Here is a 576,716-nt window from a genome sequence, read left to right on the forward strand (position 1 = left end):
TGACTGTATATTCATGTATAGCTATCAGAGGAATGACTCTATCCATCTATCTGTCGATAAACACACACACACACACACCCCTCAGGATACTCTCTTTTTCTCCCAAACTAAAACTTATAGCGTAACATAACAGGAGTAGCAAATTTGCTATGATGGATTTGGAGTTCAGGTGAAGGCATGGATTCAGGACCCCTACTTGTTTTTTGGGCATATTTGAGAACACTTAAGATTTCTTGGCCCATGTTGTGAAAACCACAGAATCTGGGCCTCCCTCCTCAACTGTGGTATCTGACACCCAGAGAATGAAATGGTTGCCTTGATTACACCACTAGATCTGGGCCAGTCTTCGTTTTCCTCACAGGGCTAGCCTACCTTTGGTAGACAGCAGCTGCTTTGAGAAATTCAAGTGAAAATAGTAACATCATTTCCACGTTCTCACCCCACCCCACCCCACATAAAATACACACAGACCCGAAACTGCTAGCCTGAGCAGTGCCTTCTGGGAGCAGTATCAGGACCTCTGCATTTAAGATCCTCATTTACTGAGTCAAGACACTCTATACATGGCCCATGGTGTTTTCCTTTGAGGCGCTGCAACTGTGCCAAATCCCAAAATCTTTTAGTTGTCCCTCTGCGTATTACAGAAGTCCAGCTCTTCACAGACACTTTCCATCTTAAACTTGCTGGAGCAACAGGGAAACGCGTAATTTATTGAGTAGCTACTGTGGGTCGAGTGTTATATCTCAGCTGTGTGCCCCATCAGAACAAGGCTGCTTGTCTGTTTTGTTCTTTGCTGATTCGCCAATGCCTAGAACAGTGCAGCAGTGTCTACTGAAGAGGTGAAATAAACTTTACACACATTAGCTCAAAAACTTACATAACCCTGTAAGGAAGAGATTTGTAGTGGACACCAAGGGACTGTTCACCTAACACCACATACTCCTAGGAGTAGGAACTGCTCCCGCCTCATATACCACAAAGATTTGTGGCCCATACATAGCGCTGCCCACCTGGCTATGGTTCATCCATTCAGGAACTGCGCCTTCCTCACAATTGACTTACAAGTCTCTTCTTTGGGATTTTAATTCTTTTCCTGGTGACCGAAGACAGAAGACATAAAACCTACAAAAGATCTAGGGAGAAACTGGCCTACAGAAAGACAGAGGGACAAGAGACAGCAAAAAAAAAACCCTGATGTTTGGGTCCAGTAAGAAAGAAATCCTGTATTTCTGAAGCCCAGGTAGTTAAATCTTTCATGAGTACTTCCAAGAGGCTACAACTTTTGCATAAAATCAATTTCTGCTGGGCTTCTCTCAGCTCTAATTAAGAATGCAAACTAATGAGGAGAAGCTGAGACTCAGTTGTTCAGGTAATTTGTTCAAGGTCACAGCAGGTAAGAAAGAGAGTCAGATAGAGGCTCAGCTAGGTCAGGTCTGTACCCTCACTGAACAGAAGGGCTTCCCAGCAGAGTTGACTCCACTGAAGTTTCTAAAGTTAAAAAAAATTCCTGGGCAATTATTAGAATGTTTAAACCTAGAAAAGCAAGCATAGTCACATGCTAAAACCTGATCAACTGAGTCTATCTGGACTAGTCTGAATGCTAAGTCACATCAAGGCCAAACCACAAAGAGCAGGATAAAAGGGATTTACTGAAGAAGCCTCTAATTTCGTTGCCATTTCTCTCCTTGAATTTAATTCAATATTACTATGTTGTCATTGTTTCATTTTGGAATTTTCTCCCTGTTTATCAAAGTGATACATGGTTTTTTTTTAATGTAATAATTTGTTTTTATTTTTTTATTATACTTTAAGTTTTAGGGTACATGTGCACAACGTGCAGGTTTGTTACATATGTATACATGTGCCATGTTGGTGTGCTGCACCCACTAAGTTATCATTTAACATTAGGTATATCTCCTAATGCTATCCCTCCCCCCATCCCCCCACCCCACAACAGGCCCCGGTGTGTGATGTTCCCCTTCCTGTGTCCAAGTGTTCTCATTGTTCAATTCCCACCTATGAGTGGGAACATGCGGTGTTTGGTTTTTTGTCCTTGCAATAGTTTGCTGAGAATGATGGTTTCCAGCTTCATCCATGTCCCTACAAAGGACATGAACTCATCATTTTTTATGGCTGCATAGTATTCCATGGTGTATATGTGCCACATTTTCTTAATCCAGTCTATCGTTGTTGGACATTTGGGTTGGTTCCAAGTCTTTGCTATTGTGAATAGTGCCGCAATAAACATACGTGCGCATGTGTCTTTATAGCAGCATGTTTTATAATCCTTTGGGTATATACCCAGTAATGGGATGGCTGGGTCAAATGGTATTTCTAGTTCTAGATCCCTGAGGAATCGCCACACTGACTTCTACAATGGTTGAACTAGTTTACAGTCCCACCAACAGTGTAAAAGTGTTCCTATTTCTCCACATCCTCTCCAGCACTTGTTGTTTCCTGACTTTTTAATGACTGCCATTCTAACTGGTGTGAGATGGTATCTCATTGTCGTTTTGATTTGCATTTCTCTGATGGCCAGTGATGATGAGCATTTTTTCATGTGTCTTTTGGCTGCATAAATGTCTTCTTTTGAGAAGTGTCTGTTCATATCCTTTGCCCACTTTTTGATGGGGTTGTTTGTTTTTTTCTTGTAAATTTGTTTGAGTTCATTGTAGATTCCGGATATTACCCCTTTGTCAGATGAGTAGACTGCAAAAATTTTCTCCCATTCTGTAGGTTGCCTGTTCACTCTGATGGTAGTTTCTTTTGCTGTGCAGAAGCTCTTTAGTTTAATTAGATCCCATTTGTCAATTTTGGCTTTTGTTGCCATTGCTTTTGGTGTTTTAGACATGAAGTCCTTGCCCATGCCGATGTCCTGAATGGTAACGCCTAGGTTTTCTTCTAGGGTTTTTTATGGTTTTAGGTCTAACATTTAAGTCTTTAATCCATCTGGAATTAATTTTTGTATAAGACGTAAGGAAGGGATCCAGTTTCAGCTTTCTACATATGGCTAGCCAGTTTTCCCAGCACTATTTATTAAATAGGGAATCCTTTGATACATGCATATTATAGAAGCTTTGGCAGGTATAAAAGTAGTTGGGGAAAATGATCCAGAATTCCACCTTATAGGTAATGATTAAACCTTTGGGATATTTTCTTTGAGACATCTTATACATTTTTACATATTAAAACTTTACATATTGACTTTTTTTCTTGTTAATGTTAGATTTTATGCATTCCCTGCACCCCCTGATCCCCCACTGGGTAGTATTGTTTACTATAGGGAAAGGTGGAGTTCCCTGGACAGGCACTGACAGAATATTTTAGAGGCTTCCTTTACAAGTATACAGACCTAAAATAAAGACATGGGCCCTTAGGTCTTTGAGGGGCACTGGGAGCCAGCAGGGGGGTGAGGAGGTACTGCAGGAAAGAGAAGATGGCCAATAGGGGGTGTGTTCCTAAACCAGCTCCACAGGGAGTGACTGAAGCCCCGCCATGCAGAAAGCTCTGGGAAATGGCACAGAATGTCTCATACTGCAGAGGTATCCCAGCCAAGCTCCCAAGAGAGAACTGACGTATTTACACACACACAAAGAAAACTTCCCTCAACAACACGCCTAGAAATGTGTAATAAAATAAACACATACTTATTTTAATGCTTTGTTTATCATAAGAAAATTAGGGAACTCCCTACAGTCTCTAAAGAGGAAGCTAAAACTGCAGATAAAGACAATTCTAAAAGCAAGGACAGATTACCTACAGGGGAAAAAAGTACTGCAGCAGATCTCTCAGCAGTACAATCAGAAGCCAATCAATGATAATCTGTTCAAAGTGCTGAGAGAGGCTGGGAGTGATGGCTCACACCTGTAATCCCAGCACTTTGGGAGGCCAAGGCAGGTGGACCACTCGAGCTCAGGAGTTCAAGACTAGCCTGGCCAACATGGGGAAACCCTGTCTCTACTAAAAATACAAAAATTAGCCGGGTGTAGTGGCGTGCACCTGTAATCCCAGCTACTTGGGAGGCTGAGGAAAGAGAATCACTTGAACCCCGGAGCAGGAGGTTGCAGTGAGCTGACATCGTGCCACTGCACTCAAGCCTGGGTGATACAGTGAGACTCAGTCTCAAAAGAAAAGACAGAAAAGAAAGAGAAAGAAAGAAAAAGAAAAGAATGAATGAAAGAGAGAGAGAAAGAAGAGAGGGAGAGGGAGGAAGGGAGGAAGGAAGGGGAAAGAAGGAAAAAGGAAGGAAAGGAAAGAGAGAAGAAAGAAGGAAGAAAGGAAGAAAGAAAAAGAAGAAAAGGAAAGGAAGAAAGAACTGAGAGAAAATAGCTTAATATTTTCAGACAAACAAAAACGTAATTCACTATCAACACACTTTCACTGAATGATGTATTTCAGGGAGAAGGAAGGTCTAACCGCCCCCCCACAAAAAAAAAACCAGTGGCCAAAAGATAAACATGTAACTATGTGTGCATATCCAAACAAACATTGGCTGTACGTTAATGATATTAATGGCTAATATAGGGTAGGAGTTGCTGAAAAGCAAAACAAAACAAAAATAGAAAGAATGCTGGCCAGTACTACATACAAGATGAAAAGGCTTGATCTCAGTTAAAATATTTCAGTTTCTTGCTATTTTGGAGGAGGGTAGATGCATTGTTGCATTTTCAATCATGTTAAATGTAAATGTTAAAACTTTAATGAAAAGACAAGAGTGTCTATCACTTTCAGATCAGTAAAGAGAAGAATATAAAGTTAGAAAGTCCCTTCCAAAAGTAAGGAAGGATGTAGACTGGGGAGAAGAAGCAGAAGGAACAGAGTAAAGGAAGGGACCCAAATAACAGAGCAGAAATAAACTCAGATACATCAGCAAGCATGATAAATAGCAAGAAACTAGATAGCTGAAAGGCAGATTGGATTTCCAAGAAAAGCAACTATATATTTACAGACACAATGAGATATAAGGGCATAGACTGAAAGTAAAAAGACAGAAAGTGATGCCACACACTAATTTCTGTTTATATATGAATAATAAGAAAGCCCAGCAAACACTTGAGAAGGACTATCTAAATAAGTAGGCTGGAAATCTGTGTCAGTACAAACCCAGGGCTAAGACAGCTGTGTCCTACCTGTAGATCTTTCTTTTCAGAAGTACGTGTGTTTATGGGCAGAGGATGCTGTCAGGCAGGTCTGGAGCTGAGGATCACTGCGTGAAGCACAGCGTCATCAGGATGAAGGTAAAGTGACATTTACTGACAAGGTGAGAGAGGCGATGACACCAAAGTCATGGCAGGCAGTTACCTATAGAAAATCCATCTGACCATTATGCTCTGTGCTTTTTGAATGCTGGTTGCAAAGATAGATTGGGTCAGCAACACCCATGATAAAAAGTCACTGAGCATTTAGAGAAGGCAGTGAGCAAGATATTGGTACTTGTGAGTCATAAAATGGGGCAAGGCGGGGATGAGACTGGGGAGGAATAGCGGATAGGCTGCCGCTTTCTAATGTGACTAGAAATGCCAAAGTAAATAAAATGGGGTACTTGGCCAATAAACTCTCCTAACAACTTGCTATAGGTTAGATATGGTTTGTTTGGTTCTACCAAGTTTCATGTTGAAATTTCATCCCAGCGCTGGAGGTGGAGCATAGTGGGAGGTGTTTGGATCATGGGAGTGGGTTTCTCATGAACGGCTTGGTGCCATTCTGCCAGGAGTGAGTTCTCACTCTTAGTTACTGTCACAATTGGTTGTTGAAAAGAGGCTGGCACCTTCCCCCTCTCTCTTGCTTTCACTCTTGGCATGTGATCTCTGCACACAGGCTCCCCTTCACCTTCCACCATAAGTGGGAGCAGCTTGAAGCCCTCACCAGCAGCAGATGCTGACATCATGCTTCATGTAGAACCCCGAGCCAAGTAAACCTCCTTTCTTTATAAATCACCCAGCCTCAGGTATTCCTTTATAACAACGCACACAGACTAAGACACAACTATCGCTTTTCTCTGAGAAATAAAAAAAGGCCAGGCACAGTTTCTCATGCTTATAATCCCAGCACTTTGGGAGACTGAGGGTGATGGATCACTTGAGCCTAGGAGTTTGAGACCAGCCTGAGCAACATGGCAAAACCCCTCCTCTACAAAAACAAACAAACAAAACATACAAAAATTAGCAGGGGCATGGTGGTACGTGCTGTAGTCCCAGATAGCTGGGACTACAGCAAGACTGTCTCCAAAAAAAAAAAAAAAATTTGCTGTCCTCTAAGTTGATTTCCACATAGATATCTGCTACAGTCACAAAAGCCAGAGGAAGGGGAAGGGGAGAAGACATGTCTACTGCCTTGGAAGACTCCACACAGCCTCTAGTTAGACTGAATGTGTAGGTGGTGAGGTAACAGAACTCCTTGCCACATAATTTTATTGCTTAACTGGGCACAACTCTGCTTGAATATTGACTTTGTGCCGTTGGCTTCTTTTCCTGCTTCCTGCTTCAGCTCTTCCAAATTGTTGTCTCAAATCTCGTTCAGTCTGTCCCAGCTTGCCTCTTAATTTACAAGGAAAATGAGGGCCTCAGCAGTGAAGTGTCAACTTATTTCCTGTCTTGGAGGAGTAGATGGCACTTCTCCCTCCCAAGGTTAGACGCCAACTCCACAGCCTTGGGAGATTTTATGTTATTTGTTCTCTCTCTCTTTGTCTCTTGATCTCCTCCTCCACCCTCTCCTCTCCACCTATAGTTTAATTATTCAGCCACAAATTCAAACATTACCAGGCTATAAGAAAGATACTTTTCTTGACTTCATCTTTTCCCTCAAAATACTGTCTAGTTTCTCCTCTCCCTGTTAAGTTCTTTAAAGAGTATTCTATAAGCAATGCTGGAGTGTAAACTTAGAAAGAATAGAGGTCTTGGTTTTGTTTACTACCATATCCTCAAGGCTTAGAACATGGCCTGATATATAATAGGTGCTTGATGAATATTTGTTGAATAAATGAATGGACAAATGCCTTCATTTCTTCTTCTAACCATACCACTTCATTGAAAATACTTTTTGGTCATGGGTCCCACATCTCAGTTGCCAGATCCAATGGCCTCTTTTCAGTCCTTGTTCTATTTGACCTTCCTGTGGCATATGAGATCATTGAAAACTTGCTTCTTGAAAGCCAGTTCTCTCTTAGTACAATTTTTATCTCAATGTTTTTATTTTTCCATCTTCTTCATAGGCTTCTGTTTCTGTGCCCAACCCTGCCCTCCTGAAAATGAAATGCTTGGCACTCTTCCATCCATGCTGAAGATCTCTGGTGGTGTCCACCAGCCTAGGTAACTTATAACTCTGTATATCTTCACAATGCTAGGTCCATTCTGGGTATCTTCACTTGGATGTCCTATGGGTCCTGCAAATATGTTTAAAATTGACCTCCGTCTGCACCTCCCCAAACTCCTTCTTTATATGCGTTTCCCGGTTCAATGATTTCATCATCTTCCCAGCCTCCCAAGCTAGACACTGCAGGATGACCACTGATGTGTTCCTGTCCTTTTCAGTCTGTCACTAAGCCCCGCAGATCCTCCCTCAGAAACATCTCTCAGCCCCAGCATCTCCTCTTTCTCCCTGCTACCTTAGCGCCTGCCCTGATCAGCTCACCCTGGGTAAGTGGTCAATGGCTCATTTGTCACCTTGTCTCCCTCCTCTTCTTCCTCCCTTCTCTGCTGCTACAATAATATTTAGAAAAAGCAAGTCTTATCATGTCTCTTCCCTACTGGAAACATATTCAGCACTTTACTATTACTCACACAATTGATTTTGGTGCCATGCTTGCCCTTCCCAGACTGTTTCCGTCCTACTGCTAACACCCTCTCCTGCAGCCACTCCAGTCTCCTCTTTCCAGGTGCTCCCATGTCTTTGTTCCCTGTGCTACGCCTGCTCCTTGGAATACCCGCTCACCTCTTCTTGACTTCATGAAGTGCTACCGAGCCTTCAAGACTTACGGACAATGTCTCCTTTTTGGTGAGTTTTTTTCCCATCCCCTCCAGATTATTTCTTTCACCTTGGCACCCCTGAAAAAATAATCTGTGTCTGCTTTATGTTCATTTCTCAATAAACCATTTTTATCGAGCTCGTATTAGACAAATAATAATTTCAGTGGGGAAAGAGCATGAAAAGACCCCACAATAGTTCGTTTTTCTTACAGGAATCTAAATAAGGGAAGTCATGGATATAAGTGATGAGGAAAACTAAATACAATACCCAATGCTTATTGAGTGGTGTGATGGTTGATTTTAGGTGTTAACTTGACTCCATTAAGGGAGGCCCAGATAGCTGGTAAAGCACAATTTCTGGGTGTGTCTGTGAGGCTGCCTCCAGGAGGAAGGAGACTGGCATTTGGGTCAGTGAACTGAGTAAACAAAACCTGCCCTCACCAATGAGGGCGGGCACCACCCAATCGGCCAAGGGCTCAGACAGAACAGAAAGGCAGAGGAAAGGTGAATTCTCTGTTTCTCCTGAAGCTGGGCCACTGGCTTCTCCTGTTCTCCAGAACTGCAGGTTCTCCAGCCCTCTGCTAGAACTAGGATAGAAGGAGCGCCAACATAACATCCTTTTACACACATAAGTAAAAGAGAGAAAATGACAATAGGAACTACATGACAATTGGACCCCAAGACTTGCACCTGCAGTCCCCCAGGTTCCCAGTCTCCGACGTCAGACTGAGAGTGACACCATTGGCTTCCCTGCTTCTCAGGCCTTCAGACTTGGATTGAGCCACACTACCAGCTCCTCTGGTTCTCCAGCTCTCAGATGGCATATCGTGGAACTCCTCAGCCTCCATAATCACATGAGCCAATCTCTCTAACAAATCCCCTGTCATCCATCTCTCTCTATATATATATCCTATTGATCTTGTTTCTCTGGAGAACCCTGACTAATATGAGTGGCTACTACCTAATTGGCACTGTTCAGGAGGTGTACAAGTAGCAATGCCTGTACATCTTACAAGAACCCTGTGAGATAACATCTACAATCATCCCCATCTCACAGGGAGGTCAGTTGTTCAAGGTCCCATGAATACTAAGTGGCGTAGTTGGGATTCAACTCCTGGAGTTTGTCTTAGAACCCACACTTTTAACGATTATGCTATAACGTCTTCCTCTATTTACCAAGTCACTGACCAAATATCTAATAATTTAAAAAAGATGAGTAAATAGCTCAAGGCTTTACTTGGGTTATTTCATTTGATCCTCTATGACCCTAGGATGTAGGTCCTATTGTCATTATCTCTCTTTTACTTATGTGTGTAAACGATGTTATGGTTATAGCAGAGGTCCCAAAATAATGGGCGCTGTGTTCCACCACCTTCCAAAAACAAGGTGCTCGTTCATTGCAAAGAGGATGCAAATCCCACTTCTGTCCAACAGGCTCTATGAAGAATACAAGAAGAGGTGAGGAGGCCAGAAACTTTCAGAGAAAGATGTTGGAATGCTGTGCATTTGCCCACCTTCCCCTCCCCTGGGAACGAGGAGGGTAGAAGAGGAGAGGTGGGCAAATGCACAGCCTGTGGGGTGGCAGGGCAAAGAGACCAGGCGGGAGGACACAGGTTTCTCCAGATGTGGGCCCTGCAAAAGGGAGCTGCTGCCTAAGGCTGCCTTGAACTGTACTGGACAGGAACTTTTTCTTTTTTTTTTGAGTTGGAGTCTTGCTCTGTTACTCAGGCTGGTACGATCTCAGCTCACTGCAACCTCTGCCTCCCGTGTTCAAGTGATTCTCCTGCCTCAGCCTCCCCAGTAGCTGGGATTACAGGCGTGCACCACCACACCCAGCTAATTTTTGTATTTTCAGTAGAGACAGGGTTTCACCATGTTGGCCAGGCTGGTGTCAAACTCCTGACCTCAAGTGATCCACCTGCCTTGGCCTCCCAAAGTGCTGGGATTACAGGTGTGAACCACCTCACCCGGCCTGGAGAGCACTTCTTGAGGGCTGGATGAAAACAACTGTGACTGCAGCAGAAAGGTTGAGGGAGGATTCGAATGGTGACAAAGCCCTTAGCCTGGTCTTTTTGCCATGATCCAGGTCAGAATGATTACGTAAGGCTGGAATATTTGCAGGATTGTCTTAGAATTCATGCTTGAAAATCAAACAATCATTCCAACATCTGGGATAGCCTCTCTGCATTACGTAGCATGATATGGGCTGGAATATTTTATTTTTATTTTTGAGACAGGGTCTTTTTCTGTTACCCAGGCTGGAGTGCAGTTGTGCAGTCATGGCTCACTGCAGCCTTGATCTCCTGGGCTCAAGCAATCCTCCCACCTCAACCTCCTAGGCAGCTGGGACTATAGGCACACACGACCATACCCAGCTATTTTTTTTTTTTCTATTTTTTGTAGAGACAGTGTCTCATGGTTACCCAGGCTGGTCTCAAACTCCTGTTTAAGCAACCCTCCTGCCTTAGCCTCCCAAAGTGCTGGGATTGCAATTGTGAGCCACTGAGCCCGGCCTATTTTACATTTAAAGCAGGGCATGTTCTGTAGTCTGTCAGGCCTTATTTGAATATAACTAAGAAAATGGGTGATTTGCTATTCATCCTAGAAAACTTTTTAAGAGTGCATGGTATATTTATTGTGCTTCTCCTAAAAGAAACACCGGGTGGCAGTGTTTTTACTCAAATGTTTTCAGAAGAGACCCAAAAGGAAAAGGCTTTCCTCTTTAAGGAATATTAATCCCATTGAACCAGCAATGGCTAATAAGGCAATCTGCCTTCAATCAACCACATGAACAGCCTGGGGTCAATATTACAACTCTAAATGCAGGGTTTAAATGCACACACATGCGCGCGCACACACACACACACGCACACACACACACACACACAATAATACACCCCAAAACCAGAATGCCCAAAATAATATCTAGGATAAATTGGAAAAAAAAAAGTCCCTTGCCTCACCCACTTCCCAACTCCATGCCTCATTTTTAGGGGTATTTGAATTTTTCTAATAAGCCCAATAAGATGAAAATGTTACTTTATTTGGTTGAGTATACTATTATCATCCAACAAAGAAAGTGCTAGAACTCTATTTTCTTTATGTACTATCACCAGAAAGTGAAGCTCATTAAGTGTCGTTAGAGACAGAAGCTGCCACCTGGTGCCAAAGAGACACAAATAAAATCGAAAATTCACTGGTCATGGATTGGAATCCCAGAGTTGGGCCAAATACAACAACAAATAAAAAAATATATATCTGATAAGCAAAAGACATTTTCTCTTGGACTAGCAGGGCTATGAAAGGATGAGAAATTTACAAACTATGTTCTCTCTTCGAGGAAAATATTTTATTTCTATAGCCAACCATTCTTTGTACTGGCAGAGTAGAAACTAATAGTGCAATAGATATTCTGTGTGTTGGTGCTCACAATGTTGTCTCCTCTCACTTAAAAAGTTGTGGTTTAAAAAGTAAGCTTAAAAAGAAATTTGGGAGGCACATTTGCCACACACACCCATAGTATATGACTTTTAATTTATAATTGTATACATTAGCATACCAATATGCTATGTATATTATAAGGCATGCACAAAAATAGAAATTTTAACAGGAGATGATGAAATAAAAATAAATATAGACAGAAGCTCTAATCCTGTCCATTGGATGGTCTTGTGCACCCCTGAAGGACGGCACGGGTCACTTTGAAGTTCAATGGCCCTAATGCATCTAGTCACTAACATCTGGATAAGATGACAGAGATTTCATGTGGGTATCTTGTCTTGCTACACAGCCCTGGGAGTTAGTGTAGGGGGTTTTGTTTATTTACTCTGCTTTCCAGTGAGGAATTGGCCTTTGAAAGATGCAATGACTGGCCTGAAGTACCTTTGGGAGGCAGGACCTTACAAGGGTTTCTTCTCCTGAAAGTCTCATTATTCACACAGTCAGCTATGTTAATTCTATTTTTTTTTTAAATTCCAATGTGTTTTTGAACCAGAACTTAAGTTCTCAGAAATAAAAACAAAGTAAGAAGCACGAAAATGTGTTTCTGGACCTTGGCACAGATGAGTGTAAGCACTGTTCTTTCCGATTTTCAACACTTATTAAACATTAGTGTTTAAAATTAGTATTTTACAACTGAAAATATACATGAATAACTTTTTCTGTAAAAATGATATAATCCACCCAAAATAAAGCTTTTCAGGCTGTTATTTTCAACTCTGGTGCCCTCCTGCTCTTTCCCAGAAGTAACTCATTATTTCCATTCAGAAATTTTCCCATGAAATATATTTGTACCTATAGCAAAATACATATTGTTTTGATGGCTTGTGAAAATGTAAACAGTGTCAAATTTTTCACCAACTTACTTTGATTCTTAAATATTTGGGCTTGTTTTCGTATGTATTACAAACAAGGCTGCAATACATGCCTTTACACAGGCCTCCTTTTGTATATCTTTCTCCACAAAGCTACTGAAAAATCATTTGGCAGCACCATTTACAGAAAGGCCCTTGTTTTCCTCACTGATTTGAGACGTTGCTATTAACATACGCTACATTTCTGTGTGGGTCTGTGGCAGGACTTTTCTGATGGAATGAACTCTTCTGAGTCCAAACCCGTTTTAATTATCACAGCTTTATAATGTCTTGACAACTGGCAGAGCAATTTGTTCTCTCTCAAGCCGTCTTGGCATATTCTTCCATATAAATTTTATAATTAGCTTGTCAAGCTCCACGAACAACTTTGAGATTTTGATTAAGATTATATTGCATTTGTAGATTAATCTGGGGTATGTTTGTAGCTTTACAATATTGAGAGTTTTATTCCATGAATATGATATTGCTTTCCATTTGTTTAAGACTTACTTTATTTACTAGAGGTATTATACAATTCTCGTTTGAGTTCTTTCTAGGTAGTTTTTTGTTGCTGCTGTGAATAGGATCATTTTAAAATAATTTTTATTAAACATAGACTTATAGAAAAATCACTAATTTTGAGACAGTTATATTGTTTCTAGCCACTTTACGAAACTCTTACTGGTTCTAACACTTTGTCCTCCATTTCGACTGTAGTGGATGCTTCTTTTGTCATGGTCCCCTGTGCTGCTGTGGCCATTGCTGCATTTTTACTTCCCCCCGACCCCCCACCCCGGCAACCTCTGCCAATGTCTTCTTAGCTACTGCTGTTGCCATCCCCATCACTGGAACACCAACAGTGACATTTCCTTTCTTCATCCAAAACCCCAATTCTTCAGATTACTTGGAGGCTAGGCTTCAAAAATGAAAGCTTAAAAAAAATCTGGCTGTTTTAATTTTAAAGTGGCTTTCATTGCAGAAGGTCGATAAAACAATGTAATCTGTTACATACTGTATATACCCAGTGTGCCTAAATACAAGACAACCTTGAACATGAGAGGATCTGCATTTTTCTTTTTCTTTATTTTTTGAGATGGAGTCTCGCTCTGTCACCTAGGCTGGAGTGCAGTTGCACGATCTTGGCTCACTGCAACCTCTGCCTCCCGGCTTCAAGCGATTCTTCTGCCTCAGCCTCCCGAGTAGTTGGGATAACAGGTGCACGCCATGATGCCAGGCTAATTTTTGTAATTTTAGTAGAGATGGGGTTTCACCATGTTGGCCAGGCTGGTCTCAAACTCCTGACCTTGTGATCCACCTGCCTCAGCCTCCCAAAGTGCTGGGATTACAGGTGTGAGGCACTGCGCCTGGCCTGGATCTGCATTTTTCTAATGATAACATCCAAAACTTTGGCTAATTCGAATACATTTATACATTTTTAAATATATAATTCATGCCTACTTGTCACAGATTTTATATGTATACTTTAAAAATTTTTGAGATATGTCAGCTTGGAAATATTAAATATTCTGTTGTAAGATTTTATGACATGGTTTTATCTAAACTCATTTGCATCGTCAATATCAGTAACATCACTACAGCCATTTTTTTTCTGGGGGAGGGGGCAGATAGAGTCTCAGTCCGTTGCTGGAGTGCAGTGGTGCAATCTCAGCTCACTGCAACCTCTGCCTCCCAGGTTCAAACGATTCTCCTGCCTCAGTCTCCTGAGTAGCTGGGATTACAGGCACCTGCCACCACACCTGGCTAATTTTTGCATTTTTAGTAGAGATGGGGTTTTGCCATGTTGGCTAGGCTGGTCTCGAACTCCTGACCTCAAGTGGTCCACCCACCTCGGCCTGCCAAAGTGCTGGGATAACAGATGTGAGCCACCGCGCCTGGCCTACAGCCACTTTTTGCAGCAACTTTTCACATCACCTTCACTTCTAAGTGGTTTGAGATACAATATTACTTGAATTGATAAACGATGTAGCCACTGGAAATTGTATCCCCCAAGATAAGTAAGTATTCTTTGCAATAACATCAGGATTTTTAAATTCTTCATGCAGTAGTATATTTATTATCTTCACAGCATAACTACTTAATATACTTTTAATGTAAACTTTATTAAAGTATAACACATATTAAAAAGTTTATAAATCTTAAGTGTATGGCCTGATGAATTTTCAGTGAACATGCTCATGTACCAAGCACCTGGATGAAGAAAGATAGCATCACCAGTACTTTCTCCTGCCATGCTCCAATCACCTCTCCCTCAGAATGCCCCCCACCACCCCCTTCCATTGCCTTGCTATGTGTAACACCTCCTGTCTTCAATACTATGCATATAAAATGGTACCAAGTTATTTATATAGCACATAATTTGGTGTCAGGATTCTTTCCTCCAGATTATGATTGGGACCCCATCCATGTTGCTGCATCCAGTTATAGTGTGTTTATTTTTATTCATGTAGAATATTTCATTGTATGAATATGCTCCAATTTTACTAATTCTGTTATAGATGATGGATTCAGGTTATTTCTAGATTTTGGCTATTATAAATGGTGCTGCTGTAAACATTCTCATATAGCCATAATGTTCCTGTTAAGTACAGAAACATGCATTTAAAGGCTATAGGAGACGTGCTAAGTAAGGTCTGAGGCCTCACCAGACCTTACCAGTTTGCTAAGGTTGAACTAGACCTTAGCGGACCCTGCCAGTTTGCACCTTATTAGCAGTATAATTCAGGTCGCCATGTTTCCTTGTCAACACGTGGGATTTTCCATGGTCTGAACTTTAGCCATTCAGGTGGGTGTGCAGTTTCATTTCATTGTAGTTTTTATTCGTATTTCCCCAGTCTTACTAAGCACATTTTCATGCATTCATTAGCCATATTTGTCCTATTTTGTTAAGTACAAAATTTTTTGCCAAATTTTATGTTTTTAAGAATTTATGAGAGTTCTTCAGGCATTTTAGATACAAGTTATTTGTCAGATATATGTGTTGCAAGCACCTCCATCTACTTTGTGGCTTGTCCTTTTACTCTTCGTGGTGGTGGCTTTACAGTATTACATTTCTTCAAGAACATAATCTTCCCAAGGGTCTTACATTGAACATAACCCAGGAAATGTCAGATTCCTTTACCTCCTTTTATACCTGATTGTCAGGTGACTTCTAGAAACACCCTAAACAAGCATTGGGAGTTAATGTTTAGGTTATTTATTGTTAACTATGTCACTGAGATGGAACCTTACAATGTGAGAGACATTAAGATTGAACTCTTTCTAGTTGGGGAAACTCATGTTACATTTAGGCATTGATAAGGACTCATCCCTCCCCAGGCCAGCATTTGTGGCACAAAAAAGCAAGCTCAAATGTATTGGTTTATTATCCTCAACAGTCATTTCTAACTAAAGGTCTTTGTCTTTACCAACATTAGCTATTCATCAGCAATTACTTAATGAATATTTAAATGTTTTGCATTTACATGCAAAAAAGCAAAGCAACTATTTTCTTACAATGATACACTAACTTAGCTAAGTTACAGTCCCCTGTTATTCAAATACTAATCTAGGTGTTGCTATGAACGAATTTTGCAGATAAAGTCCCTAATCAACTGACTTTAAAGAGGAAGAGACAATCCAGTGGAGCTCACTTAATCAATCAGAAGGCCTTAAAAGCAAGACTGAGGCCTCACCAGGAGAGAAGAAATTCCTCCTGTGAACAACAGCTTGAGCCCATGCTGAGTCCATCCTGCTTGTGCCTGTCCCTTCCTGACTGCTGCTCTATGGATTTTGGACTTGCTTAGCCAGCCCTCACAATCAGGTATGCCAATCCCTTGTTTTTTTTCTTCTATATATATATATATTTATTATACTTTTAAGTTCTAAGGTACATGTACACAACGTGCAGGTTTGTTACATATGTATACATGTGCCATGTTGGTGTGCTGCACCCATTAACTCATCATTTAGCATTAGGTATATCTCCTAATGCTATCCCTCCCCCCTCCCCCCACCCCACAACAGGCCCCAGTGCGTGACGTTCCCCTTCCTGTGTCCAAGTGTTCCCATTGTTCAATTCCTACCTATGAGTGAGAACATGTGGTGTTTGGTTTTTTGTCCTTGAGCTAGTTTGTCAAGAATGATGGTTTCCAGCTTCATCCATGTCCCTACAAAGGACATGAACTCATCCTTTTTTATGGCTGCATAGTATTCCATGGTGTATATGTGTCACATTTTCTTAATCCAGGTATGCCGATTCCTCATTTTTTTAAAAAAACCTTAATGTATATATCTCCTACTAGTTTTGCTTCCCTGGTTTAAACCTCAACCTCAATGATCTCAGGGACAATTGTTTTTCTTCACAAATAAATTACCAGCATGTAAAATGTTCATGAATGATCTTATTAGAAGACACAAGACTGTTTAAATGAGAACCATTCTGTGTACAGCTCATTCTAGGGCTCAACCTTGACTACTAATGTTTATATAATACTAATTTTATAACTTTAAGAACTTAATGTCATTTTCTTCAATTACCATAATATGCATTCCTATTGAATGTTTAAAATTTATTTTTTAACAGAAAAAAAATATATTTCTAAAGCAGCCAGGCTTTACTGGCTTCTATCATGTTTTACTGGCTTCTATCACATTTCAAAAAGTTTGTCTATTAAGTTCTTAAAGGAAAACAATTTGGTATTACAGAGATACTACTTTTCTTGGTGAGCTCACCAAGTTAAATCTCTGCTTGTGACTACAGGAAAATATTCATGTTTACAGTAACATATGAAACTAATACGTTTCCTTATTTAGCCATTTTCAGATTGAATCTTATTTAATTCTTGAGAACCTTAATACACCCAAAAACCAATGTTCACAAATATATTAGACTCAATAGGTAAGAAAAGAAAATCTGTCTTCTAATATCCCACAAATAGCTGTGTAATGATGGGGAATTCATTTAACCTTTCTGAGCCTACCTCCTTATTCTGTAGCTAACAACAGTTATTAAATATCCACTAGAAAGCAAGCACTTGCTAGACACTAGAGATACAACAATGAACATGACAAAGACAGTCCATGTCTTCAGGGGCTTAAAGTCTGGAAAGGTGAGGAGTCTGGGCTAAATTACTTTTAAGTCTTCTGTTCCAGAGTTACTACTCTATACTTCAAATAGGATTACATTCATATTCTATGACCTGGGATTAATACAAGAATTTCCAAACGACACTGAAAAAGCTATAGAGCATTAAAGATTTCCTATGTGAACACTTGCAAAATAACTTTTAAAATCAGAAGTAGGTTTTATATCTTTATTCAGAGGTGATTCCACTATAGAATAAAGCCCTTTTAGCATTATAAAATCCAATGTTTTGAATTTTTTTTTTTTTTGCTCAGCAATACAGTTGCATTTTACAACTTTTATAATCCTGAAGAGATTCTCTTATTTGGAGTTTTTCATGCATTCAGGTATTTAGCATGATGTCTGATGTGGTCAGTAATAAAGGTTGCAATGAAGTAGTAGCTATGATCATAACCCTAGAAGATAAAGAGATGATAAGACATTTATCTACCATTCAGAAACATCAATATTAGGAACATTAAATATATCTCTAAGGTCATTTAATTTGCTTACAAATAGTCATAACATTAAGGAAGTATGAGGAAGGTTTATAATAAAATCAAGGTTGTCATACTTGTACTTTAACATTTTCACTGTACATTAAAAGAGCAGCAAAAATATGAAGGAAAACTAAACATTCTGCCTAGCTTCTAAACATAGCCTAACTTCTAAATGCTGCCATTAATATGTAAAGAGTGGAAGTAACACATTAATTAAATATGCAGAGTAGACATGTCATATCAACACTGTAGAGTGCATTAAATATGCAGAGTAGACACTGTCATATCAACCAAGATGAAAAGAATCAGGATTTAGAGACCTTAGAAACATGGGCAAGACATTTCAATTCACAAATGCAGCACATCAGTAAGACAGTGACTATTAAAACACAAAATAAGCACACAAACAATATAGAAAAAGAACACAAAAATGCCCAAATGTTCTATCATTGTTGGGAAGTCAAACACAGCCATCATAAATCGTGTTAACAATTCCTCCTACACAGTAAAAGCATGTTGTATCTTTATTTGAGGAGAAATATGTCATTAAGCCCTGACATCCCTTAGCAATATATCAAATTAGGTAAAAAGTCAGTAAACCTTTGGAAAACTACCATAAAACAGAGAAAAATGTAATGTGCTAAGCAGTTAAGTTGAAAGAGATTTCTATCTATCCAATCATTTAAAACCATTGTTGTAGGTAAATGGAAAAATAATCCCTTTCTGGTGACTCTGACACCTCTTCTGAATATAAGAAAAAATAGTCTTCCAAAAAAAAATAATTACAATAAGGTATTAATGAATTTTCGTTCTTTTTTTGTTGTTGTTCAACTTTGAAGTTCAGGAGTACATGTGCTGGATATGCAGTTACATAAGTAAATGTGTGCCATGGTGGTTTGCTGCTCAGATCAAGCCATCACGTAGGTATTAAGCCGAGCATCCATTAGCTATTCTTTCTGATGCTTTCCCCAACTCCCACCGCCCTTTGGCAGGCCCCAGTGTGTGTTGTTGCCCTCCATATATCCATATTTTCTCATCATTCAGCTCCTGCTTATAAGTGAGAGCATGTGGTGTTTGGTCTTTTTTTTTTGAGATGGAGTCTCGCTCTGTCACTCATGCTGGAGTGCATGATCTTGGCTCACTGCAACCTCCACATCCTGGGTTCAAGCAATTCTCCTGCCTCAGCCTACTGAGTAGCTGGGACTAAAGGTGCATGCCACCATGCCCAGCTAATTTTTTGTATTTTTAGTAGAGATGGGGTTTCACCATGTTAGCCAGGATGGTCTCGATCTCCTGACCTTGTGATCCGCCCACCTTAGCCTCCCAAAGTGCTGGGATTATAGGCGTGAGCCACCGCACCTGGCCTGGTGTTTGGTTTTCTATTCCTGCATTAGTTTGTTGAGGATAATGGCTTCCAACTCCATCCATGTCCCTGCAAAGGACATGATCTCATTCCTTTTTATGGCTGTACAGTATTCCATGGTGTATATGTACCACATTTTCTTTATTTAGTCTATCACTGATGGGTACTTGGGTTGATTCCATGTCTTTGCTATTGAATAGTATTAAATAGTACTGCAGTGAACATATGTGTGCATGTATCTTTGTAACAGAATGATTTATATTCCTTTGGGTATACACCTAGTAATAGGATTGCTGGGTCAAATGGCATTTCTGCCTCTAGGTCTGAGGAATCACCACACTATCTTCTACAATGGTTAAACTAATTTACACTCCAGGTGGGAAGAACTTTCTAAGGGTATCAAACACCAGATAATTTATCCCTATCTGCAATTAAAATACAAGGTTGAATAAACCGAAAGAAATGAAAGTCTAACAAAGATTTTTTTTTCCCATTTTGAACTAGTGAATGGTCACTGATGGGAAAAGATGGGAATTTTTCTAAGCACCTAAGAAATAAAAATAGAGCTAATAAAAATATCACTGACGCTTCAGAGAACAAGGAAATCCCCAAGGTTTTGATGAATCAGTAAATGTTCTCAATCTCTCCCTTCCAGAGAGGTATTAAATGTTTATCTTGGAAACAGCTGTTAATAAAAAGTTCTAGTTTAAGATCAAGGTAACTTAAGTCTTCTAAAGCAATCTGTCTTCGATCATGGAAGTGAATGTGACAGGAATGTTGTCAAGATTAAAGCTGAGCCTCGGAATTACTTGGTGTCATGTCTCTCAATGATTAGACTAGTCCCAGCTGGCTAGTTAAATTTAGAGCTAAATTACAGTTTCCTATATAAAGAAATAAATGTAAAGAAAAGCATTTTCCATCCATATAATTATTGAATTGTTAAGAAGTTAAACAGGCCTGGAGTTTTAGGCCACCAAACCTGTAAAATGTACCAAGTATTATCTGCCATTTTTCACAGATCAAAAGATGGATCTGATAGAAAATGGGTACAGATGCAGGGAAACAGATACCTCAAAAGACTTGTGTGACCAAGTTCCAATGTGACTGAGTATGCCATATTTTTATCCTTAGTTTCTTGTGTGTTAAGAGCCATCAGACACATATGAATAGCCATCATTATTATTAGAGAAGTCCCAAGGTAAACCCAGGAATATATTGCAAGATAAGACAAGACATCTAAAATCCAAAACAAATGACCATAAGTTCCATAATGATAAAGATTCACCTATATGAGAAAGAAGAAAATGCCTGCCATTGAGGACCCAATAATTTTTTAAAATGTCAACGAAAAGGCAATAGAATACATTTGAACTATTGGTATCCTGCTGAAGTTATACAATTCGAGCTAACTGTATCATCCCTGACTAGGGTTTCTATTTATCAGTCTTATTAAATGGGGATGGCTTCTTTAATTAAATTCTTTGATGAATGAGTTGGTATGATATGTTAAGCAGCTTGTGCAAATGCCTATGTTTAGTGACACTTGAAGGGGCCTTTTCGCCTCTACCTCACACTTTAAATGGAAAATCCTTGGTAGCAAAACACTGACTCTTGGAGTATAAAAATAAATGAACCCGTTTCATTCTTCACTCAGCTCTCAAAAAGGGAGCAGTGCTCCAGCAGCTATGATGGATGTTTATCCTAACAGGCAGTGTTTTCTTATATATTTTCCAGACCCAATTAGAAAAGCTTGGATAAGAATCCCCAGGTTATTAAATCTCCTCAGTGTATAAGGAGGAAGACTTTGCACTGTATTCATTTAACAAGTACTGAGAGTCTCTGTGCTAGATACCTATGCTAAATAAGCATGGGATACAGAGATGAATGAGAGATCTCTATATTTCTGGGATTCTCTGCCATGTTCTTACTCTTCTCTAGCAGGCAGATGCAGAGGCTAAAACAGCCTCTCAATCTTCAAAAAGGTCCTGAGGCTTAAGGAGGTAGTATAGCCTCTCCTTCTATTCCACAAAAAGAGAATACTATTTCTGGAAACTTCTTCACAGTATTAGGTCACTAAATTTTTTTTTTTCACTGTGTAACTCCAATAACTAAAGATAAGACATACTAGGCCCTTCTTTTTCAGACTAAGATTTGATCTCTGTACACTAGATATCAGAATTCTGCTACCTAGTATTTTTTTTCAACTTAGATTCCCTGAAGCCAAAATAGAAAAAGAAAAAATTATATAAAATAATAACCAAATAAATATCCCTGATGCACTAACCCCTCTCTCTAAAAAATTTTTTATGACATTCGACAGAGTATAAATATAAATTGTGAGCATTTAAGACCATTAAAAAGAGATAAAGGAATGAAGTTGGGTAAATCATGTGCATGATTGTAATTATTTTCTTTATTCCTTCTCATTTATTTATATATATCCCCTATTATTTTCAGCTTATTTTTCACAGCTTCTATCCCACAAGGAAATACAGTTATACTATACTTGTAATCAAATGATAAAGCAGGTGATAAAACTCTCAGACCCAGGGTAATCTTGGGTCAAAGCTGGCGAGAAAATCTGAAAGCAGACTCTCTGGAGCCACTACTTAGGCATGTTCATTCAGTTGTTGATTCAATTACAACGAATCTAAACGAAATCTGCTTCAAGCTATGTAGTTCAATCTTAACCTGACCATGCTGGAAGTAAAGTGAATAGAAAATTGCACCTGAGCTCAAGATTGTGACTCTGGTGCTTTGAATACTTTTTTACTTTTTTAGAAGAATTGAATGGTTTGTCTTGACTCCTCATTAAGTATAGCCAACTATGTGTTCTAGTTGCTTGGGATACAGGCATTTTAGAAACAAATAAGTGGACTTATTTTTCCCTCCAAGAATGTCATAATGTTCTAACTGTGCTGTTTTTATAACAAACTTGAGAGATTTTCAGACTTTGTTGGCAGGCAGAATCGTTGTAGAAACAACAGAAATTTTGGGCACAGTCTTTGGGGAAGCAAATGAGGTATCCAACATGGGTAGTGCCAAGAAATTAAGGTCATTTGGAAAAAACATGGTTTGGTACGCACTTACAGCTATAGTTACTGCAGTTAAACGTATTACTATATTTATAGTCAAATTGGTATTTGGATTTCTCAAGGCTGATTGTTGACCTAAAATTTAATTGTGATGGTAAATGTTCAAATAAATCTAAAACAAAATTCTATTACTCAAGGATGGACACTAAGAGACAAAAAGTATATAATGTATTAGTTTTTGACATTTTCGCACTATATACATACATATATATATACACATACATAGACATACATATATACATACATATATATACACATACATATATATATATGTATATATATAGTTCACATGTGCAAAATATCCCTGAAAACAGGAAGACTGCTCAGATCTTCTGCAAAAGTTACATAGGCAGCAAGCTATGCACAATTTCTCCTTGTGCTAGCTCTAATTCCATTCCTTTGCTCCTCAGGAGCACATCATGCCGTCTGAAAATGGCTTGATAAATGACAGGAGGTCAGTATTTGCAGTTAAATGGCCTTAGTTCCAGTTCTGGTTCCACCACTTACTAGCTATGTGACCTTAGATAAGTAGGTTACTTCTCTGAGCCTGTCTCCTCATTTGTAAAACAGATGGATAGGAAAGAAATGATATCTCATTTGGTGGTGTAAGAATTAACAATGAGTAAATGCTGTGAAAGCATTTTACAAACTAATGTACCACATTACACACTGATCTAGATTTGAACATTTACCATCATAATTATATTTTAGATCAATGTGCCTGACACATTATCCTTAAACATGGATAAAAATTTATTTAAAAATCATGACCATGTATAATTTTCTGTGCTCATTTTTCACTCTAAAATATTTTAAATTATATTCTGAAGCTTATGAATTTTTCTTAAAAATAAAAGCAGAACTTCCTTAATTAGGACTATGGTAGCATATATAGAGTTAGGTGAGTAGTGGACGGTCAAAAGTATTTTAGTTAAAAAAAACTTGCAAGCCCATTGGGATTCAGTAATTATTCTTAAACAACTAGAAATATCAAGTAGCACAATGAATAGATTAGTATGCAAGTCAGATAATATAAAGCACATGTGTGATAAATAATACTTAACTTCTGAGGCTAAAAGATATATATATTAAATAAGGAATAATTGAGGTAGAAGTTTGTCCTTTTTATTCTACTGCAGCAAAGGTACATGTGTAAAGAAAGAAGTATCCGCTAATGTTGAAGATTAATCATCATTCAAGCATAAAAAATCTTATTTACTGGTTTGATGGAAAACAATATTTTTCACTGCCAAAAGCTTTCCTATTTCTATCAAATTTAGTGTTAGATATAATTAATTTTATAGGCAGGTTTTCACTTCAAGTGTCTGAATATAATTAAAAACTTACTAGAAGTAGCATTTTATATTCTAAAATAAAGTTAAGAAAATACCACAGAATCCTAATTTTTCATAGTTACCTTATCTAGATCAAGCTAAAGTTTCCTAATACTTGCCTCTTGTAATCGAAAAACAACGGGGATTTTCTTTTCTGTACAGGCAGCTATGAAGTTATCAGGGAGTAACTGTCCATCTAAAAGAAACTGGTCATCTTTCCCTTGATCAATTAGTATGTCCAGCTGAGATCCTGGATAGGATTTCACAAGATGGGTAGCATCATAAGCCTGTAAAAAGAGAAGTAACATTGAAAAATAAATTCAAAGATACTCGTCAGGATATACTATACTAGTACCAAACAGAAATTTAAAGTTATTTAAGCTCTTAGGCTGATTAAATCAGAAATATGCTTTTAAGTTGGTTCAAAATCTGACTTGCCAGGCTTTTATTTACAAGGTCTTCGGAATTCTATTTTCTAATAATAGTCTCTTCCCTACTTTCAAGCAGTCCTAGACTAGTGGCAAGAATCCCACATCTCAGGCATTCTTAACAAAATGGCCTTTTTCCTTCCAAACCTTTAATATTCTTAATCTCCTCTTGACTCCAGCAAGAACATGATATTTTTTCCTTTGTAACTCCTTCCACAAATTGGAAATTAGAAACTTCTTCTAACTCCACGATCTTTTTCCAAATATTCTCTATTTCAGATAATCTTTTTTTTTTTATGTCTCTTCTTTACGGCTCTAATTCCAGACATAAACACATTCAGCCTTCCTTTTTGCTGTTGAACAGCACCAAACCTCTGCTATCTACCTAAGCTTTCAGAAAGACCTGGTATGAATAATCTGAATCATATCAACATCATCTCAAATTTATTATCTGAGGAGCTGCCACTAGTTACAATTTTATGTTTTATCATCCACCTTGAACTATACTTAATTATTCATACATATTCATTAACCACAACTTTTATACATTGACCAAGACAAACGACCACGAAAAGATTTGTCCTCTAACTATCCTGCTTTTGAAGATTCTATTTCCTTTCATCTTAGAGTGGGAGAGGACCTCCTATAAAGTCTGACTAGTTCTAAATTCTATGATTTCATAATTCTACATGGTTTCCTGATTTCAATCGTAAATTAAATAATACCCTAAATACAACATAATTAAGACAGTAAAATCTACTGTCACTTGGAGAAAAGTACGTATCTAGATGCCTTTTTAGGTTACCTGTACCTCTACCTCTCACCTTCACCCTCCAATTAGTTGGTCTTTTACCCAATTCTTCTATTAGACCATAAGCCCCTGGTGGATGTGAAAGGGTCACCATTTTCGTGACAAAACAGCTCAGAACTTAGCATAGACTTTGCACCAATGAAGACTCAATGATGAAGACCTGATGTACATGCAATGTCAGTTCTCAAAGGACCTAATCCTAAATCATTTCCAGCATTCTTCAAACACAATAAAAATTCAAGCCTAAACAAAACTGTAATCTAGTTACTAAAGGATGAACCCTTTAACTAGTTAGAATTTCAGTAATCATCCTTAAATAAAATTTGTTAGAATTTCAATAATCATCCTTAAATAAAATAGGGGTTCATGTAGGAATGACCCCTGAACACAGAACTATACTTTAAATACTTAAGACAAAGAAGTTGCATTTTTTACCCATTCAAGTATTTTCTGCTTGTTAACAATGCACATCATGATGAGTTCATTTGCAAAGTATTCAAACTCTTGGTGGAGTTTGTAAATGGCCTATTTCTGCACAAGAGTAAAATGGCTCTCAGGAAAAAGGGTCATTTTTATTTCCACTTGAAAGCACCTACTTGCATGCTTGAAAAAGCCATCTTGCTGTGGGAATAGTCACATAAATATACATAACAGAATATCTATTTTTAAAGACTCATGTCTGGAATTTAAAATCGAGATCTGAAATGCTAAATTTTGAAAACAAATACACAAAGTAATTTAAAAAGCCAGGCTTCTTTGCTTCTATTACACAACTGAGCATATAGTTAATAAGAGGCAAGTCTAAATTTAGTAACACAGGTTGAACATCCCTAATCCGAAAATCCAAAATCAGAAATGCTCCAAAATCTGAAACATTTTGAGTACCCACATGACGCTTAAAGGTCATGCTCCAAGGAAATACCCATTGTAGCATTTTGAATTTTTAGATGAGGGATGCTCAACCTGTAATATATGGTATTTTTAGATTAGGGATGCCCAACCTGTAATATGTGGTATTTTTTGGTTATGTTAATTTAGAAGTGATGTTAATTTAGAACTAAAAATATAAATTAACCATTAGTAGAAAAAAAAATAGCCCTAGAATATCTGCCGTGATTCAATACAATTAGAAAGTAGGATTTTTTGTTGAGATATATATATATTAATATTGAAATATAATATATAGATATATATCTCATATATATCGATATATGCACATCGATATATAATATCTATCTATCTATATACATATCTTTTGCTAATTTGTCTCAGCTCTAGAGCCCTAACATGAGCAGTGTAGGAATATAATATATGTCCAACCTTTTAAACAAACTTGAAACTTAAGAATGAGTATTAAGACAGCCATTCAGTACCTACCTTCCATTTACTTTGATCTGTTCCCAAATATCCACTAAAGGCTTTTTTGCCCCAGGGACAGAGTACAGGGTTGCAAATTGGAGCAAATGCTGACACAGACTTTAGAAACAAAAGAAATTTAAAAACAAGTTATATTTTGCTAAATTAAATATGAATAGATATTTGCAACTTACTTAAAAATATAAAAGTTACCTGCAACTTGCTTAAAAATTCTGACTTGCCATGAAAACCCTGTGAACAATTTTCCTTTTGATATATTACTGGCTTAGATTGCAGGCCTTTCCATAATACATCTTTTGTGTATTCTATTAAGAGAGCTAATAAATATAGTTGCTAAAATAATGCAAAACAATACATTGCAATTTAATTAAGATACAAACAGAAGTCTATGTTCAGCGTTTCTGCTTTTTTAGCACTGAAAATTAATCCATAGTAATATAAAACAGTTCATGTTTACCTTAGTGAACATGTTACTAAATCTGACACATGATTTCTCTTAAACAGTACCAACAAAGCAGTGAGCAATGCATTTCAATATGACAGAATTTTTAATACAACTCTGTGTTCTATACAATGTTCTTTTTCACTGGATGAGATGCAGAGATGGGATCTCTCAACTTCAGAGTACTCATCAATGTAAATGTTTAGTGGTATCTACTAGCTTTTTTAAAGGACAAAAAAATCAACTAAGTTTGCTTTTCTACCTCAGACATGATAAATAGACTGCCTTAAAAAATGGAAATAAAAGTGCTTGCTTAGAAAGCCCACTGTCATGCCATGAATTAGTAAAACTTGATAATAAAGCGTACCAAAAACAAAATATTTGATGCCACAGCAAGAAACTGCTATGAGAAATATTTTCATTTCTCAGTAGCACACCTAAAATAATCAAGAAGTTCTTCCTAAGAGGAGGAAATGAATTAAACCAATCTTAAGGGCGTGAACAGCCCTGTAAATTTAAAGGCAGAAGAAATTTTAAGATGCTAGTTGCTTTAATACTTCCTTATTCAACTCTTGTAACATGCTGTTCTGCACAGTATGACATACTACGTATGGTAGTTACTCAAATTTGACTCTGGGAAAGGCTGAGAGTGATGTTTTTTAATCAAGCTGCATTTCAATTTTCATTAGAGGCATTAAGAACACAATTCTTAAGCTTCTACAAATCATATCTTTTACCTCAGAAAATCAAAGTCAACTTTACAAAGACATTCCTGGTAAGAATATAAATGATAGATCCTGCTACTATAACATTAATCAGTAATAATAACCTTTAGGGAAAAAAAGTGTGTTCAAGACTATAGTTGGAATAAAAACAATTAAAGGAGAAGCTACATTTTATAATACTTCTAGTAGGCCAATAAGAAAGCACTCTTGCTGAATTCCTATGCGTCTAATTCTGCAGCATATACTCTATGGTTAAATTAAATACCCACCTGTCAAACATCCCAAAGTTCTCAACACTAGAAAAGTTGAGTCCCAATACTAACAATATTGTAATTTTACTCTTTGAAGGTTCCTAATATTATGTTATTCAAGAGAAATATTTATCACTAGAAGTTTAGATAATCTTACTTTGTATTTTCCAGGATTTTTCAAAGCACAGATCAGAGCTCCATGACCTCCCATGGAGTGGCCAAAAATAGACATCCTTTGGGGATCCACTGGAAAATTGGCATTTATGAGTTGGGGAAGCTAGAAAAAATTTAATAGTGTGACAAAAGATATCAAAGAAAATAAGTTCAGACATTTCAAAGTTATATAAAATAATTATACAATCAATACTGCCAAATCATAGTCTTACAATGGTTTGAACTAGTAACAATGAAAACAAAACAAAACTAAATCCTCAGGCAGACCATGGTTATTAATATATCCCTGGGAAATATATGGTACAGACTTCTTAGAAAACACTTTAGGAAGGTGATGCAGAAAGAACCTTCAAAATGTTCTTAAGTTTTGACCTAGTAATTTCACTTTTTGGAATATATTCTAAGGAAAAGTCCTTAGGGAGAAAACATTATGCACAAAGATAATCAATGCAGTAATATTTATTACGGTAAAAATATATACAAAACCATAAGTATCCTATAAGAGGAAAAAGTAAATTATGGCATATGACAGAATTATTATTACATTCTGTCATATTTAATATAAAATATTATTAATATTATTAATTTATTATTGAAATTATTAAATTATTATTAAATTAAATTTATTAAAATTAGAATAACACTAGAAAATATTTTTATATATAACTTAAAAAGAAGAACAAAATAAAAAATTTAGAATTATGTGAAAACTAGTCATAGAAACAGTCCGGAATATACCAAAACATAAGTGTTTTGGGGGGTAACAGAATTATGGGTAATTAAAAACTTACACTATTGTTTCTAAGTTTTTATGATATACATATTAACAATGAAGATCATATAAAATTCAGAAAATGCATAAGCAGCATACAAATATTATTAATAGAAGTAATGCTTTACCACTTATGTTTTCTAACTAAGCCTTGGCTTATCACTATAAAATACATCCAAATGAACCAGCTGCCAGGCAAATTAAAGGTTTTTTTCATACACCATTTTCTTGGTTATTCTGGGTAGTATAAACAGGTCTCAATATAATGATTAAATTCTTTAATTGTACTTAGTGTTAATTTAAATTGCAGTAAATAGAACTATAGTACTAACAAACCTTGGAATTTTTACTAATAACTTTTATACCCTAGTTTAAAATCCTCAGGATTGTAAGGACTTTGTGTTCAAAATCAAACTCTTGGCAGTCATCAGTTAATAATTACAATACAAATTAAATTACCTCCTCTGTGACATAAGAGTACATTCTGTAGTTGGTTTTCCAAGGATCTTCAGTGGCATCAACATAAAATCCAGCACCAGTGCCAAAGTCCCAGCTCTCATCTTCTCCTTTAATATTGCAGCCACCTATCAAGAAACAATCTTGTGGTTTCATCTGCTCTGTAGTAATGGCCCATGTTTAACAACACACTTTCAGATGAATCTGCAAGTCCATTTGCATGGGAACTGTTCACCAAATGTTGTGAGCTCTCTGCCTTTTGTAGCACATGATAGGATTATACTTCCTGCTCCTCTTGCCCTTGAATGGGGCCATGTGACTCGTTCTGGCCAATGAGGTAAAAAATGACCTTCCAAGCTGGAGTATTCAGCTGCCAAGGTAAGATACACTAACTTTCTTTGTTCATGAAGTTTCTTATGTACTCTGAACATATGCTTCCTTACTCTGGTTTACCTGTCAAAAGGACTTGTATCTTCTTTTTATCTTTCAGAAATGTGTTGTGATCCCTTCCCTGATGAACCTCTCTCACTACCAGCACTTTTTAAATTCTCTTTACACAGGAGTGGGGAGGCAGATGCTTGTGCTCAACTTACTATCTTGAACTGAAAATGTTTTCTAATACGCTTTCCATCACATTTTCCTATCTATCCACCAACCTCCACTGGAATTTTCTTATGTTTCTTTTTAACTTGTTACATTTTATTTTATATACTTGCATGTGGTTAAAAAGCCAACCACTGGGATTTTGAATAGAATTACAGTAACACGTAGAGTAATTTGAAGACATGACCTTGTCATAAGATTCATTTTATCCATCTAGAAATACAGCATTTTCCCATTTATTAAAGTCTTCATTTATGATAACAAAATTTTACAGTTTCCTTTTTATATATCTTTCTATTTTTGTATTTTATATTTTTGCTATTATTTTAAATTAAATCTGTTGTTATATTTCTAACCAGATATGCCTTGTTTTTGTATAATATGGCCTGTGAAAGGAAATATACTACTTGCCAGGCCAGCCATGTAACTTCCCTAGTTTTACTGCCATTTAAATTCCATTTCCTGAAACTTCTAGAGTCATAAAACAAGTTTTAACTGTCTGATGCATCGAGTCTCATGTATTTGATATTTTCATTTCTCTAATGTAAATATTCAAATCATTTATATTAAAACTAATACTTGTTTTAACTGTATGGCTGATGTTAACAGAGATGAAAAAAGATGTATTATCATGCAACAAGACAGTATACCTCCGGAATAGAAAAATAATTTCCTATGCATTACACATTAGTATTTTGACAGTAGTGCCAATATGATATATGAATTGAGTTGCTCAATCTCTGCTTTGAAGTATCTTAATCTGTACAATGGGAATAGCAAAACTATCGTCTTTATAAGGGCCATGTCATGAGTAAAATTCAATGAGGAAAATGTACAGCACGGTATTTTGGAGTCATGATGCCACTTGAAAGGTTAATAGAGATAACAGCAAAAATATAAAATGAATTGTATAATGTATATATCATACCACTTACACCAGTCTTAAAGATTTAGATTTTTACAAAGGATATCTAGACCACAAACACTTACGAGGGCTGGTATCTGGAGCAATGACAACAAGACCATGTTCTGAAGCAGACTGATGATAACCAGATTTTGATATAAAATTTTGTTCTGTGCAAGTTAAACCTGAAGATAAAAAATATTGTTATTGGGCACACATGGACATGAAGATGTGCACCATTAATACGGGGGACTATTAGAGCAGGGGGAGAGGGAGATGGACAAGGGCTGAAAAACTACCAATTAGGTACTATGTTCACTACCTGGGTGATGGTATCTTTCATACCCCAAACCTCCATGTCATGCAATACGCTCGTATAACAAACCTGCACGTGTACCCCTTTAATCTAAAATAAAAGTTGAAATTATTAAAAATAAATTATCTCATGCTATATTGTGAATGGTTTATAAGCTTTAAACTTTTTATAATACAGGAAAACAAGTTCACTTGGTATTGTTAAAATATTTTTTTGCTTTAGAAATAATTTTGAGTAAGACATTAAAATTCACTTTTTCACAAAATTTATAATAGTATTAACCTAAGAACTGTGTTAGGTTAAGTGATCCCATAACTATCCTTTTAAAATCACTACTAAAGTTTCAATTACTAAAATCCTTTGGACCAGGAGTGTTTGGGAATTCAGAAATTTTCAAACTGTAGAGTGACAATATGCTGCATAAGCCCAATATTAAAACAACCCCAGTGAAGTGTTATCAAATATGCTAATTAAACATTGCACTATTTCTGCACCAAAACATATTCACAGTAAATAAGCAAATACTATGGTCTTCATAATACAAATAAATTTTTTACATACAGATAGTTCTCAGCAACAAAATTGAGCTTAATCATCTTTGTATTCTTCACTGAACTAAAAAGAGAGTAATGGTGACCATATGCCATCCTTAAATTGAGTTTTAGCCTCAGTTTTTAGAAGTTTCTGTTATTTTTCCTAGCTCCATGCTTTTCAGTCATATGATAGAGGAGATGATTTAATGCTTTTACTATAGGTATCTAATACTACAATGATGTGAGAATGGTGAGGAATGAACTAGCAATTGATTTTATTGATCATTTCACCAGTTGAGAGAGATTTGGTTTGTTTATAGTTTTTGGCTATTATAATAGTGTGCTATGAACATTCATGTGCAAGTTTTTGTATGGACATGTTTTCAATTCTATTGGGTACACAGCTAATAAAGGGCTGTTTCAATGGTCACCTTCACTTGGGAAAGATACATCACTATACATGAACTATCTTTTAAGATTTCAGTTTGGCTGTTTTGATTTCAGCTAATTTCTCTATTTTAGCAATATAATAATTGTGTAATCTTTCTGTCATTGTTTTCCTTAGACTTGCTGGGAAGTAAACCTTCTGAAATTTTTTTGTCACCATTTCTCACGTGCACTGGTCAGGCAATCTTACCTTTACTCAGAAAATCAAGCCTTAATTTCCAAGGTCTATCTGTTCTTCAGCATCTCACTAAGGAAACTGTCCTGTCATTTGACGTAAACAAACAAAAATTCTGTATTTTATACTTGTAAAGCTCAGATATGTCTTGCTAGATTCAATTTTAGTTAGAACTTAGGGCCCTATTATTAGAGTACCTATGACACAATGCCTCAGGGCTTCTGGTTATTATTATTTAGCCAAGAGATATGACTATAGTACCCCTCACCAGAAACAAAATGCAAAAACAACAGGAGAAAAAACTAAATACAGCTCTGGACTGTGAGTCAGAAAACTTGTTTAATTCCACATTACTGTGTGACCCTGGACAATATTTAGCTTCTCTGGGCCTCATTTTCTTTCTAGGGATTACATGATTTCTAAGATCATTTTTAGCTATACAATATTATATTTTCTAAGACAATTAAATAACTAATTTTGTTGCTCTTGCTTTTGGCAATACCTAATGCTCTTCTAGCAAAATCAGTGCTCTTCATTCAGTCACAGAAATGTTTTCGTGAGTTAAAGTCAGATATGCACTTAATCTTTACCCTTTAAGATGAAATATTTATTCTCATTTTCAAAGACTGGTATTTGGGACTTGTCCTTGATGAAACACACATGAGGGAGGATTTGTTAAAGTTACAGGAACCAATTTGAAGGAAACAAAATTAAAATAGTACTCTGTAACACAATTTAGTTGCTAGGATTCTCTCCTTATAATGTTTGCTTCCAAAGATGAAGTACCAACGTCTTGTGAAAGAAAAGTTAGCATAGAGGTTTCAAAACTGCAGGTGTCAAAATCTTACTCTTCACAATCTATTCTACAGTAGTTAATATGAAACACTGATTAAGAGAAGCCTTAGCGTTCTTTTGTGACTTTCCAGATTGTTGTCAGAGAAGCTCTATGGAGTCCAATTAAAATATTTTAGAGAACACTGTAAGTTATTTGACTTCTTACAATAGCTGGTTTCTAATTAGAATATCTTGGTGTACTGATTTCACCTAATATTGTTTTAATGGACTAGTAAAGTCTCTATAAACTCCAGAAATGCTTGGGTAGATACAAATTAAGTAAATAAGTTTTCTAAGCCCTTGCTATTAAGTACAGAACTTTACATTCTCTGCTAAATTACTTGGTCTATTAGAAAACTATATGAAATAAATATAATTCAGTAGGTCTGAAATTATTCTGAGGATAAAGTAACAGAGTAGACTATGACAGGTCCTTAGTCTTTCATAAATGGCTGAAAAAGCCTACCAAGTTAAAATAAAAGGGTAAGATAAGCCAGTTAAAAAGAAAATAGAAATGACTTTATAAAACTCAAACGCATAATACTTACCTGAGAGCCAATACAGTGCAGGGCACTTTCCTGTTTCTGCCTTTGATGGTAAGTAGACAGCAAATTTCATTTTGCAGTTCAGTTCAACACTAGTTTTAACAAAAACAACAACAAAATATTAATGCCCCTCATTAATAAATACAGAAACAAAATAATTATGCACTATATAAAAAGTAAGATATATAGTAAAGGTCCAAAATAAGTTATTTAATGTTCAAAATAAGTGGTTCCACCAACATTTAAGGAATATACTTGTCCCTTAAAGAAAGAATGTGGTCAATTTAGCATACTGATCTAAAACAACCTGAGCCTATACTTTGCATGGCACTGTCATTCTGGGCAAAATAAGTGAAAAAATAAATGTAATTCATTGTGGCACTTATTAAAAAATAGTTTTTGTTTCTTAAGAAATGTATGAAATAACAAATCATCTTTCATAAAAAAATGAATTCTTGAGATCTTACATATTTGTTCATGGGCACTAAAATGCAACACATCCTTAATTCGCTCTTTCATCACTAATATTTTATCACAATCACTATTAATGCAACTAGAAAAGACAATTTTGATTAAAACCACAGGCATTTTTCCAGTAAACAGTAATTCATGCAACAATGATCTCTCATGGGTTTATTTAAAACATCATATAAATGGAAGTAAACTCTTACTACTTCAGAGTAAACACCTATCTTTTTATCAAAGTTATATAAGTACATATAAAGTAAACTGTAACTGTAAATAGTAAATACTTCCACAAACTTTGTTATGAAAAACTAAATATATATAAAAACTAAATATATAAAAAACTCTCCAACCTTCTCATTTTCCATGTTCCAGAGATAATTAATTTACCTCTTTTAGTTGATTTTTCTGGTATTTATGTCCCTATCTACATAATATGACTTTATTACTGCTTCTAGATTTTTCAGTTTTTAGTTATTATCTGTTGGCTTCCCATTATAGAAGGATTTTAGTTAACTTTCACCTCCCTGTCTTTGCTCTCTGCATGCCCCTACATTTCTCTTTCCACTATGTATCACATATAATTTTGGTTAATGAATATTAGGAAGTTATAAATGCTATTCAGAGATGAGCCATGTAGTATATTAGAATTACTTTCCTTTTTCTTTCAGTTTTTTTTTGTTTTCATTGAGCTAGTAATTCTCTCCTTTTTGTTACTGGTTGTCCTTCCTTGTTAGGAATAGACTCCCACAAAGGCCCCATCATGAGAAGTTTTCTGTATGCTCCTTTCTATTCTCTGCATATTGGTGATTTTCTTTTTCCACATTATTCTAAGCAACTTTTCTTGTTGATGACTGACGGCACAAAAAATTTCTGACATTTGTTTTTAGGTTTTCAGCTTTTGTTAGGGAAGTTGAAACATTTACTTTCATTATAACACCATATCAAATCCATATTCAGTGCAGGGATATCTGTAATCAATACGTAAAATCAAGAGAACATAATCTTATTACAGAATGGTTGGTGCCTTAAGACCTTTCTTGCCCACTTAAACATTTGTTAAGAGGGTATATTTCATGTTAAGTGTTGTTATTACAATAACATTTTTAAAAGAAGACCTTTCTCAAGCAATTGTGGAATAAATCAGGTCTAAAGTATGTTCAACACTGGTATGATTAACACTTATGTAAAAGCAAAAAAAAAAAAAAACAGGATTATCAAGTAATCTTCTGAAACCTCTGTCCCTATCATGTCATTAAAATGTTGCTCAATTACCAAAAGAATACAATCTCATGCACAGATATTTGTGTGGTCACTCTGTATGTATCACTAATTCAATACCAAACTCCCCCAACCCTGATTGGTTTCATAAATTTCCTCTCTAATACAGTCAGTTCTATCAATTTCATCTACATTAAAAAAACCTCTTCAGACCAGTACTGCCGAACAGAACTTTCTACAGTGATATTAATAAAAATGTTCTGTATATGTATTGTCCAGTACAACAGCTTCTGGTCATGTGACTACTGAGCACCTGAAATGTGGCTAGTGGAACTGAAGTTTTATTAATTAGCTAATTTGATGTAAATGGCTGCATGTAATTACTGGCTACCATCTCCAATTTTTGACCTGCTGCTTTCTAGTTGCTGCCTTAATATGGTCCCACTCATCTGGAAACTCTTTCTCCTCTGATCTGTTTTCTTGGATCTTATGCCTTCAGCTATCTTGCTTTAGTCCCTCATTTTGGTGAAGCATATTATTCAGTTGCTTCCAAAAGTGCATGGGAAATACACTTTGAGACCTTTCATATATGAAAACATCTTCATTCTACTCTCACTTGACAATATGATTGGACATAGAAGTTATCCTTCAGAATCCCGAAAGCGCTGCTGCTCTGCCTTCTTGGTTCTAGTAATACCGTTGAGCTGACCTAAACCTTGGAAAATTCTTAATCTACTTTCTCTTTTTCTCAATGTTTGAGAATTTTCTTTGTTCCCAAAACTCTAAAACTTTACTATGTTGTTGGTGTAGATCTATTTTCATCCATTGTACTAGACAACTTTTTAAATCTGGCAACTTCAGTTCTGGAAATTCTTGAATTATTTATTATTTATATCTATACCTCTATTTCTGTTCTATTTTCCAAAATTCCTAATTTTTAATGTCGGATTTTTGGACTAGTCCTCTAACTTTGTTGTCCTTTCTGATTTATCACTTTTATCTTATTTTACTTTCTAGAATGTTCAACTAACCCTTCTATTGAGTTTTGTCATTTCTACTATCAAAATTTAAATGTCTGGGCTTTTTTGTAGTTGAGGATTTTTTCATTTTATGTTTTTTGAGACAGAGTTTCGCCCTTGTCACCCAGGCTGGAGTGCAGTGGTGCCATCTTAGCTCACTGCAACCTCTGCCTTCCAGGTTCAAGCAATTCTCCTGCCTCAGCCTCCTAAGTAGCTGGGATTACAGGTGTGCATCACCATGCCTGGCTAATTTTTGTGTGTATATATATATATATATATATATATATATTTTTTTTTTTTTTTTTTTTTCTTAGAGACAGGGTTTCACCATGTTGGCCAGGTTGGTCTCGAACTCCTGACCTCAGGTGATCTGCCTGCCTTGGCCTCCCAAAGTGTTAGGATTACAGGTGTGAGTCACCACACCTGGCCACGTACTTGAATATTTTTAATAGCATCCTATGAAGTCAGAGGTCAATATCTTTTATGCCTTTGATATGAAGAGCAGTTCATATCAAATTAAAGACTTTATACAAATGTCTAGTGATCTTTAGCTGTCCACTCCTATTTAAGAGAGAAACACTAAAAATCTAGTTGAAAGCACTGTGCCTACAGGTGGAGTTGTCAATCATTGCTTTACTGTAAGGTCTGGTTAGGTTACTCTGTTGGCAAATCTCAGTATCTTGAAATCTCTTCCTTTGGGCTACTCAAACTCCCCACAAAGAAATTCTTCTAAAGGATATAAGACTAAGTCCCCAAATTTTGAAAGCTAGTGGAAGAAACTCAGTGTGCAAACTTTTGCTTAATCTATTTGCAGTATCACAATCCCACTAATTGTGTCTGGTATTCCCCAGTACAAACTGTTTACTTTCTCTAGAGAACTTACCTCCAATCTTTCCCAGAGTTAGGAAGAGGCAGTGCATAAAGCTGGGACACTCTCAGATCTATCTCCTTTTAAAAACAGACTTTCAATTAATCTTCTTTTTTTCTAAGCTCAACTTTTATCCTTATTTTCAGGGGTCCCTGGTGCCTCCAATTACTATGGCTTTAAATAAATTGTGTCATTTCTCAGCTTTTTCTTGCTGATGTTTAGAATGTAGCTTTCTAGGTTTTACTAAGTCAGGTAGTACCTCTCCATTTGTATTCCTGCTTCTAAAATGTTATTCTCAGCTCCTGTCTCCTGCTTCTTTATGCCTTTATAGGTATATGTATGTGTGCGTGTGTGTTTAATCTCTTTACTTAATGCCACGTTAGTCAGAGTTTTGGAGGCAGCAGAAGCAAATGCATGTGTTTAGTGTGCCATCTTTCTCAAAAAGTCCAGGTGTTTTTCCTACACTTAGAGATCCTCAAAGAAAATGTTTTCAGAATTTTTACTAGCAACATAAGCATTTTCATAAAGTTTCAGAAGAGCATCAAGTCAAAGCTTGAAGATACTTCTCTGTTAAGGCTCTACCTCACACAATCATATCCACAGCTAATTAAGTCTGGTAAAATTGTCAAATAGATAACCACAGAAAGAGAGTAAGCAAGTTTAAAAGTAAAATGAGGTACTATAATATCTAGAAAAAGATTTGTTTTAAAATAGAACAAAATAATCCAACAGAATGAGAGGTATCTAAAATTATATCTTCTTAATAGTTACCTGTCATGTTCAAAAACTTTCTGCAATCCCCCAAAGCACTTGTTGCTGGAAATCTGCTTCAATGCCATTCTTCTCCTATCAGTAAAGAGTAATCTCGTTAATTTCCAGAGAATTAGTTCCTGAAAAACTTGAAACAAAACTAATTGCCTTCAGTTAAATTATCTGAATATACAACTATTTTCTACTTAGAATTTTTTTTCACATTTTTCTCCGGTAAATAATATTAAGAAACTGATTAACTCTCATACATGCATTTACACTTGTTACTCACTTTTAAAAGCTTTCATACTTTGGTATATCATTACTAATTTATTAACAAGTTTTTTCGTTGTGGTGGACTGCCCCAAATTATTTTTAAAAGAGGCAGAAAATACATGTTACCAATTAATTACCTTAGTGTAGAAGATTAAAAATTGTTAATAGTCTGCCTATCAACTGCAACAAAGTAGTCAAGGAATTGGTATGACTGATTATAGTTGATTTTAAAATGGAAGAAAGATGTGATAATGATTTTGGTAATAATAATATGTAACATTACTGAACACTTACGGTGTGATACACATTTTTCTAGATACTAAACCAGATCCAATTACTCATTCCATGAATTTTTAAGAGAAAGTGATATGAAACTTTAAGATCAACATTTATTTCTCCTTTTAAAACAAACCAATAAGTAAAACATAAGCCTGTTAACTTCTTTTCTGTCCAACAAATCTTTTAAGTTTTCATGTAAAAATAATTTTAAACTTACATGTAAAAATGACATATTTTATTGCTTTTAATGATAAATACAGGAAAAAAGTTGGAAAACCATCTTTATCATAAATGCCTATTAAGCAAAGGGAAACCACACTGATTCTGACATGTACCTCTCAAAGAAAGATTCCCTTCCCATTCCTAGAAACACTGTATTAGACTATAAGGCAGTAAGTCCTACATATTGAAGAAAAAGCTTTAGATATCAGGAACAGGTATTACCACCCTGGTGATCTTCTCAGAGAAATGCACTACTACGTGCTAATCAGCTGGAGCTTTAGGATTACTCTTTCAAAGATATATAACAATAATGTTAAAAAGCTAATTTTGGGAATGTCTTTATAAAATACTTTAAAAAATCAGTTTCAATCTTATCTCTAATTTCTTCAATAAACCCAAATAGTTTTATTTTGGAAGACTGAGATTTGAACCCAGAAGTCTGACATCAGAGGCCCTACTCTTAACTGCTATGCTGTCCTGACTCTCTAGAGGTTCTTTACTCATTTTTTTAAGACACTTTAAGATAACTGATTCTATAGAATTATGATATTACAACTGTACACAAATAAATTACCATCTGCTCAGTTTTATGCTTTTAATCTATAAAAGATTAATTCTTAAACAATAAACTCCTATGAGATGTTATTAGTTACTGAATATTAACCTTAGCTACTGTTAACAATCCTATCTTTAATAATGAACTTACAGAGACACTAATTTTAATATATTAATACATATATATGAGACCAACAAATAAAATTTATTTGCTCTCTTATTCCACAAGGAAACCAGATTTTCTTAAACTTAGGACTATATCCACTTTGCAAAAGATGGGGTACACTGAGCACGTATCTGGTACATAGGAGTCTGTATCTTTGCTATTTGTCTATTTTAATAAACCTCAAGTTGTCAGTTTTCTCTGCTCTTAAAATTCAAAATCAAATGCTTTTCATTTGGCCAGAAGAAACAAGGTTAAAACACTTTTTAAAAGTTGGTAGAATATTTTTTTAAAAACAAAGCTTTTAAAGTATTTTTTCTACCCACCCCATTTTAGAAACCATCTGTAATTACAAATCAAAAAAATATGTTAGGCTTAACAAGAAATATGGCATAAACTAAGAACTAGATATGACATACTGTGATATACTATGATATCTGATACATTATAATAGGTGGTTATATTTTTCAATAGAATTTTTCTATGTGAAAAATAGCACATTTTAAAACAAGCTATTAGTGGTATTTTCATTCAATGTTCAGAGTAACATATAAACAATAAAACAAGTTTAACTGTCCAACTGCTGATTGCTTTCCGCTTGTACCAAATGGTAGACGATTCTGAAAAAAAGACCAATGGTTTACAAATGGGATATACTTTTCACAGCAAAGGTTATACAGAGCTTTTATATGCATATGCATTCTCAATAGAGATATTTTCTTCTTTTGAGGTAGGTGACTGTACACCCTGATGGGATACCACATCACCACTTAATTACCTTAATTGCCCATAATCTAATTATTTGCCACAGCCACCTTAATACCTATTTTGCCATAAAGCTTGTTGGTACTTGGTCAAAACCATCTGCTGAAGTAAAAGTACTATGAAAGTTTTTTATCTTTTTAAATCAGTAAACAAAGTTTTCAAGTGTAATTTCGAAGCAAGAGATGTAGTCAACTCCTGAGTGAAGAAAATAAGAGTAGGGACTAGGTAAGTAGAGGAAGATGGATCTATCTGGCTCAGTTGTAAGTCGAACTTGTAACATGGGGAGAAAGAAGGGAAGAGATGAGGACTGAAGGACTACTACTAGGGTGACTAGAAAGGATGTGTAAGAAAAGTGGGCTTATGAACGATGAAGTGACTGATATTCAGTAAGAAAAATATATATGGAAACTTACATAGTATATATCATGTCACTTGTCTGGTAGATTTCATTTAGGCTCTAGAACAAATATATATTTAGGTTCTAGAACAGATTTTGTGGGAGAAATAGGGTGACAGAGTAGGGTGGAATACCAAAAAACCAAACAACACCCTTCCTCCTTCCCCTCCAAAAAACAAACAACAACAACAACAACAAGAACAGAAAAACAATTTCACAGTGCCAGTGGGAGTACACAATTTTTCCCAAATGTTAGTGAACATCAACATTCTTTGGAGAAGAAAGGGTCTCTCAGTGCATAATACATCCATTCCCCTAAGGGTCAAACCTTACTGTTCTTCCCTTTATTTTTTATTTTTTGGAGATGGGGTCTTGGCTGTGTGGCCCAGGTTGTAGTACAGTTGCATAATCATGACTCAGTGTAACCTAGAACTCCAAGCTTCAAGTGATCTACTACCTCAGCCTCCTGAGCAGCTAGGACTACAGGTGCATACCACACCAGAATATTTTTTTTTTAAATTTTTTGTAGAGACAGGGCCCTTTACTTATTAAAGTTAAATGTCACCCACCTCCAGAAATCTGAGTTCTATTTTTATCCTTCTTCCCCTGTCTCAAGTTTTCCATAAATCTCTACATGTGTTTTTTTGTTCCCATTCTCTCAGATTCCTTGGATTTAATGTTTCTTCATTTCCAGGATGTCCTATTCCACTGGCTCTTAACAACCTAGACAGGTGTTCCCAAAACCAACAATCTACAGTTCCAATAACTGGCTGTTGACCACCACTGTGTTGTTCAAATCCTCTTCTCAGTGAAAACTCAGGATCTGGCTTCTTCCCTTTCACTCTGTCTCCTCCCACCTCCCTTTTCTTTTTTCTTCACACTCTCTTTCCCTAAACCTCATTCCCTAAATTCCAACTACATTTTCTGGGTGAAATAATCTAAATCTGCATCTCTATAACCAATCTTTCTCAAGCATTAGTACCCATAATGAAATTTCTTGCTGGACTCTTCTACCAAGACATGTCACCAGCTATTAAAATTTACCACACCTAAAATTAAGCTTCTGCATCTCACCTTCAAACCATTCCTCTTTTCATTGCCTCTTTTTCAGACTCATGCCTGTCTTGCCTAATCTACGTTTGAGACGCCTCAAAGTTACCTTCTTTTTGAATTCCCACTGCCATCATCCTAATTATATATAAGAAATTAAAACTTAGCCTCTTCCTTTCTTTCTAATACATCCCACTACGATCAATCCTGCATGAAAGTCTAGGGTTTTAATCCACTTAATTTACTGGTCAACGGATCCCTACCAACAGCTCATCTGCAACCTAATACGGCCTACGTGGAATTGTTAGTCATTTTTATTTAGTATTTTAAAAACTGTGATAAAAACACATACATAGTATTTACTATCTTAACCATTCCTAAGTGTGTATTTCAGTAGTGTTAAGTATCCATTAGTCATATGTAAAAACACAGTTCGCCAGCTCACAATAATGAGCAGATGAGAACTGCCTGATTACCCCCCTGGCTGCTGCAGGTGGAGACTACTAATCCCTTTCGCTGTTAGGCCAGTCGCTGAGAACCAGAAAGTCACTGAAATGGAAGACCATGTTAATTGTACAATTTTCTTCAAGTTTAATGCCATTAAAATTTCATAAAATTAAAACCATGCAGGATCACTGAAAAAAATATAAGAATGAATAAAACTCCATATAAACTTCAGTCACACTCTGTGTGCAAACATAGTCTTTTTTTTTTTTTTTTTTTTTTTTGAGACAGGGTCAAACTCTGTGGCCCAGATTGGAGTGCAGTGGCCTGATCTCGGCTCACTGCAATCATCTCGGCCCCCGGGCTCAGGTGATCCTCCCGCCTCAGCCTCTGGAGTAGTTGGGACCACAGGTGGCACCACCATGCCCAGGTAATTTTTTGTAGAGGAGGTTTTGCCATGTTGCCTAGGCTGGGCCTCTTCCTTCATAAAAATTCACATGGCTTGCCTAGGTAAGGATTTCTATTAAACTCTGGGGAAAATTTTTTTAAAAAAATATAGCATCTATAAACGCCAAACACCTTCACATGGCTCTAAATATGGTCTATAATTTGGTCCCACATTATTTTTCTGGTCTCACTCCCTATTATGTTAGTTAAACTCAACTATGCATAATTCTAGGATGGCCTGGATGTTGCTATCGGGTGGCTTTACTCAATGCCACAGTACAATGGTTTCAGAGCAGGTTCTGGGGCCAGACCCTCCGGGTTCAAACCCTGACTTCACCACTTATTACTACATGACACTGGGCAAGCTAATCTATGCCTCATTTGCCCATCTGCAAAATGGGGATACAGTAATACGTATCAATTTGATAGGGTTGCTCTGGGAATTAAATGAGTTAATTCACGTAGTGCTTAGAATGCTGCTTCTACCACACACACAAACATGAGCTATTATTTTTCCTGCAACCTGAATGCCCCCTCCTTCCAGGTGCGCTCAATCCCATTTCCCTGATGACCCCCTCAGAAATGACTTCCAGTCCCCCACAGCGCTCTGAGAGCATTTTACGACCCGAACAGATTTTGTCAAACTCCAAAGACACGTGCTCCCCTCGGCACCATCAGGTGAGTGCTCCTGACCGCGCCATTGGCTCGTGCCCCGACGCGGACGCTGCCTAAAGCAGCAGGTCCACACTCCCCCGAACCAGGCGCCGGCGGGCGCTAGTAACGCGTTGAGGCCAGCTCCCTCCTTAAAATGCGTACACATCTACTTCACATTTTCGCGCGGTGGCTGCGGGTCTAGGAAAGTCTTTCTGAACAGGAAAAAGCTGTACAAATGTAGCGGGCAGTAGGTAAACGGGCGCTCGCCCCGGGTTACACTAGGTTAGAGGCTCAGAGAAGGAAAAGGGATTAGAGGCGAGGCTCCGCGTCACGGGAAAAGGTCCTTGGCCTCCTGTCATGGATGGTGGCGCTCAAGGCCCAGGGTCGCCGTCTCTGCGCTCGTGCCTGCGGATATCTGCACCGCAGGACTCGGCGTCCGCCCCGATCACGCCTAGCCGTGCCGCAGCCGCAGGAGGGCTGACAACGTCCAGGCCTCTACCCGAACCCAGTCTTACCTACGGTGGCGGAGTGACCAGAAGAACCGGGCCGAAGTAAAAGGCGGGGCTCAAGATGGCCGCCGGGGTCTCGCCTCAGCCCAGCCCATATGATGCCCCGCCCCTCCGGTCCCACTCACTCTCGCTTTTAACTCCGAGAACCCGCTCTTCTCCAGTTCAGTTTCCATGGCCCCGCCGCCTTTGCTCACTGCACTTCCCGGCAGCCTCCGCGTGGGCGCCCCCTCCAACTCCTGCCTTCGCCCGCGTTTCTACTCTGTGTGGTTACTAGGACCAACGAGGAGGGCGTTAGGTTAGTCCCTGTCACCTTGTCGGGGATCAGTCTGCTGTGCGTGCTCAGACTCTTCCCAGAGCCAGCAGCAAGAACCCGAGGCATTAATAAACTTGAGGTGTAGCTTCGCTTAACTCGTGCAGAGGGTTTCCGTGTCACTTATGTAGAAACTAGGGCCTAATTTCAACTCCCCCAACTCCTCTGTCCCAAGACTATCCACGTCACCTACTTGGTAGCTGGAGTTAAACAAGAAACCTTTGAAATCTCCAGTGGCCGACACGCAGTGGGAACTCCATCAGTTTCCTGTTTTCTCCCTTCTTCCCTCAATAAAAATTAAGTTGAACTGACTAAGATTTGCTAGTTGATAATTTACAGCAAATCTTTCCTTTTGGTGTCTCTGATTTAAGCAAACTGTTGAGTGTACTTTGCCTCTTGAGAAATTAAATCTGATTACAACAGAGCTAAGTATTTTTCAGCAACGGTTAGACTGACATTGTAAATACACAATCTGATAGTTGGGGCTGGCCTCATGGGCCTGCAACCTGTGCTATTACCCGGGCACCCAGAACAGAAGGACGCTACATTTTCTCTCAGTAAGTGTTGAACCAGGGCCCCACATTTGTGTCTGGAATTGGGCCCTGCAAATTGTGTAGCTATGGGAGCTGACTTAAGTATGGATGAGCTGCCACACAAGAGATTACCTGCCAGAATCTATTGTGTGGCTCAGGCCCATTTTGCCATAGTGATCTTTGGACTAAATTAACCTGTGGACTGAACCTGTGGATCAATTGGAACTTAGACTGAAAATAATGTTTCATCAGAATAATGTTTTTATTTTGAGAAAGCATTGAAGTAAATTGTTTTAAACTTTCTTTTTACTATTTTTAAGTATAAATCATTGAAAAGGGGATTTTCTTCAGTTTCAAAACTGAAACAGAATAAATGAATACCTAAACTGCAAGTTCTTTATAACTGATGTTTGAACAAAGAGAAATAATTGATTAAATGATATATTTGCCTAATAAGTGGACTGCTGTGAGGTGCAGACTAGCCAAAGAACTGTAAGTGTGAAGTTCTTTATTAAAGGGTTCTTGTGTTAATACGATGTGAGAATAAGCAGAACTAAAATTTCTTTTACCCAGCATAAATAAAATGTTAGTAGATCCACAAAAGTCGATTGCTTAAAAATATTAAGAATATACATAATTATCATTATTATTTGGACATGGAAGCAAAGAAGGCTGAAATCAGAAATTAAGGTTGACATTTAAAAAAATGGCACTACCAATAAAAATGGATGAATATTAAGTACACAAAGAAATAGTCCAAAAATTATGTGTAAATGTGTGCCTGAGAGGATATAGGACTCTTGGTTTGAACTAAAATGAGTGGGAATATAATCTTAAGGAGGCAATAAAGGGATGCAATAAAAATGAGAAAAAGTCAAATATACTTGAAGCCTGTAAGAAAAGAGATTGTTTTAGTCAGTTCCAGCTTAACAGAAATTTATTCCTCACCATTCTAAAAGTCTGGGAAGTCCAAGATCAAGGTGCTGATGAAATCTGTTCCTGCTGAGAGCCCTTTTCCTCATTTGCAGAGGAATACCTTCTTGCTGTAGTCTCACTTGGTGGGTGGGGTGAGGAGAGCTCTGGTTCCTTCATCTTATTGTAAGGGCACTAGTCCCATTCACATGGACTCCACCATCATGGTGTAATTATCTCCCAAAGTCTCCATCTCCAAATACCATCACGTTAAGGATTTAGGGTTCAATGTTTGAATTCTGGGGAACACAAACATTCAATCCATAGCAGAGATGGTTTTAGAGAGACTAGAAAACACACTATACATAGAAAGTAATATAATCTCTTGGGTATCAAATATGCTACTTGAGAAGTGTCCTTGTGGCTTTTCCACAGACTAGAACAGGGTTTCTCAACCTTGGCACTGTTGACATTTGGAGCCAGATGATTCTTTGTCGTGGAGGCCTATCCTGTGCATTGTAGGATGTTTCGTAACATCCCTGGCCTCCACTAGCTAGATGCCAGTAGTACCCCTAACAAGCTTAGATACCCCAAACGTCTCCAGACATTGCCAAATGTCCATGGAAGGAGGGGTTGGTGGAGAGGAGGGCTGCAAAATTGCCCCTAGTTAAGAACCATTGGCCTAGATAAACATTTTTCAAAATTCCCTTTATTTTGATTCCATTCTTATCTAGTGACATTTTGGAAAATAATAGCCTCCATTGTTATTTAATAAATCAGAACTTAGGTTAAAAATGCTTTAGTCTCTGGTGAGTGTAGCTGAGATGATACATTTTCCCAAAGACTTACCACCTCTGAGCATGATACTAACCTTACAGAATTGAGTTTCTGAATGTGTACTCTGAGGACCAGACTTTGGATCATGGGAACTGAACCAAGTATCAGAAACTTATAGCCCTATGCCACTGTTCCATCTTGACTTTGTTATCTTAAGTTCTAACTGCAGAGTGCAATACAGTTAAATACAGACAAGCCTTTCAGTCTCACACTCATATTAGCAAATGTCCAAATTTCACATATTTCAATTTTATTTATTTATTTATTTAAGATAGGGTCTTACTCTGTCACCCAGGCTGGAGTGCAATGGCGCAATCATTGTTCACTACAACCTCAAACTCCTGGGCTCAAGTGATCCTACTGCCTCAGCCTCCTGAGTAGCTGGCACTACAGGCGTGTGCTAGCATGCCCAGCTAATTTTTGTATTTTTAGTAGAAATGGGATCTTGCTATGTTGCCCAGGCTGGTCTTGAACTCTTGAGCTCAAGTGATCCTCCCACTTCAGCCTCCCAAAGTGCTGGGATTATAGGCATGAGCCATTGCACCCAGCTGCATCTGGCCTCAATTCCATTTACTTTTTTTTTTAATTCTTAAATCCTAAAAGCTATATTTCTTTTTCATCACACATTCAAAAAAATCAAGAGTTAGTGTGTGATTGTACAGAGCTAGACCTTTGTGTTAGCCATTATTGTTATTTTTGTTAGCATGAGAACTAAAACTATAGATTTTTTCCTATTCAAAGTGACTCCTATTCTTTTATCACCTTTTGCTCAATTACAGTACTCTTAAGTTTCTTAACATTCTACATATTTGTTGAGCCACAGTTTGTCAGTTTATTCATAATTTTTAAAGTTCCATTGATAGCTTATTAGAAACAAAATGAACTCTGACTATCTGTTAATCATTGGCATGTATGAAAACTGACAAAAGGCCAGTTCACTAACTGTTTTGGTTAATGCTTATAAATCTCTTTTGGTGTAAGATTAGTATTTTGCTAGTGAGACTACCTATGCTTTCATGATCCTTTTCTCAATAATGCCAACTATTTCTTTAGGTCATTTCTAAAATGCCTCCTAGTCACTTACACATTCCCCAGCATACCTTAAACATGCTTCTGTAATTATTTGTAAACATGGAGAGTGAAGTAAAATAAACTATTTCATAGACAATGAGGCAACAAAAAAATTCTGAGATTACCATTATAACCATGGCTGGGATTTTGCTAAAGGAAACTAAGAATTTAGAAGAAAATTGGGGTTTTATGTATCCTCCAAAAGTCAGTAGCTCTAGTTATTATATCATTATCTTTTTAGGCTGAGAACTAGGACAGCTTCCTTGGTTATGAAGAATCAGCTGTTAGGTAGAAATCCCCGCAGATATGCCATCTTGGCCTTATTGCAAGGACCATTATATCCACAAGTCACCCCAAATTTCCCTTTCTCTTTGCCTCCCTACATGAAAACAATTTAGAAATTCCATTTTCTTTGTCCCATGTCCTCCCTCCAGCTCTCTCTCTCAATAGACAGATAAATGGATCTATCTATCTATCTATCTACAGTCATGAGTTGCTTTATGACAGGGATGTGTTCTGAGAAATGCATTGATAGGTGATTCTGTCACTATGGGAATATCACAGGGTATACTTACACAAACCTAGATGGTATAGCCTTCTACCCACCTAGGCTATATGGTATAGTCTGTTGCTCCTAGGCTATAAACCTGTACAGCATGTTACTGTACTAAATACTGTTGGCAACTGTTACACAATGGTGTTTGTGTATCTAAACACAGCTAAATATAGAAAAGGTGCAGTAAACATGCAGTATTACAATCTTATGGGACCACTGTAGTGTATATAATAAGTTATTGACCAAAACATTGTAATGCAGCCCATGGCTGCATCTGTACACACACATGCTCAAAATATTACTGTTAAGAAACACTTGCTATGTGCCAGGCACTATGAATGAAGATGACATTATTACCAAGTTATCCCTCCAGGTTCATGAGCTACAGCTCCCTCATAATTCCATCCTATGCTGAAGCTGTATCAAGCTACTTCCCTCCTAATCATAATCTAAACACCCCATGCTCTTATACCATCATGATTTTGCACATGCTATTCCTTTTGCCTATCCCACAACACACTGCTCACCATGCACAATTTACCTTACAAACTTACATGTTTTTCAGTTCCCAGCTCAAATGCACATTCCCCAAGGAAACTTTTTGAACTGCTTAGATAAAGCTAAGCACTCTTCAGTGCACCTTTAGCCCTTGTACAGCCACACCTCTATTGTGGCACCTAACATTGCATTGCAATTTTGAATATAAGTAAGTTTCTGAAAGGCAGGAGCTGAGTCATATCCTAGCTCTAATACTTGCAAATCGTAGGCACACAAGTGGCTTTAGAATTCATGAAAGGTTACTATGGTCTGGGTATTTGTGTCTCTCCAAAAATCATATGTGGAAATTTAATCTCTAATGTGTTGGTGTTAAGAGGTGGGGCCTTTTAGAAGTGATGAAGTGATGATGGTGGATCCCTCATGAATGGGATAAGCACTCTTATAAAAGAAGCCCTTAACCGACACTGAATCTGCTGATGTCTTGATCTGAGACTTTCTAACATCCAGAACTGTGAGCAGTAAATTTCTGTTGTTTATAAATTATGTAGTCTAAGGTATTTTGGTATAGCAGCCCAGTATGACTAAGACAAAGGTTTAGTAATTATCATGTTTTCAGGATTGAAATACATTTTTTTATTGTTTATAGAATGCAGAAGTAAATTTTAATTTTCTTTCCATAAAAGAATATAAAGGAAAAAAAGCTTAGAATATAACAGTGATGCTCTCCATTTGTTAGATGGTTAACATTTTTGACAGATTATGAAATCAACATTTAAAAATATCCCTTTTGAGTTATTCAACAAAGCTGGACGCAAACATCCTTGTTTAAGTTGCTAACATTATTCTCTTGTACTTTTTCCCCTAATTGCAAATTTGTTTTTACATTTCTCAGTTTAATTGATTTTCTCACAGACACATGTACTCAGTCTATTCATAGAAACATTTTCCTTAGGTTTGCTTACTAATTTATTTCATAACCCAAAATAAAGTTGTTTTACAGTTTTGAAATAAAGCAATTTGCCCTTTTAATTTACAGATTAAATACTGCTTTAAATATTAAATCATAAAAACGATTTTTTTTGGAGGGAAGTGATGTTCTAGTTATCTACTGCTTTGTAACTAGCCACACCAGAACTTAGTGGCTTAAAGTGGTAATTGATTATTATCTCTCATGGGTCCAGGGGCTGACAGGCTTAGCTGGTGCATCTCATTTGTGGTTCTTCATCTAGTTGAAGTCAGATGGTTGGAGGTTGAATTGCTGATAGCTTCTTCAGTTCCCTATCTGGTGCCTGGGCTGGAATGGCGGGAACAACTGGAGGCTGCTGGAGCACCTTCTCTCCACCTGGCTAGCTTGGATTTCCTCACAGCATGGTAGTCTCAGGGTAGTTGGACTTCCTACATTAGGTCTGGCTGCCCCCTATCAAGCATTGCAAGAAGCCCCGGCAGAAGCTGCAACACTTCTTATGACATAGTGGGTAGGGAAAACTCTCTCTGTTTTTCCTCTACTCTCACACCACAGCAGTTGTCAACCCAGAAGTCTTCTGTGACCAAATGTGTGGGTTTTGTTCCCCACACACCAAGCAGCAGACACCAGCTGGGTATCCTCTAATTTAGTTCTAACACTATCTACCTGGAGATAGTGTCAGAACCCACCGTCGCAAGTCTAGGCCTCCAGAACTTTTGACCTACCTGCTTCAAGTTGGGATCCCCATGACCTCCTCTTTGGGTTCAATTAATTTGCTGGAGTGGCTCACAGAACTCAGGAAAACACTTACTAATGTTTACCGTTTTTTTATGAAAGACATTGCAAAGGATACAAATGAAGAGACACATAGGGTGAGGTATGGGGGAAGGGGTTAGGAGCTTCCATGCTCTCCCCGGGTGAGCCATCCTCTAGGAACTTCCACGTGTTCAGCTATCCGCAAGCTCACGAAACCCTATCCTCCTGGGCTTTTATGGACACTTCATGACTTCAGCATTTCTTCCCCCAGGGAAAGCATGGGACTCTTTCATGGGAGCGTCTTAAGACCAACAGTCAGACCAATGGGGGAAACATTAGAATGAAAGGAGGGCAGGTGGCCTGCCCCTGAGTCCTAACACACCTGATATTCTAACACAAGACTGTAACAAGGGCTACAGGAGTTAGCCAGGAACTGTGGACAATAACCAAGAAATATCATAACACCACACATAGCCTTGGAAATCCCAGAATGTCATTTCTGCCATATTCTATTGCCCAAGCAAATCACTAAGGCCAGCCCAGAGTCCATGGGAAGGAAGCAATGACATCTATGTGCTGAGAAGGAAGGAGTAGATGGAAGTCATCCTTGACACAAACTACCACAGATAACTGAGATTTTTTTTTTTTGTTAAAGACTTAATTTTTAATGAGCAGCTTTATGTTCATAGTAAAATTGAGAAGAAGGTATAAAGGGTAATATTATATGTATTATTCTAGAACTACCCCATCTTTTTTTTTAAACAGCTGCATAGTGTGTCATTCTATGAATGTACCATATTTTATTTAACCAATGGCATATTATCCTGGTTACTAAAGCTGCATAAAAACTACTCCAAAACTTAGTCCTGTGAAATACCATCTTGTTGCGCTCACTCTGTAGGTTAGGAATTTGGTCAGGGCATAATGGGGATGACTTGTCTCTGATTCATGATGTCTGAGACCTCTGCTGGGGAGATCCAGCAGCTGAGGTGACTCAATAACTGGGGAATGGAATCATTGGTGGTATTTTCACTCACATGCCTGTTGGTTGGTGCTGGCTGTTGGCCAGAGCACCTACCTGTCCATGTGGCCGGAGCTTCCTAACAACATGGCCCCTTCAGGGCAGTCAGATTTTTTACATGGTGACCCAGGACTCTAAAGGCAAGTGTCTCAAGATAGAGAGGCAGAAACTGTGTGGCTTTTTCTGACCTAGTGATGGAAGTCCACACAGTGTGGCCTATTGGTCACAGTAGTCACAAACTACCTAGAATTCAAGAGAGGGGACTGGATGAGAGAAGTGTCAAAGAATTTGTGAACACATTTTCAAAACCACCACACTTACTTGGACATTTAGACCATTATAGTTTTGTTTATTACAACAGCACAGCAGTGAATATGAGTGATATGGTTTGGTTCTGTGTCCCCATCCAAATCTCATGTCGAATTGTAATCCCCAGTGTTGGAGGAGGAGCCTGGTGGGAGGTGATTGGATCATGGGGATGGACTTCCCCCTTGCTGTTCTGGTTATAGTGAGTTCTCACTGGTTGTTTAAAAGTGTGTAGCACTTCCCCCTTCTCTCTCTATCTCTCCTGCTCTGCCATGTGAAGATGTGCCTGCTTCCTCTTCTCCTTCCTCCACGATTATAAGTTTCCTAAGGCCTCCCCAGCCATGCTTCCTGCACAGCCTGCAGAACCATGAATCAATTAAACCTCTTTTCTTTGTAAATTATCCAGTCTCAGGTAGTTCTTTATAGCAGTGCGAGAACTAACTAATTCAATGTGTGTATCTTTGTATATACCTTTGTGCACACAGCAAGTATTCTTGCAAGGTATATTATCTAGAAATAGAATTGCTGCTGCACAGGGATTGGACATAGTCCTAGAAGTGGAATTACTAAGTCAAAATATTTTCTCCTTTTTAAGCTTCCCAACACAAATTGCCAAAATATCAGTTAGAACACTTATGCCACTTAACATCCCCACCAACATGTCCTGTTCTCTTTTTGTGCTCCCTTCATTCTGCAGTGTTCTTCAACAGTAGGGCACTTCACTTTTTTCTTTTTTTTTTTTGAGATGGAGTCTTACTCTGTCGCCCAGGCTGGTGTGCAGTGGTGTGATCTCGGCTCACCACAACCTCCGCCTCCCGAGTTCAAGCAATTCTCCTGCCTCAGCCACCCAAGTAGCTGAGACTACAGGTGCTCACCACCATGCTCAGCTAATTTTTGCATTTTTAGTAAAGACAGGGTTTCACCATATTGGCCAGGCTGGTCTCAAACTCCTGATCTTGTGATCCACCTGCCTCAGCCTCCCAAAGTGCTGGGATTACAGGCATGAGCCACCGTGCCTGGCCAATGAGACAGAGTTTCGCTCTTGTCACCCAGGCTGGAATGCAATTGCATGATCTTGGCTCACTGCAACCTCTGCCTCCTGGGTTCAAGCGATTCTCCTGCCTCAGCCTCCCAAGTAGCTGGAATTACAGGCACCTGCCACCACACCCAACTGATTTTTGTATTTTTAGTAGAGATGGGGTTTCACCATGTTAGCCAGGCTGGTCTTGAACTCCTGACCTCAGGTGATCCACCCACCTCGGCCTCCCAAAGTGCTGGGATTACAGGCGTGAGCCACTGCGCCTGGCTTGCTTCACATTTCGTGGTGGGAAACCTGAAGCACATTTTGCTACAAAGTCCCAATAGGAACTCAGAAATCACAAAGAAGTCTTTAACTCTAGTTATAATTCTCTAATGGGATATTTTGATGAATGCATTATCTTTGATGTGCACAATATATTAAAGATAATAGAGAATTCTACACCTAGACTTCACTACCTCCCATTATCTCCCTGCCTTCAGTACAGTTGCGTGTACAGAATGATGCTATGGCATTATTTTCTTATATAGACAGTTAAGATTTTAAAAATGTAACATTTGAAATAGCTGTACATAATATTTATAAAGTAGTTCAGTGACTGGTTACAAAGTCTCCTATAAGTATTCCTTTTAGCACTAACAGTCTAGATAAAAGTTTGTTTTCTGATAAATGAGCATACTTCTGTCCATCAGTTAGAACTATGTGTTGTACTTCATTCTTTGTCCTGGTTTTTAGGATTCTCAGAATCAAGTTTTACCCATTACTGTAGCATTCCAGTATTTACTTTAATTACAATGTTTAAATAAAGGTTTTCTTTTCTCCTCTTTTACTTCTCATTTCTCTCTTTCTGGGGATATGTTTGGCTCTTACTGCAATTAATTGTCCTTCAATCATTTTTAGAAGATGGAGTAGGAGGGTCAAATTATAAATTAATTGATAAAAATTATGTCTTTAATTTGTAATACAGGTGATTTAAGGGCTAGGCTGAATATGTAGTGGTTTTTGTGTATGACCTAGAAGCAGTTTAAAAATTCAAGTGTGAGTTATTTTGCTATTTACTTTTTGTGCTTGACAAAGGAGTCTAGGAGTAATCAAAAGCTTATTTTAGGTTTAATCTACTTTTGTTTTTATAAACTATGTTTAATAAAACATCTAATGGCTTATTTTATAGCACAGCTAACTATAGAAGAGTTTTTGCACATTTTAACATTTTACATTGATAAAATATGACAGATCTAGCAACTCTAGGTTGACACCTTGAGATAATCTATGCCTCTGATTCTCTATTTTTGAAACATTATTGTATTTGAGATCTTATTTTTTTATTTTTGTTTTTATATGTTAGTTTGGAAATGTGACACGGGAGGCTGCTCCAATTTCCAAATATCATGGGTAAATAGAATTTACATTTCATAGTTACATATACATTTATTTTGCTACTGATTTAATTTTGTATCCCTTCTACAAATATTTTATGAACTATGTAAAATCAGTTCTGACTTTCACTCACTAAACTCAAAAATACTTTCTCAATAGCTGGGGATAGTGGTGCACTTCTATAGTCCTAGCTACTCTGAAGGCTGACACGGGAGGATGGAGTCTATCTTGGGCAACATAGCAAGACCCGCTTTCTTTTTCTTTTATTTCTTTTTCTTAAATTATATTTTAAGTTCTGCAATACATGGGCAGAACGTGCAGGTTTGTTACATAGGTATACAAATGTCATGGTGGTTTGCTGCACCCATCAACCCATCATCTACATTAGGTATTTCTCTTAATGCTATCCTTCCCCTAGCCCCCCACCCCTGACAGGCACCGGCGTGTGATGTTCCCCTCCCTGTGTCCATGTGTTCTTATTGTTCAACTCTCACTTATGAGTGAGAACATGTGGTGTTTGGTTTTCTGTTCCTGTGTTAGTTCGCTGAGAATGATGGTTTCCAGCTTCATCTGTGTCCCTGCAAAGGACATGAACTCATCTTTTTTTATGGCTTCATAGTATTCCATGGTGTATATGTACCACATTTTCTTTATCCAGTCTATCACTGATGGGCACTGGGGTTGGTTCCAAGTCTTTGCTATTGTGAACAGTGCTGCAATAAACATACGTGTGCATGTGTCTTTATAGTAGAATGATTTATAATCCTTTGGGTATATACCCAGTAATGGGATTCCTGGGTCAAATGGTGTTTCTGGTTCTAGATCCTTGAGGAATCGCCACACTGTCTTCCACAGTGGTTGAACTAATTTATGCTCCCACCAACAGTGTAAAAGTGTTCCTGTTTCTCCACATCCTCTCCAGCAGCTGTTGTTTCCTGACTTTTTAATGATCTCCATTTTAACTGGAGTGAGATAGTATCTCACCGTGGGTTTGATTCGCATTTCTCTAATGACCAGTGATGATGAGCTTTTTTTCACGTTTGTTGGCTGCATAAATGTCTTCTTTTGAGAACTGTCTGCTAGTAAATGGCAGAGCTGGGATTTGCTTCCATTAGTTGAAATCCTGAGTTTGTGTGCTTAACTGCCATTCCATACCGCCAATAATAATAATCTTCATCAATAATAATCATGATGAAGATACTGTTCCTATACATTATTTTTGTTATCAAAGCATTCTTGACTGAACAAATTAATAATTTCCCCTAGTCACAACTAATGAAAACAACAAGGAATTAATTTTAAAAATATAAAAAATTAGGTGCAAGAATATGGCTTTATTTTATGTCACTGGGCAAACTAAATTTGTTTGTTATATCTCTGGATCTCTAGTTATACTATTATCCATTAATTTATTCTTTCACCCACAAGTAATCATTGATTGCTTACCATGCGCAAGGTACTTTTCTAGATACTGGAAATACAGAAATAGACAAATCAAAGTCTCTGCTTTCATAGGGCTTACTTTTTCTTTTTTTCTTTTCTTTTGAGACAGGTTCTCACTGTTACCTAGGCTGGAGTGCAGTGGTGCAAGCACACCTCACTGCAACCTTGACCTCCTGGGCTCAAGTGATCCTCCCATCTCAGCCTCTTATGTAGCTGGGACTACAGGCATTGCCACCATGCCTGGCTAGTTTTTTTTTTTTTTCTTTTTTCTTTTTTGTTTTTTTGTAGAGATGGGGTCTTGCTGTGTTGGCAGGGCTGGTCTTGAACTCCTGGATTCAAGTGATCCTCCTGCCTTGGCCTTCCAAAGTGCTAGGATTACAGGTGTGAACCACAGTCCAAGCTTACTTTTTCTAAAAGCATGGGAAAATACTACTATTTCTCAGTAAAACAAATCTTTCATATATATATTAACTCAGCAGCATCAAATATCTTTGCATAAAGTTAATTTTGTCTTTACAGAGTATAAACTGATTCACAAGGAGATACATGACCTTAGTCAAGGCACTGGTACAGCTAGAAATAAAGCTTAAGGTTAGATTGCTATGAACCCAAGTGATCTGGCTCCAGCTCAAATACTAGATAAACCTCATTTCTTGGAGCAGAACAAAGCTTGCAAAAAAGCAACATTTGTCCCACAAAATGGAACCTGATTACTGTTTGTGAATGTCAGCTGCTTTTAGCCCACACTAGTTCAGTTGTACTTGAGAAGACACAGCCAAAATGTCTCAATAATTATTAAATTCTGACCTTTTCCAGTCTACCTCCTACTAAAGTAATCCATATAACCTGGAAGTCAGCAATGTTGCAGAAACCCTCTAGAAGCATTATGCTGTGAATAAGAGACATGGTTAAAGAGCCAGATCTGGCCAGGCGCGGTGGCTCACGCCTGTAATCCCAGCACTGTGGGAGGCCGAGGCAGGTGGATCACGAGGTCAGGAGATCCAGACCATCCTGGCTAACACCGCGAAACCCCGCATCTACTAAAAATACAAAAAAATTAGCCGGGCGTGGTGGCGGGCGCCTGTAGTCCCAGCTACGCGGTAGGCTGAGGCAGGAGAATGGCGTGAACCCGGGAGGCGGAGCTTGCGGTGAGCCGAACTCGCGCCACTGTATTCCAGCCTGGGCGACAGAGCGAGACACCGTCTCAAGAAAAAAAAAAAAAAAAAAAAAGAGCCAGATCTAACAGTGCTTTCATTGAAATCAATAAGGGGAAGAAATAACAGAGTTTAAAAGACTATGAGTAAAATGACTTAGCAGAGATAGTAACATGAGAAAAAGAGGAGAGATGTTTATAAACCAGAACCTGATTTGGAATGGAAGAAATGGGAAATAGTGCCAAGAGTATTTTAAATTTACTGGAAATGGGAAGGGAATAGTAGCAACATTATCATTATATTTGAACTGACTGGTATAGAAAGGACAATTCTTGCAAAACTGCCAATTTTCTGGAGTTTCATAGGCTTGTATATTTGAGGAATACACTTAGGTGAAGTTAGAGCTCACAAAACAATTTATATCTGATTTTAAATTTTATCTTGTTATCAAACTTGGCTAGTAAATGGGCTTTCTTTATAAATCTGGTCCCACATTTCTCAGAGTGACATTGAGAAACTCCAATTCCGTAGGATATTATTTAGATTTATGTTTCTGTGATTAAATGTGGGAATGGTAGGTTGAACAAAAGATGTCACCGAGTCCGAGTCTTCAAGGTGCTAGTTTACAGTATGCAACTCCCATTAGGGGGTTATAGTTTCTTTTTTTGTCTTTGGACATTCTGAAAGATTCATGTAGTCTGGAATGTACTCTGAGAAATATCAATCTAGTTCACTGTTGGTCATGTCTCCATCAGATGACTCATAATAATTTTTTTCTGTTAATAAAGTCTTTAACGGTTCACATTTCCATAACAACTTGTCTCCCTTTAAAGTCCCAATATCGTAGTATCGCCTATTTCTTAGGAAATTCAGAGCTTAGAGCATTTTATATTTAATTGGTTTTTACTCCAGGGAAGTTTTTGTTTGTTTGTTTTTTTGTGACAGTGTCTTATTCCAGTTGCCTAGGCTGGAGTGCAATGGCATGATCACGGCTCATTGTAGCCTCAATTTTCCAGGCTCAGGTGATTCTCCCACCTCAGCCTACTGAGTAGCTGGGACTACTGGTGTGCACCGCCATGCTTGGCTATTTTAAAATTTTGTATAGAGACAGATGGGTTTTTGCCGTGTTGTCCAGGCTGGTCTTGAACTCCTGGGCTCTTTATCATTATGGAATGTCTTTGTTTGTTAATTGGAATGTTTAATCCATTTACATTTAATTTAACTATTGATGTAATTGGATTTGGGTATACTTTTTTTCTATTTCTTTTCCATTTGTCCCACCTTTTAAACTTTATTTCTCCTTTCTAGCTTTCATTTGGGTTAATTGATTTTTTTTCATCATTCCACTTGAATTCCTCTATTAGCCTTTTAGTTGTACCTGTTTCTGTTTTTAAGTGGGTTCTATAGGGATTATAATGTGCATTCTTAATTTATCACAGTCTATTTTGATTTAATATTATACCACTTTAATGTAAGAACTTTGTAACTGTATAGTTCTATTTCCCCACTCCTCATTATTTTATTTCTTGTTATCATGACTCTTAGATCTACAAACATTATAAAACTATAGAAGTGTGCTATAGAAGTAGTATTGTAACTTTTACTTTAAATAGGCAAATATTTTATCATAATAAAATAATTAAGAGAAGAAGTGGCATAACACATCCTTTTAATATTTGCCACTTTCAGTATTCTTCATTTCTTCCAATACACATGAATTTCCTCCTGGTATCATTTCTTTCAGTCTGAAGATCTTGTAGCTTTTTTAGAGTTCAAATCTGCCTATAACAAATTCTCCCAATTTTTGTTTACTGAAAAAATGCCTTCATTTTGTCTTTACTTTTAAAGAATATTTTCATTGGTGGATATACAATTTTAGGTTGCCATTTTTTTCTCTTTAAAAATGTTTTTCTATTGTCTTCTGGCCACCGTCATTTTAGGTGACAATTTAGTTATTTATTTGTAATGTTGTCCCCTGTATACAGTGTGTTTTCCCTTGATCCTCTGGCAGCTTTTCAAGATTTTCTATTTCTTTTTGAGTCTTCAGCCATTTAACTATGATGTGCCTGGGAATGATTTTCTTTTCATTAATTCTACTTGAGCTTCAGTGAATTTGTAAAATATGTAAATTTATGTTTTTCACCAAATCTGGGTGTATTTTGACCATAATATTTTTTCAAATTTTTTTCTGTCCAATTTTGTCTCTCCTCTTCTAGTAGAACTGTAATTATTCCTCCAAATGAATTCCAATGTTAGACGTTTTAACATTATTGCACAGGTCATCCTGACTCCATTAAATTTAAAAAGTTAGTTTCACTTTCTGTTCCTCAGGTTGAAAAAGTTCTACTGATCTATCCTCAAGTTCACTGATTCTTTTCCCTACTGTCTCCAATTTGCTGTTCAGCCCACCTAATGAATACTTTACTGCAGAATATTATGTTTTCAGTTCTAAAAACTCTATTTGAATTTTTAATAGTTTCCATTTCTCTCTTGAGATTGTCCACATTTGCTCATTCATTATGACCATGTTTTTCTTTAAGTCCTCAAACATTTTTAACAGCTATTTTAAAGTACCATCTGCTAATTTTGACATCTTGTTCATCTTGGAGGTGGTTTCCACTGACTGACTTTTTTCTTAGTTATGAGTCACATTTTCCTTTTCTTTTCACATGTCTAGTAATTTTTGGTAATATGTTGGATAATGCTAATGACATGTGGTATGGTGTTTGCATTATGCTGTATTGGCTACAGGGTAGTGAGTTTTTATCAGCAGGCACTTCATTTACTGACAATCCTTTTATTTTTTAGTCCTGTCAGACTTTTTTGATGGTAGGTAGGTCACTTTTGGTTTGAATTTATTCTTAGGGCATACCCCTTAGTCTGGTATATGCTTTTTATTCCTATGGCATGGTGTTTCTTGAGTGACAATTTAATACATGAAATGCTCAGTGACATCTCTCTACTCTGGCTGGAATGAACTCTAATATCTTCCAGTGTTGCATAACTTGGGGTATCCTCAGCCTAAAGCACATAATCTTTGTTTGGTCTCATGAAGTCTTATCTTGTGCATGTTTATGTCAGACCTAGCCAAGTGCCCATATGAATCCTCATGCAGAATTCTGGAACCAACTTTCTATAGCTCCCTCTTCTCAAGTTCTTTCACAAATTCTAGCTGCTTCAGCAGCCCAGAACTCTAATCTTTGCCTCCTCAGGTCAATAATTTCACTGCTGTGCTTAGGCCCCACCTTTATGATCTGTGGCAAGAAAGTGCCTAGGAAAAAAACTTGGGCAATTATGGGACTCATCTTGTGGTTTTCCTTTTCTGAAGGATCACGGTGCTTCACTGCTTGTTTTTCAGTGCATGAAAACATATTGCTGCATTTTGCTAGGGGTAGAGTTTTCTTCAGCGGAAGGACAGGTGCAGTGCTAGTTACTGTGTCATAATTGGTAGTGGTAATCAGAATATATTCACTTTTTTAAAAAAATCATGTTTACTGAGGTATAATTTATAAATAGCAAAACTTACCTCTAAACTGCATAGCTCAATAAGTATCTGTAGTTATGTAGCCAGCACCACAAACAAGGTACAAGTACAGAAAATTTCCATTTCCCCCCAAAAGTTTCTTTGTATCCTTTCTCCCACCTCCTGCCTCTGGCAAACACTGATGTAATTTGTGTTCCTTTAGTTTTCATCCTTGAGTATTAGTCCATTGTCAGAATGTATCAAAATTTATTTATCAATTCACCAGTTTATGGACCTTAGATTATTTCTAGATTTTGGCTTTTATGAATACATCTTCTATAAATATCTACATATAGGTCTTTGCAAACCTAGGTTTTCATTTCTTTTAGGTGAAGATGTAGGAGTGAGATTTCTGGGTTGAATGATAGGTATGTTTAACTTTATAAGAAACTTGGCAAATTATTTTCCAAAGTGGCCATAACATTTTGTATCCCCATTAACAATGTATGAAAGTTCTAATTGCTGCACATATCCAGTAGCATTTTGCCATAAATTATGATAATCAAACTGAATTCAATATATGAGGGATCATATATTTGCTTAAAACTAATATGAACTCTTTTGTTCTTCACTTATTTGAAATCACTTGTAATCATTTGGTTTTATTGTTATTGCCACATGCAGAGAAGGGCTGCCTTGTTTTTTCTGACCAAAAAAAAAATACAGTGAAACTAACTTCCCCATGTGTAAATTAAGGTTAAAATTAATAATTCAACTAATAATCTGAATAGTTCCCTGATGTAGGTAATACTTTTAAACTATCAAATAAAACAACCTTAATTAAATATTAAATACCAAATAACATCAAAGATTTAAAATTTAAAAATAAAACCATCAAAGTACTAGAAGAAATGATAGACAAATTTATTTGTAACCTTAAGGTAGAGAAGGTCCTTCTAATCACAATTCCAATTTAGTAGCCATAACACTACCCCTATATATGCATTAAATTTGACATTAGCAACAACCGCAACAGCAGAAACAACATTTCTGCATAAGAGAAAAACACAATAAGTAAAATAAAAAAGGAAAAAATGGAAAAAGATAATAAACTCATACCATAAATTAAAATTTAACTTCCCTTAGAAATAAAGAGCTCCTAGACATCAAGCAGAAAAAGATCTAGCAATCACCACATAGAAAAATGGCACAACAACATGGACCTTCACAGGAAAATGAATGCAAGTGAGCCTTCAAGGTATGAAAATATGCTCAACTTCACTTATCATAAGAAATACAAATTAAAACCACATTGAGATACCATTTTCTACCTATTAGACAAAATTTGGAAAGTTGATAATACACTCTTGGCAAGGCCATGGAGAAGCAAATTCTTTCACACACTGTTGGTGGGAGCACAAGGTAGAAACAAACACCATGGAAATCAAATTATGATATTTGTCAAAATTAAAAATGCATTAATATTTGGACCCAGTACTAGTGGAATTTTTCTTACAGGTATGACTTCAAATGTATTACATATTATACCTCCAAGGTTATTCATAGCAACATTGTGTATAACACCAAAACAAGACAAATAACCTGAATATCTGTCAATAAAGGCCCATTTAAATGTACTAAGGTACATTACAAAATGGGATTCTATACAGCCTTACATAAGAATGAAGTAGTTCTGTATATAGAAATATGGATCAATCTCTAGTTTAAAAAATGTAAGGTATAGATCAAGTATAGATGTATGCAGTATGCTACTTTTTATATATAAAATGGAAATAAAAGTAGGTATTTGTGTTAATGGATACTGGAAGGATACACAAAATCTAATAAAAAGGGCAACCTATAAACATACTATAGGGAATGGACATGAGGGAAGAGGAAGCAATAAGATTCCCAATTTTATTCATTTGATTTTTGAAACTTATAATGTTTTTTAAAAGTTCTGCTCATTCACAGCTGAATTAAAGACTATGGCTAAAGAAAAATGTGGCCTTGTGCTGATAAGAATATGTGCCACAGAGCTGTCCATTTGATTTTCTACTTTAGATGAAAATGAACATTTTATCACACCCATTATCTTTTTGTCTTTAATTTAAAATAACCATTCTTTGTAGTCCAGCTTTTTATTCTCTCAGAAGAAAATAAGTGATCAATTCAGGAAATGGATGCTACCAACTATTAAAGAAGGACATATATTTACTTTTAGCTATGATCTTTTGTCAACTTCTAAGTCTTTTATTTCCTTGACTCTTGAAACTTTTGTGAATGAATTGTTCTCCCAAATGTCAGGTTAGCAAGAGTATATAAGTACTGAGAAATATGTATTTTCTGATAAATAATTGAGAAACGAACTGTTAAGAAAAATGCTGGTTTGTGGGCATAGACCATTTACTCCTCTCAGCCCTGCATCTGGCATTGTGAGCCCACGTTATAATAGAGCCTTTTATAAGAGAAACATGCAAAATGAGCAAAGTCTGGCTAAGCATGGGCATGAAAGGAAAGACCTGGGTCACCAGCTAGAAAGATTAAATGAGGGGAAAAAAAGATGTCCAAATCATCAATAAAATACCTAAGAATAAGCTGCATCATAAAGTTGAGAAATCAGTAAAAGGAAAAATATAAAACACAAAACATTACTGAAGCTATTCTCCTGGGAAGAAAAACAGATAATTAAAAAATGTAAATCCCTTCTAAATTGATTTACAAGTTTCGTGTAATCCTCATCAAAATTCCAAGGGTATTTTTGCAGAAATTGGCAAAATGAGTCAAGATTCTTCTGGAAGAATAAGAATTGAAAATTTACCACCATTAAAAAAAGCCAAAAACAAAAATGCAAAATGAAATATAATTGATAGCTAGGTACTAGGACAAATAGAGATAAGGCAAATGTAGTAATACCTAATTGACGGTCCACGTGATGCATAGAGGGCGTTTAGTGTACAGTTCTTTCAGTTGTTTTTGATATTTGCAAATTCTCAAAATGAAACAGGAAAAAAGTCTGCCACGGCTCCCTATTCTTATTACATCAAGTTGAAATGCCTCTGCCTGGCCTTTAAAGAAAGATTATAGTTGTGCTACACCTGTCCAACCTTATTTTCTGCTGCTCCCTATCAGGCCCTCTGCTGTAACCAAGCTATTTCCCTCATTATCCCTCCCTCCTGCTATGCTCAGTTTCTCTTCACACTTTTGATCTTATTGTTTCTCCTGCCTAAGGTGCCCTCAAATTCCCTCCTCACCCATGCCGCTCTTGCTAGTCCACACTGACTTCCTATTATACTCATAATTTCATGGAAACTCGATAGATCCTGCCTCACATTGTTCACTCTGGTCTACTAGTCTGGTATCACATCATTGCGAACCTGTTCTGATGCTTCTTTGTGTCACTCAGCATGTAGCATAATATTGAGCAGGAGATGATCAATAATTTCTAGTTGGCTGATTAATTATTAATAACAATTGTCATCTGTTTGTCATCCAAAGTACCACCAGGATGGCTATAAAGTAGAAAGGAGAGTTTTATTGGTGATATCAGTTTGAAAACTGGGAACAGACAGTCCCTGGTGTGAGAAGATGCTCTCTCTCAGAGAAGGAAGGAAGAGGTTGCTTTTACTTCCCACGAGTGTGTGTTACACAATAGAATCATACATACTCAGTAGGTTTGGGGAAAATCTGTACATATTTACAAGGGGAGTCAAGTGCATGCACAATGGGTAAACATATGTAACATACAGTCCATGTTCACCTTGGGGCAAGGTTTTAGTATTAAAATGAGGTGGAATTTGGCTCTTTACATCAAAAGATGTACTAGAGGATACAAAAACAACTTGTGTGTAGTCTCTATAAGCTGGCTGTGACTGGCTTGGGGTTTGCAGTTGCTTATCAGGAAATGGTGTTTCTAAGGCCAGTCCTCTGTCCAATCAGAGTTGCAGTGTTCTGGGTTGTGAATCAGAGGTAAGGAGGATCTGACATTTTGCCCGATAGCTCCTATTGTTAGGGAGTTTCGCAAGAGTGTTTTTGTTTTGTTTTGTTTTGGCAGTTGTAGGAATTTAGGAAGTTGCATGCTGGCTGAGTCCTGAACCTTCGGCTTGTAGGTTAACTTTTGTTTCTTAAACATTAGGGTCCATTTTAGTTGATAAAGGGGCATCTATTTTGGTCTCTCAGATCATAAACGCAATCATTGAATGAATCTGTTTCTTTTATACTGCGTAGTATATACGCAGTATATAAGTATATATACGTAGTATATAAAACAAGAGCACAGTGCCTGCTGTGGTATGGTGTCTGCCCCATGGAAGATTTTCAGTAACTTTTGGATAAAATTGTTTTTGCTCTCTCTGCCTTTTCTCTATTTGAATACCAGGTTGTCTACACATTATGTCTACTGAATAGACCAGGTTTCCAGTTGCCATATACTACACAGAAATAAACAAACAAGCCACACATTCACTAGGAACTTTGTGAAAGTTCAAAGTTGGAAGCACTTTTCCCACTTGTGTCTAGAAGGGATGCTTGCCTGTGGCTACTCTGAAATGAAGTTTGGATTTTGTATTAGTTTTCTATTGCTAATGTAACAAATTACTGATGGCAGTGGCTGCTGCCATCATGCTGGCTGCAGCAGGGAAGCACGGCTGGGGCTGCACACTCCATGGAGCCAGTGGGAGCCCTGCCCCTTCTGAGTTGGAACAGGAGCTCTCCGTGCTGCTGCGGCCTCTCAAACCGCAGCTGCAGACCCAGGCCTCCTGCTCTGCGGAGCAAGCAGGAGCCCCGCCCAGGAGGGCATGGCTACAGCCGCCCAGGAGCCCTGCCCCTTCTGAGTTGGGAGGGCGGGTGCGCATGGGTGCAGCTGCCACTGCCCTCCCAGGCGCAGGACCCGGGCATCTCTGCAGCCTGCACCCTTGGGGGCCCCAGGAAGGACCCACCCCCTCAGTCTTTGCAGGCTCGGGGGTGTCTGCTCCCACTGCCTGGCCTCTCTTCACTCCTGCCTGCTCTGATCTCAGAGCAGGGTTGGGGCCAAACCCCGGGGCCATGAATGGCTGTGGGAGGCAGACAGAAAACTGGGTGGAAGGGAGCAGATCCCCAGTGAGACCCCACCTTCAGGCCAGGGAGGGCGGAAGATTGCTGTCCTGGCTGCGAGTCCCTGCAGGACTGGAGTTGGGTCTCATGGTGCCTCTTCTGGGCTGCCTGTGAGGTCCATAAAAGCCCTGGGCCCAGCCAGAGCAGGGCAGAGGATGGGCAGACAACTAAGAGAGCAGAGGATGGAGGGATGAGGAAGATGACCAGCAGCTGCAGGGAGGAGTATCTTCTCCACTGAGAGATGCAGATAACGGGAGGACCAGAGAGGAGCTACCCTCTCTGCTGAGAGCTTCAGAGACCTGCAGAGACATTGGAATGACTTGCCTGAGGAGAAGAGCCACCCTCTCCAGGGCCTCCCCTCTTCTAAGAGCTGAACATCTGACTGGACGACCTGCCTACAGAGAAGAGCTACCCACTGCTCTGAACTGTTCTAACACTAAATAAAACTCTTCTTCAGCCTTCACTTGTCTGCATACCTCATTCTTCCAGGACGTAGGACAAGAACTCAGGCAAAGGTGCTGTGGTCATGGATCCAGCCAGAAAAACTGACACCCCAGTGATCCCATAACATCACAACTTAGTGGCTTAAAACAACACAAATGTATTATTTTACAGTTCCAGAGGTTAGACATCTGAAATGAGTCCTTTAGGCTAAAATCAAGGTGCTGGAGGAGCTGCATTCATTCTGGAGGGCCTGAAGTGGACACTTACGTTTCACATTCTGTAAGAGTTGGGAAGCCAAGTGTGGCTGGTCACAGCTCAGGGAGTTACAGAAGAAGAGCTCAGAGAGATGAGGGCTGGGCAGGTTATGTAGGAATTTCTCAGGCATTTATTCTGCATGAGATGGGGAGCCATTGGAGGCTTTTGAGCAGAAGATTGTTTTTTTAAGGGTCCCTCTGGCTGTTGTGATGTGAACAGATTTTCTGGGTGGGGTAAGAACAAAAGCCAGAGAACCAGGAAGGGAGCTTCTTAGTCATTTATGTGAGAGTTGATGGTGGTTTTGGTGTGGGGTGATGGATATATTTTGAAGACTGAACCAACACGACTTCCTGATGGAGAAGATATCAAATGTATTGAGAGAGACAGACACACAGGCAGAGAAAGGAGAGAGAGAGAGAGAGAGAGAGAGAAAAGAGAGGAGAAGAGAAAAGAGAAGAGAAGAGAACAGGAGAGAGAATCTAAAAGAGAAAAACAATTGAATTCTTTCTTTGAACTCCTGGAGTGAAGGAAGGAGTATGGAGGATGGAGTGACTTACATCAAACTGTTGATGCGAAGTAGAAGAGACTGAACAGCTGTAAAAGGGACCCTCCCATTTGGCTGTGAGCTGTTGTATATTTGAATAGTTTACAATGACAATTTATTTATGTTATTTGTATATCTTCTGAAAAAGTTACAGGCAAGACTGACGACTTTTGCAAAGGACACATTTTGCTTCATTTAGGCACTGTGTGCAGTTTTAACATGAGCTTTGTCAGAGATGTGGATTAATTCAGACAAATATTTAGTATCTACAATTAGCAAGGAGAATGCCATGTGCCATGGAACCATCTGATAAATATAGGATTATAAAGAAAAATGCAATGAAGAATGAAACAATTAAATTTATTATTGACTCAGGAGATTGAGATGTAAATGTAACTGAAGTTAATAGATTACAATTATAGATCATTGTGCATTTCTTAGAAGGAAGAAAAGTTTACTGATTGAAATGAAAATAGTGATCAAACCATATAAAGTGCTTGAAGAGAGAGAGGTACAGGCTGCTATTTTTTTCTCCAGCAGTCCAATAATGCTGTATTATTTGGTGAACTCAGTATAGACTTCAACATTTTTCACATTGACGTGGGAGTAGAACTAATTAGGCTGAATGTGTTTCTATAGATTCTTTTTCTTAGGATATCAAGCCTTTCATTGCACTAGTCTTTTCTTGTATTGAATACAATTTTTGAAACTTCACATATGTAAAAATAAACTGAATGCCTTTTTGAAATTAAGATTTTGCTAAGTCTATGAGCACATGCATACAAAAATGCCTTAGGGTTGTTTAGAGGACTAAATGGAATAATTTTAAGAAAGAGCTTTGTAAACTTTAAAGTGCTACACCAACAGGAGGCATTATTGTTTTTATCCTTGCTCATCTAGTTTTGAAGAGGTTTGAGAGGTTCTGGACAAGTGGATTTTCTGGATAGGTGTAAAGTACCCATTTGAGTACTATTTTTTAAAAAAATAATAATTTGAATGGACACATTCCTACTGTGGAGTCTAAACTCCCATTGAATGTTCTTGAATCTAGTGGCTCCTTTATTCTTTCTTATTCTTGGGTAGTGAAAGTCAGTGTCTTCACTTTATTTTTCATAGATCCACAATCCCCTATCCAAGACTCTTGGGGCTAGATATGTTTGTGAATTCAGATTTTTCTGATTGTAGGAAGGTAATCTGAACCCCAAACCATGTGTTCCTCATAACATCCCCAGCAAGATCTTGAACATCTCCCAGGAATCATATACTTTCGAATTTCTGAAGAGAAACATAAATAATTACATCAAGTAGGGTAATTAAAATTATGCTTATTCTCTTGTCAGCTCAGGGTAGGTTTTGTCAAAATTACTTTAGGTCAGGTCAGGTTTTGCTACCAAATCAGTTAGTAATTTTTTTTTAGTTTTCAGAACTTTTTGGCTTTGGAGTTGAGGATAAAGGATTTTTGGAATTGAGGTTAAAAGATTGTGTGCCTGTTGTATACTAGTTTCCAGAGGGCATCACACAACAGTTCTCCCATCTCCAGTTCATCCTTTATATTACCAAACAATTTCAACATTGTTGTATTCTCTACTCCTGCTCCCATTGCTTTAGAAAAGGCCCTGGCCTGTACATTTGCAACTGTTGACACCTTCACCATCAATTCCTTTACCTTTACAGTATGCTTTCCATGGCCCTAGTGATCAAAGGTACAAATCTGATTACACTTTTTTTTTTTTTACTATTTTGTTTAATGGCTTATATTGACCACAGGAGAGATTCCTAACATGAAAGTTTGCAATTTAGGGTTGTCTTTGATCTAGCCCCTACCTGTACAGCTCTACCTTATCTTCCGCTGTTGCCTTCTGTCTCTTCTTCACTCTCAATGTAAGACTTTAGGTTCACTGAATGTCCTCACTTTTTCAACCTCTGGACTTACCTGTTGCTTAATGCTTTTTCCCTCATGTCAGCTTAATGAATTTGTATTTGTTGTTCATGATACAACTCCAAGATCTCTTCACCTACAAGAGATTCTCAGACCTGTTGAGGTAGAATTTATCATTCTCTTTTGTTCTTTTTTTGGGTTACCTATGTGGCATATGTGTATATATATATATACACACACACACACACCCCCCCCCCACACACATACACACATATATATGTATATGTATATATATGCACACAGATATGCATGTGTATATATATACACATATATACACACGTATATGCATGTGTATATATATACACATATATACACACACATATATAAATTTGTGCCCATGTAATGTAGCGTTGATCACACTTCTGCAGATTTGCACTTTTGCAGATTTTATTTACCTGTTTGTATTTCCAACTAGGCTATGGGCTTCCTGAGGGCAGGGACCATGACTTTGCCATTGCTATCTCTGTAATTCTCAGCATTCTGCTCAGTACCTGGGTGTATTTTAAATTAACATTAGTTGAAGGAATGAATAACTGGGGTGCAATTCTACCTTTAGGTCCATGCTTCCTGAAAAGTGGTCCAAGGACTAACTGTTGCAGAAACACTAGGGTCTTATAAAAAAAAAACTTCAAATTCCTGAGGCCAATTCTAGATAGAATCCAAATAGAATCTCTGGGAAGGGGGCGCTGGAATCTGCATTTTAAACCAATTCTCCAGAGATTCCAAAGATGGAGAATTGTAGCTTTGGGGGGACCTTTGAAGAATGTGAGACTTGTTGCCAAAAATGAAACTGTTAGGCCTAAGGTGCTTTTCTTTCACTCCCTTACCCTACTTTGTAGTTTTACTGGCTACACCTTGATTATGGTGGTCACTTACCTCAGCTGTTCTTTATTTCCTGTTTCCTCTCCATTTTCCAATCTTATTTTCTAATTTATTTTGCAATGACAAACAATACAACAGTAATTAATAGCACTTCATACCCCTATCCTCACAACAACTCTAGGGCACATGGGACTTCAAGTTTGTAAGTTGCAGGCAACATACTGTTGCTTATTACATCCATAGGCTCTGCTTCTACTAACGTCCTTGAACCTTGGGGCAGAGCCTATGGAGGTATTAAGGACAGACTTGAGTCTATGGGTCTTGATGAAAACTGCTTTGGCTACTCAGAAGCTCTTTTCACTCATATCTCTATATAGCTCTGTTCTGGAAGGCTAAGATTGCTTGATAGCTGATGCCCAGACAGTGTCAGCCAGTGGTATAAAACTTTCCGCTTAGAAGGGGATTATTCTGCCCAGGGATGGCTTAACTGGGATGGAATGCAGCCTCCTTCTACTCAAGCAGACAGGACTGATAATCTATTATATCATCAAAGGACAGATTTGAAAAGAAAATATAACTTCTTCATTCTTCCTTTTTATTACTACTCTAAATAGTGACCCTGAAAAATTGTTTTTCCAAATGAAATAAGTTTGAGCCTGATTTCCCTTTTCTCTCCAAAGGTTAGTGGAAGGTCCCGTTGTGGTCACTGTTGCCAGGGGCCTCACCCCCTTACTTTACAAAAATCTGAAGGTTGTAGTCCAGAAGCCTTGAGGTGCTCATGTGGTGGGAGGCTGGGAGGCTCACTGTTTCTGTGTTAGGCTCAGGCCTGGAGCTCTTTTGCCAGGGTGTCCCATTTTCTGTTCTCTGCCGTTCACTGACAGCCTGGTAGAGGCCTTGCAAACCTTCAGGGTCCCAGAATGGGGAGAGTGCAGTGCTTTCTCACTTGTCAAAGTTCTTTCCTTGTACTTTTCCTAGTTTCAGGATGACCTTGGGGTGAGGCAATCACCCCCGACTTCTGTTAAAGCAATAGCCTCCATATCCTTCTGATATGACACAACCCCAGAAGGACTGAAAGACCTGTTTACCTGGCCCCTTGTGGGAAGGAGCCCATAGACCTTTAGAAACAGGTCCAGGCAGGGAAAGGGGAGACCTCCCCTTTTACACCCATGCTTGCAAAAGGGCCCAAAACAGTGATTGATTTTTTTTTAAGTTAAACTTGCTTCTTTATTGCAGGAATTCCCAGAAGTTTTATCTTAAAATATATTGTGAATCTTCTAGAAAGTTACAAAATACATTTCCTATTTTTTCTAGTTTTATTGAGATTTAATTGACAAATAAAAATTTTATGTATTCAAGACGTACGATGAGATGATTTGCTATACATATATATTGTGTAATGATTACCACAGTCGAATTAGTTAACGCACTAGTCACCACACATAGTTACTGTGTATGTGTGTGTTGGGGGTGGTGAGGACACTTAAGATCTACTCTCTAAGCAGTAGTGACATCTGCATGGAGAGTAGATATAAGTGAGATCATACAGCGTTTGTCTTTGTGGATTGTGTTTTCCTTTGATAATCCACCTTATTATAAGCACACCAAGGCAGAAACGAGATGGGGATGGATTCATTTGAGAACCTTGCCAGACCTCATATTGTAGTTTTGCTTCAGTCATGTTAGCTCTAGAGGTCTCTTTGTCCTCATTTTGGCCCTGCTTTCTGTTGGTTATAGTCAGGAAGGCCCCACTGAGAGGCAGTTACTTCTTTTTCCTCTAGCTAGTCATGTTAATAACCGTCACATATTAAGTTCTATTATAGGTCAGACCATTCGAGAAGCTCTTCATAAACTACCTCTAATTCTTACAACTCCACAAGACATTATTACCCCCATTTAGCAGATGTACCTCATAGAGTTTAAGTAATTTTCTTACATAGCCAGTACATTAAATAGAGAATTTGAAGTAATGTCTATGTAACTCCTAAGGCCATGCTCTTTCAAATATTCTTCTAAATCTTTTAAAATTAGATTGAAAATACAACCTCACATAATGTCCTTTCTGTGAACTTTGTCTTTGTAACATTCTCTAAAAGTAAAGTACCCAAGCTCTATTGCGTAGATTTTTTCTTATTGTTGCGAACCTAAGGGATATGAAATAACTAATTCTCATTGTACTACAAGAGAAAATATTTTATTCCTTTATTTTTATTAATGTCCAATTCCCTCATTTATTCTTAGAGTTTTGGTTTGTAGAGAATTAAATCCATGGTCTTCTCGGGCATAATCTGGCCACCCTCCAGGGGGCTGCAGGTACAGGAGTCATCCTATGTTTTTCTTCTCATGGTTATGAATTATAACATTGGTGGATCCGAGAGTTGTAGGACTCTGTTGCCCCAGTGATACAAATGTTTCAGCTACTAAATGATTTTCTCATCCACTGGGGCTTGGCAGATTTTTCTAAATTGTTAAATTTTCATTAGATTATAATGTGGCTGTTTTAATCATGGTGCACTGTGATTGCTTGTTGAGGTCATCAAATCACAATTCCCAGGGCAAGCCCTGGAAAAGCATCATTGAGATTGGTTCACCTCCCATCCATTGTTTTCCCAGGGTTTCAGATTCAAGCTTCTACATGTGTGTGTGTATGTGTGTGTGTGTGTGTGTTTTGCAACAACTATTTTGCCGATAACCCTATAAAAGAAAATTGGCTGACTCACTTCTTGGTTATATTCTTTAAAGTGTCAACCTGTGGATAGGAAATTGGAAATAACTGTATTAGAAGGAAAAAAATGTAAAGTAGGAAAAGGGAGTGCTGGTTAAAAGAGGTGGCTACCCTTGCCAGAAGAGTAAGTCAATAGATTTTCTCTCTTTTCAGATAAGGTATGATTAGCATTCAGACCCAGTGATGGATACACCCTAGCCCTCTGTGTGAAAACTCTTCTTCTGTCAAGAGATTCAGCTGGGGGAATATTCTGCATAGCCCACCACAGCTGATTGGATTGGGAAAGGCATCTGGCCATATCTGGTCAGTAGACTATAAGGGGAGCTTAGAACAAAGTCTCTGCCCATGTAGGGAGAACATGGACCGACCTAACCAGCTCTCTCTTAGAAATCTACACAAGTCAGTATAGAGAAGTTCATATAATTAGTGGCAGCTGTAGAAGATGAAAGTCCATGAGGTAGAGAGGTCATGGTGGACTGTAAGTGAGCACATGCTATATGTAAGAAGAAACCAAATGGAAACCAGCTGGTAGAGGGAAGATGAGTGAAAGAGACCCAGAGTGAAACAGGTTGAGAGAGAGTAGCTGAGTCCTGTGGATGATTCAGGCCTTTGATGAAAATGGAGGATATTGTGCCTGCATCCCTCCGGTAGCTTTGATTTGGTCTGGGGTGGGTTATGTGTCTCTGAGCTTCTGTGAGGCCTATTTGACATCGATTCAAAACAATGATTCCTGTTTTCTCATTTCTGTGTGTATTCTGACAATAGGATCCATGTTTTCCGAAGAAACTTGGAGATTTTTCAATCTCCCTGATTTGTATTAATATCTATAACATTTATTTTAAATAGTAATTTTTCCAGTCAATATTTATTATTTTATTGATTAGCATGGGAAGTAGAAAGGGCATGTAAGAAATTTATTTTTGAACATACTTCTACAAATATAAAGGATATAGAGTTTATGCATTCTTCCTTACATTTAGGAGGAAGTTAATGTTACATACATTCTCTGTGCATGAAGGTGAGCTAAGAGAAAAGACAGCAATCAATATGTTATGATTCTATCTTACCAAATCAAAAATTTCCTTTAGAGAATCAACCATGTTTCTGATCACCACTTATCAACACTTATACTTATGGGTTGAAATTGTGTTTATTCAGCAAAGTCTAATTTACGCTGCATTGTAAGTTGAAGGCTTTAGAAGGAACTATTTCCTTCCCAAAGCTAGAGCTCTGCTAAGCTTCACTCTTCATTCTAACTAAGGCAAGACAGTCACAGGTATAATGCAAGCATGATACAGATATGCTTTCATTCTTTTGGGTTAGGGAGGAAATAGAGCAAGTGGCTGAGAATAGAGATGTTGATTCAAAACCCAGCTCTATTACTTACTATGTGTAAGCTTGGATAGGTTAATCTCTAGTTTCCTTATATAGAACATGGAGATGATGATAATATCCTCTGTGTAGTGCTGGTATTGTAAGGATATATTAAAATATCTAACATAATACTTGACATTTACTAAGGGCTCAAATAAATAGATGTGATGGTAGTAGTAGTGTAGTAGTATATGATGTTGTTGTGGTTGTTGTGTTTGTGGTAATTATTGTTGCTGTTGTTGGATGGTAGTGTCCAGGGATTAGCTAACTATATAGTCCAGGCTCAAATCTGACCCAGAGTTTGTTTTTGTAAATAAAGTTTTATTGGAACATAGTCACATTCACTCATTTGCTTATTGTCTATGGCTGTTTTCACACCACAACAGAACCTAAAACAGGTACTATTTGGCTCCTTATAGAAAATATTTTTTGATCTTTAGCACAGTGGAAATAAGAAACAGTAAAAGCTTATCATTTATATAGTCATGCTTGAGTTCTGATTCTTCTCCTTAGCTTGGTGGAATTGGTCAAATTTACCTTTGAGACTCAGTTTCCTCTATGGTTACTATGAGACATAGACACATTATTGTGATTAAATGTGTGAAATTAGCACAAAATTGTTGCTCAATAAGTATCAACTTCAGTGTCTTCCTTTGACATTCCTTCTGGTTTCCTTGTTGTAGTAAGATAAATAGATTGGATGTTTCTGGATTTAATCTCGCTGTTTCAAAAAATGTGAAAACATTGCTGGTTTATGCTTTATATATACATTATTGCCTACTACAAGTGGCTAGCTGTACTTTGCTCAAATTCTTAGAACCAAGTAGGACCACTCAAAGCTATTAGCAAAAGAAGCTGGTATTTAAGTCAAATAAAAAATATGCTCATTTAAGGCAGAAATAGTTATTTTGTCTTTCAAAGTTATTAAAGCAAATTTCTCAAAGCAGAATGTTATATAAATGTACTAATAGTTTCAATATTTTATTTATTATGCTTCATATAGATTGAAGTAACTTGATATTTGCATCATGACAGTGATAATAATTCTAAGTTAGACAATATTTTTTTCTTTATGAGTGGTTCCAATAGGTTTTCAGACTTAGGTCTATCTGGTGGAGAGGAGCTGGACAAAAAGTGTGTCATAGCTTCCACATTCTATTTTAGAGAAGTGTAGGAATAATTAATCATAGTCAAGTTCTCTGGTGATTATATTAGAAGAATAAATGTAGTGTTACATTTTCATGCAAATCAATCTTCTTGTTCTTCAGTCTTGGAAATGTTTAGTTGTTTTAATTTTGTCATACTTGTAATCACTTGTGAATAACATTTCCTATTTTTCTGCTAATTTGGAAAAAACCCCACCATCTTGTCTCTAGAAATTAAAGACTAATAAATGTATCCCCTTTTCAGAGTATCAGAGGGATACATCATTACATGTGTACATGCTGAACACATTTGTTTTGATATTTACTATTGTTTATTTTTTTCATTTCCTTTTTCGTCTTCTTAAAAATTCTTCTTGGATTGCTTATCTATGTTGACTAATTCCCATCTTTTAGATATTCTTCTTTATACACCCCATTGTGATCCTAGGTCCTAGAATGCAGAACTTTAACAATGGAGCCTGGAGATAGTGATATTGAACATTCTATCTAATTTTCATTTTTTCCTCATAAAACTAATTTTAAAATTCTATATTCTTAACACTTTTGCCATTGGCCCACACAACTTTGCTTTTCACCAGTGTCTAAAGTGGCTGAAACATCAGCATCGGGTGGTGGCAATGCCTTGAGGGATATCTTATCATATGTAGCATGGCATCTCTGGGTAGGCGTGTTAAGTTATCCTATATTACTTAGGCTAATTTGTGACAAAGTTGGTAGGCTCAATGAAATAAACAAACATTTTGTAAAGAGGTAGAATAATCTCCCCACCCAGTATCTTATTCAAGTTTTTTAAAAGAGTAATTCCATCCCTAGACTTCCCACACTTAGTGGTCTTACATAAAGCATACACATAGCAGACCCTCACTGGCAAACCTATTAAGAGAATAAATGAATTTGCAGCACTTGCTCAACCCAATTTGAGTATAGTTTTTGCTTATGTCACACACTGAACACACAGTTAAATAAACTTTTACTTCTTCCCTCTAATGCTGTTGGCTCCCTCAGAGCATCACCTGCATAAATAACCTCCACCTGAGTCTTAACTCTGCTCTTAGGGTCACCCTAACTAAGACAAGATTATCTGAATAATGGCATATTACTTTTCAATATCTGAAATAAGTGTAGGACAGGAAGTACAAATTGTGCTGTTTTTCTAGAAGACGGAATAAATACTTTTTTAAGGTCTCATAATCTCAATTATAAATGAAAACTTAAGTAACCTTGGCATACTGTCAATGTAAATCTAGCTTTTAAAAAAGAGATCTTCTCTGCGCCATGAATTCTAAATCTATCTGGGCTTTTTAATTTTAACCCTTCAGGGAAATTGAACTCAAATAGTAGGAGCACTTGTTATTCAGGAAGCCTGAGGATTATTAAAAAGGCCAATCCAAAATATTGTAGTAGCTATGAAACTGCAGAAGAGAGGCCAACTGTGAGGAAAATGCCAATGTACAAATATTTATGTTGATATTTGCCTCCTGGGCTCATATCTTAGAAACTTCTTAGATACTTAGCAATTTGATTTATCTCATCCCATATAAAAGATAAAGTTGTCATTTATTTGAAATCCATCTAGAGAATTTAAGAAAACGTGAGGGTTCTGCATTCCAGATTATCCTTCACACCTGAAGCGGTGCCTTGGTTCAACAAGGCCTTGTCTGGACTCTCTAGTGTTCAGATAAGCATAGACATAGAAGAGACTCCTTGCTGAGATAATTGACCCTAAGTCCCTTATTATATGCTTCAAGGAGGAAAAACTCAGATTTGTCCAAGGTCAGACAACAGCAGCAGGCTGGACCTCGGTTTCCTGTCTGTCTTCTGCTGTGACTGGGCCACATGAAAAAAGGTTCCAATTGGGTATGAAGACTTCCCATAAAACGTTGGCTCAGATGGACATACTGGTGTTAATATCAAAAAAGAAGGTCAGAGTTGGGCCAGGCATGGTGGCTCACGCCTGTAATCCCAGCACTTTGGGAGGCCGAGGCGAGGGGATCACAAGGTCAGGAGTTCAAGACCAGCCTGACCAACGTGGTGAAACCCCATCTCTACTAAAAATACAAAAAATTAGCCAGGCGTGGTGGTGCACACCTGTAATCCCTGCTACTAAGGAGGCTGAGGCAGGAGAATTGCTTGAACCCTGGGAGGCAGAGGTCACAGTGAGCTGAGATCACACCATTGCACTCCAGCCTGGGTGACACAGCAGGACTCCACCTCAAAAGAAAAAAAAAAAAAAAGAAAGAGTTAAGACTGGTGTGTAAACCATTAAGGAAAAATTTTTTAAAAATTTTGTTTTAGCAAGCCACATGCCAAAATAATCAGAAATTCACAAAGAAGTCTTGTCTCATTGCATATTTGCTGGGACAAATGCATCATTAATGTTCTTAGTTTAGAATGAAATCTTCAAAGTCTTGAATGTTTCTTTCAAAATCATCATTATTATTGTGGATTAAATTCAATATTAAGTTATAAAACTTTATATAAGTTATGAAGTGTTTGAAGATACTTGTTTTTTTTGTTGTTGTTTTTGGTCATTTCAGGGATACCAAGAAAACATTTCTTGTCCCCAAATTTTCTTCTCACTTGTCTCCTTGATGCCTAACATTTTTCCTTTCATTTCTGCCTTTTGGGTTTTCATCATGGTGGGCTGCTGAAGAGATGTCAATGATACACAATGGCATATCAGCTTCAGTTACTTAGTAGTAGTCTTCCAGAGAGTTGACACCCAAGGGAATGGCATATGGGATGGAAAGTTTTTATGTAAGTCATAAGAGAGAGCACCAAAGAAGGGAGATCTGCATTAAGGTGGGGACAAAGCAGAAGTAAATTTTTTGAAAAAGAGAAACACCAAGAGAGTAGCAGAAGCTGCTGAATTATAATATTGCCTATCCCACAGTTTTGGCTAGAATTTGCTCTGATGGCTAATAATTTACAGAGGCTTTGGAGTTTTTCCTTTTTACTAACACACTGATTACATTTACATGGTGTTTTGCAAGTTATCAAGCACAGCCATAGGCATGATCTTATCTAAATTACTCTGTCAGTTAGCTAGGATGGGTACCAGCAGCTCCATTTTACAGACAGTGAAATCGAGGCCCAGAGTTGTTAAGAGACTGGTTCCAACTCACATAAGCAGTGAATGGAGAAGCCAACCTGGGAACTCTCCTATTGTGGTTTTGACAGGTGATCTTTCCCCTGCACTGCATGAGGTTGGGAAAATATTTTATGCTTTGGAGTCAGATGACCCAGGCTTAAACTTGCCAATTTTCTTGCCAGCAGTGTGACTTTAAATATGTTACTAACTACTCTGAATCTCTGTTTCTTCATCTGTAAAAAAAGAAAAATAATTCTACCTTGTCAGATTGTTGTGAAAATTCCATTTGGTGAAGCAAGGAAAGCAACCAGCTTAATGCTTGGCACACAGTAGGCACTCAATATACTTTCCCTGCAGTTAAAGATGAAATGATGAATGAGGGTAACTGTTAAATGACACCATGCCTCCTTGGTTTACTTTAATTCCTGAAATGATCTCCTGTGAAAGAGAGAGTTGTGTGTGCATATGTTAATGCATCTGTGCATGTGCACACTTGTGTGCATGTCTTGGTGTACACCACACGCACCTGTGCACATCTCTTAGGGCACTGAAGTTGTTCTCTATGTTCTTAGGCTTCGTGGAACCAGACATAGTGATCAAACATGGAGCATATTTCTACTGCAGATAACTAGAAACTGGATCATGGCGATAAAGCTAATCCAACTGGATGGATCCTAGCTCTGTGACATGGCTGACTTCCAGAAGCACAGGCTTTTTTGCTCTCAAATATCAGGATGATACCTGGAGTTCTGAGTCTGATGACCTGGAAGATTTGGGGTAATTCCGTTTAGTAGACACAGCTATGGACTCACACAAAATCGCATTCATTTTTGAGTCTACTTTATTTACAGTTATTTATCCTTTCTTGAAAACTTTTAGCATCGCCTCAATTAAAATAAGTTCATAAAATAATCTTCACTGTATTTGTTACATATGGCACAGAATAATTTAGCACTTTATAAATATGTCTCATTGATGCACAAATGGGAGAAGCACCCTTTGCTGAAAGCAGTACAGTGACTTAGTTCAATTTGGCTACGGTAGCACTTTAAAAAATTACCATGAGATGGCGCTGTGGCCAAGTAAATGCAGTATGCTTTAAACAGTTTTCCCTAATTATGGCAGTTAATTGCTTTTTTTTGAATATAGAGGAATCTATCATTCAACTTAAAGTAGAGCAAGGTTTGTTACTCCGTTTTAATAGTATTGATTAAAAGTGAATCCTTTAATCACAGATCCATAAATCATTTGACAACTGTGTTTCACTTAGGTGTGAGTCTGTTTAAAAAGCCATAGTAGTCAGAAAATTGCCAGACTAAACAAAGGGCCCAAAGGTACCATTTTATTTAGGATCAAGAAACTATATATGTGGACCATTGTTTTCGCCACCCTCATAGACTTGTCTTAAAGTTCTTCCATAAAATTAGATTAATTTCCAGTTTATTTAAAGAGCTGATATTTTTGTTACACTTTAATCTGCTTTGCAGCAATGGAAGGTCATAGAAATATTAGAACATGAATTCACATTTAAATAAACATGATACAAACATGCACACATGTGTATATACTGAGTGTTTTCATTGACTTGCTTTTTGTCCATATAAATATATAAATATTGAATAAAGTGCATGAGAACATGTCTGTACATATATACAGCTACACATTTGCCTATACAGTATACACTTGAATAGATACTTATGGAAGAAAAAAACACATACACATTTGTAATATATAGGTGGTCAAAAGACATCTATCAGGCAACATTAATGTTCATTCTGATCAAGATTGAGTATATGGGGGTAGAATCTGTAATCTTTTCCCTAATATATAATGAAATGTGCAGAGTTACAAGTGAAGGCAAAATACATTAGAGCGGAGACATTTTAACATTTATATTTTCATCAGTTAGTATGGTATATCATAAGGAGTAGTTCAGTTCAAATGCAGCCTTGGTACTAGCAGCATATTATACATTCTATCTTTGAAATAGTGAACCATCTTTCAACATATCTATGAGGACATAATGAGAATTTTATGCATTTCCAAATTACACAATGACACTTCCCACATTCTTTAGTTTTCAAATTGTATTTTTTTCCCAAAGGTTTAGGGCAAACACTATTTCTCATTCAATAGAAATTCTTCAGCATTGTAATCATATATATAACATTGATTCCAATAACAACATGCAATTTAACCTTGAGTGTTATAATATCAAGGTGGATTAACTGTTGTTAATCTCTTTTTCTCTTTAGTAACCATTTCAATGAAATATTATAATATCTGCTTTTCTATTAGGGAGCCCAGTGTTAATGAGTAATACTGAAATGAGTGAGTTTTTGGAGAAATAGAAGAAAAATTTTGCTCAAAACTATGGTAGTTATAAACTGGCTTGAGATTGAGGTGCATATTTCTAAATTAATTGCAATGTTAAGCCTCAAATGATATTTTCCCCCTCCTTTATTTGTTTGGTGTTTATTGGTAACCAATCAGGAAAACTTATTTTTAAAACTACTCTCACAGTTGAAACAAACTTGTTTCTGAACCAGGTAAGAAGGAAATAAGTTGAAAGGATTCTAAAAATAAGTCTGTTTATATTTTTTGACTAAGACCATTTCAGTTTAGTCATTTTCTTTTTTTCTTTCTTTTTTTTTTGTGATAGGGTCTCACTCTGTTGCCCAGGAGGAAATGGCAGTGGTGTGAACTTGGCTCACTGCAGCCTTGAGCTTCTGGGCTCAAGTGATCCTTGTGTCTCAGCCTCCCGTGTAGCTGGGACCACAGTTGTGTGCCACAAGGATCAGATAATTTTTTGATTTTTTTTGTAGAGACAGGGAGGTCTCACTTTGTTACCCAGGTTGGTCTCAAACTCTTGGCCTCAAGTGATCCTCCCATCTCAGCCTCCCAAAGTGCTAGGATTACAAGCACGAGCCTCCGTGCCTGGCCGAGCCATTTCGTTTGAAGGCAAGGATTTTGTTTTAATTATTTTTATATTTCTCATATCTAGAAATTTGCTTCACACATAAATGTACACTCAATAGATGATTGTGGAACCAAGCAGAATGGTTTTAATAAATAGTATAAACCAATGGATCTGAAAGCATCAGTTTACCTGATGAGTGTCACAGGAAAGTCACCTGCTTTTTACAGAGATGTCCTAGGACTCTACCACTGTCAGTAGCCGGAAACCTGAGTTCATCCTCAATCCTGACACAGTTACATCAACATACATTTACTGCTCAAAAGAGTGCATGCATGATGCAGTCATTTCACAGCAAGTTACCAAATACCTCGATAGTGCTGTTTTAGAGAAGCAATTGCTAGAAAGGCATTTGGTAATGTTAAATCATCCTTTTGCTAGTTTACCTAGAAGAACAAATATTAAACAAGACCACACTGGAAATTCAGAGTAAAGCACAAGAAGTAGAAGAGAAAGCAGCAATAGTTATTGAATAACATTTGAAGTCTTTTTCACTTCTGAGAATTAACCTGAAATGCAGCAAATGCCAGCAACCTTGTGAATATTTCAAAATGGTATCTATGAAAAAGCAGGAATGAAAAATGTTGTCAAGTATTTCATTTAATTATCTTAGCAATACAGATTTTATAACACTGACCTTAGTGTCTTTTTTTTCTCCTTTCAAAATATATACCATAGTAAGTTTTAAAGATAATTTTTAAGAGGCCATTATATTCAATAAAATTTTCACTATTTATAGCTATTTTTATTTACAGCAATAGGTAACCAACTCAATCCCATGTCATCAATGAACAGCATAGCAGCAAGGTTTCCACTTGAAAATAGAAGTTAATTTAGATTTACTTAGGGCTTCATAATTATACAATAAAAGTGAATCATTTTAAAGATATATCATTTACAATGTTATAAATAAGTATCAGAAAGCTCACAGCTGAAATGCTGTCAGAACATTTTCCAAGCACACATTTTGTAGCATTGAACCCCGCTTTTCATTGACAGAATAAAATGAGGCATACAGATATGATCGTTGGTTCCACTAGACTTGTCTAATTTTTTCCAATCTCTTATTTTTTTTTTTTTCCAGATAGGTGAAAACTTGCTCAGTGTGCCTTCCACAGTTGCCACGGCAACTAGCCTATCACACACAGCTCACCTTTTCATTCACTCCGTCGCTATTGTCTTTAGAAGCCTCTTCAGAATGCTGCTTTCCTAGAGCAACCATTGAGCAGTCATTATCTGTTGTCTTGGCATCTTGCTTTGAATTCTTTTTTTGTCCCATTTGAAGTTGGCTAGACTTGTAGGCCAAAGCCGGTATAGTGTTCACTAAAATTAACTGCAATGGTTTTTTGTTTTCCTTGTACTGACACTGAATATACCGTGAAAAGGCTGACCTATAGGTCTTGTTGAACAGTGTGTAGACTAGTGGGTTGACGGCTGAAGAGAGATAACCGATCCAAACAAACACATTGAGCAGGGCCCCAATGATATCCTCATTGCAGGACTCTTTGCAGATGACGGCCATGATGTTCGTGATGAAGAAAGGGCACCACATCACCACAAACAGGAAGAAGACGATGCCCAGCACCTTGCATGCCTTTTGCTCATTGCTGATGGACTGCATAGTCCTCCTGCCTGTGTAGGACCCTGGCTCCCTATGGATCGACCGCTGGAAGAGCTTTTCTGAAGACAAAGAACTCTGAGGGAGGAAGCTGAAAGAAGCTAATTTGGCCCGTGTGCCAAGATCACTTACACACAAAGTAGCTTCTTTCTGGAGTGACTTGATAGTTAGAAAGTAGGTGATCACCATGATGGTTAAGGGAATGAAAAATGACACAAAAGAGCCGATCAGGACAAAGTTATCATCAGCGAGTAAGCAACTCCCCTCCTTAAAGACCTTCGAATCATCCTGTAGCCCAAAGACTGGTATTGGCATGGATATACCTGGAGTTGAACAGAAAATGAAACATGATTATTAAGGAATTAAGTATATGAAGGCAAGAGCATCACCACATAATATTGGCTATTGAAAAGATTTTATATCATCGTTTAAAAGCTTGACACACTTTGAGAATTTAAAATTCCTTTGGACTTACATATGTGTTTTGTAAGTATATATTATGTAGTTCCTTGTATGTTATATTGCCCTATATAGCTAACCCTTATAAAGAAGTATAATAAATCTGGCATTATTTTTTATGCCATATTTTTCTGATTACAATATTATACTTATTAATTGAAGAAACACACAGAGAGGCAAATAAACTAAAAAATGTCCAATAATGTCACCATCTAGAGATAGCCACAATTAACAACTGATGCTGTTCATTTTATTTATTTATATATTTATTTATTTTTGTCTATGAAAATCTAGAATATAGATTTGTTTCTTTTTTTGATGCTATTCATTTTAGATACATTCACACACTTACCATGTGCACACATTTTAAAACAGAATTGAGGTTCTTTTTCACAAATAGTTCTGTATCTTTTTTTTAAAATCTAATAATATGTCACAAGCATGGCTTATATATAAAAATAACTATAAAATTTTAAATATAGTTTATTTTCTCTCTAGAAAATTTGGGAGGTACAAAAATGTAACAATGAATAAAGAAAAATAATATGTATTCTCACCAGTCAGGGGCAACCATAATTTATATTTGCATCATTTCTTCTTCCACTTACATGTACATATAAAAGCAAATGTGTATATGCAGTACTTTACATGCAGTACTTTGTACCTTATATGTTTTAGATCTTCCTATTCCATGTAACATTATGAATCATGATAATTGCACATAAAATATTTTTGAGAAATACAATTTTCTAATATTAATTTAAAATAACTTTAACCAATTTTAATTTTTTAAAAAAGCTTTTATTATGGGACATTTTTAACATACACACAACTAACAAACCAAAAACCAAACCCAGTACAGTGAACTCGTCACCCAGCTTCAAAGATTATCAGCTCAAGCCCAATCTTGTTTCATCCATATGTCCTCTGGCTGCCATCCCTCCCATGTTATTATGAAGCAAATCCTAGACATCATGTCATTCAATCTGAAAACATTTATTACGTAGATCTAAAAGCCATGCACTCTTAGACAAACCTAATATTTTCACAATACCATTCTCACTCCTAAATAGAAGTTTAATATTTCCTTAATATTAAATGTAGAGTTAGTGTTCAAATTTCCAATTGTCCCACAAAGGTTGTTCTATGTTTTTAGTAGTAGAGCATTCATAAGGATGGATTGCAAAAAACAAGACAGCCATAGACTTTTTATTGACAAATATAAAAAGTAGGTATAGGATGAGATAATACAGGGGAACATGGGCCTATATGGTTCATTGCTCCATCACCCAGATTTCGGGGATCTGTAAGGCTCCCTCAGGTACAGGAATTAGGCAGAGGAGGAAGCAGAAGTGAATAAAGGCAACCCCTGGCCTCTAATCATGCTATGTGCCCCACTTGATGATAGGACCTTTTTAAAGGAAGATTCAACTGGCCATGTTGTGCAGTTTCACCACCCAGCCCCCACCGTGGACAACCTCTCTGCTCCTGGGGAAATAGGTGTATCTTTCTCTACTGGCCTGGGATGGTTGGTCCAAGGCAATCATGAGATGGCTTATTCTCTCTGCCATAAAGGTAGAATCAGGATGATAAAAAAGAGAGGAAACATGAATCAAGTACTCTGTATAACTTAGTTTAAGATTGTTTCTTTCATGAAATGGTAGATATTGCAGGGACAGCCTGGGAGACAAAGTCAGAAAAATAGTTCCTTTCTAACTCCTGCCCATATTATCAGCACACTCAGAATTGTAGAATAAAGAGTGTTGTGGTTACTGCTTCTGACCGTCTTTAGAGTCTAATACATGGTCTCACACCAGCCAAGAACACCGGTTTATTCCAGAATTGGGGGCCACTGCCTCACTCTTGCCATCCATCTGGAAAAAGGTTTTTGGAGAATCTCTAATCTAACTTCTGCATACTCAGAACAGAGTTCCGCTTCATCCAAGCACAGGCATGACTGTCCTAACCTCATGTCACCTCACATTGGCCATCGTGGCCAGGAAAGAACACTGAGTTGATGTAATATTCAACACAAATCTTTCTTAGTGACATTTGCCATTATCTTCAAAGACTTAATTGACAATATTTGTCACTTGCCTATGCAAGCCCATCCAGGATTCTTGGAAGGTGGAGATAAATGACATCAGAGCTGTTCATAAGGACACTTATTGTGGCTAATGACTCTTCATTTCCTCCATCCCTCTCTGTTCCTGGCCCATTGTTTGCAACATTCAAGAAGAGATTGATGAGCTGTGCCTCCAAGGAGAACATCCTCTGAGACCCTGGGTATTGACCAGTTTTGCTTATCCTTCGGAAAACTCTTGATTGTAAAAGTAAGGGCATGATTTCTAAGAAGAGTGTTTTTCTCCCAGTGTTTGAATCTAGATCTGTGAAAGATATTTCCTGTACTCACGTACAAGGTCTTGTTAGACAGCACAGTTGCTCATTGATTAGAAAGGATGCTTTGTTCATCCATTTGAGACATCCCTGGATTTGAGTCTTGGCTGTGGCTCTGGGCTCCTGAATTGGCTACTTCATTCCTATAGTCCCCACTTCTTCATCTGTCGTGGGAGGCTGGCACCAACATACCTTCATGCATTTGGTGAGGATAAAATGGATCAAATTTGCAGAGCACCTAGCACAGCACCCAGTCCATAGTGATGTTCTACCAGTGCTCAATAAACATGAGAGTAGCTTTCTCTGCAGAACTATTTATATTAAATATATCAACATTATTTTATTCTAATCCATTTTGCTTAGTTTGTATACACTAGATTTTATATAGCAGATCTTTTTAAACCAAAAGAGACTAAAAAGACTTTTGGCTATTGGCCATAGAATTAACACTGATGTAATTTTAGCTTCTGCCAGGGTGACACCGGGTCTTAATCAATTTTAATTTTGTGCAGCTAGAACTGTTGATTACTTTCCTAATGTGATGAATTACAGCATTACTATTAGTCATGATACACAGAAACAAGATATCAACCGTCCAAAAAAGGTGTGTGATTTTGTTATTAAACTCTTGAGTGTTCTTTTTCTAATTAATACAAAGGAAGTAACTACCTTGAGAGCCTTTTGCCCTATTTGCTTATAACCTGGTAATGTACATAAGTGGCAATTCTCAATTAGCCAGAATGTGGGCTTACCTAAAATGCCAAATTCTTTAATTATTTGGAATAGTGTCTTTGGTTGGACACACACACACACACACACACACACACACACACACCCCCTTACAGAATAGCCCAGTTTCTGAGAGGGGTGATGGAGTCATCTGCACTGAAATAGAGAATCCCTCTCTTAAATGCCCGGGATAAAAAGCCACTCTACAAGAGGATGTGGTAAGAGGTTACACGCAGAGCTGTTCTGTCTGGAAGGGGGATATTAATTTGGAAGTGGAGAATCAAGCTGATCAGTTATTTAAATGGCCTATTCATCTTTACATATAACAAAAACATCCTGAATACTATCGTATACCATTCTTTTTCCATGCCTCACTCATAGTATCTCGTCAGCAAGGGTTGTAGAAAAAATAACCAGAAAGTTAAAGTAATACTCTATAAAGAGGAGAGGAAATTTTATGTCAAAAAACTAGAACACATAGATAGGCTTTGTGGGTACAATCAGCAGCTCAAAAGCATGTGCCTCTACCAAGAGAGATGAAGACATGGGCTGATATCCAATATCGTGGTCACGGCCATCTCTAGGGCATTAATTATCTGGCTGCTTTGTTTGACAATAGCTGCTTTTGGAGACCTGACATCTCCTCTCACTTGAAATTTCTGCATATAAAGCATTTTCCTTTATGAACAAAACAGACAGTAACCTGAATTACATGACTCTGCATTTTGTTTAATATATTTTTTCTGAAGAGTGGAAAACAGCAGTCGAAATTCACTATCAGTATTAGATCCTCTATGTAGCATTTTATTCATTTCCATTGAAGCTCAGACAATAAAATGAATGGGAAACCTTGACACCTAAGAACACCAAAGCTTTGGTTGGTGTCTTTCTTTCAGCATAGCTCTGCTTACTTCCTGCACATAAACTTTGCACCTCTAGTTAACATCTTACCACAGGCTGCATAAATAATTCACTTTGAACCGCTGGCTGTGAAGGACTGGCTTTATTCTTAATCTTGGACTTTTTCTGAGACAGTGTACATTTCTTGGGAAATAAGAAGATTGCCTTCCTAGATAACCATCCTCTTGTAGGGAACAGGACAGAGGCAGTCCCTAGGGCCCTCAGCTGGAAAGGAGGTGGAGGGCACAGAAGTTATTTTGGGGCTCTTGTGAAAAAGATTGAAATTTGGGTTCATAGGTTTCTGTTTCCCCAAACTGCTACCTTTTCTTTGAGTTTTAATGCATGCTGTATTTTTCAAGTTATAAGAACAAATTTACTAGTAGTTTGACAGAAAACACCACTGGTAAACACTGCAGGATAATCCTCATATTACAGGGAAAGAAGAATTGAATATATAGGGCAACTGCCAATGGGACTCACTATCCTGATACAGAGTGGCTAAATTCCTTCTAATCTATGTATGGTGTGTTGACAAGGCAGATGTACATAAAAATGAGAGCTACACAAACATGTCAGTTACCCAAAAGCTGTATGTTTCTTTTTCTCAGATTAATTCCGAATAGCTCTGATAATAAATTGCAACTTTTCAAGGTATTATCACACATATTTGTTTATTCACTCTAAATTGATTTTTACAAAATTGTTAAAACATTCCCCACACCTTCTTATGGGGCAGATGAAAATCTCACTTTACAGATATGAAAACTTGGGCCTACCAAGCTTAAGTAATTTAGTTAGAATCACACAGAAAGTTGGGGGCAAAATCAAGACCTCTATTTAGGGTTCTTAATTCTTATGGTGGATTTTTAAAAACTGCTTATTTGTTCCTTTGAAGGTAGTTACAAAAGTCTATGACTACCTCTGAGGTTTTTAACATTGGCTTCAGGAAGTCTATGATAGTTCTAAAATCTGAAAAATTTGTATATATGTATATTTCCTTGGAGATAGATAGATCTTTCCTTAGATGGGCAGAAAAATTCTAGCCCCTAATATGACTAATAAGCACTCAGTTACACCAATTGATATGCTTTCATTCTGTGTCTCCACCCAAATCTCATCTTGAATTGTAATCCTCATAATCCCCACATGTCGGGACAGGGACCTGGTGGGAGGTGATTGGATCATGGGGAGGTTTCTTCCATGCTGTTCTCGTGATAGTGAGAGTTCTCACGAGATCTGATGGTTTTATGTGTTTGACAGTTCCTCCTTCCCACGCTGTCTCTCACCTGCCACCATGTAAGATGCACCTGCTTCCCTTTCTGGCATGATTGTAAGTTTCCTGAGGCCTCCCCAGCCATGTGGAACTGTGAGTCAATTAAACCTCTTGCCTTTATAAATTACCCAGTCTTGGGCATTTCTTTATAGCAGTGTGAGAACAGACTAATACGCCGATGTTGCATGTACAGCACAAACTCTCTCTCTCTTTCCACCGCCCCCACCAGTGATTTTCTGTACCTTGATTTTGTTTTTGCATTCTTTCATCTCAAAGCCACAAGTTCCTCTAGCCAGACATTAAATTCATTGAGGCCAGAAAAATAGTTCAAAAATAAAATCCTTATAATCAACATTTAGTTTCTTTCAAATACTAGGGAAGTTATTCTCAACTGTAGCTGCACATTAGAATCACTGAGGGAGTTTTAAAAGTTACATTGCCTGAGCCTCATTCCCGGGGGTTCTGATGTTAGTACTTTAAAAAATATAAATGCCCAGGCACTACATAAACATGAAAACAACAACCACTCCAGGGATCTCTGTAAGCAGTTGTGCACTGCAGAAGCTGGTGGCCTAATTGCCCCCAATCATAGATTCCTTATAAAGTGGTCTCTGTCTCCTCTGACCCTCCTTCCTTTTCCTTTCCATTTCATAGCCTAGAGGTTGTGCTTCAATATAAAGATCTTGCACCAAAAGGTGAAGAGATTGAATTCTGGCTTGTAGACGGGGCTTGTCAGCCGTCACTGCAACACTTAAGAACCCATCCACATCTCTCTTGTCTCAGAGAAGATTGACTTTCATCTACCATTTCCCCGCCAGACAATATATTACAAAACCCAAAGAGAATCTGAACCATATAATGTAATTTGAATAAATAACCAGAGCCTTGTTTTGTTGTTGGAATCACAAGTAATAAGGCAACTTCTGCTGATCACTATGTTAGTCAGCTTAATTTCATCATTCTACATTGTAGGCATCGACCAAAATATCACATTTGTACGTCATCAATGATACAATTGTGATTCACAAATGAAAAATAATATTAATAATAAAAATAAAACTCTTCAATGCCACAGAAAGTTGGGGGCAAAATCAAGACCTGCTTCCTTCTTTTTTAATGAGTGGATATTACACTATCTACCCCTAGCAGGTGCTCTTTTCTAGGCTGCATATTTAGCAACGTGCTCATGAGTAAAGATTTATTTAGAAAAAAAACTCATCTCTGTCCTACATTATTGGGCCCCATCTTGAAAGTATTGTATCCTTTCTCCCATTTCTATCAAGGGGGCAGATTTTGGAGTGATTCTCTCTGAAAGCTTGGAGAATGAGTCTTACATGTGACATGTCTCATTTCAGAGACTCTGGTCTAGAAGGTGTGGGAAGAAACAGCCATGGTGTCTGGAAAGCTAGGTTGCGGCAGGTGTGCACATAATCCAGACCCACAACAGTCAGTTCTCTTTCCTCCAGCCTCGCTTGTATGCAGCATCCTAAAGCACCTTTTCCATCATATCACACAAGAGCCTATAGTGTCCCTAACACTCGAGCAATTACCAGCTACTCAGCCCACCCTACAGGGTCTTTGTAATCTGATTTTAACATAATTATTCAACTTTCTCAATAGTCATATGGTGTTCTCTCTCTGTTGCTCTCTTCTTTATGTTATGTCTTGAACTATTCAGGAGGATATTACCCATAGCAAGATTTTTCAACCAGTCACAGAGTGTGATTTAAGGAGCCCCCAAGTCCTGCCTCCTCTCATGTATGTCTTCTCTCAGTAGCTTGCTTGGTATACAGTAGTCCTCCCTTAAGCTTGCTTTCCCTTTCCATGGCTTTGGTTACCCAGTCAACCACAGTCTGAAAATATTAAATGGAAAATGCCAGAAATAAACAATTAAGTTTTACATTGTGAACTGTTCTGAGTAGCGTGATGAAATCTTGTGTTGTCCTACTTCACCCCGCCTGGGATGTAAGCCATCCCTTGGTACAGTGGATCCATGCTGCAGATGCTCTGTGCCCATAAGTCACTTAGTAGCCATTTCAGCAGATCAGCTATTGTGGGATCACAATGCTTGTGTTCAAGAAACCCTTATTTTACCCAAGAATGGCCCCAAAGTGCAAGAGTAGTGAGGTTGGCATATTGTTATAATTGTTCTATTTTATTATTAATGATTGTTAGTCTCATACTGTGTCTAATCTATAAATTAAACTCTATCATAGGTATGTGCACATAGAAAAAACATAGTATATATAGGGTTCAGTACAATCCACAGTGTCTGGCATCCACTAGGGGTCTTGGAATGTGAGCCCCAAGGGTAAGGGGAAACTATTGTACTGCAGTGTCTCTCTGTTAGAGTGAGAGGTCCATTCTGTGTACCTATAATACCCTGGAGGGTTGACTATTAACCTAAGTTCATGGTGCAGCAGCACAAAGACGCATAGTAGGGAGGACTCCTGAGGGCATAGGCCTTGGAAAGGAAGGTTGCCCTAGGAGGGAAGACATATAAGATTGCTCAGGGATGCAGGTCTGAGGGAGGTATGGTGGCTGTGCCATGCTGTGCTGTTCGTTAAAGCCCAGAGCACCATGGGGAAGGGGCAATCTAAACGGCTACTGGGAGGTACAGAGACTTACTTTTCATTTTTGCCCTGGACCAATTTTGATGACTTTCCTTTCCCTGAAATGCTACACCAATGAGGAGGGGCTCCAGGATTTCTATGTAGCAGGGGCTTAGGAGTGGCGGCTGGAGGGCATGGGGGAATGAGGCAACCTGTCCTGAGGCTACATTTGCATACAAAACACATTATTGTACTTTGACTGTACAATTATTTGGGAGTGCTTTGGGAATCTGCAGATGGAGATCATGTTTCCAAACCACACCCTACAATTTTTTTCAAAACATATCTCAAGGCACATCCACTATATGAAACCTTCCCCAAATTAATTCTCTCTATAAAAAGAACTATTTTTCTTACTCAATATTCCTTCAACACCTCCATAAATACATTATACTGTGCTAGTTCACACTTTCAATATCTTAGAATTTTTCTCTAGACATGCCATTATATTCATGAGATGACAATCTCATTAATAGCAGGGATATCTTTTTCTTTGTGTATTGTAAGACATCCCAGCGTCGAATGTGCTTCTGCTTATACTTAGAGCTTAGTAAATGCTTGTGGGATTGATGGGTAAACAAATGAGAGAGAGGAAAATAAAAGAGAGAGTTGGGAATTATAATACACTTTATAGACACAGCTTGAAGTTACTGAATAATTTCATAATGCTTCCCTTCATTTTTGTTGGGAAAACACAGTAATGAGGCTGCCAATTAGCCACATAGGGTGGAAAAAAGAAAATGGACATTTGTATGATACAAAATTTGTATACTACATAATTTGTACACTCTTTTAAGGGAGCCACATATAGGATTAACCAGCACATGAGCTGACCACCTTTACAGCTAAAATCATAAGGGAAAAGATCGCTGTAGAACACAGTGCCTAGTGAGAATCAGGAGACCTGGGTTTATTCCTGTCTGTTCTGACTCATATCCTGGATCTAGGCCCGTTATTTTTCACAAAGTGTCTTTCAGGTAAATTAAACAAGTATGTATCAGCAAACTGGAGCATGAATATAGTGGGAAAATCACAGAATTTGGAATCACAAGACACAGGTTTGCCTCCAGACTCTGTTAATCACTAGCTGGGTGACCTTAGGCTGCTTAACTTTCAAGCTTCCATCTGTAAGGTGGAGATAATATAAAGAGGCCTCCTCTAATTTTCATGCAAGGCTTTGGTGAAAAAGCAGTGAGATGATGAGTCTGAATCATTTTGTAAAGTTTTAAGATTTATTTAGATGAGAGTGATTATAATTTACTTAGCACTATGTGAGACTCTGGGTAAAGCAAAAGACCTTTGAGACATTTCATGATGTCTAAGATCTTTTTTTTTTAAGCTTTTTATTATGGAAAATTTTAAACACACGAAACTAGAGAAAATAGTACTGTGAACCCTATGTACACATCACCCAAGTTCAATATAATCATGATGTCTAAGATCTTATAGGGAAAACAAAATATACACAATTGATTTAGGAAGGCAGCAGTGCAGGACAGAATGAGATCGAGAGGCAAAATAGATGACATAGATAAATTCCTATGTGATGTCACAGTGCGAGGCTCATTGTTGGTTGGCATCCCTGGGAAAGGCACAGGAGCTGAGCTGGGCCTGTGAATGAATAGAATCTGGACAGGGATGAGGCAAGGAGACAGGAGTGATCTCTCCACCCTGGGCCAAGGTGAGCCTGGACTTGCTGGGGCTGAGGCAGTCTGTTGTCTGGTACGCAACTGTGAACTCAGGAGCAAGTGCACACATTGCTTATCACTTACCAGAAGCATTGAGCAGGTCCTTTATCTATGATAGCAATCAGTTTTGTTCCTTCATCCATCAATCAAGTAGTAATTGAGCCTACACTGAGCTAGGTACTTGAGGAATTTGAGGGGAAGGTGGTTGAGTCTATAATCAGTTACTTTACAATCTAACACCTTCACTACCATTCATTAATTCATCACTCCAAAAAAAAAAGAAAAAAGAAAAAAAAAGACTAGGGAGGCAGAGGATACAGAGATATAAGCAGAAAACTAGGATCTTACAGGGAAATATATCTGCTTCTGCTTCAGTCTGTTGTGAAGTTACATAGCATGTATCCTCTGGAAAACTCTCTACCCTCTTAAAAGGGTGAATGGGAGAAAGGAAAATAATATCTTATCACAGTCATGCACCCATAACAATGTTTCAGTCAACATCAGACTGCGCACACAACAGTGGTCCCATAAGATTAGAATAAGATTATAACACTGTATTTTTACTATACCTTTTCTGATATGTTTAAATACACAACTACCATTGTGTTATAATTGTCTATGGGGTTCAGTACAGTAACACTCTGTACAGATTTGTAGCCTAGGAGCATTAGGCTGTCCCACACAGCCTAGGTAGGGAACCTGCAGAATATGTTTGGAAAGCCACTGATACAGGAGGAAAAAAGCTATTAGTTTGCAGTGAGAAAACCCAAATTTGGATCCCCTCTGGTTTTAAGCAAGTCATTTAATCTGAGTTTTTTTTTCTCCCATAAAATGGGGATTAACAGCGTACCCTTCAAGAGATGATCATGAGAAATATAAATGAGAATTGCTACCCTTATATAGTAAATATAAAGTAAATACTATATAGTAAATATAGTATTGTCTAACAGCTGGCAATTATAGAGAAGAATGTTCTACAGCCATCCTTAATGCCCAGAGTTCTTCATTCTGTCTAAAAATCTCTGCTGTAGCTGAAACCTCCAACCACTCTTGTTTGGTGCTAACAGAAATGAAAACCAGTTTAATATCATCTTTATATTTAGTTTAAAAATCTGTACATTGCTTGCCACTTTGCACATAGGTCTCTGTTAATATGGAACCAGTTCATCACCCAAGATAGGGGTCCTGCAGAGCAAGAATGTTTCCCAGAATGGCTGATAATGGTCTCCTCAGTGAAAATTGAATGACCTCTTGACTGTGGATGGTGACAATGAAGTCAAGTGCCAAGGGTGCTGAGTAATGGGTGTGCAATGTCATATTGCCTTAAAAGTACACATTGGGATTCACAGAACAAGGACAAAGAGAGACTTCCACTGTGTCCTTTCTCTGTGGGAAGAAGGGTGGTCATATGAAATCTGGGACTTTTTTCACAGGTGTTGTGTTAATAAGGAATCAGTTCTTTGCACAGAGGTCTATGTTAATACGGAATCAGTTCCTCACCCAAGACAACAGAAGGACCTGCCACAGTGTCACTAGTGTCATTTCTGTCCAGGGAATTCAGTCATGCAAGCCCTGGAAACCTGACACCTCAGCTGTGCTGGCAAAAATGGGGGTGGCTGACTCCTCCTGTTAGTTCATTTTGCTCTTTTCCAAATTGCAGTTTTGCCAGCATGCTGCTCTTTGGTGGAACTGAGGCTATAAGCCAATGTCCTAGCTACAAAGAAGGGTGGGAATTTGAGTTTCGATTCTTGGGAATTACCCAAAATATTGAAAGGCTAGTTGAAAGAAATATGGCAGGCACCCACTTCACTTGACCTACGGCATGATTTGTAGCTGCTGTAATTGGGGCAGTGAGCGGGGGTGCCTCTTTCAAAGATGGTTCTGCTAGGATTTCTACCCTTTTTCAATTTCCCACTTTTTTCCCCTATGATCTTCTTCTCTTTTTCTGGCATCTCTGCAATCAACATAAGTTCAAGTGTTTAACAGTTAAAAATGAATCCATCTGTAAACATAAACTATATACCAATAGCTATCATCTCAAATGCTTACAGGGCCAGTGAAGTAATGTAATTGAGCTACCTGTTGCCAGATAAGATGTTAGGAAGGGTGTTGCTTGGTAAACTGGATAGTGCCTGAGGGCAATCAAGTTCAATACAATAAGAAACAAAACACATTGTGCAAGCCAAACAAAACAGATCTGTGGGCTAGACACATTTTTCATTATTCAATTAGCTTGGCACAGGTTTAGAGCTTTACAAATTTCTTTTGGGTTCTTCTTTATTTCCATCTCTTATGGACTTCTCATCTTGGCCTTGCTCTTGTGGTCACTGTTCTCGTCCTGATCAGCTGACACTATTTGTACCACGAGGCCCAAACAACTTTTTGTTTTGGGTCCTAAGTCCTAAGATTAGGCAGGATCTTTCTTAGTTTGGGTTTCAGATGCACGCCTCTGGGATTCGGATAAAAATTGTTATCATGCAGATAGATTAGTGCCCCTGGGCACTATTTGGGGCACAGAAAGTCCCTAACTAGCAACTTCTTCTTGTAACCCAAGCTAAACTTCTGTATCTCCCTCTTGTCTTACCCACTGTTTCCTAGAGCTTCTAGGATTCTAGAAGCTTCTTCACAGTTTCACTTTTTATCACTCAACAGTCTGGTTGGCTGAGACCTCCAAACTTCCCATCCAGCTCAGGAAAGCCCAAGATGAAGACCTTTTGGTTTTACTGTCTTTCAGTGAGTGATATGAAAGCCTCTACTCTATGAGATTTCATTTACTCCATCTCCTAAAAAGTTGTACATACCCTGAAACATTAGTGATTTGGAGGGAGAATTTTTTGTTCGTTTTGCAACATTGTGGAGACATTTCTATGGTTTAATTTCTGCTTGTGAAGGCCCTGTCTTCCCCAGTCTTAAGTACGCCTTTAGTTTGCAGAAAGATGCACTGAGTTCAGGTTAAAAGCAGCTTTAATCAAGAAGTTTATCTGGTTGTTTTCAAGATCTTGTACAGATTTTTCTTGAAGAGATGAAATAGAGCTTAGCGATTATCTAAGGAAGCAGCTTTCTTTTACAGTTCATGAGTCAAGGTAGAACTGTTAAGCTCTCTGTGTAAGTTTAATAGGTAAAAAGTGGGGGAAAACCCCACATTTACAGGTGTCCACAATGCAACAGACACTATGTAGGTCTTCACAGATGTCAGCACATTTCATCTTCACGAGGAACTCACAAGGAAGGAATTATTATTCCCATTTTACAGATGAAGAAAATATATTCTATAACTTGGTCTAGGCCTTATACTTAATAAATGCACAAGCTAAGACTCAAATCTACATCTGATTTGTTTTCTTCTGTACTTCCATTTTTTGTTAGAATCTGGACCTTATGAACCCTAATCTAGTGTTCTTTTCATGACATCAGAAGAGTTTAGTTAGCTTTTTCATTGCTTTCATTTTGTAGTTCATACTTTTTGGGTTTTAAGGATTAAGAGTGTTTACTTGTGAAGAACTTTGAGATGCATATGGAAATTACTGCTATCTGATATTACTTATACGTGGGAAGCAGGAATAGAAACAGGAGATAGGAAACTGAAAACAACAAAACCTCCACCCCAAGGGCTAAGCATTGTCATAATAAGTAATGAACAACTGAGACATTTAGCTGCCTCCTTGGCCTCTCAATGTGGATGTCTCCGATGGGCATCCCTAACCTTACACCGTCACACTAGGACTCTGGGTTGCACTCGCTCATCCCCCACCTTTCCTTATCCCAGTAAATGGTCCTACCATCTATCCAGATATACAGCTTAAAAACTTACGAGTCTCTTTCCATTATCCTGCCTTTGCAAAAGACTCACCAGCATTCTAATAAGTCTACCTAATAATCTATCCTAATTTTACCTGCAAAATATACTTTTTGACCTAATCTGCCTACTTCTCTTTCTCCACTGCCATCTCTGTACTCTAAGCCACTAGGACTCCTGCCTGAATTACCACAAGACCTTCCCCACTGCCCTCAAGGGGCTCCCATCCTTACCTGTGTACCTCTGAGCCTAAGACCCTCAGAGACCCTGCACTGCACTGAGAATACCATCCAAACTCCTTACTTTGGCTGCAGGCCCTCAGAGATGTGGCTCTGCCGACCTCTCCTTCCTCCTCTCTTCTCACTCCCTTCCTTTCTTACTATACTTGAGCTGGACTGGCTGCTTTCTGCTCCTTCAACCCCGTAAGCTGGTTACTTCATCAGGGCCTTGGGACTTGCTGTTCCCACTGCCAGGAACATGCCACTCTCTACTGATATTACCATGGCTGGCTTCTTCTTATTTGGTGTCCATGTAAATGCCCTCTCCCCAATCAGCCTTCCTCACCCTGCCTGAGTCACTCTGTAGCGGATTTCTCTGATTTGTTTTTTTCCTTTAGCAGTTGCCACTGTATGAGATTATCTTGTTTGGTCTATTTATTTGCTTGTCATCTCTCTGTTTACGTGAATGTGAGCTCCATAAAAGCAGATACTTTTCCTAAGACAGTGCATGGCACATAGTATTTAAATACTAAACATGAAATAAAGATTTCTGGAATAAATGAATAAGCAAATGCAGAGGCCTTTGGGAACACATACAACATAAAAAGAAGAGGAGAGAGCAATTATGACTACCTAGTAGACTTCCTTATTACCTTAGATATCTTGGCAAGGGCAAGAAATTGCCCAAATGTAGATCATTTGGGGGCTAACAATTCTGACAAAGTAGGGCTTTATAGAAGTTGAAGGTAAAGCTAGTTAACTTGAGGACTTTCCATAGACACAGCCCTTTCTCTAATATCCTAGTTAATAATAATCATCCATCTTTACATCCTAACAGTGCATCAGGGAGGACTATGTCATGGTCGTGGTGGTGAATAATAATGATAAAAAATAACACAATCAAATACTTACATGGTGCTTACTGTGCTCCAGGCACTATCCTAAGTGCTTTATACAGATGAGCTCACTTACTCCTCACAGTCACCCTATGAGTTTGTGCTATTATTATCACTGTTTGCTGATGAGAAAGTGGAAGCACAGAGAAGTTAGGCAAGTTGCCAAATGTCACACAGTAAGTGCTGAAACTAGAATTTTGAGCCACAGCCTGGCTCTGTAGTCTGTATTTTTCTATGCTCTGTAGCCTCAGCACACTTTCGCCATCAGTTATGCAGGCTTGGGGATCAAACTTCCTCACTTCAGAAAAGTTGCTGCTTGAAGAGTTGCTGCTTCATTGCTGCTCAAGGCTGGCTCTCAGATCCGGAGCCTGGAATTCATGCAGTGTCCTACCTGTGAAATCTTTTTGTGGGGACAGGCCTCCTTTTATCTGTGCTTGTGTTGCAGGGGCTATACGTTTCTCATTTAGAGCCATTTACATGCTATCTATGGGAAGACTGGCTATAGAAACCATCTTTTAAGAACTTAATGCTAAGGAGCAGTTATCTTTTACTGCAAGTCTTTAATGCACAATGCCAAGATCAACATTTTTTGAAATTACAATTTTCTCTGCTATTTCTTACAATGCTTATTTTCTTTCCATGGTTTCCAGCTAATTGGTGTCCCGTACCTGTGCTGATGTTGAATGTTTTTCCTCCAAATTAACCTATAGATGATTTCTGGGGTGGGGGTGAGGATGGGGCAGAAACCCTTTGAAAAGGAGTGCAAAAGTTCATGTTCATGTGACTGTGTACATTTTTCAGGAAAGAGGTAATTATCCCAATACTCTGCAACACAAAGAAGATTCTGAGTCACTGAGCCTGGATGTACAAACACTATGTCTTGTTTGTATCTGTCTGTGTATATGTGTGTTTCCTAGTAAAACCAGTTTCATATCTTCATAGTTCTATTTCTTCTGGATAGTACTTTTCTAGAGAATATGGCAGTAATTTCTAATTTTAAAAGACATAAGAAACAAAAGTCACAGTAAAAATCTAATCAGCCAAATAGTTTATAAGAAAATGCAGGAAAAAGATAAAGAATGAGCTCCTTGATACATTGTATATTCTGGTTCAAACATAGTACATGCACAGATACATACAGCACAAAACACACTAACTTTAATATCCTGTGGAGAAGTTAATTTGCTGGATTACATATGTGCATGTTAAATGGGAGCATTTATTAGAATAAGTCAGACCAAAAGAACACTTTAGCATGGAATATTTATATAATGGAAACAGGGATTTCTGAAAAATTGCTTCAGTTTTCCAGGTGGCTTTACAAGGGCAGGATGGATGTAGAGTAACTGGGAGAGAGACTCTCCTTTTAGCAACATTCTGGGCATGAAAGGCAGTTGTGGATCCAGCCAAATAAGCTGCAAACTTCCCGATGATGTATTCACCGCTTTTCTACATTTTGTGATAGTAATAAGGAAGGTGTTAGCTCTAGCCTGCTAAATGTTTGAATCTGATGCATTTTGTAATCAGCAGAATAATGGTCCCCAAAGATGCCTACGCCTAACTTCTGGATGCTGTGAATATGTTTTGTTATATGGCAAGGATAAACTAAAGTTGCAGATGGGAATTAAAGATGTCAATCAGCTGAGCTGGAAATAATTAGAGTGCCCTGGATTATCCAGGTGGGCCCAATGTAATCACAGATTTCCTTAAAAGTGGAAGAGGGAGGAAGGTGTGTTGGGTCAAAGTGATTCAATAAGAGCAGGATTCAATCTGTACTGGCTACCTTGGAAGATAACAGGAAAAGGACCGTGGGCCAAGGAGTGTAGGTGGCTTCTAGAAGCTGGAGAGGCCAGTGACATTTTTTTCCCCTAGTGCCTCCAGAAAGAACGCAGCCCTACTGACACCTTGGTTTTGGCCTGGTGAGACCAACTTTGGACTTTTCACTTCCAAAACTGTAAGTAATAAATTTGTGTTGTTTTAAGCCAACAGCAGAGGTGTCATTTCCGTTTGTAGTCATTGCTACAGCAGCACTAGGGAGCTGGCACACATTGCCGGGACTCACTCTTGTTCTGGCGCTTGGGCGGCACTGTAGGTGTCCACGTTCTTGGAGGTAGTCAGCAAAGGGGGGCTCTCTCGGCTGGGCTGGCCACGTCTGCTTACACAGAGTGCTCCCCTCTTCCCACTGCGGTAACAGCCTTGCCTTAGCCCCTGTGTGTTTGGAGTGGCATTCGCTACAAAAGTTCTTTGTCAAGGGACAAACGATGAGCTATGATGCCATTCAGACTGATGTGTTAACTTCTAAGCTTTCCTATGATTAAGATAATTGTTCTATGATATGAGGAGCGGCATTGCATGCAGTATATTTTTTTATGTGCTGTTAAAATGCAGTTCACGGCTGTAGACAGGTGGGGTGAAATTAGCACCAGACTGGGAGACAGAAGCCCTGATTTCTTTCCTTGGCCTGTCCACATACAAGCTATGGGTATAATGAACTTTTGTTTTCCCATAAACATTTTAAAATCACTTAGTCATGCTCCTTAAAAAATTTTAACTTTTGGATTAAAACTGTTGAAACTGTAGATAATCTGGTGGAAAAAGAACACCTTAGTTCTACAGTTAACAAAGGTAAGTTGCCTCAATAATTTGAACATGTTATATTTTTATCTACTTAGGTCTTGTCTGTCCTATAATAGTTCTAGGGTTTTTTTTTTTCCTATAAAGTTCCTGGTAATTCTTATCTGATTTTTCTTTTTCTCCTTAATATAGTGCATTATTCTGAATTGTTAGGTAAAAGTTGGTCTGCTTGTTGTCTTTATCTTATAGAGTTTGTGCTTCTCATATGCCTAGCAATTTTTTCTTGTGACTTTATATCCCCTTCAGGGGATATAAGAAGCCGTGATTAATATCGTACACCAGGAGAAGGGGTTACAGCCTGTGCGCCTCCTGGTGATCTTGATTAGGAAGAAGGGGAAGGTGGACCTTAGGGCAGATGGCCTCTAGCATTGAAATGTGGGCTCCCAGATCCTCCATCTGTCCACATCTTGCTGGACACATCCATACTTATCTGCCTGGGCCACTTCTCTGACTCCCAATCCCCTAACCCTTGGGCTGGGAGGAGAAAGGGCTCAGAAGCCAGCAGGTTGCTCTCTTCCCTCGCTGTGTGCTCTCAGTGGTTGTTGGCAGCACACTGGAATCACCTGGCAGCCTTAAATAGTGATAGTGGGTTGAATCCATAGAGATTCTGATTTTGTGCATTCCAGGTGAGGCTAAGGGCATCAGGCTGTTTGAAACCTCCCCAGATGATTCTAATGTGCTGCTAAGGTTGAGATCCCCAGTCCCAGCCCTCTCCTGAAGCCACCCCACTGGCTGGAGAAGATACTGGGCTGATGTTGCTTTTTCTCTGCACTGCCATGGTCACTGGGTGGGCAGGCCCCTGTCCAGGGTAGCATGGACACTCTTCCAAGGCAGCATCTACGACTCTCAGCTGTCACTCTCAGCTCTCCTCCATCTAAAACATCTTAGTTTTACAGTTGTGCTTTTCATATGCCTAGAAGTTTCTGGGCTACATTTCTCTCCCATATATGGACTTCATGACCGTCTATTTTCCCAGAGGTTTTTTGCAGTTTTTATGCGAGTTTTTGATTCACCAATCTTTTCCTTCTGTTAGGTTTAAAGAAAGAAGTCTACAGTTCCAGTTAGTCTACTTTTGTAACAGGACCTGACAACTCCACTCTACTTCCAATCCTGAAAGACTACAGGAAAAACTAGCCCAAGTGACTGAGCTGGGGGGTCCTAGTCATCGGTAGCATGGGTATTTTGCTTTGGAATATTATCAAATAGCGGGGGGACCAGCACAGTGGACTTAGTGTCAAGTCTAGGATTTGATTCTTAGCTAACAAAACAAGTTTCCTCTCTGAGTTGTGAGGATTAAATGCAATAAAATGGAAAAGTGCCCAGCAGTGATGGGCTTTCAGGAGATGCCATAGACATTAGCTGAATTTGAACATTTTCAACTCGAATGGGACAGAAACATTAACTGGAGTTGACAGGAGGATCAGCGATGTATCTAATAAGTAGCATTACAAATAGCACAAGCTTAGGTGTTCCTCAGCTACCACACCTTAGTGCTTGCTCCTCTGTTAGGATTATCTATTAGACTTTGCTATTTACTTTTATTAGATTTTTATATTACAAGAGGGGCACATAATAGAGCTCATGCAATTTGGTTCATTTCAGACTTGGGCCAGCTTTAGGTGAAAGCTGCTGGAACTAATTTTTATAGCCAGGACTTCAAATAGTGACTTTGAGCCTATATCAGAACAAAATATCATTATCCCCAGCCCTGGCTCTGACATCAGTTCTTTTGAGGCTGAAAGTTGCCCTGGGGTTGTAAGATCTTACACGACCAATAACAGAAGTCAGCAGAGACTCCTAGGCACAGAGATGTGGTAACATAATTAATATTTTGATAGCATTCCAAACAGCAACAGAATAATGCCTTTGGCCAGGAAATCACAGATCCCTACCCACCCTGTTATGGTGCAACTGTGTCCCCTCAAATGATCCCCAGTAGCTGTGAATGTGATCTTATTTGGAAATAGATTCTTTTGTAGATGATCAAGTTAAGGTTAAGTAAGGTCATTAGGGTGGGCCCTAATCCACTATGACTGAACTTATAAAAAGAGAAAAAATTTGGACACGGACATGTGTACACTGAGATAACATTATGTGAAGATGAAGGCAGAGATTGGGAGATGGAACTATAAGTCAGGGAACACCAAATATGACTAATGTCCCACCAGAGCTAAGAAGAGGCCATGGAACAGCCTCTCCTTCACAGGTCAGAAGGAACCAATCCTGCCAATACCTTGATTCCCAGAATTCTGACCTCCAGAACTGTGACACAAGAAATCTGTCAGTTTAAGCCAATAAGTTTGAGGTACTTTGTTACAGTAGCCCGAGGAAACCAGTACACCCCCTTTTCTCTCACTCTACCTTCCAGGAGAAGTGATACTATAGATTGCTCAAACTCAAGGGAACTCCTTAAGTTTTTCGGCTGAAACATGTGAAAAGGCTGATATGTAACCACTATGACCTTCAGAAGGGGCAGTTTCACAGGATGTAGTCAAATATATTTTCTGGTGGGTGGAGCTTTGTGTGAGACATAAATCAATCTCACTGGGTGGCTGTCTCAATTTCCACTTTCCCAGTTCAGTGTGGGTGGATGGGGAAGGTGCTCTCAACTGGGAGGTACACAGGCTGCTTTTTTCATTGGCTTTCCCTTATGCTTCTGGGACATTCTTCATTCTGTGTGGCCAGGGAACATGTAAACTGGAGACAGAACCCAAAAGCTTTCCCTCCCTAAAAAGGCCTAAGGTGGGATGGCCAGTAGGGCAGGTGAGGACCTTGCTACAAAAATTTTAGGACCAAGGAAAGGAAGTACTGTTCCCCCAAAAATTCAATCTCAAAATTAATATTTAACTTAAATATGTAAAATATAACATGTCCACTAGCCAGATCAGCTGATAGTAGAGTATATAAAGTTATATCTAATGTGGTGTATTATGTATAATATATGATGTGGGTGGGCTCTGCAAAAGTCAGGGTGCCAAAGGTCTGAAACAGCTTTGGGCATTGGAGCAAATGGTCTTTCCTCTGGCTACTATTGTCTTGTACTTACACCTTCTTCCTGACTGGTGTGTTCTTTGACATTCCAAAATAGTAAGATTAGAGACCTAGTGTGGGTTTGGGACAGAACAGGTAGAATAAAGCAATCCCTTACCCTGCTTCATCCCTGGTTATATGTTGATCTTAGAAAACGAAGAGTGCTCTGGACAGTGGGTGGAGACGATTCAAGTACATCTTCGTTGCTGACAATATGCTCTCCTATCTTTTGTAAGAGTTCACAATTTAAATTTCTAAAAATTCATTACAATAAAAAGCAAAACAATCCCTCATAGATTTATAATCAAACTAATATGCCACTTAGAAAAGATTTGAAATAAATGCAAATACCTAGGTACAATGTTTTATCTTTTTAATGACACTTCAATAAACCTAATTACTTTTATTTTTCTGAACAAAGCAAGTGGGAAGAGAAATGTAAAGTGTTTCTTCATACACTGCAAGTTTATGAAATTCAAGAGGTAGAAAATGCAGCAGGGTTTTGAAGAAGAGCCTTTTAAATGAATGTGAGGCTTGGCTATCGCTGCACTTGGGATGCGGCTCTTCTAAATGGATGTAAGTCTTGGGTATACCTTAAAGATGATGAAAGTTAAAGTTAGCAAATCCTTCCCCAGTAGGCTTTAACTCTCTTAGTTAAAAAAAAAAAAATACAAAAAAACACTAGGCTGAATGGGCCATTTGTATCATCTAGTACGATGACTCTTATGTATGTACTTCTATCCTGGGATGAAAGTCCTTAATGAAGGATTTGCAGATTAGGTTAAGAGGGTTATCATTATCTAATTACACAACAAATCCATTCATCTGGCAAATACTTAGTGAATGTCTACTAAGTGCCAGGCAGAATGCTAAACAAACTTGTCCAAAACAGCCACATGATAGCAGGGGCACGATAACAGTCCCTGTTGTCGTGCAGCTCAGTTGAGTAGGAGGCATCTATAATTCCATGTGAGGATGAGGGCAGTGCAAGGTGCTGGGGGGAGCCCTAGCATCTTCATCCATTCAGGCTGCTAGAACGAACTGCCACAGCCTAGGTGGCTTGTAAACAATAGAAATTCATTGCTGGCTGGGCATGGTGGCTCACGACTGTAATCTCAGCACTTTGGGAGGCTGAGGTGGGTGGATCACGAGGTCAAGAGATAGAGACCATCCTGGCCAACTTGGTGAAATCCTGTCTCTACTAAAAACACAAAAATTAGCTGGGGGTGATTGTGCTCCCCTGCAGTCCCAGCTACTCAGGAGGCTGAGGCAGAAGAATCACTTGAACCTGGGAGGTGGAGGTTTCAGTGAGCTGAGATCATACCACTGCACTCCAGCCTGGTGACAGAGCAAGACTCCATCTTAAAAAAAAAAAAAAAAAAAATCATTGCCCACAGATCTCAAGGCTGGGATGTCCAAGATGAAAGCACCAGCAGATTCAGTGTCTAATGAGGGTCAGTTTGCCCATTTCATAAATGGCACCTGCTCACTGCATCCTCACAGGATGGAAGGGCCAAGGCAGCTCTCTGGGGCCCCTTTGATAAGGGCTCTAATCTCATTCCTGAGAGCTCTGCCTTCATGATTTAACCACCTCTCAAAGGACTCACCTCCAAATACATAATCACATTGATGATTACATTTCTACCTGTGAATTTTGGGGAGATGCATTCAGACCATAGTAAGTAGGGAGGGGCATTTGACTTGAATTTGAGAACTGATCAAAAAGGCTTTCTGTAGAAAGTGATAGTGAGGCCTCAAAAACAAGAAGGGCTTATTCAGACAAATGAAATAAATGCCCTGGAGGCAAGAAAGCACAGCATATAAGAGCTGAAAGTAATTTGATATGAGGTAAGGATCCTCCAGAGAGAGGAACCTGGGGAGGTAGGGAGAAGCCACATCTCGAAGGGCCTTGCAAGCCATATGGAGAAGATTCACCTCTACCCTGAGGGCAATAAGAAGCTATTAAATGACTTTAAGCAGAGAATGGAAATATTCAGATGACAGCCTGGCTGTTTGGTGGGTGGATTAGAGGGAAACTAGATCAGTAAAGAGGCTGCTGCAGTAAGCAAGGTGGGAAATGAGAAACAGTGCCACTGGGGACAAAAGTGGGGGACTCCTAAGACAGTGGCAGGGAGCATCAGCAGGATTTAGTGATTGGGTGGAGGTGCAAGTAAGAAAATGAAGGTTAAGAGTTTAGCTTTGTAGAGTGGTACCTCTCTGTGGAGCTTGAGAACTTGGAGAGAAGAAAGTTTTGGTGGGAAGGGGACGATTCAGTTTTAGACATACTGATTTGGATATACATAAAGTATAGCCAAGCAGAGCTGCTTGGAAAACAGGTACCTGAATCTGACGACCCCTCATTCAGACAGCTCCCAGGGCAGGGGATTCCAGGAAGGAGTACTGAGCTGCCTTGAAGGATGAAGAGTAGTGGGAGGGGGTGTGGCAGGGAATGCTTGGAAGCTGGGGAATGATGATGAGACTTACATGCCATGAGGAATTGCAGGTAGTACAGAGGGCTGTGGATGGAAGGCAGGGAATAATTCTTGATGGGTTTTGCCTGTCATGTTTTATGCCTAAGGAATGAGATACAGCTAATATAATATTTTAGACAGGCGAGAAACCTGATCATATTTGGGTTTTAGAAATTAGACTGGCACTGGCATGAGTGTGAACTGGAAATGGAAATAAATCAGACCGGTTAAAATAATCTAGTTTTATGCCTGTCAAAAGATCAAGTCCTAAACTAAGGCTGAACAGAGAGGGTGAGGAAGAAGGAATGAATTTTAGGGATACTGAGGTGGCAGAAATGATAGCTATAGCCATGGACTAAATGTGGGAGGTGAGGAAGATGGCAAGAATGATATTCAGGGTTCTGGCTTGGCTGATGGTGGACCATTTGGTGAGATGGGCACTACCCATCTCAGAGGTGGAATGGCAAGGTACAGGTCTGAGAAAAGCAGGGCAGATGCGCCATAAACCCTGATCTCACAATTGACTGAAAAATCATGAGTCACTAAGACGTTCGAATTCCTGATCCCTGCAAGAAACAGCAATTTTAATTACTTTCATCTGCAGTGAAGAATTTGGCATCACTTTGCCCTTTTTGTCAATATTAAGGCTTGAAAATTAGTTCTGTTTGCAAAACTACTTTATTTTTTGAAAGAAACAGATACTCAACATGTTAAAAATGGCCAAAATATAACTTGGTATTTGCAGGGATCTCTCTTTCCCAAATAATCAGATATTTAAAATCTTCTGTTGAAGAGAAGTACCTATAATTTGCCCAAGCCTTCAAGATGCTATCACATGGCTGATTCCTCTCATTCTTCAAGTTTCAGCTGAGATGAAAATGGTCAGAAAAGCATTTCCTGAACACCTTCTCCAAACAGGTCCTGTTATTACTATCATGGCACTACGTCCTGTCATCCATACCATTTCATCAGCTTAAAAGTATATTTTTATTTACGTATTACTCTCTTCCCACTATGATTATAAGGTCCTTTAGGGTTGATATGGTTTGGATCTGTGTCCCTGCTCAAATCTCCTGTCAAATTATAATCTCCAATGTGGAGGTGGGGCTGGTGGGAGGTGATTGGATCATGGGGGTGGTTTCTGATGGTTTAGCACCATCCCCCTAGTGCTGTTTCATGAGAGAGTTCTCAGGAGATCTGGTTGTTTGCAAGTGTGTAGCACCTCCCTCGCCTTCCTCCTGCTCTAGGCCATGTAATTTGTGCCTGCTTCCCCTTCTGCCATGATTGAAAGTTTCCCGAGGCCTCCCCAGAAGCCACCATGCTTCCTGTACAGCCTGCAGAACCGTGAGCCGATTAAACCTCTTTTCTTTATAAATTACCCAGCCTCAGGTATTTCTTTACGGCAATGCAAGAGTGGACTGATACAAGGTAAAGATTGTGCCTGCTTCTTTTACCTGAGTATAGCCAGTGGCAGCTTTATGCCCTGGCATATCATCACCATCCTATAAATACTAATTAAGTTCACGGCTAAAGAACAGTCACGATTCCTGTTCTCAAGGCTCTTTTTAGCCAGTATCATTTTTATGGCCATGTCGGTTGTTAAAATTCAAAGTCCTTCTGTACTTAATAACCTCTGCTCAGAGCCCTGGAAGTCCCCCAGCCCTTACTCATTCTTCTATTTGCCCTTTTCAAGGAATTCTCAGAATTCTCCTCAACCCACAACTTAAGGCCTAATACCTGGCCCAGTGTGCCCTAGTTCTGGTGCTGAGGACTGTGTGTGTTGGTTGGTGTCTGTGCTGTACAGGTTGGTAAATATTTTGAAGGTCATACCTGCCTAGACTTCTAATCCAAACCCAGAATCTACTTTCTGTTGCTATATAATACATAGAAACTTCCATAATAATGACATAGAGTAACATAGGAAAAGATCCCTATTGCTAATGATGAACAAGTTAAATTCATATTAAAGCAAAACCATAGCCTCAGATAGGGTAAACAGATGGGCAGGTCTGTGTGAACGTGTTTGTGTCAGGGTTAGGAGTTAGGGAGGTCTGTGGCAAGGGAGGATTGCAGAACAATCACCTTTATGTTCTTTTGGATTGAAGACAAAGTTTCATCTCTTTCAAGGAGAGAGAAGAGCTTTATTGAAAAAAGTCAAACTTCAACTGCGAATATATTCCTTAAGTGGAGAGATCCTGGGTGAGACTCCATCCAGAAGCTGGCTTAATTGGACTCCAACTGGGCAGAATGAATTCTTAATCAGAACATATTTTATTTGCTTAAAATGAATATTATTGCAGTTACCCCCGATTTATCAACAAAGTGGCCATTAACAGCCATCAGTGGCTGACCTTGACAGATTCCATTACTGAAATAATGAAATTTGATGGGTTACTATTATTAAGATTTGCTAATGGTTTTACATTGCAGAGCTTGAGACCAGTGAAACAGAGCTGCTTACTCAGGCAGGTTGACCACAGGGAAAATGAGAGGGAGGGAGTAATGAAAAGCACAGGGAGCTTGATGAAAAATGAATGGCTCCCAGGCAGAATTTCCACAAATGAAATGCAAATTCAGATATATATCTCTTAATCACCAAACTGAAAAGGTTGATTACTTAAAATTAGACTCACCAGATGTTTTTGTTGTAGGCAGGAATGGAAAGCTGACTAAGTGGGAAAATACAAATTTATTCTTTAAAAGGTCCTAGTTATCTCATAATAGCTGGTAGGAAATTGAACTGAAATCATAAATGGAAAGCAGCTAGATTCAGAGGGGAATGAGGAGAAAAGCTCAGAGGCAAGAAAAGGAGAAGAAATAAGACAATTCTATTGTGTTAGCATTCCTGATATTTGTAAACTTGGGCTGACGTGCAAAAGAAGTGATTTACTTTTTTTTCCTAAAAATTCATTGGTTAGCAGCTTTCTTCTCACATAATTTTAGATTGTAAACATTTTACTTCCCTTATCCTCAGAGCCATTATTAATTTCCATTACCTTCAGACATGACCCAGCTACAAGAAACACCAACCCAATTTCGTTTGAGTGGAACCAGCTGTGGGCAAAGGAGTAAAGTTGCTTCTGGGATACAGTTTGGGAGACATTGGAAAGGCCTGTTCTTAGATTGTCTCCCTCACCTTCCTGGTTTTCCCATCAAAGATTTGTCTGTTTGGATCTATCAAGCATTTTGAACTTACTGGCTTCTGTTTAAAATGCAAACACTTCCGAAGAGGCAATAACTGAGAACCTATTAGGTTTATCAACTAATACCTTTGCCTAAATAGAGATTCTGTCAGGATAAAAGTTTTGAGGAGTGGATTATTTCAGAGCAATTAGTGTTTGGGAGAGGGAAAAAGGCACTCCTAAGATTTGGAAGAGATCATTTTTACCTATCTTACAATTTCCAAGAGGAGGGCCCTTCTGTGGCTTAACTAGTATTTATTGCCAAAACTTCATGGATCAAAAACTCCCAAACTGAAGTCAGTTTTGGTTTCCTCATGCCTCTCTATATGGCAAAAGAACCCTAGATAATGAGGAATATTGGATGCACATGGAGATAACCTCCTCGTTTGTCTATAAGATAGAAATAGATTCTGTCTTGCTATTGCCTGTCCTTTATTTTCTGGGTTAGTGATCCAGGATCCTGCTAATTTCTTACATAACAAATTAGCTGTGGACCTCAATAACCACTGTCCAAGTTTGTAAAACAGAGAACGAGATATGAGTAAGTTCCTTGCCAGATCTATTATAATTAAGTTACTGTAACTTCTGTAAGTGTACTTAAGCCTAACAGTCAGTACACAGCATATAGGAAATGCATATGTCGTTTTGAACCAATCAGCTTAAGTATATTTTACATTAGAGGAGATAGGCTCAAAGCAAGTAATTCCTTTTAAAATGTTTTTATATGCATCACATCCATAACTAAGGGCCTACTGTGTGGTAGGTATCACAATCCAGGAGTACAAAGGTAAGAACTGTGTAACATATGGGCCTGTTCTATGGAAATGAATGTATTAGGGAATCTGTTATATTTTGCTATCAAGGTTAATAAAACAAAAACAGAAAAAGTTAGCCGGGGGGAAACGTATTGTATAATCCATTTTGGGATAGATAAAAGGTGACTTTGGGGAACATAGAGCCCCTTGCCCCCCATAAGAAACTCCAGAAATAGAAAAGAGAAACAGGAAAACCAAAACTGGCTGGCCACTGGGGAGATCACATTTGTTAGTGGCTTCCGCTAAGTGAACTATTTGAGACAACTTATAACTTATGTTGGGTCAGGTAACTCTAGAAGTGCCCTCTAGTTGATAATAAATAGCTTGTAATATGTCTGGTTCATATAATAAAACTTTATTTGAATGCCACTATTGTCAGAACATGTAGAAAGATACTATATTTGCACTACCTATAAAATGGCATTTGTTCTACAAAGGTATAAAATTATAGGGGGATAATTAAAATGCTTAGACTCCTCAGGCACTTGACAGTCATTTCTGTGTAAATGACTTAAATCACTAATTGTAAAACATTTCAATTTAATCCTCAAGATACCTCAAGGACCTCCACTCGCTGATATTCTTTCTGGTATAACACTAGTTGCCATTCTTTCTGGTATAACACTAGTTACCATGTGCACTGGAGAATAAAAATTTCTCTGAAATAAACTGCAATTTTGACTCTTTAATTCAGACTTATTTTCTCAACAATTAGTCAAAATTAGTCAAATAAGGTGAAAGTATAAATGGTTATACAAAACTCTTAATTTCTTTTGAAGACTATAAGGGCAATTATACATGAAAAATAAAAGGCTTAACTCTCACTTTTAAAAATAAGAGAATCCAGTTTGATAGCTCTGATGCTTAAAAAATAAAAAGGGAATAAGAACAAAAGTTCTCTTTTCTTAGAGCATTTTCCTTTGTAAACTTGTAATTGGCCTGGTGTGGTGGCTCATACCTATAAATTTCAGCACTTTGGAAGGCTGAGGTGGAAGGATTGCTTGAGCCCAGGAGTTCAAGACCACTCTGGGCAACATAGCAGCGCCTCATCTCTACAAAAAGTACAAAAATTAGGTGAGCGTGGTCGAGTGTGCCTGTAGTCCCAGCTACTTAGGGGGCTGAGGCAGGAGGATTGCTTGAGCCCAGGAGTTCAAGGCTGCCGTGAGCTATGAAGTAAGCTGCCACTGCACTCCAGCCTGGGCACCAGAGTGAGACTCCCTCAAAATGAAAAAAAAAAAAAAAGAAAAAGACAGTCATATGAAAAAAGCTCAACATCACTGATCGTTTGAAAATCAAAACCACCATGAGATACCATCTCATGCCAGTCAGAATGGTGATTATTAGGAAGTAAATAACATGCTGGCAAGGTTGTGGAGAAAAGGGAACACTTATACACTGTCGGTGGGAGTGTAAATTAGTTGAACCATTGTGGAAGACAGTGTGGTGGTTCCTCAAAGATCTAGAGGCAGAAATATCATTTGACCCAGCAATCCCATTACTGAATATATACCCAAAGGAATATAAATTATTCTGTTATAAAGACACATGCACACATATATTCATTGCAGCACTATTCACAATAGCAAAGACATGGAATAAACATAAATGTCCATCACTGATAGACTGGATAAAGAAAATGTGGTACATATATACCATAGAATACTATGCAGTCATAAAAATGAGATCATGTCCCTTGCAGGGACATGGATGGAGCCTGGAGGCCATTATCCTTAGCAAAACTAAACTATACACATGTTCTCACATATAAGTGGGAGCTAAATGATGAGAACACATGGACACATAGGGGAACAACACACAACTAGGGCCTGTTGGAGGGTGGGGCCTGGGAGGAAGTTAGATGATTAGGAAAAATAAATAATGGGTACTATGCTTAATACCTGGGTGATGAAATAATCTGTACAACAAACTTGTGCCATGACACAAGTTTACCTACATGACAAACCTGCACAGGTACCCCTGAACTTAAAAGTTCACAAAACCCTTGTAATTATAAATTCTTTCTTTGGTTCTTTGAGATGAAAAATATTTTAAAAGGCCCTCGCAGGTCTTACAAGCCAGGAGTGTCATTTTCTAGGACCAAGGAGCCATCTCTCTGACGTAAAGGAGACAACACTTCTATCTTGCGGCTTCGGTAAGAAGGTAGGAGCCTAAACTTCCGAGGATCCTCAACTTCCGAGGATCCTCTTCCTCCAACTTGCAAAACTACTTCTTGTCATTAAGATATGAGAAGTTTGTTTTTCCCTTTATAAGACACTAATTAGCTAACACAGATGTTCACCCCAATTACCAGGTATATTTAGGATGAACTATGTGAGGCACATGGTGCTGTCAAGTCCTTATGTGAGACTGGCTAGTTGTTTATCTAGAGAATGCCTATGTAATAGGATGCATCTGTTTGGCTGTATAAAAGAGTGAGATTTGTCTTTGCAACCCCTCAGTGGATTCCCTCTATGTGTATCATATTCTAGTTTAGCGTTTATTCAATAATAAAGCTGCTTTCTTTCTCTACTATATTTGTAAAGAGGTTTTTTTAGGTTGGAAGATGATTTTGTCTTTAAATTTACCCAACCTAACCTCATATTGATTTTAGATATATTTCACGTGCTCTTAAACTATGTCCCTAAAACACGAGCAGATGTTAACATTAGCTTTACTGCCTATGGGTTAACCATTCATGTCAACACTGATTCTCCTTCCTCCGGATCTTGGTGAATCACCCTAGAACATGTTTTGCCACCCTTCCTCACTCACTTCCTGGTATTATCACTGATAATGGTCTGCAGCTTTAATTTAAATTAGAGGATTAATTTTATGATATCTCAAATAATGTGATAACAGCAAGTAGATTGTCTTAAAAGTCATGTGTCAGCTAGCTGAGAAAGACTGCAAGTGATAGGGAGGAAAGAGGCTGAGCTGTTAGGGATTTAAGGTCAGTGAGTACATAACAAAAAATAAAACATTACATGCCTACAAAGGCAGGACAAAATGAAGCAATGGCTCAAAGTTCATCAACAGAAAAGAAGTAATATAAGAGATTTCAGCCTTCAGTTCTAGCAACAGCCTGCAATACAAACAATTCTGGCTCTACTAGGTGAAGATGCTGACCTAAACCAGTCCTGTGTCACCTGGACTGTACTTGGAGCAGCAATGTCCATTGGAACTTTCTGTGACGGAAGGGTTCCATATCTACTGCCCAATGTACTAGCCACCAGCCATGTGTGTACTGACTACTGAAAATGTGGCTGGTGTGACAGAGCAGTTGAATGTTAAATTTAAGTTGATAAAATAAAAATGAAATGGCAATATATATGACTAGTGGCTACTCTATTGGACAGCGCAGAACTATATGATTCAAGGAAAGATGATTTTTGGGGTCATTTACTTAAATATTACAAGGCTTGCGCTATTTGGAGAGAAATATCCTGTGTAGGATACTGATCAGCATTTATCACTGATTGGAAGATGTACAGATACTAGAGTTGAAGTGGTCCTAGATGTTGTTGGCAGTGATGGGAACATTTGGGTGCTTGAGACGAGGTAAGCTTTTCTGGGTTCTCTCCAGCCATCTCATGAGACTTCTTGCTGTATTTTTCACATATTTCATTATTTTCAAGTTCTACTATCTTTATCTTGCTCACATCCTGGGAATCATAAGAGGATTAATTCGTGAGTTTCATAAATTGTTTTGTAGATTAAAATTCCCTATTAAAGTGTCTGTTACTATCAGCAGTCCTGACTTGGAGAGATTAGACTTCTGACAATTCCTGTTTATAGGGTTCGGAGCAATGCATCTGTGCTATTAGCCCAGGAGGCAGGCCCACACAGACTCAGTTAGATTAAGCAATCAGCTTCCTGATAGGCTTACCGAGAAAGCTGACTCGCCCTTCAGCCTCAGCCTGGCCTCATGGTTCCTCCCTTCTCTGCCTGCTTCCTGTCCTAGGGTCTGTCAGCCACTCTGCAGAGCTATCCTGTACTGCCTGAGGGGCTGTGCAATCAACTCAGGCCTTAGGGGAGAGAGCAGCTGAGGAAGGTAAATGGTGCACAGTGTAAACAGTAATGCACTTGAAGTCACAAGACCTGGCTTTGAGTCCCAGACTTGCCTTGTTAATTATGAAATTCTGACTAGGTACTTAGTCTCTTTGAAACTTACTTTTCCCATTCCCATTCATTTAACAAATATTGAGTTAGATACTGTGTTAGGAACTGGGGAGTCATCAGTGAACTAGACTAAAAACTTCTACCCTCATGGAATTTACATTTTCAGCAAGAGGAACTGAAAATAAAACATAATAAATGCATTACATAACACATCAGAAGGTAATAAGTAGGCCAGGCACGGTGGCTCATGCCAGTAATCCCAGAACTTTGGGAGGCCAAGGTGGGTGGATCACCTGAGGTCAGGAGTTCGAGACCAGCCTGGCCAACCTGGTGAAACATATTGTCTACTAAAAATACAAAGATTAGCTGGGTGTGGTGGTGGGCGCCTGTAATCCCAGTTACTTGGGCAGCTGAGGCAGGAGAATCGCTTGATCTGGGAGGCAGAGGTTGCAGTGAGTCGAGATTGCGCCACTGCACTCCAGCCTGGGTGACAAGAGTGAAACTCTGTCTCAAAAAGTGATAAGTGAGGGAGATAGATAAAGCTTGGTAAACTGGATGGGGAATAGATGGGAGACAACATGGTTTTTGTGGGGGAATCAGGATAAGCCTCACTGAGAAATAGACATTTGGGCAAAAGCTTGAGGAAATAAGGCAAGTACCTATCTGTGAAGAACCGTCCAAGTTTAAGTCCAGACATAAGACAGAGAAACCTGAAAATAAAAACTGGTTGATGACCCTCACCTAGAGATAAGTTACCCTTAAAATGCCTGCTATGTGCTAGGTGCCAAATACTTACTTACATTTAAAGGCTGACGCTGACTGACTTCCTTCATCATGGAAAATGAAGGTTACCCAAATACCTTGACAAGTTAAAAGCATCTCAGGAAAGGGATCATTTTCAATTTGAATCTGTCTTGTTCTACTGTTTACTATGAATTTGTAGCAATATTATGAGATAGCTTGGTGCATATGTGTATGTAATATATAAAACTGTTAGCCAATTCTGCATGGGAATCTGAGTTGCTAATTTCTCCAGAACATCTCTTGAAGGATTTTTGAATAGTGAATAATCTTTCAAGATGGAGATAGTGTCTCCATCTGGAGCAAAGGTCAGGTTTGCTTCCTGCTCATTATGAAGATTTGGGTTTGTTAAGCTCGGTTTTCTTTCCTGTATACAATCCACTGTGTCTGTAGTTGCCATATGGCCCTCTTTACATCACCCTATGAAAATTGGGACTTGTGCAACTACTGCAAGAAAGTGGTGATACTCTGGCTATTGTACTGTGGTGAATCTCTGATCCAAGAGTCTCATGTCTTGCAGCAAGATAATGTGTTAGCCTGCAACTAGAATAAAATCCAAAACCTGCCTTTAAGTCTTGACATCTATGATTTGAGATAGAGATTTTTTAAAGAGAACTAAGTGAACTTTTTGTCCTGAGTGAAGCACAAAGTACCCACATTATAAAGTGGAAAACAGAATGGTTCATCAATTGTCCCAGCACCACTGCAAAGAGATAGTTAATTCTTAAGTAGCTGGTTTCCTTAGGCAACTGGAAATCTAGATAATATTGTGAATTTAATTGACCACTAATGGAAGTTCTCTATTTTTAAACATTTTTCTTTCCATCTTTCTGAAGCGATAGGAATACCTTTTCCCTAGAAAGGTCAGACTTCAGGAAGCACATAACATTTAAATAATCTGAAAGCTCAGCATCCCTGGATATGCAAAGCTGCCAGAGCTGGGTCAGAGAGTCAAGCTGAATGGATTTACTGAAGGCAGCTGTATGGCTGGAAATGCAGTCTGAAGATGAAGTGGAAAGCTAAGCTCTGACAGCTTGGTATTGAGATTTAACATTTGTACAAGGTTGTTGAGGATAAAGGCAATTGCCAAGAACAAGTAAAACTATTCAGAAGTTCATAGATTTGAGGAGGTCATTCACACGACCAAAAGAAAACTCCAACTCAAGGAACTGTGTATTACTTGTGTCTAATATTTCCCCAAAATATCATTGCTAAATTTTTTTTCTTCAAAATTAGGGAATTAGCACTCTTATAGATATATCATTTTTACTATTAAACATAGTTCTTTGAAAGAACCTACTCACAGGGGGTATATATGAAATTCCCTATGTTCAACTGAGCTTCTATTTTATCCTGTATGCAGCATTTCCATTATTTGTCCTTGGGCAATTCCCAAAGGAAGTCTAGGGCAGTTTTTCATCCTTGAAGCATCTAAACGTGCTCTATAAACTATATTCTATATTCACCAGCTACTTATATAATGTTATTTCTAAATGTGGAACAAAAAAGTTATTTACTGCCACTATTGGCACACAAATTCAATATGTATTAAAATATTCTTATTAAGAAGTGTTAGAAAAATAAAACTTCATGAAAATCTTTTAAAATTCCCAGATATATTATTAAATAATAAGCAAGCAAACAGTGACTGGGCTTATGGTGATAAAGTAGCTTTACGGAATCTGAAGAGACTAAAAAGGGAAATTATATTAGAGAAATACAAAGTGATTGAAGTAGATATGTCACCAAAAGCACAAACAAAAACAGAAAAATAGATAAACCGGACTTCGTCATTATTAAAAACCTTTGTGCATCAAAGTATATTACCAAGACAGTGAAAAGACAACCTACAGAATGAGAAAAAATATTTGCAAGTCATATATTTGATAAGGGTTTAATGTCCAGAACATAAAGAATTTCTAAAACTCAACAAACAGATAAAACAGCCCAATTAAAAATTGGGCAAAGAATTTGAATAGGGATTTCTTCAAAGAAGACATTACAAATGACCAATAAGCACATGAAATGATCAACGTCAGTAGTCATTAGGGAAATGCAAATCAGAATCACAATGAGATAACCACTTCCCACATACTATGATGGCTATAATAAACACAAGGAAAATATTGTTGAGGACTTGGAGAAATCAGAACCCTTGTACGTTGATGGCAGGAGTGTAAAATCACACAGATGCTGTAGAAGACAGTTTGATAGTTCATCAAAAAGTTAAAGATAGAACTATCATGTGACCCAGTAATTCCACTCCTAGGTATATTCCCCAAAGAATTAAAAACAGGGACTCAGTTATTAATATGCCAATGCTCTGAATTGTAACATTATTCAGAATAGTCAAAAGCAGAAATAATCCACATATCCATCACCAGATGAATGAATAAAATGAGGTACATATATATAATGAAATATTATTCAGCCATAAAAAATGAAGTTCTGATATGTACTATACTACAGACCCTGAAAACAGTATGGTAAGTGAAAATAAGCCAGATAGAAAGAGAATAAATGTTGTATAATTGCACTTGTATAAAATATCTAGAACAGATGAATTAAGAGACAGCAGATTAGAGGTTACCAGGGAGTTGGGTTGGAAGGAGTGGGGAGTTATTGCTTAATGGTTACAGAATTTGTTTGTGAAGGTGAAAAAATTTGGAAATAGATAGTGGTGATGGTAGCACAAGATTGTGAATGTAATTTATGCCACTAAATCATTACACTTAGAAATGGTTAAAATGGCAAATTCTCTATTATATATTTTACTGCATAAAGTATATGCCTTTATTTGTGACTTTTAAAAATATGAATTCTAAACTGGTCAAATATATATAATGGATTTTTTAAAACAAGAAAGTGAAGAAATTATTGGGGTCTAAGTAAACATACCTGAGATAATTACAGGCAAGTGAAACTAAAAGGACAGATATAGACTACTGTAGGGGTAGAATAAAATAAATCAGATCAAATGCTAAACTACTGTCTTGAACATGCTACTTTATTTGTAATGGTCAAGACTAGAAACAGAATTGGAAGAATAGTTAACAGATTGTGGTATACCAATATGAGAGAATAACTTGCAGGTATTAAAGTCATTATAAAGCCCATGTAGAAAAACAAATTGACAATACGATGTTATGTGAAAGGATCAGAATATAAAACAGTATATTACATTATTGCAACTTTGCTAAGATATGTTGTATGTGGCAGACAAAATATGAAAACAGTTGTGCTAGGATTAAAACATTTCTACTACTGTTGCTTTATTGTTAATTCAGGTTTTTAGAAAAAAAGGATACATGAAAACATTGGTTTAATACCTTGCATCTCTATTAGTAATTATCTATTGTGCAAAATAACTTTGGAGATTCAGGCTAGCTTCTCTTTACTCTAGAGTTATATCCATCATATACTGTTTTACTATGCAGATTTGTTATGTCTAAATTGGGCTATGATTAGTGACATTAGAGCTAAGCCAGGGATTTGAAGAAGTTAAAAGCTAAAGAAATTCCACAATGAGTTTTGCTTGGGATCTCACTAAATATTCTTATTTAACTCCAATATTTCAAGATTCAATATATATATAACTAAGATTATATAGTTTGAAATTAGCTTAGGAATTCAGTAGTCCAAGTTCTTTTAACAAAGGAAAAAACTGAGGTATACAGCCCATGTGCTGACAAAAGCCAGACAGTAGCCAAGGTTGCCTGTCTTAATACTCTGCTCATTCCATTATGCCAGAGCTACTTCTCATCTATCCTCAAACTCCACATTACCATGTAATATAGACACGTGCCTGCATGAGCTTGGTGCTGGAAGACTTAACTTCAAAAGGATGCTAGCTTATTGCTGTTTACTTGTACTGAATTAACTGAACCCATTATCTCTTCTGACATTGTGAGAATTACTTCAACTTATCAGTGCAACCTGATTCAGATTTCTTATTCCATCCTTGTGAAAAAGCTATTCCAAATCCATAAATTCAGTGGGTCAGTTTTGACCTGAAAAAGTGAAATCAGTAATGAAAATATTGCCTCCTTTTATGATTATTCAATTCTACTTGAAGCAAGAGGCTGGATTGAAAAACAACCTCTTTTGGTCCATCAGTTCTCTTTTGGTCTAATTTTATTGCCAAACTATTACAGGCTGCTGAACCACTGATCAGGCTGCTAACTAATCAGTTTTCTACCCTATACTCATCCATAGTGGAAAAAGAAAATAAACAAGCAATTCAGAAAATACATTATTTAGCATTACTCTTTCAATAGGGTCTATGACTTAGTTTATTACACCAAGAACCAACCCAATTTCAAATAATTACAAAGTGTTAGTAAACTCTCCAGGCAGGCACACAGAGACATGAGCTGCAGATAACGCTGCATGCATTGGTCAGGCCAGTAAGAGGTTTCAGTATCTTTCCCTGCATTTTTGACACCTAACTGGCTGAGTATGGCTCTGCGGGTCATGTGGAAACTTAGAAGTAGAATCTCTGCCAACAGAACAAAAGCATCTTTGTTCAGAGGCTTGCTGACAATTTTAGGTGTTGAAACCCAACAGTAGAAAATGGAATTATAGAGCTGGAAAGAATTATCAAAATGTAATTTAATTCTAGACAAATCCCGCATAAGACGTGATTTTCTGAACTATTTCAGAAGAGTGCCAGGGAAATTACTTTAGTCGTATCTTTTATTTTTCCTCTTTAAATTCCGATAAATATCTTATTAATGGACAGTGATATCTTTACAATACCATGGTGTTCTTTCAAATATGAGAAGGTACTTTTTTACTCTGACCAATTTGGAATTAAAGCTACACTTAAGTGTAGACTTTAAATCAAAGATAATGTGAGAGAAAATTATAAGAATCAAAGTGATATGCACCAGCTTAAGGAAATCAGAATTGGTTATCAATGGCCAGTTCTAGCACTTATTAAGCACCTGTTTTGCTAGTGGTGAGGAACTCGAAGACAAATAAGACATAGCCCCTGTCCTTGAGAGGTTATAAATCTAGCATGCTGTATTGCATGGTTTATTTGACCACTCTGTATATTACAAATGGAAGTGCTAATATTAACAAGCATATGTGCAAAAAGGATATATGAAAACATTAGTTTAATACTTTGCATCTCAATTAGTAATTATTATGCAAAATAACTTTGGAGTTTCAGGCTAGCTTCTCTTTATTCTAGAGTTGTATCAATTATATACTATTTTATTATATAGATTTGTTATGTCTAAATTGGACTACAATTAGTTATGATTTGTTATGTCTGTTTATTTGACCACTCTGTATACTACTAATGGAAGTGCTAACATTAACAAGTGTACGTGCAAAAAGGACACATGAAAACATTGGTTTAATACCTTGTGTCTCTGTTAGTTTAATACCTTGCATCTCTATATACAAAAGCCCTGAAATTTAAAAAAGTGTACATGCAGTATAATTCATGAGTAGATGTTAAAAGTCAGCTCCAATCCTAAACTGATAGTGTAGGCAGTGCTTCTCAGAGTGTCCCAATTTTTGGACTTCCCATTAGTTCCTACTCAGATTCTCTGGGAATGGGCCCTGAGAATATGTATTTCCCAGTAATTATTATTATTATTATTTTGAGATGGAGTTTTGCTCTTGTTGCCCAGGCTGGAGTGCAATGGCGTGATCTCAGCTCACTGAAACCTCCGCCTCCCGGTTCAAGTGATTCTTCTGCCTCAGTAGCTGGGCGTGAGCCACTGCACCCGGCCACTGCCGTTGTTTCCTGACTTTGCCTAGAAAAGTTAGCCTTCAGAGACAAATTCTCATTCAAAGGTGAAATGATCTTCAGTTATGAGTGATTATTTTTGCATCTATTTTACTTTCTTTTTTTTTTTTTTTTTTTTTTTTACCTTGGAACCAGTTTATTCTGGTGCTAAGCAGAACTGTAAAATAGTGAAAATGTCCTATCAAGTAATTCACTGATTACATAGACACCACTTTTGTTTTTTATTCCATTTTTTGTTTTAACTCATGTGGTAGTGATATTTAATACTTTCTGATCAAATAGGTTCAAAGCGAATCTTTAAATTTCAAATTTCTTTTTTTAATTGTGATAATACATTTTATTTAACACAGTATATCCAAAACATTATTCCCAACTGTAATATAAAATTTATTATTATTATTATTATTATAATACTTTAAGTTTTAGGGTACATGTGCACAATGTGCCGGTTAGTTACATATGTATACATGTGCCATGCTGGTGTGCTGCACCCGTTAACTCGTCATTTAGCATTAGGTATATCTCCTAAAGCTATCCCTCCCCCCTCCCCCTACCCCACAACAGTCCCCAGAGTGTGATGTTCCCCTTCCTGTGTCCATGTGTTCTCATTGTTCAATTCCCACCTATGAGTGAGAATATGCGGTGTTTGGTTTTTTGTCCTTGCGATAGTTTACTGAGAATGATGATTTCCAATTTACTTTCAAACTTGTCTGAGAACGGTTACTCTGGATGTTCAGAAACATTTCACTTTCACAGTTCAGTCATATTCTTGTCTTTCATTCAAATGTCCGCAAATATAGGCAGGTGAGCAAGTGCTGGCTAAGGCAGTTCACTGAGGAAAGGGCTAGAGGGGAGGAGTTCTGAAGGCCATAACCAGAATCTAAAAGAAGTTCATTCCCCTGAGGAAAATTCCCTATTAACACTGTTCCCATAATTGCTTTCACTTTTATGAGAAATGTAAACAGTCTGAAATGAAACCTCATTAATATAATGAAAATATTTCTTGCTGGAATTAATAAAACTCTCTCCTGCTGAGTTTAAAGCACCAAGTTATTGAAAAGACAAAAGTGTGACTTTCAGCTTTTGCCTGACAATTGGAACGTGAAATTCTCATGGTATGTCTCTTATTCTTAGCTTCGGTCTTGCCAAAACTATTTCCATGGAAACAGACATCAAATCTGAAAATACTGAAAAAGCTACTATGGGGATGATCATCTAAACTCATTTGCTATACTTCGCCAAGTAAGGTCCCGAGTGTAAAAAGGCGAACACAGGCTGGCATCCTAGTGTAAAAATGACTTTGCTATCAGGGAAAAACCACAAGGGCCTCTTAAGGGACCATGTTTCTTCCTTCTATTTCCCTATCCCTCTTTTGTTTCTTTTTCCCTCCCTTCTCTTCTCACTTATTCAGTCATTCCTTCACCCAATATAATTGAGTTCCTATTTATGGTTAAATATATGTACACATATTTGTTTTCTCCCATGTAAGTCAGGAACACTGATGCATGGTTTTCAGAGAGAAACCAATAGACAGATACTGTCTTGCATTGTATCTAGGAAGCATGTCTGTTTAAACAGATAAAAACAATGGAAGGGCAAGGTTGGTGTCTTGCCATCACTGGCATCTAACACAAAATGGCTCCATAAACATTAGGAATCCTGATGCCTGAACAGAATGGTTGGAGCCATAGTAGAACTGTTGAGGACTGGTATAGGAAATGTGTTGGAGAGTTAGTGTAGCTGAGAAACACAAAAGGAACCTCGTTTCCTTTGAGTGAAGAAGCCACAGGTGTGTGGTTGGGGAATTCAGAAGCCTGTGCCTAAGGTGGAAATAGTAGACATAAAACCACAGTGCTTGAAGCACAGCCAATAAATGAGGATCAACTCTCTTTATTCCAGACAGGATTGAACATCTTCTCTCAAATGAAAAAACTTTAATACAAAATTACCCTTATCAAAGAAAGATGGATTAATTGGTCTATTAGAAAAATAAAGAACACCCCTGAGTAGACAGACCTTTGATTTCTGTAGCAACTGGGTCATGTCCAAAAGTTCTTTATTAAATGTATAGCCTGAGTGGTTTCCTTGAATAATATGTCCAGTGGGAATTAATTGCACAATGTATTAATTATGGGAATATAGCCTACAAATGTAGTCAGTCATGTAAACCTTTATAGTTGTTCATCTGGGATTTTAAAAACTTTCAAATATGAAAAGGAATCATGAATCTACCCCCACATAAAATACGGAATGGTAGGAGAAAAATCAATTCCCATTTTTAAAGACCTTTTAAAAAGTGGAGAATGGCAAGCATTCATGATGTGAACCCTAAAGGTTCTTATTGACACAGGCTAATATAAATTGAGCAAAAAGGCTTTGTTCATCTTTACATCTCACCATAGCTAATGGTTCTAACTCATGAAATCAGTTATTAATAATTAAAATTAATTTTAAAAGACAGTAGATAATTGACTTTGAAGACATCACTTTTTAAAGTGCCACCATACTTCATGTTTCTCACCTCCTCCTGGTTAAAACAAAAGCTATTATAGACCCTTAAACAGGGCCCTAGAATGTGAGGAAAGGTCAGAAAAATGCTGCCTTATGAAATGAGAGCCAAGGAGGATCATCACAAAATGGATGAAAATGTTCACCTACAGAAATCTTCCTAGAAGTGACTCTTCAGAAGAAAGGTTTTGAAAATGTTTCCGATTAAAAACATAGCTCCCTGTTCATCCAGGACTCCAAAGTGGCTCTCCAAAAGTAATCCAAAACAAATACCCGCAGCACAACTAGAGAAAGCAGGTGCTAATTTTGGAACTGTAATAGTAATATATGTTATAACAGACAATTTTGATGATTGACAAGAGATACTGAAAAAGATGAGTTCAACAGCTAAAAAGTCTTCAGCATTCTTTCCAGGGGAGAAGACATTCTGATTTTAGCAAACTGATCTTGCTTATCTAATCACAAATATCCCTACAGTGGAAAATGGTGATTCATCAATGTTATAGAGTTATAAAAATATCCTTTAAAGAACATCTTAGTTCATATATCTCAATCTGTTGCTTATCGAACCATATCATAACATCTTTCTTCCATATTATTCTATCTTCTTTGAAAGTTCTGGCCTATTCTCCATTTCTACTGTTAAAATTCTGCCCATCCTTCAAGGTTCAACTCAAGCATCTCCCTCTTGACACAACCATCTCTGATCCCCAATTTTTGCCAGAGTTCTCTGCATTTTTATTATAATGGTAGATTCTGCTTCCTCAGAATTAGCAGTTTCTTCATTCAATTGTAAGCCATTTGCTGTGTGCTTGTATTTTGATTCATATATATATATATTTTTTTTTTTTTTTTTTTTTTTTTTTTTTGAGACAGAGTCTCGCTCTGTCGCCCAGGCTGGAGTGCAGTGGCTCGATCTTGGCTCACTGCAAGCTCCACCTCCTGGGTTCACGCCATTCTCCTGCCTCAGCCTCCTGAGTAGCTGGGACTACAAGCGCCTGCCACCACACCCTACTAATTTTCTTTTTTTTGTATTTTTAGTAGAGACTGGGTTTCACTGTGTTAGCCAGGATGGTCTTGATCTCCTGACATCGTGATCCACCCACCTCAGCCTCCCAAAGTGCTGGGATTACAGGCGTGAGCCACCGTGCCTGTCCTTGATTCATATTTTTAACAAAAGTTCGTGAGAATATATCTGTCAAACTCTTTCGCTAGATGCTTTATGTTCACTGAATCCTCACTGTGTCCCCCACATGCTTGTATAGTCCCTTATCCACTGTGGACCCTTACTAACTTTGCATTGCCATTTAATATGACCAGCTGAGAAGATTGTCTTATCAGGAAGGTGTGTCCCTGCAGGTGAATGGATCCAGGAAAATGGGTTCCTATTACATTCATTTTAAATAAGTGAGCATATTGGAATTTGAGTCATATAAGCCAACTTCCCAGAGTGCAATCATCTCTGGATGAAGGGGAAAACATAGTATATCTAAACTTACAAGTTGATGCCTAGACTGTGGAACGTGGGGACTCCACTAATGAGTAGCTGTTATGGTGAGACCCATGAGGCCTCTAGAAGCTATACTGTACCACTTCTTATATATATTTTCCAAAAGCATCCAATTTAAAGAACAAAAAAACTGCCCTGAGATGATATGTGTATTCCAATATGGCAGAACTCGGCTTAGATGAGAACGATTCTTGCACGCTTTCCAAAGAAATCTCAAAATCTGAAACAAAAGCTCACCAACTTGATTGGGGAGAAATTCAAAATAAATCAACAGCTCAACAGCTCTTTTTTTAAGCAGACCTTACTAACTAGGCCTTCATAATTACAACACAGTGATATTAAGTAGACAAACAAAAGTAGTTTATTCTTATATAAAGGTTAGGCTTTCATTTAAACTACTATATGGGGAAAGCAATCTAAAACTTTTGAAACCAAGGGCACAAGGAAACAAATTTTTTTCAAAGTGCTTGCAGAGTCAGACTCCAGAAATTAATTTTTATATGCAGGTGTACCTGGATAGGCATTTTCTATTACATAGTTTGTACTCAAGATGAAGTACATTTTCTGCTTTGCTCTCCATTCCTTGCACTCTGAAAATTTGTGACCTAGTAGGGGAATAAACTAATGATTATAATCAAATATGTGAAAAGATAGAGATATGGAGGGGTTTTGGAAGAATCAAAGCAGGGCAAGTACCTCATTTATAGAGGGAAGGGGAAATGTGAAGGCTTCCTGGAAGAGGTGATGCCAAAATCATAGGAAAGTAGAAAAGTAGAAGGCAGCTAGGCAAGAGGATGAGAAGGCTTTTCAAGCAGAAGATTAAAAAATGAAAGTGTGGGAGTGAAATGACATGAGAATGATGGGAAATTTATTGCAGCTGGAGAATAAAAGATGAGGCAATATACGGTAAGAGATGAAATAGAGGTATGGACCAGGTCCATATTTATGGGGACTTTATGCCTTTCATTTAAGGATCCGTACTTTATGGGGCAAGAGAGACACTCAAGAGTTTCAATCAGGAGAGCAATTTAGTTAAACCTGTTTCATATGGCTCACTTCAGTGGCAAGGTAGAGAATGAGAGCAACAACCCTGTGGACAGGGAAATGTTTGCATTAGCACCAGAGAGAGATGATGAGGGCTGACTGGGAGGAGAAAACTGATCTAGGAAACAGTGAGCAAGTAAAAACAAAAGAACCACTCAACTGCTTGCATGTGGAGCTTAGGAGGAGGAGAGGAATTCTGTGAGTCTAATGGGCTGAGTAGATGTTGATGGCAGATGCTAAGACAGCCTTCAGGAGAAACAGGTAGACAATGAGTAGAGCTTTTCACCTGAGAAGTGTGGGGGACTTCTGGCTATAAGCAGCCACAGGGTAGTTGGATGCCGGGGGTTGAAGCCCTGGGAAGCACTTCATGCTGGGATGTGGATTATTAAGCAGTTTGTCAGTGTTCTAATAGCTGAACCCACAAAAAGAAAAGGACCCAGCAGAAGCAAGAATAAAAAATGAGAAGGTAGAGAATGGGTCTCTGGAGGATATTACCATTTAAGGAAGAGGAGAAAAGGAGTCTGCAAAAGCCACAGAGGAAGAAGATCTAGGGAGTGGGAAGGAGCTGAGGAAGAAGACAGATGTGAAGAAATCAATCCACAGAATCAAACAATTGCATTAAACAGTAACAGTAGATGAGTATGTGCATATATGTGTATGTATACACATATAATTCTGTTTTTGTGGATCAAGATAGTATCTGAGCACAAGTTTATACTGCCTCACCCCTAAAATTCTATTTAATGATACAAAAGAATTAGAAGAAAAAAATCAGAATTACTGAAAAGAAAATGTCATTTTATTAGTATTTTTTAAATGATGGAAGAATTTCTGGAAGACAGCAGATGGGATCTGGTTTAGAGGGAAACAGAACTTGAAGAAAGGACAAAAACAAATATAAGAAACTGCAGCAAATGTCAGCAGGGTTTTGAGGAAACTGCATGAAATGCAGGATAAAAGGATATACACATGGATGGGAATTAAGGGGCATTCTCCAAGGGCTGAAATCTGAGGGAGCTTTGCTTGGCAGTGCTCTTCTCCTGCCTATGCTCTGTAGTGGGGAGGAACAGCACAGTTCAAGGTTAACACAAGAGCTGTGGGTGCTGATCCAGAGAGGCAGAGAGGGATGAAGGATAACTTCACTTTGTATTCTCTATAGTCCTGAGCTGTTTCTTTCATGTTCAGAATGTATTTGTGTATTACCTAAATAAATTGTTGAAATAGAGATAGTCTTTCGGATTCAATTGGAAATGCAGAAGGGCTTGGTGACCTTGACAAGAACAATAAAAGGGAAGGAGGCTGCAGCCAATGTTGCTTTGAGACATGAATGAAAGGTGACAAAATAGAAAAGCAAGGGTAAAATCTTGGAGAAATTAACATAAGTTGGAGAGAGATGGAGAGAAATCAAATTCTTGGGAAGAACAGGAGGTAGAGACAGGAAGTACAGAAGATCAGGGGTACAATTGGAAGATGGGAGTAGAAAAAAACAATTGTGCATGATGGTCTTTTCTTGGGGAAGAATGGGACATGATTATCTGCCTTAGACAGTGGCAATCAAAGGCTGTAAAAAGGACCTAAACAGAAAAATCTGAAAAAATCCACTACCTGGCCCAGTGGCTCATGCCTGTTATCCCAGCACTTTGAAAGGCTGAAGTGGGAAGATTGCTTGAGCTAGGAGTTCAAGATCAGCCTGGGCAACACATTGAAAGCCCATCTTTACAAAAAATACAAAAATTAGCCAGGTGTGGTGACATGCACCTATATTCCTAGCTACTCAGAAGGCTGAGGTGGGAGGATCGCTTGAGCATGGGAGGCTGAGGCTGCAGTGAGCCATGATCACACCCCTGCACTCCAGCCTAGGTGACAGAGTGAGACCCTGTATCAAAAAAAAAAAAAAAATCCAAGAACAAATTAAAGGACTGATAGCAATGAACAAGAGGATCTAGCTGAGGTTGAAAACCACAGATAGGTGGTGTGCCCAACTCACAGAGTAAAATTTTCTCCAGCAGGTCTGAGTTACTTGAGTGTAGCAACAGTAAAGGCTGGTTTGTCAGAGCCATCCAGGTTGGGTTTTGGTTAGGCCAATGAAGGAGTAGGATACTAGGACACAGAGGATGCTGGTGACAATAAACTGATCAGAAGATCCACCTTAGCTCCTTGCATGGTGACGATTCCTATCTCTTAGCCCAGAAAAGACTGATCTGGAGAGAGTGGAAGCCTCAAGAGCATACAGGCTCCTGACGCAGCCCAAGGGCAGAAGGTGGGCATGAAGGGGCAGCATGCAGATGTTATTCCTCTGCTTGAAATAGCCAGAAGCAACACAAGTCCCCTGTCCCTTCTCTTCCTCTTAGAAAGAATATTTAGCAAAAGAATAAAGAAATTCATAGTCCATAAGCCAGGCCAAATCAACAGACTAACAAAAAATAAAGCACTTCTGACCGGGCATGGTGGCTCACACCTATAATCCCTGCACTTTGGGAGGCCAAGGCAGGCGGATCTCCTGAGGTCAGGAGATCGAGACTAGCCTGACTAACATGGTGAAACCCCGTCTCCAATAAAAATAGAAAAATTAGCTGGGTGTGGTGGCGGGCACCTGTAATCCCAGCTACTCAGGAGGCTGAGGCAGGAGAATCACTTGATCCTGGGAGGCAGAGGTTGCGGTGAGCCAAAATGGTGCCACCGCACTCCAGCCTGGGTGACAGAGGGAGACTCTGTCTCAAATAAAAAAGAAAAAAAAAAGAAGGCACTTCTTTCTTTCTTATGACCTGATTGTTTCTTAATTATTCTCACCAGTTTCCAGTGGCCATGGAGCATCTATGCTGTGCTAAGTGCTGTTTTATTGAGCATGTTTTCCCAAAGATGAGGCTGAAGTCTGCCATGCAGAGAGAAGTCAGCTGCCACTCTGGCAGGCTCTCAGCTGCCTGGGTCATTAAATGACTTCTTACCCATGGGTTAATGTCCCGAAGGACAACCGAGGACGTGTCTTTCAAGAGCAGAGGTTTTCGTGATATTTTACCATATTGTGCTTCTAAGTATGAGACAACTGGCCAGGCAAGGAGATGTCCCTAAATTCTCTTGCATCTGTGGGCAGAGGAGGGGAAGGGTCACTGCACTCAGGGACAAGAGAAGGGGTGGCCCAAGTGGTGGCCCTGCGGATCCTTTGTTTCAGGGTAGTGACAAGCGTAGATGGCCACTTGACATTTGACAGCTCTCCAGCACTGCCATACTCTAGAGACAGCAGCACTTTCTCTCAACATGGCTGTGAACATCTCTGTTCCTGGATGCCAAGCCACTCAGCTGCAGGCTGGGGCAGTGCCTGGATCTCTCTCTGGACCTCTGGGGAGGGAAATGAAGTATGGCAGGAACAAAAATAAAGATACAACAAATGGAGGCAGTTTCACTTCTTCCCCCTAGGAGAGAAAGTGAAAAGATAGAGAAACCAAAGGAGACTTGGACTAATTCAAGTTTCTGTTTGTATTCTGGTAGATGCTAACTTACCATATGATCTCCCAGAAGTGGAAGTGAGGACAGGTAACCCAAAGCCCTTTCTGTCCTGGTTGCCTGAATAGTCTCTGACATGTACTTCTTAGGCTGACTAATAGCCATATAAAGGATTTGGGCATAAACCTGGAGGGTCCCAGGAGAGACAATCTCAAGTGGATTCCTCAGATAGTTTGTTTCAGGCTGTGGGGCTGGGAATGTCCTCCAGTGTAAAGGCTGACAGAACACCATCTGGTTTTGAGTCTGGTTTACTCAGTTGATTTATTTTTTCAAGCATTTTTTTCCAGAAGATACGGCATCATAGGAAAATATATTTTGCTGTCATTCCTCTTGGACCTAAATGAGCATGCTATTTTTTCAACCTAAGTGCTTAGATTTTATGTAGTTACATTTGCTTATATACATTCACTTCATTCCATAGAGAATTTGAGGTTGCTCATAAAAAAAGAAGTAAAAAATAAGACCAAAAAAAGTGCAAAAAGTATGCCAGTCAAAAGGTCTAGAAAGTAGATACATGAAGTTACATGCAATTCCAAGTATAGTAGTTTTTGGGAAATTAGAGGCTGAGTTTTGAAACTCACAAGCAAGTGAAAATGGTCAGGGAAGTTAAAAAAAAAATGAGAGAGTACTAAATCAGAGACAATAAAAAAATCCTTAATTAAAAGTATGCTGTGGTGAACGACTAGACAGATCAGTAGAAACAGTCAATAAACACCTAAATACACATGGAATGCAGTAGATGGCAAAGGTGGTATATGAAGTCTATGGGGAAACAAATGATGCTGGGACAATAGGTTGCCATGCAGAAAAAGATAAAATTAGATCACATGTTAATTTCTAAATGGCCCAAAGACTTAAATTTATAAAACAAAACCATAAAAGTAATGGGAGGAAACATTTAACTTTATAGTGGAAAAGGCTTTTGTAGTAATGATTCAAAATTCAGAAGCCATAAGAGAAAGGAACATTAATAAATGAGACTCCATAAATCCATGTGGAAAAAAACAAGTAATGTCAAGTGACAAGTAACAAACTGGGAATATACAGGTAAGATGTGATAACACGAAGAGCTTAATCCCCTAATTTACCAATTAGGAAAAAGCCAAGACAAGAGTTCAAATTATGTTGAAAACTTAATTAACACTTATATGACAAACATTACATTTACTCAATCTTTAACCTCATAAAGACAGAAAATAAATTAGCATCTATTTTCTTTTCTCACATGGCTAATTAGTATATGAAATAGAATCCAAGAGAGATCCACCATGCAAACAGAAACCATAATGTAGGTACTGTTACCATCTCCATTTTATCACCAGGAACCTGAGACACAGAGAGGTGAAGTAACTTGCTCAAGGTCACACAGCTTAGAAGGGACAGAGCCAGTATTCAAATCCAGATAGTGTGGCTCCAGACATTTTGCTTATATTCACCAAGTCCTACAGTAAAAACCATGGACAGCCAATTATAGAAAACAAAAACATAACATGAAGCGATGCTAAAAACCCCCATATACTAAATCAACACAAAACTACAATGAGATTTTTATCATTTTCTCTGTCCTTCAAAGCTTCCTGAAACATCTGCACTGTCTAGGAAGGTAGGTATTTGAGCTGCATGAAGGCAAGAGGTTAGGTCCAGGAAGGTTAGGATTCTATGTAAGGTGTCACAGTTTGAGGGGAATGGCCCCAAATAAATGTAACCCAGCTTGCCTTTCCTCCCATTACAAAAGTAATAATGCAGAAAATACATGATTATGTTTATCCTTGAGGGAAAAAAATCTATTTAGACTGACGGTACTTCAAAATTACCCCATAAACTGCAAATATATTTCTGAAATGAAATAACATCTGGAAAAGGAATTTAAAGTGGTATCTTTGGTTGCCTGTCAGAATACGGCAATGTGAGAATAGTCATTTTCACCTTTTCTGAGATATGTCTTTGCTAAAGACAGGAAATAAAGTAGCTTCTATTTTCTCTTCTCATGGCATTGGCAGATGGAAAAAGGATACATCATGAAGGGTCCATGAGAAAAGAAACCATCCTGAGGAAAGGGTTTGCTCATTTTATACGTTGCGGTGAAGTCACAGTTACTGCTGATCATGGGAAGTAGGTTTATAAAGGGAAAATGAAATCCATAGAGAATACTAGGATCACTCTCTCTCCACCCCGCAGGATTATTCTTAATCCAATGCTTCAATCTCCTGTCATTGCTGCTTTGCTCAGAAGCTCCCACACAGAAAACACAATGATTTGCAATTATGTTCCTTTTCCTCAGAATTAGATGGAATCCTTGGCAAGCAGTGAAGTGACCACACTGATAATGGTGAGCAAGGGGAAAGCAGCAGTACATTTCAGGAGTACTGAGTGCAGGAAAACTTGACTAATCTATGATGTGATTACCGAGGTGAAAATGTGTCAGATCCTTGCTAACTTTGAAAATTGGCCGCCTCATCCAAGAAGCTGCCTTTGACCCATGATGCAGTTATAACAGCTGCATTCTGGATCATCTGAAACACTTTGGAATAAACATATTTGTGACAGGCCGGGTGAAGTGGCTCACGCCTGTAATCCCAGCACTTTGGGAGGCCAAGGCCTCTACTTGGTATGGAGGGCAATTTAAAACTTTCAAATTGTCTACTTCTTGAATTTTCCATTTAACAATTTCAGACTGTGGTTAACTGGATAAATAAAACAATGGAAAGGGAAACTGTGGATAAATGGAAACAACTGTAGTCTCAACTTAATATTTTTAAGATTTCAAAATATTCTGCAATTTAGAGAAAAGTGAGATATCTAAACAAATCCAAGGTGGGCAGATCACGAGGTCAGGAGATCAAGACCATCCTGGCTAAGATGGTGAAAACCCATCTCTACTAAAAATACAAAAAATTAGCTGGGAGTGGTGGTGCGCACCTGTAGTCCCAGATACTCAGGAGGCTGAGCCAGGAGAATGGCATGAACCTGGGAGGCAGAGCTCGCAGTGAGCCATGATTGCGCCACTGCACTCCAGCCTGGGCAACAGAGCAAGACTCTGTCTCAAGAAAAAAACAGAACAAAACAAAACTGTGACAAAACTATATAGAAATGCTTAAGGAGAAAGATGACAATCCTGCCATTCTTTCTAATTTAATCATCTTGATAAGTGTGAAGTCTTTTGACAGATTCTCAGCACTTGTGTGTGTATTTGTGTGTATGTATACATATATATATATATCTCCACATATTATCACTATATTATCATTAGTTTACCAGAATGAGCTCACACCATGCATACCACTCCAAAACTTGCTTCTTGCATTTAACATTATGAACATTCCTTCACTTAAATATCAAATACAGTGGTCCCCCCTTATCTGAGGGCCATACATTCCAAGACCCCCAGTAGATGCCTGAAACCAAGGATACTAAACTTGATATAGACTGTTTTTTTCCTGTATATGCGTACCTATGATAAAACTTAATTTATAAAGAAAGCACAGTAAGAGATTAGCAGCAGTAAGAATTAAAGTATTAGTAAATGATTGAATAAAATAAAGATGACTGGACTACAAGCACTATGATGCCATGGCAGTTGATCGGATGACTGAGATGGCTAACAAGTGACTCACAGGTGGATAGCATCTGCAGTGTGGATATGCTGGACAAAAGGATAATTCACATTCTGGGTAATACGAGGCAGGATGGCGGGAGAGTTTATCACTCTACTTGGTATGGAGGGCAATTTAAAACTTTCAAATTGTCTATTTCTTGAATTTTCCATTTAACAATTTCAGACTGTGGTTAACTGGGTAAATAAAACCATGGAAAGGGAAACTGGATAAATGGAAACAACTGTAGTCTCAACTTAATATTTTTAAGAGCTTCAAAATATTCTGCAATTTAGAGAAAAGTGACATATCTAAACATAATCCAACCTTTCCATTTCTTCCATTCTGAAGAAATTGCTGCATTAAAAATCATTACATGTGCTTTTGTTTTTCTATAGAATAGATTCTCTCAAGTGGAATTGGTAGGTCAAGTTTTAATAGCTTTTGCTAGATGGCCCAAGAACAAATAATTCACATTTCCACAAGCAGGGTTTTGAGAGAGTGCAAGTGGTGCCATATTCAGGGCAGCACTGGCTGTTTTCACTAACTTCATTTTGCCAATTGGATAAGTGAAAAACATTACTGCATTGTTTTAGATTATATTGCCATGACTGTTAAAGAGGCTAAACATGTTAAATAAGTTTTATTGTCCATTTCAAGTTATGTTTCTGTGAATTGCCTGAAATTTTAGTTTGCTTATTCTCTCTGTTAGATTGTTTCCTTTTCCTCTTTTTAAATATGTTGCTATTTGTATTTTAAGGTTATTAACCCTTGGTCTGCCAATCACATACATTGCAAATATTTTTCATTTAACTTTGCTTACACTGATTTTAGCCATATCAAACTTATATAACTGTTTATGTATATATTCTTCTTTATGGCATCTGCATTTTTTGACTTGCTTTTAAAGATCTATTCTGCCACTAGGTTATTTAGAAATTATTGGAAAACTTGTGAATTGGGACTCAGGGTAATGAGGAAATAACTTAATGAGATTATTTATTTTAGATATATTAATAGAAATAACGTGATGATTTGAAATGGGACTGTAATCATGAGAGCAGTGGAAGAGTCCCATAACAATTCAAACTAACGGGGATGGAGGAAGGAAATTAAGACATTGTGCAAGTCAGTAAATGAAATAGTTCATTTAAAAATGAGCTCTTAAAATATAAATATAAGATGGAAGGGCTAAAACTGATGCTGATTGTCACAAATGTGGGCAGGTAAAATTTCAATATTAAAAAGGCAAAGACTAACAGATTTTGTTAAATAAATCTATCCATATGTTACTTGTGAAAATGCACATAAAGCAAAGCTACAAAAACATATTAAAAATGAAAAGGTGAGAAAATAGCCTGGGGAGAGTCAAACAAAAAAGATAGAGTAATATTAGTACCACATAAAGCAGAATTCAAGGTCCCAAACCTGTCCTTGGGGTCAGGGAGAGAAAAAGCAATTGGTGAGAGGGTACCAAGGTAGCCAGGATGTTAAGAAGTTAAGATTCTGGAGTGAAGGGAAGAGCAAGAAAGCAAGGTAATACTATGAGCTACCTTTCTACTCAGGCAGTTACCAGTTTGTTAAAGGAACAGATTGAGAGACCGAATAGCTAAAGAGAGTTAGCAGTAGTCTTACGATGTTGAGGATATGAAACTTGAAGCTCAGAGCTCCTCAAAATGGAGAACACGTCAGGCTGTCATCTGGGATCATGAAAAAAATACATCCTAGGTATAAAGGCAAACTGGAAATAGAATGGCTTTTATAAGAACCTTGCCTTAAATAAACTCAATCCCTTATTGGATTAAGGGGAACTGTGCTTACTTTAACTGCTGTTAATGCTAAAAGACTCCACTCTGGAGAAAGACAGTATCAACAAAGCACCCAAACATTTTATTTCAGTGTCCAGTATTCAATTAAAAAGAATTACCAGGAGGCCAGGCGCAGTGGCTCATGCCTGTAATCCCAGCACTTTGGGATGCCGAGGCGGGCGGATCATGAGGTCAGTAGATCGAGACCATCCTGGCTAACATGGTGAAACCCCATCTCTACTAAAAATACAAAAAAAAATTTAGCCGGGTGTGGTGGCGGGCACCTGTAGTCCCAGCTACTTGGGAGGCTGAGGCAGGAGAATGGCGTGAACCCAGGAGGTGGAGCTTGCAGTGAGCAGAGATCACGCCACTGCACTCCAGTGGGGGCGACAGAGTGAGACTCTGTCTCAAAAAAAAAAAAAAATTATCAGGCATACACAGTACTCAATTAAAAAAATTACCAGACATATCAACAGACAGAATGAAGAGAAAAAAAACCCCAAAACTCAGAAAAGAGAAATCCCTAGGTAATCCCACAACCCAGAAAAGAGAGATCCAGATAACTTGTGATTAATATTTAAGAAAATAGATGAAAACATGGAGAATTATTCTAAAAACCTGGAATTTATAAAGAATTAAATGAAAAAATCTAGAACTAAAAGTGTAGGAATTAAAATTAAGAAAACAAGAGATGGGTCTTAGGCAGATTAGAAGTAGCTGATGAGAGGACTAGTAACAGAAGAAGAAAAGTCAGTAAAGCTATCTCAAGAAATAAGAGGAGAAAAATGTACAAAATGTAGAAGTGTTTAACACTGCATGTTCTCACTAATATGTGGGAGCTGAATCGTGAGAACACGTGGACACATGGTGGGGATCAACACACACTGGGGCCTTTTGGTGGGGGGAGGTGGGAGGGAGAGCATCAGGAAGAATAACTAATGGATGCTGGGCTTAATACCTGGGTAATGGGATGATCTGTGCAGCAAACCACCATGGCACACGTTTACCCATGTAACAAATCTGCACATCCTGCACATGTACCCCCGAACTTAAAAGTTGAAGAACAAAGCAAAAAAAAAAAAATGTAGAAGTGCTTGAGTTATAAAGAACTTAGGTAAAAGGTTTAGCATACATGAGATTGGAGTCCCAGACATGAGGAAGAGAGAGAATGGGGCAGAAGCAATATTTGAAAAGATGATGACCAAGAGTTTTGTCAAAGTGGCCAAAGTCACAAGTTTAAGAATCAGTACATATACCATGCAGGATAAAAACAGAAACTAATTCACAACTAAGTACATCATGATAAAGTTGCTAAAATAGAGACAAAACATTCTGAAGCAGCAGGGCGTGGCACAAGGTGATGTTTCTGAAGGAATAAAAATAAGACTGACAGCTGGGTTCTTACAAACAAAAAATATAAGCCTGGAATGTTGGATTTGCCACCTATGAAGTGCTGAAAAAAAAAAAAAGATGACTGTTAACCTAGAATTCTATACTGAGCAAAAATGTGTTTGAAATGAAAGCAAAATAAAGATGCTTAGGATAAGAAAAACAGAACAAACGACATGATATTCTAGAGGAAATTCTTCAGGAATGAGGAACCCAGGCAAAATCATGAAAATGAAGAAAGCAATAAACAGCAACAGGGGTTAATATGTGAGAAATAGTGAATAGAATGGCTATAATGATGTCTTATGGGTTTAAAAAAGACATTTAGTAAATAGGGAAAAACCCAAAAGACAGCAGGGATAGATGGAGTTAAAAGGTTCTAAAGTTTTTGCACTATCCGAGAAGTGTTACAAGTAATAATTTGTTTTAGACTCTAAGGTCAATAAGGAATGTTGTAATCATTGAAGTAATTTAAAACAATGGATAACAAGCTCATAAAGGGGAATGATGAATTGACAATTCTTGATTAGTCCAAAAGAAGGTAAGAATGAAAAGAAACTAGAATATAGAACAAATAGGAAAATAGCAAATTGTAAGATAACAGATTTAAACCCAAATATGAGTTAACATTATATGTAAAAGGACTAAATACTCCAACTAAAAGACAAAGATGGGGTTAAAAACAAAACTTTATATGCTGCTTACAGGCTAACACTTTAAAGTCACAAAAGGTTTGAAAGTAACAGGATGAAATAAGATATATCCAAAAATGATAATCAAAAGAAAATTAACATAGCTATACTAAGATCAAATAGATGTTAAGTCAAGAAGCATCACTAGATATAAAGTGGGACATTTAATGATAAAAGAATCAATGTAAAAGTTAAAATTTGTATGCAGCTAATAACCCATGAAGGTATAGAAAATGTAAATGCAATAACTATAGAAGTTAGAAATGTAACTTAAAATACTATTTAAAAAGGAGCCAGGATGAAGAGATTTGGAACCAAGTTCTACATAACCTCTCAAAAACATGTAATTTCTACTTAAAGACTTCAAGACTTAGGGAAAGTGGAAACTTCTCTATCATTTAATAAAGCTAGAAAAAGAAAACTTGTAAGAATCATAAACCAACCAACTTTATCATCCAAACTCAATATTCCAGGAATGTAAGACAGTATTATATTTAGAAATTTACCAAGAGAGTGAACATATCAATAGCTTGAAGAGAAAATATCAATTGAGTCTAAAAAAAGCTTTAGTCACTAGTAGAAGCAAACAAGTTAGATCATATTTTAAAATTCCAGCTAGGCTAAGGATCTAAATTAAAAGAAACCACACACAAAGCAAACAAAAAACTAAACCCAAAGCAAAATAATCAAAACAGAAACACTAGAAGAAAACTCAAGAGAATATTTGTGCTGAGTCTCTGTAGGTCCTTCATTAGATCTGCCTTTTTCCTTTTTACATTTTCCACTTGCCCCCTCCTCAGGGCACACACCTCAGACTTCTAGTATAGATTCTATGTAACTTTTTTTTATCCTTTTGTTTCCTTGTCTTCTCCTACCTTACTGTGAGAGATCTTTGAATGCATATCTTTTTCATCTTGGTCTATACAGTGCTAAACACATAGTAGATGCACATTACAAGACTGGTCAAATGTGGGTGCAGTGGCTCATGCCTGTAATCCCAGCACTTTGGGAGGCCAAGGTAGGGGATCACCTGAGGTCGGGAGTTCGAGACTAGCCTGACCAACATGGAGAAACCTTGTCTCTACTAAAAATGCAAAATTAGCCGGGCGTGGTGGCACATGCCTGTAATCCCAGCTACTCAGGAGGCTGAGGCAGGAGAATAGCTTGAACGTGGGAGGCGGAGGTTGCGGTGAGCCAAGATAGCGCCATTGCACTCCAGCCTGGGCAACAAGAGCGAAACTCCATCTCAAAAAGACTGGCCAAGTGGATGGATGAATGATCCCTGCCTGGCACCACCACAATCATTCCAGCTTGCCTGCCTCCTGTGGTGATAGTCTGCCTCTGGCTCTTTCTGGCTATCTTTTGTGCAGTGGAAAGAGCATGGGCTTTGGACTCAGATTGACCCATATTGACTCCTGATTATAAGCGATATCATCCTGTGCAACTGAGTTCTCTGCAGCTGATTTTCTTTAAGGGGCTTTGTATACTACTGGGTCTGTACTCAGTGCTCAGAAACTGTTACCTTACTACTGGTGTTATCATGAAGCTTGAATGAGATGGGGGAGTCAGTGTGGCTGAGGAAAAGATGGTTGACCTTCCCAGCATTTGTCTCACCAATGGCACAGTATATTGGGGTAAAACTATGGACAGTGTATCAGGGTAAAAATAAATGGCTTCATTTGCTCCCTTTGCATTAATCTTGATTCTCCTACTTATCACACTGACCACCCTGAAAACCTGTCTCAGTGGTCTTCAACTCTGACTGCCCCTTAGAATCACCTAGCCTCACCCTAGGCAATTAAATCAGAATGTTCCCAGGGGCATTTTATGTGTAATTGGGATTGAGTGGTTACTGGCCCTTCACTTTCTTGCTCTTAGTAGAATGAGTCCAACTTGCACAGTCCCAGAAACTACAAGCATTTTCTAGGAGCAAAAACTGTTTCCTAAGGAAGGTACAGAAAGAACAGGGCATGGTGCTGGAAGTTTAGAGTCCTAGTCCTGCTGCAAGTTGGAGACATGATCCAGTAAGCCACAATACCTCTGTACTCTGGTTTCCTCATTTATCAAATAAGCACCATAGAATCTTCTATCTCAAACGGTAATGGGAAATTTAAAATAGGAAGTAGGTAAGACTTTTTAAACATTTGAAAGTGACACAAGTGTGATTTGTTAGTGTTTCCATCAGATGTTCCCACCAGAATTCAACAAAATCCTCGCTGTGCTACTTACTGGCTGTGGGGCTTTGCACAGCTCATTTTGCTTTTTGAATCCCAGTTTTTCCTCATCTATAAGATGGAGCTACTTACTCTTCAAATTGCATAATAGTTCCCATTGCTAGCAGCAAAGAAAACAATGGGAACTAAAATACACAAGATATAGTATTATTGTGTTGGCTCTTATTATTGGTACTATTATTCCAATGCTGTGGATAAGCTCACTCAAGCCCTTGATTTCAAGCGGTGGAATCTCATAGTCTCTCATATTAGCGGATGCTGGCACTGGCGTGGCCATAAGCAGGTGCAACATTCCTGCCTGCTAAGCTTTTGGATTTTAAAATGAATGTCAGAGAATCTTTGGTTACCAACCAAGGTGCTGAGGTTGACAGGTACAATTCACTTCACTGCCTGAGATCCGCCCCCTTAGCTTCCATTACCTGGGCTTTTCTGACTATTAGGTGTGTGACAGAAGATCAATACTGGAGAGAGATGAATGTATGTAATCAACCTATCAGAAGCAAGTTGAAATCCTTTGGTGTGTGGTATCATAAAAGGAGGAAGGTCAATAGGGACACTGGGTCGGACTGAAGAGCAGCCTTGCCCCAAAGCAAATCCTGGCACTTTCCTCTGGCCCACCTTTTCCCTCCAAGCTACAGCACATGGTACCTTTCTCTAGAGCCCAGAGGCTTTATGTTCTCTAGCAAAGTGGTCTGCATCCTTACGTTGACCATAAGTCCAGTGATTATAAAAGTTGAGGTCTTTGGGAAACCCAAGAATTAGAGTCGTGGACTTGAAAGTAAGAAATAGGGAAAACAGCACAGTTATTTCTGACTTTTTGGCTCTACTGTTTATAGTTTTGCCTGTGCAAAGCAATACAAATTCATGTTGTCAGCCAGTGACATAAACAGATTTTTCTTTCCTGAAGCGAATCTGATAATTATGATGTTGTAACATATCTTGCACCACCCAAAACAGTAGATTGAGGATGTCAGGTTTCAGTACAACAAAATGGAACAAGTCTTTTCAGAAAGCACGAACTGTCATTTCAAATGAGGCTCTGAAATATGTTCCCACTTACCTACTGATATGGTCCAAACAGCAATGATTTTCAGAAATGCCTTAGTTCTGGAGTTGAAGCGGCTGTGGTGGATGGGATTCTGGATCGCGACGTAGCGGTCCAGCGAGATGGCGCAGAGGTGCATGATGGAGGCCGTGGAGAAGAGCACGTCCAGGTAAATCCAGACTGCGCAAAGCTTGCTCGGCAGAGGCCACCGGTACCCTATGAGGCAGAAGGTTGGTGTCAGTGAGCAACCCTGTGCCTCCTGGAGCACATGGATCCCTATCCTATGACAATTTCCAGCTCTGGGACAGGCACAGGCGGTGGCAAAGGGCAACACAATATATTTTTAGTATTTGAAAAAAGCCCACTGGCAACTGTACTTAACTATGATAAGCTAGCACTGGCTGATGAATGCAGGGTTTGAAAATTTCTAGTGTCTGGAGTTATGTGAGTGTGGCACGGTAAGCTCGGATGGTCTCTATTTGGGGGTTCTCTTTCTTCCCCCTTACACCTGGCAAAACATTTCTTTTGTTAATGGCTTATGTCAAAATTTGTGTTTTGGCTCCTCTTCTGGAGCACCTCTCACACTGTACTGTCAGGATTTAGTCACATATTTCTCTGGATTGTATTTCCCTAAGGTTAGTCTCACCTCTTAGTCATTATTATAACCATCCAGTCCCATACAGTGATGGCAATAAATTGCATTAGTGCAAATGACTAAATGACTAAAAATTCAGATTGTGAATATGTCTGTTTGTAAAAATGAAAAATAATGATCTAATAATGCTTTGGGTGCCAAACTCAAATTTGGGGTATGTGTAGGGAGAGCTGAAGACAAGGGTGAAGAAAAATAAAGGAAGGTGTCCTTGCTCTGAGCTTTGTTTTAGGGAGGCATTTCTCAAACTTTAGTGAGCATCAGACTCTGCCACATCTCTTAAAACACACACTGCTGGACCTCCGTCCAGAGGTTCTGATGCAGTTAGTAGGGAGCAGGCTGTAGAATTTGCATCTGAATTAGCAAGCTCCCGGGTGATGCTGATGCTGCTGGTCCAGGGACCACGCTTTGTGAATAGCTGCTTTAGGGTAGTGGCTCTCACCCCTGGCTGCACATCAGTATCAGCTGGAGAGTTTTAGAGAAGGTCCTGATGCCCATGCCAAACCCAGGCCAATTAAATCATCTTTGGAGGGTGGGCTGAGGTGGACATCAAATGTCGAAGCGTTTGCAAAGCTTTTTCCAAGCTCCCCAGACAATTCCAATGTAAGAGACACTGCAGGTCACCTGCTATATGAGGAAGGTTAGAGTGTGCTTTATGGACATAAACAAAGTGTCCTGGTTTTGTGTTTTGGAGGGGGATCAAGCGGTTATGTAAACCTTAATTAGTTTTGATCACAGTATAAGCAGCGGAGTTAGATCTGCCTGCATGTAAGAAGGAAAATTTTAAAGTCCACTTTTCTTATTATAGACCCACAAAGCCGAACAAACTCCAACGCAAACGTACACTATTAACCAAAATGCCACAAGAGATATTTAGACAAGTAAAGAGCGTAGGTACAAGCCTAATTTACAGCCATTCACTTGTATTATTTGCAAAGAGCTTGAGCCGAAAGGAAAGCCTTTTCCTTTGCAGCGCCTTATGAGGGAAGCTACGCTCTGTTCGGAACAGATGTTGGCCCTCGGAGGGGTTTCTCTGCAAGGAGGCGGCCCAGGCCTCAGTCCGTGTTTCCGATGCGGGATAAAGAGGGGGCATTTCCTTGTGGGAGAAGCCCCATGCCCCACGCCCCGTGGGCTGGGGGAGGCTGGAGGAGCAGCCCAGGGAGGGGCGGGGCTCCGGAGGGAACGGGCTGCGCTCAGAGCGGCGGCCGCCAGGGGGCGCCCTTGCTCCCCAAGCGGGTGACGCCGGGGGTCACCCCACCCTCCAGCCTCTGTTTTGGGTCCCGCTCTGTCACTCCTCCTACCCCCACTGCAGTTTGCCCCCTAGGGGAGGGGGTTTGGGAAGCGAGAATCTTCCCCGGGATGCTGGGGAAAGGGCAGGCAAATTAAATGAAATCATTCCGGTGTGGCATTTAAATGGTCAAGTGAAGGCTGGACTTGGAATGAGCGTTACTAGCTTTGTGCAAACTGGCGTCTGCTCGCCCTTGCGTACTGCCTTCCTCCTTCACATTCTCTAGGGCTGGGTTGATGTTTTTTAATCTTAGCCCCTAAGACTTGACCAGAAAATTTCCCTTTAAAGATAGCTATCATAACCTGTCTCTAAGCTCTGAGCGACTGCTGCTTGTGCCTGTGTCAGCAGTCACAATAGTCTCTCCTTTAAGGAGGTATCTGGCTGTATTACTCATAATTTGGAAAGAATATATTCTGGTCCCTTGCTGAGAGGTCTGTTTCAAACTCTGTTGAGAAGAAAGCAAGATTAATCCCTTCCCATTTGTTTCCCACCCTCCTCCAAACCAGACTGGAGGAGTTTATGCATATGCATTTTCAAAGAGTTGAGGATATAATTCAAAGGCACATTTCCAAATTAGCTTCTCTGGGCAGGGAACAATTAAAACTGGAGTAATTCATTTATTCTAATGGAGATTCTGCATATTTTAACATAAAACCTATTGCACCACTAATGTTCTCTCTGCAAATGTTCCAAAGTAATTGGGAAGGCTTCATCACTCCATTAAAAGTGCTGAAAACTGTGTGACAAAGATTAAAACTGTTCTGTCCTGAAGGCTGGAATATTGGTTGGGAATATAAAGAAGCAAAAATCAAGTAGATTCAGAATGATGGGTAAGTTATTGGTTTATGACTGTATGGGGTAATTTATAAAAATTTCTACATTAAATGTACATGTTTTAAAGCACAAAACTCTCCAATGATCATTTTTACACAGGATGTACACGTTTTGAAGCACAAAACTCTCCAGTGATCACAGGTCATAGACTGTGATTTTTATGTGAAATCCCATTTTAAGAGTAAAATATAAGTAACATAGTAGGCTCTAGTCTATAAACAAAGCCTTCTATTTGTAGTTTGTTTGCCCCCTGAGCCCCATCTCATCTGCTGATGGCATGCACATGCTCTTTATTACCAGTGCGGATATAGCTGGGAAACTAATGCCACTCACCATACAGGATGGTTAACATGGACACGGGCATGACAAGGAAACCCAGCAGCATATCAGCTATGGCAAGTGACATCAGGAAATAGTTGGTGGCATTCTGCAGCTTTTTCTCTAGGGACACTGCCATGATGACGAGTATGTTTCCAGCAATAGTTAGAATAATCACTACGGCTGTCAGTAAAGCAGACCAGTTTTTTTCCTGGAGATGAAGTAAGGAGAGACACGATGGTGAGAGGCACCCTTCACAGGACAGGTTGGTTCGATTTTCAGAGTCGACTGTCCAGTTAAATGCATCAGAAGTGTTAGCTTCTCCGGAGTTAAAGTCATTACTGTAGAGCCTGGTGTCATCATTTAATTGCATTAGGGAGTTCGTAGTTGAGCTCAAAGAAGTATTTTCTTCACAAAGAATATCCATGTCTAAGCCAGAACTTGTAGCAGATGAGGTGTGGAAGGACTAACAGGTTATAGCTTCTGCTCACCATTCACCTTGATGTACCCACACTCTGTAACACTGAGGCTGGTGTACATGCTGGTCTCCCGGGGCTGGATTTTTGTCTTCCATTATTACAATGATAGTTAAAGAACTGAACTGTGGTGGCTGTAAGTTTTCTTCATTGACAATTTTAGGAGAGTCCACTGTTTGGTTTTATTATTTTCTCACCAAAGCGAGGACAAAAAAGCAGAATGAACTTTTAGCATAGAGGTTGCAGGGTTTTTTTTTTGAGCATTCGGGAAGATAAATGTCCTGGACAAAGAAGAAAAGTTTTATAACTACTGGGACTCTTGTTTAACTATATCTCATTTTGTTGGTTATGCCGATGGTACTAGTTTAGCAACAGTATTATTAAAATAGCATGCAATCAGAAACAGTGGGGATGTACACATTCTACATTAAGAAAGTCCATTAAAAATACATCCAGTGTTAATCCCATAGTAATTGGATGTACTTTGGGTTACAGTTCTCAGCCATTCTTAGGCTGAATTGCCACAGCTGCTGTCAGGAATTTCAGCTCCTATAACGTTGCTTAGCTAATAAAAGGAAAACAAAAAAGTCTTAAGTAAAGATTAGCAGACAACTTTCCTCCCTAGAAATTCTCATTGAAATGATTACATGTTGGCCAAGCATGATTTCAAACCGGAAAGAAAATTACACAGCAATAAAATATAGTGGCATGAGAACTTACATTTGTCTTCAGGGTCCACACATGAGATACATTTGTTATTCTGTGACTCGCTGCATCTCTCACAGTAATTAAACTGGTGTAGAGTCCCCTCTTCTTGATCTTCCACCAGCATAATATGATAGTAATTTGGTTTCTGTTTTGCTGACTTCAAAAACTGCATGCAAGAGCTGAGCCAGCTCCCGCACTGCTAGGATCCTGTTGGCTTCCTCTGCCACCGCTCGGCTGGGTTCCTCCCTCCCTGTGCGGCTCGCCTCAGCAGGCACACATTTAGAAATCATTCACGAGCCCCTCAAAGTCGCACAAAAGAACTGCATGGGAAAGTAGGAAGAGCTGTCTGCACCAGGGGACTCCTGGTTTCCACGGGAATGGAGTAGCTCTCTGACTGCCTCGTTCATTTCATCAGACCTCCCTCTATGTGTATGTCATAAGCTGCAAGGTAGCAACAGCCAGGAGGGCGGACCAAATAGGCTTTTTCTTCTCCCTCTTTTTGCTACATATTAATATTGGGAAGTTTTCCTTTGCTTTTGAGAGAAACTGGAGAAATGGCCTTTTGTGCAGATTCCCATTAAGGTAGGTAAGTGGCACTGTGGTAATTTTTTAGGCTGAAGGGTGAAGAGACAACATAAATAAGGCTAGAAAACAGTGTGTCCTCGGAGTGCTGTGAGTGTCTGGCACTTCCATCCAAAGCCAACAGTGTTTGTGTCCAGAGTGGAATTACTGACTTTGGCCACATAGGCTCAGGGTGGCTAGGCACATCTGTGGTGATAACTCTGATAAACTATTAGCACTATTTTTATTTAATAGATACACCATTGAACTGGCTTATTTTCTTCAGCAGAAATATGCCACCCAGATATTATTCAAAACCTCACATGTGGTAGGAAATAAGTTGGTTTCGCAGTACCAATTTTTTTCCCGCACCAGTAATGACAACTTGCCTTACTTGTAAAGAAAGCCCTTTCCCAAGTAGGTTTCTAAAGGAGGCAGTTCGATCTCTCTCTTTTTGCAGGCATGAAAATATTTTCCTCAATAGTTGGGTTTTGCTACAGTTCTATCACCTTCTGTTCTTCACATTCTCCCTAGACAAATTCAACCACTCTCATGCCTTCAATATGTTTGTGGCCAAGTCTGTACCTTCATAGCTGATTATTTCTCTCAGTTCCAGACCTAAATCTCCAGCTGCCCATTGGCTCCTTCCATGGTAGCCTGGGAGACCTTGACCTCAGCATCTTCCCTCACTCCGCATCCCCCTGCCCGGCTCTCAGTGCTTGTTCCTACCCATTGGCTTGCATGATGGAATCACCACCTCTTCAGACAGCTGCTGTTATCCGCGACTCTTCCTTCATTCTCGCTGCCAGATCCCACTTCGTCTCCGGTGCTACCTCTGTATGCGTATTTCTCACATGTCCTCTCCTGCAGCCTGCAGCTCGCACCCTGTGGTCGAGATCTAGCCACCTATTTCCTGGGTGGGTGCCTTAGTGCCCCCCTCACTGCCCTGCCTGCCACCCTCCTACCCTTCCACGTCAAATATGCACGCTGGCGAGCAGGCAGCGGAGAACACAGACCTTAGAGTTCCTTGGTTTTGGATCCTAGCTCTATCACTCATAAACAGTAGAACCTCGCCTCATCTAGTTGCTCCCTTTAAAGCTCAGTCTTCTCACTTGTAAAATGGGATAATACCTTCCTCATAAGATTGTAGTGAAGCTAAACTGAGATAATGTGTGTAAGTATTTAGCCCATGTCTGGCTTATAGGAGGTTCTCAAGTAATGTCAGCCACTTTCATTCCTATTGATATTCTTACTGATATTAGTGACGGAATTGGCATCACTCCCATGCCTACACTCCTGCAGTCCCTTCCTTGTGGGGCACATAACACTTTTCTTCATCTACCTGTACCCTGCTTGCCCCACTTTGCAGGCCTGGACTCTGGTTACTCTCCCAGTCAGCCTGTATGCAGACTGAACTTTCATGTTTCTGACCATTTTTATGTCTCTGTACTTGTACTTCCCTGTGCCCGGAGTGCTCTTACCATTCCTTTTTTGTGTGTGTCCATCTGGCAAATTCGTGCTCAGTTCCAGAGCAGCTCTGGATCCCAGGCCTACCACTCACCACCTGCGTAAGCGCGATTAAGCTACCTAATCTCTGTGTTTTAGTCTCCTCATCTGCAAGTAGGGAACATTAATAATAAAAAGACCTCAGGATTGACGTGAAAGCCAAATAAATTTACATATTTGCCTGGCACATTTTAAACACTCAATAAAGGTTAGTTGCTATTATTCTTACTAAGTTTACTGTTCCTAAGCTTTCTGTAGCCCTCCTTCCCAGTGGAGGCAAAGACTATAGCACCTTCTGCAGCCTTCTATTTTTAACACATCATGTCTCATGTAAGCCTCATAAAGGCAGGAACTGTGTCTATCTTGTTAACAGCTGGGCATGTAGTGCTTAAGTATGTTTGTTGAATGAATGCATGACATCTGTGTAAATGTCTGTCTTCTCTATTAGATGTTGAACTTCATTTCCATACCCTTAATATAGATGTAATCTATATTACATCTATATTATACTACTATATTATCCACCCAGATGCAATTCATAAACCTCACATGTGGTATCTAAGCATGGTATCTCATAATGGAAGGTCCTCAACAGATGTATTCTGACTGAATTGTTATTAGCATAAATTAAGATGAATTGATTATTAAAAAGGAGAACCAGGGAGAAACCTAGAACCTCTTATTTTTTCTTGTTACTTTGTTTATTGGGATACCAATTTAATTTTATTAAAGATAGCAGAGGGAAATGTAATATAAAAAGTACTCCAGTGTTAGGAAGTTATTCAAAAGTTTTCTGAGGTTAAATTTTATAGATGTTCTTGTTATAGCTCTTAGAGAATTCTGATGATCTCAGTCCATTATTTCTCATGAAGAACAGCTAGGCTTCTAGTCATGCCAAAACTAATCAGTGTTTCTTATTATGTGGTTTACACTGGGAAATATTTTTTTGGCTACCATCTAAGATTATTTGTAGTTTTTATCGCAATTTTATGAATACTTGTTATGGACAAAGCAGTAGGGGCACAATCTAGGCTCCTGATTCTTAAACAGAGCTTCTCGGTTAATAGCATGAGGGTTAGATTAGGTAGGAATAGTTTCTTGCTGGGCAGATGCCCCTTGTGAGTTTGGTGAGACAAGTGTGTGTTGGCTGCTGTAGTGCGCACCGTGATGCCTCACCCAGCTTCTGCTTGAGGGCTGAGACTCGGGCTCCCTGCTGCTGGAAGGATTGGTGGCTGGCTCTCCACTCTTTCTGTGAACACTCCCTTCAGCCAAGGAGGCCAGCTTGCCAGTGGCCATGCCCCTTCTCTGTGGCAGCCAGCATGCAAAGACTGGTCCATTGTGAGGATATAAAGGGCTGGCCCTCTTGCCTGATGGCTGAAGAACTTTGGTTCCAGTGCTCCTATGGGATTCACTGAGGCCTTTGTTGTGTCAAATCCAGGTTAAATATCTCCCCTTGTCCAGTCTGGCTTCTCTTGCTCCCCTGCAGGTGTTGATCTGAGAGCTCGCCCCACACAAATCTCTTGCACACACATCAGTTACAGAGTCAGCTTCCTGGGGAGCTCAACCTATGACCTATCATCTTTAGCTGTGTTTTAATGCCTTGAATAACATCTCTGGGTGAGTTGGATGTCTTACACAAAACAGATAAGTGTTGTCTATGTGATGATGAATGATGCTTCCTTGCCATGAGCTTAGAGTTCTTCAATATACATCTGGCTTTGCTATCTAATTACTGCCAGAAGGAATTTAAGGTCAACAATACCAGAACTATATTTATTATCTTGGGCAGAATTTCTCTAGTTCTTAATTGGACCATATATAGGAATACATTTTATAACTAGTTCATTTTGGAAGGTTCACTAGAAAGTGATTGCTTAAAATTAGATGTTAATATTTTCTCAATGACTTCAGTGGTATTTGTAGCCTTTGTTTGAATTTTTTTCCAGGCTAAAGTTATTGGGTTTCTGAAACTGTAGTGTCTTACATATGTCAATGTATATGAGAAAAAAAAGTTCCTTGACCAATTAAGTCTGGAACATTACTGTATCTTATAGTCTCCTCTTAGAAATATACAGTGCATAATTGCATATTAAAAGCTGTAAGAGATCCTGCAGTAAGGAAATTTGTTTATATTTATTTCATTCCTCTTCGTCCAGAACACTCATTGAAAGACACTTTAATTTTGTCTAAACTGAGTTATATTTTAAATTTATTAAAACATAATGCTCTTAAGTATACAATTCGCTGAGTTTTGACAAATATATACACCCATGTAACCATCACCCAAATTAAGATATCCACCATTTTCATCATTTTTGAAAGTACCCTCCTATCCTTTTTTGACTTTAACTTAAATGGACACATGTGGCCCTCCTTCCTAGTGGAGGCAAAGACTGTAGCATCTTCTGCAGTCTTCTTTGTCACGCTTCTTTCACTCAACAGTGTATCTGTGAGTTCATCTATGTCACTGTGATTAAATGATTATTTAATGGATTGTAGTCTGAGAAACTGAAATGGCCTGGACATTTGGGGTTTCAACATTTATTTTTTTTCTTGTTCAAAGGAACATAGAATAGGTCCCTTTTCTTTGTTACATTTGTCCTTTTTAAGCTGCTTAATTTTTCAAGACAGTGCCAACCTTAACCTTCACTCAATTGATTATACCTGATTTTGTTATGAATTGGCAGCATAGAATTCTTTTACTCTATGATATTTAAGAATATGTCTCTAAGATTTCTGCTGCTCAAACATTACTAATGGCCTGAGAATGAGGAAAGAATATTAACAGAGGGTTTACTGACTGACATTTAATCTATGACTTCCTTTTGGTGCTCTGATTCTTAGGTTTGGAACAAGCCAGACCATCGGACCAATGTATATTTAGAAAACAATATCATGAACTGCCTTCTATTATGGCACTGGCTTGTATCTAAAAAAAAACTACTTGAAATTAGCTAATGACTGTCATCTGTCTTTTTAATTTTCTCACAGTGGCACTGAGTTGAACAATATTCATTAATTTAACAGTTGATAATTGACTGCTGTGTCAAGCACTATTATAGGTGCTGAGTATAACCATGAAGATGAGCATAGTTCCTGCCTTCATTCATTCAAGAAATAGTTGGCAGTAGCATGGATGAGTACAGAGTTTAGGGAAGAGACATCAAATAGCCAATGGCATGTTGGTATTTAAGGTATGCTAATAGGTGAAATCATCTAAGAGAGTGAGTGGAGATAAAGAAGGGAAGGGGTCTGAGAACTCAGCCATGGATTACTCCAATAGTTTAGGTCAGAGAGTGTGGAGGAACCTGCCAAGTAGAATGAAAAGGGGCACCCAGTGAGTTAGGAGAGACACAAAGAGAAAGTGTAATCCTAAAGTAAAAGAAAAGAAAGATGGCCAAGGAGAATGAATGAGTGTGCAACTGGGTGAAATGCCTCCTGATCAGCTGAGTATAATAAGGACTGAGAAATCACCGTAAAATTTGTCAAAATGGTAGTCTTTGGTGGCCTTGATAGGAACTGTTCCAGTGGAGTAGTTGGAATAACAGCCCAACTGAATGGGTTCAAGAGGGGAGGGGGAGGGAAGCAAGAACATCAGTTTCAGGTGAAGATGGTGTGGCTTGCACTAGGGTAGTGCTAGTGGGTTTGTGAGAAATGGTCAGATTCTGTGTATATTTTAAAGGTAGAGCCAACAGAACTTGATGACAGATAATGATAGGATATGGGACGTGAGAGAAAGAAGAGAGCTGCGTCACTCTGAAGGTTTTAGATCTGAGCAACTAGAAGGATGGGGCATCGTCCTTAACAGAAATAGTCAAGGCTTCAGTGGGAGCTTATTTGGGGTGATTATCAGATCAGTCTTGGATATGCTAACTTGAGGTCTGTGTAAGACAAATAACTATGTCTATAAGACACTGAACATAAGAGTCTGAAATAGAGCACAGAGGTCCAGGATGCAGATATAAATTTGGAAACTGTCAGTATATACGTGGTGTTGAAAGCTGTGAGGTAGAATGTGATTCCCTAAATATCCGAGTAGAGGAAGAAGCAGTTTAAAGACTGAATCTGGAGCTTCTTCAACAGTTAGAGGTAAGGGAGATAAGAAAGACGTGGCAGAGGAGACTGTGGGGTTGGTGAGGAAGGAGGAAAAGTGAAGAATGTGGTGTTCTAGGAGCCAAGATAAGAAAATATTTCAAGGAGGAGAGAGACTGAATGAAATACGGTGAAGCTGCTAAGAGTCACATACTTGAAGAGCATTTCATTATGTGGGAAATCGTGCACAAGCTAATGTTAAATAAGAACGAGCTCTATAGTCCATGTTCTCAACTTAAAAAAACCATGGATACGTGGTTCTAAACTAGAAGGAAGGACATTCAAATGTTGACAGTGATATCTTCTGGGTCAAGGAGTTGTGATTTTTTTTTTATTTCAATGCTGATTTCAAATTTTGTAAATATTCTGAAGCATACATGTGTTTATAAACATAAAATAATTATTTCAAAAATATTTAAAATAAGTTCAGGTAAAAGAGGGTCAGAGATGACCTTATACTTTAATCATGGCTGGGACAGACTGGTTTTAAGGTAAAATTTTTAAACCGCTTGTTTTTGTTAGGTGTGGCAGTTGTATTATTCAGAATTATTATAGACAAATGGCAGAAATCCAAGTCAGAAAAGGATCAAGGGAGATGTGCAAGTAATTGACAAGCCCAAGGTGGGACTAACTTAAGGCATGGCAGGATCTAGTGGCTAAAAGGACCTTATTAGGGCTATGTTGCTACCTCTAGAATCTGCTTCCCTTTCACTGACCTGATTCTCTTCCTCTATAGGTGACTTCTTTCATGTAACTGGAAAAGGTGGTGGTTGGCAGTTCTGATTTTACATAATTGCAGGCTGTGAAACAGGATTTAACTCTGCAGTACAGTATTTTTCACTTGCAGATGAGACCCTGGTTAGACCCACATGCCCATCTCTGAAATGAACATGATAGCTAGGGGAATAGAGTACTCAAATTAGCCAGTCTGGGTCACCCTGCCGTCCCTCTGGGCAGGGGATCAGAGCAACATGACTTACCAGCTTCACTGACACTGCAGGAAATGGACCCTTTCCCAAATAAAAATACAGGCCTTTTGTCCAGGCCTGTAAAATAATGACTCTCTATTAGCAGAAGGTACTCCTCAGCTTATCTATTTTTTCTTGTGTTTTTACTCAGCTACATTGGCTCTGGTGTCTGAGTCATACTTGGTTGTTTCACGAGGCATCACATTTTTTTTGAGGTCACAGGGAGATCATTTTTTACATTTTTACTCTGGAGGTAAATAGCACTTCAGCCAGTCAGTGATCTAAAAGTGTGTTTCCCAAAATATCTAATTTACTACCAGGCATAACCTAGGTTTTGGGAGAAATGAATATATTATCACTTAGATTCTCATTACAGAGCAAGATGATTACCTTTCTTATAAGAAAAATGTAGAACTATTGGAGGAAAAATATTTTTGCTAGTCCCAAAGAATTACCCTCACACATTTTTGCAGATGCCTATTGGTTGAATCATAAGATATTTGGCCAGGATCCCAAATTTTGTTCTGGCACCAACTGTCAGGTGTCTGTGGCTGAAGGGACATTCGAGGTACATTTACCTCTTATTCTTAACGAGGGCATGTAGTGAACCAGATGGGACCATTTGGGTTGTAAGTGTTCTGTTTTCCTGGTCAGAGCCTGGCTAGTAGCCTGTTAGATCTGTCCTCTGAGCCCATGCCGGTTCCCACTTCATGCTGTGGGGGATGGGGAGAGACTGATGGTTCAGGTACTTCCCACGGGAAAGAGGAGCCTTTTGGACCAATTTTATCAAACCAGCTCTATGAGAAAAGCAGCCTATGGGAGGAAAGAGACACACCTAAAATGAAAATAATGAGAGTTCTCTACTCAGAGGATAGATTTTTAACCTCTTTGCTGCTTTCAGTGATCTGTTAACAATATGGCCTAATGGTGTCCCTGGTCTTGACTCACGTTGATGCTCTCCCTCCTTTGTGATGAGTGGCAGTTTGGGAGAATGGAAGTCTTGAATTTTGACTTCAGGGTAGAATGGGTAGACCAGATTCTTGGTTTCTTTGCATTCCAATGGCTTCAGCAGCCACAGGTCAATCAGTATGAATATGAAATACTGCCTTCTTTGGGAGTTTCCCAGTATATCAGAAAATTCAAGTTCTCACCTTCATGAGGATACTTTTAAGAACCAAATTATTGTTCCTCTGTCCACCTGATATTGATGACTTAGGCACTTAATCCCCTCAGAGCCTTTTACCAATATCTCAGATGGGGTCCTAGAAACCACTGAAATGGATCAGAACATGATCTCAATTTAGTTGAAATTACTCTTCCTGTTCTATTTTCCATCTCAAATTATGCTTGACGGTGTTGTCCAGGATAAGGTTGTACATTGTATTTCAATATGTCTGGTAAGACATGCTCCATAATTTTGGAGTAAAAAAGATAAATATTTGTAAAAATTAATCATTTGGTTTCCTATCTGCCCTTAAAACACGATGTCTAGTATCTCCCTTTTGAAGCCCATTACTATCCCCGCTTCCCCCCAGATTGATGAAGGACTCTGGAGTCTCTGACCAAAGAGGTCAGTCCCACACCAAACCTTATGTGGAGGGGTAACTGATCAGTCCTCCATTGCCATTGCTTCTTGCTGCCACATAGTGTCTCTGTTGCAGCCTTTTCTGCCCTTTTCAAGAAAGTTGATTTGTCATGGAATCACCTTAGCTCCTTGGCATTCTGCAGTGGTTAGGTGGCCAGTACAATTCTTCATTCATACTCACGTGGTGGCCACTGGCTCTAGAGTACAAGACTATGATAGGGTGACTTGGTTCTGGGATCTTCCTGCCAGAACCACAAATACTTAGGCACCAGGAGGTTGTGAATTCTCAGAACAAGAAGGTTGAAGAAGACTGGACACTAAATTTCTAGAATCTCTGGAGGAGAAATATTCATAGAATGAGTTGGCTTTGATGTCCTTGTAGGTCCCTTCCAATCCTAATGTTTGATTCTGAGATCTAAAAAACATTTAACATTGATACTATATTGTAAATTTGATCTTTCTTTATTTCATTTTTAACTATAAAAATGCATAGTGTAAAAAACTCAAACCATGTTGAAAGAATCTTTCATACTCCTCATATTTTATATCCTTTATTTTCTTTGCATATACAAGTGTTTACATATATGATTATATGTATTTTATATATATAATACATATGACTTAAAAATGTATAGATTGGTAATAGAATTCTCATGAATATAACATAATTTATTTAACTGGTCTTTCTTTGAACAGGTTAAATAAATTATTAGGATTGCAAGTGCTAAATTTCAAAGATCCCACCAAATAGCTGTCTAAAATAATATGCTAATTTATATTCCCACCAACAATATATTAGTGTTTTCCTCACATCTAACATGGAGTTTTTTAAATTGGCAGCTTTAACACCTTTATATCTTATGAACTACCAGTCGGTTACTCTATTAAAACTTGTCTCATTGTAAAACAAAATTCTTATTTTTCTCATAAAGATATTTATGAAAAATTTCACAAATATATAAATGTTCAAGGGCTAAAAATGTAGTAATATTTTTGGAAGCCACAATCTTCTTAAGACAAAAAAGTGACCGTATCCCCATATACTATCTTCTTCCCACAGTTTGAGATTCCCTGCTTTTACCATTTCCATCAGTGTTTATTTTATTGCATTTCAGTAACTTGTTTCTAGAGAATTTCTCTACAAAGATCAAGTACTTCTCTTTACATCATTTGCCAAAAAGAAAATCCAAAGGCTATAATGTGTTTGGAGAAAATATTTCACCTATTAATGTACTGTGGAAATTCATCATAGCCTTGTGCAGAGCTGTGACTCATCAAGGTCTTTATGGATCTTCTGACTTAAGCATATGTATGCCTTTACTGCTTGATTTGCCAGCTTTAGCTAATATCTATAAAGGAAGGAAAAACCATCATACATATTTTCTTTCTTGTCTTTCTAGTTTTGTTAATTATATAATTTCTAAACATTTCCAGGGTTTATAATGTTAAATCCTGTTTTAGGACCACAATTCCCATATCTGTCCTGGTCTTAGTCCTGTAGTTTGATGGGATGAATATTCCCCACCCTCCATTTTGCTATAGCTGTCCAGTTAGCTCATGGTTGGTTAAAGATTGTTTTCTAGTAGTTTCCTCAAAAACAAGTCATGGAAATGTATTTCCTGAGTGATTTAAAGTTCAACACCAGTTCTACGTTGTCTTTATCCTTGAATAACATTTGATCAGTCTAAAATTCTTGTCACATTTTCTTTCCTTGAACATTTTAAGTATTAACTATTTTCTGGAGTTGAATATGGCTGTAGAGAGGTGTGAGTTCAGTGACTTTTTTCACCCATTTAGGTGTCTTAAGCTTTTTGTGTAGATGCTCAGATAACTCTTTCTTTTATTCATTTTGAGCTTTTGATATCTAGTAAGTTTTCTAGAATACCTATTACTGTTGGTTGTTTTGTGTCAGGTTTTCCTATCACATTGTATGCTCTTTTCATCTGCAGATAAAATTCTTGAATGTCCCTGAAATTTTCTTTCTCTCTGCTTCCCCTTACCCTTCCCTCCCCTCTTCTCCTCTTCTTTTTGACAGTGTCTCCCTCCAGCACCCAGGCTGGAGTACAGTGGCATGATCTTGGCTCACTGCAACCTCTGCCTGCTGGGTTCAAATGATTCTCCTGTCTCACCCTCCCAAGTAGCTGGGATTACTGGCATGCGCCACCACACCTGGCTAATTTTTATAATTTTTAGTAGAGGCAGGGTTTTGTCATGTTGTCCAGGCTGGTCTTGAACTCCTGGCCTCAAGTGATTCACCTGCCTTGGCTTCCCAAAGTGCTGGGATTTCAGGCGTGAGGCACTGTGCCTGGCCGAATGTCTCTAAAATGTTCTTAACTGTATTTTTACATATCTTTTTACTATCTTGATTAAACTGTCTTCCTTAGGGAAACCAATAGTGAGTATATGTTGCCTTTATTCACTTTTATTTATCTTATTCACTTTTCTCAATCCTGTCCCCCTTGTCTCTTACTGTGTTTTAGCAGTGTCTATTCTTCTTGCTGCTTTCAACGTGGTCTATGTTCCTGTGACTGCTTTTTGTTTTCCTTCATGAGCCAGCTCCTGTTATGTTTCCTTCTGATGTTCCTGCTAATCTTACATGAGGTTATTTGAGATTTTGAATTGCTGCTTCACGCTCTTATTTATATGAAAGATTGCTTGATTAAGATCTTTTGTTCATACATGTCATGTTTGGTCAGTTCTAATCTCCATGGTCACTTTTTAGGAGGGGAGAATATTCTTGGTCTGCCAGTTTTTGTTTTTGTTTTTGTTTTTTTCCCTGTTGTGTTCTTTTCTTTTTCTTTGGGAATTTCTCCATAGGTCCTATAGAACTAGAGCCTAGTCTTAGTGGATTTATGGCTGGTTTGGTCAAGCTTCTTATCCCACTGTGTGTGTATGTGTGATTTTCTATTTTTATAGACTTAGAGAAGGTACAAATGCTGACTTGTTATGTGGATATTTTGTGTAGTGGTGACGTCTGGGCTTTCCATGCAACTATCACACAGATGGTGCACATTGTACCCATTAGGTAATTTCTCATCCCTCATTCTCCTTCCACTTCTCTGATGTCTAGTATTCCACCAAGAGAGGGAGAGAGATTCTAATCTTTCCCCTAGCCAGCAGAGATTGATGCTGCAGGACAGCAATCAATGCAAACCTTCTCCTGTAGTCAGCCTGTCCCACTCACTGACGACTGCTTCCTGACTTCTCATCCCTCCCTGCCTTTTCTGTGCCAGATGGGATTAGGGAAGCTCTTGCCATCAGTGCACCTACCCCAGTCTGTTACAAAAAAGGGATTGTTGGTGTTCTCTCTCATAATTTGCAACATCTTGGAAATATGGATGTGGCTGGCTTTGTCTGTGGTCTGTAGCCACAGGCGTGCTCTCCTGGCATCTTCCCACACCAATTCTTTTGACTTCCTCTGAATTTGGCAGCCCTTTCTCATATATGGTGGTTCAAGGCCACAGTAGGCTACCAATTTTGTTGAAGTTAGAGCCTGCATTTGTTTCTAACTCTTACTGTTTTTTATAGTGTCATTGAAAGGAGAAAGGAGCAAAATTGTCTTGCCTGCATACACCTTTATTTTTTGTAATTATTTTATTTCAGTAGCTTTAGGGATACAAGTGGTTTTTGGTTACATGGGTGAATTGGATAGTGGTTAAGCATGGGATTTTAATGACCTGTTACCTGAGTAGTGTACTTTGTACCCTACAGAGAGTTTTTCGTTCCTCACCACCCTCCCACCCTCCTCACTTCTGAGTCTCCAGTGTCTATTAAACCACTCTGTATGCCTTCCCATGCCCATAGCTTGGCTCCCACTTATAAGTGAGAATGTGCAGTATTTGGTTCTTCATTCCTGAGTTACTTCACTTATGATAATGGCCTCCAGTTCCATCCAAGTTGCTGCAAAAGACATTATTTCATTCTTTATTTGTCTGCATATTTTAGATTATAAGTCCTTTGTCGCATTGAAATGAATCATGTTTGAATCAGTCACGTAGAGTGGATTTTCTTCCCCTAAGAATTCTATTTTGTGTCAGGAATTTATCTTTCATTCATTTTAAGGTTTTGATATTATGCTTTCTAAGCGTATGAAAACAGGTGAAATATGTGCTTAAATATCAAGAAAGAAGGTCTTCTGTTTTTTCTAAGTATAAGAAGACTTAAAGAGGAAGCTAGTATCTTATGAGAATAAGTGCCCAAGCTTTTAATATGGCATCAAGGACTGATACCTTCTTATGGCTAGATTTATTAAAATAGGTGTTTGATATATTCCACTGAACAGAAAGGTGGTTTTAATAGTACTCTCTAGAGTAAGGGTGGGCAAATGATGATCCTCAGGCTAAATATTTGCTGCCTGTTTTGAAAATAAACTTTTATTAGAATACAGCCATACTCACTCACTTATATATTGTCTATGGCTTCTTTCATGCTGTTACGGCAGAACTTTGAGTATTTGTGCCAGAAATCAAGCAGCCTACAAATTCTAAGGTATTTATCTTTCCCTTTACAGAAACAAATTGCTGACCCCCTGCTATAGAAGAGCAAATTCTCTGTCACTTTACAATTCTCTATTTCTATGTTTTTCCATTATGATCACTCTGAGAATAAATCAGAAATCTCCATCTCCCATTTCTGTCCTCTTAGTAATAGTATGTGAAAGTTTGGCAGACGTTTTAAATTGTTAGCCACAGACCTGACCCAATTTTTGTATGCAATCAATTTACTTTTTGGAAGATGCCAGAAAATTAAGTTTTTAAAGATTTCAAGGTAAAGAGCAAAGTTATGATATTTTACAGTTGTCTTTGTCATCCTTTTTGATATTTAGAAGACTGTCATGTACTATATTGATATTTCTTGGCCATATAACTGCCTCCAAATTTTCTTAGTATCTATTTTGGGGATGATCATGATCCATGACATTTAGAATCATTTGCAATTGACCGTAGTGACCAAGACCATATTAGAACATTGTGGAATATAAAACAACTTTATTCATTGAAACACTTCTTTTTCTTCTACTTTTTATTTCCAGGCATTTTTTTATTGCCATCAGAAATTATAGTTATTATTCCCTCACTGTATTTGTTCTAAAAGCAAAATAACTTCAGTCAAGAAGGCATCATTCTTGCCTGGGAAGGCAGTAATTGAACCAATATGCAGGGCATTAAAACCACACAGTAAGATTTATTACTTTTGGTTTTGTTGCCCATCTATTTCTGTTATTTTTCTCCATAAATCCTTGATATTTTGATTCAAACACACCTAATGGTTGTTGGAGTGTCCCCTACTTTTCTCCCTGTGTGAAGAATGCTAGTTAATTTAAAATTTTGCTTACTTGTTTTAGATTTCAACCTTTGCTCCTCTCAATCTTCTCCAAATCTCATCTGCCCTAGAGCCCAGATGAGAACTGGGGGTGAGGGCAGATGTTCCATACTATCAGAGCGCTGTGACAAACCATGCCAGCTCCCCTTGCAGCATCAGATAATGGGCTGTCTTTTAAATGAGAACATAGAAGTGCTTACTCCCATTCAGCTTGAAATCCTTCAATACCCAGATGTTTTTTCTGTTGCATCTGGATTTGGCTGTTGGAGTTTTATCATCCTTTCTTCAATGACACAACATATCCAGGTTGTTGAATGGTGTATCACTGCCCGTGTTTTCTTAGCCATTACATTGTCCACCTCATGGATATGGATGCTGGAGAAGGTGTGTGTCTGTCTGGTAGCTCAGTCACTACCACCATTTGTGTTCTCACCGCAGAAAAGAATGCAAATTGGAAATACCTAAAAATCCTCTGGGATTATGTAATTCTGAACTGGCGTCCACATTTTGTTGTATTCTGTATGCTCACACTGATATTGAGTTATACATTGGTTATATACCCTTAATACATTTAAGAATATAGCAGTTGGCTTTCTATGAAACTTATTTTCATATTTTGCTTTAGAGTCAAGGAAGGAATGGAGATGAATGAGTGCTTATTGAACCAAGTGCCAAGTGTTATGCTTTACATACATATGTTAAATAATCCTGGCAGTGACTCTGCAAGAGAGGTAAAATGGAATCTATGACACAGACGGCCCTCAGGTCAAAAGATGCGCCTGAGTTTATCTCATGCTCTAGTGCCAGGATCTCAATGCCTACATCTGTTACTCCTTCTCGCCCTGTTACATCACCCTTTCCTTTACTATATATTTTAAGTTTTATTATGTCTTGATTTTAAAATGTTCAACTGCCTAATAACTCCTGTTTATTTTGTTATGGACATTTTAGATATATTTTACCTTTTATTATATTGCTGTATAACATAGTACAGTGCACATAGTGTTAAGTGTACAGCTCGATTTTTCTCCAGTGAACATACCCATGTTATTAGCACCCAGGTGGAGAAATAGAAGAATACCAGCATCCCAGAAATGCTCTTTATTCTCCATTTTATTCTCTTTCCGCAAACTCCCTACTCCAAGAGTAACTGCTATCCTGACTTCTAGCAGCAAAAATTCGTTTTGTTCTCGAATTTTATGTAAATGGAATCATACAGTATGTACTCTTTTATATCTGGATACTTTTTCTCAACATTTCATTTATGAGATTGATCCTTGCTGTTGCTTGTAGCTGTAGATTGCTTTATAACATTCTATTGTGTGAAGATTCTCATTTATCCATTCTTCTGTCTCTAGGCTTTTGACTAGTTTCTAGTTTGGGGATATTATGAATAGTGCTGTTATCAGACTAGTATATGTCTTTTGATAAACATAAGTATATGTATGTTGGGTATATACCTAGGAGTGGAATTGCAGTCTTTTTTTTTTTTTAAAGAACAATTTCAGTAGGCATACTAAATCATTGGTTTATTCAACAATTATCTTTGGAGATTTTTAAACATTCCTATGCCTAATTCCACCTTATAAATTTAAATTCAGGTCATCCATCTGGAGTAATGATGAAGGACAGAGGAGTCCTAAAGTGGGGCTTAGTCTGGGAGGGTTCTTGGCTTTGCCTAGGAAAGAATTGCTCTGAAGTGCTATGGCTCTGTGACTGCTTCCACAGAGCAGGGCTACCCCACAGGCAATGTGGTGGGCATAGAAGCTCAGAAGCAGTTCTGTAGTCATATTTCTACCCATTTCTAATTACATGCAGATTAAGGGGTAGTCTATGCAGAAATTTCTAGAAAAGGGGTGATAACTTCCAGGTCATTGGGTCTTTGCCATGAAAAGGTATGATAACTTTTGGGCATTGCCATGGCAATGGTAAACATGGCACATTGGTGGGCATGTCTAATTGGGGGGTACTTCCAGACCTGGTTTTAAACTAGTTCTCAATTTGGTCCTGTGACAGAGCTCCGCCTCCAGAGTTAAGTCCCACTTCCTACCTGATTAAGACTAAGTTATAAGTTATCTTCATTAAAAACAAAACTTCATGGAAATTCACTTATGCAGCAAAAGTTGAGAATAACTGATCGTTTTTATGGCAAACCATGTTAAATATTCCTTAGATATATTTTTTACACTTTATATAAGGGTATGTGTATATACATATATATTATCTAATGATATTTTACAAGTGTAAACAAACACATTTCTATTTAGCTACTTTCTTTTTTTTAAATTTTATTATTACACTTTAAGTTTTAGGGTACATGTGCACAACATACAGGTTTGTTACATATGTACACATGTGCCACGTTGGTGTGCTGCACCCATTAACTCATCATTTAGCATTAGGTATATCTTCTAATGCTATCCCTCCCCCCTCCCCCCACCCCACAACAGTCCCCGGTGTGTGATGTTCCCCTCCCTGTGTCCATGTGTTCTCATTGTTCAATTCCCACCTATGAGTGAGAACATGCGGTGTTTGGTTTTTTGTCCTTGCGATAGTTTGCTGAGAATGATGGTTTCCAGCTTCATCCATGTCCCTACAAAGGACATGAACTCATCATTTTTTATGGCTGCATAGTATTCCATGGTGTACATTTAGCTACTTTCAATCATTCTCTTTCATTTTTAAAAAGAACAAGATATTTTAACTTGTTTCAGTTCTATCTAGTGTTTACTTAGTGCCTGTTTTGTGTTTAGCTCTCAAGGATTTGATGTTTTCATATAGCAGGTGTTTTTCAGACTAAAGAATTAAGTTGTTTTTGTTATAAAAGTAATTTATACTCTTTGCAAAGAAAATAAATGAGGCAGTAGAGAGAGATATAAAAATGAAAGTTCTGCTTGTTCACCCACCACCTCTCAGTCTTAACTTTCCAGAGGCAACCACCATCTCCCTCCTCCATTTTCTAAGCATATGTGAGGTGTTTGACTTTTGTTTGGTGATATGGTACTCTCGTTTGTGACCTTAGGCTAGCCAGGTCATTCTGAGCCTGTTTCCTCTTCTATAAAATGGGGTGGCATAGGATTATTGTGAGGATGAATGTGATAACATCTGGAAAGTAGCAAATATAGTACCTGGCATGTGATAGGCACTTCATAAATGGAACAATTAGGATTATAATTATGATACTGACTAACAGTCTGCTTTCAGAACAAAGTACTTTAATGAGGTAAGAGGAAAGTGCTTTGTATGATACATTTAGGCAGTATTGCTCACCTTACAAAAATGTCTATTCCATTTTAATCCAATTTCCACATAAGCAGAAGCAAGTTGGAAGCTCGTGCCATTCACAGAAAATGTCAGAGATAATGTTCTTATAATTTGCTGAGTTACAAATATGCCAAGCTTCCTGAAGGTAAATTTTCTGGGATCCAGACATCTCTCACTGTCAGAAATATGACAAAGTTTCATGCTTATATTCACAGCTTGTGTGGCATAATGCATTTTTGTCACTATGCCTCTATTCAAATGCACTTTTATCATGGTACAAATACAAGATTCCTAATTTCTAAACTATTGTATTGCATTTTGGTTTCTTTCATTTTCCATGAAACTTGTTCCTGACACTTCACTAAAGGCTTACCTTTAGTTGGCACACCACAAGCTATGAGATGGTCCCCTCAGGCTCCTTGTTCAATTTCGTGATGATGTGATTAGACTTACACACAACCCATAAATACAACCCCACTAGTTCTACTTTATTAATTGATTGACAGGTTTTGGCTCTGTTGCCCAGGCTGTAGTGTGGTGATGTGGTCAGAGCTCACTGCAACCCTGAATTCCTGAGCTCAAGTGATCCCACTGCCTCAGCATTCCGAGTTGCTAGGATTACAGACATGTGCCACCATGCCCAGCTAATTTGTGTGTGTGTGTGTGAAGATGAGGTCTTGCTATATTGCCCAGTCTGGTCATAGTTTTTCTTTAAACAGAATTATTTCTGCTGATTTCCTCTACATGTCCCAACACATGCTTGCTCATTTACAACCGTGAGATAGCATGCAATTAACAGGCCCACTATAGTTACAGTGTTCTCACTGCCTGTGAGGATCTTAAGATATGCTGTTCTACTTTATAGATGTAGCCCAATGCGTAACAGTGTGAGTACCATAACTATTGAATAGATCAAAAAAGTAGGTGGCTGAGTGCTCCTCACAATATGTAAGGAGATATGTATATATGTAATCGATGTGTTCTGAAAGAATTGTGGCTAATTTTTGTAAACTTGAACTATATTTTATTCATTTATTTATTTTGTAAACTTGAATTTTATTCAAGATGGAAAGGTAATGGCTATTTCAAACAAACTCGAGATAAATGCTTTTGAGAAGTTTTTTTTTTTTAATGAATCATTCCTCTGCTTTATAAGAAGGGATCAGAATCATCTTTTGCATTTAATTGTGGGCCATATGACAAGCTAAGGATGATCATATGCAGAAGAGCAAAAGAATTAGGTTTTACTGGAGGTTCATATAGCTCAGTAACATAAACTGATTTCCCCTCACAGCATCCAGCTGGAAAAATAGATGTCCTCTAAGCAATCACATTGTTCTTAAACATTCTCTTTTTGTTTTTCTAAGTATTGAACATGATGACCTAATTTAAGGAAAGTAAGGGAAGCTTAAAACAGTTTGGTTCAACTACTAGAAAAACAATATGAGATTTTCCCACTGAAAATGAGGTATTTCAATCCAAAAGGTTAAATACAAGTCAATCAATCTGAACAGGTGTACTGTTTACAACTATAATCAATACTGGTAATATTATGCATATTTCCACAAATTAGCCATTTCATATTACCCTTAAAAAATGAGTGCCCTGGTGGAACCCAAAACAAAAGGAAATCTACCTGTGATGTATTCTATACATCCTTTTTAAAAGGACTTTTAGAGCAGTCTTAGGTTCACAGCAAAATTGAGACGAAGGTACAGGTTCCCATATACCCCCTCTAACTCCCCATTAGCAACATCCCCCACCAGAGTGGTACATTATTATAATCTATGAACCTACATTGATACATCATCATCCCAAGTTCATAGCTTTACATTAGGGTCTTCTTCTGGTGTTGTACATTCTATGAGTTTGGACAAATGTATAATGATGGGTATCCATCATTGTAGTATTAGTGTATTTTCCATTGTCCTAAAAATCCCCTGTGCTCTGTCTATTCATCCCTTCCTCCAGTCCCTGGCGTCCATTGATCTTTTCATTGTGTCTGTGGTATTGCCTTTTCCAGAATATCATGTAGTTGAAATCATACCATAAGTAGCCTTTTCAGACAGTCATCTTTCACTTATAACATGATCTAAGTTTCCTCATGCCATTTAATGGCTTGATAGCCATTTCTTTTTAGCAATGAATAACATTCCATTGGCTTAATGTACCACAGTTTGTGTTAAACTTATGTCCTTTGTCTTGGAGTATTTTGTGGAGATTTATTGCGAGTTTCTGCATAGATAGTCATGTGATTTGCAAATAGGGCTACTTTTCTTTCCAATCGATGCCTTTTATGTCTTTTTATTATTGCACTGGCTAGAACTTCCAGCATTATGTTGAATTAACATGGTAAGAGTGGACATCTTTGCCTTATTCTTGTCTTTCATCATTAAGTATAATGTCAGCTGTAGGGTTTCAAGTATAACATTAAGTATAAAGTAAGCTATAGGCTCTTTATTATGTCAAGGAAGTTCTCCTCTATTTCTGTTTTTTGAGAGTTTTTATAATAGTTATTGAAGTTTGTCAAATGCTTTTTCTGTGTCCATTGATATGATCTTGATTCATTCTTTTTTAGCTTGTTAGTAAGGTCAGTTACTTTTTTTTTTTTTAATATTAAACCAGCTTTGCATCCCTGGAGTAATCCCAACTTGGGCATGGTGTATACTTCGTTTTGTATTGCTGAGTTCTGTTTGTCAATATTTGGTTGAGAATTTTTGTTGATGCCATGAGGGATATTGGTCTGTAGTGGTTTCTATGATACTTTTTTGGATTGGTATTGGTAATGCTAGTTTTATAAAATGAATTGGGAAGTGTTTTCTACCTCTTCTGTTTTCTGGAGGAGACTGTGTAATATTGATGTTAATTCTTCTTTAAACATTTGGCATAGTCTACAGTGAAACCATCTGGGGGCTAAAGATTTATTTTTTGGAAGTGTTGAAATTAAGAATTCAAATAACTTAATAATTACAGGGCTATAAAACTAGTTATTTCACACTGAGTGAAGTGTGGTAGTTTGTGTTTTTTAAGGAATTGGTCCTTTTCATCCAAATGGTCAAATTTATATGTGTAGAATTGTTCATAGTAGTCCCTTATTATTCTTTTGATGTCTACAATGTTTTAGTGATAACCTGGGTTTAGTTCATGAAGATAGTTTGTGTCTTTTCTCTCTTTTTTGTCAGTCTTGACAAACCTCTAGATTTTCAATTTTTAAAAGTCTTTTCAAAGAACCAGGTTTGTTTCATTCTTTTCTTTTTTCTTTTTAACATTTCAGCTTTTATTTTTGATCCTGGGGGTACATGGGCAGGTTTGTTATGTTGGACTATTATGTGATGCTGAGGTTTGAGGTACAAAGCCCATCACCTAGGTAGTGAGCATAATACTCAATAGGTAGTTTTTTGACCAACCCCTCCCTCCTTTTTCTTCCCCCACCCCAGTAGCCTGTAGTGTCTATTGTTTCCATATTTTTCTCCATGTATGCTTAATGTTTAACTCCCACTTACAAGTGAGAACATGCAGTGTTTTTTTTTTTCTGTTCCTGCATTAATTTGCTTAGGATTATGGCCTCCAACTACATTTAGGTTGCTGCAGAAGACACAATTCCATTCTTTTAATGGCCAAATAGTATTCCATGCTGTCTATGTACCACCTTTTCTTTATTCATTCTACCATTGATGGGCACCTAGCTTGATTCCATGTCTTTGCTATTGTGAATAGTGCAGTGATGAACATACAAATGCATGTCTTTTTGGTAGAATGATTCCTTTTCCTTTGAATATATTCCAAGCAGTGCGATTGCTGGGTCAAAAGGTAGCTCTGTTTTTAGTTCTTTGAGAAGTCTCCAAACTGCTTCCCAAAATGGCTGGACAATTTACATTCCCACTAGCAGTGTATAAGCGTTCCCTTTTCTCCACAGCCTTGGCAGCATCTGTTTTTTGGCCTTTTAGTAGCCACTCTGACTGGAGTGAGGTGGTATCTCATTGTGGTTTTGATTTGCATTTCTCCAATTAGTGATGCTGAGCAGTTTTTCGTATGTTTGTTGGTCACTTGTATGTCATCTCTTGAGATGCGTCTGTTCATGTCATGTGCCCATTTTTTAATGAAGTTGTTTTTTGCTTGTTGACTTAAGTTTCCCATAGATTGTGGATATTAGGCCTTTGGCAGATGCATAGGTTGTGAATCTTCTCCCATTCTGTAGGTTGTCTGCTTACTTTGTTGATAGTTTCTTTCTCTGTGAAGAACCTCTTTAGTTTAATTAAGTCATGCTTGTCTATCTCTGTTTTTGTTGCAATTGCTTTTGGGGACTTAGTCAAAAATTCTTTGCCACGACTGATGTTCAGAAACGTATTTCCTAGGTTGTCTTCTAGGATTTTATAGTTTGAGGTCTTATATTTAAACCTTTGAGAGTTAATTTTTGTGCGTGGTGAAAGGTAGGGATCCAGCTTCCATATTCTCTATTTAGCTAGCCAGTTATCTCAGCAGCATTTACTGAATAAGAGGTCTGTTCTCCATTGCTTTTTTGGTTAGTCTGTCAAAGATCAGATGATTGTAGTCATGTGGCTTTATTTCTGAGTTTTCTGTACTGTTCCATTGGTGTATGTTTCTATTTTTGTGCCAGTACCATGGTTTTTTTTTTTTTTTTTTTTGGAGACAGAGTCTCACTCTGTCACCCAGGCTGGAGTGCAGTGGCACAATCTCAGCTTACTGCAAGTTCCACCTCCCAGCCTCCTGGATTCAGGCCATTCTCCTGCCTCAGCCTTCTGAGTAGGTGGGACTACAGGCGCCCACCACCACACCCAGCTAATTTTTTGTATTTTTAGTAGAAACGGGGTTTCACCGTGTTAGCCAGGATGGTCTCGATCTACTGACCTTGTGATCTGCCTGCCTCAGCCTCTCTAAGTGCTGGGATTTCAGGCGTGAGCCACCGAGCCTGGCCTACCATGCTGTTTTGTTTACTGTAGCTTAGAGTTTGAAATTGGGTAATGTGATGCTTCTGGCTTTGTTCTTTGTGCTTAGGATTGCTTTGGTTATTTGGGTTATTTTTGGTTCCATATAAATTTTAGAATAGTTTTTCCTAATTCTGTGAAGAATGACATTGGTAGTTTGATAAGAATAGCATTGAATCTGTAATTACTTTGGGTAAATGACCATTTTTATGTTGATTCTTGTAATCTATGAGCATGGAATATTTTTCCATTTGGTTTGCTAATATTTTATTGAGGATTTTTGTGTCTATGTTCATCAGGGATATTGGCCTGAAGTTTCAATTTTTGTGTGTGTGTCTCTGCCAGATCTGGGTATCATCAGGCTAATGCTAGCTTCATAGAATGAGTTAGCAAGGAGACCCTCCTCCTCAATTTTTTTGAATAGTTTCAGTAAGATTAGCACCAGCTCTTCTTTATACATCTGGTAGAAGTCAGCTGTGAATCCCTCTGGTCCTGGGCTTTTTTGTATGTGTGCCAGGTTCTTTATTACTGATTGTATTTCAGAAGTTGGTATTGGTCTATCAAAGGTCCCAAACTCTTCCTGATTCAATCTGGGGAGATTCTGTGCTTCCAGGAATGTATTCTTTTCCTCTAGATTTTCTAACTTATCTGCATGGAGTTGTTTATAGTAGTCTCTGAGAATCTTTTATACTTCTATGGGATCAGTTGCAATAATATTACCTTTGTCATTTCTGATTGTGTTTATTTGGATCTTCTCTTTGTTTTTCTTTGTTAATCTAGCTAATGGTCTACTGATCTTAGTTTTTCAAAGAACCAACTGTTTATTTCATCTTTTGTATGGATTTTTGCATCTCAAGTTCATTAAGTTCTTCTCTAATTTTAGTTATTTCTTTTCTGCTAGGTTTGAGGTTGGTTTGTTCTTTTTTTTCCTAGTTCCTTTAGATGCAAATTTATATTGTTAATTTGACATCTTTCTAACTTCTTGATGATAAGTGATTTGATTAGAACTATAAACTTTCCTCTTAATACCGCTTTGGCTGCTTCTCAGAGATTTTGGTAAATCGTATCTCTCTTTTAATTAATTTCAAAGAATTCTGTGATTTCTGCCTTTAATTTCGATATTCACTCAGAAGTTGTTCAAGAGTAAGTTGCTTAATTTCCATGTATTTGTGTAGTTCTTAGAGATCTTCTTGATATTCATTTATATTTTTATTACATTGCAGTCCCAGAATGCGCTTGGTATGATTTCAGTTATTTTCAATTTATTGAGACTTGCTTTATGACTGAGCATGTGATTGATCTTAGAATATGTTCCATGTGCAGATGAGAAGAATGTATATTCTGTGGTTGTTGGTGGAGTGTTGGATCTATTAGGTCCAATTGGTGAAGAGTCAAGTTTAAGTCCAGAGTTAGTTACTTTTTGTTGATCTGTCTAATGTTGTCAGTGGGGGTGTTGAAGTTTCCTATATTATTGTGTGGTTGTCTAAGTCTTTTCATTGGCCAAGAAGAACTTGTTTTCTGAATCTGGGTGCTCTAGTGTTGGATGCATATATATTTAGGATATTTAAGGCTTCTTGTTGAATTGTACCCTTTATCATTATGTAATTCCCTTTATTATGTATTAATGCATGTCCTTCTTAATTTTTATTGGTTTAAAGTACATATTAATGTCCTTCTTAATTTTTATTGATTTAAAGTCTGTTTTATCTGATTTAAAGACAGTGATCCCTCCTTTTTGTTTTCCATTTGCATGGTAGATTTTTCTCCATTGTTTTACCTTGAGCCTGTGGGTGTTGTTACATGTGAGGTGGGTCTCTTGAAAACAACAGATAGTTGGGTTTTGTCTTTTTATCTAGCCTGCCACTCTGTGTCTTTTTTTTTTTTTTTAATTTTTATTTTTTTGAGATGGAGTCTCGCTCTGTTGTCCAGGCTGGAGTGCAGTGGTGCAATCTCGGCTCACTGCAAGCTCTGCCTCCCGGGTTCACACCATTCTCCTACCTCAGCCTCCTGAGTAGCTGGGACTACAGGCACCCGTCACCATGCCTGGCTAATTTTTGGTTATTTTTCAGTAGAGACGGGGTTTCACCATGTTAGCCAGGATGGTCTCAATCTCCTGACCTTATGATCCACCCGCCTCGACCTCCCAAAGTGCTGGGATTACAGGCATGAGCCACTGCGCCTGGCCCACTCTGTGTCTTTTAAGTCAGGGGTCCCCAACCCCTGACCTATACTGGTCTGTGGCCTGTTAGGGATCAGGCTACACAGCAAGAGATAAGTGGTGGGCAAGTGAGCAAAGAAGCTTCATCAGTATATACAGCCACTCCTCTTTCTGCCAATATCTATATTTTAATTGATATATTTAGATAATTTCTATTTAATGTATTTCTTAATTTGTAAGACTTAAGCCTTTCATTTTATTTTTTTCTTTCTTTGTATTTTCTTATTCTTAGTTTTGTTTCTGCCTTCCTGTGGGTTACTTGAACTTTTTATTCTTTTTGGGGGACAGAATCTTGCTCTGTCATCCAGACTGGAGTGCAGTGGCCATGCCCAGCTAATTTTTGTATTTTTTTTTTTTTTATAGACACAGGGTTTCTCCATGCTGCCCAGGTTGGTTAGTTGAACATTTTTTATAACTCCATTTTGATTTATTTAGAGTACTTTTAAAATATATCCATTTGAATAGCTCTTTTAGTAGTTGCTATAGCTAATATATTACATATACAAAACTTGTTACAGTCCATTGGCATCATCATTTTACCAGTTCTAGTGAAGTATGGAAACCTTATTTCCCTTTGTCTATTTTCCCAACTTATAAATATTTTAAATATTTCCTCTACAGACATTTAGAACCTCATCAGTGTTATAATTTTTGTTCTCACTGTCAAACATAAGACAACTAAAAAGAAGAAAAGTCCATTGTATTTACCCATATTTTTTTTCCTGTTGTTTGAGGCTTCCTTCTATTAATATCATTGCCATTGGTTTTATTTCATTGCCATTGCCTTTAATGTTATAAGCTGCCCTCTCAGCATTGCTTTTGCTGCATCTCACAAATTTTGGTATAGTTTATTTTCATTTTAATTCAGTTCAGTGTATCTTTTTTGTAGTCCCTGAGACTTGCTCCTTAACCCATGAATTACTTAGAAGTATGCGGCTTAGTTTGGAGAATTTCCTGTTACCTTTTTCTTATTGATTTCTAGTTTGATTTCATTGTGGTTGTAATAACATACTTTGTATGATTTCAGTTTTTAAAAATTTGTTGAGGTTTATTTTAGGGGCCAGGATATGGTCTTTCTTGCTATATGTTCCAGAGTGCTTGAACATAATTTGTATTTTCAAATTATTGTATGTTCAGTGGTGTGTTCTATAAGTGTCTGTTAGATCCTGTTGGATAATGGTGTTGAATTCTTTTATATCCTTGTTGATATTCTAATTTTAGAGAATTTTGTTTAGCCATTTTTAAAATGGGTCTGCTGGCAACACTAGCTTTCTTTCATCTGCGAATGTCTTGTTTCTCCTTCATATCTGAAAAATAATCACATTTGAAAAATGTGCCATTTCCTTCTGGCGCCCGTGATTTCTGATGATAAATCCATTGTCATTTGAATTGTTTTTCCCTACAGATAAGATGGTATTTCTCTCTACGTTTTTAGAACTTTGACTATGATGTATCTTGGTGTAGTCATCTTTGGGTTTATCCTGTTTGGGGCTTACTCAGCTTGCAGGTTTATGTCCTCTGTCAAATTTGGAAAATTTCTAGCCATTATTTCTTTGAATAGCTTTTTGGCATTTTTCTTTTCATCCTTTACTTCTCAGACTCCAATGACTGAATATTAGATCTTGTGGTTCCACATGTCCCAGAGGCCCTGTTAATAATATATTTTTAGTATGTTTTCTCTCTGTTCAGGTTAGGTGATTTCTATTGTTCTATCTTCCAGCTCACTGATCTCACTGATTCTTTTCTTCTGTCCTCAAAAGGGCTCAATTCTGTTATTGAGCCCATTCACTGAGTTTTACATTTTTTAAATGATAGTTTTCAGTTCTTAATTCTTTTATTGAGCCCATTCACTGAGTTTTAAATTTTGGTTATTGCAGTTTTTAGTTCTAAAATTTCCATTTTGTTCTTTCTTATATCTTCTTTGATGAGACTCTATGTTTTTGTTTGAAGTATGTTTGCATTTGCTCCTTGGAGCATTTTTATAATGGCTGCTTTAAAATAATTGTCAGAGTCATTCTAATATATCTGTCATCTGTTGTTGCCTATTGATTATTTTCATTCAGTTTGAGATGTTTCTGGAATTTTTTCCTATGATCTTCACTTGAAAGCTGACATTTGTATATTTTGTTATAAGATTCTGTATCTTATTTACAAACACCTTCTGTTTTAGTTGGCTTTCTCTAACACTGCTTATTCAGGGGAAAGGAGAATGCTGCTTTGTTACTGCCATGTGGGGATAGAAGTCCAGGTTTCTCACTTGGCCACTGATATGGTTTGGCTGTGTCCCCACACAAATCTCAACTTGAATTCCCATGTGTTGTGGGAGGAACTCAGTGGGAGGTGATTGACTTATGGGGGTGGGTCTTTCCTGTGCTGTTCTGGTGACAGTAAATGAGTCTTATGAGATCTGATGGTTTTAAAAATGGGAGTTTCCTTGCACAGCTCCCTTTTATTTATTTATTTATTTTGCCTGCTGCATCCACGTAATATGTGACTTGTTCCTCCCTGTCTTCTGCCATGATCGTGAGGCTTCCCTAGCCATGTGGAACTGTAAGTCCAGTAAACTTCTTTTGTAAATTGCCCAGTTTTGTATATGTCTTTATCAGGAGCATGAAAATGGACTAATACAGCCACCACTGACAGCTGAGGGTGGGGTTCATTTTTACTGCTGAGTGGGATTTCTAGCTCCTCTCTAGGCCTCTACTGATTCCTCCTATGCTGAAATAACACCAGCACCTCATTACTGTTCCCCCCAGGGCCTCCAGTGACACCATAGGAAGGGGGTGGCCTCATTACATGCAATGGCGAACATCCTGACTATCCACTGCACCTCATCTGACACTACCACATTAGGGGAGAGGAAAGGCACCTTGTTTCTGTTCCATAGGGGTAGAAGTCCAGGCTCCCCACGTGGCTTCCCCTAACACTGAGGTGGAGTGACTTGTTATCACCCAGCAGAGGCAAACGTCCTGGCTACCTACTCAGCCTTCTCTGACACCACCTTGGTGTGGGGGCTTTCAGTGCCTCAGGACAGCCTCACAAGTGTGGCAGTCAGTGCTCTCCACTCAGCCTTCACTAGATGGGGCCACATCTAGTGTATTCTGTGACATTTGACTTTAGTAGAGTAGTTATTATCTAAAAGTTTTCCATCTTTCTAGGTTGCCCCTTTCCTGGTTCTTTGGCTAGAAAGAGTCTTTTGTTGGAACTTTTCCTGTTTGTTCCTGTTGGTGTTTCCTAGTTGCCATTTTCTGAAGCACCCAGTTTAGGATATCTGAGATAAGATCCCACCCACCTCCCCCAAAAAACCAAAGATATTACTAATGTGTTGGTCCTTGGACTGTAAGGACCCAATTGGCCTTCTACACCCTTTAGGGTCATCTTATTATTATTTTTCAAAATCTATACAGCATCCAAGGTTTTAGTTGTAGTGAGAGGGATAAATAGGATAAAGTATGTCTACTCTGTATTCCTGGAAGTAGAGGTTCCTTTGGTGGAGCTTTTGAAGATTATCTCAAAATTATGGGCAGAGACCATCTCAATAGTCCACTCCTATTCTATTTGTCTACAGAAAGGGCAGTAATGCCATAGCTTGCTACCAACTCAACTTACATAGCAGAAGCAGAGCCTTTGAAAAGAGAGTTTGAATAAGCTGATATTCTAGGAGATGCTTACTATATACTCTTACAGGTTTTAAGAACTGTGATGGTTAACATTGAGTGTCAACTTGAATGGATTGAAGGATGCAAAGTATTGTTTCTGGGTGTGTCTGTGAGGCTGTTGCCAAAAGAGATTAACATTAGAGTCAGTGGACTGGGAAAGGCAGACCCACCCTCAATCTGGGTGGGCACAATTTAATCAGCTGCCAACATGGCCTGAATAAAAGCAGGCAGAAGAACGTGGAAACACTAGACTGGCTAAGTCTTTTGGCCTCCATCTTTCTTTCATGCTGGATGCTCCCTGCCCTTGAACATCATACTCCAAGATCTTCAGCTTTTGGACTCTCGGACTTATTTGCCAGGGGCTCTTGGGCCTTTTTGGCCAAAGACTGAAGGCTGAACTATCGGCTTCCCTACTCTTGGCTCCTCAGCTTGCAGATGGCCTACTGAGGGACTTCACCTTGTGAATATGAGTCAATTCTCCTAATAAACTGCCCTTCATATATACATCTATCCTATTAGTTCTGTTCCTCTAGAGAACCCTAATACAAGAACTATTACCTTCTTCCTAAGTTGTGTTCCATTTGTGAGAAAAGATACTAATTATCTAGGTTAGCAATACCTGGACAGTTTGAAGACTGTGTATAAAGGAACAAATTAAATACAAAAGGAGATGAGAAAATAGAATGACTATTTCTCTTAAAAATTTGAGTCAAATTTTAAATTATAAATAATAAATAGTAATAACCTTTAATAATAAATGAGAAATACCACATAACATGAATTTACAAAGATAACTGGAAATGATCAAATTCCATATGCAATACTTAAGCATATTAGTTCCAAGATGCAACCTCTTAATCATAGCCTACTCAGTCATAAGATGTTCATTACATATTCCTGATGAATTTTCACTGTCATTTTCCTGTCAGAAGTTTGACATTCTCTGCAGTGTTTGCTGTGCTTTTTTAACAGTATTTAAAAATCAGTTAGATTCCTGCAAACATAATTAGGTTAGAGATGTTCTGTCTCTGATAAAAACTCTCTAATTGAACAGAGGGATGTTTTCTGTAACTTTTTTCAAATTCCAGTTACCCTGACAGTTCCTTATTTTTTTCCAGTTTCTCTTAAACATCTTCTGGAATTTTCCTCACTCATTACTATTTATTAGGGACCTACTGTTACCCAGGTATTACTCTAGAGGCTGAGCATATACAGATGTGAGTAGAGTGGAATTGTGTTTCTCCCTTACAGAGCTTCCATTCTAGCTGGGAAGACAGACTACAAAAAAATACACAAAATAACACAAAACACTTGGCCAAGTGATGTGCATAGAACAATGGTGCAGTGTAAGAGGATAGGGGGTGATGAATGGTGAGGGGTGAGAAGTATTTTAAATAGAGTGGCTAGGAAAAATCTTTCTTAAGAGATAATATTAGAGCTGATATCTGAATAACAAGGAGATGAGAATTGGAGCAAGAACTTTCCAGGGAGAGGAAAAAGCAAATGCAAAGACCTTTGATGTGTGATTAGCTTGGGATATTTAAGGAACAATAAAGTCCAGGGTAGCTAGAGTAGAGAAAGTGAGGGGAAGAGGGAGTGGTGGGACATGAAGTTAGAGAAATAGGCAACCACCAGATTGTGGAGAGCTGTGCAGGTCATAAGATGCTTGGGACTTCAGAAGAGGAGTGCTTTAGCTGTTGGGTAGAAATTTGATTGTAGGAAGCAAGAGAAGTAGAAGGAATTCCAGTTGGAAGTTGTGGCAATGGTCTAGGCTTGGACTAGCTGGTATTGGTGAAAGTGATCTCTTCAGTTTGGGGATATATGAAGTAGGTAGACCTCAATAGGACTTGCTGATGCCCTGAATGTGGGGTGTGAGAGAGAAGGGAGTCAAGAGCAACTCTGGAGTTTTTGGCCTGAGCAATTAAGATGGAGTTGCCCTTTAATGAGATGTGAAAAATTATAGGAAAAATGTATTTCTGGTGGAGGGCAAAGATTAAACTCTATTTTGGACATGTTAAATTTGAGGTGTTTCTTAAGACATTCAAATGGAGATGTTAAATAAGACGTTGGATATATTGGTCTGGAATTGAGAGATGAGATTAGGGATAGAGTATAAAATTTGAGAGTACTTGGTACTTTGAAGCCACGTGATTGGAAAAAGTTGCCTAAGGAGTTTGTAGAGATGAAGAGAAGAAGATGACTGAGGAGTCCCTGGAATGTTCTAAAGTGTAGAGTCAGTAAAAGAAGGAAGGCTAGCTCAGAAAAAAAAAATACCAAAGAGATGCAGTCATTGAGATAGGAGGAGACCTAGGAAAGCAAAATTCTGTGAAATCCAAGAGACCAAAGTTTTTCAAGTTGACCAGAGGGTGTCAAATGTCGCTGAATGATGAACAACGAGAAGATTGAGAATTGACCATAAAAGTTACAAAATAGATCTCGTTTTATGACCTTGTTGACAGAGGAATTTCAGGGAAGTGTAGGGATTGAAAGTTGTCTGATTAGGATACATTTAAATAGAATGCAAGGTCAAAAAGAAGAAAGAAGGTAGTGAATAGAGACCATTCTTGGGTTTTGCTATAAAGAGCAGGAGAGAAATCATGCGGTACTGGAGCTTGTTTCTGAAGGAAAATGTTGCAACATGTTTGTGTGTTGCTGGGAATGATTCCATAGTGAGGGGGATGGAAGTACTGAGATAGAAGACATTACTAGCTGTGTTAAATGTGAAATGGAATAAGATGAGGATTAAAATAGGATAGAGGAAAAATAAAATACAACAAAATAAAAGCAGATTAGAATAACATATAACAAAATATTTTCACTTTAAACTGTTATTTTCTTTTAAATTATTTTTTTAACCATCTCTTTTAACACATACTTTTCAATTTAACCAAACACAGGACTGGCCATGTGAAATGGACATGTATTGCTTTTGTCTGTCTGGCTCCCCTCTCTACGTGGGGGATCTGCTGTCTTTTGAGTTCAGAAATTCTGATGGACCTGCTTTTATTGCCTACTGACCTCTAGGGTGAGCACAGGACCTAGCCAGGCTGATTGGGAGACCTTATCCCTTTCACTACTGTGTTGGTCTAGGTGTGCACATAGGATATCAGAAGACTGAATTAGGACCAGGTGCAGTGGCTCACACCTGTAATCCCAGCACTTTGGGAAGCTGAGGTGGGTGGATCATGAGGTCACGAATTCGAGACCAGCCTGGCCAACATAGTGAAACCCCATCTCTACTAAAAACACATAAAATTAGCTGGGTGTGGTGGTGGGCACCTGTAATCCCAGCTACTTAGGAGGCTGAGGCAGGAGAATGGCTTGAACTCGGGAGGTGGAGTTTGCAGTGAGCCGAGATTGTGCCATTGCACTCCAGGCTGGGGGACAGAGCGAGGCTCTATCTCAACAACAACAACAACAAAAGACTGAATTAGAGTCCTGTGAGATTTTAAATATAGATGCTGAGAGGTAGAATGACTCTTTTCCTTTTGGAGAATAACCTATAAGCTTAAGGCAGGAAAGAATGAGGTAAATAAACAAAAAGAAGCAAAGACAAGACAGAGTGGGAGCAGCATCATTCAGGTCTCTAGATTTATGCCCAAATTGTATTCTCCCTTAAAATTTCTAGTTACCTGAGCCAGTGATTTCCTCTTCTTGCTTGAGCTAGTTTGATTTGAGTTTCTATCAGTTGTGTCTGAAAGAGTCCTAATGATACCTTACATTACAGCACACAATTAAAATTATATATTTAAAGGACAAGGTTATTGGATGACAAGAATGCTAATCAAGAAAGAAAAATGGGATGGGCATGGTGGCTCACGCCTGTAATCCCAGCACTTTGGGAAGCAGGCAGATCACCTGAGGTCAGGAGTTCGAGACCAACCTGGCCAACATGGTGAAACCCTGTCTTTACCAAAAATACAAAAATTAGCCGGTGGTGCATGCCTGTAATCCCAGCTACTCAAGAGGCTGAGGCATGAGAATCACTTGAACCCAGGAGGTTGCAGTGAGCTGAGATCACACCACTGCACTCCAGCCTGGGCAACAGAACGAGACTCTGCCTCAGAGAAAGAAAGAAAGAAGAATGTTTTGTTTGTTGGATACAATTTTTATTTTGCTTGGAATGTAGTAGATATTTTATGAAGGGAAATTAATGGAGGAGTGTGTTGACTACATATTCCCCTGAGCTTCATCCCTCAGATTGTTATGTCTGCTCACCTCCTAATAAGGAAACTATATTGTCATGCTGGCTGCCAGCATGTGCTCAGATCTTGGTCACACTGCTGAGATGTATGTAGAGTAATTGTCTGCTTAGTGAGTTTACCCACATTCATCTTAGGAGCCCACCATGGCATTCTCATAAAAATAAAGTAAATCTGCTGATAGGAACAAAAAACTCTTTATCACTAATATTTGGATATAGTGTTTGAATACACACACTGACAATGTTGAAAGATGGAGGAAAGTCATTATTCACTAGGAATTGCTTATTTCTGGTCATGATTTGTAGAAGTCCACATAGGGCCCGTTCTCCTGCCTTCTCAGCAAGAGAAGATTACCAAGGTAACTTGGATCTAAGCAATGACACCTGCACTTCCCCAGGAGGGAAAGGGGATCACAGACTAGGAGGAGAGTTTATTCTCTAATTCATTCTCCACCTTCAATGCTCTCAGGACTCCAGCCTTCTCTCTCTGAAACACTGAGATTGAGGGGTACTTACATGTGTGAAGGGCTGTGGTGGCCATGTAAGGTGACCATCCCCTACCTCTTCCAGGCTGTGACGGGGACCTTCTCTGCTGCTGTGAAGCAGAAGGGGAGGCCCAGGGTCCAAGTTACTTCCAGCCTCTCCTACATCTGACATTGGCAAAATGCTCCACATCAGCTTGTGTGTTATGTTTTGCCTTAAAGCAGAGCTATCGGTCTCTTAGGTCTCTTAATGACGTTCTATTATGCTCATTCTGCACCGCAGTCTCCTCGTCATAAAAAAAGTCAATCTGTGTGCCTGGGTAATAGGGTAGTTTGAGTAGCATGTACTATATATATTTGGAGTTATCCTTCTCTGGAAAACAACTAGCCTAGTGAGAATAAAACAAGTAGACAACCATCTGCAAACCAGGAAGTGGGGCCTCATGAGAGACCATAGCCGCCAGCACCCTGGTCTCGGACTTCCTAGTCTTCACAACTGCAAGAAATAAATATTTGTTGTTTAAGCCACCCAATCTATGGTAATTTGTTATAGCTACCCAACTGACCAAGACAATGCTTCTAAGTTATAAAATTTCCATTTGTTCTTCTTTGTGTCGTTTATTTATTTGTTCTTTCAAGAGTGTTTACAATTGCTTGCTGGAGCATTTTTATAATAGCAGCTTTAAAGTCTTTGTCAGATAATCCTAACAAATGTTTAATCTCTGATGTCTGTAGGTTGTCTTTCACCATGTGAATGGAGAAGTTCCTGGTTCTTCATATGCCAAATGATTTTGGATTAAATCTGACACATCTTAAATATTATGTTGTGAGATTCTGGGTCTTGTTTAATCCTGTGGTGAATATGAATAGTTTTTTTTAGCAGTCTGATTAGTCAGACTGAAAGTTTAAAACTGCAGTGGTTCCAATGTCAAGTCAGTTTTAAAAGCCTTGCAATGTTATTTGGATCTACTCCATCTGCACGTCAGCTGGTAGTCAGTTTGGGATCACCAAACTGGGTGGAGATCTGTCTTTTAGTTCAACTCTCTCTTTTACCTTATTACATTTTATTTTATTGTGGTAAGAACTTTTAACATGTAATATACCTTCTTGACAGAGTTTTAAGTATACATTATTGTTGATTATAGTTAAAAGGTTGTACGGAAGATCTCTAGAACTTATTCATCTTGATTAATTGAAACTTAATGCCCCTTGATTAGTAACTCCCCATTTTCCTCCCCCCAACCACTGTCAACCACCATTCCACTCTCTGATTCTATGAATTTGATCATTTTGGATACCTCATCTAAATGGAATCATGCAATATTTGTCTTTCTGTGACTGGCTTATCTGACTTAGGTTCATTTATGTCGTTAAGATTCATTCATGTTATCACACACTGCAGAATTTTCTTTTTAAAATTTGTATAATATTTCATTTTCTTTATGTATCTGTCAATGGACATTTAGATTGCTTTTACATCTTGGATATTATGAATAATGTTGCAATAAACATGGAAGTGCTGATAATTCTTTGAGATTCTGATTGCAGTTCTTTTGAATAAATACCCAGAAATGGGATTGCTGGATCATATGGTAGTTCTATTTTTTAATTTTTGAGGAAATTTAATACTACTTTCCATAGAGACTGTACTATTTTGCATTCCCCCATCGGTGTGGAAGAGTTTCAGTTTATTCACATCCTTACCAGCACTTGTCTTTACTTTTTTTGACAATTTCTACTCTGATAGGTGTGAGGTCATATCTCATTGTGGTTTTGATTTGCATTTCTCTGATTAGTGACATTAAACTTTTTTCATATACTTTTTGGTCATTTGTATGGCTTCCTTGGAAAAATGTCTATTCAAGTCTTTAGCATGTTTTAAATACTAAATTATTTGTCTTTTTTGCTACTAAGTTGTAGGAGTCTCATATATTTTGGATATTAATCTCTTATCAGATAGATGGTTTGCAGATGTTTTTTTCTCATCCTGTGGGCTGCTTTTTCACTATGATTCTTTTGCTCTGCTAGAAGCCTTTTAATTGAATGCAGTCCCACCGGTTTGTTTTAGTTGACTGTAATTTTAGTGTCATATCCATGAAATCATTGCTAAGACCAATGTCATAAAGATTTCCCTCTGTTTTCTTCTAGAATTTTACAGTTTCAGGCCTTACATTTAAGTCTTTAATTCATTTTGAGTTGATCTTTGTGTGTTAGGAGAGAGCGGTTCAGTTTTCAATTTTTTATTTACTGATTAAGATCTTATCCACATGTGCACAGCTCCTGGATGAACCCAGGAGTTAACAAACAACTTTAGTCCTTTAGCCAGATATATGGGGCTTCAGTTATCCTGTTCTTCCCTGGACTTCTGCATCTGTACCCACATGTGGGGCCAAGTGGTGGAAATTCTGACTAGAGGGATAAAAAATGGTAAATTCACCAGTGATTGGGTGGTACTTTGAATTTTGATCTTTCTTCCCAATTAATCTGCCACTATTTACTTTTCAGAATGTCCCAAAAGCTTCTGCATCCAATCTGTCTAGGTTTTATAATTCAGTGAGAGACAGCGAGGAATGTGTTTACTCCATCTTGCCCAGATTCAGAAACTCTGGCTTAGAATTTAGATAACACCTTGAATTTTTTTCCCTAAAGGGCAAATAGGAAATATTTCAGGCTAGTGGGTCACATAATTTCTGTTGCAACTACTCAATCCTGCTGTTATAGCATGAAATCAGGTGTAAACCATATATAAATGAATGGGTATGACTGTGTCCCATTAAAAATTTATTGATTAAAAACAGCTGGCTGGCCTGCCAACCATAGTTTGCCAACCTCTGTTTTAGATAATGAGTGAATAATATTGAGCCAGGGGTATGGAATGACAATAGGAAATATTAAAAGGTTTTTGTCTTCACCTCACTGTGGAAATCTTGTTGGGGTGTCCAGACCCAACACCAGGTCATGGGGGCGACGAATCTGGTGGAGTCAAAGGATTGAGAAAAGACAGTTTGAGAGAGAGAAGTGGGAACAGGGGGCCATTGCGATCATGGAGGCTGTGAAGACCCCAAGCTCTGGGAGCCCACACTGTTTACTGGTAATCCAACAGAGAAACACGTGGTGAGAACGTGGGGTCAAAAGAGCAGGCGCATGATCTACAGCTGTGATGGTTTAGCATTTATACGGAACATGTTCTGCTGCTTGACATAATGGGAGTAGGAGCCTAGGAGGGCTAGAAGCAAGGAGCCAGCAAGTCTAGACACACTCCAGAGGACATTATGTCAGTTGTGCAAGCCCTGCCTCAGCTTTCTTCCCAACCCTAAGCTTTTTTCTCAACAAATCCCATGTGGATAATGAGAATTCTCAAAGGTAACCATTTATTTTATTATGTTTCATTTAAACACTGTGATATTCCTATCTCTTGCAGCATACCATATTGGACATTTAAGTAGTAAGGGTTTACTTCTTGAATTATAGGCTAATTATGGTCTTTCACTCTTCCTGCCAACTGTTACTTTCCTACCGTTCTTCAGAGCTACTTCTCAACTAAGATTTAGTTACCTATGTCTTTTATCACTGTTGATTTTTGACAGGGATAGGGTAGGACAGCTAATTGGCTCATTATCTGAGCTGGATTGGTGAGCATACATGAAGATGGTACTGTTTCTTCAGGTGTCAGCCAAGATGGCAAGCAGGAATAATACTTTAATTATAGAAGGCTGACATTTCTCACCAATTCATGTGGGCATATGAGCACAGTATTTGCAATTCACAACAGAAAAGATTGCTGATATTAGTCCTGGTAAAACAGAAGCATTGTTTGTCACACAAACCAACTAGAAGCACATCTTGACCAAAGAAATTTAGCCAGTCTACAAATGTGGAAACAAATGTTTGCAGGAGGTCTTTTGGGATGGTTACTTCTCAGGCTTAGATATTATTCCAATGACTCAATTTTTTGCCCCATGGAATCATAAAAAAGTGTTTTCTAAGATCCCCAAGAACCAAGTAGAATGGACAGAGATGTGTTATCTTGATTTCAAGAAGATATCTGTAAGAAGAAGTGTTTTGCAATTTTTAATTTTACATTCCACATTGAAGTCTGGTCACTCTTGTACAAAGCAGGCATCCCTTGAGGCTCTGTGACTTCCATCTGCCTAAGATTTAACATCTGGTAGAAGCTGATATGAGGCTATTTTCTGGAGTTCTTTTTGAATTGTTTGATGAACTTCTCACCTAGCCCCACTTTCAGCAGTTCTCATTGAAAAACAATACATTTTGTCATAATCTTTTTTTTTGAGGAGCTGATAATGAGGAAATAATAAAGAAGAGAAGGAAAAAAGGGAGGAAAAAAGAATGAAGAGGGAAGAAATTAGAAACCAACATTACTTGCAAGAAGAATAGCTTAATACTTTTATATATATTATATAATTTAATATTTACAGCTGTTGACAGAAAAGCCAAATTCTGCAAAAGCATATTGAAAGAGGTTTATTCTGAGAAGAGGCAGAACAAGATGGTTGAATAGAAGGCTTCATTAATCATCCTCCCTGCAAGAACATCAAATTTAGCTGTCCACACATAAAACCACCTTCATAAGAACCAAAAGCCAAGTGAGCAACCACAGTACCTGGTTTTAACTTCATATCACTGAAAGGCATTGAAGAGGGTAGGAAAGACAGTCTTGAACTGCCTATGCCACCCCTTCCCTATTCCCTTGCAGCATCCATGTGGCACAGAGAGAGAATCCATCTGCTTGGGAGAGACAGAGCACAGTGATTGTAAGACTTTGCACTAGAGCTCAGCGTTGCCTTGTCATAGTGGAAAGCAATACCAGGCAGGACTCAGCCAGCAGCCACAGAAGGAACATTCAGATCAGCCTTAGCTAGAAAAGAATCACCCATCCTAGCAGCTGGAAACTGAGTTCCAGTAAGTGCTGCCACTGTGGGCTAAAGTGCTGTGGAGTCCTAAACTTGGAACATAGTCTAGGCTACAAGGACTGCAATTCCTGGGCAAGTCCTGGTGCTTTGCTGGGCATGGGTCCAGTGGACTTGTGAGGGGTATGTGAGCTAGTGAGACACCAGGTGGGGCAGTCAAGGGAGTGCTTGTACCACCCTCCCTGAACCCCAGGCAGCACAGCTCACAGCTCCAAAAGAGACTCCTTCCCTCCACTTGAGGAGAGGGGAAGAAGAATAAAGAGGACTTTATCTTCCAACATGGATACCAGCTCAGCCATAACAGGACTGGTCACTGGGAGAAGTCCTGGGGCCCCATTTTAGGCCCTAGCTCCCAGATGACATTTCTGTGCACACCCTGGACCAGAAGGGAATCAACTGCCTTGAAAGAAAGGACCCAGTTCTGTCACCAGCTGACTAAAGAGCCCTTGGACACTGAATAGGCAGCAATGGTAGGCAGGTAGCACTTGCTGTGGACCTTGGGTGAAACTCAAGAGGCATGCTGGTTTCAGGTGTGACTCAGCATATTCCCAGCTGTAGTTATGAGGAGAGACTCCTTCTGCTTGAGAAGAGGAGAGGGAAGAGTCTATGGGATTTTGTCTTGCAGCTTAGGTACCAGCTCAGACACAGTAGGGTAGAACACCAAGAGGGTTGTTGGGGTTCCTGATTCTGTGTCCGGAATTGGTGGGTTCTTGGTCTCACTGACTTCAAGAATGAAGTCGTGGACCCTCATGGTGAGTGTTACAGCTCTTAAGGTGGCGCGTCTGGAGTCTGTCCCTTCTGATGCTCAGATGTGTTCAGAGTTTCTTCCTTCTGGTGGGTTCGTGGTCTCGCTGGCTCAGGAGTGAAGCTGCAGACCTTCGTGGTGAGTGTTACAGCTCTTAAGGTAGTGCGTCTGGAGTTGTTCGTTCCTCCCGGTGGGCTCGTGGTCTCCCTGGGCTCAGGAGTGAAGCTGCAGATCTTCGCGGTGAGTGTTACAGCTCATAAAAGCAGCGTGGACCCAAAGAGTGAGCAGTAGCAAGATTTATTGCAAAGAGCAAAAGAACAAAGCTTCCACAGTGTGGAAGGGGACCCAAGTGGGTTGCCAATGCTGGCTCGGGCAGTCTGCTTTTATTCTCTTATCTGGCCCCACCCACATCCTGCTGATTGGTAGAGCCAAGTGGCCTGTTTTGTCAGGGCGCTGATTGGTGCGTTTACAATCCCTGAGGTAGATACAAAGGTTCTCCACGTCCCCATCAGATTAGTTAGATACAGAGTTTCGACACACAGGTTCTCCAAGGCCCCACCAGAGCAGCTAGATACAGAGTGTCGATTGGTGCATTCACAAACCTTGAGCTAAACACAGGGTGCTGATTGGTGTATTTACAATCCCTGAGCTAGACATAAAGGTTCTCCAAGGCCCCACCGGAGCAGCTAGATACAGAGTGTTGATTGGTGCACTCACAAACCTTGAACTAGACACAGTGTGCTGATTGGTGTGTTTACAATCCCTGAGCTAGATATAAAGACTCTCCACATCCCCACCAGACTCAGGAGCCCAGCTGGCTTCACCTAGTGGATCCCGCACCAAGGCTGCAGGTGGAGCTGCCTGCCAGTCCCGCGCCGTGCGCTCGCATTCCTCAGCCCTTGGGTGGTCGATCGGACTGGGCGCCGTGGAGCAGGGGTGGTGCTCGTTGGGGAGGCTTGGGCTGCACAGGAGCCCATGGAGTAGGTGGGAGGCTTAGGCATGGCGGGCTGCAGGTCCTGAGCCCTGCCCCGCGGGAAGGCAGCTAAGGCCCGGTGAGAAATCGAGTGCAGCTCCGGTGGGCTGGCACTGCTGGGGGACCCAGTACACCCTCCGCAGCCACTGGCCCGGGTGCTAAGTCCCTCATTGCCCGGGGCCAGCAGGGCTGGCCGGCTGCTCCGAGTGTGGGGACCACCAATCCCACGCCCACCCAGAACTCCAGCTGGCCCGCAAGCGCCACACGCAGCCCTGGTTCCCGCTCGTGCCTCTCCCTCCACACCTCCCTGCAAGCTGAGGGAGTGGGCTCCAGCCTTGGCCAGCCCAGAAAGGGGCTCCCACAGTGCAGCGGCAGACCGAAGGGCTCCTCAAGTGCCGCCAAAGGGGGAGCCCAGGCAGAGGAGGCGCCGAGAGTGAGCGAGGACTGTGAGGACTGCCAGCACACTGTCACCTCTCAATTCCAGGCCTTGACTCTAGGATGGCATTTCTGGACCTGCCCTGGGATAGAGGGAGTCCCAGGTCTGGCAGCATTCACCACAAGCTGAAGAGCCTTTGGGCCTTGAGTAAACATTGGCACTAGCCAGGCAGTACTCACCACAGGCCTGGGGCAGTGGTGGTAAAGGGGAGAGACTCTTCTCCTTATGGAAAGGAGAGAGAAGAGTGGGAAGGGCTTTGTCTTGTGGCTTGGGTTCCAGCTCAGCCACAGTAGACTAGTGTACCAGGTAGATTCCTAAGGTTTCTGGCTCCTGGACAGCATCTCTGGACATGTCTGGAGCTGGGGGAACTTGCTAACCTGAAGGGAAGGACACAAGCCTGGCTGGTTTGCCACTCATTGATTGTAGAGCTCTAGGGCCTTGAAAAAAACATAGGCAGTAGTCATAGTGGTTACCGTGGGCCTTGAGTGAGATTCAGTACCATGCTGGCTTCAGGTCTGACCCAGCACAGCCTCAGTGGTGGTGGCCACAGGAGTGCTTGTGCCACCCCTCTCTAGCTCCAGGTTGCTCAGCACAGAGACTACATTTGTTTGGGAGAAAGTAAGGGAAGAGAACAAGAACCTCTGCCTGATAATCCAGAGAATTGTCCTGGATCTTATACAAGACCACCAAGGCAGTACCTCCATAAGTCTGCAAGAGCTACATTGTTACCTGGTTTGGGGTGCCCCCTAAGGCAGATACCTGGAAAGTATTCCCAAGAAGTGCAGGTACAAACAAACCCAGACTGCAAAGACTATAAAAGGTATTTAACTCTTCAATGCCCAGACACTGACAAATATCCATAAGCATCAAGACCATCTAGGAAAACATGACCTCACCTAACAAACTAAGGAACCAGAGACCAATCCTAGAGAGACAGAGATTTGGTTTTTCAGACAGATAATACAAAATACCTTTTTTTTTTTTTTTTGAGGAAACTTAAAAACTCAAGATAACACAGAGAAGGAATTCAGAATTTTATCAGATAAATTGAAAAGAGATTGAAATAATTTTTAAACATCAAGCAGAAAATCTGGAGTTGAAAAATGCAATTGACATACTGAAGAATGCATCAGAGTCTCTTACCAGCAGAACTGATCAAGCAGAAGAAAGAATTAGTGAGTTTGAAGACTGGCTATTTGAAAATACAGTAGGGGAGAAAACAGAAAAAGAATGAGAAAGAATGAAGCATGTCTACAACATCTAGAAAATAGCCTGAAAAGACCAAATCTAAGAGTTACTCATCTTAAAGAAGATGTATGTGTGTGTGTGTGTGTGTGTGGTGGGTGGGGGGTTGGTTTTCAAAGGGATAATAAAAGAGAACTCCCCAAACTTAAAGATATTGATATTCAAGTACAAGAATGTTATGGAACACCGAGAAGATTTAACCCAAATAAGACTATTTCAACTTAGTAATCAAACTCCCAAATGTCAAGGATATAAAGAAAGATTCTAAAAGCAACCAGAGAAAAGAAAGAAAGAACATACAATGGAGCTCCAAAACATCTGGCAGCAGACTTTCCAGTGGAAACCTTACAGGCCAGGAGAGAGTGGCATGACATATTTAAAATGCTGAAGGAAAAAAAAACAAACTTTTATCCTAGAATAGTATATCCAGTGAAAATATCCTTCAAATGCAGAGAAATAAACAATTTCCCAGACAAACGAAAGGGGAGGGATTTCATCAACACTGAACCAGGCCTACAAGAAATGCTAAAAGTAGTTCTTCAGTCTGAAAGAAAAGGACATTAATGAGCAATAAGAAATCATCTGAAGGTGTAAAACTCACTGGTAATAGTAAGTATACAGAAAAACACAGAATATTATAACACTGTAATTGTATGTAATCTCATATCTTGAATTATATTAGAGTAAAAGAGAAAGTAATAAAAAATAACTACAACATTTCAAGACATTCAATAAGATATAAATAGAAACAACAAAGTTAAAAAGCAGGGGGACAAAGTTAAAGTGTAGTTTTTATTAGTTTTCTCTTTGCTTGTTTGTACAATCATTATTAAGTTGTCATGACTGTAATGTATTAAATTATTCACAAGCCACATGTAACCTCCAATCAAAAAACATACAACGGATACACAAAAAATAAAAAGCAAGAAATTAAAACATATTATCAAAAAAATCACCTTCACTAAAAAAGAACAAAGAAGGAAAGAGATCACAAAACACCAGAAAAATTAACCAAAATGGCAGGAGTATGTCCCTACTTGATAATAAGATTGAATGTAAATGAACAAAATGCTCCAATGAAAAGACATAGACTAGTTAAATGGATGAAAAAGCAAGACCCAATTATCTGTTGCCTAGAAGAAACACACTTCAACTATGAAAATACTCCATGCTGGCCAGGTGCAGTGGCTCACGCCTGTAATCCCAGCACTTTGGGAGGCCGAGGCGGGCAGATCACGAGGTCAGGAGATGGAGACCATCCTGGCTAACACAGTGAAACCCCATCTCTACTAAAAATACAAAAAAAAAAAAAAAAAAAAAATTAGCTGGGTGTGGTGGCGGGCACCTGTAGTTCCAGCTACTCAGGAGGCTGAGGCAGGAGAATGGCGTGAACACAGGAGGTGGAGCTTGCAGTGAGGCGAGATCATGCCACTGCACTCCAGCCTGGGCAACAGAGCAAGACTCTGTCTCAAAAAAAAAAAAAAAATACTCCATGCCGGTGGAAACCAAAAAAGAGAAGGAATAGCTATACTAATATTAGAGAAAATAGATTTCAAGACAAAAACCGTAAAAAGAAAGAAGGTCATTATATAATGATAAAGAAGTGGATTCAGCAGGAGGATGTAACAGTTGTAAACATATATGTACCAAAACTGGAGCACCAGAGATATAAAGCAAATATTACTATACCTAAAGAGAGAGACAGACCTCTATACAATAATAGCTGGAGACTTTACCACCTCACTTTCAGAATTGTACAGGTCATTCAGACAGAAAATCAACAAAAACATTGGACTTATTCTGAACTAAAGACCAAATGGACCTAATATTTACAGAACATTTCATTCAATGGCTGCAGCATACACAGTTTTCTCAACATATGGATCATTCTCAAGGATTGATCATATGTTAGGGCATAAAACAAGTCTTAAAAAATTAGAAAAAACCAGCCTGGCCAACATGGTGAAACATTGTGTCTACTAAAAATCCAAAAAAGAAAAAAAGTAAGTAAAAACAAAAATTAGCTGGGTATGGTGGCACGTGCCTGTAATCCCAGCCACTCGGGAGGCTGAGGCACAAGAATTTCTTGAAATGGGAGGGCAGAGGTTGCAATGAGCCAAGATTGCACCACTGCACTCCAGCCTGGGTGACAGAGTGAGACTCTGTCTCACACATATGCACAAATATATATTTATATATTAAGTATTTTCTTTGGCCACAATGGAATAAAAGTAGAAATAAATAACAGGGAATTTTGAAATTATACGAACACCTGGAAATTAAACAATATGCTCCTGAATGACCAGTGTGTCAAAGAAGAACTTAAGAAGGAAATTGAAAAAATTCCTGAAACAAATCATAATGGAAACATACCAAAATCTATGAGATATAGTGAAAGCAGTACTAAGAGGAAAGTTTATAGATATAAGTGCCTACGTCAAAAAAAATAGAAAAACTTCAAAGAAACAACGTAACAGTACATCTTAGAGAACTAGAAAAGCAAGAGCATGCCAAACCCAAAATTAGTAGAAGGAAAGAAGTAATAAAGATCAGAGCAGAAATAAATAAAATTGAAAGGAAAAGAACAGTACATAAGATCAATGAAATAAAAACTTGTTTTTTTAAAGATAAATAAAATTGATAAAAACCTTTAGCCAGACTAAGAAAAAAATGAGAGAAGACCCAATAAGTCAGAGATGAAAAACAAGACATTACAACTGATACCACAGAAATTGAATGGATCATTAGAAGCTGCTATGAGCAATTATATGCCAATAAATTGGAAAACCTGGAAGAAATGGGTAAATTCCTAGACACATACCACCTACTAAGATTGAACCACGAAGAAATCCAAAACCCGAATAAATCAATAAGAAGTGACAAAATTGAAGCGGTAATAAAAAGTCTCCTGGCAACAAAAAGAAAGGAAAAAAAAAAACAAAAAAAAAACCCAGTGCCTGAGAGCTTCACTACTGAATTCTGAATTTTGCCAAGCATTTAAAGAAGAACTAATGCCAATTCTACTCAAACTGTTGAAAAAAATAGGGAAGGAAATATTTCAAAACTTGTTCTATGAGACCTGTATTACCCTAGTACCAAAATCAGAACAACACTTCAAAAAACAAAAACAAACAAAACACACAAAAAAACCCTACAGCTCAGTATTTCTGATGGACATTGATGTAAAAATTCTCAACATATTAGCAAACTGAACTCAACAATACATTAAAAAGATCATCTACCATTTTCAAGTGAGACTTATCCCAGGGAAGCAAGGATAGTTCAACATATGCAAATCAATTATTGTGATACATTGTATCAAGATGAAGGACAAAAATCATATGATTGTTTCAACTGATGTTGAAAAAGCATTTGACAAAATTCAACATCCCTTTATGATTAAAAACTCTCAAAGAACTGAGTGTAGAAAGAACATACCTCAAAATAAAAAAAGTTATATATGACAGTACGGAGCTATACTGAATGGGGTGTCATACTGAATAGGGAAAAACTGAAAACGTTCTAAGATCTAGAACATGACAAGGATGCCCAATTTCACCACTGCTATTCAAAATGGTACTGGAAGTCCTAGCTACAGCAATAAGACAAGAGTAAGAAAGGACATCCGTATTGAAAGGAAAAAGTCAAATTATCCTTGTTTGTAGATTATATGGTTTTATATTTGGAAAAACCTAAGGACTTCACTAAAAAGCTATTTGAACAGTAAAATTCAGTAAAGTTGCAGGATATAAAATCAATACACCGAATTAGTAGAATTTCTATATGCCAATGACAAACAATCTTAAAATAAATCAAGAAATAATCCTGTTTACAATAGGTACAAATAAAACATTTTCTTTATAAAACAATAGGTACAAATAAAACTATAGAAAGACAGACTTTGCATGTTCTGACTTATTTGTTGGAGCTAAAAATTTAAACAATTGAACTTAGAGTAGAAGGGTCATTACCAGAGGCAGGAAAGGTATTTAGGGGAAGAGGGAATGTTTAAAAATATAGTTTGATGGACTATACCACAAGGCTACAGCAACCAAAATAGCATGGCACTGGTACCAAAACAGATATATAGACCAATGGAGCAGAACAGAGGCCTCAGAAATAATGCTGCACATCTATAACCATCTGATCTTTGATAAACCTGACAAAAGGAATGGGGAAAGGATTTCCTATTTAATAAATGGTGTTGGGAAAACTGGCTAGCCATGTGCAGAAAACTGAAACTGGACCCCTTCCTTACACCTTATACAAAAATTAACTCAAGATGGATTAAAGACTTAAGCATAAGACCTAAAACCATAAAAACCCTAGAAGAAAACCTAGGCAATACCATTCAGGACATAGGCATGGGCAAAGACTTCATGACTAAAACACCAAAAGTAATGGCAACAAAAGTCAAAATCCACAAATGGGATGTAATTAAAGAGCTCTGTAAAGCAAAAGAAACTATCATCAGAGTGAAAAGGAAACCTGCAGAATGGGAGAAATTTTTTGCAATCTATCCATCTGACAAAGGGCTAATATCCAGAATATACAAAGAACTTAAACAAATTTACAAGAAAAAAAAAACCCATCAAAAAGTGGGTGAAGGATATGAACAGACACTTCTCAAAATGAGACATTTATGCACCCAACAAACACATGAAGAAAAGCTCATCATCATTGGTCATTAGAGAAAAGCAAATCAAAACCACAATGAGATACCATGTCATGCCAGTTAGAATGGAGATCATTAAAAAGTCAGGAAAGAACAGATGCTGGAGAGGATGGGGAGAAATAGGAACACTTTTACACTTTTGGTGGGAGTGTAAATTAGTTCAACCATTGTGGATATAGTGTGGCAATTCCTCAAGGATCTGGAACCACAAATACCATTTGACCCACAAACCCATTACTGGGTATATACCCAAAGGATTATAAATCATTCTACTATAAAGACACATGCACAAGTATGTTTATTGGAGCACTGTTCACAATAGCAAAGACTTGGAACCAACCCAAATGCCCATCAGTGATAGACTGGATAAAGAAAATGTGGCACATATACAACATGGAATACTATGCAGCCATAAAAAGGATGAGTTCATGTCCTTTGCAGGGATATGGATGAAACTGGAAACCATCATTCTCAGCAAACTAACACAGGAACAGAAAACCAAACATGGCATGTTCTCACTCATAAGTGGGGGTTGAACAACGAGAACACAGGGACACAGGGAGGGGAATATCACATACCGGGGCCTGTCACGGGGTGGGGGGTTGGGGAGGGATAGCATTAGGAGAAATACCTAATGTAGATGACGGGTCGATGGGTGCAGCAGACCACCATGGCCTGTGTATACCTATGTAACAAACCTGCATGTTCTGCACATGTGTCCCTGAAATTAAAGTATAATTTAAAAAAAAAATGAATCACAGAGACAAATATAAAAATAAAATCGTGCAACTTCTAGAAGAAGGAAAAAATATAGTTTGATTGTATAAGTTCTAGTATGCAACAACACAATAGGGTGACTACAGTCAACAATCATTTATTGTACATTTAAAAATAACTGAGTTTAATTGGATCATTTGTAACACAAAGGAAAAATGCTTGAGATGATGGAAACCCCACTTAACGTTGATATGATAATTTCACATTATATTACTCTATCAACATGTCATGTAACCCACAAATATATATACCTCCTATGTTCCTACAAAATTTAAAAATAAAAAACTTTACAGAAAATTCAACCCTTTTCTTATTTTCTCCAGGAATATCTTGCCAGTGGTGGTTGTGGCTCTGGCATTTACTCCAAGATAATTTTGCCGTAAGATATCTCACCTTTATTATTATTTTAGCATTACTCTAGTATATTGACTTTGGAACAAAGCACATCATTCTATTTATAGCATTCTGTTTTTATTAGTGGTATTTCCATTTATAAAATATAGTAATTCTTGATTGCTAAAAATGTCAAATCCTAGAAAACATAGCATTTCTACACATGATGTTAACATTGTTCTCAAAGAGTTGTTGGCCAAATGTATTAGACCATTTTCATGTTGCTGATAAAGACATACCTGAGACTGGGTAATTTATGAAGAAAAAGAGGTTTAGTGGACTCACAGTTCCACATGACTGGGGAGGCCTCACAATCACGGTGGAAGGTGGAAGGCACATCTTACATAGTGGCAGACAAGATAGAATGAGAGCCAGGTGAAAAGGGAAACTTCTTATAAAAGCATCAGATCTCACGAGACTTATTTACTACCATGAGAACAGTATGGGAGAAACGGTCCCCATGATATAATTTATCTCCCACTATGTTCCTCCAACAACATGTGGGAATTATGGGAGCTATAATTCAAGATGAGATTTGTGTGGGGTCGCAGCCAAACCATATGATTCCACCCCAGCCCCTCCCAAATCTCATGTCCTCATATTTCAAAACAAATCAAGTCTTCCTGACAGTCCCCCAAAGTCTTAACCCATTTTAGCATTAATTCAAAAGTCCACAGTCCAAAGTCTTATCTGAGACAGGGCAAGTCCCTTCTGCCTATGAGCCTATAAAATCAAAAGCAAGTTAGTTCCTTCCTAGATACAATGAAGGTACAGGTGTTAGATAAACGTATCCATTACAATGGGAGAAACTGGCCAAAATGAAGGGCTAAAGGCCCCATGCAAGCCTGTGATCCAATGGGGCAGTGAAATCTTAAAGCTCCAAAATAATCTCCTTTGACTTCATGTCTCACGTCCAGGTTATACTGATGTAAAAGGTGGGTTCCCATGGTCTTGGGCAGCTCTGCCCCTGTGGCTTTGCAGGGTACAGCTTCCCTCCTGGCTGCTTTTAGGGGCTGGCATTGAGTGTCTGTGGCTTTTCCAGGTGCACAGTGCAAGCTATGAGTGGATCTACCATTCCGGGGTCTGGATGATGGTGGCCCTCTTCTCACAGCTCCACTAGGCAGTGGCCCAGTGGAGACTTAGTGTGGGGGATCCAACCCCACATTTCCCTTCCACACTGCCCTAGCAGAGGTTCTCCATGAGGGCCCCGCCCCTGCATCACACTTCTGCATGGGCATTCAGGCATTTCTGTACATCCTCTGAAATCTAGGTGGAGGATTCTAAACCTCAATTCTTGACTTCTGTCCACCCATAAGCTCAATATCATGTGGAAGCTGCCTTCTTGAGGCTTGTGCCCTTTGAAGCCATGGTCTGAGCTGTTCCTTGGCCCCTTTTAGCCATGGCTAGAACAGCTGGGACACAGTCCCTAGGTATGCTTCACCAGTCCATGAAACCATATTTTCCTCCTAGGCCTTCAGGCCTATGATGCAAGGGGTTGCTGTGAAGGTCTCTAACATGCCCTGGAGACATTTTCCCTGTGGTCTTGGTGATTAACATTTGGCTCCATGTTACTTATGCAAATATCCACAGCCATCTTGAAATTCTCCTCAGAAAATGGGTTTTTCTTTTCTACTGCATCATCAGGCTGCAAATTTTCCAAACTTTTATGCTCTGTTTCCTTTTTAAAACTGAATACTTTTAACAGCACCCAAGTTACCTTTTGAATGCTTTGCTGATTGGAAATTTCTTCTGCCAGATACCCTGAATCATCTCCGTCAAGTTCAGAGTTCCACAAATCTCTAGGGCAGGAGCAAAATGCCACCAGTCTCTTCGCTAAAACATAGCAAGAGTCACCTTTACTCCAGTTCCCAACAAGTTCCTTATCTCCATCTGAGACCATCTCAGCCTGAATTTCATTGTCCATATCATTATCAGCATTTTGGGCAAAACCATTTAACAAGTCTCAGGAAGTTCCAAACTTTCCCACATCTTTCTGTCTTCTGAGCCCTCCAAGTCTCTGGGAAGTTCCAAACTTTCCCATGTTTTTCTGTCTTCTTCTGAGCTCTCCAAACAGTTCCAACCTCTGCCTGTTACCCAGTTCCAAAGTTGCTTCCACGTTTTCAGGTATCTTTACAGCACCACCCCACTGCCCGGTACCAATTTAATGTATTAGTCCATTTTCATGCTGCTGATAAAGACATACCTGAGACTGGGTAATTTATAAAGAAAAAAAGATTAATGGACTTGGTTCTACATGGCTGGGGAGACCTCACAATCATGGCAGAAGGTTGAAGGCACGTTTTACATGGCGGCAGACAAGACAGAATAAGAACCAAGCAAAAAGGAAAACCCTGTATAAAACCATCAGATCTCGTGAGATTTACTACTATGAGATCAGTATGGGGGAACTGCCCCATGATTCAATTATCTCCCTCTGAGTCCCTCCCACAACACATGGGAATTATGGAAGCTGCAATTCAAGATGAGATTTGGGTGGGGACACAGCCAAACCATATCACCGAGTTTCATTTGATAAATCTGATCTTTCTGAAATAGATGATTCTGATGATTCAGATGATTCTGATGTTCCATTTAGAAATAACTCTAAGGACAGTTTTTATGTTTTATTTTTACATTGAAAATCAGTCAGATTTGCTTCAGAGTGTGTTCATGTAAAATTAAATGAGCGCTGGCAGTGAGCTGTACTTTTGTTTTTCTAAACAAGAAAAGGGTTAAAAAAGAGGTTTATTCTGAACCAATATGAATTACCATGGCTTGGGGTTATGCAATCTCAGGAGGTCCTGAGGAAGTGCCCCTGAGGTGATCAGGGTGCAGTTTCATTTTATACATGTAAACCAAAAATGAAATTTGAAGGCCCCCTTCAACCACCTGAATGAACTTCATTCTTGGCCAGGGCACTCTAAAATTTAACCTGAAAGACTGATTAAGGCCGTGATGGGAACTGGGGGTTGGACATGACTCATTATACCCCTCCGGCATTAACATCAACACAAACCTTAAGTCTCATAAGAAATATTTACTGTTTATTCTCTCTAAAGCCTGCCCTCTTGGAGACTTCATCTGCATGATAAAACCTAGGTCTCCACAACCCCTTGGCATAAACCAGACATTCCTTTCTATTATAACTCTTTCAACCAATTGCTAATCAGAATATGTTTAAATCTACCTATGACCTAGAAGCCCCTGCTTTGAGTTGTCCTGCCCTTCCAGATGAAACCAATGTGAATCTTACATGTATTGATGTGTATGTCTCCCTAAAATGTATAAAAGCAAGCTGTACCCCAGCCACTTTGGGTACATGTCATCAGAATCTCCTGAGGCTGTGTCACAGGCACATTCTGAACCTTGGCAAGATAAACTTTCTAAGTTGATTGAGACTTGTCTCACATCTTTGGCTTACATACATCTCAAGGAGACAGGTATTATAGGTAAAATAATAAATCAACACATGGAAGCTATACATTGGTTTGAATGGAAAAGGCAGGGCATTTCAAAGCAAGGTCTTACAAGTCATAGGTGGGAATCCTTTAGTTGACAATTGCTTGAGAGAATTGAGTTATTATCTAAAGACTTGAAGTCAGTAGAAAAGTGTGCTTGATTTAAGTTAATGGGGTTGTAGGGTCCTTTGGCCCTCTGAATGTTTGCTGAAAATCACTGATATGAGATAGATTGATTAAATAAATTTGTATGCCTTTTTTTCCTATTAATGTGTACACAGCCTTCAGAATGAAAACACCACCTGTCAATGAGGTTCAGAAGCTTATATATCATCCTGAGGTTACAGAATAAATGCAAGCTCGGATCATGGCCAAAAACAGGTTTTAGCAGCAAGAAGAGTTATGGGAAGGAGAAAGGAAGAGGCTTTGCTAGCAAAGGTGGCCTTGTTATGTAGATGAAGCCTCATAGGTAGCAGCCCTCAGAGAGAACAGATGGTGAAAGTCTCTTTTCAGACATTGAAAGGTGTCAGACTCAATCTCCCCTAGATCTAGGAAAGGCCTAGAAAGGGAAGTCATGACTACATTAATGGAGATTCTTTGCAGATGCAAATTTCCCTCACAAAAGACAGGTTTGCAAGGCCATTTCAGTCTGTTGCCCTTGAGGCAACCATTTGAAAATAAATAATCAGGAACAAATAATCAAAAGAATAATCAGGGTCTTTATTTGTCGTGTGATGTTATATCAGAGTCAGATTGCAAAGTCAGTCAGGTAATACTGGGTTCATTAAAAAAAAAAAAAAAACTCATCTAATGAGATTTTTATGGTTTGCAGGGTATAATCCTCCAGGCTCCTTCAGTGGGAATCTGGGCAAGAGAAAAAAAACCTGAGTTTCCTTCTTACAACCACTCAGTAGAACATGGAAGATTTAATTTGCATGCAAGTGCCATGATCCACATGGTAGAACCTGGTCTAATATCTTAGTGGTTTAGGAGCTTGGATTCTGCTGCCAGATTGCCAGGATTTGAATCTTGCCTCTCCTACTCACTACCTGTGTTACTTTGGACAAGTTACTTAACTAATTTGTGCCTCATTTTACTTATCTGGAAAATAAGGAAAATAATGGTGCCTACCTCAAAGGACTGTTTTAAGGGTTGGTTTGGTATCAGTAAAACATTGGGTACAGTGCCTGGCATGTAGTAGGCACTATTTAAGTTTTAGCTACACTAAAAAAAAAAGAGAAATGCCCGAGGGTACTCATGGGCAGCATTCAGGGCTGTTTCAACCAAGAAGAATAGGCCTAGATAGGCCAAGAGCTTGTTGTAAGGCATATAGAGTCAGGATGTATAAATCTGGTTTATAGTCATTTGGTGGGAATTTGAAGGGGAAAATGTGGAACACATGATATATGATCTCTTAATAAATTATCTTCCAGAAAAATTCCTGCTAGGGAAATCATACCAGGTTCCTGGGGTGGGGCTATATTGGGTCCCTAGTGAGTCATGTTAATGAGCCGTGTATAGCCTTAAGGCCATATTGGTATCCCGGAGCCCGATGATGCTCTATGCTATAGCTTAATAGTGGATTTCGGCACAAATAGGGTATCATATTTCCCCTTTCAGTGTACTACAGGTAAGAGGAAGTTGAAAAGTGACAATTCATGGTAAGGTAAAATAAGACAAAATATTTGTCCTTTGTCCCCACAAAGGTCTCATGAAAACCTTAGAATTCCCTGAGCAATAAGGGAGATAGGAGCGTCTTCTGTTATTCACAATAAGTCCATTTCAACCTTACCTGAATTTATGCTAACGAATAAATTAGCATTTATTCATTATTTATTCAGCTCCTGGTGGGCTTCTAATTAGCTTCAGGATGGGGCTGGTCACCAGGAAGAACAAAAATTGATTCAAAGCTTGGAATTTTCAGCCCCACTTCCTAACCTCTGGGAAGGGGAGAGGGTCTGGGTAATGAGCTCAATCAACAATGGCCAACGTTTTAATCAATTATGCCTACATAATGAAACTTCCATAAAATCCTTTAAATGATGAGTTTTGGGGAGCTTCCAGGTAGGTGAAGACATTGAAATTCTGAAAGAATGGTATACCTGGAAAGGACGTGGAAGCTCTGTGCCTGCCTCCCCATACTTTGCCCTGTGCATCTCTTCCATTTGGTTGTTCCTGAGTGTTCCTTTATAATAAAGGGGTAATAATAAACTACTTACCTGAGTTCTGTGAGTCATTACAGCATATTATCACACCTGAGAGGAAGGTTGTGGAACCCTCAAACTTACAGTTGGCTGAGTAGAAATATGAGTCGCAGTCTGGCATGATTGAGCTCTTAACTCATGGGGTCTGCACTAACTCCAGGAGTTGATATCAGAACTGAATTGTTAGATACTCAGTTGGAGTCAGAGAATTAGAATTGTTTGGTGCGGGAAAATTTCCACATATTTGGTGCTAGAACATGTCACATGGCCAAATGAGAAATATCTACATTGTTAAGATGAGCCATATCTGTGCTCAGGAGGGGAAATATCTTTGGCTAGGACATGGGTTTCCTGGGAGCTTCAGAGAGAGGTACAATTGCCCAAAGGAGGTGCTTGGATATTATAATATAGATATTGTAAGGAAGAGAATTAATGTTATTTGACATTTACGTAAGGAAAGCCTGAGGATTCCCAGACTAAGTCAGAAGTGACTTCTGGGCTAAGTTTTCCATGACTGCATTGATTATTAATTTTTTATTCATTTATTCAATAAAGATACATTGATTTTCTGTTATGTGCTAAGCATTTGAAATATAGCAGTGACAAGTCCTCATCTTGAGATAGGCTATTATTTAGCAAAAGAGAAAAGACATTGAACCAATAATTAAATAAATGAAGAGCTGATGAGAACTAAAGACTACGGTTATATTTTTTAAAATTTGCTATGCCAGAAGCTCTCAGGAATATGCAAGAGGGAGACTAAATTTAGAATTAAAAAACCTTCTGGAATTACTTAACTACCCTGCATTTTGTGATATTCTTTCCTCCAAGAAAGCATAACATTCTTTAATGCAACTCATACAAAAAAACATAGAAGAGGATAGAGATAAGGAAGTTTAAAATTCTTGTTAGAGATACGTGATGCCCTGAGATAGGTCATAATTCCCCAGTTTCTAATGGAGTACTTTGTGGTAGCGATATCCCTATTCAGGATGTTCTAGTTTTACTGTGAGGAAGATCTTCCTCTTCAATAAAATGAGATGATAAACAGTAATGATGCATAATCTACGTGTAGTATATACTTTGAATATCACATAGTATCACATAGTATACTTTGAATATCACATAATATACTACATAATATGTAGTATATTATTAGAATAGAGTATTTGATTTTCTGAACAGAACACAAAGCATTGTCTATTTTAGGAACTGGCCTGTCTTCAGGATCCATTCCCTTATTTCAATCATTCTTAAATTCTATCCAAGGACTGTTGGTTTTCTACCTTCTTTTCATAATCCCTATAAATTGTTTCCTATTCGCAAGTATTTACTCCATTCTTCAAATTTGACTAAAACAACAAAAATGAGTACTCACAGCATACTGCAGTAGGCCATCCTAGTACAGCCTACTGACCCTAACAATCTCTGATTTCTATAGTGTTTCAACCATTGATCTCCTTTGGAACAGATGACCTGAGATCAGAAAAAAGAGGTGCTCATTATTTATGCAGGCAGTTGGTTATTTAACACATCTTTAACTCTTAAAATTACCCTTCCAAAACTTGTACATCTCTGAGGAGACATTTCTAGAGATGGAACCCCCATTTTGATTAAAGCTTTTGTTAAAATCAGAGGGGCAGGACTATAACTGCCCAGCCAAATTCTTGATTCGATGCAAAATACAAGTAGGTTGGGTTCTTATGCCTGAGCCTATAGAAAACTCTGCATACCCTGTCTTCATGTAATGAAATTGGTCTTCTCCTTGAATGCAGTTTTCAAGCTGCTGAATTCTGCACCTGCACCAATTTCTGGCTTATTTTCAAGAAAGTCCCAGGGAATCACAAATTATAGAGTTATATGCCTTGCACAGAAGTTTAACAACATAGCCCCATGTAGTCTTTGCATTAAACACATCAGAAATTAAGGGAAATGAAGATAAACAGCAAATATTAAAATTTGGTTGCACTCAGCATGTATGAAAGTAGGGGTTGTACAGTCGTTTGCTTAGTGTTTCTATGGCCCAAATAAGCCTACTTTTAGTTATTTCCTGCACCTTTCTAAAATCCTAACACTATGTGTCAGGAGTAATGAGTCTCTATTTTTAAAAAATTGTGTTTATCCATATTAAATCCAATAATGAAGTCTCTGAAATAATTCAGACAGCAGTGCTGTCAGTCAGTAGAGCTTTTTCAAGAAACACTAATTGTCCTGTGAGATGGTGCAGCAGGCTGTGTAGAAAGCTGAACATTTACATGATCTCTAGCCAAATTTCCAGTGTCTGCCTAGATTTATGGCTTTCAGTCTCACTGAAGTTTTGTAGTCTCATATGACACTCATTGTATTCGTATCTATTGACTGATGACATATCAGCTAATAAGTACATAAATATAAGTAATGTTAGAAAATCACAGCTGGGCGCGGTGACTCATGCCTGTAATCCCAGTACTTTGGGAGGCCGAGGTGGGTGAATCACCTGAGGTTAGGAGTTGGAGATCATCCTGGCCCACATGGTGAAACCCCATCTCTAATAAAAATACAAACATTAGCTGGGCGTGGTGGCGGGCACCTGTAATACCAGCTACTCCAGCGGCTGTGGCAGGAGAATCGCTTGAACCCTGGAGGCGGAGATTGCAGTGAGCTGAGACCGTGCCATTGCACTCCAGCCTGGGCGACAAGAGCAAAACTCTGTCTCAAGGAAAAAAAAAAAAAAAAAGAAAAAAAAGAAAAAAATCTCTATCTTTTAACCCCCAGGGGAATAACATTGATAGATACTAAAACTAATGGGCAAAGGTGCAAAGGTTTTGGGGAACAGGAAATTCACATGGTCTTAAAGTATCACCCTATAGATTACTTGCTATTTACAAAGGGAAAAATGAAACTCTGAAGTGGAGACATGTGCCCATGATCATCTTAACCAGGTGACCAACTTAGCATCCCTAATAGTAGGACAACTGGCTTTATGTGCCTCTTGATTCCGATGCCATGAGAAGTACACAGTATCACCTCTGAAATATTCTTGCAAAAAATGTTTAAGATGAATCTGTTAATGAAGCATCAGACAAATCCATTATGTGGGATATTCTACAAGACCATTGGCCTGGCCTCTTCTAAAAAATTAATGTCATAAAAAATGAAAATGAGTGAGAGGACTATTCTATATTAAAAGAGACTAAAGAAAAAACAACCAAAGACCTTCTTTGAATCTCATTTAGATCTTAGGTCAGAAAAAAACCCCAAGCTTTAAAAATTGTTTTTAGGACAATTGGTGAAATTTAAATATGGTCAGTTTCTCTCTTTTTCTGTCTGTTATTATTATGTTAGTAGGTATGAGAGTCACATAGTGGTTGTGTTGGTACATTCCTTTTATTTTAATTTTAGATAATGCTCAGGTAAGGGGTAAAGAGAAATGATACCTGGAATTTACTTACAAAAGTAGCAGCAAGATAAAAGCATTGAGTAAGCTAGCAAGAAAGTGAGCAAGAGAAAATGGACTTATACTGCTAATAATGCTAAGAATTGATGAAACTAGATGGAGGGCCTGTGGGTGTCCATGTGCTATTCTTCCAACTCCTCTGTACCTTTGAAAATGTTCAAAATAAAAAGTTGGGAGAAAATCTGGGTATTGAATCTAAATGTACACAAGAATCTCCTAAATGTCAGAAACTGAGTTAAATAATATACTTAAATTAATTGGAATCATATTAAATAGAAAAACACCTCCTTATATTTGAACCATCATAGAACATTTTATGTGGATGACACATTCAGTCGTACTTATAGATTCCCAGAGCTCTTGAAGTAACTCACACCCAGCTCTCTTGGGGATCTGCTGCCTAGGGAGGGAGCTCTCTGTTCTACAGAGGATTGCTTCCTTGTAATCAAAGTTAGTCCGATAGATCTCTGTGCCTAATGTAAAGCTACTCTTCATTTCAAAAATAAAAATTATACTCAGTGCAGCTGCTTTGGAAGATAATGTTCATTCTCGGGCTTTAACAATGATTGTATCTGCCTTGCTGGAATGGTGGCTCTGTCCGACTGCTGTCCTATAAGCATTTCTAGTTCTATGGAGAAGAACACATTTTCCTTAAGGCTGTCTCAAAATTAGTTTATCTTTCTATGAATATTCTGTTTGCCCTCAGTTGACAAATTTCTAGATCTCTTACTCTATTGGCAGCACATTTTACTTTGTTTCATAACCACTTCCTGAGTCCCTGTTCTGTGCACTATTCTAAGCATATGACTGTAAATATAGTAACTTTTTAAATAAAATTGTGACTTTGAAAAGGGAAGTTCATATTAAGTATGCTCACAAACTCAGAATAACAAGAAAAAGGCCTGAAATATAAAGTACTTAAAATATATTTTACTGGCTGGGCGCAGTGGCTCACAGCTGTAATCCCAGCACTTTTGGAGGCCAAGGTGGGCGGATCACAAGGTCAGGAGTTTGAGACCAGCCTGGCCAATATGGTGAAACCCCGTCTCTACTAAAAATACAAAAATTAGCCAGGGGCGGTGGCACACACCTGTAGTCCCAGCTACTCAGGAGGCTGATGCAGAAGAATCGCTTGAACCCAGGAGGCGGAGGTTGCAGTGAGCTGAGATTGCGCCACCGCACTCCAGCCTGGGTGACACAGCAAGACTCCACCAAAAAAAAAAAAAAAAAAAGAGAGCGATATATATCTCGCATAACTAAAAGCCCTTTGTTGTAAAATTAAACAGATACAAAGAATTGTATAAAATGAATATGTAACATGAATTATAAGGCAAATGGCTTTGTAGCTATCACCCAAATTAAGAAATAGAACTGTGTTAGTCACCTTCAAAGACCGTGCAACTTTGTATTTGCAATTCCCCATGCTCCTTCCACTTTTTCTAAAAGTAACCACTATCCTGACTTTAATCACCCTGACTTTAATCACTGTTTTTTACTCTTCTTTGTTTTATCACCAAAGTGTGCAACCTTGAATACTCTGGTTTCCTCCCTCCCTTTCTTCTTTTCATATACATATTTTATATATATGTATATATGTGTATATATGTATGTATGTATATATACATGTATATATACATATACACACACACAGGCACACACACATTTTAGTGCCCGTGTAGCGAAGAATAGTTCCTTTACAGTCTCTTTAGTGTACAGATTTTCTTTCCATCTCCCCTTTCTCCCTTGCGATTTATTTGTTGAAAAAACCGAGATCTTTGATCCATCGCGTTACCCCCAGTCTGGATTATATTTTGCATTCTCAACATATGGCTTAGCATATTCCTCTGTCCCCTTTATTTCCTATATATTTGTATCTGGATATAAAAACTTAGACATGAATTTTTTGGCAAAACCATTTCATAGGTGGTGTGTGTCCTTTACTGCTGATGTTAGTAGCCATTGCCACTGAAAGGTTAGATCCAGTAATTCATTAAGATAGCAATGTGATGATACTCTAATTCTTTCTCTCTCTATCATTTGAAACCTTCTACAAGAAACTTAAGCTCATCTACTATTTGGCTATTCTTATGTATAGCTATAATTGAAAAGACAGGATAAATGTATTTTATTATTTATTTACCAATTTTAAAATAATAAGTTGCTCACTATCATCTTACACTGCTGATCAATTAGGGTACCACTTTTAAGAAATACCATTATGAACTTATGGTTTAAACATTATTAGTATGTAGTTATAATCCTTATTAAGACTTAATTTGACTGTCTTTGAGAGGCCTCCTTAATCTGGCCCCTGGATCTTTTGCATATGCCCCCAGTCTTTGATGGCTTTCTTGCTCTCTGGTAGGACACGTTCTTGTACATTTCTTGTTCCTGTTATCAACCATTTGCCAAAGATCACTGACGTCTTTTAGCAGAAATGGTTTCTGAAGACCATAAGCTAGGTGCTACTGGTGTTTACTGATACTGAGTTGGACATTGTTTTTTTTTAGGCCTGCAGTGGACAGTATTTAGGGGGAAAAATGATACCTAAAATCTACAAAGATATTTTATACTGAGAAATGATACTTAAAAGTCAAACTTATAATACAGGATTTCTTTTTAATAGATTCTATCTTACATGTGAATCTGTGAATCTTCTTTTTCACATCGGGAATCTTGATTCTCAAATACATGGGATGATTGAGATATCATATAATTATTCACTTATGTCACATTACTTATGCAACAGGCTCAGAATTACACACTAATACTACCATCATTAATATAAAAACAGTTAATGTTTCTTTATGCACATGTTCTCCTCATTCTTCCCCATTTAAAAAAAGTTATAGAATCTCTTTATTGTCATAGCATATAGCTGTGGAATACTCTATTATCATACTTTTTAACATTATTGAGTCTTAGTTTTTACTTTTCTATTTAATGCTCATTACCCATCCTTTTGTCAGTGTTTCTTTAATCATTTTGGTTATCTGAAACTTGTTCTCTAGTAGATTCTGCAGGAAAATATTCCCAAAGCTACTGCATGTTGATATTTGTTTCATGTGGTCATATCTGCATGTCAGTTCGGGTATAAAATCTTTGTTTTACACTTTTTTTTGATATCTTAAATGCTGCTTTATTTTCCTTTGGTGTAAAGCATTGCTGTTGAAAAGTCTGATAAAAATATAATTTCTCTGTAAGCGATGTCGCTTTTTTGCTTTGATACTCAAAGTTTATTTTTTTCTTAAATCCCACTAATTTTACTAGACTATTTCTTTGTGTTGGTAATTTCTAGTTCTAATTTTTCAGGTATACTACATGTTTCAGTATTTGATTTCAGTGTGTAGTTTTGAGTTTTCTAATTACAGAATTTTTAAAATCATGTTTTTTGGTATTCTGTTTTCTCAATTTGATTTCCTCTTTGGACATTCATATTTGTGTATGAGCTTGAACAATGATTGTGTCTGCCTTTGCTGGAATGGTGGCTCCTCTACCTCCTTTTCAATATTTGTTACTTATTCTCAAGTAATTTTTATCTGTTTCTTCATAGTTTTTCTTAAAATTTTTTATTTTTTAGAACAGTTTTAGGTTCATAGCAAATTGAGCATAACGTACAGAGAGGTTTCATATATCCCCTGTCTTCTCCTCCACATATACCTCCCCCAACTATTGACATCCCCCACCAGTGTGGTGTGTTTGTTATAACTGATGAACCTACATCAACACATCATCATTGTCCAAAGTCTATAATTTACATTAAGATTCTTGGTGTTGTACATCCTCTGAGTTTGGAGAAATGTGTAATGACATATGTCCACCCTTACAGTATCATACAAAGAGTTTCACTGCCCTAAAGATCCTTCATGCTTTGCCATTTTTGGGGAAGCCTTTGGAACCCCTAGCAACCACTGATCTTTTATTGTCTTTATAGTTTTACCTTCTTCTCCAGAATACCATATATTTGGAATCATGCAATATGTAGCTTTTTTAGATTGGCTGTTTTAACTCAGTAATATGCATTCACATCTTTTTTTATGTCTTTTAATGACTTAAGAGCTCATTTCCTTTGTGCTGAAAATATTCCATTGTCTGAACGTACCACAGTTTGTTTATTCATTCACCTACTGGAAGGCATCTCAGTTGCTTCCAATTTTAGGCAATTATGAATAAAGCTATGAATAAAGGAGTATGATTGCTGGGTTCTATGGTGAGCATGTTTAGTTTTGTAAGAAACTGAGCAGCTGTCTTCCAAAGTGGCTGTGCCATTTTGCATTTCCACCAGCAATAAATGAGAATTCTTGCTGTTCAACAACCTCGCCAGCATTTGGGGTTGTCAGTGTTTTGGATTTTCTCACTCTAATAGCTGTGTGGTGGTATTTCATTGTTTTGACTTCATATGTTTTTGAGAGCTTGTTTGGAATTTCTAGTAGGGGAGTACAGCTACTCATATACCCTTGACCAAAGAATGGTCCTCCTCTATTGAGAAAGGTCATCCTCTTTTCAGCCCAATCAACTCTGGCCATAAATGGGGTGATAGATGTTGCAGCCAGATTGCCCTCACATCCCTTTATACTTTTGTGATTTTTAAAATTTCTCTCCCTTTTACCTTCTATATCTTTTATGTCTACTTTTAATTCTTCTTTCTAGTTTAATGTTCTTTTCTGAAATTATTTCCAATTCTGTTCTGAATTCTATCATCTCATTTGAGTTTTTCCCATTCTGATTTGTATTGATCTTCATGACTTTTATCATTTTTTTTCTAATGAATTCGGCTCATTTTGAAATATTAGATTCTAATTTTTATGTATTTTTGAGCATGCCTTTATGGCATACATTTATTCTAGCAATTCAAGCAATGTGATCTAGAAAAAGTCTTACTTTCTGTGAGCCTCAGTTTTCCCAGTTATAAAATGGTGAGAATAATTCTTAATTCATTTATGATTAACTCCAAATGCCTGACCAAATTTTAAAGTTATGTAGATGTGTAAAGCACTTTACAGGTATAACACATTATTTCTACGTCTGCAACTTAAAAAGTATATTAACTGTCTTCCTGACAATCAACGTTCCTTATGTCTCACTTGGCAAACCCTCAGTTGGTGCTTCCTGGTCATATTGACCTTAGTGCTACAGATTGTGTATGTTCATTTTCCCCTTTTTCTTATATTAACTTAGTATGGCATTAGCCTCATGTCTTTTCTGTTGATTTTTTTAATGAAATTTGTTTTCTTACAGTTTAGAAGGAGGAGTTAAGGTAACTTTTCTAACTTTACACTCAAAAGCAAATTCTTTTGTTGTGTGTAGTGTTAAAAAATATGACCATTTACTTTCCTAGATCTCCTGGTTCTGTTCTCATCCCCATTTAAAAAAAATGTATTCATTTACATGTTCTCATCCCCTCATTTTTTTTTAATGGGGGGATGAGAACAGAGCTCTTTCCTTTTTCTCTGATAGTCTCATGTTTCTCAATTTTGATTTTATTCCCAGCACTTTATCCTTAGTGTTGGGCTTCAGCCTGGAAAGGAGCTTTGGAGATTAGTTTTGACCCACCCCTGGACGATGCAAAACCCACACAGTTTCAGCTGCGATTCTCACATTGTTCCTCTGAAATTTCCAGTGAACTCTTACTGGCTGTTTTGGGGCTCTTAGGGCCGTAGGATGCCTCCTTGCTCCCCCATCCTTTCCCTGGCACACATGCGGTGCCTGTCTTATAGCTAGTGAAGGTTTGTCCACATCTGCCTGTATTTTGGAATGGGTGAGGATACCTTGTCACCTCAGTTTGTTGAAGATATTGCGCATCTGTTTTTGTCTTTTCTAGTTGTCTATTTTTTTTTCATGGGATTTAAATAAATTCAAAAACTATGCTGCCACTGCTTCCATCTTCCTTGTATAAAATTTTATGATGTTTAAGAATATTTAATGAGGCGGGGCATGGTGGTTCATGTCTGTAATTCAAGCAATTTGGGAGGCCATGGTGGGTGGATCACTTGAGGTCAGGAGTTTGGGACCAGCCTGGCCAATATGGTGAAACCCCATCTCCACTAAAAATATAAAAATTAGTTGGGTGTGGTGGCACATGCCTGTAGTCCCAGCTACTCGGGAGGCTGGGGTAGGAGGATGGCTTGAATCTGGGAGGCAGACGTTGCAGTGAGCCGAGATCTCGCCACTGCACTCCAGCCTGGGCGACTGAGCAAGACTCAGTCTCTCTCTCTCTCTCTCTCTCTATATATATATACACACACACATATATATTTATAATAACACATAGTTGAGTCTTTCATGGAACTAAACTAGTTTCAACCAACAGATGGTTTTGTAATAAATATTTTTGTAATATATGAATACTTAGAAATTGGGTTTAAGTAGGACTGATTTACCTAGCACAGTTATCTAAGGTCTCATAAAACTGGCTTAGTTTCATGAAATACTTTGTTTTCTCTCTAGTCAGTCCTTCAACCTCTAGTGCCTTACATTTTTTCAAAGAAGTAAGTGTGGCAATTCCCTATCTAGGAGCATAGACATGGATGCCCCACAATTACAGTAATCCTCCTATCCAGAATCATGAACCATACTTTATTTTCTAATTCTCTTAACTTCTGTGGTATAATTTTGCTTCACAAACCCTTCTAACACTACTTTTAGTTTGCTATGTGTAAATATTCTTTGGATGTAAAAACAATATTGAATTCTAAACTTTTGCTCTCTTTTGAGGGTCTCTGCTGAGCTTTTGAGATCTTGGTGTCAATGTAGGAGAAAATTCTAGTGGTTGATGAAATAATGTAAATAAGAGAATAAAAACATAGTAAATTGGAAAAATGAGCAGAAAGTCATACTTTTAAATATACATACACTTTTCTAGCTCAGATATTATTAAAAGAAGTCCAAAAGCACTTTTTATGTCATTTGCCCATCATGCTTTTCTTAGTGTGCCCTTAGGGCCCAGATTTTGTTTGGTCTCTAATTTTGTTCTCTACATAAAAGGGACCAAGTCTCATTGGAGGTATTTGACTTCCTGCCTTAGGGTGGGAAAACAAATCAAGATATTTGAGTACAGTTTCAATTATCCTGTTGTCAGGAGGCAAGAATTCTTTCAAAAATGTAAGGGGCAGTAAAAAAGAAAAAAAAAAAAGTGAAAAACTCTGCTTAAGGGACTTTCTGGCCAGGTGTTGTGGCTCATGCCTGTAATCCCGACATTTCGGGAGGCCAAAGTGGGAGGATCGCTTGAGTCCAAGAGCTTGAAACCAGCCTGGGCAACATGACAAGACCCCATCTCTATTTAAGAAGAAAAAGAAAAAGACTTATAAGCATCAAATAATGATAACAATACTTATAAATTTGCATCTGCATAAAGTCATGAATTCATACTACAAGTAAAACAGGTCACTATAAATTATATAAACGATAGTTATTCTATACAGTAAACTTGTATGTACTTGGATATTTAAAAATTTTTACTGAGTTTATAGCAGAAGTAATATTGTATGTTGGTATTCTGGTTCTTCTATTAATCTATTTTAACGAAGTATAGATATACTTTTATTTGTGTAAGCAAGAAAGAATTTCTGTACAAAGTAGGAACTCTATTAAGAACAGGGAGTACTCATTAGCACTGGTAATCATCTACAATAACCTAGTAAATTGGGGGAAAAATTAATCAGGCCTGTTGATGAAGAAGAATGGAGATTTTTAAATTTTTGTCTACAGTAAGTAAATCAGCCTAATCTTCTAAAGAAGTTAGCTGTTCATAGAGATTAAGCCCTAGATCAAGCCTGTCCAACCTGTTGCCTGGGACGGCTTTGAATGTGGCCCACAAAAATTCATACACTTTCTTAAAACATTATGAGATTTTTTTGCAATTTTTAAAAAGCCCATCAGCTATCTTTAGTGTTAGTGTATTTTATGTGTGGCTCAAGACAATTCTTCTTCTAGGGAAGCCAAAAGTTTAGATATCCCTGCCCTAGATGGCTCCAGTAATTAGACTAAAAAAGTCTGGTAAGAAATGCATACTCATAAGGCCGGGCGCAGTGGCTCACACGTATAATCCCAGCACTTTGGGAGGCCGAGGTGGGTGGATCACCTGAGGCCAGGAGTTCAAGACCAGCCTGGCCAACATGGTGAAACTCTGCCTCTACTAGAAATACAAAAATTAGCCAGGTGTGATGGCGGGCGCTTGTATTCCCAGTTACTCAGGAGGCTGAGGCAGGAGAATTGCTTGAACCCAGGAGGCAGAGGTTGCATTGAGCCGAGATCACGCCACTGCACTCCAGCCTGGGTGACAGAGTGAGACTCCGTAACAGTAGCAACAACAATAAAAGAAATATATACTCTTAAAATAATGTCAGGAGACTAGGCCCATATATCATAGTGACAGACAATAGATTAGGGACCAGGACATCCAAAAATTTAAAAATACATAATTTTCAAAAAGATGTCAATTTTCATAAACTTGAAAGCTAAAACATTTATTATATAAAGGGATTCATCCCGTGATGCTCAGTGTCATCTGTTAGAATCACCATAGCCTTTATAATCACACCTAAGATACAGACCCAGGGTCATGTAGCCAATAACTCAGAATCTGCACCCTTGACTTGTGTGAGACCATTATTTTTCTTCTGGGTCTGGCAAGATCAACAGAACTCTAAGAATAACCAAAAATGGGAGCACTTAGCAATGTGTCAAAATAAGTCTAAAAATAAGAAACACAATTAAACCCATTTTAGAATTTTGATAACTAGCTTTAATGTACAGGTATTAAGTTTTGTACTTACTGTTTTTGTACATGAATTGCTGTTTAACATGCTCAATATATTCAGAAGAATCAACCATACTAAATTTGTAATTACAGTTAAAATTACTTGAGGGAATTTAATTAATGAAATGTATAATCAGCGTCTGAACAAAAATTGGTTTTCAAAGCTTTTATCAGATATAGGAATTTAATAAATTGGACTTTAAACCAAGTACCATAGTAGTATATATTTCTCTTCTTGAATAAAAACCCCTTTGTTGTAATTGTTGTTGGTTCTCTAGAAAGAAGATGTTAAACTTAAAACCAACATCTACTCATACAATGTAACTTGCTTGTCAAATCCTTTTTCTTCTGGTTTTAAGAAGCTGCAGCAGTGAAACCTAACCAGCATTATGACTCATCACACTGTGACTCCTCATCGTGTCCACCACCATCCCTTGGTTATGTAATTTCAGTCATTGCTGAAATGAAAGCAGAGGACCTCAAGCACAGTGAACAAGTTGGCTGTGCAGGAGCAAAATTGTCTTTTTCAGTATTAGACTTGCAACTTGACCCTCTACTTTATTCATAGGATCTTAGATAACGGCCCGAAGCCAAAAAAAAAAAAAAAGGCATAAAATGAAACTTTCGAAATATTGGTCATGGATATTTGTTGTTTTGTCTTTCTTTGCCCCTTCTTTTGGGGTAACTCTTCTTTCTTCTATTTCACCCATGTGCTTCTTGTGGGAGCTAGACTTATAGCTCCTTACTTCTCCCCTCCAGGAATGGGCCTGTGTTACGTGAGGCACCACAGTTTTGCACCCTCTTGGTCACAAAAATTCATTGAAGGAGGGAGGGCTGCTATGTGTAATAAAGCTGTAGGAGAAGTTTTCCTCCCAATCCCCAACCTCCACTTGGTCTTGATGGTTGAAAAGTGTGATCCCGGATGATGACAATGTGCATGATCTCTGACTCATGCAGAAGCCGATCCATGGTGGAATAAAGGGCGATGCAGAGAGAAGGAAGGCGGGAGCTGGAGAAGCAGGATGCTGTCAGTATTTCAGTCTCTGCTCCTAGCTCCTGAAGTCTCAGGAGCTGTCCTCATTCTTCTAGCACTATTCCAGTTTGGCGAGTATGCTAGCTGTTATGTCTCATATCTTAACCCACCCATCCTATTTTGTCCTACTTTGTGATAATGGATCTGGACTTTTCAGAATAGATATTTCTCTTTGCCAGGTGGCTTGATCTTAGTCTCTGCCAATAGGTGGTGCTAAAGGGAGATAGCAAGACTGGGGAAGGAAGAAGGGGCTTTTCTTCTCCCTCTTCTTGTTGCCCTTCTAACAACAATATAGGGTGGATACTCTTATTCCCGTTGTGCGCATGGGAAAGTAAATCTAAGAACAATGAAATAACTTGCTCATGATCACACAATAGTAAATGGTGAAGGATTCTTTAACCCAAATATGCCTGATATCGAAGTTCAGCTTTTTTCCATTTAGCTGTACTGTTTCTATGGGCAATAAAAGCTTACTGGGAAGATTTTTATTTGTATATATTGTACACAAATATATTGTATTACTTGTAAATATTGTCCATTGCACCTCAAATCGGTGGTGTGCTAGAGCTGGCTTGTGTAAGTTCATAGGAGACAGTTTTCCATAACTTTTCCCAATTTTGATCAGTGATGTATTGTTGGTAGCTTGAAATTAACTGGAGCAGGAGTATTTATACTGTGAAAATGGGCAAACACTATAAATCAGTTTTCTTCTCTGTAAAACTGGCTGTTAAGATATACCAACACACCACTGCTCCAAACTCTTGGATTTTTTAATGTACTTAAATATATAGACCAATTATTTTTTCCCCACTCATTTTGCGTTCTTGCAAATTGAATTGTTTATCATTTTTGATTCAATACTTGAAAATTCTTCCAGAATAGTTAAATTGCATGAATCCACATGGTATTCTTATAGATGAGCCAATTTTTTAAGGAAAATAAAGTCAAAATATTAATCAAGAGCCATATTTTCTCTTCAAGTACAGTTTCACTGCTATTATTTGTTTTGATTTATTTATAAATCATTCTTACTAATTATATATGAATTTTATATCACTTTTCCTAGAGTTTGTTAGATAAATTCAGATTTATCTGGATCGCCGTTGCTATCCTTTCTCTTTTTTGCTTCAAGTATATATGTACATACTTATTTTTAGTGACTAGGATTATATTTATTTTCCTCACTAATTTCTTATTTAAGCTTATTAAGTATATATATATTAAGTATATAGTTCATATGTTCTCTAATGAGACTCATGTTCACTCTGGCATTCTTTATTGGATTATTATATGTTATGTTCAAAGATTTATTTATCGTCAGGAAAGAAGTCCCGTGCTCATAATGGACATCAAGGAGTAAACCTTCTGCAACTCCTTAAATGCCAAAGCTAGATAATAATCTAAGTGAGACAGTTTGTTATTTACAGCACAGCAAGAGCATCAACATGGCAGTACCGGTTTCCTTGGCCCCAAATCCAACAGGCCACGCAATGAGCCCAGTGGGCAGTGGTTGGTGTTGCAGAAGATGAACACAGAGCCAAGGACTCAGCACCTTTTATAGCAAGCAGGAAGCGAGCCAGATCCTTCTCCCACTTGGGGAGCAACAAGACACAACATAATCACATTGTGGTTGCCTTGACTACTTTATTTGCCTGTGTGATTAACTATGGAAACTGCTCAACATTAGAGGACAGCCAGGCCTTGGCACAGTAGGCAAGGACATGAAGAGACCCTCAGGGCCCATGGTAGACTGCCTTTCTCAACAATCTACCCATTGGCCTTCTATATTCCTGGCCAAACTCAAATTTTTCACATTAGAGATACTATCAACAAAATATTGGTCAGCAGGATGAAGCCCATCTGCCGTATTGGCCTTAGCCATATACCATAGCATACCTGGCTCAGCCTACTTAATAAGTCCCAGGGGGAACAAGCAGTTCTCATTTCAGATAACCATTTAGCTTCATTTCCTATGACATAGAGTGTTCCATATGACTAGCATTAATCCAAACACAACACAGGGCGTAGGTGACTATGCACGCTCTTCCATATTCAGCCAGGATGCAGTCTAAGGGGCAGTCTCTTATCCATTATGATCCATACAAGGGAGTTTTGACTGGCCTGATGATCTTCTAGGGTTTGTGCTGTTTCATTAGCTGTAGTAACTGAGTTTAAGGATGGGTTCCTGATGACTGCCTCTCTGAATTTCACTCCTAGGAAACAGTACCTAAACTGCTGTATGGAATAAGGAGTCAGTATATTCCTGGTACAGCAGCCCTCTTTATTCTGTGTCTTCATAAAAGAAATGTAGAGCAAGGGGTGGTGTCAGTGTCAATAATTACAGAAGACAATAAATGGGCCAAAAATTAACCTCTTTCTCCAGTGGCAGATGTTCCATGGCCTACTCTCCTTCACACATAAACATATGACTCATAAAGGCACAGGTCACTCCAATTCAGGATTTGTTCTTTAACTTGACTGGGATCACTGTTACATGGGTTTGGTTAAGCTTCATGGGCACTGTCACCATGTAGTTACAGACTGGATTGCCATATGTGGCATAACCCAAAGTTGCTTGGGCCTTAGGAGATACACATGAGTTCTTACCAGTCATATTGAAATAAGGTGTGACAGTCCATGTGTTTGTCATTTGGGAGAGAAGAGGTCCACATTTGGAGCTGTTCACAAAAGTGTGAAACACAGCAAAAAAATTATTGGATAGTCATGCCCACATGAATTTTTCTGTTCTCATAGCATGTGGAAGGTGACAACAAACCCAGTAGTGAGTCATATTGCTGGCACAGCTGCTGCTTGACTCAAGAAGACCATATGATTGTTGCCAGGTGGGGCTAGATCTAGGAGACAAGTGAGGGACATTAAACGTTCTTTTCTCTCAACATTTCTCAGGGTCTAAGATCTTCCCTCCTTAGATGCCAGAGTTGTTTTTTTTCCTCCCTCATAGTCACAAAGTTTGTCCTACGGAAATAGCTGTAACTTCTTCCTTTGCTCAGTCCAGTGGGTTGGGTGTCATCAGGGCTGGGGAAAAGTGATAGAACTTGTAATGACCTGTGATGTCCCTATCATTGTCCAAGTGGGCCAATGGAGAGGTAATGTAGGGTTTACATATTCTATCAACTGCTTATGCTCATAGTCTGTGAGCTGTCACACTCAGTAACTGAAATCAGGTGTAGTTCAGGCAACAGGTTGGAATCACCCACTTCATATTGTTTAATTGCTACCTTAAAATAAAACTTATTGGGCCCCCAGACACTAGAATCAATGGGGAAAAAGAAGTTGGGTATTCTCAGAATCACAGATATGGAGATCTAGTCTCTATATTCCATTTCCTCTCTTCCCTTTAGTCCTGATTTTCCTAAGCAATAATTTCAAAGGGCTTGTTTCTTTGTCAGAAACAGCTGCACTTAATGTCTTTACTGTCTAAGATGTTGTTTACAATGCTGACAACATGTTCTGTCAAGCAATCTTTTTCAGTCAACTATTTAAATGTCTATTCTATCTCTTGATGATGCCAGCAGCCTCAGGACTGTAAGTGTCTGAAATGTGTATTGAATACCACGTCCATTTGCCCACTCTTAGGTGCCTTTTGCTGTGAGGATGCCATAGTCTTATTGTGAATATCTTGGCTCTCTCAAAAACATGGCATAGCTTTGTCTCAAATGTCACCCTGGTGTGGCCATAGCTGGAAAACTGTCAATGGGCTATTATACACCAGTGGTAGGAGTGAGTTAGCAGCAGAGTAACTGTGAGTCTATTGCGATGAGTGGACAGGGGACTTGAACTATGTACCCTCACTGGGGTGTAAGATTTTGATCCTTTTGGGGACAGAGAGACCGGACTCATCCCGAGTCTTCCTTCTCTTAAAACTCTACCAAATCAGACTTCAGGAGTGCAGGGTCAGGCAGTGGAGGTACTGAAGGAATAGTTGGTTCTAAGGAAGCCACCCCACTTTTTGACTTCCTCTAGTAGAGTATCATTGATCTCCATGGAGGAAGTCATTCTATACAGGCCTTTTCACTTCATTGGCCTTGGGGGAGGTCGCCATATGTGGGCTTCAACATAGTCATTGAAACAGAAATCCAAAGTAGGAAGCCTTATTGTAGAATAAGATTCTTTCTCGGCCAGGCGCGGTGGCTCACGCCTGTAATCCCAGCACTTTGGGAGGCCGAGGCGGGCAGCTCACGAGGTCAGGAGATTGAGACCATCCTGACTAACATGGTGAAACCCTGTCTCTACTAAAAATACAAAAAATTAGCTGGGCGTGGTGGTGGGCGCCTGTAGTCCCAGCTACTCGGGAGGCTGAGGCAGGAGAATGGCATGAACCCGGGAGGTGGAGCTTGCAGTGAGCCGAGATCACGCCACTGCACTCCAGCCTGGGTGACAGAGCGAGACTCCGTCTCAAAAAAAAAAAAAAAAAAAAAAAAAAAAAAAAAAAGAATAAGATTCTTTCTCAACTGAGTAGTCTCCAGAGGCTGGAGGCATGGGGTCAAGTATGAGCTGGTCTAGTTGCTGCCATTTATCTTCTAAGAGCATAATCTCTCTTGCTTCCTCATCACACAAATATGCTAGCTGTGTCTCTAACAGATCCTCAGTCCATTGATCAAACTGGCCTTGGATTTCCCTCCTCTCCTTTTTGCTGTAGGTGAATATCTTAGTATTCTGTATTGGGGCGTGATGCACTCCAGAGCTTGTTCTAGTTGCAGATGTTAAAACAGAGCAGTTGTGCTTTCCTCCCTGACAGTTCAGGGTGCTTTCCTAGGCCACTATTTCATAGGAGATCAAGAACATCATGGTACTCTTTGGGCAGCTTATTTTGATCCTGCCATTCAGCCTCTATTCATTGGCTCAACTCCTGTTTGTTAATGAACAAAAAAGGAGAGGGATTGTTTATTCTCCCCACCTCTTGGCCCATCACTGGGATGAGAGCATTTGCTACTGGCTTCTTGGGAGTTTTCTCATGTACCTGAGCCTGGCCCATAAAGCCCTTGCCTTTTTTTTTTTTTTTTCCCAGAATGTCATTGTCCGTCTTGACACCCAACTTGTTATTTGAGAAGAGCTCCAACCTCATAGAAGATAGCAAAGCCATCGCTCCATAAATACAAGAATAGACAAGACACTGTGGATCAGAGAAAGACAGCTTATTACGCACAGTACAGCAAACAGCAGGCACATCAACATGGTAGTGCCAGATTCCCAGTCTCTGAGTCTCACAGGGCATCGTGATGGGCCCAAGCAAGGGCTAGGCATGCAGTAGATTGTGACACAAGAGGAACATGGGTCAAACACTCAGCACCTTTTGTAGGAAGCAGCAAACAAATCAGTTTCCCTCCTTTCATGAGCTCGTGGTCTGACAGTGGTCACACTCTGGCCACCCTGACCTACTTGATTGCCTGTGTGACTAGTTAGAGTGGTTGCTCTGGGGACAGTCAGGCCTTGCAGTTCAGCACACTTAGCAAGACTGCGTGGGGCACTCAGGACCCACAGCAGGTTGCCTGTCCTAACACTTACACATCCATATTTCTGAAAACATGGAATTGTTTACAATTGAAAAAAAGATCAAATTTTAGAGGACTTTTTGTATGATAAATATAGAGAGTGAATCTGCATGTGATTGTTCCCAGACCAGGTACCAAGAGCAGCACCCATATTGATGAGCAGGTAGGACAGAGTGGGTAAAAGATGTTCTTAAAAGGAAATCTTACTATCTTTTCTTATATTCTCTTACCACCTTTCCCACCTGCCGGATGACAAATGTGGAAAAGTTATCTGAATTTGTTTTTTAACCCTAGGGAGCTTAGAAGCATTGTTACAGTTATGCCATTGCTTACTTGGACTATTGCAATATCACTTGGCTAACGTTTTTCTAGACCTGCTGCACACAAACTCTGGTTTTATTTTCCCCAGGCACTTCTTTCAGCCACTCTCCCATTTGTTGATTTCCTGTTGTCTTCGAGGGAACCATCCAGACTCCAGACCTGAACCTTCAATGTCCTCTGTGAAACTAATCACACCAAAAACCTGTTTTTGCTGTTAAGTTCTTCAAGTGACTGTGTGAGGCCCACCTGCATTACAAGGATAGTCTCCTTTACTTAAAGTCAACTGATTGTAGATGTAACCATATCTACAAAGTCCCTTCACTGCAACACCTGGATTAGTGTTTGCTTAAATAACCAGTACTATAGCCTAGCCAAGTTGACACATAAAACCAGCCATCATAAGCACTGACCACTGTCTGTATTTTCAATTCCTGTACTTATATTTCTGGGATCAAATAACAATTGGAACAATCCTTGGGATTTAGGATTTAATTGCCTTTCTCAGTTCTATACATAGTTGCTATCACTATCACCATCATTTTCCTCCTTAAAATTCACCAATGGCTCTCTATGTCCCTTGGAATAAAATGTAGGCTTCTCGCCAAAGAGTCCATGCAGCATGTCTGAACTGGCTCCGGTCTTCCTCTTTATCCTCATCTTTTACCGTTCTCCCCTTACACATTATGCTTCTTCAGCCAGTCTCCCCGCTTTCCCCCACTAAGGCATATCAAGCTTCTCTTCTCTCCAGACATGTGCCCAAATTGCTTGTATGAAATGCTTTGTCCTCAGCACTTTCAACCATGTAATTCAGGCTTTAAAGTCTAGTTGGCATTTCTACATTTGTTAAAATTTGTTGGCATTTTATACATAGGACCCATCACATTCTGACAAATGTTATGAAATACCTATATTTTTATTTCGGCAGAAAATAAATGGAAGAAATCATGTGAAAAAACATTCTCATTGGCTTGATATGTACATATCTTTCCTCATAAATTGCTTTTGTGGCTTCTCATTTTAGGAACAGTTGGAGGGTAAGAAATAATTTGTTTTCTGAGCATTATGGTTATATTTGGCCACAAGCATTTACTACTGAACTTTAAGCTGTTTAAAATGGGGTTAAACTGTGTATGTAATAGGAAGGGGAAGATAAATGAATTATTTGCAGCTGCTTAAAGTTTCACGTTGATGAGCTTCCAGCAGAAAGAGCTTGAGGCATGTGCTCTTATGACTGAGAAGCTGTCACAATGATGGGTATGGTAGAAATTGCAACAAGGTAATGGATACATTTCATCTCTGGTTGAATATCCTTAATCTAAATATGTGTGGCATTGTTGTATTGCTCTTGTTTTAGAAATCCAGTTCTCTAGAAGGCAGTCCTCGTTGGTCCAGAATTGAGTAGCATTCATTAATAGTTTTAGTTTGGCTTGTGATATATAAGATTCTAAGCCAGTCCCTGTCTAATCAACATTGTAGCTGTTACTGTTATCATTTTTATTACTAGTCATATAATTATTACATTTCTAATGATAATGTTTTACATAAAAATTATTTTAAGGTTCAGAAGTATAACAGATACCTTAATTTGTATGTAAATGTTGAAAGACATTTTAAAAGGTGAGGCATGTTTAATTCTGATGAATAAAGACTTATGGGATATATTTTTAGTTTGTCATGCCCGTAAAACTCTAAATGACAATTTGTTTTGCAATATACATTCACCTTCTTCATTTTGATGGTCTCGTTTTGCCTCTGCTTTTTAATTTTTTCTCATATTATTAATCTCTAAATTTGTGTGCTGTTGGGTTTTGCAGGAAATCGCAGTTATTTAGTATAGACCTTCATTTCAGAGGTGAAAAAATTGCAGTTTGAGGAGAGTGTAGGGTCATATCAACATCTGTTAAGAGTACATAGTTTAGAACTGATGTCAGCAAGATGGTGGAATAGGAAGCTCCAGACCCTCTTCCTTCCTGTGAAGACATAAACTCAACAATAATACACGGACCAGTTCTCTTTGTGAGCAATCCAGAAACAAGAGGCTCCTGTGTTCCAGGTGATCTTGAAACCAGCGACATCATAACTGAGAGAAACATTTGTGGCACTCACTTGCTATAGTCTCTCCCCCTGGCTCACCGTGGCACAACTGGGAGAAAGTTTTCAATTCCCAGCTTCTTCTTGGTGAGGAAAATAGAAAACTGGATTGTACATTCAATGTTCAGAATTTTCCAGAGGCTTCTGAGGGTGTGATTTCTGTCTTGTATGAATCTAAGTGCAGACAGGAAAGAGCATCAGATTGGAGCCACTGAGAACAAACGCAGTGGTTTGGAGCACTCATTCACCATACTACCTACTCCTGGCTTAGTGCAGAATATAAGCAGGAGAAATCCCTGATCTCTTGGCTTCTCTCTGGGGAATGAAAGAGTTACAGCATGCATCCAATGTTCTGGCTTTTCAGAAGGCTCCCTGATGCACTGGTTTCTGTCTTACGTGACTTGGAGCATTTATGGGATTTGGCATGTTCTAGAAGCTGTAGTAATGAGAAAGCTGGGCACGTGCAGCATTCCCAGAAAACCTGCAGTACCACAGACAGACACCAGAGGGAACAAGAGGCTATGAGCTCCTGAAAAAGGAAACAAATTCCTTTAATCCGGAATTTATACACACAAGTACATAGGAAGCACATCCACAGAAAATCTTTGAAAGGCCCTCAGAATCTCTAACCAGGATGATTGGTGAAGGTCTCTCCCTGTAAGAAGCCCGATTGTAAAGAATGGAAGAGGTAGCTGTTTTTTTTTAAATGTGTGGATTCCAGCACAAAGTTACAAGGCACAGAAAGAAATGGAAACATGGCCCAATGAAAGGAACAAAATCTTCAGAAACTGATTTTAAAGAAATGGAAGGGCCGGGCACGGTGGCTCACGCCTGTAATCCCAGCACTTTGTGAGGCCAAGGCGGACGGATCATGAGGTCAGGAGATTGAGACCATCCTGGCCAACACAGTGAAACCCCGTCTCTACTAAAAATAAAAAAAATTAGCCGGGTGTGGTGGTGGGCACCTGTAGTCCCAGCTACTCGGGAGGCTGAGGCAGGAGAATGGCATGAACCCGGGAGGCGGAGCTTGCAGTGAGCCAAGATCACGCCACTGCACTCCAGCCTGGGCAACAGAGCAAGACTCTGTCTCAAAGAAAAAAAAAAGAAAAAAGAAATAGAAGTATATGAGTTAACTGACAAAGAATTAAAACTGCCATAGAGATGCTCAATGAGCTGAGGAAAATGAAGTGTGAGCAAATTTACATTATCTTATCAACAGAGAAAGAGAATGTGAATAAGAACCAAACAAAAATTTTAGAGCTGAAAATTATAACTGAATGGAACTATTCTATAGAGGGGTTCAATAGCAGACTTGAACAAATAATTAATGAATTTGAAGACACATCATTTGAAATTATCCAGTTAGAGAAACAAAAAGAAAAAAATGAAAATGAGTTAAAGCCTAAGGAACTTATGAGACATCATCAAGCAGACCAATATTTGCAATATGGGAGTACAAGGAGGAGATGTGAGAGAGATAAGGAAAGAAAATGTTTTTGAAGAGATAATGGCCAAAGATTTCCAAATCTAGAAAAGGAAATGAACATTCAAATTCAAGAAGCCCAATAGGATGCACTCCCAAAATTCCACATCAAGACACATTAGAAATGTAAAAAGTGGCAGACAAGGGGAGCAATTTGAAATTTTGAAAGCAGAAAGAGAAAACTGACTCATTCTAGCCTCCTAGAAGACTACCAGAAATTTTCAGCAGAAACCTTGCAATTGAGAATGGGATGCCACATTAAAAGTGCTGAAAGAAAACAACTGCCAACCAAGAATACTATATTCAGCAAAAGTATTCTTTAAAAATGAATAATAGAGACTTTCCCACATAAACAAAAACAGAGGGAATTCATTATCATTAGACCTGCCTTATAAGAAATACTAAAAGGAGTCTTTCAAGTTGAAATGAGAGGATGCTAGACAGCAACATGATAGCATATTAAAATATAAGGCTCTCTGGTAAAAAATATATAGGGAGCTGAACAATGAGAACACATGGACACAGGGAGGGGAACAACACACCCTGGGGCCTGTTAGAGGTGCGGAGGATGGGGGAGGGAGAGCATTAGGATAAACAGGTAATTCATGTGGGGCTTAATACCTAGGTGAGTGGTGGGTTGCTAGGTGCAGCAAATCATGGGTCATGTTTACCTTTGTAACAAACCTGCACATCTTGCACATGTATTCCAGAACTTAAAATAAAGTGGAATTACATTAAAAAAAACTGAGAATACTATAATGCTATAATAGGGGTGCATAAATCACTGAATTCTGATAGAGAAGTTAAAAGTATAAAAATATGACAGTATACTAATAGATATACAATATAAAACAACGTAATTTGTGACATCAATAACGTAGAATGGTAGAGGGGGGACAGAAAAGCTTAGAGTGTATGCAGTTTGATATGATTTGGCTGTGTGTCCCTACCCAGAACTCATCTTGAATTGTAATCCCCACTTGTCGAGGGAGGGACCTGGTGGAAGGTGATTGGATCAGGGGAGCAGTTTCCCCCATGCTGTTCTTGTGATAGGGAGTTCTCACAAGAGCTGATAGTTTTTTAAGTGTTTGGCAGTTCTCCCTTTGCTTGCTTGCTCACTCTCTTCTGCACCTCGTGAAGAAGGTGCTTGCTTCCTCTTCACCTTCTGCCATGATAGTATGTTCCTCAGGCTTCCCTAGCCATGCAGAACTGTGAGTCAATTAAACCTCTTTTGTTTATAAATTACCCAGTCTCAGGTAGTATCTTTATAGCAGTGTGAGAACAGACTAATATACAGTTGAAGTTAAATTGTTATCAGGTTAAAACAGCTTCTTATGATCATAAAATGTTTTGTTAGTCTCATGGTAAGACACAAAAAATACCTATAGAATATATATTAAAGAATATAACGGAGTCAAAGCATATCACTGTAAAAAAATCAAAACACAAAAGGAAGAGAGCAAGAGAAGAAGAAAAGAACCAAAAAGCTACAAGACAGACAGAAAACAACAAAATAGCAATAGTAAATTTTCTTTATCAGTAATTACTTTAAACAGTTTAATAAATTCCTCAAAGGACATGAAGTGAATAATTTAAAAAATTCGAGTGTATGCTACAAGAACCTCACCTTAGATGTAGGAATGCACATATGCTGAAAGGGATGGAAAAAGATACTCCATGCAAATGGTACCAAAAAAGACCATTTTTTAATGTATATTTATGAACTGCAACATGGTGTTTTGATATATGTATACATTGTGGAATTATTAAATCAGGCTAATTTAATTCCATCAACTGATGTGCTTATATTTCTGTGGTAAGAACATTTAAAATCTCTTAACAATTTTCAAGTGTACAGTACATTATCATTAATTATAGTCACCCTGCTGTGTAGTAGATTTCCAGAACTATTCCTTCTAACTGGAACTTTGTGCCCTTTATCATCATCTCCCCATTCCCGGCCCCTTTTCCTTAGCACTTGGTGTTCATCATTCGACTCTCTGCTTCTAGAAGTTTGATTTTTTTTTTTTTTTACATTCCACATATGAGATTATGCAGTATTTGTTTTTTCTGTGCCTAGCTTATTTCACTTAGCATATGCCCTCTAGGTAAATCCATGTTGTTGCAAAGGACAGAATTTTATTCTTCTTAAAGGCTGAACGTTGTTCCATTGTGTATATATAGTATATTTTCTTTATTCATCTTTTGGTGGACACTGACTGGTTCCTTATCTTACCTATTGTGTGGATAATGCTGCAATGAACAGGGGTGTGCATATATCTCTTCAACATACTGATTTCAGTTTCTTCGAATATATACCCAGTTGTGGGAATATTGAATCATATGATAGTTCTGTTTTTAATTTTTGCAGGGATATCCGTACCATTTTCCGTCATGGCTGTACTAATTTACATTCTCACAAACAGTATGCAAGGGTTGCCTTTTTCCATATCTTCATCAACGCTTGTTATCTTTTGTCTTTTTGATAAAAGTCACTCTAACTGGTGTGATCTGATAGATGCGGTTTTAATTTGCATTTCCCTGATGACTAGCGATGTTGAACATATTTGCATATACCTTTTGGCCATTCTATATGTTCTTTTGAAAAATGTCTATTCAGTGCCTATTCTTAAATTGTGTTGTTTTCTTGCTATTTGGATTGTTTGGATCCCTTATACATTTTGGATATTAATCCCTTATCAGATGTATGGTTTACAAATATTTTCTCCCATTCCATAGAAACAACATTCTTGAGCAACCAGTGGACCAAAGATGAAATCAAAAGAGAAATTACAAAATATCTTGAGACAAACAAAATGAAACACAATATACCAAAGCTTATTGAATGCAGAAAATAAGTATTATGATGGAAGTTTAAGTGATAAATGCCTATATTAAAAAAGATGATAGATCTCAATAAACAATCTAATCTTATAGTGCAAGGAAGTAGAACATGAAGAACAAGCTAAGCCCAAGATTAGCAGAAGGAATAAAAAGATTAGAGAAGAAACAAATAGAGAATAGGAAAGCAATAGAAAAAAATGGATAAAACTAAAAGTTGTTGTTTTGGAAAGATCAACAAAATTGAGAAATCCTTAGTTGGAGTAAGAAAAAAGAAGACTCAAAATCAGAAATGAAAGAGGAGATATTAACAACTGATGCCACAGAAACAAAAAGGATTATGTATTAATCTGTTCTCATGATGCTAATAAAGACATACACAAGACTGGGTAATTTATTTATTTATTTATATTTTATTATACTGTAAGTTTTAGGGTACATGTGCACAACGTGCAGGTTTGTTACATATGTATACATGTGCCATGTTGGTGTGCTGCACCCATTAACTCGTCATTTAACATTAGGTATATCTCCTAATGCTATCCCTCCCCCCTCCCCCCTCCCCCCTCCCCCCACCCCACAACAGGCCCTGGTGTGTGATGTTCCCCTTGCTGTGTCCATGTGTTCTCATTGTTCAATTCCCACCTATGAGTGAGAACATGTGGTGTTTGGTTTTTTGTCCTTGCGATAGTTTGCTGAGAATGATGGTTTCCAGCTTCATCCATGTCCCTACAAAGTGCATGAACTCATCCTTTTTTATGGCTGCATAGTATTCCACAGTGTATATGTGCCACATTTTCTTAATCCAGTCTATCATTGATGGACATATGGCTTGGTTCCAAGTCTTTGCTATTGTGAATAGTGCCGCAATAAACATACGTGTGCATGTGTCTTTATAGCAGCATGATTTATAATCCTTTGGGTATATACCCAGTAATGGGATGGCTGGGTCAAATGGTATTTCTAGTTCCAGATCCCTGAGGAATCGCCACAGTGACTTCCACAATGGTTGAACTAGTTTACAGTCCCAGCAACAGTGTAAAAGTGTTCCTATTTCTCCACATCCTCTCCAGCACCTGTTTCCTGACTTTTTAATGATCGCCATTCTAACTGGTGTGAGATGGCATCTCATTGTGGTTTTGATTTGCATTTCTCTGATGGCCAAGGACTGGGTAATTTATAAAGGAAGGAGGCTTAATTGACTCACAGTTCTGCGTGGCTGGGGAGGCCTCAGGATGCCTATAATCATTGCAGAAGGGGAAGCAAACTCATCCTTCTTCACATGGTGGCAGCAAGGAGAAGTGCTGAGCTAAAGGGGAAAAGCCCCTTATAAAACCATCAGATCTTGTGAGAACCCACTCACTATCACGAGAACAGCATGAGGGTAACTGTCCCCATGATTAAATTACCTCCCACTAGGTCCCTCCTACGACACATGGGGATTATAATAACTACAATTCAGGATGAGATTTGGGTGGGGATATAGCCAAACCATATCAGATTATAAGAGATCACTATGAACAATTATGTACCACTAAATTATGTAATCCAGGAGAAATGGATAAATTCCTAGGAATATAAAACTGTCAAGATTGAGCTATGAAGAAATAGAAAATCTGAATAAATCTATAATTTGTAAGGAGGTTGAATCAGTAATCTTCCAACAAAGCAAAACACAGAACTAGTTGACTTAACTGAATAATTCTATCAATCCTTCTCAAACTCTTCCAAAAATTATAGAGGATAGAATATTTCCAAATACACTTTTCAAAGGCCAGGATTATCCTGATAGCAAAGTCAGGCAAAGACACTACAAGAAATGAAAACTCCAGGCTACTGTCTCTGATGAACATGATGCAAAAATCCTCATAAAAATTCTAGCAAGCTGAATTCAATGGTACATCAAAAGGATCATGTACCATGACCAAGTGGGATTTTTCCCTGAGATGAAAGGATGGTTCAACATTTAAAAATCAATCAATATGATACACCACGTGAACAGAACTAAGGATAAAAATTACATGATCATCTCAATAGATGCAGTAAAAACATTTGAAAATATTCAACACCTTTACAAGATTAATAAAAACATTTCAAAAAATAGGAATAAAAGAAAATTACCTCAGCATTATAAAGGCAATATATGACAAACAGCAGACGTATTCAATAGTGAAAAACTAACAGCTTTTTCTCTAAGATCAGGAAGAAGAAAAGAATTGCCATCCTCACTATTTCTATTTAACATAGTACTGGAAGTCTTAGCTAAACAAAAGAGATAAAAGGCATCTAAATCTGAAAGGAAGATGTAATATTTATTATTTCTATTCACAGATGATGTCTTATATGTAGAAACAACTCTGCCATACACATACAAACTGTTGAATAAATTCAAAGTTGTAAGATATAAAATCAACATATAAAATAAAATCTTTTTATATGCTGACATGAACAATCTGAAAAAGATAATTAAGAAAATAATTCCACTTACAATATCAAAAAATGATCAGGACTAAACTTGACCAGGGATAAAAATACTTATCCACTGAAAATTTTAAAAACATGGCTGGAAGGAATTAAAGATACAAATAAATGGGAAGATATCCTGTATTCATAGATTGAAAGACTTAATATTGTTAAAACACTCATCCTGCCCAAAGTAATCTACAGAATTAATGCATTCCCTATCAAAATTCCAATGCTTTTTTCTTTTCAGTAATAGGAAAACAATCCTAAAATTCATATGGGACTCCAAAGAGTCCCAGATAGCCAAAACAATCTTGAGAAAGAACAAAACTAGAGGCCTCATACTTCCTGACTTCAAAATATATTAGAAAGCTATAGTATCAGAACAGTATGCTACTCACATAAAAACAGACATATAGAGCAATGGAATAGAATCAAGAGCCCAGGAATAAACACATCCATATATGGTCAAATGATCTTTGACAAGTGTGCTAAAATCACCAAGGGAGAAATATAGTCTCTTCAACAAGTAGTGTTGGGAAAACTGGATATCCATGTTGAAAAGAATGAAATTGATGGATATGTTAATTAGCTTGGTGTAATCTTTCTACAATGTATATATAGATTAAAACATTACTTTGTACCCCATAAATATACACGATTATTATTTGTCAATCAAAAATGAATAAAATTGGACCCTTATACCATATACAAAATATAGACTCAAAATGGATTAAAGACTGAAACATAGTCCTAAAACTATAAAACTAGAAGAAAACATAGGAAAAAAGCTTTATGACATTGGTCTTGGCAAGGATTTCTTGAATGTGACACCAAATGTGAATGTAACACAAAAAGCCCAAGATACAACACCAAAATGGGCAAGTGAGACTACATCGAACTAAAAAGCTTTATGGCAAAGGAAACAGTCCACAGAATAAAAAGGCAACCTATGGAATGTGAGAAAATATTTGCAAACCATATGTTTAATAAGGGATTAATAATCCAAAATATATAATAAACTCCTAAAACTCAGTGTTTAACATCCCTAAGGAATGAAAAAGCTACAAGATATCACCTCACACCTAAGATGGCCATTATAAAAAACAAATAACAAATATCAGGATATAGAGAAATTGAAACCCTTGTGTGTTTTTGGGAATGTAAAATTGTGTAGCTTCTATGAAAAATGGTGGGATCTTTCCTCAAAAAAGACTAGGACTAACATATGATCCAGCCATCCCACTCCAGGTATTCAAATAATTCAGAACAAGGCTTCAAATAGATACTTGCACTCCCATGCTTACTGCAGCACTATTCACAATGACCAAGAGGTGGAAACAACTTACATGTTTGTAAGTGGATGAATGGATTGAGAATATGTGAAATAGAAACACATAATAGAATATTATTTAGTCTTAAGGAAGTTCTGTCCCACGCTATATGGATGAATCCTGTGGGTTTTACGCTATGTGACATAAGTGAGCCACAAAAGGCCAAATATTGCATGATTCCACTTAGATGAGGTTTCTAGAATAGTCAAACTTATAGAAGCAGAAAGTAGAGTGATGGTTTCCAGGGGTGGGGAGAATGGGGAATTGCTGTCCAATGGATACAGAGTTTCAGTCATCCAAAATGAATAAGTTCAAGAGAACTGCCCTACAACAATGTCCTTATAGTAAACAACACCGTTCTGTCTGTACACTGAGATTTGCTAAAAGGATAGATTTTATGTTAAGTATTTTCTACTACTTTCTTTTTTAAAAAGAATATAGTATCCAATGGAACTGCCATCATCTGTTGCTCCTCCCACCTATCTGTACCAAATTCCTGTGAAAGGTAGAAAATAAACAAATGAACCATGTTAAATTTTGGACCTGAAGATTGATATGTTAAATGCGAACTGATTTATTGAAGCCCCTGGTTTAGGAAAACCTGTGATTTATTCAGTTATTAATGATATTAGTGTTCATAATGTTGATGATTACTTTTTTCAAGCAGTTTTAGATTTACAGCAATATTAAGAAGAAGGTACAAAGACATCCCATATACCCGCTGCCCTCCCCTGCTGGCCTCCTCCATTATCAACACCCCCCACCCGTGTGGTACATTTGTTACAATCAATGAACATACATTGACATATCGCTATCATCACTCAAAGTTCACAGTTTATATTAGGGCTCACTCTTGCTGTTGTACATTCTATGGGTTTGAATAAATGTATAATGTCATGTGTTCACCATTAAAGTATCATACAGAGTATTTTCACTGCCTTAAAAATCCTCTGTGCTCTGCCTATTCATTCCTCCCTATCCCCAAACCCCAGCTACCTCTGAGCTTTTTTACTGTCTCCATAGTTTTGCCTTTTTAAAACAAATTATCTTTGCTTTTGAAAAGACATAGAATATTAATTACAACATTATTTATAGATGTGTATCTATGCAATATAGGGTTTCCCTGCTGTAAGGCAGTAAGAAGGGGTGAGTAAAAGAATAGAGGGAGCTAGGTCTGAAATTAGAAATAGGTATCCTTCCCTTTTACTTGGATGGAGGAAGGGTGATTGGTTTTGGAACAGGAAGTTCAGGGAAGCTTCACCAGAACTTGCCTTAGCCCTTAGCATCCCTAGCCAGGTGTGTTCACTAACCCTTGTTCTGAGGAATAGCACTGTGGCAGAACAGATGTTGGCACTGGGCCCTGGTAGGTAGGGTTCTTGTCCCTCTTTTACTGGCTGGTTAAGGCACGTGGGAATAGTTCTCAAATATGGTTTTCCTGTCTGTAAAATTAGGAAACTGATTTATCAGACCTAGATTGATTGCCTGGACTTTTCATCACAGTCTCAATCTCAAATCTGAGGTTCCCTTCTCTGACTGTACATCGATTTTGGCTTTGTATATGTGGCCACTGAACTTCTCAGGTCTGTCCCAGACTGAATCTTTGATCTTTTTTCACTTCTGTAAAATGCAGGAAGCCCTTTCTTTGTTGTGGTCCCTGTGATGCAAGCTTGGTCAAAAGAAGAAAAGAGCAGAGCTGTGATAAGCTGATTTTAGCAGCAGTGCTCCATTTAGCACCAGGCTGTGTATCCCCCGTGAACAGCACAGCCCACTGGGTGCTGGTGGCAGGAATGGCTTTTTGCAGAGACCAAGTGGGTCCAAATGAGAAGGGATTTTCCCATTTTGAACTCCTTTCTTCTGCTGAATTTTCACTGGAGTATAATTTGTTAGTATCTGGCATCGATCCCCCTGCAGGTCATCATACCCATTCCTTTCAGAATGTGTCTGGTAGTCATGGGCAGGGAGAGAGGGACCTTGTATGGAGTTTTGTAGACAGGGCTTCTGATCCCATATACTATAAAATCATTAAAAAACCACCTATCATGCACATGCTGTAAGGTAGGCATTGTGAAAAATGTTTTTCCATACATTCACTCCCTTATTTTGGTCACTAAACTGCATGTTCATTATCTTTTCAACCACAAGCTTTTGTCCAACATTATAATGTTGAGACCTATGGCATACCCTATACTCTTTGTTTCCATCTTCCAGATCCCGAGTCCAGCTACCAACTCACTACACCTCTGCTGTCCTGCTGTACTTGTATCTTTAAGACACCTGTGAGACCTTTTCTGTGCTTTCAGTTTTATGTGATGGCTTGACATGCAAACACAAGTATCTCTAGGAAGGCATTCAGGCCTTGAGAACCCTTTGGGGTGTAGTAACAGGAACTTCCTCTTGTGAATCATGCCTTTCATGTAAGAGCAGTCCTGTTAGGAGCACATTATTGACCTCTGCACCTATTCATCAGCCAGAAAGTGTTTATTTACTGAGTATATCCTGAGGTACTGAGATCATTGTCATTGCAGTGTTATTTTGGATTAAATATACATTTGTATTTTTGAAAATTTTGGCATAGTCTACTTTCCCTTGAAAAGAATAACATCAGTAATAACTGGCTGATTTAGGAATCTGTTGACTAGCTTGTCATATAATAGCTTATTTTTCCCCCTTTGAAACTGAAATAGTTGGATTTCTGTAACCTGTGGTATTTTTCTTGGGGATCATAAATGTAAAGACTAAATTAGAGGTGAAACTAAGTTTAGTTTGTACATTAGATTTAATTAGTATGAAATTAATTTTAATGTTCTTTTTTTTTGAGACAGAGTCTCACTCTATTGCCTCAATTACTCCAAATTAATTTTCATCGGAACTTCAATAAACATTTTTTTTTTTTTTGAGACAGTCTCACTCTGTCTCCCAGGCTGCAGTGCAGTGGCATTATCTCAGCTCACTGCAACCTCTGCCTCCCGGGTTTAAGCGATTCTCCTGCCTCAGCCTCCCGAGTAGCTGTGATTACAGGTGTGTGCCACTAAGCCTGGATAATTTTTGTATTTTTAGTAGAGAGGGGTTTTTGCCATGTTGGCCAGGCTGGTCTCGAACTCCTGATCTCAAATGATCTCCCCATCTTGACCTCCCAAAGTGCTGAGATTATAGGTGTGAGCCACCATGCCTGGCACTGATAGTCTTTTGTGAGAAATATATTTGTTCATTAAATGTAGTTTAAACAATTCTGTTTCCTCTCAAAAACATTGAATAATTTGGGGAGAAAAACTAACAGATATGTAACTATTAGAGATGTATTAAGTGTGTTGTATGTGAATTTAAATATCATAGAGAAGGAAAGGTCAGTATAGGTTGAACGAATCTCTTTAAATTATAAACAGCCTATTCCTGCCTCTGGTTGGTTTTATACAAAATGCATTAGTTGAATTTCCCTATACTCAGACCATAGTACTGATAGCTCACCAATCTTTGATTTATAAGAATGGTAGAGGTTGTTCCTGGATTCTCCAGATACAAAACATGCCTGTACCTAATCACATTTGGTTGATAAATTCATTTAAAAAAACCAGAAATGTGAGTTATGGAATAAAAATTACCAGGAGAAATACCGAGAATAAAAAAATCTCTTATTCTTAGGAACAAACAGATAAATAGTTCCACATGCATTTTATTATTCTGTTTTCATTTGCATTCTTCATGACAGTGAGTTCTCCCCCAAAGAACCACTTAAACATCTTGAAATTTGTTGTTTCCCATCAGTTTCTTAACTGCAAAGCTTCATTACCTCAAATTATACTGTCCTCTTCCTGTGGGAAACGTGGGCAGTAGGAGGACAATTCGAACTCAGAATTAGCTAAATTTTGCATTAGGAAAAAATGGAAATCCATTTAAGATGTTTTTACTTGAACTTCATTCTGTTATTAAGCCTTACTCTGAGCCACTTTATTACACAACAGTCATGCAGCTCACTACAGCTCAAAGGTTAGAAGCATGATGGAGTCCTGAAAAGGCCTCAGATATGTTATTCTGGGTGTAAATTTATGTTACAGTAACTGTGAATGCAATGTTTATGTGCTTATTTGATATCTTAAACTAGCATCTTAAAGGCTTATTATATGGAGCCTTATAATTTTATACAGAACCTAGGTCAGTGATTCTCAAACCTGGACACAGGATAAACTTTTGATTCCTGGGTCCCAATCTCTAAAGATTCTGAGTCAGTGAAGCTGGATGGAGCCTGGGCATCTGCATTTTTAACAAATACTTCAGATTCTTGTAATACAATTGATCCATACTCCTTGAGAAATATTGGCTTAGATTCATGAAAATTTCAAGAGTTGAAATGATTCATTGTAATTTTTTTTTTCTTTTGAGATGGAGTCTTGCCTTATCACCTAGGCTGGGGTGCAGTGGCATGATCTCGGCTCACCGCAAACTCCACCTCCCGGGTACAAGGGATTCTCCTGTGTCAGCCTCCCAAGTAGCTGGGATTATAAGTGTGCACCACCATGCCCAGCTAGTTTTTGTATTTTTAGTAGAGATGGGGTTTCGCCATGTCAGCCAGGCTGGTCTCCTGACCTCAAGTGATCCGCCTGCCTCGGCCTCCCAAAGTGCTGGGATTACAGGCTTGAGACAGCACAGCTGGCTGACTCATTGTAATTTATGTAAAAACAAATGATGACTTACTGGGGCTAATTGAGCCTGTATTTTTGTGATACATAAAAGATCAAGTTTAGTTCAAGTGCTTTTTACTTTTCAGCTTTGAGGTATAGTTAACAAAATAAGAATTAAGGTATACAATATGATGTTTTGATGTGTACACAGTGTGAAATGATTATAAAAATCAAACTAATCAACATTCTACAGCTTCTTTTAGTTACCTTGTGTGTGTGATGAGAACATTTGAGATCTACTCACTTAGCAAATTTCAAGTATACAATACAGTATCATATAAATATAGTTACCGTGCTGTACCTTAGATCTTCAAAACGTATCCATCCAATATAGGTTAAAAAAAGAGTTATGAAAGTTTTTTTTAAAATGTGGACTATATTAATTTTCAGAGCCCTTTCACTTGGAAAACTAACTACTGTTACACTATTTACTTATAACTTTTTTTTGTGTTCAAGTACTCCTTCTGAACTAAAAATTAGATGCTATACATTTGAGCTTTGCCTATTACAAATTCACATACATTGTTTTTCCTTCTTTGTGAGGTTATTTTGTCAATTAAATGATTTCTTAGTGCTGTATGAGTTATATAATAGGGTGGGTAGGTTATGCTTCAGTAACAGACGTCAAAATTTTTTTTTAAGAACCAATCCTCCATGTCTTTTCATGGTTTCATAGCTCATTTCTTTAGTGCTGAATACTATTTCATTACATGGATGTTCTGCAGTTGATCCATCTACCTACTGAAGAAAATCTTGGTTGCTTCAGCAATTATGATTAAAGCCGTTATAAACACTTGCATGCTTGTTTTTGTGTAGAAGTGCATTTTCAACTCCTTTGGGTATATACCAAGGGGCACAATTCCTGGATTATACGGTAAGAGTAAAATCTCTTATTTTTAAAGCAATTTTTTTATTTCTCAAGCTACATGTTCATCCCGAGTTGGTTTGGGTGTTCTGCTCTGTGTTATTCTCACTCAGGAACTCAGTCTCATGGGTGTCTCTCAGCTTACCATGAGTTTCCAGGATCAGCATAGTGTGAGAAGCAGGAAAAGAACTTCAGAGGGTCTTACACCAGCAAACCAATACTTAGCCTGGAAATGAGCACATCACTTTTGCTCACTGGTATCATGGCCCCACCTTCACAAAAAAGAGCCAGGAAATTGTTTTCCATTTGCCTAGAAGAAATGGTAATCGGATATCAGCAGCACCAGTAACTTTTGCATTCTGCCCATATTTTTAAATAATTTTGCTTGCTCTCCTACCTGTATATGAGGTACAGTCACCCCTCCCTGAGGATCACAACCCAAAAGTCCCATTTAGTCATGGCATCAGGCTCAAAGTCTGAGATCTCTTGCATGATGCTTAGTAGACTCCAACCAGAGGTAGGGGATGGCAGTGGCCTGTACATCAGGTGTGGGTGTAAATCTGGAGATAGAGGCTATTACTGATTATACTTCCTGGGTGCAGCTCCCACTCTATTCATCTCCATAGCCCTTGGCTTTACCCTCTGGAGGCTCTTGTTGTTCTAATATCCTCTTTGGTTCCATATGAAGTAGGCATTGGGAATGTAGTCTCTTATGCTGTTAGTAGCTTTCTCAGCTTACTTCTTGCCCGTAGATGTTTGGGACTCCTAAATTCTTTATAGGTTTCATAGTCTTTAATTATTTTTTGGCAATTCAGTTCTCCCAATAACTTAGCTTTTTATTTATTTTAATTCAGACACTAACATGTGCCAGTAACCACACCCATAGTTCTTTTCTAGACATTTTTCTAGATTTGTTACACATGTCTTATTTTGTACCCCATTCCTGTCCATTACTTAATTGTGGATACTCTGGGCTTATCAGGCTTCTTTGGCAGAACCATTTATTTAGTCTATTTTTTGCTGCACCATTTTCTTCCAACTGACGCAATTTCTGGGTGCCAGTGAAATCCATTCAGAGATTTTTGACTGTGGGTGAGGCAGCTAATCCCTTCATTTAATTCTTGCTGTGGTGAGAGTTTTAATTGGCATTTGTTATTCAAGGCATTTCTTTACACTTTGGGCTTGGGAGCCGGCCGTCTCTTCCTAACTTAGAAGCTCCTGCATTTGTGGACTCTATTCCCTTACATTTTTGCTTGCAATGTGACTAATTTGTTCCCAGTTTCATTGATTTCTTGTAATATCAAGCGTCACAGGTTGAATTATCCTCCCAAAAAAGGTATGTTGAAGTCCTAACTCCCAGTACTTCAGAATATGACCTTATTTGGAGATAGATCTTTACAGAGGTCATCAATTTTAAATGAGATCAGTAGGATGGGTCCTAATCTAATATGGTTGTTATTCTTTTTTTTTTTTTTTTTTTTTGAGGCAGAGTCTCATTCTGTCACCAGGCTGGAATGCAGTGGTGTGATCTTGGCTCACTGCAACCTCCGCCTCCAGGGTTCAAGTGATTCTCCTGCCTCAGCCTCCCAAGTAGCTGGGACTACAGGTGCACGCCACCACGCCCAGCTCATTTTTGTATATTTAGTAGAGACAGGGTTTCACCATGTTGGCCAGGATGGTCTTGTTCTCTTGGTCTTGTGAGCTGCCCACCTCAGCCTCCCAAAGTGCTGGGATTACAGGCGTGAGCCACTGCACCTGGCCTATGGCTGGCATTCTTATAAAAAAGGGGAAACTTGGACACAGAGACAGGCATGTGTACAGAGACAGAACACCATGTGAAGACGAAGGCAGAGAAAGAGGTGATGCATCTACAAGCCAAGGAATCCCAAATATTGCCAGAAAACCACCAGGAGGTAGGAGACAGGCATGGAACAGATTCTCCTCCACAGGCCTCAGAAGGAACCAACACTGCAGACATCTTGATCCCAGATTGCTAACCTCTGGACCCATGAGATAATAAATTTCTGTTGTTTAAGCCACCAAGCTTGTGGTAGTTTGTTATGGTAGCTCTAGGAAACTAACACACCTTGTCAAATGAAGCCAATAGCAGTGAGCACATATGACTCTTCTGATTCCAAACTACTTCTACTAGAGATAAAAGTTCACTAAGTATATTATCTGCTTTCCAAATTAGCATAGGTAAATAATTTTTATCAAGTGTATCACCATTGTATGATATGGATTACCATCTTCCTAGTAACATTTTCTGCTGCATTCAGGGTTGGCTAGGTTATGTTGCTGCAACAATGCTAAAATCTCATTGCTCAAAAAGTAATGGGCTATTTCTCACCTACGTTGCCTGGAGTCTCTGCTCTCTGCTATCCTCACTCAATGACTAAGGCTGTGATAGCTCTTTTCAACACGTAATTCCAGAATCACTACAGGAATCAAAAAAGGAAAAAGAATGCTTAGTCTTCACTGACAATTCAAATGCTCTACCCATTTATAACATATGGCTAGAACTAGTCACATGTCATCATCTAACCATAAGAACAGCACAATGTGCTCAGAGGATGTCTTAGCTCAGGCTACTGTACCAAATACCACAGACTGGATCACTTAAACATTTTTTTCTTGGAGTTCTGGAGACTGAGGAGTCCAAGATCAGGATGCCTGTGTGACTGGGTTCTGGTGAAATCCCAATTCTTGGCTTGCAGATGGCCATTTTCTTACTGTGTCTTTATATGGCAGAGAAAGCGAACAAGCTCCTGTGTGTTGTCTTATGAGGGCACTAATCCCATTCATGAGAACTCTATCCTCATGACCCAAGTATCTCCAAAATGCCCACCTTCTATCAATAATACCATCACACTGGGGGTTAGGATTTAATACATGAATTTTGGGGAAACATAAACATTCAGTCCATGAAAAAGGGAAAGGAAAACAATATATCAGTAACACTGATAACTACCATGAAAATACTCCCAAATTGTTGATCTGGAAACTGCTAGTGTTTCAGTTCAATCATTCATTTAACAAGTACTTTGTATGCAACACTGATAGGTGCTGGGGATAAATGAATACAGTTGAACTCCTCTATTCTTAGGGCATTTATAGTCTGGTAGAAGAGGTGGATATTCATCAAATAATGTTACACGAAATTGCAACAATGGTGATTACTACAAAGAAGAGAGATAAGATATTGGCATGCTTATAAGGAAAGGATTTGACCTACTCAGTGGGATCTAGAAAACCTGAGGAATGAAGAAGTGAAGAGGAGTAACAAGAGTTTCCAGAAAGAAGGAAACTCATATGCAAAGGTCCTGGGGCAAGAAGGAGCTTCAGGTGGTGCTGAAGTAAAGGGGGTTAGGGACAGAACCTTTAGAGATGAGGTTGGAGTGAGAGCTAGATGACATATTCGATAAGGACTTCTAGGCCACAAGAAGGAATTTTGTCTTTATCTCAATATAAAATGGAATCAATTACAGGGTTTATCAGGAGTTTAGCATGAGGTGGTTCTCTGCAGTTGATAGCTGATGGCTGTCTGCTGACAGTACCCTCAGCAGCTAGGTGGCAAGGCTTTCCTTGAAGGAGAACTGGGCAGTTCATCTCCAAGTCTCCCACACTCAGGCAGTATGTGGCAGAGCCAGGGCTGGAATCAGACTTGCTGTGCTCAACTTCAGTGCTTGCTTCAACTCACCCCCCAGGAATCTGGGGATCAAAGCACCAAGGTCAGAGGTGGAAAATATCGCGAAGTATAGTGAAGGACTTTGAAGAATAAGATAATAAGGGAGATGAATACAGTGACTCTTTCCCTCCAAAACAATATATTTTACAAATGGACTTTTCTTTTTTCCTCCAGGGCTTCTTCCCCCGTCTATATTCTCAGTGTCTGCCCTTTGATCTAAAATAGAGTAAACTTTCATGCAAGAACATTTGATTTTTTTCTTCAATCTGACTATTCATAACCTATTTAAAATTGATTTATAGTCTTGCTGTCTTCAAATTAATTCCAGGCATAAGCCAGGAGAAGGTCATCTTCCTCACGAATTTTGCAGTTTGCCAGAGGTTTTTCCCTGCCTGGTTTAAAGGGCCAGCTTCAATTTCACTACTTTGTAGCCCCTGCCTATATGCGTGACTTTGGGCTAATTGCCCTGACCTGGATTAATGTGTACCTCGTCTTGTAGGGGATCATCTACCCTGGATGCCATCCAGGCCTTGAAGGCAGAGATGTATAGCCACTGGCTCAGTGTTGCACCACTGAAAGAGTTGCAGTTGGGAGCCAGATTTACAGAGCCCTCATCGGAGGTGTTTCTATTAACAGCTTCAGCCTCATTGCTCCTGGCAGAAAGAACCACGATTCAAGTATTGCCTCGCCCCTGTGCTGAGCACCACATCCCTGGAATGACTTGATTTGCTGTGAAGAGATTCCATGAACGAGTTGTCCTACCTCTCTGGGTCCCCAAACAGCTCCCTGTCTGCTCTTTCTCTCTGGTTCTTCAACCGTGATGAACTCTGGGGGCCATCATCTTTATATTTTGCTAAAACTCTGGATTTAGAAAACACTGATGTGAAATTTCATTCTGCTTTGAGGTGTCTGCTGATTCACTATGGAGCTGATCTGCTATAATCTCGTGCCCTGTCATATTGTCTTTTTTTCTTAGGTATTCCTTAGTCTTCCCAGATAATCAAGCATCTTGGATTCATGGCTTTTGTTCCCTGGTAAGTGAGGCCCTATCTTTTTGCCTAGAAATATTTATATTGTACCTAGTATTGACAAAAATTTTTGAAAATTCTTTATATACTTCCATCTTTACTGTTTAAAGAATATTAAGTAAATACTTTAGGTGATGATTGGGAGCGAGATTGAGATCTATATGCCAGTTCCTATAGCTGCCCTTATTTGGAGGACATAGAGATGAAAAATTACGAGGTCTAGAGCAAGATCACTTGTGTGTGAATCTTCATTCTACCACTTACTGATATTGTGGGCAAGTTACTCACCTTTTCTAAGCCTCAGTTTTATCATCTGTAAAGCAGACATGATAATAATAAACCATGATGCAGAATTGTCTTAGGATTTTATAAGATAAGGCATGTGAAATATTTAACATGGTTCCTGGAATGTAGGAATATTAATATGTACTGCTCTGAGCATACACCACACGCTGGGCATTATGTCATGGTTACATCACCTCTCATCTTAAAACTGTCAGGCAGCTTTGCTAAAATGTCCATAACATACAGATGAGGAAACTGTATGTGAGTTACCTGCCCGTGGTCACAAAGCTACTAATGTGCAGAGCTGGGATTTGCATTTACATGTTTCTGACTCCAGGGGGCCAGCCTGTTTCCCTTGTGCTACAATGCCTCAAGAAGACTGGCTATTGTAGCCATTGCACAGTGCTATAAAATGGATCCTCTAAGGGCTTCTGAAATGTGTGAGGCTTGGCTTCCTTTCCACTGGGTGGAATGTGCTCTTCCACATGAAGTCTCTCACTCAACTCCCTCAGGAACATCCTTTTGTAACCTCTGTCACTGGATTCCTCATACCTCACTCTAGTCTCCTGTTGACTGCCCTTCTTGTTCTATGTTATTCTGTACCAAAAACAATTATTTTGATAACCCGTTAGGTAAATTTCATTTCACATATGTTAAGCACCTACCAGGCATTTTTACATACTTTTAATCATCAAAAGAACCATATTACTATTTTCATTTTATTGGTGACAAACTTGCACCAGATTACAGAGCTGAGAAGTGGGAAGAATCAATATGCAAATCCTGAGGTCAACTTAGTAATTGGTACCACAATTGTAGTTCCGGAAAGAGGGAATCTGGAATTGGTGATCTGACATTCTTGGAGGCAATGAGGATCCCTTAGTAATTGTAATAGAAGACACAGGTATGCAGTGTGGAAATGGTTATTTATTTATTTATTTAAAAATTAATTTTAGATTTGGGGGGTACATGTGTAGGTTTGTTACATGGATATATTGCATGATCCTGAGGTTTGGGCTTCTATTGGACTAATTACCTAAATAGTGAACATAGTACCCAATAGGTAGTCTTTCAACTCTTTCCCCTTTCCCACCTGTCGGAGTCCCCAGTGGTATCTATTGTTCCCACCTTTATGTCCATGTGTATCCATTGTTTAGCTCCCACTTATAAGTGAGAACATGTGGGATTTGACTTTCTATTTCTGTGTCAATTCACTTAGGATAATGGCCTCCAGCTGCATCCATGTTTCTGCAAAGGGCATGATTTCCTTCTTTTTATGGTTGCGTAGTATTCCATAGTGGATACGTACCACATTTTCTTAATCCACCACTGATGGGCACCTACACTGATTTCATGACTCTACTATTGGGAATAGTGCTGTGGTGAACATAAGATTGGTAGAACAATTTATTTTCCTTTGGGTAGATACCTAGTCATGGGATTGCTGGATTGAAATGGTAGTTCTAAGTTCTTTGAGAAATCTCCGAACTGCTCTCCACAGTGGTTGAACCAATTTATATTCCCACCAACAGTGTATGAGCATTCTCTTTTCTCTGCAGCCTCATCAGCATCTGTTGTTTTTTGAATTTTTAATAATAGCCATTCTGAATTGTATGAGATGGTTATTTAAACAATCACTTAAGGTCATCTGGAATGAAGTGCCTATGAAAGCATAGCTTGGGTAGACTTGGACACAGCTCCCACGGTGCAGCACAGAGGCAGAAAGAATACTGACTAGTGGGCTAGCTGCTTCCAACTGGCTCTAGAGCTTAAGGGAAGATAACTACAAACTCAAAGTTTTAGTTTCTATCATGCTTTCCCCTACTTTTACATTGGACACATACATAATTTAGTCCATTGCTTATAGAATATCAAGGCAAGATTATGTCTGAAGTAGAGGAGGAAAGCATGCCACTCAAAGATAGGCACAAGGATTAAGACGACAACCATGAATCTCTCCTTTTTGGAAAGAGGTAAGAGAGTTTCCATTTGTGTAAGGCAAAGTTGCATTAAATTAGACAGAGTGCATTGTTTTGCTTTCTTGTTGTTTGGAAGTTCAGTTGGGAGAAAGAAGGTGTGAAGGGAGGTTGAGTAGTTAAAGGAACAGATTGTGGCTGGTACTGTTGGCTGGCTCACTCAACACCCATTAATTTTCTTCTACTTTGCTTTCCTCTACCACAGAGGTTGGAAAGCTAAAAAATATCTTTCTCAGATTTCTTAGATTGCTTTTCAGTTTACAATGCAGGCAAGTGGCTTAGGTTCCACCAAACCAATGAAGCAGTGTAAGACTTGGAGGCACTCGTGAACCATCAGTAGCCGTAACCAAGGAGCAAGTGCATTGTGGGAGGTGTCTGAATGCATAGGGTGCTGCAGCAGAGCTTCTCAAGTTGGTTCTCCAGTGAGATCACTCTGAACACAAGGTGGTGACACTGCGGGAATTGCTAGCCCCATTCGTCAGTGTTTGCTGCTCTCCTGGATGAACAATGATGCGCTGTAATGTACGTAAGTGTGCAGCAAGCAAGTATGGTTCTCCAGCACCCATGCAGATTCTGCTAGTGACAGAATTCTGTCTTTTTCAGAATCCCCTTCTGCTTAAACTAACTGGCATGGGTTTTGTCATTTTTGGCGAAACACTAGTTAATACATTATGTCTTCTTGTTCTCAATCCTAGTTTTTCCACTTTATTACAGCCTCTTCTTAAGGAGAAAATATATAGCCAAATGAGTTTGATTCATCACATAAGTCTTATTTGGAAAGCCAAGTAAAATAGACTTCTAAAGTGCATGGGGGCACTTTGTGACAACTATTTTTTTTTCAAGAATCTTTCACCCTCAAGGCTTTAAATTGATATGTAGAGTCAAGACAATTCTAGAGAATTGTAGCTACTGATGATTTGTATGATTCTATTGTAGAAACTAATAAACTATGTTTCCACAATGAAAAATTTGAGTTGTTTCTTCTTTTTTTTTTTTATAGCCTATTGCTCCTAGCTACACACCTGTATAGTATGTTACTACATTGAATACTGTAGGCAATTGTAATGCAATGGTGTATCTAAACATAGAAAAGGTACAGTAAAAATACAATATAAAAGATTTAAAAGTTTTGCTTACCCTGAACAGAGCCTGCAGGACTGGAAGTTGCTGTGGTTGAGTCAGTGAGTGAGTGTGAGTGAATGTCAAGGCCTAGAACATTACTGCACGCTACTGTACACTTTATAAACACCGTACACCTAGGCTACAACAAATTTATTTTTTAAAATGTTCCCTTTTCAATAATAAATTACCCTTAGCTTACTGTAACTTTTTTACTTTATAAACGTTTCAATTTTAACTTTTTGACGCTTTTGTAATAACACTTAGATTAAAACACACATTGTGCAGCTATACAAAAATATTTTTTATATTATTTCATAAACATTTTTCTATATTTTTTTATTTAACTTCTGGGACACATGTGCAGAGCGCTCAGGTTTGTTACATAGACATACATGTGCCATGGCGGTTTGCTGCATGTTTCTTCTTTAATTAGCTAAAGTCTGCTGTGTTGTTTATTACATTTTGAAGGTATTGAATTTATGGATTGCTCAGGGATTTTAGAATTGCTAATTATTCTCAGGATTGTTACTAAAGGTTTTAATTTTCTTAGTTAAAAAAATATAGATTATCTGACTATCCATAATGTCTTTGTGGCTACTTTCAGAATAAGCTAGAATAATGGATATGTGGGGAGTGAAGTTTCTCTCTTTGCTGGAGAAACCAACTGTGTTTCAGTTCCATAATGGATTAGTATCATAATTCATACGGGCTCAGTGCTGAGGCCTACTGAGACCTCAGAAACAAAGACTCACAAGGAAGAGGAAGTAAGTTGGTCTACGTGGGACATGAGCTACTTCCTAAGGGAGTAACAGAAGAGTATGGTCAAATCATTTTGGTTTTGACATCTAAGAATGTCTAATTTGGTAGATGGAGCCTGGAAGCCCTATCAGGTGGTAGGAAATACTTGAAGTTCAGGTGGGTGGTGTGGTCTAGTTAGATTATGGGAAGACCTTAATTACTCTCTAGGATTATTTAGTGAAGGATCTAGCTCTTAAAGGAAGGGAATTATCAGAGACAGTTCAGGGCATAAGGGCCATAACAGATGGGCTGAGGTTAGGGAAGAGTTAAAATATCAGACATAAACAAAAGTTCTGACTGGGGAAGCTGAGGCTGATGCTCACAGGCAGCTATCAGGCCAATTTGACAAGAGGGTGTATGTGCACCCATGTGCAGAGGAGAATGGCAGAGGAGGGGGTGAAGGAGGAGATGAGTAGTGAAGGAAGCTATGATTTGCAAGTTTACCTTCGGCACGTGAGACTCTAAACCTATGGCAGTGAGACAGCCTCTAAACCCCTACTAATTAGTGTAAAGCTGTTGGTTTACTTCTTGCCACAACCACTATTAATTCAGGAACCAACAAAGTGAGTTATAGTAGCAGCATACATGGATCTAGTAAGGGAGGCTATGCAGGCAGTGACTGACAGATGGATAACAGAGGGAGTGGAAGGCACTGTGTTTTTGAAATTGAAAACAATAAAATTAATTTGCATGTCCTCTATGAGTGAGACATTAGCAGTCATTTTTGGGCCAATTTATGTTTGCCATCACATTTTAATCGTGGCAGTTACAGCCAATTTAATTAGTAAGTTTTTGGGAGTCATTTAACATTTCACTGAATGAAAGACCATTCTGAGGGGAAAAGAGGTATCCTCTCTAAATAAGAGTCACAGCTTTGCAAAAGCAAATCAGTTAGTAAACATTCAACAACAGAGAAATTGTTGTTCCATATTTTTAAGTGACAATTTAATTAGGTATTTAAAATGGAAAAATAGAAACACTGTTTGCTATCAAGAGTGGTGATGAATAAGTCGGGCTTAAATTTTGGCATTATCTTTTCTTCCTCCTTCTCAGTAGTTCCTCAGTTCCAATTTGTTATTAAATTTGATCTTTTTTCGCTCTTGTTTTCTCTTTAGTTTTCCCTCCACCATCCCCACTCCCTATTTCCATGGTTGCCATTTTATCCAAAGCTCTCATCACCTGGTTTCTCTTTTTTGTGAAATCATTTCTTTCCCCTACCAATCTACCCTATATAAAGCTGTCAATTTAAGCTTCAAGAACTGTTTTGTTCTTGGTATTCCTTTATTTTAAAAAACAGTCATACTGAAACAGAAGAGTTCCCTGACCCCCTTCGCAGGATATGCAACAGGGGTGTGGCTTGTCTATTTGCCTGCTGAGCACTCAAACCCCTTACATGAGGGGGATCACACAGATGGGCAGGTGCAGGAGCTGGGGCAAGTGCTTTTGGGCTCCAGCCCCATGGTAGCATCTAGGGGTGGATGCCTGTGACTCCCAAAACCCCAGTGGATGTGCCATAGTGCTCTTTTAGCTCTTCCATCACAGACAGCTTAAGTGTTAACCAGCTTAGTGCCCTCTTGGTACCTGGGTTGTTGTCTGGTGTCCAGGAAGCATCAGGTCACACGGACAAATTGAAGCATAGTGAATGCAGGGGATTTTATTGGGTGGTGGAGGTGGCTCTCGGTGGGAGGGATGAGGAGCTAGAAAGAGGACGGAGTGGGAAGATGATCTTCCTCTGGAGTTCGGTTGTCCCATGACCCATCACCTCTCCAACTGTCCCCAGATGAACTTCTCTTGATGTTCAGATGCTTCTTGTCTTCTCTCCTTTGCTGCACCACTCTGCCACTCTGCTGCTCTGCTCTTCCTCTTCTCTTCTGCTTGTCTGCTTGTGGAGCCTGGGGTTTGGGGTCTATATGGGTACAGAATAGGGGAGCGTGGCAGGCCAAAAGGGAACATTTGGGTGCGAAAATAGGAATGTCTGTTCCCGTTTAGGTCCATGGGTTTCCAGGCTTGAGGATGGGGACTTTGCTAGGGAACTACCATCTTCTACCCAGTATTTCCCTGCCTCCTGTCCATATCAATACCTTTCTTTAATTAGTCCCACATTTCTTAGGCTTGTATTTAAGGCCCTCCACAAGTCTGTTCTTTTCCTGTCTCTTTCTGTCTGAGTTGTCTTTGTTGGATTTCAGCCCTTTGTTCAAGGTTTACTCATTGTCTCCTGAAGATGCATATGTATCTTTTCATTTTCTCTGTAATTTGTCCACACCAGTCAACCTACCTAAGAACTTATTCTTTATTCTTCTTGTTCATTTATATACACTTAAGGAGGGTCCTAGTTTAATCTCAGGACGAAGACTCTTAAAATTCAGACAGAAGTTGGATGTTTGTTATAGACTGAGTTGTGTCCCCTGAAAATTCACATGTTGAAATCCTCACCCCCATGACTTCAGAATGTGACCGTATTTGGAGATTGTGTCTTTAAAGATGTGATTAAGTTAAAATGAGATCATTAGGATGGACCCTAATCCACTATGACTGGTGTCCTTATAGGAAGAGGAGATTAGGACACAGGTGCTGAGGGAAGATGATGTGAAGACACAGGAAGAAGACACCATCTGCAAGTCAAGAAGAGAGGCCTCAGAAGAAAGCAACCCTGTTAACACCTTAGTCTCAGACTCTTAATTCCAGGCTGTGAGAAATAAATTTCTGTTTTGTAAGCCACCCAGTCTGTAGTTTCAGCCACAGTAAATGAATCTACTATCCCTTTAGAAAGGCAGTGAGTCTACTCAACTCCAGGGTACACACTCCTGCCACTCCTTCGGCACTTGTGCACAGGGAGAGTGAGGTCTTCACCCCTACTTCCATGCTTAGGGCCTCTCACTAAAACTAAGTGACACCCTGAGTAAACTATCTACTTGTCACACTTACCATCTGTCCTGCTCCCTTTTTTCCATTGACTCGATGAATCTTAGATTAAAAAAGAAAAACAAAAAAATTTTCTTTCTCAAACTTCTAAAGCCCAATTCAAGGTACCCCTTGGCCAGTGTGTTTCTGCATGTATTAGTAACACCTGTCACTTACAGGGATTAGGTGCCCCTTCTGCACACTCTCATAATTCCCTGTGAATATCTCTACCATTGTGTTTTACAACACCTTACACCAGAATCCAAGTAAAGCAGGGAAGCTATGAGCAGCCTCAGATTTTACCCTGCATTTGTCATTGAGGCAAATTCATTGCATCCCCTAAATTGATGCAGCTCAACATTACATTAATGATAAGTGGATAATTTACTGTAGATTTGGCAGGGAAATGGAGTGTGAGTGAGGCCAACCTTGCAATGTTCCCATTCTGCATCTCTTCCTCTTTCCTGTTAGGTAACTGATGGCTCCTTACAAATCTCCTCTACTGAATAGAGCAGTAAAACTCTCATTTCTAAGTTGCATGTTCCAGTCAAAAATAAAAGAATGACAACATAAAACTTTGAAGTGCTAATTACTCTTATGTTCACCAAAGAGTGATATTGGGTTATATATAATGAGGAGTACATTAGCTTCAAATAATATGGGATTCCATAAATATCAGGAGAGTAGTTTGTGATAAACATAAAAGAAAAAACATGTTTTTTTATCTGTACTAGTTTCAAGTATGTAGCTAGACTGTCTTCTGCTATATTAAATTGACAGTGTGTTATTTTATGACCCTAAAATATGTATATCCCAAGTTACAAGCTATGTTCAATTCCAGTGAGATTTCTGTTAAGGGAAGACAGAGAATATTGAATGTTTTCTTTTCTTTTCTTTTAAGCTTTGGAAATTAACACCAGTATTAAACCACACAAAGATAGTGAATTGTAGGGGTAAATAAACAAGATACTGGTTGTGTCTCTATGTGTGTGTTCCCTAAATATTTCTGTGGCATTTTCAAACTTTAAAAAATTTTTAATTAGTACTAATGCTTCAAAAAGCACACTGCCTGAAATAATTTGCTTTGATTGTAGATGGATCAAGAAGTTTTCTTTTCCATGTTCAACCTAGAATAGGAGAGCTGATCCTTCTGATCTGAAGAATTATGAGCAATCATAAATATTATGTCTAGGTAAGAGAAAGGAAAATAAATCCCGTAATTAAATCATTACAACACAAATGGTCTTAGTTCTTCTCCTACCTACATTAAGTGTAATTACTCAGCATAGTAACTTCAAGAGACACCTACCACATGGGGCGGGGAACTGCTTAGCAACATATTCATGAGTAATCTATTTTTTTTTTTGGTTTGTGCTTGGAAGGGAATAAAAAGGCAAAAGGACGCCAGGCTGCAGAAAATAGCTGTGAGAGCGGTCTGAAAGATGCTTTATGAATTCTGTAGTTTGTTTAGGGTGGCTAGCTTCTGTAGAATTTAAAATGAGTGCAAAGAGAGAGCCATGGAGTCCCCTAATCTAAGTCATTGCTACCCACAGCATTATTCCCACTTTGGTGATGAATGTTTCAAGAGTCACTTTTTTTAAGGAGACTAGGCAATAGTTTAAAGACTATTACCTCTCAGAAGTTTCCAGCTCTTTGTAACCTGATTTCACAATCTTTATTAGACCCCTATATGATTCCTGGAAAATTATCTCCACCCTCAGGGCTCCCTTTCCCCTCAGGCCATGTTTAAACCATTTGTATAATTATTTAGCGAATTTCTCTGAGGTTTTGCCCTCAAACAATTCTTTTCCTCCCCTTGCTTATTCCTTGTAATTTCTTGAATTCATGTGCAATTGGTATGGGTTCTGCAATGTAAAAATGATATAAACTATGCATTTCATTAATGATCCAGAATAACATCAGTTAAAACATATTGGGGGGACACATATTTGGAGGGCCAGCTGGGGCAGCCAGTTGGTTGATGGTCCATCATACAAAAGCTTTATAGTAATCAGGTCACTCTGGTCCCAGGACAAGTTCTTAGTATATGAACAGGAAAGAGTTGACACATAGACACCCTGCCAAATATAGCTGTAAAAGTGACCTTTGCTGGGATGTCTGTCTGAGCCATGTATTTGTAGGTCTTTGAGTGCTCATGGTGACGACGGTGTGTCTGTCATGTTCCTGGATGTAGGACATGTCTGTTGGTCATTTTAGTACCTCTTTGCAACATTTTGTTTCTGTTTCTGATTCAGAGTTTGCTTCTTGAATGCAATACTGGTCCAGTCATTTCTTAGTAACAGTGAAGGGGTTGATAGATATGTTAACAAGGGCAAGTGACCTAAGTTCTTTAAGCCTCAGTTTTGTTGTCTGTATAATGGGCATTATGATGCCCATATCACAGTCATTTTACATCAACCAGACGTCAATCTCTCTCTCATCCTCAAATCTCTGTCTTTTTCTTCCTCTTTCTGCAATAATTCCATGTAACTCTCTCCTTAATCTATGGGCAGTGCTTTATATGTGCATTATTTGAAGTCAGGGAAAAAGATTATTTTCCAAACCTTCTGAGGCTATTGTTACTCCTACGGTGTGTGGGCCCCTGTCTAAAAGTGATTGGAGTCGCCCCAAATCAATGTGTCAAGCACTATTCTAGGGGCTCAATCTTAATCCTACAAAAGAAATACCTGGCCAGTCATCCAGAGATCTGTTTCTCAGTCCCTCTTCCCTTCAAATGGGATTGGCCAAGATACCCCAGGATGACCCCAAAGGCACAAGTCCAGGGGCTTTTCAGGGTCTGTGGTCATCCTCCCATGAAGGGTAGAAGATTAGAGAGTGCCCTGACTGGGGAAGAAATGATTTGGGGCTTGGAGTGCCCTGCCCAGTGTCTCTGCCTGCCTACTCCAGACACCAAAGATTGACTTCAAAAATTTTAAGAGGCCAGGCACCGTGGCTTATGCCTCTAATCCCAGCGCTTTGGGAGGCTGAGGTGGGTGCATCACTTGAGGTCAGGAGTTCGAAACCAGCCTGGCCAACATGATGAAATACTGTCTATACTAAAATACAATAAATAAAGTAGCCGGGCATGGTGGTGGGTACCTGTAATCCCAGCTACTTGGGAGGCTGAGGCAGGAGAATTGCTTGAACCCAGGGGGAGGAGGTTGCAGTGAGCCGAGATCACGCCACTGTACTCTAGCCTGGGCGACAGAATGAGACTCCGTCTCAAAAAAAAAAAAAAAAAAAAATAGACACTATAAATTGTGGGAATTTCTAATTTATGAGCCCTGGGGAAGGAGCCTCTTCTGCCATAGCTGAAGGGCAATTCTATACTGTCTGAATCTGAATCTATGGTAATTTTTAGATTTAAAAATTCTAGCCGTCTGCTTCCATTAGGAATTCAAAAAGCTCCCTGACTGAGGACTGTGCACTTTCAATCTGAACTCTCTCTATTCATTAACTGTACATCTGATATAAGTTACATGACAGGTGCTAGGAAATGATCCAAACCTGTACAAATTCATGAAATCCCAGAGAGAGGAAGTAAATGGAATTTCTTCATAACTAACGTAAGACTCAAACAAAGCCTTCTCTGTCCTACAAGGTTTTCCAACTTAGGAAATATATGAGTTTAACAATAGAAGTTCTTGGATTTGTCATGTCAGATCCTCCATGACTTAAATTGTCAACAAGAGGTTTTATGGGGACATTTCTACAGGTACATAAAGCATCAGGCTATTTACAACATAAACAGATGCTGGCACCATCTGTTGGTTGATTGCTTATCACTCACAGAATGACCTGCTCTTTTTTTTCCTCTCTCTCAGTCATTTACTTTTCTGAAATTATCAACCAAAAATTAAAAGAAAAACAACAATATGGCTTGATTAGGTATTTTCCTATTATTCTTTTACCTCTTTCTTTAGGAACTTATGTTTCTTCTCATTTTGCTTTCTATCTTTTCCTCTTCCTTATTCTTGGTGAAATTGGCCATCCATGTTTTTCTATTTATCTGTCTATCAATCAATCAGTTATCTATCCATCTATACTTGAAATAGATTTAAGGGGCCTAAATGCTGTTTTGTTACATGGATATACTGTGCAGTAGTGAAGTCTGCGCTTTTAGAGTAACCATCACCCAAATAATGTACATTGTACCATTAAGTAATTTCTTATCCCTCACTTCCCTACTGCCTTCCCACTCTTCCTAGCACCCAATGTCTATTATTCCACTCTCTGGGTCCATGGGTACACATTGTTTATCTCCCACTTATAAGTGAGAACATGCGGTATTTGAGTTTCTGTTTCTGAGTTATTTAACTTAACATAATTGGCCAGCCATAATGAGAATTTATAACATTTTAGGGTATTTGCTGTTTCCCCAAGTGTCAGCTCTCTTTATACTGGTGAATTGAAATACTATCATCTTAACCTTCAACCCGTTAAAAAGCCCACAAAATCATTATTTCTATATATAGTGGGGTTGATTTTTGGCTTCCTTGGATTTTGGCTTTTACCTCAAAATTCTCTCTGATTTGGTGTTTTTGGAGTTGAGGCAGAAGTCTCAATTCCAACATGGCTTACAAAGGTTGGCAATGAGACTGAATGACAATATTAAGATATTTGTATAATAAAGTTTATAAAGATCCTCCAATAATAAAATGCCAGCAACATAAAATTTTCCTAAATCTGAATGTTAAAGTCCCACATCAAATTCTTATTCCTTTGTGAGTTAAAAAGTCTAAAATCTATTTTTGAAAAATCATTCTTATAAAGGTCTTATTCTTCCCAGCCTACCACGGAAGTTCCTGAATATCCGGGGAGAGGCAATTTCTTCTGTATCTCCATCCTAATGATGTGCCTGCTTGGCATTGGTCTGGTTCCTTCAGGACCTCAGAAGCTGTATTGGTTCAATGAATGCTAAATATCCCAGGAGCCTGATCTTTTAAGAGTTCAAAGAGTTCGTGGGACACATATGGTTAGCCCAGCACTGATTATACCCATGAAATTAAGAAGCTTGTCCCTTGTCCCTAAAGCAGTTGTCCCAGGTGTTAGTGTGATCTCAGGACCTAGTACTTAGTCTTATCCAAGACTATAGGAGAAGTTCAACAGTGCAGCAAGAAGGAGGAGCTCCCACCTCAGGATGTGTCCGTGTTTTCCAGTTGTCTGCCAGTTGCCGGTTGTCTGACCTGTGAATAGAAGCTCAACTGAGAGTACTCTCCAGTCTTCCAACTAGCTGTTTGCCTGAAGCTGATAATGGATGATGATAGTAACTCAGATAAAGCTCCCAATAAATCTTCATTATCCTCATATCATTTGTTAATGTCTTGATGTGTGCCAGGAGCTTCTCTGAGTGCCTTACGTATGCAAAGTTGTGTAATAATTATCATTACCCCAATACATAGCACCTTTCTTCTCAAACAATTTTAAGGAATTTGAGAAATAAAACCAAAGGTAAAGATTAAGCCCAAAATATCATCTTTATTGAAAAAAAAAGAGACTAGTTTAGAGGAATGAACCTTAGTATAAAAATTGAGTGGACCTCCTTCCTGAATTCTGGAATTGGGCTGACACAGCAACCCAGTTCCAGGGGTGTGGCATGAGGCAGACCTCTTCCCTTTGGGCAAGTACTTGCAAATTAAAGCTTGGAGGATGTGTCAAGCACTTGTGTTCCCTAGAGGAGGGGATTATGGGATGGAGCTGAGTCAAGCGTGTCCTGCTCTTCTGAAATTAACCTAGTCACACTGATGGCTTCACTCCCTGAGGTGAAGTAAGGAAATGGAGTTATGCTAATTGAGCTCTCTTTATAAGACAGATGCATCAGGAATGGGCATGAAACATTCTCCATAGTATGATAAGTAAAAATTTTGGAAGTTTTTCTTTTATAATGCTTTTGTTTTGAATTATGTAAGTAATGTGGGCAATCATTGTGAAGTCTTATTGAGGGTCTTTTAGCAAGACAGTGACATGATGACTTCTCTTAGAAAGGTAATTTTGGCAGCTGTGGTGAAGATTTGAAAGGAGACACTGGAGCTGGAACAGCAATTTCAGAGTCTCTGAGAGGCCAGGTGTAATGGTTCACACTTGTAATCCCAGCACTTTGGGAGGTCAAGGTGGGAGGATTGCTTGTGGCTAGGAGCTTAAGGCTACCCTGAGCAACAGAGCAGCAAGACCCCGTCTCTACCAAAAAAAAAAAAAAAAAAAATTTCTGGACATGATGGCATGCCTGTGGTCCCAGCTAATTGGGAAGCTGAGTGGGAGGATCTTGAGCTGAAGAGTTCATGTTGCAGTGAGCTATGATTATGCCACTGTACTCCAGCCTGACTCTGTCTCAAAAAAAAAAAAAAAAGAAAGAAGGAAAAGAAAAGAACAAAGAATGTTGCATGAAAGATATGAGTAGGACAGTGGCCGTTGGGAGAATGAGAATACAGATGTGAGAATTTTTATACCACTGAGAGTGCTAACTTGGCAGTAATAATCAGTTGTAGTAGAGAACTACTAATGGGATAGGCCAAAGTGGTTCTGAGATTTAGGACAGACATTAGGAGCGTGTATGCTTTGGTCCCAGAACCATAATATTCTCTTACGTGAAGACTCACTTTTAGTGAAGATAGAAATTATCCCTGTGAGGGGTGGGGTGGGGTTGTCTTGTTTTTATTCTATAGATGGGAAAACTGAACCATACTATAGTTGCCTTTTCTGTTAAAATTCACAGTTGGATTCTAGCACTATTATGTAGAGTTTATCCAGTGCTTTCTCATTTTTCTAGAGTATTTTCTACACAGAAGGGGACATGTTGCCTGCATTAAAATATTTCACTCTACTGGTTAAGTTGCTTTCATTGGAGGAGGTAGGGCTAGGATTTAATGTGGAAAAACCTGACTCATAGCCAACTGTATGCATAGACCTTGCTCAAACTTCTTCCTAGGAATCATCCCTTTTTATTAAGCCCAAAAGTGACTCAGAGACCCTTGGTGGTTACAGGAAAAAATACTTTAAATTTAGGAAAAATGAAATAGGATGATCCTCCCAACTCTAACTATGGCATCTCCTCTCCTCCCCTCTGCCCAGCCATTCTGGGATTTTCCACTGAAGAAAAGAAGCAGGGAGAAGAGTAGTCTAAAGTCATCTATAGTGTAACAGAAGTGAATTCATTCATTCATTCATTCACTCATTCATTCACCAAATAGGTGCCTTCTATGTATCAGACAGTGCTTTAGACATTGGGATGTATCAATGATCAAAACAAAGCTCCCCATTCTGATAAAACTTATGTTCTAGTAGGGAGAAACAGCAGGTTGCTAAGAATGGTTCTTGATTTATGCAAAAAGCCACAATCTGCAAACCTTGTCTTAAATTGTTTTTAAGATTAAAAATGAAAAAGTGGAATATTAATTTTTAAAATTACTTTTATTTTCATTTAAGATGGGGGTCTCACTGTGTTTGTGGCCAAGCCTGGTCTTGAACTCCTGAAGGGCTCAAGCGATTCTCCTGCCTCAGCCTCCGAAGTAGTTGGGATTACATGCATGCACCACTGTGCCCAGGCTAACACTAATATTGAAGAACATTATTCTTTTAGATTGATCCCTTTAAATTGTAAGGTGACATTATCTTTTAGCCACCTAGGGGGACACATCCTTTTAGAAAATTCTTGTGTTTTGTTACAAACATATCCCCAGCAGTAACTTCGGAGAGAAAAGATGGTGAGAGAAGTATTTCCTCTTTTTTACCCTGTGGCTTTTATCCCTCCTCAGGAGATAAAACTAAATAATAAATGCCAGATAGTGGATACAATTCTAATAGTTTTGTTGTTTTTGTCACTGCTCTGAGTTACAGAAGATCACAGTGCTTTTCTGGACCATCTAAATTCCAGCACCTAAACTTTTATAGTGCAAAGTCTCTAGATTTCAATCACAGATGTGAAATGTTTTCAGTCCTGCTCTTCAGTTAAACTCTCAGAAACACAGACAGTTCCTGACTTAAAATGGCTCAATTTATGGTTTTTTGACTTTACAGTGATACTCATAAAACCATCCTGTTTTTCATTTTCAGCATGGTATTCAATAAACTACATAAGATATTCAATACTTTATTATAAGATAGGCTTTGTGTTAGATGATTTAGTCCAACTGTAGGCTAACGTAAGTATTCTGAGCACTTTTAAGGTAGGTTAGGCTAAGCTGTAGTGTTCAGGAGGTTGGATGATTTTCATATATTTCCAAATTACAAAATTTTCAACTTAGAATGGGATTATTGGAGCGTAACCTCATTGTAAGTTGAGGAACATCTGTAATGAAAGATGGGCAGGTGCAGGTAGGACAGCATCTGGAATTCTTGCTTTTCTTGTTAGTTCTCTCCTATACGTGGATGGAGATAGTCAAAAGAAGTGTTCAGGTACTGCCGCATTAGTTAACCAATGAAACTAACTTATCTTGCAGAATTTGACGTTAATTATAAGCTAGTTAAGGCTTATTGGAGGTCTCTTTTAACAGGAGCTTGGTGTTATCTTTTTGGTCTGCACTATCCATTCAATTTGCCTATTTGCCTGAAGGTGGGGATAGGGGATGATGGTAATAACTCTGATAAGGCTCCTGATAAGTCATCCTTAATATCACGATAGCCCTGATTGAATCCTTAATGCATACCAGGGACTTTTCTGAGAGCCTTACATATACAAACTTGAGTAATAAATATTACCTCTCTTTTAAAGATGAGAAAATGTAACAATAGTTAAACAAATTATTAAAGATCACCAAATTAAAAGCTGAAGGAGCCAGGATTTTTGGACATGGGGTCTAGGTACAGAGTCCATTCTCCTAACATCTATATTACATGGCAACTTGCTGAAAATTCAAAATCAGTATTAGAAATTATAATATTTTTAAATATATAAATTGGTAGTGTAGTGGGGACACAAATTTGTTCACATTTCACTCAAATTTTCAGAGGAGTAGTTTATTTTTTAATTAACAGATCTTCTGCCTTTTGTAGTGAGAAATATTTTTAGTTTGATATACTTAGAAGGATGCAATAATTTAAATAGTATCTTTTCTTATATTAACAGTTTGGAAAAAAACTGATAATCTCAGAATCTTCTTTCTTTCCCTGCTTCTTTCAAGGCATCTGGGGATATGGGTAAGGGATATAGTTTAAGAAATCTCATGACGGACTTATTTCTGTTCTGGTGAACAAACTTGCAATAGACTTTTGCTTTCACCCTAAAAAAAACAAAACAATCTGAATAAGTTACATAATTATAATTTAAAAATATTAAAAAGCCAAGGGCACAAAGAAACCTAAATAAATTGGACTTCAGAAAGTGGCAAACCCTTCATGAGAAAGAATCGATTCATCCTGACTGAGACAGAGGGAGGAGGAGGAGGGATCTGCCATACAGAAGATAAGAAAAAACAGACTAATTTTAACAAAATTTTAACAGCTGTGTGTGGGCTGGTGTGACAGATTAGAATCCAGAAAAGCCCCAGATTCAGATGAGACTGAACTACCGCCCCCTCCAACCCCACTCTTTCTCATTGGTCTTCACTGAGTGCTGTGAGTAGGTCCTCAAAACTGGGGACAGGGAGAGTTGAAAACAATACTGTGAGGTACATCAGAATTTCAGGGAATCTGCAGAATGACCATAAAGAAGGCAACACCTAGGTACATCATAGACCAACTGCTAGAAACCAAACATAAAATGCAGATTTTAAAAGCAGCTATGAGGGAGAAAATACTTTGCATACAGAGGAATAATTGCTAGTGACCAGAAAGAACACACATCAAAAGAAAAATTATACCTTTTACATACTGAAAAAACATCCTCTGTCAGCCTAAAATATTATATTCAGTGAAGTAATATTCAAATATGAAACTTAAAGTATTCATAGACAGGCAAAAGCTGAAAGAATTCATCTCTAGCACACCTGCATTATAAAAAGTGCAAAAGAACTATTTCAGACTGATGGGAAATGATTTCACATGGACAAGTTGGAATCCCAGATCTGCAGGAAGGAATGAAAAGAACCAGAAAAAGTAAATACCTGGGTAATATAATGAAACTATGTTTTAATAACTCCCTTTTATATACATACACAAATAAGTTTATTTTAAAAACTATTATTTAGGAAAAATAGGGTATTGAGGAGTTTATAACATATATAGAAGTAAAACATAAAACAAGATAGCACGAAGTGTGACAGAAGATAAATGGAATACTGTTGTAAGGTTACATTTTATATAAAGTTATATAATTTATTTGCAGGAAGACTATATAATTAAATTCTTATCTAAACATTATTATTTGAAATTAGACTATATAAATAGGCTGTAATATCCAGAACGAATTTGTAAGATGCCATGAAAGAAGTGCTTAGAGGGCAAGTTATAGCAATTAAATATTTATTTTGGAAACTCCATAAGACTAAAGCCTAAGATCAATGGTCTAAGCTTCTACCTTAAGAAATTAAAAACAACGGGCAAACTAAACCCACGCTAAATTCAAATGAAACAAAAAAAATAAGAGCAAAAATCAATGAAATAGAAAAGAGACAAACAATAGAGAAAACCTACATAGTCAAAGTTGAATATTAAAGATTAGTAAAATTAACAAAACTGGAAAAAATAAAGCATAAGAAAAATACAAATTATCAATATTAAAACTGAAAGAGATATTACTACAGATTTTACTAATGTTAAAAAAGAGAATATTTTGAGCAACTTTGTACCAATAAATTTGACAACGTAGATTAAAAAGGACAAATTCTTAAAAAACATGAATTACCAAAAACTGTCAAAAGAATAAATAGAAAAATCTTCAAAATTTCTGTATCATTTAAGAAATTAAATGTGTAATCAATAACCATTCTACAAAGAAAACTCCGGGCTCAGATGGTATTATTAGTGAATTCTATCCAACTGTGAATGAAGAAACATGCTAATGAGAAAATAAGTAGAAGAAAACACTTCCCAACTCATTTTGCAAAACAAGCATAATGCAGATAATAAAAATCTGTCAAAAACAATATACCAAAAAAAGAAACCAATATCTTGCATGAATATACACAAATATCTTTAACAAAATATTAGCAAATTAAATCTAACAGTATTTTTAAAATACAGTAAATAATAATCAAATGGGTTGATTCCAAGAAAGCAAGGCTGATTTTACATTAAAAAAGAAGTCAATGTAAATACCACATTAAAAGAATAAATGAGAAAAATAATAGTTATCTCAACAGATGCAGCAAAAGCATTTGACAAAATTCAATACCTCTGAGCACACTGGGAATTGAAAAAAATTTCTGCAATCTGATAAAGGGCATCCACAAAACAAAATAAAACAAAAGCACTAAAACCTAACATCACACTTAATTGACAGAACACTAAATTCATTCTTGTGTCTAAGCACAGACAAGAGTGTCAGCTTTCCCCATTTAACATTATATTGCAGGCAAGAAAAATAAAAAGTGTAAAGATTGGAAAAGATAAAGTAGGGGACATAATTGCATACATAGAAAACGCTATGGGATTAAATCCTCTAAAACTCTGCTAGAACTAATTAGTAAATTTAGCACAGTGAACATGTTAAACTTTTTTATTCATGGGAAGCATGTGTACATAGTAAACACTATGAATGAACAAAAATCCTATTAGAACTAATAAGTGAATGTTAGCAGAGTCATAAAATACAAGGTTAATATGGAAAAAATCAATTTGAAAATGACAATAATACAATTCACAATAGTACCCAAAGATATTAAATAGCTAGGAATATATTTATGACAGATGTGTAAGGCCTTCACATGGTACTTAGAAAACACTGCTTCAGCAGGCCGGACACAGTGGCTGACACCTGTAATCCCAGCACTTTGGGAGGCCAAGATGGGTAGATCATCTGAGGTCAGGAGTTCGAGACCAGCCTGGGTAACATGGTGAAATCCCGTCTCTACTAAAAATGCAAAAATTATCCAGGCATGATGGCCTGTGTCTCTAATCCCAGCTACTCGTAGGAGGCTGAGGCGGGAGAATTGCTTAAACCCGGGAGGAGGAGGTTGCAGTGAGCTGAGACTGTGCCACTTCACTCCAGCCTGGGTGACAGAGCAAGACTCTGTCTCAAAAACAAAACAAACAAACACTGCTGAGAAAAATAAGTACAAAATAAATGGAAAACTATTCCATATTTATAAATTGAGTTGACTCAATATTATTCAAACATCCATTCTTCCTAAGCTAATGTATAGATTCAATGCAATCCCTTTCAGAATTCTAACAGTATTTTTCTGAGTCTTGTAAAATGTGACTTTAAAGTTTATACAAAAATACAAAGAACATAGAATACCAACACAATTTTGAATAAAGAACAAAATTGAAGGGCTTACACCATTTGATGTCACAACCTACTATATAGTAATCAAGTCAATGCAGAGCTGGGCTCAGGGTAGTTAGTATACCAATGAAATAGAATAGAAACTCCAGAACTAGGCCGACACATATGCAGTCAATTAATTCTTCATATGAAGTCGATTGATTCTTTATCAAAGTGCCCCATTCAATGGTGAAAGAAAAATCATTTCAATAAATGTTGCTGAAACAACTGAACATCTGCATAGAAAAAAATCGCCTTCTATTTTATTCCACACATAAAAATTATGATAGACCTAAACACAATCCTCTAATCATAAAACTTCTAGAAGAAAGTATAGGAGAATATCTTTGCAACTTTGGGGTAGGGAGAAATTGCTTGGATTGGAAGCAAAAAGCACTAAGCATATTTTAAAATTTGATAAATTCTATCAAACACCCCCAGACTCTAGGGGAAGCCACTTCCGGGTTCTTCTCTGCCACCCCCTACTCTGCATCATGTGAACTGCAGTAACTTATTCTCAAACGCTTTAAACACAGAGATCCTCTCAGCAGCTGTGGGCCTGCCTATTGTCCCTGCCTACCATGGAGTGGGGTGAACAGGCACTGCCTACCAAGGGCAAGTCGAAAGCTCTGAGGGAGAGAAAGAGAGGAGCAGGAGAGAATGGAGAGGGAGAGACTATAAATTTGGAAAATACAGAAAAAGATGAAACTTTCATTAAAATGATGCTATTATGAAAATGAACAGAAAAGCCACAGACTAAGAAAATTTTGGAGCACACATCTGATGAAGGACTTGATTCCAGAATCTATAATAAACTATTACAAAGTGCCCCAAAGAGATGAACATTCCAGTTAAAAATGGGAAAAATGCTTGAGCAGATACTTCACAAAAGGAATATATGAATGGCCCATAAACACGAAAAAAGGTAAGACATACAGTTATCAGGGAATGCAAATTAAAATCACAATAAGAAACCATTGCACACATATTAGAATGGTTACAATAAAAAAAGACCAAGTGGTGAAGATGAAGAGTAACTAGTATGTAAAATGGTATAGGCACTGTGAAAAACTATGTTTATGAACTCAGCAATTCCAGTCTTAGGTATTTAAGAGAATGAATACATGTGTTCACAAAAGACTTGTACAATAATGTTTATAGCAGTTTTATTCATAACCTCAAATCAGAAACCACGTGCATGTCTATCAGCAGGAGAATGGGTAACTAAACTATGGTCTCTTTACACAATGGAATACTCCTCAGTAATGAAATGAATTACTGAAACACACAATATCATGGATGAACCTTAAAAACATTGTTAAGCAAAAACAGACCCCACTCATAAATACTGTTATGATTCCCATTTATATGAGATACAAAATTAGACAAAATATTAATCTATTGTGATAGAAAATAGAAAGTGGTTTATGGAAGGTGGGTGCAGGAATTGACTGGAAGAGGGACACAGGATAACTTTTTGGGATGTTGTAAATACTTTTGTTTCAGGTAGTTGATGTATAGGTATATACAATACTTAAAAGTTATCAAACAGAATACCTAAGATCTATGCAATTTACCTTTGGTTAATTAAACTTCAATTAGAGAAAGATATATGAAAAGGAAAAGAATCATCTCAATGGATGATCACATAGGGTATGGTAGGAAAGAAAGGAAAAACCATAGAAAATAGATGATATGGAAGAGAAAGGTTATTGCAAGGGAAGAAAGGATAAGATGAAGTTTTAAAATTTAAATCTTATTTTCTAATTTTCTAGGTTTCATTAAAATTGTAGTATGAATACATTTTCTGGAAATTCTAGTCCACAGGTTGACCACTGTCTCCTCCTCATCTTTCCTTTATTCGCTATGATGGGTGTAGCTCACAGAACAGTGGTAGGGGTGCCAACTTCTGGGGCCAAATCTATTTCCAAATTCAAACACCAAAAATGTTTGTGAATTGAGACTGTTTTGTGATTCATCCAACTTCAATTTTACCAATTCCATCAAGGGAAATATTAGTTCATTCTGGATGTAGGTTTGAGTTTCTGTTGGGGGCTAATTTACTTACAGAATGAATATACTTTGCTCCTTATCTTGCACATGCATAGTCTGCGATAATGTAAAGTTGTAGGATAGGAACTGAAGCCATAGCTGGAAAAAAAAAAAAACAGATTGGTTCATTATATAGCTCATTTAAACTTTAAAAGGGCAAATAAAAAATACCGTATCAGCGGAAGGAGATGGGGAGGAGAAAGATGAAGAGGAGGATGGAAGAAAAGGCAAAAGAAAGGGAGAAAGGAAAGAAAGAAGGAAGAGATGGAGAAAGAGAAGGAAACAAAAGAAGCGTCCTGGTAGGTGGATGGTGATGGAGTCCTTGTGTTCCCAGACCAAACTGAGGGTCAGGCTGCTATTTCTTTTGGCCCAATAATAAGATGCAGATGAACAGGGGAGGAAGACAGTTTTTATTTCTGCAACCGGTTACAGGGAGAAGGCCTGGAAATTATCACCAGACCAACTCAAAATTACAAAGTTTTCCAGTTTTCTAACCTATATGTCTACATGTAAGCGTGCATTCATCTAAAGACATAAGTGATTAACTTCTTTTAATCTGTAACTAAAGTGTGAGTCCTGAAGACCTTCCTCTGGGGCTTCAGTAAATTTACTAAATCTAAATGGTCTCAGTTGCTGGGGTGATTAGCCTTATCTTGTCTCTTGCTAGATCATGAAGGTTTGGGAAGTTCCTTCAGACCCCCAGTAAACTTGTTTGTGGAGGCCTGGGAAGTTTCTTCAGGCCCCCAATAAAACTTGTTTAATCCTAAATGGGTCCTGTTAAGAATTCCTTCATTATTTTGTCATGCTTTAAGGCCCAGGAAAGGCCTAGGCAAAGTTCTTGGTGGGCTTTTGTTATATCCCAGACTTTGTATAAGGGCTTTGACTTTCAATATTTAACTTAACCACTCAGTTAAGTTAACTGAAACAGTTGTTATGGAGGCCTGTGTTAGTGAGACCTGGCCTGCCACACTTGAACTGACACGATGTCCTCTGGATCTTTACTGGACTCTTCAGATGAATGCCAGATCTGGGCTTATCTTGAATTGGTGACCTTTGGACACTGGTTCTACTTGGCTTTGTAGTGGTGTGACTCTGCAAAGCACGTTTTTCTTTTTTTAATAGGGGCACTAGAAGAAGACTGGAAGGCAGGAGAAGGGACTTACTCTTTCCTGCTTGTCTCGTGTCCTTGCCACAGTGCCCCAGGACTGGCCTCTAAACTGAGCAGTGGTAGGTAGTTCTGGTTGTGAGTTTCTTTCCACACTTCCAGAACCAGCCGTATCAGCACCACTTCCCCGAGGTCAGGATCCTAGCTCCTGAGTTCCTCTCTGAGTTTCTAGTTCTAATCACTCCAGAGTTTCCCCTTTATTCTCCCAGCCCTATGGGGGCAGCTGCTTCCCACAGTTAATATCTTTGTGTGGCCTCTGTGTTTGTTCCCCCTTTGCCTTCTTAGATCTTTAATACCCATTCAGCCAACTCATCTCTGTTAATATCTCTCTGTTTTAACAATGGTATAGTTTATCTTCCTGACTTGATCTGGCTGAAAATTTGCATATACGTAAAAGCATTAGAGAAAATCACATTCATAGATTTGAAAATGTGAAAATCATTTTAATATAGTAAAGCTATAGATGAAATTTGATTTACCAGAGTTCCTTTTGGTGACAGCATTTTGGGGAAAGAAATATACTCTAAAGTCTATTTGGCATGATAGGTTAAGTCCTGAAGCAAATTTTGATGCTGTAGTTTGCTGATAAACTTTATTTTAATAAAGATCACTGCTGTTGATGAGAAGTCATTTTGTTCGATGGTGACTCTGATGGATTTGCATGTGCATGAGGAGAATAGTTCTGTATATCAGAGGAGGAAGAAGGGAGGAGTGGCCTTACTAAAGAGTCTTGGGAGGGAAGAGGAAGAAGGAGAAACACCTAGATGGCAACTAGGTGGCAAGTGACCTAGAAGCATAGAAACATCTAATGATAAATTTTGAGCTATTAGTTGAGGGATGTCTGTGTGACATCCTTCCAAATCTTCTCAATGAAATTTCTAATGAAGTATATGTGGCCATCTATTGCTTGTGTTTCAGAGTACTTTTTTGTGAGGAAACATCCAGAGTTAAACTCAACATCTAAATTTGCGGGGAGGCTGAACTGGAGAAAATTGACAACTCAGTTGTTCTAGTCTAGAGCTCTGGCTGAAGCAATGGCCAATGCTTGGACTGTGGATTTAATGACATAGTATTGATCCCAACTCTACCACTTATTAATTGTGTGGGTTGGGATATGTTGCCCAACCTCTGTGAGCCTCATTATTTTTTCTAATCTGTAAGATGGGATAATAATAATAATAATACCAATTTCATATGGTAGCTGTGTCACATAAAAGAAATGCATGTACCATAAAGTGCTTGTTATAGTGCCTGACATATAATAAGTGCTCAAAAATATTATTCTGTATATAGTATTTTGAGCCCAACTTAAATGTCATTTCTTCAGTAAAGCCTTCTGTCACCTCCCTTCCCCAGTCTCTGATCAGAATACTTGAGTCTTTGATTCATTCACTATCTATTACAGATCTTCGTCACACTAAATTATAATTGCTGTTTATCTAACTGTTTTTCCTATAGACCCTGAGCCTCCTGTGGTCAAAATTCATGTATTTGTTTCCTTAACACCTACAATTAGTTCCTGTAATATAATGGAAAGGCTAAAGACTGTTTAGTGAGTGGGTGAATTTTGAAGATTTGTTTCCTAGGAAAGTTTCTGAAAAAATAACCTTTACATAGTCAAAGACTTGTTGATGACATCACACAGAAAGTAAGGAACCTCTTCTCCTTTAGTGAGGAGTAGCATGGATGTGCTCCACTGCTTTACATTCCCTCCCAAATTCAGGGTAAGATGAGGAAATCTGGGAAGCTTCACGAAGCACGTGGCTATTGAAATAATTGCTACAAGATGAGAACTCTGATATCAGCATGGATACATATGGAATTCCAGGCAGTGACAACATTTAAGGCATGGAAAGGTAAAATTAGATGAGGTAGGTTGAAGATTGATAAGTAAATGGCTGTGATGGGATGTGATATGGTTTGGCTCTGTGTCCCCACCCAAATCTCACATTGAATTGTAATAATCAATGTCAAGGGTGGACCAGGTTGAAGTAATTGAGTCATCGGGGCAGTTTCCCCCGTGCTGTTCTTGTGATAGTGAGTGAGTTCTCACAATATCTGATGGTTTTATAAACGCCTGGCATTTCCCCTGCTGGCACTCATTCTCTCTCCTGCCGTCCTGTGAAAAGGTGCCTTCTGCCATGATTGTAAGTTTCCTGTGGCCTCCCTAGCCATGTGGAACTGTGAGTCAATTAAACTTCTTTTGTTATAAATTACCCATTCATGGGTATTTCTTCATAGAACTGTGAGAACAGACTAATACAGAGTGACAGTGCGGAAGTGTCATTATCATGGAAGATAGTGCTAGGAGTATAAGGAGGCACCATATTCTGGAAAATTTTGAATGCCCATCCAAGATGTTTGAATTTTATTTTCCATGTTTCAGGGAGTTGCTGATTGCTTTTCAACAGGTCCATGCCATGATATGAAGTGTTTCAAAAAGACCACGTTGGGAGCAGTGTGTGGAATTGATCAGAAAACGGACAGAAAGAAAGGAGTTCATTCTCTGCCACAGGGGATAAGGAAGGAGGGCAGGAGCTGAAGCAGTAGCAAGGAGAGTGGAAAGGCCAGGGTGCATGCCTTCAAAACTAAAGAGGTTGAGATGGCAGGATTTGGAGGGGTTACAGAGAGGTACAAAGTGAAGATGACAGATTTTGGGTATGAGAAACTGGGAGGAGGATGGCACTTTGAGTAATAATAGGGAACACAGAAGGAAAAATAAAGAGGAGAGTAGCTTTTCCTTCGGATATATTGCTCTTGTGCCATCAGTCATATACATACATGGTGAGGTCTTGCAAATTGTGGAAATGATTGAGTGTTAATCTGGCCATTTCACTTGGAGAACATGTACACTGATGGTTGAAACTGTGAGAATGGGTGACTGAAAATGGTGATGTTGGAACTTTTGTAAATAAAATCGAAAGTTTTTTAATTAGATGAGAAAGCATGGAGAAATTTCTTGGGAAGAATTATTTCTGGATGACATCATCAGTGGGTTTTTTTTTCCTGTAAGATGGAAGGAAAGGTTGGTTGGTTCAATTTCCTGTGCATATTGAGACATAGTTTTCATTTTTCTATCCTGTCCATGCAATAAAAGTTTTCATTAAGTAGCATTACTATCATCTTGATATTAAGTAGGAGAGAAGAGAAAGATACTTGTATTTGTTTTGGGATTTGAGAGAGAAAAAAGATATTGTAGAAAAACTGGGATTGGAGGGAATGTCTTAGAGGATGAGCCAGAACTACCTCTAAGTATTTATCAAAATAACTGTCAAACATAATTCTTTATTATTATTATTATTATTATACTTTAAGTTTTAGGGTACATGTGCACAATGTGCAGGTTAGTTACATATGTATACATGTGCCGTGTTGGTGTGCTGCACCCATTAACTCGTCATTTAGCATTAGTTATATCTCCTAATGCTATCCCTCCCCCCTCCCCCCAATCCACAACAGTCCCCAGAGTGTGATGTTCCCCTTCCTGTGTCCATGTGTTCTCATTGTTCAATTCCCATCTGTGAGTGAGAACATGTGGTGTTTGGTTTTTTGTCCTTGCGGCAGTTTACTGAGAATGATGATTTCCAATTTCATCCATGTCCCTACAAAGGACATGAACTCATCATTTTTTATGGCTGCATAGTATTCTATGGTGTATATGTGCCACATTTTCTTAATCCAGTCTATCATTGTTGGACATTTGGGTTGGTTCCAAATCTTTGCTATTGTGAATAGTGCTGCAATAAACATATGTGTGCATGTGTCTTTATAGCAGCATGATTTATAATCCTTTGGGTATATACCCAGTAATGGGATGGCTGGGTCAAACGGTATTTCTAGTTCTAGATCCCTGAGGAATCGCCACACTGACTTTCACAATGGTTGAACGAGTTTACAGTCCCACCAACAGTGTAAAAGTGTTCCTATTTCTCCACATCCTCTCCAGCACCTGTTGTTTCCTGACTTTTTAATGATTGCCATTCTAACTGGTGTGAGATGGTATCTCATTGTGGTTTTGATTTGCATTTCTCTGATAGCCAGTGATGATGAGCAATTTTTCATGTGTCTGTTGGCTGCATAAATGTCTTCTTTTGAGAAGTGTCTGTTCATATTCTTTGCCCACTTTTTGATGGGGTTGTTTGTTTTTTCCTTGTAAATTTGTTTGAGTTCATTGTAGATTCTGGGTATTAGCCCTTTGTCAGATGAGTAGGTTGCAAAAATTTTCTCCCATTGCGTAGGTTGCCTGTTCACTCTGATGGTAGTTTGTTTTGCTGTGCAGAAGCTCTTTAGTTTAATTAGATCCCATTTGTCAATTTTGGCTTTTGTTGCCATTGCTTTTGGTGTTTTAGACATGAAGTCCTTGCCCATGCCTATGTCCTGAATGGTAATGCCTAGGTTTTCTTCTAGGGTTTTTATGGTTTTAGGTCTAACATTTAAGTCTTTAATCCATCTTGAATTAATTTTTGTATAAGATGTAAGGAAGGGATCTAGTTTCAGTTTTCTACATATGGCTAGCCAGTTTTCCCAGCACCACTTATTAAATAGGGAATCCTTTCCCCATTGCTTGTTTTTCTCAGGTTTGTCAAAGATCAGATAGTTGTAGATATGCGGCATTATTTCTGAGGGCTCTGTTCTGTTCCATTGGTCTGTATCTCTGTTTTGGTACCAGTACCATGCTGTTTTGGTTACTGTAGCCTTGTAGTATAGTTTGAAGTCAGGTAGTGTGATGCCTCCAGCTTTGTTCTTTTGGCTTAGGATTGACTTGGCGATGCGGGCTCTTTTTTGGTTCCATATGAACTTTAAAGTAGTTTTTCCAATTCTGTGAAGAAAGTCATTGGTAGCTTGATGGGGATGGCATTGAATCTGTAAATTACCTTGGGCAGTATGGCCATTTTCATGATATTGATTCTTCCTACCCATGAGCATGGAATGTTCTTCCATTTGTTTGTATCCTCTTTTATTTCATTGAGCAGTGGTTTGTAGTTCTCCTTGAAGAGGTCCTTCACGTCCCTTGTCAGTTGAATTCCTAGGTATTTTATTCTCTTTGAAGCAATTGTGAATGGGAGTTCACTCATGATTTGGCTCTCTGTTTGTCTGTTATTGGTGTATAAGAATGCTTGTGATTTTCGTACATTGATTTTGTATCCTGAGACTTTGCTGAAGTTGCTTATCAGCTTAAGGAGATTTTGGGCTGAGACAATGGGGTTTTCTAGATATACAATCATGTCATCTGCAAACAGGGACAATTTGACTTCCTCTTTTCCTAATTGAATACCCTTTATTTCCTTCTCCTGCCTAATTGCCCTGGCCAGATAATTCTTTAATCCTGTGCAAAACCACCTTGTTTTCCTACAAAATGGCAGGAAAACATTTGTTTTTCTACAAAATGGTCACTGAACCATACTGTTTTCTCCAGGCAAACAATGAGTAAAAATTTGTCATTGTTTTCACTGTTGATGCTGATCCACAGGAGATACTTTGCATGACATTAGCAAGTCCCTGAGTATTTGTATTGGTTTCTTGATTCTTCCACACTCATTGATGTTTTCAAAGCCTGAAGTGCTGGAAGACAGTTGAACAGCTGTTGTCTTCAAAATAATCTTACTGTTGTTCCTTTCACTCTGAGCTCTTGATTTCCTCACATGAATGTTTAAAAGGAAAGAGGTTCCCTTTCCTTCATAATTAAAAATTAGTAGGTATGACAGATACAACCTAAGGTGGCCTCCAATGAGTCATGCTTTTGTATAATTCCCTCCCCTTGAGTACAGATGGAACCTGTGACCTGCTTTTTAACCAATAGAATATGGCAAAGGCGATGGGAGGTCACTCCCATAATTATGTGATATTATGTAAAACTCCACCTAAAGCAGGCTGGAGAACACTTCCTTTGCTGGCCTTGAAGAAGCAAATAGCCATTGTGTGAACTGCCTAAGGGGAGGACCACATTTCAGGGAACTGCAGCTGGCCTCCAGGAGCTAAGGGCCTCAGTCCTACAACCACAAGTAACTGAACCCTTCCAACAAACACAGAAGCCTGGAAGAACAATCAAAAGTTTCAGATGGGAATGTAGCCTGGCTGGCAATTTGATTGTAGCCTTGGAAGACCAGAGGAGAGGATCCAGTTAAGCCATGCCTGGATTCTCAACATACAGAAATTGTGAGATAAAACATGTGTTGTTTAAAGCTGCTAGGTCTATGGTGATTTGTTATGCAGCAATTGAAAACTAATGCAGTAGGAAAAGTACTGGTTTAGTGGTCAAGGCCCCCAGGTAAAATCCTCCAGTGTGTAACCAACTAGAGAATGAATCTGAAATATTTCTGTTATTTTAAAAAATAAGTGAAGTGTCCCATAGCTTATCACTTCGATCAGCATTACATGGGGAACAATGAGTTGCTTCTGGTTGTACCTGCCCTACCATGAGAGATGGGCGACTCATTGAAAGGAAACAAAAAGGTAGATGGGTCCTCTTCTTCTGTGTGTGTCTGATATTCTTGGCTGGCCTGAGATTCAACATGTATTTCCCCAGGCCTTCTCACATTCTGTTTCCAATAATGGGATCTTTTTATTTAGTGCCTGCAGATGGAGTAGCATTAAATGAGGAAGGGCATCAGTCCCTCCTTCAACTCTTTTTCACCTTTCCCTCCATTTCTTTTAATTTCTCAGAACTTTAACATGCTTGGTTGTTGTATTCTAAGAACAGTCAGTGCTAATTGGTGGAATAAACATTAACTGCAGAACAGAAGCTCCACTACTCATGAACATTCATTATATCTAATTATAGTGATGATCATAAAGCTATGGGCCAGGACCAAAGCAGGTCACCTCTACCACCACTAACAGATGTCATTGGTTGCTTGGGAAGTGTCACTATGGAGCTGGGAATAAATGGCCTCATAAACATTCTGATTTGCCTGTTGGATTTAACTTCTTTTGGAGGTTGAGGGCATTAGCATTATCATCTTTATTTTGCAGGTGAAGTTCTGAGGCCAAGAAAGGGTAGCTGATTTCTCCACTGGTGGTGAGTCCAACCCCTTCTTCCTCCACTAACTGTATTTGATTTAAGTAAACCATGTACTCCTGCTGGGTTTGTTGCTTTATCTGCTAAGTGAACATAAGCAACTTTACTTGTGAGAGATGAGGAGATTTGGCCAGATGTTCTGTTGGCTCTTTCAAAGATGTAAGATCTACAGTTCTAAATTGGAATCAACTACAGTTTCTCCAGTGGCTGAAAACTTCCAAAGAGTACCTAAAATAGAATCATGTACATAAATAATTCTTAACATTTAATAGCTAAAATCAATAACTGAACAACAAAAAACACAATCCAATTAGAAAAATGAACAAGAAAACAGGAAAACCATTTCACCAAAGAGGATGTACAAATGCAAATCGGCTGAAAAATGCTCACTGTCATTAGCCACCAGAGAAACGCAAATTATAACCACAACGAGATATCATTACATGCCTGTAAGAATGAATAAAATGAAAAAAAAAAAAGGACGCCACCAAATGCTGGCAAAGGATGTGTAGAAACTGGATCACTCACACATTGCTGGTGGAAAGTAAAAGTGGTACAACCACTCTACTCTGGTAAACACTTTGGCAGTTTCTTGTAAACCAAACATTCAACTACCATACAATTGAGTATCAGCAATAGTATTTTTGAGCATTCGCTGTAGAAAAAAATCACTCAGCAATGGAACAACGTATTGAAACATACAACCAGTTGGATCAGTCTTGATGGAATTATGCCAGTAAAGCCAATCCCAAAATGTTACATATTGTATAATTCCATTTATATAACATTCTTTAAATGATAAAATTACAGCAATGGAGGAAAGATTAGTGGTGGGAAAAAGTGGGGGTTAGGTGGGTGTGGTTTTAAAAGAGCAATACAATGGATCCCTCTGGTGATGGAACTGTTCTGTGTCTTGACCAAGGTGGTGGCTCTGTGAGCCTACATGTGTGATAAAATTGTGTAGAACTTGATACACATACATATACCCAATTGAGTCCAAAGAAAACTGTGAAAATCTGAGTAAGACTAGTAGTGTTAATTTCAATATCCTGGTTATGATATTGTATGTATTGTAGTTGTTGCAAGATCTTACCATTGATGAAAGCTGGGTACAGGGTACACAAAACTTCTTTGTATTATTTTCACAATTGCATGCAAATCTACACTTATAGGTTTAATTTAAAAGACTTAGAGTTATATGAAACCATTGGGAAAAAGTGAAAGCATTAACAGACATTTAGTAAGCACTTACTATATGTCTCTGTGTTAACCATTGCCTCTGTCCTAAGGATCTTTTCACTTTGGTGATATAATCATGGAACTGTCAAAGAATTTTATAAAATAATATAGTGCTTCTAGGTAATGTCCTCTGACCAACTTGGCCAATTTGGACAATTGGAAGGAATAAATATTCCTTCGTTGTCCTCAGTTAATATAAAAATGACAAATACTGGCTCAAATAATCTTTTGACATTTTATTGATGGCATAACTCACTGAGCACCAGGGGAAAATAAGATGGAGAATACTTCAATCTAATTAAAAAATTGACATCCTTAACAAAAAGTAGAAGAAAAATCCTTTTATAGTGCAGTATTCCACCCCTCATATTTTCAACCTGTGACTGTACCAAACCACATCTTATGATAGAGGGTGAAGGGCATATCTGAGAGACAGAAGCAGGCTTCACTGTCACCTTTGCTAGGAACTGGAACTGCTGGTTCTGGGAGGTCACTTGACCTTTTAAGCAACTTGATACATACACATTAAGATTTATGGAGATCCTAACAACAACAACAACATGTAGTTCTGTCTTCAGAAGTAGCATTTGATGAACACTTCATTTTGGATTGCTGAAAAATGCCTTTAGAGTTTACATTTTTTCTTCTATTAGATGCTAATGAAATGTCCTAAACAAACTTCTGAAATGATCATTTCAATCTGATGATTAATAGAAGCATTCCTTTGTGCCAATATGTTATTCTCTGTTCAAAGAACTATGCTATTATTAACTACATCTAACACAATTTAGAGTCAACATTTGCTGAAAACAAATATAATTGTCATGTACTTCGTGCTGCTTCACACTTTGCATAATAGTTGTCAAGATGGCAACATATTTCTCCTGAGAACAAACTTGCTCTGCACTTCATTTTCCTAGTGATTTTATCTTGAGAGATTTCTAAGGGTGGTTATCATGTGACTGTGGTAGCAACAGGTATTGATGTTAAGGGCTTGGGCTTAGCTGTCAGCCTCCACCATTGTATGTCATGCATTGGATAACTTAAGGAGTATTTTATTGCTTTTCTTAAAAAATGAGCTGTGAAAATTAGTTTGAGAGTTGATATGCACAGGTACAGTGCTTTCGAGGCTGTGTGTGCCCTCTCCACACAGTCTCATTTTTCATATCCAGCAAAATCAAGAATGATGACATTGTTGGCATCCACGGACCATGTTATATCCAGAAATCCCAAATCGCTTTCTTATCTGACTTTGTACAAAGCAGAATTTGGCACTGTTATGGTGCTTCTTTTGGACTGTCATGTCTCTAATCACTTTTTCTTATTTATACTTTGTTGTTTTTGTTGGGTTCTCTTTTTATGTGTATTACTAAAGGTCAATGCTCCCTGGGTCCTTTATCTCCCACCACTTAAAACCTAGGGAATGGAATTTCTAGGATGGGACATATCTTGATGATTTTATTTGGATAATGAGGATGTGGGATGTGGAGGGTTAAATGAGGAATGCAGCTCAAAGTGCTGCTGATGTTTATAACTCAGACATTTTTGCCTCTCGCAAAAGGTTGAATCCTAAGGTTGAATCCTGGGATGGATTGGCTTTGAGCCAGGTTCTAGCAATTCATGCACCTTTCTTATTCCTTTTCACTCTTTTCCCTGGGGTTAGGCTATTAAACATGGTGGCACTTATTTTTTCCTGGCTTGATGCCTGGGGTTTTTTTCTGGAAGAAAAATGATCTCTTTGTCCAGTCGTTTCTTGCTTTTAGGTCAGGGACTTTGACAACCGGCACCCAGGAGCCGTTTTGACTGCCAACTAATCAAAAAAGTCAGTGCTGGGGAAGGGGGCTGCCCCCTATCCCTGCTCCCTCTCTGTGTCCCACTTTGAATTGAGTGTCTGCTAGGTGTTGAAAGACATTATGGAAATATACGGCCTGACAAAGGAAGTAGATGGCCAGGAAGTAAATTTGGGAATGTTCAGTTATTTGGTTAATCAAATGAGCAACAGAACATCAAAAGCCCCAAGCAGGTGAAAGCACCTATGAATCAGAGCTGGGGAAGTTAAATTGCTTCTGTTTCTCTGAAGAAGAAGAATGAAAGGAGCTCAAAATCCCATCTCTTGTAGTGCAGAGCCAAGAACTAAAGCAATACTGCACAGAACGAATGAGACAGAAAAGGCATGGAACAAAAAGACACAGATTGTAAGTTCATGGTTTGCAGAAAAAAGATAAGGGGAAGAGAAACCAGAATAAATTGCAACTTGTCAAAGAGAAAGAGCAAACCAAGAAAGGAATTCATATTTAGAAAGTTTCCAGGGAAAAGAGCTGCTGAGAAGCAACATTTACAAATGAGAAGATGGATGAGACTATGGGGGTTAGATATCAAATTAATTTGTAAGTCAGGAAAGCATAAGGACTTATAAAATATGTATTGATAGAGTACAAAAGGACTCCCTTGGAAGCATCTGGCACTTAATTATTAGATCAAAATGACGTAAATCCAAGGATGCTGAAAAAATGAAAGAAACACAATCTTTGAGTTCAAATTGACAAAAATCATTTTTTAACTAGCCTGTATGCACAGGCAATTTCAGAACAATGGGGAACAGCAGGTAAAAAGTGTTACAGGAAGAAAAGCAGCCTTGAGGACATATCACTTATATATTTAAATAAGGTTAACAGGCCAAACCTTCAAATGATAGAAAAAAGTTCAGCACTGATGAGCTGATCAGGACAAACTAAGTTATGAATATAGCATCTTCATAATGTGCAAAGAAAATCTCGTATATTTTATCTTCATGGAATTATAAAATCTTTTGTTCAAATAGTGACTCTGAGTAGGAACAGCTAAATTGAACATGATAATGTTTAGTCTTATTCATCAAATTAGTATATATTTTCCTGGCCTTGTCCAGACTCTGAAAAGTAGACAATGAACTGAGTGCAAGCACATGATAAGAGTGTCTAACTCTCTTGTGGGAAGAAGTAGTTGTCACATTGATGAATTTCAGGTCTGTTCTTAGTAATTTCATTAATAATCTGGACAAAATAGAGTATGAGTTTTGGACAGACCTGAACTTTTAGTGCAAGCATGGGCCCCGGCTAAGCTTGGGGAAGTTATATAATGTCTCTGAGTCAGTCTCTTCATTATAAAGTAGAGATAACGATAGCTACCTGATAACACAGGCCGCCATGAAATGTTACAAATATAACAGAAGAACGTCAGTAAAATGCCTAATACAATGGGCACTCCATGCACACGCACACTTCCTCTTCTAGCTGTTCTTCTGGGCTTGGCCTGCCTTGCTGGGTGTGTCACTTTGTCTTTCTGTGTATTATTACTTCTCTTTATACAGGCTGTCATGTCTTTGTCCATTGTCATCCCCAGCTGCTTCTCTGCTCCACCTACACTGCCTAGAATATTAGTACAGTTCACTGCTCTTATATATGCATTTTTGCATATTCTTCAGGGTTAGTTTTATAACTGCCTGTCATTGAGCACCTCTGAAATGCATTAAGGAGTTGAGATTTGATATTAAGGCAGTGGTTCTCAACCCTGGCTGCACATCAGAATCAGCTGGGAGCTTTACAAAAATCCTGAAGCCCAGGCTGTACTCCAGACCAATTATATGAGACTCTCAGGGTGTCAGCCCCAGGCGTCAGGATTCTTTTACAACTCTCTGGGTGATTTCAACATACAGTTAAGGTTGAGACTTACTGTTCTAGTATGTTAGTGAGGTACTCTATGTGGATGCCATCTGCAAAATTAATGTGAATGCCTTTCATTTCATTATTGATTTGATTATGGGTCAAGATAGTATCTGGGTTTGTGCCAACCCTAGTTGGGAAATCGTGGGCCCAAACCCTGCCCCCAAACATTGATTCTGCTCCACTCTTATCCCCCTACCATGCTAACATAAAAGGAAAATCACTTTTATAATGCAAAAAATAAGAGAGAATCTAGTATCATTTCTTCATTTTAGAGCTGAGGAAACTGAAGCACAAAGAGGAGGAGCAACCTACCTCAAAGCCCAAGTTGTTGTTGGAGCCAATATGCAAATGCAAGTGTTTTTATTTGGCATCCAGGGAGAAATTGTACATTGTCTAGGCGTGTTTTGATTTGTAACAGAGTAAGCGCTGTCTTTTATAATTTAAAACTTTGTAGATTGATAATTACAGAGGTTTGCATTCAATGGTAGGTTGTATGTATAGATGTTTAATGGACATATTAATAAATGAAAGAATCCAGAATTAAGTCACTGAATTAATTTCAACAGCAACAAAAGATGTGAGTGAGTTTTCCACTGTCTTTCCAAAGACAATGGAATTAAATTCCAATGGAATTAAAACAGATGAAGTTGGGCCCTGGGACCTGGTATTAGTAGCAGAAGAGAGGACTTTGGCTTGCCATTTTTGCTTCTGAAAATAAGAAAGACCACTCAGCTTATCTACATTTTTTTGCAGGGAGTACCACTCAAAACTCAAACTCTCTGTCAAAGAAAAATTGCAGTAGATAGTGTTAAACAGGCAAAGAAGACTTTATTCAAGACTGCAATCAGAGAGAGAGATGGAACTCAACTCAGCTGAAACAAAATGCAGGCAAGTTTTTAAGCACTAGCCTGAGCTAGTGACAACATAGCACAGCATTATTTGTGTGGAGGTTGGTCTATGCGATTAGGCCATCTGTATTTGCTGATTGGTGCTAATGGAAATTAGGGTGCTACTCTCCCATAGAGCCTGGGAGATAGGGGTGCTGTCTTCCTTAATGATTGCATTTCAAAGGAATGGCTCCCAGATTTTTGAGAAAGAAGTTACTCTGTTGTAAAACCAGCAAGAGTTTGGGAGAAGATTTATTTCTCAGGCAGACAGAGAAAGAAAATACAGTTACAAACTTTTTAAAGTAAATGTAGGAGCAGGCAGTCGGGGGCCTGCAGTCAGGGGGGAAAAAAAACTGTCTAAAGTTTATTCAAGCTGAGAGGAAATGTTTAGGCTGTTTGGTCACCCCAGCGAGCCATCCTTTCTGATTATCTCCAGGGATGTGCTAAGTCCTGGTGGGTGAAAAGAGCCCGGTGCTCAGATCAACAGTCCGGCCCCAGCATTGGCTAAAGCATCAGAAACTTTCTAACACAGAACTCATCACTGGGCCTGGAGATTCTGAGCCCTTTGCTACACATTAAAATCCTCTGGGGAAGGTTTAAATATTGTCACATTGTCACTGCCTGGGCCCCAGCTCTTGAGAGTATGACTGTAGTTGATCTGGGTTGGCTCAGATACCAGATTGTTTTAAAGCTCTCCAAGCAATTACAGCTTGTAGTCAGGGTTGAAAACCAAAGGAGATGAAACCTCTCATTTAACCTGTGAGAGAGCACTGGGACCAGACAGGAGGGGCTGTTTGCCCACAGCCTTGTCATTCGTTACAGACATACACAGGACCAGTGCTCAGATCTCTACTTCTAGATCAGTGCTTGCCACTTACATTTTCTTTGCATTTACTACAGGTAGATTTGCAGTGAATACCAAAGTTTATTACATTTAATTTTCCTTTAATTTGTGTCAGATTAATAGTTTCAGAATAAAACCTTGGAGCACCTTTTAGTGGTAGGGGGTGTGAGAGGCAGGTTATAAGGTATCTGTGAGTAAGGTGCTTGCTTTCTGTGCCTCAGTTTCTCATTTTAAAACTGAGACTATATGTATATATACTGTGTGTGTATATATATACACTGTATATATATACACACACACTGTCTATATATACACACACTGTATATATATACACACTGTCTATATATACACACACTATATATACACACACTATATATACACACTGTCTATATATACACACACTGTATACATATACACACTCTATATATACACACACTGTATATATATATACACACTGTCTATACACACACTGTATATATATACACACTGTCTATATATACACACACTGTATATATATACACACTGTCTATATATACACACACTGTATATATATACACACTGTCTATATATACACACACTGTATATATATACACACTGTCTATATATATATACAGTGTGTATATATATATATATATAAAAAATATAAAAGACTGCCTTCTAGCATCCAGTTTTGCTAATGAGAAGTCTGATGCTATTTTGATTACAAAATTTTTGTTGTTACAATTCTTCTATTGTTGAAAGTAATTTTATATATATATATATATAATATCACTATTTGATTTACAATTTGATGTACAATTTTCAGAGCAGAAATCTTGTTTGTTACTCAGCTCCCGGTCATGCTTCTGTCCCTGGGGTAGCAGAAAGGGCCTGAAAACAGTTTCAGCAGGTCTCCACCTGCACGGTCTAGTTGTTTCTAGAGACAATATTGAGCAGTGGGGAAGGGACAAAAGCAAGGATGTCTTCTTTCCTCAGGGATTTGTAGATATTCCTTGGAGAGAAGAGGATGCCTGGCTTTGTATGCAGTCTATTCTGGATAGTAATCTTTTTCTTTTTGGAGACATTGCTTCCCAGTTGTCTTATTGATTGATTGATTGATTGAGTTGGAGTTTTGCTCTTGTTGCCCAGGCTGGAGTGCAATGGCACAATCTCAGCTCACTACAACCTCCACCTCCCGGCTTAAAGTGACCTCCTGCCTCCCAAGTAGCTGGGATTACATGCATGCACCACTACGCCTGGCTAATTTTTGTGTTTTTAGTAGAGACAGGGTTTCGCCATGTTGGTCAGGCTGGTCTTGAACTCCTGACCTCAGGTGACCCACCCACCTTGGCCTCCCAAAGTGCTGGGATTACAGGCGTGAGCCACCGCGCCCCATCCCCAGTTGTCTTTTGTCTTTATCTTTTTACATCATTTTCTTTGATAGAAGATTTAAATTTTTGATGAGGCTAAATCCTCTTCCTCTGCTGTGTCCAGGCTCTGTGCCTCATGCTGGAAGGCTGTTCTTGCCTCAGTGCTATTGAGTCTTTTATATTTTCTTCTACAACTTTTATTTAAAAAAAAGTTCAGCTCTTTTACTCATAATACATCTGAGATTTATTTGTATTCATGGTGTCAGGCAGCACTCTAACTTAATACTTTCCAAATGGATAACGATAACCAGTATTCACTATAGTATTTATGCAATCATGTCTCCCTTTATTTAAATATCACTTTTATCATAAACTAAATTTGCATTTGTATATGGTTTATTTTTCTTTTCCATATGCTGCTCCATTTATGTCAGCTTTTCTGGCACCAGTATGACATTATTTTCCTTAGATAAATTCATAAGATATTTTGATATTTAGTAATATAACTTCCCTCTCTTCACACCACATGCAGGATTCTTTAAAAAATTTCTTATCCTTTCTTGCCATTTTTCCATGTGGATTTTAGAATCAGCTTAACAAGTTCCTTAAATAATCCAGCTGTAATGTTTATTGAGGATTGCTTTGAATTTATAGTTTTAAGTGGAGATATTTTATAATTTGAAATACTGAAGCTCCTTGTCTAGGATCATGGCATATTTTCCCATTTAATTAGTTTGTTAAAGTCCTTATATACTTCACAATTTTTTCATTAAGTTATTACAATTTTTTATATGTATTTGATTATTTGAAGATTTTGCTTGTCTTCTAGCATCCAATTTTGCGAATGAGAAGTCTGATGCTATTTTGATTACAAAACTTTTGTTGTTATAATTCTTTATTGTTGAAAGTAATTTCCTTTTATTATTTTTGATCACTCCTTCTGCATAAATGGGTACAAACGAGGGGTGATCTAATGTCCTAATGCATTCTCTAAATGCATTTCCTGAATTAAAATTGTGATGATTGATCCAGATGCCTTTCTTCTCACCTTATTGCTTTTCTTCAGACTTATCACATAATTCTTTAAAGCTGGACATACATATGACAGTTTGAGGGTCTTTTCCAGGTCTATAATTCATATACTGGCAACTGTGCACTAATGATTTGCCACAAAGAAGACAGATTGATCTCACAGTTCCTGGCGTATCATGGATGAATAGCACATATTTTTTTAATGGAAGATTGAATGAGGTTGATAATCTCTTTTAAATTAATTAATTAATCAATGAATTATTTTTAAGAGACAGGGTCTCACTCTGTTGCCCAGGCTGGAGTGTAGTGATGTGATCATAGCTCACTGCAGCCTGGGCTCAAGCAGTTCTCCTGCTTCAGCCTCCCAAGGATAATATCTTTATAATTCAACAGGAGAAGGAATACTTTTGCCTCTCAGCTTATTTCTAAAATTCCCATTACTTTACATACAATTTTATTTTACATATAGTCATAGACATATGTGAAGGAAGGAACTTTAGTAATTATCTATAACACTGTAGGCAATCTGGGACTCATTTCACTGTACTTTTCACTGTTAGGGAAACACACCCACAGAGCTTCAGTGAAACTATCTAATGGCACTAGTCCTTGTACCCAGGCATTGTGATTTTCAGTTCTGAGATTCATTCTACTCACTGCTTAAGAATATTACATGCCTAGCTTTTCTGGATGCATGGGTTGGGACATTCACATAGGAAAAGAGGGATTCTCACATTTCCTCTTTGCACTCTTATATTTAGCCTCATAATATTTAACTCATAATTGCCTGGGGATTGGACCATAAATTCAGGTCATTCACCTTAGTTGTGTTAACCCCCAACACAGCCTTAAAATATATTGTAGCTAATATTTATTTATTATAAAATATTTTGAAAATCATTTTCATTGAAATATATTATTTTGTTATTTTCATAAAGTTATGAGAAATGTAGACTCTGAGATCAAGGTGACCTCATATTTCACATAGGCAGGTATCCTGATCAGTAATATTATACACAGACCTTCCAAAAATATGTCACCAGCAATTTTCTCAGTTTCTTAGATAGATTAGTTTAAAGGACTTATTTAGGACACTAACTCTTTGCTCTTTCTAGTTTCTAAAATGCTACGAAGGAAAGAGAAGAAAACTAACATGTACTGACCACTTACCATGTGCCAGACATTATACTAGTGCTCTTGTATATATACTTTTGCCCTATTTTACAAAAAATACTGTTTTCATTTCATTTTAATGCAAACAGATTGTAAGGCATGTGAGCCCCCACATGAAGTCTGTTGCTCTTAGAATATTTCCAACTAGATTCTTCTATTCTCTATTCCCCGCATCTCTCACTGCCCTTGGTGAGTGTACCTAAGCAGTGTTTATTAAAGTGTGTATTTTAAAAAAGGGAATAAATTTGGCATGTATCACTATAGGCTTATGCATAATTAATTCTGAATAAGCTGAAAATGGAGCTTAAAATGGATGAAACTTTTAACATTTGGAATATTAGCTAAAATGGGTATTTAAAAAATTATGGCTTTTCATGAAGCCATACAAGCCTCAGAGTATAGAGTCATAGAAAGAAATGGACTTAGGAATCAGACAGGGTTTTTATTTCCAGCTATCCTCATAGGTGTGGGACTTGAGTTAACCTTTACAGCATTGGTTTTCTCATTTTGAAAAGGAAAATAATATGTCATAGAGTTTTTATGAGAATTAAAGAAAATAAGGTATGTAAATATATAATACACATGGTTTGTCCTATTTTGACACTTTGAAAATGATCATTATTAAATGTTCTGCGGCACATCTTGAATTTTTGTACTTGAGGCTATTGTCTTGAGATCAAAATATTAAAATTTTTGCTTGGGTAGTAGTTCTGCTCTAAAGTTAAATTATATCTTTCCTCTTTTACTGATTTAGAGCATCTTTTAACATTTCCTAGAGGCATGTTCCAGAGCTTGGCATTATAGTTAGATTTTTTTTCTCTGACAGATATATCTTATTCTAAAAAATAATCTGGAATTGTATCCTTGTCTATACAACTCAATTTCACTCATTTTAAAACAAAAAATCTTCCCTTTCACTCTGCAAATACAGCACATTTAACAGAAAATAGAGGCAATTAGGTAAGCACTCCTTCACTTTTCCAGCACCAGTTTCGCCAGCCCATCTTTTTCTGTTCTCACAGGGTGTACTTTCTTCTCTTTACAATGGGGGTTTATTCCTGCTGTTCAGACCAGCCTCTCCGCAACTCCTCCCTTCTTCTTCATGGATTTATTATTGCAGTGGTATCTGCTTCCTCTTCCATCACCAATTTCTATCTCTCTATTTGATCCTTCCTCAGTAATATTTGCCTCAGTAATATTTGTATTAATATTTTGACTACACATCTTCCTCCTGCAACTGCTTGCTTTCACCTCAAACTCCTCTGTAGAGTTGACTCTTCTTTTTCTGCTTGTCTTCTTCCACAAGTCAGCCCAATGAGGCATTTCCTTCCAGCTCTCCCTGAAATTGGCTATTGTGAAGGACACCAGTTATCTCAGCATGCCAAACCCTGTGGGTAATTCTATGTCCTCATCCAACCTGGTGTCTCAGCAGCATTGACATTGTGGGCCATGACCTGCTTTTCAAAGCACTTTCTAACTACCTGTCCTTTTGTGACTCAACATTTTTCTATTTTCCTTCCAGTTTATTGGCTTCTCTCTCATTCTTTTTTACTAGTTTCTCTTTCTATACCGAACTGCTAAATTTTTGAATACTTCAGACATTTTTTCCCCCTATGACTCATATCTAGTGTCCAGACAATCACTTGCAGCTAGCCTCTCTTTTTCTCTTAAAATCTCCTCTCTTCCCATTTCTCATTTCTCTTTCCTCTCCTTAAGCTAATGAGCTTTTTTTGAGTACCTTCTATTTCTTCCTGGGCTCTGGGCTAGGCACTGGAGTTACCAAGGTGAATAATACACATTCCTTGTCTTCAAGCAATGTGTAGTCTACTAGCAGTCTATATTCTTTCTAGAAAGTATTATGAAGAATTAGAGTTGCTGTGATTAGGCTATTGGTCGTGACAGAAGGGGTACAAAGGACAGAGTGGGTGCGGATGGGAATCATGGAGAATTTCCTCTCTGATATTGGAATGGCTCACACCATTCTTATTCCAAACCCATAACTTGCATGGAAGAAAATAAATTGAAGATCACACCTAAATTTTTAAAATGTGATCTTTCAGGTGCCAAAAAAAAATGCAACTGTTTCAAACCACCTGAGTTTTAAAACATGAATAATAAGCCAAAAATGTTATAAATGAAATATTATAAATTCCCTTAATTTCTTTAATTTAATTTTTATTTTTATCAAAGTGGCACATATCCATAATTTTAAAGTCAGATGGTTCTAAAAGGTCAATAGTGAAAAACACAGAACTGTGTTTTTCCTATTTATCCATTCCTTTTTCCTAAAGATAACCACTTTCAACTAGTTTAGCTACTTTTTTGGGTGTTTATCGCCATGTTGTAAAATAACTGATGTTTTTACATTGATTTTTTTTCCTATTTAAATATCCTATGTGCTGGATAAAGAGAGAATCCTCTTACTTGCTCCTCCAATCCACACATATATTCTTCCCTAATTCTCCCAGGGATAACTTTTAGTTTTATCTTACTCAGATTTTATATTATCATGACTCTGACATTTCTTCACAACTAAGACCTGTAGTATACTATTATTGCATTTCCTTTCTTGTATATTTTCCTTGATTTTAATAATTACATTTTAGTTTATTATCTAATACAAATTGTGGCTGACTGCCATGGTTACTACTTGAAATGGTGACTACAGCAGTTACTACTGTTACTGCTTGAGACCATCATTATAGCAGTTTCTACTGTTACCACTTGAGATTGTCATTACCACTGAAGGAAGGGATGAATGTAGAAATGAAAACTTAAGACAAAAGAAACTATTTTAAGGAAAGGCAACATGGGGAGAAGAAGAGAGCTACCTGCTTCTAGTGAGCAAAGGCAGCCCTTTGTATTTATTGGGTAACAAGAGCAGGGGGAGGAGGTAACGATTGGTTCACTGCTTAATTGATCAAAGGTTCATATTGTTACTAACAGGCTTCAATTATGCCTAATCATAAGAAACACTTGTGCCTGGGTCTTGACTGCCCTCAGCAGTCCTTCTGGGTGGCATACGCAGTTTGTCAGTTTGCCAACATTCTGCATTTATGACAAACAGTTTGCTACTTACATAGCCTCCAGTGGTATACTGAGTTGATCACAACCCTCACTCTTTCAGCCTCCAACAACAAATTCACCCCAGGACTCTGCTAGAAATATAATTCCCCACTTTGTGTGTTCAAAGACACTATATATTCCTATAAATTTAATTTTCTTGCTGACTTCATCCTTGGAGTTCTCTACATCTGCTGGAATCAGGACCAGGCCATCTCTAGGCAGTTGCACAGCTTTTGTCCTGGTATGTCCCTGCACCATCATCCTGGGGTAGCCTTGGTCTCTCTTCTTTGTATTAATGTCCCTGGTTTCTGCATCTCATGTTGTTTTCTTTCTTTATATCCCTGTTAAGGCAGAACACACCCATCAGTAGTTTCTTGAGGGAGGATGCAGGAATAAGTTGTCTGAGACCTTTGCTTTTTTCAACCCCTACAATGAATAATTTTCCTTTGTAGGGAAAATTAGATTGGGATTACTTTTTCTCGAGAATATTTAAATCATTGTCCCATCGTCTCCTAGCTTTCAAGATTGCAGTGAGTCATTCTGATTCCTCTTTGGCTAGGACCTACTTTTAAAGAATGAACTCTGGGGAATCTTCTTTCTTCCTTTACTCTGGAATTTCACTGGGAAGGTCCTTCTCTGGGTTTTCTCTTGTCTCTTGTGCTGGACATTCAGTAGGCTTTTCAATCTGAAAACTTTTATATTTCAGTTCTGGAATTTTTTCCTGAATCATTTATTTGATTTATATGTTTATTAATTTTCTTTGTTTTCTGTTTTTGGAATTCCTATTATTTACATGTTTGTCCCTTGGCTAATTCCCTAATTTTCTTACTGCTTCTCTTTTGTTGTATTTCCAAGCTCTCCTTTTGAGCTACTTTCTGAATAATTTCTGCAACTTTACTTTCTACCTTCTCTGTAAGGCTTTTTTTTTCGCCTTTCTGCTATTGCATTTTTAAATTCCAAAATCTCTCTTTTGTCCCAGAATGTTCCATATTTGTAATATCATTTTTTTCATGGTTGTTTTATCTTCTTTCATCTGTCTGAAAAATACGGATTTTTGATTTGTTTTCTTTTCTCTGCAATGTCTATGTTTCTTACCATTTCTTTTCCCTGATAGATTCGACCATTTTCTGTTTTGTTTTCTCTTTGGTTGATTGTATTTCCTTGTGGAAGATTTTCAGTGACCTGTCTGGTAGGTACAAGTCTGGCTGACTCTGTTCTGGGATCTGAGTTGGGAAAGGGATGGGAGTATCATCATTCCATGAGTAGATTTTTCACTTAATCTAGCATTGTTCAGTTTGGCAGCCCTGCTCCTATGCCCAGTGCCCCCTAGAACCCCTCAATTCACGCTATTCAGAGAGAACATTTTCTAACTTTTGTTGAGATTGGACAGGGTATCTAACGTCTTTTTAAACAGATTTTTAACCAATCACCTCTGCCTTCACCCTCCTTTAAGAGGTACCAGGTAACTTTAATTTCTGAACACTTCTGGAATTTGAGGTATGCACTGGCTAGCTTTTGGGCCTCCCTCCCCAGCCAGTCTCGGTTTTCGATTTTTCAGGTTTGCTAAATCATTTACCACTTATCCATCTGATTTCTAGCTTCTCAAATTGTGTTGCTGTTGTTTCCTCTCTTGTTCTGTTTGTCCTTGAGGATTTATGCCTTTAAAAATGCTATACTTTTATTTTAGAGGAGTTTAGAGAAGGAAATCAGGTTAAAATGTGTTTAATCTTCCTTTTTAAACCTGAAGCCCATCAATTTAATCAATTAAGGGAGACTTAAAAGAGGGGCAGAAATGACACACCAAATAGAGCAGTGAAAGTAAAACTGAGACAGAAAGGAGGAAGCAGTCACCAAGAGGACATACAAAAGTGGGGAGAAGGAATGAGACCTAGACTGAGGAAGGGCACAGCAGAGACGTTCATGTCTAAAACATTGACTTGATGCATTCATTTCTTTATTCATATATTCTCTCATGCAATGGAAGTTTCTCTTGAGCCATTGTGTTAGGAACTCTGATAGATGTTGCAGATACCAAATATATGAGTGGAAGGTAAATCAGCAATTGTTACTAATTCCTAACAGTTACTGAGCCCCTAAAGGGCTTATAGTCTGCTATCTTCAGATTATTTCAACTCAAAAATATTTATTCAGAAACTAGTGAGAGTCAGGCATTCTTCTATGTGATAAAATACTATTAATTTTATTCTGTAACAGCCTCTAATGTGTTGATTTATTGATTACTCACTTCTCACATCTCTTTTGGTGTTCATTATTGTTAAAACCAAAACAGATTCCAACAATAATGTCTGTGGAATCCATTCAAAGGTGAATATGTAGTGTTATGCATTTGTATTCTTATGCTAATATGCTTGTATCTATAGTGTGACCATAAAGTAATAAAGAGATTTCTTGTGTTACTTACAGACCTCTATCTCTTAACTTGCAGTTACTTACAGAATATTTGAATATTTTCAAGAGCAACTAGGTAGACCTCATGAAAAGACTTTTACATACTGAAGTATTCATAGGGCTAAATCACTGGAGATTTAGAACAACTTATGGTTACAAAATTAGGTAACAAAATAGATTAAATGTATTGAATGTCTACCATGTGTCAGACACTCTTCTAAGTGTTGTACCTGTATTAACTCATTTATTCTTCAAAGTAAAGGAGATTCTATCTTTATCCCCATTTTAGAGCTAAGAAAACTGAGATAGAAGATTAAAAGACAATTGGAGAAGACATTTGTAGAGTACCTATACAATTTCCTCTATTGGAATTGATCCATCTGTTTTGACTGTTGACCTCATGGATGGTCACTGAATGAGCATCTGAAAGACCTCCTTAAGAAAAGATCCCAGAAAACTGCAATGGTATCCAGGGAGGCTGGCAGGCTTGCTAGGTTTTTGTTTACTCATTTGTTTGTTTGCTTTAGGGTTAGATTCATATTGATGACTGAGTAGCTTGATAAGCATAGGAGGACTAAAAAATTATGAACCTTTGAAATGTTTAGAACATTTAAAGAATAATTTAGTGTGTCAGAGATTCTCAGCCCATTATTCAAAACAACTTATCAGCAGATTTTAAGGGGAAGGAACTGTTTGCATTGCTATTATACAAAGAGTCCTTTAAATAATTGTTGCTGGTGCTCAAAATATCTGTTTAAACTCAGTTTATATATTACTACCATATTCTACTATCATTTTCTCATAAAGCTTATTAGTGATCATGATTACAAATGAAGATGTAGTCCCTACTCCTACGGATTTGGGCTTTATTTGCTTGTATTATCACTATTTATAGTAATCAATGGTCATGCAGGCTACTAGCTGGTGATAGTCCATTCAAGCAGCTAAGAAAATCACAATGGCAAATGCATTGCTTTCTGGTTAAATGAGGCGGTACAAATGAGTCATTAGTTATAGCCTCCTAGATAACATATGGTTCCAAGGCATCTCTGTTTAACCTCCAGTTTCAAAAGATTATTCAGAATTTCTTCCCTTCCTCAGTGGCTACTCTGTAGAATAAAAACTAGCCTGAGTTTGAAACACAAATCCATAGCTTATGTGGTGCATAAAAATGTGTTAGAAGGTTTATTAATCAGGGGGTTTCTGCACTGGTGGGTAATGTTTTTTGCATACTCTTAGAAATCTGTCATTCTCTTATACACTAATCTCTGTGTGTATTTAAAGTGGTCATCTTAGGCTTGCTAGGGTTAAGATCACTTACATTGGTATTTTCATCTGTAAACACCAATAGTAAACTATCCCTATTTGCGAGTCAGTGTTTAAGTAGCCTAATAATTAGACCGTAATAAAAAGGATCTAGGATTTTGTATATGCCATTGCATCTAAACTCTATCACCTTTCTTACATAAACCAGGTCAGTTTGTATATCTCCCATTTTTTTTAAAACTAACTTTGTGACCTCAAACAAGTTTCCTAGCCATTCAAGGCCTCATTTTTATCATGTGTTAAATGGAGATGATAACATATCTGTCTTATAGGATTATGTGAGAATTAAAGAAAGTAGAATTAAGGCAAATAAAACATTATTGGGCCGTAGGAATCACTTGATAAACATTACTTCTGTATTACTCCCAATTTAAAAAGTGACAATTTACTTTCAACTGACATGTTTATTTTGTACATGAAAATACACAAAAATAGTCCCTTCTTTAATATTCGCCTTGAAGTGCATTCTGGATGTTTATTCTGTGCTTTCATGCCAGTTCTCTGTGGTAAGAGGCAGAGATGATTCAACCTGAATAAAACAGCCTTGAGGGTTTGTGGAATCCAGTATTAATGATTCAAGCTCCTATCATTACACAGTTGCAGAGATAGCAAAAGTTGTCATTACGTGAAAACCTTCCTCTGTTGAACTGAAATCTTATGAGTCCAGTTTCTTGCATCTTCCTGAATACAACACAAGCAACCACCCCCATCCATTGTAAAAATATCTGTGTAGAAGAGCCTTGTGGAATGTCAGGTACTGTAAGCATCTGGAAATTCAAATGCAGATAGAGTAGAAATCAATTGCAAAATGAAATCTCCTATCTTAGTGGAAGGAGTTTAGAGTTTATGAAATTAATAAAAGTGGTTAGTCAAATGAAAAGTCACTGATAGTTGAAAATATAGTAGACTTAGGCTATTTGATAATTGAAGAGAAATGAAGCAATGGATTAAAATAATCATTTGAATACAAAAGGATTAAAAGACCCTTGAGAAAACTGAAGGAGCTCTCAATTTTTTTCATGAAGCATGTCTCTTTATTATCAACTTGCAAGAGTCAAGTATAAATTAATTAGTACTTTTGTTTGAAAAAAATCACGCTCAGATACTTGATTTAGTTCTCAGAATTAGTGCACAGTTACAGTTACAATAAAATAAGTGGGTTAAATATGAGATAATAAAGGAATTTCTATAATTTGAGTTCCTTTTTTTCAGTATTTAGTTCCAAGCAAATCTTATTAATGTCTTTTCAATGGATTCACATTTAACAAAGACCTTTGTGAAATATCTGCCATCTTTTAGGTAAAGCAGACATCCAACACAAGCTTCTAACATATTTCTTGGAGCCTATCTGCATAGTCAGAAATTATGCACCCCAAAATTCTTCCACACGGTTTATTTAAACAATTGCTGAGAGTGAAAAGAAAATTCATTTTGTTCTTGTGCTTCTGGATTCTTAAGTACCATCTTCCTGTACTTTCAATTTAAATTACCCTCAGATAGTTTTTCACCCCTGCCTTAACATGCCAATTAATATTCTGGCTATTACTATGTCACTCGCCTCAGAAGAAAGTTTCTGTCAAGCCCAAATTAAGTTACTGAAGATATGAAATTAAAACAAAACAAAATCATGGCTAAAAAAATATAAACCTTAACAAATAGTAAATTCCTGCTGAGGGCAGAAATAAAATGTACTCTATTTGAGATCAAAATTTACTATTACTTTGCAAGAATGTCAATTCCCAGTTCAGCTCTAGTCAAGTGTATGAAATACATCGTTTCCGAATTTCAATGTTAATTCCTCTAGCACATACTGACGAAAGGGGAAAAAAATAACTATTATCATAAAGTTTCTGTTTAGGTGATTCCGTAGAAAGTTGATGATGATCACAGCTATGTTGCTTTTTGGAAGCTTGGAAATGTTTGTGCATGGAATGCAATTGGTAATTAATCAAGGAAGTGATATCTCATTAGGTTTCTAAAACTCACTGTTCTACTTGTATGCTCAATGCAATCCTGTCTTTTTCCTTCCAGAACCTGACTCCAAAAACCTCTCTAACCACTCTGTCTTTCCCAGTTTCTGCTATAGCCACCACTTTTCTTCCTTCTTTTCTTCCTAGGTTCTCTCTCTTAGTCATTTCATCCACTCCCATAATTTTAACTCACACATCTAGGCAGATGGCTCTTAGATTTGTATTTATAGCACCATCTTACCTTCCAAGCTCAATCTCACATTTCTAACTATCTGCTAGACATTTGCACCTAAATGTACCACCAAACTCAAAATGTCTAAAATTTAACTCATTTTCTTACTTCCACCTCCTCCTAATTTTCGTTTTTGTAGATGGTAACCACATTCCTCCAACTGTACACTCTGAAAACTTACAAAGTATACTTGGACCTTCTCTTCCCTTTCTTTACATTCCCATTGTCACCAAATCCCATCAATCCGATCTTTAAATCGACTCAATTCCACAAACCCATCTATTGGACACCTCTTAGAGCCACAGTTCTATGCTAGAAAATAAGGGGTAAATAAACTTATCAACAACAAGACATAAATCCTGTGCTCAGGGACCTTGCAATCTAGCAGCTGAAATAAGATTTGGACCCAAACTATTCTCAGAGCAACCAGATTAATTTTCCTCTCATACCTACAATAATAGCTTTGGTTAGTTGATTAGTTTACTGTGTACCAACTGCTATTCTAAACACATTTCATCCATTATTTCACTACTCCCCACAATTCTATAAAGTAGATATTAATGTTATTCCCCTTACAGATGAGAAAGCTGAGGCACAGAGAGATTTAAATATTTTTTCCCAAGGACACAGAGTTTATAAATGAAAGATCCAAGGACTGAACCCTGGAGTCTGGTCCGGAGACCAATCTCTGAACTCCTGCTCCCTGGTGCCTGCCCCCGCACCTCTTCACCCTGTCCTTCCCCAGCCACAGATGACAGGGAAGGTCCCTGACCCCAAAAAGCTATACTGTTGGCTGGACAGTTACTTATTATTTATGTGACTTGGTTTGAATAGATGAACTGGACCTTGTTGAGGTTTTTCTCTTGAGAATTTAAAATAGAAAACAGCAACTACTGCCATTTACACCGATGCTTGAGATATTGGACTTCTGTTTTCTAATTCTGATATACTTGACATGCTTTTGAACTGAAAACTTAAATTGAGATTAAAATAACTGTTGGTTCACACCATTTAATGTAAAATGATTTGTGGATGCTTTTAAATAACCTTTAAATATAATTTAAATATTTATGTCAATATCGGTTTTTCCTTCCAAACTCTTTACCTTTTTTTTTTTGTAGTTTTGTTTTGTTTATTTGTTTTCTGTAAAACTTTCTACCTTCTTAATATCCTTTTTGTTATTCCCCTTTTGTTTTCCCTCTGGTAGCTTGTCAACTTTAGATTTTTAGTTTTAGCTAGTATCTAAAATTTAATATTTGAGGTGTCTGCTTTGACACATCTGTGTTATTCTCTTACCAATCCAGATTTACTAGTCCAGAATAGAACCCTTCCTGGGTTACTCAGTTACCCTCACTATTTATTTGATTTTACCTTTCTTTTATTTTTTTATGTTTCTGCAAACTTTTACCAATTACTTATGCCACAATTGAAGCACTTTACATTTATCTAGATTATTTGGGCTAATTCCAATTTCTTTTATATGCTTTTAAATACAATTTTCTATTTGTTCAAAATTTCACTATTTTGTACTCTTTTTGAAGATTCTTGAAAGAGAATATTAGCCACTTTCAATAATTATGAATTTAAAATTAATTTTCAATAAAGTTTAATTCAAAAATCCAATTTAAATTTAATCAAAATATAATTTGAAATTAAAAATTTAAATTACAAGTATCTGAATATTTGAATCAATATCATATGAATATAATTATCTGAATAGCTGAATTAATGTTTTAAGTTAAATGTTAAATTAATGTTAAACAGTATCTGAAAGGAATTAGAATTATCTCAAATAATCCTGTATTAAAATTTATTATATTTCATTCAGTCTTTAAAAACCAGGAAACTCTGCAATATATGATAATATGGATGAACCTTGAGGACATTATGCTAAGTGAAATAAGCCAGGCATAGAAAGCCAAATACTGCATATTTCCACCTACCTGAGGCATAGAAAAGTGCTCAAAATTTACGGAACCAAAGAATGAAATGGTGGTTTCCAGGGGCTGTGGAAAGGCGAAATGGGAGTTTATCAATTAAGGGGCATAAAGTTTCAGTTAGGCAAGATGAATAAGCTCTAGAAATCTGCTATACAACTTTGTATCTATAGTCAAGAATCAGGTATTATAGACTTAAAAACTTAACTGTTCTTGTCACAATAAAATAAAACTGAAAATTGAATGAAATAATGTATTTTTGATTCTTACTAATGAAATATACTTTTCTAAATACTTCATTATTGGTAATAAAAATGGAACAGTTTTGCTCAAGCTATTGAAACATTCTTGTTAAATTTCTTAAACAGTTCTGATAACAGTTATAATTGGCAATTTGATAAATTCAGAAAATTGACTTTTTTCTGAAATCTGATAAAATAGCCACCCAATAAAACAGCTTTCTGAAAATGTATTTTGGATTTAAATTGGCCTACATACTAAAATCTAAAGGTTAAGTCTCAGTCTCATTTCCCTTATCACTTTGGTGGCATTTATCATAGTTGATTATTTTACTTCTTAAAACACAGTTACATGTTTTCTGGGATACCACGAACTTACCTGGTTTCTCTTACATCCTGATTTCCTTCTCTGGCTTTGCATCTTCTTGACACCCTAGATGTTGGAGTCTTTTCTCCTCTCCTTAAACAGATTTTTCTTTGGGATCTCAAATAGTCCCATAAATATCCCCTCATGCTGTTCTCTCCTGAGCTGATTCAGGGTCATGCTCATGGCCCTGACTGGTAGATCCAATTGTTTTCACTTAGTTTCATAATAGGCATTTCAAATTGAACATGCTGAGAAAAGAACAATTAATTCTGCCATCCCGCTCTTGTCCAAGTCATACCAACTCTCATCTGCAGCCCCACTACAGCCACCCAACAGGTCCCTATTCCTACTCTTGCCCTTCTCAGGTCGATTCTCCACAACACAGCCAGAGAATCTTTTCAAAGCAGGCCTCAGGTTCAGTACTACTCAATATCTTTGCATCTGTGCTTTTGCATTTCTCAACAGTGTGTACGTTACCTGGCCCCTGCCTATCTCTTTATTCCTGTCCCCTTTCTTTACCATGCTCTTCACTGGGTTTCAGCCACACAGCAGTGTTTCTATTGTTTCTTGAACATGCCAAGCTCATTTGCATCTTCGAGCCATTCTACTTGATCTCCCCTCTGCCCGTAACACTGTTCTCACTAAAACTCTTTTTCACATTATTTCAGTTTTTACTCAGATGTCATGTCCTTGAGGAGGACTCCCCGATCATCACATATATAATAGGACTCACTCTATGCTGTCACTTTGTATGCCTTGAACCTGTTTTATTTTCTTTGTGAATCATTAATCACTACGTGACATTATCATTTATATTTACTTGTTATTACCTGTCTCTCCCACCAGCTTATGAAGGCAGAGACTTCTCATTGACTTACTCATTGGTTTCCTAACATAGCACCTGGCACATAGAAGATGCTCAATATACATTTATTGAATGAACATATGTGGAAAGTAAATTTCCTCTTTCTTGACACTCAGACTTCACTGAAAATGGCAAATCTCAAGCTAATGTATCTGTCATTCTTATAGGCATCTAGTCAGTGTGCTTACGGTTCTCACAATCTTACAACTTTTTTTTTTTTTAACATCATGTACGTAGTTTTTTGTACGGCTGTGGGTAAAAGCCACAGGCAAACTCCATGTTGCATACAGCAAGCTGCTTGAGACTAATCTCTCTACTACAAAGACCATTTTTGATTCCTTGGAGAAGCACTTCTCATTGGGCTAGATCATCTTAGTTATTACAGAAAAAGAGTAAAAACATGAAGAAGCAAACTAGAAGAGTCATTCTAGATACTAAAATCTAGAATTAAGGAAGAAGGTTGTGGTAGGAGTTGAAAACAACCAATCCAACTGAAATCAACAGAATAATAATATTCAGTGGAATTAGCATAGTTCCAAGATATGTTAAAGAGGGACTTATTTTGTGTTCTGATTCATAATGATGAGCATTAAGTAAAATGCAATGTGGTTTTTGTTGTGTGGCCTTTGGATAACGCATGACTGATGGTGTCAATGTTCTGATAGAATTTATTCTTGCCCTCTGAGCACATGCCAGATCTTACATTCTGTCACGAGCTCATTTATTGTGCAATAGAATCTTCATCTTCAAAACTCTAGAGAGATTAAGATGCCTCACAGGTCAGAAAATTGTTGAACAGAACTGTTGATGTAATGTTTGAAGGATGGCCTGGGTACTAGAATGATGTCTTAACATATCATATTCAAACCTGACTATTTATTTTGTCAGTCAATTTTCTTTGGCTGGGGGAAAAAAAAACTAGCAACAGAAGAACCAATTTCCCCATGTGTGCATGCACGCTCACACGCCTGCAGATTGGTGTGGGTGTATGAAAGGGCATGCGGTTACAATAATAGGCACCAAGGAAAGCAAAGATAAATTGAAAATTAAAAACTTCTATTTAAGATAACAGATTTTGCCTATTTTCATACATTTGTGTTATCTGTTTATTCCTGGAAGCATGCTTTTCCTATTATCCTTCTAGTGCTTGCCTTCTAGTCCTTACTGATAACAACAATGATGGTGCCTTGCATGTGTTCAACACATTAGCGTTTTTGGAGCTTTTACACAATATTTTTTTTCTACCAAATAACTTGATGTTCTGTTTTTCCTGATTTCAAGTCAGAAGGCTGATATACAGGGGATTCAGAATTGAGATACTGCTTTGGCCCACCAAATTGATGGGATTACAGGCATGAGCCACTGTGCTCAGCCTTCTTTTACTAATTTGTAGAAGAATAAAGAATTTTACATAACTTTCCTATTTATCCTATGCAAATTGAGCACACTTCCATTCCAGAGAGTTTATAATCAAAGTGATAACAGTAGTGCTGTTAAATATATTTATTAGAGAACAAAAAAGAAATGAGGGGGCAGGTAAGCTTTTTAACAGGCTGGACAAACAGCAGGAATCTCCCTGGTCAGGTGTGCGTGGTTGCTATTTTTTTTTTTTTTTTTTTTTTTTTGAGACCGATTCTCACTCTGTCTCCCATGCTGGAGTGCAGTGGTGCCATCTCAGCTTACTGCAACCTCTGCCTCCCAGGTTCAAGTGATTCTCCTGCCACTGCCTCCTGAGTAGCTGGGACTACAGGTGCACACCATCATGCCCAGCTAATTTTTGTATTTTTAGTAGAGATGGGTTTCACCATGTTGGCCAGGCTGGTCTCAAACTCCTGACTTCAAATGATCTGCCTGCCTTGGCCTGAAAATGTAGTTGCTTTTTTGATATTTCTGCTTTCCTTGTCTGTGGCTAATGCATTTTTCCTTCAGTCCTCTACCCTCTCTAGTTGGAGGAGGTCAAGATAATTTTTAAATGACTAAGAGCAGCCCTGAAAAGATTAATCATTGTGTGAAGATGCGGAATAGCAGTGCAAACCATTTAGCAGTGTTGACAGAAGCAAAGGATGTAGGATTTTGTTCCCGTTATGGTTTTGAGGCTTTTGAGGCTCAGTTAATTATTTTTTCCATTCACTGCCAGAGCTCTGTCTTCCTTTGGAGAGGGAGAGTGTGGTATTATAATGCAGTGGGCATAGGTTTTGGAATCAGACTGGCCGTGACTTGAGTATGTATTTAAATCATCTACTCACTGCATCACTTGGAGCAAGTCATTTAACACTGAATCTCAGTTTCCTCATCTGTAAATTGAAAGCATAAAAGCTATGTTTAAATGTTGTTGTGAGAATCAGAAATAGTGCAAGCACAGTGCCTTGTACTATTTCTGATTCTTATAATAACATTTAAAAGTAGCCTAAATGTTAAATGCCTGTCACAAAGGCTGTCCTTCATAAATACTATTTTACTGCTTCCTTGAATTCTTTTCTATTAACATTTACTATCAACTTACTCTCACTCCATCTGCCACCCCTGCACAGGGCTCTGCTATCCCAGGGTCAGTGCTGATTGGCCCCTTGGTGAAAGAGGCAGTGATTGTGTTTTGCTGTGGTGAGAGACATACAGGAAACCACTTACCTGACTAAAATTAAAATCACATCTACCAAGATCTTAGCTTTGAAAGCAGAGACTTTCAAATGGTTAGAGAGCGGGTATGATGGCTAGACCAGGCAACTCTGATCCTTTCCTTCTGAATTTTATCTTTTGGTGGGGGACATTTTCTTCCCAATGTTGTTTTAATGCTTTCCTTCAAGGGTGTACTAAGGAAACTTTATGGTCTCTAACCTGAGGACATAAACCTTTCCCTTGATTTTCCCTAGAAGATGTGAGGTAGGTGGTAATTCTTAAAAAATATAAAAAAGAGAAAGAAGCCCGGTGCAGTGGCTCATGCCTGTAATCCCAGCACTTTAGAAGGCCAAGACAGGTGGATCACCTGAGGTCAGGAGTATGAGACCAGCCTGGCCAACATAGTGAAACCCTGTCTCTACTAAAAATACAAAAAATTAGCAGGGCGTGGTGGTGGGCACCTGTAATCCTAGCTACCGGAGAGGCTGAGGCAGGAGAATCCCTTGAACCCAGAGGCAGAGGTTGCAGTGAACCAAGATCATGCCATTGCACTCCAGCCTGGGCAACAAGAGCGAAACTCAGTCTGAAAAAAAGAAAGAAGGAAAAAGCAAGAAACTCTCTATCCTGTTTCCAACTGTTCAGTAGCTTCCATTTGCAACGCCAAGGGATTAAGACACAGAATGGGGCTTATTATAAAGAGAGCAAGAGTGCTGGTTGATGTGCTCCCCAGGACCTCCACATTAAGTCAAAATCTGGCCTTGGAGTCCTAAAACACAATAGGCCCCTTGTGGCAGAAACATATATGAGTCTTTAGGCCTTTCAATGCCCATCAGATGGCATTGAAGATAGAGTACCCACATTCATTATTCTGAAACTCACGTATGAGATTTCAAAAATCTTTCACTGGAGACTACCATTTTTGGCCAAGATTTAACAATAGGGACCAGATTTACCACCCTGCCTGAAACAACTAAAAACTCAGACAAAAATAGATGAAACAACAGTTTTCAAGACGTTAGGCATCAGGAAATGAATGAGATCTCTGATCACATAAACAGAATGTGATCACCAAGGGATGGGAGACAAGCAAAGTGCCTTGTATTCTTGCTTCAAATACTGCCTTGAAAGTTTTAGTCCATGGTGCAAGCAGGAGGAACCCAGGAAGATTCCCTGAGTTGAGCAGCCCGGACTAAGAGTTATAGAATAAGGCAGCTAGCATTTCAGGGCAGAGGGTAACGGAGAAAGGGTTTGTGCACAGGGAACCTCAGAAATCTACAGAGAGTCCTCCTTGAATATTCAGCAAAGAACCGAGCAGTGCTTGCATATGAGGAAAGAATTCAAGGCTGGGGAAAGAACAGCCAAAAAGAGTGCCCTGGAGCTCACACAAGTCCAGGAATTATCCCCATTCCCATCAGCCATACTAGAAAAACAAATAATGTATGGACATTGGCTAGGGTAAAAACAATAGGCTTATCTCAGCAGGGTGGAATAATCAGCCCTAGACTAAACATTGCTTTTTCTCACCTAGCAAATAATAAAATAATACCTCAAAGGATCAAACTATTTCCAAGTAAGTTAAGAGCTGCATCTCACAACAAAGTTTAAGAATATTTATAAGAAATATATTTAACCTAAAAGGTAAAATTCACAATATCTGGAATCCAGTAAAAGATTACAAAGCATAAAAAAACTAACCTTATTTCATTAGTAATTGAGACATGAAACAAACAAAAGCATCATACCTCTGAGATTATTTTGCTTTCTCCCTTTTCAGTCAACTAGTCTGCTTGTTAAAATAACTTTGTCTGAGAATGTAAGCTGGTTTTATCTTTGCTTGCTTTATATGTCTTCTATACTTAACAAATAAAATTAATCAGGCAATTGAAAAAATTTGTTTTCATATTTACAAAGAGATCTGTTTGACCTCAATATAATCACTTTTTTTTTTTTTTTTTTTACAGACAGAAATAAATGAAAGTGTTTGAAGTTTTTATCTAACTTTGCTTTTTCTTTAAGTCTTCCTTAGGACTTTAAGACAAGAACAATCAAGCCAAACAAAAATAATGTGCATCAGTAGTAAAGATAGAACTCTTGTAGTTCTCCTCTAAAACACTACACTCACTACCCCATTGTTCTATAAGACTGTTAATTTTCATGAGAATGATCAATTGCCATTTGTTAGTTAAAACAGTTGAAATAAAGCCTGAAGTTTGGACCTGAAACACAGTCTCAAGCTTTCAGGGAAATTCACTGGGAAGTTCTCAGTGTTTAGATCAGAGGTTTCAAAATTCAAACGACCTTAGAGTGTCTGTGTAATTACTGCTTTTTTATTTCTCATTCACTACTTATTTCATTCTCCATGTGAATTCCCTTTTTAAGTCTGTTTCGTACTTCGCCTCTTGGACACAGTGATACCAATTGCCAGGAAACTCCCTGCCTTCTACATTCTTTTTAATTCTTTTCAAAAGAGCAAACTATTTCTCTTCACTTTGATTCTGGAAACTCTCCTCTGGTTGCATGTCTTTCTGATTGATTCCTAACAACCCAGTCAAATCTTGGCTGGTGGTTAAGTTTATAAACAGAAATTGAGAAGACTTACCAAATGTAAGTGAGCTGACTGATCCAGATCTTACTCTGGCCATGTGAAAATTAAGTAGCCTCAGGAAAAGAACAGTCCTTTATTTGTCTTTGATTACCTAGCACTATGATTGATATATCACATATATATTCAAAAGGGTTAGTGAGTTTCTGGAAAAAATATCAATATAAGAGCAAGCAAAAAATCTCCTCTTATAGAAACTACCTATGATGACTAAAAACAAATGCATACAGGGGAAAAACTTGTATTAGTGCTGAAACTAGAGAATACTGCCAACCACATGACAACATCCCTGAGAAATCTCTGCTAAGTGTGATCTGCCTGGTACGATGTTGAAGGAAGTTATAAAGGGTCAGTTTATAATTCTGTTTCCCCAATGAAGTGGTGATTCTAGGAAGAATTCTAGGAAGTATATAGAGTCCTGGAAGACCATAAACACCCCTCCTTTTGAGAGTCCAGGAATAGAGGTCAGGGGTATCATGGAAAACCAAGGTTCACATCACTTTAAGCCAATTTTATCTTCACAGATACAGACACTCAGGGGTGTCAGCACAGCGACTAGAAAAGCAATCGCTGCTGTGGTAAACAGGAAGTATCTGAACGGTAGGATGCTTCCCTTGAAGATTCAGTAATTAGAGGGTGCAATGAAAATAGCGCTCTCCAACTCAACAGACAGAAACACTAGAAATAAGGCTAGACGCAATTAGTCCATATATCTGAAGTAGAGGCCAGAACAGATAATCAGATATAGATATAGAGATGCAAAAGTTAAGATACACAAAGGAAAAGCATGAAGAAACTTACTTCCTCAGGCTAGTTCATTTCCCACTGTCCTTAGGCTCCTGAATATTTAAAGTTATTAAAACTATATTATAGACTCTAGATTAATTCAAAATTAGACTAAAAACCTTAGAGTAATATCTAAGAGGAGAATTAGCAGATACCTAGGTAGGTTGTAAGAGATCTACAAGAAGATATAGCCATACTATTTGTAAACAAAGATCAGATATAAGAATGACTAGTCTTATTAAGGATAAAAATGGAAATGGAAAAAAATGAGATTTCCCCCCGCCACCAAGGATTCTGTATCTAAGAATTCCAAACTCAACTAGATAAATTGTGAAGGTTGCATAGGCAGATATACCTACACTGTTTTTGAGCAAATGTCAGGTATAAGAAATACTGCTTTTATTAAAAATGAAATGAAAATGGAAAAAATGAGATTTTGGGGAAAAGATTTTGTATTATAAAAGAACGAGATAATTATGGCAAGCTAAACAGAGGAAGAACATATTTTTAAAATATGTACTACAAGCAAGAAAATAAGCTTTAGACAGCATTTGCTTTGTACTCTCAAGTTAATGAAAGAAAATAGGGCCTCTTTGGAAAATAAAAAGAGATAAAATAACAGATTTTAGTAAAGAAAGATCTGGTAGTGCTGAGGAAAGGATTCAAGGAAATGGAAAACTAGAACATGCAATTAGCAAAATTAAAAATAATGTGAGATGCTATAGAGAGTGGAATGGATTTCAATGAAAATGGATCAGTGATATGTATATCAAGATTTTGAGGCTTTGTCTACTCAAACTATAAAAACACTATAGACTGGGTGGCTTAAACAACAGACATTTATTTTTTACAGTTCTGGAGTCTGGCAAGTCCAAGATCAAGGTGCCTGCATATTTGGTTCCTGATGAGGGCTGTCTTCCTTACTTGCACATGGCCACCTTCTCACTGTATCCTACATAGTCTAGTTCCTCTTCCTCTTCTTATAAGGACACTAATCCCACCATGGGGGCCCCATCCTCATGACTTCACCTACACTTGAGTATCTTTCAAAGGCCCCATCTTCAAATACCATCACATTGAACATCAGGGCATTAACACAGGAATTTTTGGGGACACAAACAGTCCATTACAGGCTCTATTTTAAAGCAAAGAAGGAGGATAAAAAGAGGGATATGATTAAAGACAAGATCATAGATAGAGATATGAAGGACATCTAATGAAGACCTAACACACAGATAATTTGGTGTTTCTTATGATGTGAACAAAGTACAAATCAGTTTGATGGGGTAATTCAGATGCATAGTAAAGAACAATCCTTAACCAAAACAAGTCCTGAACCAGTGGGTTGAATGGGCCCACTCTGTAACAGAGTTAACAAAAATGGATAAAAATCCAGACGTAGCTAAGGTTTGGAATTTTGAGAGACCTATAATAATCCAGGGAGGAAAAAATATTACCAGTAAAGGAGGAGAATGTTTAACTGGTCTCAGACTTGAAATATTAGGTACCAAAAAATAATGAAGCAATACCTAAGGTGTTTAAGGGGGTTTTGAGACTCATCCCTTCTACCACCTGTCAAAGCAGGTAGTTTTTATTTATAAAGACAATGAAAACAATCCCAGACATATAAGGACTCTCGTAGTATTCATTCTTCATACTTTATCATAAAAAATTTACTAAAAGTTTAATCCACTGGAATACAATTTAAAGAATTGTAAGTCAGGAAGTCACAATGCCAGAGGAATAATAGTAAATACAGAAACTACTTGAAAATAGAATTAATTTTAAATAAATATAAATATGATTTGAAAAAAAGATGCAGATGTTAACATTTTAAAAAGAGAAGGTATAGAATGCAGCAGAAAACCAACAATGACAATAAAATATGATAATCTCAAATCATACTAAAAGAAGAAAATATGGGAAAAAAAGAGCAAGGGAAGAAGTTGATGAGTGTATTGGGGCAATCTCAGCTCACTGCAAACTGCCTCCCAGGTTCAAGTGATTCTCATACCTCAGCTTCCCAAGTAGCTGAGACCACAGATGTGTGTCACCATGCCAGGCTAATTTTTGTTTTTAGTAGAGATGGGGTTTTACCATGTTGGCCAGGCTGGTCTCGAACTCCTGGCCTCAAGCACTCGGCCCGCCTTAGCCTCCCAAAGTGCTGGGATTACAGATGTGGGCCACAGTGCCCATCAGATGGGTGTATTTCTTAACCCTATATAGGAAAGAGAAAATTTTTAAAAAATCAATTGATATAGTACTTACACTTTGTTTTTTTACAACCTTAAAAGTTATCACTAATAAAAATAAAAGCAAACTATGTAACCTTCAAATTAGTGGAGAAGCAAAATAAAGCAAAAAATAAAAAGTAATTAGAAGATAAAAACGCGTAAAACAAATTATCAGAAATGAGGCCAACCATGCTTGACATGGTAATAATTATAAATGGCATAAAGTTAATTTGATAAAACATATATCAGATTGGCTCCCAAACAAAAATGGAACTATATACTATCAAGAAGAGACACACCTAAAATGCAGTGCCTCAGAAAAACTACAATTACAAGAATGAACAAAATATTCTCTAGAAATGAAAATGTAAGGAAAGTTGGGCTGCAATATTTTAGGAAGATGTGGATTTTAAAATATACAATATTATATTTATCATAGGTAGAACAGTATGTTATAATAAAGGGAATTACCAAAAAGTGAAAGTACAATTTTCATCAACCTGCATGTACAGAATATCACAGCTTAACAATAGAGAAACTAAAAAATGAGGAATGTATGGAGAAACATGAAAAGATAAAAATAAAACATAACCAAATCAAAAGATAATAGATACATTTTAAAAAGAGTATGTGATTAAAAAACCTGAGCTGCTCAATCTCATATCAGATTATAAAAGATGAAAGATAGCTAGTTGCACATGTATTTAAGGATGTGGTGAAATGTTTCTTTTCAAATACCTCAAACTGTTAAAATCTTTCTGTTGGCAATTTTGGCAAAATGCATCAAAATTATTTCAAAAAGTAGAGCGACTACAGTTAGCAACAATATATTGTATATTTTAACGTAGCTAGAAAACTTGGATTGTTCCCAACACATAGAAATGATACATACTGGAGGTGATGGATACCTCAAATACCCTGACTTGGTCATTACAAATTCTATGCATGTAATGAAAAATCATATGTACCCAATAAATATGTAAAATATTATATATCAAAAAATATTTTAATCATCAATACTTTTAATCCATTTGTACTATATCTAAAAAGTTATCTAAAGTAATAGGACATATGCCTGGCTAGATGTAAACATTCACAAGAGTGCTAAGATTCCTATCTTCCAAGAAATATACTGGTTTGAATCAAAAGATTTAAATGCTAAGCTAAAACATCCTCCCCAAATGCTAGAAGAAGATATAGAAGAATCTTTAACCTTTAAAAGAGTTCGAAGTGAATTACATATCCAATAAGAAAAGACTGTTCCAGGTGTATGGACTTTTCCCTTTTCTGTTTTCCTTGCCTGGAGCTCTGGCCTCCCTGTCTTCATCCAGATTTCTTACTTCCACTTCACTCAAGTATCAGCTCCAAAGTTCCCTTCCCTTCCCACCGTATATAAAAACCTGGCCCCTATCTGACCCTGTCCTGCTGAGCAACATCACATGTTCTAAATATGCACTTAAAAGTACATATGTTGGATAAATTCCTGGAATTTCCTAGGTTTAATGTATACAAACTTAAACTACCTTTATGGTGATTGTCAAGGTCCTCTCCAAACAATTGTAACGATTTGTGCTTTCTACAACAATGTACTAGACTGCTTGTTTCTTTCTATGGTACCTGTGGTAGATGATGTTACTCTTTTAAATCTTTTTAAACTTCTAGGTGAAAAACGGCATCTAACTGTTTTAATGCACTTTGATTATGAGTGAGATAAACACCTTTATAGAAGTCTTGGCTGTTGTGTTTCTTTTTTCTGTGAGCTGTCTATTCCTGCTGTTTATTCATTTTTCTATTGTGCTGCTCATCTTTTTAAGTCCATTTATAAAAGCTACATACACATTAAGGAAATAAGTTGTTCATTATCTGTGACTGTGTGTCCCCCTCCCGACCTCCATTTATTTGTCACTTGCCTTTTGACTTTATATATTTATTCCTATAAAAAAGTCTTAAGTTTTTTGTAGTCAAATTTTTATTGGCAGGACATTTTAATATTCTAGAAATTTCTGTGACCTTTACAGTATTCTGCACTACTCTTTCCTACCTTGTCACCATTAAATAGCTTCATACCTGCGCAGTATACCTCTTGACTGGAAAAAAATAATCCCAGAAGGCGGCAGAATTCCATGTTGAGCTGAATCTGTGTTCAACGGTGGGATTCATACCTATTTGAAAGACTGTTGGAGGGTCCTACCATGAAGGCTTGAGGTTTTCCTCTTGGAAAATAACATGATCTAGCAAGGGAAGTTTAGACCAACAAACTTGGCCCTATAATAGGCCTCAGTTTCCAGAAGGGAAGAACCCACTTCCCTTGGGACTAATTTCTGGGTCATAAAGGGAAGATTTTATGAGCAAAAATCCCTATTATTACTGTAGCCTGCAGGAGGGGAAAGTAGCACTGTTTGGGTATGTGTTTTTCTAATAGTATGTAACATAAATGGTGAAAGAAAGCATTCTCTTATTCTGAGAACATTGCATAATTCTGATGCCCATCAAGGGCTCCAGAGCATTGGCAGCCTTGGCAGGGGTATTTGCAAATGATTACAGCTTGCTCTGTGCTTGGCTGAAGCAGCTGCGATAAGGGGAAGCAAGATTTCTTAGTGGAGGGGACAATGGGATGTTACATGCGATGACAACACCACAAATTACAAATTACACTGATCTTGGAAGATGGTTGGTGATAACCTGGAGGGTGAGTAAGAGGGAAGAATCTAGAGATAGTCAGAGAAAGAAAGGGAGCTAACACTAGATTTAGCCATCTTTATGGAAAAGTTTGAATGATTTACACATAAGACAACCAAGCTTGAGAAAAGTAGTTCATTTTAAATAGAATTTTAAAAACTTAAACACTAAGGCTATTGTGGCCTATGTGAGAAAAAGATACTGGGAAAGGAAATAAAAGGAAAGGTATTAGTCCATTTCCACTCTGCTAATAAAGACATACCTGAGAGTAGGCAATTTACAAAAGAAAAAGGTTTAATGGACTTACAGTTCCACATGGCTGGGGAGGCCTCACAGTCATGGTGGAAGGCAAGGAGGAATAAGTCACATCTTACGTGGGTGGCAGCAGGCAAAGAGGGAGAGCTTGTGCAGGGAATTCCTCTTTATAAAACCATCAGATCTCATGAAACTTATTCACTGTCACGAGAACAGCATGAGAAAGACCTGCTCCCATGGTAATTGAATAATTACCTCTCATCAGGTCCCTCCCACAACACGTGGGAATTCAAGATGAGATTTGGGTGGGGACACAGCCAAACCATATCAGGAAATCGAAGGCACCTCATAAAAATGTGGTTGAAATGTCAGATGAAATAAGGGAAAGTACCATCAAAATGACCATAAGCTAACTTCATAATGTTGCATGAGCCTGAAATTATTTAAAGTATGATCACTGTTGTCATGTTTGCTTTGATTTTGTTGTTGTTTTTTGTCTAGCCAGAGTTCTGAATATGAGTGAGAGTGCTGATGACTCTTGGGCCAACTCTCACTCGACAAGAAGGCAGGACAGGAGCCATCCACCACCTCAATCTGCACTTCATGTTGATTCTGGGGTGGCAGCATGTGCAGACCTGGTGTTGAAGGGCATCCAGTGCTCTGAGAGAGTCTATCCCATCAGTCTTCCATTTGACAGCCAGTATGGATAAAGCAAGATGCTTCAAGCAGGCAGTATATATAGACCCAGATAAAGGGGAGTAAGAAGTCACTGTAAGCCATTCTAAGTGTCACCCAATAGGTTACAAGCTCCCTGAGATCATAGACTGTACGTTGTTTTTTTTCTTTTTAAATTATCATTCTTATACTGTGCCTGGCAAAGTGTAGGTTTTCAATACACATTTGGTGAACTGATGACAGAATTCATTCATGGCAGTACAGCACAAACACTAGGAAGCCCTCCCTGAAGAGCAAGGCCGTCGGAAACCAAGCCTTGGCCGACATTGTAAAGAACCAGGGGGTGGCCACCTCTAGAACTCAACTCCTGTTTTGCTGTCAATAAAGGCAGGATGAAAGTGGATAAGTTTGCACTAAAATGCTATAAGATTGATTCTTTTCTGTAATGCAAATGAGATTAGGAGGATATGCTATGATTGAATTTTACATAATCACAATCTTGTTATTAGATAGAATGTCAACCTCTTTATCAAATCTGGGAAGCCAAGAAGTAGGATCACTTCATATAACTTAAAATAAGTAGTTTTAAATATATAGAGTAAGTAGTAAATTTATGGAAGTCATTATCTAAGATATAGTGTGGTTAAGAAAGAGGAAGATTTAGTCAAATAGTTAAAAAACTAATTTGTATAATTTTTAAGAAAAATCTAAGATATTTGAAATATATTACTAAGTGTTTTAAGGTTTATTATTGAGTTCAAAATAAGTTTACATAAATTTGTAGATAAAGACTCAAAAGGCAGTTAAGAAAGGATGTGGCTGAGTGCCAGCTAGGGAGCCAAAGCGCCTCAATTCAATGCCCTACTCCGTGATCAATGGCTTTGAGTAAAGTGGCTTAATGCTTTTTACCTGAGCTCCCTGATCAGTAGTACTGGGATAATGTACCATTTTTATAAGGACACATATATGGCAGTATGAAACATTGTCTAGAGTATAGTAAAGATTTAATAGATATTAGCTATTAATAAAGAAAACCAGATTGCTTGAGGTATAATCTTTTTTTAAAAGAATTATAATAACTGGTTGACATACTCTCACAAAATTTTCCTCTGAAGTAGAGATGAAAGATAAAATAAAAACAAGACTTGGCCTGCATGAGTGATGCCATTTCTGCTCTGATCTTGCTCATTAAATAGCTTAATTTCTCACATCCCGTGAACAGGGTATAACAGCTCAATGGGTAGTGAAAGGTCAGGTGTAGAGTCACCATCATTAGCAAATAAAACTACAGAATGCTCAGTTAAATTTGAGTTTTAGATAAATTATAAATGTTTTGGTATAAGTGTACCCCATGCAATATTTAGAACATAGTCATGTTATGCTAAAATAATTATTTGTTGCATATTCAAAATTCAAATTTAATTAGGTATCCTGTATTTTATCTGGCAGTACAAGTCAGGTGTGCAGCTAAAGCACTCAGGCAGTGTCTGCAGGTTTATGAGGCCATCACATCTTTGGAAGACTGAGTCTTATCCTCAAGACCTAATATAATCCTATTTTTTCCATTCTGAACCATATTTTACTCACATCCCTGCCCACATCCGTTTTTTTTTTGTTTTGTTTTTTTGTTTCTTTTTTTTTAATTTAGAGGCTTTAAAATAGTGCGTTTTGTCTTATGGCTAAAGTGTGACAGACTTTAAGTTCTAGTTTGATTTTTGGGAAATAATAATATCTAATATGATAAATTGATAATTATGCCCTGGGAAGATAAATGGTCTACACCTTGAAATTTACTAAATGTTTAGTATAGATGAAAGGAAATGCATCTTGAAATTTGCAAATGGTATTTACACAATTTGTGGTGTACTTTGTATTGCCAATATGTTTAATGTGACGATTTGTGCAATCATGCCATTCAGAATCCTCAAACTCTAGGGCAACCGTCATGAAAGTTCACTCTCTTTATCTGAAAAGGAACTAAGATATTTCTCCCTGTCCTCCAATTATTTTTATTGATTAAATACATATAAGATTTGCCATGTTAGCCAGTTTTAATTCTACAGTTTGGTGGCATTAAGTACCATTTGCATTGCTGTGCAACCATCACCACCTTCCATCTCCAGAACTCTTTTTATCTGTAAAAGTGAAACTCTATACCCATTAAACAATAACTTTGCCTTACCTCCTCTCTGTTGCTCTTGGCAACCACTGTTCTACTTTTTGTCTCCATGATTTTGGCTATGCTAAGTACCTCATACAAATGAAATCTTACGGTATGTGTTTTTTTGTGTCTGGCTTATCTCACTTGGCATAATGTCTTCAAGATTCATCTATGTTGTAAGCATAGGTCAGAATTTCATTCCTTTTTAAGGCTGTGTAATATTCCATTGCATGTAGATACCACATTTTGCTTATGCATTCATCTGTCGTGAATACTTGAGTTGCTTCCCTGTTTTAGCTATCGTGAATAATGCTGCTATAAACATGAGCGCACAAATACTCTCCAAGATCTTGCCTTCAGTTCATTTGGGTATATACTCAGAAGTAAAATTGCTGGATCATATGGTAATACTATTTTTAGCCATGCTGTTTTCCACAGTGGCTGAACCATTTTACATTCCCACCAAAAGTGCACAAAGTTTTTAATTTCTCCATATTCTCAGCAACACTTATTATTTTCTGTTTTTTTAATAGTAGCCATCCTAATGAGTGTGATGTGTTACCTCATTATAGTTTTGATTTGCATTTCCCTACTGGTTAGTGACATTGAGCATCTTGTCATGTGCTTATTTGCCACTTACATATTGTCTTTGGAGAAATGTCTACTTAAGTCCTTTGCCCATTTTTTGTCAGATTGTTTACTTTGTTTTAAGTGAGTTTTAGGAATTCTCTATATACTCTGGATATTAATTTCTTATCAGATATGTTATCTGCAAATATTTTCTCCTATTCTGCACATTGCCTTTTTACTCTTTTTATAGCGCCCTTTGATGCACAAAACTTAAAAAGTTTTCATGAAATTCAATTTGTCTATTTTGTCACATTTTGCCTACACCTTTAGTACCATATCTAAAATATCACTGCCAAACCCAATGTCATTAAGCTTTTGTTCTGTGTTTTCTTATAAGAGTTTTATGATTTTAGGTCTTTCATTTAGGTATTTGGTCCACTTTGAGTTAATTTTTGTGTATGGTGTTAGGTAAAGATCCAACTCATCTTTTTGCATGTAGATATCCAATTTTTCCAGCACCATTTGCTGAAAAGACTATCCTTTTCCCATTGTATAATCTTGACATCCTTGTCAAAAATCATTTGGCCATATATGCAAGGGTTATTTCTGGCATCTCTATATTATTCCATTGGTCTATATGTCTGTCTTTATGCCACTACCACACTGAGTTGATTACTATAACTTTGTAGTAAGTTTTGGAATCAGGAGTATGAGTCCTCTAACATTCTTCTTTTTCAAATCTGTTTGGCTATTTGGGATCTCTTGAGATTTTGTTTGAATTTTAGGATGGTTTTTTCAATTTCTTCAAAAGCCAATCTTAGGGTTTCGATAAAGATTGAATTGAATTTGTAGATTAGGTAGTATGGATGTCTTAATACTATTAAGTCTTTCAATCCATGAACATGATATGCATTCCAATTTATTTATGTCTTCATTTTTTCATCAATGTTTTATAGTTTAATTGTACAAGTTTTTCACATCCTTGTATGAGGTAATTCCTATGTATTTTGTTCTTTCTGATGCTATTGTAAATTAAATTGTTTTTGTAATTTCCTTTCCAATTGTTCATTGTTAGTGTGTAGAAATGCAGCTAATATTTGCATGCTGACTTTGTATCTTGGTACTTGCAGAATTCATTTATTAGTTCTAATAGTTTTTTGGGGGTGGAATCTTTAGGGGTTTCTTCATATAAAATCATGTCTTCTGTGAACAGAGATCATTTTACTTCTTCCTTTCCAATTTGTATGTCTTTATTTCTTTGTCTTGCCTAATTGCTTTGGCCAGAACCTCTAGTACTATGTTGAATGGAAGTGGTAAAAGCAGACACTGTTGCCTTGTTTCTGATCTGAGAGAAAGTTTTCAGTTTTTCACCATTGAGGATAATATTTGCCTTGGGTTTTCATATATGGCTTTTATCATGTTGAGGTAGTTATTTTGTTCCTACTTTGTTGACTTTTTTTTTTTTTTCCAAGAAAGGGTGTTAAATTAGATCAAAAGTTTTTTTCTGCATCAATTGGGATGATTATGTGTTTTATTCCCCTTCATTCTGTTTACATGGTTATTACATTGATTAATTTTTGTGTTGAACTACCTTTGCATTGCATAAATAAATTCCACATGGTCATGATGTATAATCCTTTTAACATGGTGCTGAATTCAATTTACTATTTTGTTGAGGATTTTCACATCAACGTTCAAGAGGGATATTGCTCTGTAGTGTCTTTTTTTTTCTTGTAGTGTTTTCGTCTGGCATTTTATTTCTGTAGAAACAGTAGTAATGTCCTTTTTTCTGTTTTAGGAAATCGAGGCTTCTTTCTTTTAAAATCAATCTAGCTAACAGTTTGCCAATTTTGTTGATTTTTTCAGAGAACCAACTTTTGTTTTTCATTGATTTTTTATATTGTTTTTCTATTCTGTATTTCATTTATCTTGGCTCTAATCTTTATTATTTCCTTCCTTCTTCTAGCTTTGGTTTGTTCTTTCACTAGTTTCTTAAATTGTAAAGTTAAACTGTTAATTTGAAGTGTTTCTTGTTTTTTAATGTAAACATTTATAAGTATAAATTTCTCCTTTACCACTGCTTAGCTATGTCTCATGAGTTTTGATATGTTGTGTTTTCATTTTTATTCTTCTCTAAGTATTTTATCATTTCCTTTGTGATTTGATCTTTGATCCATTGGTTGTAGAAGAATATGTTCTTTAATGTTTACAATTTTGTGGATTTTCTGGTTTTATTTTTGTAACTGATATCTAACTTTATTCCATTGTGCTCAAAAAAGACACTTTGTATGATATCTTAATAAATCTATTGAGACTTAATTTGTGGACTAACATGGGCTATCTTAGAAAATGGCTCATGTGCACTTGAGAAGAATGCGTATGCTGGTGTTATTCGGTAAAGTGTTGGTATATGTACACTAGATCTGGTTGGTCTATTATTTTGCTTAAGTCCTCTGTTTCTTTATTTATCTTCTGTCTGCTTGTTCTACCCATTATTGAAAGTAGGGTATTAGAGTATCCAATTATTATTGTAGAACTATTTCTCCCTTCAGTTTTGTCCGTTTTTATTTTATGTATTTTGATGGCCTTTCATTAGGTGGTTAAATGTTTATAATTGTTATATCTCCTTACTGTATTTAAACTTTTATTAATATAGAATGTCTTTTTCCCTGGTAAACTTTTTTGATTTAAAGTGTATTTTGTCTGATATTAGTATAGACACCCATTTCCCTCTTCTGGTTACTGTTTGCGTGGAATATCTTTTTCCAGCCTTTCACTTTAAGTCTATCTGTGTCTTTGTATCTGAAGTGACTCTCTTGTAGACAACACAGAGTTGGATCATTAAAAAACATCTATTCTGCTAATCTCTATCTTTTGTCTGGATAATTTAATCAATTTACATTGAAAGTAATTGCTGATAAAGAGGTTCTTCTGTCATTTTGCTGCTTGTTTTCTATATGCCTCATAACTTTTTTGTTCCTCATTTCCTGCATTATGAATTTCCTTTGTTTTTAATAAATTTCTTCATAGTGAAATCTTTAAATTCCTTTCAATTTCCTTTTGTATATATTCTATAGATAGTTTCCTTGTGGTTAACATGAGGACTACATTTAACATCCTGAAGTTATAACACTCTAATTTGAATTTATAGCCACTTGACTTCAATCTCATAAAAAAATACCTCTGCTCTTTTAACAGCTCTGTCTCTATTATTTTAGTTGTTGATGTCATAAAATCACTTGTTTATGTGCTTGTGTGCCCCAAAATATATGCTAATAATTGTTTGAGTTATAATTATTCAAATAATTGTATTATTCTCTTATGTAAAAAACAAAATGTTGAGTTGGAAACTGAAGTTACAATAATACTAGCTTTTAGATTAATAAATTTTTAATGTATTAATCTCTTCAATCATGTAGAAAACAGAATTGAAGTTATAAACTGTTGTTACAATAATGTTAGCTTTTATAATTGCCCTTGTATTTAACTTTATTGAGATCTTTTTCATCTGGTTTTGAGTTACTGTCTAGTGCCCTTTTATTTTACTTTGCAGGACTCTGTTGAGCATTTCTTGCAGGGTAGGTCCAGTGGTAACAAACTTCCTTAGCTTTTGTTTATCTGGGAATGTTTTAATTTCTCCCTTACTTTTGAAGGACAATTTTGCAGGATATAAGATTCTTGGTTGATAGACTTTTTTCTTTTAGCATTTTGAATATGTTGGCCCACTGCCTTCTGGAGCCCAATGTTCTGTTGAGAAATCTGCTGATAACTTTTATTGAGACTCTCTTGTATGTGATGAAGTGCTTCTCTGTTGCTGCTTTGAATATTATCTCTGTTTTTCAAAAGTTTGATTATAATGTATCTTGATTTGCGTCTATTTGAGTTACCCTTACTTGGAGTTTATGGAGCTTCTTGGGTGTTCATGTCTTTTATCAAATTTTGGATGTTTTTAGCCATTATTTCTTCAAATATTATTGCTGCCCCTTTCTTCTTATCTCTTTCTCTGGCTCCCAAAATGCATATATTCGCCTGGTTGGTGATACCTCACAGTTCCCTTAGGCTATGTTCACTTTACTTTAATCTTTTTTCTTCTATTCTTTATGATTTTCATTTTCCTATTTTCAAGTTTTCTGTTTTTTTCTTACTCCTGCTCAAATCTGCCTTTGAATCACTCTAGTTAATTTTATGTTTTAATCATTGTACTTTATAGCTTCAGAATTTCTAATTGGTTTCTTTCTTTCTTTCTTTCTTTCTTTTTTTTTTTTTTTTTTAAGATGTAGTTTAGCTCTTGTTGCCTAGGCTGGAGTGCAATGGTGTGATCTTGGCTCACTGCAACCCCTGCCTCCTGGGTTCAAGTGATTCTCCTGCCTAAGACTCCTGAGTAGCTGGGATTATAGGCACACGCCACCATGCCCAGCTAATTTTGTTTTTAGTAGAGATGGGGTTTCACCATGTTGGCCAGGCTGGTCTTGAACTCCTGACTTCAAGTGATCTGCCCACCTTGGCCTCCCAAAGTGCGGAGATTACAGAGCATGAGCCACTGCGTCCAGCCTCTAACTGGTTTCTTTTTAGGTTTTCTATCAGTTTATAGACATTTCCATTTTGTTCATACATCTCTTTTTGACTTTTTGCACATCTTCCTTTAGTTCTTTGAGCATCTTAAAGCAATTCTTTTTTTTTTTCTTTCTCTTTTTTTTTGAGGTGGAGTGTCTCTCTGTCATCAGGCTGGAGTGCAGAGGCATGATCTCTGCTCACTGCAACCTCTAACTCCCTAGTACAAGGAATTCTTCTGCCTCAGCCTCCTGAGTAGCTGGGATTACAGGCATGCACCATCATGCCCAGCTAATTTTTGTATTTTTACTAAAGACAGGGTTTTGCCATGTTGCCTAGGATGGTCTAGATCTCCTGACCTCATGATCTGCCACCTCAGCCTCCCAAAGTGCTGGGATTACAGGCGTGAGCCACCACACCCAGCCACAGCAATTTTTTAAATGTTTTTTTTCTAGTATATCTGCCATCAGTTCTTTTTAAGGGACACTTTCTGTGTTTGTTTGTTTGTTTGTTTTCCCCTTGAATGGGTGATAGTTTTCTGTTTTTTTTTTAATATATCTTGTGATTTTTGTTTAAAACTGGACATTAGAATTAATGTAGTAACTCTGGAAATCAGATTCTCTGGTTTCCCTGGGGTTTGCTGAGTTTTTAAAAAAATTTGCTTTAGTTCTAATTTTGATGGTTATAGGCTGTCTCTATGCCAAGGATAAGCCTAAGATATAAACTTAATGTCTTCTCAGGTCTTTACTGAGCCTGTGTCTTTTCCTGAACACACAATCACTTTTTAGTTTCCCCATATACACAGTCATTTTAGAATATCCTAGTTTTTACTGTTAGGCTGTTAAAAAGGAAAAGAGAAAAATGAAGAAAGGGAGGGTGATGGTTCTTCAAATCCCCTGGAAGTCACTTCAGCCAGAGATGGAGGAGTTTGTGTCAATGAGGGAGGGTGAAACAACAGTGGCCACCTGCCTCTTTGACTGCACCTCTGTGATGAGAAGCAGGAATTAGCAATCAGAGCAAAAATTACCAATATTTGGAGGACAGGCATCATTTTTCCTACCTTGGCTCATATAAGCTGCGTGCAGATTGCTCCAGAAATGTGTGCATAGCTGCCTGCCATGGGGCTGGGAGTAGGAGTAGGTAGCTGCTACTATGCTAAGAGTCAAAATTGATGAAAATTAACTGCAATGTACCACATAAGCCTATCTCTGGAAGTTGTAAATCTTCAATAAACTCCAGAGTTCCAAAATAGATACATCAGACAGATTCTACCATTGCAGTTGTTGTCAGACTCCTGGGGTTTCCTACATGACCATCTTCCCAGAATCCTCAATTGGGACTATTATCTCTTAATGAGAAGGAAAGCCAGAACCCCAAAGGGAAAGCCTATTTAAAGAAAAATTGTTGACTACTGGGCATGATAATAACATTTTGTTTTCTGTTGGCAATTATTTGAAGAAATGCTTTAATTTGTCAGTGTCAGAGAAGAGGTGGGGAGTATAAAGATCATATATTACTTATAGGGATTTTCTTAATATTATATTGAGTTATCTGAAAAAATAATAATTAAAAAAATTATTTTTCTGTTTTGATGCTGCCTTTTTAGAGCTCAACACATTTTCCAAAATATGTTTCTTCTCAAAGGGGTGCCCTTGTGAGTCAAGTAGATTTCTAACACCCAGTCTTGCCTAGGCCTTTAGATCTGGGGTCAGCCAGGGTTCCAGCAAGTGAAACTTTCTTCATTAAGGCCTGTGTTTACATCTGAAAATGATACCTCTTTATAACTTTAGAGGAATAATTTAGTTCTTATTTTCCACATGGGCTTATTCCTGAAATCTAGCAGAATATCCACAGGATAAAAAAAATAGAGTAAATGAGAGAGAGGGAGAAAAAATGAATAACAGCTAGGTTACATGGTTGATGTACTTGCTTGGGTGTGTTGTGGAAAGGGAGAAATGGAATCCTCTGCCACAGCCTTGACAAGACAGGTAAGTTGTTTAAAGAAAGCAAGGCTGGGCACGGTGGCTCACACCTGTAATCCCAGCACTTTAGGAGGCCGAGGTGGGCGGATCACGAGGTCAGGAGATTGAGACCATCCTGGCAAACACGGTGAAACCCCGTCTCTCCTGAAAATACAAAAAATTAGCTGGGCGTGGTGGCAGGTACCTGTAGTCCCAGCTGCTCGGGAGGCTGAGGCAGGAGAATGGCATGAACCTGAGAGGCCGAGCTTGCAGTGAGCAGAGATTACACCACTGCGCTCCAGCCTGGGCAACAGAGCGAGACTCTGTCTCAAAAAAAAAAAAAAAAAAAAGGCAAGACAAAGACAGAATAGGAGGTTTGACCACCATTAAATAATGTGGACTTAAGAAACAAAACAGAACCATGAAAAGTCATACTTAAGGCATTTATTACCCAACATGTTAAATAAAAGATCTGTGGTCACTGTGCTTAAGAGCATGTCAATTAATTTACTTTGTCACACTGTCTATGGTCAATGCCAGGTGTCATGTCATCTCATATTTTGATGAGACTGGAATAAAAAGGGTAGGAGATGTCAGTTCTCACCCCCATGATTTTGTGTATATCTGTGACACCAAAAAGCACCTTGCAGCGATGATTGTATTTTTCAGTTTTGCAGGACTTCTTGGAATGTCAGGAAACACAATAGACATATTAAATTGGAGAAAAATTGAGTTATTTAAAACTCAAATGTGGGCTTGTGGGGATGATTTCTCAATCAGTTTCTCTCTCTCCTCTCTGTTTCCCTTCAGAACTTCAGAGCAGAAAATAGGAAGTCAAGGCTTTGATGATAGGACTAAAACTTGCATTTTGGCTTCTCCTCTAATATAATATTAGTAATAACTTCCAGCATGTTTGAGGAGGAGTGCTTCTTCCCACTCTTGATTTTTTTCTTTCCTGTGGTTGCAGTCCCATTAGCATTTCACTCTTTGCCTGCTTCTAGCTTCTCACTCACATTCTGTAGAGGAGATGTGACCTAATCTCACTGGGGATTTGAGAAAGAGAAACTCAGCAAGTAAACTATAATTTTTTCCTTCCCCTTTGTCTTAGAAGCAAACCTACCCACAGAGGTCATTTGCCCTTATCTACGTGGTAAGTTTAGTAGTAAGTGTTGGGAAGGTTTGTGGTTACAACCTGGGATGGGAAGTCTGCATGTATTAAGGATTTAGTATAAGAAAGTTCACTTCCTTACAGACATATCTATCTTCTTTAATATCATCATTATCATGATAAAAGTGTTACTCTATGTACCAAACATTTATGATTCTAGGCAATTATTGACACGTATTTTTTTTTTCATTTAACCCTTAAAACCTGCCGACGAGATAGGTGCTATTGTTACCCATTTTACACGTGAGAAAATGGGAACAGAGAGGCTAAAAAACTTGTTCAAGGTCACAAATAGCAGCTATTGGATAGCTGGTAAAAGATAGAGACAGGACCCACAGCAAAGTGGACTGCCCTAGACCACCCTGATATACCACCTCACATATTAATTCCACACCTGTAATTTCCATTTGACTACACTATTTTCTCTAGGTCTCTCAATTTTTTTCAAAAATTATGAAAAGTAGTTCACTTATGATGCAAAATATAATGCTTGCTAAGTCCTTTTATTTTCCTGAATGTTCTTTGGTGTCTTTTTTCAGTGCAAAGGTTGAAGAGCATCCTGCAGAGCAATCACAGGAAAAATAAAATTCAAAGGGAAAAGGTGACAAGTCACAGACAGTGCATTTTCTTGTCCTGAAATCTGAAACAGAAAGCTATCAAAGCAGGAGCTGGGAATTGTGTGCAGGATAGGGAAATAAAAGAACCCCCTAAGTAAAGAGTTCTGTCACAGAGTCCTGTGGTGCAATGAGAATCAACCCCAAATGCTATTTGGAAAGAAAAAGACAATTACTAGATTTTTCTTGTATGATGTTTTATCAGAACAGCTTCAAAAACAGATTGAAAACATTCTCAGGCAACAGCAGCATGAGAATGGGATGCCAGTTTTTGTGGCATGTGTGTACTTAGCAGTAAAGCATTCATAGAAAACACAGCTGTCTTTTAGATCCATCTGGCTAGGGGGCAGGCCTTCAAGATTTGACTGCTGGGAAATTTCATGTCATTTATGTATGTAGGAGAAAAGCAGGCAACTTGCGGTGTGAGTACTTCGATTTCCTGACACCAGAAGATTGTAACGTGAAGATGCTGCATTATAGATTAGGGCTCCAAGTGCAAAGCATGGCTAATTTTGTATCGTTAGTTATTAAAAGTCTTGGAAGAAATTTAGGTGTAAGACCATTTGGAAATTGTTAGATATTTGGAAGATGGTCATAAAGAATTCTCTCCTATCAACCTTGCTTTATGAAAAGTAAGAAAAACACAGAAGAAGCTAACTAAAAAGCCAAGTTCCCACCTACAGGGTGCATGCAGATTTACACCTCTCAAAAGAAAGCCACAACCTGGATTTCATTTCTGCTGTAGAGAGGTTCATTATGGTTAGGGTAGATAGTATAAATGCCTTAAACTAAAGTACAGTTAAGGATATCACAAAGATGCTAAGTACATACTTGATTCATAGAAGACACACATGGAAATGAATCTAGTATTAACTTTTCCATCTATGGAAATCTTTTTTGAAGGTATTGAGAGTTACGGTGACCTCATTGCTCAGAAGTGGAATGAAGTTAACTTCAGCATTAGGAAACCTGCATCTAACTGCAGTCTGTAAATGCAGCACTGGGACCAGTTGAGGAAAAGTCTGTAGTTGGGTGCTGGGTAGGGTTTCTCTTTGAAGACAGGTAGGAAAGAAGACTTTAGATTTGAATGTTGGCAGAGGATTAGTCTTGTGAGAAATAGAGGTTTAAAAGTGAATGCCTTTCTCAAGAGAATCAAGTGAAAAGATGGTATCAAGAAATCACAAAGAAATCATTTGCATTGGTGGGCTGCACATGCTAGACAAGAACTCAGGGGCAGTTGGGGCCAGGTCAGGGTTCAGATTTCAGGTACCTGAAGGAGTGACAGCTTTTGAGACCTTGACATAAGACTTTTCATCTTGTCCCTCAAGGGAAACTTGGTCTTGCAGAAGCAGTGACTAGAGAGAGATTGACACAAGGTAACCCATCTGGCCATTCCTTTCACAAATAAGATCACCTGAGTTTCTCTTCAGATTAAGATAACTGTGAGGTAAGTGGTACAAACAATAAATAAAACATGATTCCAAATGTGGAAGAAATCACTGGGGCTGCAGGACGGCAGAGAATGCTTGGGGCATGAGTTAGGGACTTGGTCCAAAGGCTGAGTAGGACAGAAGCAAGATCAGAGAGAGAAGGCCAGTTATGAAGAGGTGAGTGCTGATGTAGGCAACAGGCACAGGGATCCTCCTCAATTACAATTTCCTTTCACCTACTTGTATTGAGAAAATCTGTTTGGATAAACAAGCTCATCTTCTGATATCCAATTATCTTAATACATGGTATCTTAGTTTGGGTCTCTTAAAAGTAGACTCTGAGACAAAAATTTGGGTGCAAGTAGTTTATTTGGGAGATACAAGGAATACTAGTATGAGAGAGAAGTGAGACGGAGAAGGTAAACCAGCCAATAAAGGATGCGTCATGATACCCTCCCAATCATAGTGGAAGGCTAGAATTTAATCCTATAAGAGAATTCGAGGAAATATATGAAACATGCTTGTTGTAATTCTCTAACCTAATATGGAGGGAGCCGAGGTCTTTACATACTAATTCCCTAGAGTCATTGGTTGAGGGCTGCTCCAGGCTGGTATTAATTCCCTAGCACTTTTGGTTTCTTTCATGTACAGTTCAGTCTTCACAGTTCTGGAAGCAACCTCAGTCTCAGGGATATGGGTACTGGCAAGTATCTACTATTAGTGGATTAGGCTGATTAGTCACTTTAATTCTGTGTGAATTACTTGAATCCAGTTGCCCTTTTTTTTTATTGTTTCTAAATAAGAGAGTCAGCATTTTGATAGGCTTAAATGAAACGTATGATTTATGCCTTGACAACCTGGACAAGAGAGCAGAGTTTGAGTTAATCTTTGCATGTCAGTCAGTGCTTCATCGCTAGTATATTCTTAATGACTGGTGGTTGAATTGTATTTAAAGGTGTTGAAAGGGAGGTGGAAAGGCCATTAAAAGACATACTCCAACAGTTCTACTATTTTTTTCCCTGAGTCTACAAACCATGCCAGATCCTTAACAAAGGTAGGTATTCTTGGAATTTCATGAATGGCACCATTTGAAAAACAGAGTGTTTAGTAAATATTGAAAAATAATAATGAGATAATTTGTGTATTTCCCACCATCTGGGAGTTTTCACACTAGTATTCAGCTTTCAGGCTCTTATTCATGCTCTTCTATTTAATTATGCTCTTTGTATGAACATAAATCTTTTCACTGAAGCAAATTCTTAAATATTCTCATTCTTTATTTTTAATCTTAAAAATTAAAATAGGAATTATATAATTTCATATTCTTGAAGTTATTCCTTCTCCTTTTACTTTCAAATCATTTTATTTTATATTAATTACTTTGGGGGATTAATGCTAATTATTTGATTCCATGTTAGTAAATGATAAGATATAATCACAGTAATAATTAATTTTTTTACTACTGGATAACTTTCTTTCTTTAGTCCTTGTACAGTACACAGTATAGTTGTTTTTGGAATTTGTGATTGATCCTTGCCTTTTTAAGTAGAGGTTCTGAATAAATTATGGTCCATTCAGTAAAGGTTTTAAATGTCCAATTGCTGATGATTTTTTTTTTGTTTAGCATTAAACAAAATTAAATTAAAAATATTTTCCTGTATGAATGAAATTCAGCTGGGTTCTTTAAGACACATGTCATTAAAATGTGCATGCAGGATTAGAAAAATATCTTTAACACCTGTTTCATTTTATGCCTACACATTTCATACTTGATTAACTGTCATTACCTGGCATATTTCTTCACAGCAAATTGATGCTTCTGTCCTAGACTGGTTATAGTGGTGCTGGTACTGATGAAGGTGTTATGAAGTACTAGAGGATGGCACAGAGAGAAAGTGAAGGCTAACACACGGCTGACATTATAGGGAGTAGGCCAAAGTCAGTCAATGATATTTTAGTTTATCAGCAGAGGTTTCCTGAAGGTCCTGGGAAATTTTAGAAAAGTCAAAAGAAAGCATGATAGACACGTGGGAAGTATGATAAGCTCCATGACACTTCACTTTTGCTCCTGCCTCAGGACCTGTGTACTTGCTTTTTAAAATCAGTCTAGTTAGCAGTCTGTTGACCTTATGTATTCTTTCAAAAACCAAATTTTTGGTTTTGTTGATCTTCTGTATGAATTTTCAGTTTCATTCAGTTCAGGTCTGATTTTGGTTATTTCCATTCTTCTGCTTGCTTTAGGATTGGTTTGCTCTTGCTTTACTAGTTCCTCTAGGAGGGATATTTGGTTGTTAATTTGAGATCTTTCTGACTTTTTGATGTAGGTGTTTAGCACCAGAAACTTTCCTCTTAACACTGTTTAAGCTATGTTCCAGAGATTCTTGTATGTTGTATCTTTGCTTTTATTAGTTTCAAATAATTTCTTGGTTTCTGCCTTAATTTCTTTATTTATTCAAAAGTCATTCAGGAGCAGGTTGTTTAATTTCCATGTGATTGTATGATTTTGAGAGATTGTCTTGATATTGATTTCTATTTTTATTGCACTGTGGTCTTTGAGTGTGGTTGGTGTTATTTTTTAAAATTTGTTGAGAATTGGTTATGGCTGAGAATGTGGTTGCTCTTCCCTTTGCCTGGAATGCTCTTCCCGGTTGCCTCTTTTGAGTTGTCTACCTGTCTGTAGGTACTTGAGTGTGCCACTTCCACTTTTCTTCATTTCATTGGTCTGGCTGAGGACTTTAGTACTACCCGTACTCATATTCTACCCTACCCGTACTCATATTCTTCTTCTCTATAACTTTTTGTAGCCCACAAATCTTTGCGTGGTTGTCTTCTCTTCGTCATTTTAGTCTCAGCTGAAATGTCATCCCTTTGAAGAAAACTTCCCTGACTACTATAGTTAAAATACCACTGCTCCCCATAAAAATATCCAGTTATTTTCTCAACTATTGCCCTATTTTACTTTTTTTGTTACATTTATTATCTGAAGTACTTTATTTACTTATTTGTGTTTTTGTTTGGGTGTTTATTGTTTACCTCTCTCTACTAGAATGTAGATTCCACATGGGTAGGAACTTAATTTTGTTCACAATTAAATCCACAGTATATACAATGTGCCGTGCTAGCTACATGGCAGGTGCACGGTATTTGTGGAGTGAATAAACCTTCATCAAGTCAAGAGACTCTATGGAACAAAGCTATGGCTTCTCATCTCCTACAAGTTCGTTTTGACACAGAATCTCTTCTTCAATATAACATAAGAGTAGGGGTTTTTATTTTCCCTATTTTTAGGAGTTGTCTATATTGTGTGGCATTTGCAAAATCTCTTAATTTGTCTGATTATCTCAGACCTATAGGAACCAAGATGTGCATGCTGTTTTGTAAATTACAAGCTATGTAAATTTATTTACCAGAGGAGACTCTAGTTTTCCATTTTAGCCACAAAAAGTTAAAGACAAAAAGGACATGGAGGACTGGCAGGAATATGCTAACATCCTTAACTAGACTAACAAAATAAGGAAAAGCAAGGGTGGTAAACTCAAATACCCAAAGAGAACAGGTAGACAACTCAAAAAAAGAAACCGGCTGTAAGGATGAGGAGTTGATTTGTCTGGCTACAATGCTGTGCGCTGTAGGTCTATGTTGCCACAATTTTTAATATTTCATTTTAGAGATGGGTTTTGCTCTGTCACCCAGGCTGGAGTGCAGTGGCACAATTGCAGCTTACTGCAGCCTTGAACTGGGCTGGAGAGATCCTCTTGCCCCAGCCTCCCAAGTAGCTAGGACTACAGGAATCCACCACCACAGTCAACTAAGTTTAAAAATTTTTATAGATATGGGGTCTTGCCATCTTGCCCAGGCTAGTCTTGAACTCCTGTGCTCCAGCAGTCCTCCAACTTTGGCTTTCAAAAGTTCTGGGATTACAGATGTGAGTAATTTTTTTTAAAAAAAACTATTTAGCTGGGTGCTGGATATGGATTATGCCTATAATCCTAATACTTTGGGAAGCTGAGGAAGGAAAATTGCTTAAGCCCAGGAGTTTGAGACCAGCCTGGGAAACATAGTGGAACCCTGTCTCTACAAAAATATTAAAGAGTAGCTGGTAATGGTGATGCACACCTGTAGTCCTGGCTACTCAGGAGACTGAGGCAGGTGAATTGCTTGAGGTCAGATATTTGAGGCTGCAGTGAGCTAGGATTGCACCACTGCACTCCAACATGGGCCACAGAGTGAGACACAGCCCACCCCTCAATCAAATAAACAAAAAGTATGTAGAAGAAATTAATAAGACCTAGTATTTAATAGCACAACATAATGACTATAGTCAAGAATAATTTAATTGTACATTTTAAAATAACCTAAAGAGTATAATTCAGTTGTTTGTAACACAAAGGATACATGCTTGAGAAGATGGATATTCTATTTACCATGATCTGATTACTATGCATTGGATGCCTGTATCAAAGTATCTCATGTACTTCATAAATATATACACTTACTATGTACCCACAAAAATTAAAAATTAAAGTAATTACCTAGATTTTTCTGAAATTGCCTAAATTTGAAATTTGAAATATAAAATCAAATTTAAAAATACTGTTCAGGATAAATAAAACTTATTTGAGGTTCCTACATAAACAGCAGACTCCTAGGCTTTATCTATGAACTAAAGAAAAATCTTTAAGCAGATTACTGGACTTTGCAATGATTTTGTTTTAAGAAAAGTATCTACACAGGACCTGCTGCTCGCCACTGCCGCTGGTGTGCATGTGGGACCTGCCACTGCCCACTGCCACTGGTGTCCATGTACATGAGGAACCCTGCAAACAACTGCCTCCCTGCTGAAGCACTTTTGCTAGCAAACCTCATTGGAATGTTGTTGTCTTCAGATTGGGAACACCTCAGCTTCTTCAGTGCAGCAGGCACTTAACCTCAAAGAGCCAGAGAAAAAAAGCCATGGATCTGGTCCTAGCCCCCTAGGTTTAGAGTACAAACCCCTGTTTGATTAGCTGAAACCTGGCCCTCCAAAATTATCCAGAAATAAAGCCGATCAACAAAACCCAACTTATACCACAGTAAAAACCAACCTAAAGGGCATCAAAGATACAAAAATAACAAAAGTCAGAGTGTCTTCTTATCTCCAAATTACTGCACAAGCTCCCCAGCAATGGCTAAATGGCATGGCTAAATGGCTGAAATGGATGAAATGGCTAAAATGACAGATATAAAATTCAGAATCTGGATGGCAATGGAGAGCATTGAGATTCAGGAGAAAGTTGAAAACCATCACAAGGAATCTAGGGAATCCAATTAAATGATACAAAAGATGAAAGATGAAATAGCCAAACTAATCTTCTAGAGCTGAAAAACTCACTACAAGAATGTCACAATACAATTAGAAGTATTAACAGCAGAGTAGACCAAGATGAGGCAAGAATCTCAGAGTTCAAAACCAGTTCCTTGAATCAACTCAATCGGACTACAAATTGGACAAAAATAGTTTAAAAAACTAAACTTCTGACAAATATGGGATTATGTAAAGAAATCAAACCAATGACTCATTGGCATCCCAGAAAGAGAAAGCAAGCAACTTGGAAAATATATTTTATGATATTGTTCATGAAAATTTCCCCAACCTTGCTAGAAAAGTCAACATGCAATTCAGAAAATTTAGAGACCCCCAGTGAGATACTATATAAGATGACTATCCCCAAGACACATACTCATGAGATTCTCCAAGGTGAACACAAAAGAAAAAATATTAACGGGAGCTAAGAAAAGGGGTAGGTTATGTACAAAAAGAATCCCATCAGCAGAACTTTCAGCAGAAACCTTACAAGCCAGAAGAGATTGTGTAACTATATTCAAAATCCTTAAAGAAAAAAAAGTTAATCAAGAATTTCATATCCAGCCAAGCTAAGCTTCATAAGTAAAAAAGAAGTAAATTCCTTTTTAGACAAGCAAATGCTAAGGGGATTTGTTACCACCAGACCTGCCTTACAAGAGGTCTATAAGGGAATGCTAAACATGGAAATGAAACACAATTACCTGCCATCACGAATACACTGAAGTCCATAGCTCACTGACACTATAAAGCAACTATACAATCAAGTCTGCATAACAACATGATGGCAGGATCAAATCCTCACATACCAATATTAACCCTGAATGTAAACTGGCTAAATGCCACACTTAAAAGGTACAGAGTGGCAATTTGGATAAAGAAGCAAGACCCAACCGTATGCTGTCTTCAAGAGACTCATCTCACGTGCAGTGACACTCATAGGCCCTAAGTAAAGGGATACAGAAATATCTATTAAGCAAATGAAAAACAAAAGAGAGCATGGGTTATTGTAATTTCAGACAAAAGAGAGTAAACCAACAATGATCAAAAAAGACAAAGAAGACATTACATAATGATAAAGGGCTAATTCAACAAGAGGACTTAACTAACTGAAATATATATGCAGCCTACAATGGAGCACTCAAATTCATAACAAGTTCGTAGAGACCTATGAAGAGACTTAGGTAACTACACAATAATAGTGGGAGACTTCACTACCCCATTAAAAGCATTAGAAAGATCATTGAGGCTAAAAACTAGCAAATATACTCAAGATCTAAACTCATCATTTGACCAAATGGACCTAACTGACATCTATAGAACACTCCACCCAACAACAACAGGATATACATTCTTCTCATCTGCATGTGGCCCATACTCTAAGATCAACCACATTCTCAGCCATAAGCAATTCTCAACAAATTTAAAACACCAACCACACTCAAAGACCACAGTGCAATAAAAATAGATATCAATATCAAGACAATCTCAAAATCATACAATCACATGGAAATTAACCTGCTCCCAAATGACTTTTGAATAAAGAAAGAAATTAAGGCAGAAACCAAGAAATTATTTGAAACTAATGAAAGCAAAGATACAGCATACAAGCATCTCTGGAACATAGCTTAAATAGTGTTAAGAGGAAAGTTTCTGGTGCTAAACACCTACATCAAAAGGTCAGAAAGATCTCAAATTAACAACCAAATATCCCTCCTAGAGGAACTAGTAAAGCAAGAGCAAACCAACCGTAAAGCAAGCAGAAGAATAGAAATAACCAAAATCAGACCTGAAGTGAACGAAATTGAAAATTCATACAAAAGATCAACAAAACTAAAAATTTGGTTTTTGAAAGAATACATAAGGTAAATAGACTGCTAGCTAGAATGAGTTAAAAAAAGAGAGACGATCCAAATAATCAAAAATGACAAAGGAGACATTACCACCAACCATACAGAAATACAAAAAACCCTCAGACACTATTATAAACAATTTTATGCACACAAACTAGAAAACTTAGAAGAAATGGATAAATTCCTTGAAACATATAACTTCCCCAAGATTAAACCAGGAAGAAATTGAATACCTGAACAGACCAATAATAAATTCTGAAATTGAATCAGCAATTTAAAAAAAAACTACCTACTAGGAAAAGCCCTGGACCAGATGGATTCACAGCTGAATTCTACTAGACATACAAAGAAGAGCAGGTACCAATCCTATTGAAAGTATTCAAAAAAATTGATGAAGAGAGATTCCTCCCTAACTCTATGGGGCCAGCATCTTTCTGATACCAAAATCTGACAGAGATACAACAAGTAAGGAAAACTTCAGGCTAATATTCCTAATGAACATAGACACAAAACTCATCAACAAAATACTAGCAAATTAAATCCAGCAGCACATCAAAAAGCTCCTCCACCATAATCAAATAGCCTTTATTCCTGGGATGCAAGATTGGTTCAACATACACAAATCAATAAATGTGACTCATCATATGAACAGCACTAAAAATGAAAACCATATGATTATTCCTGCATATATAGATGCAGAAAAGGCTTACCATAAAATTCAACATTCCTTTATGTTAAAAACCTTCAATGAATCAGGCATCAAAGGAACATATCTCAAAATAATAGGAGCCATCTATGACAGCCTCGCAGTCAACGTCATACTGAATAGAAAAAAGCTGGAAGCATTCCCCTTGAGAAATGTAACAAGACAAGTATGCCCACTCTCACCACTCCTATTCATCATAGTACTGGAATTCCTGGCCAGGGCAATCCAGCAAGAGAAGGAAATAAAAGGCTTACAAATAGGGAGAGAGGAGTCAAACTATCTCTCTTCACAGGCAATGTGATTCTATACCTAGAAAACCCCATAGATTCTTAAAGGCTCCTAGAACTGACAGAGGACTTTAGTAAAGTTTCAGGATACAAAATCAATGTACAAAAATTAGTAGCATTTCTATATACAAATAACATCCAAGCTGAGATCCAAATCAAGAATACAGTCTCGTTTTCAATAGCCATAAAACAATGAAATACCTAGGAATACAGCTAACCAGGGGGGTGAAACATGTCTATAAGGAGAACTAAAAATCACTGCTCAGAGAAATCAGAGATGACACAAACAAATGGAAAAACATTCCATGCTCATGGATAGGAAAATCAATATTGTTAAAATGACCATACTGCCAAAGCAATTTACAGATTCCATGATATTCTTATCAAACTACCAATGTCATTTTTCACAGAATTAGAAGAAAAGTATTCTAAAATGCATACAGAACCAAAAAAGAGCCCAAATAGCCAAAGCAATCCTCAGCAAAAAGAACAAACCTGGAGGTATCACACTGCCCAACTTCAAACTATACTACAAGGTGGCAGTAACCAAAACAGCCTGGTACTGCTATGAAAACAGACACATAGACCAATGGAACAGGTTAGAGAACCCAAAAATAAAGCCACACACCTACAACCATCAGATCTCCTACGAGGTTGACAGTAATAAGCAATGGGGAAATGACTGTCTATTTATAAATGGTGCTAGGATAACTGGCTAGTGTTTTGCAGGAGATTGAACCAGGACTCCTTCCTTATACCATATACAAAAATTGACTTACAATAGATTAAAGATTTGAACAGAAAACCTAAAACCATAAAAATCCATCCTAGAAGAAGACCTAGGAAATACCATTCTGGGCATAGGCCTTGGCAAAAATTTCACGAGGAAGACCCCAAAAGCAATTATAACAAAACCAAAAATTGACAAGTGGGCCCTAATTAAACCAAAGAGCTTCTGCACACACGCAGACACAAAACTATCAATAGAGTAGATAGACAGCCTATAGAATGGGAGAAAAATAATTGCAAACTATGTATCCAACAAGGGTCTAATATCCAGAATCTATAATAAACTTAAATCAACAAGCATAAAACAACCACATTAAAAATGGGCAAAGGATATGAACAGATAGTTCTCAAAAGAAGATGTACATTCAACCAACATTTTTAAAAAGCCTCAACATTATTAGTCATTTTGGGAATTCAAATCAAACCCACAATGTGATACCATATCCTGCCAGTCAGAATGGCTATTATTAAAAGTTAAAAAATAACAGATGTTGGTGAGGTTGTGGAAAAAAGAGAATGCTTATACACTTCTGGTGGAAATATAAATTAGTTCAGCCACTGTGGAAAGCAGTTTGGCAATTTCTCAAAGAACTTAGAACTATCATTTGACCCACCAATCCCATTACTGGGTATATACAAAAAGAAGTATATGTCATTCTGTCATAAAGTCACATGCATGCATATTGTCATTGCAGCACTTTTCACAATAGCAAAGACATGGGATCAACTTAAATCTCACCAATGGTAGATTGGATAAAGAAAATGTGGTACATATACATTGTGGAGTACTATGCAGCCATAAAAAGAATAAAATCTTGTCCTTTGTAGCAACATGGATGCAACTGGAGGCCATTATTCTAAATGAATGAACACAGAAACAGAAAACCAAATACTGCATATTCTCACTTATAATTGAGCACTAAACATTGAGTACACATGGATACAAACAGGGGAACAATAAACACTGTGTCTTACTTGAGGGTTAAGAATGGGAGGAGGGTGAGGTTTGAAAACTACCTGTTGGGTGCTATGCTCACTACCAGGATGATGAGATAATTTATACAGTAAACCCCAGTGACACACAATTTACCCACGTAACAAACCTGCACATGTACCCACTGAACCTAAAATAAAAGTTGGAAGAAAATAAAACTAATTTCTTATAGTGTATGTGGAATGGGACAGGATCTTAAAGTGTTCCAATTTGCTTGTATAGTTTTATCTTCTCTTAGTTTTAATATGAAGGACCTTAAACCTTAAGCAGTGTATCTCAAAAGCTCTACGGTGAAGAATGAATTTCAAAACTCCTGTCACAGCCTGAAACTTTTGAAACATAAAATATAAACGAATTATTAGAAAAGTGATCATGTGCATGGATGTCATGGTAATGCCAAATTGCAATGTTTCTAAAGGTGTATTCTTAATTTCTGTATTTGTCTCTGTGCAGACCAGTAACTAGCAGTTGGCAGAACAAAACCACGTTTTAAGTAGTAACCAGTTTGCCTTAAGGCAAGAGTAACTTACACCGATACTCTTACATATATTTTATAGTTTTATTACAGTATGCACTTTGAACATGTAGACGAATGTTTACATACCCTCAAAATTCATATGTTAAATCTTAATACCCAGTGTGATGATATTTAGAGGAGGGGCCTTTGGGAGGTGACTAGGTCATGAGGATAGAGCCCTCATAAATCGGATTAGTGTGCTTATAAATTAGGTTTCAGAGAGTTCCCTTTCCCCTTCCATTATGTGAGGTTATAGTGAGACGACAACCATCTTTGAATCAGGAAGGAGACCTTCACTAGACAACAAATCTGCTGTCATCTTGATCTTGGAGTTCCCTTCCTCTAAAATCATGGGAAATATAAGCTTCTGTTGTTTATAAGCCACTCAGTCTATGGTATTTTTTAAATGCAGCCTGGACTAAGACACCACGGATTATGTGCTCTTTGAAGGCAGAATCTCTAAATTTGTAAATTTCATATTTCTGAGCCTAACATAGTGCCTGGCATGTAGTAGGTGCTCAATAAATACGCATTGAGTGAATAAATGTATTAAAGTAGATGAAGAACTTAAGATTGAACATTTTGTAGAAATAAAAAAAGTCTTAATAATTTTCATACTTTCCAGTGATACAATTCAATACAACAACATTCTGATATCTGATCCCCATGTCCACATGGCCTTGAGTGGAAAGAATCACTCCCAAGATCTCCTTTTCCATTTACTTTGGAAAGAAGTAAAAAGCCCCCTTGACCATATAGCTTCTTTAGAACTCAATTATTCCAATTAAAATTTCAAAGCCGTTTAACTTAATATGTGCTAAGCTTCTCTACTGAGAACTGGGAATTTGTCCATAATCAGATCTCTTCTATAAATGATTTTTCTGATATACACCAAGTCAGTCTGTACACACCTAGTGTTCTGCTAGATGCTATGTACATATTCATGGAATCTAACCAAATTTTTCCTCCAAACTTATAAAGTTTAGGCCGGGCATGGTGGCTCATGCCTGTAATCCCAGCACTTTGGGAGGCCGAGGTGGGCGGATCACGAGGTCAGGAGATGGAGACCATCCTGGCTAACACAGTGAAACCTCGTCTCTACTAAAAATACAAAAAATTAGCCGGGCGTGGTGTCGGGCACCTGTAGTCCCAGCTACTCGGGAGGCTGAGGCAGGAGAATGGCGTGAACCCGGGAGGCGGAGGTTGCAGTGAGCCGAGATCGCGCCACTGCACTCCAGCCTGGGAGACAGCGAGACTCTGTCTCAAACAAACAAACAAAGAAAAAGCTTATAAAATTTATAAACAGAGCAGTAGAGTTTTATAAACAGAGAAGCAGAGTTTGTTCCTCCCATTCCTTCAGTGTTTCCAAGGTAAAGCTCCTCCTACCTTTCCGTTCCTCCACTTTCTTTGTACACCTGCTTTCTCCACATTGTCTACATTTTGTCCAGATAATGACTTGCTCCAAACCCTTCTTCAAAGAGGAGCTTTTCTCAGCTCCCTTTGATAGCTCTCTGGAATGAACAAACCTTGGAAAGTTTCTAAAAGCTGAAGGCAGGCAAAGGCAGGGAAGGGAGGCAGGAATGATCTGTTCTCTAGGTTTAGTTGCTTTCCACTTTCTTGAGTAATAAAATTTCATTTGGACTATAAACCTTCTCTGCGGGGGCTGAGGCTCCCCGTGGGCTGCTCCTAGAAATAAGTACTTGGTTTTAGCAGCTGCTCTGCTGTGATAATGACTGAGATCATTAGAGCCAGCCTTTCCAGTGATCAATCCACAGCCAGAAAGTGCCTTCCCAAATTTGTGAAATGATTGATAATTGCAATCAATATGTTTCCTAATGGCCTTGTCAATATGCTCTTTTTTTTCTGGTTGACAAAGTAATAATAAAAAAAAGATATGAAACTTTTTTTTTTCTTAATGACTATGGGGAAGATGCTGGATATCTCCCATTAAGTCATCTGGAAGTGAGTGGAGTGGAATTCAACATATTCATTTCTGTCTAACAAACATCTGCAATAATTAGACCCCAACAGAACTGCCCTATACATTTATTTTTGCCTTCAATAGCTTTCCTTGTGTCCTGAAATCGGATTTTAATGGCAGAATTGTCACAGCACCGGCTCATGAAATTATTGAGAAATGTGAAGGTGACTGCCTTTCCTTCTTTGGAAGACTGAACATGCCAGCTTATGTTTGTGCAGTATTTTGTCTGGTTTTGAAGGGAGCCCTTATCTGGAGACAGAACGTGGACACGTCTTAGGCTGGTGGGTTGGGCTGGCTCTCTAGGCTTTTCATGAGCTGTGCGCCCAGAATGCCAGCTGTAGCCTTGTGTTCTTTAACAGCCTGAAGCCAGATCCACTGAAAACCTCACTTACAGTCTTCAATGTGCTCTCATTCCATAACTAATCATAACAGAGACAAAGTATGTATCCGTAGCGCTCTCCTCCCACTCTGTTCAGGTAAGCTTTACAATGCCTGCCTTGATAAGACTTGGTTACAGTTCCACATGCTCTCCTACTCCTAAGGATAGCAGTCTCAGTCTTCCACACTGGCTGAATACAAGGGCTGGATTTCTGCACTGATGTCCTTTCTTAAGAACTGAATCCCACCCTACTATCATGTATAACTTTTGAGAGTCTTACTGCCTGAAGCTGGATTCTGTTCCTTTTCCTCCTCTCCCCATCTGAGTTCTGAATCATTTGGGAAATAAGTCAGGCAAATGGAGATTAAAACATCAGCTTTATTATTGATGAAAGCTGCATCAGAGGGCATGGCTTACATATGTTGCCCTCGCAGATTCTCTAAACCTAGTTTCAGAGCTGAATTTACCCCTCCAGGCACAGGCAGCACTTACTCTCCAGGCACTGCAGACACTTCCACCCACCCTGAGTGTGGGTGGGCACCTGTAAAAATGATGGCATAAAAGAGCACAGGAGAGTATGTGCTTGCAGTAAGGGCTGCCCCCAGGAGGGAGGAAATGAAGACTGAAGGCTGAGTAAACTGGCTTATCTCTGAAATTCCAGAGGGAGGTCTAAGAAGTGGATACAGGCCAGGTGTGTTCAGGAAAAGTCTGTGTATTTGTTCCTATTGGTGCTGTGACAACTTGTCACAAACTTAGTGGTGGCTTAAAGCAGCAGAATTTTATTACACAGTTCTGGAGGCCAGGAGTTTGAAAATGGGTCTCACTGGGCTAACATCAAGGTGTCGGCAGGGATGCATTCCTTTCTAAGAATCCATTCCTTGCCTTTTCCAGCCTCTAGTGGCCACCCACATTCCTTGGCTTGTGGCCTTTCTACAGCGATGGCATCACTCCAACCTCTGCTTCCATTGTCACATCTCGTTCTCTGACTCTGGCCCTCCTTCTGTTTTATAAGGACCTTTGTGATTACACTAGGCCCACCTGGATAATCCAGGCTACTCTCCCATGTCAAGATCCTTAACTTAAGCACACCTGCCAAGTCCCTTTTTACCAGGTAACATAATGTATTCATAGGTTTCAGTGAGTAGGATGTGGACAATTTGGAGATGCCATTATTCTGCCTACCACTGTCTATATTCATGGAAATGAGGGTTGGGAAGAAGTGCTGCCCGTAACTTGTCCTGGCCATGGTATTACCTCTTATAACTTGATCTTCCAGTGACCACCCCTCCTGCTCAACTCCAGTATATTGAGTGTTGCTCTTTTGATTCACCGTCTCTGTGCTGCAAATCAGTAACTCCCACTTTCAGCATGATAACAAAGACGGACCTGCCCTGTGATCACTGTACCTTAAAGAACAACCACCAGCACAACAACGCAGCCCCATGTTTTGGAAATTTATATGAATTATTTTACATTTTCAGACAACCCTGAAAATAAATATTAACATTTTTGCTTTACGAACAAGAACAAAAGCTCAGAAAGGACAAATTATTTGCTCAAAAATTACAGCTGTAAAGGGGGTAGGCCTGATATTTAAACCTAGGTCTTTGGTTTCGTGCCCATGTATATTCTTACTGCTTCTCTGCCCTTCACCAGAGTGGATCCCCCAAGCCCTGTCCCACCAATTAGGAATGGGCTTTTTCCTGTTCCTTGCTCATTATCACTCTTTGCTCGTTCTGTATGGCTGAGAATTTGTCCTGTTTTGTTCCCAATGACGTAGAACAGAAGTGAATCCAAAAATGTCCTTGGGTTTGGTCCCTTATGCTTCATTCTCATATTTCCATTTCAGTAGAGTTTAATAGAGAACTTCTCTCAAAGCAGCTGAGCATGTGACTATATGAGATGAGGGAATGCCTTTCAGGAAAGCTTAGAGCAGCCAACTCCACTGCTGTCCCTGGGAAGTCTGAAGGCTATTTCTTCCCAGACAATGAGCAGCTCCAGTTCCTTTCCAGGCTAACTTGCATGATTGACATAGTCAAGGCATGCTGGAATTTAACGGGAAAAACAAGAACACTTTCTTATAAAGTTACAACTAATACAGAGAAATAGTTCAAGCATATATCTAGGATTCATAGCGTAAACATCTCATTTTCCAGACGGTCCAACACAGTACCTGAAACAAAGAAGGTACTTAATATTTGCTAAATTCAGTCCAAGTATTCAGCTATGTCAAAATTGGTTCTGGTCCCCATTTAACACCCTGAATACTAAAAAGACAGAACATAGAATCAAGTGGGCCGGCATGTGATTCTAGCAGAATTGCTGTTGAGTGCACCATACTCATTACTAATATCAGCATTTACTGACAGACTTATTTGTCCCATGTGCTGGGAAGGAACCCAAGATACCTAGACGTGATTCCATATCATAATCCGTATCATGTGCAATGCAAGTCTCTCTTTGGTTTTATCCCTTGTAAGACAACATACGAGAACAACTTTTAGCTTCAGTATATATTTGATGTTTTTAGCAATAATAGTAAACAAGTGCGTATAGAGTAGTGATGACAAGATTCCTTCTGCAGTTAATTCAGAAAATAATTATCAAACATTTTAGATTGCCAAAATTGTATTGCCAGGAAAATTTGCATTGTTCCAATTTACATGGGCATTATCTTTGCTTATCTTAGAGTTCTAAAATTCATCAAAGAACAGAATGTCTAAGAATATTAATATCTGTTTGTGGGAAATATGCTCAACCTCCTCAAAAGCTCAAATGTTTGAGAAGACCTCACCAAAATGAGAATGTAGAGTTAGCTTCCTTTTGACACAATGCTTGATTTTTCATGGACTTTAGTTTGCTTTTTGAAACTTGTGAAACATTAAAAATATTTTTTCATCAAATCTGCACGTTTAAAAAGTCAACTAAATATGTAAGATTTGTTAAGATGAAAAGTAGTTTTATTTCGCTTTCCACAGAGACACTCTGTTTAAACATTTTTCTCTAAGATTTTAGACTTTACCTCCACGTCTATAAATATCATGCTTATGTTGATATGTCTTTTTAAAAATCAATGTTAGATATTTTCTACTGAATTATCACCATAAAATAAGAAAAACTAGTTTTCTTTCTCGTGTTTTATGTCACACAGGCATACTTGCTTTCTGCCATCCAATTGTCTCAAGAGAGTTATAATTTTTGTCAGATTTTGTACAATTAAGATTATATAAATGTAATTTAGTGCTATGTCGATTAGTAAACTATGATCACATTTCGCTTCATGTACCACCTTTTGTTTCCCTGGAGCTCATCATCACCTATGTTTGCTTATTTGCTTAGTTTTCTATTTATGTAACACTGATTTAATCCAAAACTTTCTAATAGTTGTCTAAAGCTGTTCTTAATATATGTATTCTCATCAGGTTCATCTTTTTATGGAAATCTCTCTTGGTACCTTCTGATCCGCTTCCTTCTAGATGTGTTGCTTTACACCTGGGACACAGATGTGTATCTTGGAAATCTTCCTTTACCATCATCCTGGGTATTCCTTTTGCCTCTTTCCTGAGTTGGATCTTCTGTTTCCTGTATCACAAGTGTATATATATATATATATATATATATACATATATATATGTGTGTGTGTGTGTGTGTGTGCGCGCGCACGTGCGTGCGTGCGTGTGTGTATATATACATATATATGTGTGTGTGTGCATATATATATACACACACACATATACATATATATTGCATGTGGTTTAAAGATTTATCTGGCTGGAACACATTTTCTGGTAGTTTCCTGGGAATTAATGTATAAAGAAAAATTTCCTGGGATTCTGCATTTCTATGAACATTTCTGTTCTACTCTTATACTTGATGAAGAGTTTGGCTGCTAGTAATCATCTTTCAGGATTTTGAAGTCATTGTTCCATTTTATTTTAGATTCCAGAATTGCTATTGAGAAGTTTGAGGTTTTTCTGTTTCTCAATTCTTTGGGTGTGACTAATTTTTTTCTCTAGATCTTTTATGATTTTTCTTCAGTGCCAGTTCTGAAATGCCATTTAGTGACGTAAACTAGTATGAGTCTAATTTTATTCACTTGTTTGAACAGTTGATGAAAAATTTCAATCTGGAACTCATGTCCTCACTTCTGAAAAGCTCTCTTGAATCATTTCTATGACAATAACATTTTCTCTATTTTTTCTTTCTGAAACTTCTTATGTAAATATTGGGTGATCAAGTCTTAAAAAAGTTCCCCCTCTATTATTTTTGGGTTTTTGCTCTATTTTCTAAAACATTTTCTAAGTTCTCTATTATAATTCTTCTTCTCTGCCATTAATTTTCAAGAGCTCCTGATTTCAGAGGGCCAATGAGGTAAAAACCTTTCATAATAATTCTAAGATTTTTTTCTTTTTCACTCTTATGAGTATAAAAAGGTTTTCCAGAGATGAACTTGTGTGTTCATCTCTGATGAACATCACAACAGATGGAATGCAGCAAAAGGCATGATAATCCAACTGTCAGCTATTAAATCAGAAGAGATTTGGAAAAATGTAAAACATCACTATCATCACTATTTTTTGTTTTCAAATTATAGTTTTTCATAAAAATCTATTCATGTTCTATTTATCACACATACAATATGTTATACTGAATCATCAATAAAATTTAATAATTTATCTCATATATATATATATATAACTATAACATATATAAAGAAAAGTATTTTAGAATCCTTGATAATTTTTTAAGAGTACTAAGGGGTCCTTAGAAAACAAAGTTTGAGGAATGCTACCTTAAATGTTCCTTATTAAATTATATTCTTGTTATACAGGTACAATGTTTTCTTCCTATCTCTGTTAGAATGTTATTGATAATGTTTCTGAAATTTCCTTTTTCCCAGAAAGCCTCTGTTTCTGCTAAGTTGCTTTCTTTGGTTTGTTTCTTTCGGTATCTATTTTGGGGGCTTTCCTGAGGTGTCTGGTGATCTTTGGTTGGCTGCTCATATAAGAATTGGGGCTAGTACAGTTGATTGATGGCTCAGAGCATGTGGGTGGGAGTTTTCTTTGATGTCCTTTAAATTAGGCTGATCTAATATGATTTCCCAGAAAAGATTCTTGTAACGTCTTGTCTGGATAGTAATGACAGGGTTGCCATTGTCTTGAGAGCCAACAGGGGAATCAACCTCTAGGATCTCAGCACCCAACATGCTAAAGTTTTTTGCACTGAGGTGTCCCCTACTCCCTGTTTGCAGTGAGGTATCCCTAGCATCTTCATTGTGTGTGTACCCGTGAGTCCAGTGATCCTGTGCCTTACTCTGTCCAGGGAAGAAATCTTCAGCATTCTGCGGTCCTGGAGGAGTGGCAGTAACTCAGCAGCATCAAGTGAGTATGGGATCTGGGATCCCATACTTATTATATCCCATACTTAATTATATGTCCTTTAAACCAATCTTTCTTATCATAGCATGTATATAGATCTCAGCCCTTGGTCTGAATTCATAGCCATTTGAGCATCTGCTGTGTAAGTCATACTGCTTTTCAGTTTTCCCCATTGCCAGCTTAGGATTTGGTTCTTTCAGTTCTGCCAAGCAAATTGCCACTTGTCCATTTGCTTTCCAGTTTCCAAAATTCTGTTGTTATTATTACCTTTCCTTTTCTCTTTGTCCTTGTTAGTTATGCTTGTATAAAAAGTCAATTATGCATATAATTATAGATATTTATATATAATTATTGGTAGATATAGATATCTATGTAATTATCTCTCTATATAGATCTATATATAGAGAGAGGTGATAGATACAGATAGATAGCTAGATTCTATCTATATATATCTCTTCTGAGCTTTGTTAATCTATAGTGAAATTGGTTGTGTTAAATGTGCCATCAATATACAGAACCAAGCCGAATTTCTATATGGGTCCAGGCATGTGGCCAGTGTTTATTTTTATGAATGTTTCATTCTGAAGATTCAGTAATTATGTTAAGTTCTGTTGCCAAAGTTGTCTTTTAGCACTCTGATTTATTTTTAGCAAAGGACAGATACATTGACAAGTCGAATATTAAAAAATCCTCCGCAAGATGTTATTTTTTTAGTATTAAGGCCTTAAATGGATATACTTGATTTCAAAGAAGTTGATTTTAATTTAAGAAAGGGGTTGCTATTTTTTATAAGCAGTCTCACAATGATAAATGTTTTATCCCATCAGCTATTGGTGTTAGACCAGTGTTGGCTGTGTCTAGAATTTAATCTCCTGTAGAAAATGATATAAAAAGCAGATATGCTGAATATTCTATAGTAATTTTTTTATTTTAACATCAAAATTTATTAATATTTATTGAACTCTGTAGTTCTTGGCCTCTAAGTCATATCCCAGTAGTATTTAAAGAGACTTCGTCACTATTTCAGGGTCCTTGGAGACCATTTAAGGCACAGCAAGTGCTAGAATTATTTTTAGAAATATGACTAACTCAAATCTACCACTAGACAAAAATGTCAGTGCTTCCTGGCTTGGTGATGAGTCTTCAAAAAGACCTTTGCATTTCTTACTTAGTTAAGTGGCTCAAGGAATGAGTCTTTCCTTACTTCAGGGTCTGGTAGTCAGAACACTCTGACTCTACAGATACATTTCTTGAGCTATAGGTCACCCACCCTGTTTGATCTTGGGTTCTGCACCCAGAGCAGCAGAGTTTTCATTCATGCCTTAAGCAATGCAAGCTGGAAGCAAGAAGCAAGAAGGAAAAAATTAAAGTGGAAGACAGTTTAGCACTGGGGATGCTGAGAATAAATTTATTTTGATAATTTATTTTGCTAGTATTTTTATGTTGATACTTATTGGGTAAAATTTAAATTAACATTGCTATGTTGATTATGCTGTATTTTTGGGACACTGTAGTAACAATGGAAGGGCTGACTGCTTAGAGCCAAGAGAAGGATACAAATGTCTGTGTGCCTGACAGGTTTCAGGCTAAAAGTCAAGGTAAGAGTGATTAAGAAATAAGGAAAAGTTGCTAATAGGATCTAGGAGTTTACGTTAAAAGGAGTAGGTCTGAAACGTTAGACTATTAATTTATTAGAGCTGAGGTATGGCTTAGAACTTTGCATTTCTCATAGATCTCTTAGGTGATTCTTAGGGAGGTTGTTTATAATGTTAAGGGTCATTTCTAAGACCCCTCATAGACCTTTATAATTCTGTTGACATCCTTGACTTTCAGTTAAAATGCAAATATCACTCATATATTTTAAATACACGTTGCTTATATTTTGGAAAGATTTTTATGATTTTCCCTCTTGAAGCACTTCAGCTACCTAACTCATTTAAGTTATGATTAGCTCTAATTTCTCTGCAATCATCATACATACTTGGGAATTACTGAGAAGTTAAAATAACACAAACCTACAGATTGTTTTTATCTGGAATAATTTTCTGATGAATATTAAATTTAATAAGTAATGAATTGGCATAATATGTTTTATGTATATCCAGTAAAACTTTTATTAGTTTCAACTTTTAGGTTTTAATACTTTGAAGCCAGTAATTCACTTTTATCAACGCCCAGATCTGTAAAGCTCATAGGTCTAAGGCAATGTGTCTATAATACCTGTAGCATAAAACAGGTGAGATGCTGATGGTGCTCTAGAGTTTGGTCTTGGGGTGGGCGCTGAGACATTACTGGATGAGTCCAAGGCACAGAGAGCTTTGATCAAAAGAGCATGAAGAGACACTGATTTGGATGTTAGAATCACTAACTAAAGAGGGAGACTAAAACAGACATGACAATGACCTTCAGTTATTTGAAGTCTAGTGGATGAACAAAAAGAATTTTTATGATCCATAGGCTGGACTTAATAGATGTAATTTATAGGAAGGTGAATTTTGGTTCATATCAAGGAGAATTTTCTCACTCTTAGAGAGTCAGTGTTGGAATGAGTGGATTTATGAGACAAGAAACCCTTTTTACTTGTTTAGGCTGCATGCCCATCTGCAAGAATATTGTAAATTTTTGGTAGATAGCTGTTTTAGATGATGTAAAAGTATCTCAAACTCAGATTCTATGAGAGAAGCTTTAAAAGTACATCATCAGTAGGTTGAGAATGGATTGCTTTTGAGTATAATCCCTGAGAAGTTTACTTTGAGGTATATCTGCAATTAATATTAAATCTGTCAGCAGATTTAAGGAGATACTTAATCTCTAAGTGAATTTATTTCAGCAGCTTTTAAATAATTTAATTATTTTTCATTAGAGGTTTGCTAAGATAGGTCCATCTTCTGCTGCTACAACAGAATACCTGGGACTGGGTAATTTATATTATAAACAGTAGACGTTTATTTGGTTCATGGTTCTGGAGGCTGGAAAATCCAAGCACATGGCACCAGCATCTGAGAAGGGCCTTTGTGCTGTGCCACTCCATGGCTAAAGGTGGAAGGGCAAGTGAGCATGTGAGGCAGAGAGTCGAAATCCAGCTGGACACATCCTTTTCCTCAGGAACCCATTCCTATGTTGACTAACCTGCTCTCACTATAAGAGCATTCATTAATTATGGTCCTCTTGCAAGTCCTGCCTCTCAACACTGTTAAAATGACAATTCAATTCCAACATGAATTTGGAGGAGGCATTCAAACTATAGCAGGAGATAAGAGGCTGCTAAAGCAAAGGAGTCAACATTTTTTTGGTGAGAATTGAAGAAGCAGAAAAATTGCACAAAGGGTTGCAGAGGAGGCCAAACATAGCAGTACCTTGAATAAAAGACTTCATCTTTGGAGACACAGAGTCTTGTTTTTGCTTTTTAAATCATAATACAATAGTCCACCTTTACTCATGGGGGATACCTTCTGAGACCCCCAGTGGATGCCTAAAACTGAGGATGGTACTGACCACAATCACTATCAATTGAAACACATTTCTGTTCATGTCTTCTACCTACAAATTTAATGCCTTTCCATCTTTATCTTTTTTTGAGAGAAAGAGGAGGGGCCTCACTTTGTTTGTTTGTCACTCAGGCTGGAGTGCAGGGTTTGTGATTGTTGCTCACTACAGCCTTGAACTCCTGGGTTCAAGGGATCCTCTCACTTCAGCCTTCTGAGTAGCTGGAATTACAGGCATGCGTCACTGCACCTGGTGCCTTTCCAGCATACCTAAGCACTTATCACACACTGTGGCTATAGCTTTTGCAGTCTTAGAAGTGACAGCAAAACTAGTACAAATTGATTTCCCTTTCTCACAATTTCACAGATAGATTTGTTCTTACTGTTAATCTTAGCAAACTCAGCATACAATTTTTCTTTTCCTTAGCAAGTTGAGAACTTTCATCTTTTCATTTAAAGGAAGCACTTTTTGGGTTTTTTTGGCATATTCAAATTGGCAGCATCACTACTTCTGTAGTTTGGGGTCATTGTGAAGTAAAATAAAGGTTACTTGAACACAAGCACTGAACTATTACTACAGTCGATCTTTTAACTGAAATGACTACTAAATAACTAAAAGGCAGATCGCATCTACAGCCTGAATATGCTGGACAAAAGGGAGGATTTTAATCGCAGGCAGAATGGAGCAGGATGGTGTGAGATTTCATCATGTTACTCAGAACAGAGTGCAATTTAAAACTTACAAATTGCTTATTTCTGGACTTTTTCATCTAATATTTTGAAATGCAGTTGACTGTGGGTAACTGACAACTTGGAAAGCAAAACTGCAGATACAGGGGCACCATACCTGTTTATTTCTTTATAATATTTCTTCCTAATTAGAAAGGAAAGTTCACAAGATGAAAATGTTTTTCTGGGCATGTTGATAGGTCTGTTTCTGTCTTCTGATTAGCTCCAAGTGGGGGACACATCTTTGTCTCAGCTTTAGAAAGCTTTGCACCAATTTAAAGGCAACAGGAAGAATTTCACTTAATATTGTGTTATATTGATAATAATGTTCCCACAATAAACAACAACCCTAACACATTATCATTTTAGTACTATCATATTAGCAACAACATAAAAATGATCCATGATGTTACAATTTCTGGTGCTTATTAGAAAATATAAGCTAAAAATTTGGACTACTAGAAAGCTTACTCAGAACTTCAGAAATTAAAGATTTTTTTAAAAGCCACTTGCAATGGCTATATAGAGCCATCTGTCTGGAAGGGGGAAAAACAGCTAAGACTTCAGTACTCAATTGCTTATTATGAAAGGCATGCTATGGACTGAATGTTTGTGTCCCCCCCAAATTTATATGTTGAAGTCTGGATCTCCAAGGTTAATGGTATTTGGAGGCAGGACATTTAGAAGTTAATTAGGTCATGATGGTGGAGCACTCCTAAATGGTATTAGTGTCACTATAAGTGGAGGAAGAGACCAGAGCTCTCTACTGTCTGCCATGTGAGGATACAACAAACAGTTGGTCATCTGTAAACCAGAGAGTAAGCCCTCACCAGACACTGGATTTGCCAGCACCTTGATATTGAACTTGGAATCCTCTAGGACTGTGGAGAAACAAATATTTGTGTTTTAAATCACCCAATCTATGATATTCTGTTATAGCAACACAGACTCCCTAAGATAGGCATCTTGTTTAAAGTATGTTTTACCTTTCTCCAGAGCTTGGCCTCTAGGAGTTCTAGGATCTTGAATCTAAAGACTTGTAACTTCGAACTATTATTTTTATATGCATTTATTTTATCCTGATAGAAAACATGAGGTTTCCAGATCAGAGAAAAGACCAAGTATTTACTTATAGAACACCACGTGAGAATTTCCCAGGCCCCAATCCTCCATGGGGCAGCATGGTGAAGACAGGTGTCATCTGAATTTTGGAGCTTACATAGCAGGTACTTGCACAGCTGCCACTCCTGTCATTCAGAGAGGGAAAGAGAATGAGAGAGAGAGAGTTAACACTTTTATTCCTTGGCATGTAAACAAACCCTCTCTATAAAAAAAGCCAGGTCCCTTGGCCTACTATCCTCTTAAATGTAAACAAATGACTAAATGACTCCAGGAGAAATAAGCCAGCGAGTCTTTCCAGAGATGTACTTTAATTTCCAAGATTTACCTTTATCTTCCAAGACTTGTTTGCCATTCAGCAACCCAGGCTACTAGTACTCTCTTGTTTAGGAAGCCCTAACCATACAGAAACAGAAAAATAATAGTTGCTTCTTGACACTAACAAGCTTATAGTGCAACTTAAATATCACAGGTGGTTCAGGATTGAGTATAATCAAAACATTAAAATGAATCTTTTGTTCCATTAAGAAGACTTTGCATGTGAAGAAAGTTTTGCTGTAGATGCTGAGAAATTCTACTGTTGCCAAATCTACTGTATTTTTCTAGGAAGCTCACGCTCCTACCCTCTGCAATGACAATTTCATCCTCTCTCTCTCTCTCCTAAGACTTTCCATCTAGCACCACCCACCATTTTATCTAGTGCCCTTATCTCATATATCACTAATGAAAATTCAAGCCATTAATAGTGTACATCCTCATCCTGCCTGGAAATCCTGCCATTTCCAAATAAACTCATATATTTTCCCTTTCACCTATCTCTCCTTTCTCTGCTACTGCAGCTAATTCACTACATATTCTCTGAATCCCTTTCATTTTGATTATCCTAAGGACATTCCTTCTTCAGGAGTCTTCTCTCTTTTTGGCATATTCAACTTTTTTCTCTCTAATACTTCATTTCAGTCACATACCATTCATCATTGATATTATATCCCCCTTCAATTACCATTACTCTTTGTTTAACTTCTCAGAAATGTTATCTATACATTCTATTTCCATACCTATATCTCTTTTTTGAAGCCTTCAAGTCATTCCATTCTTGCTTATCTTCATAAACAGCAAATGTTTCTTCCAAGGTCACTGGACACTTTCATTTTCCAAATGAAAGTTCTTATTCTGTATGATCTACCAGTAGCTCTCATAGAAGTTAATGTTTCCATCTTTGAACCATCTCCTAGGTGTCCAGTGACCTTATTGGATATCACTTATCTGTCATCTTTCCTTATCTCCTCCTACTAGACTTTAAAACTGGACTTCTATAAAACTTGGTACAGAACCACATTCTCTTGCTCTTCCTATCTCGAGATAATTTTATTAATTGTCAGGGCTCTAGATATCATTTGTATTTTGACAAATTATCTTCATTGAAGGTATCTCCTTGATGCTGTGTATCTTCACTTTGATATTTTATATTCACTTGAAATGTTTCCTGTTTCATCTTTATGTGGGTATTTTATAAATGCCTTCCCTCCCATCCCTGCCAACTGTTCCTCCTCCAATCTTCTCCAACACAGAAAATAATCCACCCAGCTGCTCAAGAAAGAATCCTGAGCATACCTCAAGTCATGATTATTTAATCTGAGTTTCTCCTAAGGATTTATTGTATATGCATGAAAGACAATAAATAATGTGCTTAGAACAATTTCCAAGTGATTAATTATGGCTGCATGTCAAATACAGAATAAAATGATGAAAGTCATACTTCAGTGGTCATTGTCACTAACTATTAACACCTTAACACCTTTTTGCTTTTATGCAGAGCTGCATCCACTAAAATAAGTTAATATTCTACCTTTACAGACCCCTTTGGTAGAAAAAGCAGGTTCACAAGCCTATCTGGGGCTTACCCATATAATGACTTCTCTAAAATATCACTAATCAAAGGTATTATGCTTTCCTGACAGTTAGGATTCAAAGTGGTAAGATTTTCCTTACCTTAAAAATAAACATATGCCAGAGAGTGCAATGGCAGACAAGTCCAAAGTCAGGTTACATATATGTAATTATATATTTACAAAATCTTTTCATTAACCCATCGAGAAGAACCACATATTATTTACTACAGATAATAAAAAACATCTCAGGGGCTCATCGGTGTTGGAACACCAGTGGTTTTTTTTTTTTTTTTTTTTTGACCCTAGACAATATGTTGCCTCTGAATTATTTTGAAGACCAGGCTGTTTATTTACACCAAGAAAATTGGGACATTTTAACTATATCAGAACTTGGCAAAAATTTTGAAATAATACATGAGATTGGACTTAAGCAGTACTTATGGTAGTAATTTTAATTCTTAAATTCTATTTCAATAGTGAAGAAAGTCTTAACTTTTTAAAATAATGCCTATGTTAACAAATAAGAGTTTCAGTGCTTATATCTTGCATGCAAAGTGTAAGATGCCTTCTCCCCTCCTATTTAATTTTTGAAGAAGTTCTGGTTTTTAAAAAGAGAATTTACAAAATCAAAATTGTGGACATAAGTAATGTGTGACTTCTCAGTAGTCAATCCATTAAAATCCACCTAGAATTTTAACAAGGATTTCAGTTTAGTAAACATTTATTGAGCATCTCCTATTAACTAGCACTGAAAAAGGTAACCTCACAATGTCAGTGTTAATAGCATGCATGATACAGCCCACCTGCTGGCTTTCTTGGCAGGCGTTGCTAATTTTTAACTAGAGTCTTCACAATTCAGCTGCAGGTTTTTTGTTTTGTTTTGCTTTCCCTAGTCAGTTTCAATACAGGTCACTTTCATGCCAGACACATATTTACCATTTCAGTGTTAGCAGTAGCAAGATCTGTGAAGAATCTGAGATTTTATCTTACTTGAAAGCTAATAGATTATCCTGTTAGCAGTTCATGGATGTGAGACATGAGACTCCTGGGTCAGAAACAAGGACTTTATTACTCATGGCATAGCAAGTAGGCTGAACATCAGCATATTTTATATTGGTTCCCTGAGACCGAATCCCCACGAGGCATTGTGAATAGGGCCAGATGATACCTACACATGTGGTTGGTTGTGTTAGAACAGAAGAATCCTGAGTTTAGGGAACCCAAAACTTTTATAATGAGAAACAAGCATGTCTGCCCTTTGCTTCAGATGGAGACACTATTTCTATCTTTCAAGGTTGTTTCTACGTAAAAATTCTTGGAAAGATATTCTGTAACAGGGTCAGTCTGTACCTCTGCTCGTAAGACAAGTAGAAGCCCAGAATACTCAGGCAGAATTATCCCCCAACAAGCAGATAGAACATTTTACCTCTTTAAATGAGACAGGAATAATATAGGGTGGTCACAGGAGAATAAAAACTTCCAGGTGGCAGTTTCACGTAACTAGAGGCTACAGGCTCATAATACCCTGAAAAGCAGGGTGTGGACCAAGCTGGCTAAGACTGACTGGACCCAACATGGTGCTTGATTTGACTTAGGTTTCATCTAGGACCTCAGTATATGTTCATTAACATACTAAATCAGATACCCAACAGCGCCATGACAGTTCTGAGAATACCTATAGTTAGTGTTAAAATGGGTGGCACTACAGTTCTGAGAAATCTCTACCTTTTCCCAGGAATCTTCACGAATATCTTACCCCTTGGTTAAAGAAACCCATAAAGGTAGCAGCTCCAAACCCTTCTGTGAGTGACTCTCGCCTGCATATGCCTGCACTCCCTTTCTTGAGTATGTACTTTTTGCTTTGCAATAAATCTCTGTACTTCCACTCTTTTCTAACTCATCTTTGAATTCCTTTTCACAATAGTGTCAAGAGCCTGGACACTAGCTGGGGGTAAAGATCCCAGAAGCATTTGGGGACCTTCCCCAGCTCACCAGTATCCAGTGTGAAGGCTAATCTCAGGATTTAATCCTCAACATATGTCACTCATTCTTCAGAAATAAGTAAGGTGATTGAAATTGTTTCAACTTAGCAGATGAATTAATCAAGTCATTTCTGCATACAACTAAGAACCAATCTAAGCAACTAATTTAATGTGAACTAATCAAAGTTAATAATCTTTAGTTTTCTGTTGGTATACAGGTACTGTATATCTAGATTAGGGTCAGGTATCTTTATGGTATTAAAGAAATTAATCAGTATAAAGATCATTTTAACAGCTTCGTTTATTCTCTGTGCTGACCAGTCCTGCTATTAAATATAGAGATCAGTTTTGTTCCCTTCAGATATTTATTTGTTCTCTGCAGATTATTTCTCTTTAGACATTATATTTATTTAGTATTTTAAAAATATTTTTATAGATATTTTCCAATATACACAAAAGTAGAGAGAAGAGTATAATGAACCATATGTGTACATCACCCAGGTTAGTCAATTATTAACTCATGGCCAATCTTATTTTTCTCTCTTTCTCTACTACTCACTTCCCTTGGACTACTTTAAGAAATCTCAGACATTGTATCAATGTATTTGGGTGAACCATTTTCAAGATAAGGCATTTCTGCTCTTCCTCTCTTTTTTGCCTATTCATTCTGATAAGTTTATTCTTGTGTGTGTGTATTTGGAAATTTGCTTACACAAATTGTATGTTTGAATCTTGTTTGGGTTCTTGACATGCAGGTATACTATGCTGTATTTCTGTTTTGTTTTTATTCTTTAACAGTAGTTTCTTTATTTTTATTTATGAAAATGTAAGTCTCAATATGATCAAATTTGGGCACCGAGGGAAGAACTTCTGTGGCTTGATTTCTTTTCCTTTTCCTTTCTTTCTTTCCTTTTTTTTATAAAGACAAATCCTATTTTGGGTTAATTTCCTTTTAACTAATCAAAAATGTTCATATTCCTTCTTCATATATTCACTCATAAGATATGTGGCTATGAAATGACTTTAGATTTGCTAGAACAACTTGTATATGTACAAATTCCTATATACTCCTCTAACTAATCATTTCATCCAAGCTATGAATCATTCTTCTTGTTTTCCTGCAAGCCTTTCCAGTTTATCTACAGCTTTACAAATGAGTTGCCAGAAGATGAAAGAAGAGCTTAGGCTCCAAAATAGAGCTGGCCCCGTACTGTGTAGAGACCCAAGTTTATATGCGGAGAAAGAAAATTGGTTGCTAGTAGAGCTTCCAATTTGGTAGAACTCTCAAAATTCATATCTCAAACATACAAAGTAGGGTTTCCTTTAAACTTGATAGGATTCTCTTAGGAGACAATGATTTGTCTATTACTATTTAGGTGCTAATTCTTAACATATGTACATTACCTTAAATTTATGGTTCAGATACTCTAGCTTCATAATGGATAAGGTAACTGTACTGTGGATAGGATGAACAGGAGATGGTAAAGCAAAAAGGAAAGCATCTTTATTTAGGGCTGAGGTTGTTGATGGTATCAATCGCCATAAAGTAAATAAATCTGTGTAAAATAAATCTCTCACAGATTGGAATTGCTAAACAAGAGGAAAGAACCAAGGAAGCCTAAAAGGTAAAAATGAGTGTTTGTCAAAGCTGGGAGCTCAGGATACAAATCCGGAGTAGTGACAATTCCATGGTGCCTGCCTTAGGGAATCAGATAAATTTTAGGGAAAGAAGAAAGTCATGGCTACTGCAGCCTTGCACAGCAGCACTGATGTGTGGCCATCACAAGATCAAAAACAAAACAAAAATGTTGGTGGCCTTACTTTGTTAGTGTTTTTAAAAATCCCCTGGTGTTGTTTGGTTGGTTTATAAACAGCTGCTCTGGATGCTGCAATTCTTTTTCTGGTGAAGCATAGCGAGAACATTAAAAAATTTTATTTTATTTTAGATTAGAAGTATACGTGCAGGCTTCTTACACGGATACATTGTTTAATGGTGGGGTTTGGGATTCCAGTGTACGCATTGCCCAAATAGTAAACATTGTATCCAATAGGTAATTGTTCACCCCTCACCTCCCTCTCAACCTCCCCTCCCTCTCAGCCTCCCCTCTTTAGAGTCCCTAGTGTCTGTTTTTTTTCCATCTTTATGTTCATATATACCCATTGTTTAGCTCCTACTTATATCAATAACTTTAATGGCACGTGCTAGTCATTGAGTGAAATATGTTTTTTTAAGTTTTCAAAGTATTTTCATATGTACAACTGTTAAGTCCCTAGGGAGAAACTCCAATAAAAATTATTTTACATTTACAAAACAGTGGCACTTTAGAGTATGACTTAATTTCCTCCTCTTACGTCATTTTAGTTAGGAATTTTAAGAAAATGACTTTACTTGTCCATCCCAATATCTTTGGTAACATGTTATCTATAGCACACTTGTTGTGCATGATTCATGTGTTAATTATACTTATTTTTTTCCTAGCTCACCACAGAAAACATTCCTGAGATGAACATTTTCCATGAAAATCGATTAGCATTTTAAAATCTCATGTGTTACATTTTTATCTTTTATTCCTTCTCCCAGAAAAACACAACAATATCTTTAAATGGAATATTAAAAGCTTCCTTTTCGGAGAACATCAGCAGTATTTCTCCAATAGCTTGTAATAATACTAAGTAGGAAAGAACAGTGCACTGAATCACAGTCTTGCACTGTTATACAATCACTTAAGGTCAGTTACATAAGGAAATAGATAAATAAAGCAAAAGGAAACTTGTATCACATTTGTGAAAAATGCCAAGCTACATAGAATGGAACTGGCACTCAGTTAACAGTTGGCTTTATTCAGGGTCTTATTGATGACCCATCGGCCTTGCAGGCTATTCATGAAGTGAGCTCTTTTAGGTTACTTATGCCTTACGATTACAGAGCAAATAAGAGAAGAAATTCATTTCTAGTAATTAAACATGATCTTACTAATTTCTTAAAGGCTTTACTAGGTCTCAAGATCTTGAAATGTCTGACTTTTAAAAAATAAAAGTGAAAATCCAAGATGTGAAAGAATCCATTTCAAAAAATAACAATTTATTAATTTTTTTCAATTTTATTTTAGATTTGGGGTACATGCACAGGTTTGCTACCTGGCATATTGCATGATGCTGAGATTTGGGATATGAATGAAAGGATCAGTTTTGATAGCCCCATCTCTACTGACATTTTATGAGCAGGGAACTAGGGAGGAAGAATAGAGACATCACTAAATTTGGACTTAGGAAATATGATCTTGGGTCCCAGGCTTCTCTTATTAATTCTGTGATTTTGGACAAGCCACTACTTAACCTCTTTGGGCCTCAGTTTCTCTTTATAGAATGTAGACAGTATTCCCTGTCCATGTCAAAGGGCTGTTAAGCAAGCAAAATGAAACAATACATGTTAAAGTGCTTTGTAAAAGAGTGTTACACAAATATAAAATCTTTCCATTCTTGAGTTTCTTCCTAATAAGGCACATAAAGAATATATTCCGGAGGAATAGGGTTTGGGTAATCAAGAATTTGGACATAATCTTTTGTAAGTCCTGCTCTTGATCATGATCCTCTCAGTTGCTAAAGGGATTAAGTTAGACACTTACAGAGGTGTAGTTTTTTCAACCACTTACATACACTTCTCAAGAGATCATAACAATTGTTCCATCTCTTCAACAATCTGAAAGAAAAAGCTATGACCCTTTGTTTTCTAAGGGCCAAATATAGGCCATGTAACAATTAGATTTCATTTAACTGTCAAGAACACCCAGTTTCACACACAATTAAAAGAGAATCTGGAAAGATGCATAATGGACCGTTTGTTGGAGGGAAATATTTAACCTTATACTGATTGTATTTAAATCACGCATTTTGTTTAGAATTCAAGAGGGTATTATCGGGGTAGTGAGAACTGAGGAGAACAGGAGATTCTTTAATTGCTGCAATTCTTTATTTACCTCCTTTCCAGGGCTGTGCAGATGGATTCAATGTAGAGATCAAAGGCAAAACCTTTATAAGGCATATAAACTGAAATTACTTTTGCACCAACCAAATAGTTTATGTCCATTTTCAGAAGGGCAAGAGGGGAGCTTTAAGAGGCTAAATGACATATTAATTTATTGCACTGAAAAGTGGGATCTTGGCTGCTTATCTTAAAGCTGTATCTGACAAATATAAAATAGAGATATAAGACAGTTAGAGGAATGGTAGCAAAAAAGTTCCCCCACTTAGTAATGACCAGCTAAATATTCATGTAGCAAACATTTGGCCTGAATTATACTGATAATTGCATCAGTCCTCTATTTGACTTTGCATGTATAAACAAAGACTGGTAAATCTAATCTAGACATCGGAACCATGTTGCTGAGCTTACAGCTATTTATGTGCTTTAAGGCACTGAACTAAACATCCCATTAAGTCTTTGAAGGTTTAAGAATGGAACCACTCTTGATTTGGTTTACTTTCATCCTTAACTTTCCATGCAAACAGTACTCAAAAGAGCAAACAGCAGACTGACTGTTGATCTCAGTCTGTGTTCTAATTCTAGTTGCAAATTTGCATCAACAGTTTCACATTACTGAGTTAATCATTTTCGCTTTTTGCCAGGTCAAAATATTAATACTGGTGTTTCCTGGAGTGGCACATAAGTAATTCAATAAACACAAACTGATACAGATGCAGAGGATCAGTGCCATGTCTCTGGTTCCACCAAACGTTGAATTTCCCAATAAAGAGCTCATGATTAGGCTGTGACTAAATGAATGAGCTTTGTAAAAGAGTACAGATCTCAAAAAATGTGGAGGTTGCATTCAATTACATTTGTGAATGTTAGGAAACTGTCAACTGCCTTTGGAGTCCAAGGAGAGAGCCAGCAGACACCCTTCTCACCACCCTGGGCTTTTCATGAGAGTGGCACTGCAATATCATCATCCTGGCTTAGGGGAATTGGTGTGCAATAAGCAAGAGGCAGGACTTGGGAGTCAGGAAGGTTTGAATCCTCATTCTGCTATTTACTACAAATGATGTAACTCTTTGGAGCCTCATTTTACTGTGTGAAATGGAAACATGAGTTTTATGAGAAGTAAGTGAGTGAACATAGGTAAAGTGCCTAGAACAATGCCTGGCCCAGAAATGGCATGCAGTACACACTGCTTCCCTTCTCTTCTGACAGGTTCCTGGAGACAAAGGAAAAGGGATATCTGGTGAGGCAGTAGAGGTCTAGTTCCTCCACTTAGAGATCATAGAGTCCTCCAGGTCGCAGGACTGGATGCTGAGATCTGGGTTTCGGTCCTCCATGTGGGTTCATCTAACCCTCTTCCTCTACCTCCCGTTTCAGTTTGCAACTAGGTATCAGGTGACACCAGGACCTATCAGAAGTGCAGGTGTCCATTCAGGTGCCTTAAGGACATTTTTCATAGTCTTGTGTCTCCTGGAGAAGGATCCTTCATTATTTGTGTCCAAAGAATACTGCACCTCAAAGGAAATTTTAAAAAAAAGTCTGAAGTTGTTCTTTTAATAGATGGTGTAAGAAGTGGGATTTATTTACAGGATCTATTTCCTTAAAGTTTCAGTTTGATCATGTCACATTTAGCATAAGCGACTCCATTTTTGTTTGGCCTAGTCTGTTGGGGTCTGGTACATGAGCTTTGTCCAAAACAATGGTCTCTCATAATTGTGTTAACAATTATCAGGGCTCTCCTATCTTAGCTGATACCTGGCCTGAGGATAATACTCTGTAATCCTTAAAACTTGGAACATCTCAAGGGCTTGCCTGAGTTCTCACTTTTTGTCTCCCCACCACATGGGAGCAGATCTCCTGGGCCTTCACTTCTCTGTGGTCTAAGGGAAGACTGGGAGTATAATTTGTTGCCTTATAATTTTGGGCCCAAAGGGTATACTTCTTAGGGGAAGGGACTTTGGGAATGGTGATGACTGACACATTGACTGAGCTCATATTTCAGATAAAGTTATATTCTCCATTTCAGAGAGTGATCTTGTTTTCACAAAGGTGAATGCTGCAAACATATAATCGGCATAACATTGAAACAGTAAAGTAACAGAGGTTATTTCTGTCTCAGAAAAATATCATGTGAATAGATGCCCAAACTAGAATGGTATATTTGGAGGATAGCAGTAGCTGAGTGTGGCTGAAGTCCAGGGTGGTGTGGAAGAAAATTAAATGTAAAAGTAAGTTTTAATTATAAAATAAAGAATCTTAAAGATAATGATGGAACTCCAACAACTCCAGCCATTGGCTCAGGGACAGAACTCTGATCTCCCTGGGCCTCAGCCCCTAGGGGGAGGGGTGGCTGTAGTCTCTGCGGACCAGTAAGAGGTGAAGCCAGCTGGACTTCTGGGTCAGGTAGGGACTTGGAAAACTTTTCTGTCTTACAAGAGGATTGTAAAATGCACCAGTCAGCACTCCATAGCTAGGATTGTAAAATGCACCAATCAGTGCTCTGTGGCTAGCTAGAGGTTTGTAAAATACACCAATCAGTGCTCTGTAAAAATGCACCAATCAGCACTCTGTGGCTAGCTAGAGGTTTGTAAAATGGACCAATCAGCACTCTGTAAAATGGACCAATCAGCAGGACGGCGGGAACAAACAAGGGAATAAAAGTTGGCCACCCCAGGCAGCAGCGGCCACCCGCTCGGGTCCCCTTCCATGCTGTGGAAGCTTTGTTCTTTTGCTCCTCACAAGAAATCTTGCTGCTGCTCACTCTTTGGATCCATGCCACCTTTGAGAGCTGTAACACTAACCGCAAAGGTCTGTGGCTTCATTCTTGAAGTCAGCAAGACCACGAACCCACCAGAAGGAAGAAACTCTGGACACATCTGAAGGAACAAACTCTGGACACACCACCTTTAAAAACAATAACACTCACTGTGATGGTCCGCAGCTTCATTCTTGAAGTGAGTGAGACCACGAACCTACCAGAAGGAACAAACTCCAGACACACCAGCAGACTTAGTCTTTCGTCCTTCTAGTTCTGAGGAATCCAGGCATCCCAGGCCAGTGGGTTTACCCCCAGTGAAGCACACCTCCTCCATCAAGGGACAGCCAAAATGTTCATTAAATGGGTCATGCTCCCTGTGCCACCCAAGTGAGACCCTCCAACAGGGGCTGTCAGACACTCTAAACAGGAGCATTCCTACTGGCATCAGGTTGGTGCCCCTCAAGGTCAGAGATCCAAGAAGAAGGAGCACACACTCATCTTTGCTGTTCTCCAACCTCCTTGAGTGACATCTCCGGGTGCGGAAGTGAACCAGATGAATAGGGCCTGAAGTGAACCCCAGAAAACCGGAACAGCCCTACAGAAAAGGGACCTGATAATTGAAAGAAAAACAAACAGAAAGCAACAACAACAGCATCAACAAAAAAGTCCCCTCAAAAACCTCATCCCAGGGTCAGTAACCTCAAAGGTCAAAACTAGACAAACTCATGAAAATGAGAAAGAATCAATGAAAAAATGCTGAAAATCCAAAAGGTCAGTGTGACTCTTCTCCTCCAAATGATTGCAACACCTCTCTAGCAAGGGCATAGAGCTGCACAGAAGATGAGATGGACAAATTGACAGAAGCAGGCTTCAGAAGATGGGTAATAACAAACTCCACTGAACTAAAGGAGCATGTTCTAACCCAATGCAAAGAAGCTAAGAACCTTGATACAAGGTTACAGGAGCTGCTAACTGGAATAATCAGGTTAGAGAGAAACATAAATGACCTGATAGAGCTGAAAAACATAGCACGAGAACTTTGTGAAGCATACACAAGTATCAGTAGCCAAATTGATCAAGCAGAAGAAGACCATCTTGCTGAAGTAAGGCATGCAGACAAGATTAGAGAAAAAAGAATGAAAAGGAATGAACAAAACCTCCAAGAAATATGGGACTATGTAAAAAGACTGAACCTATGATTGATTGGAGTACCTGAAAGAGACAGGGAGACTGGAACCAAGTTGGAAAACACACTTCAGGATATTATCCAGGAGAACTTCCCCAACTTAGCAAGACAGGCCAACATTCAAATTGAGGAACTACAGAGAACACCACTAAGATACTCCATGAGAAGATGAACCCCAAGACACATGATCATCAGATTCTCCAAGGTCAAAATGAAGGAAAAAATGTTAAGGGCAGGCAGAGAGAAAGGCCAGGTCACCTAAAAAAGGGAAGCCCATCAGACTAACAGCAGATCTCACAGCAGAAACCCTATAAGCCATAGGACACTGGGGGCTAATATTCAATATTCTTAAAAGAATTTTCAACCCAGAATTTCATATCCAGCCAAACTAAGCTTCATAAGCAAAGGTGAAATAAAATCCCTTCCACACAAGCAAATGCTGAGGGATTTCATCACCACCAGGCCTGCCTTGCAAGATCTCCTGAAGGAAGCACTAAATATGGAAAGAAATATCCAGTACCAGCCACTGCAAAAACACACCAAAATATAAAGACCAATGACACTATGAAGAAACTGCATCAACTACTATGCAAAATAACCACCTGGCATCATGATAACAGGATCAAATTCACACATAACAATATTAACCTTAAATGTACATGGGCTAAATGCCCCAGTTGAAAGACTGGCAAATTGGATAAAGAGCCAAGAACCATCAATGTGCTGTATTCAGGAGACCCATCTCATGTGCAAAGACACACATAGGCTCAAAATAAATGGATGGAGGAATATTTACCAAGCAAATGGAAAGCAAAACAAACAAACAAACAAGCAGGGTTTGCAATCCTAGTCTCTGATAAAACAGACTTTAAACCAACAAAGATCAAAAAAGACAAAGAAGGGCATTAAGTAATGGTAAAGGAATTAATTCAAAAAGAATAGCTAAGTATCCTAAATATATAAGCACCTAATACAGGAGCACTCAGATTCATAAAACAAGTTCTTAGAGACCTACAAAGAAACTTAGACTCCCATACAATAGTACTGGGAGACTGTAATACCCCATCATCACTATTAGATCAATGAAACAGAAAATTAACAAAGATATTCAGGACTTGAACTCAGCTCTGGATCAAGTGGACCTAATAGACATCTACAGAATTTTCCACCCAAATCAACAGAATATACATTCTTCTCAGTGCCACATGGCTCTTGTTCTGAAATTGACCACATAATTGGAAGTAAAACACTCCTCAGCAAATGTAAAAGAACTGAAATCATAACAAACAGTCTCTCAAACCACAGTGCAATCAAAGGAGAACTCAGGATTAAGCAATACATAATGTAGATAACGAGTTGATGGGTGCAGCAAACCAACATGGCACATGTATACGTATGTGATAAACCTGCACGTTCTCCACATGTATCTCAGAACTTAATGTATAATAATAATTTTAAAAACCTCACTAAAAACCACGTAACTGCATGGAAATTGAACAACCTGCTTCTGAATGACTCCTGGGTAAATAATAAAATTAAGGCAGAAATCAAGAAGTTCTTTGAAACCAATGAGAACAAAATGGCAATGCACCAGAATCTCTGGGACACAGCTAAAACAGTGTTAAGAGGGAAATTTATAGCACTAAATGCCCACATGAGAAAGCTAGAAAGACCATCTAAAATCAATACCCTAACATCACAATTTAAAGAACTAGAGAAGCAAGAGCAAACAAATCCAAAAGCTAGCAGAAGACAATAAGTAACTAAGATCAGAGCAGAACTGAGAGACACAAAAATCCCTATAAAAAATCAATGAATCCAGGGGGTAGTTTTTTGAAAAAATTAACAAATAGACCACTAGCTAGACTAATGAGGAAAGAGAGAAAAATCAAATAGACATAATAAAAAATTATAAAGGGGATATCACTGCTGATCCCACAGAAATATAAACTACCATCAGAGAATACTATAAACACTTCCATGCAAATAAACTAGAAAATCTAGAAGAAATGGATAAATTCCTGGACACATACACCTTCCCAAGACTAAACCAGGAAGAAGTCGAATCCCTGAATAGACCAATAACAAGTTCTGAAATTGAGGCAGTAATTAATAGCCTAGCAACCAAAGAAAAAGCCCAGGACCAGACGGATTCACAGCTGAATTCTACCAGAGGTAGAAAGAGGAGCTGGTACCATTCCTTCTTAAACTATTCCAAATAATTGAAAAGAGGGGACTCCTCACTAATTCATTTTATGAGGCCAGCATCATTCTGATTCCAAAACCTTGTAGAGACGCAACAACAACAAAAAAAACTTCAGGCCAACATCCCTGATGAACATCGATGGAAAAACCCTCAGTAAAATACTGGCAAACTGAATCCAGCAGCACATTAACAAGCTTATCTACCATGATTGAAGTTGGCTTCATCCCTGGGATGCAAGGCTGGTTCAACATAAGCAAATCAATAAACATAATCCATCACATAAACAGAACCAATGTCAAAAACCACATGATTATCTCAGTAGATGCAGAAAAGGCCTTTGATAAAATTCAACATCCCTTCATGTTAAAAACTCTCAATAAATGAGGTATTGATGGAACATATCTCAAAATAATAAGAGCTATTTATGACATATCCACAACCAGTATCCTATTAAATGAGCAAAAGCTGAAAGCATTCCTTTTGAAAACCGACACAAGACAAGTATGCCCTCTCACCACTCCTGTTCAACATAGTACTGGAAGTTCTGGCCAGGACAATCAGGCAAGAGAAAGAAATAAAGCATATTCAAATATGAAGAGAGGAAGTCAAATTGTCTCTCTTTGCAGATGACATGATTCTGTATTTAGAAAACCCCATCGTCTCAGCCCAAAATCTCCTTAAGCTGATAAGCAACTTCAGCAAAGTCTCAGGATACAAAATCAATGTGCAAAAATCACAAGCATTCCTATACACCAACAATAGACAAGCAGAGAGCCAAATCATGAATGAACTCCCATTCACAATTGCTACAAAGAGAAAAAAATACCTAGGAATACAGCTAACAAGGAACATAAAAGGAGAACTACAAACCATTCCTCAAGGAAATAAAAGAGGACACAAACAAATGGAAAAACATTCCATGCTCATGGAGAGGAAGAATCAATATCGTGAACATGGCCATACTGCCCAAAGTAATTTAAAGATTCAATGCTATTCCCATCAAACTACTGTTGACATTCTTTACAGAATTAGAAAAACTACTTTAAATTTCATATGGAACCAAAAAAAGCCCATTTAGCTAAGACAATCCTAAGCAAAAAGAACAAAGCTGGAGGCATCATGCTACCTGATTTCAAACTATACTGCAAGGCTACAGTAACCAAAACACCATGGTACTAGTATCAAAACAGACATATTGACCAATGGAATGGAACAGAGGCCTCAGAAATAACACCACACATCTACAACCATCTGATCTTTGACAAACCTGACAAAAACAGGCAATGGGGAAAGGATTCCCTATTTAATAAATGGTTCTGGGAAAACAGGCTAGCCATATGCAGAAAACTGAAACCAAACCTTTTCCTCACACCTTATACAAAAATTAACTCAAGGTGGATTAAATACTTAAATGTAAAACCCAAAATCATAAAAAAAACTAGAAGAAAACCTAGGCAATATCATTCAGGACATAGGCATGGGCAAAGATTTCATGATGAAAATGTCAAAAGCAATTGCAACAAAAGTGAAAATTGACAAATGGGATCTAATTAAACTAAAGAGCTTCTGCACAGCAAAAGAACCTATCATCAGAGTGAACCTCTGTCATTGCAGCTCTTTTGGCTTCTCTGTCTGCCTTTCTGTTTCCTGTAGCCTCAGCACCTCCTCTGTTTGATGCCCTTTGCAATGGATGACTGCTACTTCTTTTGGAGCCCATACAGCATCTAAGAGGTGCTCTATTTCCTTTTTATTTTTGATTTCCTCTCCTTCAGTTGTTAATGATCCTCTTTCCTTATGTATGGCTCCATGGGCATGCAAAGTGGCAAAAGCATACCTTGAGTCAGTATAGATGTTTACTGACTTTCCTTTGGCCAAGAGCAATGCTTTAGTGAAAGCTATTAGCTCAGCTCTTTGGGCTGAAGTTCCGACTGGCAGAGGGTGGGCTTCGGCTACTGAATTCAGTGTTACCACTGCATATCCAGCCTCTCTGACAATTTCAGATATGAAGCTGCTTCCATCAGTAAAGTATTCAACATCTGGGTTTTTGGTTTGTTTGTTTGTTTGTTTGTTTTTTGTGAGATGGAGTCTTGCTCTGTCGCTCAGGCTGGAGTGCAGTGGCACGATCTCAGCTCACTGCAAGCTCTGCCTCCTGGGTTCACGCCATTCTCCTGCCTCAGCCTCCCAAGCAGCTGGGACTACAGGTGCTTGCCACCACACCCAGCTAATTTTTTTGTATTTTTTAGTGGATACTGGGTTTCACCGTGTTAGCCAGGATGGTCTGGATCTCCTGAACTCGTGATCTACCTGCCTCGGCCTCCCAAAGTGCTGGGATTACAGGCATGAGCCACCATGCCCGGCCACATCTGGGTCTTTTAAGGGCTGGTCCTTTAAGTCTTTTCAGCTTGAGAAAACCTCATCCATTGTTTCCACACAGCAATGATACCCTGGGCCATACAACCAGGGCTTTCCATGCTCTGTCCATTCTATTGGCAGCAGTGTGGCTGGTTATGTAGGGGTTTTCACACAAAATTCCTTGATATCTTAACATCCTAGAGTTAGAAAGCCAGTGATACCCCCTTTGCTCCAATTATATTGACATAATTTTTAGACAATGGCCCAATCGCTTGAGTTACTACTGAGTGCTCCGCACCAGTATCAACCATAAAGTCTGTTTTTCAGCCCTCTATCTCCGTTGAGACCATAGGCTCCTCTGGGCCTAATGAAATGGAGCCCAGTCTGTCTCAGTCCTCATAATAATCATTGATTCCTGCTAGTCCGATTAATTCCATGTCTGACTTCTGAAACCCTTGACTGGTGGCAGGGGGCTCTGGCCAGCTGTTTTGTCCTGGATTGTTGCCTCTATCCTTTTCTCTTTCTGGGCATTCATTCTTCCAGTGTCCCATCTGCTTGCATCTCACACGTTGATCTCTCTCAAGCCTAAGTCAGCCCTCTCATCCTGGCTTGCTTCCAGGTTTTGCCTAGCTAGTCCTCTATCATGACTGCAACCGCGACCACATCCTCTCACAAAACCAGTTTCTCTTCCAACTAAGACTGCTGCCAGCAAGTCCGCCCTTTTCTTTAGATCTGCGTCGAGCTTCTCTCTTGGCCTCATCCCAACTTACAAACACCTTAGTAGCCACCTGGGTAAACTGGGTAACATTCATGCCTTCAAACCCTTCTAACTACTGAAGCTTTCACTTTATGTCTCCTTGCACCTGGGTTACAAATGCTGCATTAACCATACACTGATTACCTGCAGCCTCTGGGTCAAATGGTGTGTAATGCCAGTAAGCCTCACAGAACGTCTCATAAAATTCAGCGGGACTTTCATCTGGCTTCTGGTGGACCTCTGAGACCTTTCCAATATTGGTGGCCTTTTTTCCTCCAGCCCTTATTCCATTAGAAGTGCCTCTCAATACCGCTGCAAACTTTGTAGCCCTTGAGCCTGGTTAGGGTCCCAGGCTGGGTCAGCCTCTCTCGGGAGTGCTTGTTTGCATACTGCCTGGTATCTCCTGTGCCTACAAGCGCATTGTTCTCCAGCCACTGGAGAGCGACTTCTATAACTCTACAGCACTCTTCCATATTAAATAATGACAGAAGAAGTTGTTTGCAATCAGCCCAGGTAGGATTGTGAATTAGGAAAATAGACTGCATTAGATCTATAAGAGCCTGAGGCTTCTCTGTATAGGAGCAAGTATGTTGTCTCCAATTTAAGAGATCAGTAGTAGAGAAGGGCTGATAAACGGAGAGCTTTTCTCCTCCCTAGACTTCATTCTGTGCATTCAAATAAATTTGTCCCAGTGTTTCTCAGAGGGGCATCTGCATTGCTCGGGCATGGCCCCACCTAAGGTGGCCGACCTCATCCACCTGGAGTTCCTCCCTTGGCTTTTCAGGCAAGGGCTCTGGCTCCTCTCTGTGTGGTGTTGTCTGAGGGGTGCTTTCTTCTGAGTCTGAGCCTCTGGAGGCAGCTGGGGTAGCCTCCTGTCCAAGCCTTGCCAGGGATGGATAAATTGGTGCACAGGGGGTGGACTTTCTAACACTTCAGGTTGGGCCTGTAGGACAGGTTTTTTCTGCTTTTCCTGTAACTCCTATTCTTTTTCTGATGCCTTGCAGCCTCTTTCTATTGTCCCTGGTTTTGTCTGGGCCATTAGTGTCTTACAGTACGTCTCAAAGCAGGCCTGCAGCCACTTAGGGCGCGTCTGAATTACACTTAGCCAGGAGTTGATATACGGAAACTGATCCCAGGTGCCCAGGCTGTTCCCCAAGCCTGGTGACTACCCGAAACATTTAGCCAATTATCTCCCTGTCTATTGTCCCCTTGGCCAGCCACCCTGCATTAAAAGACGGCCAGTCTATCTCACAAAGGGTTCTCAGTTTCTGTGGAGTTAGCTTAATCCCATAATCACCATTAAAACCTTTTTTAAAGTGTTTCAGCATGCACTACAGTGGAGTAGGCTTTGACACTTTTCCTCCCATTTCCTCCCTCATGATGCACTTTCACTCTGGGATCCACCAGAACGAGTCCTGTTACGGGAGGTTCAGACACTGCTTAGCCAGAAGTGTGCATTAATTCCTGTCACAGCTAGCTGCAGCTGTGGAACTTTTCCTATGGGCTGTATGCAGTGTCCTAGGTCTGCTTTTTCCTACACTCTCCTCAGAGCACACAGTCCATGCTAAGAGATCTGTGCCTCCCCACGTCACGCCCCGCGTTGGTCTCTCCCGAGACCATCTCTTTCACACACTTTCACACACCTCCCCCGTCCCCGAAACGGTTTGCCTTTCTGACTGACTCATGAGCCCCACCCATGTCGGGTGTCAGGGTGTGAGTTTTGTCCGAATCAATGGGCCTCTCCCATTGTCCCAACCCCCTTGGGTCGGACTAGTCATCATGCCCTGGGAGGTGATCAGAGTCCCCTTCCGTCCTTATGGGATGGGTCTTGCCTTAGGGCCCAAACCTTACCATGGTTCATATGTCTGAGTGCTGCTCCTGTGACTGTCCTGCAACTCCTTCTACCAGTTCCATTTCTGCTGTCAGGGAGGGCTCCGGAACACGCGGAAGGTAATTCTCCTTCCGGGCTGAAACTCTCTCGGTGGTGCCAAGGACCCCGGTCTCCCACGTCCTGGGGCTCTAGCCTACAGGCAAAGGAGACAGAAAATCTGCCATCTCCAATCCCAGATGAGCCCCCAGAAATGTTGTGGAACAATCAAACACAGGAGAGACTGAAAAAGGTTCAGGAGAGTTTATTAAATTAAGGTGATCACTGGCTCAGCCGGACATACGTCCAGAAAGTCTGAGCCCCAAACAAAGGGCTTTTCCTACTTTTAAACATCTTAAGGCAGGAACTACGTGAGGTGGGAAGCAAGTTACAGAAGCAAGAAACAAAGGCAGCATTACAATATTTCTTATATCTTGAGAGAAACATGTCTTACAACCTAAACTTAACAGTCTTGTGACCCTGCAGCCGTGCAGGAACTTGCTGGGCCTGTAATAAACTTTAAGGAATGTGGAGTTGGGGAGTATAGATAAGGTCCACCGTCCACAGAGAGAAGACAGGCTGTTGATATTCTCTTTTAACTTGAGTGTAAGGGAGGGGGTCACACTTTGCAGCAACTTTAAAAGAATATTAAAATTTCTATTACTACTACTATTAGGTTATAGTTGATTTCATTAATTCCTTCGTTAATACTGGTACAGGAAAATGAAGAATTTTAAACCTATTAAGTACAGTCAAAAGAGTAATAGGCAATTTTTAAAGCTTATAAATTAACAGATAATATAAAAGTATAATATTTAAAATGTAAGTATTGTGCATGAAAACAAAAGAAGAAAACAAAACCAGAAATATTGAAAAGTTATTGCCCCTGAAATGGAGGTTCATTATAGGATAAGGAGTAGTGTGGTAGAAAACTGTATTTTATTGTAAACATTTTTGTACTATTTTTTAACCATATAATTTATTTTGAAAAAAAATTATTATATTTTTGTAGTTCTTAAAGTTTCCCTTCGGCTGCCATGTACTGGGTCTTTTCTTTCTTCAAATGTTTGCCCCAGATAGGAATGGGCTACACATCTCCATGGATCCTGTTCTCTTTGGGCTCAGTCCTGTCTCCGAGTCATTACAACTCTCTCCCATTCTTATTCAGTGAGTTTAGTCATTTCTTTTTATCCCCAGAGCCACCCGGTGTTCAGCAAACAAAGAAGCCTCCAGGTACCAGAATCTACCCTTCTTAGAAGGCAGCAGGTATTACAGATAACAAAAAGCCACAAAACATGCAAGAACTAAAATGTCTTGTCACAGTTTTTTTGTTTTTGTTATTTTTCCATCACAACTTGGAAAACTGCATTCTTATCACAGTCCTTGGAATATTTGAAGAAGGCTAATGAGCTGTTCCTTTAGCCTTAACTCCTTAAATCTGTCCTCTTTTCTTTAAACTAAATTGTCTCCAGGTTTCCAACTCTTTGTCACAGGCTGCTTTCAGCTCTTTGTCAGGGTATAGAAGCTTTTCTATCCTTCAGACAAGCTTCTGTTTGTTAATGTCCCGTTTAATGGTAGCTCCCAGGACAGAACATGGTGCTTTTGATGTGTCTTCCCTATTATGTAGGACCAGATAGGAGAGGACAGGCCAACCCTTTTCTTGGATTCAGATATTGTTTGTTTTTGTATTATTAATTGAAAAATGCCCATTTTTATGTGGTCACACTTTACTAATTCCAATTGCCTGATAAATGCTCATTGGAGTGGTGAGTGTTGTGTGTTCCTTCCTTCCTATTAAATGTTAATTTTGAAGGCCAAAAGCTTATTTGCTGATGTGAAAAAAAAAATTCATGGAAGGAGAACCAATGGGAGATATCATTGTACAAAATGATGTCATTTTTAACCTTCCTCTTGGATTACTTTATTGACTAATAATATTTGCATCCTTATTCATTTCCTGAATTCAGTCATTCAATCCATTTCACTTAAGGGCTTATTCTTGGTTGTCAGTGGTGAGTGCTAAGGCAGCATGGATTTAGAGGGAAAATGGGATTCACTCTGAGCAGATACAGGGTAACTAGGAGAGAATTTTTGTCTGTTGATTTCCAATTAGTGAATCTGCAACATTGGAAGGATAGAAAAAGAATAAGCAGAGAACAATGTCAAAGGTCGATGGTCTCAAAGCTGTTAGGAAAAGGAAGACATTGAATTAAAATAAACCAAAAATGGAATAATTTCTGAACAAAATTATTGGGCTCATCAAAAACCAGGAAAGTAGCATCTATACTACAGACTCTATAGGTAAAATTACTATAAAGCTGTTCTGTACAAATGTCCAGCATGTAGCATCATGCATGGTACACTATAGTTAACAAGCAATTATTGTATAACAACATGCACTTGTAAATTGATAAATTGGAGAACTTTAACTCCATAGCCTCCATAACTTCTTTCAACTTCAACATTCTATGAATCTAAAATTGCCAAGTCTTCATATTTATTCTCTCAGCCCTGCTAATCCATGCCATCCTTTCTAAGTCAGCCACGTATGTGCATGGCAGCTGTCACAAAGAACCTCCCGCAAAAATTAAATTCTGCTCTAGGCAATTTCTGAATTATCCTATACTTCTTCACTGCTTTTAACTTTAGACTGCTTTGATCTTAGATCCCCAGTTCTATACACGCAGTTTCAATCTCTGTTTTTATTCTGGGTCTTAATGGCCATCTCTCTGTCCTCTCATTTTCCTCGACGTGGCTTCCCACAAGGTCTCAACTCTGTACTTTTCCCAGTTTAGGCATCTGCCAAAGGTATCCTACCTTGTTTCTACCACCATTGTAAGAAGGAGGATTTGCCACATTTCTTCAGTACTAATCCTCTTTATCACAGTCTCTCTTCAGAGTTGCTGCTATTGCTGTTTTTACTTCCTCCCTTCCCATTCACTCATATGTCTGCTGTAATAGCCTTGCTTCTGCCTTCATCACTAGACCTCACTTTTTTTTTTTTACCAAGATGACTAGTGATGAATCAAACTGTTGGTATCTTCAAAGTGGGTGCCTGAATGCTTAACTCATAAGACTATGTGCAGAATTCAACATTCACCCCTGAATAGACACACTTTTCTACAGTTTTTCTTTCTCATCTTCCTTAATATCTGTTTCCTCCATTTCTTCCTGGGATTCTCTCTGAGATCGCTTCTCTTCTAGCTCTGCAAAGTAGAGCTAGAGGACCATGCTCATCCATTTCCATGACTAATGTCAACTATCACCCATATTCTCAAACTTCTCCCTTGAGTTCTTGATCTAAATATCCTGTGCCTACTAGTGAGCACCCCATACCCTATTATCACATCACATACTGTGAAATGAATCTAATATTTTCTTTAAAATGTAACGTTAAATCAGTGTCATCTATTTTAAAATAACATGGTATATGTATTCTAGGAATTGTATACAATTCTGTTAATAAAAATCTTAGATTTCTGATCTTAAAATCTTAGAAGTATAAAAATTACTGAACCATATATGAAAAATAACATTAACTAACATATTTAGGTACATACTATGTGTCAGGAATTGCTTTATGTCCTCTGATTTATAAAAATCACTGAATTCTTAGAACAACTTTATAAAGTAGTACTATGATTATTTGCATTTTACAGATGAGGAATCTCAGGTACAGAGAATTATAACAACTTTTCCAAGGTCACCTAAAAAGAAAGTAGAATAGGACTTGAATCCATGCACTGAATCAGGGTCTGAGTTTTTAATCAGCTTATACTGCCTCTCAAGAAGGACTCTGAGAAACTGCAGGAAATTGCTAATGAAACATTTAGAAGACATTAGAAAAAAGATCACATAGATGATTAGATGAAATGACTCTCTTTGAAAATAAAGATAGGAAAACTTTCTGAAAACCGAAAATGATTGAAAATACGAGGAAAATCTAGTACAAAGTAGGGAAACCTGAATGCTGTAACCAAGGTGCAAAACTTTATATAGAAATTTGGGCTGCAGTTGAAGCACTGCCATCAATATGTTGTTTTATTCAGGAGACTAATTGTGTTTACAATGGAATTTGTATACTACATATGTAAATAAAAGACATTGATATTAAAAAAAAACAGTAAGACCTTTGTAAGATCTGCTAGAGTGACATATAGTATGTTGGGTACAACCAGATTTGGTTACATGTTTTTCATTAATCACTGGAGAATTTTATTTTCTCTTTTGTGAATTGCTCATTGAGTACATTGACAATGCCCAGAAAGCTCTGTAATATAAAGTAAACAGTAAACAACTTTAAAAAGAAACTATAAATACTGGCCAATTTGGAAAAGGAATTGAAAATGGATTTGAGTGAATGACCTTCCTACTTTGCCCAACTGGAAATCTTGTATCCCGAGAAACTTCTCAGTCCCAGGCAAATTGGAATGGTTGGTCACATCTCGATCCAACTCTGTGAATTAAAAACCTTGCATTACAAAACTTTAGGCAAACCCCTAAATCCTGGGAATCCCACTTTCATCATCTGTGTAATCAGTCATCTCCCCTACCTAAAGGGGCTACATGGGCGGAGGAGTCACTGAGTCAGTGTCGGTGTGTGTGGCCTTGAGACTGTGGTTCTGTTAATGTGGAGCACCTGCACTTCTCCACGACATATATCACACTTAGAATTAGTTGTATAATGCCTGTGTTTCTCATTTTTTCTCTCCTTTATAGCTACAGTTGGTGCCTTATATATAGCTTGTGATTAATAAATGTGTTGTATAATCAAAGGTATGCACAAGAGGCCTTGGAATAGAAAGGTGGTCATAGTATAGATGTGCTTCTTTGCTCTACTGCCCTCACCTCCACCCCTCTATGCCATCTTTCTCTATTACTCCTCACCACATAAAAATACTTTCTTAATTGGCCATATCCACTGCTGATGGGAGGCAGGTGGGAGGCTCTTTGGAGATTGCAGGGTGGTGTAACAGAGCAGGGGTCTGTCGGGGGAGGTAGCAATGGGGGGCAGAGCATAATAGACTTCGTGTGGAATATACTTATACTAGCTGTGCTGCTTCTGAGGAGGAAATATAATAACCACACATATTTTTTACAGACTTTGAAAACTGTTTGTTGATATTACTTTGTAGAGATGAAGGTGTCATTGTAAATATTTACCTTTCGAGCCTTCTTTTCCTTATTCTACAAAACCTTCTGAGTATTCTTGGTCAATAAGAGAGGGGGTGGTGGGGGAGGGTGATTGATTTCAGAAAGAAAAAAATAGCTTATTTTAAGTGATCAATAAAGCTAGGATTTGAATAATGTGTTTTAAAATTACAGGGTTGGAGCTATGCACTAATACATAAAGAGAATGATAGCAGTAATTTTCACAGATGTCATATGAATGAACCAAAAAAAATCAATGTAGCACAAAAATTCAGTGACCTGAATATATTACTTATATTTATATTTGAAAACTGGGTACAATATAAATGTCTCTATTGAGGCAGTATGAATAAGCATTTACGTAATCTTAAATGACAGAATATTTTATTTAAAATTTTAAAGGCTTATATTTGTGAGAATTTTTTTCACAGAAACTGCATACATACTACGGATTTTTTTGGCCAACTTTCTAGTTTAAAACTCTTTTTCTTTGGCAGTAGAAGCCTTACCTATGGGTGCTTTGTAAATATCCACTGTCAATAAAATAAGAATATTGTGGAGAAAAGGATTTATATCATATACTGGAAAATTATATCAAGGAAACCCAGGTCACGCAGTCTGGATGGTGGAAAACAGATGTCAAACATAAGTATATTTGGTTGGAAGTAACAGAGTTAGCTTATGCAAAGGAAAAGATTTATTATAAGGATCTGAAGATATCTCCTGGAACTCAGGGACATAAAAGCAGCCAGGTTTCAGGAAAGGCTGTCTCTGAAGCCTGCGCAATCATCTCAGAAATAGATGCTGCTTGTCACAAGAGAGCAGGAAAGAGTGTAGATGACTCAGTGCGGCTCCACCAGAGTTTCTAGGAAAACATTCACTCTGACAAGCAAATAAACTGTAAGACCTCTGAATTTGAGTCCAGTCTGAGTCTCCCTACATGAAACACATTAAAAGCAAAAGACATTTACTTTTTCATTTCCCCAATTATGCTTCTTTATTTTTTTCTCCGAAGAACATTTTGCTTAAAATAAAATGTTATTACCAGCACCTGGCTTCCTATGGCAAAGACCGTCAAATCTTTAAGTGCAATTCTTTTTTTTGCATTTAGACCTATTGTAGTAGGAGTCTGGGAGTCTGTTCACACATTTTAATGAAAGCACCTCACCCTCAGGATTTCTCAAATCTATGTGACCCTAAATAAAATGAGGAATTGTAATTAAGTGGGAATTTCTGGTTGTATACAGAGCCAAAATACTTAATTCAAAATAGTAAAGTAAATTTCAGTCTAAATTGCTTGATTGATGTACCTTGCCTAAAGTGATCACGTTTATTTTTACAGACATGGTTGCTAGTATTTGATGAAAGGACTGTTTTCTTGGTTCTACCAAGTTCATACATTTCGAATGAAGAATTATATGCCTCCTTAGGGATTCCTTCCGAATTCTTCTCTCTTAAAGCTGTTTCTTCAGGATTTTTTAGGGAAAGAGCTCTGATCAATTTGTGATTTTCCTTATGAATCAGAAGAACTTGTGAATTACATTTTATTCATTCCTTCAACAAATGTTTTTTGACATCTTGCCCTATTCCAGGTACAGTTTGAGGGACTTAGAATTTATCAGTGAATAAAACAAAAAAGAAATATGGAGCTTACATTCTAATGGGGGAAGACAACTATCAATAATAAACATAATACATTGTAAGTCACATATACTCGAAGGTGGCAAGTGCTATGCAAAGGAAAATAGAGCAAGGTAAAGAGGGCTGGGAGTGTGTTGGGGGGAATTATCAGTTTCACTTTAAAATGGAATGGTTCGTGTAGAGTTCCTCCAGCAGGTGACATTTGGAGCAAAGTCTTGAAGAAGGTGATAAAATTAGTGCTCCTGAGAGAGGCAGTTTGCAGGCTCAGAGGATAGTGACTGCAATGGTCCTGGCATGTGCACGGGCAGCAAGGAGGCCAGCATGGCTGGAGTGGAATGAGCCAGCAGCAGGGCAGGAGTCAGAGAAAGAGGGAGCTCGAAGTCAGTTTCTGTGGGCCTCTTAGAATATTGAATCCATGTTCTCTCCAAATTCATAGGTTGAAGTCCTAAACTCTAGTACCTCAGAATGTGACCTTCTTTGGAAATAGGGCCATTGCAGATGTAATAACATGAGGTCATATTGGAGTAAGTGGGTCCTTAATGCAATATGACTAGTGTCCTTATAAAAAGGGGAAATTTGGACCCAGACACACATGTGGGGAGAATGTCATATGAGGATTAAGTCAAAGACTGGAGTGATGTTTCCACAAGTTAAGAGATGTCAGTGATGGCCAATAAACCACCAGAAGCTAGGAGAGGCCATGGAACAGATTCCCCCTCACAACCCTTAGAAAGCAGCAATCCTGCTGACATGTTGATCTTGGTCTTTTGGCCTCTAGAACTGCAAGACAATACATTTCTGTTATTTAAGCCACCCAGTTTGTGTGGTTCTTTGTTACTGTGGCCCTAGCAAACTACTCCATAGGAAACTGTAAGGACTTTGGCTTTTACCCTGGGTGAGATGGGAGGTGTTGCAGAGTTTTGAGCGAAGGCAGGACATGATCTGATTTCCATTTTAAAAGGATAGTTGTGGATGCTGTGTAGGGATACACTGTCAAGGAGCAAAGGTGCAATACTGAGGTCATATATACAGGCCAGAGGTGATGGTGGTCCTAACCAGAGCAGTAGCACTTGATTAGTGAGAAGTGGAGATTATTGTGAAGGTAGAGGTGACAGACTTAGCTACTGCCTAGAAGTCTCATAGAACAAACATCAGAGAAGATTTTCTGATAGATTAGATGTGGAGGATGAGAGAAAGGGAGGTGTCAGGGATGACTGTAAGGTGTTTGGATTGAAATACTTGAAATGCAATGAGTACTTTCCCATTCACTGAAATGAGAAAGACTGTAGTTGGTGGGTCTTGTTTGGTTTTAGTGGAAGGAGGTCAGAGTTTTGGTTCTGGACATGTGAAGTATGAGTTTTCTAATGACAGTCAAGTGAAAGTACAATCAAGGAGCAGCACAAAATGTATTCATGTCTCTTTAATGGTGCTGAAAGATGCTAACAGAGATAAAATCCATCAGAATGTAAGGAAGTAGAATGCAGAGATCTAATGCAGATGAATTTAACCACAGGTATTTAGGAGCCTAGATGGATAAAATAGCATTAAGGAGTTAGATACACATAAAGATGCAATAATGCTGCAAGGTAAGTTTTAATTAGAAGTTTCACAAAAACACTTCTTTTCTCAAGACCTATCTGCTACTTTCCATAACATGCATTATTCATGATTAGTGTTTACTGAAATGGGTTGAAGGAGCCCAGTGAGAGGAACCAGTCATGAGAAGTATGACTACAATGCTCTTTCTTTGCCATGACGGATGACTTTTCCTAGTGCACTACCTCTTCAGCTTTCTGTATATTTAGTGTTGCAAACTGGCTTACATCTCTGTTCAGCTACAATTAATTATGCTGAAATTCGTATTTAATGCTCCCTCCCTCCTGAAAAAAATCAATATCCATGACCATTAGTCTCCAAGTTATTTTCATGAAGCATTTTAGAGTCCATTAGAATGCAAATGAAAAGGAGTGATCTCAGGCCTGATATTTTCAGAATTAAGGGGCTTTTAAAAGTGTTTATTTTGAACTTTTAGAAGCAGTAACATTTGAGGCAAACTCCAAGAGCCAGCAGCACTTTCATTGGGTATTTTGAGAGCTGTTTTCTTGTGGGTGATGGCGGAGGCAGCAATTGGGAGGTAGCTGGTGGTCTGCTGAGCCTTTTCCATGGCAAGCAGCCAGCTGGGGCGGAGGCTGCAGGGTGTGGGTGTGCGGGGAAGCTGCAAGGGGAGGGAGGTGTGAGAAACAAGAAGAGATGGTAGAAAATGTTCTAGAAGGCAGGAGAGGCAGGCAAGGAGGTGGGAAGCAAAGGCTGAGGGAGAGCGTCTTGCATAGTTAATGGTCGTATAACAATATGGGTTGAAATTCCATTTGGTTCATTGGCTTAAAAATGATAGGAGGAAGATTATCTCATGATTAAGATGAACACAGCAATCATTGTTTTAATACCTCTTGGATACTAGGCACAGTATAAGGCCTTTGTCAGATGTGAACACCCTTGTCACAGCATTTGGAACAAGTCTCCTCATGCTATTGATTTCATGAATTTTGGGTACCCAGACTCCCCCCCATTTTTGCTCGCCCCCAGCACACCTAAAAAAAGTTTGAAGTAAAGTGCACAGATACACTTAGCATAGTTATCTGATTGTAGATTTAGCAACTGCTTGGAAGTTTCCTAGAACAAACAGCTAGAAAGAAGCAAAAGAAATAATACAGACTGGAATCCTGTGACCTAAGAAATTCGTATTTCTATCTGTAACAAAAATTTTCCCAAAGCCCTGAAATCACACCATGATTTTGTTTCTATCTGAAACAAAAAATTCTTTTGTTTCATCCACAATTCTCAAGGGGTAGAGGGGAGTGTTTTCTCAGCTCGCCATCTCAGGATCACAGTTGTAGAACTAAAACTCATTTCTATTATTTTCAGAAGCAGGAAGTGACTTTCTTGCCTGAGGCATAGCCTCAATTGCCACCTGGATCACTGAGACATTCTAAAATCTTTCCTGTGAAAGGAAATCCTAAACTCTTACAGTGAAGGGCAGAGAGAGACACACCTTTCATCTGTGTAACATCAACTTTTCTTTCAAATGCCATTTTTTTTTTCCTCTGTGTTCTGTTGATTTTACCTTTCTTGGACAGAAATACTTGAATTCTTCCTTAAGAACCTCCCTTCAAAGGCAGAGCTTGAGTTCCTCACTTCTATGGTAAATCCCTGTCATCTCATTGACTCCGTATGGATATCCCATAAACTACATGAGATTAGCTGGGTGTCACAGATAAGGAAACTGCAGTTCAGAGATGTAATTTGGCTGGGGTGACACAGTAAGTGAGTAATTAGCAGGAGTTTGAAGCCAGGTCACCCAAATCCCAATTCCCAAAACTCAAGTTTCTCCACTACACTGAAGAACCTGGCTGAGCAGACAAGGATGGGGGAGGGCATTTTAAGCAGAGGAAATTCATGTAATTAGGTGGAAATGCCCAGAACATCTGGGGAAGTATCCTGGTTCAGAGTGTCCAAGATGCATTGGGGAGCAGTAACGTAAATGAGCAAGTTGATCAGTCAGTCTTGGGATGAAGCTGGAGGTTTTTATGTTAGTGACATGCATACATACATAGGTATCACGGTGATGCTCAGAACCATTGCTGGAGTGTGCAGTTGCCTCACATGTTGTGCTCTGGGAAAATATTTCTGTCCCCTGCCCTCCAAAATTTCTCTTTTATAGGCCTCTTCCTGATGCAGAATTTCTAGCCTTAAAAGTGAGCTCTTTTAGGTTTTTAATAAAGTATATTTTTTATTAAAGGGCATGTAGCTTTTTGGAACTAAAGATATTAAATTAGCACATTAAGTATTCTCAAGTACTCACACCTTTTTCACTCATTCATTCATTCATCCATCCACTCACTCATTCCTTCACGATGTATGTTTCACCTAATCATTCTATTGGGTAGAAAACTATAAAAAGTGAGTCATAACAGTTCCTGATCTCAAGATTTGTTTCTAGTTGTGGAAGCACACTATGAAATGCACTGAAATAAAAACTTTGATAGATTATTGTGCAGGAACTGTGGCCATGAGAACTCACTCAATAAATAGTTGTTGAATTACAGAATGTTTTCTTGATAATACAAAAGCAAGCTCCTTTAAAGGATAAACAATTTACTAGGTGATGTGGGCAAGCCTAAGGTGGGAGGGCTCTAAGAAGAGAGAGCCGCATGTGCGGAAGCTCAGAAATGAGAGCAAGAGCCACACTTCAGGAATGAAATGTGAGGTAAGTGTGCACAGGCGAGTATTAGACTGGGTCTGAGGAGCAGTAATGAAAGATGAAGACAGTTCAGCAAGAGAAAGAACGTCAACGGCTCCTTTTTTTCTTTTTTTTTTTTAAATGGTAAGGATTTTGATTTTATCCTGAATGCAATGGGGATTATTGATGGATTTTAAACTGGAGGATGATGTAATAAAGATTCATGATTTAGAAGGAGGCAGTGCAGAAAATATTTGAGAGGTGGTTGCATCTGTAGGCAAAGAGATCTAAGCAAGAGTTGATGAGGATCCCAGCAATGGATGCATCCATGAGTGTGTGAGGAAGAAGAATATATATATATATAAAAAAGTATATATACTCTATATATGCTCTATATAGATATATAATATATATAATTATAATATATATATAAATAGAAATATATTCTATTTCATATATATGAAAGAGAATATATATATGTATATAGTATGGTATGTGATTGGGTCAAACATATGTACAGATGTACATATATACATGTATACATGTATACATATATACATATGTACATATTGTATACATATATACATATATAGTATATATGTATATATGTATATAGTATGGTATGTGATTGGGTCAAACATATGTACATATGTACATATTGTGATATATATACATTTCCACCCAATGTCAAACATATACATATGTTTGATCCAATCATATACCATAATAAATCATATATATAGATATATATATATCTATATATATATATATGAAACATTGGGTGGAGATGTAAAGGGTATGGTTGGCTATTGGACTGCTGCCTTGCCATGAATTAAGAAATACAGGAAGAATAACAAATTGTTCTTCTCTCACATCTTATTTCTGAGAGTAGGGACAAATGGAGAGCATTAATTCAATTTGGGTCTGAAGCACTAATGGGACATCCACAGTGGAGCTGAGCACAGGTAATTGACTGTGGGGGATTTAGTAAGAACTGAAGCCCACCCTGTGGGGCCACGTGGGGATGACCTGGTACGTGGTCTCCCTTGTGAGCACACATACTTCTCTGCATCCCTGCATGACATCGGTAAGTCAGGAGAGAGCTCTGTGCTGGGAAATAGATATTTCAGTGTAGAGTTGAAACCATAAATGAGGATAAGGTTGGGAAGAAGGCACAGCTGGAGAAGATGTCCACAGAGAGAGCTGAAGGAGGCAATGTTGTGAGTGGGTCTCAAGAAGTTGGAAAAAAAGAACATGAGCTGGCTTCAAATATAAAAACCATCTTTTAACTCAAATGCAAAAACCATCTTTTTGGAGATTTAAACTTCAAATGCAAAAACCATCTTTTAACTCAAACAGATGGCTTCCAGGCCTGAGGACAGTCTTTATTTCTAACCTGATTAAATTTCTTAATTTATCTAAAGAAATATTGTGTGCTTATCCAGTGGGGGATTTTTGAGTCACAAAGACAGAGGAAAGAGGGAGTAGGGTGAGTGCTTGTCAGTGCTCATGGGAGATAGGAGGGTCCCACTAAAGAACTTCACACATCTCACATCCGTTTGCAAGTGCACGTTCACGTTGGGGCAGCACTCATAGGCTATCTCAGCCTTTGACTTGCCATTCATCTGATTGCATGCTCACTGGGAAAACTTCTGATGAGTGTTGGGATTTCCACAGGTATGTGCCTCGCTGGAGTGAATGTCCTCTGGTATGGGATTTGGGTGTTCAGGTCCCTAAGACAGTTAAAAGTCAACCTTCTTTTAAAAATCATCATCCTTGTTAAGAATCAACATTCTGCTTTTGTACATCAGTTTTGTGACTTTGGTAAGTGCAAACGTACCTAGTTTCCCGTAGCCACGGTAACAAATTACTACACACTTGGTGGCTTAATACAAGAAAAACTTTCTCACAGTTCTGGAGGCCATGGTCCAAATGAGCTGAGCTGAAACCAAGATGTTGGCAGGAGCATGTTTTCTCCAGAGGCAATACGGGAAGATCTATTTCTTGACTCTTCCAGCTTCTGGTGACTGAAAGCATTCCTTGGCTTGTGGTTGCGTCACTCCAGACTTCGCCTGCATGATCACACTGCCTTTTCTGTGTGTGTGTGTGTGTGTGTGTGTGTGTGTGTGTGTATATGTATGTGTATGTTTCTGTGTGAAATATACCTACCTCATCCTTTAACTTACAGGGACTCTTGTGATGATGTTAAGGGCCCACCCAGATAATTCAGGACAATCTCCCCATCATAAGATAAAAGCAAATCTGTAAATACACTGTTTTTCCCCGAATGAGGTAACATTTATAGGTTCCAAGGATAAAACTCCATATATTTGGGGCCACTATTTAGCCCACTACATTAAGTTTGTAAATTTGACCACCAGCGAGGTATCCACTTGCAGTGGGATAACAAAATCAGGCTTCTAAATGAGAAGTGCCTGCAGTGAATTCCCTAAGGACTGAAGGCCACCCTGTTGGGCCATGAGTGCAACAACCTGATAGCCTCTCTATTTCATGAGCTCACACACCTCTCTGTGTCATTGCATGGCACTGTCCATGTTTTCTTCCTTTTGAGTTTCTATATGAAACACCTTCCTTGGAGAAAAAATGGTGGGTTAGAGCATAACAAGTAATTGAATGGAAATAGAATGCAACGTATCAGCAAAATGTGGCTGAAGATAGGCTGCAAAGATAGCTAAGAGCCTGATCATGGAAGGTGTGAGACCTTAGATCAAATACATTTTAGAACCCCCTCCCCGCCACATACAAAAAAAACAAATCAGGCCTTACTCAACACTGTATTGGTTGTTCTGTCTTGATAAGAAGTGTAATAATAGCTTACATTTACCAAGGACAACTTGCTAGACATTGTTCTAAGCATTTATATGCCTTCATTGATCTGATCATCGCAACTATCCTTTAAATTAGATAATAATATTCTTATTTTATATTGAGGGAAACAGAGGCACAGAGGCTTGAAGTAACTTACCCAAGGTCACTTAGCTTGGAAGTGGTAGATTTGTAATATGAACTGAAGGAATCTGGTCATGAAACTGATGCCCTTGACTTTAGTGCCACCATCTATATCCTGTGTACACTTATTTACTTTTTCCTTGCTTTCCTTCTAGATTACAGCTTTTCAAAGCCAAAAGTCATGTGTCCTCAGTGTCAGCAGCTGAAGCAGTACTGCATACGCAATGATGTACACTTTGTGCCATCTGTGTGGCTGACTGATGCTCTTTTTGGTTTTATTTGTCACAAGGCTGCTGTAAGAGAGTGACCTGAGTTTCACTAAAGAGAAATCTGGGGCTAATAAAAGAAAGCTTTACAAATGACAGAGCAACTTTCCTACAGCAATTAACAGCCTTTATGATGTGTTTAGTCAGCTCTTGGTATATGGCTTCAGGATTGATAAAAGAGGCATTTTAATGGAAGGCAGGCCTTCTTCATAGGCCAATTTTACACCTGATTTTCAAAACATGAGTGAATGTTGACAATCATAGCTAGAAATAAAGGGAAGAATTGATGGTTTCATTTAATGTTATCTGTATTTAAATATTTTCTTTAATAGAATTTTCAAAAAAAATAAATGTATGGAAGCAAAATTCTTCTAAGGCGCTTCTGGGTAGAAGGATTTAGAGGAAGCCAGCAAGAAAGAGTTGTTAAAAATTGGATGAGTAGGCAATTTGGGTAAATAGAGTTATATTTCATTTCCCTGAATGGTACAATGGAGCTGCAACCACAACAAAATGGTTCACAAGTTTATAGAAATAATCCAGTGAGCATAAATAAACACACTGCCTATATGATCTTTGTCCCACAGTTGAAGTTATAGAAAAATGTGAGAGAATATTTGGTGATTTTGGTCTTTTAAAACCCCCAAACACTCTACTCAGGAAAATCTTGTTTATCTTCATAGCTGCAGAGTTTGTCTATCCATGCAGTAATATCAAACATAATTTTGAAGTCAATGGAAGGAATAATAGCACAATTTCCATCAAAGGAAAATAGGATCCTTTGGTAGACGCTATGTCTATTCCACGTGGTCAATCAAGGATAGTAGCAGAAGGCAGTAAGACTCCTGCCAGCTTCCCAGGCTCTGTGCTTTGAGAGGCCATCAGATGGTGGCAGTACATACCAGAAGGACCTCTCTTCTGGGAGCTGTGGCCCATTTAAATCTGACTAGTGTACACAGGTCAGGCCTGCAGAACCACAGCACATTTGACCAATTTCATCATCCTCCTGACATTACCTCCTGACATCATATGGGCAAAGTTTCTGGCTCCTTTCCTGTAGGAATCAGAGAAGAAAACTTGCTTTCTCTCTCTGTCTCTGCCTCTCTCTCTCTCTGTCATACACACACACACACACACACACACACACACACACACACACACACACTGAGCAGCTTTCAACCATAGTATAGTAGAGTCTCAGATCTATCTTCCCACTCACCCAGCTTCCATAATAATAACAACACGGATGATTAGAGAGTCAATATCAAGGAAATTTGTCTATTTAGAAGTCCTTATTCGGCATTTCATGATCTACAAGATGGGAAACTGAGTTACAAAATTCCAGACATTGCCAGCCCTACAGACTTACATGTGTTTTGTATTATATCTTAAGCCTATTTGTCTTGAGAATCCCAGTTTTTACGTGTTTTATAAAACTGACAATGAAAAAACTGCCACTCTTTTTTCGGTATTTTGTCTTTTTAAACAGCTTTGAGTATAATAAACATACAATAAACTCCACATGTTTATTGTATGTAAGTATGTACAATTTCAAATGTTTTGGCAGATGCATTGAGGCTAGCAAATCATCACCATAATCAAGAAAACGAACATATCCCACAAAATGCCTCATGCCCAACTCTCCTACTCACCCCCATCCAAAGGCGTCAAGCAATCTACTTTCTGCCACTCTGGATTATCTTGCATTTTCTAGAATTTGTATAAATAGAATTATTTACTGTGCATTTTTTGGGGGGGGTGATGGGTCTGGCTTTTTTTGCTCATTCTGGGAAGTACATAATATTATCTTATTGTGGTTTTCACTTGAATTTCCCTAATGGTTAAAGACATGGAACCTCTGCTTTTTTTGTCACTGATACATTAATATATTCTTGAGTGAATTGTCTTTGCAAATCATTTGTCCATTTTGCATTTGTGTTGTCTGTTATTACTGAGTTTTGAAAGTTCTCTTTATTTTCTGAATACAAGTCCTTTTACAAATGTGTGGTTACAAATATTTTCTCCCAGTATGTAGTTTATCTTTTCATTCTCTGAACAGAGTCTTGAAAAGAACAGAGGTTTTTAATTTTTATGAAGTCCAGGTTTTCAATTTTTTAATTTAAATAGTGTGCTTTTGGTGTTGTATCTAAGAAATCTTTGCCTAAGCCAAGGTAAAAAAAAAATTATCTTATGTTTTCTTCTAAAAGTTTTATAATTTTAGATCTGGAGTCTGTGGTTCATTTGGTGTTGATTTTAGTATACAAACGAGATATGGATTGAATTTATTTTTTCCTTTTTCCTCCTTTAAGTGCAGTCATTTACTAGCCTCAATTCACAAGGGAAAGCAACATACTTCTTACACCTCTCTCTAATGTTAGAAACTCATGTGAAGACTCTGATACTTGTTTTCTGTTGATTGGAATAATCTTAATTGGATCTTTGACCAATGCTGGGTTTATATTCTTAGAAATTAGGACATATAGATTAGCCAAGCCTATATTTCAAAAGATATTACATTAAATAATGAACAAATCTGCCTGTGGGTATTTACTAATTGGGATAAATGTTGAAAGCAAATTGAGAGTAGTAGCACAAGCAAAGTGTCATATCTGGTTAAGCCTGCCCAAAGGTACCCTGTTGGGTGCATCACATTCATAGACTGAGTCTCCCACACCGCCTATCTGTACTGCTGTCCTCCTTCTGGCCAGACTTCATGTGTCTCCCAGCCCCTGCCCAGCCCCTGATTCTGATGGTCAGTTGTCTACTCCAGCTCCATCATTTCCATTTCTGGACAGCAGGATTACCACGTAGGCCAATGGACCTGTGGATGGGTCACTACTGCTGACCCTCTCATTTGGCAAGCCCTGCACCTCTGCTCCTGCCTAGTGGGTATCTCAGGCAGCTGCTGCTGGCTGCAGCTCAGATTCGATGTCCTAATAAAATTTACATTTAGCCAAAGATTACTGAAAATTGGAATATAAGAAGACAGGCGAATTAGTATGCAGGTGGCTAAACACCATCTTCCAGGACTTCAAAATAGGAACACAACAACCACTCCAAATAATATGTTTGTTTGCACGTGTGTGTGTGTGTGTCTGCATGCGTGTATGCGTGTGTGTGAGAGAGAGGGAGAGAGAGAGTTTATACAAAATATTGGGACTCAAGTCTATGCTAAGATAATAAGAGGTCCTTAAAACACATAAAGCTTGAATTCCTGGCAGACTTATTATCATGAAGATCCATAAAACTTTGGGGGCCTTTTTTACCTCCATATATGCTAAGCACTGCCTCTCCTTTCTTTGCACACTTTCCCTGGGCTGACACTGCACATCTATTCCTTTCCTCAGTAGGAAATTGCAGTCTCCCAGCTTCCCCTCAGGGAAGAGAAATAGCCTTGATATTATCACTGGCCCTCAGGAATCAACAGGGGAACTTCTGTGGCCATTTAACAGATAGCTGGAGCCAACTTCCAGTTTAAATTCTAGGAAGGGGATCAGGCACCCCGTCTTGAGGAAGTGTTAAAACTAATTTCCAGTATTTTATGTGTTCAAATTGGCAGTCATCAAAACTTTATGACTTGACCCACAGGAATCGGCAAGGGCTGTCCTGTTCTGCATAAATGCTATGAAGCCAGCCTTCTTTCTGCCATTATTATTGCTACACAAGCAATGATCAGAAATTAGGAGTGAGGTTGTTTGTGGAGGTAAGAGAAATACTGGCCACATGTGTTATGTGTATGTGCTGATAACAGAGGCACAGGGAAAAAGGAAAACCACCATCCAAAAATACCCAACCAGCATCCTGAAATACTTAAAGATGCTTTATTTTGTATCAGGCATGTTTCTCTATTAAAGCACAAGTGCCCCTGTAGCACAATACATTAAGTATAAAATTATTTATTCGATCTTTTCCTCAGGGACAAATGATGGAGAGAAGTACGCTTAGTTTGTAAGTCAAGTTGTAAGAATGGTTTACATTTTTAGCACATGTTGGCAATTATAAAACTTTTTCATGCATTACCTCATTTGCTCCTCAGCACAATTATTTATGGCAAGTAGGCAGGAATTATTATTTCTATTTTACAGATGAGTGGTTTAGAGATGTTAAGTGACTTAGACCAAATTATAGTAAATAAAGGACACACACAAGATTCAAATATAGGTCCTTTTGACCTCAGAGCCTTTGTTTTCTCTATTTATTTAGCTCAGCTGAAAACTTGTGTTGGGGCAAGAAAGAAGTCTAGAGCAAAGATAAGTGTATGAGGACTCTGTAGAGGTCAAGGAAAGGTGATGGGCAACAGTGTTTCAGGTCACCAGGACCCTATTAGAAGGCAGTGTGGCCAAAATAAAAACCAAGGGAACCAGACTCTTGGGGCATCATGGGAATACCTCCAGCCTTTTGGCCATACATCACTGACAAGCAGGGTTCGGGTTTTGTTTTTGTTTTGGCTGACATGTGCAAGGTGACCATTCTCCAAAGGCAGTCCTGCTGTGAGTTGCTTAATACTGGGAATATAATACCTGGTGACAGGGACTCCCAGGATGATTTTCTAATTTGAATTTGAGATAGCTGCTTTGTTGGCAGCGTTGCAATGTCTTATGTAAATAAAAAGATGAGACTTACTTGAGTTTTCATCTAGAAATCCTTCTGGTTATACAGAATACTCACCAGATGTAGAATATCTTCTTACCCTATATCCCATCTCCTCTCTCAAAAACTAACCTAATACAATTTATTGTCTACAAACTGGATATTGAAGAAAATACTAACACTTTTATGTGGCACATATTGCATATGGAAAGCAGTAGAAAAGAATTGGAGCCTGAAAACCCAGGTGAGCAAGAAGCACTGCATTTGTTTATTTTCTGTAAAGTCTCCCTATTCCTCTTACTGGTAGAAAGTTCAAAACTTTCATTATTGGGTTCCTTGCCCCCTGGGATGGAAGGCCTAGGGTGCCTAGGTTGTATCTGTCCAAAGCACTAGAGGACCCCCTCGGGGCAGAGGCATCAGTCTACCTTGGGACATCCTCTGTCCTGGGCTACACGGACACCTCCTGTCTCCAGATGCTGTGGTTTCTGTACCATCTGTGGACTTCAAGAATCTCTGGCAAGGCTGGCCCCAGGAAGTGGAACACAGTATTATGGCTTTTTGGGTTTTGTCACTTCCCTACAGGGGAAGTTTCCAAATAATAGAAAACCCTTCCTTCTCAGAACCTCACAGAGGTCTCTCTCTTTCCCAGGTTGAAAGAATCTCCCCTCTCATCCTTGTTGTTTTTCAAAGGCACATTCGCTCTGTTCCCCTTTAGGGAGCCATGATTCCTGAGGCAAGAAAGTGAAGTGAATGGAGAAGGAAATTTATAGGAAGGAAAAGCACAATTTAATAGTGCAATAAATCAGCCTGCCATAATGATATCATGTCTGTAAACTGAGATTTTCCCTCTTAGAGGATTTTTGAAAATTTCACAGGAGAAAATCGAGTGAAATTGTTCTTTTTCTACGTAAATAGCACAAGTGTGCATATGTGTACACATATAAAAGTGTATGTACAAGGTATGTATGTGTGTATGTATATATAACATGTATACATACATATCTTGTACATATACTTGTATATGTGTATACACATATGCACACATAGAAAATTATATGTACAAGGTATGTATGTGTGTATATATATATATCATATGTATACATACCTTGTACATATACTTGTATATCTATCTTGTACATATACTTGTGTGTGTATATATATAATATATAAAATGTATATATACTATACACACAGATATATGTAGCTGTGAATGTGTGTGTGTATATGTGTGTGTCCATTACTGGATCATAAATCTCTATCAAATTATTAGAATTTACTTTGTCTTTTGCTCTTTTCAAATTCTTAATCCTTTTATTTTTACTTTTTATTTTTAATTGACAAAGATTGAATATATTTATCACATATGACATAATGTTTTGAAATATGCATACATTGTGGAATGGTTACATCAGGCTATTTACTATATGCATAACCTCATATACTTACCATTTTGTTTGTGTGTGGTGAGAAAACTTAAAATCTACTCTCTTAGCAATTTTCAAGTGTACAATTCACTGTTATTAACTATAGTCACCATGTTGTACAATAGAGCTCTTGAACTTATTTCTCCTGTCCAACTGAAACTTTCTATCTTTTGACCAACATCTTCCAATGCTCTTACCTACCCATGGCAACATCTATTCTACTCTCTGCTTCTGTGAGTTCGACTCCTTTAGATTCCACATATGAGAAATTGTGGCATTTACTTTTCTGTAGCTGACTTATTTCACTTAACATAATGTTCTCCAGGTTCATTCATGCTGTTACAAATGGCTTTGCCTTTTGAATATAATTCTGAGTTATATTATGTATAAAGAAATAACAATATTTGGGAACATCATTAATTCTACCTGCCACCTCAACTTTCCTTCATCTATTCCAGTTTTCTTTTAAATTTTGACAAGTTACAAGTTTTGTTTTTATGTATGTATGTGTGTATTTATTATAAAATTGTTGTCCATATACAAATTGCCTTTGACAGAAAGCTCAGCCAGTAACGTTTGGTGCCTCCCTCAGTGAGGTTTGCTATGCTGGGCACCATAGAGGCATGTGATGTGGGGGGCATGATTCTGGCCTAGGAGAGCTGTCCGTCAATTGTGATAAATAAGATACACTCCTGAGGAGAACTCAGATGGAAAAATAAGTACAACTGACAGAAAAAAGTGAAAGCCAGGGTACGCATTAAACAAAATAAAAAAGGTTTGGAAGTAAAACTGGGTTGAGACCTGAGGAGTGGAGTTGCATTTTGTGTACCAGGGAACTTGAAGATCCCAGAAAATATGTCCTTGGAAATCCAAGAGTCTGTCTTGAAGCCTTTGATTGACTAACAGTTGAGAGCATTTTATTCAAACCTGCTTTTCTCAGAGAAACCCAAGAAGGCTGATTCAGCTGCTGGAATCTTTAGTATTAGAGAGGTAGAATTTCCCCTCAGAAAGGGCAAGAAGCACTTAGATATGAGGAAGAAAATATTAATTTCATATTCAGGGACCTGAGTAAGCCAGTGCTTTGGGAAGAAGGGGTCAAAGGAGTTAAAGGAGCAAGAGAAAAGGAGACCTCAAGTCACAGCTGGAAGGAGGCTCAGATTATCTGCCTGGTCCTCTGACTTCCTAGTTCAGGAAATGGGCCCTAAGAGGGGAAGTGATGTATCCAAGGCACTTGGTTTTTTAGTAGTGAGCCAGGATCAGAACCCAGGTGAAAAAATACCTCTTCTGATCCTTTTGCAAAATATTTTCAACAAGGATTCCTGACTTCTGTCTTAAGGATGGTGAAGTCATTTCTTGGATTGTGGGGTGGAAAAACCTTACTACTTATTCAAGTGACAGCACTTAAGGACTTGAGTTTTATGGCAGTTTATTAAGCTTGAAAAGTAACAGCAAATAAGAACAACCAATCATTGCATAGATTGTTTAAGTGACCCCCAGGAAAAAGGGAAAAGTTAAAAGAGCAAGCAGGATTGTGCTTAATTCATGCCATATTTTCAAAACCTTTCTCTGTTTTCTGGAATCTCTTAATGTTGTCTCATACATTTTTCTAGCTTTGGAGGAAAGCCAAGGCTTTTTTTTCTAAAGATTGATTCTCTGTCAGTGAGACTTCATTAAACCATATATTGAATTGCATTCCTGAATCCTCTCAGTTCTACTTTAACTGCTTAAAGTTATATTTCCCCTTTTAAAGTCCAGTTCTCTTTAAAAAATGTTATTCTGAACTCTGACATTGCCACTCAGGGCTAGCTTGATTCTAAATGAGCAGACCCTGGTAAACATTTGTACTTTCTTTTGAGGGTGTGAACATAGCAATTAAATTATTGGAAAATTACTCTCAAGAAGGTCAAATATTTAGAGATAATGAAATAGCAGGATTTTAACATGAAAAATGTACCCTATGATATGCATTAAAATTCCCTGGTAATCATCTGTCAACTTGGTAGATTTTACTATTCACAAAAATTGTCTGTTCTTTGTAAGTTAATAGAAGCCTATGGCCTTTTCCACTAGTAAAGCAGTTGCAATTTTCTGCATATTAAGAGGCTGTTCTGGCTCTGCAGAAACAGAAAAGAATTGATGGGATCAAAGCAATACTAGCAAATGTAGAGTTATTCTGATATAATTTCCAAAATGTAGCAATCCTGAAATCTTTGGATTTCTTTAAATCAATACAGAGTTCTTGAGGTATTTAAATGCATTGTCTCAGCCAGATCCCCAAGTGTGGCTTTGAAGCTATAAAGGTTCTGGGGGAACAAAACTGAGAAGAGTCTAATAATTTCAACGCACACATAAGAGAGCTACACATCAAAATTAATAGGTACCTGAACAAGGTTTTTCTCGGCCTGGGGATCAGTAGTTCCTCCAACTGGCTGTGCAACATGGATGAACCTGCTGCTTAATCTTTCTGTACCTTAGCTCCTGCACTCGTGAGATGGAAAGAATGAGCTTCCTTCATGTGGTTGTTGGCACTGGATGAGCTAAGGTAGGATGGGTAAAATACTTGGAATATGCAGGAGAAAAATTAGTGCTGAATGGACCTTATCACTATGTAGGATGATGTAGAGCAGCACCCTTCCTTCCTTAGTTATGCAGTTTCAGCATCTCTAGCTGAGAATACAACCAATTTCTCAAGTGTCTACTGGGGCTAAAATTAATTTAGTGATAGTGGCTGGCATTTTTTATTTAAATGAATTGAAACAGAATAGAGCAAAAAATACCAGAGAGCATTATATATTCTAAGTATTGTTTAGTGCTACTTTTCAGTGCTACTTTTACATATATGTTTTAGGGATACTGGATTGAAATGAAAAAGTAATTTTTCTTCTGGTCATGCTCAAAATTTTGAAGTCACTGGATTATATGGTACCTAAAGATTCCTCTTCTCTTGACTGGTCTAAAATTCTGTTAAAAAGCAGATGTTATGCACAGTAGAGGGCCCTGAAGATAAAACCAGAAGACTCTGCTGGACCTGGTCCTTCCTTGTTGAAATAATTTCTCTGTACCCCAGTTTTATCCAGTGTAAAATGTGGATAATAGCACCTAGCCAGTCATGGTGGTTCACGTCTGTAATCTCAGAACTTTGGGAAGCTGATGTGGGCGGATCACTTGAGGTCAGGAGTTCGAGACCAGCCTGGCCAACGTGGTGAAATCCAATCTCTACTAAAAATACAAAAATTAGCTGGGCATGGTGACAGATGCCTGTAATCCCAGCTACTCAGGAGGCTGGGGCAGGAGAATCACTTGAACCCAGGAGGCAGAAGTTGAAGTGAGCCGAGATCGCTCTACTGCTCTCCAGCCTAGGCAACAAGAGTGAAACTGCGTCTCAAAAAACAAACAAACACCCAAAACAAAACCAAAAACAGTACCTATCTTTCATAGGCCTGCCACAAGAACTAGATGAGGTAATGTACGTAAACTAGGTGTTACTTTGAAATATAAATTTTTAGCGTGATTTTAGTCATTCTGCGATTCTGAGCACAGAAAATTCTTTTGCTTTATGAATCTTGTTCCTGCGTTACCTCATTTCTTCCCTCTTGTCTTTCCTTTCATCTGTCCCTCTGCCTGAAACACTGTTCCCACTTTTGCTCATTTTATTCCTCTTTTGAGACTTAACTCAGGCACCATCTCTCCCATGTCACCCCAAGTGTATATATCTCTTTTCACTTACCACACTTTAAAATAAAAGTCTATGAATGTGCCTGACACTCTCATTAGACCATCGTACTTCCCAACTTTATATTCATTGTTTAAATCCCAAAACTTTGTGGAGCATCTGCACCTACAAGGAACTCTAAAATATTGGCTGAGCTGACCTGAACTAATCTCCTGCTTTCACATCTGTTTCTTTCTCTACCTTCACTCTTGTTCTCCTACACCCTCTTTCAATATATTCACTTATCTTTCCTACCTCCTATCCCATTTCTAGCACATATATGGTATAAATAATAGCGAATTGAGCAGCAACAGTGTCCTCTTGGCCTCAAAATTGCAGCATCTCCAGGGGAGGCTATTATAAAAGTGGATTCAGAAAGGGAAAGCAGTAATTGTAGAAGAGATACAATGACCAGAAGAGAAAGGTGATAATGTTAAGTTACTCATAGGTTGTGACATTTAGCTAGGTGAAAATACATGATTGTACAGAGGTAGGAGAACCAGGGGGATAGCTTGAGGCCTAGAGGTGATTAGCAGAAGGGACAGACTGGTCCAGCCCTCTGAGTCTTTTCCTGCATCTGCCCATTGCCCGGGGCAGGGACAAGGTTACTGGGATCTACATGGTACCCAATTATGCTCCTTCCTCTACACTCTAGAAAGGGAGGTCCTGGCAGCTTGAAGACCCTCTGTCATTACCCAACCGTCTTGACCCGAAAACTTCCAATTCTCAATCCCACATGTAAATAATTCACAAAGCAGTTTCCAGGAGGCCATGATACTGCAACAAAGAAATGAATAAAGCCTGGTCACAACAACAGACACTTTTTCAAACTCTGAGTCCGATCAGATGGTTACAGCAGTCTTCTGGCTGTTGAATGTTTTCCCTCCTGTCACTGCCAAGTTGCTGGGTTGATTTATTGGGAAACAGGTAACAGTCACCTTCGCACTGCTGTTAGCAGATTCCTTTGAGAGAACAGGTTACAAAAACATCCGGTTTGTCTCCCTTGCATTTATCTGTTTATTCATGCATGGAGATTTGTTCCAGGAGTAACTGAAGCATATAATTCTCAGAGTTCGAATAAATTGAAAATTGCTCCTGCTGAGATTTTGACAAGTTATTTTCCTGCTGGGGTTCACTCCAGACTTTCCTGTCTTTCCCAGAATATTTAAAGTGGCTTCCACTGTGTCAGATACACTGTAAACAATTTTCAATGTTATAGCTTCAAGGTAGGCTCAGTAGGTTTTTAAAAGCTCCAGGCCACCCAATTTGCTAGTTAGTGTATATTACCAATTACAATGCTTTGTCTGCCAGTGCTTCTAAAAGCTGTGATAATATTAATGGTACTACAGAGTGCCTTTCCCCTTGAATGAACCTTCACTTGTCTTACAGATGACATAAGCTGAGAGCGAATGCCTTGCTGTCATTCAACTGGAGTCACACCTGTGCTCTTTCACATGCAAGTTACAAAGCATTTTCACATGTGTTGTCTTGTTTAACCCTCACAACATAATAATACAGCCTTGTGAGTGTATTATAGTCCCCGTTGTACAAAAGAATGAATGACATGCCCAAGCAGTGGATTTACAAAGAGGCGAGGACAATGCCCAGGCACTCTGGCCTAAATCTAGTGCTCTCTTTACTATCTTGTAACCTGTGGCACATTTCTGGTGGTCTTTCCCATACCCAGAATCAGTTTCTTTCATGTTCAGAGAACTCTAGTTTTGTTTTCCCTTCTAAATACCTGGCTCTGTGCGAGGTATTATGACTGGTTTAAGAGGAGAACAGCGATATTGGCTAGTTATCACTCTAGGAGTAGCTATGGTACCACAGTGCAATTAAAGCCACTGCAACATAACTGAAGATCTTTTGAGGACTTCTTAGAGTGTATAAGAGAGAACATAATGAGAAAGCCTTTTTTCTCCCCACCACCCATCTTGATGCCTGCTCGAGACATTGCCATGTGATGTTTGGAACTGCAGCTGGCTATTTTGTGACCATGTGTGTGGACATTTCTGGCAAAAACAAGGCAGCTTTCTTAAAGGACAGAAAGTGCATCCATGATGGCATCAGTGAGTTTCCAAACCAACCACATCTACCTTTGGACTTTTCGTTAAGTAGACAAATATTTGTTTATGTTTTAAGTCATTTTAATCAGATGTTCTGTTACTTATACTTGATTACATCCTAACTGATGCACAGCTATTCTGTACCTGCTCTGCTCTTGAGACACTGATGAATAGGTTGTCTAACATTCTTGAAGCTAGTGCCATGGCTCCTAATGCAAGCAGGTGTTCTGACTTACCCTTAAGACCTTCCCTCTTTTGGAATAGCAGTTGCCCTTAAAGAAAATATATAACAATCTATGCTAAGAGTTGTCTCAGTCACCCTAGACCTTTTCCCTGTTCAGCCCCGCCTGCCTGGCTCTACCCTTCGCAATGCTGTCAGCTTCTCCAGATCAGTGTGTGTTACTCTTTATTTTCTACCTTCCCCCTTCTCTTTCAGTGTTTGCCTCCTTCCTGGTCTACTACTGTTTGTTTATACCCTAAACCTTGGTCTTGCTCTGCTTTCTGACCTTCAGGTCCATTTGATTATGGCTTGGGACTTTGGTTATGATCATTTGATTGTTAGTTTATAACCCATTGCTTTGCTTTGATAGAAGAAGAGAACTAACATTTATTGAGCATCTAGTGTGTGCTAAGTATTGATTTAGGAGTTTACCACATTTAATCCTTAAAATAAACCTGTGAAATAGGTTTTATCTCCATTTTCCCTTAGCAACAATCTCAGAATGTAGGTGAACTACCCATGATTGAACCTATAGAAGTAATATAGCCAGAAGACTAACCCATTGAGTTTGACGCCAAAGATCCTGTCTTCCAACTAGGCCAGGACACAGTACATGAAGAATCCTTCCATCATTATTTTATCTTCCCTAATCTTGCGGCTGATTTTACCCAGACTATAGTTCTGACCATCAAATTCTCCATCTCAATCTAATAGTAGAAAAACACGGAAGTGTCACAAATGTACATCATGTGACTACCCTATCTCTGAAACATCTTGGATCCTGTCTGTGATACATTCAGGTAAAAGCAGTCTAATTTTGTTAAATCAGTATGCACTAATGAAGAAAAGTAGTGAGTCTCTGGTAAAATCACTTGGCTGGGAGTCACCACTTGATTTTTGGTGTTAGCTGTTTGTTTAAAAATTACCAATCTGGCAGGGCATGGTGGCTGACTCCTGTAATCCCAGCACTTTGGGAGGCCGAGATGGGCGGATCACCTGAGGTCGGGAGTTCAAGACCAGCCTGACCAACATGGAGACACCCTGTCTCTACTAAAAATACAAAATTAGCCAGGCATGGTGGCACATGCCTATAATCCCAGCTACTCGGGAGGCTGAGGCAGGAGAATCGCTTGGACCCAGGAGGTGGAGGTTGCAGCGAGCTGAGATAGCGCCATTGCACTCCAGCCTGGCAACAAGAGCAAAACTCTGTCTAAAAAAAAAAAAAAAAAAAAAAAAAGTACCAATCTAGATTTACCTTAATGGAAGCATCAGTTTTGTGTTTCTTGGATATACAGGCCTATCTGGTGAAACATTTGATCTAAATTTGGAATAATTTGGAATATACATGTGTACAGTAATATCACATTTTTATTTATAATCAAAATTAGTCAGAATCTAAATGTTCAATAATAAAACCTTGGCTAAATAAGATGTAGTATATTTAAAAAGGAAGGAGTACCATATAGCTATTACATATTTTATTTAGGGAAATATTTTATGACACAGGAAAATATAATGAAGCATTAAATTAAAAAATAGGATTTTAAATTGCATACACTATAGGGCTTCACTTTTGTAATGAATATACAGGTTTATGTGCACAGAATAAAAGGCTAGATGAAAATAGTACCAGGATGTTAACTGTGATAAGATGCTATTTATATTTTTTCTTTATGTTTATATTTTCTAAATATTTTATAATGAATAGTTCTTTTATTAATCAAAGAAAATCTTAATTCAATAGAAAAGCAATTTATAAGTGAATTTGCATTAATATTTCTTAAATAGCACACTTTCTATTTAATGCAGTTGAAAATGTGATTTCTAAAAAACAAACATTTACACACAACTTTTCAACAGTATATCTATTGCTGCTATAGTCTGGATGTTTATCCCCTGCAAATCTCACGTGAAAGTTTGATCCTCAGTGTTGCAGTTGGGGCCTAACGGGAGGTGTTTGGGTAGTGGGGGTGGATCCCTCATGAATGCATGAATGCCCTGGGGTTGGGGAAGTGAATGCGTTCTCATTCTATTAGTTACTGAGTGAGGGCTGGTTGTCAAAAAGAGCCTGGTGCTCCGGGCTCTGTCTTGCTGCTGCTTCTCTTGCCATGTGATCCCTGCACACAACGGCTCCCCTTTCCCTTTCTCCACCATCAGTAGAAACAGCCTGAGGTTCTCACCATGTGCAGATGCCCAATCTTGGACTTTCCAGCCATCAGAATTGTGAGCCAAATAAACCTTGTTTCTTAATAAATTACCCAGATTCAGGCATTCCTTTATAGCAACACAAATGGAATAAAACAAGTGCCTATAACAATATGTAATTACCTCTTTAAAAATTAATAGATACTCATATTACAGTGAATGGGGAAAGAGCTCTCTCTCGTTGTGAAGCCCCTGAGGTTTCTACAGGGGAAGGCCCTACCTGTGGGCTTCTTCTGGGTCATTCCAAGTCAGCAAGAGAACTTGTGCTTGAGGTTCATCTTCAAACTACAATACAGTGCAGTTGGGCTACATCAAAAATAAGTAAATTAATGCACAGTATTATTTTAGATGATGGTAAATCTAGGGAAGGAGAATGAGTCTAGGGAGGATGATTTGATAGAAATTTTCTTGGTAAACGGGGTATGGTAGGTTGGCCACGTTTGACTGGATAATTGAGGAAACCTCTTTGGGGAGGTGACATGGTTGGTTCCTAAGAAGTGAATTACAAGATTTCATCCAGGTAAGGATCTTGAAGCAGAGTGTTGTGGGTGAGGGAATAGCAAATACAAAGGCTGTCAGACAGGAAAGACCTTGACACAGTCAATAAACAGAAAGCAGGCACTGGGCATATGGATGAAGCTTAGAGGGGAAGGGCAGGGTAGGGCAAGAGGAGGGAAGCTTATCAATAGAGTTTGGGCAGTTAAATTATCAGGGACTGCCAGGCTCAGAGTCTCAAAAGAAATTAAGCTGTGCCAAAAAGAAATTAGACTCCCTAGAAATGACGGCTTTAATAAAATGAGAAAGTATAAACGGAAATGATGTCTCACAATCCCGTGATGAGTGAGTTGTGTCTATGGTAAAAAAGAGCAAAGAAAAAGTCCATGAGCATTTTGGAGGCTGATAATGTTGTCTTGAAATGGTATTTAAGGAAAATTCAACCAGTGTGGCCTGGTAACCATGGCTGCAGTGACTACGATCATTCGGACAAATGCAGGATTTCCTGATTTATCAGCAGAAACAAATCACCTACTCATAAACATACTTGGCCAGCATGGCTAAATCTTTATTTTCAGGTGGTCTCATTGCTATTGAGGTTACACCTCACATTTTATGTTCAAAACTTAGGGTTTTCTGATTTTCAAAAGTAGCTTTCAATTTATTGCAGTAAGTTTTCAGTAGCTTTGTCTATGGACAAAGCCTAAATGCTGTTTAGAAGAAACACATATTCATTAGTCTTTGCTTGAAGAAAGTTTCCCAATCTAAAATACTTCAAGTATACGCTTGCTACTTCTGCTTTAAATCAGACAAGCCTCACGAGAAGGGACTGAAATTCAAATATCATCAACATGCTAGCAGTATGCTGAGATTCATCTCACAAATAATTCCCAGGGAAAGACTAAGTTTGGATCAATAAAAGTCAGTTGTATGGATGCTACAAGTTTGAAAAAAAAATGCATTTGACCTCCAGAGCCAATGTGATTCAAACAGAAAAGTAAAATACAAATCTTTTGACTAAATCATATTGGTAAATATATACAAAAATGTAATGAGTAAGAAAAGGTAAAAGTAATTGGGAATATGTCACCCCATGGGATTTAAGTGGCCAACTAGCTCTTCCTTGGTGACATTTCTTGTCTTGTGCCTTTTGAAATTTCATTGTAACATCCTTGACATGGATGATATCATTGGCATAGATAAAATTTTTTCCAATCTTTTGAGTCTACTTGATTAGAGATTTAGCAGGAAGAACACAAATGTGATTGAAACTCTATAAAATCAATATTCGATGGAGTCTTCCTACTAAATATGTGTGAAGCCTTATAAGTTTGGTCAGTTGTTTAATACCTTTTAAGAAAGACCTTCCTTTCCTGCTAAGATAAATAGTTTCCAGAAGTTAATTCCATTATATTATGGCTATTCATGTAGCAAACTCACTGCTACCTCTGTGATTTTAAAAAAGAACATCTTAAAATTGTCTTCGATACTTATCCAATTAGGTTTCATGAATCATCAAGGTGGGGGATGTCTGGATAGCCTCAAGTGTTTTGAATTTCCATTTTCTTTACTTAGGCTAGATTTTTATGCATTGGTTTTTCACTGACAACATTTTTATGGTTTTAAACACTGTAATTAGAAGTCCAAAAAGTTATTTTAATGAGTTGGCTAAAAATTTATGCCCTTAAAGCCAGGAAATCCCAAATGTGTCCATGTTGTGCATGTTGTATTTCAGATTAGTAGTTTAGGCTTCTAAATTTGTATTCTCATTATGGGGTATATAAATGAGGGAAATTTTCACATAGGTTTCTTGTTTTGTTTTGCTTTTAGCATTTAACGTGTTTGAATTGTCTCCTAATTACCTTGTCTTAAAATAACTCTGGATGTTTGGACAGGTGGTTACACTCTGTTAATCACACAAAGTTGAAGCTATTTTAAAGCAAGTCATTCCCACTATGGTAACACTGTTGAAGCCTTCTGCAATACAGAAGGCTTCTACTTCTGTTTTATCAACTCGGCCTTTCTCTAAAAGTATCCTCATAGTATCTATGTAGAGTTGATGCAATATCTTTAAATAGTTCTAGACTTCTTGTGATATCACCATCTGGAACTTGGATCTTCTTCACAGGCAAAGAATTAGCCCTCACTGCTCCTGTCTTCTGGGGTTTATTTAATATGCACAATTATATCATTTTGTGCTAAGCACCAACATAAAGCAAGTTCAAGAAATCATGGTGTTTCAGGTTTGTAAGGAATTTTTAAGACTTTTTTTTTTTTGAGACAGAGTCTTGCTCTGTCACCCAGGCTGGAGTGCAATGGCGTGATCTCACCTCACTGCAACCTCCACCTCCCGGGTTCAAGCAATTCTCCTGTCTCAGTCTCCCGAGTAGCTGGGACTACAGGCGTGTGCCACCATGCCTGGCTAATTTTTGTATTTTTAGTAGAGACGGGGTTTCACCATGTTGGCCAGGCTGGTCTTGAACTCCTGGCCTCGGCCTCCCAAAGTGCTAGGATTACAGGCATGAGCCACCACGCCTGGCCAAGACAATTTTTAAGAAACTTTTACTTTTGAAATAGTTATAGTTTTGAGGAAGTTGCAAAAATAGTACAGAGAGGTCCAAGGTCATTTATTTTATCTACTCACCTTGCCCTGAAAGACTTTACACATTTAAAACTGAAGAAAATTGGTTCTGAAGATTTACCCATCAGGATCCGAAGAATACAGACACCCAAATCAAAGGACCAGCTTACTAGCAAGTAAGGAGGTGAAGAAGGGAAGAACAAAGACCCAACAAGTAATATCCTCATTCAAAATGACTTTGATTAAAGGAACATGTAATGGGATGAATACGTACAAACGTCCAGACTTCTTTAATTCCAGAATTATGATGGAAGAGGTGTTTATACAGCCACCTGGGCTTTGAAATCAGTGCTTCAAATTCTGGCTCTGTTGATTACTGTAAAATCCTGAGATGGTAATTGATCTCTCTGTGTCTTTGTTTCTTCTTCTGTGGAAGAGCAATAATAATATCTTTCCTGGACAGTTGTGACAAGAATTAAAATTGTTTAATATGCATAAAGAAGACAGTTAGCATAGTATTCAAGCAAGTGCTCAATATATTAAAGATATTATCATTACTCTTTCACTTCTGAAAATTCAAATACAGCCAATTCTTGTTATTTGTAGTAGTTTATTCTATAAAGTCACTATGAACACTGAATTAGCAAGTATTTAACTATTACTCCAAGAGGAAATATAGGGTTAATTTCCTACAAACCACTGGTCACAACATATTTTTGTCAACCAATGTCTGACCTTGTTTTATATATGTTTCTGTATAAAGATATTGCATGCATTCATTAACACTGAACTCATGGCTAACAGCACTATAGCTCATGTCAGAACCAAGCTTATCTAATAAGTATATTTTCTCTAATGCAATCTTCTTAGGAACACCAGCCAGCGCTTTAACAATATGCCTGGAGGCCATTTTAAACAGTGAAATCACCAAGAAAAAGCAAAAAAAAAATTTTTTTTTGAAGTGAAAAATGTTGCACTAAATAGACTGCAGAATGCACACTTGTTTGCAGTATGAGAGTACAAGAAGGTGGAGCATGGCTTTGTTCAACCTCAGCTGGGAACTTGTGCAATGGGGCACTAAAAGCTTTCTCCACTCTGTAAAGATGTGTATCCAAAAATGACTGTGAAAGTGCTGCAAGTATGGGTTTGGGAGTTACAAATACATTTTAGTGGACAGGCAAATTCACAAATATGAAATCTGTGAATAACTGTGATCTACTGTAGTAGTTTTTGTGCCAGCCTGAATAAATTCTTGTGTTGACTCCTGAAAACATAAGTGAACTTGATCAAAGTGTAACGTTTTGAGACTGGTTTTTACGTGTGTCTTGTAGAATCAAGACCTGACCATGTTTCTGCTCCTACCCTCCCGCTCCTTTCACTTAAGTTCTCCTGTGGACTCATGTGCCTGGTTGAGGTCCCTGAACATGGCAGAGTCCCTTGTGACTTTGGGCTCTTCTCCATAGTGTTCCCACTATGATGGGACAGTGCAGAACCACTAAGCCTGCAGGCTCTGGAATCCCACAGCCTCGGTGTGACACTCAGCTCAGCCACTTACAAAACATGTGACCCGGAGCAAGTCCTGTAACCTCTCTGGCTACAGTTTCTTCTTCTATAAAATTGTGATAATAACGTCATTTACCTTGAAAGATGTTTTGAAAATTAAGGAGATTATGTCTTCAAAACACTTCCTACAATGCCTGGCACATAGGTTCATTCTGTGTTTTTCTGCCTGGTCAGATTCCATTTGAAGCCTCAATGTCAATTCCTTGGTGAACACGTCGCTAACTCCCCAGGCACAACTAGTCATTTTCCCCTATGCTTCTGAATCACTTTAGTTCATAACAATCACAGCACTTGAGGAAATGCTGCATTGCTGACAACCTCCTTCCCTGTGCAACTGTGAGTTTCCTGATGGATCTTCTCTTTTTTTTCTTTTTCTCTTTCTTTTCTTTCCTTTTCTTTCTTTCTTTTCCTTTCTTTCTTTCTCTTTCTTTCTTTTTCTTTCTCTCTTTCCTTCCTTCCTTCCTTCCTTCCTTTCTCTCTCTCTCTCTTTCTTTCTTTTCTTTCTTTCTTTTTCGATGGAGTCTCTCTCTGTCATCCAGGCTGCAGTGCAGCAGCATGATCTTGGCTCACTGCAACCTCTGCCTCCTGGGTTCAGGCAATTCTCTGCCTCAGCTTCCCAAGTAGCTGGGATTATAGGCACCCCCCACCACGCCTGGCTAATTTTTGTATTTTTAGTAGAGGTGGGGTTTCACCCTCTTGGCCAGGCTAGTCTTGAACTCCTGACCTCATGATCCACCTGCCTCAGCCTCCCAAAGTGCTGGGATTACAGGCGTGAGCCACCGCGCCCGGCCTCCTGATGGATATTTTCAATCTTTGCTTCCCTGGTGTCCATCAGGGAGCCAGACACACAGTAGGTGCTCAACAGTTGCTAAATACATGAGTTAATATATAAATATACGTAATTACAATTACAACTCATAAAAAGTAGTGGCTTGAACAATTGGAAGGAAAACTGTTGAGCAAATACAAAATACCTGGTCTTTTTGAATTTAAAACATAGATACTATGTTAATTTAAGATTAAACATATACAACAAATTATGTATTTTATACCCTAACTCTGCAGAATAGGGTTTCTCAAGTTGTAACTACCTGGAAAGTTTGTGAATTTTTTAGGTTCCTAAAATCCACCCCAGATCTACTGAATATGCATGATGTTTAATAAGCTGTCTGCCTAAAGCTTGGTCACCACTCTGGTGGCAGCTGCTCAAACTCCTCAGGGTAATCTTCTGAAACAGTAGGATACATTAGGATGTAAGTACCCTGGTACGGGCAGGGACCGCATGTATTTTGTTCAGTATTGTGCCCTCTTATCTGAACTAGTATGTAACACACAGAAAGAGCACAATAATTAGTTACTGGTTAAACAAATGAATAAATAATGCAGATAAGAAGCAAATTCATAGTCCCCATAAACACTTTGGATTGTATTACCGAAGTGGAGTCCCAAATTCACCCATTCTCAGACTTCAGTGCAGGTAACAATCCCTATTTAAAAGAAAGCTCCAAGACTCACTCTCTGAAGATTCCGATTCAGTAGGTCTGGGGGGTGGGGCTGAAAGTCTCCATTTTTAACATGATCATAGGTGATTCCAAGCAAAGTGATCAGTGTTACACACTTTGAAAAATGCAGTACATCATCCAGGCAATGGCCCAACAACCAAATCAAGTGTAAACAAAACTGTGGTGTGTGGTTCAGTTGTGGGGTGCATAGATATCAATGCAGAGAGGAGTTTGTATGTAGTATTTAATACTTGTCTTAGTCAGAGTTCTCTAGAAGGACAGAACTAACAGGATAGATGTACATATAAAGGGGAATTTATTAAGGAGTATTGACTCACATGATCACAAGGTGAGGTTTCACAATAGGCTATCTACAAGCTGAGGAGCAAGGAAGCCAGTTCAGGTCCCAAAACCTCAAAAGTAGGAAAGCCAACAGTGCAACCTTCAGTCTGTGGCTGAAGGCCTGACAGCCCTTGGCAAATCGCTAGTGTAAGTCCAAGAGTCCAAAAGCTGAATAACTTGGAGTCTGATGTTCAAGGGCAGGAAGCATCCAGCATGGGAGAAAGATGAAGGCCGGAAGACTCAGCAAGTCTGCTCTTTCCATCTTCTTCTACCTGCTTTATTCTAGCTGCATTGGCAGCTTATTAGTGATGCCCACCCAGACTGAGGGTGGGTCTCCCTCTCCTGGTCCACTGACTCAAATGTTACTCTCCTTTGGCAACACCCTCACAGACACACCCAGGAACAATACTTTGCACCCTTCAATCCAATCAAGTTGACACTCAATATTAACCATTATAATACTCAGTCTAATAAAACCTGTAAACAATGTTGAACTCAGGGTATTGTGAGCTCTGCAGTGTTGTTCCAATAAATACACAGCAACCCATATGTGTTCCCATTATGTTTAGAGTAAGAAGTGTCATTTAAATTCTCATCTGGACCTTCATTCTCTTCCTGACAGAGGAGGAGCATGACAGGGCAAATGTGGACACTGCTCATCCTCTCCAGTATATACAATGTTTAATCATTGAAAGAAAATAAGAAGAATGATAGTGAAACCATGACCTCCCAAAATGTCTTTCACTTCACTGGCTGTTGTGGTTATTGCAGTACTTTTCTGATGGCTCTTGTCTTGTGAAACTTGTTTTTTACCTCTGTCTACAAGACTTATGGTTCTGAAGCTTTTCTTAATATAGCTTAACTATTTGGTCTCTACTCATAATTTCCAACTTGGCAGTGGGGGTTTGCCCATTCTCTGTTCTCTGTTTCTTGCTATCAGCTGAGGCTTCTCAGCTCTCTTCCATCCCTCAGAAAGAAGGTCTGAAATTATTATGTAATCCACATGGATACAAACCCAGTGCGGAACCTCATGTGAAGTCTTCAAGCTCTCAGCCTTGTCAGCTCAATCTTCCCTCATTTTCTGGTAGGGATAACAGCAGGACATTATGTTGATTCTCTGCTAGGATAGATCACTTCCTCTCTGGAGTTCTATAATCTCAAGGTGTATGCATCATAAACTGAAAGCATCAATGTAGATTGGAAAACTTGCTACACCCACCTGCTGCTCTGCTTGCTACTTTCCAGGCATTTAAAGGAGAACAGGCCTGTGGGATGAGTGCAGGTGGTGTGTAAAAACTAAAAGAGTTCCTGTATTGGCAGCAGTGGGAAGAGGGAAGCAGAAAAACCAGATGGAAGTTTACTGCCTCTGGGCTGCACTTACCACAAAGTAATTCATATGCACTTTTGCCTTTATCTGCAGCTTTGAATGTAGGCATATTTATTTTAAATCTCCAAGGAGCTCTTGTGTTTGATGGATTAAAAAATGTTTAATTACATTTACAGCCTTTCCATGAGGTAGATATGGAAAGCCATTCCATTTGGTTTACTGATTAGTAGCGTGGTAAATTACTCCATTAGAACAGTGCTATAAATAATAAAAATGGCATTTTACTGCACGATGTTCTATCCTCTTCTTGTGCTATCATGACCATTATACCAGAGTCAAATGATTTCATGAGATTTCCAGCAAGACAATGTTTTAGAAAGCCTGGAGTTTGCCTCAGGAGATCTAGATTTCAGCTCTTGCTTTAATATTGCTCAGCGGGATTAATATTAACAGATTTATAATTTCACTGACATTATTTAAAAAAAAACATGGATAACAACAGCTTCTTTGCCTATCTTAGCATTGCTGAGGATCAAATGAGATTCACCTTCTTACTGATTCAGTCTTGGGAGGGTGTATGTGTCCAGGAATGTATCCATTTCTTCTAGATATTCTAGTTCATTTGCATAGAGGTGTTTGTAGTATTCTCTGATGGTTGGTTGTATTTCTGAGGAGTCAGTGGTGATATCCTCTTTAACATTTTTTATCATATCTATTTGATTCTTCTCTCTTTTATATTAGCCTAGCTAGTGGTCTATTAGTTAACTTAAAAAAAAAAAAAACCAGCTTCTGGATTCATTGATTTTTTGAAGGGTTTTTTGTGTTTCTATCTCCTTCAGTTCCACTCTGATCTTGGTTATTTCTTTTCTTCTGCTAGCTTTGAGTTTTATTTGCTCTTGGTTCTCTAGTTTTTTTTAGTTGTGATGTCAGGGTGTTGATTTAAGATCTTTCTAGCTTTTTGATGTGGGCATTCAGTGTTATAAATTGCCTTCTTAACACAGCTTTAGCTGTGTCGCAGAGATTCTGCTACACTGTTTCTTTGTTCTCACTGGTTTCAAAGAACTTCTTGATTTCTGCCTTAATCTCATTATTTACCCAGGAGTCATTCAGAAGCAGGTTGCTCAATTTCCACGGAGTTGTGTGGTTTTTGAGTGAGTCTCTTAATCTTGAGTTCTAATTTCACTGTGCTGTGGTCTGAGAGACTATTTGTTATGATTTCAGTTATTTTGCATTTGCTGAGAAGTGTTTTACTTCCAATTATGTGATTGATTTTAGAGTAAGTGTCATGAGGTACTGAGAAGAATGTATATTCTGTTGTTTTGGGGTGGAGAGTTCTGTAGATATCAGGTCCGCTTGATCCAGAGCTGAGTTCAAGTCCTGAATGTTTTTGTTAATTTTCTGTATCGATGATCTTTCCAATATTGATGGTAGGGTGTTAAAGTCTCTTGCTTTTATTGTGTGGGAGTCTAAGTCTCTTTGTATGTCTCTAAGAACTTGTTTTATGAGTCTGGATGCTTCTATATTGGGTACATATATATTTAGGATAGTTAGCTCTTCCTGTTGAATTGAATCCTTTACCATTATATAATGCCCTTCTTTGTCTTTTTTGATCTTTGTTGGTTTAAAATCTGTTTTGTCAGAAACTAGGATTGCAATCCATGCTTTTTTCTGCTTTCCATTTGCTTGGTAAATTTTCCTCCATCCCTTTATTTTGAGACTATTTTGAGGCTTTGCACATGAGATGGGTCTCTTGACGATAGCACACTGATGGGTCTCAACTTTTTATCCAGCTTTCCATTCTGTGTCTTTTATTTGGGGCATTTTGCCCATTTACATTTAAGTTTAATACTATTATGTGTGAATGTGATCCTGTCATCAGGATGCTAGCTGGTTATTTTGCAGACTTGTTAATGTAGTTGCTTCACAGTGTCATTTGTCTTTGTACTTCAGGGTGTTTTTGTAGTGGCTGGTAACAGTTTTTCCTTTCCATATTTAATGCTTCCTTCAGGAGCTCTTGCAAGGCAGGCCTGGTGGTGGTGGATTCCCTCAGCATTTGCTTGTCTGAAAAGGATTTTATTTCTCCTTAGCTTATGAAGCTTAGTTTGGCCAGATATTAAACTCTGTGTTGGAAATTCTTTTCTTTAAGAATGTTGAATATTGGCCCCCAGTCTCTTCTGGCTTGTAGGGTTTCTGCTGAAAGATCCACTGTTAGTCTGATGGGCTTCCTTATGTAGGTGACCTGGCCTTTCTCTCTTGTTGCCCTGCTTTTCATCAGTCTCCCTGGGTTGCATCAACTGCCTAGTCAGTCCTAATGAAAGAACCTGGATACCTCAGTTGCTGGTGTAGGATTCACTCACTGTTTTCATTCTTCTCAGTGGGAGCCTCTGACCGTAGCTGTTTCTAGTTGGCCATCTTGGCCCCTCCCTTCTACAGTTTTTGTTTTTGTTTTTGTTTTTGTTTTTTTGTTTTGTTTTGTTTTTGATAAGGAGTCTTGCTCCACTGCCCAGGCTGGAGTGAAGTGGCCCAGTCTCGGCTCACTGCAACCTCCACTTCCCAAGTTCAAGTGATTCTTCTGCCTCAGCCTCCTGAGTAGCTGGAATTACAGGTGTGTGCCAACACCCCAGGCTACTTTTTGTATTTTTAGTAGAGACAGGGTTTCACCATGTTGGCTAGGCTGGTCTCAAAATCCTGACCTCAAGTGATCCATTCGCAGCCTCCCAAAGTCCTGGGATTACAGGCATGAGCCACCACTCCCAGCCCTACATTTTTTTAATGTAGGGGTTTTGTTTACAAATGAAACTACAGCTCTTTTTTTAAAGACATTTCTTATTAAAGGAAAACGAGAACTAATTAAACTTTTTCTAAGCAAATGTGTTCGACTACAGCTCGTTAGTGAGAACATGAAGCTGGGGGTGCCATTAATGCTGAAGGAGATTATTATCCATCTGAGTGTGGGGGAGCTAAGTGTATCTTGCTGCTCTATTTTCTGCTACTTTTTGTTTTTGCTTTTTGTTTTGGTTTTGAGAGTTCATGTTACTTGCCTATTTGTTTGAAAAGTCATACATGTTCATGGCAAAAACTCACAGAGAAATTGAGTAAAACTCTAAGTCTCCTGTCCACCACAATTTTTTTTCTGTTAGTCTCTTCCAGGAGACAACTATTATTTACTAGTTTCCCAGAGATATTCCATGCTTATGAATGTGTGTCTGTGCGTATCCTTTTAAGAAAAATCACAAATGGTGGTATAATGTACACATTGTAAAATGTACTTTGCATTTTTTTTACCTAATTATATTATTTCATGATAATCTTTCCAGTTCAACTTCTCACATTTTCTGAAGTTAATAATTATATTGGTTTATTGTTTACTTACTCTTCTATGAACTTGTTATAAATGTAATGCCTAGAACCTTGCCAGTTGTCTAAATGTCTTCTACATCTATTCAGCCCATCAAATATCCTAACAGTGTTACCTTCTGGAGGCTTCAGATCTGTTCCTTTATGAACTGGTTGTCTTTTGTACCTAGTACGAGCTATCATCCTGGGATTGATTTTCATCATAATTTTGGGGATTCCATTGCCTCTCTTTTGTGTGTCTATGTTTCTCCTTTCCCTTTCTTTCTACTTATTGGTTTACTCCATCATTTTGGTGCTGGATATTCACTCTCCTGAGGAAAAAAAAATTGGATAGAATGTAAATTTTTGAGATGTTGAACATCTGAAAATGTCATCATTTTATGTTCACATTTGATTGATAGTTTTACGGATAGTTGGTGTACAGAAAAAGAGTTAACCTAGTAAGCCTGATAATGCTGCCCTTGGAAAGGCCTCCTTGCAGGGTTGTCCCTTAACTGTTGTCCGGGAACTTGGATTGTAAACAGTTCCTTACACTGATATAAACGTTCCTGGAATGATAAGAGTGCTTTAGTATTCCTAATTTATTTGTGCAAACGATATGGTTTATGCGGAACACCTGCTTTCCTTTTGGGAAAATTCTATTTGGAATTTTGGTACATGCTAGGCTGAGGGTGCCTACATGACCAGTCCCCCTTGGGGGGAGAAAAACAAAAACAAAAACACAAATGTGGGCAGTGCATCTCTAATGAGCTTTTCTGGTAGACAACATTTCACTCTTGATATCACAATTAATTGCTGGAAGAGTTAAATATGTCACTTGTGACACCACTGGGAGAGGACTCTTGGTAGTTTCAAGCCTAGTATCCTCAGGACTTCATCCCATAGTGATTTTTTCCCTTTGTTGATTTTGTTTTCTGCCCTTTCACTGTTATAAACCATAGCAGTTAGTGCAACTATATCCTGAGTGCTGTGAGTTCTAGTGAATTGCAGAATCTGGGGAGGTGGTCTTGGGGATGCTCTGACATAGTTGGTCGTTGTTTTCCTTTAGAATGCTTTTGGCATTTTCCACCGCCTTCTATCTTCCATGTGTTGAGAAGTCAGAAGTCAATCTTACCTCTGACCTTTGTATGTAATATTCTCTCTCTCTCTCCTTCTCTCAAACCTTTTAGAATCTTCACTTTGTTGTCAGTGTTCTGAAGTGCCGGAATGTCATGATGATGTTCCTTGAGTTCCTTGGTGAGTGTTTATATTAATCTACTCTGCTGGTCTCTTAATGGCTCCTTGTAATCTAGGAGCCTTTGTCATTTATAAATGGAAAATTTTCACAAATTACTTGTTGATGATTTCCTTCCTTCAATTTTCTCTATTCTCTATTTGGATTCCTTTGTTTGGATATTGGAACTCTAGATCTAGTCTTCTAATATTCTTGCTTTTTCCCCCCTGCTATTTTCCATGTCTTAGTCTAATTTCATATGCATTTCTTAGGCTTTATTTTGCAAATCTTCTATGGCTTTTAAAAATTATTCTGTAATATTTTTAATTTGTAAAAGCTCTTTTTTTGTTCTCAGAATGTTATTTTAATGATATTCTTTTTTTCTATGAGGATAGTAGTGACAGTTATTTTGAAATTATTTTGCCCCAGAGAAGTCTGTTCCTTCCAGGTGCACTATGGATACATGATTCTTTTGGTCCTTTTTATGTTAGAAACTTTATTCAGATGTCTGGCAATCCTTGGCTATATATTCAAATTTAAGATTTGGGCAAAAAGAAGATCTGAAATCTCAGAACTAGTGTGCTTTACTTTATAACTCTCTAACTGTGGTTTCCCTGTAGAGTGTCTGGCCAGGTAATTTCCTTGTGATGTCTACTGGTGAGAATTTCTTTCATTTTTTTCGACTACTCAAGAGTCCTTGGAGGAACTGAGTGGCAAAAGGAAGTGTGTGTTCCCTCATTCTGGATATAAATATGTACTTAATCTTCATCATAGTTCCATCTTCAACTCTGCTTACCACCCCCAGTACAAAAACCACCTGTTTTATGCTTTCCAAGTATACGAGGTAACTCCAGTATTGAGAAGGAGAAAAATTTGGGGATCTGGTCGTTCCTCAATTCCTTTTTTTTTTTTTTAAGCTCATCAGTTCTACTTGCAGAGGTAATTGTCAGCTTCTGGAACTTTTAATGTTTCTGTATATTAAAAGAAACATTAATAAATGTTATAAATTGGATTATTTCTTAGTTTTCCCCATTATTGGCCACTAGTGAGTCACTTAGCTTTTCCTAGCATTGGCTATTAAAAGAGAGCTTTCTTAATCATCTGCTTTCCAGCTACCAAAATTTGTTGCTATATCTTCTCTTATTCTCCTTGTCCTTTTAAGTTTATGACTTAAAAAAAAAAAACCCTTACTGCTGTCCTAGAGAGATTTTTGGTGAGCATGAAAGAAAATGTATATGGTTAAAGTGCCATCTTAATTCAGAATTTCTGATACTCTTAAAGCATGCCTAACTATGTCTTTTACCTTGGAATCTCCAGTGCCTAGAACAATATCTGGTGAATATTAGGCCCTCAATATATATTTATTGAATATATATGTGTATTATGTCTGTATGTGTAAATATATATTGATATGTATGGGTACATACACATATATTTATATATAAGTATATACTAAATATACATAGCTATAATTTTATTTGGTTTCCAGTGAAAGAAATACAACTAAATAAAAAACTAAAAAAGAGAAACTAAATAAATAAATCTAAAAGGGAATTTATTGACCTATGTGACTGGGAAACAAAGAGGTAGATCTTGCTCCAAGCAAAAATGGATGTAGGGACTCTAATGAAATAATCAGATCGCTTGATTTCTCTGTGTTTTGGCGTTATTCCCCTCTGTGTTAGTCTGTTCTCGGACTGCTATGAAGAAATACTCCAGACTGGGTAATTTATAATGGAAAGAGGTTTAATTGACTCACAGTTCTGCATTGCTGGGGAGGCCTCAGGAAACTTACAATCATGGTGGAAGGCAAAGGAGAAGCAGGCACCTTCTTTACAGGGTGGCAGGACAGAGTGACTGCAAGCAGGGGAAACTCCAGATGCTTATAAAACTATCAGATATCGTGAGACTCATGCATTATCATGAGAACTGCATGGAGGAAACTGCCCCCATGATCCAATTACCTCCACCTGGCCCTGCCCTTGACATGTAGGGAATTATGGGGATTACGGGGATTACCATTCAAGATGAGATTTTGGGTGGGGATACAGCTAAGCTGTATCACCCCCTTTATAGACATAGAGCAAGCAGGGTAATTTATATCCTTTTCTCATGGTTCTAAAAGCAAGCTTCCTTTTCTTCCAGCACTGAATTGAAAAATCTCAGATATAAACTTTTGTTGACCGATTTAAGAAACGTATCTACTCCTGAACCAATCAGGGTGGCTGGGAAAATGAAATACATAGGCTTTACATACTGTGGTCCATGGGCCAAATCTGGCCTGTCATCTTTTTAATTTTTTTTAAATACCACAGGATAAGAATAAGTTTTTCACATTTTTTAATGGTTACATTAGTTTTTTTACATACCTCTATAATATCTTCCATTTTGTCTTTTTTGGTCATGAAAGCCTAAAATATTTACCATGCAATTTGCTATGATTGGCTGAGTCTTGGTATGATGGATCATGTACACACTTCTGGTTGGATAGATGAGATACAATGATTGCAGGCTCAGTAGAAACAAATGTTTATAGTGGAGGAGTTAGTTTTCCAAATAAAGTATACATGCTGAACAGGCAAAATGCCACAAATAGTAATTATTCCTGAGGATTAAAAGCTTTCCCTATTAATGGTGCAAATCCAAATACATGTTCATGTGGGTGTTATATAGTTAAAACAGTTTCTCTCCATTCTTCCAACAACTTGAGAGCTATCATAGCTGCAGGAATTTTGTGAAAAACTTAATTTATGTCTAATTCTAAGACTAAAGCAATGTATGCTAGTCTAAGATGAGGCAGTCTTTAGGTTGGGTAGAATAATATTTGCATCAGTTTTCAAGCTACATAATGAAAGAGATAACTAGCCATTTGATACGGATCCATTTATTCATTATTCATTTAACAAACATTTCTTGATAAAATGTTAGTGTCTAGTTACCACCTAGTTACCTTCTTCCCTACACTAGTAACTATATTTATCAATTTTTGTTATATCTCTACTGTTTCTTTTATAAAATATAAGTAAACACACACACATATACACACATGTGTACACATACACACACATACATATATATAAACTCGTGTGTGTGTGTGTGTGTATATATATATGTATATAATAATTACATCTGGGGTTTTCATTTGAAAACCTCAGGAACTAAGCTTATATACTTCCAGTCATTTTAGCCTCCCATAAAGTTTAGTTGTACCTTTAAATAAATATGTTGACTCAGTCTGACCTTTGAGAATCAGGATCATAAGAAGATTCAGGTCCAATTACAGAACTCGGTAACAGTTAAAATTTCACTTTCATTCTCCAGAGATATTCCTTCATAAATAATGTATACATATTCATTTACCCTCTGACCCACTTAAAATCTATCTCACAGCAAAATACTAAATGGCCTTTGCACAAGACTATTCATAGAAACCTTATTTATAATTGCAATGGAAAAGTCCATTAATAAGGAACTGGTTGAAGAAAATTATGGTTTATTCACTCAATGAAGGCTAAAAAAGCAAATAAAAAGGGGATGAATAGGATATCAATATGCTAATATAGCATTGATATGGTTTGGCTGTGTACCTACACCAATCTCATCTTCCGTTGGAGCTCTCATAATTCCCACGTGTCATGGGAGGCACCAGGTGGGAGGTAACTGAATCATAGGGGCAGGTCTTTCCTGTGCAGTTCTCGTGATAATGAATAAGTCTCATGAGATCTGATGGTTTTATAGAGGGGAGTTCCCCTGCACATGCTTGCTTGTCTGCCGCCCTGTAAGGTATCCCTTTGCTCTTCCTTTGTCTACTGCCATGATTGTGAGGCCTTCCCATCCGTATGGAACTGTGAGTCCATTAAACCTCTTTCCTTTATAAATTAACTAGTCTCGGGTAAGCAGACTAATACAAGAAGACTAATACAAAATAGTATTTTTCAGTAAAATAAGCAAAATGAAAAAGAGTATTCATAGTAAGATATTTCACTGTCAGAAATGGGAAAGGCAATTTGGTGTCTATATATATATGTGTGTGTGTGTATGCATATACACACACATAGGTATACATATGTGTGCATATATATGCATGTGTATATATGTGTGTGTGTTTACTTATATTTTATAAAAGAAACAGTGGAAATATAACTTCGAAATTGATAAATATACTTACTTGCATAGGGAAGAAGGTAACTAGGTGGAGGAAACAAAGATGTTATTGAGATTTCTGTGAATGTACCTTGTTATACAGTTTTCTTTCTAGAACCCTGTAGAAGTTTTTACATAATTAAAAATAGTAAGTTCAATAGAGAAGAAAATGCAATCTCTAAAAATCGGAGGGGGGAGTAAAAAAGCAAATAAACCTAACTACCGAACTTATCTTATGTTAAGTTGACATAAACACACAGAAAATAATTATTTTAAGCGCATGTAAAGCACAGTATTTTAGTTGTACTTCCTTAGTGAGATTTATTTCTAGACAAAAAATCACATTACAGCATAAACTGTATTCAGTTAACTTATAATTATAGTAATATTCATATTATTATTTTGAAACTATCATAGAAATGTTATACTACAAACCAAATATGTAATTATGTTCAGACCTTTAGGAAATAAGATTTTTCATCAGGAAAGAAAGAAAGATACAAGTATAAAATCAAAGTCAAGTAAAAGCCCTATATTCTCACATTTGAAATAGAAATAGCAATATCAACTTACCATTTATTTCCTCTTATACAATTTTTTGACTTTGTCTGTTAAAAAAGCATAAAAGCAATGATAGCTCAGTAACAATGAGTATCCTCATCACTCAGATTGTGGTTACTCATATCATTGTGTACTAAAAAGAAGCAGGAATCCTTGAAAAATTGATTAAGTTCCAGGCCTGAGGTAGAAAATGTGCAACATGATACCTAGGTGATGGGACAGTCTGTGCAGCAAACCACCATGGCACACTTTTACCTGTATAACAAACCTGCACATCCTGCACAAGTAACCCTGGAGTTAAAAGTTGGAAATTTAAAAAAAAAAAACATGAAAACTGCAACTGATTAAAATATGTTAAATATATTAAAGTGAATGTTTTGCTGATACATAGTTATATTAATAGATATTTATGGAGTGCATGTGATATTTGGTACATGCATACAATGTATAATGAGCAAATCAGAATAATTGGGATATCTGTCACCTCAAACATTTAGCATTTCTTTGTGTTGAGAACATTTCAAATCTTTGCTTCTGGCTATTTTGAAATGTATAATAAAAGATTGATAACTATAGTCACTGTGCTATTGAACAGCAGAACTTATTTTTTCTATCTAACTATATTTTTATACCCATTAACCAACCTCTCTTCATCTCCCCCTCCCCACTACATGAATTCTTAATAAAATATAAAAAGAGCTCACAGGGTAGCAATGGAAGTTGTTGGTTTACCACCTCATTCTCTGAAAAGTGATCAATAAAGAGAAAGAATTAAGATTTATCCTGTCTTTCCTTTGCCAAATACAGTTATTTTGGTATAATGCTTGTCTGTAATGTATACATTTGTTCATACATAGCAGGTAAAAGATAAAATACAATCATTGCTATGGTCTGAATGTTTACGACCCTCCAAATTCATATGTTGAAATCTTAACCCTCAAGGTAATGGCATTCAAAGATGTGGCCTTTGGGAAGTGATTAGATCATGAGGGTAGAATCCTCATGAATGGGAATAGTGCCCTAGAGAAGAGGTCCCAGAGAGCTGCCTTTTCCCTTCCATCATGTGAAGATAGAGTGAAGAACCAGGAATTGGGCCATCATCAGCCCCTGAGCCTGCTGGCACCTTGATCTTGGACTTCCCAGCAACTAAAGCTGTAAGAAATAAATTTGTATTGTTGACACACACCCCAGTTTATGACATTTTTGTTAAGCAGCATATAGTCTAGGACATAAGACAATCATCAAAACTCAAAATGAAAAACGTACAATTTTTATAAGATTAATGTCTAGCACTACCTATTATAGTTACATCTACCATGTGCAGTAATTGCATCCTGGAAGATCATAGTGCTTGTGGAGCGGTACACAGAACATGCACTCTCATGTCAGTTTCTGTCTCTTACTTCAATTACTCATATGCATTGCCTTACAAGTGTGTATCATGTTCTTCTCCTGAGTTTGGAAACTATTTATACAGAATCTGAAACATGAGTAAGTGTCCTGGTTATAAAAATACAAGCAATGAATGAAAAGAAAGACCTCATGTATTGTGGCAAAGGCTGAAATAATAGTGTTTCAAAATAAACAAGAGAATATTTTTTATTGTGAGAGACTGTAAACCTAAAGTAATCTACACTGCGCACCCTAAGAGAAAATGTTATTCAAGTAAAAGAAACAATAGATCTTAACACATCATGGTTATCATCATCTTTCACTAAGACTGAACAGCTCCTGCAGTAGACTGTAAGATAAGGATGAGAATGCTGAGTACAGCAGGATATCACTTAGAGGCATCTGGTCTCACTGTGATGTACAAGCTGCTGCTTTGTGAAAGAGAGAAACTGATAACATTCAAATTTCTATTTTAAGCCAATGTAGAAAAAAAGCAAGGCAATGAACTCCAGCTTCTAATTTTATTACATTTTATCCTAAGAATGATAATATGCTTTCTTTTGCCTTTTCTCCATAAATTAAAAGTTAAAACTCTTTAATACATCAACTCTGCCAAGCAAACTTTATGTCTACTGTCAAAGTAAAGTTTATTATTTACCATAATGTTTCTTTATTAGGAATTAATATTTTAAAACTGTGTAACATACTTTTATTTATGTTTTATCACCTATTATTCAGGTTTATATTCAGACTCACCCTTATTTTCCCATAAGTCTTGTTATACTTATCCGACAAAATTCCATGATGCATCATTTCATAAAAAAATAACTTGAGTTGATGAAAGATATTCTTTAGAGAAGAATTCCAGCTAATAAATGGATAGGACATCGTAAAATTGGGAAGTCACTCTTTGTGACCACAAATAAAGTAATGCATTTAGACAATAATCATCAATAGCCACCAAAACCACTTGCCAAGAAGTCAGTGGCAGCTTTTTAGTAAAGTGATCAAACTGATACAACTTGAACACAATAATCAATATTGGAATCACATAAGAGGTGTTATGGGCCTCCTGATGAGATGCAGATATGAAATGTTTGTATCAAAAAAAAAAAACCTGGATATAATCAAGCCTGCTTTCTGTAGGTCTTATAGTTTTCATTAACTATAGAGATAAATACCACCACAAGACAGTAATCATCCAAATTCAGAACGTGAGACATTGCATAAGACAAATAACCTGGCTATCCAACAAATAAATGGTATATAAAAATTAAATAGCAAAGGAGGGTGACTGTTATAAATTATTAAAGTCCCAAGAAATATAATAAATACAAGCAGTCTATGGATCCTTTGCAGATGTTTGTTTGAATAAGACAATAGAAAGATGACATTTTTAGACAAATGGGGAAATACACGGACTGGGTATAAAATAACAAAGAATTATAATTGGTTTATTTTAGGTGTTATAATAATGGCAGTGGCGGCCTGTCTGGAGTGGTTACTGCCATGATGCTAGCTTCAATCGGGGAGGCGGGGAGGCCCTGCTGGGGCTGTGTGCTCCACAGAGCCAGCAGGAGCTGGGAACACGCAGAAGCCCTGCCTTCTCTCACCCCCTTTCAAGCTGGCAGGGCGGGAGCCTCATATTCCCTGGGCAAAGATGCTGCGGCCCAGCCATGGTTCTGGACCCAGACATCACTGTGCTCGTGGGGGCCAGGAGCAGGCAGCAGCCCCACCCTCCCAGGTGCAGCTGAAGCCACCCAAGCTGCGGCTGTGGACCCAGACATCCCTGCACTCTTGGGGGCCAGGGAGGCATCTCTGTCCCTGCAGGCTCGGATATGCCTGCTCCTGCTGTCTGGCCTCTCCCCATTCCTTGTGCCTGTTCCAATCTTGGAGCAAAGTCGAGGCTGACACACCAGCCCCCTGCTGCCTTGGCCCCCTGTGGACTTTGGGCGCTGACAAGCATGGGAGTGAGGCCGAGGGCAGCTCAGCATGGGCCTGCGGGCTCCACTCAGCATGAACAGTCTGGGTGACAGCAGAAGGCAGACAGGCTTCTGGGTAGAAAGTTCTGGGTCCCTGAAGCCCCACCTTCAAGTCAAGGATGGCCTGAAGTCTGGGGGCTGGGCTGACAGACCAGAATGTGAACTTACAGTGCTTTTTCCTCCTGCCCCTGGGCACCCATGAACCAATCAGGTGGACTGGAGAAAACATCAATGAACTGATTTCTAGGGAGAAGAGGCTTTTAAATACTCAAACTCTTTAAGAAATAGTCCCTAATGAGCAGTGGAGGTGGAAGTGACCAGCCGGGGAGGGAGGTGGGACTGGCAGTGGAAGTGGTGGCATCACTGGTTGTTGGGGCACTGGAAATGTGTCCGGAGTTGGTTCCTTCTGGTAGGTTCGTGGTCTCACTGATTTCAAGAATGAAGCTGTGGACCCTCGTGGTGAGTGTTACAGTTCTAAAGATGGAGTGTTACAGTTCTTGAAGATGGTGTGTCCGGGGTTTCTTCCTTCCGGTGGGTTCGTGGTCTCGCTGACTTTAGGAATGAAGCCGCAGACCCTTGCAGTGAGTGTTACAGTTCTTAAAGATGGTGTGTACGGAGTCTGTTCCTTCAGATGTTCAGCTGTGTCCAGAGTTTCTTCCTGCCAGTGGGTTCATGGTCTGGCTGATTTCAGGAGTGAAACCGCAGACCTTCGCAGTGAGTGTTATAGCTCTTAAAGGTGGCGTGTCTGGAGTTGTTTGTTCCTCCTGGTGGGTTTGTGGTCTCGCTGACTTCAGGAATGAAGCTGCAGACCCTCGTGGTTATTGTTACAGCTCATAAAGGTAGTGCGGACCCAAAGAGTGAGCAGCAGCAAGATTTATTATGAAGAGCGAAAGAACAAAGCTTCCACAGCATGGAAGGGGACCTGAGCGGGTTGCCACTGCTGGCTCCGGTGGCCAGCTTTTATTCCCTTATTTGGCCCTGCACACATCCTGCTGATTGGTCCATTTTACAGAGTGCTGATTGATCCATTTTACAGAATGCTGATTGGTGTGTTTACAATCCTTTAGCTAGACACAGAGTGCTGATTGGCGCATTTTTACAGAGTGCTGACTGGTGCATTCACAAACCTTTAGCTGGACACAGAGTGCTGATTGGTGCATTTTTACAGAGTGCTGATTGGTGCATTTACAATCCTTTAGCTAGACACAGAGCACTGATTGGTGCATTTACAATCCTCTAGCTAGACAGAAAACTTCTCCAAGTTCCCACTCAACCCAGGAAGTCCAGCTGGTTTCACCTCTCAGAAAGACTGGAGGTTGGAGACTAGGCTTAAACTCAGTCTCTTGAAGCCAAAGCTAGTTACTGATCAAATAACCACTCAGGGAAATCCAGTGTATCTTGTCATTTTAGCTACCTGATACAGGGAGGAACTCCTGCTCTCTCGGAAAAAAAATAATGCAACCATATTTTCCAGTCTCCACTGTTTTTCTATACATAATATCTGGTAATCAATAAAAAATTACTAGGCATAAAAAGAATGTAGGACTCAGCCAGGCAAGGTGGCTCACGCCTGTAATCCCAGCACTTTGGGAGGCCGAGGCGGGCAGATAACCTGAGGTCGGGAGTTCGAGATCAGCCTGACCAACATGGAGAAACCCTGTCTCTACTGAAAATACAAAAAAATTGGCCAGGCGTGGTGGCACAAGCCTGTAATCCCAGCTATTTGGGAGGCTGAAGCAGGAGAATTGCTTGAACCTGGGAGGCGGAGATTGCAGTGAGCCGAGATGGTGCCATTGCACTCCAGCCTGGGCAACAAGAGCGAAACTCTGTCTCAGAAAAAAAAAAAAAAAAAAAAAGAATGTAAGACTCAAATGTAATCTGGGGTCGGGGGTGGGGCAGAGGAAAAGAAGTAAGGGACCCAACATTAGAATTAGCAAATGAAGATTTTAAAATAAGTATAAATATGTCCCAGAACTTACAGGAAAACATAGAACGAGTCAGCAGAGAAAGAATGTAAGCAGAGAAATAAAAATTACTAAAGAAAAATCAGAAATTCTGGATATATAAAACAAATATTTGAAATAGAATATGCTTTATATGGTTTTAAAAGCAGAACAAATACTGTAGAAGAAAGTATAAGTGAAGTGAAAATGGCTTAATGCAAATTATACAAAATGAAGTACGTGAAGGAAAAATGACTAAGAAAATATAAAAATGTCAGATAGCAATGGGACTAAATATATGAGCTTATTACACACACACACACACACACACACACACATTCCAGAATAATAGGAGAATGGTACAAAAAAATACTTGAAGAAATAACTGGAAAATTTCCAAAGTTGATGAAAAATACAAATTTATAGCTCCTGAATAAATAGCAAGACAAATATGCTACAATTCCACTGCCCCCCAGGCGCATCATAGTCAAAGTGCAAAGAAAATATAAAGAAATCCACACAAAATCCACTAACTGTGATAAGTGAGTGAAGAAAGGTCTCAGGATATAAAGTCAATATAAAAAATATATTTCTATGTATTAGCAAAAACAATTGAAAAAAATGCTAATTACAAAAGCACAAAGAACCATAAATATCTAGGAACAAATCTAAGACCTTCTCACTGAAAACTGAAAAGAAACCCAGTCATTGGGAGTAAAGAAAGATTTTTTTTTTATTATGATACTTTAAGTTTTAGGGTACATGTGCACAACGTGCAGGTTTGTTACATATGTATACATGTGCCATGTTGGTGTGCTGCACCCATTAACTCGTCATTTATCATTAGGTATATCTCCTAATGCTATCCCTCCCACCTCCCTGATCTTTTAAAAAGGAAGAGATACATCAGGCTCATGAGTTAGAAGATTTAATATCTTCCCCCAATTAATCTACAGATTTAATGAAATTCCAATCACTAACGTAGAAGGGCTTTTTATAGAAATTGTCAAGATGATACTACAATCTGTATGGAAAAGGACATATTCCTAGGATAGCAAAAGAAGGGTAAATGAGGAAGAGTTCTTTATATTCTCTAGGCATATGATCTGATTTTAGGATTTACTATAAAGTTATCAAGACAGCATAGTTCTGGAGTAAAGGTAGAAAGATAGGTAAATGTGACACAATAGAGTCTGAAAATATACCCACAACTGTAATCAAATATTTGATAAAGGCAATAATGTAACTCAGTGAAGAAAGAACAATCTTTTCTATAAATGCTATATAACTGGCTGGACATCTGTGTGGAAAAAAAAAACCTGAATAAGATGCATACCTCATGTGAGATACAAAAATTATTTTAAAATGGATTATAATCATAGATTCTAAAACCAAAAACAAACTTTCAGAAAGAAAATATGGAAAAAAAAAAAACCTTAGCAAAGTGGAGATTAGGCAAAGATTTCTTAATAGAACTCCAAAAGTTCTAACCAAAAAAGAAAAAAAAATGTTAAATTGAAGTATATCAAAATTTAAACCTTCTGTTCTTCAAAAGGCATTGTTAATTAAAAAGCAAGCTACAGACATTTAATTTCTAGCCCAACATGTAAAGAGCCTGGAGGTTGTTATTATCAACCTCATGAGAATAAGCTGAACAAACTGAAGATCAATAACTCATCTTAGAGCCATCAGATCACTGAGGTCACAAAACAAACTGCTGCCCTCTAACATGGAAAGACAGACAGATACAGAGAATCACGGCTTACCAGGAGCAGAAAACTTTACTGGACCCAATAACTGGTAGGAATACTTAAAGCGTAACTGTTTAATTGCTGGAGACTGAGCATAGACTAGTTTAAGATGAGAACTCAGAGATTAAAAACTTCTGAGGGTGTAACCTTAAGGGGACCCCAAAACTTTTATGAGTTTTACATCCAGGAGCCCCACCTGGTTGCCACTGTGAGCAGAGAAAAATCCCGTCATGCTTCTGGCAGGGAGAGGGGCAAAGTAACCATTGTGAAATATAGCCAGAGCATTCTATTCTTCCTGCAAAGGAGAGGTCTGTCCTTAAGGGTGACTGTTTTACCATAGATCAACCAACATATGTGTTTCCAGAGCCTCAGCCATGTGGGGAAAGGAATAACAAACTCCAGCCTCCTCTACCCTTCAAAGTAGGGGAAGAGAATACCAAACTCCACTGGCTTCTACCCTCCTGTGTGGGGGAAGGGAAACACACAACTCCAGTCCCATTAGCCCCCGTCTCATATGGGGTGGGGTAAATTGAGAAGGACTTGCCAAGATCAAAGCCCAGAGCCACAGACTCAGGTTGGGAATTTGGAGGTAATTAAGGTGTTTTTCCATAGATGAATGTTTACTACAAATTGTGGTACATATATTCAATGACCTATTATTAATCAGCAATGAAGATAAATGAGCTATCAATCTATGAAAAGGCATGAAGAAACCTTAAATGCCTATTGCATAGTGAAAGGATCCAGTCCGAAAAAGCTACATACTATATGATTCCAACTGTATGACATTCTGGAGAAGGCAAAAGTATACAGACAGTAACAAGATCAGTGGTTTTCAGGTTTTTTGGGGGAGGGAGGTGGTAGGGACAAGTAATTGGAGTACAGGGCATTTTTAAGTTAATAAAACTATTAACTCTAGAGTTACGTAACATATGATACTGTAATGATGCATACATGACATTATGCCTTTGTCAAAACCCATGGTATTGTACAACACAAAGAGTGAACTCTAATTCAACTATGGCCTTTAGTTAATGATAATGTATGAACATTGGTCCATCCATTGCAAAGACTGTACCACAGTAATACAAGCTGTTAATAGCAAGAAAAACTGTTGGGGGTGGGGGCAGTGAGAGAGGCTACTGGTAACACTGTACTTTCTGAGCAATTTTTATGTAAACCTAAAAATATTCTAAAGAGTAAAGTCTATTTAAGAAAAGGAAACTACAGCCTTGGGAAAATATTTCCAATATGACATCTGACAAGATACTCAAATATTTAAATCTCAAATGTTTAATTAAGTCAGTAATTAAAAGACAAACAACCCAATTAGTAATGGGCAAAAGTCTTAGATACTTCACCAAAGTAATGTATGAGATGGCCAACATTTGAAAAGATGCTTATAAATATCAGTCATCATGGAAATGCTAATTAAAATCACAATGAATATCATTAAAAAACCACTAGAAAGGCTAAAATTTTAAAAAGACTGATAATACCAAGAGTTTACAAGAATGTAGAGCGACTAGATTTCCTATATATTCCTGGAGGGGGAATAAAATGGTACAGCCACTGTAATAGCAGCTTTTAACTAATCATATACCTGCCTTATGATTTCTAAGTTCCACTGTCAGGAAACTAAACCTTTGTTACATAAAAATATGTGAACAAGGGCCAGGCGCGGTGGCTCATTCTTGTAATCCCAGCACTTTTGGAGGCCGAGGCAGGCGGATCACCTGAGGTCAGGAATTCAAGACCAGCCTGCCCAAAATGGTGAAACCCCATCTCCACTAAAAATACAAAAAATTAGCCGGGTGCAGTGGTGCACACCTGTAGTCCCAGCTACTTGGGAGGCTGAGGCAGGAGAATCGCTTGAACCCGAGAGGTGGAGGTTGTGGTGAGCTGAGATTGCGCCACTGTACTCCAGCCTGGGTGACAAAGTGAGACTTCGACTCAAAAAAAAAATGTGAATAAGAATGTTTAATTTAGTTTTATTCATAATAGAAAAAACCTTGGAAACAACCCAAATATCCATCAACAGACGACTGAGTGAACAGAGTAATGTTATTCTCATATGACAGAATACTACTCAAGAATCAAAAGATTGAACTCCTGATATACACAACAACGTGGAATAATCTCAAATTTATGCTTGGGAAAAGAAGCAAAAGTGTACGTTTTTGTGATATGCAAGAACAGGCAAAATTAATCTGTGAAAATAGAAATCAGAAGAGTGATTGCCTGTGGGTGGCGGGGATAGGCTGTTTTTGTAAATAAAATTTTATTGGGACACAGCCACCGTCATTTGTTTATATATTGTCTATGGCTACTGTCACACTACAAGAACAGAGTTGAATAGTTGTGACTGGGACCATATGGTCTGCAAAGCTGAAACTATTTACTATCTGACCCTTTACAGAAAAAGTTTGCTGATCCTTAGTATAATTGAGCAAGTTTAACAAAATGTTGATAATTGCAGAGGCTGGACAATATTTTTATTGTTTATAAATAGAATAGTGGGCTATTCTACTTTTATATGTTCCATAGTAAATTTTAAAAATTTGGGTAACATCATCTTGCCTGAGAACCGCAAGATTTTTGCTTGCACCGTTTGGGGATACAGGTATTCGGAATCCTGCTTACTCCTCTCCTTCCTTCTGATAGCCAACCCATTTTTGATCGCTTTTTTATGGCATCAACCCTGTGTGTAAACCATCTAATTACTGAAATTAGAGCATGAGAGGTTGTGGGCACTATAGGCAGACTGGATTTTATTATTCAGCCAATAAATTGACCCATTCATTATAAGGGCTTGCATGTGAGCATTTTTGAAACCAACTCTATGGCCTGGGATTACAATTAAGTTAGTATAATTTGGGACCCATTTGTAAATTCTACTGTGGATCTAGATTATTTACACTTTCCAAAGCTGTCACATAGATAACAAATGATACGATGAGAAAAAGGTTAGATATGGGGATAAACATCTGTTAATAGAACTTATACATACGGAGCAGAGGTTGGCGTAGGACTTAAGAAGTTCCAGGGCTTATTTCTATCTTTAAATATCCTATGTTGTTTGCTAAAACACTGATCCTCAGTACGGTTTGAAAATTTCTTATTTAGTGTTCATTTCTTTGGATGAGTATATTATGTTACTAATTGCTGCATTTTAGAATATGAATATGAGTGAGGAGATATTAACCTACTCAAAATCTTGTGCTCCTTAATAGTAACTAATATTTATATTATGCTTTATAATTTACTGCTTGCATTTCCTTATCTTATTTAATCCTCACAACCATGCTGCAAAGGGTGCTATTACTAACATCTATTGTACAAATGGAAAAACTACAGCTGAGCTGAGAAGTGAAAGTGAAGATCACAAAGGGGACAAGTGTCAGTCAGGGCTTTATGCTAAGTTCCATTAGTTTCCAATATTTGCTGCTGCTTCCATTTCAATTAATGTGGTAGACATCTGAGTGTCAAATACAGGGAGCCAGCATTTTGCATGGTAATTCAGAACTGTGAAAATGACCATGCAAGTTGAAACTGTGCAAAATGGTCTGAGTCAATAGAAAAAATAAAACAGGCTTCTTTACTTTAAAAATGTTTAATAAAATTAAAAACGCTCTTATTTCTGTTATAAAATGTATATAGTATATAACAATGTATAGTATAAAAAAGTAAAACTAATATTTACTCAGTATGCTGTAACTTATATCATTAGGCATATTAAGACTTGCAATATTTTGTTTGTAAAAAAACTTATCAAGAGTAGTTTTAATAGTGCTTGCCATCTTGTCATATAACTTATGATATGGAATGAGCATCTTCTCTATGCCTTGCCGAACTGTCATACTCTTTTCTTAGGTTGAATCAGCATTTAACATTTTATCATCTGCACTTTCAATATTGAGAAATATTCCTTTAATGTAAAGATTTTCACCGGCGTCACTTCCTCTGGGAAATCTCCATCTTTTTAGCCTTGACCACTTGACTCATTTATGTCAATAAGCTTACTTTCAATACATTTTTCCTTGTGTATCTAGAGAATATGAACTCAAGCAGCATCCACATTCCTGTGGTCAGCGATTTCTTCTTTAACATTTCTTCTTTTACGTTGGATTTTGAATTTCACTTCCAGAATTACTACGTTTCATTTCTTTGCTGTGCTTTTTTTTTTTTTTTTTTTTTTGGCCATTTTCCTCATTTTTGTAAAACGTCACGTGGGTTTATCACTGAAAGACAAGGAAGCGACACAACTACACGTTTGCTACCTGTACCTGAGCTGAATAGCAGAGGCACAGTGAGCAATCATTGCAAGCATTTCAAAGAAGTGATGTGATTGATCACGGATTTTGATGCACCTTTGATATTTACCTAGCGATTTACAGGCTGAGAGCTAGCTGTAAAATGTGTACTTTATGCACTTAAACACATGGTTAATATACGTGATGATTGAAATTTAAGTCATGTTTTTAGGGGACTGATGTTATTTGACTGTACTAGGAGTGCAAAACTTGTGCTTTTAGCAGAACAGTGCAAAGCAAGGGCTGCCTGTATTCGAGCCTGTGATACTCTCATGACCACTAACCAAAGGGGAGCTGAGTGGGTGGGAATTTACATTCAAGAAGGGGAAATTTTGTTGCGTAGGAGGAGAATTATAGCAGGCAGAAGGAGATTAGAGAGTGAATGCCCTGGGGTGGATCAACCGTATGACACGAGGTTACAAAAAGAAAAGCAAAGTGGAAAGTTTCTTCTAAAGGCTGATTTCTCTACAGTTTTGCCTAACGCCAAATGTTAGTTACAAAGAAAACTAATTTTCTGACTGGAAGAAACACTTTAAAACTGTGTCCATAAACATAAACTCATTAATAACACACACATCATTTATATATCTTTTTGTTCCTGTTAATTACAAAAATAATACATGTTCGTTGTAAAAGATTTAACGATGTAGAATGAAATTTTCATTTGCACTCTAGTCTCTTTTCTTGGGGTACTAAATGCCAATAATAAAAATATATTTTACATTTTATTATTTGTATTAGTTTAATATCAACTGTGATATTATGTGATGCTTACTTTAATCAGACAGATGTGGAAATTAGGAAGAATTCTACTAGTGGAAACTTAAAGCGGATTTTAAAAAATACTTGTCCTATGAAGAGAAAAGGTGAATTTTAATCTATTGCATTTAGAAAAATCAAAGCTGTGCCTATTGCTGTTTGAGTATCAGTGGTGAATCTGTTAGACCATATAAGAAATAGCAAAAGACCTTTTCCAAGAAGTAAGTTTTCTGGTTTACTTGCAAAAGGACATGTTTCAGAATACCTGCTTTCATTTGGGACAGGATATCAGAATTGAAAGAATCTCTACCACTCACACTGACCTCGACATATTCAAAAACAGGAAAATCTTCTAATCTAAAAATAGTTTAAACCTCACCTTTGCCAGAAAAAAAGAACTGCCATCTTATAGATAAATGTTTTTCCTACTTTTTAAAATGACCAACTATTGAAACATACAAAAGAATAGTAATGATATGGTTATTTTGATAGTACTTATATATAAGTATTATCTATGTCACTCACATGTAAAATAAACACACATGTATCCAACACTGATCTTAAGACATAAACCAATAACTTTAAGGCCCCAGTGCCTCATCTTGATTTTACACCCACTCTCTGAAAGTCACTTTATCTTGAAAGCTTTGTCTTGAAATAACACCTTTATCTTGAATTTTGGTTTTCATGCCTTTCCGTTTCTTTAGAATTTTACCACAGTTGCTTGAATTTCTAAATAATATATTGTCTACTTTTGCACAATTATGTGTATCATTGTTATGCTGTATAAAATTTTATGACAAGTCTTTTTCTGATTAACATGCTTGTTTGACCATGAGATTTAACCTCATGAATATGTTTGACTTCTTAATTTGCAATATCATACGGCATGTCATTGAGGAATGATACTACCATCTATTTATCATTTCTTTTGGCAATGGACATTTGAATTGTTTTCAGTTTTTACATTGCTTTAAAGGATTGTGCATGTGTTTCCTGGTGTATATTGGCCAGAATGTCCCTAAGAATTACTGCAAAAAAAAAAATCTTGGTCAAAGTCTCTGTACATCTTTTTTGTTTGTTTGTTTGTTTGTTCATTTTTTTGGAGACAGAGTTTCACTCTTGTCGCAGGGGCTAGAGTGCAGTGGTGTGCTTTCAGCTCACTGCAACCTCCGCCTCCCGGGTTCAAGCAATTCTTGTGCCTCCGCCTCCTGAGTAGCTGGGATTACAGGTGCATGCCACCACACCCGGCTAATTTTTGTATTTTTAGTAGAGACGGGGTTTCACCATATTGGCCAGGCAGGTCTCAAACTCCTGACCTCAAGTGATCCGCCCACCTTGGCCTCCCAAAGTGCGCACACCTTCAACTTACTTAATTAGTCCTCCTTTTGTTATCTCAAAGTGATTATGTAAATTTACCCTCCAAACAACTGTGCAGTGGAGCTCCCATTTCTCCACCCCTTGCCAAGGCATTTAAAATAGTGCCAATCTGGTAGGTGTGAAATTATATTTTATTGTAGAATTTACATTTGACAATTGGCGTGGTTAACCTTGACCTTCCTTAAAAGGTCTGGGGGATTTACTCTATTTTTCAGTTATAAAGTTATTGGTGACATTGGCAAGAGCAGTTTCAGAAAAGTGCTTGCAACAGATGATAGCAGTTGTTTGAGAAACAAAAGAGAGATGAGGGAGTGGGAGGAATCAGAACAGATGTCTTTCTGCAAATTTAAGATGAAAAGGGATGGAGAGAGAAAATCAACAGTGCCTTGGAGGGTTTATTAATATTTTCATATGGGAGTTACTGGAGCATGTTCATGTGTTAAGTAGAAGAGCCAAGTTTGTTGGGAAACAGAAGTGGATGATTTGGGACAATGAGTAGAGTTCATGTGAGAAGAGAAAGTGCTGTGAACATAAACAAGTTTATGGAAGAGTGGTGATTTATGAGAGGAGATGCACATTAAGATCCCAACTTTCTCAATATCATGAGATGAGATGAGGAGGCCTCAGGAGGCTGGCAAAGGTTTTGAGTAACTGACAGAGACTCTGCAAGACCAAAGACCTCATCAAACTATGTTTCCTTAGGCTTCCTTTATTCATTACACATTGATTTTTTTAATTGAAAGCACATAAAATTGGACATGGAAAATGCACATATAAGTAAGACTCAGTCCTGGTTCCAAAGAAGCCTAGAAAGGAAATCAAATGTATAAATATATAATTATGCAATGAGATGCTTGTTATGCTTGAGGCTGTATTCAGCACAGCAAGAGTAGGGAAGTAACTGGACAAGTGAATGGACAAGGAGGGCCTTTTGAATGACAGATAAGTGGGATCATTAACAGAGGGCACTGTGGCATGAGAAGCATGGTGCTTCGAGTGGTCTGCACACCAGGGTTTCTGAGGGGCAAGACACATAGAGATAGTGGTGGAAGGAAAGGCTAAAGAAGTAGGTTTCTACGTTATGGAGCTGAGAGTTTACCTTGTGGGTGATGCAGTGGCGTCAGAAGTTTTTGTTTTGTTTGTTTTTAAGTTGATTTTTAAAAATAGACTATTTTTTATAGCAGTTTTAGGTTTATAGTAAAATTGAATACAAAATACAGAGTTCCCTCATACTCTTTGTGCCCCCTCCCCCATCATATCAGAAGTTTTTCAGTAGAGCAGTGATCCCCAACCTTTTTGGCACTGGGGACTGCTTTCGTGGAAGACAATTTTTCCATGGAAGGAGTAGGGGAATGGTGTCAGGATGATTCAAGTGCATTTCTGGTGCACTTTATTTCTATTATTATTACATTTAATATATAATGAAATAATTAGACAAGTCACCATAATGTAGAATTAATGGGAGCCTTGAGCTTGTTTTCCTGCAACTAGACATTCTCATCTAGGGGTGATAGGAGACAGTGACAGATCACCAGGCATTAGATTCTCATAAGGAACGCTCAACCTAGATCCCTCACATGTGCAGTTCACATTAGGGTTCACCATCCTATGAGAATCTAATGCCACCAGTGATCTGACAGGAGGCGGAGCTCAGGCCATATGCCTGCTCACTAACCCTCACCTCCTGCTGTGTGGCCCAGTTCCTAACAGGCCATGAACAGGTACCGATCCATGGCCCAGAGGATGGGGACCCCTGCAGTAGAGACATTATGATGGAAGTGTTTGTAGAAAGTTATTTATTGGAACAATGCTATAGTAAACTGCAGCAGAAAGAGACCAGTAGGAAAATAACTTAGGAGACTCAATCTAGGAGGTAGCATTAATAAGATTTGGTGAACAAATGAAGGGGGTAAGGGGTAAAGGAGAATAAAGACCAGCTCCAGAATTTTCACTTCCAAGGAAACATAATTTACCTAGGTTGGGGGTACAAGAGGAAGGAAAGATGAGCGGGGGCGGGAGTGGGGAGGGTGGGCTGTGATTCTATATAGAGAACAATTAGATACTAAGTTTGGGGTAGAGTTTCTTTCATTTTCTCAAATGTTCATGGAATTTCAAAACAGCTGAAATATATGATAACATGAAATATCAACCTTATCATCTCATGCCATAGAGAACCAAGCTTTTATTTAGATAATTATAAATGTTATTTTGTCTGCTATACGGTAGTAAAATCAAAACACTGTTGCTTTAAAAATCATAAATAAATGTTTATATTAATTATTCATCACTGCTCTGGTAAATTACTATTCGACAGAAGTAAATAATACATTGAAAATACTCTGATCCCAATCATAATTACCTTGGGACTCATGATATTTCACAGATGCACACACTTACATCCTAAGATTTCATTTTGAATCAAATTTGTCTTATCTAAGGTTCTAAAAAGTTATAAAAGAATTTGAATGCAATTTTCTCAGGTAAAATATTATGTATTAAGATAAGGTGACATAATTGATACATTATTTGTTAAATCTAAAAGCTAGAAAGAGATTTTGACAATATAATTCTTAATAATAGAACTTATAAGAAACCATTTTGAGATAAAATCCACAAAGCAAAATTCTATGCCCAACTTGAAATAAGAATAAAGATAATTGGAAAGGCAGTGTTCTATGAACTTGGTATTTCTTTATTAACAAGATCCTTCACACTTTTTTGGCTAATCTCTGTATTGGCAATATCCAAGCAAGGTCTTGAAACACCCTTTAATTCCTCAAATAAAGATTGAATTGTATTCAGCATGCCTTTATTTTCAAGTGAACATTTCTATTGTAGCCTAGATGTTAGCTGAGGTTATTCTGCCATTTGAAATCTACATAAAATTAGCTTTGGTTCCATGATTTCTGTAGATTGTGGTGCCTTATATTCTGTTACTTCTGTCTCCAAAATCCTGTCTGCTCCTCTAATTGTTCACTCTTCTGTGTCACACCAACACAGAAATAGGGCACAGTTCAATTTCCACTGGGATTACTTCTTTCCAGAAAATTCCATTCATGCAAGACATTTGTGTATGTAGCCAACTTTATTGAAGTGTTGTAGTTTATATGAGAATGATATATAATAACTTTAAATTGAATATGAGACATTGCTGTTTTTAAAAATTGCTTTGGTTCTTCTGCTACTAGGGATTTCTCCCTGGCTACCCTTTTCTGAGGGCTCCAACTTCCTGATGTGTTGCTTGTTTCTCACTCCCTCAAGGCTTTGTTCTGCTCTGTCTGCTTCCATACTTTCTGTGTTCTCTTTTCTAGTAGGGGTGGTGGTTCAGGATTTCTCCCAGGGATTTCAATTTCCCTCATTTTTTTAGATAGAACAATTTTACCTTCATTCCCTTCTCAACTCCAAGAAAATTTGGCATATCCAAAGATCCATTTATGTGCTAGGTAAACAGAGGGTCCTCCTACACTGTCTTTATTAATGTAGGTTTAAAGTAGGTTTTAAAATCAGGAAGTGTGAGTATTCCAACTTTGTTCTCCTTCCTCAAGATTGTTTTGGCTATTTTAGGTCCCTAAATTTTCATATATATTTTAGGATCAGCTTGTCAATTTTGGCAATGAAGCCAGCTAGAATTTTTATAAGGATTGCACTGAGTTTGTAGATCAATTTGAATAACATGGTCATATTAACAATATTAAGTTTTCCAATCCAGGAACATGAACTGTCCTTCCATTTGTCTATGTCTTCTTTAATTGTTTCAACAACGATTTACATTTTTCAGAGTGTAGGTTTTGAACTTTTTAGTTAAATTTATTTATATGTATTTTATTATTTTGAAGCTGTTGTAGGAATTGCTTTCTTAATTTCATTTTCAGATTGTTAATTGTGCTTATATAGAAATACTATTGATTTTGATATACTGATCTCATAATTTGCAATCTTGCTAAACTCATTAATTTTAATAACTTTTTAATAGATTTCTGAGGATTTTTTATAGCTCCTGTCTTATTAGAATATAGTTTTACTTTTATTCTTCCCCATGTGAATGCCTTCTTTTTTTTTTCTTTTTTTGCCTGATTGCCATAGTTAGACCCTCCCATGTAATGTGGAATAGAAATGGTAAGAGTGAACATCCTTTTCTTGTTTCTGATTTTAGGGAAAAAGCATTAAATGTTTCACTTTGTGGTGTTAGGTGTAGGTTTTTCATAGATGTCCTGTATCAGGTAGATGTTTCCTTCTATTCCTAGTTTATTGAGTGCTTATTATTAAGGAGTATTGAATTTCATTAAATGCTTCTTCTGTACCTATCAAGATAATCATGTGATTTGTCCTTTATTCTATTCATATGTTATTTACATTAATTAATTTTTGAATGCTAAACCAACTTTGCATTTTGGGGATAATTCTTACTTGATCATGGTGTATACTCTTTTTTTATGTGACGTTGAATTCATTTTGCAAGTATTTTGTCTTTTTTCCATAAGAGATTGTGGTCTATAGTTTTCTTTACTTGCCTGAGGGTGTTTTGATTTGATGTTTTTGGTTCAAGTTGTGTTAATATTTTCTTTTAAGCAACGTTCAGAGTTATAGAGGGCAATAAAAGCTCATGTGCATCTGCTGAGATGCTAAATCCTAGCTCTGGTGCCCAGTTGACTCACACATTCAATAACAATTTATCGTGAATCCAGACCTCTGTTCTAGGTTTGGGAGTGTATAAGTGAATAATGCAAGGTTTCTGTTCTCTAGGATCTTAATGAACAACTGTAAAACAAACAATAAGCTAATATATGTTATGTCAAGGCCAATAAGTGATTCAAAACAAAGCACATGTTAAGAGAAAAGAAGTAAAGGAGCTGGAGGGAGATTTTAGATAGGATCAGCAGAGAAATCTTAATGAAGTGACATGTGAGTAGAGACCTCTGTGAAGTAAGGACGTGAGTCATGTGGACATCTGGGAAAAGAGTTCTCCAGACAGAGGAAGTGGTAAGTGCAAAATAGGAGGCAGAAGCATACTTGATATGTTTAAAGATTACAAAGGAGGCCAGGAGGGATGGAACAGCATAAGTAAATAGTCATCAATTAGAATTTTGTCTAGCTGCACACAACAGGAAACACATTTATAGTGGCTTAATCAGATAAGGGTTTTAATTGTCATCATATAAAAGAGACTGGTGTGAAAGCTCCATGACACCATCAGGAACACAGATTCTATCTTTTCTCTCTACCATTTGGAGCATAAGGCTTCATGCATGTGTTCGGGATAGCTGGTCCACTCCAATTGTCCCTTCTATCTTTCAGGCAAGAAGAAGGCAAAGGATGAAAATCAAAGGCCACATGTCAGCAAAATAATTCCTTTGATGGTATTTTTTCCCCCTTCTGGAAAGTTATCCAGAAACATCTGCTTACTGGCTTCACCTGTATCACAAAAATGCCCCTAGCTGCCAATAAGGCTATGCGTGGCAAGGTGACCAGTGGGTTTTATAGCTGGGCAAATGACCTATCCCTCTAACTTTGAGATTCTTTCAGTAGGAAAAAAAAAGAGGGAATAGATACACTTGTATGTGGAATCTGAAAAAAGAAGCAAAGAAGCAGAGAGTATAATGGTGGCTTCCAGGGACGGGGGAAGTGATAAACTAGAGTGATGTTGGTCAAAGGGTACACAATTTCAGTTAGACAGAATGAATGAGTTCAAGATATCTATTGTACAACGTGGTGACTCTTGTTAATAATACATTGTGTGCTTGAAAATTGCTAAAAGAATAGATTTTAAGTGCTCTCACCACAAATAAATGATAATTCTGTGAAGTAATATGTGTGGTAAATAGCTTGATTTAGCCATTTCACTATATATATATATATTTTAAAACATGTGTTACATAAGTATATACAATTTGCATTTTTTCAACTAAAAATAAGTTTAAAAAAGAAATAACAAAGAAAAATAGTCCAGGAATATGAAATAATTACTAATACAATAAAAAACACAAATTAACAAAAAAAATAGCATAAGTGCTAGATAATGTAGGGGCTTTTAACTGAGGACTAGATCTTTGGGCTTTGGAGATTCTATGCAGAGTCGTCACATAATATGACTCATTTTTTTTTAGCTTGGGTTGACCTAGAAGCTGAGTCTTATACAGAGCTTTCAAGGTGGTGCCAGTCAATATCTACAAAAGACAATGTAAAATAGCTAAGGGAGCTAGCTACAGTTTCTTTACTTACAACTGCTTCAAGATTTAAAGTGATACTCATCATCTCCCTGCTTAACCATCTATTCTGGATTTTCCTTACCCATGTATAGCACTTCAACTGGTCTAGGCTGTTTATCCGGGGGGTTAAGCCAGATCTTCATCTCAAAGGAAGATGAATCTTTAATTGCCTTTCTCTATTTGAACTTTGAATACTACAATTGCTTTTTTGTCTTTATTTCTGATCATAAAAGCAGCAAGAGACATCCAATTGAATACTCTGAGTTTGAGATGTGATCTTTCCAGCCCTAATTGTGTAGCAGCAGTGCTATCTTCTCATGCTAATTAAGGTTTATTAACTTTGCCATTATAGTAACTCCTTTCTTATCCCTTTTTTGCTTGCTGATCAACTGGCATGAGGCACCCAGAGTGACAGGGTGCCATAGCTTTAAATTTAATAGAATCATTAATCTGTCCCCAAGCTGAAAGCATTTCTCACTGGGAATCCAGCCCTTTAATGCAGCAGAGCCTGTTTGTTGAGGAAGGGTGCACATATTCTTCAAGAATGTCACTTGTGTGATGATGTTAATGGGGGTAAATCTTATGCCTCTTCATTCCTAAACCTACAAATTCTAAATGCTGGGGACACATTCCCTTACCTGGTTCATTGCACACACTGTATTCTGAAAGACATCATCTCAAACCCACAGGGTATTGTCTCTGGGCTGGCATTTTAGCCAAGGACTTTTTAAAAATTATTTTTGCTTTTTATGGATACCTAATAGTTATGCATATTTATGGGGTACATGTGATATTTTGATACAAGCATACAATGTGTAGTGATCAAATCAAGGTAATTGAGATATATATCACCTCAAGTATTTATCATTTCTTTGTATTAAGAACATTGCAATTCTACTCTTTTAGTTATTTTGAAATATAGAATAAATTATTGTTAACTGTAGTCACCCTATCCTTTAAACCCCCCCTCCCCTCTACACATCCCAGCCTCTGGCACTCGTCATTATACCCTCTATCTCCATGAGTTCAGTTGTTGTTGTTTAGTTCCCACATTTAAGTGAGACCATGGGAAATTTATCTTTCTGTTGGGCCAGCCACTTTTGGGCAGATACCTTGAACAGACACTCATTGTTGTTCCTCTTTTGCTGTAAAATCAGCCCCTTAGTCTGATGCAATGTTGTGCAAGTTTCCATGCAAGTAGGCTCTAAAATGGTGGTACTGACAGAGGCAATGCAGGCAGGGAATTCAGATCAGTATAAGTATGGAATTTGGCGAGGCTGAGTTACTATTTCTCTAGGGTAGAAGTAATCTCATTTAATCAACTGGAAACTAAGTACAGTTGGCCTTCCATATATATGAATTCCACATCTGCGGATTTCATCTGTTCTGAACATGTACAGACATTTTTCTTGTCGTTATTCCCCAAACAAGATAGTATAACAAGTATTTATATAGCATTTACATTGTATTAGGTATTGTAATAATCTAGAGATGACTTAAAGTATATGGGAGGGTGTGCATATACCTATGCACATATCAGGACTTGAGATTTTGGTATCCGCAGCAGGTCTTGAAACCAATTCCCCATGGAAACCAAGGGACAACTGTATCTGACTAGACTCTTTAAGGGATATTGCCATTGGAATGGTGTCAGCATAGATGCTGAAAAGTTAGGTAGTAGTGGAAGTGACAAGGTAACAAGGGTTGAAGGAGAGCCCATACCGTGGTTCAATGCATAGCTTCAATTCCTGCCAACGTGGTGCTCCATTCTTAGGCCCATTGCACAAGCCCTGGGGTGGCTAGGACAGATTGGTATACATCCATCCACAGGCTTGGTCATCCTGTCTTAACGGTTATTGAGACTATTGCCTGCAATGGATGCTGTCTGGGAAGCATCAGCTTAAAATACAAAGATCTACATTTTTTACCCACTTCCATGGGCCAACCTGTGGATAATGTTTCCTCAGACTAATGTTTCCATGGAAGTCTTATAACCTCCCAACTAAGCCATTCATCAGTGCCTAAAAGTTCATGAGTATCTGTGTCTCAGGCCACTACTTCCTCTACATAAAGCACAAAAATCAATATACTGCTCTCACATCTGCCCACTGGGAGGATTTCAGTCATGACATTCCTTTCAGGCAACCCCTGAGTTGGGCTGTAGTGTGGAGGCAGTATGTTTTTGAAGTATGTACCAACCTATTGAGCTAAGTTATCTGTGAATCTGGGTCAAGATTTTCTTTCTTTAATTGATCACAGAGAATGCCTCAGGAGCGATTGGTGTGAGTTGAATTTTCCTTGCGCTCCCCAATCTTACGGCTTGTGGAATTCGATAACATCTGGTTCATAATGGGTTTCTCCAGTAGGAGTCACATGGTATTTCATGTTCAGATGCTCAGTCTTTTCTACAGCTCAGCAGCACATCAGGAATTGCTTCTCAAAAATAGACATAGTTTTGTTCCAGAAGCCCAGTAGTCTGCACTGTGACCTCTATTGGGTCTTGCCAGAGAACACACACAGCATCATCACAGATAACTTTGGTACCACTTAACTCCTGGGTCATATGGCCTACATGCCAGGGTCATTTGCAGCACAGTGCTGAAGATCAAGAAGCCACTCAAAACAGCTTTCTGAGTAACCTGTTAAATGAATCAGAAAATTATGGCTAAGTCTCTAAAGTCTAAAAATACCCATAATGTAGTTCAAGTTTCTTACTGATAGAAGAGGCAAGAACTTGTCTTTAACCTTAAGTGGAATATATCAGCATATCTCACAAAATTGAACTTCTACAGACTTCACTGATGTAAGAAGCCCTGAATCTTTGTGGTATTTATTTTCTCCTCTCTGGCCTACAAGTGTTTTACTAGGACATCTGTAGTTGTTAATGCTTACTTCTTAGTGAATCAGTGTGACCTGTGGAATTTTAAACATTCTACACATTATAAAAAATCTATAGATTTCTATAGAGTCCTTTTAGAGTGCAGGTGAATTAACACAGCCCCACAGCAGGACAGTGAATATGTACTGCTGTTTGTCCCCTCCTTTCCATCATATAACAGTCAACTCTTTTTTGTCTTCCTTATTGATGAGAATTGAGAAGAACGCATTTGCTGGATCATTAGCCTCAACCTACGTCCAAAAGGCTATGTGAATCTGTTTCTGAAACAGCTGCATTTGAGGCTTCCACTTGTTTAAGTTTATAGTAGTCCATTGTCATCTGCCAACATTTGGTGTTTATGGGAACTCTCTTTAAATAAAGTGGAAAATAATAGGGAGAGAATTGTTAAAGGATAAATAATTATAGCTAGATAGGAGGAACAAGTTCTAGTGTTTTTATAGCACCATAGGGTGACTATAGTTAACAATAATACAGGATATATTTCCAAAAAGCCAGAGAAAAGGATACTGAATGCTCCCAACAAAAGAAATGATAAGCATTTGAAATGATGGATACGCTAATTACCCTAATCTGATCACTACATGTTGTGTGTATCCAAACACTGTGTAGCCCCTAAATATGTACAATTGTTATGTGTCAATTTTAAAAAGTAGAATATTATGGGGCCCATTACTTCTAAGTCTTTAATGATGACACCAATTTCTGTAATTCCTCATAGCACATGGTATTGCCTCTGATAAACTATCTATCTTGGCCAGAGTTAGGAGGACAGTTTTAGGGACTTATACTTGGTTTTCCTAAAATATTGGCTCTGATTTTATGGACCAGGAAACCAATGTGAGAATAATGCCAGCGGCTAAGTACATACATCTCAAATATACACTCAGGCATGTCCATGATCCCATTGAACCCACTATGAAATGAACTTGGGCTAGAACTTCATTTGTCATGTGTTATGCTCAAGCCATAACCATTCTAAATACAGGTTCATAGTAGTGTGTTGTTTTCCTAGTATAAATGGCAACTCAGATCCTATGTAATCTTGCCCTTTATAGGTCTTGGGATTTTCCTTTCCAAGGTCTTGGGATTTTCCTTTCCAAGGTCTTGGGATTTTCCTTTCCACAGTGCAGTTATTCTGGTAAATCACATTAACACCCCTTTTAGGAAGGAATGGGGAAGCCCACTGAATTTCCTCAATGGGGCTCAACCCACACTTGATTAATGGACTTTGAGTCTGTGAACCGGTTTACATCTGGACTAAGAAAATGCAAGAGATTCCCCGTAATAGCAGTTGATTTTAGCCTTCTGATTGTCAGCTCTTGATTTTTTTCTGATTCTAAAAATGAAAGATAGAAACCCTATTTCATTGTTCATCTGTCTTACCCCTAGGAACATCATAATATATAATTAATGACCAGCAATTGCTATGGGTCTAGGCCCTGGTTGTCATCCTGGGTTGTTTCCCCTTACAGTCATTAAATCTACCTTGCATTTGATGACCAAATACTACTATGTGGACTCTACCATCCCAGATTCCTGTCGTTCTTATTGAAAACGGGCAGCCAAGTTTCAGTGTAGAATCCTGGCCAGGTTCCAATATAGAATCTTCTACTGTTAATCTCAGCCTGCAAGGACTGCTACTTCTCATCTTATCAGAGATGCTAGTACCTCTCTTAACATTCAGTTCCATATTACTGTAGTGAATTGAGTGTCCTCTAGGTGCTCCCAGGATGAATTTTCAGGTTTCACGTAATAAATCCCCTCTAGCATTTTCACCTCCAATGAGTTTCATGACTTTTACTTCAGTACTATTCCATGTAGTTTCAGAATTTTAACTTCACCACTGCAGCCATCCATGCTTCTGGTATTCTTAGAATATTAAATCCTTAGTCATTGGAAAGCCCCCTTATGTCAGTGAATCCCCCTCTCATTCAGTCTTCAAGATGTTCAAGATCTACTCTACAATATGCTGATTTATCCATTAACAACTTTCAGAATTGAAAGTGGGGATATTTAATATCCATTGTCTTCAGTTCCTAGTCTTGGTGAAATTTCAGGATAACAGGAATGTCCTTAATAACCTTATACGTTTTTTTGTTTCCTTGCCAAGCAGAGGTCCATATTTGCAGTTTTTCCACAATGCAGCCAACCAGGGACAGTTTCCTGGTCACTGGCCAACTAGGAATATCTGTCTGCAGCACAATATTCCCAATGAGATGTCTATGTATGAGAACAATACCACTGTTTATGCGAAACACAGAAGTAAAATGGTGCAGCAATGATGGCTGCTCCATTACTCTTCCAATAAGTGGCAAAATGAAGAGAGTGCTGGATTTGCTACTAGCTCATGTCTAAGTAGAAGGTGAGGGAAATAGGAAGTCACAACCTTGAATCCATCAGAAATGGGGTCAAGAAAACCAAAGGATTTTTTGTTGGCAGAGAAAGCAATCATGATCCCTTACGGGCTGGACTACATATGAGCAAAGCAAAGGATCATTCAGTGATCAACGTGCTGACAGTCAAGGTTCCTGGTAGGGTAAGGGATAGCAGGTTCTCAGATGGATAATAGGCTCTCATGGTATCTTATAAAATGAGCTTCTGTCTCCCTTTGGTAATCGTTTATTGTGGGGTACTTGAGTATTACCCACCAGGTGAAAAGGCAAGTATGGTTACATTATGGTAAAAAGGTGAAGCTGAAATCCCAGTTTTTCTTATCACAATGTTTATATTTTTATAATTCTGTTAACGCTACTATCTGCTTCTCAGATCCTGGTTGTGGTAAGAAGTTTAATGCCCTCTGCAAAGATGTGCAAATCTTAATGCCTGAAATCTGTGGAAATGTGATCTTATATGGCTAAAGGGACTTTGCAGATATAATTATATTAAGGATCTTGAAGTGGAGAGATTATCCTCAATTATCTAGTTGGGCCCAGCATAGTCACGAGAGTTCTTGTAAGAGAGAACAGAAGGTGAGAGTCAGAAAAGGAGATGTGATGATGGAGGCAGGGGTCAAAATGAAGGAGAGATTTGGAGATGGTCGGCTGCTGACTTGTAAGACAGAGGAAGGGGCCATGAGCCCAGAAATGAATGTAGGTGGCTTCTAGAAGCTGGAAAGGGCAATGAAAAGGATTCTTCTGTAAAACCGGAAGGAAGGTAGCTGTGCTGACACCTTAGTATTAGCCCAGTGAGACTGATTTAGAATATTTGACTTCCAAGACTATAAGATAATAAATATGTATTGTTTTAAGCCATCAAATTTGTGGTACTTGTTATCACAGCAATAGAAAATTATTTCAACAGTCAATGCCAACAGTCAATATTTGACCTCCAGGACTATGAGATAATAAATATGTATTGTTTTATGCCATCAAATTTGTGGTACTTATTATCACAGCAATAGAAAACTGTTACAATAGTCAGTGCCTGCTTACTGTTACTGGACTTCTCCATTTCCCTTCTCAGGCTTTCATGAAATATAGAATCAGGCACACTTCAACTAAACATTTATTCCCAGATATCATTTCTTACTAGAAACACTTCTTCTCCACCCTGATTAATTTACTGAACAATTAGATATCTGAAGAGTTCCTTCACCATTTTTGCCTGTGCTGAAACTATGTCTGTGGAGTTAGCTCTCAGCTTTCTCTTATCTGAGCCTGACGCAATCCTATCTTCTCAGTTTTCTAGAGTCAAAGATACTATCAATGCAGAAGACAACCCGTGTAAAAATAAGAAAGAGAGGAATAAAAATTATCTAGTGCCAAAGGTCACCAGGAGCCCCAAATCCTATGGTCAGGATCCTGTAAGGGTCAGGGCAGGGTTCAGAAGGTTTTTGCATTTTCAGCATTTAATCTTCCTGCTGAAAAAAAATCTACAGCCAAGAGGTCTCCTGGAAGGAAATATTTTCTATTCCATTCCATGCCATGCCATGCCATTCCATTCCATTCCGTTCCATTCTTTTATTCTGTTCTTAGGAATATAATCTTTTCATTCCTTCTACCAAAAGTTGACCTCTTAGCCCTGTGCTCTCCTGTTGCTATCCTCTGAGAAACAGGAAAGTGGTATCAGGATACCTCCCCCTCTATCCCACTTTCACTGCGGACAGGCATCATGTTATTCATTGTTGTGCTTTCAGTACTGGCAAAAAAGAGAGTCATTAAAAAATTGTGGACAGTGTCCACAATTCCACTTTTGCAAATGTATTTCCTGGTGCCCTGAAATCTTATAAATCCTCAGAGCATCCTGTTAGAATGCAAATACTCTTTTGAGAGATGAGTCTGTAGCTCTTATTCACTAACCCCTTAAACGAAACTAATTGTTCACTAAACTCAAGGTCTAGTTTGGAGATAGAACAATAGAATTATTAAGCACCTTCTGCATTTCACATGCATGACTTATATTATCTCATTTAAACCTTACAACAACCCCCCACAGAATCATTCTCTCCATTTACAGATAAAGAAAGTGAAGCTCACAGTCACACAGCAAACAGAGAAGCCTGTGTTTTTTCTGTCCCACCACAATGAGGAGGAGGAGTATATTTTGAAGAGTGGGGTGTGACACATATACTCACCCTTCCTCTTGCCAGATAAAAGTGGGTCAACTAAGAATATCTTGGGAAAGCAATTCCATATGAAAGTTTCCTTGGGATTTGGCATTATCACAAGAATGACATTTTACTAGAAGTAAGAGTAAGATCTGAACCAATACTGAAGACAATTATACTTTTAGGTCATAAAGCCAGCTCTGAGCATTTTACTCCAGCTCCTTCCTTGATAACTCACTGAATATAGCTATTTCAAATGATGTGTCTTGCTCTCATTGATCTCTTAGAGAAGAAAAGGTTTAGTGTGTTCTTACCTGATGATATTCTCTTTATCAGAGACTAAGAGTTTGTGGGTCCATGGATAGTGCAGCACATTTGGCGGACCTCATTTTTCTTTTTCTTTCTTGTTTTTCCTGCTTTTTATTTTATTTCAATACAATTTAGTATTTCAGGGAGTTCCCTAAACTCTTCCAGCAAGTCATCTGGAATATTTCTAGTATGCTTCTGTAACCTGTTTCAGTTTTGCATTTTATATTTGTGATTTTTAACCTAGAAGGGTTTGAACAATGCTCTTTGATTTAGGAAGAAGAGTGATTAATATTTGTCAGTTAAGTTGGGCTTGAGAGACAATAGATATTAGTGTTAAAATTGCTTTTTTATCAAAGGTACAAATACTGATAAAGCACTTGATGAATTATGAAGGTTCTAGGAAAAGATAGAGACATTATAGAAATTGCTTTGAAGGAAAGAAAGCTGCCTTTTAAACGATCCCTGACAATAGAAAAATTATGGTCCATTTGAATTGCCTGCACAGAAGATTAGATTTTAATTGACATCACTGCTTCAGATTCAAAATTTGTTGCTATTAATCGAGAATTTTGATTTTTCACAAAAATTTGTATCAGTAAAAAACAGCACTGTAAAAGAGCATTGTAGAAGATGCATGTTTTATTCTTTTTTTCTGGGAAAGTATTTTAATGGTAAAGTGAGAACCAGTTAATCATATCTGACATTCAAAACATTAAAAATTATTCAGCAGTTTTACTCATCTAGTTCTTGCTTTGTTAGAGGACTTACAATGTAAATATATGTCTAACATAAAATGCTAATATATATTTAAATACAAGACTGAACAAAGTCATAGCAAATATAGTCAATGGGTTATTGCTTTTTAATCCATAAAATGATTAAATTGCTGTCATTACTAGGTTACTATCAAATTTAAGGGTTAACAATTAACATTTACTCTCCTAACTTGTTTTTAAAAAGTCTAAAAAAGGAAAATCTCTAGAGTTGTAGAAAAATTAATTACCTGACATTTTTAATATTGAAATTTTGTGGTCTTTGCTGTTCATGCCATGTTTTGGAATAGAGAGGTACTATAAGAACTGCAGGAGAACAGACCTGGCAATTGTGTATAAAATGGATTTAGAGGTCATTTAGAAAGTTTTAGAGTTTTCCAGGGCAGAAATCACGAGGACCATGGTTGTAGCCAGCAGTGAAATGTAAAAGAGATAGATAGGCGCAGTGCTCTGGAGTTAGAACCATAGATGGTTCGGTTGGAAATGATTGAGCAGGAAGTGTTAAAGATAAATTCCACTCTTTTCGGGAAGCCAGAACGATATAACCTAGACTTCGAAGTGAGACTAGTGTATGCTGGATAACCTCTTGAGGTTTCAGCTCTGCAACTGTAAAATGGGGATAATAATATTCCTTAAAGGATGGAAGGAAATTATGGCTGCAAAATGCTCAGCACAGTGTCTGGCAACTCCTTACTATTTATTGTCTCAAAAGGATATTGTCAATATTAGTCACCACATAATAAAAGAAACATGATCCTTATTTATCAAATTTGTTTCATGAGCTCACTGATAAGTAATTCTTTTCAATAAAATACAACAGGCCATCTGCCGTCTGAACTATTAGGGTCATACTTTAATATTTTAATTTCCAGTATTGTTTATAATTCTAGATTAATTGAAATCCCTTCATGAGACTCTTCTCTATGAAGCAGAATTATGGGTGAAGGTAGTGTGTAAGAGTCTTATTGTAAGGGCTTTTAGATTTCCTTTTTAGGTGATTTAACATAATAAGTAGTTCAAAGGAGAAACTATGAAGACTCAGCACTGCCAAGTTCCAGAGGTCTTAACTGCCATTTCTATCAGAGCTGCTGCCTTCAAAACAGAGTCAGCGGGGATTTAATGGATTCCATTCCAAGAGTAAACTCATAGTCTGTCTCCAAGGGCTGCCTTCACATCTTTAGTGTACCAAGTTATTTTACTCAACAAGCACTCTATGAAAGTCAGAAACCTTTAAAATAATGTTGGTTTGGGTTCAACTGCAGTAAAGTAGTTACGTTGATGGGTGGTAAACCATTTTTTTTTTTTTTTTTGCCAAAGTGAAAGGGGTAGTATTTATAAAAGTCACACCAAACTCCTCTTCAAATTCAAAACAAGCAGAGACAAATAGTTACCATAAGTGCCAGAGATAAAACGAAACTTTAGGGAAGCTGTGGTTCATTTTATAGATCAAGAAAACAAAGCTCAGTGATCACACAGATAATTAGTACCGCGATCCTCAACTCATGATCCTAGATACGTGAACTATGCTACAGAGCATCATGGGCAAGCCTTTAGAAAAATATGAGGAAAGAAAAAACTCACATAAATATTGTCATTATATACATTTGGATGAGGTCATAAATGGAAAAGGTGTTTTTAAAATATATCATCCTAAGCAGATGTTTGTGATTGCATTATTATCTGACACTCACTTTTTCCTGGGACTATAACCCGTGAGCGTGAGTCTCTGGAGTAACCTGTATACACAGTAGTTTACTCTGTCTTCTCATGTCTTATAATATTGTATAAGAAATTAGCACCTCAAGGTTGTTGAATGTGTGTGTGTGTACAATTGCAAACAAATGATGCTTTATTTCCCTTTGAACTTTTGTAGCTAGAAAAGAAATGCCTAGATAGCAAAATGCTTTCAGCAAAATTTTCATGACCTAAATGTGTTATTACTCATTCTGTGGCAAGATAAATCAAGACAGAGAGATTATTTGGCTACATAAATTTACCTTATGTCTTATTATTTTGCTTGAAGGCAGGAAATAGAAGGGTCTATGTTCTAAAGGAAGCTATTGATAAGCCAAAGATGGAGATGGTAGAAAAGAAAATAAGGCTTTTGCTCTATTCCAGAAAGAGTGAGACTGACATTTTCATTTTTGAAAATATTGCTACAAAGACTATTAGAGAGATTGTTGTCGCGTATGGATGTCTTTCAAAGCAATATAAAGGAGGAGAGTTCCATCAAACAGCTCATCTTTAGGTTAAGGGTTATTATTTAAGTTGTGTGTTATTTAATTTGTTATTTCACAAAACAAATTCCTTTTTGCTGAGAAATTATGCTTTAAAATATAACATCCAAATTACTTGTTTTTGTAATTGTATCTATTTCCCATCTCAGAATTAGTCCCATGAATTGGGAACACCACTGTACTAGGAGTCAGCAATAGAGGGATCTAATGGCAATTCCTGCACTTACTGGCTATAAAACCCTGGGCAAATCCCTGCTACTCTCAGAGGCTCGCTAGCTTCATATGTAAAATGAGGATGACAGTCTCACTCACTTTACCCATGACAGAGGGCTCCAGGTCATTTAACTTTTGTTACTGAATGTCTACCTAGTATCAAGTCCTGTGATAGTATACTAATATAGCTTACATGTGTGAAACCATTTAGAGAGTTTGAAGATTCCAGGTATGAGGAATCATTATGCCAAGTTGTTGAGAAAAAAGATGAACTAAATATTACTCAAGTATTTGAAGATATAATGTCAGAAGAATTTGAAACATTTATTTAATAAAAATATATACACACGCACTTTAAAACAAGGCCTTTGGAGAGTGAATTCATCCTTAATCAATACATCAAATCTTTTTCCATTGACCCATTCAGATACCAGCTCTAGAATTTTTCCCTCCTCTGTGAGTCTCTTTCTCCCAGACATTAAATATCCTGTTCTGACATACACGCAGCAGTGCCTTAGGAAAAAAAAATAAATGAAGCTTCTTTCTAAAATGAAACAATCACACCCCAATGGGAACTTAGGAGCAAGGAATTAAGTCTGGATTGATAGTTTATTGTCTGGTCTTTAGTAGCCCCATAAGTGACCCCCGCACTATGATTGCAACACATTTGTAGGCAGCTTATGATGTTACAATCAGTCAATCAGTTATTCTCTAATAGTTCCTTCTAACTTGACTATACAATCAATTATTTATTGAATTACTATTAAAGACACAGGGTAACATATACTTACATTAGATAAAAGATTATTTAGGGAAGGAAGCAACAGGCAGTAGCAGACAAATGAGTAATAGACTATGGGGACAAGCCATGAGTAAAAGAAGAGATGAAAAACATATGGGAATCTGAGATGTGGAAAGCGAGGAAGCATGAGAGAGAAAGGGCAGGGCTGGCAGGTGTTGAGCAATCAAGTGCTAAGGAGGTCAGTTAGGACAATGACTCGGGCAAGAAAGAAGGCAGAGGGCTAGGAGTGGGAAGGTGCTGAGTCAAAGTGGAGAAAAGTGCCTCAGCCAAGGCATCTGATAAGGATGTCTCTGAATGGAAGTACCTAGGCTAAGAATGCAGATGTGTCTATGAGGATGGCTGGTTGGAGGTAGGGGGGAAAGGCAGGTCGGAGACTGAGTCTTTAACTGCAACTCCCTCCAGAAAACTCTAATTCATTGGTTGTGCACCAGGACTGGTGTGATGAGAGCAGCCTCTGGCTAGGAGGCCTGCAAGGCAAAGCCTAGTAATTGTCTATGGCCAGGTCTTTAAGATCACATGCAGGATTTTAGGCTAGAACCAGACCCCTCTGTGTTGAGGATGGTAGTATGAGGAAAACGACGGCAAAGACTTTCTCCAACCAGAGTGGAAATAAGTTGGGAGAGCTGGGGCAAGGTGAGATTGCAATCATTCAGATTCATGGGAGACTTTTAGATGGATGAGGAAGGCAGGGCCCTGAATTCCATTGCAGGTTGGGTAGACTTGGGCACAGCACTTCCATCTCTCTGAGAAGTCTGTTTCTTCATCTTCAAAACAGGATGTTACTGCCTATGGGTTTGGGTTAAGTGAGGAGATATTGAGAAAATGCTCAGAGTTCATATCAAGGCTATGTCCACTGGTTGGGTTCAAGACATCAGCATAAAACTCATCCTGAAGGAGGAGCCAGTGCCTTAAGCCAGACCCAATGAGAGAGCTGTGATAGGTTGAATAATGGCTCCCAAAGGCCCATGTCTTAATCCCTGGAAACTGCGAGTGTGATTTTGTATGGCAAAAGGGGCTTTGTGGACATGATTAAGTATCTTAAAATGGGAGATTATCCTGGTTTTTGAGGTGGTCCTACATATAATCACAAGGGTCCTTACAAGAGGTAGGCAGAGGGAGGCGGTATCAGATGAGAGAAAGGCGCAGTGACGACAGAGACAGACGTTGGCATAGCACAGTCACAAGCCAGGGGATATTGACAGCCTTTGAAGCTGGAATGGCCATGCCATGGGTTCTCCCCTAGAGCCTCCAGAAGGAGCCAGCCCTGCTGACCCATTGATTTTAGCCCAGTGAAGCCCAGTTCAGGCTCCTGATGTCTAGAACAATCATAATAAATTTGTGTTGTCTTAAGCTGCTAAATTAGTGGTAATTTTTGAGAGTGGCAACAGGAAACTAATACAAGAACCTCAGTTATCAGTTGAATGTACACACCTGTGGAGAGCTTGGCTTTAGACAATCGACTTTGTCTCTTAGCCCTGTTCTCCCTGAACCCGTATCTGATTAATGCACTTTTCAACTGAGTGATGGAGGGACATAAAGGGGTAGTTTTTTGCTGGAGAAGCCAAGAAGGTGCAGGGCAATAGAAAGAGAAGTTTCAGAGCCAGGGAAACAGGAATAATCTGGTTTGCAGGTACATGGGAAACATACCTTAGAATCCTGCCTTGGTATGAGATAGTGGCCCAGCAACATTTGAATTCATTCTATTAAAGTGGCTTTGTGATACTCCCTCAGTGATGTGGCCTAAGAAATTTGTTATGTATTCTTATAGATTTTTAAATAAAATTAGTGGCCTGAAACCTAGATTTTTCATCTCCTCTCTTAACTTTCCTTTTTGATGTCGTTACCTTTGACAAATATTTTGGAGCCAACACTGTTTTATGTCTATGTAAGTATCTCAGGCCCTGAGGTCTCTGCATACAGAAAACAGCTTTTGGTGCAGTGGTTAGCTTTGCATTAGCTAAAGGCCACCAGTTTGACCCTACGTCCACATTGTTTCACTGAAGCAGTGAGAAGGGCAAGCATACGGAGAACCTTGCAGACCTTGGCAAATGATGAAAAGAGCTGGGGACCACGTGGATACCAAAAGTGACCACATTCACAGTTCCAACAAACCACAACCTTGATTTTTGTTGATTTGACCTCTTTCCCTTCCCTTCGTCTCTTGCCTTCTGGATGTCTTCCTTCTGCCCGTTTTCCCAGTCCATTAGCACCTCCACTGGAGGAAGAATTGCAGAGGAGAGAAAAAATGTAACTCCCATAAACCAATTTTGCTACTTGTCAGAGGCTATTGCACAAGTCTTATGAGAGATGAAAGTGAAAATTATTGACAGGAAAAGGTTTGAAATAGTTGTAGGGTTTATTTGTTCAGAGAAACTGCATTAATTGAGAACAGAAGGTCAGAGTCTTTTGTTCATTTGCAACTAGCATTTTTATTCTGAGTGGAGAATTTTGTGATTACTAAACTTACTCTATAAATGAATAGAAGGGAGAGGGAGATGAGAAAAGCTGTTTTCTGACTTCTCTGAATTCTTAGTAGAATGTGTATTTTAATTATGCCTCTTGGTACCTTTCATAGAAGTGATAGTAGATCCTTTTAGTTTGTTTTGAAATAATTTTCCATTATTTGCTTGGCACATGGTTGTACCACCATACATTAATCTTTGATTATTTTATTTTATTTTTCTCTAAGAAGACACTTTTAAATATGATTGTTTTCTTCATAATGGCTTTAAGGTCAGCTCTCCTTTCTTCTCCCTGATACTTAATTTCCCAGAGTTACAGAGTTGATAGCAGAGGCAGAACTAGATATTTGTACAACAGCATTTGAAGGGCTTATTGGCACTTCTGCAAAGACATATTTCTGGAGGATCAAATAAGAACCAATGAGAAGAAATTTTAGAGGTAGGATATGGACTTGATGCAAGAATCTTCTAATATCTAGAGCTCCTCAGCAATGTGATGGGAGGAGTGATGTCGAAAGTGTCAAAGCAAAGGTTGGTTGGCCATTTACTGTAGAGAAGATTAGTGAGCATAGTAAAGGTTAAAGCAGGAGAAAAGTCATGTTTCTTCTACCTTTGAGAGTAGGTTAGTCTAAATTTATGACCCAATATAATTAAAGTGTCACTGTATTTTGTTTTCCTCAAATAGCCAAGCTTTGATAAGCTCATATTCAACTTAAGCTATAAATGCTTTTCCAATCTGTAATGCTCTCCTTCACCCATCTATTCAAATCACATTTAGCTTCAAAGGGTCAGCTAGAGCATAACTTTTTTAGCCTTTGCTCCACTCAGTGAACTTTCTTTCCTTGATTATTGAAACATTTAATAACTACATTCTTACTTCAGCATTTCATTACTTACCAATGCTTGTATTGTTATCTAACTTTTTCACATGTGCATATCTTATCTCTGCAAAATTGACAAGTTCTGAAAGGCATAAACAGTACAAGGCTGACTACATATTAGGTTTTTCTTTCTTTTTTTTTTTTTGAAAGTGAACTTTCCTTATGCTGTGTAGAAATGAATAACTTGAGATTTTCAGTGAATTTTTTTCTTCTGTCATTGATGAGACCTCTAAAATGCACCACCTTGTCAACTGTAAACAATCTTTATAAGGTGATTGTTTCTTTTACGGAATGTATTAGGTAGATATCTTTCTGGAGCCAGGCTGGAGAAATGCTTAACTTTCTTTAGCAACATAAGCCTTGAATATCTGTATTCTTGATCTTTTTAAAATGTCACTGTATGGCAAAATAGAGTAACGACACAAGCAGCTTCATAAAAGATAGCACATAACATTGCAGGACTGCAAATGTTTAAAAGTCAAACTAGAGGAATGAATTTTTTAAGACTATAATAATGAAACAGTATTATTTGACTACCAAATATTATAGCTTTGTCACAGTTAAAAAATGAAAAAATCTTCAACCCTTTTCTATAAAGGTATTTTGACTTTGTTCACCTTTCTCAGATTGGTTTTTGCATAAATTTAATTGAAGACAAACTGTGGCTGCTGTTCATGAAAATATATATATGGGAATAGACAGTCATTCCTAGGGTAACTGTTAAGTAGGTAAAATCTGCCATAGGACTACCTAAATCTTTTGCCACAAAAGTGTACTATAAATTAAAACATCATGAATTAATGTCATTACGAATTCGTTTAGTGAACACACATCAGACAACTTATGGCATAAGTTGTGACACCAAGAGGTAATTTTTCTTTCATTTACATTATTTTAAAACTTAATACAACAATATCTGCTTTATTTAGCTCAGTGTTGTGTGTGGAATAAAAGAAAACCATAGACTTGAAAAAACTGAAGACTCTCTCAGGTGGCAAGAGCCCTCTTCTGGGGCACAGCAGGACACACTTGACTCAGAATTAGTGCCCCTTTGGAGTGAGCCTCAACCAGCCATTTGGAGTCACCTAAGCTTCCCCACCCCTGCTCCCCAGGCAAGAGAAATTCCACCTCTTTTTCAGAGGCTGTGAAGCAGAGTTGTTGGGTGCATGTTTAGAACTTAGACCTGGTTTTTAAGCTGAGTGGTAGTATTTATTTTTATTATTTTTCTTCAAGCTACAAATCACACACACACACATCTCAGAATGAACAGTTTTAAAGAATGACTAAAGGAAATAGAATGAGATGAGCAAAGTAGAGGACATTCTTTCCACCTGACCATGAAGCACCCAAAAGGGAAGGAAGAAATGTCATTCCATTTTTCCAGTTTTCTGGGTTTTGGAGGTACAAGGTTTTTCTGATCCCATGTTGAAAGCTAGAGGAACTTGGGGATGGATATTTATCTTCCTCCATGTCAACTACCCATGATAAAATAGTTTCCTTTGAGGGTGAGCCTTTATGAAAGGGAACAGCATGCTATAGGAGTATTTCAAGATGATGACTTTTCCTCTCCCCCTACCAGCGGCAGGAGATGATTTTTCTCTGATTATCATAGTAAGAACCTGGTGGAACTCCTGGAGGCAAAACTCATGAAAGTTGGCACACCTCTAGAGTTTTGAACTCTCAAGTTAGTCCACATTGAGCCTTTAAAATTCATCAATTGCAGTTTAAGTTTTCATATGGTTACTGGCTCCAGGTAAGGGCTTCTCCTCATCTTCTGCTTCCAGTAAGCTGTGATTCTCTGTATCCACCTGTCTCTTCAGATTTCTGGACAGCAGTTTTCCCTGTGGCCTCAATTCTCTAAGACAAGTTCCTGATTTTCAGTTTGTTCGGCTTTTTCCTTGTTGTGAGGATGGAGTGTGACTTTCAAGCTCTCTGCATGGCAGACCAGAAGCTGGAAATCCTTCTCTGTCTCTTCTATGCATTATTGTTCCCAAGGCCTTACCTCCACCAGAAGGCCAAGCAGATAACATTTAGTGCACAAGCCAAGGTGTGTTTAATGCATGATATCACAACATGACTTGTTCATTTTCATATCATGGTTTAGATTATTTAAAATGTCATACAGCCCTGGAAAGCCTATAAACGATATTGGAAACACCTGTGCCTTATGGAATTTGGACTGGCATGTTGAGGTTCTGCGGTGTGAGAACCCTTTTGAAAATCTCTGAAGGCAGATATCTTCTACAACAACCCTCATATGCATGTCCCCATCTGCAGTGTGGCTCCTCTGCTCCTTCCTTTGGGTCTGACCGTGAAGATAAGTCTCTCTGAGAGATGGAATTCCCACAGCTCCTCTGAGCAAGTTTTTGGAGCCACTAACACTGTGATGTTTCAGAAATCCTTCTTCCAGATCAAGTTAACAGAGAAAGGAAGCAAATAAACTAATAGTTTGAGAAAAAAATGTTAGTATGGGAAGTAAATTAATTCAATTTTATAACTGACACTAGGACCTTTTTCAGGTGCCTTGGATGTTTTAAGACTTTATACTTTGGTGATTTAGCTTTTCAGATCCTGTTATTTGTGATGATTGTCAAAGGTATTTCTTGATTCCTCTGTTTACAGAGTAGAAACTGGAACACTTGACTTCTCTCTGGGGCTTATAGAATAGCCCCCTTCTAGAGATTCTAGTATTTCCAAGTGCCTACTGCTTGCCTTGCAATTTAGTTAACTATGTGGTTATTCCATAGAGTAATGTTACTGTACCCTGGATATCCACAGTCTCTGTGGTTTGGGATTGACCTAGCAAAATCTGACCCCTGGACTTGGACATATCCTCACCAGGCAAAGAAATCACCGTAACTGCAAACACTTGTGGAGATTATTTCAAATTTGTTTGGGTACTCAATGTGATTTAAATTTCCAGGGGGATCAGAATTTGCCCAGTTGATATTTTGTAATATTCTCAGCATCTATAATGCTTATAAGAACTATGAGTCTGTCTAACAAGAAAGAAAGAATTTCAGGCCAGGGTAAGTGGCTCACGCCTGTAATACAAACACTTTGGGAGGCCAAGGTAGTTGGATCACCTGCGGTCAGGAGTTCAAGACCAACCTGGCCAACATGGTGAAACCCTGACTCTACTAAAAATACAAAAATTAGCCAGGTGTGGTGGCACACACCTGTAATCCCAGCTACTTAGGAGGCTGAGGCAGGAGAATCATTTGAATCCGGGAGGCGGAGGTTGCAGTGAGCCGAGATCGTGCCGCTGCACTCCAGCCTGGGTGACAGAGTGAGACTCCATCTCAAAAAAAAAAAAATTTTTTTTAACCAACTCACTACCCAGTAATTCAGAGAAGAACTATGAACAAGCCATTCATAAGAACAGGGCAGGGTCAAGTGAAAGTACAAAATTCAATCACCTTGGTATGTTCCTGGATTTATTTTTGTTTCCCGAAGCCCTTTATGTGAAGTGGTGGACATGAGGCAGAAAGAGCTGGTCAACTAGTTTAAAACATAAGAAGAATAGCAATTTGTGGTGACTGGCTCCTACTACGTGCCAGGTACTGTGCTAAATATTTAATGTAAAACATTTCATTCTCTTGACAATCTTATGAAAAAAGTGCTATTATATTTCCATTTTACAGATGAAGAAATTGAGGCCAGAGAAATAGAGTCCAAGTTCTTACAGCTACAAAGAGACAGAGTTCAGCTTTGAACCCAAGGACCCTAGCTCTAGGAATTTAACCACTGTACTATATCCAGAGGTAGGGCAATCTTTTATCTTCAGATTGTTACCTATTTGGTCTAATATGAGCAGCATCAAAAAGTTCACTTGCCTACATCAATCTTGTCCACTGCGAGATGACACTCATGAGATATGTATTGGCTGAGGCTTGCCTTCCTGCATGTAAAAGTGAACTCTCCTGGGGCCTGGGAGTAAAGGTAGGGATAACTTACTAAATACCTTAGTTCTGAACACCTTAGTATTTGTTATAGATTGATTTCTTTTATTGATGAGGGAATCTTAAGTGTAAAGTCAAATTTTTAGAACTGAATGTTTTCGCTCATGCACTCACCATAGCCTTGCCACTATCTGGCTGTGTAGAACTCAGGCAAGTTCCTTAAGCTCTTTGTGCTTGCATTTTCTCATGTATAAAATGGAGGTAATGATAGAACCAACTACGTAAGATTGTTGTCATGATTAAATGAGATAATATATGAAAGGTACCTACCCAGTGCCTAGTATACAATAAGGCTTCAATACTTGTTATTAGTATCAATCACTGTTAGACCAATGAGATAAAGAGAAGGAGGTCAAATCTCATTCTCACTTGATATGTTCTTGCTCAGATTTATTTTCAGTGTGGAAACCACAAGTTCACTTAATCGCCTTCCTTTGGGACTTGCCAATTGTCTGATAATTCTCCTCAAGTTAACTATCAGGATTCACTGGTACATGATCCAAGGCCATTGCTCTTATTTTTTTCATAATGGGTGTTTGGGGATAGAAGAGGAATATTATTGGTATTTTCAACAGTTAGAATGGCATGAAACTCTCCAAAAATAAGAAGCCCAGCAGTTGGCAACATGGTGTTGTTCTTAGATTCCCAAGCTCACATCTTGTGAGCTTTGCCATTGTCATAGCCCTGGGTCTTTGCCTAGGCTGTTCCTTCCGCTTTAAAGTCTCTTGTTCCTTGAGAATTCTACACTGGTCTTGCTTGTCTACCTGTTCAACCCCTACTGCTTTATAGCAAACATTTGTCTTTATTTCTCTTCTTTTTTTTTTTTTTGTGATCCAGAAGCTATTCTGTCTTCCTGCAATGGGAAATATGCCATTGTGTGACTTTTGGTAGGCTCAAGGAACCTTCTCTTTACAGAGGCAAAACCCTGGCAATGTGAGTGCTGGAATGTTGTCTAAGATGTTTTTCCTGAGAATTTGAATCTGGAAATAAATTATAAAAATAATCAGAAGACATTCTGTGGCAACTACATGTTATACAGGGTACCATAGTGGGTATACTACGACTCCATCAGTGGTGTGCTGGAACCAGCTGGCACAGGCTTCCCAGAGTCGATTCTTAAAATTTCCAGATTTGCATCAGTTGTTAAACATATTTATTATGAATTAATTACTAAATTACACAAACTAATAACTACATAAATTATACTATAAAAAAGGTAAGAGATACTCAAAGTCATCAGTTCCTAATTCTTATGCCTTTGTGGTTATTTATGCTTGCCATATATATATGATTAACATGTGTATATATATGATATATATATCATATAATCGCATATGTATGATAAATTCTATATAGTGGTGTGGTGTGTTACTGTTCATTTTTTCCCAGCTCTAATTCAGTGATATCGTATTGGCAGCTTGAAATCACCCACAGTGAAAATATTTACACCATGAACATTGGCAAATGCTACAAATAAAAGTTTTTTTTTTTCTTGGAAAGCTAGTCTCTAACATTTACCAGCACACCACATCCAGTGTTTAATGGTGGTGATGCCAGGCTCACCATCTACAGTCCAGATAGCAGCAGGGTGTCCTCACCAGGCTGTTTGTCCATGGCTGTGACCATCAGACTCCCATTGTTTCTACCTCCATCCTGCGCCTGACCCTCTAGTTTTTCTAAAAGTCTGTGGACTAATCTCTATTCCTCCAATATAGACAGTCCCCAACTTATGATGGTTCGACTTAAAATTTTTCAACTTTACAATCGTGTGCAACTGTCATAATTTTGACATAATGTACAGTGTTTGACAAGTTACATGAGCTATACAACACTTTATTATAAAATAGCGTCGGGCTAGATAATTCTGCCTAACTGCAGGCTAACGTGTTATGAGCATGTGTAAGGTAGGCTAGGACAAGCTGTGATGTTCAGTAGATTATTTAGATGCATTTTTGACTTAAGACATTTTCAACTTAAGATGGGTTTATCAGGATGTAACTCCATTGTAAGTCAAATAGCATCTGTATATTCCGTTTTTGCTCAAGTTAACCCATTTCTATTTCCAAATAAGAATCATAGCAGTTTTATCATATTTTCAAAGTCTATCACAGACAGCCAACCCTGACACCCCTCACCATATATACATATTTTCCTTTTGCTACATGTAGCTGTTATTCAGGCTTCTATATTTGCACTAAGCATAGCGTTGTAATATATTTGTTTATATCTCTGTATCCTTGAAGTTAGGAACATTGTCTTATTTACCTTTATTTCTTAAGGTGCTATCACCAGGCCCAGAACAGAGAAGGTCATAAATAAATTATTTATTTACTTACAAATAGTAAAATTTACTTATAAATAAATAATTGTAATGAATAAACAGTTATTTATAATTATTAAACAGTAATAATTGCTTACAATTTTTTGTTGATTTTCTTCATAAGGAAGCTGAGGGTTGTGTGGTGGCAGTTGTAGACACATTCCATTGCTCATGGGACCAATACTTCTGAAATGACCTCCAACATCACTGTGATTCAGGAAAGGTGAATAGGGACATGCAATTTGAATCCTCCTTTGTTTACTGTCGCTGAAGCTGCATGACTCAGAAACTACATGAAGCAAGGGACAGGAGAGGATATGGTGATGTTATCATTCAGAAACTGAAAGATAATGTCAAGTAAATCTTCTACTCAAAATAAAAATCTATGCTTAGGAAGAATAAAAGAAAAGGTCAGATTCAAAAATTAAAGAGCATGAACCAAAAAGCAAAAGCACAAAAAACAGCTGAATGGCTGACCAAAGGAAAACTATCAATGATAGGAAAAATTGAAGAAGGAGAATATACAGAAAAAAACTAGAGAATATATATAAGAACACAGCCAAAATACAAAGTATCTTTTCAATTTTGAAAGGAGTTTTGATTGTCTCCTTACTTATGGAAAATTTTATGGGCTGTACTTAAATTTAATCCAGTGCTTTCAGAATAAGGCAAGGGAATGCAGTTCTATCAGTAATATTTGTAATCTAAATTAGAGACTTTGTTACTAGCACCCTTCAAATTAATGTGGTCTGATATAGTTTTAATTGACACAATAAGTTTCACAGTAGGTGTAATGATTTATATAAATGTAAATCCAAAATTGTACTCTGATCTGATCAGTCTAGAATTACTTTTGAAGTAAACATGTGAACTCTATTGTCAAGGGAATAAATCTAATGAAAAAGCTGCAGGGAAAATTGCTTATTATGCTCATAAAAGATAAAGGAATCAATATGAGGTCTGTTTGTTACACGGTTTTGCATAACTTTTATTAACTGAACAGACATTTAAAGGATTTTCTAAGTTTTCTCTGAATTGTCAGATAAGAATGTTAGAAGCAGAGTAGATAAAATAATGAATGTCAAAGTTCTAAATATTAATACATTAAAACAATAAAGTATGAAGAGAATATAGAACAGCCAGAATCTCTAAAATGGTAAAGTGGGGATACACATAAATCCATTCCTTCATAAAAGCAGTGAGAACATTGGCAAAAAATGTCAACATCAACTTGTTCAGAACTCTGAAAATTAAGCAGTCTTATAACAATTCAAAGAATAAAATTTATTTAAGAAAAACTGGTTACATCTTGGTACCAAAAGGGATACTTAAAAAACAAACTTTATTGAAGTATAATCTACCTACCATAAATTTAACTCATTTTTAACTGTGCAACCAGTGATTTCTACTAAATTTATTATGTTGGAAAACTATCACCATAATCCAATTGTAGAACATTTTTATCCCCTCAGTAAGATCCCTCGTGGCCTGGCATGGTGGTTCATGCCTGTAAACCCAGGGCTTTGGGAGGCTGAGGTGGAAGGATTGCTTTAGTTTAGGAATTCAAGGCCAGCCTGAGCAACATGGTGAAACACTGTCTACAAAACCCAAAAATTCTGGCCGGGTGTGGTGGCCTGTGCCTGTAGTTACAGTTACTCTGGAGGCTGAGGTGGGAGGATCACTTGAGCCTTGGAGATCAAGGCTACAGTGAACCACGATCGCACCACTGTACTCCACCCTGGGTGACAGAGCGAGACCCTGTTTCAAAAAAAAAACTCCCTAATGCCTGCTGTGAATTTCAGAGTTATTATAAAGGATGCCTTAAATGCCAAGAATTCACACGTAGAGATAGACATTCCTTTTCTTCTTTTTCTTTTTCAGTCTAACCCAGTGAGTCTCAAATTCAGGGTATATTCTAGTTATTAAACGACATGTGGATTTTTTTGTGGATATTTTAAAGTATTTTAGGGGTAATTTTTACTGTATTTTATTTTTGCTTCATGTAGAACATTAGATTCTTAGATAATCATAATTAAAACTTTGCTATCTTCTTTAACCCAATGGTTATTAAGAAAACATTTATTAAATATCCAAGTGGCTGAGATTTTTTTGTTCAATTGTTTAAACATTGCCAGTAGTTTGTAATCTTGTTGCATTTTATTAAAAAGTGGAATGTTGAAGTTTTGCTTTGGATTCAGTAAAAAGAACTTGAAGCCAGTTATGGTCATTATTTTAAATGCTTAATGAACAGCTAAAAAGACTACGTTAGCTTCAAAATATAATACATTTCATTGTATTATTAAAGATTATCTAAATCCTGATTTATATTTTCTTATTTGATGTGTCAGCGGCTAAGATAGGTGTATGTTCCATTATAATTATGTTTTAGTCTGTTTCTCCTTAAAAGTCTTAGAGTTTTTTCTTCATTTGTTTTGGTGCTTTGCCATCAGGTACATAAACTCTCATGCTCTCATGACTACCTTGTGCTAGCTTATTATGACTTGATTTTGTATTATAGTTTTAATAAATATAAAATTACATATCTAAAGATTTTTTGCTGTCAAAACTGTCACCTCAACTATATCTTTTTTTGCATTTGAACGTGGAACTTATCTTTGAGTTTTAAACTTTCTATATCCTTTTGTTTTTATCATATTTCTTATAAACAACATATAGTTAATTTAGAAAGAGGGCTAGATATATTTACTATGAGCACATAAAAACTAACCTTAGACTTTTTTTTTTTTTTTTTTTTTTTTTGAGGCAGAGTCTTGCTCCGTCGCCCAGGTGGAGTGCAGTGGCAAGATCTCGGTTCACTGCAACCTCTGCCTCTTGAATTCAAGCCAGCCTCCTACCTCAGCCTCCTGAGTAGCTAGGACTACAGGCATGTGCCACCACACCCAATTAATTTTTGTATTTTTAGTGAAGATGGGTTTTCACCATGTTGGCCAGGCTGGTCTCAAACTCCTGACCTCAGCCTGATCTGCCTGCCTCAGCCTCCCAAAGTGCTGGGATTACAGGCGTGAACCACTACACCCAGGCAACCTTACCCTTTTTAGCTAATACACTGTATTCCATTACCTGTATACCATTACTCAGTAACTTCCTGTGAGTAAGCATTTGGGTTGTTTCCAGTTAGAATCTTTGGTTATTATAAATGTGGTGAAGAACACCATCATATGCATAGCTTCGTATATGTGAAATTATATAAATAAAATAAATTATATGCAATGGTGTGTGTGGATTAAAAGGTAGGTGTATTTTAGTTCCTTGATACTGCCAATGTATCCATCAAAAAATTTATATTGGATATGGAAATTACAAGAGGCTATAATTATATACAGATTTATTTCTCTTCCCATTCAGCTATTAAGGATAAGGAGACACTATCTGTTGGAAGAGAGAAAACAGTCCAATTTCTTTTTCTTCCAAGTGCATAACTGATAATCCCAACATTACTAAATAATCCTTATTGCTTTTTGAAATGTCATTTTCATTATATTTTGACTTCCCATATAAACCGAACAGACTTCTAATCGGTATATTTTTCCAGTATCATGGTGATGTATCATATTGTTATGATTTCTTTTCTTTCTTTTTTTTTTTTTTTGAGAGGGAGTCTTACTCTGTCACCCAGACTGCAGTGCCGTGGTACAATCTCCACTCACTGCAGCCTCCACCCTCTGGGCTCAAGCAATCCTCCCACCTCAGCCTCCCAAGTAACTGGGACCACAGATGCGTGCCACCATGCCCAGCTGAGTTTTTGATTTTTTGGTAGAGACAGGGTTTTATCATGTTGCCCAGGCTGGTCTCAAACTCCTGAGCTCAAGAAATCCACCCACCTTGGCCTCTCAAAGTGCTGGGATTACAAGTGTGACCCACCGTGCCTGGTCATATTGTTATGATTTCTATTGTTATGGTTTCTTTCTAATTTGGTCTTGAGGTATTTCTCTTGGGTGTGGCCAAAAGCCAAGATAGACCTCTCTACAAGAGCCCTGATGGGGGAGTTAGGTTTGGTTGTGTGTGTCGGGTGAGACACAATGAGGAAGTTAAACTAAAATGCACAAAACAGAAGAAACTTATTGTTCATAGGTCCCAAAAGGGTTAGGAGTACCAAGAGGACATCTAGGAATGGCAAGGAGCTTCACCAGTGGGTGGAGAGAGAGAGAGTGAGGACCCATGGGTGTTATGCCTTAGGCTTTCTTGTGGGGTTGTGGATTGGGTAGTTTAAAGAAAACATGCACAAATTGGGGAGTGTATTTACATGTCTCTAGTTTTGACCACTAGGTTTTATCGTGATAAGCAGCTATGGCATGTGCTGGGTTTGGGGTCAGTGCAACGAGGAAAAAGCATGCCATATTACAAACAAACACTGGGGGAGGGAAGGTTTTAGCTAGTCTAAAGGTGACAGGGTAGGACTGAGTTTCAAACACCTTACGTCAGACCTAAAATTGGATATCAAGGCAGCAACTATACTAAACAAATTTATGATGAAACCTCTAAAAAACATTATTTTAGCTTTATATGTTAATATATATCATATCATAGTTTGCATTCCAATTATACCTCATTTACAAACACATAGCAATGACAGATAAATATAAAAGTAGAAATCAAAAACATTGTTATATAAAAAATATGATATACATTTTTTGGTTAACCATTATTGGAACAAAAAAGTGAAATGATGAATGATGTGTGTGGCTAAAGCTATAGAGCTGTTGTTCTCTGAATTATGTAGCGGATTATGTTGGTCAGGGCCTTGGCTCTGGGTAGTAGAGGGGACAAAATTATTTCATACAACTGAGGGCCTTGAGACAGGCTTACTACTTCTTGAAGTGAGGACCTGGAGTATACCACTCTCAAACCCAGTTTTGAAAGTAGACAGAACAAACAAGCAAACTGAGGCCAATTTATGCATGGAGCATGAAACCAGCATTAACTTCATGCCCAAGCCAGGTATAGATATAAGAAAATTAGAGACAAATACCTTGTGAATACAGATGTAAAAGTCCCCAAGAAAATACTAGAAAATGGAATACAGCAGCATATTAAACAGATTGAACACCATGGCTAAGTGGAATTATTCTAGAAATGCAGCATATGAAAACCAACTTATATAATATATCATCTTAGCATAATGAAGGAAAAAATTCACAAAATCATCTCAATTGATGCAGGAAAAGCATTTGACAACATCCAACACCTTATCATGATAAAAAGAAAAAAAAACACACTCAAAACACTAAGACAAAGGGAACTTTCTCAACATGATAAAGGGTATTTATGAAAGCCTACAGCTAATATCATACTCAATGGCAAAAGACTAACAGCTTTCTCCCTAAGATCAAGGATGAGACAAGGAAGCCTGCTTTCACTACTCCTATTCCACCTGGTCCTAGAAGTTCTAGCCAAAGCAATTAGGCAAGAAAAAGAAATCAAAGGCATCTAATTTTAAGAGGAAGAGGTAAAACCATCTCTATTTACAGATAGCATGAACTCATGAACTCACCTAAAGAGCTCACAATAAAACTACTAGAACTGATAAACACATTCAGCAAAATTGTGGAATATAAGATTAACATATAAGAATCAATTGTATTTCTAACACTAGCAATGGCCAATTCAAAAAGGAAATTTAAAAAGCAATTCTATTTATACTAAGTGAAAAAGGGTAAACACAAAAAGCCACATATCATAGGATTCCATTTATATGATATATCTACAATAGACAAATCCATAGAGACAGCAGATTAGTGGTTGCCAGAAGCTGGGAATGGGATGTAATGGGGAATGACTGCTTGAAAAGCATGGGGTTTCCTTTTGATGTGATGAAATGTTATGGAACTAGATAGTGTTGATAGTTGCACAACACTGAATGTATTAAAAGTCACTGGGCCAGGCACAGTGGCTCATACCTGTAATCCCAGCACTTTGGGAGGCCGAGGCGGGCAGATTACCTGAGGTCAGGAGTTCAAGACCAGCCTGGCCAACATGGTGAAACCCCATCTCTACTAAAAATACAAAAATTAGCAGGGCATGGTGGCACACGCCTGTAATCCCAGGTACTCGGGAGTCTGAGGCAGGAGAATTGCTTGAGCCTGGGAGACGGAGGTTGCAGAGAACCAAGATCGTGCCACTGTACTCCAGCCTGGCTGACAGAACAAGACTCTGTCTCAAAAAAAAAAAAGTCACTAAACTGTACACTTAAAGTGGTTGAAATTGAAATTGTGAATTTTATGTAATGTGAATTTTACCTCAGTAAAAAAGATAACATTAGGAAAAATATAAAAAGTTGGACAAATTTAATTATAAATAATAAGAGTATAAAATGTTCAAATATTTTGTGAATTATAGAACTTGTGAATTGACCAAACTTGTCCATTTGGACTGGACTGAAAAAGTAATACAGATATATGCTGTTTAAAGGAGACATATGTAAAGCATAATCATACATCAAGTTTCTAGGAAAATAAAATGATGGAAAAAGATAAGCGAAAAGAATTAAAGAAATGTAGTTTGTCTATATAATTATCAGACAAATATATTTTAAGACATAAATCAACCTTGTTATAGGGTGGATCATTTATAATGACAAAAGGTACAACTCACCAAGAAGAATAAAACAATTCGGTGTGTACCTAATAAATATCCTCAAAATATATAAAGCAAAAAATGATGATAATATAAGGAAAAACCGACAAATCCATTTTAGTGGGACATTTTAATATTCCTTTCTCAATTAAATCTGAGCAACAGGTTCAAAGTAAAGGAAATATAAAAAGTCCACCATTCAGCAATGAATTCACCATCCCAGAGCACATTTTTCACAAACATACATACAAAGTTACAAAAAAGATCTTATCTAATTGATCACAGATCAGTGAGCCTAACACATTTCAAAACAGGTATAGACAAAGTTCTCTCTTTGATGCTACCTCCCTTGCAATTACTTCCCAGGTCTCTTCTAAACTCTGGCATTCAATTATCACAAAACCATGCCTTTAAATCAGAATCTCCTTACTGTTAATTTAGTTCAGAGATATGATGGGTTTAATCACAGGGTATTTAGCAAGATTAAAAACTCCTCAGCCATCACTCAACATATTTACCTTAAATACTCTAATAAATACTGTAATAGGATTGTCTCACTAGAACTCAAAAGGCCACAGTATTATTAATCATTTAAATTCCTGTTTGATGCATGACCTTAGTTCCTCTAAGGACTTGGGGAGTCAAAGTAAATGGAATTTCTACAGTATGTTCAAAATTACCATAGAGTATCTTATCTTAAACCCAAGCCAAGTATAATTATATTAATATTGTTAATAGCAGCCGCTACTAATTATTAGACACCCTAAGTTGCTAGGTCCCTGATTTTTTCAAATGATAATAATAGTATTTCTCTAGCACTTATTAAATCCCTGACTATATTCTAAGTGCTTTACATGTATTATCTTATTTAACCCTGCAAAACTTTATAAAGTAGGTGTTATGGTTTTTTCCCATTTTTACAGAAGAGAAATTGCAAGCCTAGAAAATTTAAGAAACTTGCCCAAGCTTACACAACTAATAAGTGGTATTACAGAGATTCAAACTAAGATCTCCTACTCCAAAACCCAAGCTGATAACCCCTACCATACCCTCCCTCTCCACATATCTCATTTTATTTATTGATCATTGTCTTCTTAGTAGCATTATGTTACAGATAAGGCAAGTGAGGCCCCAGGAGGGCAAATAACCTTCCCAAGACCAGAGCTAATCAGTAGCAGAACAGGCCTTGGAAATTCAGTTTGCCTGATTTCCACACCTGTGCTCTTAACGTCTCTGCACATGTGTTTGGACTACAGCCTTGGCAAAAATGAGCTTACTCTCTAGAAAGCAAAGCATGATTTCTGACAAAATCTTTGGCCACCAATTCATGCTTTACTCAACCACTAAAATACAAGCCTTTTTTCAGCCATTCAACTGACAGTTGATTAATTCAAAGAGCCTTTTAAAAAGAGAATCATAAATAATGAGACACAGTTCCTTAAATGTTTTATTTTAACTTAAGGTATATAAAATTACATTTATGTGCCAATCTTTTGATATAGGGCCAAGGCCTTTTCTCTGAATATGGATGTGCTAATTGGAACTCTTTTTGTTGTCATCTTTCTTGCATCAACCACACCCCTAATGCATCTGCTAGGATTTTCAGATTAAAGCAAAACTGGAATCTAAAGACATTTATGAAGCAATCTAAGTGCAAATTCCCACTCAGTTTTGACACATATTTCTAAAACATTTATAGTTTTCTTGCATATGTACGTTGCATACACTATATATGTAACACAAATACATAATATATGATATAAATGTATGCACATAAATATGTATACATATAGACATATCACTATACAATATTTATAATATATGATACATAATAAAATATATTTGTTAGTGATTTTTTTCACATTTTCCCAAGCATTTTATTTAACTTTCACTGAAAAAACACTGATTAAATGTCTTTATCACATTTTCCCAAGCATTTTACTTAACTTTCACTGAAACAAACAACTACATTTCCTTCAGCACACACATATATTGGTTTGGGGTTATAAAATATAAAATAACATTAATTAGGATAACAGGTACAACTGGCATTAATAGGAAAGGACAAATAATAGTGACCTTAGCAGGCACACACCTCAACTGCTGGCCAATGGGTGCCCCGCCCCATAGAAGAGCCTGCTAGCTGCAGGCAGGCTGCATTCTCTGGGCATCAGTTACACTGTTTTACAAAGAGAATGAATCAGTCCTGGGTAGAAATTAAGTAGCAGTTGATTTTAAAGTTGTGTGCTATAGTTTTAATAAAGGAACTATGACATATTCTGATATAAATCTTGCTACAATTTCCTTGTGTTAAACCCCTCACAATTTTTGAAGGCATCCTTAAACATATTCCAAAGTTTCAAAGCTTAGAAACGATATTGTAAGAAACAACTGTGGGTGACAGTAGCCCCAGACCAACTTCCCCCACTCAGAGTTGTGGTGCTTATGCAGCCTTTATCAGTTGGAATTAGTCTGCTTAACTGAGGTTCTGAGGCTTAGCTGCCCATAGAATCACCTGAGGGGCTTTAAAACACGTGGAAGTGTGGACCCCACCCCCAGAGTGGTTGATCTCTTTGATGAGAGGTGCAGTCCGGGCATTTTTTTAAAGCCCCCTGGGTAACTTTAATGTGCAGCCAAGGTTTAGAACCAAGAATATAGAAACTCTTAAGCCTCTGAGGGGCCACCAAGCCCAAACCCAAGATCATAGAACAACTTTCCTTCACCCCACTGAACCCAGGACTTTTCCATTTTAAAGAACCTTTGCGAGTTTCAATGGGTTTTACTGTCCATTCAGGAATTATCTGTTTTGACTTGGATGTGAGGGTGTAGTTAATCCATGACTGGCTTAGCTCACTCTTATTAGACATTGGGAGAAGCTTGGAATCATCTTACCCATTTGTAGAAGACTCATCCCAGGACTAACCTACATTTAAAATGAAGTCCCTGAAGTCAGCTCTGTAACAAATTTGCATCCAAATTTTTACCTCAGGATTGGTTCATGTAGTCGACATAAAACCATCAAAATACTCCTGTAACATGGGCAAAGCCTTTCATATTATCTACCTGCAAAGGAGATTTGCCTGCTGCCTCTTCGAGGGCCAGCTCAGCCTGCTTTCTGGTGCAGTGGGCATTGCCGTGGAAACACTGCTGTTTCCAGAGTCCTCTCTGAGTCTTTGTCACTGAGGAACAATTGACTTTGGGGAAATTTCTTCACCTTTCTGAGGTTGGATTAGATATGAAAAATAATTTTCTGACTCTGAATCCTATACTGCCTTGTGTTTTAGTTGTTCTTTTATCTTTTCAATGAGGAAAGGACCATGCTGCCTACTTATTTTGGAGGTGCCTCTGCTCTGCTGTCAGAGTGTGTCTGGTCCAGACTGTGTGAACAGCAAACATTGCGGGCACCATGAGAAAGGGTGTACCAATGCGTGATTCTTTCCTCTAGGGTGAGCTGAAGGCTCCCTGATTCTTTCTCACAGCTATTTTATCTTCTGCTCTCTCAAGGAGGGGGAATGCTGCAGGCCACGAGAGACTCGTGGGTATAAAGAAGCTGTTCCCAGAATTCAGCTAGCCATCTTAATCCCTTCCTTCTGGCACTAGTGAAGTACTTTTCATTAGGTTGGCATGGTATGATCTGAGACTCAGTTTTAAACTTTGGGGCAAAAATAGGTGAATTAGGTTTCCTTCACTTCAGAGGTTCTTGTCCTTTGACCCTGTACCCCAAACCTCAAAAGGAGGCAAGAATCCTCTGTGTGGTCCAGCCAACATCACCATGGCTCTGCGTTGAGGTTAGGGCATAACTCTATCTTATCAAAACTGAGGATTACTTTCCTTGACTTGACTGGCCAATGTCAATCCAAATTCTCTTGTCCAGCACTTTGCAAGAAGGATGATTGATTCATAGATGGTTTCTGAGTTCCTTAGCTAAAACAACCTCTTAATACACTCCTAGTCACACCATCATGAAGAAAATGTGTTTGCTAAGCTAATGAAGACAAGATGAGCATTGATTCTTTGAGGGGGTACCATTTATGTTTTTCCCACACTGTATCTTCACTGCCTTATACGTAGTAATTGCTCAATATTTGTTTACTGAAATAATGAATATAAAACTGACCAGTAAAATCTCTAATTACCCGGTTCCCATGTTGGTGATGATAATGTGAGGCTGTGACAGATGCTTTGCAGTGCCTGATAAGTCCCCTATGCATTTCCCCACACAGCCACAGCTACCAGCACTGACCCACTTCTGGCTGGTAGGAATTTGAGGAATTGGATTCTATAGCCCAAAGAATTAACAGGACAGGTGTTCATATTTAAGCCCGAATATTTTTTAAGTATTTCAAGAAGTCTTACTCAATAGTTACTTGGACGTCTGGAAGAGGCAGCATTTTAAATCACTTCTTTATATGCATTATGCATATTGTACATATGAAGTTTGAAATAACTGTTTGTATTCTATATACAAATGGTTATATTTATAAACCAAAGACATCTCAGCTATATCTCAGTTGCATATTGAAATAATTGAGTGGGAACATCTTAAATTAACGTATTTGGGGTTTTTTTTGTGTGTGTGTGTGTGTGTGTGTGTGAGTGTGACATTCACATTTAGAATTGTGTGCAGTGTGCTGAGGAGTTCAAAACCAGCCTGGCCAAGATGGTGAAACCCCGTCTCTACTAAAAATACAAAAAAATTAGCTGGGCACGGTGGCAGGCGCCTGTAATCTCAGCTACTCAGGAGGCTGAGGCAGGAAAATCACTTGAACCCAGGCTGCAGAGGTTACAGTGAGCCGAGATCATGCCACTGCACTCCAGCCCAGGCGACAGAGTGAGACTCTGTCTCAAAAAAGAAAAAAAAAAAAAAAAAAGAATCATGCGCTGTGGCATATGGCTGCTGCTCTAGGCTTCTCCTGACACTGGATTCTTGTCTCCCCATTTCTGAATTCTTTTCCCAAGTAATTTTTCCTTCTACTCACTGACCAGTGAGTGGCCTCATGTTCTCTCTGTCTTCTGCCTCTATTAATCCTTAATCAGGAAATTATTTAATAAAATTTGTCATACTGAAATACAAACAATTTTTTAAAAAAATTTAATGTGATACTAACTCATAGTGGAATTTTCATTTGAGCAGGCACCAAGAAGCATTTGACCAAATAAATAAAATTTTAATTGTGGAATGTTCTGGGTCAGTGGACTAGAGGAGGTATGTGGGAAGCAGTGTTGGGAGGAAAGTTAGGTGAATTTGAGAGACAACTTTCATATGTGTCTGAAATCAAACCTTTAGCTAGGTCAGGGCCACAGTGTCTGGTCTTCAGCTAGCCCAGCCTAGAGACTGCACTCTCTGCACCTTAGCTGGGGGCTCCTTTAGTGAGCAATTTCATGGAAGAATTAACAGCATATCCTTCAGAAATAACAACATCGGATTTGAAGATGAGCTCATATTTTCTAGCTCTTTAGGCTAGTTATACAGGCTTTCTCAGGGCTTATTTCCTTGTTTGTAAAATGTAAATAGGTTCATGTGAGGATGAGATGAGCTTTCTACACTGGAAACTAGTAAACGTTCAATAAATATTAGTATATGTGTACTCAAGGGCATATGCACATGTGCATGCACACAAACACACAACAAAAATAAATTACACCCACTCCCGAGTATTCGGTGTGAATGTTTCACTCTTCTTACAGGAGGCTGAGGAAGAACAGAAGTGTTATACATGACTACACTCAGAAAGACTGCCATAGGATAATCTCAATTTACAATTACCCAGCTTTCTTTTTGCCATGGTTATTTCCAGTGGATGTTATCACTGGAATCACTTTCAACTCTTCAGGAGGCCTAAAGATGAAACCCCAGGAGGTAGAGATAGGAAGATATAGGAAATAGGAAGCCCTGAGAGGCGAATGATGCTATCATGGGATGAATAAACGGGACAACCACTGGAGGGATAAAAGCAAGATGGTCTCAGGCAGAAAGTGATCAGGGCAGACAGAAGGAAAAGACAAATGGTACCCGTGCTGCATCCTGCCTCAATTCCAACCTCTGACTCACCAGTTTGTCATTTTAGGTGTTTGGATTGTAAAAGCAGCACAAACACTGCCATCAAAAACAGGATGTTACATTCATTGTAAATTAAATGTCTCTACTGAGTAGGTAACATTTCTAAGCTATTTGTACTTGGCAAACATGAAAAGAAGACATCCCTGAGTAGATTCTGTTTTTCCCCTGCGACTTTAATTGGATGGCAAGAGCACACACATTATCTTGAATTTTATTTACCAATCCTAAATCAGGAAAGAAAGTTTCTGGAAGCACAGACACACGTTGAACAAGCAAGCCTGCCATAGAATTGCACTATATTGATTTGGTGCTAAAACAGAATGGAAGAGCTTTACTGAAATATTTCTGTTTAATCAACACTGAAGAGGACTGAACAAAGAGATATAAGGTCTGAACAGTTGTACTCCTTGAAGATCTCTATTTGCAGTTTGGAGAAATCTGGTTGCACAGTAAAATCTTGATTTGTTGGAACTACTTGTGTATGTCTCTTGCAGAGCAATCTCACAGGAGAGATTTAGTACAAATAGAAATTCCCAAAAAATCCAAGGACTAATACAGATTACATACAGCCTTCTCCACATCTCTAGGGTTTAGCACAGATAATTTTAACAACTGAAGCTTGGAACAGACCCTGGGGACCAGCAAGAACTCCTGTAACCAAAAAACATTCAGCTTATTTTTTTTTATACTCTATACATTAAGACAGGACTGTAGAACAACAAACTGAAGGAATTTTGGCAATTTAACTTCTGAAAGTAAAAACAAAATCAAACAAAATGTATTTGGTTTAATTTATTGTCTACCTTAATGTTCAATTGATTAATACACCCACTCTGGAGTGTTCTGTTTGAATATTTCACTCTTCTTTTAAGAGACTAAGGAAGAATAGAAGCATTATACATGGCTACACCTGGAAAGACCTCCACAGGATAACCTCAATTTACAATTACCCAGTTTTCTTTTTTGCCCATGTTATTTCCAGTGGATGTTATCATTGACTGAGAAATTCCCAGTCCTCGTGACGTCTGCTAGATCGCCCTCCTTACTCTAACCCTTGGGGAACTCGATTTGCAATAGGGCATAGCTGCATAACATGCACAGGATAGAAACAGAGGGAAGAAGGAAACAGGGCACTTCCTCTCAGGAGGAGTTCTGGTGGGTTATGGTGTTCTTGGTGGTGGGAGGATGGAGGGAGCTGTGTGCAAAATCATCTTTCCTTGCCTGTAGCTAGTGTAGGAAGATGGAGCAGGGGATGCTTCAGCTTTGGAAGTCATCCCTGCCATGAATGATTGATTAAGACCAGGATAGAAGGTGGTGCCTGGAAGTGTGGGTGACTCTGGTTTGGCCTAACTGATGGGGATAGAGGGGATCTTGAGGTGGGCACAGGGAGCAGCTCAGTTCATGAGTTATGAGAATACGGAGCACTAATATTAGAAATAGGAGCACTAATCCCAAATCCAGAGGTTATATTTGCTTGCAGTGTCCCTGGTTTCCCTACTGCTGTGGCAACAAAGTTTGATTTCTATGCCATCTATCTTTAGTCTTCTCTCCACCCTTACTTATGTTCACAAGTGCCAAACTCTCCTATAAATACCTTGTGGCTTAAAACAAATTATGGTCATCCAGGAAAACCAATTCCATGTATAACATTAATTTCTGAGTTCCAAACACCTTGTTATTGGAACAAACCATTTGTAAATTGAGGTTGCAGTGGATTAACTATTTTACATGCACAAATTGTATTTTTTTTCTTTTATACTAAACCTTTTGGGATTCTTCCCTTTAATACTGAAGCACATCATCTCTTGGCAAAAGGTTTATAGATGATTAGGACTGCCTGATTTCATTCGGCTTCACCGGATTACTGCTTGCCTGACTCAGACCTATCTTTAGATAATATATGACAGCATCTGCCCATCATCAGTACAAAGGGTTGTGTCTGTATATTTTATTAGCCTGGTGCAAAAGTTATTGTGGTTTTTGCATTAAAAGTAATGGCAAAAACCACAACTTTTGCGCCAACCTAATAGTATCAGGTCATTGTTTTTGCTCAGCGAATTCTTCCTTTTTAAGCCAGTCTTATGTAATTCGTCTCTGGAGGCAGGTGCTAATGTATCTCATTGTATTAGGCATATGGTGAATGAAGAACTAAGATCCAGACAGGTTAATTAGCCTGACCAAGGTTACCTAGGGAGCTAGCATCTTTATTTTGGCATTACTATTAATTTGAACAACAGCCCTTTTGACTTGAAAAGGACTTAGAGACCATTTTCTAAAATTTCTTCTGTTTGGAGATAAGTAAGCCAAGATTGCAAAGGTTAAGTGTCCTGCCCAAGGTCACACAGCTAACTGGTGTCAAGGTTACAGCTAGATGTGGGGTCTTCAGTCATTTAGTCCATAGTTCTGCTCATACTACCACATACACATTCAACTCACACATTTCAGAATCTCCAAATAGCTGTTTTACTTAATGAGCAGGGATGATCAACTTTAATGGGTATGAAGAAGGGATCTAGCTGCTAACACTGATATCCGATTATAGAGCACATGACCAGAGAATATATAATAACTCCCTTGAAAAACTGTAGAAAATTATCAACAATCCTAATAGCTTATAAAACCAGCAAATTCTGACAGAAAGGTGAAACTGTTCACTCTTACCCTATGGGAAAAGGTGAATAGGGTGGCTGACTGAGAAAAATAAATCAGAGACTGGCAGGAGAAACTGTCCTTTCTGCCTTGGGAAGCAGCTGTGCAAGAACATGCTGTCTGGGCAGAGGCTGCCATCATGAAGAACCATGCCTGAGGTTAATAGCCAATATGCTGGGGATGGCAGAAGAGAAAGCAGAAAGACTTGGGTCCCTGATGATATGGTTCACTCACTGAGTTGACTCCTCATCTGTTGATTTCTTATCATGTAATGTGCTGGAGTTAGCTCTTACGGTAAGAAATGATTGTGTGCATCTCTTTCCACTTCTGCTTTCAGTAACTGTGTTAGTCCCATAAAATCATCCATGATGGGTGTATTTACAACACGGAACTTGCAAATGCTACAAATCAAGGATTTTAATTCACTGGAGAGTCAATCGTTAAATATTTACCAGTGGACCACTGGATATAATACACTCTTAATATTTAATTCACTTTTAGTTGTATGCTCTGGTACTTGTAATTGCAAGCATACTAATTGATGCACCAGCCTTGCCTTGAAAAGCTTATCTGTACTGTACTTAACTATAGATCAAATAGTGAAATAGAGTTACCCTAGATGCTTGCTGCTATGGAATACATTCCAATGGGGACACATGTCTCACACTACCAACAGAGAAAGTGTAATCACAATTGTCTCATTCAGTTGGAACTTCCCGTTCTAGATTGACCCAATAGCCAAAGGCTTTGGAATGGATCTTTTGGTAACTGTCCCATTGTGGGCTCTGGTGGATGTGTAATAAAGTAATAAAAGGGGATCTATGTGGGAGAAAGAACTCTCCAAGGTTGGTAGCAACCAGGATGCAGGGTTTACAGAAGGGAATTAGCAGGAGTTTTAAGAGCCCTGGATTGCTCAAGCAGCATCAGAAGCACCCTAAAAGTCCTTCAAGGCTGGGATGATACACAAGAAACACTGACTTCCAAGTTTCACATGAGGTCCCAGAAAGCATGGACTACATTATGCTTATTTCCTTTCATGGGCTGAAAACAGTAATACCCAACAGAGGACAAGGAGGGGACTCAAGGACGTTAATACAATGTAGAATAAAAGCAAGTTACTGAATTTCAGTAAACCAGAATTCTAATCTTAATTGTTTTGTCTTATTTGAATCAATTTTTAATTTTTAATGTTTTGGGGTACATAATAGGTATATATATTTATGGGGTATATGAGCTATTTTAATACAGGCATACAATGTGTAATAATCACATCAGGGTAAATAGGATAACCATCACCTTGAGTATTTGTCCTTTTAACTCACGGCTTGTTTCCCGTATTTTAAAATAAAGTGTTGGACTAAATGTTTTCAAATAATTCTTTCATTTGTGAAGCTATTTCCAAGAGGTAATGCTTACATGATTCCTTAAAGGTCATCATTCATTTGTTTATTCAAAAACTCTTTAGTGAGTGAGTACATTATTTGCATAATATGCCAGTCTTTGGCCAATCATACCGAAGCCATGTGACCATGGCTTAATCTATCTGAACATCATCTGTTACATCATTGGTGAAATGGGCATAATGATATGGTTTTTAGAGGTAATTAATAAGATTGTTTTAAAGTATTTTATAAAGTTAAAATCCTATAAAAAGGGATCACTGTTAGTATCACTATCACTACTCATAGCGAATATTTATCATTTTGGGGGGTGTCCAGTATTTATCTTCATTCCTCCCCTTTTTTAATTATAGCCTGCCAATTTCCCTCTGAAGAGAACACTCAATTGTGTGTAGGTCTTAGATGGAGGGTAGTTACTGCCGCCAGCCTCTTATCACCTCCCACTGCTGCCTCTCTCATAGAACCTGATGGAGTTTCATTGGCCAGTTAGACATTCCCTCCAGGGACTTTAATTCTTTGAATACTTATCAATTGACTCACATTAGTAGCAGATGTTTGGAGGCTAGTTTCATGGGGGCAGCTGCAGCCCAAGGATCATATAGTCTCTGCCTTGTGCCCAAGGCTGTGGTTTGGCATCTAGAACTTCCTTGGTTTTTCAGTTTTCCCCAATTAGGTTTTGGTGTTTTTTTTTTGTGAGAAAAGGTCTTGTCCAAGACACTGGGAAGCATATCCTCATCAGCAAAGATGCGGTATTTTGTTTTTAATTTGTTGTTTCTACCTAACTTGGAAAACAAAATCAGCACCCCACCCCACCCCCGCAAAAAAAAGACATACAACTTTTGAGAACAAATGGTGTGACTAATGTATATTTAAGACAGTCTGATGAAGATAATTATAAACTCAACGTTAAAAGGAAGATCATTGTTGTTAGTTCCCTTTAGTGAACATAGTTGTATCTGAGTCATACTGTTAAATTAGCTGCAGGCTCAACTGAGAGACAGGCATTCTAAGATGACATGAAAGTGATTCTGCATGCCACAAGCACGTGATTCCTCTGCTTGAAAGAGAAATCAGCAGGTGTAGATACAAGACAATATATCTTTGCCAGGCTACTTTGTATGCATTACCTATAAGCCCCAAAGTGAGGCTTTGTAAGAGACTTAGTAAACATAAGTTCAGAGTTGTAATTATCTGTCATTTATTGACAGAAGGAAACTTTGGTCTCTAACACAAACTGTCCTGTCCTTTAGTTGTCAGGATGAATCAGCTGTCTCCCTAAGCATGTTTGATTGATCATTGGCTTAACATCATTTAAAAGAAACAGACAAGATGTGAGAATGACACTCTGGATTGAATTTTCAGTGTAAAAGACATAATGCTGTTAATTCAGGGGCGATATGGCCAAACTATATTTAATTTCACATTATTTTTTTGAATGTCTTCTCAGGATCTCTTTCAAATTGGACAGAGATTGCATGCTCTATAGGATAATGGGATATAGTAATTGACATCCTCATGTTGATATCAAGCTATTCTTTTCAGGATCTACTAGTTCAGAATAATGATAACAACAACAAGAACAAGAACAAGATTTGCCAAGTGTAGGAGTCATTCTGAAGTTTGCATATATTATCTGATCAAATCCTAACAACAGCTCTGGGAGTTTGGTACCTTTTAAATCTATAATTTATGGATGAATGAGTGAAAGCTCAGAAATGTTAAGAAATGCTTTCCTATTCAGAGCCTCTAAGTAACAGACTAGGTTACATCTGTTCAGAAACTTTGCTCTAACATGCTGCTGCCTCAAGAGACTAGGACCTTACATTCCACCACTGTTAAATCTCCCTGTTATTTCACTCATTTGATAGAACGAATAATGGTTTTTCTTTGGTTTTAGGAAAGCTACATTATAAACTTGACTACTAAGTCATAGGGAGAAGACTTTATAGTCATTTACCTTGGTCATCTGTGATGACGGGGAATGAAGAGAGCAGGGATAATTTCAAATCTGTTTCCCCACCATGGAGCATCATTGCCCAGAGTGATCAATTTAGAGACAAGCATCATATGTAGTCACCACTGGAAAGTCACAAGGCATATTATCATGATAAGGGGTCTGAAAGGTACTGCAGAAAAACCCTGACTCTTCTCTTTTTTTTCCTTTGAGACAGAATTTCGCTCTTGTTGCTCAGGCTGGAGTGCAATGGCGAGATCTCAGCTCACTGCAACCTCCACCTCCCAGGTTCAAGTGATTCTCCTGCCTCAGTCTCCCAAGTAGCTGGGATTACAGGTATGTGCCACCATGCCCAGCTAATTTTGTACTTTTTTAGTAGAGACGGGGTTTCGCTGTGTTGGTCAGGCTGGTCTCAAACTCCTGACCTCAGGGGATCTGCCTGCCTGGGCCTCCCAAAGAGCTGGGATTACAGGAATAAGCCACCCCACCTGGTCAACCCTGACTCTTCTTAACCTAGCTTTCCCCAAACTTTTGACTGTGTGACCTTTAATCTATTGATTGTATGTCTTAAATAATAATAATATCCAATAGTACTGCCACGACACAGACACAAGATGGGAAACAAAGAACACACAGAAATGACTTGAGTTTAATGTCTCCAGAACTGTCTTTATTTTACACTCAACAGAGAAGCAGTGTAATTCACACATAAATAGTCATATAAAAAATACAGAACAGGTACACATGTGCCACTATAGCATTTTTTATAATGGCCACATTGTTATATAATCATATACTTTAAAATTTACCTATTCAAGTGTAAAAGTAAGTGGTTTGTAATATATTTATAGCTGTGAAACTATCACCAATATCTCATTTTAGAACATTTCATCACCCCAAAAGGAGAGCCCATACCAACTATAACAGCAGTTACTCTCTAGTCCCCTTTTGCCCAAGCTCCTGGTAAATACTAATCTACTTCCATTCTTTATGAATTGGCCTATTCTAGACATTTCATATAAATGGAATCATAAAAGATATAGTCTTTTGTAACTGTCTTCTTTCACTCAGCATAAGGTTTTCAAGGTTCATCCACATCGCAGCATATATCAGTACTTCATTCTTTTATATTGCCAAATAATATTCCATTATAGAGATATACCACATTTATTTATCCGTTCACCTGTTGATAATTCCACTTGTTGGCTATTAAGAATAATACTGCTATGAGCATTCATGTACACATTTTTGTGTGAGCATCTGTTTTTCTGTTCCTTTGGGTACACATTTAGGGGTGAAATTGCTGGGTCACAGGGTAAAACTATGTTTAACTTTCTGAAGAACTGCCAGACTGTTTTCCAAAGTGGCTGTGCATTTTATATTCCTACCAGCAGTGTATGAGTGTTCTGATTTCTCCACATCCATACCAACGCTTGTTATTTTCGTCATCATTATTATTATTGGCAAGTAGTATCTCATTATGGCCTGGACTTGCATGTCTAATGACTAATGATGTTGAGCATCTTTCATGTACTTGTTGGCTATTTGCATGACTTCTTTGGAGAATGTCTATTCAAATTATTGCTGAGTTCTACAATTGGGTTGTCTTTTTATTGTCGAGTTGTAAGAGCTTTATGTATATACTAGATACAAGTTCCTTATCAGATACATGATTTATAAATATTCTCTCCAAATATGCAGGCTGCATTTTCACATTCTTGAAGGTATTTTTGAAGAAAGAAATATTTTAATTTGAAATTATGATGAAGTTTCATTTGTTGCTTGTGCTTTTCATGTCATATCTAAGAAATCACTGCCTAATCCAAGGTAATGAATATTTACACATGTGTTTTCTTCTAAGAGATTTATAGTATATAGTTCTTAAATTTAGGTCTGTGACTAATTTTGAATTAATTTTTGTCTATGGAGTGGGCTAGGGTGCAATTTCATTATTTTGCTTATGAATATCCAGATTTCTCAAATCATTTGTTGAAACAAATGTATTTTCCAAATTGAATTATATATTTGTTTCTTTCTCTCTCTTTTTTTTTTTTTTTTTTTTTTTTTTTTTTTTGAGACAGGGTCTCACCCTGTCACTCAGACTGGAGTGTAGTGGCAAGATCATGGCTTACTGCAGCCTCAGCCTGCTGGGCTCAAATGATCCTCCTGTCTCAGCCTCCTGAGTAGCTGGGAATATGGGACTACAGGCACACACCACTGAGCCTAACTAAAAATAATTTATTTTATAGAGACAATGTTTCACTATGTTGCCCAGGCTGGTCTCAAACTCCTGAGCTCAAGCGATCTTTTTGCCCTGGCTTCCCAAAGTGTTGGGATTACAGGCATGAGCCACCACACCTGGCCATGTATTAGTTTCTTAAGGCTATCCTAGCAAAAATACCACAAAGTTGGTGGCTTAAAACCATAGCAGTTTATTGTTTTGTTGTCCTGTTGGCTAGAAGTCTGAAACCAAGGTGTTGGCAGGGGCATGCTTCCTCTGAAACCTGTAGGAGAAAATTTTTCCTGGCCTCTTCCAGCTTCTGGTCCTTGCTGGCAATCCTTGGTGTTCCTTATCATAGAGATGCATCACTCCAGTCTCTGTCTCTGCTGTCACAAAGCTGTCTTTTCCTATGTTGTTTCTCTCCTTTTCCCATTGGGACACTGGATTAGAGCTCATCCTACTCCATTGTGACCTCATCTTAACTAATGACATTTACAATAACTCTATTTCCAAATAAAGTGATGTTCTGTGGTACTTAGGGCTAGGACTTTAACATATCCTTTTGCGGGGACTGTAACACATCCTTTTGGGGGGACACAATACAACCAATAACAGTCTGTGCTCTGCCTTCCCCAAATTCACGTCTTTCACATGAGGAACATAGACTCACTCAGTCCCAACATCCCCAAAAGTCTTAACTATTCCAGCAACAACTCCAAGTCCAAAATCACATCTAAATAACATCAATTCACAGTCCCAACTCTCATGATATAAATCATTTAAATCAGTTGTGGATGAAATTTGTGATATGATCCATCCTGGAGCAAAATTGCTCTCCATCTGTGAACTTTGGAAGCAGATAAGTTATCTGCTTCCAAAATACAATGGTAGGACCAAAGTAGGATAGACATTCTCATTCTAGAAGGGAGAAAAGAGTCACAGGTCCCAAACAAGTCTGGAATCAAGCAGGGTAAGTTACATTAGGTTTCAAGGGCTGAGAGTAATCCTCCTTGATTATTAATCCTCCTTGATTAAATGCTCTGTCTTCTTGGCTTGCAGGGATGGCAGCTGTACCCTCTCGGCCCACTGGGGTGGCAGCCCCAAACCTCTCAGTCCAAGGAGGCGCTGTTGGATAGGGCTCTGCATCTGTGGCTCTTTCTTCAGGGTAATTCTTCCTTCATTTCATCCTCTCCCTGTCCCTTTCAGTCCAAGTCAGCAGTGTTTCTGCTGGTATGAAACTCAAAAATTATATTGTTCTCTTGTGCAATTCACAAGACTCCAAATCATGAGACAAGAGAGCCCTCCACATATCTCTTGTGGATAATGGATAATCCCCTCTCTCTTTCTGGCCTCTGTTGAGATGGCTGGTTGGATTCATGAGTCACACATCTAATCTCTTCAGCAAATGATTGTTCAGCCACACTCTTGGCCCTTCTTTTAGAGTACACTATCCAGATAAGCTTAACATTTTTCAAATCATCAAGTGCTATTTCCTTTTTCTTTTATCAATTCACTCCTCGATTTGTCTATTTTCCCCTCACATTTTACTGTAAGCAGCAAAGAGGAACAACTCTACCCCTTCCACACCTCACTTGGTAATCTCAACTGGATGTCCAAATTCATTACTTACAAGTTTTATTTTCTACTCAGCAGAATAACATAATTTTGCCAAATTCTCTGCCACTTTTTAACAAATATTATGTTTTTCCAGTGTCCAATAATATTTTGGTAATTACTGAGACACTAGCAAAAGCACTTTCAATGTTTATATTTCCAGTGCCATTGTATTTAAGAAGATGTATGTATCCTCTAAGATACCCAGATGCTTTCAAGATTTTCTTTTTGTGTGTTTGGCTTTCAAAAGTTTCACTTCGATGTGTCTAGGTGTGGATCTTTTTTTAGTGGGTCTTAGAGTTCATTGAACTATTGAACTTCTAGGTACATATTACTGTTTTTTTTTTAATTGAATTTGCAAAGTTTTCATCCCTTATTTCTGTAAATATTTCTTTTTTTTTTACATCTTTGTTCTACATCTTTTTTTTTTATTATACTTCAAGTTTTAGGGTACATGTGCACATTGTGCAGGTTAGTTACATATGTATACATGTGCCATGCTGGTGCACTGCACCCACTAACTCGTCATATAGCATTAGGTATATCTCCCAATGCTATCCCTCCCCCCTCCCCCGACGCCACCACAGTCCCCAGAGTGTGATATTCCCCTTCCTGTGTCCATGTGATCTCATTGTTCAATTCCCACCTATGAGTGAGAATATGCGGTGTTTGGTTTTTTGTTCTTGTGATAGTTTACTGAGAATGATGATTTCCAATTTCATCCATGTCCCTACAAAGGACATGAACTCATCATTTTTTATGGCTGCATAGTATTCCATGGTTGTTTATGTGCCACATTTTCTTAATCCAGTCTATCATTGTTGGACATTTGGGTTGGTTCCAAGTCTTTGCTATTGTGAATAATGCCGCAATAAACATACGTGTGCATGTGTCTTTATAGCAGCATGATTTATAGTCCTTTGGGTATATACCCAGTAATGGGATGGCTGGGTCAAATGGTATTTCTAGTTCTACATCCCTGAGGAATCGCCACACTGACTTCCACAATGGTTGAACTAGTTTACAGTCCCACCAACAGTGTAAAAGTGTTCCTATTTCTCCACATCCTCTCCAGCACCTGTTGTTTCCTGACTTTTTAATGATTGCCATTCTAACTGGTGTGAGATGATATCTCATTGTGGTTTTGATTTGCATTTCTCTGATGGCCAGTGATGATGAGCATTTTTTCATGTGTTTTTTGGCTGCATAAATGTCTTCTTTTGAGAAGTGTCTGTTCGTGTCCTTCGCCCACTTTTTGATGGGGTTGTTTGTTTTTTTCTTGTAAATTTGTTTGAGTTCATTGTAGATTCTGGATATTAGCCCTTTGTCAGATGAGTAGGTTGCGAAAATTTTCTCCCATTTTGTAGGTTGCCTGTTCACTCTGATGGTAGTTTCTTTTGCTGTGCAGAAGCTCTTTAGTTTAATTAGATCCCATTTGTCAATTTTGGCTTTTGTTGTTTTGGACATGAAGTCCTTGCCCATGCCTATGTCCTGAATGGTAATGCCTAGGTTTTCTTCTAGGGTTTTTATGGTTTTAGGTCTAAAGTTTAAGTCTTTAATCCATCTTGAATTGATTTTTGTATAAGGTGTAAGGAAGGGATCCAGTTTCAGCTTTCTACATATGGCTAGCCAGTTTTCCGAGCACCATTTATTAAATAGGGAATCCTTTCCCCATTGCTTGTTTTTCTCAGGTTTGTCAAAGATCAGATAGTTGTAGATATGCGGCATTATTTCTGAGGGCTCTGTTCTGTTCCATTGATCTATATCTCTGTTTTGGTACCAGTACCATGCTGTTTTGGTTACTGTAGCCTTGTAGTATAGTTTGAAGTCAGGTAGTGTGATGCCTCCAGCTTTGTTCTTTTGGCTTAGGATTGCCTTGGCGATGCGGGCTCTTTTTTGGTTCCATATGAACTTTAAAGTAGTTTTTTCCAATTCTGTGAAGAAAGTCATTGGTAGCTTGATGGGGATGGCATTGAATCTATAAATTACCTTGGGCAGTATGGCCATTTTCACGATATTGATTCTTCCTACCCATGAGCATGGAATGTTCTTCCATTTGTTCGTATCCTCTTTTATTTCCTTGAGCAGTGGTTTGTAGTTCTCCTTGAAGAGGTCCTTCACATCCCTTGTAAGTTGGATTCCTAGGTATTTTATTCTCTTTGAAGCAATTGTGAATGGGAGTTCACTCATGATTTGGTTGTCTGTTTGTCTGTTGTTGGTGTATAAGAATGCTTGTGATTTTTGTACATTGATTTTGTATCCTGAGACTTTGCTGAAGTTGCTTATCAGGTTAAGGAGATTTTGGGCTGAGACAATGGGGTTTTCTAGATATACAATCATGTCGTCTGCAAACAGGGACAATTTGACTTCCTCTTTTCCTAATTGAATACCCTTTATTTCCTTCTCCTGCCTGATTGCCCTGGCCAGAACTTCCAACACTATGTTGAATAGGAGCGGTGAGAGAGGGCATCCCTGTCTTGTGCCAGTTTTCAAAGGGAATGCTTCCAGTTTTTGCCCATTCAGTATGATATTGGCTGTGGGTTTGTCATAGATAGCTCTTATTATTTTGAAATACGTCCCATCAATACCTAATTTATTGAGAGTTTTTAGCATGAAGTGTTGTTGAGTTTTGTCAAAGGCTTTTTCTGCATCTATTGAGATAATCATGTGGTTTTTGTCTTTGGCTCTGTTTATATGCTGGATTACATTTATTGATTTGCGTATATTGAACCAGCCTTGCATCCCAGGGATGAAGCCCACTTGATCATGGTGGATAAGCTTTTTGATGTGCTGCTGGATTCGTTTTGCCAGTATTTTATTGAGGATTTTTGCATGAATCTTCATCAAGGATACTGGTCTAAAATTCTCTTTTTTGGTTGTGTCTCCGCCCGGCTTTGGTATCAGAATGATGCTGGCCTCATAAAATGAGTTAGGGAGGATTCCCTCTTTTTCTATTGATTGGAATAGTTTCAGAAGGAATGGTACCAGTTCCTCCTTGTACCTCTGGTAGAATTCGGCTGTGAATCCATCTGGTCCTGGACTCTTTTTGGTTGGTAAGCTATTGATTATTGCCACAATTTCAGCTCCTGTTATTGGTCTATTCAGAGATTCAACTTCTTCCTGGTTTAGTCTTGGGAGAGTGTACGTGTCCAGGAATTTATCCATTTCTTCTAGATTTTCTAGTTTATTTGCGTAGAGGTGTTTGTAGTATTCTCTGATGGTAGTTTGTATTTCTGTGGGATCGGTAGTGATATTCCCTTTATCATTTTTTATTGTGTCTATTTGATTCTTCTCTCTTTTTTTCTTTATTAGTCTTGCTAGTGGTCTATCAATTTTGTTGATCCTTTCAAAAAACCAGCTCCTGGATTCATTAATTTTTTGAAGGGTTTTTTGTGTCTCTATTTCCTTCAGTTCTGCTCTGATTTTAGTTATTTCTTGCCTTCTGCTAGCTTTTGAATGTGTTTGCTCTTGATTTTCTAGTTCTTTTAATTGTGATGTTAGGGTGTCAATTTTGGATCTTTCCTGCTTTCTCTTGTGGGCATTTAGTGCTATAAATTTCCCTCTACACACTGCTTTGAATGTGTCCCAGAGATTCTGGTATGTTGTGTCTTTGTTCTCATTGGTTTCAAAGAACATCTTTATTTCTGCCTTCATTTCGTTATGTATCCAGTAGTCATTCAGGAGCAGGTTGTTCAGTTTCCGTGTAGTTGAGCGGTTTTGAGTGAGATTCTTAATCCTGAGTTCTAGTTTGATTGCACTGTGGTCTGAGAGATAGTTTGTTATAATCTCTGTTCTTTTACATTTGCTGAGGAGAGCTTTACTTCCAAGTATGTGGTCAATTTTGGAATAGGTGTGGTGTGGTGCTGAAAAAAGTGTATATTCTGTTGATTTGGGGTGGAGAGTTCTGTAGATGTCTATTAGGTCCACTTGGTGCAGAGCTGAGTTCAATTCCTGGGTATCCTTGTTGACTTTCTGTCTCATTGATCTGTCTAATGTTGACAGTGGGGTGTTAAAGTCTCCCATTATTAATGTGTGGGAGTCTAAGTCTCTTTGTAGGTCACTCAGGACTTGCTTTATGAATCTGGGTGCTCCTGTATTGGGTGCATATATATTTAGGATAGTTAGCTCTTCTTGTTGAATTGATCCCTTTACCATTATGTAACAGCCTTCTTTGTCTCTTTTGATCTTTGTTGGTTTAAAGTCTGTTTTATCAGAGACTAGGATTGCAACCCCTGCCTTTTTTTGTTTTCCATTTGCTTGGTAGATCTTACTCCATCCTTTTATTTTGAGCCTATGTGTGTCTCTGCACGTGAGATGGGTTTCCTGAATACAGCACACTGATGGGTCTTGACTCTTTATCCAATTTGCCAGTCTGTGTCTTTTAATTGGAGCATCTTCTGTCTCTTTCTCTTTCTCTCTCTTCTGAAATTCCCACTGTGTGCATGTTGGTATACCTGACGTTGTTCCACAGCTTTCTAAGGCTCTGTTAAGTTTCTTGATTTATTTTTCTTTTAGTTCCTTAGGTTGAGTATTCTCCATGGGCCTGTCTTCAAGGTGACTGATTTTTTTTCTTTTGCCTTTTCAAATCTACTGTTGAACTGGTCTAGCAGGTTTTTAAAATTTCAGTTATTGTACTTTTACCTGAAAATTTCTAGTTTTCGAAATAATTTTTGTCTCTCTTTTCAGGTTCCTTATTTAGCAAGGCAGTGTTCTCATACCTTTCTTTAATTCTTTAGCCATTTTTTTCTTTTGTTTGTTGCATGAATATCTAACGGCTGATTTAAAGTCAGTAAATCAGTAAACAGCTGATTAAAGTTTAGTAAATTTAAATATGGGATTCTTTTGAGGCACTTTTTATTTGCTACTTTTTCCTGTGTATGGGCCATATTTTCCTGTTTCTTCGCATGGTTTTTTTTTTTTTTTTAATGTTGTTAAAAACTGGGCAGTTAGGCTGGGCGTGGTGGCTCATGCTTGTAATCCCAGCACTTTAGGAGGTCAAGGCAGGCAGATCACTTGAGCTCAGGAGTTCAAGACCAGCCTGGGCAACATGGTAAAACCCTGTCTCTACAAATATAAATAACTTATCCAGGAGCAGTGGTATGTTCCTGTAGTCCCAGCTACCTGGGAGGCTGAAGTGGGAAGATCACTTAAGCCCCAGAGGTAGAGGCTGCAGTGAGCCATGATCATAGCACTGCACTCCAGCCTGGGCAACAGATGGAGACCCTATCTCAAAAAGCAAAACAAAACAAAACTGGGGGACAGTTAAATAATATCATGACAACTTTGGAAATCAAATTCCCCTCTCCTTAGTGTTGTTATGGTCACTGTTGTTCTTACTATTTCTGTTGTTTATTTTGTGACTTTCTTGAACTAATTCTGTGAAGTCTGTATCCCTGATGGATGGCAAATGACATCTCTGCTCACTTAGCTTAGTGGTCAGGTAATGACTGGATTGTGATTTCCTTAAAAGCTTTTGAACCAATAAATCTCCTAGTCTTTGCTAAGAAGCTCTATGTGCGTTGGGCATGACTCAATACTCCATCAGTTTCCAACTTTGCTTAGGCTTTACTTCCTGTTTGTGCAGGACCTCAAGAAGAGCCAGCACTGAGAGATTTAGAGCCTACCTGAGAGGTTAAGTTTTTTTTCTGGGTACCCACAGAGCACTGCACATGTGTGTGGCCTTCTTGATCCCTAGGAATATATCTGAACTTCTCAAAGGCTCCTATCTCATTTCCAGATTTTCCTTTTAATATTTGTCAATGCTCTGTCCTTTTTATAGATTATCCTGGTTTCATTATACACATATTAATTTTTAAAATTGAAAACAAATTTTCATAGCACTAGACTAAACAATGACAATAACAACAAATATGGCACATAGTCCCACAAGTTTAAATTAATAGTTTTCTAATTTAATCTATTTTTAAGAAAACTCACTCTACTGGTTTTGAAAAATCACATACACTCATTATAATGAATTCACATAATGCTGCAAAGTACAAAGATGAAAATTTTTTTAAAATGATAATTGTAAAAATCTTATGTCCTATAAATCAATTTAACCTTTAAATTTATCAATGCTCATGTCCAATACTTTTAGCATATCTCTTAATCCCTAATTTTTTTATTTTGATTTAGCCCCTAAGTGACTGTATTCCGTTGTTAAATTTTTTGTTTCTTTGAAGAAAAACTCAAGTTCTATCATGTTTGGGAATATTAGCTAGTTGCTTCTATATTTGATGGATATTTTGCTGTATATAATAATCTCCTGTCATGCTTTTATTTCTTCCTAATACATATATGTTATTGTCTTCTGGCATTGAATGAAGCTTTAGAGAAATCTGAGGTCTGTCTACTATTTTTCCTTTTGAATGTCTTCCTGCTCTGTCTGGATGGATACCAGAATTATTTCTTTTTCTTAAGTTCAATATCTTATCTAGATTATGTCTTGCGTGGAGTGTTCTGTTTTCATATTTTTCCTGTAACACAATGTGCCCTTTTTTATATATAAGAATCAAGGTTTGTTTTTCATTCATTTGAGGAAAATGTTCTGGTATAATTTAATTTAATTTATATTACATTTATTGTGGCTGTACTTCAGGAACATCAAAATACCTTATGTTAGATCATCTTATATCTTTTTTCTATACCTATTGGCTTCTCTTTAGTTGCATTGATCTTTGTCTTTGTAAATTTTTCATTCACTTATTGTCTAATGATTGTAAGATTTTTCTTTTTTTTTAACTTCAAATATAGTTTTTATTTTGTCGTTAAACTCAGAATCCAGTAGTTAGTTTTAATTGCTCATTCCATAGAAACAAAATAGCTGCTCATGAACTTTAACATATGTCAACAATTAGTCAATATTAGTCAATACCCTCTGCCTTCATTTCCAAGTGTTTCCAAATTCTGTTCTGTAGATAAACATATTTGCTTCTTCGACTATTACTACTCTGGTTTCTATCTCCACTCCACTGCTACAGGAGATAATTATATGTATAAATCTCTCTCTCTCTCTGTGTGTGTATATATATATGTATATATGTATATATGTGTGTGTACATATGTGTGTATATATTTAATACAAATGTATAAACCAAACACTGTCCTCAGCATTTTACATACAACATCTCATCTAAATCTCACTATAACTTCATAAAGTAAGCATTACTTTTCCCATTTTATGGAAGTTCAAAGAAGTTAAGTGATTTCTCAGAAGTCATAGACAGCTAAGTGGCCAAAAAAGAATTAAAATGCAAGTCGGTGTGTTTCTATAGTACATGTTGAATACATGCACACATCTGATCACATGAAAGACAGGCCTATCACATTTGCAAGAGACATCAATCTATGTGGTCTGGCTAATCAGTTGATCACTAAATCAAAAATTTTATAGGCTGCAATAAAGGGATGAAATAAATAGATGCAACAAAACTGGCTTAAATGTAGTCTTACAATGAAGTTCGAAATAATCAATTACACATTAATAAGATTAAGAAGACCTAACTTAACAATACAAAATGTTTCTTAAAAATGCCCTGACCATTTTATCTGACAGAAAAGTCAATTTAAGTCAACACTGTAATTAATATCTTAAGAAAGCCAATGTAAATGTTGACTACATTAATAGCATATTATTTAGGTCAATAAAGTCAACAAAAGTAAAACTTCATTGTGCCATGCAGAATTATGGCTGCTCCACTTTAACAAGGAAATAATTTAAAAGACACATAAAGAATATAGGACAAAATCTAGAAACGATGTCACATGAGAAATTATTCAGCATATGGGGATTTGTATGTGTAGGAAAGAGAAGACTGGGGAAGGAAGAATGTAGAGATGTTTGTTAGGTGTCTTCAAACCCTTGGAAGGGTAGACTCTGTATTGTTTTATAGCAAGGGTCCCCAACCTCCGGGGCCACGGACCACTACTGGTCCGTGGCCTGTTAGGAACTGGACTGCACAGAAGGAGGTGAGCCACGGGCAAGTGAGCATTACCACCTGAGCTCCGCCTCCTGTCAGATCAGCAGCAGCATTAGATTATGATAGGAGCGCAAGCCCTATTGTGACCTGCGCTCGCAAAGGATCTAGGTTGCACATTCCTTATGAGAATTTAACTAATGCCTGATGATTTGAGATGGAAGTTTCACCCACCACCCTGTCTCCCATCTCTGGCCCTGGAAAAATTGTTTTCCATGAAACTGGTCCCTAATGCAAAAAAGGTTGAGGACCACTGTTTTACAGAACAGAAGAAAAGGCTGATAGGCACAAATTATAGAAGAGTACGTTTCAGCATGTGGTGAAGACTGACTTCGTTGCTCAACAGGAGAAAGGGATACCACACAAAAGAATGAGATTTATTCATTTGTTTTCATAATACATGTTCATGGGAAGGCCAGATGACTATTTTTAAAGATTCTCTCAAAGAGATTATTAAAAACTACCCACCAGATTGTCTTATACAAGGAAATTGAACTAAATGTAGCCTTTAAAACTAAAAATAGTATAAAAAATTTTTTCTTGCCCAATTATATTCCTTATGATAGAATTTATTAAGAATGTTATATCATCCTTATATAACATGTTTTCCCTCCATCAATACTCCCCCCAGAATAGCAAAGTTTCTGTAAAATTGTTTTAGTGTCTGTATCTGGATTTATCCACTACAATCACTGCCTGATATCCCATCAATATCACCAAGTCTTTGTGTTATAATGTCAACTCCAGGTTTTACCTCTCATTTAAAATGTAATTTGTTGCACATGTTTCTGTAACTTGAATTGAAAAAGGTCTGAGAATGAGTGTTGTCACGTAAACTTTAAAGCTTAAGCCGACTGCTGATTGCTAATATTAATGTTTTCATGTATTTGCATTTATTTTTTTTTATTTATTTATTTTTTTTGTTTTTTTTGTTTTTTTTTTTATTATACTTTAAGTTTTAGGGTACATGTGCACATTGTGCAGGTTAGTTACATATGCATACATGCGCCATGCTGGTGCGCTGCACCCACCAACTCGTCACCTAGCATTAGGTATATCTCCCAATGCTATCCCTCCCCCCTCCCCCCTCCCCACCACAGTCCCCAGAGTGTGATATTCCCCTTCCTGTGTCCATGTGATCTCATTGTTCAATTCCCACCTATGAGTGAGAATATGCGGTGTTTGGTTTTTTGTTCTTGTGATAGCTTACTGAGAATGATGGTTTCCAGTTTCATCCATGTCCCTACAAAGGACATGAACTCATCATTTTTTATGGCTGCATAGTATTCCATGGTGTATATGTGCCACATTTTCTTAATCCAGTCTATCATTGTTGGACATTTGGGTTGGTTCCAAGTCTTTGCTATTGTGAATAATGCCGCAATAAACATACGTGTGCATGTGTCTTTATAGCAGCATGATTTATAGTCATTTGGGTATATACCCAGTAATGGGATGGCTGGGTCAAATGGTATTTCTAGTTCTAGATCCCTGAGGAATCGCCACACTGACTTCCACAATGGTTGAACTAGTTTACAGTCCCACCAACAGTGTAAAAGTGTTCCTATTTCTCCACATCCTCTCCAGCACCTGTTGTTTCCTGACTTTTTAATGATTGCCATTCTAACTGGTGTGAGATGATATCTCATTGTGGTTTTGATTTGCATTTCTCTGATGGCCAGTGATGATGAGCATTTTTTCATGTGTTTTTTGGCTGCATAAATGTCTTCTTTTGAGAAGTGTCTGTTCATGTCCCTCGCCCACTTTTTGATGGAGTTGTTTGTTTTTTTCTTGTAAATTTGTTTGAGTTCATTGTAGATTCTGGATATTAGCCCTTTGTCAGATGAGTAGGTTGCGAAAATTTTCTCCCATGTTGTAGGTTGCCTGTTCACTCTGATGGTAGTTTGTTTTGCTGTGCAGAAGCTCTTTAGTTTAATTAGATCCCATTTGTCAATTTTGGCTTTTGTTGCCATTGCTTTTGGTGTTTTGGACATGAAGTCCTTGCCCATGCCTATGTCCTGAATGGTAATGCCTAGGTTTTCTTCTAGGGTTTTTATGGTTTTAGGTCTAACGTTTAAATCTTTAATCCATCTTGAATTGATTTTTGTATAAGGTGTAAGGAAGGGATCCAGTTTCAGCTTTCTACATATGGCTAGCCAGTTTTCCCAGCACCATTTATTAAATAGGGAATCGTTTCCCCATTGCTTGTTTTTCTCAGGTTTGTCAAAGATCAGATAGTTGTAGGTAAGTGGCGTTATTTCTGAGGGCTCTGTTCTGTTCCATTGATCTATATCTCTGTTTTGGTACCAGTACCATGCTGTTTTGGTTACTGTAGCCTTGTAGTATAGTTTGAAGTCAGGTAGTGTGATGCCTCCAGCTTTGTTCTTTTGCCTTAGGATTGACTTGGCAATGCGGGCTCTTTTTTGGTTCCATATGAACTTTAAAGTAGTTTTTTCCAATTCTGTGAAGAAAGTCATTGGTAGCTTGATGGGGATGGCATTGAATCTGTACATTACCTTGGGCAGTATGGCCATTTTCACGATATTGATTCTTCCTACCCATGAGCATGGAATGTTCTTCCATTTGTTTCTATCCTCTTTTATTTCCTTGAGCAGTGGTTTGTAGTTCTCCTTGAAGAGGTCCTTCACATCCCTTGTAAGTTGGATTCCTAGGTATTTTATTCTCTTTGAAACAATTGTGAATGGGAGTTCACTCATGATTTGGCTCTCTGTTTGTCTGTTGTTGGTGTATAGGAATGCTTGTGATTTTTGTACATTGATTTTGTATCCTGAGACTTTGCTGAAGTTGCTTATCAGCTTAAGGAGATTTTGGGCTGAGACAATGGGGTTTTCTAGATAAACAATCATGTCATCTGCAAACAGGGACAATTTGACTTCCTCTTTTCCTAATTGAATACCCTTTATTTCCTTCTCCTGCCTGATTGCCCTGGCCAGAACTTCCAACACTATGTTGAATAGGAGCGGTGAGAGAGGGCATCCCTGTCTTGTGCCAGTTTTCAAAGGGAATGCTTCCAGTTTTTGCCCATTCAGTATGATATTGGCTGTGGGTTTGTCATAGATAGCTCTTATTATTTTGAAATACGTCCCATCAATACCTAATTTATTGAGAGTTTTTAGCATGAAGGGTTGTTGAATTTTGTCAAAGGCTTTTTCTGCATCTATTGAGATAATCATGTGGTTTTTGTCTTTGGCTCTGTTTATATGCTGGATTACATTTATTGATTTGCGTATATTGAACCAGCCTTGCATCCCAGGGATGAAGCCCACTTGATCATGGTGGATAAGCTTTTTGATGTGCTGCTGGATTCGGTTTGCCAGTATTTTATTGAGGATTTTTGCATGAATCTTCATCAAGGATACTGGTCTAAAATTCTCTTTTTTGGTTGTGTCTCTGCCCGGCTTTGGTATCAGAATGATGCTGGCCTCATAAAATGAGTTAGGGAGGATTCCCTCTTTTTCTATTGATTGGAATAGTTTCAGAAGGAATGGTACCAGTTCCTCCTTGTACCTCTGGTAGAATTCGGCTGTGAATCCATCTGGTCCTGGACTCTTTTTGGTGGGTAAACTATTGATTACTGCCACAATTTCAGATCCTGTTATTGGTCTATTCAGAGATTCAACTTCTTCCTGGTTTAGTCTTGGGAGAGTGTATGTGTCGAGGAATGTATCCATTTCTTCTAGATTTTCTAGTTTATTTGCGTAGAGGTGTTTGTAGTATTCTCTGATGGTAGTTTGTATTTCTGTGGGATCGCTGGTGATATCCCCTTTATCATTTTTTATTGTGTCTATTTGATTCTTCTCTCTTTTTTTCTTTATTAGTCTTGCTAGTGGTCTATCAATTTTGTTGATCCTTTCAAAAAACCAGTTCCTGGATTCATTGATTTTTTGAAGGGTTTTTTGTGTCTCTATTTCCTTCAGTTCTGCTCTGATTTTAGTTATTTCTTGCCTTCTGCTAGCTTTTGAATGTGTTTGCTCTTGCTTTTCTAGTTCTTTTAATTGTGATGTTAGGGTGTCAATTTTGGATCTTTCCTGCTTTCTCTTGTGGGCATTTAGTGCTATAAATTTCCCTCTACACACTGCTTTGAATGTGTCCCAGAGATTCTGGTATGTTGTGTCTTTGTTCTCGTTGGTTTCAAAGAACATCTTTATTTCTGCCTTCATTTCGTTATGTACCCAGTAGTCATTCAGGAGCAGGTTGTTCAGTTTCCATGTAGTTGAGCGGCTTTGAGTGAGATTCTTAATCCTGAGTTCTAGTTTGATTGCACTGTGGTCTGAGAGATAGTTTTTTATAATGTCTGTTCTTTTACATTTGCTGAGGAGAGCTTTACTTCCAAGTATGTGGTCAATTTTGGAATAGGTGTGGTGTGGTGCTGAAAAAAATGTATATTCTGTTGATTTGGGGTGGAGAGTTCTGTAGATGTCTATTAGGTCCGCTTGGTGCAGAGCTGAGTTCAATTCCTGGGTATCCTTGTTGACTTTCTGTCTCGTTGATCTGTCTAATGTTGACAGTGGGGTATTAAAGTCTCCCATTATTAATGTGTGGGTGTCTAAGTCTCTTTGTAGGTCACTCAGGACTTGCTTTATGAATCTGGGTGCTCCTGTATTGGGTGCATATATATTTAGGATAGTTAGCTCCTCTTGTTGAATTGATCCCTTTACCATTATGTAATGGCCTTCTTTGTCTCTTTTGATCTTTGTTGGTTTAAAGTCTGTTTTATCAGAGACTAGGATTGCAACCCCTGCCTTTTTTTGTTTTCCATTTGCTTGGTAGATCTTCCTCCATCCTTTTATTTTGAGCCTATGTGTGTCTCTGCACGTGAGATGGGTTTCCTGAATACAGCACACTGATGGGTCTTGACTCTTTATCCAACTTGCCAGTCTGTGTCTTTTAATTGGAGCATTTAGTCCATTTACATTTAAAGTTAATATTGTTATGTGTGAATTTGATCCTGTCATTATGATGTTAGGTGGTGATTTTGCTCGTTAGTTGATGCAGTTTCTTCCTGGTCTCGATGGTCTTTACATTTTGTCATGATTTTGCAGCGGCTGGTACTGGTTGTTCCTTTCCATGTTTAGCGCTTCCTTCAGGAGCTCTTTTAGGGACGGCCTGGTGGTGACAAAATCGGTCAGCATTTGCTTGTCTGTAAAGTATTTTATTTCTCCTTCACTTATGAAGCTTAGTTTGGCTGGATATGAAATTCTGGGTTGAAAATTCTTTTCTTTAAGAATGTTGAATATCGGCCCCCACTCTTCTGGCTTGTAGGGTTTCTGCCGAGAGATCCGCTGTTAGTCTGATGGGCTTCCCTTTGAGGGTAACCCGACCTTTCTCTCTGGCTGCCCTTAACATTTTTTCCTTCATTTCAACTTTGGTGAATCTGACAATTATGTGTCTTGGAGTTGCTCTTCTCGAGGAGTATCTTTGTGGCGTTCTCTGTATTTCCTGAATCTGAACGTTGGCCTGCCTTGCTAGATTGGGGAAGTTCTCCTGCATAATATCCTGCAGAGTGTTTTCCAACTTGGTTCCATTCTCCCCATCACTTTCAGGTACACCAGTCAGACGTAGATTTGGTCTTTTCACATAGTCCCATATTTCTTGGAGGCTTTGCTCATTTCTTTTTATTCTTTTTTCTCTAAACTTCCCTTCTCGCTTCATTTCATTCATTTCATCTTCCATTGCTGATACCCTTTCTTCCAGTTGATCGCATCGGCTCCTGAGGCTTCTGCATTCTTCACGTAGTTCTCGAGCCTTGGTTTTCAGCTCCATCAGCTCCTTTAAGCACTTCTCTGTATTGGTTATTCTAGTTATACATTCGTCTAAATTTTTTTCAAAGTTTTCAACTTCTTTGCCTTTGGTTTGAATATCCTCCCGTAGCTCAGAGTAATTTGATCGTCTGAAGCCTTCTTCTCTCAGCTCATCAAAATCATTCTCCATCCAGCTTTGTTCCGTTGCTGGTGAGGAACTGCGTTCCTTTGGAGGAGGAGAGGCGCTCTGCGTTTTAGAGTTTCCAGTTTTTCTGTTCTGTTTTTTCCCCATCTTTGTGGTTTTATCTACGTTTGGTCTTTGATGATGGTGATGTACAGATGGGTTTTCGGTGTGGATGTCCTTTCTGTTTGTTAGTTTTCCTTCTAACAGACAGGACCCTCAGCTGCAGGTCTCAGATGGAAATGCAGAAATCACCCGTCTTCTGCGTCGCTCACGCTGGGAGCTGTAGACCGGAGCTGTTCCTATTCGGCCATCTTGGCTCAAGATTTTTCTACATGCCAGTAATTAAAGTTTTAGCAATATCAGTTCTCATCCTTTCTGTTTCTAATTTATGTTTTAGTTTATTTCATAAAGTTTATAAACTACATTTTAATTTTATTTTCTTGTATTATCTTCTCATCTTTGAGCTTTCATTTCACTGATGTTAAACTTTTGCTGTACTGAATATTCTTACTAAGAAATTTTGTTGTTGCTCCAATTATGAAAAACACATTTTCCCATTTCAGGTAGTTATTTTTCCCAGGCAAAATGCTTTGTTTGACTTTTACATGATATGTTTATTTGCCCTCTTTTTGGCTCTAGAATGTTTACATAATTGCCGTATTATTTCTGCCATGCAGAGTTCTGCCCAGATATCTATTTTCTCTGGTCACATGCAGATGGATTCTTATTTCTGGGGTCAGTTTATTTTTATCTCTGAGCTAGAATTTGAGGCTTTAATATTTCTTGTCCTGCTCAATGTGGGTCATTAGATATCTGTTTAACATATTTTCAGGGATGCTGCCATTTGTGATGCTACCATTTCATTATGTGGTTTCCAGTATTGCTGTGGTCAATGAAGTGAGAGAGGATGAATAATTTGTATCTGCTCTCAAGTACTTCGACGTATAAATGACATACATCATTTATGTTTAGATACCATTGATCAGAAATGGCATATGTCTCCAACATAACCGAAGGAGAAACTGGGAAATGTAGGGGTACTCTTAGAATACTTGATCATTACCATCTCTTCCATAGTGCTCAACATATAGTCAACATGTTTTTCTATATTTGTTAGCTTTCCTTTCTTTTGTTGGATTCAATGTCAGGTTCATCCCTCCCATGACAGGACTATTATAAATTCTATGATTATATTCCACCAGTTTAGCTATCACAGCACTGAGAGAGTTTCTTTTTCTCAATAGCTCTTGCAAATTCCCAGAGATAGATCTAACTGGTCTGACTTAGGTCCCACCTATATCCCTCAAATAATTACTGTGGTCATAGGAAAACAGTGCTATGACTGGCCAAGCCTGTGTGTCTGTTGTCTCTGAAAGTGGAGCAGTTCTGTGTGGAATACAGCTTCTGTAAGGTTAATATGTTTGTGGAGGATGATTTGTCAGAAATTATTCATAGGATCTTGAAATTCAGAGGAGCCCTTAATGTTAATCTTGCTCTTGAATACTGTTACTCAAGTGTGATGAAAATAAAAAAAACAATAGGTCTATAAATAACTCTTATCCCAAGTTAGCTTACTAACCTATTAACACAACAAAATGTCTATGTACATTTATATACTCTAAAGATATAAAGGTCCAAAAACGTTGTCACAGAAAAACCTTTAGTTAATCCCAACTATTATGGGTTGAATTGTGTCCTCCCCAAAAAGAGATGTTGGGCCAGGTGCAGTGACTTATGCCTGTAATCCCAGCACTTTGGGAGGCCCAGGCGGGTGGATCACCTGAGGTCAGGAGTTCAAGACCAGCCTGGCCAACATGGGGAAACGCCATCTCTACTAAAAGTACAAAAATTAGCCAGGCGTGGTGGCACATGCCTGTAATCCCAGCTACTCAGGAGGCTGAAGCAGGAGAATCACTTGAACTCAGTAGGCAGAGGTTGCAGTGAGCTGAGATTGCACCATTGTACTGCAGCCTGGGGGACAAGAGCGAGACTTTGTCTCAAAAAAAAAAAAAAAAAAAGATGTTAAAGTCCTAATCCCCAGGACCTCAGAATGTGATCTTATTTGGAAACAGGGTCATTGGTGATATAAAGAAGTCAAAATGGTGCCATATTGGAGTGGGTGGACCCCTACTTCAATATGATTGGTGTCCTCATAAAAAGACTGTGATGTGAAGACACAGACACAGAGAGAATGTCATGTGACAGCAGAGGCAGAGATTGGAGGTATACAACTGCAAACCAAAGAATGTGAGAGATTACTGACCACCAGAACACAAGAAGAGGCATGGATTCTCCTACAGACGTCAGAGGAAGTATGGGCCTGCCAACATTTTGATTTTAGACTTCTACCCTCCAGAATTGTGATGCAATAAATTGTTTTAAGCCACCCAGTTTGTGATGCTTGTTATAGCAGCCCTAGGAAAGTAATATACCAACTTTTATATATTTTTTATTCAAAGACATCACTACTGTGCCTTAGCAGCATCAGGAAATGAATGCCTAGTAGTTGCCTGCTTTAAAGTTCCTATTAAATGCCCACTGTGTTCATTAAGTTACTTCTATACAGTAGCACAGGTATACTGGTGATAAATTCTTTCCACTATTTTATGTGAGAAAACATGTTTATTTCACCTTCATTATGGTAAGATATTTCCACTGGGTATAGATTCTAGATGAACTGTTTTTCGTTTGCTTGTTTATTGTTTCTTTTAGTACTTTAAAAATGCTGCCTTGCAGTTTTCTGGCTTACATAGTCTCCAGCAAGAAATCATCTGTCATTCTTATCTTTCTTCTGTACATATATGTCTTTTTTCTTTGGCTACTTTTAAGATGTTTATCTTTGTTACTGGTTTTAATCAATTTGATTACAGTGTATTGTGGTGTCGCTTTCTTCATGTTTCTTGTGCTTGGAGTATGTTGAGTTTCTAAAATCTGTTAGCTTATAGTTCTCATCAAATTTGGAAGAAAAATGTGGCCTTTTTTTCAAATTTTTTTTTCTCTTCTTCACTCTTTCTTTGGGGATTATAATTACATGTATATTTGGCTGCTTGAAATTGCCCAACAACTCAGTAACACTACATTTTTTATTGAGTCATTTTTCTCTCTAGTTCTTTTTTGGATAATTTCTATTGCTGTCTTGAAGTTCATTAATATTTTTTTCCTCTAATGTCTAATATACCATTCATCTTGTCAAGTATATTTTTCAGCTTTAGGTCTTCTATTTAAACCTCTTTACTATTTTCCATATTGCTACTTAACATATTCGGTCTTTTCTTTAGCTTCTTGTACATGTTAAAGTGAGTTGCAATTGTTTTATTGGGGTTTTCCCCCTTCCAGTTCTATCAGCTATGTCATTTCTGGGTTGGTGTCTACTTGATTTTTTTTTCTTTGCATTATGAGTTGTCTTTTTCTACTTTTCTGCATGCCTAATAACTTTTAATTTAATGCCAGGCAGATAAAAAAATATTTTATCTTGTTTGGTGCCAGATATTTTTGTATTCCTATAAATATTTTTGACCTCTGTTTTAGGATGCATTAAGTTACTTGGAAAAGTTCAGTTCTTTTGGGTCTTACTCTTAGACTTTGTTAGGCAAGATGAGAGCAATGTTTCATGTAGGGTTAATTTTCCCCACTCAGGCAATCCATTCTAACTGGTGAAAACAGGAAATATTACTTCCATTCTGTGACCTCTAATCATTTTGAGTATTTTTAAAATTCTGATCTCAGGTATTAGTCTCACATGTGCTTTTTAAATTATCTGATAAATACTCAATGTGGACCTTATGCAGATCAGATCTCTGGGGTTCTGTCTCTCTGCATCTGTCTCCTCTCTGCTACTCTGCCCTATGGATTCTAGCTGCCCTGGCTTTCCTGGACCCCTACTTCCATCTCTGCAAATCATGGAGACTCCAGGTTCTGTCTGGTTCCCCCAACCTGTACACACTGTGGAAACTCCTAGGCAATAAGCTGGGGCTATTGCATTACTCACCTTGTTTGCTTCCCATCTCTCAGGGATCACCATTCTTCATTGCCTCATATCCAATGCCTTGAAATGTTTTGAAAGATATCTTCTCAGAACAGGAGTCTCTGAGGAAAAAGAAAAAAAATATTTTGTCCATTTTTTTTTTGTTTCACATGTGGAAGGGTAAATCTATTTTTGTTATTCCACTGTGTTTGGAAGTAAATTTAGAAAATATTTTTAATTTTGAAACATGAGTTAAATGTACTTTTCATAATTTTTCCTTTCATCCTTTTTGCCCTTTAGCTGCTACCCCTCATTTAAGAAGCTGTTAGCCTTAAAGAATCACTGTACCCTAAAGGGTCCTAGCAAATGTGAGTGAGGCCTTGCTTAGCAGCAAAGAGTATGGACTAACTACTGAAGGCTGGTGAATGATATTATGGAACTCTCAGGGAATGATGCAAGAGCAGAACAGCAAGGACCTGGGGTCCACTCCTCATGACACCATAGCTTCACAAAACCGTTAGTACTTAGATGCACTGCAGCAAAAGAGGAAAATCCCTGAATTAAAGAGATTGCATTTCTTCCAATACAATAGAATACATTTAAATTATATAACTCTCTACATATAAAATATTGCACACCCCTGAGACAAATGGCATATTAGGAAAGAGGAGATGTTTGTTTTGGTGGGGGAAATGGGAGGATGAGGATGTATAAATTTTTAGCCATCTTGGATTGAGGTGATAATGACTTTATTAGAAATGGATATGGGTAAGAAGATATCAGGACAATTATGTAAATTTAGGATTCACATGGAAATTCCCATGGAAGTTAAAGAGGCCCCCTGAGGAAATGAGTTTAGAGTGATAATAAAAAGAAAGAAATGGTAGGAGGAAGTAAGGTGTGCCAGGAAGCGGAGAAAGAACATTCAAAGTAACTGGCAAACAAAGCAAGTCAGGGTTTGCAGAAGAGAGAGTTTTAAGAAGTGGGCTGTCGGTGGTATTTTGGGTATAGAGGGCATATTATGTTAGGATGGAAAATTCCCAGCATGCACGCTGACACTCCTACCTACTGCATCCTCAGCAGCCAGGATTGCACTACAATGGCATTCCTTGTAATTGGGCCCAGGCATATCCTCACAAGTCTTCTCAAGAAGGTTTTCCAAGTTTGCAAGATGAGACTTGTTTAGTCTATTGGATCTAATATTAGGGACTCTGACTTGTAACTTGACCTTGGCCCCGTGATTTTTTTCTTTCATACTTACACCTTGCCTGCTAGCCAAGCCAAATGTACTTCTAGTCCCTTTGTGTCTATTATTATAGCAACTTGAAATATCTCAATTTCTAATCATGTCTTATATTTGTATAACGCTTCACTGTTTACAAAGCATGGTTGTATCTTATATAGATCTCAAAATAGAAATGACGGGATGAGCAAAAATTATAGTCATAACTTGTGGCTGATATAACTGAGAATGACAAACCTTAAGTGATTTTCTCAACACTGCACAGCTACCAATTAGCAAAATCAAGGGAAAACAAACAAATATATCTTTGACTCCAAGTTGTACTCCGTTTCAGTTTAACTGGTTTTCCTCATTGTGTGGATAAGAGTTCTATTTTTTCATTCTCTGCTTTCCACCTTGAGTTCTGTAACACAGTAAGGCAGAATTGCTTTGCTTACCTGTGAAGGAATATCAAATTATTCAGAGGGCTACTTGTGAAAATCACTTGATAACTCATTGTACATTTGCTATTTTATGTAATTTACTTCTTATAGCAACCCTTAAAGGTAAATATTATTTTATGTATGGGAAAACAGAGGCTTGGAAAGTCCAAATAACTTACACAAGATGAGACAGTTGGTTGGTGGGGTTGGAATTCTAACCATCATACCATAGTGAACTAATTCTATTAGGCCTTTCCGGGGCATCAGTCTCTCTAGAACTAAAACTCTACTGAGGGCTATTTGTTCCTTTAGTTATTTATGCCTCAGACATTTATTTGGACACTCAGACCCCATGCAAGGAACAATGAAGGGTCCAAGGGATAAAATAATGAATGTTTGGGCCTTCTGTGAGTTCATGGTCCACACCCTGTCCTCTGTCTGAGACCCACACACCTAGACCACTATTGTTCCTTGACATGCAAAGCAGTTCATTATTCCTGGAAAAGTCAAAGTGGCTTTTTTTGTTTCATAGTTAATCCTGGGAACTTGATTCTTCACTATTTTATATTGCTCTCAATTTGGAGCCTATGTGGATAAGGGCAGAATCTGGAGAGCACCAAACCTTTTAGCAGCCTGTTCTTTGCTGGCATAAAAATGTCCTTATTTCACTGGTGCAAATTTTGTCCCTTGAGGGTAATGTCTGGGCAAACTGACAATGCGTGGGTGGTTGTCATCACCATCTGCATTTTGCCTTGTAGGGAATCTTAGAGTAGCACCAGCTGTTATATATGATTTTGGGAAGTTCTGAGTCCTCAAGGAAAAACACAACATAAGGACAAAATCCTCTTTGCTATAAAGAGAATATAAGTGTATAGAACCTGGGGGTGGAGTGAAGGGCAAAGTGATTTCTGCATTTGTTATAGCTAGAGTTTGCTTTTGTGAATACCTAAGTACTGGCAAGACAAGAGAAATGCATGTAAATTCAGAACATAAAGTCAAGAAACTTGTATTTATGTTTGGCTGGTGGGAAAATGTCATCACAGTGGACATTCAAACTTTCCACCAAAGTTTCAGAAGAGAAGAGTAAACACAGAATTCCCAGGGTCTGGGGTGCAGCCCTAGAAAGGGGCATTTATTTTTAGATTCCTGATTTATCATAAAAATTCATGATGTATCTGTGTCTGTTTAACTATGAAGATAATGCTTTCCCACCAAAATCCTGGAAAAATAGATGCCCTAGGAAGACATGATGTTTGTCCTGGGGCTTTGCTTACTTTCTTGTGCATCTTGTATATATGCCCTAGTTTGGTTAGAATTAAGGTACACTGAGAAGCAGATATTTGAGGGATAAAGGTATGGCTTACTTTTTCTTTTCTGAGAGAAGTTAAAGAAAGTTAAATGTGGTGACCATTTTTTCCTGACAGTTCATCACTATAGACCTTTAGGCCTCCCAAGGGTGAAGGGTCAAATTAGAGGAGACCTAATTGCTCAGATTTGTTTCATTCCAAGTTCACCCTGGGATGAGGACTTAGCTTTGAGAAAGGTTTTGGATGTCATTTATCTTACCTCTCCAGCTTGGTGATTGGCATTTAAAGGCTTCAAGATATTGTGAATGAAAACCATTTTTAGGAGCAGTACTCTGTTTGACAAGACAGTCTCCAATGTCATCCCCATTTGGAACTCAGCCACTCTGTAGTCCTTGGGATCACCTCAATGTCACAGGGCTCTTGCAGGCCTAATGGAGCCGATTTAAAATGGAACCAGTTCTTACAGATCTGAGGGTTTATATTTATATCTGTTAAAGAAAGTGCTTTGAACTCAACAGGGGTGTTGATAGAGGATTAATTGTTTAATTCTATGAGAAACTTTGAAAACAAGAATTTATCATTATTTTTAAATTTACACGTGGACATTTAAAGAAATGCTCTATAGCTGTGTGCATAATGCTAGAATATGATTTAATAAAAATAACTTACAAAGAACCTTGAAAGGTGAACAAACTTTCTTTCAGTCCTTACATATTACTAAAGAACATTTAAGCTTATTAGTTATTTAACAGATTGTATTTCAATTTGCTATGATCTATTTTGTGAACATTAACAAAAAAAAATTTAGTAATTGACCTGTACAAAATTACAGAGTATCCAAAGTATGCAAAGGTTTAAGGCTGTCCCAAAACTCAAGAAATTAACAGTTTATGAAGTTGGAGAAAAATCATTATCTCATATTTCCAGAGGTCATATATTCACGGCTTGTTCTATGGTCTGACATAATACTTCAATGTCTCTTTAAATTATATCTTCCCAAATTTTCCCAGTTAGAAATAATCCCTCTCCCTCTTCCCACTCTTTCACTCTCTCTCTTTATCCTCCAAATCCCCCATAGCATTTTGGTTGTATGAATATTGTAGCACTTACTATTCTCATCACAGTCTTTAGTATAACAAGAGCCAAACTGTGGCTTCTACATGCCAAGGGCTCTATCTTAATTAAAAACAACAGCAACTTCCATTTATGAAGAAGATTTTATGTGTCAAATGCTAAGCCAAATGTTTACTCTTCAAAGTAATTTTATAAAATAGGTGTTATTACTGTTATTTCAGAGGTAAGGCAGTTGAGGATTAATGATGCTATATAACCTGCTCAAGATCACAGATTTGGAAGGTAGGAGTTGTGAAGTACAAATGCAGGCCTCCTAACTTTTGAGTCTTTGCACTAATTGGGACTTCATACCAGCTTCCAACACGCAACATTTACCATTGTTTCTCTCCCACCTTCACCTCTCGCACTTGCCACAGTGCTTTGATGGATGCCCCATAACTCATTTAGTTGAATGAACATGAAAGATAATACATTGAATGTAGCCATTTATATATAATGAGCTTCTTACAACATAAATTGTATACAGTTGGCTCATTTGCCAATACAAAAGATGGACCACAAACAAAATCCTGATCTCTTGCTGCTTTAGTCCATTTTTCACAGCTATAACAGAATACAACACACTGGGTAATTTATAATGAACAGAAACGGACTGGCTCACAGCTCTAGAGGCTGGAAAGTCCAAGATCAATGGACTGGTGTCTTGTAAGAACCTTCTTGCTGTGTCATCTCATGATGGAACTGCAAAGAGAGGGCATGAGAGAGAGCAAGAGGAGACAAATTTGTCTTTTAATAAAGGGTCCACTCCCATGATAATATAATTAATTCATTCATGAGTGCAGTGTCCCCATGATCCAAACATCTCCCTTTGAGTGCCACCTCCCAACACAACTGCATTAGAAATCATGTTTCCAACACATAAACTTTGTGGGATACATTTAAACCATAGAACTTGCTGTCTTCTCCTGGAAGAAGCCTGTGTTCAGCTTTGGCCATGATCTCTGGTTGTTTAACCCCTTTTAGCAGCCAGATTCCCTGCAATCTTTCATGTATACTTACCTTTCCTGATGTTGATCCTGGTATTATCTCCTGCCATGATATTCAAGCATGCAATCCAGGCATGTTATTAGATTTAATGCACTAATCTGAGTAAATTTACTGAAGGAGAAGTATCTTGCTTCTCTCCTCCCAGGAAAAATGATAAATGAACCTCTCAAAACTATAGATAACCTTATCAGACTAAATTAGTTCCATCCATGCATGCATGCATTCATTCATTCATTCACTTACTTATTCTCTCAAATGCTCCTTCATTCTTTCAACAAAAAAATTTTTTAGAGCTTGACATAATTTCTACCTTCAAGGAGTTTACATTTAGTGAGGGCAACCAGCAGCTAACTAGATGATTATAATAGTGTAAACACTGACCCTTGAACACAGTAGTATGGTGACAAACTGCCCTGGTTTGCCCAGGACTCCTGGGTTTTCTGGGATATGTGACTTTCATTTTTTCAAAAATGGTATAGTTCCTGGCAAACTGGGACACTTAATCACCTTAGCTGTGGGAGTATAGAAGAGGCAACCCATGACCCTGCTTGAAAAGGCAAAAGAACATTTCCCAGAAGAGGTGGTTCTAATGCTGGAATTTCAGACCAGGCAGGTGGGAGGTTCAATTCCTTAACAGCCTAGCCCAGTGGTGTCCACCTCATATTCTCATATTCTCCAGGGATCTCAGGAAGAAGGAGGCTCGTGACGCTGGACTGGACATTTCTTCCTCCTCTTAAACACACACACACACACACACACACACAGAGAGAGAGAGAGAGAGAGAGAGAGAGAGAGGGAGAGAGAGAGAAAAAAAACAAGAACATAGGCACAAGCAAGCAGGCAAGCAGGTTTGGCCTTTCTGAATGAAATTCAGCTTTTTTGAAAATTATTTTTAAATTCACAGTGAACCATCTCATACATTTTACTTCTTTCTGTAATCAAAGCTTGAGCCATATTTCTGGGCATCTAAAGTAGGATGCATTTGGAATTTTAAATCTGCTGTATTTAACTCTGCAAATATCAAAGAATGAAGAATCTTTATGAGAGGAAAAGGGCAGCTAAGCACTGTAGCAGCCTTCTCATTTGCTGGGTGACACTGAGTCACTGACGATGGTTCCTAGGGTATGGCAGAGTCACTACAGAGGCTCTCATGAGTGATCCAGGCAGGACCATAGGCTGGAGCCACTGCTGAGGGCAGATGTTCCCTGTTTCAGAGGCAGAACACATCTCTGGAGGCTTGCTATGTAAGGGTGGCACAGAGCTGCCAGAAAACATAATAATTGCTGTGATTATGATTATAAGTGCCGTTTAATTGCTGTTGCATCATGCCAAATATCTTGGGAAGAAAAAAGTAGGGCCTTATGAATAAATGATCACTTAAAATATTTAAATAGATGATTATAATATATGACTTTAGAATACTTGACTTTACCCTGAAGCTGAATGTTTCCTGCAAAGTATGGCAAATTCATGGTCAGCAGTAAACAGTTTAGATGTCTAGTAACTTGAAATACATACAGTGCACCCTTGCTTAAGAAAACTTGTGTACATCTGAGTAATGGATAAATCAGACAGTAATTATGTAACATGGGGACTTAGGATAATTATTTCAGGAATGTATTGAAAAATATGTTGTATTGAAAAATGATCTGCTTTTAATTGTCCATTTCCAAAACAAAAAACAATCTTGAAGTTTACATAAAACTAAGCTTGGTTGAGAATGAAAGTTGTTTCCTCAATTCCCAAATCTCCCTTCTATGTAGTAAAATACAAGTCTAATATAACATAGTAGAAGAGTTTTACTATAAACCATAGTTTATCATAAGACATAACCCACCCCACATAAGTAGAAAGCCCTTTGCTGAGAGGAAAAGCAGAGGAATTTAGTGACAATGTCACTAGGATGGGAATGTTGTCACCAGAGTCCCTGAAAGCAGACCTAGCACCTCGTATCTCCTGGGCCTCGAGCAATCAAATCCCAACAAAAAACCCAGCTAGGTTGAGAGGGAATGAAAGAACATTCTGGCTGTTGCTCTGTTTCTGGGATCAAAATGGTGCAAAAGCAATGAAGCTGTGAGTAGAAGGAGTGTTCTTGATAGATGGACCTGTAATAATAGTCTACAGTCTTCCACAGACTGCATACCAGGAATGTGGATCCATGTAGGGGAATAGGAAGGGACCCAAGGTCAGAAGACAAAGGCTGCAGGGCAGGGTTTGGCAAACTGTGGTCTGCAGGCCAACTCCTGTTACAGCCTACCTTTTTACAGCCCTGAGATATAATTTAAAAAAAAATTTTAAAGGACTATAGAAAAGAAGAAGATGAAGGTGACAGTAGAGAGGGAAGAAAATGAGAGGAAAAGGAGGAAGGAACAGGAGGAGGAGAACAATAGTAAACAACAAGAAAAGTATGTGACAGAGACTGCATGTGATCTACAAAGTCTAAGGTATTTACTTTCTATCCCTGTATAGAAAAAGTTTGCTAAGCCCTGTTATAGAGCGCAGGGACCTCATATCCACGGCAAATTACAGTCACTGTAGACTTCAGCATCAGGAGCCAGGACAAGGCCAAAAGTCCAAGTGGGAGTAGGAACATCCAGGTGGATACCAGCACAGAGTCCAGAGCAAACCAGGCACACCACTAAAGAGACCAGGAAAGCAGGAAGGAAACCTATGCCACAGAAGCTTCTCCTCATAAATCCATGAGGATAAATAAGGTTCATCCTGAATCCAGACATGTCTCAGAAAAGGGGAGAAGGAAGGAAAACTCTGATGGGAAAAGAGGAATGATTGGGAGTTTGAACTTTGAACTGAGTATCACATGTGGCTGAGTTAACCTGAAACACAAAGATAGTGTAAGCTTAAGGTTCTTCTTTTTTTTTGTATTTTAAGAGATGGGCCCTCACTCTGTTGCCCAGGACTGTCTTGAACCTATGACTTCAGGGCTGGTCTCGAGCCCCTCACCTCAGTCTCCCAAAGTCCTAGTATCACAGGCCTGAGCCACTGTGCCCAGCCCCAGCATATTTATCTTTTTTTTTTTTTTTTTGGACACACGGTTTCACTCTGTTACCCAAGCCAGAATGCAGTGGTGTGATCATAGCTCACTGCAGCCTTGAACTCCTGGACTCAAATGATTCTCCTGCCTGAGCCTCCCAAGTAGCTAGGACTACAGGCATGTGCCACCATACCTGGCTAATTTTCTAATTTTTTGTAGAAACAGGGTCTTCCTGTGTTGCCCAGGCTGGTCTTGAACTCCTGGGCTCAAGCAATCCTCCTGCCTCAGCCTCCCAAACTTGGGATTTCAGGCATGAGCCACTGCACTTGGCCAGGCTTCTTTTTCTGTTGTTGTTGTTTTTTTAAATTATTATACTTTAAGTTCTGGGATATGTGTGCAGAACATGCATGTTTGTTACATAGGTATACATGTGCCATGGTGGCTTGCTGCACCCATCAACCCGTCATCTACATTAAGTATTTCTCCTAATGCTATCCCTCCCCTAGCCCTCCATCCCCCCAAGCAGGACCTGGTGTGTGATGTTCCCCTCCCTGTGTCCATGTGTTCTCATTGTTCAACTCCCACTTATGAGTGAGAACATGTGGTGTTTGGTTTTCTGTTCCTGTGTTAGTTTGCTGAGAATGATGGTTTCAAGCTTCATCCATGTCCTTGCAAAGGACATGAACTCATCTTTTTTATGGCTTCATAGTATTCCATGGAATATATGTTTCACATTTTCTTTGTCCAATATGTCACTGGTCATCATTCGGGTTGGTTCCAAGTCTTTGCTATTGCGAACAGTACTGCAATAAACATACGTGTGTGTGTGTCTTAGTAGAATGATTTATAATCCTTTGGGCATATACCCAGTAATGGGATTGCCGGCTCAAATGGTATTTCTAGTTCTAGAACCTTGAGGAATTGCCACACTGTCTTCCGCAATGGTTGAACAGGCTTCTTAATTTGGGCCTCTTACCTTGTTTTCTGGGATGTTAGAATGGAACTCTGGGAGAATGGTTTCAGTTAGGATGAGCAAGTCTTGGAGATCTGTTGTGCTGCATGGTGACAATAATTAATGTATTGTGTGATTGGAAATTGCTAAGAGCTTAGATCTGAAATGTTCTCATCACAAAAACTAAGTATGTGAGATGATGGATGCATTAATTAGCTTGATTTAAACATTTCACAATGTATACATACATCAAAATATTTTTGGGCTGGGTACAGTGGTCCACATCTGTAAACCAGCCCTTTGGGAGGCTGAGGCAGGTGGATCACCTGAGGTCAGGAGTTGGAGACCACCCTGGCCAACATGGTGAAACCCCGTCTCTACTAAAAATACAAAAAATTAGCCAGGCATGATAGCAAGTACCTGTAATCCCAACTACTCAGGAGGCTGTGGCAGGAGAATCACTTGAACCCGGAAGGCAGAGGTTGCAGTGAGCCAAGATCATGCCACTGCACTCCAGCCTGGGCAGCAAGAGTGAAACTTCTGTCTCAAAAAATAAAATAAATTATATATATATATATATATATATACACACACACACACACACACACACACACATATATACACACACACGTGTATATATAGTTGTATACAGTGTATATATATGTATATATAATTTTTGTCAGTTATACCTTAATAAAACAAAAGAAAAATTGAAAAATTTTGAACTTAGAACTGAAGTTCCCAACCTTTTTGGCACTAGAGACCAGTTTCATGGAAGATAATTCTTCCACAGATGGAGGGGTCAGGGAGAGAGGTGGTCGTTTTCAGGATGAAACTGTTCTACCTCAGATAATTAGCCATTAGATTCTCATAAGGAGCACACAGCCTAGATCTCTCGCATGAGCAGGGCACAATAGGGTTCTTGCTCCTATGAGAATCTAATGCTGCTGCTTATCTGACAGGAGGCGGAGCTCAGGCAATAATGCTGGCTCACCCACCACACCACTCACCTCCTGCTGGGCGGCCCTGTTCGTAACAAGCCATGGACAGGTACCAGTCAGTCCGTGGCCTGGGGGTTGGGGATCCCTGCCTTAGAAAGTGTGATCTTTAGGTGTTTCCATTGTTTATACCTTGACAGAGATGCTGAGAAATTTTAAACAAAGTTGCAAGTTTCGAAGTCAAGGCTAAATGATAAATGTTAAGCAATAAAAAAGTTAAAATAATGAAAAGTTTGAAAAAAACTAAACTAATGAAAAAAACAGAATTTGATTTCCCAAGATTCATTTTAACTATTATAAACAGTTGCTAAAATTGTTCTGAGTTTGGGAGCTAGAACATCTGTACTAGGAAGAGGACATTTAACTCTGTGATATTCGTAAAACATTTGTTTTCTCAACACCACCTCAGAAGTTTAAGGTATCACATGAATGGTCCTATCATGCATTACTAGGGTAAACCTGGCCAAATCTAATTAATATTTTTGTTTTTCATGAACATGTTTTAAATGTTCAGTATTAATGTCACTATGACTGAAATATGCGTTATGGATCCTGAGTATTTTTAATATTCTCCTGCAGCACATACAGTGGTTTTGGTTGCATCCACTTGAGTCTCTAACTCAGTTTCCTGCAGCGAGTTCATCCTGTGAAACAAGCTGCATGACTTAATGCCCCAAGGCTCATATATCCCAAAACATATTGAGGTCCCCACTCAGTCTAATTCAAGTTCTTACCTAAAGCCGTCTGTAATTTATTTCTGGGATACATTGATATCTTTGAGATTAATAACTTGGTAGGTCTTACCTAGTAAGGATTAAAGCTCTAATACTTAGAAGATCACAGAAAAGAAACACACTGACACTGGCTTGTCTATTGCATATTGGTCTTTTTTATTAATTAATAGGTGTTATTTTTTAAGAAGAGTTTTAGGTTTACATGAAAATTGAGCAGATAGAGAGTTCCCATGTACCTCCCCACAATTCCCCACATTATTAACATCTTACATTATAACAGTAGATTTGTTATAATGAATAAGTCAAATAGACACATTATTATTAACTAAACTCCATAGCTTATTTTTTATTTCCTTAGAGTTTCCCTAATGTCTTTTTTCCTGCTCTAGAATACCACATTATATTTAATCCTCATGTCTCCTTAAGCTCCTCTTGGCTATGAAAGTTTTTCAGATTTTTTGATTTTTGACGACTTTGATGAGTTTAAGGAGTACCGACCAGGTATAGTGTGAGGTGAACGTGGTGGAAACCCCTAAGGTCAGGTATATTGTAGAATGAGCCTCTAGGAGTTTGTTTTGCTCACAGTTACACTGAAGTTATGGTTTTAGGGGAGGAAGCTTACAGAGATAAAATGTCTCTTTTTGTTTTGGTGTGGATAGACTATTTTTTTTTAGCAGTTTTAGGGTCACAGAAAAACTTAAGAGATTTCTCATGTCCTCCCTGCCCCACACATGCATAGCTTCTCCATTATCAATGTCCTGTAACAGAGGGGCACACTTGTTATCATTGAACCTACATTGACACGTGATTATCACTCAGAGTCCCTAGTTTACATTAGGGTTTACTCTTGGCATTATACATTTTGTGGGTTTTGACAAATGTGTAATAATATGTATCCACCATTATAGTTTCATACAGATACTCGCACTTCACTAAAAATTCACTCTTCTCCAGCTATTCATCCTTCCCTCTTCCTAACCCCTGGCAACCACGGATCTTTTTTCTGTCTTCATAGTTTTGTCTTTTCCAAAATATCCTATAGTCAGAAGCATACAGTATGTATCCTTTTCAGATAGTCGTCTTTCACCCAGTAATATGAATTTAAATTTTTTTCTCTGTTTCTTCATGGCTTGATAACTTATTTCCCTTCAGTGCTGAATAATATTCCATTTCATATTCTAAATGTCCTACAGTTTACTTAACCATTCAACTATGGAAGGACATCGTGATGGTATTCCAAGCTTTGGCATTTAAGAATTAAGTTGCTATAAACATTCGTGTGTAGGTTTTTGTTGGACAAAGAGTTTTTCCAACTCTCTGGGGTAAATAGCAAGGAGTGTGACTGCTGTCTTCCACAGTGGTTTTACCATTTTGCATTCCCACCACCAATGACTAAAAGTTCCTGTTGCTCCACATCCTTGCCCGCATTTGGTGTTGCCAGTGTTCTGGATTTTGGCCATTCTAATAGGTATGTAGTGATTATCTCTAAAATGCCATTTTCATGTTCAGCCCACACATAAGGAGAGATGAGTTATTCTCCCCGTCTTTAGGGTGAAAAATCTGCATAATTTATTTCTAATACTTCTGCATAAGAGAATTCTCTCTCCTTTTCCATTTATTAATTTAATTATTTATTTCAGTATGAATTCATGAATATTTATTTTACACTATCAGTTATAATCCAATACTATTTTTCATCTTATTACTCAAACTGTTCCCACTTCGGCCTTTTGGAGCCCTTTCATTTGGCCTTTGTACCCTCTTGACATACCCACATCAATAATATTTTGTTGTTTTTGTTGTCACTGTTTTTGACAAGTCCTTACTTTTTTTTTTTTTTTTTTTTTTTTTTTTTTGAGACGGAGTCTCGCTCTGTCACCCAGGCTGGAGTGCAGTGGCGCAATCTCGGCTCACTGCAAGCTCCGCCTCCCGGGTTCACGCCATTCTCCTGCCTCAGCCTCCCGAGTAGCTGGGACTACAGGCGCCCGCTCACGAGGTCAGGAGATCGAAGTCCTTACTTTTTGGCACTACAAGATCCCCTGTTCTCCTCTTGCGTATGTCCTCCCAGACCTAGAATCAGTAGTTTCTTCAAGCTTCCCTCGTTCCTTTTATCTCAAAATCATATTGAAAACAGAGATCTGTCTGGGAGTTGAATGTGTTTATTGCTACGGGGGTATCACTTCCTTTTGACCCTCTCAGCTAACAGAACAGAAACATATACGTGTATATTTGATAACTCCTATATGCATACATACCTATAAATATTTCTATGTGTAACCATCTGTATCCATATTAAACATAAGTTCTTATGATATCTCCAATTCTAATCCATTACCACATGTGTGGATCATTCTAACCTCCTACCCTTGCTTATCCGTAAACTCCAACAGTGAGAAATTTGACTCCTACCATCTGCTGTCCATTTACTGATTTGCTCAAATCCAGTAAACAAGTATAGCATGATCAGAATTGTTAACTTGCAATCGAGAAGGAAATAGCTTTATCAACTAGAGTACAATGATTCCATTCATTTCCAGAGTTACTTAAGTCAGCACCTCTTCCCTACCGCCTCTTCAGTGAAGCTGCTTCATACAGTTGTAACAGAATTAGATTCTCTTGTCATGGTCTGTCTTCCTTTTAGGGATCCTTCAACCTCTATTACATGATTTTTTAAAGATGTGCATACATCGAGTTCACTCTGTGTTCTACAATTCTATGGGTTTTGACAAATGCATAATGCCATAGATCCACCATTACAGCATCATACAGAATAGTTTCACCATAATAAAATTCCCCTCTTCTTCACCTATTCATCCCTTCCCTTTCCCAGAACCCCTGGAATCATGGATCTTTTTGCTATCTTTATAGTTTTGTCTTTTCCTAAATGTCATGTAATTGGAATCATACAGTATATAAAATTTCAAATAGAACTCTTTCACTTAGAATCATGCTTTTAGAATTCTTTTACGTCTTTTCATGGCTTGATCTCTAATTTGTTTTCATCACTGAATAATATTCCATTGTATGGATGTACTATAGTTTATCTGTTCACCTAATGAATACATCTTGGTTACATCTAGGTTTGGGTGATTATAAATAAAGCTACTATAAATATTAGTGGGCTGGTTTTTGTGTGGACATATGTTTTCAGTAAAATTGTATAAGTACTCAGGAGCACAACTGTATGGTAAGACTATGTTTAGATTTTCTAGAAGCTCTCAAACTGTCATCCAAACTTGCTGCACCATTTTGCTTCCACACAAGCGAAGAACGACAGCTTGCATTGCTCTACATTCTTGCCGGCAATTGGTATTGTCAGTTTTTGTTAATGTTAGCCATTCTAATAGGCTAATTCTAATAGTGGTAACTCATTTTCACTTTAATCTGCAATTCCCTAATGACAAATGATATTGAGCATCTTTTCATATGCTTATTTGCCATCTGTATATCTTCTTTTGTGAGGTGTCTGTTCAAATCTTTTTCCAAGTTTTAATTGGGTGTTTGTTTCCTTCTTGTTGAGTTTTAAGAATTCTCTGTATATTTTGGATATGTCTTTATTAGATATGTGTTTTGCAAATATTTACTCTCAGTTTGTGAGTTGTCTTTAATTTTTCTTAACAAATGTCTCTCACGTGGCAGAATTTTATATTTTAATAAAGTATAATTTATCTATTTTTAAAAGGTTGGTGTTGTATATAAAAACTCAAGCCCAGTGTTGCTTAGATTTTCTCCTGTGTTACCCTCTAGATGTTTTATAGTTTTGCATTTTACATTTAGAACAGTGATCCATTCTTAGTTATTATTAATGGAAGGTAAAAGGTCTGTATTTAGGGTTTTTTTTATTTTGCATAAGGATGCCCAGTTGTTCCAGTAAGATTTGTTGAAAAAAAAACCTGTCTTTTTTTCTATTAAATTTGCCATTGCTCTTTTGTCAAAGATCAGTTGACTATATTTTTGTGTCTATTTCTAGGCTCTTCAGTCTGTTCCATTAATCTATCTGCTCTTTTGCCAATACTATGCTATCTTGATTAATGTAGCTTTATACTAAGTTCCAAAGTTGCATACTGTCAGTCCTCTGATTTTATTTTTCTTCATCGATATTGCATCTTCTATTCTGGGTCTTTTTCTCTCTTCATAGAAACTTTAAAATTAGTTTGTTAATATCATAAAATAACTTGCTGGGATTTTGACTGGAATTGTGTTGAATCTACAGATTATATTGGGATAATTGACATCTTAACAACTCTAGTCTTCAGGTCTATGAACATAGACTATGTCTCTAGTTATTTAAATTTTCTTTCTTTCTCCAGAGTTTGATCATTTTACACATACTGATTCTACAAATATTTTGTTAGATTTTTTGTGCTAGTGTAAGTTGTATTGTGGTTTTAATTTCAAGTTTCCAATTGTTTATTGTGAGTATATGGGAAATCCGTTGATTTTTCTGTATTATCACATCTTGTGACTTTGTCATAATTACTTAGTTTCAGGTGTACTTTTTGTTAATTCTTTAGGACTTTCTGAATAGACAATCATGTTATCTGCAAACAAAGATAGTTTTATTTCTTTCTTCTCCATCTGTGTATAGATTACATCAACTGACTTTCAAATGTTGAACTAGATTTGAGTACTTGCAGTAAATCCCATTTGGTTGTGGTGTATAATTATTTTAATATATTGTTGAATATGATTTGCTAATATTTTGTTGAGGATTTTTGCATTTGTCTTCAATTTTCTTTTCTTATAATGTCTTTATCTAGTTTTGGTAGTTAAGAGAATGCTGGCCTCATAAAATGAGTTAAGTATTTCCTCTGCTTCAAATTTCTGGGAGAAATTATAGGATGTTAATATCATTTCATTCTTAAATGTTTGGTAGAATTCACCAGTGAAACTGTGTAGGCCTGGTGTTTTCTTCTTTGGAAGATTATTAACTATTGATTCCATTTCTTTAATGTATGCATATTGAGATTACATATTTTACTTGTGTGAGTTTTAGCACATCATGTCTTTCAAGGACTTTCAACCAAGGTATCAAATTTGTGGGTGTAGAATTGTTTGTAATATCCTTTATTATCCTTTTAATGTCTGTGGGATCATTTGTGATGGCCCCTATTTCATTTCTGATACCAGTAATTTATGTCTTCTCTATTTTATTTTTGATTAGCTTGTGTAGAGTATTAATTTTGTTGATCTCCTTAAAGAACCAGCTTTTTAAAATTGTGGTCAAAACACGAGATTTACCTTATATGATGACAGATACAATGCTGTACAACAGATGTCTAGAGATTATTTATCTTGCTTGACTAAAATTTTATGTCTGTTCATTAGCAACTTCCCATTTCTCCCTCCCTCCAGCTCCTGGCAACCACCATTCTATTCTTTGTTTCTATGAGTTTGACAATTTTAGATATCTCATATAAGTGGAATTATGCAGCATTTGTCTTTCTATGACTGTCTTATTTTACTTAGCATAATGTTCTCAAGTTTCATTCACGTTATCATATGTTGCAGCTTTTCCTTATTTTTTCAAGGCTAAATAGAATTCCATTATATGCATAGAACATATTTTCTTTGTCCATTCACCTTTATATGGACATTTACATTCACCTTTATATGGACATTTAGTGGTTTCCACATTTTGACTACTGTGAATAATGCTGCTTTAGAGAGCATCTGTTTTGCTGTTTATTGCAGCAGTATTAACAATAATAATAAGAGATAAATAATATCCCTTATAATAAAAGAGATAAATAATATCCCTTTCAGTTACTCATTTCAATTCTTTAAAATAAATACCCAGAAGTGCGATTGCTGGATCCTATGGAAGTTCTATTTTTAACTTTCTTGGAAACCTTCATTCTGTTTTCTATTGTGGCTGCACCAAAACCTTCATTCTGTTTTCTATTGTGGCTGCACCATTTCGTATTCTCATCACCAGTGTGCAAAGGTTCCAATTTCTCCACATCCTCACCAACACTTTTATTTTTTTTAACAACTTTTAATTTTTGTGGGTACATAGTAGGTGTATATATTTGTGTTTTTTTTAAGAAATAATAGCCATCCTAACAGGTATGAGGTGATAGCTCATCATGGTTTTAATTTGCATTTCCCCAATGGCTCAGTGATATCAAACATCTTTTCATACACCTAGTGACCATTTGTATGTCTTATTTGAAAAAAATGTCTCCTCAAGTCCTTAGCCCACTTTTTAATCATCTCATTAGGTTGATTTTTGTCTATTGAGTTATAGGAGTTCATTATATATTTTGGAGATTAACCCCTATCAGGCATTTGGCTTGCAAGTATTTTCTCATTTCATATGTCGCGTTTTTTTTCTGCAAGAGTTAAGATGGCTTCTTCACTCACACATGTGGTGCCTCCACTGGGCCCAGCTGAGCAGTCCATGCTAATATTTCCACCTCCCTCCCACCTCTCCATGGGGTCTTTTAAGCAGCACAGCCAGATATCTTTATATGGTGAATCAAGTCTGCCTTAGTGAGTGTTCCAAAAGAACAAGTCCCAGTGTCCAAGGTTTATCAAACTTTTGTTCATGTCACACTTGCTAATGTCTCATTGGCTACAGCGAATCATGCAGCCAAGGGCAAGACAGTATGGGAAAGGGATACACAAAGGAATGAATATCTATAATAGCAGTCTAGCACATTTAGTATGTCATTAAAAGTAATGTCATTACTTTTAAAAAAATTTAGTATGTCATTACTTTTAATGACATACTAAATATTGATGAAGATGTGGAGCTACCAAAACTCTCATAAATTGCTAATAGGAGTGTAAATTGGTACAGCCCTGTAGGGAAACATTGGTGGAATCCACTAAAGCTAAATATATACTTACCTATGACCTAGCAGTTCTGCTCCCAGCAGAATTGAGTAATCACATTCACAAAAAGACTTATATGAGAATGTTCCTAGATTTAGTCATAAAATCCCAAAACTGGAAACATCCCAAATGTATGTCAACAGGATAATGGATAAAAATGGATAAATAAATTGTGGAATAGTCACACAGTGGGATGATACATGGCAATAAAAAGAACAAAACCTCACTTCAGCCTAGATGACTCTCACAGACATTATGTTGAGCAAAAGAAGCCAGACACAAAAGAGCACACACTATTCCCATTTATAGAGTGACCAATTGCTCTCGTTTTTGCACTGAGAAATCCACATCCCAAAAACCCCTCAGCTCCAGGCAAACCACAATGGCTAGTCATGCTACATTCATACAGAGTTTAAGAAGACGCATAATTAATCCATGTTTATAGAAGTAGACTAGAGGGTACCTCTTGTGTGCATTTTGAATAAAAAAAGGGCAAGAAGGAACTTCCTGCAATGTGAAAATACTCTAACTAACTCTTGAACAAGATGGTGACTACTTGAGCATATACACATGTAGAAATTTACTCGTTGTACATTTAAGGCTAGTGCAGTTTATAGACTTTATTAAATGAGCATTATACCTCAAAACAAGTTTTAAAATAAAAAAACAAACGAGCAGAAAACATGTCTGTAACTTACTGACTCTGTGACCTTGGCAATTTTGTAAAACCCTCTGAGCCTAGCTTTCTCCCATGTAAAGTGAAGATAATGATTGATAATGGGTAATTCCCATGGCCGTTGTGAGATTAAATTAAAAGGGTTAAATTTTATTTATAAAGCACCTAGCATATATTAGACACTCAATATTGGGTCACATCTCTGCAAATCTGATGGGAAATGTCTTCCCTAAGGGAAGATTTTCTGTTTCTGGAATTTCACTCCCTAGAACTTTCCATGCTTGAGTCATGCATTAGCTTTTGACAAGTTATTTTATTTAACTCTCCCTCTTGGCAATCGCTACCTGTGATGACACACAAAGCGGGAAACTACATCCCAGCAGCTACAAATAATAGCAAGCAATCTTTTGAACTATTTGCCTTGAGGAAAGGCTAAAAAGTTATTGAGTCGTGAGTGCAGTTTGCCACGTCACGATGTATTTCCCACTGTTTTCTTAGGCTATTTTCTTTGCCTCCTTTAAGATATTTTCTGGAAACTTTTGCTGAACGGTAGCCAATTGTGAGCGAAAGCTTCTGTAACCATTCTCTTGCTGAAAGTAACTCGGAGATCTCATTTTGCCACATGGAAGACAGCAGACTCTCTACTTCTCTTCCCTTAGGTCACAATGGCCTATAGGATATTGCTTTTAGAAGCAATGCTATAAGGAACCCTTTTTCTTGCACCAGTAGGAGGTAAGTCAATTCTAAGTGCTGGGCAGCATGTTTTTGTGCTTGCAGGTCCAGAACTGTGCGGACCCATTTCATTCACTTGCTTTTATGCCTTTATGGAATAAAATGTTCAGGTTTCTTTTAGGTTAACTCCCTGAGCATCCAGAAAGTCTACAATTTTTGACTAAGAATTCTTGTGACTTTGGGAGGCAGCTCGGCAGAGGTCCAAGAATACTACATATGCCTGTCTTCCTGTGCAGCACCAAGTTCTATTTAATTCTTCATTTGCCTCCCTTTACATAATGTCTGGGAAAAGTTCACATTATAAGCAAATATATGGAAGCATATTCTTTAACTACAAAACTCTTTTGAGTGGCATTTTGTGAGAATTATTCAGAGATTTGAGTTTAAGAAATATGTTCCTATATGTTGTTTACAATGAGGATCATTCTAATTTCCATGAAAAAAAAATGAAACCTGAATTTGAATCCAACTCCACTCTATAAAGCTGTGCAACCTAGAAGGAATTACCTAACTTGCTGCATCTGAAAACTGGGAATACTAAATAATACCTATGCCTCTAGATTGTTGTAAAGAAGTCATAGGAGTTTAGTACAACATCACCTCCATAGTAAGTGCTTCATACGTGAAGGGTTTGTGCCTTTATCCTCATTCAAACGGCTTCTCAGGGCTCAGGAAGTCCACCTGGAGACCAGAAAGGGAGGACAGAAATCAGAATGATAATATCTTTACCTCATCCACACAAACCAGTTCAGACACATTCAAAGTTCTTCAGCCCAGGGTAATGTTTCACCTCCCTTCTGCATTTTGCTTTTAGTTCATTGCTCACCATTGGGAAGTGTTCTGTATATTGAGTACATGATAAGACCTTCAGAAATGTCAAATAACAAAGCCATTAGTTGCCTCAAGAAATTAGCTGATCCTTGCCTGCTTGTTTCTCAGAAAATCAGTAATTTTTTTCCAGGTTTTTGAAATAAAGGAACTGAGTCTTACAGAGCATTGAAGATTTTAAGGCATGCACCGTTTTTCCCTTTTCTTCTGCCTTTGTATCCACACGTCTCAAAGAAATTTGGCACAGATTAGAGATACTGGCCCAGAGCAAGAATGGCTTGTACATTATGGTGAAAAGAATTTCTAATTTATTTCATACAAAGACTTAGCCACATATTTTGCCATTTTTTTAATAGTTTGAATTCCATTTGCAGCATTTAGTCTACTGATTTGATGCTGGCAATGATATAAAAATTTGGCTTTATTGAAACATGTTGCTTGAATTTAAAGCATACTGGGGTATTTATGGCCTCTGTTAACTCGTTTTTTAAAACACCCACTAGTAGAATGACTTCATTGGTCAGCATAATTGCTCGGCTCTCTCCCTCTCTGGGGGTTCGGAGGGAAGTGGATGGTTTAGAGCTTAGAAGTAGACTCAGTAATATGATTTCACGAAGTCAGAATTGCCAATTCCTCCCCTCCATGTCCTCCATGATGCCTGGCATTCTAAACAGAAAACCTACTCCTTCATTAAGGCTTTATTTCTTGTTTTATTATTTTTTAAAAGCAAATCCCTTTGATTGGCACCACTGTTCTATTCCTGGGCCCTGGCGTGCCCTCCTGTCTCAGTGATATTAAATGTCAGGAAAGGTCGGGCACAGTGGCTCACGCCTGTAATCCCAGCACTTTGGGAGGCTGAGGCGGGAAAATCATGAGGTCAGGAGACAGAGACTATCCTAGCCAACATGGTGAAACCCCATTTCTACTAAAAATACAAAAATTGGCCATGCATGGTGGTGCACGCCTGTAGTCCCAGCTACTCAGGAGGCTGAGGCAGGAGAATCACTTGAACCCAGGAGGTGGAGGCTAGAGTGAGCCGAGATTGTGTCACTGCACTCCAGCCTGGGTGACAGAGCAAGACTTAAATAAATGTCAGGAGAGCAATCTGAGGTGAATCTGCCAATAGCACGCTGAAAACCTGATCAGTGCTTCTCGGGGAGACTGAGCAATTAGCCCTCTCCCAGCCTGGGCTCCTGGGTATCCTGGTTTTCTTTCTAAGCAATAGTTCTAAACTTTACCCAGTAACTCTGTCTAACCCAGGAAGGAGTCAATCTTGTTATATATTAGTCATATTCTTCCCTTTCATGACTTGCTTAGAAGCACAAATCTGGCCAAAACTGCTCTCCAGGCCTTTGCCCAAAGAATGTCCCTGACTCCAGTTACTATTTTTGTTTTTCTCTCCATAATAACACTGCTACCATAAATTAGGGGCCTAACTACTATAGCTCAGTTAATGAACTATGCACAATCCAGATGTAAGCAAAACCTTTACCTCTATTTGGTCAGGTTTCTATTACTTGCATATGATTACAAGGATGCAAACTGTTCCATCTTCCTACATGTTTTATTTCCTTGATTGATCTCTCTCCTTCCTGGAGGTTTTGTCATCTGCATAGTTTTACTGGAATGTACTAATTTCTTTCTGTTTCCTCCAGACATGGTGCTTTGCCCTTTCTCCTATGCAGTAGATCCCCTCTGGTTGGTACTTCTCACACATTCTCTTCTAGCAACCTGTGACTTCAAGGTCATCACTAGTCTTAATGTAAATGTACACACTTAAATGTATATGGAGATCTGAGAACAGATTTGGCACTATCACTATCTTGTTATGACTTAGGGACTGACTAAGCCCAGTATTATGGCTTCAGAGGCTGAAGCTGGAGTGAGAATTGTGATCTGAGACAAAAGCTGAAGAATGAACATATTGAAAAATCAGTTAGGATTCCAGAAGATGGATCTTGAGAGTCTAGAGAAGTTCTATCCAATGGAACTTTCTGGAAAATGGAAATGTTCTATAATATTGTGTGTTGTAGCCACTAGCCACATGTGGCTACCAAGTACTTGAAATGTGACTAGTGCAACTGAAAAACAGAATGTTAAATCTTATTTTCTTTTAGTTAATTTTAATTTAAGTAGCCACAGGTGAGTAGTGGCTATTCTATTGGACAGTTTAGAGGGAACTGTAGATATTCTAAGGGGTGAGGAGGGAATGCTAAATCCTAGACATAGACCCTGTAGTAGGGAACCAAAAGGACATTATACTCAAAGGCAGGCTGGACAGCAGTAAAAGAGAATGGACAAGAGGTCACTCCAAGCATCTTTCTAGAAAACTAGCCTCACTACTTGCCTTGCTGGACAGGTTGAGTTGTGCTTAGAATTTTATAAATGAGCCCTGTACCAAAGATATCTAGATGATCCTTTTGGGCTCCAACTTTCCTTCTTTAAGAGATCAGTGAGATTTCTCTGAAAGGTGGCACAAAGCTCAAACACCATAGGGATCAGCAATAAAGCTTTAACTTTTGAAAGTCAACTATATAGCTTTGATTTCAATTATTATTTATTTTTTATTTAAAAGAGTTTCAGTTAAATCCATGTAGATTCTTTGGAAACATTAAGTATTTATTTATTACTGAAAAAATGTTCCTCACCCTTTAGAGATCTCAGGGCACTTGTTTTAAATAAAATATCTAGAAATAGCTGTAATAAAATTAGCTTAAGGATGGGGTCAGATAGGACCTCGAACAATCAAAGGCAGGCCTAGAAACTGGCAGCTTGCATTTCTAGGCTGTATAAGTTTCCAGGAGAGTAGCAGCCTTTATCATCCTGTACTGTAGCATAAATCAGAATCTACTCAAGAATGTTTAAGAAGAAAAAGAATATATTATTTGTACATTTATGTAAAAAATATTTCACATGTCCAGCACCATTCTTGGAGCTGGGTATAAAGGAGTTACAAAACAGATGTATCCCCTGCCCTCAAGGAGGGAGACAAGACGATTAACAAATATGCAACTAATAAATACATATAATGTGTCAGAAATTGATTAATGTAATAGAAAGGACCAAAATAGAACAAAAAAATCATGAACTGAATGCTGGATTGTAGGGGGATTATTGCTATTTTACACTGGGTGTTTAGGGAAAGCATCATGATAAGACAATATTTGATCATAGACTGGGAAAAAAAGTGAGCCATATGCATATTGGAGAAAAACCTTTAAGACTGAGGAAGCAACAAGCCCAAAGGCCCTAAGGGGAGAGCCGAATGCCATGTTCAAGGAATACTGAAGACTGTTCTGGGGAAAACTGGGGCAGAAGATCTGGGGGAGTGTTAGATCTTAGAAAGGTAATGGGAGCCAGATCATGTTGGGCCTTGAAGGCTATTATAAATATCTTTGATGCTGAAAAGTGTTATTCAAAACTGTGAGATCAGATGCAATCACCTAGGACAGTTTGGGCACTCCACACACTTACATATCAGAAAAATGAGGAAGAATCCACAAAAGAGACTTAGAAAGAGGGGCTAATCCTGTAGGAGCAGGAGAATAATGTGCCAGAAGGCAAGTGAGAAATGTTTCAACAGGAAGAAGTTATCAATGTAAGTGTTGTTAACAGGTCAAGTAACATGAGGGATATGAACTACTGTTGGATTTTGCAAGGTGAAAGTCTTGGTGATTGATAGAGTAGTTTGGAGTGATTGACAGAGTAGTTTGGAGATAGGTGAGAAAAAAGGAATTCTTGCAGTAGCTTAAGTGATAATGGAAGAGGGAGTGAGGAGATAGTGAATTAGGAGACTCTTCTACAGAGTTTTGTTTTAAAAGGAAAGATAATGGTCATGGGAGGCCATGGGACTAGAGATGGACTTGTAAAGCTGGCAGAAATTGTACTGTATTTGTGTCTCAGTGGAAATGATAGAGCAGAGAAGAAACTGTGATAATCTAGGAGAGTGAGGGTAATTGCTGAAGAAGATGCTTTTGATGAAGTGAGAGGAGGTGGGATCAGGTACATAGCTGGAGGAGCTGGCCTTAGACAGGAGCACAAACTGGTACCAATACAAACAGAACAGAAGGCAAGCACATGGGTATAGGTGCAGGTAGGTAGGTAGATGTTGGGATGGTAGTGTGTGGAAGCCCTTTTTTATATTTACATTTTCCCAGTGAAATATAATGCAAGGTGATCAACTGCTGAAAGAGAGATACTGGACATTCAAGAGAGAAAAGAAGGTGTAAACTAGATGTCTAAAAGAGTGAATGAGTAAAAGTCATCTTGGTGGATGGAATTAAAAGAACCGAGGGAAGGACATTTCCAGCCAAGAGAACTACATTGAGTGTCTCAAGTGTGGCTGGTGTCCTGGCAGGGATGGTGTGTGTATGAGATGGGATTGGTGGAGAACATGGTGGAAGGTGAGGTTAGAGAAGGAGACTGAAGCCTGACTATGAAGTGTACAACTTTAAGATTTTTTTTAATATTCTGCAGGTGAGGAATTGTCAAAGTATTTATGTTTGTCTATTGGCTTGATATTTCAAGACCCCTTTATTCAAATCATGCACAGGGTGTCTAGCTATACTGGAGCTTCCTTGGCTAAACTAAGAGACAGGAGAGAATAAATTTCCACCCTTTCCCCCTTGTTGGTCTGTGAGGCACCTGTGTGGACTCCTGTGGTTCCAACAGTTTCAGCTGCACTGACAGAGGGTGGCCAAAGGACCATCAAGTAGGAATACTATGATTATTTCATGCTTTAAGATGATCACTTTGACAGGTGTACGGAGTAGGAATTTAAACTGGAAGAATCTGGGGCAGGAGACACAAATTGGAAGCCCACTATAAGTGGCTTACTACTGACAGGACAATAAGGGTGTGTAGGGACTGGAACGGCAGGGATAGCGGGGTAGGGAAGACAAATGAGGCTATTGCGATGACTGGATTTAGGGAGAGAAGGAAAAAGAAGAGTCAATACTTTGTATTCATGAGGTGGTAATAGGCAATTCAGGACATTCAGATAATAAGTTAGTTTTTGTATAACTTCAGTTTGTGGTATTGGAAAGATATTTAGATAGAAGTATTCAATATATAGGGAAAGTGGGCCTAAAGTCAAGGAGAGAAGTGGAACTAAAGATGTAGATGCAGAGATATTGGCAGCTGATACCACAGATATGGACAGGCTGGACTCAGGAAAACAGGCAGAGGGAGAGGAAAAGGCAGCAAGGACAGAACTCAAGAGCATGCAGCATTTTGAGAGGCTCAGACAGAGAAGAACCAGCTTCTGTGACTCAGGCACAGTCAGAGAAATTGGAGGAGACCCAGTTATTGTTCATCCTACAATTTTCCCATCATTCATTCTGCTCATGTCCATCTCCACACCCCTGAAGAGGAAGTGTACTCACTTAAGCCAACGGATGCTTACCAGTCATGACACACACCATATCTGAGCAGAAGCTTTAATTGTTGTGCATGCAATGTCTCTGTTTCTTTTGTTCCTATCATCCACTGTGACAACAGGATGGGCCAGATGGTGGCTAATCCTTCATCATGGGTTCCAAAATGAGAAGACACATGGATCCCTGCCAAGGCTATAGCCAATCTGCAGGTCCCATGCAATGTGAACAAGAAATAAATATTGGGTTTTGAAAGCCATTGATTTGGGGGTTGTTTGCAAGTGCAACAAAAGCTGACTAACACTCTAATATTAAGGGAGTCGTGGGAAAAAGAGTAAAGGAAAAGGGGGTGTCAAATACTGCAGGGACGACAATAGCATGGGAATTGAAAAGAAGCAACTGACTTTGGTAAGCCCCAAGAGTGTGAATAGCAGCACACACCTGTATGAGTCCAGGATCAGGGCTTACCTTGGGCAAGACAATACAGCCTATTTTGGACACTCCCTGTCTTTTGGTTACCTGACCTTTCCCATGTATTTTCCCATCTTAGTATCTCCTGGTATCCCTCAAAAACAGAATCTTTGTTATGTAGTTAACTGTCCTTTGTATGAGGGTCTCAGATTCAAGAGACTTTGAGACTAAAAGGTGTTTAGACTCTGTGAAAAGAGTGAGTGGATAGGGGTGCCTCTAATCACACAGTTGCCTACCCAGAAAAAAATCTGTCCTTGGTAGAATTCCTTATTATTACCTTGGCTTCAAGTGGTCTTTGTCATATCTGTTTAAAATTGTACAAGATCAAAAGGGTTATCCAAGAGCTATAGATTCTGCCTAGCTACATATAATAAAAGAGCACTCAGCAGGGCATGCAACTTGAAGGTCAGTCCCTGGTGACCATGTGCAGAGGACAGTGGCTGTGAGCTTCATATTTAGGTTTCATATCCAGGCTCAGAAAATTCCTAGATGTGTTAACTTGGACAGTTGTTTAACTCTCTCTACCTTAGTTTCCTTTTTTATAATGTAGAAAAAAGAATAATATCTTTTGCAGAGTTTGATAGTGTTTAAATCAGAAAATGCTGAAGACGTACTTAGAGTGATTAGTACATAGCCTCAATAAATGTTAGTCATTAGTATATGTGTAATGCTATTCATATTACTACCCTATTTCTTAAATTTACTTTTATATGTAATAGAAGTCACAGCTTAACCCTTAACTGGGATTTAGATATGACTGTACATCAACTAGCAGGGCTGCTGCCAGGAGTCCATTTGAATGAGGGTTTTTTTGTTTTTTTTTTGAGACAGAGTCTCACTCTGTCTGCCAGGCTGGAGTGCAGTGGCATGATCTGAATGAGGCTTTTTAGTGAAAGGAGGGTTAGAGAGCTTTCTCCTCTGCTGACAAAAGAGACAGCTTGGAGTGGGTCCCCTTCCTGGGTCTCCATCTCACAGTTGATAGGGTCCCCTTCTTGGCCCAGCCCAGCCAAATCTAGCTGATTCAATTCTAAGAACTGAGAACTGAAATCTATGGAAAGAGGGGCTGTATTTCTCATGAGGCACTATTTTTACAAGGATTCTTCTGGATAGGAGGGTAAAACAACAGTGTTCACTCAAGAACCTGAGAATTGGGGAGGCTTTCTCATTCCTTCCATATGGAGCAGCAGCTCCAAACTAGAGATGATTCTGATTGTTTGCTTCACACTGACACCTCGAGGCACTTGGACAGCTCCTAAAGACAGCATCTTTGCCAAGAACGCCAGATTCCATGGTGACACTGGGGCTGTAGCCATGAGACATGCATGCACCAGGTGGGTTCTTGGGCAATGAACTTCAGTGATGAGATTAAAGCAGAAGAGTATGAAAAGATCACTTGAGAATTCCTACATGACTTCAGAGATTCCCAGAGAGAATTTTCTGAGATACGGGAAGCGTGTTAGGAGCTGTGGCTAAGAATGAGCAAATCATGGATAAGTATTATGAATTGGCCACATTTTAATTCCTAGTGTGGTGTAGCCTGAGACCAGAGAGGACACAGGCTTGGAGTTATGTAGTTGAAAAGGGGGCTGCTCTTACAAGACAGTGTATACCCTTCTGGTAAATTGATCGGATTCCTCATATCCTCAAATTTCCTCCACCTCCCCCAGCATGTGTGTGAAATTCCACATTACTTGCAGTTTTACATCCCTTCATTTCTGGGATTCAAAATCCATTTTTTCCAGAAAAAAATTATAACTTTTATTAGAAGTAGTGCTGAGTTTATGAAGATAATACAAGACTCTCTTTTTCAAGACAGCAAGTGTGAAAAGCATAAGGATATAAATTTATGAAATAAGTTGGGGAAGGGCTAATAGTGGAAATTATGGAAAGGTGGGAAAGTCACAGAATAAAGGTTGAAAGCATAAAGGTTGTGGCATGGAGACAATTTTTGTCAACTTCACAACTCTGATTAGGCTCTACGCTAACACTCAATTTAACAAAGTAGAACTATGCATTCTCTTACCAATTCACTACAGAGGTGGTCTTTTATTCAAGTGCTGAGTATGTCCTAAAGATTGTGTCTGTGTGTGTTATGTAACACAATACTAGCTGCTGTTCCAGCTAAACCTTAAAATTTCAGTGGTTCAATGCAACAGAGTAGAGGGTGGGGGTTGTGTGATGGACTTGGCCATGCTTAGCTTTTGACTTTCAAGGTTGCCCTGGGTGTGGATACAAAGATTCACCACCTCATCACCCTTCAAAAAGATACTTGCTGCCCCAGCTGTAGGGCATGCCTTCAGATGTCATCTCCTTTCAGGATTGCCTCTACTATAGAGAACTGCCACTGTGGTCACTTTCTAGAGTGGCCCACAACTAGAGACTAGTAAGCTCAGCTTTGATGGGCTGTTTTAGCCCTTGAGTGCCCATGGGGTATCCAAGCTTCTCATCAGGCCTGCTTCACAGCCCGACTTGTTCCTCTGCCCAATCCTGCTTTTCCTCTCCCTCCCATGGGTATTTATCCCAACACACTCCCTAATAAAAATCTAGCTCAGAGTCTAACCTTCATTTCAGAGTCTGCTTATATCCTAATGCAACCTAAGAAACTCTGAGAATTAATTAGTAGCTGGTAATGGGAGAATGCAGAGGAGGTCACTCATGGACAGTTTTGATCTGAAAGGAGCACATATCACTTCCACTCACAAAATTAATTAAAACTCAATCATCTGGTCAGTCATCTTGTGAAGAATCAAAGATACCCTGAAACACTGGATGCCTTACCCAAGAAGATAACGCCTAGTCCACAATTCAAATTATTGGGTTCCTCATCTTCCTGATAATTTTGTGTGATTTTCTTTTTGACATTAGACAAAGAAAGCTATGTAACCTTCTATCTCTTCATTTTGTCTTTGTTTCAGGAAAGTTCAGAAACAAATTCAGAAATAAATTATAGCAACTGTGTAATCCCTTACAGAATACATTTCTTATTTTTCTCAATGTCATGACCTATTCTTCTAATTTATCTTTGCCCTGATACTCTTTTTTCCTTTTTTCATTTATATTTGATCATGTTATTGTGTTTCTGCTGCAATCATCTCAAATTCTTTTTTTAAAGAATGAGTCAGGGTATATGTAAATAAGTGAATAAATAAATAAGAGCATGATTCCGTATTCTGTATACCATAGCATCCTATTACAAACTCTTCCATTACAGTTGGGTATTATCACAGGAACATTTCCATCTCATTATAAAATGAATTGACTAAACGTACAGAAGGTCTGGTGTGAATAAAAATTACATGCCAGGCACCTATTAAATAGCTCCTATTAGAACTTCTGATTTCCAGGCAGGAAATGGCAATGATTTATGATTCATTTTTAAACTTTTAAAGAATAGGTACCTATCTGGCAGATAAAATTTAATTATATTTCATTTTTCTCAAAGGAATTGTATTATTGTTTTGCCAGCCACTCACGTTATGTATTACGATCCTCCATTTTATGGTTGACAAAATGGGTTTGGAGAGGTCATCGCTCATAGCTACAAAATTAAGATGCAGAAGCACTGTCCTCTTGGGCCATTTTTTGTAATTAAATCCTCTGTCTAATTTAGAAAAACAGCCCCATACAGGATTTCAGTGCCATTGTAAAAAGAACATGACAGCCAATATCTGTGTGTTTCCATTCTACCACCTTTGACACACCCACCTACGCAGACTTTTATCTTCAGTTATGTGCTTCTGATATATTTTTTTAAAAATCAAGACAAGGTCTTGCTCTGTTGCCCAGGGTAGAGTGTAATGGCATGACCATGGCTCACTGCAGCCTCAACTTCCTGGGCTCAAGCAATCCTGCCACCTCTGCCTCCTGAATAGCTGGGACTACAGGTGTGCATACCATGCGCTGCTAAGTTTTGTATTTTTTGAAGAGATGGGTTTCACCATGTTGCCTAGGTTGGTCATAAACTCCTGGGCTGAAGTGATTCTCCTGGCTGGGGCTCCCAAAATGCTGGGATTGTAGGTGTGAGCCACCCTGCCTGGCTACTCCTGATATTTGAAATGACAATTCTACTTTAGGCTTTTTCTTTCTTCTCCTCTCATCATCCTGTGAGCATTTGTTCCTCAAAATCCAGCCCCACTCTGTCCTCTCTACTGGTATCCCCATTTTGGTTTTCATTTCTTAGGCTCAAGGCAGGCAGTGGGTCTTGTCCAGTTCAGTGCTTTAAAGGAGATTTGTGTATATGTGCTTTGCAGTGATAAGCATCCAAAAAGTGTCTCAAGGGACCCTGAAAAAGGCACAGAGCCTTCTGTGGCAAAACCCAAGCTTGAGGCTCAAAAAATCTCAGCTAAGGTGAACTGTTTTCTGAGAAGCCTTTGGTTTGTAAATGCTTTCTTACCACTCAGGGGCAGCATGTGTTTCTCTGGAATTTGGTTTGGTTATGTGCGTTTTAGCTGATGCCTTTCTTCATCATTATATTTTAAACCATATATCTGGGAGATCTCAAACTCCAACTGGGCTCTGAAAAAGGTGACACATTGATCTAGAATCAATAAAAGAAATACAGCTCTGTCCTCCACTGATAATTCACTTCTATGGGGTGACTTATAGCTTAAGCTTCTCTGGTATGATACCTCAGCCGTGCCCGCCCTTTACATCTTCCTAGTGGGGCATATATTCTTCTCAAGATTATAGTTGTGTTTGCAGTTCCCTAAGTGATTTAGTCCCATTGAAACAATGATATTTATATGTTTGTGTATTTATTTACTGCTTATCCATTCACTCATTTCCTCATCATTCACCTACTTATCCGCCAAACATTTTTTTATAGTCTTCTTAGAGCCAAGTGTTAAAATATAACTTCCATGAAAGCAAGAGCCCTGCCGATTTAGTTAATTGCTATATCCTCAGGCCTTAATACCGTGGCTATCACTGAATAAATATTTGGTAATTTAATAGAACACCTATTGTGGCAGAGATTGCTAGTTGCCTACACCAGCATCCATTCTTTCCTTTAGCTCTACTTTAGAGAGCCCTGATTTTATATAGGCATATTGCCACTGAACCCTTCTTGCAGCTAGTTATGGCCATGGGATTTTATTCAAGTCTGTGGCATTAAGAGTAACTGCAGTGTGATACTACTGGGGAACTTCTTAAAAGGGGTTGTTTCAGCTACACAAGATTCTCTTTTTGACCATCTATTTACCTTCTCTTCTAGCTTGCAACATACATTGTTATTCTTGTGATTGAGAAATAATAATAATTTATATAGAGAAGGTGCACAAACATTAATCATGTAAGTGAATGGATTTTCCCATGCACATATACTTGGGAAACCATTACCCAGATTAAAATATAAAATATTTCCAGAACCTCAGAAACCTCCCTTATGACTGTCCCTGTCAATAACGTTCCCAGGGGAAAAAGTTGGATTTGTTTTGCTTGATTTTGAATTTCATGTAAACAGAATCATACAATTTATCAGCCAAGGTCTCATCAGGAGACAGAAACAATATCATTAATTTGAACAGGGAAAAATTAATATAAAGAATCATTAAACAGGAAGGAATAGTTAATCACTAAAATGGTTAAAAGAGGATTAGAAAGAAGACGAAAGTAGCAAAACAAACTGCATTTAGATCTGAGAGTGGTCAATAAGAAACTAGGAATTTAAAGAAGGCTGTACTCTCACCCCTGGGATTTGTACCTGGTTGGAGAGGGTTTAGTTGTCACGGGAACAGGCAGCCTGCTATGGCCAAGAACCTTTCTGGAAGGTGTGAACTAGAACTGGCCCATAGAAGTGGCCTGCCTGTTGATGGAGGAATTTGCTGGAGGGCACAGCCCTGCATGGATTTGTGGGGGCTGCTGGAGTGAGCACTACTGGGCAACTCAAATGCCAATCTGCCAGCTGCTGGACACACCAAAAATAGTATCATGGAGCCATCAGGGAAAGCTGTTTCTGCTGCAGATTTGCAGTGATCCTCCATGGCCATTTTTGGACAAGCCTAATATTGAGTAAATTGGCTAAGGAGAATGTTTATAGGGTGAAGTGCTAGTATCACAAAGGCAGGGCAAAGAGTAGATGTGGAGCTGAGAGGCAATAAATCAATAACTGCCACACATAGTATGTACTTTTTTTGTGTGCCTGTCTTATTTTATTCCTAATTATATGAAGACTGGATTTGATAGCTGGAGCTCCAGCAACTGCCTGGAACTAGGAAGTGACTTTGAACATGGAAGTCGTGTTCTAACATGGTAAGCAGAACGATAAGAACCTGAGTTCCTGGTGACAGCAATGGAGTATCCCTACCAGCCCAGGACTTATAAATCTGAACTTTTTTTTTTTTTTTAAACGTTAGAGGGAAATACTACTTTCTTTTGTTTAAGCCGTGTGATTTTTTCCCCATCAAATAGCAACTAATAAACTTGTTTCAGATTGTTCCTAATGTGGGTGAGATAGTCATGTCAACAAAACCAATATCCAAATGAGAAAGGTAAGTGAAGCGATGAGTATTGAGTCTTTTGTCTCTTCCAGGCCCTGTGCTAGATACTTGTGTTACTGTGGAGATTCAGATATTCCTATCATTTGATTTTATGCCCATTCATCATATCAGGCAGCACAGATTGATTTTGAATCTAGATTTTTTTTTACTTCTAGTTCTTTGCTTTATTCTTTAATAACCCAAATGTCACCTGATTACTCTACCACTTAAGAACTAAGATTTCCTAAGTACTTAGTTTTATCCCTCCCACCCCTATCAGAAGTCTAAAACTTTCCCTCAAATTTCTGTCAATTTAACAGTTGTAGGTGAGGATGGGAAAAGGTTGTTGTGTAATAGGTTTACATTCTTACAATTACCTCTGCCTTTGAACAGCTTCTTCGGGTTGCAGATCGATTTTGCATATTGTGCATACACTAATATTCATACTGTATCAACTCAGCTATAAAACTCAACATTTATCAGCTTCCACAGAGACACTCACTTTTACAACTCAATATCTAAGTGTGATAGTCCTTACCGAAGATATAACACAATAGTAGTCAGAAAAAATCTCTACTTTTATGTTTTATTATGTCTTTTGAAAGGTAATATATTCAGATGGTTCAATATTAAAGTGAGAAATGGTATATAAATGACCAAATTTTCTACTGGATTGTTGATCTTTTATCGATTGGTAGAATCTCTTAATATGTTAAATGAGCCTTTTGTAATAAGACTGCAAATATATTTTCTGAGTTTGTCTGTTTTCTTTTGATCTTTTCATAGTGATTTTTCCATGAATATTTATTTAAAATTTTTATATAGTCGACTTTTTCAATTTTTTCTTTTCTTTTATGGCTTTAGGGTATTGTTTTTAAGTAGAAAGGTCTCCTACACTTTGTGATTATAAATAATTCTTCTTTTATTATTATATTTTCCTAATAGTTTTAAGAATTTTTACATGTACATTTAAATAATTGATCTATTGAGAATTTATTCTTATATAAAGTGCTGGTTTAGATCTAAGTTATATTTCTCTATATGGCTAACCCAGTTACCCCCATATCATTTAATTCTTAATATTTTTCTCATTGATTTAAAATACCACTTTCATTTTCTATTAAATTACCCTTGGCATTTGTTTATATAAGTGGATTCTATTTTGTTACAACGTTGCCTCTTCTTGAGCCTGTATCACAATACTGTAATTATTTAGGTTGTATGATATGTTTTAGTATCTTACAGGGCTGGTTCTTCTTTATTACTCTTATTTTTCAGAATGTTTTTTACTTTCCTTGACTTGTTTATATTTTCATATGAATTGATAATTACTTTGTCCAGGTGCATGAATAAAATCCTACTGGTATTAATATTGAAATCATATTAGAGCTACAGATTGACTTGGGAGATTTACATTCTTTTGAGTCTTTGTGATATTGTGTCTTCCTAGTCCATACTTTCCATTTGTTCATGATTTCTTTTGTCCTTGAAAACTGCATTAACGTTTTGTGCTCATAGACCTTATACATTTCTTGTTTTTCTGTTAATTCTCTTAATTCATGGTATTTAATACTATCTTCAATTATTGATAAATTTACAACCTCTTTAAAATATCTACTCTAAAATGTCAGCAGTTCTGAGCCTGAAGAAACCCCTGTACTACACTATACTCCCTTCCAGCTACACCAGCCTTCTCTTTGCTCTTAAAATGTGCCAAACTTCCCCCATCTTAGGACTTCTGCATGCTGTTTCTTCTCCCAGGAATGCTCTTTTCTCAAGATTTTTACCTAGCTGTCTCCTTGTCTTTCAGGTGTCAGCCTAAATACAACCTCTTTAGACAGTCCTTCCTCGACCAACAGCAAAGGAAGTTTCTTTACAGAACTTATCACTTCTGATACTTTAAAAATGGATTTGATGGTAGTGACTTTTTATGTTATGTACTACTAACTACTGAATCTCTAGTATCTAGAAAAATTCAGTCTGTTGAATTAAACTCTAAATAGCACTTCTTTCCTTTGTCTCCTATAAGGTTTTCCCCATTCCTACTTTTCCTGACATCACATTTTCTTTCTTTTTTTTTTTTTTTTAGATGGAATCTTGCTCTGTCGCCCAGGCTGGAGTGCAGTGGAGCGTGATCTTGGCTCACTGCAAGCTCCGCCTCCTGGTTCACGCCATTCTCCTGCCTCAGCCTCCGGAGTAGCTGGAACTACAGGTGCCCGCCACCACACCCGGATAATTTTTTGTATTTTTACTTTTAGTAGAGATGAGGTTTCACCGTGTTAGCCAGGATGGTCTCAACCTCCTGACCTCGTGATCCACCCGCCTCGGCCTCCCAAAGTGCTGGGATCATAGGCGTGAGCCACCGTGCCCGGCCGACATCACATTTTACTTCTGTCCATCAGCTCCTCAGTTTAGGAAAATCTTATCTTCCTAACAAATAGAAAACTCTTGTAGCTCAAATAAGAGGAAAAGATGAGGCCTAATGTTTAAAGTCCTGATGGATTCAAAGCCCTGATGGAGTCTCTCCACTCCTCATACCTGAAGTCTGAATATTTGTCATCTCAGATTATCTACAACTAAGGAGGGAACCTGACTTTTTCTTTGTCCCAGAGTGGGCAGGTTATTCTCCCTCCCGGTACAAACCACCTTGAGGAAAAGATACAACTTATTGGCATAAATGGCTGGGATTGTTCTGAGGTTGTTCATAGGTTCAAAGAAATTGCTGCAGGGACTAGAACAAGGCCTCACACCACCAAGATTTTCCTCACTTCTTCAAGCAGCCTTCTGCCTACCTGTCCCGCACGGCGTCATTCCTCAGAAGGCTTCTCCAGGCTCCTGGTAAGATGTGGTCTGGCTGCCTCTTAGTTGACTAACTGTAACTTAAAGAGGGCATCCTTTCCCAAACAGCTTATATAAAGAGAAAAACTTTTGTTGGCCCTTCATGGGTCACATGTCCATTCTTGGACCAATTACTATATCACAGGAATGAATAAAGAGCTGTGATTGGCCAGGTTCTGCTCGTGTTCCCTTGCCGACCACAGGGGTTGTTTCTGATGCTGCTGGGGTTTGAGTGCAGAAGAAATGCATGGACAGGGAAAAAAAGTAGCCAGCAAATCTCCCTCAGGTGCATATTAAGTAAGTGGCTGGAATTTGAGACTTTTCCATTGTGTGTATAATATTTAAAACATGACGTACTGTACATGAGACCTAATTACATAAGAAGGCAGTGAATTAAATAATAGTTGAAGTTTATGTTTTGACATGCTTGTCTTTATTTTAGCACTTTTTATGTTCAGAGTGTTTTGAGAATTTGGCATCGATTTTCAGTATTGTGTACCTTTACTCAGATTTTGTTACTTTATTATTATAGTTCAAAATTCCAGTTGTTTAACCCAATCATTGCCTTCCCAGAGGGATTAGGATCATGTAGATCAAGTCCTGTGTCCCTTCTAATTTCCATGAGAAGCTGTGTGACTCAGACAAGGAGGATGGTGACTTGTGGTGTGAATATGTTCTACTCTATGAAGAAGATGTCCCAACCTCACTACCAAACTGCCAGGAAGAGTCATATGAAATTTCTAACATGTAATTGAGAAAAGACAGAGCTGGGCCCTCTCCAGAGGGTCTGAGTTCTACTGTAGACTCCATCCACTATTACATCAAAAACTTTGGGAAACCAGGTAAACATCTCAGACCTTTGAGTTGTCTTTATCTGTCAGATGGGGATTTTTAATGCCAGTCTCACAGAATTGTGAAAATAATAAACAGACAAACCTTGATTTACAATGGTTTGAATCCAGATTTTTCAACTTTACAATGGTGCAAAAGGTATAAGATACGTTTTTGCAATGCTGGGCAGAACCCACGAGCCACAGCCCCATGGTCATGAGCATGAAACAATTGATACCCTAAAATTTACTATGTTTCCAGGTGATTTTGCCCAACTGTAGGCTAAGGTAAATGTTCTGAGCATGTTTAACGTAGGCTATGATGTTTGATAGGTTAGGCATTTTTGACTTAGCAATATTTTCCATTTACAATGGTTTATCAGAATATAACCCCATCATAAGATGAGGAGCATCTATATACGTGAATGTACTCTATAACTTGTAAAGCACTATGTGATCATAGTCAAGCTGTTTTAAATCTTTTAGGTAGGCCAGGCATTGTGGGTCACGCTGTCATCCCAGCACTCTGGGAGGCCAAGGCAGGCGTATTGTTTGAGTTCTGGGGTTCAAGACCAGCTTGGGCAACATGGTGAAACACCGTTTCTACAAAAAAATAGCTAGGCATGGAGGCACATGCCTGTAGTCCCAGCTACTCAGGAGACTGAGGTTGGGGGATCACTTGAGCCCAGGAGGCAGAGGCTGCAGTGAACTGCGCTAGCATAATTAGACTCCAGCCTGGGTGACAGAGTGAGACTCTGTCTCACCAAAAAAAAAAATAATAATATTTAAGGTAACAAAATAGATAATCAATACTACAATCATAAATAAAGTTCTAACAAAATACAAAGCATTTATAGTCTGTACTATTCATTTTGTAACACAGCCAGAGATACTTTGCACATTCCCTGTCTGCGTATATGTAAAACTTGTCCTCTTAGAAAGTGTTTCCTTGAAGAAAAAACCAACATGACATCATATACATTTTCCAATAACAACGTAATGTTTACTATATAGCAGGGCCCCTAGAAGGCACTCCATAAATGCATATAGTGTTGAGTTATGTTGTTGAATCATGGAGTAAGTGAAAGTAGGATTGAGGCAGTTGGAGAGAGGAAGCCTGGGAGCAGTAGTGGAACTGGGGCCTTTAGTTCTTGAATTCATAAAGGTGACTCCAAAAGCAAGTTTAAACAAGATGTTAGTGATCTAGATTAGGATTCACTACTCAAGTCCCACCATACACCGCTTGCCTTCAGAGTTCTGACAGACAGAGAATAAACACAGAGAATTGGACAAAGTAGGGGAAAGAATGAGCTTTAGAAGGGCTTTCCAGAATGGCCAGAGTACAGAAGGCAGTGGGGTTTCCTTTACCCAACTCTTAGAAGCCTCCCAGTCTTGACTTGCCCACTAGTTTAGGTAATGGAACTGGAGCTGTATTGGCTTCACTAATTAGGGCCTGCCTGAAAGAATCAGCTAAGCCTAGGCTCTTGAAGGTCGGATTTGTTTCCTATTGTTACTGTAACAAATTACCACCAACTTAGTGGTTTAAAAAAACAAAAATTTCTCATTTAATAATTCTAAAAGTCAGAAGTCTAAAATCAGTCTGGGTGGGCTAAAGTCGAGGTGTTGGCAGAGCTGGTTCCTTCATGGGGCTTCCCACATTCCTTGGCTCCACATCTAGCTCTGCTACCATCATCATATCATCTCCTCTTTGACTTCAATTCTCTTGCCTCACTCTTCTAAAGACCCTTGAGGGCCGGGCGCGGTGGCTCACACTTGTAATCCCAGCACTTTGGGGGGCCGAGGCGGGCAGATCATTTGAGGTCAGGAGTTCGAGACCAGCCTGGCCAAAATGGTGAAACTCTGTCTCTACTAAAAATACAAAGAAGTTAGCCAGACATGGTGGCGCATTCCTGTAGTCCCAGCTACTCGGGAGGCTGAGGCAGGATAATCACTTAAACTCAGGAGGTGGAGGTTGCAGTGAGTCAAGATTGTGCCACTGCACTCCACTCCAGCATGGGTGACAGAGCAAGACTCCGTCTCTAAAAAAACAAACAAACAAAAACAAAAAAAAAAACACCTTGTAATTACATTGGGCACACACAGATAATCCAAACTAATTTCCCTAAGGCAAGATCTTTAACTTAATCACATTTGAAAAGTCTTTTTTTGCCACATAAAGTAAAAGATTCTCAGATTCTGGGGATTCAAATTTGGAAATCTTTGGAAAGGGCATTATTCAGCCAATAACAAAAGTCTAAGAACTCAAGACAGAGAATGAGAAAGGTGGTGACAGGAACTGCTGCCAGAGGCTTCATGTAGTTGTCCCCACCCTTTATCTATTGCAGTGCAATGACTATCGGGCTTTTCTCTGAGTCTCACCATCAAATTAGCCTCTTCCCCTAAGGGACAAGTCCAGGTGGTGGTAGAAAGAGAATCTAATGCTCCCTCATGAGGAAAGAGGCATCTGTCTTTTCAGGCAATGTTTCCCCACAAGAGTGAGGGAAGAAGCTGCTGGAAACCATGGTTGCCTCCTTTCAGTTCTCTCTAGGGCCACCTTTGAAGAAGGACATAGATATATAGAATGAAGACAGTGAACCACAGGCTACTTCCTACTCACCATCCTTTCTTCTCCTTCTCTCTGTAACCCTTTCAACTCTTTTCTTTGTTCCAAATTTCAGGAAGAAAAATGGAACTAAAAAGGGAAAACAATAGCAACAAAGATCAAAATAAATAAGGAAGCAGAGAGAAGAAAGAACATGGTGAAGAGAGTGAAAAGCGTTGTCATTTGGGGTGAATTGCAGAAAGAAATAAATTATTGTTCTTATATATAAGTGAGATCATGCAGTATTTGTCTTTCTGTGTCTGGCTTATTAACTTAACATAGTGTTCTCCATGTTCATTCATGTAATTACTAGCCACATGTAGGAGAATGAAACTGGATCCTCATCTCTCATCTTATACAAAATCAATTCAAGATGGATTAAGGACTTAAACCTAAGACCTGAAACTATAAAAATTCTAGAAGATAACATTGGAAAAACCCTTCTTGACATTGGTTTAGGCAAGGATTTCATTACCAAAAACCCAAAAGCAATGGCAATAAAAGCAAAGATAAATAGCTGGGACCTAATTAAACTAAAGAGCTTTTGCACAGCAAAAGAAACAGTCAAGAGAGTAAACGGACAACCCATACAGTGGGAGAAAATCTTCACAATCTATGCATCTGACAAAGGACTAATATCCAGAATCTACAATGAACTCAAACAAATCAGTAAGAAAAAAAAATCCCATCAAAAAGTGGGCTAAGGACATGAACAGGTAATTCTCAAAAGAAGATATACAAATGGCCAACAAACATATGAAAAATGCTCAACATCACTAATGATCAGGGAAATGCAAACCAAAACCACAGTGTGATACTACCTTCCTCCTGTAAGAATGGCCATAATCAAAGAATCTAAAAACAGCAGATGTTGGTGTGGATGCAGTGATCAGGGAACACTTCTGCACTGCTGGTGGGAATCTAAACTAGTATAACCACTATGGAAAACAGTGTGGAGATGCCTTAAAGAACTATAAGTAGAACTACTATTTGATCCAGCAATCCCACTACTAGGTATCTACCCAGAGGAAAAGCAATCATTATTCAAAAAAGATACTTGCACACACATGTTTACAGCAGCACAATTCACAATAGCAAAGTCATGGAACCAACCGAAATGCCTATCAATCAACAAATGGATAAAGAAACTCTGATATATATATATATATATGTGTGTGTGTGTGTGTGTGTGTATGATGAAATACTATTCAGCCATAAAAAGGAATGAATTCACAGCATTTGCAATGACGTGGACGAGATTAGAGACTATTATTCTAAGTGAAGTAAACTCAGGAATGGAACACCAAACATCTTATGTTCTCACTGATATGTAGGAGCTAAGCTATGAGGATGCAAAAGCATGAGAATGATGCAATGGACTTTAGGGAGTTGGGGGGACGTGATAACAGACAAAAAATATGGTGCAGTATATACTGCTTAGTTGATGGGTGCACCAGGTTCTTACAAATCTCCACTAAAGAATTTACGTAACCAAATACCACCTGTACCCCAATAACTTATAGAAAAATGTTTTTGCAAATGACAGGTTTTTTTTCTTTTTTAATGGCCAAATAATATTCCGTTGTGTACATATACCCCCATTTTCTCTATCCATTCCATTTGTCAGATCCATCCAGATGAATGGATAAACTTAAGTTGATTTAATATGTTGGCTATTAAAAATAATGTGGCAGTGAACATGAGGTGGAGATATCTCTTTGACATACTAACTTCATTGTCTTTGGCTATGTGCCTAGAAGTGGGATTGCTGGATCATACGACAGTTCTATTTTTAATTTTTTTGAAGAATCTCATACTATTTTCCACAATGGCTGTACTAATTTACATTTCCACCAATAGTGTGCAAGGATTACCTTTTATCCACATTTGTTGTCTCTTGTTATCACCAACACTTGTCATATCCTGTCTTTTTTTCCTTGATAATAGCCATTCTAACAGGTGTGAGGTAGTATCTCATTGAGGTTTTAATTTGCATTTCTCCTATGATTAGTTATGTTGCAAAAATATTAATCTAAAGGGAGAGATAGACTGCAATACAATAGTAGGAGACTTCAACATCCCTCTTTCAACAATGGACTGATTGTCCAGACAGAAAATCAATAAGGAAACATTTGATTTGAGCTACACATTTGACCAAATGGACTCAACAGTCATATATAGAACATTTCATCTAACAACTGTAGAATACACTTCTCAAATACACACACAACATGTTCCCAGGATAGATCATATAGGCCACAAGGTCACAAAACAAGTCTTAACAATTATCATATCAAGTATGTTTTCTTGGCCACTATGGTATGAAACCGGAAATCAATAACAGGTGGGATTTTGGAAAATTCACAAATATGTGGAAACTCCACATTTCTTTGATTTAATTTTGGGGAAGGAAATAAATTTCGCAGAAAAGACTAAGAGGCTTAATGAAGAATGATTGATTAAGAGAGTCGGAGAAAAAAATCTGGCTTTCTTATCCTGATTTCCTCTAACCTGCTAGGCGGATCGTCTGTCTGACTCTTACAAAGGAAGCTAAGCCTTGAATACTATTACGCTTCCTACGATGAGATCAGCAGAAATGAGAACAGACTCTAAAAGGTATTTTGCACTTTCTGGGAACAGATGATGATTAGGTATATTTAGTTGGTGGACCTGTTTATTGTGTTTCTTGTTAAATGCAATGTTACTGTTAATACCTCTCATGAGTTTCAATACATGATACTGGTGGTGACACTTTATCTTGACTAAATACATAGGAAAGAAGACTTAATGTGTTGCTAAGGCAATGCATTCTCATGGAGGTACTAAGGAACAGAATAAATAGCAAGGCATTTTTTTTTCTCGCACTATTACATTCACATTTGCTGTGTGGTATCTTGTTTTGTCTCATCTTACTTGCCCTATTTATTTACTGGTCATGGCATGAAACTTTAATTGTGGTGTAGCTGGCTGTGTCCATATCAAATAAACATAAAAACAAGAACACAGGCAGTCATCCAGAAACTGCTCCTTAGGTGATGTTCACTAAGGCAGAGTGAAGGTGCCAAGCAATTATCTGGTGAGTAAGATCAATGTAGACAGCAATACCAGCTAATTCATTCCTCGCTCTGCAATCTTCTTTTTCATTTTTAGATTAGAACTACTAGAGAAAGCTGCAAAATCTTCACTTAATGCTACTCCTGTAGGTTTGTGTTGACCAGGGTCAAGCACTAGGGCCCAAAGACCTGTTTCTGTTTTTCTTACCACACCACAGTACCTCTCAACATGAGAACTAAAGAATGTTTCTCCTTCTAGTCAGAGACAGCACAGCATTTTCAAGATAAACTATTTAGGGCTTATCAAAATTATAATTCAGCATGTTTTTCAATAAGGTCCAAAGCATATTCGTATATGTAACTGGATGTCCAGTGGGACACCATCTGTTATCCCACAATTGTAGCTAAGGCCCAAAACTGAGGATAAAAACTGTTTCATGATCCTTTAGTGAGACCGACCAGTGAGACAGCAAAAATGACAGCCACCTCACAGTGTGTCAATATAGCAAGAAACAGAGAAGGAGAGAGAGTGTGTGATGGCAAGCGTGGTGTTCACAGAGAAGCTGTTATTCCTATTGTGTGGAGAATGAATCACAAGGAAGGGACATTTAAGAAATAACTCATAACAAGTTTAGTTGACTGAATGAAGGGTAGACTGGCATCTATTTTCTGGCTGTATTCTTGTTGAGCTACCCAAAGTCCTGCACACACTTACACTGCCAGCTGAGTGCAAGCTGGTAAGAGAGCTCCAGGGAGCATGTCCTAGGCCCCAGGAGAAGGGCTGCCACGTGGTCAAGCAGTTTGTATGGGCTCAAGGCCACAATTCTAGGTGCACTGCTCACATCATAGACATTCAGCAGTGCAACACTTTGTCATTGCTCTTTTTCTTCCCTGCTGTGGTGAAGAAGGGACTGGTTATGTGTTCCCTGGAGTTTTGGGGGTATAGCAGACCATGGTGCTGGGCTCACTTCTAGATTGGACATTTCTGAAGTGAAAGACCTGCTGGAGTCCCACTGGTGTGAGGGACTGTGGAGTAATGGTTCTGGGAAGAAAATGGAGTCAAGCTCCCCCATTCCAACTCTCTGGTCTCTCACTGACAATATATGAAATGGGAATTTGTTGATTCTAGGATCAAAACAAAAAACATGGAGGTTGGCAGAGAGATAGTAACCCTGAAGCCACTGTGGTTGCTGGTGAGCTGAATGAAGGTATTCAGCCAGGAGAAGCCTTGGGGGGTTGGGGGGTTGGGGTATCGCTGTTGGAGTTGAAAGGAGTCATGCTGGTCCCTCTTAGGATTTTCAGGAGTGTGTTGGGCCAGGGTAAGGTTTAAAATGACCCCAGAAAAACCATGCGTAACATTTATGTGGAAGTCAACCCTCCAACTGGGGCTATAAATATCTCAGCCAGCCAGGGTGCCCTTCTAAGTACCAACCACTGGGCAGTTCTTGGAATGAATCTTCTCTCTGCAGAGGCTTCCCTGGTTGTCACTGGGCAAAAGGAAGGCCCTAGAATCTGAATAGAAGGTTGAAATAAAGAAGGAGGCAAGTGTATGAAAAGACAATACATTCTTTCATCCAGGTTCGTGTGTGTGTGTGTGTGCATCTCACATCTAAAAAATACCTTCACAGCAACATCTGGACTAGTGTGTGACCAAACAACTGGAAGCTATAGCCTAGCCAAGATGACACATAAAATTAACCATCACTCAGTTATTTTAAAAATAAGGTCATTATTATTTTAAATTTATATTTACAGTAACATATTGAGACTCTTTGATGAACTTGTTACACATCTTAAATGAGAAGTAGGAGAAAAGCAAGAATGAAAAAGTTGCAAAGTGTTGGCTCTCCTAAACAAAACTGTTCTTCTGGCTTATAGGTGCATGGGGTTTGTATGTTTGCATATATGTAAAACAAAAAGTAGAAGCAAGAAGTATACACTTTTGTTTCCTTTGATTGTTTTCTTCAGAGAGGTGACAAAGCTGTGCAGATACATAAAGGATCTTGTGTGTCCTAGGCTCAGTGTCACTGATTCACATTTGGATGTAGAATGGAGCACTGTGAGTGGATGCTACAGGTCACTGCAAACCTAGCAAATAATGAGGATAATGATGATTACGGTAATTGGGAAACTAACTAGGGAAAGAGGAGAATCCCTGCTTGAACTCAGATCATATAGGGTTTCAATTATGAATATAAACCAAGAAACAGTAATGTAACTAGACTTTTTATTTTAATGCTGAGAGATTAAGACTGAATTTTGATATTAAATCTTGTACAGATTGGCATAATCCGGGTACATTTCGAAGAAGGCAAAGTGTATGTGAGTGTGTGTGTGTGTGTGTGTGTGTGTGTGTGTATTCATGAACACATGACTGAAAAAAAGATTAAACCTCATATGTTAGTCTCGATGGCTTTCCCAAGCTAGGAGCCTTATCTCCCTTGTGAATTTGGGATTGGGACGGTTTTTATGGCCACTCTTGTTTTTCTGAGACGTTGCTCTGTCGCCAGGCTGGAGTGCAGTGGTGCGATCTCGGCTCACTGCAGTCTCCACCTTGCCACTCTTGTTTGCCTCATATCAAAGACTTCTTGCTATGTGTTGCCTATCTCTGTCATGTTCACTATCACCAGGGTCCAAGTGCAGTCTTACAAAGCACTCCTTAATTCTGTAGATCACAGAGGTTACATTTACAGAACTAGGTTAAACACAACTTTTAAAGTTATTTGTCACATCAAAGAATGTCCACTTCCTTCCTCCAAACAAGAGGACGCCTAGCAGAGAGACTGTATGTAATATTATTACCTTTTCTTGATTTATTTATACCAAAGCATTCTATTACCTGCTAATTCAGGAAATTATTCTGAAAGTCTTGTTATAGAGCCAGAATAAACCCTTAATTATATAGAAACAATATTATTCGAAGCTATGCTAAAGCAAATAGAATTCAATTAAAATAATTAATGTATCAACAAATATACTACATATCTAAAAACAAACCTTTAATAAGCATATCGCCAGCAATATTATCTAATTCATTGGTATTTTTATTTAATTAGGTAGGTAATAGAAAGAATGTCAGGTTTTATTTTTCTAGAGAAAAGCCCAGATGGGGATTAATTGCAAATATCTATTGAGTACTGATTAACTGTCAACTCCTATGCTTGTCCCTGAGGAAAACTGGCGAGTAGAAAAAGCATAAAAGAAGATCAAAAAATGGGATGAGACAAAGAATTGCAAATCTTGTTTGAAATACATATTTCAGCATCCAACACATTTGTAATAATGTGATAAATAAGGAGATATGAACCATAAAAACTATAGGAGTTTAAAAGGGGAGATCAACAAAAGATAACCTAAGTAGGAAAGATTTAGTGAGAGAGGTGGGGTTTGAACTGGGATATGAGGAATGGGGCAAAATGAGAAAACTTTTCAAGGCATGGAGAAGGAGGAAGGCTAGAATATCAACAAAAGGTTAAGGACCACATACCCAAAGGTGCAACAGAGGGACAAAGATGATGGGTTTGTAGTCAGAGAGAAGGTTGTCTTGTCTAAAGTTGAGGCTTCTTGTTGGATCAGAGTAGAAAATAGGTTTGACGATGAGTTAGTCTGTTCTTGCATTACTATCAAGAAATACCTGAGACTGGGTAATTTATAAAGAAAAGAGCTCTATTTGGCTCATGGTTCTTCAGGCTGTACAGGAAGCATAGTGGTTTCTGTTTCTGGGGAGGCCTTAGGGAGCTTTTACTCATGGTGAAAGGCAAAGCCAGGGCAGGCGCATCTCACACGGTGGGAGCGGGAGCAAGAGGCAGAGGGGAGGTGCCACACACTTTAAACAACCAGATCTCAGGAGAACTCACTATCACAATGGCTACACCAAAGGGGATGGCGTTAAACCATGAGAAACCACCTGATAATCTAATCACCTCCACTAGGCCCTGCCTCCAACATTGGGGATTGCAATTTCACATGCTACTTTGGTGGGGACATAGATCCAAACTATATAAGTTGTCATGAAAGACTAAATGGGTCAGACAATTAAGGAGAGGATTTTATTCCTGCTATTTCAATAAGAAGGACATTCATTAATGGGGTATGATTCAAAGATGAGAGAAAAATAACTGAGGTTTTATACAACAAAGGCATCATTGAGGAAGAATAGAAGTGGGTCTTATTTCAGCATATGCAAGAACAGGGAAGTCTTTGCTGTTAGAACACAAAAGGGTGAGGGGGTTCTGTCATTGTTCCTCTTTTCAGGGAGCACAAGGCCCAGGTAAAGTTTAATACTGTTAATAGTATGGAGGTAGCTATATCACACAGGTCCTTAAGGCAGACTGAATGTGAGAGTTGAAAGGGAGGCTAACAGAGGACACACATAGGTTATATTGTGAATGAAATATTTTAAATAGAAAGGAAATGCATCCTATTCTGCCTTTGGTGATGATATGTGGGACAAGGTAGGCTGGGCAGGTGAAAGACAGCACAGGTAGATTACACAAAAGACTGCTAGAAAATTTACATGTGAGGGATGAGGGGCTACAGAGAGGGCTTGGAGGCAGAGTAAAAATTGATAGAGGAGGGTCAGTTAGTAAGAAATATATTTGGCAAAGAAAAAAAGATGGTAATTAGTTTTTGAAAATAACCAAAAGCCTATGAAAGAAGGAACTAGGCAAAAATACAGTTTGGTAGGACATTTTCAATCTACTTTGAGATTCTGATGCTATGTAATGTTTAATAGGAAATGATTGACAGTGATGGTGCTCATGTTATCAAAAATACGTGATCTAGTGAAATGCTCACCAGACTTAGAATCAGAAGACATGGACTTGCATTTTGCTTACACGTTGTGGAATCCTGGGAAAACCACTTCACCTCTCTGAGTGAGCTTCTGTCACAAGAAAAAAGGGCTATTTTTTTGTCAATAAGAAGAAATAATGTTTTAAAGTAACCTGCACAATACAAGTGCTATGCAAATGTAAATATCTTATTTTACTTTACCTATTCACTTTTCACTTACTGCCAGAAACTTAGAAATTTATAAAAAACAGAATGCTAAAATGAATACAATAATCATGGTATCCTCTAGTTCCTGAACATTCACTATATGCAAGTCCTACGTGCTTTATAGGCATTGCTCCCATAATAATCTTCAGGAGCAGGTACTATTTTTATCACAATTTCCCAGATAATAAAAATGAGACTTAGAGAAGAAATGAAAAGGTCATACAGCAATGGTAAAGCCAGAGTATAAACCCACATGTGTCCTGCTCCAAAAATTTAGCTCTTAAGAATATGTTATGTTGCCTTTCAGAAGTCAAATAGAAAAATCAAAGTAAGGCAGTTATTCAAAGAAACTGGTGCCAGATATGAAGTTATAGAAAATTTCACGACATAGAGTCCTATATACTTGCTATCAGCAAGGTATAAACTAGGCTCTGAATTTTACACAGGAAGAAAAATATGATCAGCAACACAATATACAGTGCCAAGATAAAGTCAAAGTGCTACAGAAAAATAGTTATTCTAATAACACTTGGAAGAAATATCTTCCAAGGGTTCTCACCATGTTCAATATAATATACTTCTTTCTCAGCATTATCTTCAACTTAAATACAATGAGGCCTATCAGATAATGTAATATTATCATCATTGTATATGTACCAGGATGTTAAAATTAGCTTTAACCAAGAAATATGGTAGCTGAGAATGTCGAAAGCTAGATTGCACATGCACATATATTCCACCACTTTGAAATCTCAGCTATATCAGTCATATAGCTTGGCAGAATGAAGAACAGGAGGATTTGTGCAGTTGTGTCTTCAGAATATCTGTTGTAATGCTGAGTCCCATCTCCACCCCAGGGGGTTGCTGGGTTGCTGGCAGGTGTTAAGGGAATGTCATCTTCTTTAACTTAAGCCTAGTGAGAAGTTAGTGTTTTGTGTAAACAGATACATGCTTATCCAGTTTTGTTCTTTGTCCTGGCTTTTTTAATTTTATTTTTTCTGAGACAGAGTCTCACTCTGTCACCCAGGCTGGAGTGCAGTGGCGCAATCTCAGCTCACTGCAAGCTCCTCCTGCCTCAGCCTCCCGAGTAGCTGGGACTACAGGTGCCCGCCACCATGCCTGGCTAATTTTTTCTATTTTTAGTAGAGACAGGGTTTCGCCGTGTTAGCTGGGATGGTCTGGATCTCCTGACCTCGTGATCTGCCCGCCTCGGCCTCCCAAAGTGCTGGGATTACAGGCGTGAGCCACCACGCCCGGCCTGTCCTGGCTTTTTCCCTCTGGCAATTTGATCTGGAGCCTAGGGAAGAGGAATTGCTTTTGTTCGACTTCACTGACATGACAGTTTGAAACAGAGAAATGATAGTGAAAGAGGATGAGAATAAAACCAGCCACTTTAAGGAATGGCATCCTGGGAGCCAAGGGCTCCAAAAGTCACCACAAGGAATTAAAGAGAAGTGTACTGACATCCAACCACAGTAGTGTAAGCAGTTCTTGACCTGAAGGTCTATCTGTCCATCACCAAGAGTCCAAGAAGAGAAAGATGTCATTGGTGATCTGGAAAACTAGCTCCCCTTCCTGGACTGTCTCTTTTAGAATTGGGTGTCTGCTTCTTCCTTTCCAGGTTGTGGAACCATGTTCTTCATTCTTCCTCCACTTACTCAAACTAGCCATCTTCATTATTTTGACTTTTCTAATGTTTGGTAATTGAATTGGTTGGCTGTTCTATCTCCATTAAAGTCTGCCTTACAGCAGAACCTTCACATAGGGCCAAATGAGAACTAAGAGCTCTTATAAAGAAGCACTTTAACACTCATTAATTTTGTCTCTTAAGTCTTCTGCTCTATTTGCTGAGTTAGAATAGTCTGCCATTTATGGAAGGTGCTGGCTGTCTGTTATCCAGGGCCCTGGCTAGGCATCGTGACAGAGCTTATTGTTAAATCCTTCACTTTGACTTAATGGAGCTTTTGTGCATACAACATGTGCCTGATATTTCAGAGAAACTCTCATTCTTTTTCTCTCATAACCTAGAGATTAATGTGGACACTGAATATTCTGTCCACCTACTGATTTCTCTCTATTCTTAATTTTTGCTGCTTATGAAAAACAAAGGCCATCATTGTTCAAATGGCCCTACTCATTTCCTACAAGTCTTTGTTTCCTACAATTCACAGGAAATTAAGATTATTTGGAAGGTAGATTTTCATTCCTTACCCAGGGCCATCCACACATCAGCACTGAGGATTAACCTTCTAATACCATTGTTCTCCCTGTCTGAACATCAATAATCTTTTTTTTTTTCCCCTTCCCAGAAGTGGATGACTGAACTAAGCCATTGAAGAGAGTTCTGATGCAGTTTTAAAAATCTCTCTGCAGGGCACCTGTGGGCAGCCCTCTGTCGCATGGTCAATGGGTTCTGGGTAGGTAGGTTTTCTTATAGCTCAGCCTGGGGCAGAAATTTCCAATTTTCTAACTTCTTAGTTTCTGTTTGTTCATACAAACGCTTTGTAAAGGCATGCCATTTATACAATGTTTTTAACTTTTCAAAAATGGCTAATTACACAATCATATGTTAGCATAATTCTTGTGGGATAGAAAGGAAAAACCATCAAGATTGGAAGAGTCAGACCACAGAAGACTGTCTTGCCTACATTTACACAACTTATAAAGAGATTGCGGATAAGAATTTATTATCTAGCCATCTGGCCTACCTGAGTTGATAACCCTATCTCTATCTCCTGCTGCAACCACAAAAAGTGAAATAAACATTTTATAAGAAATAGGTTTTTCATTTTTGGCCCAGAAATGTGGGAAACATCAAAATGGTTGGTGATTTGTCTTTTCTTAGATTTTAGTTGACAACTGAAAGGATTTCTGTAGTTTTCACTAGTAGTTAGAAAAATGTGTACATTTTCTGTGATTTATAAGAGGATGGAGGAAAGTGTGCATTCAGATCATTGCTGATCTTTCAAGCAATAACAGCCTATAAATTCAATTTGCCATTTTCAAGCACAAATTTTAAGTGAGCTTCTTCTATGTTCTCATCTTTGCATTTCTGATTACCATTTGATTTTGCATTTTGTGTTTATTGAGTGTTTGGATATATGACATCTAATTCCTCCCTGGTTGCTTCTCTTATTTTAATATGGTCCTCTATCAGGATCTTTTTGACCAAAATGCTGCCGTTTGATAGTAGCTGGTCAGTTTTCCAATTTGAGGCTTTAATAACGTAAACCCGGGGGTTGTGACCAATCCCGTTATGGTAGCTGTTTATGGTTTATCGTTAGCGGGTCTAACACTAATTTAATGCATCTAATTCATCTATTTGTTGAAAGTTTCATGACAGAAAAATTTCTTAATTTCTATGATTTAACTCTAAAAATTCTTTGGGAATTAATGTCAAATAGAGCCTTTTCTTTGTTCCTTGACCTTATGGTGAGTGAACTACTTTCCCGTTATTGGCCCTCTTCTCTATAATTAATTATTACTTTTATATCTGGTTCTTCTAAGTCTCTTCTAATATGGATCTTACTTAGGCTGGTATATAGCTAGAAACATATGGTTTGCTCACCTTATCCTTTTTGTAAATCGTGTTTGGGGGTTATTGCTTGTAACTGTTAGATATTAAAATAAAAACACAATCACATCCTCAAAATAGATATTTCATCACACATTTAAAGAGACACATGAATTAAAACAAGAGTTAAAAATGTAGACTATTTAGGTATAGTCTAATAATTTTTTATTAATTTTCCACTGTTCTTATTAAATACTGCTAAATTTAATTTTAATCTTCTTTATGCTGACTTAAAGAGAACATTTACATTTCCTTAAGTAATTAAAAATAAATGTTCATTGGAGTTCCCATGTGCTTGCTACAGCGTAGTTAGCTCAAGCCTATTTTACCTCAAAAAAAGTTACACCCTCATCTTTAACTACCTGCTTTTAAAATTATCCAAAAGAAAACATTAAGTTCCTTTTCAACACTCTCAATTAATTTCTTAAGACACCTACTTCCCATTTTGCCTCCTCCGCATCGTCATCTCACCAAGAAAAGTCCCTGCTCACTCTTCCCAGCTCCCCAACCTCAGTGTGCTCTCTGCTTGTGAGTGGTGACAAACACAAACAGAGCTATGAAGGCACAGGCTCTGGTTCTCTCCAGAATGAGACTCTGCTATGATGACATTTTCCCAATTTTGCCTCTCTTTGTTCTTGGAACTAAAGATATACATTTATTATTTAGCCTGAATTATGTGATTGATCAGTGTAGACAAGAACCACCAAGGAGACTGATAAAAAACCAAGATTAGATGGCTGACTCCCAGAAATATTGAGCTGGGAGCTCCTGCATGAGAACCAAAAGGTTCCATTGTAAACAACCAGTCATGTAATTCGTGTGCAGGTGTTTGGATGAATCACTTAGAAACACTGCTTTATGGTTCCCAGTTTTACAGCCTGATTCTTATTTGCTATTGCTGTGGTTTGAATATATGTGTCCCTCTAAAATTAATATGTTAGGACTTAATCCTTAAGGTGAAGGTATTAAGAGGTGGAGCCTTTGGAAGGTGATTAGGTAGAGAGGGCTCAGCCCTCACAAATTGAACTAGTGCCCTTACCAAAGGGCTTAAGGAGGCTTTAACTTCTTCAGTCTTTTCTGCCATGTGAGAATACCACGTGAAGACGCCCTCACCAGACACCAAACCTGCTGGAACCATAATCTTGAACTTCCTCATCCAATTATGAAAATACCATTTTTATTTTTGTTTATTTTTAAAACTTTTAGGCTCAGGGTACATGTGCAGGTTTGTTATACAGGTAAATTGTGTGTCATGGGGATTTGATGTACAGATGATTTCATCACCCAGGTGATAAGCATAGTACCTGATAGGTAGTTTTTCAGTCCTCACCCTCCTCCCACCCTCCATCTACAAGTAGGCCCCACTCTCTGTTGTTCCCTTGTTTGTCAATATGTTCTCAATGTTTAGCTCCCACTTATAAGTGAGAACATACGGTATTTGGTTTTCTGTTCCCGTGTTAGTTTGCTTAGGATAGTGGTCTCTGGCGTCATTCATGTTGCTGCAGGGACATGATCTCATTGTTTTTTATGGTTGTGTAGTATTCCATGGTGTGTATGTCCCATATTTTCTTCATCCAGTCTACCGCTGATGGGCATTCAGGTTGATTCTATGTCTTTGCTATTGTGAAGAGTGCTGTGATGAACATATGAGTGCGTGTGTCTTTTTGGTAGAATGATATCTATTTCTGTGGGTATATACCCAATAATGGGATTGCTGGGTAAAGCGATAGTTCTGATTTCTTTGAGAAATCACCAAACTGCCTTCCACAATGGCTGAACTAATTTACATTCCCACTAGCAGTGTATAAGCATTTCCTTTTCTCTCCAGTCTCACCAGCATCTGTTATTTTTTTGACTTTTTGATGATAATAGCAATTCTGATTGGTGTGAGATGGCATCTCATTGTGGTTTTGATTTGCATTTCTCTAATGATTAGTGATGTTGAGCATTTTTTATATGCTTCTTGGCTACATGTATGTCTTTTTTGAAAATTTCTATTGTTTATACATATTTTAAAAGATCATTCTGGCTGCTGTGTGGATTGAATAGAAGGTAGCAAGAAGGGGAAGTTAGAAGATGAAGTCTGCTTGGACTTGGATGACAATGACAGAGTTGAAAGGTAAATGAATCCAGACTGTGTTGTGAAGATAAAGCATAGGACTGGCCAGTAGAGTGGATGTGTACTGTGACAGGGCAGAGGAGAATATCATTTGCCATTTTTGATCTCAGCACAAAGTGAATTATGGTGCCATTTAGTGAGATGGTACGAGTAGGGAAGTGCAGGTAGGAAGAGAAATATTTAAGAGTTCTTAAATGTGTTGTTTGAGCTTCCTATGAGGCATCCGTATGCCAAGAAGGTAATTGGGTGTATGAGCATAGCATTTAGGGGAGAGGCCAATAGTAAGATTATAAATTTGGGAGTCTTCAACATATAAATTATATTTAAAGTTATTGAATTGTATAAAAATCACCAAAGGAAAGAATGTAGATTAGAAGGAAATAAAAATTTTAAACACTATTAGTTATTTCATTGAAATTAAAAGAAACATTTTAAATCACAGTATTTGAGAATGAACCTTAGAAAATAATTCTGATGGTATAAGTACTATAAATTCTCAAAATATTATATTAAGAAACATAAAATAGAGAATATTAACCTCCCGGGACCACAGGTGAGTACTCAGCAAAGAGCACAATGGAAGACTAGATAAATAGATAAATAAGGAAGTTCTCCTTTACATTTAATGAGATTCTGCCCTGCCTTTTATTTACTAAAAGGGAACAAGGAGCTTATAAAAATATCCAATTTCCCAGAAATCTGACCTTCCATTTTCATTGAGATGTCCATGGACTAATGTAATGTCATGAAGTTATTCTATTAAATGTGTTACTATAAAATATGACATATTTTACTTATAAGAAAATGGGCATGCAAGTCACAGAATAGGGAGGCAGAATGGCTAATAAACATCTGAAAAGATACTCAGCTTCATTTGTAATCAAGAAGCTACACATTAAAATGACATTTTGATACCTTATACCCATTAATTTGAAATGAATTTTAAAAATGCTTATACTGCTATTCACTAGCAACCATGGGAAAAACACAACTAGCATATAGTGTTGGTGGGAGTAAATCTGGTATAACATTAGTGACAGCAAATTAGCAGCATCTATTAAAGTTGAAAATGTGTGAACCATACCATCCACCAATTCCACCTTTGGACACATCCCCTGAAGGAAATTTTACCCATGTGCACAGGAGAAATACAAAAGGGTATTCAATGCAGCATTACTCATAATAATGAATAATTAATTGGGAAAATTATCCTAAAAACTACTGTACTTGGGAGAATAGATACATAAAATATGGTATATTCACACTACAGAAATGCTGAAACTGTTGATGAGACTGAGATATGCATATATCTTACCAAAATGCCCAGATCTGAAAAGTATCACTTCGAATTAAAAAAATCAGATTTCAGAGAGAGATATACAGTTGAACATTTATGTAATATTTTTGATACTCTAAAAATCACTATATTTCTTGTTAGATATCCATATAAATGTAAAACTACATAACAATGAACTTGGAAAGATGCACACCAGAGTTACCATAGCAGATACCTTTCTGTGAAGAAAGGTGTGGGAAAGAAAGTGCACTTTAATTCATTTTATTCATTTACAGCATTAAGGAACATACATTAAGTTACTAAAAATTGTACATGTAGGGATGTTAATTACGTGTGTCTCTGATATACTATGCTTGATACTTTTCTATATTTTTTGTTTCTCAAATACACCACACAAACAAAACCGTCCAAACGAAAATGAGCATTTCTACTAGTAAAAACACAACAGTTATAATTGTTGAAGAAAACTTACAACAGGCAATTAAAATTGGGTTATTTTGGGGCCTCATGCTTAAGGAATAGAGTTCTAAAGTAAAATTAGCTTAGTCAATTTCCCATTCCTATTTGTTTCACAATTCAAGACCCCTCAAACCCAGTATGTATCTACTGAAAAGGGTTATATGATTATAAAAAGGATTCCCTTTTATCTTAAAGTATTTAATATTTACCTTTCTTGTGGTTGAGAACATTGACCTATATAGTTTTGGCATTTATCAGATATACTAATACCAAAGAAAGGGAGAGAACCCAACCCAAGCTAGTAACTCTGGTACAAAGGAGTCATGAGATCCCAGATATTTCAAGATATTTTTTGGTGCTTATAGAGGCTTTATGCTAAAAGTTTCCAAAAGTCCCCAGGAAGAAGATATAATGACTAGATTAAATGCTTCCAAGGGCTGAATAAATTATGAGAGAGGCTTACATATGTTAAAAAAATTCCATTTTATGTCTCAACAGAAAAATATGAGGATCAATAAATTTAAACAGTCACTAAATGATTTACTTGTGTATGGGATTGTTTCATGTCCAAAAGCGAACAGCAAATCCAAATGACGTCTAACCTTCCACCCAGGTTTTCAGTTTGGGAAAGACCTTGCTTCAACCTGCCCACCTCAACTGCCCTGACCTGAAAGCACAAATAGATCATGTTGGTACAGACACCATCCATCAAAAAGCCAGTTGGGCTCTATGGGAAATTACCCTGGTTTTATCCAGAAGAGAGTGTATGTGTATACATACATACATACATACATACATACATACATATATATGTGTGTGTGTGTATATATATATGTATGTGTGTGTTTGTGTGTGTGTGTGTCATAGAGAAAAAGTATTGAAGAGGAAGAAATTGTCACATTTCTGATTACTGCCAACTATAAAGCCTAATTCAACTGTGGCTTGCCTGGAATTATGATTCTTGGATAATTACAAGTAGCCATTTGTAAGGTTAGAGGAAAAAGACATTTCCAACCATGAGACATGGATTTATATGCAGTTTGCTTGTTTGCACAAGCAGAAAGAACTGGTAGTTCCTTGGTTCTAACTCATGATAACATTGATCAGGGGAAAGTATGTACAGCTTCCTTTTATCTAAATCTTTCTGTCTTCCAAGCACACTGGCGTGCTCCTCAAACACTGCAAAACCAGGGATTTCCAGATTGCCCATATGAGTTTGAAGTGGCTCTCAAACACAAGGGTTCTGAATTTGTTTCCAAAACCACTGAATAAAGGAAGGGTAAAATGTTGTCAGATCAAGTCCTCAAATTAACCATTGCAGAGTCACTATCACAATCACGTCTAGCTTTAACTTCCTTAGTTTGTAATGGTGAGAAAATTACCCAAACAAACTTTCCCTATTCCCAACTCTTACCAGACTAATAAAAAGTCAGAACTGTGAATCACCCTTTGCCATTGCTGATAACCTGGCAGCCTTGTGTATTTGTGTGCATATGTGTGTGTATGAGTGAATACGTGCATATGTACATGTATGTGTGCATGTTTGTGTATGCCAGTATGCATAGGTTTGCACGTGTCTACAAGTAGATATGTTTGTGTGTATGTGTGTATGTTTAAAGGGAAAGAGTTGCTAATGTGGAAGAGTACAGTTGCAAGTATCTTCTTTTCTACTTTTCTGACATTGTGAGCTGAAGGCTCACACCAGGGGGCTTCTTGATAGATGATGGTTGTGGCTATCTTCTCATCACCACAAAGGCCTGCTGGCAGAACACCTTTTACCACACTATGCTTGCTGAGGTGCTCTTGATTAGGGGAAATTGGTTTGTGTGCTGGCAAACATAAAGAAGCCATGACTCAGGAAGCTAAATGCCAGAGAAATTGGAATCAGTGTTTGTGTAATGCTTTACAGTTCACCAGTGTCTTTCCATGTACATTAATCCATTTGCTCTGCAAAACAACTCTGTGCCTACTTGTAGGAATAATTATAATACTCCTTTTATGTAAGATGAAACCGAGGTCTACAGAGAAGTTCCCCATAGTGAGTGAGAGGCAGAGTGAAAGAACAAACTTTAGGTCAAATAACATTCCAGCCCAGTGTGACATTCAAATAATATGCAAACCCCCCAGGATGCCAGAGGGACCACAGGATTGAAGTGATTCAATATCAACAGCCAGCATCCTTCAAGTAGATCTTATATTGTGTGCATTTATGGATGGGTGAAGAGCTTATCACATAGTTCATTTAGATATTTAGTTTTAAAATAAAAATAGAATAAAAATGTGTTGGGTGTTGGAAACCCAACACTCTCTCAAATTGTAGAAGGTGGGGTCTGGACCTTCAAAATAGGCAGGGTTTAAGAAGTACTTGGCCATGCAAGTTGACCCAAGTAGCAGAGCACAGGACAAATCTGGCTGTGGGACTTCAGGGATAGGAATGCATCACAGAGGATAGGAATGGGCATATACTATAGTGGCAAACAACCTCAACATCCCAGTGGCTCCCCAAAACAGACTCATTTCTCATTCATGCTACATCTCCACCATGTTGGCTGTGGCACTGTTCCAGGTAATCCTTCATGTAACCCAAGCTGCTGGGCAGCTATGATCTGAAACATTATGGGTCTCATGGAGGAGGACTGAAGATGAGATTAGTCTGCTCTTACAGCTTCTTCCTAGAAACGACATATGGCACTTTTTTCACAGGTCCCTTGCCCAGGGGAAGGCACACAGTGATGCCTACCATCAGAGGCAGGAAATAAACCTCCCGCAGGAAAGAGCAGAGAATATTTATGAAAATTAATATAAAGATTTGCTATAGAATTATGTTTTTTCCACACTTTCCTTCTCTTGTCTTATCACTTACATTTACTTATATAGCAGTGTTTTTAAAGACCTTAAGAAGAGATGGAAAATCAAGGGATGAAGAGAGTCCATTCATTTGCCCATGAGTAAGCCTTTCTTATGGCAGAACCATCTGCCAAGCAATAGTCTTCCTAGTGTGGTGTCCTCCAAAGGAGTAGACATCCCTCAAATCTGAGGCTGAAAGGAGGCCTCATCACATGTTTTATTTGAGGACTCAGACTAGAGACTAATGTTCCTGCCTGTGCGCCAACCAAGACTTTTCAGACAGACAGAAACTAGCCTTCATGGGATGCCTGTGGCCACTATGCTTCACTTGTTTTACGTTTATTTCATTTACTTCTCACACCAGCCAATGGGGGTAGCGCTTATTATCCTGTTTATATAGACAAGCCAGACATTTTATGCAACGTATTCAAGGCCACAAGGCAGTGAGTGCTACAGCTATCATTTGAACTTAAGGTTACCAAAAGCAAAAGCCATGCTTTCTACATTATCCCACATTTTAACTTAAAATAATAATAGAAAATCTTTTCCCTACAAATAATGGTGTCAGAAAGGAGACCCTGCATCTTCTTTGAGTGACATTTCTACCTACGGACCAAAAAGTATTCTTATCTCTGATCTAAAATAAAGCTCTTTTCTATTGCTCTCAGCTTAGCAAAAATGAAGCACATTTTCTCATTACCTTCGATACAATCTTCTGAAGATGCACTTAAAATTCTCTAAAAAGATAAGAGGGTGCAGCACACCAACATGGCGCATGTATACATATGTAACAAACCTGCACATTGTGCACATGTACCCTAAAAATTAAAGTACAATAATAATAAAATAAAAATAAAAAAAAGAAAAGAACATATTTAGGGGCACCGTACTTAAAGCTAAAGGAAATGTAAATGATAGGTTATGACACACGTATAGACCTTACTATAAATGTGGCAACTTGTGGACCTTACTATAAATGTGGCAAAGAGATGTCTAAAAGCTTCCCCCTGCTCCATACCTCCCTCAGTCAAGGAAAATATATTATTTTCTTCTAACCCTCTAAGCAGAATACTTCATTACATGGGCTTCCTAGCATTAGCCATTGCCAGGGGGCCAAATACAGTAAATGGATCAATGGCCTGATGCTATTAAGCAGCTCCTACAAAGAAAAGAAATAGCCCACAGAGTCTCCTTGGCAATCAGACATCAATACTAGACACCCTCCAAGAAGGGCTCCTGAGCAGAGTGCCTACACACAGTCCTGATCAATAAAGCACTAAACAAGAATGAGTGTATCCACTCAGCAAACAATGAACAGGCCTGAGTCATCCATACCATGTCAAAGGAACCAAAGTATGGAATGCTTTCTAAATGGAAGTTTTAATCAGCTTCAGCTAATCTTGCCACACCCTCATGCATGATTGACTGCTAGGCTGTGCTTCAGAGTCAGTGCTAGACTCAAACTAGGCAGTATGCAGTACCTACTTTGACAGCACTGAATAGTAGTAGTAGTAATAAAAATGGCAATAACAATAGTAATAATTAATAATCATCATTTCTAAGTGTTGTATATGTATTAACTTGTTTAATTCTCACAACAACCCTATGGCATAGATATTATTATTATCTCTACTTTAAAGAAATAAATAGAGGCACAGAGATGTTAAGTAACTTGCCCAAGATTACGTAGCTGGTCATAGTAGAGCCAGAAGTTGGGTCTAAAGTATGCTTTTACAAACGCCCTTCTATATTGTCTCTGAAAAGGAGGTTGAGGTGCCCTTCCTGGGAGAAAGGAGGAAGCTTAGGCCAGTGGTTCTCTATCACTTGGCTACAGAATTTGGGTAGAAGTAGAAGTGTGGGGGCAAGTTCATGCAGAGATCTGCCAACAGTATATACGTCAATCACCTTTTTTAGACAGATTAAAAAACCTCACACATCTATAACTTGTATTTTACACTATATGTAGATGCTGTTGTGATTTCTAAAATGGAAATTTATTGCATTCAACTCATATTTTTGTCTGCAAACCTCTTGAAAGCAAAGACTGTTTATTCAGCCTCATGCACTTAATACATGCATGTGAAATATAAATTTTGGAGGATGAATATGTCATTTTAAAAATGAAAGAGGTAACTAAAAATAAAATTCCAATGTTCAGAAGAATTACTATTTAGTTTAAAAAGAGGTTCTAATAAGTCAAAAAAAATTGTAGAACGCCAACTAAGACATCTAACTTTTGTTTGGGCTAAATCTTTCTGGATCATATGCAGCTAAATCAGATGACATTTGTTGTATCTACTGATGCTGTGGTCCTAGAATTGCATGTGAAGTATAAGAGGAACAGCTCTTCGTATGTTTGCAGGGCATAAATAGCCTTTTCTCTTCATATAAAAGCCATAGAGCTCATGGTAACATGTTAGATACCCAATGAACATAAGAACATATTAATTGCTGACCTTGGCTTTCCCGCTCCGTATAGCGCTGATATCAGCCTCTGTTAGAGCTCCCTTACTTGAAAAATGGAGATGCTATCCGGGTTTGAGTAGAAATTTAAGTCATTTTTTTATGAGACAAGTTACACAATGAACTGTGAATGGGGTACATGCACCTTTGGAATGAAATATGACTTTCAAGATCTATTTAATCAACTAAGCTCAGTTCCCAATATGTCAGCTTGGAACAGACCCTAATGCAGACTCCTCAGCCTAAAATTTACACAGATTTTCTTCCACCTGCCTTGTTTTGTCTATTTTCTTCCTAAGTACAGTTATCACAGGTGGGAATGACAACAGTACAAACTTGACATCCTCCTATTAAGTCAGCAAAGTGCTTAGGGAAAAACCACATACAACAGTATCAGTAAATAGATCAAAGAGGAAATATTTCAAGAATCTCCTTGTCAAGCAGTAAGTCATTACTTGAGTCAGAATTAGTTAAAACACTACAGTGCCTCCTTCTAATATACCTTTGGTCACCTTCAGCTCAGGGTGGAAGTGCTCTGACACTCAGCTCAGAGGCAAGCAGACATGCTGGAGCCTGTGAATTAACACTGAACTGGGAACTGTCATTGGGCAAATGACAGCCAGCCTTCAGCAAGGAACTTGAACACTAATCCTTGTGTTAGAGTTCCTACCGTTTTCAGGCAAAACAGAGGAAATACAAGTCAGCAACTTTACTCCCTAGCTTTTTTTTTTTCCCCCTAATTTAAAAATGGAACACCGGCTGGGTATGGTGGCTCGCACCTGTAATCCCAGCATTTTGGGAGGCCAAAGCAGGCAGATCACGAGGTCAGGAGTTCGAGACCAGCCTGACCAACATGGTAAAATCCTGTCTGTACTAAAAATAGAAAAATTAGCCAGGTGTGGTAGTGTGCGCCTGTAATCCCAGCTACTCAGGAGGCTGAGGGAGGACAATCGCTTGAACTTGGGAGGCAGAGGTGGCAGTGAGCCGAGATCATGCCAGCCTGGGTGACAGAGCAAGACTCCATCTCAAAAAAAAAAAGGACCACCACACTCCAAGAAATGTTAAGATGTGTAATATGTACTTACCACTAACAATATTTAGCAGTTTGGGGGGTAAGATTTTTCCCTGAAGAAAATACTTATAAACATAATTTAAATTAGGGGTATCGAGTCTGCAGGGCAGATTTTTTCTTTCATTTTTAATGCTATGCTTATTTTAAAAAGCCTAGATGAAGTCACGATGAAAATTCAGTCACTCACTCTGTTTCAAAATTGGGGTTATTCCTTATCCTTTTACAAGAGAAGAGTATTTAATTTCAAAATTTCATTTTAAATTAAGAGAACGTCATTATGGTAAGAAGTTACCTGCAATACATATATAAGAAACAAGTCTACTTAGTTAGTATTAAATAACATTTTGTTATTACGAAAGTAAAGCAATTGTCAAAAGGAGCTTAACTCATCCACCACCTCTAAGGATAGCAGTAACGTGCTCTTAAGGCAGAGAAACTCCTGCCAAAAAGTCATATTGATGCTTCCAAAGACATAAGTAACAATACTGTCCTCTAAAAAGTTTATTCTGGCTCTTTCTAAGATAATTCCCACTAACGGATTCCAAATTGCTTCTCCCAGTATCTTGAAATGCCAGCTACACTGTAGGAACACTACAGGATACTTGGAGGACATTAATGTGTAAAATGAGGGCACAAATTGATAAAGAGTTTATAATTCAGATATTTTTAAGTAGCTATTTCCTAAAATTTATTTTATTTTATTTTAGGAAATAGTTACTTTACCTTGAAAGGTTTAAGATATATCAAGACCTGTTTGGACAAGTTTGGTCACTTGGTCCCTTCCTTGGTAAATGCAGTAACTGTGGAGCAAAGGAAAGGAGACAGAAGGAAGGAGGGAAAGGGAGAATGAGAGGGAGAGGGAGCGGGAGAGATTGAGATTGAGTTTAACCTCCTTCAGGGTAACTAGAACTAACACATAAAACTTTAGATCCGTGAACAGAAGCCACTTTATGCCACTGAGACTGGGAAACAGACAGGAGAATTCATGCATGAGGATTGAAGCAGATATGTAGTAAGGAGCAGGGCTGAGAATGGGTTTAGAGAATTTCCTTGTTTTCCACAGTACTCCAGGCAGCAATTCCCCTCTGGAAGCCTAGTTGGGATGCCGTATGTACTTCCAAAAGTTTCATTTTCCACTTAAGTTAGTTTGGCTTTATTTTACTTTCAACAAGAGATGTTAAGCAATGCAATCATCACCATCACAACTGGAAGAGAGAGACACCAGGAAAGTATCTTGCCTCTAAATACCCAATGGCCAGAACAGATTCTCATCTCTCTCCTATTGTCCACTACTGGTTGGTCACCCTTGGTATTGTAAAGAAAAACAGCTTTCTTCTTATTTTCATCATTATTAGCATTTCCCCACTATCTTAAGTAATCTCTGTTCATATAATTCTTTCTTAAACTTTTATTTTAGGTTCAGGAGTACAGGTTAAGGTTTATTAATAGGTAAATTGTGTGTCACTGGGATCTGGTGTACAGATTATTTTGCCACCCAGGTAATAAGCATAGTATTTGATAGGTAATTTTTTGATCCTCACCCTCTTCCACCCTCAAGTAGGTCCTGGGGTCTGTTGTTCCATTCTTTGTGTCTATGTGTACTCAGTGTTTAGCTCCCACTTATAAGAGAATGTGTGATATTTGTTTTTCTGTTCTTATGCCAATTTGCTTAGGATAATGACCTCCAGCTCCATCTATGTTGCTGCAAAGGACATGATCTCATTCTTGCTATGGCTGCATAGTATTCCATAGTGTATATGTACCACATTTTCTTTATCCAGTCTACTGCTTATGGCATTTATGTTTATTCCATGTCTTTGCTATTGTGAAGAGTGCTGTGATGAACATATGCATGCATGCATCTTTACAGTAGAACAATTCCTATCCCTTTGGGTCTATACCCAATAATGGGATTGCTGGGTCAATTGGTAATTCCACTTTAAGTTCTTTGAAAAATCACCAAACTTCCTTCCACAATGGCTGGAATAATTTATATTCCCACCAGCAATGTATAAGTGTACCTTTTTCTTTGCAATCTTGCCAGTATCTATTATTTTTCTGTTTTAATACTAGCCATTCTGACTGGTGTGAGACAGTATCTCATTGTGGTTTGATTTGCATTTCTCTAATGATTTGTGATGTTAAGTATTGTTTCATATGCTTTTTGCCCACATGTATGTATGTCTTCTTTTGTAAAGTGTCTGTTCGTGTCCTTTGCCCACTTTTTAGCGGGGTTGTTTTTTGCGTGTTAAGTTTTTATGGATTCTGGATATTAGACCTTTGTCAGATGCATAGTTTGCAAATGTTTTCTCCCATTCTGTAGGTTGTCTGTTTACTCTATTGATAGTTTCTTTTGCTGTACAGAAACTCTTTTGTTTAACTAGATACCATTTGTCAATTATTTTTGTTGCAATTGCTTTTGGAGCCTTTGTCATGAAATCTTTGCCAGGTCCTAGGTCTAGAATGGTATTTTCTAGGTTATTTTTCAGTGTTTTCAAAGTTTTATCCTTTACATTTAAGTCTAATCCATCTTGAGTTGATTTTTGTACATGATGTAAAGAAGGGGTCCAGTTTCAATCCTCTGCATATGGCTAGCCAGTCATCCTAGCACCATTGACTGAAGAGAAAGCTCTTTCCCCATTGCTTGTTTTAGTCAACTTAGTTGAAGATCAAATGGTGTAGGTGTGCAGCATTATTTCTGGGCTCGCTGTTCCATAGGTCTGTAAGTCTGTTTTTGTACATGCTGTTTTGGTTACCATAGCCTTGTAGTCCAGTTTGAAGTTAGGTAACCTGATGCCTACAGCTTTGTTCTTTTTGCTCGGAATTCTCTTGGCTATTTGAAATTTTTTTTTGCATCAATGTTCATCAGATATACTGGCCTAAAGTTTTCTTTTTTTGTTGAGTGTCTGCCAGGTTTTGGTATCAGGATGATGCTGACTTCATAAAATGAGTTAGGGAGGATTTCCTCCTTTCCAATTGTTTGGAATAGTTTCAGAAGGAATGTTACCAGCTCCTCTTTGTACTTCTCATAGAATTCAGCTGTGAATCTGTCTTCTCCTGGGCTTTCTTTGGTTGGTAGGCTATTAATTACTGCCTCAATTTCAGAACTTGTTATTAGTCTATTCAGGGATTAGACCTCTTCCTCATTTAGTCTTGGGAGGGTGTATATATCCAGAAATTTATCTTCTTCTAAATTTTCTAGTTTATTTGTGTAGAGGTGTTTATAGTATTCTCTAATAGTAGTCTGTATTTCTGTGGCATCAGCGGTGATATCCCCTTTCTCATTTTTATTGTGTCTATTTGATCCTTCTTTATTAGTCTAGCTAGTGGTCTATTTTGTTTAATTTTTTCAAAACACCAGCTCCTGGACTCATCAATTTTTGGAGGGTTTTTCGTGTCTCTGAAAATCCTCAATAACGTACTGGCAAACTGAATCCAGCAGTACATCAAAAACTTATCCACCACGATAAAGTCAGCCTTATTCCTGGGAGGCAAGGCTGGTTAAACATACCCAAATCAATACACTTAATCTATCACGTAAACAGAACCAAAGACAAAAACCACATGATTATCGCAATAGATGTAGAAAAGGCCTTCAATAAAATTCAACATCGCTTCATGTTAAAAAAAACTCTCAATAAACTAGGTATTGATGGAACATATCTCAAAATAATAAGAACTATTTTTGAGAAATCCACAGCCAATATCATATTGAATAGTCAAAAGCTGGAGGCATTCCCTTTGAAAACTGGCACAAGACAAGGATGCCCTCTCTCACCATTCCTATTCAACATAGTGTTGGAAGTTCTGGTCGGAGAAGTCAAGCAAGAGAAAGAAAGAAAGGATATTAAAATAGGAAGAGAGGAAGTCAAATTGTATCTGTTTGCAGACAACATGATTCTATATTTAGAAAACCCCATCATCTCAGCCCCCAAACTCCTTAAACTGTAAGCAACTTCAGCAAGGTCTCAGGGTACACAGTCAATGTGCAAAAAGCACAAGCATTCCTTTACACCAACAATAGACAAGTAGAGAGACAAATTATGAATGAACTCCCATTCACAATTGCTACAAAGAGAATAAAATACTTAGAAATACAGCTAACAAGGGATGTGAAGGACCTCTTCAAGGAGGACTACAAACCACTGCTCAAGGAAATAAGAGAGGATACAAACAAATGGAAAAACATTTCATCCTCATGGATAGGAGGAATCAATATTGTGATAATGGCCACAATGCCCAAAGTAATTTATAGATTCAATGCTATTCCCATCAAACTACCATTGACATTCTTCACAGAATTAGAAAAACATACTTTAAATTGCATATGGAATCAAAGAAGACAAGCCAAGAGAATACTGAGCAAAAAGAAAGCTGGAGGCATGACCCTACCTGACGTCAAACTATCCTGCAAGGCTACAGTGACCAAAACAGCATGGTACTGGTGTGAAAATAGAAATATAGCTCAATGGAACAGAACAGAGAACTCAGAAATAACACCACATGTCTACAACCAACTGATCTTTGAAAAACCTGACAAAAAACAAGCAATGGGGAAAGGATCTCCTATGCAAGTAAAAGGTGCTGGGAAAACTGGCTAGCCATATGCAGAAATCTGAAGCTGGACCCTTTCCTTACACCTTATACAAAAATTACCTCGAGATGGATTAAAGGCTTAAATGTAAAACCCAAAACCATAAAAACCCTAGAAGAAAATCTAGGCAGTACTATTCAGGACATAGGCATAGGCAAAGACTTCTTCATGAAAATGCCAAAAACAACTGCAACACAAGTCAAAATTGACAAATGGGATCTAATTAAACCAAAGAGCTTCTGCACAGCAAAAGAAACTATCATCAGAGTGAACAAGCAACCTACAGAATGGGAGAAAATTTTTGCAATCTGTCCATCTGACAAACGTCTAATATCCAGAATTTACAAGGAACTTAAAAAAGTTTACAAGAAGAAAGCAAACAACCCCATTAAAAAGTGGGCAAAGGATATGAAAAGACACTTCTCAAAATAAGACATTTACTTGGCCAACAAACATATGAAAAAAGCTTGACATCAATGATCATTAGAGAAATGCAAATCAAAACCACAATGAGATGCCATCTCATGCCAGTCAGAATGGCGTGACTTAAAAAGTCAAGAAACAATAGATGCTGGTGAGGCTGTGGAGAAATAGGAACGTTTTTACACTTTTGGTGGGAGTGTAAATTAGTTCAACCATTGTGGAAGACAGTATGGTGATTCCTCAATGATCTAGAACCAGAAATACCACTTGACCCATCAGTCCCATTATCGGATATATACCCAAAGGAATATAAATCATTCTACTCTGAAGACACATGTACACATATGTTTACTGCAGCACTATTCACAACAGCAAAGTCATGGAACCAACCCAAATGCCCATCAATGATAGACTGGATAAAGAAAAGTGATACATAGACAGCATGGAATACTATGCAGGCATAAAAAGGAATGATACCATGTTCTTTGCAGGGACATGGATGAAGCTGGAAACCATCATCCTCAGCAAACTAACACAGGAACAGAAAACCAAACACCACATGTTCTCACTCATAAGTGGGAGTTGAACAATGAGAACACACAGACATAGAGAGGTGAACAACACACACCAGGGCCAGTTTGGGGTAGGGGGCGAGGGGAGGGAACTTACAGGATCAGTCAATAGGTGCAGCAAACCACCACGGCACACGTATATCTATGTAACAAACATGCTCTGCACATGTATCCCAGAACTTAAAGTATAATAAAAATAAAAATATAATATAAAATGTAAAAAAAATTTAAATAATTTTTAAAATTTTTGAATAGTTTTTTAAAATTCTGTGAAGAATGTTGTTGGTAGTTTGATAAGAATAGCATTAAATCTGTAAATTGCTTTGGGTAGTATGACCATTTTCACAATATTTATTTTTCCTATCTAGGAGCATGGAATGTTTTTCCATTTTTCTGTGTCATCTCTGATTTCTTTGAGCAGTGTTTTGTAATTCCCATTGTAGAGATCGTTCACCTCCCCAGTTAGCTGTATTCCCAGGTGTTCTATTCTTTTGAGAATAGAATTGTGAATGAGATTGCATTCTTGATTTGGCTCTCAGCTTGGATATTGTTGATGTATAGAAATGCTACTGATTTTTGGACATTGGTTTTTGTATCCTGAAACTTTGCTGAGGTTGTGCATCAGATCAAGGAGCTTTGGGGCCAAAAGTATGGGGTTTTCTAGGTATAGAAAAGATTTCAAACTATTCCTGTTTAATATAATTCTTTAACATAAAACACTTTGAAATTTTACTCAAAGACCTTCAGCTTTATATACTATTAAGTGAAACATGTAAAACCTGTGTTTGACTCAGTACAAATGGTTATTAGAAGAGTGGAATTCAATATTTGGGTCTGAACATAAGAAAGAAAAAGTAATATACAAAATTTATTAATGGTAATCCTTAAACCAGGAAAACAGAAAGATACAACTGGGGTACCAATTCCTTCATTTTCTAACTTACCTTTCTTACTCATCATATTTCACTCATTTATCATACCCACTACCAAAACCTGGCCTTCCTTTCTCTGGGTGAATCATTCTCTTCCACCAATCTTCTGGTCTGAAAGGAAGCATGTGGAAGAATGAATGAAGAAGGGGTCACCTGAAGGGTCAGCCAAATATAATCTCTGATGGGTGGGGTGACAACTGTTACAGCACATCGCCCTTACTTCCAACACTTTGTCATGCTGATGTCAGATATGTAAGATACAGCAGATTAATGGCTTGAAGTGGTTGTGGCTCAGAAATCTCCCTAGTATGATTGAGATGCAAGTTCTTGAAATCAAGATGGAAATACAGTAAGTGAAAAACAGGGCAAATCAATTTAAAGGTCATGGATATGAAAGCTGCAAATGATGTATCATATGCTACTTCAATCACCACTGAATGTCCAGCCACAGGAAGCAAGGAGAAAAGGAAATAAGCCATTGCTTTGTGCCCCATTTTGTGCAATGAGAACTGGGTTAAAAATATGCTTCTCCTTCAACCTTTCCTATTGCCGGATCCCTAGTTTAAGGCCTTTGGGAAAGTTAGGGGCACGTCTCCAGTCCACAGATTGTTCTTTGCTCCTATTACCATAACCACACTATTATTCCCAAAATACTATTTCATATTTGCCTATATTCAACAATTCAAACCCAGCAAAATGGCTTTTTAAACTAAGGACAATATTACATTTACCACGTATCTTACTTGGCTCTATCAATGATTCCTAATTCTGGTAGAGTATAAATTAATGTTCAAATATATGATTTACATTGAAGGGCTATCCAATAGTTGGCATTTGGGTATTACAGACCATTTCCAAAGGTACTCCTGTAAGTATAACAGCATTTCTCAATGTTGTTAGGCTTAATGAAATTCATGTTAAATATTCATGAGTCATTGAGCTGTCTCCTGGCCTCTTGATTAAATTTTTCCTTAACTGGTCTAAACACTGGGATGTCTGTTAAGTATGTTTATCTTCTCTTTATTTAAGCCAGTGTTTCTCACAGTAAAATATTGCATTTGGAATGTTTCTTTGACCCTCCAGTCTTTTCTGTAAGATACAAACAAGCTCCTAATGTTGGCTGGAAAAAATTAATTGGAAGGTGAAAGAGGCATTTAAATTAAACAATACAAGAGTTCCACATTGTTTATTCATCTAAAAAAGGGGAATTCCATAAAAATAAGACCAGTTGGAAATCAAATTTAATCTCAGAACTTTATTCTTTAGACTTCAAGAATCTTTTGAATCAGTCATCACCAGTTGATTAAAATCAACTAACTAATGGTTGATCTTTGTTCACTAAATGTTCTGGCTAGGCAACAAGACACCAAAATGAATAAACCTTTGTTGTTGTTGTTTTTTACATAAGAAGCTCATAATCTAGTGGGAAAAATAGGAATATAGGCAATTATCACGTTAAATTGTGATAAATATTAAAGGCATATGCACCAAGCCATGGGAGGACTCAAAGGGAACAGAAAGCAATTCTGATTGGAAAACTCAAGGATAACAAGAATTGGTAGAAAATGTAATCTGTAATTTCCTGAACGATAAGTAGGAATAGTGGACAAGTGGAGAATGGGAGGGGAGAGGATACCCTAGCGAAGGCATGGCAGGAGCAAAGGCTCTGAGATCTGAAAGTGTAAGAATGTTTGGGAAAGGGCACAGTTTGGGGCAAAGAGAAGAAGGTGTTGTTGAGGACAAAGTTTGAAAAATAGTTTGGACGTATATTGTAAAAACCTTAACAACCAATCCGAGTTGAACAGCCATTTGGGCTTTTCCAGCAGAGGAGCTCCATGATCAGAACTGTGCTTTCAAAAATAGCTGAGGACAGTGTGGAGGGGAGGAGGCTATTTGGAACTTTGTCAAAAATAGGAAAGCTTTATGAAATTATTTTTTATTACAAATCATGTTTTCAAAGGTGGCCCTGAAATTAGGAAGTATATATATACAAATATAAAAACATCTGGCCAGGTGTGGTGGCTCACGCCTGTAATCCCAGCACTTTGGGAGGCCGAGGCAGGCGGATCACGAGGTCAGGAGATCGAGACCATCCTGGCTAACATGGTGAAACCCTGTCTCTACTAAAAATACCAAAAATTAGCCAGGTGTGATGGCGGGCACCTGTAGTCCCAGCTACTCGGGAGGCTGAGGCAGGAGAATGGCGTGAACCCAGGAGGCGGAGCTTGCAGTGAGCCAAGATCGCGCCACTGCACTCCAGCCTGGGTGACAGAGTGAGACTCCATCTCAAAAAAAAAAGAAAAAAAAGTCCCATCTGAGGACAGATATTTCAGTGTTCTTGATAAGCCAAAGGAGACTGCATTGTGTCTGGTGGATGACTGTAATCCTGGAAATCCAGTGCTTTGGCACTCCCACTGGGTCACAGGCCTGATTTTCATGAGCCTGGTGCAAGAGGTAGTCTGACATTATGTTGAAGAGGTAACCTTTATCAGAATTACTTGTTAATCCTCTGTGGATACCTGACCTCTGAGAGAGACCCCGTTACTTGGGAAGAGTCCAGCATAATACACATATGATTGCTTCATTTTCCCAGTATATTTAATTCAGTTACTTGTGGTGTGGAAGGAAGCCCTGGCTGAAATATTAAATTTCCATTTTAATTTCCAAACTACAATATTAAAACATTGTACTCATTAGTCTGAAAAGCAATACATGATAACAGCAGTCAGACCTCAACTTCTGGTAAGAGAGTAGAGGCTCATGGTAAAAAGCATGAGCTCTGAAGTCTGCCAGATCTTGGTGCACACTCCAGGTTTATTATTTACTGGTCTCAGTTTCCTAAACTATAGAATTTCAATACTAGTACCTACTCACTAGATTGTTATGAGAGTTACCTAAGACAATGCTTGTATAATCCTTGGCACATCAAAGCATTTAATAGATGTCAATTGTTCTTCCCTACATCATTGCTTGCCACATGGTACTCATATATTCTTATTTCAGATCACTTCTATTTCTCGAGTGATGAGTATTTGTAGCAAATATTTTTTCACAACATTTTTGTACTTTCCTTCATTTGTTCATTCATTATTATTGGATTTACTATGTGCTTGACACTAAACATTTCCATTTTGATTTACCTGCATGTCTATCATATGCTTTGCACAGAAAGTCTAAGATGGCACTGTATTTCTCTACCTGTAATCATTGATATTTTTCATCCATACATGCAAAGTCATCAGTGCTTTGCTCAGACTGTTCTTCCTAATAGCTACCCCATTAACTAATCTATCTGTCTGTCTGTCTGTCTGTCTGTCTACCTACCTACCTACATACCTACCTATCTAATGTATTAAGATGTTTCTCGGCCGGGTGCAGTGGATCACACCTGCAATTCCAGCACTTTGGGAGGCCGAGGTGGGTGGATCACCTGAGGTCAGGAATTCGAGACTAGCCTGGCCAACATGGTGAAACCCTGTCTCTACTAAAAATACAAAAATTAGCTGAACGTGGCGGTATGTGCCTATAATCCCAGCTACTCAGGAGGCTGAGGCAGGAGAATCGCTTGAACCCAGGAGGTGGAGGTTTCAGTGAGCCGAGATCACGCCACTGCACTCCAGCCTGGGCAACAACTCCATCACAAACAAACAAAAAAGATGTTTCTCTTCCCTTTCCAGGAACCCAAACTCAGGCCATGGGATGTCCTGATGTCTTTTGCATGGGAGTGTGAAAAGGCCATCCTTGGCAGTGGAGAGCCTATTTATTTATTTAGTTTGCCTTTTGTTTCACCTGAATTAAAATGATAAATTTTGAGTTGAGTCTCAGTTTTATAAATGGCCAAATCTATTTACACAGACACTGCAGGCCTACTGACATCTGTGGGCTGAATCCTGTCAGCTTCTTGGAAGAACTCATGCCTTATAATTTAACTGTATTGTTCACATCATCAAGTTCAGACCTGGAGAAATAGAAGCTGCTGAATAAATATTTTTAGTAGACTGATTAAATTCCATATCTAAAATTACCTTATCTGCAAATAATAGAAGTTGTATAATTTAGATCTATACAATTATTTTTAATAAAAAAAAGTATATTCTAACTGGGCCAACAGGGAAAAAAAACAGTAGATTGGCCAGAAGTTTTGCCCTGAAACAAAAAATATGAATACACCTTCAAAGGAAAATGTAATGTGGGAGGCTGATGACTGATGACAAATGGGCTGCGTTTGTCGTTTTTAATTCTGAAAAAAAAAATCATTTCTCTTTTCCACCTACAACTTCTGCATTAAATAGAATGTTTCTTTGGATTGGTATGTGTTAATGAGGATGTTTTATATCAGCTCTAGGTGCATGTATGTGTGCTGCTATGTTTAACATCCAAACTCAGATTGTGTTCTATTAGTACATCCTGGAAAATCCCACCATGAAGAGGAAAACTAGTGACACACATGGTTAAGGGAGCTGAGAAAGTGGAAACTGACGTTCCCTTTTAAGACTTTGGTATATCAGTGACACAGAGATGCTGATATACAGTTCAGCTTTCCTATCTTTTATTCCCAGGGATCATCCCCCATCCTTGGTGCAAAGAAAAGAGAAGACCATAATTGATGTATAATAATAGAATTATTAATATCAACATAAGTCTTACTACATGTCATTTAATCGTCACGTTTACTTTAAAAGGCAGTCACTCTATTCCCATTTTTCAGATGAAGAAACTGAGGCAAAGAAAGGTCAAGTGATCTGTTCAAGGTCACATTGGTAGTAGGTGGTAGAGCTAGATTTCAAACCCTTAAAATTTAGCTCCAGTCTTCACAATTTAATCACTATTAAACTGTAATGGCCTCTTTGTCTATTATAATAATGTTATTATATTATTTACAATATTATTAATTGAAGAAATATAATTTCTGCAACATGCCATGATAGAATAATTAGATTTACACTCCCTTAAAAAGTCTGTTATGCAACCCTATCTCAAGTGATTGACTACAATATTCTGAAAGAATTAAATAAGCTGTTAATGGAACGCAAAACCATGAAGCCTGGGAGGAGCCTGGTATACCCCTCAATATCCTATTCACTTGCCTGTGATATAATATTAGGCTACAAGAAAAAATAATCATAACATTAGGTTGCAATATGCAACCAGGTAAAATTCAAACAAGGTGTGACCCTAAAGAAGCATTTACTACTGTTTTTCTTGTGCAAGCCATGTGATGGATGTACAAGTTCTTCAGCTCTTGCTTTGGCCTAGTATATATGTAACATTAACTCAGTCTTAGTTACTAATTAGCTGAACATTTCCTGCCATAGCTGCATTCTCTCAAAAAACATAACATGTCTCATTGAAAGGACTTCATCTGCTTCACTATATCTTTAATTATATTAGCTTTACAAGTATCTGTTACTTTGTTCAATTCCCTTCATCCTTGTTTTCATGCCAGTTCCTTCCCAAACTAATCATCTACCCATTCTTACCTTTGTTTCTAGGCAGTCCCTATATTGGACTTCTAACATTTATTCTTAAAGTTGTCATAGTCAAAATAGGTAAATTACAGAAACATGTAATGGATATAATACTAGAGAGAGTATTTTGATATATTGATATATACTCTGTGAATATATATTTTTACATAATTGAGCTTAAACTAGAGATTTCTATCTTTGTACTTACTCATTCTATTAGCATATCATAATAATTTACCAAATTGTTAAAAACTCAATACAAAATTTTTAATTACTGAGTAATATTTTATTATTTGAATTCTCCATAATTTAATCATTCCTCTTTTGTTGAAGATTTGGGAGATTTCCAATTTTTTCTTATAAATACTACTGTAATTACCAGTTGGGATATAAATAATTATCCACAATTCTGATTATTTTTCAAGTACTTATGATGAAAAAAAATCAGTCCAAAGGTATGAACATTGGAGAAGTTCTTGCTATATATTAATAATTTTTAGGAGTCATATTTTACCAGTTAACATAAACCCAACCATGGATAAGTGTCTCTCGGCTGCAGCTTAACCACAATTTAACCTAATTATGCAAGTAAACAACACTTTCATGAACATCAGGTTAGATTGCGAAAGAATGAAAAATATCTTCGCTTCTATGATAACAAACAAGAAAATGAAGGTAAAATTATCATCATACTTTTTACTGAGTTATCAAAGAGTTGTGGACTCAAGGAAATGTTGGTGAACTGACATCCGGAGAAGGAAGAACCCTTCAGAGTTGAGCAGATGGCTATATCAACTTCCATACATGAAGTCAACCAACTGGTTTGGGTTTTAACAGATAGGAAAGAAAACCTACAATAGATACCACTGCAAGGGAAAGTAAAATAGTTGAACTTTTAAATTTAAGGTGATATGGAAAAATAAATAGACAGAGATCTAGATGATCCCTAAATACAAAAAATATATCACTCAACTTAATAATTCTCTTTTATCTACAAAATTTTACTGAGAAGGCAGCAGTAAAGAAGGTGCTAGTGACTCTACTGGTACTTGAATTCTGGACCCCTGGTGGGATTCAATCCAAAGGTTAATCAAATCTATCTAAAACTGAGTCACAACTCTTTTCCAGCTCAAATACTGCTGAGAATATAGAGGTCAGTAACATGATAGCAGCAGTGTGAGAGGTTAAAAACTATGTTATCCAAAGTTAAATTGAATCTATTAAAGCTGTGAACCAGTACCAGTTAAACTTGATCTTTTTTGAAATCTGAATAAGTAGCTCCTATTCTAGCAGTCAGAGAGAAGATAGCATTGAAACCTCTAGCGAAAACAAAATAAAATTAAAAGAAAATCATACTTTAGTCTCCAGTGTTGCTTAAAACACGGTATTCCGAATAAGATTTCAAAACTGGTAAGATAGCACTTTGGAAGGCTGAGGCGGGCAAATCACCTGAGGTCAGGAGTTCAAGAGCAGCCTGGCCAACATGGTGAAACCCATCTCTACTAAAAAATACAAAAATTAGCCAGGCATGGTGGCACACACCTGTAATCCCAGCCTTTAGGGAGGCCAAGGCAGGAGAATTGCTTGAACCGGGGAGGCAGAGGTTGCAGTAAGCTGAGATCGCACCACTGCACTCCAGGCTGGGTGACAGAACGAGACTCTGTCTCAAAAAAATAAATTAAATAAATAAATAAATAAATAAAACTGGTAAGATATGTTAAAAAAGAAAATATAACCTATTATTGAGAGAAGAAACAAACAAGAAGCAGACACTGAAAGGATCAAGATATTGGAATTAGCAGATAAGGATTTTAAACAATTATTATGCTTGCTAATTTAAAGGAAAATGGACATAGTGAATAAAGAAATGGGGATTTTCAAGGTAGAAATGAAAACTTTACTGAGAGAAATTCAACAACATCTAAATAAATGAAGATATAAATGATGTTTATTGATTGAAAAGTTAAATATTTTTAAGATGTCAGTTCTTCCCAAATAATCAAAAGGCAAACAACCCAATTTTTAAAATGTGATTGGATTTTCTGTTCTGGAAAAGATGTAGTAGATGAACTCCTCTGTTGTTCTTCCCACTAAGTACCACTGAAAACGTATGATATTGCATATAAGAAAAACATAGGAATGCTCTGAAAGATGGCAAGAAGAAGGCACATTGGCCAGGGACTTCAGGTCCTGAGTGACAAGATGACAATGAGTTTCCTGGGTTTTCTTTCTGCTTCGTATATGTCCCACTGGGTGCTTAAATATTGGAAATACCAATGTGTTCAGACAAGAGGGACCTAAGAAAAGCCTACTCTTTCTAGTCAAAGGAGCAAGAGAGATGCAGCATAGCAAGACACAAAACTTTTAGACAGTAACTGTCCTACTTCAAGCAAACACTACATAAAAAACTCTGGCCTTAACTCATCTTGGTCATCAGAAGCTTCCACCCTCACCTGGCTGTGTGTGTGGTAAAGCACTGCGATGGGATCAGAGAAGTTTGAGTGTGGAGCCAGGACCTCTGAATACACTGGATAATACTAAGCACTGCCCCTACCCTGCAGTGTCAGTGGGGGCAATTTGAGAAGGCATAGTGAGATGTCATCCCTCACCCAAGGTATAAATAGAGACTGAGTAAGAACTCTAGATTATCCCCTCAAATTGGCATAGGATTTTTTAAGGACCAAAATAAAAAAGAACTGTCAACCCAGAATTTTGTATCCAGTGAAAATGTCTTTCAGGAATGAAGGAGAAATAAAGGCATTCTCATATGAAATAGAATTAAGAGAATTTGTTACTAGCAAACCTATGCTAATATAATTGTTAAAGGAAATTCTTAAAACAAAAAATTAGAAAGGAAGTATTTTGGAACATCGTGAAGGGAGGAAGAGCAATGAAAGGAGGAAAGATGGGAAATACAATAGACTTTTATTATCCTCTTAAGTTTATGTTTGATGATTGTGATGAAAATGACAATAATGGCTCTGCTATCTGGCACCCCTGGACCCATGACCCACCAACCCAATAATCAGTCAGACTCTTGCATGTGCCATGTCTGGTTCCTCCAGTGTAACCACTTTCTCCTATGAAAAAAGTGGCTCAACAGCTCTGGCTGGAGCCAAGGCTCAACAGTGTAAACATTTCCCAGGCAGCTGCAGGCTTGGAACAATTCTGTCTGCAGAATGTTCAACAAGACAGACCTCTGCTGACTGGAGTATCTTCAAGTATGAATCCCTTCAGACCTCAGAAGGTCTGTTCCTTTTCATAGTAAAATGAATCTTTCAAAGGTTTCCCAAACTATTTCTCATGAACCAGTGAATATTCAAGAGTACTAAACTTCAAGCACATACAAAAGCTTCTGCCTGTAATACATGTGCCATAATACACAGACGTTTACTTTTATCAATCCTTAACGTCTACCTCTCTGAATTTCCATGAATTTCTATTTCACAAGTTAATTGTATTATATACACTGGCAGCAACATACAATAAAATACTTAGTATAAAAAATGATAATATTGTCTGATGAGATTTTCAATGTATATAGAGAAAATATATAAGATCTTTGTATGACTAATGAGAAAGATTAAAAGGACTTAAAGGAGAGGTATGATTTCTAAATTGTATTCATAATGGTAAAAAGTCAACACCAATAGACTGTAATAAGTTATGTCTCTATAATGTAATATCTATAGCAACCACTAAAAAATACACACAAAAAGATCTAAAAAATTACAAAAGTAAAACTATAGAAAAGTAAAAATTAAATTCCAAAAAGTTTAAGTAGCCTACAGGAAGGCAGAAAAAAAAAAAACCAGAAAAGGAAAAACAGAGGAAACAAGCAGAACAAGAAATATGTCAGATATATCAATAAATACATAACATTAATAATTTAAATATACCAACTGAAAGACAAAGAGCCGAGTGAGGAGGATAAAAGACCCACTACGTGTTTTTTAGTCTCTAGGTTTATTTATTGAGTTTGCTGCATTTCTTTAGCACCATTCATATTTCACAGTACTTTCATATATTCATAGCACTATGAATTTAATATATTCATAGTACTCCCAAGGTTCCTACTTTCCTCTGTTTACTTTTTGAAAATTTTTTTATTTTAATTTTTGTGGGTACATTTCTGTGGGTATTGCATGCCTGGATCAAAACATTTTTTATGTACTCTATAAACACCTACCATGTACCCACAAAAGTTCAAAATCTATACCTACTATTTTACATCAAGTAAAATAGGGTATCCATTCCCTTGAGTATCTATCCATATTTCATATATTCATAATACTCCCAAGGGTCCTACTTTCCTCTCTTTACTTTTTGAAAAAAGTTTTTATTTTAATTTTTGTGGGTATATTTTTGCGGGTATTGCATACCTGTATCAAAACATCTTATCTACTCTGTAAATATATACACATAGCATGTGCCCACAAAAATTCAAAATATATACCTATTTTACATGATGTAAAATAGGGTATCCATCCCCTTGAGTATTTATCCTTTGTGTTACAAACAATTACACTCTTTTATTTACTTTAAAATATACAATTAAATTATTATTAACTGTAGTCACTCTGTTGTGCTATCGAATACTAGGTTTTAGTCATTCTAACTATATTTTGTACCCATTAACTATCCCCACCTCACCCCACTCAGACCCAACTACCCTTCCCAGTCTCTGGTAACCATTCTTCTGCTTTCTATCTCCATGGTTTTAATTGTTTTTATTTTTAGATCCCACTAATACATGAGAACATGCCATGTTGTTTTTTTTTTTTTAACCTGGCTTATTTCACTTAGCATAATGACCTTCCCTTCCATCCATGTTGTTGCAAATGGCAGGATCTCATTTTTAATAGCTGAATAGTACACTCCACAGTGTATATTTATGACATGTTCTTTATTCATTTATCTGTTGATGGGCACTTAGTTTGCTTCCAAATCTTGGCTATTGTGATTAGTGCTGCAATAAACATGGGAGTGTAGATGTCTATTCAATATGCTGATTTCCTTTCTTTGGGGTATATGCCCAGCAGTGGGATTGCTGGATCGTATGGTAGCTCTATTTTTAGTTTTTTGAGGAACCTCCAAACTGTTCTCCATAGTGGTTGTACTAATTTACATTCCCACCAACAGCGTACGGTGTTCCTTTTTCTCCACATCCTTGCCAGTATTTGTTATTGTGTGACTTTTAGATATAAGCTATTTTAACTGAGGTGACATGATATGTCATGTAGTTTTTGTCATTCTCTGATGATCAGTGCTACTGGGCACTTTTCATATGCCTGTTTGCCATTTGTATGGCTTCTTTTGAGAAATGTCTATTCAAATTTTTGCCCATTTCTAAATCACATTATTAGATTTTTTTCCCCAGGGAGCTGTCTGAGCTCCTTATATGTTCTGGTTATTAATTCATTGCCAGATGGGTAGTTTGCAATGGGTATTTTTCTCCCATTCTGTGGGTTTTATCTTCAGTTTGTTGATTGTTTCCATTGCTGTGCAGAAGCTTTTTAACTTGATATGATCCCACTTGTCCATTTTTGCTTTGGTTGTCTATGCTTGTGGGGTATTGTTCAAGAAATTTTTGCCCAGACCAATGTCCTGGAGAGTTTTTCTAAGGTTTTCTTGTCATGGTTTTATAGTTTTAGGTCTTAGATTTAAATATTTAATACAAGAAGGGAGAAAAATGGCAGACAGGAGGCAGGACTGAATTGCAGCTTCCACTCAGACTCATAGAGCAGTGTGTGGAGACATGAACTTTTGCTCCAAGAACTACCACAGGAACATACCAGGAAGGCTGAGAGAACCCACAGACCCTTTAAGGGAAGCAGGTTGCTCCTGCAGATCCCAGGAAACAGCCCAAAAACTGTGAGTGCCCAAAGTGTGAAAGTGGGAAAGAGGGATAGTCCACCCCCAGACACACACCCTCAGTGGGGAACCCGAAGGTCCAGATTATGGGAGAAGGATTTGACCTTACCTGGAGCTGAGACAACTTGAGAGAACTAAGCAAAATACAGGGGTAGAAGAAGCAGCGAAAAGAGCCCTATGGGCTTTCTCAGCCCCCAGGAAAGCCATTTCTGACTTTGTCTCGCAGAGGTCCTTGGAGAGGGTTGCCAGAGGAACTGAGAAAAGACCACAGAAAGAAGGAAACTTCCAGCTACTTTGTAACAGTTTTGACCAAATGCAAAGATCCCTGGACAGAACTCTGAAGAAGGGGTGAATCTGGAGTGCAGACACAGCACAGAAGCCACAGCAGGCGCAGAGGCATGAAACCTGAAAGCCAGGAGGCTGGTAGCCTGGGGCAAGTTCTCAGTCCTGCTCACCCACTGCCGTTAAACAAACTCTGTGCTGTTAAGGGGGCAGGGTGGGAGTGAGACCAGCCTTTTGGGTTGCATAGGACCTGGATGAAGCCTGTCACTGCCAGCTTTCCCCAGTTCCCTGGTGACCTGCATGACACAGCAGAAGCAGCCATAATCCCCCTGGGAACATAACTCTATTGGCCTGAGAACCACACCCCCATCTCCCATAGCAGCCACAGGAAGCCCTGCTCAAGGAGACTCTGAGCTCAGACATGCATAACCCTGCCCCCACCTGATAGTTCTTCTCTACCTACCCTTGTAGCCAAAGACAAAGGACATATTCTCTCCTGAGCTCTGGGGCCCCACCCACCACATGATCACTTCTATATTACCAAAGCTGATGCTCTCTTGAAAGCACCACCTCCTGGCAGGAGGCCAAAGAACACAAAATTAGTGCAATAAACTACAACTAAGGACCCTCACAGACTCCATTTCACTCCCCTGCCACCAGCTCCACCAGAGCAGGTGCTGCTATCCACAGCTGAGAGACTGAAGATGGCTCACATCACAGGACTCTGTGCAGACACCCCCCAGTACCAGCCCAGAGCCTGGTAACTCCATTTGGTGGCTAGATCAAGATGAGAAACAACATTCACTATAGTTTGGCACTAAGGAAGCCACATCCCTAGGAAAAAGGGGAGAACAATACATCAAAGGAGAACCTCATGGTACAAAAGAACCTGAATGGCAGCTCTTGAGCCCAGATATTCCTGGTGACATAGTCTACCAAAAAAGGAAAAAAAAAAAACAGAAAAAAACAATTCTGGTAATATGAAAAAACAAGGTTCTTTAACCCCCCTGCAAAGATCACACCAGCTCACTAGCAATGGATCCAAACCAAGACGAAGTCTCTGAATTGCCAGAAACAGAATTCAGAAGGTCAGCTATTAAGCTAATCTAGAAGGCACCAGAGGAAGGTGAAGTCCAACTTAATGAAGTAAAAAAAGTGATACAAAATATGAAGGGAAAAATATTCAGTGAAATAGCTAAATAAAAACAATCACAACTGGAAATGAAGGACACACCTAGAGAAATGCAAAATACACTGAAAAGTCTCATCAATGGAATCAAACAAGCAGAAGACACAACTTCAGAGCTCAAAGACAAGGTTTTTGAATTAACCCAATTAAACAAAGACAAAGAAAAATGAATTTTAAAAAATGAACAAAACCTCCAAGAAGCTTGGGAGTACGTTCAATAACCAAACCTAAGGATAATTGGTATTCCTGAGGAGGAAGAGAAATCTAAAAGTTTGGAAAACATATTTGAGGGAATAATCAAGGACAGCTTCCCTGGCCTTGCTAGAGATCTAGGCAACCAAATACAAGAAGCTCAACGAACACCTGGGAAATTCATCACAAAAAGATCATTGCCTAGGCACATAGTCATCAGGTCATCTAAAGTCAGGACAAAGGAAAGAAGCTTAAGTGAGACAAAAGCATCAGGTAACCTATAAAGGATAACCTATCAGATTAACAGCAGATTTCTCAGCAGAAACCCTACAAGCTAAAAGGAATTGGTCCCTATCCTCAGCCTCCTTCAACAAACAATTATCAGGCAAGAATTTAAGCTTCATAAGTGAAGAAAAGACGATACAGATTTTTTTCAGACAAACAAATGCTAAGAGAATTTGCCACTACCAAGCCAGGACCACAATAACTGCTAAAAGGAGCTATAAATCTTGAAACTCATTCTCAAAATACAGCAAAATAGAATCTCCTTAAAGCATAAATCTCACAGGACCTATAAAACAACAACAATAAACAATTTTTTAAAAAAAGTATTCAGGCAATGAACAGCACGATGAATACAATAGTACCTCACATCTCAATACTAACATTGATTGTAAATGGCCTAAATGCTCCACTTATTTGGCAGAATGGATAAGAATTCACCAATAAAGTACCTCCTGTCTTCAAGAGACTCATCTGACGCATAGGACTCACATAAACTTAAGGTAAAGAGGTGGAAAAGTATATTTCATGGAAACTGATACCAAAAGCAGGCAGGAGTAGCTATTCTTATATCAGAAAAAATAAACTTTAAAGCAACAGCTGTTAAAAAAGACAAAGAGGGACATTATATAATGATAAAAGGACTTGTCCAACAGGAAAATATCACAATCTTGAATACATATGCACCTAACACTGGAGCTTCCAAATTTATAAGACAATTACTACTAGACCTAAGAAATGAGGTAGACAGCAACACAATAATAGTGGAGTTATTCAATACTCCACTGACAGCACTAGACAGGTCATCAACACAGAAAGTCAACAAAGAAACAATGGACGTAAACTATACCCTAGAGCAAATGGACTTAATAGATACTTACAGAACATTCTGCCCAACACCTGCAGAATATACATTCTATTCATCAGTACATGGAACATTCTCCAAGATAGGCCATATGATAGGCTGAAAAACAAGTGTTAATAAATTTTAAAAATTTGAAATTGTATCAAGTACTCTCTCAGACCACAGTGGAATAAAATTGGAAATCAACCTTAAAAGGAACCCTCAAAACCATGCAAATATATGGAAATTAAATAACCTGCTCCGGAATGATCATTGATTCAACAATAAAATCAAGATAGGAATTTTAAAAGTCTTTGAACTGAATGATAATAGTGACAGAATCTATCTAAACTTCTAGGATACAGCAAAGGCAATGCTAAGAGGAAAGTTCATAGCATTAAATACCTACATCAAAAAGTCTTAAAGAGCACAAATAGACAATCTAAGGTTACACCTCAAGGAACTAGAGAAACAAGAACAAACCAAACCCAAACCAAGCAGAGGAAAAGAAATAACAAAGATCAGAGCAGAACTAAGTGAAATCAAAACAAAAAAGATACAAAAGATAAATGAAACAAAAAGCTGGTTATTTGAAAAGATAAATAAAATTGATAGTCTATTATCAAGATTAACCAAGAAAAGAAGAGAGAATCTCTGAAGAACCTCAATTAAAAATGAAACAGGAGATATTACAACTGATACCACAGAAATACAAAAGATCATTCGAGGCTACTATGAATACTTTTACATGCACAAACTAGAAAACATAGAGGAGATGGTTAAATTCCTGGAAATATGCAACCCTCCTAGATTAATCCAGGAAGAAATAGAAACTCCAAACAGACCAATAACAAGCAACAAGACTGAAATGGTAATAAATACATTGCCAAAAACAACAAAAAAATCTAGGACTAGATGGATTCACAGCTGAATTCTATCAGACGTTCAAAGAATTGATACCAATCCTATTGAAACTATTCTGAAAGATAGAGAAAGAGGGAATCCCTCCTAAATCATTCTATGAAGCTAGTATCACTTTAATACCCAAACCAGGAAAAGACATAACAAAAAAACAAAACTACAGACCAATGTATACCAGTCTGGGTCTTTTGTGGTTCTATATAAATTTTAGGATTGTTTTTCTATTTATATTTCTGTGAAGAGTGTCATTGATATTTTGATAGAAACTGCACTGAATCTATAGATTGCTTTGGGAACCACGGACATTTTAACAATATTGATTCTTGTAATTTATGAACATGGAATATCCAAAATTTTCCAAAAACTGCAAACACTGGTGAGAGAAATACAAGAAAAGCTATACAAATGGAGAGGTATTTATGGATTAGAAGAGTCGTATTGTTTTTTTGAGACAGAGTCTCACTCTGTTGCCCAGGCTGGAGAGCACTGGTGCAATCTTGGCTCACTGCAACCTCTGTCTCCTGGGTTGGAGCACTTCTCCTGCCTCAGCCTCCTGAGTAACTGGGATTACAGGTGTTCTCCACCACGCCCAGCTAATTTTTGTATTTTTAGTAGAGACAGGGTTTCATCATGTTGACCAGGGTGGTCTCAAAGTCCTGACCTCAGGTGATCCACCCACCTCAGCCTCCCAGAGTGCTAGAGTTACTGGCCTGAGCCACTGTGCCCTGCCTCATGTTGTTAATATATAAATTCTCCCCAAATTGATCTACAGCATTGATATAATTCCAATTAAAATTCCATCAGGTATATTTTTAATTAACAAACTGATTCTAAAATTTACAAAGAAAATGCCAAATACTAAAAATAGCCAAAACAACTTTGAAAAAGAACACTATCTGATTCAAAATTTACTATAAAGCTATAGCAATAAAAACAGTGTAGGGCTGGTATAAAAGTAGACAAATATATCAATGGAACAGAATAAAGAATCCTGAAATAAACATATATATATATATATGTGTGTGTGTGTGTGTGTGTATTGATTTTTAATAAATGTCTCAAAGCAATTCAATGGCAAAGGATAATTTTTCAAAAAGTTGTGCTGACACAAGTAGATATTCATATGCAAAAATATGATCCTCAAACAATACATAAAAATTAACTAGAGTCACAGGACTAAATATAAATTAAAGTGATATAAAATCCAGAGATACATTTAGGAGAAAAATCTTAGTAACCTTAAGCTTAGCAGTGATTTTTTAAAACATGACATTAAAAAGCATAAAGTATAGAATAAAAGATTAATAAATTGAAGTTTAATTTGTAATAAAACTTTTCTTCTTCAAAAGACAATGTTAAGAAGAAGTAAAGGCAAGTCATAGACTGGGAAAAATATTTGCAAAACAGATATCTGAAAAAGGATTTGTACTTGTAATATATAAGGAATTCTTATAACTCAAAACAAACAACATACTACAAAGCGGACAAAAAATTTGAGTGTATGTGTCACCAGAAATTGATTTGTTGAATGATATGAGGTAGGGGACAAGATATTGTCATGACCTTGGGATGGGGAAGATATCTTGTCACAAGAAATGCTAATGCTGAAGGAAAAGTTTTGTAAATTACATTCAAATTGAGAACCTCTTGTCGAATGATACTGAGAGAATAAAAAGTCAAATCATGGCCTAGGATAAAATATATGCAATACATAGAAATAGCAGAAAACATGCTTCTAGAACATAAAAGGAACTCCTACGTGTTAACAGAAAATAATTTCTACAAGTTTTCTGTAAATCTGAAACTGCTCTAAAAAATACAGTATATTTTTTAAAACACGGAAGGAAAGAAGGATTAACTCATTAGAAAAAAGAGCAAAGTTGAACAGACACTTTCCTAAACATGATATCCAAGCAGTTAACAAGCATATGAAAAGGTGCTTAATTTTTGTATAAGGTGTAAGGAAGGGGTCCAGTTTCAGTTTTCTGCATATGGCTAGCCAGTTTTACCAACACCATTTATTAAATAGGGAATCCTTTCTCCATTGCTTTTTCTTATTGGGTTTGTTGAAGATCAGATGGTTGTAGATGTGTGGTGTTATTTCTGAGGCCTCTGTTCTGTACTCAAGATGGATTAAAGACTTAAACGTAAGACCTAAAACCATAAAAACCCTGGAAGAAAACCTAGGCAATACCATTAAGGACATAGGCATGGGCAAAGACTTCATGACTAAAACATCAAAAGCAATGGCAACGAAAGCCAAAATTGACAAATGGGATCTAATTAAACTAAAGAGCTTCTGTACAGCAAAAGAAACTATCATCACAGTGAACAGGCCACCTACAGAATGGGAGAATTTTTGCAATCTATCCATCTGACAAAGGGCTAATATCCAGAATCTACAAGGAACTTAAACAAATTTACAAGAAAAGAAATAAACAATCCCATCAAAAAGTGGGTGAAGGATATGAACAGACACTTCTCAAAAGAAGACATTTATACAGCCTACAAACATATATAAAAAAAGCTCCTCATCACTGGTCATTAGAGAAATGCAAATCAAAACCACAATTAGATATCATCTCACGCCAGTTAGAATGGCGATCATTAAAAAGTCAGGAAACAACAGATGCTGGAGAGGATGTGGAGAAATAGGAATGCTTTTACACTGTTGATGGGAGTGTAAATTAGTTCAACCATTGTGGAAGACAGTGTGGTGATTCCTCAAGAATCTAGAACCAGAAATACCATTTGACCCAGCAATCCCATCACTGGGTATATACCCAAAGGATTATAAATCAATCTACTATAAAGACACATGCACACGTATGCTTATTGCAGCACTATTTACAATAGCAAAGACTGGACTGAACCCAAATGCCCATCAATAATAGACTGGGTAAAGAAAATGTGACACATATATACCATGGAATACTATGCAGCCTTAAAAAACAATGAGTTCATGTCCTTTTCAGGGACATGGATGAAGCTGGAAACCATCATTCTCAGCAAACTGACACAGGAACAGAAAACCAAACACCACATGTTCTTACTCATAAGTGGGAGTTGAACAATGAGAACACATGTACATAGGGAGGGCAACATCACACACCAGGGCCTGTTGGGGGGGTGGGGAGAAGGGGAGGGATAGCATTAGGAAAAATACCTAACGCATGCAGGGCTTAAAACCTGGATGACCAGCAAACCACCATGACACATGTATACCTATGTAACAAACCTGCACGTTCTGCACATGTATCCCAGAATTTAAAGTATATATATATTTTAAAAAGGTGCTTAAACTTGTTAGTGATTCTGGAACCAGAACTTACTATCACAACTATTTGCTGAGCAATCACCACAGCGATTGAAATTGAAGACTAACAATACCAAATATTACCAGTACACAAACTAGAATTCTCATATGCTATGAGTACATAACTGTTTGTCAGTATCCACTAACGCAAAAGTGTGATGCCATATGACCCAGTGATTTCATTCCTGGATAGGTGTACACAGGTTTCTAAAAGTATGTATGTTCAATAAATAATGTTTATAGCAGCACTTTCTTAATTACACTAATCTGAAACAACCTAAATGCAATGGTAATAGCATAGTGGTACAGTCATATAATAGAATATTATATAGCAATAGGAATTTATTGGCATATGGATGGATAATTTCACCAACATACATTTGGCAAAAGAAGACAGATACAGTAGTATATACTGTATAATTCCATTTACATAAGTTTTAAAGAAGGTTAAAATAAACAATTTTGATAGAAGTCAGGCTGGTGTGTAACTTTGCAGGGAGAGGATCATGACTGAGGGCACAGAGGTTGTCTGGAGTGCTGCCAATATTCCATTTCCTGTGATGGTGGGTGGCAGTTTCATGGGTGTGTCCACGTTTTGAATATTCATCAAGCTGCATACTTACCATTTGTGCACCTTTCTATGTACAGAATCTGTCTGGCAAGTAACGAGCTTTCTTTAGAGAATGGCAGGAGAGCCAGAGGAAAGTGGGATGAAACAGGCATCAACCAGACCTGTTGTTTCCATTCTAGTAATGAGAGATGTTGTACTATTAATTTAGGTCTACTGTACCTTGATCCTTTGAAATGTTTTCGGAATTTTTTTCCATGTAGTTTCAGTGTGTGCTGGCAAATTCATCTCGTTTTGTTTTTGCTAAAACACACCAAGAAGTTGTGCCTGAATCTGATCCTCTATGCTATTAGCAGTTCCCAGGTACCAGGTCCCCACCTGCATGAGTACTACATGGACAAGCTACTTTGATGGCTCTCAAGTCCCATCTGCCCTGGAGAGGTCTCCACAGTGTCCTTGAAAGATCCAATTTTACTTTCCTCCTTCTTCCTCCTCCCCCTCCCACCCAAGGTTTCTTTAGGAAGAAGAAGAAACCCTTTTATTCTTCCCTGCTATCTGTTTTATTCTCCTAGAAGGAATTTCTTCTTTTTTTCTAAAACATTACCATCAGAAATCAGAAATGGTCACAATTCTTTTGGGAAAAAAAAATGCTTTATTGAGGTATGACAGACATTCACAAAGCTGTATATATTTAATGTGTATGATTGGATGAGTTTGGAAATATGTATACACCTGTGAAACCATCACCACATTCTACAACATAAACATACATCTACTCCAAAAGTTTATTCCCATCCTCTTTATTATTATTTTTGCATGTGATAAGAACACAAGATCTCTGGTTTTAGAGAATTTTAAGTATACGATACAGTATTGTCTATAATAGGCACTATGCTGTACAGTAGATCTCTAGGACTAAATCATCTTGTGTAACTGAAACTTTGCACCCTTTGACTAATTCCTCCATTTTCCCCACTATCCCTCAACCCTAGCAATGACCATCCTACTCTCTGCTTCTTTGACTATTTTTGTTTCCTCATATAAGTGGTATCAGGAAGTATTTGCCCTTCTTAAACATTGATAAGTTATTAAAGTTGCTAAGAGAGCATGCAAATGTACATTTCCCCTGAGGAAAACTTTTTATTGGAGTGGAGATGCTATTTGTCTCAAAAAATGTCATTGTCTTGTTTGATTTTTCAGAAAAGGGGATGAGGAGGTAGGGAAATATTTGTGTTTCTTTTGTTCAAATATATGATGTAAAGTGTTCTCTATGTGCTGTTTATATGAATGTAGACTGGTTCAACAATAATACTGCTGTCAGCCCTAGAAGAGGATCTAAACTTCTGAGGAAAGCATACTGGTAAATAAATATTGATACATCCTACAACCTTTCATAGATACTGCTTGGATAGGCTCAGAATGTAAAAGGTGTTTTCTTTTCTCTTTCCTTTTCCCTCCCCTTTTCCCTCCCCTTCTTCCTTCCTACTTCCTCATTTTCTTTTTCTTTCTTATTTATTTTCCTCCTTCTCTGCTACCCAAGCAGATCACTGTCTAATGCAGACTCACACATATTTCTGATTAAACTAAAAACTTGAAGGACAAAAATGAATTTGAGCAATGGTCATGTTTCCAGGCAGTTTATTTCATTTCGAGTGGAGACCAGGGGTCCTGGAATAAAAATGTGAAGAATTTGCTGTTCTAGCAGTTGGATTGAAGAAGGGGAAATTCAATTCAATTATCTTAGAAATCCATTAGCTAATGAATAGTTTTATCAGTGTTCCCAGAAAAGTTTGACTCAAATGCTTTGGTGGGCAACTGCTCAGCTTAGAAGAGACTGAAGAGGGGACGTACTAGAGGAGATGTGGCCTGCAGAAACTTACATTGTAAGCCAGAATCTGTCATTTGGTAGGAATCATTTGGTGGGGAACATCAGAGAGCTGGGCTGAAGATAATGTAGCCATAAATTCCATTAGAGTAACATAAGCACAAGGCTTCTGAATTTGTAATGCTTTTCTTTGAAAGGTGAATAGGTGATTGAATTCATTGAGAACTCATACAAGTTACATGCTTTGTGAATAGGGATTGATTGATAAGGGTGGCCTATTTATTGAGTCTATAAATGCTTATGTCTCAAATTTATAGCATAAGGCTCAAGTATTTGCATCATAAACTCAGAAGGGCAAGTTCACTAGTGCCATTTCATTGAGGATTCACATTACATATTCCTTTCTCAAAGATGCCTTCCTTAACCCTTTAGGGAATGAAACCTATTTCTAGTTGCAGTTCTACCTTATCATGCTGCTATTTTCTGTTTATTGTCTGCAAACCTCCTACACCACAATGCAAGTTTATCTTATTTTGGGAGCAGGAACTCAACTTGTCTTGTGGAGTCCAGAACACAGAAGTTATTAAATATTAAACTGAATAACACAGCAACTAATTGTCAAACATACTCATGATGGTGCCCATGAAAGTACATTTTTAAATCTCCTAGCACTAAGAATAGAGGCAGATGTATAGGAATAGCCACTTAAAAATTTGTGAATAAATAGATAAATGGCTCAGTGACTGAATGAGTACAGGTACATAATCAATCTGAAAACCCAAGTGTGGGCTGAGAGTAAGAAATAATGTGTCAGAGCTTTGATGGTTTATTAAATGACAGTGACATGTTTCAGGGGCACTTCCACCTTGTGTGCCTGAGATACGCACATTGGATACCTGAGGTTCTAAACCAAAGTATAAAAATAATTCAAAGTTCCTGGTGCCTTTTAAATATTAGCAGTTCCTGGAAGCTCCTCCACTCACCTCTATCTCCTCTAACTGAATGTGTACCAAGTGGCCATTTTCCACACACCTTCTTAGGTTGTATACTGCTATACGATTTATCTTCTTCTCTTGAGTTCTCTGAACAATCAGCTGATCACTAATTTATTTTTACCTTCATCATCTCAGTCACCACAAATAACTGTTGAGCCCCTCTCTATGACAGATATGTACATTGGGATGGGCAGTTAGGAGGGTCTACATTGCGGTGGGAAGGATAATGACCCCGATAGATGCCCACATTCTCATCTCAGAACCTGTAAGTATGTTACACGGCAAAGACAACTTTCCAGGTATGTTAAATGTTATGAGATGGGGAGATTACCCTGGATTATCCATGTTGACCCAATGAAATTACAAGGGTCCCCATATGAGAGAGGCAGCAAGGTCAGAGTAAGAACAGATGATCTGACAGCAGAATCAGAGGTTGAAGGAGGCTCATGAGCCAAAGAGTGGGGGCAGCCTCAGAAGCTGGAAAAGGCATGAGAACAAACTCTACCTTGGAGCCTCCAGAAAGAACTCAGTCCTGTTGACACCTTGATGTTAGTACAGTGAAACCCATTTCAGACCTCCCGAACAGCAAGATATTAAATTTATGTTGTTTTAAGCCACTAGGTTTGTGAGAAGTTGTCACAGCAGCAGTAGAAAACTAATTCAACAGAACAGCAAGATGAGAAGTCTAACCTTAAGGAGCTTACAAGACAGTTTATCTTTGACTTTTCACATATGACCTTCTACATATAGTAAGTTGTCGAGTCTTGAACACACCTGCATGCTCTCTTTACATTCTCTATAGCTTTTATTACAACCTTTACATCCCCACCCAGGCTTTCACCTTTAATTCCCAGTTAATGTTTTTATTATTATTATTATTATTTCACAACTTAGCTAATGTAATAGCCTCCTGATGGTTTTCTCTCTTTCTGATTCTTTCATCCTTCGTGGACCAACTTGGTTAATGTTCTTACAAAGCCACTTGATCATGGAGTTAGACTCTCAGAGTTTATGGGCTAAAGAGTCAATCTATCATAATCATTATTCAGTGCAACAACAGAGCATCAGCCCTGCTCAGAAACATTCAGTTCTTCCACATTCCTGCCACACACAGCGCCTTCTCTGTAGGCTGGAGTGTTAGTAAGTCTTTTGTTATATTAATTCTACTTTTCTATTTATATCTCTCCCCATTTATTCTCCAAAACTAGTGAACTAAATGCTCAAGCCACCTTCTACATCTTCTTCACCTATTCTCATGCCACTTCTTTTCCTAAACGTGTGCTTCTCACAATATTATCTATCAGAATTTTATTTCCTCCTCAAAGTGGTGGAACCATTCACCAGGAGAGGACTAGGTTTGAGGCTCTGTAGAGTGTAAGATACCAATCCCTGTAATTGTTTATTTCATGTGTATCTTTCAGGGTCAATCTTGCATTGTTGTTTTAGTATACGCAGCATCCCTATCATCTAGCACACACTACGCAGCACCTAACTACATACTTGCACATGGCAGACACCCATAAAATATTGATTTAAAATGAGCTCACAAAAATATTAACAATCCATTAGCCCACTTGCAAAGGCAAGTTACATCAGTGTTATGATGATTCACAAATAGTAAAAGAAGCACAAAAAAACAAATTGTATACCTGTATCTTCCATTTTTGTGCAAGATTAAAAGATCAAATTCTAGGAAATGATTTCAAATAATTAAAGTTGATAATCTGTTTATAACATCTCCAGGGTTTATAATCACTGACAGTTTTTATTTAAAAAGTTATCTTAGCTGTCACACTTGTTGTAAATCCCTGGAGCTGAATTGTATGGTGAATAGAGTATCTGGCTCCATTCTTCTGCTTTAGGCCACATACATTTCCATGTTTTCTGAAATGTATTTCCTAACTAGCTCTTTCCCACTGTTACTGTGAGGGCACATCTTGGCTTTTTAGTGACATCTTGTCTGTCTCCCTGGGTGTATGCCTCATGGACTATAATGAGTGAAGCAACTAGGGCAAGTAAAGAAAGCTCTGGTCTAAGAGCAAAAAATCCTGGCTATTGTCCTGGCTTTGCCACTATTGATTTATATAACTGCATCAAGTCACTTAACTTCTTTGATCTTCAGTCTTCTCATGTGTGACTGAGGAGCACTCTCAACTTCAAAGGAAGCCCAAGAAGTGGGATTCATATGGCTATAGATGACTTTATTCCATGCTTCTTCATATAACTTCTTCCTGGGGCCCCCAGCACTGGGTCTCCCTAATGATATGTCTTCCGTGTGCCCAGAGTGCCTCCTTCTGTGAGAGAGGAGAGGGAAAAGTCTTCATGCTGGCAGTACTCTGGATAATGGGAACTTGGGGTGTCTCTTTGTTGCCTCCTGGATAAGGAAGAATTATGATGGGAGGCTCTCAGAGCCAGCACCTGCTGCCAGCAGTGACAGTGGGCCATCCCACTCCTCTCTGCTTGCTTGGTCTTAACCACATAATTTTTAAAAATTTCATCGGAGACAGCACACAGTGGGAATAAAAGTCTAACCTTGGAATCAGATTGCTTGCTGTCCTGACTGTCAAGTGTTAGCTGTAATGGTTGGCAAACTACTTAATCTTTATGTGCCTTAGTTGTTTCATCTGGTGAATTTAAGATGATATTAATAGTACCTAATTTCAAGGATTGAGTGAATAAATGTACAATGTTTAAAACAGTGCATGGTAGATAGAAAGTACACCATGTCATTTAGCTGTTATCATGAAACTATCAGTAGCAGGAGTAGCAGTAAGAGGAAGAGAAAGAGAAGGATTAGGAGAAGGAGTAAAGGTTCAACAGCTTTCCTTCCCAGCAGAACACAGCCCCCAGTGCTCTGAATGGCACTCAAAACCCACACCACCTTGTCCTTGACATGCTCCAGTCTCCTTCCTCCATGTCCTCCAGCCAAGTAGCCTGACTGCTCTTCTAGAACCCACCATACATTTCCTGTTTTCTTTGCTGTTGTTTTTCTCAGGCAGAATGTTCTACCTTTCCTTCTCTACATATCAAAATTGTATCCATATTCCAACTTAAAGCTAAATGGCATCTTTGTAAAGCCTTTCCAAGTCATCCAGTCATATTTAAGCTCTCTTTCCCATGTTTGTCCACCCTTTAATCTTCTCATGTGGTACTGCTTTCCATTCTCTTTCATATTGGAGTTAGTGGTTTCAATTTTAGGATCCCCAGCTATATGGTAATTTCCATGAGGGCATAACCCTCCAGGGCTTATATTTGCCCTCTCTATCTCCTGGGTTAAACTGCCCATCAGCACAAGGCACTCAGTGGCCAGGAAAGCTGGTGCCACACATCCTTCTCCATGCACATCTTCCTTCCTTAGACAGTTCCTGCTTCCATGCTATACATCTGTGGGCCAAGAGAAATCAACAGAGGAGAGCAATAACTATAGCCATCTTCATCGCTTTGAAAAAAACTAATAACCAAGGAGAAGGAGAGAAATTTGCTGATACTACATTGTGGTTCTTTGATTGGGACAAAAATATAACCCCTCTACCTGTTATTACCCTCCAAAAGGTCCATAATGTACCAGCCTTAACATTAAGCAACACTTATATTAGAAGTCAAACATAAAGATGATAAGTGTAATTGCACAGTGATTCCAAGTTTGAGCAATGGAAGAGAGACAAGTAGAGAGCAGAAGGTGAGACACTGCAGGAAATGGAACGGATATTGAAGCCTGAGAATGAATCCAGGAGTCTACAGATAAAGTCTATCCTTAAAACCTAGGCTATTTAACATATTCTTCATGACAGACTCTAAATACAGATATTGTTTCTGTCAATTGAAAGAATTTTGTATTTTATATCAAAAACTGAAAGAAAGAAATTCAGCCAAGCTTTAATATTCATACTTTTCTCTGGGGAAGACATACTGTCATATTGAAAGGTTTTAAGTATTTTGCATTTTTTTGCATCTGATTTCATCTCCCTTCATTATTTAATATTCAAAGTGTTTCATTCTTCAATTATAAATTGCTCCTGTTTAGTTCCTTGACCACATCTCAATGTTCTTTGTAACCATTTTAATTTTTTAAATACTTGAAATAAAACAGGATTTCTTAGTATTGAATAACGGAAGGTTTTCCCTTTAGCAATACAAATCATTGTTTTATCTTTTTTATTTTTAAAATAATTGTGGTTAAGCAAGTAACTGAGAAACAGGTCTAGATATTGTGTTTGAAAGCAACATACTAGAGTTCTTTAAATGAAATTAAAAGACTAAAAGAATTTTCAAAGGACATTGTCTCCCATATGTGTTACTTATACGCTAAAACCATGTTTTCTTTTAGTTAATGTCAATTATATGATTTCCATGCTCAAAAGGAAGAAATTCAGGATTGAGAGCAATGTCAAGGTTATGCCATGAAGGAAGATCTAATTTGTAAAGGGAGGGAGAGAATTGAACCTTCTCACCTCTTGCTCTTTCATTGCTACAACCTGGAGAAAAAAAAACCTGATTTTGCCCTTTAGTGTAATGGACAAGGTGGGAATAAAAGTTGGCTTTTCTTTCAGCACCTCTGTGCTTTTCAGAGAGAAATCCTCATGAATAGGGCAGTAGGGATGTCTGAATCTAGAGAACGAAAACCCTTTTCTTAGCCTTTTTATTTTCAGGGAGGGTGAAGGTGGGAGTGTTGATTCTACTCAGTATAATCTGTTTGAGACAGTTCTAGTTATGTTTTTATTCTAAAAGCCTAGTAGTCATGGTATAAGAATTATCTTCCTCCAATTCTCAAGCCAATGTTTTTCAATATGTCATCCCTGAGCATTCTGGGCAAACAGGGCCATCTTCTTTAAGCCCATTTTTCTTTGATTTGGAAAAGCTTTTTAGAAGACTATCAGAAGTGAGGTACCTGCAAAGATCAAAGGAAATGTGTACTTACAATGTGCTTGGTTACTCTGCTTGTTGGAAGCCTTAGTTTCCATGTTTCAGGCTTGGTTTGGTGGAAAGAATTTAAATTTGTACCTACAGATTTCATTGCATCTACACTATAAGATAGTCGGTATTATTTCAATGAAGAGGCAAGATAGAAGGTTCATTAAGGAGGAGTAGGCTTTTACCTTTTTTTTCTTAACACTCCTGTATGATACGACATGAGTACACACACACACTCCATTCAAAAAACAAAGCATCTGTTCTCTAAGAACCTGCCCTCTAAATAGGTAACTGATCAGATGAGGAAGGCACAAGAACGTATACTGCAACATACAAACTAATTTCCTATTTAAATAAGAATAATAATAACAACAAACCCTTATATACCATTTACCACTCGGTAGGAACTGTTTAAAGCACTTTACATGCATGTATGTATTCATTCCCCATAACAACCTTACGTAGTAAGTACTATTGGAATGTGAGTTAGGCTGAGTAGAAGGAACATGTACTCTATCTTTCTCCCAACCATAGTGCCAAGACCAAGTGAGCTCTTTGAAATTTAAGATCACAACTCTTCTTTACAAGAGATTGCTTTATTCCAGCAAAGGTGATGAACAACAGTGGCTTACAGTTTACAATGCCAGAATGTCAGTTGGTAAATTGTGCTATATAGATTTTAATTAATACATTGTCATATATTTAATTAATTTAGTTTTAATCCCCTACACCATGTTTGCATGGAGTAAGCATGCATATAGTGAATGAATGAATGAAAACTTAGTTCTGTTGGAAGAAAAGAGATTAGGAAGAGAGGACTGTCCAGGAGTCAACTCAACACAGTAAACGTTTAGTGTAGCTAAGGAAGAGAGGATTGTCCAGGAATGAATTCAATAAGCATTTAATGCAGACCAAGCTGCATGTGGGGTGTCAAAGCACAGAAGGATGAGTCAGGCAGCACTTACTGAACAATGTCTTGGAGGCAGAAGTGGGAAATGAGCCCTGACATCCAGAACTCTGGAGAACACATGTGTCAGGATATGAGGAAAGGATGAGACAGAACAAGGAAAGGCCTGAGAAATTTCAGAAGAATTAACTGCATATGGTGGCATGCACCTACCGTTAGGTGTCATCTTTGATGAAATCTTAAAAATTAAGATTTAATTATGGTAATGAGTTAAACCGAAGTAGACATGATTTCTGAGATTTTGGTTAGAACTGTTGTCTTGCTATAGCTTTCATGTTTCTTTCTATACCCTTTGTGTTTCTAAAGAACTATGAAGTGAAGGCAAAGATCTACTCTTTTCTATTTCTATGAAAACTGTACTTCTTTTGTGGGGTTGATGGTACATAACCATGTCTAACTATGTACCACTGATGTGAGTTTCAATATGTGGTTCTCTTCACAAACAAGCTTCAGTTTTGTATGGTCATTCTCAAGACTCTACTGACATTTGCTCCATAGGGCCACAGACATCAGAGTCCTTACAATGTTAGTCAAAAGTAATCTCTCTCTGTTTCTCTCTC

At 38.0% G+C, this 576,716-nt stretch overlaps 2 protein-coding genes, 2 long non-coding RNA genes and 1 pseudogene across 8 annotated transcripts; 3 read left to right on the forward strand and 2 right to left on the reverse strand.

The window, feature by feature from the left end:
• Positions 1-17,614: 17,614 nt before the first annotated feature.
• On the reverse strand, positions 17,615-44,206 carry ESD (esterase D). Of its 3 annotated transcripts, none has more exons than XM_009426934.3 (9): positions 44,111-44,206; positions 37,868-37,942; positions 33,527-33,615; positions 30,760-30,858; positions 29,170-29,294; positions 27,922-28,041; positions 26,347-26,445; positions 23,850-24,017; positions 17,615-17,854 (listed from the first exon to the last, which is right to left on the reverse strand). In XM_009426934.3, the coding sequence occupies exons 2-9, from the start codon at positions 37,933-37,935 to the stop codon at positions 17,774-17,776; spliced, it is 849 nt and encodes a 282-aa protein (XP_009425209.1). In that variant the 5' UTR covers positions 37,936-37,942; positions 44,111-44,206; the 3' UTR covers positions 17,615-17,773. The 3 variants fall into 3 exon arrangements, with proteins under 3 accessions (XP_009425209.1, XP_016780771.1, XP_509772.1); XM_016925282.4 differs by lacking the exon at positions 44,111-44,206 and adding an exon at positions 43,733-44,053; XM_509772.7 differs by lacking the exon at positions 44,111-44,206 and adding an exon at positions 43,614-43,872.
• Positions 44,207-78,113: 33,907 nt separating this feature from the next.
• On the reverse strand, positions 78,114-143,540 carry HTR2A (5-hydroxytryptamine receptor 2A). 2 transcript variants are annotated; one of them, XM_522752.9, is made up of 3 exons: positions 142,106-142,847; positions 139,014-139,214; positions 78,114-82,213 (listed from the first exon to the last, which is right to left on the reverse strand). In XM_522752.9, the coding sequence occupies exons 1-3, from the start codon at positions 142,515-142,517 to the stop codon at positions 81,411-81,413; spliced, it is 1,416 nt and encodes a 471-aa protein (XP_522752.2). In that variant the 5' UTR covers positions 142,518-142,847; the 3' UTR covers positions 78,114-81,410. The 2 variants fall into 2 exon arrangements, with proteins under 2 accessions (XP_522752.2, XP_003314185.1); XM_003314137.7 differs by lacking the exon at positions 142,106-142,847 and adding an exon at positions 143,287-143,540 and having other exon boundaries at positions 78,616-82,213.
• On the forward strand, positions 91,819-379,693 carry LOC104001829 (uncharacterized). The gene is made up of 5 exons (XR_010150695.1): positions 91,819-91,941; positions 98,731-98,812; positions 265,081-265,126; positions 270,823-270,957; positions 377,356-379,693. It is a non-coding gene; the product is annotated as an uncharacterized LOC104001829 (long non-coding RNA).
• An 80,514-nt stretch (positions 379,694-460,207) lies between these two features.
• LOC134808194 (uncharacterized) lies at positions 460,208-520,349 on the forward strand. Of its 2 annotated transcripts, none has more exons than XR_010150697.1 (2): positions 460,208-460,291; positions 520,193-520,349. It is a non-coding gene; the product is annotated as an uncharacterized LOC134808194 (long non-coding RNA). The 2 variants fall into 2 exon arrangements; XR_010150698.1 differs by lacking the exon at positions 460,208-460,291 and adding an exon at positions 517,440-517,526.
• Positions 520,350-556,910: 36,561 nt separating this feature from the next.
• On the forward strand, positions 556,911-557,255 carry LOC107968034 (guanine nucleotide-binding protein G(I)/G(S)/G(O) subunit gamma-5-like; annotated as a pseudogene).
• Positions 557,256-576,716: the final 19,461 nt, after the last annotated feature.

This window comes from Pan troglodytes, chromosome 14, assembly GCF_028858775.2.
Source record: "Pan troglodytes isolate AG18354 chromosome 14, NHGRI_mPanTro3-v2.0_pri, whole genome shotgun sequence".
Lineage (NCBI taxonomy): Eukaryota > Metazoa > Chordata > Mammalia > Primates > Hominidae > Pan > Pan troglodytes.

Coding starts and splice junctions, on each gene's coding strand:
- ESD (XM_009426934.3), bottom strand. CDS start 37,935: ATGGCATTGAAGCAGATTTCCAGCAACAAGTGCTTTGGGGGATTGCAG. Junction 30,859..33,526: donor TGCACTGTATTGGCTCTCAG/GTAAGTATTATG, acceptor TTTTATCTTCAG/GTTTAACTTGCACAGAACAA. Junction 24,018..26,346: donor CAGATCAAAGTAAATGGAAG/GTAGGTACTGAA, acceptor CTCTTTTTACAG/GCTTATGATGCTACCCATCT.
- HTR2A (XM_522752.9), bottom strand. CDS start 142,517: ATGGATATTCTTTGTGAAGAAAATACTTCTTTGAGCTCAACTACGAAC. Junction 139,215..142,105: donor CATGTTAACCATCCTGTATG/GTGAGTGGCATT, acceptor TCTGCCTCATAG/GGTACCGGTGGCCTCTGCCG. Junction 82,214..139,013: donor TGTTTGGACCATATCAGTAG/GTAAGTGGGAAC, acceptor GTTCAACTCCAG/GTATATCCATGCCAATACCA.